Source organism: Lissotriton helveticus, chromosome 5_1, assembly GCF_964261635.1.
Source record: "Lissotriton helveticus chromosome 5_1, aLisHel1.1, whole genome shotgun sequence".
Classification (NCBI taxonomy): domain Eukaryota; kingdom Metazoa; phylum Chordata; class Amphibia; order Caudata; family Salamandridae; genus Lissotriton; species Lissotriton helveticus.
Window position 1 is genome coordinate 1,782,089,853 of NC_136065.1, and position 576,716 is coordinate 1,782,666,568.

General features: G+C 45.6%; 1 protein-coding gene across 1 annotated transcript; it reads left to right on the plus strand.

Moving 5' to 3' along the window:
- The first annotated feature begins 106,730 nt into the window (after positions 1 to 106,730).
- On the plus strand, positions 106,731 to 440,326 carry CYB561 (cytochrome b561). Its single transcript, XM_078645077.1, has 6 exons — positions 106,731 to 107,177; positions 149,863 to 150,116; positions 354,855 to 354,953; positions 402,771 to 402,874; positions 403,172 to 403,329; positions 433,402 to 440,326. Exons 2-6 carry the CDS (start codon positions 149,912 to 149,914, stop codon positions 433,592 to 433,594), a joined length of 759 nt encoding a protein of 252 aa, XP_078501203.1. The 5' UTR covers positions 106,731 to 107,177; positions 149,863 to 149,911; the 3' UTR covers positions 433,595 to 440,326.
- The last annotated feature ends 136,390 nt before the right edge of the window (positions 440,327 to 576,716 follow it).

Consider the following 576,716-nt stretch of genomic DNA (forward strand, 5'->3'; position numbering starts at 1 on the left):
CAAGGAAAGACCAGCACCCGCAGTTCAGTTGCAACACCTGCGCTACACCCTCTCTGCAGCTATCAGTCAAAACCCCGATTGGGTTGTCGAATTCCCCAGCAAAGTGCTCCGCCAGCACTTAAGGTTCTCAAAACCCCGAATGGGTCTGTGAGTCAGTCGGACAGAGTGCTCCGCAGCACCTCTGTTTCTGGATCAGCTATTGAGTGCGTTGGGTCAGTGACAGGTCAGCTATTCGGACAAGTCGGACAAATTCTCTAGCTAAACCTAGGCTAGTTATACTGTTTTCGGGTCAGTGTACCACCCCCCAAATGTTGCAAGTGTAAGAATCCCCAATTTCGATTGGTCCAAAGGAAGGACAGGTCATCACAGCAACCAGGATTTGATTTTCTCATGCCCTAATTTACATTTTTTGGGACCGCCTATTGAATTTGGGGTTCCCATGAGATGTTTTACACATAACAATGAAGAATACAATATTCATATACAATTGTTACAAATGCAGTACAGTTCAGCTTCGTCTTGCTGGGTCACAGGTCGGTTCCCAGGAGCATCTTGGCTGTAGCAGCCAGCTGGCTGGGTTCCATTGGTACAAGGTTTTCTTCCCTCTGCCAGGGTGACTTGCGCAGTAGGGACTTCTAAGATAGAGTAGTAGGCACCTCCCAGGCCCAAAAGATTCAATACATGAAAAGTAAAGGAAAACAATTTAGAACACAGAAATAAATGATTACACTGTATACCAGGGATCCCTATATTACTCCCATTACTTCATATTATCTACAGCCTTAGTTATTAATACAGACAGACAGCATAGCAAAAGCTGCAGTGCAAGCTTCGGACATGTGAGAACACAAAACAGCCATCTTATTGCTAATGCGCAAGCGCAAACGATTCCCACCAGGACTGCGAGTACGTCACATCACATGGGTATGACCGACGCATGCGCAGAAAAAATTCCCGCGTAGCAGCAGCCAGTTTAGTGACAAGCATATTAGGATAAGTAAACACATAAGCAAGCATCACTGGGACACCCCAAATGTCAGAATAAAATGGAAATTAGTAAGACAAACAGGTTGATTTAATTCATTATGGTTATTCGAGGTTCTTGAATTCAAGCAAGTCGCTGTATGTGCGAATCCTTGCTCCATCAATCCCCTCTTTGATGATATTTTATATCATCACAAATCAATGGAAGCAGATGCCAACTTTTCACATTTTTCCCAGTTCAATCTCTTCAAACATTCGGTTCAGCTTTTCCTTAGTCTCTTTATTAGGGCGAGAATTGTTCACCCTTTTATAAATCTGATTATTTAGTTCTTTTAATTCAAGTTCATCCACATTTCGTTTCACTCCTTTCTTGTTCACAGTGTATTTCTTTTGGTGTTTTCGACATTTGCAGCATATTATTATAATGAATACTGCTATCCCTATCCCCGCTATTGGCATCAGTACTTTACTCAAAAGACTTTTCCCTAGGTTAGAAAACCAATGACCTACAGCAGAGAGACCATCAGTAAGTCTCTTCCATGCACTGTCAACCTCAAGTGGTTTGAGCTCTCTTTCCAAATTTGTAATGTTCCTTACATACCCTTTGATCTCCACACTTTTGTCAGGTATGTAAGTGCAACAATGTTGCGCTTTCAACATTCTGCAGGCTCCGCCCTCTTTTGCCAATAATGTGTCAAGAGCAAGTCGATTCTGTAAAACCATTGATCTGATCGCAACCATTTCGGTATTGACCATCAGGAAACCTCCAGCAGTGTCAGTTGATAACCGATCTACTACTGTTGACAATTTGCAAATTCTGTGTGTGTTCAGAGCCACTCCCACTGTAGGTATCAATGCACTAAAAATATCTCCTACTATTTCACCAACACTTTCTCGTTTGGTGCGTACTAATTCATTAGTTTTTTTCTGTGCTTCCAGTGATTTTCCCCACATGGTATATCTTTGGGAAGACAATACCAAAATAACAACTTCCGTACCAATGGTCGGGCAATTTGAAATAAGCCTTATTTCCACATATAAAATAAACTCCAGGAAAACAGGCTCTGACCCATCTTTGAAACCCCAACCCCCAATTACCTTGTAATTGTGTTCGCATTCACTGGAACCAATGAAGATATTGTTATAGTAACTAGTTCTTTCTCTGTGAAGACAAAGTTTCCCTTTCTTTTCGAAATCCAGCAACATGGCAGCGTTAGCTCCACCATTAGAGGTGCTCCCTATACTCTCTGCCCATTTAGGAATTTTCTGATTCTTGTCTTTTGCTTTCTTTTGGAAACTTTCGCTTCTTTTCTCTACCATATTCAGAAACTCTTTCTCCTTTTCGTGTAATGAACAGGTCAGGTTATTTTTATGTGCGTCATCTATATCTATTTTACCTACTGTTAGAAAATAATCACTCATGTATTTAGCTACATCTCTAGTTGTATGTACAGGGTTCAGGTTTCTGCGGACAGGAAGTTCAGAAAATGTCACATCAAGATTTGAGTAATAATACTGTAAAGGTCCTCTTTTATAAAATAAACTAGTTAGTATACTACAGGAGATTCCATAGGTTAAGGGCAAGTGGTGGTAAGTCACACCTTCAGCTACTGAAGTGGGTAGCTTCATGCAGACATAACAGTCATCTATTTCCATAGCTTCTACATAATGTACTAACAGGTTTGCGAGAACATTTATATGAGTTTTGTTCTTAATTTTGTTAAAGTGAAATCCTTCCTCATCTGGTGCTTCTAAATCTAACTTTGTTTGTTTCAGGCTAAGTCGTTTGTCTAGTGCGTTTACTCTTCGTGGTGTAATTCTAGTGTGTGATTCTACAGTGTCGTCAGGTAGATTATTATTTGGGTACAAACTTGGGTTTTTACTCATCATAGAAGGAATAGTTATGGTTAGTCCTATCCAAAGTATTAATACTATTGCTACACTACATAAACATACTTGGCAGCATGTTTTTAAACAACCTCGTCTCGGTCTCCCATTCACAGAAGAATCAGACATTTTGGCTTAAAAGAAAGCTTCAACCCTCTTTGTAACTCTGCACAGCTTGCTTACTCGAGTACTTATCAGGTGGGTTTCGCTTCTTCTTCACTGGTCTGGTCAGTAATCAATTCTTCCTCACTTTCGTCACTTATTTCCAGATTCTCAAATTCTTCCAGTACAAAGTAAGTCCACTCTGGACTCGGGTACTTGTTATTCAATTTTTTGATACGAGCACTTCTTCTTTTCGTCTTTACTACTGCTGGGTCAGTTTGGCTTGAGACCTCATTTATCTGTTCAGGCTCTTCGTTTATTGTCTTTAGACACAATCTAAGTCTTTTCACAAATCTAAGTACTGCGTCACCTTTTCTGGTTCTTTTAACTGCCACTGTGTCTTGGCCTTCTTCAAACACTCTTTTGTTTTCGTTCAGTTGTGGCACATTGAGATCAAGTTCGTCTTCAGTATTGCTCCCTAACTGACTAGGTCCAGGTCTTTCATCTGTTTCTTCTGCCTGGTCCCTAACTGGCCTTGTTAAGGTGTATGCGGAGTTTGGCTTTGATCTGTTTCGATTTCTTCTTCCTGAACACAATTGTCTAGTTCTACCTGTTCCTGTTCAAGCTCTTCGAACTCTTGATTTTCTTCCGCTTGAACTTCCGCCCTAGTTTCTATCTGTCCCTCTTCTGGTGCAGGTGTTCTTAGTGGAGTGTCAATTACCTGTTCTTTCACTATCTGGTCCTCCTCAGAATCAGATTTGACTTGGATTTCGATGATCTGAGTACCTTCTTCTTCACCTGTCATGTCCTCACTAAATAGATTTGTCTTCTGGTTCGTATAGGGTTGATTGTCAGGTCGATTATTGGGACCCAATCATCTTGACTGGAGCTCGGGTGTTCCTCTTCAGCTACTTCAGGACCGATATCTTGGGACCCCTCAGCTGCACAACCTTCAGCCTCAGTTTCGTCAGGTTCAGTCACTCTCTTCGTATGGCTGGCATGGATCCAGCGAGGTACTCCTGCACACTTTACAGCTGTGGTGGTTACCAGGATCACCTGTTGTGGTTTTCCCCACCTTGGTTCAAGACAACTCTTCCTGGTATGTTTCTTTATTAGGACCAAGTCACCTGGATTCAGGTCATGTGCTGGAGTCGTTGGCCTGGCGACGGCGTCCCCCCCAACCTGGTGAGAGACAGAACGCACTTGGTCAGCCAGCTCTTTACAGTACTCTAGCACCAAATCATCAGATATGCTTATCAGTTTGTATCCTGGCACCCATGCTTGCCGCATTGCTCTTCCCATTAGAATTTCGTGGGGACTCAAGCCCGTGTTCCGGTCTGGAATACTTCTGAGTCCCATCAATACAAGAGGCAAAGCATCTGGCCATTCCAATTGAGTGTATTCACACATCTTTCCTAATCTTGCTTTAATTGTTACATTCAGTTGTTCAACCACTCCAGAAGCCTCTGGGCGAGATGCACAGTGCAGTTTTTGCGTGATTTTGAATGCTTCACAAATTTGCTTAATTATTTCATTCTGGAAATGACCTCCTCTGTCTGATTCAATTGTGACTGGGAATTCTTACCTAGATATTAGTTCGCTAAGTAATAATTTGGCTACTGTGATGCTGTCATTTCTACGTGCAGGGTAAGCTTCCACCTATTTTGAAAACAGGCAGACAATGACTAGTAGGTACTTCATTCCTCGATAAGGGGGTATCTGAATAAAGTCTAGTTGTAGTCTAATAAAGGGACCTTCTGCCTTTCCAATAGTTCCTGGTAATACCACCGTTTTCTTTCCGGGGTTAAATTGTTGGCAAATCAGACACCTTTGGCAGAGTGCTTCTGCTACGTTTCTGAACTTCGAATTGAACCAGGTCCGACGAAACATGCGAGTCATCGCGTCCCTGCCTAAATGTGTGTCTCCATGTATCAGCCTAGCCATAGGAGCAAGCATACAGTCTGGCAACACAGGCACATCATCAAGGTAAACAATGATACCATCTTCATTTCTCCTTCGACAACCAAAGTTTCTCCATCTTTGCTTTTCCTGTGGCTCTGCTGCTTCCTGTAAGTCTCTCACTTCCTCCCATTTATTCACTCCCTCTAGCATCAAAAGTTGGCAGCTGTTTCCATTTCCCCCAACCTTTATATTGATTGATATTCGGTATCTTGCACAATGTTGGGCTAACTGGTCAGCATATCGATTACCTGCTGTCACTTTGTCATCGCCAGATTTGTGAGCAGCACACTTGACCACAGCCAATTCTTTTGGTAACTGGATTGATTCCAGTAAATCCTGTACATATTTTCCATTTCTAATAGGGGTGCCTGAAGAAGTCAGGAACTCCCTTTGCATCCATAACTGGCCAAAGTCATGCACAACCCTATAACCATACTGGCTATCAGTATATATGGTTATTTTCGAGTTTCTCCCAAATTTACAAGCTTTTGTCAATGCAACCAATTCAGCTATTTGTGCAGACTTGACTCCATGTAAATAGGATGCTTCCACTGGACCTCCTAGAGTGCATACTGAGTAGGCAGCACTTAGGCCACCTTCCTCATGTCTCATGCTTGAGCCGTCCACAAAAAGCTCATAATCCTCATTGATTAAAGGGTTTTCTTTTATGTCTGGGCGTGGTTTTTTGCTAAACTCGGTCAAATCAATGCAATCATGTTCAATTTCCTCCCTCGCTCTGCTGCGAATGAGCTAGGCAGTAAGGTAGCTGGATTCAGAATGTTACATCTAGCAATTGCCACGTTTCCTGCACCTACAAGGATTCTCTCATACTTAATCAGCCGACTAGGTGTGAGATACTGAGTTTTGGTTCTTGTCAGCAAAATTACAACAGAATGTGGAATATATACGGTTACTGGATGTCCCATCACAATGGACTCACTCTGTTCAAGACTCGTGCAAGTTGCAGCTACAGCTTTCAAGCATCCAGGTAATCCAGCTGCTACTGGGTCCAAAGTGGAAGAAAAGTATGCCACTGGACGTCGATTCAAACCATGAATTTGGGTCAGGGCTGAAAGTGCACAATTATCTCGTGTGTCACAGAATAGTGCAAAATCTTTTGAATAGTCAGGCATTCCTAATGCAGGAGCAGTACACAGACACGCTCTCAGTTTTACAAAAGCAGTCATGCTTTCGTCATCCCATTCCACAGGATCTTTTGCTCCTTTCTTTGTCATTTTTATCAATGGTCTTGCTAGGACTGCAAACTGGGTATTTGGCAATTCCATGTTTTGAATTATTCTAATTCTTTCTGTGGTGACTTTTCTGATACCTCTCTCTATCTGGTGTCCCAGATATTTTACAGATTTGGTACAGAATTGTAGCTTTTCTGGTGATACTTTATGTCCACCTTCTCCCAAATGGTTCAGCAAGGCAATGGTGTCAGTAACACAGTCGTTTCTGCTCTTAGACGCCACCAAGAGGTCGTCTATATATTGCACCAGGACTGATTTCCCGGCAATACTAGGGTCTCAAGGCACTTTTTTAAGATCGGATTAAAAATCGAAGGGCTTTCTGTGTACCCTTGAGGGTCACGATTCCAGACATAGACGTGACTGTCGAACTCAAATGAGAAAAGAAATTTGCTATCTGGATGCAATGGAATCGAAAAGAATGCATGACATAGGTCAATGACGGTGGACCATCCAGCATTCCATGGAATTTGGTAAAGAATCACTGCAGGGTTTGGCACAACAGGACAGCAAGGAACTACAATTTTATTAACCTTGCACAGGTCCTGTACGACCCTGTACTTCCCACTAGGTTTCTTAATGCCAATTATCCGTGAGTTACAAGGACTGCTTAACACTTCTTGCACTCATCTTATACTGTTTGGTATTTGGGTAGACTTCATCTTCTTTTATAGCTATTTTAATTGGGTCAACATTTGCCATTAATCCTACATCCTTTCCAGTAAAATCCCATACCTCTGGTACTTCAGGTAAGTCCTGCATTGTCAGTCTTTTAATTTTAATTTCTGAGTCGGGTCTTGCTAACATTAATTTGTAAATTCCGTCTTCATCTGGGGTCTGAATTTCGACGCCATTTGGAGTGCAAAAGATAGTGCAATTCATTTTACACAACAAATCTCGTCCTAGTAGATTTACAGGACTGGAATCACACACAACAAATCTATGCATTTCTTTAAAATTTCCAATTTTAATCTCCATAGGTTCTGTAACTGGGGTACTAATTAGCGGATTAGAAACGCCCACTACTTGGATCGCTTCTCCCGAGAGGGGTAGGTTTGGAATGTCTGCTGTTCTCACAGTAGAACGGGTAGCACCAGTGTCCAACAGAAAGGTGACGTCATTTCCTTCAACCTTTCCTTTAATGTATGGCCTTGACTGGTCCACCGGCAAGGAGGCGCCAAGCACGCACTCCTCGTCCTCCCCCCGCAGGCACCGTCAGTAGGTGTCATCACAGAGAAATGTGTCATTTAACAGAAATTGTGAAGTTGCTGCACTTCTATCCTCCCTTCCTTCCCAACCATCAGTGTCTTCACTCTGTTGTGCTTTGCTCCTGTAATTTGGCCTAGGTGCACGAGGCAACTGATTCTGTTTTACCTGCTGCTGGGTCTTCCGTGGAGTTTCATTCTGCGTCTGTGGATTTAAATCATGAATTTGCACATTACCATTCTGTACAGCCTTACACTCGTCTCTCCAGTGGCCTATCTTTCCGCACCCGTGACAGGGGAACTTCTTCCTTGCTTCTTCTCTGCTCATTTTTGCTCTGGGCTTTCCCCCACCCCCTGGGCCTTGACTCTGATTATTCGTCATTTTACTTAACTGCTGTTCCTGGTGTTCTGCTAATTTTACCTGTGCCCACATGACCTTTTCCTTTAACTCTTTCCGTTTATCTGCCAGCTCATCCTCACAATATTTAGCATACTTTAGGACTTCATCAATTGGTTTCGACTGCCAGCAAATTTTATTATCTTTGATCCACTGAGAGATTTCAGGCCTTAATCCTAACACAAATCGATAAATGAAGTGAGTCATGTCCTTCATCTCAATGTTATCCAGACCACTGTATGTTTTGAACACCTGTAACAGTCGTTCAGAGGAAGAATGCACAGTTTCATCTCTATTCTGGGTAGTTCGGTCTATTCGGGTCCAATCAGTTTCCTTTGCAGGCACCTTTCCTTTCAGATACAACATCACCTGGTTGTACTTCTTCATGACGTCCCTTGAAGGGGCCCCTGTCTTTGGGCCCCTCGGGAATTCGGCACTGGGCCAATCAACAGCAATTTTACATTCAGTCCATCAATCTACAGGAACTACAATGTCAAAGAAACCATCTAGATCTTTCCGGAGGCATTTCTGAACTTTCACAAATCTTTCGACCTGTCTGTACCAATCTACAGGTTTTTCTCGTAATTTCGGGAAGTCATTTGTAAAGGACACAATATCCTGTCTGGACCATGGAACATGTACATATCCTCCACCTGGCACTTCTCGCATAGGATATAATTTTTCTGCCTTGTCTGCTTCTTTCAAGACATACTCAGAAGTCATTTGTTTGGATCTAATTTCCTCTTTTTTCTTTGCCCACCTGGCTTTCCACTTTTCTAATTCTCCCCATTTTTGTAACAGGTTTAACTATTCTCTGATCTGTACTTTTTTCCCTGACACATTCATGTTTTCCAAATCTTTGTCTGAGAATTCTGCTCTGTAGGGTTTTTGAAACACTTTAGATTTACCAATGTCTATTCCCATACTAGCCGCAGTGTCCATTAATTTCTCATGGAACACTCGGGTATTTCGAGTGATACTTTTGCAGAAAAATAACACTTCTTCTTCAGTAAGGGTGTTCAGTCTGTTCAAACCCACATTCCCAGTCATTAGTTCCTTCAGCTCTATTCTCAGTTTGTATATATCCAATGGTTTGGGCTGAGGATTTTGTTTTTCTAATTCTCGGCTCCATCTTTCAATTTCTTCAGGAGTCACTACCGTAGCACTTCTAGTACTTGAAAATGACTCGATCTGAACTTCTCTCGAGGTAAATGGAGTATTCTTTCTCTGTGAACTTCCTTCTGGTTCCCTTATCGGTAAATCCATCAAGGAAATCACAGATTCACATTCACTTGCCTGATCATCTACTATCAAGGGCTCTTTTCTCGGCTGTACTACAGATGGGGTTATAATTGGAGTTTGACTATTTTGCTTATCCCCGTACAAAGGAACAACTGGTCCAATAGTCACTGGGATCGTCAAAGCTTCAGGACTTGTGTTCAGTTGGGAGATTTTCTGAATTAATTCTGTTCTTTGTTTAATTATAGCCTCTCGTTCCCTATCCTGAAGTACTTTGTCCATGGTGGTTTCATGTACTATTTGCGGAACTAACGGAGGACTAAAACTTGGGGCAGTTAGGTGTGTCATACTTGGTCCATCGCCATAATTAGGTTTCAGGAATGGGTTTCCCGTACTTAAGGGTCCTGATTCCTCCTGATAAGTAAGTCTCAGGCATGTATCTCTTGCACTTACGTGTCTTGATCCTTCATTATAGGGTGGAGGGTTTTTCATGAACAATTCCTCCAGATAATCATCATCTGAATCCCCACTGGTCATTAAATGCTTTGTCTTCTCTGTCCTTTTCCCTCCTATGGGCTCCTCTACGGTTATTACAGGGTACAGTCCTTCTACCATCATGTTCTGTCTCCATTCTTTCATTCTTTTTTCTCGGGTCTCTCTATTTACTTTTGGGTAAAATTTTGGCAACCCTTTGTCATTTCTGGGTCTGTCTCACTCAAAAGCCTCTATTTCCCACTCTTCTAAGGCTTCATATTGTGTCAGTCTGGGTCTGGGATGTAAATCATTCATTCGGGTCCTCAAATTGAACAGAATCCTGCCATTAAATGTGCCTTCTAACGGGAATGCCAAAATCCCGTCATCTTTAGTATATTCCACCCAATTTTCCAACCATACGCAAGCATGGTAGCCCCTGTCGAACATCATAAATGATGCGGGAGTATTAGGTGGTGGGATAATAACTCCTTCTCTAGTTTTGATAGGCTTGTCTTTCTTGAAATAATTCTTTACTTTGTTTACAAGAGTCATTTTCCTCTTGCTTCCGTACATAATATTAATTCTAGCTGATCTCCACTGATCCCTCACAAACCCTTGATATCTAGGCCCCGGTCGGGACTCTGGATACCTTTTCGGAAATTACTTTTTGTTTACAAAAATCACTTCCAATACAAATGCGTCTTTTATTTTTCTGCAACCAATCAAATGCGCGATTTCAAATGATTTCAACCAATGGGTGCGCGGCGTTTCTCGTAAACGAGTTCAAACGCTCCTGTGCTCACCCTTCCTTTACAATGCGGTCTCAGCTACACACCGCGGTCTTGACCAATACCAGCGCGCACTGAGTGACGTCAGCGCAGCTCCACAACTGACTCCATCCTTCACACGGTAAGGAAAGCTTTGATTTCTACTCTTTAAAGGGCAAGTGCTCTGTTTAATTCACAATGTAAACACATTCGCCACTGTACTCGAGTGTCTAGAAAGGAAAGATTTGTTTCACTGCAAGTAAACCTCTTCTATTTACTTTTCAAATACTGCGAGTAGATCCCTTCTGCCTACTCTTCACACAAGCATTAGAGAACCTGCTACTCCTTCGACTGATCCACTCAGGGATATATACTAAGCCAAAAGTTTCACCAGTGAACCCCTATTCTATCAATCAAGCTCAGACGAACCTGCTACTCCTTCCGTGTGACCCTTACTAGGTGATATCACAATAGAAGTTTTGCCAGCGAACTCTTTGCTATCATTTATTCATACATTTATACAGAAAAACCCTAATTAGTGCTTCCAGTTCTGCCTAACCTGCACCAATTTTCCTCAGGTAAGTGACCTCACTGAGACGTGGATTCTCCTCACCACCCGCTATTCTGCCCCCGGGGGATTCCAGACAAACATGTAACAATCACTAACGAGTGTATTAGTACATATATCAATATAGCAGTATTTCAAAAACAATTTAAAACATTTCATAACATTTCAAAGCAATTAAACAATAATTTGATCGATCGATACTTTTAGCAGCAAAAATGTTCACAATTAGCAGCAGTTTTACCTATCTACCTATCTTAACTAGTCCTACCTACCTTTAACTAGTCCCTAACCATTTCCTCTGCTACCAGAAAATTACTGATAGAGCGCGCAGATCACCGACTAACAATTTTACCATTACGCACACTTGGGCCCATATATTATCAATACACCATACTAAATTTAGTCAGGTAACCTTATACTCTACTACCAGCAACCCAGTTCATTCCTATTTATTTCCAACTTACCTGACTTACCAATCCACGTCAAGGGTACCTATGATCACAATGGATCAGGGAGCTAGCTGTAAAAGATAAGCAGTCACCAAAATACAATAACCTTTATAACATTTGCACTCATGTAATAACCAGAGACACGTGAAGTTTTGAAAACCTTTATCTAGTTCTCATCAAGTTCAGAAAGCATAAGATTCACAGCAAGTAAACTATCGATAACCAAGATCATAAAGAGTGTATATCCATATAGGAAGAAAATAAGACCAACCATTTAGAAGTCTAAAGGGAAGGTAAGAACAGGGAACATACTAATAAGAACTTTCAGAAATTAGACTTGATATGGAGTATCTAAAGGACGGGAAAAATAAGGAACATACTAGAATATCACAGTTGGAAGACTTAGGTGAACTTGGAATAACCACGTGACTATAGGGAAGGGGAAAAATTGGAACACGATAAATACTTCAGAGTACCCACATTCAATCAAATTAAGGAAATGGGTAAAGAAAGGAACATCTATATTTCATGAACTATATATCAGGATTCTCTTAAAGGATGGGGAAGAATGGAACATGCTAGTATAACAACTAAAATGTAAGACTTTATCATTGGTCAATACAGGGAGGGTAAGAAAAGGAACAATGTGCAAGTACAATTTTATTTAAAGCAAGGAAATAAAGAATACAAGATTGGGTTCCCTCAGATTTATATTTACCTAGAACGGTGTGGAGACCAACCCTGGCCACGGGTCAGTTAAGGACCGGAGAAACCCCAAGAAATGACAGTTGCCAGTAGGCCAGCAGGTGCAGAATGGAAACCCAGGACAGGAAACCAGATTAGGATCAGGACAGGACCACCAAGGAAAGACCAGCACCCGCAGTTCAGTTGCAACGCCTGCGCTACACCCTCTCTGCAGCTATCAGTCAAAACCCAGATTGGGTTGTCGAATTCCCCAGCAAAGTGCCCTGCCAGCACTTAAGGTTCTCAAAACCCGAAATGGGTCTGTGAGTCAGTCGGACAGAGTGCTCCGCAGCACCTCTGTTTCTAGATCAGCTATTGAGTGCGTTGGGTCAGTGACAGGCAGCTATTCGGACAAGTCGGACAAATTCTCTAGCTAAACCTAGGCTAGTTATACTGTTTTCGGGTCAGTGTACCACCCCCCAAATGTTGCAAGTGTAAGAATCCCCAATTTCGATTGGTCCAAAGGAAGGACAGGTCATCACAGCAACCAGGATTTGACTTTCTTAAGCCCTAATTTACATCTTTTGGGACCGCCTATTGAATTTGGGGTTCCCATGAGATGCTTTACACATAACAATGAAGAATACAATATTCATATACAATTGTTACAAATGCAGTACAGTTCAGCTTCGTCTTGCTAGGTCACAGGTCGGTTCCCAGGAGCATCTTGGCTGTGGCAGCCAGTTGGCTGGGTTCCATTGGTACAAGGTTTTCTTCCCTCTGCCAGGGTGACTTCCGCAGTAGGGACTTCTAAGATGGAGTAGTAAGCACCTCCCAGGAAAAAAAGATTCGATACATGAAAAGTAAAGGAAAACAATTTAGAACACAGAAATAAATGATTACACTGTATACCAGGGATCCCTATATTACTCCCATTAATTCATATTATCTACAGCCTTAGTTATTAATGCAGACAGACAGCATAGCAAAAGCTGCAGTGCAAGCTTCGGACATGTGAGAACACAAAACAGCCATCTTATTGCTAATGCGCAAGTGCAAAAGATTCCCACCAGGACTGCGAGTACGTCACATCACATGGGTATGACCGACGCATGCGCAGAAGAAATTCCCGCGTAGTAGCAACCATTTTAGTGACAAGCGTATTAGGATAAGCAAGCATCACTGGGACACCCCAAATGTCAGAATAAAAGGGAAATTAGTAAGACAAACAGGTTGATTTAATTCATTAAGGTTATTCGAGGATCTTGAATTCAAGCAAGTCGCTGGATGTGCGAATCCTTGCTCCATCAACAGAACCTCGAGCGTTTGCCTATGGAGGGGCCTAGATTCATTCAGTGTAAACAGGCAGACTTGTCAATTAACCTGGCACTCAAGGTTCCTCTTAAGTGTGAATCCTATGACATCAGGGAACACATTTTATCTGGTAGTAGTGGATACCAACACCACAGCTATCAGGATATCAATGATAAAATGTCCCTGCTTTTACATTCCGGTAATAAGTGAATAATTTGAACGTGAAATGTCAAATCGATTTGAAACAGTTCTCCTACATACATGTCTCTTGACATACCACATTTGATTAGAAATTGGATCCTTGGTTGTCTGAGGTAGGTTCCTTAGGCCAAATAGGGAGCCACATTTCCACGTCAGGGAAAGGAAGGTCACCTTCTCAGATAGCCCCCGCTCACCCTTTTGGTAGCTTGTCACGAGCAGCCAGGCTTATCTTCAAGGCAAATGGCTAAAGTATTTGCAACCATGCTCACAGCAACCCAATGATGACAACACAAATACACTCCACACTAGTTTGATAAAAACAAGTATAAACTTTATATAAAAAGATATAAGACCACACAATATAAATCCAAAATATGAGTATGTGTACTTTTTCTCCTGGCGGGTTGTTAGGCCAGCCAGCCCTTGTAAATTCTGGCGATATTAATGAGCACTTCTAAACATTCTACTGTAATCCTAATTCCATGTTATGCAGTTCATAATGCTAGAATCAAGCACTTTGCAATGTAAAACTAATGCAATGCATAACACAACAATCGGCACTTGGCAATGTAAAAATAATGCGATGCGTAACGCAACAATCAGGTAATACGCTAATCAGGTAGTTCGTTATGCAGGAATAATGCAATGCATAATACGCTAATCAGGTAGTTCTTTATGCAGAAACAATGCAATGCATCATACAACATCAGTTAGTTTGTTATGCAGAAATAATGCCATGCGTCATACACTAATCAGGTAGTTCGTTATGCAGGAATAATGCAATGCGTAATACACTAACCGGGCAATTCATTATGCAGAAATGATGCAATGTATAATACGACAATAAGGTACTCCGTTAAGCAGAAAAAAGATAATGCATAATACACTCCCGCACCGATCACAGTGCCTTAGGCAGTCTCTCCACCACTCCTTTTGACCCGCAGTCAGCCTCTGTCAACAGTTGCCCCAAACACGGGTATGGTGTAACAAAAAGTGCAGCCCAGCATTCCGGCCCCGGTACCGCCACTCCCTTGGCAATAGGGGCTGCAATACGAGCCGAAGCAGAGGATTGTGCTGCTGGAATGAGAGAGAGACCAAGAGTGTCTCCCTCCAAGCCCGCACCCCGCCCCAGGAGTCGACAGACGTTACCTGGGGGTGCAAACTCACTCTCCTATCCTCGTTCAGCGACTTGGGCCTCCAATGCAATCTCTGCGAATTGGCTCTCGGTCCAGGCTGCTACTGCTAGTGTATCATGTTTTTATTAATTCTTTTATGGCAACGTGCCGAAATAAAGATTTATACAAAGATAAGTATGTGCACATATTATTAAACTAAGTACAGGGAGTAGTTGTTTCCACCTGATTCCTTGAAGCACGCTGACGACTCCAAGGGATCGTTGGCTGAGTTATTCCCATTGAAACACAAACCTTTATTACAATGGGAGGAGTTCATCTTTTCTATCTGATATGGAGGGGAGATAAAGGGAGGTAAACGAGAAAAGTGCAACCCCAGCTGCCATAGGCACACCACCCACAGCTAACCATTGTGGCCTCAGCCAGTCACCTCCAAAGTAACTGATGAAGACCACCACTAAAAAAGCTGCCGGTCAAAAAAAAAAAAAAAACTGCCTGTCAGTGGCGGCTGGCGATATTTTAAAGGGGTGGCGTTTAAAAGTTGGGGTTGGGTTTTAGGTAGGGATAATGTGAAGTGAGCAAGCCGAACTGATCCAAGGAGGGTTCAGAGCTTCTTTCCCCATCCCTGGGAACATTTTGGGAAAAAGTAGTGGATGGTGCATGTTAAAGCAAATTTTCATATAGAATATAGTAAGAAGCATGGTCGTTAATGAGGCAATTTTGATATGTAGTCATGAAAACCGCCCCATATGTTGCTGCATTAAATAAATTGAACACTAATTGGAGTGTGCAAATTGTACAGAGCAACAAATAAAGCATTGTAGATAATACATATTTTTTTTTTTTATTCAGTATACTGCCCAGTGTGTTGCTTTTGTGTTTTGGTATCGTTTTTTAAGAGAATTGCGGAATAAAACAGACCATGGGGGAATCAGTATATAATGCATGTAAGTAAGGGTGGGCCATTGTGAAAAATAAGATAGAAGGCGAAGCAGTGCCTTAGCGGTGCCCTTTCCCCATTTTCTTCCAGACTGGTTGTGTGATGTATTCCTATAGGTACTGTATCGATTCCCCTATTCCTGACCCTGGTCTGGTTAATAATTAACTAGCAGCCATCTAACGGTGCAAAAACTGTTATCTGATTAAGCCACACCACGGCACAGAAGCGCGTTATCTGATTAGGTCATAACGCATGCCATCTAATTAGACAAGCGATATTCCTCCAGCCCCTGATAAGGCATACGGAGTTCTCAAAACAAATCAAACCTACAGCGACCTGGGAAATTCCCATAGCCATTGTTTTGATTTCACAGAGAACTTCAGCAAAAGAATGTGCGAACGAGCCCGTTCATATGACATTCTTATTGACGTATATATGTCCATCCTTACGTCAATCTCGGCACCTTTCAGGTATAAATATTACCGACATTGCCTTAAGCAAACATGCGGTGGTGACGAGATCGGAGCAGCGAGACGTGCCGAGGAGCCCAGCAGAGAGCGAAGCCCACAGGCGCTGCCCCGCCTTCCTGACGCGCTGAGAACGAGACGCTGCCTTTCTCCTGCTGAGAAATCCAGCTCCGGCGCTTCCAAGCAGCCCTCGCAGGCAGCTGGAATATCAAGACCTGGGATAAGAGATACCAGCCCTCCATCATTCTAGATCTCAGGTACAGAACTGAATAACCCCTTGCAGAGAATTCTCGAATCAGTCCCTTGGCAAACAAACTTAACTTAAACTGCTACTTATCTACTCCCGCCCACGTATTAGGCTTAGGTCAGGTACACTGGGGTAGGCGTGGTTAGAAGCACCAGTTGAGTATGATTAGTCAAATGTATATATGTATGTATCTATTTTATCCATTTTAAGGTATCATATGGCTTAGAAACCATATCAATGCTTTTACAGTATTATTTTATAATTCTGTCTTTACTGTATGCACTTTACTTAACTATAAGTATTACAATAATAGCGATTCATTTCTCTTGTATGAGAAAGGAGACTGATCAATAAATACCATCTTTTATTGAACACGCCCGTCTTTTCCTTTTCTCTACAATCTGGTGAAACTAAGAATGCACTGAACTGACTGAGTAAAATAAGTTGTCTTTTGTTTTCACACGACTCTAGAGATACACTCTTGATTAGGGGAGAGCAAAGTTGTCATGTTCTATGGTTGTCAGAAACTAAATCCCTTCTTGTCTATCCAGGGAGGTTAAAATCCTCCTTGCCTATTCGAGAAAGTTTCTAGTGAACTCTGAGCTAGCTGGCAAACACAAAACTTTAAGTCTAATATCGTCGGTAGAAGACCTAGTTAACCTCTGCCCTAGGTCTATACTATTGAAGATATTATTCCAATGCGCAGAGCCTATTGGGATGATAGGAACTACACTACATGGCGCCCAACATTTGGATAGGCGATAAAACTAACGCAAGACATTAGAGTAACTCAGTCGTGCTTTTTCACACAGAACCCCTTTTTTCCCATAATACTCCAAAGACGTCTGGAGTGGGTGAAAGGTCATATCCGCCAAACCTCGCAGGAGGAGACTCCTATGTATGGTTCTTGGTTTATTCAACGTTGAAGGATACACTGTTCCAAAATATTGTGCATCTAATCTTTGTTTCCATAGAAACCTGATCTGCAAACAAACAGAATAACCTTCCTGGCAGTAAAATGACAGAAAGTGAAGAAGAAAGGGAGACAGTTAGACTAGCAGCTGAACTCCTAGTAGCAGACAATACTCTGCTGGAAAATGACCCAGATGCAATACTCATCCCGGTCAACATAAGGAAATCTATAACCCTAAAACTTATAGAAAATGGACTGACACCAAGAGGTGGTACAGTCATATTCGGAATTGAGGCACACGAATATCGGCAGACAGAGGTATTCTATTCATGGATAAACTTTCCAGCAGCAAACGCTGTAACAAAGGACTTCCACTATTACAAAATAGAGGAACCTCCTAGTGAGTACACTCCTTTCGAGGAAGTGGAAATACCACTCAAATTCCAAGAGCACCTGCTCTTGTTTCATGGCGCCCTAAAACATAATAATCACATCACCAGGCTCTGTCCACTAGGTAGACCAGGAGCAACGTGGCCGGTCCTAGCCGGATATACACCACATCCAGACATTGAAGAAATGCCTGCACCAGAGCTTTTAGCACAGCTAAAACAATTAATAAAAATACATAGACAATTAGTCCAATATGTAATGCGGACTTCAACAATCCAACCAGCAATTAAAATTCCACAGCTGACCACTCATCAGGGGAACACAAATAAAATTACACCTCAAAACATACAGTCCTGTCTAGGTAAAGTACCCGCAAAACGGGAACAAATTCCTTTCTGGCTAGCACAAAAAATCACTCAAATAGAGGCGGTGTTTCCAGATACCACCCCTGTTGAGAAACATAGGATTCTGACTATCTGTCGTCCAATGGGAATCGCACCACATGTGGAGGACTGTGACACTTGGGGAACAGTCTTTGCTTCCATTTACACAAAAACACATGGTGTACCATCCATGTCAGTAATACCAGATGTGCTAAAACAGATTCAAGATGAATACGGTCCAGAACCCGCTTTAACTCTCGGTATGAAACTACTGAAAGATTTCAAGCAGGTCTCGGCAATATTATTAGCCAACATAAAGGGAGAAGCAGCAAATGTGGCGATTCGCCAGAGGTTAAAAGAGACAAATATAGCAGACCAACCATCTGAAATTGCCAGAATCATAGAAAAATCCTATGAAGAACTAGGAAGAGATAGTTTGGGTGGAATACCAGTGAAACCTCAACTAGTTGAAAGTCCTGAAAAGGTATTTATAAAAAATAATTTAAACACTCAAAAAAAGAGCTGGGATGGAAATAAACAATCCAATCCTAAAGAAAAAAGATTCCAGTCCAGAGGAAGGTCTCCTCGGCGGAGAGAAAGATCTCCTGATCAAGGATGCAAGTCTCCCCAAAGGGAGCCCTCTGTGAAAAAATACAACCTTAGAAATAGGGATAATATAAAAAAACCTGATAGATATCAAGATATTGATACACGTCCCTCTCAATCTTTTCAGACTTCCTCGCAGAAATCGGAAAGAAGAGGACGATCAGAACACAGGGAAGAGCACGTCAAGTCCAAAGACAAAGAACCTGCTCATCAGAATAAAAAATTACAATTTCCAAAAAAGAAGGTAGCCAGTATTAAAGTAATTAACAATGCCGAGAATACTGAGGACACAGCTGAAAAACGGAGAATGGGCTCAGACAATGCTAGACAGCGCAGCAGAAGTGAGCATAGCTCGCAAAGTCCTTATGAATCATCTGGAGACAGTGGACACGAATGAATACATTCAGGTGGAAACTGCAGATACCAGAGTTAGCAAACCTCATAAAATATATGAAATAACATTACGTATAGAGGGGGATAAGACTAGATAAATAAGGGGTCTATTTTGGGATAATCTCTCTAAGGGCTATGACATCCTTCTAGCTGAACGAGACTGGCCTCCAGAGTTTGTCAGGGAGTGCCCACATGGCGAAGAAATAATTATGCCTGCCTTCTCAAACCATATTCCAATTCATACAAAATATACACTTGCAAGAAAGTGGGCAGTAGCTCAAGCCCCTGCCTTATATAAAAATCATGTGGGATGGGATGAGGACTCTCCTCCTCACAAAATCCAGTTAAAATCACAACCTACTGCACAGAGGCAGTACCCGATTAAGCAAGAAGCTAAAAAACAGGTAAAAGAGATCCTAGATCAACTTGAATACCAGGGGGTGATTGAAACTTGCACCTCACAAATGAACAACCCTTTGTTTCCTGTCTCCAAGCCAGACAATTCATATCGTCTTGTTTTGGACTACAGACACCTTAACTCATGTTGCAAAACATTTGCGGTACAAAACTCGCATAGTGCTGCACTAATGAATAACATAGTGCGCAAAAAATACAAAACCACATTAGACATTTCTAATGGATTCTTTTGTGAAAATATAGCACCAGAGAGCAGATATTTGACGGCGTTCTCAATAAATGGCACGCTAAAAAAAATTCTGTCGTTTGCCCCAGGGGTTCAAGAACAGCCCAGGATTATTCTCAGCGAGAGTAACAGAATTACTACAAACATATGATGACGAGGCATTATCTTATGTCGACGACATCTATCTAACAGATGATGACTTGGATACTCACTTGAAGAGAGTGAACACCATAATACTTGGGTTCGCAGCAGAGGGTTACAAATTCAACTTTAAAAAGTCAAGAATTGCCCATCTAACAGTCCTGTTTTTAGGATATGAACTATCAAGTGAAGGCAAAAGCCTGGCTGACAATTTCCTAGAGAAATGTGCTGTAATCCAAGCACCTAGAACACTGAAAAACTTACAATCAATTCTAGGCTTCCTAAATTTCGGAAGAACTTACATTATAAATTATGCAGAGAGAATTAAACCTCTCTATGATCTAATAAAACCAGATTTTAAAAGAATCAATTGGACTCAAAAACACACAGAAATTTTGAGATCTTTACAAACAGATATGTTAGTTAAAACAAAATTACAAACACGTGACAACACACGCAACCTTGTGATTCGAGTCATCCCAGGAAGATGCGGATTCACATACCCGACCTCTAATGAAGGAGAGAAGGTACCAATAGCATACAAATCACATTTGTACACAGAAGCTGAAAAAAGGTTCAGCATTAAGGAAAGCATTGTTCATGCGGTTCAAACAGCTGTAGCAAAGGAAAAATGCCAAGCAGACGGTAGACAGGTTACAGTCAGAACAGCAGAATCAGCTTTTGAGGCATTAACACCACCATGTAATTTACCGACAACTGCACTAAATCCAGAATGGGTACAATGGGTAAATTCTGTTGCTACAGACAAAGTAAAATACTATTTTGACCCGGAAATGAAAGAATTAAAATTTCTAAAATATGAGAGAGAATACCCTCTGCCAATCGACATTCTGCCTTTACGACAGTACGCCTGTGTAATATATACAGACGGACATGCTCAACCCTCAGTTTGGGGAGAGCTGGCTTACAACGCCACGTGCGAAATTGTAAAAGAAGTGTGGCGCGGAGGCAAATTAAGACCTCTACTTACAAAAACACACTCAGTGGAAAATAATTCAGAACAACAAACTGAAATAATGGCATTAAAAATGGCGCTAGATAATGCCGATCGCGAATTCCCGACACTTATTGTGTGCGATTCGTATTACTGCGTCAAATCATACAATAACGATTTGCAGAAATGGATTCAAAACGGTTACAAAGATGACACAGGTGCCACAATAAAGCAGAAACCGCTTTGGGAACAATTAGTTCTTTTAAAGAAAGAACTACCAAAAACTCACGTGATACATTCACTGAGTCATCAGCGTGATGGCGTTCACGTTGCAGGGAATTCATTGGCTGAGACAGCCACAGCGGTAGCAACAAAATCGGCTTCCGTAGCTACAAAAAAGCGTGCAGTAAAACACATTGACGGTGAAACTGTGCTGGCGGTGAAAACGTCATCAAAAGGCGACTGTTCAGCACTACCGATCAATTATCCACTCAATTATACATACATAATCGATGCAAACTCAGTCCCTTTTGCTCGAATCCCTGGAGTGGGGGATAGAGTAATTCCAAACACGGACAGGAGAGGCTTGTTAATAGCAGACGCACATATGGGTGAGGGTCTCAGACACCTTAAGCTAAAAGATTCTCTGGAAGAATTACAATCAGTGTACTGGTGGCCAGGCATGAGCCTGCATCATCACATTTTTGTAAAAAACTGCCCAGACTGCAATAGAGATCGCAGTGGCGAGCGAGGAGGACTATTGCCATGGCACTTCGCTCCAGAAAAACAACAACAATAAGAAAGTACCCATCACGAAAAAGCGTTATATTAACATAAAAAGACTAATTTTCACTTATGATGTAGACACCAGCGCTCGGCTGACGTCTGGACTGTTATACAAGGATTTGCAAGTCTATAATGGCATATACGCTAGAAGCATGCTACGTTTTGAATAATGGATTCCTTTTAGCCCTCAGGCTTATAGGGAAGCATGGCCAAATGAGCATAGCATAGCGGGACTCTTCTCACTTCCTTCCTGAGGGATACGGGATGGTGTAAAGAAAAAACCAAGACATAAAGCAATCTATAACGGAAAAGGTATTAGGTTCGGGAGCTGGGTGGGTCAAACATTTAATAAGTGTCCAACGTAGTCTAAATAACCTGCCAAGGAATTCTCTGAAAGGGTTCAGTCCGTACGAACTATTGTTCGGGACTAGAATGATGATCCAAGATCTTGATAGTCAGACTTCAGTGGTTAAAGACAAAAGCTTTGATATCAAAGATCGTTTGGCTATTTTACAGGACTTAAATGAAACAAGAAAAGACCTGAGCAACATAAAGTTGAAACAACAGCCAACAACCACTGAAGAGAAACCACCTGTCCCAGCAAGGCCTGTCTGGATTCCAAAAGTCGGGGATCTAGTCAGAGAGAAGATCGCGGTAAAGAAGGAATTTGGGCCTTCTTACAGAAAAGCAGTTCCTGTCTTGTCTGTCAACGGGACAAGATCAGTAGTACTACCGCCCCTTGCTGGTAAAAAGGAGAACCGAGTTGTATCCATCGACCTGGTTAAACCACAATCATGTGGCCGATAACAAACAGTAGGCCACGTGGACTCCCAAGAAGTAGCAGAACACCAACGTTTGCTACGAATACAGAGGCTCAAACTGGAAGACTGATCACATTTGGAAAATCTACAGTGAATCAACAAGGACTATGCAACAAAGCAATGGAACTTGAACCTCTTAAAACCCAAATTAAAACTTTTCATCAAGAAACAACAACCTATGATGATGTAACTGCAGACTTTGCTAATGAAACAAAGCAAAATCCAAAAACAATTGGAACAATTGACAGAACAGCATCCGGCTACTTCATCAACTTCGATGATTCATCTGAAGACCTGGGTGAAGCAAAGAAACAGCCATCAACAAAAACTTTTAAAGACAAAGCTAAGGAACTTTTTCAACAGCTGAAAGAAACCTATCTGATTTCTCCATGGATTGAATTTTGGGTGGCCTTCGGTGCATTTATCCTCATTCTTTGGCTCATCATGGTACTATGCTTGGGACATTTCATTGAAGGAAAATATTCTAAAATGGACACAGCAAGCCAGAAAATCAACTTGGTCCTTAAACCACACACATCTTCACACATCGAGAAAAGAGAACTTTCTTCAGTGAACTTCACAGCCAATCCTATACCAGGCGGTGTAGCATGGGACAAAACTGATTATGAAATCTATGGTCCGGTTGAAATCCTGAAGTATCCACACCAATTCAAGATCTCATTGAGTGACTTTGTAAAACCGAGCTCATTTGCTGATGATTGGGACTTTGAAAGTATTAATGATATGATGTCTGATCTTGTGATGTCTGCTAAATTTACAGAACATGAATATTTGCAGGTTCGTATAATTATGATCAGATGTTCTGCTACAACCACTATGGTAACCATTATCTACATAAATCTGCTCAACCTAGAAATGTTTTAAATTATAACCAATGGGAACATTGTGCTACTCCTCCAAAAGATAGCTCAAAAACATTTTATGATAAATATTCATACTTTTCAGGGTTTAACACAAGTAATGCAGAAACATTTTATTTCAAATTGTCAAATAAGACAGGTATGAAGACCATGCTTACAAACACAAAATTGATATATTCCGATTCATTCTTTGAACAAATGAATACATTTGGGTTTGATTTCTGGAATAATAATATTGAAGCAAAAACTGTTTGGGGTACAAGAGATTGGCAAGTACAAGGTATAGAATCATTGTTTAGAGCCTGCATGATCCCAGAACAAATTATATTTTTGAATGACACTATTCAACAAACTACCTGTCTTGGCTTAGCCAAAATCAAAGATTTGAACAAACCGTCTATTCCAAAGCCAACAGTGAACAGTAATAGCTCTATAGATGATGAGATAGACGTAAACCATATATTAAACCAAAACAGAACACACCCTGAATGGAAAAAATGGTTGATCTGGCCCACAGATACAAATAACTGTCAAGACAGATTCCTGAACAAAAAACAGGGGTTCACATTGACTAGGCCAGACCCTAGATATTCCCAAAGACAACATCCAGGGATAGTAACCACCTACAGCGTGGGCAAGCTCTGCCTTCAATGGCTACGAACGTCCACACTGGCTGAAATTAAGCAACACCTAACTTTACTTACAGAAGGTGCTGACTTGCGTGATTTCATATTGGGACCACGCAAACAGCGTCAAAAACGTTTCATAGCGGCCTCTATATATGCAGCTTATAGCGAAGTTTGGAAAGTAACTCAAATTGAGACAGCAGAAAAAATACGGGAAATTGACCGTATTAATTTGGAAAAATCACTTTCTGCGGTGGACAATGGGTTAATGACTCTGTCCTCCAGAATATATTCTCTGGACAGCATTGTGTCTTCAGCAATCGATATAATATCGCAAGACTTACTGATGTTACAACACAGTCAGTCCCAATTGCGTTCTATTGTACAGCTTGGCTGGACGTTACAAAATCTGCGTTCTGGCTATGTGCCTTGGCGTTTAATCAACACAACGTCATTATTTAATATCTTTAACCTTACTGATAAACAAATTAGTCTGGCGCAGAAGAGTGCTGACTATACAATTCTGAGCATTGAAAGACTTGAGAGATTACCATTAACAATGTCAGAACGACCTGTCATTGAATGAATAATACATGGAATAATAAATATTCCGATAACTACTTTCCAGTTTCAATTCTGCCAAAAATATATACAGGCAGGCCAGTATGAAAGGTTGGGTAAAGGGTACATTAAGTCAATATGGAACTTGCCCTATACACACGAATGTGTCAGTAATAAAGGCCAGAAAGTGTTTCTCAGTGGCAATAATTGTGCACGATCACTAAGCGGTACACTTCTGTGTCAGGGTATTAGCTTGCATGGAGCCTGTGAAGGGACTTCAAATAACCTTTCATGTTACCAGCTAGGCACACCTGCAACACAAATAGAACCATTCTTTAGGAGACTCTCGAACGGGAGTTACATTCTAATAGTAGATCGCAGATGTTGTAGTTTGCTGCCCGGAAAACCTTATCTCAAAACCGTGACTAGGAAGGTCATGTGCTGTGAACGAGTATTGTTCCCGAACGATTCTCCAGACAGGGAGGCAAGGTTATGGCCCGATTTGAAAATTGCTTCTATTCGAATAGATACTTTAAGCAGAATGAAGACTGTGCTCCTACAGACGCCGACCAGGCTCACGTCATCAAAAGAAACGTATGATCTCCAAGTTGCAAGGACAACAGAAGAGATTCATTCATTATTATCAACTAATTCCCCCATACATTTCGCAGAAATACTGAACGAAATCTTAAATATTTCTGATACCACTGGTGTCTCCAGTGTATTTAAAGCAGTGTTTTCGGGTGCTTTAACTCCATTCAAAGCCATCCTGGGTATTTTTCCAGATTTTGTCCATTCCATTTTTGGCGGACTTCCACTCCTTTTGGGACTAGTAGCGGGTATTCTATTTTTGATCCTGTTATTTCCCTATGGCAAACCATGTCAAAGACAAAACACCTGCGACAAGGGAAGAAATGATCCTAGCCATTGGCTACCGGGACCGGGTAACTAAAATCCTTGGACTATCCCGGCTTAGAGACCTGAACATGACTTGGTTTCTTTCATTTAGACCAATGTGGCAAAGTTGTGTTATGCCTGTATTAAGGTGCTTGCTATGCGGCGAAGAATGCGTGTTGGACAACTGTCTGGCACTACTATCGGATGTGCCAATGGACGCAGATACCTTGTTGGGTCCGGTAACGGCTCATGCATTGTGCTGTCCCCAGCGGCTACCAATCCTGATGACGGCATTCGTGGAGACTTCACCACTACGATTGAGGGGTAGTGAAGCACAAGATGAAAGCAGCATCGATCAGGTACGACCTTCAGTCAGCTATGCTGATCAAAACATCAATGGAGGCAATCATGCTCAGGCTCATGAATGCATGGTAACAACCTTTTCCGAATTAGTGGAACTTACGCAAGAAGCTGTTGACAGTTTTTTCAACAGTCTAAATGATATGATGTTTTCACCAGAGCAGCAAGAATAACTTTGAGCAATCTAGCACTCGGAGTTCCCTACATGCTGAATTTGGCCTTCAACTTCTCAGAAAGCGATATGAAAATATTTTCTCTCATCGTTTTTTCAGACTGCAAGAGTTTTTTTTTTTTTCTCCCCAATTCAAAAATATTTACGATTTTTTGGGACACTTATCTTCTGCTTAAAGTAGACATTATTCTTAGAGAACTAAATTTGTATTTTAGGTAGTCACGAGACATTCGCTATCCTCTAGCACTATTATACATAACTTTATGATTGTGATGAAATGGTCTCGCACTTTTTTTCTGTATTAAGAGCCATTTCATGTGTATTTTTCGCGTTTTTTCATGATAAATTTAAAATATGCGTTATATGTTTAGCATTATTAGACTGCTTGTGCATATGGTAGATGTGATAGTACATGTGATTATGTTTCGTATGTTTCGTAGTTTAACATTTTCAGGATACATATGAATGTATTTTGGGGTGGTACGATATACACAAACGCTACTGGTTTCACTATGCCTAGATTTGTAAATATGGACATAGTCTACGTGGAGTGGGTGTGATGTATTCCTATAGGTACTGTATCGATTCCCCTATTCCTGACCCTGGTCTGGTTAATAATTAACTAGCAGCCATCTAACGGTGCAAAAACTGTTATCTGATTAAGCCACACCACGGCACAGAAGCGCGTTATCTGATTAGGTCATAACGCATGCCATCTAATTAGACAAGCGATATTCCTCCAGCCCCTGATAAGGCATACGGACAGGGATGTGGAATTCCTATAGCCCGACGCCCAGGACATATTGTTTGGGGTCAAGGGCAACAAGTTTTAATGTGTATTTTGTCCTTGGGACAAGTAGGCCCAACCCCCTGCAGCACAAACCCTTTGGCTGCCAGTTTGCAGTAGCAAGTTAAGGGCCAGGTAACTGGACTATGCCTGAAAGTTAAGTTAATATTTGTGTGCCTATGTTAATGCTGTTCAAACTTGTATTTATGGTTCATTCATTGAAAGCCTTTATTATTAGGGTGAGCGCTCTAAGTAAATGTAAGTTCTGACTGCACTACTGACAGTAGTTCCAGTATAAAAATGTGTACTCACGGTTTTAAAGATTAGCAATGTGAGGCTATGCATAATGCTCCCAGAATGCTCTCGGATTAGATGCAAATATTTTCAGAAGCTTGAAAGCAAGATTAATGACTCTTTGCTTTCAATATAAAATGTTCCTAAAAAAATGAAAGTAGGAAAATAATACATTTTGCTAAACTACTGTGAAATTTCAGGTACCATTTCTTAGCAGCATCAATTAGTAAAATGTGTTGATGTATGCTAGTATTTCACAAAAATATTCATATTGGAAAATCAATGTAACCAGTTTCAATAAGAGTATGGGAAACATGAAAATAAACAAGCATTGGCAAAACCAGTAGGTCTGAAATTAGTGGTCAGCTTTTTAGTTTTGCCTATACGTGACTTGTTTTGGCATGGTTTTTGTAAAACCTTATTGATGTGAAAGCTGCCGGGCAATCACCATTATAACAAACAATGGCAAAAGCAAAAAAATGTGGTCTAAAAAAAAAAAAAAACACACTGCCACATTAGTTACTGCCACTGAGACAAACAACTGTGTGCCAATATGCTCCTTGTGAAAGAGCTTAATGCTGTCACTCACAGTGAAGCCAGCTGATACAGAGAGGGAGAGAGAATTTTAATAAACACAAAAGGTTGTGGTTAACGCCAGACCAAATTAGGGGCCCAATTAATAAAGAAAGTCTCAAAAGTGCACCCTTGATATATGTCCTTGCATTAAGTGCAGCTGTAGGGCTTTCGTAAATTTAAGAATTTTCAGAAGTAGGGCAAGAAATTGTACTCCTAGAAAATATTTGTGAACTGCAGTTTATCATGAGCAAATATGCATGTGTAGATTTGCTCATGCGAAAACCTGAGTGTTTGAAAGTTCATTTTCCCTTCAACCACTTTTTTCCCCAAATCTGGAAGAAGGTTTACGTCTGCCATTGTCAGGAGTAAATTTCCAACATTTCTCAGTATGGGAAAAGATTAGAGAAGAGTTGTTGAAAACCCTTACACATGCAAGTTAGTAGGTTTGCACAGACTGAAAAGGGCATTCCAACCCTGGAACTATTTCTTACCACTACCTTCAGTCCCAGTATGTAGATCTGCAGAAAAGTGGCAACATAAAGGGATTGCTAATATTCAAACACTTCTATGGTATGAACCCTGGCATAATCATAGAGGCTATATAAGAGCTGCCATAATTTGTCGCCGCACCACATGGCACCAAAAGGACAAGTGGATTTTGTTACAGGACAAGTAGATTTATGAAGCAACCTGCCCCATGGACAAGTAGATATTTTAATAAATTCCACACCCCTGATACGGAGTTCTCAAAACAAATCAAACCTACAGCGACCTGGGAAATTCCCATAGCCATTGTTTTGATTTCACAGAGAACTTCAGCAAAAGAATGTGCGAACGAGCCCGTTCATATGACATCCTTATTGACGTATATATGTCCATCCTTACGTCAATCTCGGCACCTTTCAGGTATAAATATTACCGACATTGCCTTAAGCAAACATGCGGTGGTGACGAGATCGGAGCAGCGAGACGTGCCGAGGAGCCCAGCAGAGAGCGAAGCCCACAGGCGCTGCCCCGCCTTCCTGAAGCGCTGAGAACGAGACGCTGCCTTTCTCCTGCTGAGAAATCCAGCTCCGGCGCTTCCAAGCAGCCCTCGCAGGCAGCTGGAATATCAAGACCTGGGATAAGAGATACCAGCCCTCCATCATTCTAGATCTCAGGTACAGAACTGAATAACCCCTTGCAGAGAATTCTCGAATCAGTCCCTTGGCAAACAAACTTAACTTAAACTGCTACTTATCTACTCCCGCCCACGTATTAGGCTTAGGTCAGGTACACTGGGGTAGGCGTGGTTAGAAGCACCAGTTGAGTATGATTAGTCAAATGTATATATGTATGTATCTATTTTATCCATTTTAAGGTATCATATGGCTTAGAAACCATATCAATGCTTTTACAGTATTATTTTATAATTCTGTCTTTACTGTATGCACTTTACTTAACTATAAGTATTACAATAATAGCGATTCATTTCTCTTGTATGAGAAAGGAGACTGATCAATAAATACCATCTTTTATTGAACACGCCCGTCTTTTTCTTTTCTCTACAATCTGGTGAAACTAAGAATGCACTGAACTGACTGAGTAAAATAAGTTGTCTTTTGTTTTCACACGACTCTAGAGATACACTCTTGATTAGGGGAGAGCAAAGTTGTCATGTTCTATGGTTGTCAGAAACTAAATCCCTTCTTGTCTATCCAGGGAGGTTAAAATCCTCCTTGCCTATTCGAGAAAGTTTCTAGTGAACTCTGAGCTAGCTGGCAAACACAAAACTTTAAGTCTAATATCGTCGGTAGAAGACCTAGTTAACCTCTGCCCTAGGTCTATACTATTGAAGATATTACTCCAATGCGCAGAGCCTATTGGGATGATAGGAACTACACTACAGTTGAGCATCTAAAATATAACATGTCTGAAGTCAAAAGATGTTCAAGAGGACAGCAGACTCTGAGATTATGTTTTTTGCAGTTTTATATTGCGTGAATTCGGCCCAAGGGCATTAGAGCCGTATTCATTAGCACCAGTTACATAGATTGCATAAGCCTAGCAATGGCATAGGAGCAGTCCCTTGAGGTGACAGGGAGGAGCACAGGTATACAGGCATCTACCAGCTTCACTTGCAAGAGCAGCGGCTGCCTTCTTAGCTTATCAGATAATTATTAGTGCTCAGATTTACACACATGTGAACGCGCCGCTGAATTGTAGACTGTGTCCCCTCTGATTTTAATGGCGCTAAAAAAACAAATCTGCATATTTGTTCTCAAGTTCTGGACGGTGAATGGCTGCAGGAAGGAAGGGCTTCATGACTAAGGGGTCGATTAGGATGGCAGACGGACAAAGTCCGTCTGCCATCCTGTCTGGGGCAGGTACCGTCCGCCACAAGGGCGGAGGAACCGTGCCCCCAATTAGGATGCACCCGCCACAGTGGCGGGTGCATCCCGCATTTTTAACATTGCGGCGGACGGTGCTTAAAGCACCGCCCGCCGCAATGCTAAAAAGGCATGCTGTGCGTTTCAAAGCACAACATGACAGGCACCGCGCAGTGCCTGCCATGTTGTACTTGGAAACGCAGGGGGGTACCATAGGTACCCCCATGTGCACCCCCAACCCCCTTCACCGTGGGGGCCCGCAACGGGCCCCAAAGCAAAGACCGTATGCCTTTCCGTGGCGGCATTGCCGCCACGGAAAGGCATACCCCACAGCCCATATCAAGGAGGAAGAAGGATACCTGCCTATGGACATGCAAGGAGGCCTCAGAAGAGGTCCAAATATATTTGCACTAGCCTCAAGCCACACTAGCAATTCAAAAAACAGTATTTAACAACATATCACGATAAATTGTATTTTTTATTATTTATTTAATTATTTATCAAAGCAATACCTTTTCAAATCATGCATTTCATAAAAACAGCTAGGTTACATAGAATTCATAGTAAAGAACATAACGCAACGGTGCATATGATTCTTAGAACAGAATATGACATGACGTCAGTTTAAAAACCAATGTGTTCTCACCAAAGCCCACACATCAAACCACAAACTAGTATCACCAGACATACACACACATACTTCTCACATCAAAATAAATGCTGCAATCACATTCACAAGTCACTAGTCACTCCGCAGAAATGTTCTAATCAGTGATCAATGGGGATAGTTGCATTATTCTCCCAGATCAGTCGGTTGGTCCTCGGGAGGTAAGGGTGCCAACACGCGTTTCGGTGTGAGACCCCAGCCGGGGTTACACCTTCATCAGGGCAGGAGTGGACTGGAGGGAAACGGTGTAGCAAAATCTAGATTTTTCGGACACCAGTTCTACATTTAAAGATGGCCTCTGCAAAGGATCATCTCGCTAGAGGAGGTGAACATTTATTTCCAATTCCGACCGCAGGGTGCTCCGCATCAGAGCTTTTCTATGGGTTTAACGTGAGGGCAGATTTCAGGCTGGCCGGAGATTTTCGGAGCTTGGAGAGGAAGACTTTCTGGCAACCGCCCGACTTACACGAATGCTCGCCACGGAGAGGAAGTGCGTATACCCGTCAGGATCCCGTCCAAGGAGCACCGGTGATTCGATCCCATCTGCCCCTGGCCAGAAACTTCCTCTCCAAGCTCCGAAAATCTCCGTCTACCTGCCTAGTATTGATGTGGGATCCCCCTTCTCCTTGATTATACCCCACAGCCCATCCTAATATGGCTGGCGGTGTCTGATAGACAACGCCACCATATTAGAGCTTTTCCGCCACGGTCGCAAGCCGACCACGGCGGAAAAGCGGTGGACGGTGTTTCTGACCGCCGCGGCCCCCCCCGCCATTGTAATATGGCGGGGGGAAATTGAGAGCGGACGGGCACGGATGGCGGACGGATCGCCACCATCTGCATGGCGGTGGCGATCCGTCCACCATCCTAATCGGCCCCTAAGTTAGGCGGCCTGATCCGGTGAGGCTGAAGGGCAAGACCCGTGATGCCAGCTGAAGGAGCCATGCGCTTCTAAATATGTGATGAAGGTGGCAGTGTTCATCCAGTGTGCCAAGAACGGTCCACTATTCACTTAGCTCTCGAAGCTTAGGGAAGAAATGAACCAGGCAAGACTCACAATTCTAGCGCAGCGCGCTGATCAGCAGCGCATTTATCTCTATTAGACTCGGAGTGTGAATAACTTTTAAATTACCCGTTTTGTATCTTATTTAATTATTTGTCAATTCTACCCTGTTTTTAACCCACTTACTTGCTCAATAATTGTGTCATCACCGCTTTTGGCGGCCCTTCTTCCCTTGCTTCGTAGTTGCAGCGCCATCTTGGGGGTAATTTTCATGACGGTAGCGCCATTCAGGGCAGCGTACTAGGCGGCGTGAATACCGAAGGTATTTAAGGTGGGTTGGGTTTTGGGATCCGGACATCTGACCAGGCAAGACTCACAATTCTAGCGCAGCGCGCTGATCAGCAGCGCATTTATCTCTATTAGACTCGGAGTGTGAATAACTTTTAAATTACCCGTTTTGTATCTTATTTAATTATTTGTCAATTCTACCCTGTTTTTAACCCACTTACTTGCTCAATAATTGTGTCATCACCGCTTTTGGCGGCCCTTCTTCCCTTGCTTCGTATTTGCAGCGCCATCTTGGGGGTAATTTTCATGACGGTAGCGCCATTCAGGGAAGCGTACTAGGCGGCGTGAATACCGAAGGTATTTAAGGTGGGTTGGGTTTTGGGATCCGGACATCTGACCAGGCAAGACTCACAATTCTAGCGCAGCGCGCTGATCAGCAGCGCATTTATCTCTATTAGACTCGGAGTGTGAATAACTTTTAAATTACCCGTTTTGTATCTTATTTAATTATTTGTCAATTCTACCCTGTTTTTAACCCACTTACTTGCTCAATAATTGTGTCATCACCGCTTTTGGCGGCCCTTCTTCCCTTGCTTCGTATTTGCAGCGCCATCTTGGGGGTAATTTTCATGACGGTAGCGCCATTCAGGGCAGCGTACTAGGCGGCGTGAATACCGAAGGTATTTAAAACGGTCATGGCAGCGCGCAGCGGTTGCGCGCAGCGGGAGCACGCCGGAGTCACGCCAGAGTCCAGCCCGTCTGTGCCCGTCCGTGCCCAGACGGGCTCAGGGCATGTCACTCTGTTTGATCCTGTACGTCACATGGATCCCATTATCAGGTACTCTAAGGATACTCTGATGTCGCTGCATGCCCCCAGACGCTCTGGTTGTAGCTATTGTTGGGTAGAAGGTACCCCCTATTCGAAATGTGCTCTCTGTAGTTCGGCCTGTGGCGCCAGGGATAAAACACAGTTATCTATGGCTTTGCTCAATTGCAGGTCTTTACCCTGCCATGCCACGGAAATCCATTCTCTGATTTTAGACCATAATTTGGACGTGTTGTTTCTAACAGAAACCTGGCTAACCCCTAGCTCCGGACCGGATACTGTAAAAGCCCTCCCGCCGGGATACCTCATATTTCATCAGGACAGGCCGGAACGGAGGGGGGGAGGGGTAGCCATCCTGTATAGAGACAACTATATGTGCAAGGCTGTTGATTGCGGCATCAATAATTCTGAAAGCTGTCAATTTGTGCTGCGACTATCCTCTCCTCTTTCCATATCAGGCCTCCTTCTTTATCAGCCTCCTGCCACTATGGGAAACTTTGTAGATTCCTTTATCGAAGCGGTGATACCATTAGCCGCTGCATCCTCTAATTTTGTAGTTCTTGGGGACCTGAATGTGCACTTTGATGACCCTCACGATGGATGGGCGAATGACTTACAAGGTATGTTGGGCTCACTTGATCTTCACCTTGTTAATGTCGGCGCCACCCATGAGAGAGGCCATCAGCTGGATGTTGTTTTTGCGAACTCGGAAAACCTGCTTGCCCTACATCCCTTGGCTCTTCCCTGGACTGACCACCGGTTGGTACCTTTTAGATGGCAGCTGGTGAAGGGGAAAGACCCGGTACCTCAACGGTACACAGTGGAACGTCTCTGGTCAAGGCTACCAGTGGAAAGCTGGGCAGCCGAGTTGGCAAGAACCTGTCCTCCCCCTGTTACTGATCCCACTGTAGCGGATCAACAGGTGGGCAATTGGCTCACTAATACTTTGGATTCGCTGATCCCGAAAAAGAGGAGGCCTCTCAGAGAAAGAAGAGTTGGCTCCGCCCCATGGTACACTCTCGAACTCAGGGCTCTTAGAACTTCATGCAAAAGATTAGAACGTGCATGGAGAAGAGAGCGGACCGACGAAAATCGGAACGACTACAAGACAGGGATGAGGAAGTACAAAGTGGCTTTGAAAGAGGCTAAAAAGAACTTTTTTAGTGATAGGATTGAGAAGGCAAGCAATTCACCAGGGGAATCCTTCAAGATCTTTAAAGAGCTGCTGAAGGCTCCGGTCCCCCCAGTTGTCCACGACAACCCGCAGGAGAAATGTGAGGAGCTGGCCGATTTCTTTCACTTGAAAATCGAGAAGATTTTGTCCTCACTGCCTGCGACGTCGCAGAGTTTGGAAATGGACGGCAGCCCAACAATAAGCCCCGTTGAGCTGCCCTCGTTCGGCCCCTTCTCAGAGGAGGAGGTCGAAAAAGTCCTGAAAAGGATGAAGAGTGGGTCTCCAAGTGACCCGGCGCCCATGAAATTCCTTAAACAGGTGGCAAATGTTCTTTCCAGTCCGCTTGCGGATCTTATTAACCTTTCGCTTGCCCAGGGCACAGTGCCTCAAAGGTGGAAATCCGCTGTTGTCAAAGCACTATTGAAGAAACCTGGATTAGATCCATCAAATCTGGCCAACTTCAGGCCCATTTCACTCCTGCCCGGCTTTTCAAAAGTCGCAGACAAGCTGGTCAACTACCAGCTCTCTCGCCATCTTGAAGACCACCATCTGCTAGGGGACTCCCAGACGGGTTTTCGCCCTGGTCAGGGGACAGACACAGCCTTGCTGGCAGTGGTGGAGGAAGCAAGGAGCATTCTTGATTCAGGGGGATCAGTGGCAGTGATCCTCCTGGACTTGAGTGCGGCCTTTGACACCGTTAATCATCAGGTGCTCCTCCAACGGCTGGCAGAGGTGGGTGTTAAAGGGATGGCCTTGAAATGGCTGAAATCTTTCCTCTCAGACCGGTCTTATCAAGTATGGGAAGGGGGAGAACAGTCCACCTTGTTCCCTCTTCAATGTGGAGTCCCGCAGGGCTCATCCTTGAGCCCTACCTTATTTAACACCTATATGGCTCCACTTGAAAGAGTGGTCTCCCCTTCAGGAGTGAAGATCATCAGCTATGCTGATGATACTCAGCTGGTTGTAGGCCTCACCCAGCTGGAGGAACAACCCGAAGTCCTTCATGACTGTCTTACTAATGTTCATCGCTGGATGTCCCAGTCCGCTTTGAAGCTCAACGGTGACAAGACTGAGCTGATGGTGCTGGGCAAGGCCAGTCCCTCTCTCATCACTAGCTGTTGGCCTCGGTCCCTGGGTGACCCGCCATCCCCCAAGAAGGAAATCAAGAGCTTGGGGGTTTGGTTAGAGGAAGATTTATCCTTCAGGACCCATGCTAGGAAAATCGCGGGGTTTGCTTTGGCTTGCTGCAATCTGCCCGCAAGGTGTTACCTTTGCTCCCTAATTCATCTAGGAAGCTTTTGATCCGTGGTCTAATTCTGTCGCGGCTCAACTTCGGGAATGCGCTATTTTTGGGCGCACCCGAAGCGACTTTTAAAACCCTTCAGCAGGTGCAGAACGCAGCCGCGAGGGTTTTGATGGATGTGCCGCAAAGACAGTCAGCTGCCCCCGCCCTGAAAGCACTCCACTGGCTCCCTGTTAAGGAGCGGGTGAAATTTAAGGCGCTATGTACGGCCCATAAAATTTTGCATGGTAGGGGTCCTTCTATTTTGTCCGCGATGGCACGCCCCTACAAGCCCACACGTTCATTGCGCTCAGATCAAAGACATGTGATGCAGACTACAAGAGTAAAAAGAGCTCGCTCTGGGGGCCGACGTTTCTCGGTGCAAGTGGCGGCACACTGGAACTCCTTGCCCCTCAAGATCCGCGCTGAGCCCAATATCCTGCACTTTAGGAAACTATTGAAGACACACTTGTTTCCGGTGTAGGACTGAGTGAGAGCCTTCCTTCCTGTGTTCACAGCGCCGGGATGCCCCTGGGTAACTGCGCGCGATACAAATTTTATATAAAATAAATAAAATAAAATAACCTGCACCACAAGAAGACACATTAAGACATACACTAAAAATACTTGTGCTAATATTATTTATCACTCAGGCCCACTGAAGGATTATGGAGGTTGTGAAATGGCCGCAACTGCAGCCAAGTTCTAACGCACAGGAGACCTGGGCTTCAACCACCAGGCCTGCGCAGCACACTTCACACATCCCTTCCTTCGGTACAACAATTGTAGAAGCAGTGATTTGGCGCCCATGCCCCATTCTATTGCGGCCTGGATCAGCACCTAAAAGAATGCATGGCAAAAGGTGTTCAAAGAAATGGCAGAATTTCAGATTCCTTTTTGCAAGTTGATCTAGCGTGAAGACGGCTCAAGTTCATTGGATCACTTTACATAGGCACCAGTTATGTATTAGAGCCAAAGAGACAACAATAAATCGTGTGCTCTCTTGAACTGACTCATACACAGCTCCGGTAGAGTGAAACCCGGTTCCGCAGATCTTTTGGGGGAAGGAAGGACAAACTGAGAGAGCTTGAGCTGTTAATTGTCTAAGATCACTATGTGTGTTTAAGAAGAGCTGAGATATCTTGTCCTATGAAACAAGCTCAACACCACACACTCACACAGTAAGCACAGCACACACACGTACTAACGCAGAACACTCAACACAGCGCGGCCTGTTCATGTCTCCTCAGATGGGTGTGGTGCCAGTGATAGAGCACGCAGGTCACCCGACTATTATTTTACCAAATACGTATCGGGCCCAAAAAAATTCAATTTACACTATTCATTAATCAGGCGACCTTGCACTCTACTACCAGTAACCCTTGTTCCTTCCTATTGATTCCTACTGTACCCGACTTACCAATCCACTGTTACGGGTACCTAAGATCACAATGGATCAGGGAGCTAGCTGTAAAAGAAAGGCAGACACAAAAATACCTTTTCTATGTTTGCACTCATAAAAATAACCAGAGACACAGGAAGTTTTAAAACCTTTATCTAAACTTCATCAGATTCCGAAAGCATAAGATTTTCAGTAAGTAAGCAATTAATAACCAAGATTACAAAGATCACGTATCCATAAAGGAAGTATATGAGACCAACCATTTATGAGTCTAAAGGAAGGTAAGAACAGGGAACATGCTAGTAAGAATTTTCAGGTTTAGACTAGGCGTGGAGCAGCTAATACGGAACATACTAGAATAGTACGAGAATTTTATCAGTCTATGGAAACTTGAAAGATAACATGTGACTATTAGGAAGGGTAGAAGTGGCACACACTACTATTTCAATACAGATTTATTATAATTTGCTAAAGGAGGGTGAAGAAAAGGAACATCTATATATCATGAACTGAAAACAGGAATGTACTTAAAAGGATGGGTAAGAATATGGAACATGCTAGAATAACAACGATAATGTATGACCTTTTCATTTAGTAGTGCGAAAAGCATGGAAATTCAAATATGCAAGAGTATGACTTTATTAAAGCAAAGAAAGGAAAAATAGAAGATGCAGAATAGATGTCTCAGCTCTATATTTACCTAGTATGGTGTGAAGACCAACCCTGGCCACGGGTCAGTTAAGGACGGGAAGAACCCTAAGGAAAGACAGTCGCCAGTAGGCCAGCAGGTGCAGAATGGACACTTCAGGACAGGACAGGGAAACCAAGTTAGGATCAGGACAGGACCACCAAGGTAAGACCAGCACCCGCAGTTCGGAAGCAACGCCTGTGCTCCACCCTCTCTGCAGCTATCAGTCAGAACCCCGATTGGGTTATCGAATTCCCCAGCAAAGTGCTCCGCCAGCACTTAAGGTTCAAAACCCCCCTTGGGTCTCTGGAAATTACGGACAGAGTGCTCCGCAGCAGTCTGTATCAATTACCTATTGAGTGCGTTGGGTCAGTGACAGGTCAGCTATTCAGACAGGTCGGATAATTTCTCTAGCTAATCCTAGGCTAGTTATACTGTTTTTGGGTCAGTGTACCACCCCCCAAATGCTGCAAGTGTAAGAATCCCCAATTTTGATTGGTCCACAAGTAGGCCAGGTCAACACACCAACCACATTTCACTTCTACAAGACTTAATTTGCATACTCTGGGACCGCCTATTGAATTTGGGGTTCCCATGACATAAATCTTAACGTTACAATAGTGCATCTATGAATTATGATACATTTAGAACAGTTCAGCTTTTTCTGCTAGGCGAAGGTGCATCTTCCCAGGCACATCTTGGCTGGGACCTCAGCTTGGCAGGGTTTCAATGCCACCGGCAGAAGACTGTCATGCGCAGAAAGGCTGTTCAATATGGAGTATTTTCATCCCGCATGCTCACGGATTTTCAATACATGTAAAGTAAGCGAAAATAATTTAGAACATAGAAAATAAATGATTACACTGTATACCAGGAATCCCTATATGACTCCCCTTACTTTATTTCAACTATAGCATTATTATTAATGCGATACGAACAGAAAGCAGAAAGCGGCAAGACAAGCTTCGGCATGTGAGAACACAAATCGGCCATCTTAAGTCAAGTGCGCAAGCGCGAAAAGTTCCCACCAGAACTGAGAGTACGTCACGTCACGTGATTGTGACCGACGCATGCACAGAAGAAAATCCCGCCAAGCAGCGGCCATTTTTAGAGGCAAGCTTTGTTAAGGTTAATAAACACATAAGCAAGCATCACTCGGATACCCAAAATGTCAGAATAAAAGGGAAATTAGTAAGACAAACAAGTTGATTTAGTTCATTATAGTTATTTGAGGTTCATGAGTACAAGCAAGCCGCTTTACGTGCGAATTCTTGCTCCATCACCAGTCATCAAACATAACAGATTCTGAGAATCGAGATGCCCTTTTCACAAGAGCCTCACATCATGCCTTGCAGCTCATCATCGTCTATCTTTACAAAAGACAGATTTTTGTAAATATTTTAATTCACTTTCCACAGCTTCTGCGATAATTACACTGCAAACTTACGACGATTTCTGGGTTACACATGGCAGTGTCCAGTTTGACAACAAAAATACAGTTTATCGAATCTTAAGGCACAAATGGGAGCTTCACACAATGCCAAAAGCCGAACTATTTGAGGTTTTTTTCCTCTTGATGGTAGTTTGTGTCAGACCTGGGAAACTGTATTTAGGATAGCTGTTTGTGCTTTACAAAATTAAATAAATTATAAAATTTCATGCGCCATGTTACGTTATCCCACCTTGACTGTAAAATAGGCTTGTTCTTTTTTACATGATAAATATTATATGGGTGTGATATCACTGTATGCGACGTCATTGCATGCCAATTTGACCACCTCACAACTATTTATGCCCTTTTAACGACACATCCTGCCAACTGCTGTGCTACTGTTCAGCACATGGGATTGTGCTGTCTAAGTGGCAACATTTGAAAATGTTGTGCAACTGCCAGTGCTTTAACTCCCACAACAACTGCATGCCTCCTGTTTGGGCTAGGGGAAAGGGACATGCGAAGGAACAACGTATAGTGTTAACCAGTGCAACACCTTGTTATTCCCCATGATATCAAAACGTCTGTACTGCAATTTGGGGCCGGAACAGTTGTTGAGTTGAAGAGTCATCTTTCAAAGAACCCAACATGAAAATCCATTAATTATAAACAATCTGCTTCCTTTCCTTTTAGTTGTTGACTTTAAGCCTGCCTTTGATCATGTTCAGTACTCCACTGCCTTTTGGCTAGATTCGCACTATAGAACTAACATACACATACATGCACAGTGGTGAGCGGCTCCTCCGCTATGGGGGATGAGAATCACCACACTGTTTTTAAGCAGTGCAGAGTAAAGGAAATATAAAATGATAATAACTTTGAGTTATTATCATTTTATGTTTCCGTCAGTACCAGTGGGTGGGCGGGGCTGCTCTGCTCTCAGAGCAGGGCAGGGGAAGAGTGATTTGCCCACTCCTAAGTGCACATGACTGTTTGGCCGGCCCTCTCATGCCACCCAAAACAGTCATCTGCACTTTCCCTGTTCTCCATGCAGGCTGCATTACAGCCTGCGTGGAGAACATGCCCACCCCTCCATGCCCTGGCTGAGCTTTGTACCAGGACACTCAGGCCAATCACATGCTGCATTGCAGCACTGTGATTGGTCAGGGGAGCCTGGGTCCTTACCAATCACAATGCTGCACAACAGAGCCTGGCTGTGCTTCCTTTTCCTCGAGTTTGACGAGGAGAGCAAGAGAAGGGACGCAGGACCCAGCAGTAAGCTAAGTATTATATTTATTTATTTATTTTATATTTCGCAACCCCAGCGCCCTCACAACCATTCCCTCTTCCCCAGCACGCACCCCCAGCCGGCCACCCGCAAGCAATGCCGGCCGCCACTGTACATGCTCCATCTACTGACGTCTGAAGGACGGCAGCGTCTGCCGATATGGCCGCCGTATAAAACAGATGCTGCAATGCGGGATATCAGCAAATGACCTGCCCGGGATATTTCCTCACGATGGTGCCTGGGATGGAACGGACCTGCTTTTGAAATTCCAAAGCTGTGTGGCCCGTCCACTGCTCGTGGAAACCTTCTCGTGGAAACCTTCCCTTGGCCGCAGCAGACATGCCGGTTTGTTTGCCCTGAGCCTAGAGGCACCTATTTGCCAAAGACAGAGGTGAGCGGCTCCCCTGTACAAGGCAAATTGGCGGCTACTATCGCGCTGCCCACCATAATGGGAGATGTGTCCCAGCGCCCTTTCAGGGTCTGCGCTACGCCTCGAGAACTTAAGGACATCGGGGGTGATCTTGTGTCCTCTGTAATATCTAATGGGAGTCCGACCCATCCCTCCCCACAAAGCTCTGTCATACTCGGCACTCTCTCGCTTTGGAAAAGGGTCCCAGGATGCCTGACCCCAACATGGCCGACATTTGTGACTTCTTACCCCTTGCTGAACTTTTACCTACTCAACCCTTTCTGGACTGTGCCTGTCTTCAAGAGGACTTCTTGATCTCTTTATGACCATGGACCCCCTACCCCACCCTCCCCCCTGTACTACTCTGACATTCCCTGAAGACACATGACCTCTTCCTGGACAGCGGAGTCCGAGGATTATGTCCTATGCCCGGTGGAGCTGCTCTGTTCAGCTAATGAGGAGATCGGACTAGGTTCACCCCCTGACCGTCACCTGCCCAGCCAGACCTTGGGCACAGTTTTTCCCCTCTTCTTTCTATCTCGCCCATCCTTCCCCCTCATTATATTCATGCCTTGCTTCTTTTGCCTGGTTCTCCTTTCTATCCACCTGTCTGACTGATACCTCTTGGTGCTTCCTTGAGAGTTATGGGGGAGACTGGCCTCGGACTCCCTCACTGACCGTCAACTACCCCTTTCAACCTTTGGGCTGACTTTACCTCCGTCTCTTATTCCGTCCTCTGCCTCTCACTCCCCCCTCCCCCTTCCCTCTCTACTGATCTCCCCTTCTCTCCTATTAATGTGTCTCTTATCTTTTGATGTAACATAAAATTGTTATTATTGTTGTAACTTTGCTGACAATATGTAAAGCGCTCTGATACCTACGGGTCTAGCCAGCGCTATATAAAACTCTTTAAATAAACTAAATTAATAAATAAATACAATGCTGTTCTAAAATCCCTACAGGAAAATCGCAGTGCTATGCATGTCTTCGTCCTCATTCCTGCTGTGGAAGCAGCAATTCAAGATTTAACGGCCTAGTTTGTTCCTTACCTTCCTTACATATTATTCTGGTAGGAAAGGTTTGCACCATCACAGTGATTTGATCTTCAACTATTTATTGGGGGTGGGGGCAGACAGGTAATGCAGAGAAAGGATACGTTTTGCAACTCCATAAACGTATGAAAATCCTGACATTTATATCTATGAAGGACAAGACATGCATGGTGTGAGCTTTTTGCAACTCCTGCTTGGATTGTCACTACTGTCTGTTCATGGGGCTTCCTGCACTATTATGGGTTTGTTAAATTGGCAATAAAGGACTATGGGGAGGCTTGGCTGGACGAGCCAACATGGCTGCCACTTTCTAGAGAGCTCTGGCCCACTGTGGCAAACATCTGCTGATATCATCCAGCATCAGCAGACCAGGACACCTCCGCACGCAAGAAGAACACATATGGGACAATATACATCATCGACGGAGCCGTGGTCATAAACAACAGTACTTATTGGCCCAAGATGCTCCTGAGCAGGCCTACCTGGAGGGATGCTGGTGTCTCCCTGATGAGAAGCCTGGGGATTGGGCGCCTTGTTCGGTGCTCAATGAGGTGCCCATCCCTGTGGGGTCAGTGGAGGCCCTGGCAGCTGGGGAGACGCAGAGAAAAAACGCAGTTCCGTGGCAGGTGGATGAGTCGGCTGGCCCGCGCAGCTAGTGAGGATCTGGCGCCGCCGTTGCAGCTTACGACCGGGTGCCTCCCGGTTCACTGGGCTAAGACGGCTGAGTGCGGGGCCGCTCCCCAGCGGTAAAGCATTCAAAAATTACTTGGGGGAGTGGTGGCTGGGGGCCCTTCGGGATGCTCAGGAGCGGCCCGTCCTCAGAGGATGCCAGAGCCTTCCTGGCATTTCAGCCAGCGCTGAGGGACCCCAAAACAAATTCATCAACCGGGGACAATGCGGCCCCCAGGGGAAGGGAGGTTGGCAGACCAGTCTTCCCCTGGGGAGTTCGCGCGATAGATGGGACAAGGTGTTAGGTAGTGTAGGGGGTGGGTTAGGGCTAGAGTTAAAAGGGGGCAGGGGAGGAAGCCCTTCCTTTTCCTGTCCCCAGCGCATTAGGGAATAGGTCAGGGAAGTTTGAGTAGGGGTCTTCGTGTTGTAGGTTAGTTAGGGGTGTCTGGAGCATACCTGGTCGGTCGGTCTGGTGCAGTCTTACAGCCTCTGGTGTCCCGGTGTGCTGTTTGATTCGAGGCAGTGTCGGTCCGAGGACAGGGCCTCACCGGTAGAGTACGGGCCTTGCTGGGCTCCTGGAGGCGGGGCAATGACGGAGCCGGATGCGGTGGCGGTTTGCGCCGCGCTACTGGTGCTGGGCCGGGCTGGGAGGTCCGATCTCCTTCAGCCCGGGGTTTTGGATCAGGCGTGGGTCGGTATGACCCGCACACCGAGGTCCGCATCCGCGGGAGTAGCCGCGGCGGTGGCAGCGTGTCAGGACGAGGCGCCACTGCCCAAGTCAAGTATGTCGGGGCGGGGCAAGAGGCAACCGGAGGCCGGCAAGCGCGGCGGTAGGTGTCAGAGCCTCCCCGCGCGTCCCCCTAATGTGCCGGCTTCCCTGGAGAGGCCTGAGAGTGTGAGCAGGGGGGGCGGGGCGGCGCAAATCAGTAGTGCAGCGCCTGTGGGCGTGGGTGATGGTGCGTCACACGGGGGCCTACAGGCCCGTGTGCTGGGCATGGAAGGCTTTGGGGGCACATCGGGGGAGTCCAGTGAGGCTAGTGGGGGGGGGAGGGTGAGAGCGCCACAGAGGAGCCTGCAGGAGACGACTTTGTATTGCTCCTGTGAGATGGGGAGTCAGAGGAGGAGAACGGGGGGCCCTTGGAGGAGCAGCCAGTGGACCTGTCCTGTAGGAAGAAAGGAGTAGTCAAGCCCCATAGTTCTAAAGTGAAGGGGCCTAGAAGGCCCACACTGCACAGCCTGCCTGGAAGCCCCCAGAGGGGGGCCCCCCGGCCCCTCCCTAGGGTGAGGGGCGGGTTTCTGATTTACCAGACCAGGAGCCCTGGGCTGATAGGTGGGAGCGCATGTCACTGGAGGAAAGGATTCGCGACCAGCGTCGCATCATAGAGGAAACGGAACGGAGGTGGCAGGTTTTGTGTGATGCTAGGGAGACAGGTTGGTGGGGTATGCCCGGGGGCATGGTGCCCCTGCCGCCCGTGCATGAGGTTGGAACAGGTAGGGGTCAGGTTAGGGGGACCTCAGGGTCTCGTGGTGAGTGGGCCTGGCTAGAGGGGGCAGGGACTGCTTTGGCAGCACAGAGACCTGAAGGCGCTGGGCCTCCTCAGGAGAAGACGGCCTGGGGGGGGGGGGAGCAGGCCAGCGGTGGAAGCTGGCAGAGGCAAGGGTGGGCCAGGGGGGCACAAAACGGCCTCCAAGCGCCGGGGCGAAGCAGCATGGGGGTGGGCAGCAGCTGTTCTGGAGTGCAAATTTGTGCCTGGGGTGAAAGGGAAAGGTGTGAAGAGAGTGGCGAGTGAGGTGTGGAGAGCGGTCGTGAAAGTAGTGGATGAGGAACAGCTGGACTATGACGAGTATGGTGAGGATTTGGAAGAGGGTGAAGTGCTTGAGGAAGGATGTTGGGGGAAGAGTGAGGCGGCAAAAGAGAAACTTGGTGTTTTGCAGGAGGCGCAGGCCAGCACCAGTCGGGCCTCGAAGGTGTGTCAGAAGTCGACGGATGCCAGGAGGAAGGACCAGGAGGTGCCCACAACAATTTCAGGTGAGGGTGCCTGGTGGGATGCGTGGGATGACGGTCCAAAGGGGGACGTAAAAAGGCCTGCCGGTCGGTGGGTGTGGGGGATGGGTCTGTGAGGGATGCTAGGGTGCAAGGGGATGCGGTGGGGAAGACGCAGGTGGTGGTAGCCAGTGTGCAGACTGACAAGACTGAGGACCAGGGTGGAAAGGAGGACGCGGGGGACAAACCACGGAAGAAGTTACCGTATATGGGTTTGGCGATCCCACTCGGGTCTCATTTGTCAGAAAAGACGAAAGCTAAGATTTGGAAGCATGAGCACGTAGACGTTTTCAAATTGTTGCTTTGGGAGATTCAGGCCAAGGAAGGTTCCAAGGAGGAAGAATGGGAGTAGACAAGGCGGCCGAGGGTGCCTGTAACTATGGAGAATTGGACGTCGGCGTTTTTGATCTACGCCAGTATTTATTGTGAGTAGCATCTGGACAGGGCAATAGCTCTGTTTAAGTAAATGGATGTGATCAGAAAGGCGCAGATGCATTTCGGGGGGTTTGCCTGGCTCAGTTATGATGAGGAGTTTAGGGCCAGGATTAGTGTTAACCCGGATAAGGCGTGGGGGGATATTGATCAAGAACTTTGGGTGTAGTGGATGTCCTCTACGCAGGCGGCGGCATCTACCCACACGGCCAGTGCCCTCCCGGTCGCCTATCGGCCGCTTCAGTCGCGTCCCGCCCAGTCTGGGACGGGGGGGCAGGGATCTTCCGGTGGATCAGGGAGTCAGGGTACTTACACAGGAACCGCTGGTCAGCAACCCAAGCCTGGGGGAGCTACCACTGGGGCATGCTGGAACTTTAATAAAGGTTTCTGCACGCGATACCCTTGCAAGTTTAAGTTTGGAGTGTTCCAAATGTGGTGGACGCCACCCTGTCACACAATGCTTTACGCTGGCCACACCCTCTGAGCAGTGGAGGATTACTAGAGGACGGGGACAAGCTGGGCCAAAGGGCCCCTACACCGGTTGATGTGGAGGCCATGGGTCCATGGCTCTCTCGGTACCCTAATAGAGAGGCAGCATTGAAGTTGCATTGAGGGTTCACGGAAGGGTTTTGGGTTGGTTATCAGGGTGCTCGGGAGAGGCGATGGGCGGAGAACTTGCGATCTGCGAAGGAATTACCAGGGGTGGTGGCAAAAAAATTGCAGAAGGAAGATTTGGAAGGCAGGATCGTGGGCCCGTTTGACACGGGCCGGTGTCAGACCTCATTATTTCACCTTTGGGTGTGGTCCCTAAGAAGGAGCAAGGGGAGTTCAGGCTGATTCACCATCTGTCCTGGCCAGAGGGGAGTTCAGTGAATGATTTCATTGTGGAAGAAGACTCCAGGGAGTTGTATACTTCGGTCGACAATGCCATTGGTCTGGTGCGGGTTTGTGGTAGGGGGGCGGAATTGGCAAAATGTGACATCAAGTCGGCCTTTCGTCTCCTTCCCATTCACCCGGCTGATTTCTCCTTGTTGGGGATGCAGTTTGAGGGGGCCATTTTTGTAGACAGGGTCTTGCCGATGGGTTGTGCGATTTCCTGCGCGCTTTTCGAAAACGTTAGTTCCTTTTTGCAGTCGGCCTTTGTGGACAGGAGTGGGCATCGTCTGGTGTCGCACTATCTTGATGAATTTTTGTTTGTGGGGAGGGGACAGACGGGGGAGTGTGGGGCGGCTCTGGGGCGGCTCTGGGGCAGATTCAGAGTTTGGCTCATGATGTTGTTCCTTTGGTGCTAGAGAAGACGGCAGGGTCCAGCTGCTGCTTGACCTTTTTGGGAATTGAACTTGATTCGGTAACATGGCTGGCACGTTTGCCGGAGCAGAACGTGGCGGAGATGCAGGTTTTGCTGTTTCATGTGATTGGGGTCCGCAAGATTGATTTGAGGGTCATGCAGCGTCTCTTGGGGTTGCTGAACTTTGCTTGTCGGGTTGTGAGGGCCGGGAGGACGTTTTGCAGGCACCTCGGCATGGCCATGTCAGGGACAGTACTCCCTCACCACAGAATTTGAGTCACGCTGGGGGTCCGGTCGGATTTGCGGGTGTGGGTATGTTTCTTGGAGGATTTCAATGGCGTGTCCCTGGACTTTGCACACAATAAGATGGTCTGGCAGGTGCAACTCTATTCGGACGCTGCAAGTGCGGTCGGTTTTGGAATCTTCTGGGACGGGCGATGGTGCGCAGAACAGTGGCCGGCTCATTGGTTGAAGCAGGGCAGGAGCATTGCTTTTCTCGAATTCTTCCCCTTATTGGTTGTATTGAAGGTGTGAGGACCTGAGTTTCGTTTTGTTTTGAGTTGCATGGACAGGGGATTGTTGCAGACTACGATTCGCAGATTGAGCTTGGTAAAAATGGTTGCCTGCTTCATTTGATCTAAAAATGTAGGAATTAAAGGCAAGGGATACTGTTTTTTAATTGTAACATTATTCAGGGCATGTTAATCTATGCACGTACACAATTCCCCCTTTTCTTCGGTATAAAAAATAAAGGCGAAGAGACTGGAGATTTGGAATGTCGTATGAAACCATTAGCCAAGCATTTGTCAAGATATGTCCTTAAATATTCATTCTCCTTTTCAGTGAGAGCATAAATACGACTACAAGGTAATGTGGCTCCGGGTACTAAATATATACGACAATCATATTCGCGATGTGGTGGTAGTGTTTTCGCTCTCTTTTTATCAAAAACATCTACCAGATCTGCATATTCCTTTGGGACACCATCTGTAAGTAAAATGTTTTGCAACTCCTTTGGAAAGTCATATCCTTGTACCTTTTTTTTTTCTAACACATTGTGTTGAAAACAATGAGAGATACAGTGTTTAGAATTGAATGTTATAATTTTCTTAATCCAATCTATTTGAGGATTATGTTGGATTAACCATGGAATACCTAATATCAAGCGGAATTAAGGGGCATCTATGACATCAAAAACAATCTTTTCTGCATGGTTTGTGGAACACATCAGTTAGACTTTGTTTGATTTTGTATTAAACCAGAGGTTAATTCTTTCCCGTCCACTGCATGTACAATTTCAGGATGACTTTTAGGCACAGACCGTAACACTAAATTTAGCAAAAATTGGGTATCAATAAAGTTTCCAGTAGCCCCAGAATCAATTAAAGCATCAACTGACCAGGTGTGTGAGTCATTGTTTTCAGTTTGTAATATAACTCTAATGCTAAGGTGGTGGAAGGTAGTGGAAGGGACTGTGGAGGCCAAACTAGACAACCTACTCGACAAACTAACCTCATCTTTTATTGAGTTTTCTAGTTTTCCGATGATTGACTGATAGCTACTTCACTGGTCTTAGTTTTTCCTTTGTTTGGACGAGCGGGGCATTCCTTTATAAAATGACCTGTTTTCCCACAGTATAGACATTAAGTCATAAGTCATAAAATGTATATAGCGCACTACATACCCAGAGGGTCTCAAGGCGCTTAGGGAGGGGAGGAGGATTACTTGTCAAATATCCACGTTTTAAGTTGCTTTCTGAATGCTAGGTGGTTTTGGGTAAGGCGAAGGTAAGTGGGAAGTGAGTTCCATGTTTTAGCTGCCAGGTATGAGAAGGATCTACCTCCCATGGTGGTCTTGTTGATACGAGGTACAGTGGCGAGGGCTTGGCTGGAGGATCGTAGTTGGCGGGAGGGGGTGTAGAAGGACAGTCGTGAGTTGAGGCATTCTGGTCCGATTTCGTAGAGTGCTTTGTGTGCGTGGGTTAGAAGTCGGAAAGTGATCCTGACGGGTAGCCAGTGGAGGTTTTTCAGGTGACCAGAGATGTGTTCGTTACGCGGGATGTCTAATATGATCCTGGCTGAGGCGTTTTGGATTCGTTGGAGTTTTTTCTGGAGTTTAGCGGTAGTACCTGCGTAGAGGGTGTTTCCGTAGTCCAATCGGCTCGTGACCAGATCATGGGTGACTGTTTTTCTGGTTTCGGTGGGGATCCAGCTAAATGTTTTTTTGAGCATGCGAAGAATGTTGAAGCAGGATGAGGAGACGGCGTTGACTTGTCTGTTCATTGAAAGTGAAGAATCCAGGATAACACCTAGGTTCCGTGCGTGGTCTGTCGGGATGGGTGCAATTCCAAGGGCTTCCGGCCACCAAGAGTCGTCCCATGCAGAGGGGGAAGTACCTAAGATGAGGACTTCTGTTTTATCTGAGTTCAGTTTCAGACGGCTGTGTTTCATCCATTCGGCAACTTCTTTCATGCCTTCGTGTAGGTTAGTTTTGGCGGTGCTGGGGTCATTGGTGAGTGAAAGGATCAGTTGAGTGTCATCCGCGTAGGAGATGATGTTGAGGTTGTGTTGGCGGGCGATGGCCGCGAGGGGGCTCATGTATACGTTGAAGAGGGTGGGACTGAGTGAAGATCCTTGTGGTACGCCGCAGATGACTTCAGTGGCCTCGGACTTGAATGGTGGAAGTCGGACTCTCTGGGTTCTTCCGGTGAGGAACGAGGTGATCCATTCAAGTGCTTTTCCTTGAATTCCGATGTTTCTGAGGCGTTGTAAAAGGGTGCTGTGGCAGACTGTGTCGAAGGCTGCGGAGAGGTCGAGGAGGATGAGGGCGACTGTGTCTCCATTGTCCAGCAGAGTTCGAATGTCGTCTGTTGCTGCGATGAGGGCGGTCTCAGTGCTGTGTTTTGCTCGGAAGCCAGACTGTGAGGAGTCGAGGGATTTGTTTGCTTCGAGGAAAGCGGCGAGCTGGTTGTTGACAGCTTTCTCGATGACTTTGGCCGGGAAAGGAAGGAGCGAGATGGGGCGGTAATTTTTGAGTTCGGTGGGGTCCGCTGTGGGTTTTTTCAGGAGGGCGCTGAGTTCAGCGTGTTTCCAGCTTTCCGGGAAGGTGGCGGATTTGAAGGAGCAGTTGATGACGTCTCGGAGGTGTGGTGCTATGACGGAGTCTGCTTTGTTGAAGATGTGGTGAGGGCATGGGTCTGTGGGGGATCCTGAGTGGATGGAGTTCATCAGGCGGATGGTGTCCTCAGTGGAGATAGGGTTCCAGTTGTTAAGGGTGTTCAAGGGGGGTGAATGTTCCGCATATGGTTGGGTGGGTTGGTCGCCGGGTTGGTTGTCGAAGCTGTTGTGGATGTCTGCAATTTTGTTGTGGAAGAATGAGGCTAGGGAGTCGCAGAGAGCTTGGGAAGGGGTGATGTCGTTGGAGTTGGCCGAGGGATTGGTAAATTCCTTGACGATGTTGAAAAGTTCCTTGCTGTTGTGGGCGTTGCTATCTAGTCGGTCCTTGAAGGCGGTTTTCTTGGCCTTTCGGATTAGTTGGTGGTGTATGCGGGTGGCGTTTTTGAAGGCGTCCTTGGTGCTGGTGGTTGGGTCTTTTTTCCAGGCCTTTTCAAGGGAGCGGCAGAGTTTCTTGGACTTCTTAAGATCATCGTTGAACCATGAGGCCTTCTTGCTGCCAGGTTTGCTTTGACGTTTTTTCAGTGGTGCTAGGATGTCGGCGCAGTTGGATAACCAAAGGGTGAAGTTGGTGGCGGCTTGGTCTGGGTTAGAAGAGTGGGCTGGGGTGTTTAGAAGGAGCGATGAGGAGATCTGGTCGCTGGTGATTTTGTTCCAGTTTCTTTGCAGAGTCGGTTGGGGGTGGTTGATGGGTTTCGGCTTGTTGTAGGTAAAGTGAACGCAGCTGTGGTCAGTCCAGAGGAGAGCCGTAGTGTGGCTGAAGGAGAGGTGATTGCTGGAGGTGAAGATAGGGTCGAGAGTATGACCTGCTATGTGGGTGGGGGAAGTGACCAGTTGTTTAAGTCCAAGGTTGGCGAGGTTGTCCAAGAGGGTGGTGGTGTTGCGGTCGTTGTTCTTTTCAAGGTGAAAGTTGAGGTCTCCCAGAAGGATGTATTCTTTGGAGGGGAGCGCGTGTGGAGTGATGAAGTCCGTGATGTCTTCACTGAATTTTGCGCGGGGTCCTGGTGGTCTGTAAAGGAGGGTGCCTCTGAGTGTGGTCTTGGGGTCGATGTGGATCTGGAAGTGAAGATGTTCAGAGTTGGCGAGATTGGTGTCAGAGCTGGTAGAGATGTGGATTGATTTTTTATGGACGATAGCGATTCCTCCTCCTGTGTGGCCGGTACGGTCCTTGCGTGTGATCTTATAGTCTTCAGGGATGGCAATGGTGATGTCTGGGGCGGAGGAAGCGTTCATCCATGTTTCTGTTAGGAAGGCGACGTCTGGAGAGATGGTGTCTAGTAGATTCCATAGGTCAATGGCGTGCCTGTGGACCGAGCGGGTGTTGAGCAGGATGCATTGTAGGTGGTTGGGGTCGGGAATCTGTGGTGTGGTTGTAGCGGAGTTGTAGATGGTGCCGATGAATTTGCAGGAGTAGCAGGAGAAAGGTCCATGGGTGTGTCCAGGAGCGGCTTGGACGCAGTTGGGGGCGCGACCGGGGTTAAGGGCTAGGAGGGTGGAGGCATCGTAGGTAATGCGGGAGGGCTGGGCAGCGCGAGGGGCAGGGGGTCTGGCGCTGGGCGCGGTCCAGGCGCGGACGGGCGTAGACGGGCTTACCTTTGGCGCACCTTCGGCGCGGATTGGGCGCGGTCGCTGCGCGTAAACGCTGCGCGCGGGAACTACTGTCATATATGGAGAGTGGAGGGGGAGGGGCGAGGGCGGCTCAGCTGGGAGGCGGGGCGGGCGACGTAGGAGGACAACAACAACAAAATGGAGGCGGAGGGGTCAGCACGGCAAGAGCGCCTGGGGGAGAACGCGAATGCAGCAAGGAATAAACGCTAGCGATTTTAATATGCTAATAAGCAGAGCGCCAGTCAAAAGCAAACAGCAGGCAATATATAATAGTCAGTTTCCGTGAAAATGCGCTGCACAACGATAACAGATACAGCAAGAGAGTTGCGCTGGCAGTTTAAAAATGCAAATAGGTAAATAGGCAAAGCGGCAGTCAAAAGCACACAGCAGATTCCACAAGCAGTTTCCAATACGCTGCACAACGATACCACAGGCACAGGGGAGCGACCACTCGGCACAGAAGCGAAGAGCGAGTCACCTTGGTTGCATTTACGACTGTTATCCTTTTCCTGTTTTGTTAGGTGTCCTCTGATGGTTCCAAGTTGCATTTGTTCCTCCAAATCTGGTTTGTTAAGGGTTTCAGTTTTGAAAATATTTTTTTTTAAAGCAAATATTTTAGCTTCTGTCTTTCCTCGTTCCTCTTTACGTTCTAATAAACGGTGATTAAGTTTTACTACTAAGTCAATGAAATCAGCAATATTTTCAGGGGGATCTAAAATGTGGGTTATCAATCCTTTATAAAAGAGGGACACCCTTTTTTCTTCAGGCCATTCGGCTTTAATAACCAATCGGTTGAAAACAGAAATGTAATGTAGTAAGTCTGATGAGCCTTGTTTTAAATGCAATAACTCATGATCAGCTGATCAGCTATGTGTTTAGTGAATAATGTTTTCATTGTAGATGTAAGCCGATTGAAATCGTAGAGTAATTGGTCATCACGCTCTACCAGAGGTACAGACCAAGGAGCTGCATCTCCACCTAAGTATGACATTGGTTTAAAAAGATTGTAAACTTATTGCTATCCCCATTAAATCATTCCAGAGGCATGAAAGGAACTGATACAGGGGTTACTACCTGAATTTGAGTAGGATACGTAGTGGTGGATGAATGCAATGTCTGTGTAGGAGATTGAAAATTAGGTTGAAAAGTAGGTGGTTTTAAAACCGGTCTTGAAACTGTTGGTATATTCCAAGATGAACGATTCTGCACTACGTCCTGAAGACAAAATATAACGCTGCGTAAAGACGCTTTTTCTGACTTAATTTCCGCCAACATAGTGGCTATATCCTGTAACGAAACTTGCTGATCTGGGTCCATTATGTCTGGGTGAAACGTTAACCGTGGGCTTGGCCTTCTGTCAAGGTAACAATACACTCTTACCTGTGTTTGGGTGTACTGTTGGTTTTGCAGAGACGTAATGGACCAACTTCCCTCAAGAACTACTTATTAACTAGGGGGTTATGAATTCACCTCAAGCTAAACAATAGGCATTGGGGAGGAGGGCTGGATACAGGACGCTGATGGGCTGGTGGGCTCTTGTTGTCGACCTGGGAGGCAACAAATAAACTAACTTAATATCTTCAGGTTGTTTTGTCAATTAACGCTAACTCACAACTGTAACATTTATTATTAAGTCTCCATAAGCTTTCCTACCTGCGAACTCAAGTACGCATGCGATGCGTCCTAGTACTTCTTGTGATGATAGAGGTGATTTTTCTGTGATGAGTTTTGGAGGGAGATTGTGTGCCAGTTCCTCAAATTGAGACTTCCCACTCTTCTTTCTTTAAAGCAAAACGTACATAATTTACTTTAAGCACTATCTCAATGATCAAAACACTTTAGTAGGTTTCCCATAATTATGTCATCACTTTTTCATCACTAAATAGAAAGTAAAACAAAATACAACACAAAAACAAATAACATTCCTCTTTGTGCAATTCTTAAACGTTTTTTCTAGCTGTCCTTTAAGCAGTCCACGCTGCATTTATAGGCAAATCAAACTTCTCCTTAACAAGGAAAAAAGTGTGTCCAAAAATTCTCTTTTTTATATTCCTCGTGTCAATTTCATTACACTGTCTACTCCCCCGAAGTCGTGAAGATCTTCTGAGGTGAAAATGGATATCAGAAAGCCTACTGCGCCGATTTCCAGGTGAGTAGCACAAAGAAAGAACCTTCAATGGGAAAAGAAGGAAGGTCAAGCAGATTCTGGAAGCTGGGTGTGGCTTTATATAGAAGCGTCACACCCAACATGGCTGACACAAAGGAATAACATCCAACGTGGCCTTCTTTCTCAGTTCGGCATTTGCACTGCAAGCGCTGCTTCTCTGACGGCATCGAGGCAGCGCTTGAAGCCAACCAACGAGCGCATTTGCAAAGCGCTCCACTGCCGAAAGAAACGAGTGACCACAAACAAGCAAACCTTTCCTACATTAACATAATTTGGCCTAAAAGAATTCACAACACGATTTCCTGCTATAAACACTAAATAAAAGATGTCATCATAAACATGATCGTAACAACACCATTAACACATTTACTTCAAAGGCGGTGCTCGTTGCACAGAAAAGGAGTGGGTTTTTATACGTGGATCATTTTGACTTTCTCGGAAGTAGGGTAGCGTAGAGGAATCATGACAATGGCAAATGCGGGGATTGGGGCCTGTAGTTACCTAAGGCACAAAGAATTAGCGTGTGGAGCCTGGTTCTTGACACCCTCTTTCTACACTACACTGGCATAAACAGGCGGCCCGGTGGGTCCACAGAGGCTTTGTGTCCAGGTGGGATGCAGAGAGTTCCAATTCCCGAGTCGGTGTGCCCGTGCCACCGCCGGTGTATTTCACTGTGGACTACCATATGTGAATCAAGGGCACACTACATGATATACTACATGCAGGGCCTTCCCAGACTACACATACCTCATACAACAACAACGCCAGTCCTTCGTGCCTGCCAATTGCAACCTAAAAGATCTCAATATCCAATACATGTTGTATATTAACTGCATCCGTGCGGGGTACAACAAGTCCAAAACCATGTTCTTTGATACTTCCAAAGAAATTTTCAAATGGACCGACGAGAGTACCCCACTTAAGCCAAACACTCCGTCATTACTGGAATCGGACTCTTCCCAAAGTACCAGGTTGAATCATCTGAAGAAACATTCGTCGAAGCGGAGACACCGATCAAGGTTCAACGGATGCTCCCAGGTGCAAGGAAAAGACTCATAATCCAAATGTTTGGAGACTCTCTTTCCTTCTTCTTTCACTATTCTCTATACCTCTGTTTTATTTCAGGATCTGACTATCAGGGGGAGTTCAAACGAGGGCAGACCGATGTACATCCGGGGGCCCGACAGCCACGAAAAGCAGTAACAGGGTCTAGTCATGAAGGGGTTAATAGAGTCCTCGCGCCTTCTCCACTGCAGGATGACGGAGATGAGGACAGCCAATCCCTGCTGAGAAAGGCAGAGAAAAGAAGCCTCTCGCGGGAAGACGGCGCGAATGCGGAAGTTGAAGCTGAAGGAGTCGAGTACGCCGAGGACGCCGCGAGAGCCACGCAGGAAGACGTCGGACCAGGGAGAATTCCTGCAGTGCCCGAAGAAAGAACACCATCGACCGAAGATCAAGTCAACCCAGCCCCGGAAGAAGAATACAAGACGTGGAGGGAAGACTGGTGGACACCCCCAGGAGACGCGAGCTTGCCGCCGTAACTCAAGGAGAGTTACGGCTTCGGCGGTGAGTACACTGCATCCTGGGGACATTTGAGAAGGGGGGCGTGGTGCGGGACGTGCCTTGGGTTTAAAGCGTAAACAACAACACGGGTTTGGCTTAAGCTCAGTAAGGCTGCGCCAGATATATAATCAACAAAACAATTGCCAATACTGCTCAGCTTATTTCAACTTTTGTATATATACGATGAGCAACCAATCTCTCATCTATATAGACCACTCGTACAGTCCAGGATTTAATTGTGGAAAAACGTTTGTTATTATTTTTAGTTTTTATTTTTGCCTTTAATTTAAATTAATTTCTCTGATTAGCGAAAGACAGGCTTTTTTGTTCGACATTTTTCTTTAAGTCAAAACAACCTTCATTTATTCATAAAGCAACAAGAGGGAGAGCTCCTAATATTTAAAACTATGTGTGAATATTTACAAAAAGAGTGAGAGTGCAGATGTGAAAAAAGAACATCCATACATTCAACCGACAAGTCATCAATCAATTTCATACAGCGTTACATACACCACATACATACCGGATACAAAATAGAAAATATTGTGTGTGAAAAGGGAGGGGGGCCCTGTACTGTTTTTTATTGGGACAGGGAACGAACACCTACAAAAATTCTTCAAGTATTTCTCATTTCAAACACTATATAAATCATTAGGCTATCAAACACTTAATTTACACTTATTTACATTTGATCAGTATCAAACTGATTAGCCTACATAAGACACTAAGAATGAAAATTGATAGAAAAATTAGAAGAGAAAAAGGGTGGTCGACGCGTTTCGAATCCCCAAAAGTGATGGGATTCTCCTCAGGACCATATATGAAATCAATCAGAAAGACACAAATATATACACCGTTCTGTCAATTACATTATCGAGTGAAACTCAACTTAATATTCAGTCCAGACTATACTCAGAAAGTACCTGATTCTCTTGTAACGTATTGTGAATAGACGAACTGTAAAAAATCAAGTGGATAGGCTGTCAGTTTTCTTCAATAGTACACGGTAGTTTTGAAAAAGAGGCAACGAGTATTAGTACTCACTGTGTGGGATGAGGACTGCTTTTTAATGTCCAGGATTGCTCAGCACACTTTTTTGTCGCTTGTGGAAACCATCAGGTTTTTTTTATTTAAGTTTCCATCTTTCCACACCTGTGAAACAGAGAACTAGAGTGGGTGCAAAGCTGGAATGGACATGGTCTTAAAAATAAATAGAAAGGCAGTCCAAAGAGTGGTGGCTTGAAAAACGGCATTTAGCTACGGGGATAGTTCCTCATGCATTAACTAAGGCTCGTTGTTACACGACCTAAGTCAGGGGTGTGGAATTTATTAAAATATCTACTTGTCCATGGGGCAGGTTGCTTCATAAATCTACTTGTCCTGTAACAAAATCCACTTGTCCTTTTGGTGCCATGTGGTGCGGCGACAAATTATGGCAGCTCTTATATAGCCTCTATGATTATGCCAGGGTTCATACCATAGAAGTGTTTGAATATTAGCAATCCCTTTATGTTGCCACTTTTCTGCAGATCTACATACTGGGACTGAAGGTAGTGGTAAGAAATAGTTCCAGGGTTGGAATGCCCTTTTCAGTCTGTGCAAACCTACTAACTTGCATGTGTAAGGGTTTTCAACAACTCTTCTCTAATCTTTTCCCATACTGAGAAATGTTGGAAATTTACTCCTGACAATGGCAGACGTAAACCTTCTTCCAGATTTGGGGAAAAAAGTGGTTGAAGGGAAAATGAACTTTCAAACACTCAGGTTTTCGCATGAGCAAATCTACACATGCATATTTGCTCATGATAAACTGCAGTTCACAAATATTTTCTAGGAGTACAATTTCTTGCCCTACTTCTGAAAATTCTTAAATTTACGAAAGCCCTACAGCTGCACTTAATGCAAGGACATATATCAAGGGTGCACTTTTGAGACTTTCTTTATTAATTGGGCCCCTAATTTGGTCTGGCGTTAACCACAACCTTTTGTGTTTATTAAAATTCTCTCTCCCTCTCTGTATCAGCTGGCTTCACTGTGAGTGACAGCATTAAGCTCTTTCACAAGGAGCATATTGGCACACAGTTGTTTGTCTCAGTGGCAGTAACTAATGTGGCAGTGTGTTTTTTTTTTTTTTTAGACCACATTTTTTTGCTTTTGCCATTGTTTGTTATAATGGTGATTGCCCGGCAGCTTTCACATCAATAAGGTTTTACAAAAACCATGCCAAAACAAGTCACGTATAGGCAAAACTAAAAAGCTGACCACTAATTTCAGACCTACTGGTTTTGCCAATGCTTGTTTATTTTCATGTTTCCCATACTCTTATTGAAACTGGTTACATTGATTTTCCAATATGAATATTTTTGTGAAATACTAGCATACATCAACACATTTTACTAATTGATGCTGCTAAGAAATGGTACCTGAAATTTCACAGTAGTTTAGCAAAATGTATTATTTTCCTACTTTCATTTTTTTAGGAACATTTTATATTGAAAGCAAAGAGTCATTAATCTTGCTTTCAAGCTTCTGAAAATATTTGCATCTAATCCGAGAGCATTCTGGGAGCATTATGCATAGCCTCACATTGCTAATCTTTAAAACCGTGAGTACACATTTTTATACTGGAACTACTGTCAGTAGTGCAGTCAGAACTTACATTTACTTAGAGCGCTCACCCTAATAATAAAGGCTTTCAATGAATGAACCATAAATACAAGTTTGAACAGCATTAACATAGGCACACAAATATTAACTTAACTTTCAGGCATAGTCCAGTTACCTGGCCCTTAACTTGCTACTGCAAACTGGCAGCCAAAGGGTTTGTGCTGCAGGGGGTTGGGCCTACTTGTCCCAAGGACAAAATACACATTAAAACTTGTTGCCCTTGACCCCAAACAATATGTCCTGGGCGTCGGGCTATAGGAATTCCACATCCCTGCTTACTAAGTGATGACGCTAAGAACAACTCAGTTCTGTAATGTATTAAGAGTGGACAAGTTGGTTAGGCAAATAAGTCCTAATATCGCCATGGACCACAAGCTCGTACCTCAAAATCGATGCGTGGAGTCTCCTTCAGGCATAGGTTCGAACGCCGTGTTTTTTACTTCCGGGTCTGCGTGAATATATCCGGTAGCATTACGAGCTGTTGGAATTCTGGGATTTGTAGTTTAGCCGCGGTAAATGCCCAAAATTCGCATATTTCTTTTCCGAAAAAGTCCAACTATTGTGTGATGAATATAATGTTTACACTGCAGGTTTTGCAGGGATACTGGTGTCTACTCCCTTCGATTAAGTTGGGTTTAAGGCAGCGGTTGGGCACCAAACCGACCTGAAAAACGGCCACACAGATTGCTTGGGTAAACCGTCCTGGTGGGTGATGGTATCACGACAAATTGTATCTGTACCGTGTTAGTTTCTGACACTTGTATGGGTGTGAATAGCCAGAAGATACTCGGCTGGTGGTAATAAAAATGTTATACCGCCATAATCCTTGAAATATTAAAATAAAAACAAGAGTGTCCAGTGGGACAGGCCTGTTACTGTTTATTATGGTTTGAGTGGGGGGGCGGCCTGTACCCTTTTCTTTCCCCCTGAGGCGCCAGTTAATTGGACATAAACCGTCCCTCAGACAAGGTTGTTGCACTAAAGAAAACAGCCTGTTATTTAAGCCGATCTGACTGATCAGATTCCTTTTCTCTTCCTTTTATTGAAGCCTTGATTAAAAATAAGAATGAGTTATTAGTTGGGGCTTTTCTATCCGTTGCACCATTTCCTTTCCGTTTTCCCCAGCACACCCTCCCTCACGTGTTTCACCGTATGAACCATGTACAGCACGATTGGCACAGGGAGAGGTTAAGGGTAACATAGAGACCCACAAGTGTATTCACCGCCATTTTTTTGGGGGGGGGAGTATCCTGGGACGTCATCACCAGCCCGAAGAATTCTGTATCCTGAGCCAAGGACACCATATCCCTCCTGCACGACCCACCGACGGTTGTCCCGCTATATCCGGACCCTGGTTTTATTTCGGAAAGTAATCTTCTACCAACAACTGAAGCCACACCCTAATACCCTCAGCAATGTCCTTGTCCCAACCTTCAATAAAACAACTTATCACCATTCTCCGGCCTCCTAGCTTTCATTTCCGACCATCCCTCCGACACTGACATAAAGAACAAAGATGGATTGTTCTAGGGCCTGGTCCACATATGGGGAACTGAACGTCATGGTTGGCCCTCACGAGTCCCTCCCGCAAGCTCTAAGGAACGATGTTTGGGTGTATGGGGGTTTCGAGCCTCGATTGGTGTGAGGCCTCCCGGACCCCATTTTGGCGCCCTGGGAGTGCCCACGGTGCTACAGATACTTCAAGATCCTCAAGATATTGGGGTGGGGAGAGGGGGAAAGGGTTGTTTATTTTAATTAGGCACTGATTATTATTGGTTAGACGCAGATATAAGCGCCCACCCGGCCCCATACACCTTGCCCATGCTCATCACTACACCTAATAAATAATCAGTGGCAGACACGAAGATTGTTCATTCCCACGAGATCCACAAAATGACCTGGAATTTGCAGGGGATGTTAGATAAAATCAAACGAGGGGCAGTACTAAAACTAGCCAAGAGACTAGATTAAGATGTATTGCTGTTGCAAGAGATCCACATGATGGGAAATAAAGCCCCTGCCTGCCACAATGTGAATTTGATCAAATATATCATTCTGGATTCACACGGAGTCATGGGGTACAGCCATCCTTATTCATCGGAGGATACCCTACACCTGGTCAGACTCAGGAGGGTGGTCCATCATACTGGCTGGTACACTACATGGGGATTCCCTGATGATTTTGGCCAGTTTCTATGACCCCCCCACCCCCCACCAAGACACACCTTTGTGGAGAAAGTCATAAGATTATGGGGAGACCTACCAGATGGCTTATCTGTGATGGGAATGACACCATGAAACCTATAGATAGGTGGCGCACTGGCAAACATGATCGCTTCACAAGCAAATTAAAAGTTACATTTCTTAGCTTCCTCATTGGGTTGGTCCGATGTGTGGAAGGCATATCACCCAACAGACACCGAATATACCTTTTTCTCGTCAACACACGGGTCCCTATCCTGGCTAGACTACATGTTTCTTCCCCTCGCTTACATCCATAGGGTAGCAGCAGCTTCCATTCCCCTTAGGGGACTCTCTGATCATTCCCCAATGATACTCAAACAGCACATAGGAACAAAGCAACCCCCATTCCGATGAAGAATGTCACACTGGTACTTAAGGGATCCAAAGTATTCAGCAACCCTTCACCAGGCTGTCACAGATTATTTTGCACTTAATACTGAGTCTACCTCCTGGGGTGTAATATTATGGGAAGTCTTTAAGCCCTGAAAAAAGAGTCTACGGACAACCAAAGACTACATGTAGCACAGCTCTTAGGCTAATAAAGCCTTTACAAATTTAACATCTTATTCTCACAATATGTTGCGAATAACACAAAAGACGATACACACGTGTGTTTCAAAATGTCATTTAAAAAGAAAAATCACAAAATAAGGCAATAATCTAACCAAACTCTGTCTGAATAACAGTTGAGGCAATATGTTCACAAAGAATCAATCAAAAATGTGGAGAAAGTGGAAACAAACATCTTCATAATTTCTTCACATATACATTTTCAAAATCAAAATCAACAGTTCCCAATGCATTTTGGGTTCATCTTGAACCCTTCTTCAGGGGATGTATAGTAAAACAAGAAATTGTTAAATAATCAAAGTTGACCAATTCTTCTTGAATATCCAGTCCAGATCTAAAACAAAGCAACGTAGAATTCAGAAAGTGGAATCATCTATACACATCAACTTTAACATCACCACTGTAATTGAGGACTATTTAGGATTCAGCACTTGAAATGTAAAAGACCAACGCCACCAGACCTAACTGAAAAGAGAGAGAGACTCTATGTAAATCCAAAACATTCTGTGAAAAACCAAAATGCCGTGCTCATGAACAAAATGTCAAGAGAAATAAATAAAATAAAATGTGCATGTAATCGTGAACCTTCTCATACAATCCTCTAAGTGTGAGGTTCTAAGACCAATCTAACTGAATGTCATCCTTTATTCGAAGTAATTGCTAGCCTCTGATGTGAGTGTGAGATAAGTGAGAAACCGTTATCTCTCTATTCTGTAAAAACAGAAATCCAAAGTTAAATGAGAGATATGCAAGAGTGATATAGCAAGAATCGCCGCTCCCAGCAATTGGAACATAATGTTCTTACCGAGAAGGAGACGGGAGTGTTAATGTAATTCCAAGACAAAGATAGCAAGCTCCCCCTGCAAAGACAACAATATCCTACTATCAAGCAACACTGTAAACAATGTTTGCGAAGAGCCCAGGCTGTAATCAATGAACGTAAGTGATCTTACCAGAGTCTGCACGAAGTCTCCCTTGAGGCGCGTGCTGAGAAATATCGTATCAAAAATAAAGACTCAATATAAACTGACAAGCAACTCCGTTACCCTCCGAAGACATGCTACTTGTTAAAAAACGTCAAAGAAGTGGTAGATAAATCCAAACTCACCAGTTTTCCAAATCGCCTGTCTTTCAAAAACGCCGCCAGCAATGTGGTCGGACCCGGAATGACACACAGTGCGCGTGTGTCGTGAAACAACAACACGCAACTCTTTCTGTGTAAACGCCCATAGAGCTAGAAAGCAGACTCTACCCTATTAGCGTTTATGGTAAAACATAAACAATGAACTCATAGCAAACAATACACAGTAAATACACCACTGCTCGAAAAATGAGGCGTCCCTGTCTCCAATGATAATCAAGCCTGTCTCTTGCCTTAATAAATAGAGTAATGCTCGAATTTGCACCAAAATGAAAAAATAAAAGAGAAAAAATACCGGTCCCAGTAGAAAAGAAAAATAGAAAAGAAAGCAAGTGTGAATCCCTTACAATCTAAAAAAGGTCACCAAGGGACAAATTGTCCTTACAAAAAACATAAGTAATGTAAATGTAAATGTAAAATGTAAATTGATACTTGTATAGCGCACTACTCACCCGCAAGGATCTCAAGGCGCTTGTACGAATACCGCTGTGGAACCTATCCTGGCTTTCCCTGTGAGGTGTCCACTCCTGGGCACCCCCAAGGTGGAGGCCAGGCATCCTTAGCGTTGTGGGGGCCGTTGTGGAGATTAAGCAAGCTATTGCCTAGAGTTGCAGAGTGGGACTCCACGATTGGAATAGGCACCGAGGCGAGAATTATCAGGTCCGTGGAATTTTGAGCCCAAGACCCACCTGGTCCCGGGCTAGACCTCTGCATCAGGGTCTGCCGCTCTAACCATTGAGCCACACTTCTCCATAATGGTCATTAAGACCACTTGGACTCACAGTGCCGAGATATTTTATCCAGTGCGTTTCCCTGCGTGCCAGGGCTGTGTTAATCTCAATGCCTTTTGTTGTGTTAGTGCGTTCAAGGATTGTGAAACGTAATTGAGGGATGGTGTGTGAAGATGTGTCCCAATGTACTGCCAGAGGGGAGCTAGTGTTCTTGTTGCGAATTCTGCTTCTGAATTGTTTGACCCGTGTGAGGGTGTGTGAACTTATTTCCTGTAGTAACATTCCCACACTGTCCACAGCTGTGGCATTTCCTCATGCCTTTATGGGTTACCTGTCGATCGCCTTTAGAAGGTTTTAGAAGTTCCCTTAAGTTGCTTGTTCCCATGTGAGCAAAAAGTGGTAAACCATAAAAGAACAGATTGAGAATAAACAATTACTCTCAATCATACTTCAAATTGTACATCAGAAGGAGTAATATACGCAACCAAGTGCCCCTGCGGGCTCGTATATGTTGGCAGGACAAGTCGAAAGAAAAAAACACGCATTGTGGAACACAAGAGCAGAACTTTGATTATTTAACAATTTCTTGTTTTACTATATATGTCCCCTGAAGAAGGGTTCAAGATGAACCCGAAATGTATTGGGAACTGTTGATTTTGATTTTGAAAATGTATATGTGAAGAAAGATGTTTGTTTCCACTTTCTCCACATTTTTGATTAATTCTTTGTGAACATATTGCCTCAACTGTTATTCAGACAGAGTTTGGTTAGATCACTGTCTTATTTTGTGATTTTTTTTTAATGAAATTTTGAAACACGTGTGAATCGTCTTTTGTGTTATTCCCAACATATTGTGAGAATAAGATGTTTAATTTGTAAAGGCTTCATTAGCCTAAGAGCTGTGCTACATGTAGTCTTTGGTTGTCCTTAGACTCTTTTTTCACTTTTTATACCATTGAGGGTGGAGGGCACCATCCCTCGTCACATGTATGCATGCAAAAAAAACAGTTACAACTTACACTCTATTTACACTAAAACTGTATCTATTCACATACATCATGGTGTGCAGATCCCCCCTTCCATTACCCAAAGTCTTTAAGCCCGCCATACATGGGGTCTATATCAGCTTCTGTGTCGGGGCTAAATGGCACCGCCTCCACACAGGGCCGGACTGGGCACCGAAACTGGCCCTGGCAAACTACTTCGCCGAGCCCCCTGGGGTGGAGGGGGAGTGAAGCCGAGCTGTTTGCTGGATCCGGTTTTGCCGATTTGGTTACAGGGGGTCGATATTGCAGGCCCCTGGTAATAAAAACGGCCCCCCATGGGCCAACACTGCCCCCCACCCTAGCGGCCCACCGGAGAAATGCCCAGTGCCCGCTAGGGCCAGTCTGGCCCTGCTCGCACAGATTATAGATTTGGAGTCTTGTCAACGAGCGCTTGTTAACAATTGCGATTGAACCATTGGCAACATAGGTCCGTGGTTTCGATTGGTCCCAGGAGGTGTCAGACAGGAATGCATTATATGCAGACAACGTTCTTTTTTTCCTCACGGATCGGGGGTTTACAGGTCCACAGATACTGCAGATCCTTAGAGTATTTGGGGTCTCTGCACAAGTCCAACTAAATCTATATTATTCACAGTCTGCGGAAATCAAGGGAGAGATACGTGGGCATCACAGTCGACACAGGCACCCGCCGGCTTCAAATACCTGAGCGTCTTCATATCACCCGATCAGACAGTGTCTTGGACACTCAACATAAACCCCTTCAGAGATGAGGTGCAGGCTTGGTCCCCCCGTCCCATATCCAGTAGACTAAACTCCCAGAAACATTCATCACAAGGATTATCTTGACATGTCTATTGCTGCCTGAAAGCTGGAAAATCTACAGCAAGTGCTTTTAACCCCTTTGCCGCTGGTGGGATTCCCCCGCTGTGCTGGGGGGAGGAGGGGCGCGTACAGCGCCCCCATGCTCATGACGAGGTCAGCTCGTCATGAGCCACGGTGCTCCAGTGCTCATGAAGAGCTGAGCTCGTCATGACCGCGCCCGTTTCAATGGAACGTTCAGCACAGCAGGCGAATCAGCCCAGCCTGTGAGCGTTCCAAGTAACGGCGTGGCTCATGACGAGCTGAGCTCGTCATGAGCGCTCAAGAGGTTAAATCGTATGTTATTGCTAAACACAACGCCCCCCTGAAATTCAGTGCCCCCTCCTCGGGTCAGTACACAGTGTGGCCGAACCATCCTAAAACCAGCCCTAGGTGCATTGGCTCACTGCATCTGCCTGCAGAGGAATTTATGCCCCCTCTAGAAGTGCAAGCGGTTGCAGCCTCTCGTGTCTTCTGACCTGGGGACACTGCATTAACAGTAATTGGGGGGGGGGTGATATCCCTGTCAGTTAACAGAGAATCCCATGTGTGGATGAGCACCCACCAGTTTCACCTCTTGGGACGGTGGTTTAGTAAGCTGCGGCTGCAGCTGCTCATCTCTTCTCACCTGGTGGCACCGCATTTACAGTGATAGGATGTCCATACAAAGAGCTTTTTCATGTGTGAAGGAGCACCCACCAGTTTCACCTCTTGGGACGGTGGTTTGGTAAGCTGCGGTTGCAGCTGCTCATCTCTTCTCACCTGGTGGCACCGCATTTACAGTGATAGGATGTCCATACAAAGAGCTTTTTCATGTGTGAAGGAGCACCCACCAGTTTCATATCTTGGAACGAGGGGGTTGGTATGGTCCCGGGAAGTGAAATATGTTGGTAATGAAAAGACAGGGGCTGGAAGCGTCTAGCAGTGATTTATCCAAGCTAATTTTGTATGTGTCTTATGTAGCCGTGTGCCTCTCTGGCATTCAGCAATGGCAACAACGATGGACCTCATGTGGCAATGAGTCTGACAGCCTGAGCCTACACAACATCACATCAGCAGGGCCGGCTTTAGGCATGTGCAAAGTGTGCACCTGCACAGGGCCGCCAAACCCCAGGGGCCGCCACGAGGAATCGGATACATACATATTCGTGGCGGCCCCTGGCAGGGATTTGGCGGCCTCCCCGGCTTCCACTCTTACTAACTTCCAAAGCCCTGAGTCACCCCCCACCCCTCCTCCCTTTCACTGCCTGGCCAGTGTGTGACGAAGAGTTATTCAAAGAATTCTTAGGGACCCGGGTAAAAAGATATTTTAGGGTCCCTTCTTTGAGAAAACTACAAGACCTTCTGAAGAGGAACAACACTGAGTTGCACATTAAACTTTCAGATATGGTGGCACACAAAAGCTGAAAGATCAAGGTATTCAGGGTTCATCACCCAAATTGTTCCTAAAAAAGCTTGAGCGATGTTTTTTTTTAATAAAGTCGTGTCTTTTTACACTTGGATCTAGATTTGTCTCCCACCAACATTTTTTACATGGAAATCAGTGCCTAGCCATAATCTTCCACTAATTGTAGGAAAAGCATGTAGATGTGAGTTGGTAGATGTTTAATGAACTAGTGCGTAATATTAAAATAAGGCATGGACCAAGCACTTGGAGATGTAACTGCTAGCTATTTGTAATCACAAATAAATATGCCTTCACAAGAGGCAGTCACCATTTTCATTTTTGGATCAAGTGAAATCTAATACAACTGATAATTTTCTTCTTCACTAAGTTCCCCTGCCTTGTCCATTCTCTCATCTCACTATGTGGAAGGCAAAGTAAATGGAGGAGAGAGACAGAGAAGTGAGATGGGAACAGAGTCGTGAAGTGATGAGAGGTGTAAGTTAGAGAGTTAAGGTAGAGAGAGGTGATAAAGAGGTAGGGGTGGCAAAAGAGAGAGATTATGTCATGAGAGACAGAGGTAGTGAGGCGCAGGGTAAAGAGAAGTTTATTGAGAGAGAGGTGAGGAAGACAGCAAGGTGATGGGTACATAGAAATGGGGAGATAGGTAGAATGAGAGACGTACAGAGAGTTAGTTGAGGTACAAACTATCAGGTGGAAAAAGGAGACACTAAAAGGAAACAAGTAAGATATTATTGGTTTAATTGTCACCCATTGGCTAAGAGTGCAGGTGTTAATTAAGGCTGGGCAGACTAGACAGGCTCATATGTCAAATAAAAAAGAATCTGTATATACAAATAGTATCAGTTTAACGGGAGATGGAGAAGTGGGGAGGTTGACCAATTGACAACTTTGCCCATTCTCTAATACAACTCTGGTGTGAGGCACCGTATGAACAGCGGGCCCACGATCCTCTATGTTGGAATTGTTGACCCTATGCCTTTAAGTCTCCATTTCAGAAACCTTCCAGGACCAATTTACAAGCAACCCATCACCCTTCCAGACTGGTCTTGAGCTTGGCACCGCCTTCTGAGTGTGCAAAGCACATCCCTAACAGACTATGTCTCTTAAAGCCGTACACTGCAATTGTAGCTTACTGTCTGGACCACAGCACCAAAGAGAGCGAGAGAGGCTACTCCCACAGTCTCTGTCTGCAGCAAGTTAACATGACAACTAAGGTTACCTGCTCAGAAGACTGAGTAAGACTGATGAAAGCCTTGCACTCAGAGAAACTGGACACAAAACACTGAATAGCGCTTTAGCCTCTCAATGCAATTATATCCCTGCTATAGCGGTGGCCTCTGGCTCTGCACCGACCTGTGTCCCTCATTCCTGATTGACGTCTGAGGACCAGCATTAGCTCGGCTGCATGTGCTACAGTGAAAGCAGTTATTATTTTCGTTTTGGAAAGGTTTCTTTTACACACTTGGGCACGGGCAGTGCCAGTGCATCTGGATTTTGTGGCCTTGCCTTTGTACTAGTGTGACAGCGCATGTACATTCATTTATGAACATTTTAATTATCATTTAGCTTTAGCGGCAAAGGCAATAGTACTGATCTTTCTATAGTGCAATCAAAAATTCATACCATCCGTGACTTAAAGAAACAGTTATCGTATATGTGCAGTGTCTCTTCTAACAAAGTCGTCAAAGTTAAACTATGCCCAGAATGTTATAAAGGTACTAATTTTAAGATTGCTACATACTCCGCCCCGCCCGGACCCCCTCTTCCGGGGGGCCCCTACCTACGCTCCCTGCACAGGGCCACCATGAGCCTAGAGCCGGCCCTGACATCAGGCAGGACGGAGCAAAATAACCAGACCAGTTTAGAGAGCAAAAGGCCGCTTTATTAAGACAGGAAAGCAGACTATGTAAAATATATTAGAAACATTACTCAAAACCTCACTAATACAATAAAGTTTCTTGACCCCCCACCCTTAAACCTCGCCCCCAAAAGTAAACATTGCCCCATCCATCATCCAAACATTATTTTCTTGCCATTCCCATTCTTTACATTTGCTGTCCTTCAAACTCAACCCAATCAACTATTCCTTGTTTTTTCTCTTTCATGCCTAGCCGGCATGGCTCCCCAACTCTTCTGGCCTGTTTTGAGCTCCTTCCTTTGTGCCACAAGGTGAAAACCCTGACAGGGCGTTTTTCCTGTCCCCGTCTTGTTCTCTGTTTTATATGTGGTATGGGCTGCACTAATAAACAAGACTGTCGCCATAACAGCCACAAAAACTATTTGTAAACTTTAAACATAACTTGGATTTCGCTAGTATTCTAGGTAAAGTAGCTTTTACCTCTAGCAAATAGAGCTCACTCCCCTTAAAGGAGAGATGCACCCCATCCTGCCTAAAGAATTTAAAATCGTCTTTCTTGAATCTGTGTGATGAATACAACCCAGTCCTATGGCTTTACAAAAACAATTTCCTTGTTCACTCTCCTTCTGGCCTTTTCTATATATTTAACCGCCCGTGCCGTACTCTCCACAGAATGAAAGATGTCCAAGTGACCTGAGTGCCTACCCAATACCTTTTCAACAAATCAAGATCTTTTTTCATCTCCTTCAGTATACCCAGACCTGATTGCTGCACTAAATAATTTTCTCCCAAATGAATAAGCAGAACATCAGGACAATGTTGAACTGATACCAAATTTGACAAACTAGGAAGCATCTGCCCCTATTTCATACCCCACCAATCAATATGGGTATCATCAAAACGAAACCCCAAACTCCTTACCCAAGTACTCTTCTCTGCATGCTGGGCATCCCACTTAATGAAGGACTGATCGACTATCCAAATGGACAAAGCCACCACCATTGGTCCCGCAACACAACTTGAAACAAAAAAAGAAAATTAGCCTGATTATTTCAAAGTGTATCCAGCTTTCTGATGTACCTTGGACAACAGTCCGATGACCGCCTGCCCAGTTTCCCAACCTCTTGCACCGAGAAACCCAGCTTAGCTGCTTCGATGCTGCTTCGGGAAGGTCCCGAAGTGGATCGGACCTTCCCCCAAATTCCTCAGAATCTTTCTCGTTACTGCCCATACCTGAACTTCTGTTACCCACAAAAGTTCAGAAATTCTGAAAGCTCCAAAAAACAATCAGGACATACATAGTCTAAATAAATTCATCTCGAACTCAGAATAACAACATGTACCCAAACCTTTAACTGACAATATCAGTTTTCTCATAGTGACTGGCTCTCTTGTGTGCTGCCACCTCTTCATTTTCCTTGCCAAGCCAGCCAATATCTGTCTACCCATTTCACCTGTGGAGTGCTCATACCCCCAAAAGAACTTGCCATAAAAATTAATACCTGCTAGTTTACCTGAAATAGTATTTGCTAACACATTGTTATCTATGTTCTTCATAATGAACTTCACTGCATCTTCACACCTATCTGTAAGACCTTGCGTCATTATTTCTGTAAATCGCACCACCTCCTAGAAATTCAGACTAAGCACACCGGTACGCATTCCTTGTGCTGACTGCAAGGGATGTTCTATCAAGCCCATGAGCCTGAGCTTGATAACTCCCAGAACTCCTTGGATACCTGTAACCAAACCATGTAATCTCTGCCACTGCGAACGAGACGAAACATCTGCAATGTTATTGTTTGCACCTGGCATATGGTGGGCTCTAAAAGTGATGTTATGTTATGCATCAGACATCCTAACATAAACTTCTGAAGTAATTTCAGTGCACGCTTCTTTCACTTTTTGCCTGTTTACCAAATCTGCAACAGTCTTATTAGCTACATGAAACATTGGTCTTTTGCTTTGCAGCTCACTGCCCCAAACTGCAATGGCCACAATTTATGGAAAGAATTTAAAGAAAGCAAAACTCCTAAATTAAAATTTCAATTGCGGTGGCCACTTCTCTGTACACCATCGTCCTTTCCAAAGTATGCTGCAACCTTCAGAGCCTGCAGTGTCTGAGTAAATCTTTACTGTCCAATGAAAATCCTCATCCAAAGACCAAACTGAAATACCATTAAACCACGTAGAAACATCAACACGCCTGAAAATCCGCTCTCATTTCAGCTGTAATCCATATCCTGTGATGTGGTAGTTGCATGCCTGTCAGTGCAAAGCCAATCCTATGACAAAAGGCTCTACTAGCTTGCACTACTCTGCAGGCAAACTTAAGATGTCCTAACAACTTCTGTAACTGTCTCATCTGCATCTTGTTGGCAGATATTGCATGTTCCAATAGACTCATAATTTCTTGCACTTTCTGGATTGGTAATTGTCGCCGGTTGTGACGGGTTAATACCCGGTGAATACTCACGGATTTATTGCAAAATCTTTTTTTTTATTCAGAAGAAAAAAATATAAGTACAAAAATTGAGTCTTAAGCTTTGAAATTTCTTTGCAGGGCCTTCGGAGTTCCTGTCTGCCGGTACCCTCAACAGAAGAAAAAACGCAGGTAAGTGCCTATCTTTATTAGGGTTTTTAGTAGTGTTTGGTGAGTTAGCGTGGTGCTCTCTGCTTATAGTTTCTGCGGTGGTGGGATTAATAGGAAGTGGGGGGGGGGGGGGAAGGGTTTTTACTTTTTTATTGCATTAGAGAACCTGCACACCCCAAAAGAAAAACTAATCTCACAAAGAAAAAAGAGGAGGAAGAAAGAGATCTGCAAGAAAATAAAAATAACCTTTAGAAGCTACGCATGCCTTCTGGAATACTAATTCCCCAGAGTGGTTTCTATACATTTTATACCCTTGTCTTATTATCCCATTGCCCTCCCCATGTATCACTATTCTGGTCCATTCAACTCTGGCTTAGGGGCTGTGCATGCACCTGATAAAGCTACGTCCCTCCTTGGACATGGCGTGGATCAGGAAGCAATCGGCAGACAGGAGACTCCACTTCTCCTTCTGGTGCTCTTGCAGTCTCTTCGGATGCTGGCACCGTAGACCTGTCCGCACTCTCCCGGAGAGTCTACGGTGAAGGAGTAGCCTTGACGGAGTTTTGACTACAGGCATCCCTCCTTTAATTCCTCGATGGACTCATAGGGCCCAATGATGGTCGCATTTTAAGTCTTTTTGATTTAACACAGGCCAATTAGGTGCTGTATGTTTATTTTACATTTTTTCTTTATTATTGTGTTTATTGTGACCCCTGGAGTGGGAACATCGTTTCTCCTTTCAAGGTCCTGATGAAATGCCTTGGAAAGATGCATGAAACTAGTTGACCATAAATGGAAACAAGAGGTATTCACGCCTAGAGTTTTTCCCACACATCCCCAGATTTTAGCATACCATTTTGGGGGTAGAAAATAAAATCGTTTTTGGACCCACTAATCTGGTATTTTTAAACTTTTCTTTACTCTTGAAAAATAAACACTCCCTTCTGAATTATCATAGGCGGTTAGGTGTATAGGGACACCTCTGTATTTTACAATTCAGTGCTCCCGTGCATTCGTTGATAGTAGCACGCCCCTGTCCGTAGAGGGCAGGGATTGACCGAATGATGAAGCATGCCACCAAGGGGAAACCCGGGTGGGTGAGGATTTTATGGAAAGGAAAAATATTTTTCTTTCCATTTGTGTTTCTGAAAGGAAATAAAATACCCCCCTTTTCCTTTCTTCCTATAGAGGGTACCTCTCTTGATTATTTATATAGTGCCGTGGAAGACAGGTCCCTACTTTGCCTACCTGTACTCTCCCCTTTTGTGTTTTGATAACCAAAGGGAAGATGCCACCAGTTGCAGGTAGTCATCTAGCCTAGCACCATACGCCTGTCCCACATGACTCTCAAACCCGTGAGCAGGCCGAAACCATGACTCACACCCCAGCAACTAAACCGTTTATTGAGGTAGGACCCCCCCCTCCTCTCAAGCTCCCAGATGGAACCTATGGGTCAAATGACTTGACATAGTTTACATACACATAGGTGTTAAATGTCTAGAAGCGACCCTTGGTATTGTGCCTTGCCGTGGTCAATATCTAAAAACTCTCCCGCTCACTCCCAGAAGCAGTTATTCACATACTTATGCAATGATACTGGTAGCATCTTGCCCATTTTAAGCCAAAGGCCAACCTGGATTATGAACGGTTCATATTCCACCAAGTCTGACAAGAGCCTGAAAAATCAGTTGATGCCTTCCACAACACACTCAAAGAACGGGCAAGCAGATGCAGATTCTACAAAAAAAATACCGTACATGTGCAAGTCATCCAAAGATGTGCTTCATCGAAGTGAAGAGAATAGCTCCGTCAGGAGCCAAGGAAGTCACTAAAGGTTATTCTGATGCTGGGACCGTCAAAAGAGCTGTTGAATGCAACAGGATCAGACAGGGAGGTAGACCTGCAGAAGCCCATCAAATTTGAGCCCGTAAATCTGGTCATACACAGCAAGCCCAGCAACAAGGCGAAGGCAAAACCCCCTGGCCGACAGCGCTGTGGCTACTGCAAAGGCATAGACCATCTTATGAGTGACTGCCTACTGAAAGAAAAAATATGTGCATCCTGTGAGAATGTAAAATCCTTTTGCTAAGATCTGATGCTCAGCCCGCAGTCAGATGCCGACCTGGCCACCGACGGTCAACGAAGTCATGAGCTCCCCAAGGGGATTCAGGACAGCAACATGGATGACACCATGCATCGCATGGTGCTCATATATGTCGTAGGACCGACCCGCAAGGAGACCCAGATATCTCCAAAATACAAAAGTCACAGTGCTGGCCACACAAGTACCCCCTATCATACACACAGGGGCCTCCATCAACATCATGGTGAAAGAGACAGATGAGATCGTGACCAACTGGGTAACTGGCCCTCAAATCAACGAATGTCAGGGCGTTCACCTATGGACAGGCCAGCCCTCAGGAATGTTCATTACCCACATCTTGTACAACCAAATACCAAAGTGTTTGTCACTGAAGAGAGGTCCGGCATGATAACTGATCTGCCGAACCTCTGAAGAACTCTGGCTAGTGCAGTTTGCGTGCCACCGAGTTAAACAGTATCTTAGAGAAATTAAAAAACATGTTCAGTGGAATAAAGTGCCTAAAAGGTAAAACTGTAAAACTGCACATCGATCCTTCCATCCAGACCATCACCCTACGACACAGATGAGCATCTTTCCACCTACGGACAAAAGCGGATGCTTGACTTGAAGAAACTAGAAGAAGCTGACATTATTGAATGAGTGGATAGCCCCACACTACGTGTATCCCCCACTGCTGTCACACAGAACCCAAACAATCACTGGAAGTAAGGCTATGTGTTGGCATGAGGTTTACATACATAGAAATGTCAGTGATTCCAGGCAGAGCACCCCTCAAGTTCAAGGAGTATCTGCTCAGGGAAGTAGTATTTGATGAAGAGGAGCAGGCAAAGGCATGCATCAAGAAAGAACAGACACAAACAGGGTAATAGGAACAGGATAGAGAAGGGAAAGCAACCTTAACGTGAACAAACAGGCAACAGAACTAATAATGGACAAATACACTAGTTTACCACTAGGATTGTGCATAGGTAAGACTCAGAACTTCCCACAGCAATGGGGAATCTCAATATCTCTGTGCAGATTACTCTTACAGATACTCCAGTGGAGCACGTGGAGGTCAGTTGAATAAAATGTAAGAGACTGTACCTGTGGTCTAGAGATCAGTTGGTAGGAGCGACACGACTGATGCTATTATAAGGTTGTGTCTAGCGCAACCATGTATGTGGGGGAAGAAACTAGCTTGTTTATATTACCCTCACACACCCTAGTGGTGTCATGCTTCATCATCGGGTCACCCTGACCCCTATAAGTCAGGGTGGGCTCAACCACGGTGTTGGGAAGCTCTTCTGATATTCAAGGAGTGGGTTTTACGTAAAATAAAATCACCCAGATAGATCCCCGGTGTCCCTTTATTTTGGGGTCTATCTGAGAAGTTAAAAATACTGTATAGAAATTATATATACAATTGGGTCATGTCAGGGTATTATGGTCCTATGACCCTAGTGCCAACATGTTTCAGTCCAACGTGGCCATAAAAGTCCGAGACTTTCTTCAGGGCAAGGAAGCCCCCTTTGTGAGGAAATGTAAGGATGGGATTCCCTATCTTCCTATCGGTTCCGGTCCTCGGCTTTAGTTCAGACTGCCTGAACTAAAGCCGAGGACCGGAACCGATAGGAAGACTGTAGGGTGAGATCTTCATTTGAAGACCACCCACATGTTTCCTGGTCCTGTGTGCAGAAAGCCGACTTCCCTAATTGGACGCAGCCTGGCAGTTGATGCACACAGCACATTCCATACTGTGAGGAGCAGCTACTCTGCCTTCACTACACTGTTAGGATAGGGAATCCCATCCTTACATTTCCTCACAAAGGGGGCTTCCTTGCCCTGAAGAAAGTCCCGGACCTTTATGGCCACGTTGGACTGAAACATGTTGGCACTAGGGTCATAGGACCATAATCCCCTGACATGACCCAATTGTATATATAATTTCTATACAGTATTTTTAACTTCTCAGATAGACCCCAAAATAAAGGGACACCGGGGATCTATCTGGGTGATTTTATTTTACGTAAAGCCCCCTCCTTGAATATCAGAAGAGCTTCCCAACACTGTGGTTGAGCCCACCCTGACTTATAGGGGTCAGGGTGACCCGATGATGAAGCATGACACCACTAGGGTGTGTGAGGGTAATATAAACAAGCTAGTTTCTTCGCCCACATACATGGTTGCGCTAGACACAACCTTATAATAGCATCAGTCGTGTCGCTCCTACCAACTGATCTCTAGACCACAGGTACAGTCTCTTACATTTTATTCAACTGACCTCCACGTGGTCCACTGGAGTATTTTTTTCGTGTTATACTTTTCTGGGAGGACATACTCCGGTACTACCTCTCTTACCCTCAAGGTATCTGGATGTTCCCAGTGCCTATTAGTGTTATCGTACTCTTACAGATAGTCACCCTGCAAACCCCATAGAAATGATGCAACAGAAATTATTCTGTATTTGGACCGTAGGTCACAAACAGGGATTGTAATTACACACACGAAACAAGCCCATTTGGGTCCGGCAGGAAACACTGTGGTGGAAACTAGAAATGTCACAGTTAAGGCATAAGACTGCTTGTAACACAAGACAAATGATGTGGCAGGAACTGCCTTCTGGAAACCAGGAGGAAGCCTCTGTACAAAGGAATACACTTATACATAGGTGAGAGCAAAATAGCACACTTACTAGACACAAGAGCCCAAGAGGAGAATGCAGTGCAAGAACTAGACAGGAACGTAAGAGCTGCAGAAAATAGTCAAAAGCAGGGCATTCAGGGAACACCTGGAGAAAAAAAGGCAAGTCAAGCACAAGTATTCTAGAAACTATAACAAGCAAGAGACTGGAACTTCAAGGGAACTAGACACTGTGAGGGAATCACTGAGAATGGGAACATAAACAAGAGACAACATCCAGGAGACTGACGAGAAAATACAAGTGTTAGGGCAGAAGCAAAAGGAACAAGTAAAGGGAAATAATTGCAGCAACAAACTAGAAATAAATAGAAAGGGAGCAGCCCAGGGGCTGCATCTGCCTATAGAAAAAAGGCAGACAAGGGAGTTAAAAAATACAATACAGGGCGGAAATAACTATGCAGCAACCTGTACATGAACAGGACACAGGCATTGACTGAAGCAAGGCAAGAACTGGACAGGAAAACTGGCAACAAGAGGTACATGAAGTAGTCTACTGCCTGAAGTCTCTGTCCATTTACAGTGATGGATGGTTCTGTGTAAGGAGGGTGGGTAGTTGGCTGGTGCATGACCTCAGACTTCTTGATGTTGATGGTGAGACTGAAGTTGTTGCATGAGGATTAAAACCTGTCCATACTGGCTTGTCTTTCTGGCTCTGTACTAGCATTCAGTGCATAATCATTGGCAAAGAGACAGCCCATAAGCACAGTTTCTTCACCTTGGTGCTGGCATGCAGTCGCCTCAAATAAAAGAGTTTCCCATCTGTTCTGTACTTCAGGCCTACTCCTTCACCGCAGTGCTGGAAGGCAATGTTCAGAGTGGCAGGGAAAATCAAGCTGAACAGTGTGGGTACAAGAACATACCCTTGCTTGATGCTGTTGGTGCCTGGGAAGGCCTCATATGTTTCACCGTTATCCAGAACACAAGCCATCATACCGTCATGAGGTTATCATACCCAGGGAAGGACTGGGAACCAAAACAGGCCCTGGTAAACTGCTCGGCCTGGTCCACTGAGGTTTGGGGGTGAGGTCGAGCAGTTTGCCAGGGCAGGTTACTGCCGATTTTGTTACAGCTGCCGATATTGCAGCTATGCTGCAAAATCGGCCCTGTAACAAAACCGGCCCCCCAGGGCCCCAAAACCAGCCGGTAAATGCCCGGTGCCCGCTTCGGCCAGTCCGTCCCTGACCGTACCATTAGTGTGAATCTGTCAGGACAGACAAATTTTTACATGATCCTCCACAGTCCCTGGTGTCAAAAGCTTTCGTGAGGTCCACAAAAATTGTGTGGAGTTTACGATTCTACTCTTAACATTTCTCCTCTAGTTGACGCGCAGTGAAGATCATGTCAATGGTGTCACGTCCCTTGTGGAAGCCGCACAGTGTTTCTGGCAGTAAGCCCTGCTCCAGGTGCGTGAGCAGATGGTTCAACTGGACTTGTGCCAGAACTTTCCCTGCTGTCGAGAGCAGTGAGATTCCACAGTGATTGTCGCATACCTGTCAATTGCCCTTCCTTTTTAGAAAAGTGTACAATTGATAAACCTCTCAGTTTCTTTGGAATGGACCCTTGCTTCCAGAAGGACTAAAACAGGTCAATGAGTTTCTGTAGCAGCAAGGGACCACAGACTTTGTAAACTTCTTCCGGTATGACATCAGAAACTGGGGCTTTGCCACTTGACAGCTGATTGATGGCTATCTTCACATTGTCTTCTTCTGGTGGAGCGTCCTTGGAGTCATTGACAGCAACGTGGGGCATTCTGTTGATGGCCTCATCATTGATGAATGAGGAGCGGCTGAGAACTGTTAAAAAAAATTCAGCCCATCACTAGAGGATGTGTCTTCTCTGTAGAGAGGGTAGTGCCACCAGAACTCAGGAGGGGTGAACTCTCAGAAGACTGTGGTCCATAAAGTGTGTTGACGGCTACATAAAACCACTTGGAATTGTACCTGTCTGCATACGCCTGTATCTCATTTGCTTTGGCAATCAGCACGAGTCTTGCATTTTACGCAGTTTGTTTTGTACTGTTGTGTGGTTAGTTTTGATGAGCATGATGCAGGTGGTGCTTTTCAGCAAGGCCCAGTAAAGGAAGCTGACTCTGTATATACTATACCAAAATGAGGTATAGTGTGCACAGAGTACAGTGGAAACCCAAGGGTAGGCAGCGGTAAAAGTAGATAGCACCTTACTCTCTATTTGTGGTAGAGTGGGAGAACAGTAAGGCTTTATCAGAGGGTAGTGTTAAGCATTTGTTGTACACACCCAGGCAGCAAATTATGTAACACACTCAAAGACTGAACTCAGACCAATTTCTTTGTATAAAAATATTATTTAGTTACATTTATTTTCTAGAACCAACAAGGCCTGGTACAGGTAAGTGTAAATTGTACTTTTCAAGGCAGGTTGAACAATACAAGCAAGCTGAATGAAAATATCTTCATTACAGGTATGTAAACACTTTGCTTACAGTTGAAATTACTGTTCGATTATTTTTAGTTACTTTACAGATTACTTTATAGATTACTTTTTCTACTCAGTGTGATAGGCCTAGATATTACACTGGGACATTTCCTAGAGAAAAGGCAAGTAAAGCAGTTTTTATGTATTTGCAGTTTTTCAAGTGTTCATATAAAACCAACTCCACACTTAGAACAATTTTCACAAGACAGCAGTCCATGCAGTCTGATGGGAAGAAATGTGGTTATCGGTTAACAGGTAAGTACTTGGTTGTGGGAGTTGGTATTCATGGTCAAGGATGCACTCTCAAATCACCACAGCAGCACTAGAGCGTCCGGGTGCAGAGTGCTGAGGCACAATGTTTTCCAATGGGGATAGGGGACCTCCGGTTGCTGGCTGTTCACGAGCAGGCCACAAGGTTGTTGGAGCAAAGCTCCTGGTGTTAGGATCAAGGCAAAGGGGAATCTGAGTTAGCAGCCAAAGTACACCCGCAGTGCCATAGGGGCAGCTTGATGCAGGGTGCAGTTTTGGCATTGGGTACCCTGTTTTTTTCAATGGGCATTCTCCGGTTGCAACAAAGACTGCAGGCTCGGGGGCGAAGATCTTCTGGAGGTGACCACCCGTTGAAGAGGTAAGTTGGGATGCCTGGGGATGCTGGGACACCATTGGTAGAGCCACCTAACGCGTGGGATGTCAGGTGCATGGATGTCTTTGGCACCGGGTTTTCTTACCAGCTCAGGTCGCAGTCGTGGGGGTCCTCCAGAAAGAGACTGCAGGCGTCATTTGGAGAGTCAAGGCAAGTCAGAGATCACTATATCTCTGGTCAGGAGCACCGGGGAGAACTCCTTGTGGTGTTGGCCGGCTCGAACTTGGGCTGTAGGCATCAGATGCAGAGTGGTGCAGACTCATGGTTTTGACTGGAGCCAGAGTCTGTTGATGAGCAAATCCGGTGCTCATGGCAGACAAAGTCTTGGGAAGGCAGGGCAGGTCCCTCGGGTTCTAGAGACTGCTGGCTGCAGGACACACTGGGATTTCGCTAGCGCATGTTCGAGGAAGGGACAGGTCAGTAGGGCTGAGGCCAAGTCAGTGGGAGTCCTCCTCTTCTTAGTTTCAGCATGGCTGCTTCGGTCCTTCTTCGTCTTTTCTTCTGGTTGGATCTTATTTTAGGAGGCAAGGTTCAAAGTTGCCCCTAAATACTAGATTTAGGGGTGTTACAGGTAAGTACAAGTTGGGACCAATGGTTCCCTTCCTTGGGGTGGGTACACTCCCTATTATGCCACCCTCCAGTGGAAGGAGGGGCATAGTCCTCTCTCTGGTTGGCTGGGTCCCCCCATCTGCAAGATGGTGGGGACTGAGAGTTGTGCGTCACCTTGCCTCCCCCACCTGAGGGGTGGGGTTGGCAAAGGTGGGCACACCTCCCTTCCTCACTTGGTTTTCCCCTCAGAACCGGTGGAAGCCAGTTGCTGGAAGCAGCAAAGAGCTGGGGTAGCTCACAAAGGCGGCAAGCCTTTGAAGCTTTCCCTTCGTGGAACCTGCCCATCCTGGGGGAGGAGGCTTGGCACCTCATTCCAGGATGTGCATTGATTCAGACTCCCGAGAGCAGCAGGCTCTCGACCTGAGGGTCGAGAAACATGTCTGCTGGCCAGGACACAAGAGCTCGTCGTTTTTCAGGGTGCATCTCTAAGATGCCCTCAGAGTGCATTTTTCAATAAATCTCACACTGGCGTGGGTTTAATGTGCTGAGAAGTTTGATACCAAACCTCCCAGTTTTCAGTAAGGCCATTATGGTACTGTGGAGTTTGTAATGACAGACTCCCAGCACCATATACTCTTAATGGCATTAGTGCACTTACAATGTCTAAGAATTGACTAAGACTTTGTAGGGGTACAGGGCTCATGCACCTGTACATTCACCACTATAGTGCACCCAGCTAGAGGGGTGGCTGACCTATGCCAGGGCAGTGGGTTGTAGGCATGGCACACAGGGATGTGTTCAAGTAGATGATAGAATGCACACTCTTTTGTTAGTCATACTTAATCATTATGAAATTTAGTCCAATGTTTTGCAAGCACGTGCAGCCTGAGATAGTGCCTGGCCCTGGTAGCACACGAATAAGAATCCATGGAATTAAGGGCACAGTTCTGCCCTAGTCACAGACGCATAGCATCATTGAAGAAATGTCCACACAGAATCAATATTCGTTTCATAATCCATTATAACCATTTTATTACATTTTGTACACAGGGATGTGTGCCATGTCGACTCTTTACTTTGTTCTGCACCAAAACACGCAGCCTGCAATAGCAATGTGTGTGTACATGTACATGGCCTCTAAGAGTGGAAAAATAACTGCTGCAGCCCTTAGAGGCCTTCCCTGGCAACAGTGCCCTTGGTACCTGTGGTACCATTTACAAGGGGCTGACCTGTGGCCAAAGACAGCCAATTGAGGTTTGTCTTAATGCAGTTTTAGGGAAAGAACATACCCCCAGATGCATCAAGCATCCATTTTGCGATTCCTTATTAGCAAAAAATAAGGAATCGCTAATAAGGAATTGCAAAATCCAATGCATGAAGAAATCACTTTAAAAATAGCGATTTCTTAAAATTCCTTAATTGCGACTTGCAAATTGGGAGTCACAATTAAGGAATACCTCCCCATTCATTGCTATGGGCCTAGAGGCCCATAGGAATGAATGGGAAGAAATTCTCAATTTGCGAATCGCAATTAGCGAATCGCAAATTGAGAATGCGATTTCAAGGGTGCAGAGGTGTCCAAAGGACACCCTGTTGCACCCCTGAAATTGTTCGGTGCACATATGTTGCGCACACACATGGCCTTGGGGCATGTGTGTGTGCAACATGAAACTTTGAAAAAGGCACTTTAGTGCATTTTTGCAAAGTTTTTGCAAACTACCATGAAGTTCAACTTCATAGTAATTTGCGCTCCCTATTAGCGAAATCGCATTTTTTTTTAACTTTGATAAGGAATCTCATTTTGAGATTCCTTAAATGCAATAGCAATTTAAGAAATCGCAACTTTGCGATTTCTTAAATTGCGATTTTTGCATTTGGGATGATGCTTCCCAAATGCAAAAATACCGGTCGCAAAGGGCAGATTCTGAGAATCTGCCCTTTGCGACCTGTTTTTTGCTTGATGCATCTGGGCCATAGGCCCTGGGTACCTGTTTGGCAGAAACCCTAGGCACACTCAGTCAAAGTACAGCAGCAGTTTGGCAAAAAATGGGGGCAACCATGCAAAAAGATGGCACTTTCGTACACGCAGATTTCCACATCACTTTCGGCAAATCAGTTTTGATGTCTGAGTGTGAAGGGCCCCAATACCTTTGATGCAGCTATGTGGACACTATTGTGGAATCACTCCCATGCTTTCTCGATGTCTGCCTGAAGACGAAAATCAACAAGCTCATTCTCTAGGTCTTTCACTGGATTTTCAATGATAAGGATGTTCTTCAGCTTCAACACGTTGATCCTTTTGAGGGTCTTACAGCTTGTTGTTGTCGCTTTAGCATGATATAGAGCTTCATTTCGGATACTTTGAGCCTGTGATCCGTCCAAAAGTCAGTGCAGCACATAATCTTTGTCACCCTGATATCCCATCCATCCCTCCTCTTGATTATGGCATATTTGATCAGATATAAATCAAAATATGGGGCCCCCTATGAGTTCAGATCTTCTGGGTGGTACCAGCACATGAGTGATTTTTACTTAGCGAAATCCTGAAGGCATGCTTCACAATAGAATGTTTACAATGGAGTCTAATACTTCCACAGTGGGCTTCAACCTGATCTCTTTCAGGGCACACTTATAGATATTTCAAGGGATGCAGGCAGTGAATGGTTAAAAGGCGCCCTGAGGCATACCTGCAAAAACTGTTGTGTTTCTATCTAGGACCCTAATTCGATATTCCCGATTTATGCCCTTATATGGCTATAATAAATAATATCCTTATAAAGGCATAAGAATCATATCCATATTTAGTAATAGCCCATGCAGTCCAAATACGGCAAGGCTACTCCCCTAGACTCATAGAAAGTACAACGCGTTCTTTAAACAAACCAAGCCTCCAGCAGCCTGGGAAATCCCCCTGCTCTTGTTTTGATTTGCACAAGAACTCCTAGAGTCAGAAAGAACTGTTAGTTCTTGGTGACGTCTTATGTCCAACCTTACGTCAAACCCGGCACCTTTCAGGTATAAATATACCAACGTTGCCCTAAGCAAACACACGGTGGTTTGGAGCAGAGCGGCTATCTACTTGCCCGGAAGCCCAGCTGATGCGAGGAGCCGAAGGAAGCCGCCCCTCCCCTTTGACGCACTGAGGAAGATGCTGTCTTTTTCTCCAGCCGAGAAAATCCAGCTCCGGTGTTTCCAGCCGCCCTTGCGGGTTGCTGGGATATCGAGTCCTGAGAGAGAGATACAAGACCTCCTACATTCTATTACCAAGGTACGGAGCTGACTAAACCCTTAAGAGAATTCTTGATTCAGATCCTTGGCAAAACCAACTTAACTTAAACTGCTACTTACTTACTCCTTCCCACGTATTAGGCTTAGGTCAGGTACACCAGGGTGGGCGTAGACTAGAAGCACCAGTTGAGTACGTTAGTCAATGTTTTATGTATGTATATATTTTATCCATTTTAAAGTATCATATGGCTAAGAAACCATATCAATGCTTTTACAGTATTATTTCATAAAACTCCTTTTACTGTACACACTTTACTTCATGTTAAGTATTGCAATTGTGGCAATTCATTTCTCTTGCATGAGAAAGAAGATTGCTCAATAAATAACACCTTTTATTGAAAACGCCCGTCTCTCTATTTCTCTGCACTCTGGTGAAACTAAGTACGCACGATTGACTGAGTGAAATAACCGTCTATTGTTTTCACACGACTCTAGAGATACACTCTTTATTCTGAGGGAGCAAAGTTGTCATGTTTATGGTTGTCAGAAGCTAATCCCTTCTTGTCTATCCAGGGAAGTTAAACTCCTCCTTGTTTATTCGAGAAAGTTTCTAGTGACCTCTGAGCTAGCTGGCAAAACTAATTAAGTCTAATATAGTCAGTAGAGACCTAGTCGACCTCAGTCCTACGTCTAAACTGCTGTTTATATTATTCCAATGCGCAGAGCCTATTGGGAATATAGCAACTACACTACAAAACTTTATTATTTTATGGAGATGAGCAGGACAATCCTGAATAGGGCTGCTCTGTCACACAGAAACAGGTTGAGTTCCACTGCTGCTTTGGACAGTGAGGAATGAGCATTAAAGCCTGGGCCATCTGTGTGCAGGTCCATGACTACAGCTCCCAGTGTATCCACACCTGCTGCTTAGTCACTTGCCCATTGACACATGACTTGAAATGGTGTTGAGACTTGTGCGAGAGTTGGATTAAAGAGTGAAGAGTTGCGGGACATCAGCTCCACTCTCTTCCCTGCTCCCATCAGTATCCAGTGGCAGGACAGTAGTCAAGACGGCTGGAGATAGGGCAGGGTGCAGCACATGATAAGGAAGTCTTACATGTCTTGTCATGCTCTGAGTGTTCCACAACGCTTGCTTTCACTGCTTTTCTGACTGTTGAACCGGTGACGTTTCCTTCGCTCTGTCAGCCAGATCTGCTCTTCGCATGCATGGGAAGACAGGCCCTAACTCACCATGGGTCTCAGACCAGTCGGCTAACCTCACCTGGTTTAGCCAGCCAGTCAAGGCGGTTTCTGGGATGTGGCCACTGTCGCATTCTAACAGCTGCTTGAAGAACCAGGTGAGAGCGGAGTGTCAGGTGGAGACCAAAGTGGGTGAGCTACTCCAAGGAGAATGACTGCTCCGCCGTCAGTGGTACTACCACTCCCTGACACCTCATATACCGGAAGATTGAAATAGGAAGCAGACAGAAGTCATACAGGGACTTTGCATGAGTTTTAGTAGTAATTTCCAGAATTCCGTTGGTCTTTGTACAGCATCCCACAGAGGCAGAATGATGGAATTCTAACAAGCAATTAAAAGAGGAAGACATATCCCCCCGACTGTCGATGAGATAGTAAGCAAGCTGAGTGGGGCTGGATTTTTCTCTAAAATGTATCTCTGCTCCCTAAAATCCTGCTGGATCCCAAATCTCACCACATTACAACTTTTTTTGACACATATGGGCTTCAGAAGTTACAAAAAACTCAATTTTAAGATATCCAGCGTTGCAGAGATGTTCCAATATGTGATCCAGGAAGTACTGTCAGAAGTGGCTGCGTCTTCAACGTTAAATGTCAATATTCAGGTCTACGCCTCGTCCATCGAAGAACATCATATGAGGTTATGAAGTGCGCCAAAAGCTGCGAGACTGTGGCCTCACTTTTGCACAGGGACAAGTGTGAATTCAAGCAAACATGAATCAGCGTCTGTGAATACCAGTTGTCTGCGCAACATGTGATGCCATAACCTGCAAAGGTATGAGACGCCAAAATGGCACAACCCCTTTTATCCATCTTCAAGGTGAGGAACATACTTGGAATGGTGAATTATTGCAAGAGATTCATCAAGAATTTGCCATCTAATCCAATTTGTGGTGTAGGGCAAGAAACTGGAAGAAACCTTTCAGCGCACCCGAGTGGGGCATCGGGGCATCGTCAAAGTCAAGAGCCGGTTATGCACCAAAGTATGGTTTCCCAAGCTAGATGAGCGAGAATAACTGGCATTGTGAACCTGTCATCTGTCAGGTGGCAGGGAACCCAGTCCCGCCATTGCTTGTCATCACAGAACAAGGTCCAATGTAACCATGGGTGTGTGGAAAGATTTTAGGATGACTGGCACGTTAGGTGTCACAAATGACTTCAGAAAACCCAGAATTTGCAAGCATCCACAATGGTGAGCGAGATGTTGCCAAAGTTAGAAAAAATAATGGCCACTCATGAGCTGCTATAAGAAGTCCGAACGGACAACGAACCCCCCATTCCTGCCCAAGAACTGGCAGATCATCTCATGTCATGGAACGTTATCCAAGAGAAAATCACATCCCAGTGACCCTAAGCTAATGGCGAAGTAGAGAGGTTCATGATAACTTTAAATAAACATTTACGCTGACTTCCTTCCTCTTGAGTGGGCCATATAATCTCTCCTCCAAGAGTACCAGCAAGCCTCTCATGCCATAACTGGTAAACGTGCACAGCAAAGTATGCCTATGTCAAGTGGTCAAAGACGCATCATCCGCACCATCCCAACCGGAGGCCAGATCCCATACATGATGACCTGGTGCTCTAATGTCACTGACAACGAAATGCCCAAGTCAGTGAAACCCAGAGAGCCCCACTGCTGGGTTTACAAGTAGGGTATGTAGTTTTGGTAAAAGACCGTTACCCCAGAAGTAAGTTTAGATTGCCTTTTGAGTTTCAACCGTTACAAATAATTGGACTGTAGGGCAAAATACTGACTGCCCACAACGGTTATGAAGTAGTCACCCGGATTATGTCTCCTTTAAGCGATTAATTGGGTCCGAGCCAATGACTCGAGAGCTCAACCAAGGAGTGTAGAGGGAGTCGGATGTTGAGTGGTGACCATGAGTGAAGTCAGAGGCGCAACTAGAGGCAGATTTCTGGGGAAGGGGCTAAGAAAAAATTTCGGGGGTGGCTAGATCTTCCAGCAATAGGCTGAGTGGAGATGCAGGGGCTCTAAGCAGGAGTGAAAAAACAACAAAGGCTCATCAACAAGCAAATGGTCTTTTAAAGACCTGTGAAGTATTCAGGGGCGGCTGTGTGTGTGCCTGGGAAGTTGTCTCAGTCCAGGCTGCCACACACGATGGGGGGATGAGGCCCTTTGACCCCAATGGGTGTTGCGCACCTGAATGGAGTGAACTAGACCTGTGGGATGCCCTCTGCAGTCGAGGTCCCCCTGAGGGATAGAGAACAAGCATTTATGATGCAATAGGTCTCGCAATTACATTATTTTGAATTATTGGCATTGTAAATGACATTGTTATTTTGTTTTGTTTTTCCTTTGAAAATATAAATAAAATGCATTTTAATGCAAAATGGCAATAGCTAAAAAATGTTACTGCGAAATCTATTGCATTGCATTTTTACTAGTGTGAGCTATTGGTATTGTAAATGGTACTGGCTTTTATTAATGTGATAGTATTTTAACATAAATATAATGCATTTAAAAAGCTAATACCCACCCATCCTGTAATTAGGACCCTGAGTGGATATTACATAACCCCACCCATCCTGTAATAGGTACTTTGAGTGGATATTACATATACTCACCCATACTGTAATAAGGATTCTGGATATTCCAAATAACCAATCATCCTATAATAAGGACTCTGAGTGGATATTACATATACTCACCCATCCCATACTGACTCTGAGTGGATGTAACATATTCCCTCTGGGGGAAGGGCTGGCATTTTTATTACATTTACATGCGTAGCATATGCTGTATAAAATTATTTTAATAAACGTTCATGCAATGCAATAGGTCTCGCATTCACACGATTTTGAGCTATTAGCATTGTAAATGACAAAGCCTTCTATTTATGTTGTGGGTTTTAAAACATAAATATAAGGCATTGTTATTTACAATCCTAATAGCTTAAAAAATGCAATGAACCTCACCATCTATACCAACAAAAAGGGCGCTTTAGATATATCTGGTGAAAGAACAAACACCCTGAATTGCCACCATGTACCATTCATTGCAAACTTGCCCAGCCACTATTTACCTTCCCTTAAACCCACGATGTTACGTGCACTGGCAGTTATTACCATACATGTTCATCTAATATGCTAAATGAAATACCAGCTTTTGCCTTTCCTTTTACCCACATTGTTACTTAAGCAACACTCTGTCAGTTTTACCTTGACTGTAACTCAATATGCTAGAACCACAAAACTTCCAACACTTACCGAGGCACACGACTTCACATGCACCTCCGTGGAAATATGATGCTGGGAGCTGGCAGATATTCCATGTGCACTCCGCACACGCTATACACAGAACACCTAACTAAGCCCACTACAATGCATGAGCCGACACTGGCATCCTTTCACACACTGTACCGAATACAGTCCGTGTAGACCACTAGTAACTTATATTTCACACCTAACTGTGCCCACTACACTGCCTGATCCGACACTGGCGACCTTTCACGCACTGGTACCGAACACAGCCATGCAAACCACCGGTAGTTTGGATTTCGCCCGTTAAATTACATGTATCGAGCTTTCCCCCCACAAATGCGCCTCAGTGGACCATATCCACCGATTCACTCATTTTAAGTGGCTGGATGGCGTACACCATTACATTACACACCTCACCCAGTAGCTGTGCATGTGGATCGTTTGTTTCACCCGGTAAAACGCATGAGCATAGCACCTGCACATTGCATGCATAAGGTGTGTCGGCCATCGAGTTACACAGAATATATTCATACTACGGTACTACGGGAGAAGCAACGATCATACTTTTCATAACACCACAGGACTGCGCTACTTTCCTGAGATCTTTCTCCCAGTACCGGGCAGAAACCTAATTAACTGTCAATTTAAAATGCAACCTTTACAGAAGAGTCCCGCACATGCGTCATTTTCTGCAATAGTAGGTTGTTCTCGATGCGGAGGAATGGCTGGGTGAGAAGCGATGCACCCACGTAACACACAGTGCACACAGTGCACACTGAACCCGACCTGTCCCCCGGTGCAGAGCAGGAGCTGTGTGCCACTGAGACCCGCAGGTAGTGGGAGGGCTGCGAGGGTGCACATTAACTTGTGATCACCTCCAGAGACAGTGAGGGCAGCTCGCAAGGGTCCCTCTGCATAGACCATCAAATCACACTGGCGTAACTGCCGTGCATGAACTCGGTGTGATGTGATGGTCATTCAGACAACTGAACTGCCCCCACGAGATCTACAAGTGTCCTGGAAGAACACGGAGGTAGGATCCATAGTCCAAGCTGTACACAATAACAATCCTGGTTAATGCGCATGGATAGCCACCATGGTAGGTACCTAGGCATGCTGCACATCCTGCTGCTGCTCCCACTGCAGGCGGCTCATGGAAGGCGCTCTCTGCCCGATCTCTGCGCGCTGTGTCGCTCCTCACGTCCCTTACAAGTGTGTTGCGCTTAGAATCCGACCCGGGGCTCAGAAAGGCAACTAGGAATACGCGATGGACAGAGCAGAGCACGACGTGATGACGTACACACCAAGGAAACGGAAGAATACCGTACAAGTGTGTTGCATTCAGAATCCGACCCGGGGCTCAGAAAGGCAACTAGGAATACGCGATGGACAGAGCAGAGCATGACGTGATGACGTACACACCAAGGAAACGGAAGAATACAAGACTTCAGAAACATGATCCATCACTACACACCCCCTAAAGATAAGAAATACCCTCACGACTGCCGTCAAGCAGAAGATCCATTCTGGATGGGCCGGCCGAAAAGGAGAATGGGCTGAAACAAAGAAGCCTCATTTTCAATGGGAGGCCATTGTCTAACATAAACGATGACTCCAGCCAATGGAAATAATGGGCGGGGCTTCAAGTCCCCTTCTGAAATCTCCTCAATCACAATAGACCTCACAGAGCGAGCAGCACATGCGCACTGCAACGCTGGGCGAGACCTAAAAACAGACCTCCAGTGTGTTGCTCAATCTGGGAACATGTGCCACGAGGCATGACAGGTGCAAATGATGATTTGCGAGAGAAATAGGACTCTGTCCAACAGGGCCGGCGCTAGGCATGGGCTATGTGGGCAGCTGCCCAGGGCCTCGCACTCAGCCCACCAGCATGTGGCCGCCATGGTGGTGTGTCCTGCTGTTTCCCTGGGGATCCATTTTAAAGAAAGGTGTCACCTTGCAATTAGGGTCCATGGGAGGGCCCCCCCTCTCCGGGCCTCTCAGTGATTGTGTCTGGAGGCAATGGGGAGGGAGACGCTTCCTCTTGTCTCAATTGCAAGGAGACCATTCAGAGACACTGTGGGAGGCCCATTGTCCAGCATTTTTGCAGCCTCACAGTTTTAACTTTTGCCCACAAGCAATTCTCACACCTATCGGACTGAAGGTGTGAGAATTGCTTGTGGGCTGAAAGTTAAAAGTGTGGGGTCGCAAAAATGCTGGACATTGAGCCTCCCGCAGTGTCTGTGAATGGTCTTCTTGCAAGGGGCCACTTATCAAAATTAGAGGGGTCTCACATATTCCCTTTTAGCCCAGGGCCTCGCAAATCCTAGGACTGACCCTGCTGTCCACCATGCTGAGACTTGGTCGTGAGATCTTGTCATTGGTAGACTAACAAGCATTGGCATAGCCAATAGGTCTCGCCTTTGGGACCTCAAAAGTGTTTAACCATACAGCAGATTACCATGGGTGCTGCGCTGTTAAGCATTGAAGAGCTATACAATTACTACACACTTGGTCATGCAGTCTGATTAAGGAATACATGCTTGCCTCAGGAAACAGAATTAAATCTTAGTTAGTGCAGAGAAGAATAGTAACTTGTGTCTTTTTAGCAATACAAGGACAGGAAGATGTACTCAGAGAGGGAGGGAGTTCCAGAATGTAGGCGCTAGATATCTATGGAGCTACCGCCAATGCGCGCTTTCTTAACTCTCAGGATGCTGGCCAGCATGGCACCAGAAGATCTGAGGTTCCTAAGTGGAAGATTTGATAAGGGAATGCAAGTTCTGTGGGCCCTTATGCTCAAAGACCTTGTGTTTTAGCAACCTCGTTACAATAGACACCTGTGTATATCTTTGCACTATAGAGGGAGCGATCTGATTGGCTGCTTTATGTTCAGTAGAGGTTGTTTTTTTCTTCATCCATTCAAGTCTTAATTTGTCTGACAAGAGATATCACCATAGGACGTATTAGGAGACGCTATTTTTTTAACACCTAGCATAAGAAACATAATAAGAGAAGCGTTTTTAAGTGTGCAGCATAGAACTGGTTGTGGTCCCACAGTTCAAGCTCTGCCGAGCCGGAGGACGATCCTTCCGTGTCCTAGCTGCTAAATTATGGAACTCACTTCCATCCCAAATTCGTGCACTGGATGAGTTGCTTGATTTCAGGAGGGCTATCAAAACCCATTTGTTCCCTTCTGTATTTTAGCATTCCGCTTTCCTGCCCTCTGATTCTCTGATGTCTTTTGTGTTATGTCTTTTATGCTTGTCCAAAGCGCCAGGACGCCCCTTTGCTGGGGCAGCTGTGCGCTATAAAAGTGTTGATAACATAACATAACATAACATGTTACGAAGGACATCTTTATAAGTAGCGTTTCATTACATTTGTATAGTTTTATGAATCATCAACAAATACAACGTGATCTTTGAACTCAGATCAACTCTTTCAACATCCAAGGTTTGAATTGCAGAGGTTTCCGGGTTGGATCAGTTTGCACTTCTCACAGATTTACACAGGTTTCTTTCTGGTGCTCGAAAGGTGAGGAGAGTGGCAAGAGGAGGAGAAGAAACCAGAGAGGAAAGACAAGGAATGTGAAGATGGAAAGAAGGGAGGGAGGGAGGAATACGGGTCGAGAGGAAGAGAAGAAGGGAGAAGCTGGAAACTGAGATTCAATCCTTAGCTTATGGACGCAGTCTCCTTGTCCTCTTTCTCAAGCCTGCCCTCTCTAGTCCTTCTCTTTGGGTGCAAGTTGTACCACGTGACTGAAAGACAGTTCGGTGCGGTGTGGCACGCCTGTGGGCTACCTAGACAGGTTTAATTATACTTGTGTTATATATATGGATGAATGGACAGAAGCACCACAATACCAATTGGGCAGCACACTATACTAAGCACAGATTTTTAGCTTTAGTGTTTTGAGCCACGCCCTTAATAACAGCATCCTCGCCTGTTTTATCATCCCACTTAAAGGCCTGTGCACAGGTATAGATTTCTCGGTGCTGCTTTTGATGTGGGGCTATCTAATCAGTTCATGAGCCAGCTGGGTACAAAGCAAGTTTTTGGGACAGTCAGAGAACCCAGTGATATTGGACAATCGCTGCTTCAACCTCGTCTGCCGTTACAGTACCTGGGCAGAGCTGCTCTATAACACTCAGCACTTTTAACGGAGATGTACTGAGTACCTTCAATAATATATTTCCTAACTTAGCGTACCTGCATCACTCCGCAATTGCGCAATACATTTAACCGAATAGCAGCAGGAATTGAAAGTAGCAAACAGGTACTCTACTAGGGTAACTCTAGGTCACTGATAACACTCCATTGGAAACCGTTATACATTTTGCAGGGCACTCTGCTGTGCCAGAAAAAATATTTATGTACATTGGTGGTGGTGAGACGCACACCATTTACTTCTACTTTTAATCCATGGTTTTATTTGCTACTTTGCTTCAGACATATAAAGGCGTGCAAGATGGCATTGCGCACCGTCCAAATGCGCTTAACATATTAAACGAACACATGGGGACCTTTTTACGATACCATATCCCTAGACTAATGAGTCCAATAAAACAATTTCAAGTCCTTATCAATTCATCCTCTTTTTAATTCAAATTATTTTACACCTTTTCTTCATTTTTCATCGGTAGATTTTTCTCATTCTTATCTTCTTTTCAAAAATGTTCATAGACAGGAGATGTTTCAACAAGTCACAGCTTTATTTAAAAGGTCACCCAATGCATTTCGGGATATGTTCCCTTCGTCAGGGGTTTCTATAAAAAAATCCATAAAACAACCATCAGCCTGGGTCTAATAATACTAGTCATAATGTAACCAAAAGAGCGTATCAAACACTTTTTATACGAAAAACCAATTTTTTACAAGAACCCTGCTTGCTTGACAACATAGTGTTTTTTATCAACTTCCATCATCTCCCACTAGTTGTAGACCTCCCAGTGATGCTTCCCTTCAAATCATGCTGTTTTCTGGCAAACATTATATGTCTCTTAATATAGCCTCGACTAATTTGATATTATTTTTACCTCCCTGCGCAAATAACTTTTCTTTGTTTATCTCTTCTTTCACAGTACTAACGGGCTTACCGTGACTTGGTTTTTAACAATACATAATGTGGATCTAAAACTCGCTCAGTTCCCGCTTAACGACACATTCTTGTTTCACACAATGCCCCAATCCATCTTTACCCACAAACATTTTGGTGGCTGATTTTAATCTGTCGAAGCATTGTTGACTCCTCCCTCTCCCTCCTAGTCAACCACCGTGAAAAGAAGATAAGAATGAGTAAAATAAACCGATGAAAAAAGAAGAAAAGGAGTAAAATAATTTGAATTAAAAAGAGGATGAAATGAGAAGGACTTGAAATTGTTTTATTGGACTCATTAGTCTAGGGATATGGCTGTGCAGCCGTAGCGGGGTCGTAAAAAGGTCCCCCATCTGTTCGTTTAATATGTTAAGCGCATTTGGACGGAGCGCGATGCCGTCTTGCACGCCTTTATATGTCTGAAGCAATGTAGCAAATAAAACCATGGATTAAAAGTAGAAGTACATTTTGTGCATCTCACCACCACCAATGTACATGAAATACAATTTCCGTTCTCTTTGTTGAGTTGCACCCAGGATTAATGTGGATATAATGAATGTTTAGATTAGACTAGACAAAATGTGCTTAATTATTGTGTTTAAACAATGAATATTATTACAGGAGTGTTGTTCTCAAACATGAGCGGCTAATATCAGTATGGAAAATAATATAAGAATGTAACTAATTGAATTTTTTGTAAATTGAGAATTGGTTTATCTGATTAACGGGGATGTTTTCACCTGCATTTTCAATGTTTCAAAAAGCACGCTATTGTAATCTAGGGAGTTTTAACATGTGAAGGTGAGAGATGGTGAGGGAACGTGCAGAAGTTTATCACACCCGATAAGATATATAATCAGGGTATACTGGGAAATGTAGTATGAACTCGTGTGAGCACTCAGACACGTGATGGTTGACTAGGAGGAAGAGGGAGGAGTCAACAATGCTTCGACAGATTAAAATCAGCCGCAAAAATGTTTGTGGGTAAAGATGGATCGGGGCATTGGATGAAACAAGAACGTGTCGGAAAGCGGGAACTGAGCGAGTTTTAGATCCACATTATGTATTGTTAAAAACCAAGTCACGGTAAGCACGTTAGTACCGTGAAAGAAGAGATAAACAAAGAAAAGTTATTTACGCAGGGAGGTAAAAATAATATCATATTAGTGGAGGCTATATTAAGAGACATATAATGTTTGCCAGAAAACAGCATGATTTGAAGGGAAGCATCAGTGGGAGATGATGGAAGTTGATAAAAAACACTATGTTGTCAAGCATGCAGGGTTCTTGTAAAAAATTGGTTTTTCGTATTGATCCAGCGCCCCTATAGAAAAACTGTCTCACCAACGCTACCCAACACCATAATACTCACCATTAATCATAAATCACTCACAAGGCCCATAAACCAACGAGACAATTTTTTTGGGCAACTGAATCATGTAACCTAATTAATCAGAACTATTCACAAACTATTTACATATTTATATATAACTGCAGTTTATCATTTCTTACCATGGTTTTTCAAACATATATCATTTAATTAAGTCGCTAAGGCAAATGGATCAGCTAATGGTAACTAGACCATGAATAAACAGGACCAGCTTGTCGTTTCAAAATCTAATTTTATTAACTTTATTATTCATAGAAGGAGCATTTTATTAAGAAATCTTTTTATTAGCAATTAATGCAGCGTTTCAAGGAAAATGATTTATTAGACTGACATCTTCAAAGCAAATCAGTAAGCATGAATTAAAGCAAAATGACAGTTTCTATTCCCTCAAGCTATTTCCCTAACTATTCTTGCTCCACCTGAAAAGGAAAATCAAATTAAGACTGCTGTCCTTACGTGAGTCAAATGTCCGACAGCACGACACGCCCTTCAGGAATCGGAAAGCGAGAAGCGCCCTCCTGCCCATGGGGCCAGGTTTTATACCTTTCTGACTAGCTAATCTTTTCTAAAATTAACACATTTCTTTGCTATCCAGTGTCCTCATTGGCTGACTTTTGTCAGCTCATATGGTGTCATCACCTTTCTCCAAGCCTAGATCGGGCTTTTCTTAGAGTCCATTGTCTCTCATTTTCGAGTCACGCAGCTTCCTTAAAAATTGTACTTTCATTTGAGCTACAGTACATGACTTCCATGGCTTGGCAAACTTGCCGCTTCCTGTCCTTGAATCTTTCTCTCCAAGAGCACGTTTAGCACAGTTTATTTGAATTTGCAAAAACTTGTCAACGTGGTAAAAGTTTCCACTTCCATGCAAGGCTCTTTCTGGACAGGACTCGAAAACACCATCTTTTTCAATGTGCCTCTAGGCCTCACTCGAAAACTATTATTTAAACAAACACAAGACATCAATTAATTAGAGAATTGAGACCCATTCTGTTACCCACCCCCTTTGCTAATTATTATCCCATTAATCTATGTTACCTAGCTGAGCACACAAAGCAGCTTTTATATTTACTTTCTTCTTTTAGGCAGCAGAATCCTCCACGAGCTTTTGCCACAGAAAAGACGTAAAGACATACCATAAGCACACATAATAAGCACATGCCAATAGTTAAACAGCCGCATTAAATACTGACAAAGACAATAGACAAAGTTAGTTTATTATTTTATACACACTTGCATTTGCAACATAGAGCACATAAATTAGTCCCTCGTGTTTCTTGTGTATATGCATTTTAAAACTAAGTTGATTAATACTTTTCATCACAAACTAGTTAATACGGTTACATGTTTTATGGAAGTTTGACTTTGCGAGTTTGAACGAAATTTCATTCTGAACCTCGCCCAATCAACTCCCTCATCTGGTGATTTCAAAATCAGCAAACTACTTCCAAAATTTTTTGCAAAATTTAAAAACCCTTGAACATGTTTTGGACAATCACAGTATTAGTATTTCTAAACTTTCGATTCAGCTGTTTGTTTGTAACTCTCATATTGTGACCTACGAAACTCTTCTAATTCTATTTCTTTTTCTTGCTCTTTTCTAAGTTTGTGTATTCTTTTCTTTTCCCTTAGATACTTCTTTCTCTTGTGTAACATGCAACTAATTTTTAGCAAAAGTATCACAAAAACTATAACTAATAAAGGACACAATATTTTGCCTAAAATTGAACTACCAATCTCTTGAAACCAGTTTTTGATTGCTACAAATCTTTTGCTCAAACGTTCTGAAAAATCTTCATCTTCTAAAGGTACAACTTCTGTATGTAATTCGGTAATATTTTTGATATACATCTCAATGTTTTGACTCTTGTCAGGAATGTATATGCAGCAATGCTGGACATGTAATATTCCACAGACTCCTCCCTCTTTAGCTAATAGAATGTCAAGAGCAAGACGGTTCTGCATAACCATCGATCTCATGGCAATAAGTTCAGTATCGACTAATTGGAATCCACTTGCAGTATCAGTAGACAATCTGTCAACAATTGTAGACATTTTTCTGATTTTAACTGCATTCAGGGTTATACCCACCAAAGGTATTACTGCACCAAAAATATGTCCCAAAATTTCTGAAAAACTTTCCCTTCTGAATCTACTCAGATGATTGCTAATTTCAAATGAACCTTTTACATTTCTATCTACATGAAAATTTTTGGGAAAAACTAAACCAATATAGCAAGTGCCATACCAGTGATCAGGAAGAATATAATAGGCCTTGTTTCCGCAAACAAAATTAATTCCAGGAAAAATTGGATCTTTACCACCTTTAAATCCCCAACCACCCAAAATTTGATAAGTGTCTTCACACTGACTAGCACCAACAAAGTAATTATCAAATTGAGTATTATCTCTTCTAATACAAAGCTTTCCACTAACAGGTTGATCTATGTGAATAGCAACATTCTCTGTTCTACCATTGAGCTTTTTGGCCTCAATCTGCCAAAACTTAGATTTGGTTTGTTTCAGCATCTCGTTTCGTTTATAAATTGCTCTTCTCTCTTCAACTAAGTTTAAGAAAGGTTTCTCTTCCATTCTCAATTTACAAGTTAAATTATTTCTAAAAGCATACTCATAAGTAAGTTCATTAGTTACAATGAAAAATTCCCTCATCTATTTAGCATGTTTATGTTTATTCAAGCTTTTATCAACCTTTAAGTTTGCAAAAATGTCATCATAGTTGGAGTAGTAATACTCCAAACGACCTGTCTGATAAAATAAACTAGCTATTACGCTACAAGTTATTCCATAAGTAAGGGGAAGCATATTATAGGTGACCCCCTCAGAAACAGAAGCGGGTCGTTTCACACAAATGTAACAATCCTTCACATCCATTACTTTAACATATTCAGATAAAAGTCTTGAAAAAGTATTACTAGAAAAATCACCAACAGATCTATCTTGGTGGATCTCTGGTTTGTGCTCAATAACTCTTTTAGACTTGCCTACTACATCATGTTTATCTTGTTTAGGTACAACTTTACTAGTCATATTAGTTTTGTACTCTTCCTTGTCAATACCAAAAGGAAAAATGACAGCCAAAATTAACCAAACCAGGATTATTAAAATCACAATTATAGAAGACATTTTGCAACATCTCCTTAAGATTGAACATCTCGAATTATTATTAGTAGAAGGCATCTTTACTCTGTAACAAGAGCCTTACAAAAAAAATCAAAAATCAAAAATTAATATACAATATACACCCCCCTGTTTTTTTGTTTTTTTTAAAGAAAACCCTACTTTCTAACAGCTTTTCTTCGACCTTGCGTCTCACAACAAATGTGTTTTTCCAGCTAACACAATTTCTTCGACTTTGTGTCACCTAACACAATTTCTTCAACCTTATGCCAAATACAAATTTCAACTTTATATTGGAACAAAATCAATCATTGTCACTTGTATCATCTAAATTCTCCTGACTACTGCTATTTACTTCCACTACTGGTGGGATTATAATGTACGTCCACTCAGGGGACTTGTACTTTTGGTTAGGTTTTAGAACTCTCTTTGCTCTACTGCTAATCACTTCTATTTTCTTTCCTGCTTGATATTTCTTATCTAAGTCTCCTTTTTGACTTGAGACTTCATTAACCTGATCTTTTGATCTGTTTACTAATTTAAATTTTAGACTCTCGTGTTTATTTGGCCAATTATCTCCTTTTCTTGATAATTTCTTCTTTGGTTCACTCAGGTTACACTCTGCTCTCCAAGCTCTTTTCCTTGAACTTCTCAATTTGGATTCATCGTCACTTTCATCTGACTCGCTTTCTGAGATTTGAATTCTAGATTCAGGTAGTTCTTTACTCTGCAGTTTCACTCTGTTAGGAACATCATCCCTATAACTGGTACTCGGAATTTCGTCTTCTTCTTCTTCAATTATTTCCAACTTCCCAGATTCAGAACTTCCATTCCTGCCTTCAGAGCTTCCAATCTGCTTTTCAATACTCTCCTGATCTTGAATCACCACTTGATCAGACTCTTCTTTTGCTTCTTTTTCTAGCAAATCTTCATCATTTTCAGAGTCTTGTATCACAATGTCTTCAGTATCTTCATTCAACGCCTCATTCGCAATTGAATTTTCCAGATGTCGACCTTCTTGTAGATCTTCAGGATCTGGATCTCTTTCAGGTTCCTCTTCAGAATCTGAATCAGCTGTAGTATTACCCTCGTCAGGATTTTCAGGTGGTGCTACACGAATGGTGTGACTAGCATGAATCCATCTCCTCAAACCTCTGCACTTTACTGCATTTGTTGTGACAAGTATCACCTGTCTTGCCTTTTGCCACCTGGGTACTAGGCAGTTTCTTCTCCAGTGAACTTTTGTTCTCACCCAGTCTCCTGGTAACAGATCATGAGCTTGTTCCTTCTCTTTGGTAATCACACCAGTTCCCACCTGATGGAACACAGAAGTCACCACGTCAGCAAGGTTCTTGCAGTACTCCAAAATGACGCTATCATTAATGCTCATAAATTTACAACTGGTACAAATGCTTGTCTCATGACTCTGCCCATGAGAATCCCATGGGGGCTTAGACCTGTCTTTTTATCAGGAGTACTTCTCAAAGACATCAAAACAAGTGGTAGTGCATCCGTCCACTTCATTCCTGTAGCTAAACACATTTTGGCTATTCTATTTTTGATTGTGCCATTCACTTGCTCAACAACACCTGATGCTTCTGGTCTGTAAGCACAGTGGAGCTTTTGCTTTATGTTCAGTGCTTCACAACTCAATTTTAGCAATCTGTTTTCAAAATGTGTTCCACGATCAGTCTCGACCGTCACCGGAAATCCATACCTAGGTATGTTTCTCTTAAAAGCAATTTTGCCACAGTAACTGAATCATTGTGACGTGTAGGGAACGCTTCCACCCATCTTGAAAACAGACAGATTTTACCAAGACGTATCTCAACTTGTTATGGGGTGGCATGTCAATGAAATCCATCTGTAGTCTGGTAAAAGGACCACCCTCCCATCCTATGGTTCCCATACTCACAACTGTTTTTCTGTTTGGGTTGATCTGCTGGCAGATAAAGCATCTCTGACAAAAAGATTCTGCAAATAATCTGAATTTTGGATTGTACCATGTTTGCCTAAATAATCTGATCATTGAATCTCTTCCAATATGTCCTGGACCATGATACATTCGAGCCATGTCAGAAATCATGCTATCTGGCATAAATGGTCTGTCATCTTTGTAAACCCAAATCTCATCGTCCTCTCGCTGTCTGCAACCTGCTTTTAACCATGTGTCTTTTTCCTCATCATCTGCCTCATCCTGTAAATCTTTAACTCCTTGCCATGTCTCAACTACAGATGTTAGCAAAAGTGAGTTCAAAACATGTTCATTGTCTTTTTCCCGATTGATTGACATATTGTTCTTTGCGCAGAACTTCGCAATCTCATCAGCATATGCATTTGCTTTCGTCATGTAATCATTACCCTTTTTGTGCGCTGTACATTTCACAACAGCAATTTTTTCTGGTAGCTGAATACCGTCGATCAGCCTTTTTTATCAATTTTGCGTTTCTGATACGAGTTCCCGCAGAAGTTAAATAACCTCCTTGAGACCAGAGCTGGCCATAGTCATGGACTACGCCATATCCATACTGAGTATCAGTCACTATGGTAATCTTTAACTCTTTTGCTCTTTCACATGCACGAATCAAAGCCATCAATTCTGCTACCTGAGCTGAACGGATTCCTTTGAGACAGGAAGCTTCAACTACATCTGCAACTGTGCAGACTGAATATCCTGCACTCAGAACACCTTCATCTGTTCTTAAGCATGAACCATCAACAAAATAAACAAAATCTGATTCAGCTAATGGGACATCTTTAATGTCCTGCCTAGGTTTGGTGCAATATTCTAAAACATCCAAGCATTCATGATCAATATCATTTTCATTTCTGATTTCTGTTACAGTACCATCAGGCAATAATGTGGAAGGATTTAAATTCACACATCTTGCAATCGAAACGTTATCTGATCCCAAAATAACTTTTTCATATTTTGTTAACCTGTTACTTGTCAAGTGCTGTGTTTTGCTTCTGGTAAGAAGAATCTCAACTGAATGGGGTACATATACTTTTACAGGAAATCCCATTATTATTCCTTCACTTTGTTCAAGGCTTACACTTGTTGCAGCTACTGCTTTTAAGCAACCTGGTAATGCTTTTGCAACAGGATCAAGAACTGCTGAGAAATATGCTATTGGCTTTCTCAGTGTTCCATGTCTTTGAATTAGAACTGATAATGCACATCCTTCCCTTTCATTGCAATACAGCTCAAATTCCTTCTCATAATCTGGCATGCCTAAAGGAGGTGCTTCACATAAATTTTCTTTAACAGTTCAAAAGCTTCTAACTCAGTTTCTGTTAAGGTAATCGGGTCTTTTATGTCTGCTTTTGTCAGTCTCTGCAGTGGCTTTGCAATTACTGAAAATCCACTAATCTATTGTCGACAATAACCCACCATTCCTAGAAACATTCTGACCTGTCTCTGTGTTTTTGAGGTTGCCTTCCCTGAATCATTTTAATTCTCTCAATTGTCACTTGCCTAATTCCTTTTGCAATTCTGTGGGCAAGATATTTTACCTCTTGTTTGCAAAACTGTAATTTTGCAGGAGACACTTTATGTCCCTCATCTGCCAAATAATTTAAGAGAGTAATGGTATCTGTTACACAGTTATCTCTTGTTTTTGCAGCTACAAGGAGATCATCAATATACTGCACTAATGTTGATTTTCCAGGTAAATCTAAATTTTCCAAGGATTTCTTTAGCAACTGATTAAAAATAGATGGACCTTCTGTATACCCCTGAGGGATACGACACCATGCTAGGATACGATCTTGGAACGTGAACGCAAAAATTTGTTGACTTTCTGGATACAATGGAACAGTAAAGAATGCGTTACAAAGGTCTATAACTGTATACCATTCTGCATCATGCGGAATCTGATGAAGAATCACCGCTGGGTTTGGTACAACAGGGCAACATGGAACAACTATCTGATTAACCTTTCTCAGGTCTTGAACAATCCTGAAAGTTCCGTTTGGCTTTTTAATTCCCATAATCGGTGAATTGCATGGACTACTCTCAATTTCCTTTAGAACACCTTGTTTTATAAATTTGTCAATTACAGGTATAACACCTTCAATAGTTTCTGCCTTCATTTTATACTGAGGAATGTCTGGAAAATCTACTCCTTGTTTTACTGTAATTTTAACTGTAATTTTAACTGGGTCTACATTTTTCATCAAACCCATTACACTTCCTGTGAGATCCCAAATTTTAGCATTGACTGTCTCTTTTAATTCTTCAGGTAGATTATTTTTATAAAATACAGGAAATAATTTACTTTCCTCTGCCTCAACCATTAACATTGTTAATCTGTAAAGCCCATCTTCTTCTTGAGTTTGGAGCTCTATACCATCCGGTGAGCAATATATTTTACAATTCATCTTACACAGTATGTCCCTTCCTAACAGGTTTACAGGACTGCTGTTACAACCTACAAATCTATGCTTGTCTTTAAATTTGCCAATTTCAACTTTAACTGGTTCTGTTAAATCTGTTTTAATTTGTTGATTAGCTACACCAACTAATTGAATCTTTTCACCCGAGAGAGGCAGGTCTTCTATTTCCACTGATCTAACAGTAGGACGGGTAGCACCTGTATCCACAAGAAAAGTGATTTCTACATCATTCACTTTACCATTTACAAATGGACCAGACTGATCTACCTCAAGAGTGTCACACACTCTTCCTCCTCTCTCAGGCACTGTCATAAGTAATCCTCAGAATCACTCCCTCCATTTTCATTCACCAAATACTGTTGAGAAACATTTGACACATTCACTCTCGACGATCTGTTTACCTGTTCACCTCCGCAGAATCCTGTTTCTGTATTGTATCTCTGCACATTCACACAATTTGGAAGTGGCGGTTGTGGAATATGACTTTGCTGATTCACTACCTGTCGCTGTAGCTGTTGCTGCAGATTTATCTCATTCTGCATCTGTGGATTTAATGATGCATTTTTTAAATTTCTGGGCGGATTCTTACACTCGCGCTTCCAGTGTCCAATTTTGCCGCAATTAAAACATGGGAGTTTTTGCTTTAACTCTTCAATATTTCCCGTCATTCTTGGCTTATTAAAATTACCTTTAAATTTTCCTTGATTCTGATTTACATTTTTGTTTTCTAGGGTTGCTATCTGCTTCATAACCACTGTATTGTTTAAATACCAGCAGTAATCTTTCGTAAAATGAATGTACTGATTCTTTTGGTTCTTGATTTGTTCTATCTATTTTAACCCAATCTACTTCTTTCGGGGGAATCTTGTTTTTCAACCATACAATTACTTTATCATACAGATTGATAACATCTGCTGAAGGAGCACCTGTTACCTTATCTCGAGCAGGTTCTTCTTTGGGCCAATCTATAGAAATTTTACATTCTGTCCAAAGATCCGATGGGACAACAATGTCAAAGAATCCATCAAGATCAATCCACAGAACTGTTGAAACCTTAACAAACCTGTCTACCTGTCAATACCATTCCACAGGTTTTTCTCTCAGCCGAGGAAAATCATTTGTAAACAGTAAAATGTCCTGTCTTGACCAAGGAACATGCACATATCCACCTCCAGCTATTTCTCTCATTGGAAACTAATTTGCTACTTCACCTCTTTCTCGTCTTTCTTCCTCTCTTTTCTTTGTCCATTTTACTCTCCACTTACTTAATTCACCTAATCTTTTTAGAAACACAATTAATTATTTTATGTGAATAATTCTTCCTGTGGTATTCATGTTCTCAATGTCTTTTTCAGAGAAATCCACTTTCTGCAAATTTTTCTGCCTGCCTGCTTAAATCTATTTCTAATTCAGCAGCTATTTCTTCTAATTGATCATACTTTGTTTTCGTTTTCCATTGTATGCTTTTGCAAATAAACAATAATTCATCATCCTGATATAGCTTTAAACTGTCAGGTCCAATTGTGCCAATAATTAATTCCTCCAAATCCGCTTTCAGTTTTGCAACATCAAGTAATTTAAATTCTGAGCTTTGTGGAGAATGTGTTAAATCTATTTTATTAATGCTCTTTTCCGGAGTTCCAGAATCAGATTCTGCACCAGATGGAGTTTTATTCGTGAAACTTTGATTAAAAGTTAAATCAGGCATCATTGTTTTTTCTCTGTGAATTTCTGATAAATCTGAATAAAATTTTTCACCCACTTTCTGAATTTCTGCATTTAATGGAACAGTTAAAGCTGAATGTCTAATTTCCCTTTGATCAAATACTGGTTGAACAGGTCCAATTGTTACTGGTACCGTTACTGCTTCCATGCTTTTAGTTAACTGCTGTATTAATTCATCTTTTGTTCAAAAATATTCTGAAGAGTTTGGCATTTCCTCACATCCTTCTGTTCCCATTACATTTCTTGGTGTTTCATTTCTACGAACTGGGGTTTCAGCATAATTTCTGTTTTCACCAGATATACTGGAATTAGATCTTGTTTCTACTCTTTCAGGAGTTTTTCCATTATTTGGATATCATCAATAATTTCTCTAGGAGGAGCACTTGGGGTAGTTCCTGAAGGAACCATCGGGGAAGACCATGTACAAACTGGTTGATAAGACTCCTTATTTTTTATTGTTTCTGTTTTGTAATATAAATTTCTTCTAAAACTGTATCTTCTAATTCACTTTCTTCAGCATTATTATTTTTTTTTGGGCATTGTTTTGACTAGTTGCCTCACCAAATCTTGCTGGATACAGACCATCACATGCACTACGTCTCCATCGATGCATTCTATCCTCATGAGTTTCCCTATTTATGTCCAATCTGGTACCTCTTGTTATACCTCTATTCTCTCGTTCCAATTCAAACATCTCATCCTCCCATTCAGCTAAAGCCTCAAATTGTGTAGGTCTAGGCTTTGTTTCAAGAGTCATCATTTTTTCTCCTAAGTTTTTCATAACCTTAATGTTAAATGATCCATCTTCCGGCCAACCTAAAACACCATCATTTTTGGTATAATCCATCCAATTCTCAATCCAAAGGCAAGTATGATAAATATATTCACCTAACATATAAGCTGCGGGTGTTTTGTACTTATGAAGTAATCTTCCACCTCGCGTTTCTATTTTCTTGTCAGGTTTCAATTTATTTTTCAATTTCTGAAACCATGAAAGCTTCTTTTTCTCTTTCATGTAATAATAACCATGTTTTAAAACTGTTTCCCTTACTTCGGTAAAGATCGTGACAAGGAAGTTGGTATTCCGCCGCACCAACCAATCCGTGCGCGAAACTCACTAACAAGCCAATCATGTTAAGCTACGTCACCACCTTGCTCAACCAATAGAATTACTGCTTTCAGGATGAACCAATCAGCTGTCAGCTCGTCTTAGTCATGTGAACCAATCAATGCGCTTACTGTGACGTATGTTAGCCAATCACAGCGCGAAGCCTGTGACGTACACTGCCGCTGCAGCTTCTCTGTCCCTCGCTCCTTGAGCTCACACCTCCTTTACAAAATATTTTCACAGCGCCATTTTTAACAAATCTTTTCAATAGAATTCAGTTAATAACTCCACAAAAACAAACCATTTGTCTGTTTCGCTAAAATAAAGTGATAGCTTTTACAGTCACTCAAGTATTCTTTTGCGTGAAATAGACAACGCTATTTTCACAGAATATTTAGTTTTGTTGATAAAGTAAGGCTACTCTACCCTTCTGACAGGTAATAACAAACTCGTTTTTCTCTGAATGCACATATATTGACAATTCAAAGTTTTACTCGAACGAATATTACAAAATCATTTACGCACATTCAAACGGAAAAATCCCTAACAATGCGTACATGAATTTTGGTAGGACTTTAACCCACACAAGAAATCCTCACTCGCCAGTAAGGTAGACGACACTTCCTTACCCTTCACTCAAGCTTGGATAAATTCTACTACTCTTTTCACAGTGAGTTTTAAAACAGGCTCCAAGTCCCTATACTCAAAAGCTACAATTTCGTAGACAATCCACACTATACATTCTACCTTACACACCTAAAATCCCTAAACTTGTGCTGTACGACCACAACACTAGTGATATATGATAATACCACTATTTTGAAACAGAACAAATGCACTGTGCAACTTCACCTGTTACACTACTCTTGCCGGCACAACTAGGAATTTTCACACTGCTGGGAAAAACCTTTCGACTACATATAACAACTGAACAAAGTCAACATATGTTAAACATCGATCCTATGTAAATACCATGTAGCATGACAGTTACCATAGCAACCATAACTCTGCTACCAAGGAATTGATCCAGCGCCCCTATAGAAAAACTGTCTCACCAACGCTACCCAACACCATAATACTCACCATTAATCATAAATCACTAACAAGGACCATAAACCAACTAGACAATTTTTTGGGCAACTGAATCATGTGACCTAATTAATCAGAACTATTCACAAACTATTTACATATTTATATATAACTGCAGTTTATCATTTTTACCATAGTTTTTCAAACATATATCATTTAATTAAGTCACTAAGTCAAATGGATCAGCTAATGGTAACTAGACCATGAATAAACAAGACCAGCTTGTCGTTTCAAAATCTAATTTTATTAACTTTATTATTCTTAGAAAGAGTATTTTAATAAGAAATCTTTTTATTAGCAATTAATGCAGCGTTTCAAGGAAAATGATTTATTAGACTGACATCTTCAAAGCAAATCAGTAAGCATGAATTAAAGCAAAATTACAGTTTCCATTCCCTCAAGCTATTTCCCTAACTATTCTTGCTCCACCTGAAAAGGAAAATCAAATTAAGACTGCTGTCCTTACGTGAGTCAAAAGTACGACAGCACGACGCGCCCTTCAGGAATCGGAAAGCGAGAAGTGCCCTCCTGCCCATGGGGCCAGGTTTTATACCTTTCTGACTAGCTAATCTTTTCTAAAATGAACACATTTCTTTGCCATCCAGTGTCCTCATTGGCTGACTTTTGTCAGCTCATATGGTGTCATGACCTTTCTCCAAGCCTAGATCGGGCTTTTCTTAGCGTCCATTGTCTCTCATTTTCAAATCACGCAGCTTCCTTAAAAATGTTACTTTCATTTGAGCTACAGTACATGACTTCCTTGGCTTGGCAAACTTGCCGCTTCCTGTCCTTGAATCTTTCTCTCCAAGAGCACGTTTAGCACAGTTTATTTGAATTTGCAAAAACTTGTCAACGTGGTAAAAGTTTCCACGTCCATGCAAGGCTCTTTCTGGACAGGACTCGAAAACGCCATCTTTTTCAATGTGCCTTTAGGCCTCACTCGAAAACTATTATTTAAACAAACACAAGACATCAATTAATTAGAGAATTGAGACCCATTCTGTTACCCACCCCCTTTGCTAATTATTATTCCATTAATCTATGTTACCTAGCTGAGCACACAAAGCAGCTTTTATATTTACTTTCTTCTTTTAGGCCGCAGAATCCTTCACAAGCTTTTGCCACAGAAAAGACGTAAAGACATAACATAAGCACACATAATAAGCACATGCCATTAGTTAAACAGCCGCATTTAATACTGACAAAGACAATAGACAAGGTTAGTTTATTATTTTATACGCACTTGCATTTGCAACATAAAGCACATAAATTAGTCCCTCGTGTTTCTTGTGTATATGCATTTTAAAACGAAGTTGATTAATACTTTTCATCACAAACTAGTTAATACGGTTTCATGTTTTATGGAAGTTTGACTTTGCGAGTTTGAACGAAATTTCATTCTGAACCTCGCTCCATCAGTATAAAAAGTGTTTGATATGCTCTTTTGGTTACATTATGACTAGTATTATTAGACCCAGGCTGATGGTTGTTTTATGGATTTTTTTATAGATACCCCTGACGAAGGGAACATATGCCGAAATGCATTGGGTGACCTTTTAAATAAAGCTGTGACTTGTTGAAACATCTCCTGTCTATGAACATTTTTGAAAAGAAGATAATGAGTAAAATAAACCGATGAAAAAAGAAGAAAAGGAGTAAAATAATTCGAATTAAAAAGAGGATGAATTGATAAGGACTTGAAATTGTTTTATTGGACTCATTAGTCTAGGGATATGGCTGTGCAGTCGGAGCGGGATCGTAAAAAGGTCCCCCATGTGTTCGTTTAGAAAAAATATTTAAGCACACTGTTCTCATCTCCTATACAGACTGTACTGCAAACATGGCACATTAGCTGTAATACATTATTCAGAGAGCCTCCGTAACACTGTTTACTGTGCCTGAAGCAAATGAAAGGATCACAAGGAACAAAGAAATATGCGCTTTCCATTTAAAGTACAGTTTCTGCGGTGATGGGGTGGACACAGATTACCAACGGAGTTTGGGGCAGGGGGGACTGAGGAAGCTACTATTCCTGCCCGTCAACATTTTAATTCATCAAAATAACAAGCAAGACGAATAAAGCACTCCAATACCTTCGGGTCAAGTTTGCGCTATATAAATCTGCAAAAAAGAAACTGCCATGAAAAACGAAAGTAATGTCTCGTAAAGGAGCGGGAGGTGAGCCCGCAAGTGGTGAGCGTGCTTGGGAGAGCAGTCTGCTCATTTTCAAGTACTGCACTCATGCTTGTGGTGCTCCCGCAAGGTGGATGCCGCCTCAAACACGAGTGTGTGCTTGAAAATGAGCAGAGCGACGGCTAAAGGCATTCCTATGCAGTGCTTGGGAGAGCAGTCTGCTTATTTTCAAGTACTGCACTCATGCTTGTGGTGCTCCCGCAAGGTGGATGCCGCCTCAAACACGAGTGTGTGCTTGAAAATGAGCAGAGCGACGGCTAAAGGCATTCCTATGCAGCGCTTGGGAGAGCAGTCTGCTTATTTTCAAGCACTGCACTCATGCTTGTGGCGCTCCCGCAAGGTGGATGCCGCCACAAGCACGAGTGTGTGCTTTAAAATGAGCAGAGCGACGGCTAAAGGCATTCCTATGCAGCGCTTGGGAGAACAGTCTGCTTATTTTCAAGCACTGCAGTCGTGCTAGTGGCGCTCCCGTAAGGTGGATGCCGCCACAAGCACAAGTGTGTGCTTCGAAAAAGAGCTGAACGACGGCTAAAGGCCCTCCTGCCTAGGGGAGATTTAAAAAGGCGCAGGCTACAAGAATGGTAGCAACTCGTTGTGCTAGTTTTGAGATGTGTTTATTTTGTGGATGAATATAACGCCTCTGTAAGTAAACAGAACGTCCCATGTGTGGATGACCGCTCCACCAATTTCACTCCCTAAGTGGGGGGTTGTTATAGTCCCAGGAGGTGACATACGTCGGTAAAAAAAATAGGCGGCTGTCCAGCAGTTAGAGTTGCGTCCGTTTAATATTTAGGTGCGTGCCCCACGCAACAGGTCGCACAGCTCCTGTTTACGTCCCGCGCACCAATCTGAACGTGCGCCTCGACGCAAACTGACTGCGTCCAATTAGTACAGGCAGGTAGCATTGGCTTTTGCGACCCTGAAGGGTTAACGCGACTGCACCCATGGCACAGCCCTGACGTGAGTCACTCTCCACACGTCAACTCGACTGCACTGGGCTTCCTCCAAAGTCACCCGGTCCGGACAGAAACCGGAAACTGAAATTTGACTTGTCAGCGACAACGCGAGCATTGTATAAGCTTCTGCAAAGAGAAACGTCGCCACAGCCCCTGTCTTCGGAGTAATGCTGTCGACAGTCTCTTCTATCGCTGTGTGACAGTTAACGTCAGGCACCAGGCAGGGCTCCTGGAGCCTCCCAGTGTAAGCTGTCGCTGTGGCAACTGCATGGCCCTGCGAGCCAGGCCCACCTGTCAGCCATTGGCTGCACACGACACAGGCACACACAGATCCCGCCCCCTGGCTGAACCAGAAAAGTGACAATCCGAGCCAAAGAGGAAGACCGGGCTGAGGAAAAGGGAGCGAGCGCCTCACCGACACAGAGCCTTCCACACCTCCCCGTCTCTGATATTTACTCCACGCCGGCTCTCCTGTTCTTCCCTTTCTGTCCTGCACTCACGTTTTACTCCATCAAACGAAAATGCTGACGTTTTCTCTGACGACGTAGGGCTGGACATTGGAAGGCGCCTCTATCAATTCACCACAGGTGGGTGTTTTCTTGCCAGTATCCCCTGGGCTGACAGCGTGTGGGTCTGCCCTGTATGTGATGATTTAAAAAAATATATATGTTTGCAAAAGAAAGTTCGCATGGTTCATGCATGTCAGTGGTGGGAGAGGGACACGCTGGAAACCCCGAATTGAAATGCATTGAAAAGAAGGGATTTTTACCAAAACCTAAGCACGACATTGCTAGAAATAAATGCCCTAGTTAGTGGTTCCCCAATAGAAAGAGGGACTTAGTGACTCCTGAATTGAGCTAGGAGCACCGTTGTCCCTACAGAGGTGTGACTTGCTCATTGGATTGATTAATGATCTATCTTGCTGCAGAAATCTCCGTGCAACCTAAGTCAGGTCACTGTAAGACCGACACCGTTTTGCATCCTTTACAGATTAGTTATGAATGGAGTTTCACTGAAATGGGTTAAAGTCATGCACCTCTACTGCTTAAAAAATAATATATATTAATAAGGTGGTAGGGTGTTGTTGGGTTCCTAAAGATTAACGGCTTTAGTTTGCTCTGCCACCCTTAAGGGGAAGGGGACAGCCTTAAAGTGACCATTTGTTTTTACTTGCTGCACAGTTTTGCGATTTCACTGCGCCGTAAAAATTAGTGTTACGGTCACTCAATTCAACAGTGCTTATGTTATCGACCTGGACGACAAAAGGCTGAGCCACCCTCCGGCTGAAACTTGCGACGACAGGTTATAGACCGATCCCTGCAGCAGACACTCTTAAATAAGCAAGCAAGTGACAATAAAGCAGACAAGTAGTAAACAGTGGAAAGGCTATTTGCCCACTGTAAAATGTTGGTTTGGTCTACAAGAGGTCTTTTCCAAAAAGACAGCTAAAAGATGTCTGTATGTGAGGCTTAAAAAGACAAGTATCGCACACAATAATGTATCCAAATACATTTTACTGTAAAGTAGCTATTAGAGCAATACAGAAACTTTCAGGTTTCTCTAATCACACAACTCTCTTCCAAAGAATCACATTTAGAGACGCCCCTGCATGTTTAGCTTACCTCCCCGTGCTTTTTGATAAGTCAGGCCTGTTTATACAAGTATCAGGGCTATCCAGTATCCACCAGGATATTTCACGAGTGATAAGTGAATCGATGTTAAATCCACCGTGGCATACACACACCTTATTTTACAGTGACACTTTTGCATGCCTGCGTGCAGAAAAGCCACATTAGCTCGTACAGTTTAGCAATTGCGATGACTGTTACACATAGCTGCCAGCTTGTTCCACACGTGAACACTGCTGCTTAACCAGTCTCAGCAGACCACGTGAAGTGTGAGTGGCCCAATGTAGTACCTGAATGCAATGTGAAAACCAGACTACAACAATGGATTAAACTGACAACGCAACATGGGCGTAGGAACTAGGGGGCAACGTTATATTTTACATGTTTTCTTTCACCATCTGGTTAAATAAACAAAATTCAGGTCAGGTCTGTGCATTGTGACCCCATTTTGCTCAGAAATGCCATGCCCGTTGACTAGATGTCGTGATGTGTGTAATCTTGTCGTTTTGAGCCGTGCAAGGTAATACTGTTTTTTTAGTATTAAAAAATAAATGAGCACAACATAAGATTTGATGATACCAATTATATTTTAGTTAAGTTTTGGGGATTTTTTCAGATTTTCACTTATCTGATGAAAATTAACATTCATTTTTTTTCAATGAATATGCTGTATAATCTCCTAAAAATAGGTTATGCAAGGGAGAAAAAAGTCACAAAAAATCATACTTTGCTTTGGAGCATGTAAAAATTGCCACAGCCCTCGTGTGTAAACAAACCGCATTTGAAAAATCCCATGTGTTACTATCTCTGTTAAAATACATTATATGCACATCATAAAGAAACGTTTATTGACAAATTACAAAATGGAAAGTACTTTTTAAGGTATTATGTAAATTACTAATATGAGGTCATTATTTTGTGCTGAAATATTCATATTTATTTGGTGAAATTTTGACATTGGGCCATCAATGTTATTTTTAGAGAACTTGACTCTCAACAAAAAATCAGTTGCACCAGTATAGTCTTATACCTTCCTAGTTACCTCGAGTCATGTGACACTTTCAGCCAGTCCTAGCTTTTCAACCTACAGCACTGTGCATTCTTGGACGTTCAAGTCCACACTTTAAATGGAAAACAACAAGCTCCAGAATGCGAAGTACCATAGGCTATAAAGCCATGGTTGGCTGATGGCGCCACATGCAATGTTGGTCCACCTGGCAGTTATACATCCAACATTCCTTGAATTTCAAAAATTATCCACACTTAAAATGAGTGAGAAAGCTGTGTGTTGGCATGAATTATATGTGAGAATTATTTGGAAATATATAATGCCTAGCCTCTGAGTTGCAAACATATAATCGCGGAGAAATAGAGTCACAGTTTACTCATTTGCTGAAATTCAATGACCTTGGGCAAATACCTTTCCACCTGTGCCTCAGTTCCCTTACCTACCACAGATCTAGCAATGCTTTCAACCACCTCAGTTTGCAATGTGGAAGAGGAATATAGTCAAATGCAATGTTTGTCTTATCTGCACATAAAAGGAATGCATGGCTACGTTTTGCACTCAGGAGGATCTGTCGTGTAGTTCCTATAAATAATATACTGGATCTGCGTGTTTAGACAACATACACTGTAGGATTGGTGTCATACGAACTCTGATCACCTCCACTGGGTATGTTGGACCTTTTTGTACCAACTAGCTCACAGTGCCACTATACTCTCCTCTTACCAAGGAGGGAATAGTTCTTGGCAACCATCAAACATGACAACCCTGATCCCATAGAGCCATGGAAACAATATACTACCTTTCGCTCAGTCACTCATGCTTACTTAGTCTGTCTCAGTGTCTTAGTGGAAGAGGTGTGGCGCAGTGGCCAGGGCGACTGACGCCGGACGCTGGGGATCACGGTTCGATCTATGGCACCGGCAGCAGGGGTCTGCCCAGCACCATGTGACTCTGGGCAATAGCTTGCTTAATATTCCTGACGGCCCCCAGCGCCGGGAAACCTACTAGGGGTAGCTGTGCGCTCTACAAAAACAGGATTATTATTATACACTGAATAAAACAAGCTGGGCGTTTTCAATAATCATTTATTGAACAGTTGTTATTCTGGTGTAGAATAGATGTGCTGCACCAACTGTTAGACAGTATAAGATATAAATGATTAACAGCACTATAAAGGTAAAAGGATGGTACAGTTGTACCATCTTACTAAAATCCTGAATACATTCCAGTATATAAAACACATGATGAAAGATGCGTACTCTTATGATGCTTCCCTATCTAGATGTACCTAAGTGTACCTAGCATGGGTGTAGGTGTTAAGCCAAGAAATCCTCTAGGATTCAGTCAACCCCATTACCTGAAGTGAGACTATGGGACCCCGTCCTGGTCTCGAGCTGGACCCCCGCGAGGGATGTTTGACCACAGCGAGCTGGAGTGTCTGCATGCAGGAACCTCAGCGTCTCTGGTCGTGTGTCGGCTGGAAAGTCTTGGTCTCCTCTAATCATCAAGATGTGATGTGTATATATATCCATAGTTCTCCCCAGGGGTCCTACCTTGCTGTATTACTGTTTCAGCCTAAGGATGACGCCGGGCATGAACTTTGTACATAGATTTTATATAGGAGATGGCAGTCCTGCTGTGCTTCCAAGAACCCTCATGCATAATGTATGAGATTTCGAACTAGGGAAAACCCGCATTCTGAATGCAGTGTAATATTTAAAAGGTCAGTCCCTGTAAAGCTTGACAAGTGTAATGTAGGGAGAGAATGTAGGTGAAGAGTAACAAGTTTATAGAGGCCTATATTATAGTAATTATATGGAATATAATTACTCCTCCTCCTCCTCTTCCGAATGGACGGCATAGTTTTAAATTCTAAACGTACTACTAGGTGTTCTAGATATGTGTATGCAAATATACAAAACATTAGTTTGTTATTGTGTTAAAAACAACTGTTTTAAAAACTTTTTTCTAAAAAAGTTGTTAAAAAGGGGAAGTATTAGAAATTGACAGAGAGGCTACTGCTCTAATATGTCCGTAGGTATTGTCTGAACTACTACAAGCATTTTGAAAGCCATACATGCGTGAAAGGAATGAGTTTTAATTTTCTGTTCTGTTTTTCAAAAGTCGAATTACTTCCCAGCACACGACGGGCCAAATAAGTCAAATGTTTGTGTCCTGGCTGGTAGACGCAACATTCGTGTTGCTTGCTTCCGCATTTGGCAGGTCCTGTAATGCCTCCCAGGTTATGTCTATTGAGCACAGATGATTTTCCGTACTATCATCAGCCGGTGCTGGGGCAGTCTGTGCACCATCCAAGGCCTGGGTGTCAGAAGAGGAGCCGGTGTCCGTACCAACAGGTGCTGTTGTAACCTGCGGTGGCTCTACGAATGCCAACATCAACTGGGGACACTGCAAAACATGGGCAGTTATCGGGTCCAGTACAGTATCGGGTCCTGGTCGCGCACATGATGGGAGTGTCAGACAGAGATCCAACACGCATTCTTCTCCGCAAAACAGACATTGGAGGACAGGTAAGATGCAGTCCATCCAGACTGGTCTAAACAACAAGAACCAAGAAGCACTTAGTTCCCTTAGGCGAGGTGTGCCTAAAGGTTGTACCATGCAATCATGGTATTTTCTCTCCAGGAGTACTGTTTCCATCTCCTTGGTGACTGGGACGTCCATTGCGTAGCAGAAACACAACGACCAGGATACCTGCTATTAGGAACAGGATCAGCGGCAGTCCTCCAAAAATGCTTCCAAATACGAAGTATGTAAAGTGTGGTATAACTCCGATGACCGTCTGAAAGGTGCTTAACAGTCCAGAGCCTATGTTCTTAAATAGGTGGACAATGCCTGTAGTATCACGGATTTCTGTGTAAGCATGGCTTTCATCTGCCCAAAGTATCAAACCGTATTAGAGAAATATATAATGAAGACCATAGCGGTGCCTCCTTGACTGTATGTGTTGGGGGAAGCAATACTCGCATATAGCAAGTAACCCTGGAGTTACCAGATATGCGATGCCCGAAAGCATCCCACAGCAACCTTGATCGTTTAGCATCAAGTAACTCTCATTCGAAAGTAGTCTGAATACTGGATTGATCACAGCAGCTGGGGCACCCAAAAGGACAAATTTGATACTGAACCATTACAGGCCCCATGAAGCATGATATCATGGCACATAAGTGATCCACTTACGGTATTCTTGCAGTTAGTACTGCTTAGAAACACTTCTTTTTCCCCACTCCGGCATCAAAATCTGTATGGCAGTTTCCAAGATTCCTTACCCATTTCTTCATATCTGCCAGCCAGCATTTGTTCTAGGCAATATTTTAATTGAAATGTTGTGACCGGAAGAGTTATGTGGCCATGGATTAGCCATTCAGTGGATGGTGATTCTGCCACTGTGAATGCTAATCTGTGGAGTTTTTCAGTGCACAGCATTCTATACTTTGCTCCCCTGTGTGCCATTTCTATCTGTTTCTCTGTCGGATTGTACGAGGAAAACAGAGACTTGCTGTTTATAAAACGCCATGGCATATAGCCTGCGCGCAAAGACTGCAGCGTCCAGTTTAGTAACATAATATAACGTAACTGTCATTGCCTGTGTTGTAATACAGACAAGTCTTGTTCTAGTACATTGATAGCGGAAGATACAATGTTGCCCAGTGAATATATCCTGGATGTTAATGTTGTTAACCCGTTATCGACCACTGCTAGAGCTTTCTCTAGATTAATTCGATCTATTTCTCGTAATCTCTCCATGGCCTCCTGTTGTGAAATCTTCCAAATCTCATTATAGATAGCATAATATAAACATTTGTGACGTGGTTTCCTAGGACCTAATAAAAAATCCTATAGGTCCACATCCCCTGTAAGTAAGGATAATTGTTGTTTCACCTGTGTGAGTGTTGAGGTTTGTAGCCAATCAAGGCATAACTTCCCAACACTGTATGATGTCACTACCCCTGGGTGTTGTCTTTGCACATAACGTGGATCTGGCCTATCAATACTAAATCCTTTAGTTTTACCCAAGAATCTTTCATGACAGTTATTGGTGTCTACAGGCCAAACCAACCATTCCTTCCAATCGGAGTCTGATCTATTGCTTTGCAAAATGTAATCTACTGTAACCTCTTTTTGTGATGTTGTTGTGTTATCCTCATTGTGTGATGGTGCTGGCACTTGAGGTATATTCAAATATTTATTCCTGGCTAACCCAAGCAAAGTTGTTTTGCACTGTTTCATTCAAGAACATTATTTGTTGAGTAAGGAGACATGCTCTAAACAGTGCATCTGTTCCCTGGACCTGCCAGTCTCTAGTGTCTTTCCATAAGTTGAACCCTTGTTCAGACAACTGGGCAATAAAAGAAGCAGAAAGGATCTGTTTGGTGTTTGTCAACATATTTTTCTGTGCTGGTGTAGGTGCAACCTTATAGTAAAACCCTGAATAATATGGACATTTTTGTGCAAATGTCTTTGTACTGCTTTTTGGCGTAGTCTGGCAATGTTCCCATTGGTGATATGTGAAAACATTCCTAGGTTTAGCAGATGTATGCAAAAAGTGATGACCATAATGCTGATAGCAATACATTTTCTCAAAGTCTGATGTGCCTTCTAACATTTTATTATTAGAAAAAGCAGCAGATTTCTCTAAATCAGACAACATATTATTTACAGTTTCATAATCCCAATAATCTGAAAATGTACTGGAGGTAATGATATCATTCAATTATATCTTTAAATCGCTGTAGATGAGTTTTTTGGGCTGGCGTCGTTTCAGGTTGGCTTGGATCTAATGAAAAGGTGTCAGTCAATGAAATAGCCAGATGCAGTTCAATTAATTTTCGGTAGTTCCACAGGTTTTGTGGAAACTGTAGCGCTTGCTCTTGTAGAGGCATGTTGACGTAGATATCCGTGTTTGGTCGAATTGAAATTTATCTTTCAGTGAAGTTCTCATTTTGAACTACAGTATCAAGAGGAACGAGTTCTATTGCATTGTTGCTCAGTCCTTCATTCATTGTAGGTGACCCTTCAAACGTGATGTGTCTCTCTGTTTGAACTGCTTGTATAGTTGTGAGAGGAGGGTGTCTGTTACTTTTTTTTTTTTTTACTTTTTTTTTCAGGTTGCTTTAGTTCAAAGGATACATGCATGCAAATCAGTTCACTGTTAATTACAATACCATTGTTGCAATCAGCAAACACAATGTGGAAGAATTGCAATATTGAAGAGTCCATCATGGCTGGAAAAAAATGCCTCCGGAATACCATATCATTGTCGTCTAGAATGGTTCCCCCTGCCCCCGCCACCACTGCCCATCAGTCTCGCAGTCACACAGCTTTTTCAGACTTATAGGCCATATATTCGGGGCTTGTCTTGTCCGTCAATGGGTATCTAATTCTAGGCGGGGTCATACGTAGTGTTGCTTGCTACCCCACTTCTTCTGGGACAATACCATGCGCTAGCTGGAAGCTTGCCTCATACTCTCCACATATGTGCGATATGGGCTCCATATGTCTTTAGGATGGGAAGAACTGGGCAGTACGCTAGCATAGTTCTCGCTATTAATGTTACAGTAGGCCAAGCTGCTCAACTAGCCCCGTACTGTAGGTACTGATTTGCGGCCCCAATGTACTGCTACCCGCTTCGCCAACAACAGACCCAGTGATGCAAACCGTCTGACCTTTGTGCGGAAGCTGACCGTGAATCCCAGTAGGGCCACTTCTAGAGTTTGAATAAGGGGCAGATTTATAATTTTGTGTATGTGTTCCCAGTAGGGCTGTAGCTTAGGACATTTATTATTATTTTTTTGCAGTTTTATATAGCGCGAACTAGACCCGAACCGAATCAGGTATCAGAGCGCTTTACATATTTTCCAGTTACGTTACATGAGGACGAACTAGACCCGAACCGAATCAGGTATCAGAGCGCTTTACATATTTTCCAGTTACGTTACATGAGGACACACTTTCATTGTAGGCACGGGGAGATTAAGTGATTTGCCCAGAATCACAGGAGGTTTTGGCGCCGTTACCGAGACTCGAACCCAGATCCCCAGGTCCGAGCGCCATAGCCGTTAGGCCAACTCCTCTCCCAGGACATGTCCAGGTAAGATATGCAAAATCAGCATGAGATGCAGCGCATTTCTGACAGTTATGTGGTCTGGATGGATCTATTCTGTGCGCTTTAGCAGAGGTGAAATAAATGCGGCATAAACATTTTAAATACAGGAGCTTGTGTTTGCTGTTGAGTGAGACATCTTTTGTAACTGCGCAACATTTGGCCCATTGATCATCGGTTATTGGACGGCCCAAGTCTATCTCCAAGTCCTTGCGGACATTGTCGTCGTTTACAGGTCTCATCTTATCACATGTTTTATATAATTTGGAACTTAGATGCGCGCTGGTTGTGCTCTTTATTATCATCGTGAGAGGAGGGAATGATTCAGGTTCAATCGGGAATTTAGGCAGAGTGGCGCGTAAGGTGGACCGGATGCGGCCTAGGACAAATCTTTCCCTAAAGCCACTGTTTTGGAAGCGGGCATCATCCGCGAGTGAGACCCGGGATATAAATCGCCCGTTGTGGAGATTTCGAATATTGTCAGAGTGCGCTGCACCAAATGTTCAGGTGAGATCGGGAACCAGCGAGCATTTGGAACGGGTAAGGCAGATGAATGTAACATTGTTGTGCCGGTCAATGGTCTCAGTTTATCCCACGCCCAACTTGTAGTGGAGACTTTTTGGTTGTCATGGGGGTTCCTAGGGTCGCCCTTGGGTAGGACAGTGGAGAGCCTCTCCAGAAGAACAAAGTCTGCTTCAGGTCGAAGATATGGGATCCTGGCGTCTGGGTGAAACCAGGCGTGCGCGTAATTTCATTGGGCCACTAAATAGTACAATTGTAGATCTGGGACACCTCTGTCATATGGTAGTGTGAGCACCGACCACCGTACACATGACTGCTTCCCACCCCAGACCAGACGTGTAAGGAGTGTGCGTAATGTCCGAAAGAAACTGTTAGTGAGGGGTATGAGGATATTGTTAAAAAGGTATAAAAATTTGGGAAGTACTACCATCTTCAGGATGGCCACTCGGCCCACAAGCGATAAAGGCAATCGCAGCCACTTTTCCACCTGCGCTTCTAGTGTGCCAATAGCCTGCCCATAATTTAAGCGGCGATCTGTGCAGCCTCTAGGTGAATATGAATCCCCAGATACTTGACCGTGTCAGCGCACCATTCCAGAGGGAATTTACACTCCCATGGCTTTGTGCTCGTGGTTAAAGGAAAAATTACTGATTTGTGCCAATTAATGCCAAGATCAGAGAAACCCCCAAATCTGATAATTTTTCCGATTAGTGGTTATAAATTCACCTGGGGTTCTCTAATGTAGAAGATCGTGTCGTCCACGTAAAGCGAGACCAGGAGAGGTCCTGTATTGAATTGTAGCCCCCGCTGCAAGTGTCGCTCCTGAAAATGGCTTATAGGCGTATCCATGGCAAGAATGAACAATAGAGGGGACAGGGGGCAGCCCTGGCAGGTGCCACGTGAGAGCTGAAATGCCCGGGATAGTGTGCCATTCAAGCAAAGTCTCACCGCGGGCTTGCTGTATAACAATGCGGTAGTAGCAATAAATCCCATGGGCATGCCCATTTGGCGCATTACTGAAATAAAGAAGGGCCACTCCAAGGAGTCGAAGGCCTTCTATGCATCTACAATGATTGCCGCTGCTGGGACTTTACGATTAATCCTATGTATACTGCAAAGAGTGTCCTAAGATTAAGCGAGGTGGACTGGTGAGGGGCAAATCCAGCCTGGGCTGGGGATATAATAAACTCCATTAATTGGGACAGGCAATTGGCGATGATCTTGGCTAAGATTTTATAGTCCAGATTTAGGAGGGACAGAGGTCTGTACCATCCACACAACGTGGGATCCTTACCAGGTTTGGGTATTAGGATTATAACAGCCTCTCGAAGTGTATGGGGAAGCAGTTGTTTCTCTAGGGCCTCCGCATTTACCTCGATCAGCTGTATTGCGAGCAGGTCCTTGTGTTCCTTATAAAAGTCTCCTGTGAAGCCATTTAACCCATGCTGCACAGTTGATTTGTGCTGCTCTGTTGCTTCGTGGTTGGTGTACTGTAGTCAGACTGTCACCCACCTCAAGGCTAAGCAAGAAGAGATCACTACAAAAATTACCCACTACAGACCTGCATGTAAAACAATAAGAAGCAGAATACAAAAGGTGCACTTGGAAATGGATGTGCTGGCATTGTATTCACTGAAGCTTTACGGCCACTTTATGGACTTACTAAACTGTGCAGCATCTATCGGAAGTTTACGCATTTTGTAGTTTAGAAATGCTAAAAGTGCCAGAATATTGCACTCTGTTGAATATTTACACTGATGCACCCTGTAGCATTTTCCTCATTCACTGAAAATAATCTACACAGTCAAACATGTTGGTTTAAATGTGGCTGGGTACCTACCTTGCACCGTCTACAGACGCCCAAACCAGCACAGTTACCGGTTCTTGCTTGCAGTGTGAGTGACGCACTTCATTATTCAACTAACACACTCATGGAAGTAGTAACAAAGAAAATCCGAAGCAATGCTTTCCAAACTGTAAACAAAAAGGCAGAATGTATTGTGTGCTGTCTTACCTAAGACACGGTATAAAATGCCTCATGATTAGGCAACCAAAGATAAGCAGCCCCCGCCCCCTCCCCTGCAGGCCGCGGCGGCTGTAGTGTAGCATGTGCCAAAGTCAGACAGACCTCTGTTGCCGAAAATATAGGATTGAGTAGGACACCTTTAGGACCAAAAATAGGAGCTTTTTGAAAACGCTTCGTGAAGTACAATGCCTTTCACCTGTTTCACGATGAAAATGCTTTTGAAAAGCATCACACAGAGAGGACCATTTTCGACTAGTGTCACTCCAGTGGCACTCGCACACACTTAGGCCCTTCCTCTTCAATCACACTGTGCCTGTGATGTCAGACCAAGCCCAAGACCCTTCCCCCTCAATCACACTGTTCCTGTGATGTCAAACCAAGCCCAAGACCCTTCCCCTCAATCACACTGTGCCGGTGTTGTCAGACCAAGGCCAAGACCCTTCCCCCTCAATCACACTGTGCCTGTAATGTCAGACCAAGCCAGAGAGTGTGCTAAATATGACCAGGAGCGGCCACAAAAGCTGCAGACTGGTCAATAATGAATCAGCCTCATGAGACGAGCCTGATTTATGGGTAAGCGTCAGCCGCTTTTTGGCAGCCAGCTGTGTATTTGTGTGTGTACTTTTACAAGTGTGTGTGCGTGCACGTGGGCGCATGCGGAGGAGTGAATGAGTACGCGAATCCTCCTGTGGCAAATGTGTAGGCATTTAAGTACACCTACGACTTAAGTGTGCAAGTCCTATTAGTTCCCAGACTAGCAAGTAATTAAACTGTCTGTGAAACTGGGCCCTATAAAACTGTCCTTAACTTCAGAGACAAAGACCCTTGTCAGTTTCTTAACAATGACAATAAAAACCCATAACGTTACGTAATCCAAGTCGGCCATACCGTCCTATTTACGTTTCTCATGTCTTTTAATTTAAATAGTTTTTGCTTTTTCCAAATGTTGCCACTGGACTGGAGCCGCCTGACTAAAAACTGCAGGGTGCTCATGCTGCAGCTTCACTACAGGACACAGCCTGCTCCGAGGCATCATTAAGAGTCTTGTACAACCATACTTTCAACTCAGCCGCCTGTGTGGCTTCTGTCGCATTCGTGTTGTATGGCCCCTAAGGTAAGCATGTGTAACGTACATGGCAAGAATTAAGTGGCTTCACGCAAATATGTGCCTGTCGCCTGGATCAAATGTGGCACAAACCCAGTCCCAGTGCATGCTGAGCGCCCAAGTGCACAAAAATAAGCAAACAAATAAAGACAAAAGAAGTTTCTGTTCCCCAACTTAATGGCACTCGTATCTTCCATGCGGGTCACCAGTCACCTGCTAGTTTGTGTTTGCCCATTTAAATGTATTTACCTGTAGGATGGGAAAGTTCATGTTTCGCATTTGCAGGACTCACGAGGGTTCTACCACCAACCAACCTACGTCTGTTGTGTGGGCACAAAAAGTCCATGGGTAGAGAGAGACTGCTTCTCCAGTCCTTCCACCACTGTGCTGCCTCAGGTCACATGCACATTGCAGAGGCATCTGGTAGGAATACCGCCGGGTCTCTGTAAGCCCATCCTGACACTGCTCCTTATGTTGCTGCAGCGCCAGGATTAGCTGGGGCAGGCAACCTCACCGCTCATTACTGAGACCTGGGCTGCGGCTTTGGGTCACCCGTGGCTCAGTAATGTGCACCGTTGGTGAGGCTGTAAGGGAAGTCTAGTGCGCATATCGATCTGGCCGGAGAAAGGCAGCCATCCAACCCAACATGCGCACTTAAGTGAGCTCTGCACTGGCTTCTGTACTGGCAGGTGCATGTGATGGCAACACTGTTTCACTTTCAAGCCCCACCCCCTCAGGAACACTGGCAGAGTGCTTGTCTGGTCATGCCTGATCTTGCTCAACTGCCTGCAACCAGCATACGCGGATGCCACTGAACTGAACTGAAGAAGTTAAATATAATGACGACATGGCTGCCTAATGTACATTTAATTTGGGAGCCAGGTTGCTGATATATCAATGGGGCAATGCCCCAAGGCCTTCCCAGATGGACTGCCCCTGGTTGCGGCCAATTTATAAAGAGCCGTTAACATTATCTTCCACACGTTCATCTTCTCTTTTTGTCCTTCCTCCAAAATGATGTATTTCTAGAATTGTACTCCTGTTTTGTAAATATTTTCTAACTTTAACATAGACACCTCAGTTTCATTCAGACCCACTGCCTCATTCGGCTCTAACTTGAGTACCTCCTGCCCTTCTACCCCTAAACAATGCATGAGAAAGTAGGCTTTCTTTTCTCAGGCACACACATGATAAAAAAATACTTTTTTCCACTTACTCTACCTAGTGCTGGGTTCTATATTTATTTTATTTTTATTTCATTTAGTGTTTTATAGAGCGCGAACCAGACTCGTGAGGGTATCAGAGCGCTTTACAGTAGTATCAGGTGGGATACAGAACAAAGGGGGGAGGAGAGCCCAGGGATAGGGAAACAAATAGAAACAGTACATGGTAAAACAAACAGTTATAATATTCGACTACTGTAAGGGATAGGAGCAAAAACAATGCAATAAACTAGAAAAGCAGACTCATCACCTTGAAGGATTGTTCAGAAGTGCAGGGTGGGTAACATAGGGGGAGGCAGCCAAGGAATAGTGCAGTAAAGATAGGTAAAGTCAGGTTGAGGGGGTGATTATAGCGTGAGCTTTAGGAGAGGAATTTGCCCATTAGGAAAGTTTTGGTCTCCTTTTTGAAGTGAGCTAAAGACGGTATTCTTCTAATGGCAGGTGGGAGTGAGTCCCATATTCTTGGGGCGGCCCCAGAGAAAGCCCGATTGTATGTTCTTTTTTTCTTGAAGCGTGCAGGTTGGAGCAAAAGGGCTCTGGCGGAGTTTCTGATTCCTCCGGTTAACATAAGTTTCTGTGCGAGAATAGCAGGTGACTTGGAATAGAGAGCCTTGTGGGTGATGCAAGCCAGTTTGAATTGGATTCTGGCCTCGACAGGAAGCCCGTTCAAAGCTTTAAGGTGGGGCGAGATGTGGTCGAACTTCTTAGAGCCAGTTAGAAGTTTGGTGGCGGCGTTGAGGCAGGCTTTCAAGGGTGCCAGAGAGATCTTGGGTAGGCCTGCGAGGGTGGAGCAACCATATTCTAGTCGAGAGATGACTAAGGCCTAGATAGCCGATTTTAGATCAGGGGGGTCGAGGTTTCAAGTTTCGTAGGTAGTTCAGTTGAAATCTGGCGGTTTTGGCCATGGCGTTGATATGGCCCGCATGTTCAGGTTGCCGTCTAAGGTGATTCCCAGGGATTTAGCAGAGTACACAATGGTAGGAGAGCAGTTTAGCTCTGTGATAGCCTTGGTCCAAACTTGAATGTCTGTATTGGCATTGGGTGGAGAGATTAAGAGGAACTCTGTTTTTTTGGCATTGAGTTTAAGCTGGTTAGATGTGAGCCAGTGAACAGTTAGTTTCAAGGCCTCTTTCAGGGAGCGGATATCCTCTGGAGAAGAGATATTGATGTGGAGCTGTGTGTCATCGGCATACACGTGGTAGGAGATATTGGCAGTGCGCAGCACCTCTGAGAGCGGTTCGAGGTACAGATTGAAAAGGGTAGGGGATAAGGTTGATCCTTGGGGGACTCCAACTGTGATCGGAGAGGAAGCGGATAGGTTGCCGTTGATTAGGACTCTCTGCGAGCGGTTCTGGAAGAAGGATCGGAACCAAGACAAAACGGTGCCATCCAGGCCCATCCTAAGTTTGAGGCGATTCAGGAGAATTTCGTGGTTAACCGTGTCAGAAGCCGAGGATAGGTCAAGGAGGATCAAGAGACAGGTTTTGCCTTGGTCAAGGGCTTGAAGGGCATCGTCCACAATGTGGAGGAGTGTGATTTCCGTGCTGTGCCCAGGTCTGAAACCAGATTGCAAGTCATCTAGAAGTTGGAAGTTGGAGATGTGTTGGCTAAGCTGTTGCTGTACACATTTTTCCAGCACTTTAGCTAGGAGAGGGATGTTAGAGAAGGAGAAGTGTGGCTCACTGGTTAGAGGCGACAGACCCGGATGCAGAGGTCTGGCCTGGGACCAGGGTTCAATTCCCGAAGCGGCAGGGTATCGGGCTCAATGTCCGCGGACTCGACAATTCTCGCATTGGTGCCTACTCTAATCATGGGTCCCACTCTGCAACTCTGGGCAATAGCTTGCTTAATCTCCACAACGGCCCCGGTGGCGCTGGGATGCCTGGTTCCACCTTGGGGGTGCCCAGTATGGGGCATCTCACAGGGAAAACCAGGAAGGGTTCCACAGCGGTATACAGCGCCAGGATACCCTGAGTAGGGTGGCAGTGCGCTTTACAAGTAAACCCACATTTACATTTACATTTAGAGATAGGTCTGTAATTGTCAGGAGAAGCAGGATCTAAAGTGGTTTCTTTTAGAATGGGGACCACCTAGCCGGCTTTGAGAGAGTCAGGAATCGGTCCCTGTAGGAGAGAGGAGTTGATTATAGTCGTCCAAGAAGGGATGATAGCCTGAGAAACAGAGGCCAGGCAGTTTGAAGGGAGAGGATCATTGAAGTGATTGTTGGGGCTTAAGGAGGAAAGAGTTTTTGAGATCGAGTGTTCATTATAGACTTTGAAGTTGGACCATAACGATTGGTTTTTGGGGGGACTGGGAGGGCAGCGCTGAGTGGGGAGGAAGAACCGGAGGGTTTGGGAATAGGTAGCAGATATGAGTTCCTTTCCTAGGGCAGAGATTTTATCACAGAAAAAGGTCATCGATTATATTGGCTATCGTTTTGGAATAATGTTCAGTGAAGTTCTCGACCGTGGTGATATGGGGGGGGAGGTCAGTTGCACAGTGGGCAGCCAATTTCTCGTGATCCAGGTTCTTGGTGTCCCTGATCCATCTTTTGGGGATCACCGGTTGCGGTGGCCATGTCTTGTGAGTGCAAGGAAGACAGAAGGGGATAGCGTGGTGGTCAGACCAGTCGCAGGGATCTATGGAAATGAGTTTGACCTCAGATTCCTTGGAGATGATCCAGTCTAGAATGGCCCCTTTTGAGTGAGTCGGGAGGGAGCAGGCTCGGGTAAGGGCTTGGTCAGCCAGGAAGTCTCTGATGGCGTTGACCTGCGTGTCCTTGGGGTCGTTCCAGTGCAAGTTGAAGTCTCCCAGAAAAATGTCATTGGTGTTCTGAGAGGCCTTGACTGTGATGATTTCCATGAGGTAGTCTGTGAAGGTGTCATTCTTGCCTGGGGGGTAGTAAAAGATGTGCAGTCTGCACTGAAGGGCAGGCAATGCCACCCCCTTTTTTTGTGATTGCCTGTCCAACCTTACGATGAGATAGTTGGGCGGGACTAGAAGGTCTAGACAGGGCGAAGAGGATTCATTTAGCCAGGATTCCGTTAGGATCGCTACTTCTGTGTTTAGGTTCAGGATGAGATTGGCAACATCGGCGGCATGCTTTACCGCAGAGCGGCAGTTGATAAGGAGACCGAATAGAGAGGGGACGGTATGCGTATCGTGACTAGGGTCAGAGGTTGGGGCTAGCGCTAGGTTACTGTTGACTATTCCTCTGTTGCAGAGAGTGGCTGATCTATAGGGATTGATTACAACCGTGCTTATAGGTTGATCTTTCTTCGGGTCAGAGGGGCATGGGTGTTCATAGCTAATGAGGAGGTCAGCAATTTCATCCTCCGAGAGTTCCATAGTGCTAGTTGTGGCAGGGGTGGGTTTGTAGGATAGGAGGAGGGCCTGTATTCCTTCCTCTGCGAGGTAGCAGGGCTGCCTGTGAGGGCGCAGGTGTCTCAGGGGTAGGGGGAATGGGTGGAGAAGGGGCTTGGAGTAGGATGTGGGGGGTAGAGCTCTGTGAGAGCCTGATCTTCGAAAGAGTGAGCTCGGAGAGGAGCAGGAGGTTTTTGAGGTCCGTGAAGGACTTGTGGATGCTCAAGGTTAATTCAGTGGCTTTGCCGGGGAGAGTGTCCAAATCCCTAAAAGAGGGGTGCTCTTGCATGCAGGGGGTCAGCGGTGAGGGAACAGGCTTGGTGGAGAGTGCTGTGGGCTTAGTAGTGTGGTTAAGACGACCAGAGTCATGAGTTCCAATATTCCCGCGGACGGGAGGGCTTAAGGTAGAGGGTTTAGGGAGGCTACTGATGGCTTATGTAGGTGGCCTGGTAGGCGGATTATGATGTCTAGAGGGTTGGGCCAAGGGCCAAGGGCTCAGTAGGCTTAGTAGTGTGACTAAGACGACCAGAGTCATGAGTTCCAGTATCCCCAAGGTTAGGTGAATTTGAGGTAGAGGGATTAGGCTTAGTAGTGTGACTAAGACGACCAGAGTCATGAGTTCCAGTATCCCCACGATAGGGCGGATTTGAGGTAGAGGGTTTAGGGAGGCTACTGATGGTTTGTGTAGGTGGGCATGTAGACGGGCTAGTATGTCTAGAGGGTTGGACCAAGTGTGTGGTGTCAGAATCCGTAGTAGAGGGATGGGAATATGGAATGGAGGTAGGGGGTAAGGGCTCGTCGGCGCTGGATGCAAAGTAGGGGTGGCTCTGTCGGTCTGTGTTGGGAGCCCTGTCTTGGGTGGCTGGAGAGAGGACAAGTTCCCTTGGAGGTTTTGAAGGGGGAAGGCACAGCGGGAGCGAGGATGAAGGGGGGTCGTGTACATGTTTTTTAAGGAGGGGGAAGAGGTCCGCAAATTTGTTGAGGTCTTTTGGTGGAGCTTGGATCAGGATGATGCCGTTTTTGTATAGGGTAATGGTGAGGTCAGCACGCAGGTTTGCCGAAGGTGCGATCGTGAGTGCGTTGCGTCAGATGGACGTTCTCTTGGAGTAGAAGATAAGGTCATTGATGATTGGGCCCTTGTCCGCGGTGGATCGATGTTCAGAGACTAAGGTCTCAGGGTGCCTTTTCAGGATGGAGTGTTTAAAGGATTTAGTGACTTTTTTTTTTTTTAGGTTGGGAGGGTAGATAACAGTGTAGGAGTTGTCACCTGTGCGGGTCAGACCAGGCCCAGCCATGTTGGGAGAGTGGTAGGTCGAAGTCCCCAATAGGTCTGTCCTATGCACAAGGCTTGTCTAGTGCGCAATAATGTCAAGAAGAATTGCCCCCTCTGAAGGGTGCAAAATGTAGTGAAGGTCCAGAGATGGCATCTACTAAGGATTCCAGAGTCCTCTTTCTTAGGCCCAGGTACACTTTGAGCAATCCTCTTTCCCTGAGATATGAGAGGACAGAGAGAATGTTCAGTCCTCTTTCTATTCCACTGTGTGCTAGGAGCAGTCTGCTTTCCCTTATTATGAGGAGGGTCGTGCAGAGACAATTACAGGCTGGCCGGAGAGTGTGGAGTCAATAATACAGCATTGAGGGACTCTTAATTAAGATGGCTGACCCGCACTGGCTCAGGGCCGCCATGTTGGAGCCAGGCAGCACGCTGCTGATGTTAGAGAGAAAATGTTGAGTTGAAAGCTATTCTTCAGCCGCAAGGAGACCGGAGAGAAAACACACAATGGTGGTTCGGGACTCCAGCCGGCACCTGCGGGAAGAGGACCGCAGCGTGTTGAAGTGTCCCCAGTGCAGAGATCAGTAAGTGGCAGCAAGCACCTTGTGAACGAGTCCGAGATGCTTCGAGGTGTGCAACACAGAGTCTGGGCCACAGGGGGATCCTGGCGTTAGCAAGTGTCAAGGGGGTGAGGTCATCTCCTGCAATGGTGGGCTCGACCGGGTCGGGGGAGCACAGTGATGGTCGGCTCCACGGTCACAGCGTTGCTCAGACCGGTGCTGCACCACCACGCAATCATGGTTCACCAGCCTCCCAGGACTACGCAGGGCGAGGCGGGATCGGCTGCAGCACAGCTGGATGGTCAGCGCGATAACCTGCAGAGGCACTCACTTGGTATGACCCGTGACCGCAGTGCCGCTCCAGCACTCCCAGGCCCTGCGGCAGCAAGCGCGACCGACCAGCCCCAGCGGGGTGACTCGCAGTCTCAACATCCATAGGGGACTCCTTCTGACCCAGCGAGAGCAGCAGCAGTTGTCCCCCGAGAAGCGGATGCAGCGCCGCCTACCGTCGGTCCCCGATGTCGGTAAGAACCCAAAGGTAAGGCACGGGTAGTAGCATGTCTGTGGTGCTATAGTGGGTTGATGCAGGTGGGATGGCTGGGTCATCTAGGGATATACACTCGAATTGGTGATCCCAAACCCTAGGAGCTCCAGCACTGAGCTCCTACCTGGTCGCCATCTTACAATCATCCATTGTTGGAGAAAAAACAGTGGTGCTGGAACATTCTTCATTTCCACAACAGCGTTGGGCCTCACAGTACAAAAACACACACACATATGCACGATAAAACACCCCCAATGTAAGAAAATGGGGTTCTGTTGCAGTACCCTCCCACTTTTTTTGCCTGGCTTTTGATACAACTTTGACTGTAGAGTACTGGGTCCCTGCTGTCCAGGTTCCCAGTACCAGTCTTCTTTCCCTAAAACCAGTATACAATTGGTATTTCTGCCCCCCTACAAGTCCCTAGTCAGTGGTACCCTGGGTACATAGGGCCTGGAGGCTGAAGCGGGTCCCCTGGGATCCCCTCACTAGGACCCTGCCACTGGCCCTGCAGCTTGCATGTCTCCGTGAGGTAGAAAAATTACCAAGTCGACATGGTACACTGCTTGTGTGCCATGCCAACTAGCACTACCCAAGGTATAGGTAAGTCATCCCTCTAGTAGGCCTTACCAGCCTTAAGGCAGGGTGCAATATATCCCGGGTGTGCAGGTTCATGCAAATATGCCCGATAGTATTGGGGTCTATTCCTTAATATGGTTAGTGCCAGGGATGCCCTAGAGAGGACATGGGCTGGAAACCTGACAACTCTAGTTCCACAGGACCATGATGACTTCACTGAACCCAGGAGTGTTTGGCACCAAACAACTCTTTGTAATAAATCCACACTGATGCCAGTGTGAAATGTATTGCACCATGTACTCAAAGGGCACCTCCGAGGTGCCCCTGAAAACCTACCGACCCTGGTGTGGGCACTGAGTGACTTTAGGCAGCCTGTCACACACAGACATGTTTCTGGACCCCTGGATGGAGAGCCTCGGCTTTCTGGGACCAGAAACCATGCACATCATTGTCAGAGGTGTGACACCTCCTCTCCCAGGATGGGCTAGTGCTCAAAGGGGAAGTTTCAAAGGCCTGTCGCCTTTGTCAAGCAACCCCCAGCCTCAGTTGCTAGCAACAGATGGCCGCCACCGGTTTACACCCTCACTTTGGGCAGGAAAACCAGCGGGAAAATTTAGAAAGACTAGGAGGTGGGCCTATTTTTGCCAACTCCACCCCTCTAGAGGAGACGAAGTTAAGCACACTTTTCAGTCCCTTCCATCTTGAAGAAGAGGGGACCCCTCCAATCAGGGCTAGGTCTATGCCCCCTCCCCAGGAGGGTGGCATAATAGTGGGTGTAATCATCTCAAGTAAGGTGTGCATTGACCCCACCTGCTACTCCTCTAAATTTTGTATTTAGGTGGCTCCCCCAGACCTAGAAGGTAGATCTGCAATGACCTAAGAAAAAAGAAGACATCCCTGCAGAGAAGACTTAAGACAACGCCTGCCTTGGCCCCCGCCCTACCACTCCATCTCCATTTTCTGCGACCTTTCTTGCAGCCAGCAGCCTTTGAAACCCTGGGAGGACTCCAATCCCCATGGACAGCAGACCTGGGAGGACTCCAATCCCCCATGGACAGCAGACCTGTCCCGAAGAAACCAACTCCAAGGGTGCTGGATCCAGCTGGAACCATGATCCCTGCCCACTCTGCACTGACGCCCACGGCCTGAATCTCAGTGTCTCACTTGTGCAGTAAAGTCTTCCCAGCGATCCTGACCTTATGTCCAGCGTTGGCTGACCTCTCCTGAATCCAGAGGCTACTCCCAACTGCGACCAGCTCCAGTATGAAGACTCCAATGTTGAAAGGCACCCCTGCACACGAAACCCCTGGGCCATGGTGAGCTGAACTGAAGGTGACCCTAAAACCTCCTACATCTCTACTTACCTCTCCTGTCATTAGTCTCCCTCCTACAACCTTAGGTGCAACGCTTGCAGCCTGTTTGCCAAAAGATGAATCTCTATTGAAAAGCATTGGGCACCCGACATCGTAATTGCATCTGGCACCTGGCCGCCCCTGTGCCATTGGTGGTGTACATTTGGTGCTGCTTTATTGCCCCCGTGCTTAACCTACCCTCCAAAGCTTGGCCCTGCAACGGATCTACTCACCTTCAAGCAGTGTGGCTTTGAGTCTCTATTGAAAAGCATTGGGCTGAACTCTGATTTTGACCTCTGCACCTGCCGCCACTGGTGGTGCAGTTTTGGTACTAACCTGACCCTTTCCCCTTGCTGACCTTTGGTCCCTAAGACTTGAATTGTAAGTACATTACTTACATGTGAAAGCGCAATATTGGTTTCCCCATAGGATATCATTGAACTGTGCTGAAAAGTTTCTAAGTGTCGATTTTTTTAAAGTGAAAAGTATTTATATTTTAAAACATACTTATCTTTTTTCAATGACCTTGGTCTTTAAATTAAATACAAAGTATAGTTTTCTAAAATGGGTCTGGATCTCCTTCGTGCTTCGTGTGTCCATTATTGGTTAATGTTGTGCAATAAATGTCTTACACTCCTCTGTGTTAGGTCTAAGGCCGCTCGCCCACATTACCACTAATAGCGCACTTTGGGGTTTACATTGAGCCCTGTATACTTTTGGGGAACTCTTGAACTCTGTGCATGGTATAACCACCTTGTGAGCATACCATGTACAGAGCCAGCTTCCTACACCCAGGTCCATTATCAGTAGTCAACACCAGTATAGTGTAGTTCTTGAGTTCTCCAGTCTCCAACATTATGCTCAAGTTCCATATTTTCAGACGTTTATTTTCTGAAAGATAAGTTGAAGAGCCAGAGCCTTTGATGTACAGGTAATGTTGTTGATTTGTCCCAACTGCTCTCTACCCCCTCAGTGTACTATAAAGGATAAGCCATGTCTTCTCAATGGATCTATCCACTAGAAGATGTCTTTCAGATGACATTGCAAACAGGAATATACTTTTCCTTCCTTTTTAATTTTCCAATTTCCCTTCTGAATCTAATGAAAAAGGTACTTTAGAATCTCCAATGGCAACAGTGCAACTCCTGGCGCTCACCTCACCTGTTTAAGAGAAGAGTCCTTAGTACTGGTGCATGCTAGTTGTGTAAGCGTGTCTTTTTGACAGTGAACTTAATGCCTGGAAGGTGATAGTGTCGGGGAGTGAATTGATCGGGCACACTTTATAGCCTGTTAGTGTGCAGGCTTACTTCCTGCACTACACAGATATCAGATGCTCCTCTTCTACCAATACTTCCTCCAATGCAATACATAGGCAAAGCAGCTGCCATTAAGTTGTGACCCAGCAGATGATCGAGGAAGCACATAGACGTGTACTAGTGGTTGAGCTGAGGAGTGAGGTCTACTGAATATATTGCAGGGAAGAACTGAAGAACTAAGCATGTGTTCATGACACAGGAACATGTTTAAAGAAAAAGCTGTCCGAGTTATTTCTGGAAGATTGGGCATTAGACTTTTGTAACTTTTAAACTTTCTTTTAGAATATTACATACACTATAGTTATAAGTGGATCATATATGCATAAAGATGTGGTTATGACTCTTTTGATGTTACTTAAGATTTATTGTAGACTTCATTTCCATCAGTAAGGTTAACGTTTTTTGTTAGTTTTCAAAGAAGCTTTTATTCTCTTTCCTTGTTTTGACACTATAGCTACAAATGTATTTTTGCATATTTGGGGATTCAGCTTCATAATCATTTGTACACATTTGGAAATATCACTGCACATTTGTTTTTGCACATTTAATGAAGGTGTAAATGAATAACTTATTAGTTGACATAAGTCTTACTTCCCATTATGCATACCTTCTCTCAGATGTATTAAGCCCTTCCCATGGGTTTTGATCTCTCCGCCATCTCACAAGTATCCTCCCTATAGGCATCTCTCCAATGCCCCATTTGTCCAGGGCACATGCATGCTTTGTTTTGCGTGTGATTTGTAACACCTTCTAAATTATAGTGTCACTTCTTATAATTTCTAACACTTCAGCCAATATGGCGTTGCATTCTGGGACTAATAGTTTTACTTTTTTTAGCATATGTATGTGATCAAAAGCCCAATCAAGCAAGTGTAAAAAGTCAAGACTGATGGGCACTTTATTGGCACAGAAATATTTCTAATTGTGGCTCTTTATTGCTTCTTTCACATAAAGAAAACATTTATACATTAAAAAAGTGCTCCCTGCCTTCATTTATTTGGGTTTATATACTACTTGAAGGTTTTGTAGCTCAAAGCACCAGGCACAGTAATATACATTTTCCTAGCTTTTTGTAATGAAAGTTTAAATTCTATTATGGATGTAGAGACTGGGATTGTGCTTTCTTTTCTTTTTGCTTTATTTTAACCCATCCGTATGAAAATATTATTCAAACTACAAATCCCATGAACACTGGGATATAAAATGTCATTACCGGTCATCCAATCAGGGTACATATGGTCCTATTATAGTTCCTTGTCTACGTAATCTCTTTCTCTTTCTGTGAATCAGCTGGAAATTTAGCCTTATTCTTGGTAGCCTGAATCATTTCCTGTGAATGAAAACAGTGTCGAGAACACATTCTCAACATTCTTAAAGTCATGCTTAGCAATTTAGTTTCATCATCTCGTTCTGATACCGTAGTTCAGATTAAAAACATTCACAATCATAAAAATGGTACACAGTCATTACGAATTATCCTGTTACACTGGGGGGGAGGGCATAGTTGATCCACGACTCCTGATGGGATAATTCTTTCCTTTGCATCTTTAATAGATTTGAAACTTTCAGTTATAAAAGCTAGGCCATTTTATATTCTAGGTAAGGACCGGAGGTGAGGATTATGCTAGTTCAAAGCTTATCCACCACTAAGGATGCCATATTATACAGCAGTTTAAAGTAAAAGCTCTTGAAAACAGAGTCTGATGACCAATCAGCTATATTCATGATATCCTCCAAGTTAGCTCCCAAAGAGAACGCCTTAGAGGCCATAGACCCTCTGGTAGCTTGGGCCCCCCAGCTGTGTGTTTATACCCTTTCCATTCTTGGCCAATCTGAACAATCGAGCGATGGTTGCATAGGATACCGCTTGGTATGGCTTTCTAAGAGCAATAAGGAGTTGTTGTTCTCCTGGGGGACAGAGTTCTGCTGTCATGGATTCATGAGACTTAATGCATTTCACCACACGTAATTTAGGAGAATCTTGAAATGCCAGTTAGGAAACCACCCTGGAGTTGAACTTTGTTCTTCCTAAAATGTGGATACCCGTTACTGGAGTAAATACTCGTCCTGTGATATCTAATGGCCTAACATCGGACACTCGTCTATAAGAGACTAAGCATAAGAGGGAGGCCAGCTTATCCTATAATTGTTTCAGCAAAAGATATTCATTGCTTGGCCAAGAGAGGAACAGATTAAGCATCACATTCACATCCCAAAGGACTGAATACTGCGGTTCTGGTCAAAAAGATAGACGTGTGGTTCTCAGTAGCTTCCGGGTTAAAGGGTTCTCACCCACAGGATGCTCGTTATTCGGAGGATCCCCTGCTTATCTCAGTTATCGAAAAGTATTGATCTTTCTATAGACCATGCCTTCCGATGCTAGGTGAGGCAAAAAAAAGTTCATGATATGAGCATTGTTTGTCCCCACGGGATTCAAATGTTGTTGACGACAGCAACCCATCCATCTGGACCAAGCTGATCAATATCTTTTAACTGTTACCTGCACCTGGAGCAAAAGTTGTAGTACATGCCATCATCCTCAGTAATCTTCCACACCATGAGCTGCATTGAACCCTCCAGAACCAGATGGTGGGGATTCCCTGAGGGATCTAGGAGGAGAGCTGGGAACAGGGGTAGACTAATTGGGGAATCCAAAGAAAAGTTCCATCCGAACTAGAAACCACACTCGAGACCTCCATCTGAAGTGATTACCACCACATTCACCCACTGTTGCCGAACTTGGGTGAAGAGTCGCATTATCATCAAGAATAGCGTGAACATGTAGCCTGTCTTCGTGTCCCAGCGTTGTTGTAAGGCATCAGTTGCCTGAGCCAAGGGGTTCGGCCTCCAACTGAAGTATTTGGCCACCTGATGGTCCAGCCTGGACGCGAACAGCTCCACTGAAAAGGGACCCCGTCTGGATGTCAGTGCCCGGAGCACGGATGTATCCACAGACTGATATTTGGAAGATACCAGGATTGCCAGCCTGCTACTTGATTGTCCAAGCCCAGGAAATGTTCTGTCTTGAAAGAGATTTGATTCTCTAGATCACAGGTACTCATAGTATTGCCCGTGGGCCGCCAGAGACCCAGCAAGCCTTCCTTGGCGGCCCCTGTGTTTGAATTTTTTTTTTTTTAAAGAGTGTCAGCAAACACAGACTCTGCTCTATGGGGGCCCGGCGATTCCAGCGATAGTAAGAGTGGAGCTGCAGGGGCGCTAAGAAGAGGTGAAATACAGCAAAGCCTCCTTAATACGTGAATGGTCTTTTAAGACCTGTGAAGTATGCGCTGGCTTTTACATTACACAGGGAGAGGTGGAAGTGGGGGGGGGGGGCTGTCTCTGGGCTGGTGAAGGGACGTGTAGACACAGTAAGTGTGCACTGCCCAAGGCACAGAGACAGATAGAGACAGAAACAGATAGAGAGAGAGCCAGAGTGAGACAGACTGACAGATAGAGACAGATAGAGGCGGAGACAGATAGAGACAGATAGAGGCAGGGACAGGGACAGGTTGACGGAGGCAGCAACAGATAAAGGTAGAGACAGACAGTGATAGAGAGAGATAGAGACAGAGATAGAGGCAGGGACAGAGAGAGGCAGAGACAGATAGAGGCAGAGACAGACAGAGGCAGAGACAGACAGAGACAGATAGAGGCAGAGGCAGAGACCGGGACAGACAGATAGAGGCAGAGACAGACAGAGACAGAGAGGGAGACCAGCGATAGTAAGAGTGGAGCTGCAGGGGCGCTAAGAAGAGGTGAAATACAGCAAAGCTCCTTAATACGTGAATGGTCTTTTACAACCTGTGAAGTATGCGCTGGCTTTTACATTACACAGGGAGAGGTGGAAGTGGGGGGGGGGGCTGTCTCTGGGCTGGTGAAGGGACGTGTAGACACAGTAAGTGTGCACTGCCCAAGGCACAGAGACAGATAGAGCCAGAGTGAGACAGATTGACAGATAGAGACAGATAGAGGCAGAGACAGATAGACAGATAGAGGCAGGGACAGGGACAGGTTGACTGAGGCAGCAACAGATAAAGGTAGAGACAGACAGTGATAGAGAGAGAGATAGAGACAGAGAGAGAGGCAGGGACAGAGAGAGGCAGAGACAGACAGAGGCAGAGACAGACAGAGACAGATAGAGGCAGAGACAGACAGAGGCAGAGACCGGGACAGACAGATAGAGGCAGAGACAGACAGAGACAGAGAGGGAGACCGAGAGGGAGAGAGAGACAGAGAGAAACGGAGACAGGGGGAAACAGAGGGAGAAAGGGAAAGGGAGGGAGAGAGAGGCAGCTCGAGGGTGACAGGGAGGCAGCTCGAGGGAGACAGAGAGAGGAAGACAGAGGGAGGGCAGCAGAGGGAGACAGAGGGAGGGAGACCGAGGGAGGAGGGTGACAGACCAAGGGAGGGAGACAGAGACAGGTACAGATGGAGACAAATAGAGGCAGAGACAGGGACAGACAGATAGAGGCCGAGACAGACAGAGAGGCAGAGGGAGACTGGGCGAGAGAGGGAGGAAGACAGAGGGAGGGAGTCAGGGGCAGACGGGGAGGGAGAGGGAGCTAGACAGAGGGAGACAGAGGGAGGGATACAGAGGAAGGGAGGGAGTCGGGGGAGACAGCGAGAGGGAGATAGACAGAGGGAGACACAGGGAGGGAGCGAGAGAGGGAGACAGAGAGAGGGAGGGAGACAGAGAGAGGGAGGGAGACAGAGAGAGGGAGTGGGAGACAGAACAAGGGAGACAGAGGGAGAGAGATAGAGAGAGGGGGAGAGAGAGAGAGAGAGAGAAGGAGGCAGACAGAGAGGGAGACAGACAGAGTGAGTGAGACAGTGGGAGAAGGAGAGAGGTAGACAAAGAGAGTGAGGGAGACTGAGAGAGGGAGAGAGAGATAGAGAGAGGGAGAGAGAGATGTGTGTATGCCGAGTCCGGTGGCTCAGTGGATGAAGGCGTCTGCTTCAGGGGCCTGTGCTGTACCTCTTGGGCACATTTTTTTTTGTTGCTCTAGCCCCGCCCCCTACCCCACTGACCCCGCCCCCACCGGTGGCTCTCAGCCACAAACCACACTGTAAGTTTGGCTCTGAGAGAAAGTTTGTGAGTACCCATGTTCTAGACAATACCCCAAAAAGTTCCTTGCCTGATCCGATAGAGGCTTGGCCATGGCCTCCCTAGATGGTTGATGTACATGACCACTGCCATGTTGTCCATCCTTAGGAGGACATTGCATTGGATCTGTTCATTTGTCCAACATTTGACTGCAAATGAACTGGCCAGCAGTTCCAGACAATTGATGTGAAGAGAGCTCTCTTGTTCTGACCATTTTCCTCTGGTGGAGAATACTCCACATCGTGCTCCCCAGCCCACTCCGCTGACATCGCCTTCGATCACCAGGTCTGGTTGAAATCCAAAAATGGCACAACCATTCCACACCTCCATGTTGGCTAACCGCCAAGGGTACACACTGCTAGTACGTAAGGTCTTTCTGGGGGTGTGAGATCTTGAGCCTGTGGAGGGTCCGGTAGTGTAAGGGGCTAGGAAAGATGGCTTTGATGGAAGAGGAGAGACCCTTACAATCTGTCAAAGGGACGTAACTGGTCTGGCTAGTGTGCATGCTAGCTCTTGTCAGATCTTGGCCACCTTCCTGAATGGAAGGCGCAGGGTGGCTTGAATGAAATCCACTACAAGCCCAATGAAGACAATGAACTGCGTCAGGCACAAAACTGACTTCTTTTTTGTTGATGAGAAAACCCAGGGACTGTAATAGAGAAACTATCCACTGAAGGTTGATTCGCCGGGTTGCGGAGCTTTGGTTCATTAGCAAGAGGTCATCTAAGTACTTGATTAAGCAGACGCCTCTTACCCCAGAGATGTTCCACCACGGGTCAAAGGATCTTGGTGAAACACCACGGGGCTGAAGACATTCTGAACAGGAGTGTAGTGAACTTGTATGTGGCATGAAGCCACTGGAATTTGAGGAATGTCGGTGAAGCAGCATTTTAAAATCCAGTCGTGTTAACGAGTCGTTGGGGAGAAGGAGGTCTCTGAGAAGATCAATACCATTAATTTTGAAGTGGCGATAGACCAGCCTCTCGTTGAACTGTTTGACATTGATGACAGATCGTTTCCCGCCATTGCGTTTATCCACCAAAACATGTTACTGAGAAAAGCTTATGGATGGGGCAGGACTGGACTATTGCCCCTTATGACAGGAGGTACTAAACCTTGGCATCGGCCAGGGAAGACTCCTCTTCAGAGAAGTGCAAGGGAGGCAGTGCCCAGGATTGCTCAGGAGAGCTGTAAAACTCTATCCGAAACCCTCATATGGTCTATAAGACCTAAGCATTGGACAACAGAGATTTCCAGTTGTAAAGTCTGACAACCTGCCCCCCAATTTTATGTGGAAAAAAGGGATTACACTCACCGTGAGAGGTACCTTGTTGGTGTCCACCTCTGTCGACTTGGTTACAAGGGTACACATGGGTGGAGTACAACCTACCAAATCTGGACTGGTCCTGGTATTGGCCCCGCCTAGAATGTTGGCCTCTGAAAGAGGCCTGTCGCTGTCCACGGCTGGTCGAGTGCCCTCTCCAACAGCTGGCCCGATTAAAACCTGGGGGTTAAATATCTTTTTTAAGGACAACTGCGCGTTGTCCAGCATATTGAATGTGGCGACGAACCTGCTAAACTCATTAATGAAAGGCTTGCCAAACAAGCTGCCTTGTGCCACTGGACTGGCCTCTGACATGGACAAGTCTCCTAACTTAGGGTCGATTTTGATCAACAAAGACCTCCTCCGCTCCATTGATAGGGCACAGTTGGCATTGGCAAGAAATATTTGACCCTCTGTGCCCATCCTGATAGGACCTTTGGGGGTATAAGGGAGCCGTAGGTCTTGGCATCCTCCGCCATATATAATATTTTTGTGAGTGGGCCTGCTATGTCCAGAAGTTTATCCTGGCAGGACCGCCAGGACCGACTGATTCCCTTTTTAAGGTTACATATGTATTTAGTGAGGAATGTCGCCAAGTGTGGATCTATCTCCAGGGTAAGGGCCATTTTATACGCAAGGGAGGGGCGTGGGCATTCCACCTTGAGGTGGTTGCAGACGTCTTTCTCTTGAGACTTTCTCAGTCTCTCTGCCACATACGTGGCAACTTTGTCAGCAGCGGTCCAATCTGATGACTGGGTATGTAAGAGGTCTTCTGGGTCAAGCATTCCAAAATCTGACCGTGGTGCAGGCTTCCTGCTGTGAGACGGTTCCATTCTTTTGGAATTTTGCCTGTTTTTATTGAGCAGTTAAAGATCTCCTGGATTGTTGGGGCGCAGCAGGTCTCCAAAAGAGATATTATTTTTGAAGGCCAGAGATCCCGGGGGATCCAGATATTGCTGTAGCCAGAGAGCTGTGTATTTCCTCTAGAGTGAGGGGCTTGAACCTGTCAAGTGTACATAAGGGTGCTTTTTTCTGTTCTCCGTTTGGATTGGTGGTCACTGTGTTTCGCAAAGGGACAGTAGGACATTTTGAATAGATATTTATGTTCTCTTGAAAGAAGTTGGCCAGGGAATTACAAAGGTCCTGAGATTCCTCGAACGATTGGCTGCATGCTTGTGGAGAGATGAAGTCCTGAACTATCCTGAAAAGGACTTTGGGGGAGTTGTCTGCTTGTTGAATTTGGTTTCTGATAAAGGATCGCCTATCAGATTTAATATTCTGATGGTACAAGGACAGCGCTTGTTTATATTTTTCCCTATCTTGAAGCCCTTTCCTTTTCCGCCATAGTCTCTCGAATGTCTTACATGTGGTTTTTTTCTTGTTTTAGTTCTGGCGTAAACCAGGGGGCTGATGGTCGGTGATGTGCAAGGCCGTTGTTTTTAAGAAGGGCAGCTACGTCCAGGGCCACTGTAAAGGCACGGTTAAAAGTGTTCAATAATTCAGAGACCTCATGGTTGTCATTTGGTAACTTCGGGTGAAAGACCTTACTACAGGCTTCAGGAGTAAGTTTATGCCATGGCCTGCATACATCGCGTTGCAGTCTGTTTAGTTCTCGTCTAGCGAAAGCAGCGCATGTGCTGCTCTCGCTATTGCAAGTACCTTTTGGATTTGATTCTCCGAAAGCCTTACATGCACGCGCATGGATGGACAAAGATGGCTGCTCTGGCCATTTGTCCAAATCTAACAGCGTGCACGTGCATGTAAGGACAGTGGACAGTCAACCGCCATCTTTTTGAACACGCGTGCTTTCACTTTAAACACAATTTAAAGTGAAAGCACGCCGCCATGGCGTGCACGTGCACTGCGCGCCAGCCCGGCCAACCTCCCTTGTTCCTGCTAGCCATACACAGACCGTTCCCAAACACTGACTCACGCCACGGGAAATTTCACCTTTCTTCTTTAGGGGAAGGCCGCCATTGCTTTACTGTAAGGGAGCTGGGCCTCTTTGATCAAGGCATGACAGGGCGGGCAGATTTCATAATGCCACTGTGTCACCCTGCTCGGCTTGCATCACGGGGCCGAGGGGATAGCGCTCGGCTCTTAACCAATCCCGTTGTGAGAAGAATGTGACAGACATTTTTCTAATTAAAAGATTAAAAGCATGAGGCATACACGGCTAATCTGATCCCAGGCGGAATGTAGGAATAACGGAAATCTGCTTCCACTCATGATTTAATGCTGTACATCGTACAAAGAGGGCCAGTGAAAACCAATCAGACGCCATTGCTGCCAACTGGCACCCATGTCATGAGGGAGACTTCCAACAAGGCCTGCTGTGAACACCAGGTGCAAAACATTGTCCTTTGTACATTCTCGAGGCGAACATCTTATATTAGAAGTTAAGCTCACCAAAGCTTTACAAGGGGAGCACACGTTTTTGCGGATTATACCACTGATCGATAACCAGCAAGATTGCTGGGTCTAGCAGGCCTGTACTTATAATGGGAAAGTAAAACTACGGGTCCTTACTAACTTAGTGCCGCATGTATCTCGTATCCGTGTGGCGCAATCATAAACTCAGCCGAGAGTTGTACAGGGTCAAAGACAAGCATCTACGTCAATGATTGATTGGAGAGGTAGCCGGTTAGTGGATTGTTACTGCTCACTCTCTAATACTCATTCTCTACTACACATTCTCTACTATTCACTCTCTACTACTCACTCTCTACTACTCTCTACTACTCACTCTGTACTACTGTACTACTCACTCTCTACTACTCACTCTACTACTCTCTCTCTACTTCTCATTCTACTTCTCACTCTCTACTACTCATTCTCTACTATTCTCTAGTACTCACTCTCTACTACTCATTCTCTGCTACTTACTCTCTACTACTTACTCTTTACTACTCACTCTCTACTACTCTACACTACTCTCTACTACTCACTCTACTACTCTCTACTACTCACTCTCTACTACTCTACTAGTCTACTCGCTCTCTTATACTCTCTCTCTACTTGTCTCTCTCTACCAGTCTCTACTATTCACTCTCTACTACTCTACTCACTACTACTCACTCTACTACTCACTCTCTACTTCTCTCTGCTACTCACTCTCTACTATTCTCTACTACTCTCTTCTACTTACTCTCTACTACTCATTCTCTACTACTCACTCTCTACTACTCACTCTCTACTCTTCTATACTACTCTACTACTCACTCTCTACTACTCTACTACTCTACTTACTCTCTACTACTCTCTCTCTACTAGTCTCTACTATTCACTCTCTACTACTCTCTCTACTACTCACTCTCTACTCTCTCCACTACTCACTACTACTCACTCTACTACTCTCTACTACTCACTCTCTACCACTGTCTCTCTACTACTCTCTACTGCTCACTCTCTACTACTCTGCTACTCTCTCTCTCTCTACTACTCTCTACTACTCACTCTCTACTACTCTCTCTCTACTATTCTCTACTACTCATTCTCTACTATTCTCTACTAATCACTCTCTGCTACTCTCTACTACTCATTCTCTACTATTCTCTACTACTCACTCTCTACTTCTCATTCTCTACTATTCTCTACTACTCACTCTACTAGTCTACTCTCTCTCTACTAGTCTCTACTATTCACTCTCTACTACTCTCTCTCTACTACTCTCTACTACTCTCTCTCTACTACTCTACTCACTCTACTACTACTCTCTACTACTCTCTACTACTCACTACTACTCTACTACTCACTCTCTACTACTCTCTCTACTACTCCCTCTACTACTCTTTACTCTCTCTCTATTACTCTCTACTACTCTCTCTCTACTACTCACTCTACTACTCGCTCTCTACTATTCTCTACTACTCATTTTCTACTATTCTCTACTACTCACTCTCTACTACTCACTCTCTACTACTCATTCTCTACTATTATCTACTACTCACTCTCTACTACTCACTCTCTACTCTACACTACTCTACTACTCACTCTCTACTACTCTCTACTACTCACTCTCTACTACTCACTCTCTTCTACTCACTCTCTACTCTCTCTACTAGTCTCTACTATTCACTCTCTACTACTCTACTACTCTCTCTCTACTACTCTACTCACTCTCTACAACTCACTACTACTCAACTAATCTCTACTCTCTCTAGTACTCGCTCTCTACTACTCCCTCTCTACTACTCACTCTCTACTACTCTCTACTACTCGCTCTCTACTATTCTCTACTACTCATTCTCTACTACTCATTCTCTACTACTCATTTTCTACTATTCTCTACTAATTCCCCACTACTCATTCTCTACTATAATCTACTACTCACTCTCTACTACTCACTACTACTCTCTACTACTCACTCTCTACTACTCCTCTCCACTACTCACTCTCTACTACTCACTCCCTACTACTCAATTTCAAGAAGTCTTTATTCGATAATTAAATCATAAAAGACATGTAGCATGATTTACAATAGCTAAAATACATGTACAGTTCCTAAAATATAATACGGTAATATTAAAACAGTCAAAGACCATATTAAATCATTTAAGCAAACCTTCATTGAAAATTCATTAAAAGTTATGATAAATCCATAGGCAAATGACCTTTATAATCCAGGCACATTAGGCGGGAACACATATACACATAGTCAATTAGTCAATGGAATAGGCTGGAACCTAGGACGAGTTAATATATCTTGCTCTCAGGATCCAGGCCCAGCTTAAGAATTTCGCTAATCCAGTTACAGTTGTAATTGACAGGTCGGACTTTAATAACCTACTAGCATTCGCAGCTGAACGTGTACCCAAGTTTCTGCAAACTGGGCTTAGCCACTTTGCTCGAGGGGCAGTATACAACGGGCAGGCAAAAAGAAAATGATTAACACTTTCATCCTGTCCTATACACCTAGGACAGGGCCCCGAGCCTCCCTTACCCCACTGTTTAGTAAACTCCCTTAGAGGCAAGGAACCGCACCTAAATTGATGATATACTTTGCGGTCCAGGGGCTTAGTTATAACGTCCCAGTAATTTTCAAAACTGGAGACGTCTTTGATAACAACAAATGTACCAGTAAGGTTTGTATCTGTCAGACCAGAGTGTCTATTGTTTACCACCCAGTCCCAGTATTGCAGCTTTAAATCCTTCTTAGAGGGAAAGGATGCTGTGTCGGGATTTAACCAGAGTTCACCATAACCCATAGCACACAGGGTGGTTCTTAGGGCTTTGAACCAACCAATGTTAAGGGAGCCTGGAAGATCCCTAACCTCTAAGCAGGCTCTTGCATAGAGCTGGAGTTCGGGCGTAGTCCATAGACATCGCCAAAAAGCTAGTGGAGGCAATCTGGCCATGTCCTCCACAGGCTGACACCCAAGGTCATACAAAAGTGGGATCCGCGGGGATGACTGTGAAAGGCCAATGGCCGTCCTTAGGAATTTATTTTGGGCAGCTTTCAGGGGATCAAGGTTACTATAGCCCCAGAGCTCTGCTCCGTACAAGACAGATGGTAGGACTTTCATGCCATACATTTTCATTAAAGGAGACATGGGCCTAGAAGAGGAGCTCTTATGTTCTTTAAGCAAGGCTCCACATATCTGCGTATGCTTTAATGCCAATAGGTTAACCTGTTGGGACCAACTAAGGGTCTCACTAAACGTAACTCCGAGGTAGGTAAACAGTTTGGTCTGTTCCAGTGGTGTATCTCCCATAATGACCCTAGCTGTAATAGAGGAGTGTCCTCTTAAAACCATAAATTTAGTTTTTGACACATTTATCTCAAGCTCATGCTCGCAGCAGAACAATTCAAACCTTGACAGGGCCTTCTGGAGGCCCTGTCTGGTCTTAGATATTAAAAGGGTGTCGTCTGCGAACATGAGCAATGGGATTTTCATTCCAGCCAGGGACGGGGCATCAGTGGGGTGATTGGCAAAATATTGAATAACCCCGTTTATATATAAAGAAAACAGGGTGGGTGCTAAAACGCACCCTTGCCTTACACCTTTAGCAACTGGAAATTTATCGGTTACCTCCCCCGGTTTACCCCAACGTACTTGGGCATATGTATGAGCGTGTAAGTTAATCAGGAGGCGTATAAGGGGAACCGGCATACCCAGCTTCACTAAACAATCCCACAATTTAGCCCTTGGAACAAGGTCGAATGCAGACCTTAAGTCCACAAAGGCTGCGTAAAGGTTGCCTTTTCCTAGGGTGACGGTCTTCCAATATAGGAGAACAAATCGAAGAGCCTGATCTAGGGTGCTCACATGTGACCGGAAGCCAGCCTGGATCCTGCCAAGTACAAGGCGGGCAATGATTTTTTGTACCGCATCTATTAGGCTGATCGGCCGGTAGTTGGAAGGAACCGACCGATCGCCTTTCTTGTAAATTGGCAGGATTTCTGCCCCAAACCAAGACTCAGGGACCTTAGCACCAAAGGCTAAAGCATTAGCCAGTTGAACTATGTAGGGGACCCAAAGGTCCTGATCCTGTTGAAATAAATCGGCTGGGATGCAATCTGGGCCGGGTGCCTTGCCCCTTGGGATAGATTGCAGAATATGTTTAACTTCACAACTAGTGAAATTAAGAGGGGCAGTCGAGATAAGACGTGGTATGTCGTCCTGAGTATTACTACAATTCCTGAATTGTTCCTCAAAGTAGCATACCCACTGAGATTGGCCAACCGAGGCAGGACTTGGGCGATCTTCCTGTGAATTACCCCATTTTAGTAGATGCCAAAACTGACACATGTTCCGGGAGCTACATGCTTCAGTTAGTTGTGCCCACCGTTCCTCATCCCAGTTGGACTTGGCTTTGTGCCTTGCATTTTTGTAGGCCTTCCTACAAGACTTTATTTGACTGTAGTTTTTTTGTTTTATTGAATTAAACAAATCCTCATGGGTTCGGCGACAGTCCTCATCAAACCAGGATTTTGTTTTCTGTTTCCCCCTCCTGCCCTGCTTGGAGATGGTCTTTACAAATAGCTTTTTCAACTCTAAAAATAAGCTAGTGTGGATGTAGGTGATTTGAGCATTAATATCATCCTGTGACCCACAACTAGAAATTTCTTCCAGAGACTTTGATACCAGTGTTCTAATCTCCTTACGTGCCTCAACATTAACAGAGACTTTTGGCCACCGTAGCCTTCTCATGTCGGTACTAAGGACAACTTCATCCTGGACGACATTTAGCCTACTGCTCTCTAGCCCCAGAAAACTGCGATCCCTTAATTCCATCACCAACGGATCATGATCACTTTCTGGGCGGATCGAGACCACCATATCCTCAACTATGGCCCACATCTTTACATCAACCAAAATGTAATCTATACGGCTACTATATCTGCCGTTACTAAAAGTATGGCTACCTGTCCTATCAGAGCGCACTCTGCCATTTAGTGCTCGCAAACCCTTGTCCAGGCACAACCCTTTGATAAATGTAGCAGATTGTGTCCATTTTCTAATCGGGGCTAACTCAAGCTGGGGAATCCCCCAAGTCATATCCTCGGCCTCAGTGAGTAAGCCGTCACCTACACTCAGGGGTTCAAAACAGGAGTTAAAATCCCCCATTACAACCGTGGACCCATATCCGTGTGCACTTGATAGGAAGTCATCCAAGATGTGGAGGGTTGGAGCGACCCTTCCACCCCGAATATTCCTGACATAAATATTAATCAACAAGATATCGAGGCCTTTAGGAGATCTTATTCTAACCATCAATATGTCGGGCTATCAATAAATACTTCTTCTGCTCTTACTCCCTCACATTGGCGAACCCAAGTAGTCAGGCCACCCATAGCGCGCCCGATAATGACCTTTAATTGCTTGTTTACTAAAGTTTAAGTATCCAACAAGAAACACAGATAAGAGTGTCCAGGTTTCCTGGAATGCCCAGACATCACCTTGTTTTATAAAATCCACCCAATCTGTATTGCACATTCGAGTCTCAAGCCCAGCTATGTTCCAAGTACCAAACTTGGTACCGCTTGAAACCACCCCGGCTAAAGAGCTAACATTTACTATAAAATCATACATGGGACTCCCAAAATTGCTGTCCTTTGGGGGAGCACCGTCAGTCCTTTGGTTGGTTTCAGCCACCCCATAAACTACCGACTCAGATTTCCGGTCCCCATTTCGCAACCCCCCGTTATGGCCAATCACCTTGTCAACAGCCTCTACCGTCGCTACGACCTGAACCAATGCTTCAATTTCCTGTTTCCCACCCCGAGCCCCACCATACTTCTCGATACCACAATATGTTGAGTTTACTTTTGTTGTTACTCCATAATGGATGTGGTTTTCTAGGGTAAAAGAAGTACCCGTACAATCTAAGTTTTCCTTGGGGTCTACATGTGGAAAAACAAGTCAATCATTATAGTCCAGCCCCGACAATGGATCGTCAAATTTTTCAGTGGAATATTCCAGTGCTCATTGTACCAAATTGGGTTAGTACAGTTATTGGTTATAGGAGATTGTCTAGAAGGATAGCGACGGGGAAAAAGGGGGTGGGGGATATTGGTATTGTTAGTGGGATGGGGGGAAAAAGGATGTATAATTTGGCATGTTCAGGAAGGGAGTGTATCCACTGGAGCTGGAATAGACTGGAGGTCTAAGCAAGGCCTCTGGATAAAAATAGCTCAAATTGCGAGTGGAGACACCTCCTTCCCTATTTCCGGGATACCAATCACTTATGTATGAGACAACTCTGTGGTCCTTAAAATTGACGATAACAATATCGCCCTCTAGATCTTTTGGGCGGAGGCCCACCCAGTTACACCTTCTTACCGAGATAATATCTCCATTTAAGTGAGCTGGGAGGGGTCTGTTTGTTCACAGCCAATGAATAACCTTGTTTTTCAAATTTACATTATGTTCTGGGTTTCCATTTGTGATCGGAGGAACACCAGTTAAAAGGATTACAAAGTTTGACGATTCCGGGGGTAACTCTACTGTATTCTTACGAAATGAGGATGTTCTATGGGTTGTGGTATTTGTTTTATCAACCCTGGGGGGCATATTTTGCGTATTTTTAATGGGGTTCGGCTTATTTGGGACCAACACATTCGTCTCTTTAGCTAGCTTGAGTGCTAATATCGGTTTGGATGATGATGGGGTGGCATTGGAGTTTTTGACTAATCGATTTCCATTTGTTTTAGGTGGTAAACTTGGAGTCAGGGTTGAAGTAGTAGGTTTGCCTTTCGTTTGGAACTGATCCTTTAGGTTCGTTATAAGGGGGGTTTTATTCGGATCAGCAGTTGCTAATAAGCTATCCATTTTTCCCCCCAAAATCCTAACTCTCTCCATGAGTGGGAGCATGTAGGATTTTAAAATTTGATCAAAGAGTTCCATGGACTCTTTTTTCGACATAGGAACTAAATCTTCGGTGACAGGTAGAATGGGATGAAGATAAGAGCCTGGTGAATCCACCCTCACGGACGGGACAGGATTTTTAATTTTGGGTATTACTACCGGGGGTGGGGGGCTCAAATTATTTAAACATTTTCTTTTAACCCCACCCTTTCTCCTCTTCTTCCTAGGTGGGGAATGAAAAACCCTACGTAAGTTCGTAGGTTTAATTCCGGTGCCATTTTTACTATGTGTCGGAATTGATTTGGTGGAAGCTACACTATCGGTTGAATGGTTTGACAAAGTAGATTGGAGTTGTGGGGCCATAGTTAGGGCTGCTGGCGTGTTAAGGTCTATAAGACTATTAGAGACAGTAGGAGGACTGATGCAGTTGTCATCACTATTAATACCAGAATTGATGGCAGATGTATTGTGATCACGAAATATGCTGGGGATATGATCAATACAGAATAGATCGGCATCTCTGTCCAGCCTACCAGTACTTCCCGTGTCTTGAGTTTGGGACAGTGGTTTTTGTTTCAGGTGTTCGATGGATCGACGCCGGTCAGCATGTTTCTCTGCTAATAGGAGTTCTTTATCTATTTCCTTGTGTGTCTTCTCAAAATATTTATCAAGAGGCCCGAGTATCGAGACCCCAACACGGGATGGTAGTGAGTTGGACATAACTGAGGAGAATCTTAGAGTGTTGGGTGCTCCAGTGACCGACTAACCAGAGTACGACAGAGGGAGAGTGTAGATATTAGGGACTGGGCCCAGCCCGGCCTCCTTCGGCCCCTGACGGCCACCGACGGTCCCGCCCTTGTCCCGGGCTTCTCCCGGGATGCTCCCGCGCAGCGGAAATGACGTGCGCAGTTTATAGGGGAGTAGTAAAAGGGGGCGTGGCAAACAGGGAGAGCGGCCCAGGTGACTCGGGCAGGTCAGCAACAGGGACTCCTGGGAACCGGAGTCCAAGTACCAACACGCTCGCAGCCCTGCTTTAACTGATGCCCAGAGCAGTCTTTGGAGAGTCCTACTCCCCAGCGCCCACAAGAAGCAAGCGCCGCGAAGCGGGACCCGCAAAGCGGGTCCGGCGAGAAGTAGCGCTTTTGAAGGGTTTAGGCGCTTAGGGTTTCAAATGCGCCAGTGAGCTCCACCAACTGCAAGGGTCCTGTCCCAGCAGGCAAACACGAAGAAAGAGTGAATCCCACGAAGATTGCAGGTCCGGTGATTTTAACAGTGATGAGGGGGGCGTGGCAAACAGGGAGAGCGGCCCAGGTGACTCGGGCAGGTCAGCAACAGGGACTCCTGGGAACCGGAGTCCAAGTACCAACACGCTCGCAGCCCTGCTTTAACTGACGCCCAGAGCAGTCTTTGGAGAGTCCTACTCCCCAGCGCCCACCAGAAGCAAGCGCCGCGAAGCGGGACCCGCGAAGCGGGTCCGGCGACAAGTAGCGCTTTTGAAGGGTTTAGGCGCTCAGGGTTTCAAATGCGCCAGTGAGCTCCACCAACAGCAAGGGTCCTGTCCCAGCAGGCAAACACGAAGAAAGAGTGAATCCCTACTACTCATTCTCCACTATTCTCTACTACTCACTCTACTACTCACTCTCTACTACCTACTACTCACTCTCTACTACTCACTCTCTATTCTACCTCTCTACCTCTCTCTACTTCTCTCTCCACCTCTCCCTCTGCCGCTCTCTCTACTACTCTCCACCTCTCTGCCTCACACATATGCACACACACACACACATATATATATATATATGCATATGCATTTATATATGTACATATACATAAATATATAAACCAATATATACATCTGCATATCTATATAAATACAAATATAAATGCATGCATACATATACATATAAGCATACATATGCATGTTATGTACATGAACGTTTGAAAAACACTAATAAAAGCAAAGCTAAAGCCACCTAATTACAATTAGAATTGCTTTTATTAAACGAGGGCGAGACCTATTGCATTTTCAATGTTTGTTTTTTATAGTCGTCCCCCGGGGGTGAGGGGACTGTACCTCAAAGGAGATTAAAAAGGGATCAGTCTGTGTAAGGGGTAGAGGGGTCTTACAATCCAGCTGTTCTATATTGTAAAAGATTAACACCTTCCATGCTCATGATGAGCTCAGCTCGTCATGAGCCACGGTGCTCGTGTGCTCATGACAAGCTGAACTTGTCATGACCGTTAGAACGCTCGCACGCTGCGCAAATTCCCCTGCTGTGAGAGCGTTCTAAAGAAACTTGTGTGGAGCTCGTCATGAGCACACGACCACCGTGGCTCATGACGAGCTGAGCTCGTAATGAGCACGGGGGTGCTGCGCGCGTCCCCCCTACCCCCAGCACAGCGGGGGAATATGCCCCGCAGGGAAGGGGTTAAGTCCAATGTTTAACCCACTGATTGGGTGGGGCCCTTCACTCTTTGAGAGAGTCCTAGTGTTTCTATGTCCGATAGAAGTTTACTGACTGCCAGGTTTTTATGGTCTTCCCTTTCCCATCACTTTCTTCTGCGGTCTCATTTTGTTAGACACTTGCGACCTTTTTCTTCCCAAATCATTCTGAAATCCTCCATCTCCTTATCTCTCACTTTCCCACAATTACAATTGGCACATGTGCTATTATCGCTCTGTGCGCTTTGCAGAGAAGCCAACTAATGGATGGGCATGTAGTCTGCACACCTTTATGACCCCCTGTAAAGCACTGTGGGAAACCTGCACCGTTGAACTTAACCAGACACTTGGAGGTGACTCCGGTCAAAGCGTTGACTGTGCTAAAGTCATAGGTTGCATAAAAAATATAGAAAGACTTCTTGAAAAAAAGTAAATAATCTTGGGGAATGCAAGATGAATTAAAGTATGTGTAGACATGGAATACCTTAATGGTTTATACAGTCATTGTTGAGAACTTGATCATTGTTTTTGTCAGTAAATGTAAGGGTATGCATATAAATAGATAGACAGTGGCCCAATGCAAAGTCGGTTTTTAATTACTGCTGGGCCTTATAGCCAATTAATGACTGTATAACAGATGATTTTCCATCCCTATGTATGGAAACATCCTTATCCTAGGTCGTCCTCGCTTTCCATGGAGTTGACGCTCCAGCCACGTCAGCGCAGGAGCTGCTGATGACGTGAGCTCTGTTTGGTTTGCAGTACCGGTCTGCACTTTGGTATTGAGTAGGGAGTAGGGTGTTGGGTGTGGAGCGCTGTGCACATAGCAACCACAGGAAGGCCAGACGCTGGCTATTAGTGAAAAGGGCTGGTAGGGTGGGGCGAGAGAAGGCACTGTTCAGCTACAAGCACAAAAAGACAAATCTTCGGCTCTTTAATACAACAGCCTCTGGCATATACGTACTTAGTTAACACTGTAAGGCCGGGACTCAGAGACCCATACAAGGCAGAATTGTGTGTGGGCCGAAAACCAGAAAAGCATAACTGTGCCCCCTAGGTTTAGAGGGCGTTCACAGAGCTGCTTTGGGTTTGTGGTAGAGGAATGGCAGGGGTGGGATGTGCCTTGAGAGGGATGCACTAACAGGGCTCTAGAACTGTCCAGAACTAGAAGGGAGTGTCCACATTTCCCAGAAAGAGACAGGCTGCAGAGAAAGCTGTGTTAAGCCCCCTGATGGACCAGTCTGGGGTGCTTGGGATCAGGAGTAGATTTTTAGGTCGAGCCTCGGCAGCTAATGCGCTGCTGCGAGGCATGCAGTATTGGACTATGGCTTTGAAGCCCCGCCCACTCTCCGCCCATATTTTTAATTGGATTGTGTCATTGTCCGTCATAAACGCTGGCTTCCGAGTCGTTATTAGGCTTGTTGGTCCCTCCTTGGTACCACCTTGTCTGCATTTGTTACCTCCCATAACGACTGGGCCTTTTACTTGTCTTGTTACACACTTTTGCTTTATCTTGGCTGTGAGCACTGTTTTGGTTCATTATTGGACCCTATACCACCCACTACGTCACAGCACGCTGCCCGCTTTTATTTAATTATAATTATTTATGGCGCTCGGCTTTACCTATATCTGCTGCGTTTCTTTCTTATTTATTTATTTATTTATTTTTGTTTGTTTGTTTACTAGCGCTCATGCTGCGCTTGCACATTAATGGAGGCTGCGCCCCTTTCTTTAAACAAGCCATGTCTAAAGAAAGGTGTGCGCCGGCTATTAAAGTGAAAGCGCTGCATGTGTGCTTTCACAAAATCAAACATCTGTTTGTAAACTTAACAAACAGATTTTTTTGTCAAAGCGCCCCATGCCGCGGTTTCACTTTAATGTCAGCCATGCCGCTTTCTTTAAACGCGGCTTATCTAAAGAAAGCGCCGCATGGGGGCTAGTAATTTGCAATGCAATAGGTCTCGTATTTGCAAGAGATTAAGGTATTGCATTTCCAGTAATTCAAACTCTCGTAAATGCGAGACCTAATTAATTGCAAATGCTTGTTAAGAAGAACTGTGCGTGATGACACAGTGCTGGAGAATCAGCTGGGCGGGCTGCACGTTTGAAGAGAGCTGCACGCGGTTTGTGCCTGCTCCCACAAACCATTGGTATATTCCATTGCAAATCGCAATTTAGGAGGGGAAGCCCATTTCACAGTCGCAAAGCCTCTTATTAGATTTTGACAGGCTTTTCTCAATCATAAAAGAGGTTCAGTACATTTGAAAATACAGTTTTGTGAATCGCAGGATTTGCAACCAGAAAATGCTTTTGTGTACAACTGACCCATAATGTTTTGTTATAAGATTCCAAGTTACAAAACCTTACCCTGTTTTCATGTGTGAGTCCTTGAGATGTTCATAAATTAAGCAACTTGGCAACCAATACATATAATTCTTGTGATTGAATTCCTGTGTCTTCTCTTTGCAGCCTGAATCTCCACACTGCCACAACGGAGCGCTCACAGTCCTATCTGAGGATGGAGAGATCTCTTGGACGGTACCAGGGCTTAAGCTGGATGTCCGGTTTTGTGGCCAGCTCTCAGGTGCTCGGCCTGGCAATAATTGCCATCACTGGGGTGTGGATGGGCCACTTCCGTGGTGGCTTTGCATGGGAAGGCGCTCTCCAGTTCAACGTTCACCCACTCTGTATGGTCATTGGGATGGTCTTCCTCTTCGGGGATGGTAAGTCACTCTTTAGGTACACTGTACCTGTCCTAAGGGCAAAGGGAGACCCAAAGCCGCATAGACATGTTGGAGGCTAATTCTCGCATTTGCCATATCTGCAGTAATCCATTTGCCTCACCTTATCCAAGAGCAAAATCTGAGCACATTGAATCCAACATGTGGATTCTTTCAAGAGAACACTGCAGCTCAAGCCTATCCAGAAAGAGGCCTGTGTGTATGTGTCTGGCTGGTTAGATAGCTTCTAGCACATTTTGTCCAATCATGAACGTCTTGCACAAGTGCTTATTTCATACTATTACCCACAATCATACGACATATTCTTCAATCATTAAATAGACTGTATACTGGCTATGTACCCCAGGTGCACGATGTAAAAAGATTCCTAATAAGAAATTGTAAATTGCATCAAGTAAGATTTTTTGATTTCTTAATATACATCTACTGAAATGGATTTGGTAGAAGTAGGTCTATGCATTAATGGACTGGTTCACAAAATATCAATTCGTAGTGGATCGCAATTTGAACTACCTCATTAATATGCATGAGGTTGGTTGCAAATTGAGATCTATTATGGCTGGTTAGTGTTACAGGCATGGTGTCCTGCTGGAGTCAGCACACCACCATGTCTCTGATTGCTTATAAATAAAGCAATCTTTTTTTACATTTTTTATGCAGCCCATTTTCCTTAAAGGAAAACTGGATGTGTTTAAAAAAAAGAAAATGAATATTTTATCCATTGACCACTGCCTGCTCCTTAAAAAAAAAAAAAAATTGTCGACATTTAAAGAGTTTGTCTTTGCTAATGGTTATTATCAATTTGGTGGTAAATTAATAATGTTTTGCGACCGGATTTCAGTTGCAAAACAAATACATATGTTAAGGAATCTGTATTTGGAATGGATGCCTTTTAAACGGCCCTTTCAAATACTGATTTTGTTTTTAGTCTTAAACCCAAATTGCGTTTTGGTAACATGTTACCGAATCATAATTTGAGGTTTTTTTTTCACAACGAAATTTTTATTATTCGATTGAGTTAAGCAGCAAAAGACGTGGTTCCCCACAATCAGGAGAGCGCCACCAACATTGTAGTACAGTTCACTTTGTCATAACAGAACCCAGTAAGAGTAGAATAAATCAAATTAAGTAGCCCCCTCCCTTACCCCTGTCCCCCCTAACAACTCCCAATGCCCAACTTCCCCACTACCCGCCCCTTATCCCTCCCTAACCCCATGCACGTGCAGTAGAAACGCAATTTTTATCGATCGTAAGGTATGACACAGTAAATAGGCCCCCTAGGTACCTCTGCCTATAGTTCCTCCTCATGCGCTACAGGGGGATCTAGGGGCAACTCCCTATAGTCCGCCCACCTCTTCCAGATCTTAAAGTGTTTACGGGGGCAGCCTCTCGCCTCAAACACAGGTCTCTCCAGTCCCATATAATAATCCAGGGCGGCCTTCCATGCACATAGGGGGGGGGGCTCGGACTCCCTTCCACGCTCTGGCTAGGTCTCGCTTGGCCACCAACAGTCCCAGGAGCAATAGGTGGCGCTTGTATATGTTCCCACCGACTCCTTCAAGTATGTGGAGTAGACCTAAACGGTGTGTGCGTGGGAGGTCCCATCCCAAAACTTCAGACAAGCAATTCCATACACCCCTCCAGAATCCAATCAGTCTAGGACATGACCACACTGTATGCAGCAGCGTACCCACAGCCGCGCCGCACCGCAGACATTCCGACGAGCCAATCAGTCCAGCCTTCCAGAGTCGCTCTCGGGTATAATAAGACCTATGGAGGTACTTGAATTGAATCAGCCGCATCGCTATTGCAGCTCCGCGCGGGGACTCTAGGGCCTCCCTCCAGTCATCCTCATCTAGGGGACCAATGTCAGCCTCCCAAGCTGCTTTCAGAGGGAGCAGGGTAGAAGAGCAGTGGATTACCATTGTCTGGTAGATGCGAGATATCTTCTTATCCCCAAGGTCTCCCATGAACACCTTCACCTCAATGGGGCTAAACTCAGGGAGCGAATCCAGATCTGCAACGCTGGGCGTGAGTGCATGACGGAATTGTAAGTAGCGAAAGAATTGGGTTTGGGGGATACTGAACTCAGCGCTGAGTTCCTGGAAGGACTTAAGAGTAGTCCCGGACATGACATGTCCCAGCATCGATATCCCAATCGCTTCCCAGCCATCAAACCCCGGGAGTGTCGTCAGTTCGGGGAGTCGTCCGTTATGCCACAATGGCGTCTCAGCAGTTAGCCTACCCCACCAACCCATACGACGTAATGCCTGCCGCCACACAGCAAGACAACTTTCGTGACGCACGGTAACGTCCGCCGCAGCCGGGCCGAGTAGAGAATCGTGTGTAGTGTATTATTACCCATCAATGAGCGCTCCTGGGCATATGCCGGGTCTCCCCTGTCACCATACCACCACTCATTGAGTATGAGCAGCTGTGAGGCCTGATAATAAGACAGCAGATCAGGGGTGGCCAAGCCACCACAATACGTGGAGAGGAAGCACGTCCGTAGTGCCATACTGGCCGCGCCCCCAGCCCACAGGAAGCGACTCAATGCAGAGTTAGCCTGCCGAAACCACTGGGGAGGGATGGGATGAGGATAGTTCTGTAATTGGTACAATAGACGTGGAAGAGCCACCATCTTGAATATTGCTGATCTACCGAAAATGGTTAGAGGCATCCTGGACCAAGTCTTAATGTCTTCTTGAACCTTATCCCACACGGGTACGATGTTGCGCTCCCACGTAATACGGGTGGATTCTGAGAGGAACACCCCCAAATACTTCAGACCGTCGGTCGCCTGCTGTAAGTCTGTCGCCCAGGGGCCTATCTCCGCCGCGCCTCCCAGTACCCAAAGGGTGGATTTGCCTAAATTCAAGCAAAGTCCCGAGACTTCTCCAAATATTCGCATGATTTCTAACACTCGGGGGCCCGAGCGATTCAAGTCTGTGAGGAAGAAGAGGACGTCGTCCGCATATAAGGCAATCCTATCGAAAAGAGTTTCAGTCCAGACAAAACCCCGGAGCTGTGCGTCTATGCGCACCCATGAAGCCAGAGGCTCCATGGCCAGAGCAAACAGATACGGGGACAATGGGCACCCCTGACGGGTCCCCCGACCAATGGAGAACACCTCCAAAGTGGCCCCAGCGACCCTAACGGACGCCGTAATATCGGTATAGAGCAGTGAAATATATGACAGATACACTGGGCCCAGGTTGAGGCGAGACAGGAGCGCAAAGAGGTACGCCCAGCTAACGGAATCAAACGCCTTATGGATGTCTGCCAATAACAAAGCCGCCCTGTCTCCCGAGGTCCCCACTGCATCCACCGCTGCCTGCGCGCGCCGGATGTTGTGTCGTGTCGCACGGTGAGGCATAAAGCCCGCCTGGTCCGGATGGACTAGGTCCGCCATATACGGGAGTAAGCGGTTCGCTAGTGCCTTTGCTAGTATTTTAGCTTCTATATTGAGCAATGATATGGGGCGATACGAGTCGTGTCTGTCAGGGGGTCTGCCAGGCTTTTGAAAGACCACAATTTCGGCATGGCGCCAGTCAGGAGGCAATCTGCCCCGCTCACGTGCAGCCTCCAGAGTACATCGATAATGGGACCCCAGGAGAAGCTGGAATTTCTTAAAAAATTCGCAAGGGTAGCCATTCGGACCAGGTGCTTTCCCCACATTGAGTTGGCCCAGTGCCTCCCCAAGTTCCTCGGCCGTAAGGGGAGCATCGAGCTCCTTTCTGGCCTCGTCGGACACAGCCCGAGGCGGTAAGTCGTCTATAAATTTAGCTACGTCGTCTGCGTGGAGACTGTCTCGCGGGGCATATTGTGACCTAAAATAATCAGCAAAACTCGCCGCAAGCTCAGCCGGGTCTGTAATCGTCACTCCATCCTCAGCAGTGAGGCCCGGTAGCGTGATCGGTTGGAGACGCTGCTGACACAACCTATGGAGCATGGTACCGGATTTATCTCCCCATTGGTATATTCTGCTCCGCGTGGCCAACCACGCCTGTTTAGCCTCATCCATCAAGAGAGAGGCGTAGGACTGTTGCGCTTGGAGAAGCAACCGTATCGCCACGTTGTCTCCTCCTCCCCGACTCCGCTGTTCCAGTTCTTCTACGAGTTTGGCAGCTGTGGTGGTCGATTCCCGTCGTCTACGGCGGGCCTCAGCACACCACGCAATGTCCACCCCCCTTATAGTAGGTTTCATGGCCTCCCACACTACCGCAACGTCCATACCGTCCACTAGATTTTCCCGCCAGTAGTGTGCGACGGCTTCCCGTATGTGTTGGACATAAGTGGGCTGCTGGAGATGCCAAGAGGACATCCTCCATCGGAAAGGTTGCCGCTTCGTAAGTAGCTCTACCGTGATCGATACTGGGGAATGGTCCGAGAGTCCCCTTGGAAGCATCGCAGCGTCGCGCACCCTGCTCAGACAGACACCAGGCACAAACACATAATCAAGTCTCGAGAACGAGCCGTGCACCGCAGAAACATACGTGTATTCGCGCGCTGCTGGATGCATATGGCGCCACACATCCACCCATCCTAATCCCTCAGCCATAGCTCGTAACCGGGTAGGGGAACTTGGAGAAGGACCAGCGAGCACTCCCTGCTGCCTCTGACGGTCTACACAAACATCCATCACTTCATTCCAGTCGCCCCCAATCACAGCCAAGGACTCCGGGATATCATCCCACACCGTAAACAGCTTCTCGGACAGGGCCCACTGCAGAGGGGGGGGGGCATAAACACTTCCAAAGACCATCGGCTCAGTACCCACCATACCCTTGATAAATATATAGCGGCCTTGAGGGTCCACCCACTGCTTCTCATGGACATAGGCTACTCTACGGTGTACCAGAATAGCAACACCTCTAGAGCCCCTGACGAAACCAGCATGAAAGACCTGGTGATATCCAAACCTCTGCAAGCTAAGTACTTTAGCGCCCATCATGTGAGTTTCCTGGAGCAAGAATACATCAGCAGATTCTCTCTTCCCCCAACGTAAAACAGCTCCCCTTTTGATGGTATCCAACATCCCCCTGACATTCCAGGTAATTATCCGTAGGGACTCCCTGAGGAGTCTATGAGTCAAGTCAGCCATAGTCAATTGAGGTCCAACAATTAGGCCCCCTGTGCCACTCCCACATACCTCGCACTTTCTTCATGTCCTTAATAAACAGCACGTGCATTTCCCCCCCCCCCCCACCCGTCCCAGACCCTCCCAACATCAGCAATAACTACCCTGGTATGCCCTTCATTCCCAGCCATCTCTGTCCCTACATGTCATAATTTGAGTTTTGTACTTTCAAAACGCCATTTAGGGCTCGGAAAGTCTCAAATATAACCTTTTTTGACTGTAAACCCTCTTTGTACATTAGGACCCACATGTTGGGTCCTGCAGCCTTGTAACCAGGTGAGAAATATTTGTATGCATCCAAGAAGGCTTGTAATAACAGTATGGTAATGTAATTAGGTTAATTAACACTGCAATACAGTGACTATGACTGTTCTGTTCACCCAAAGAAGTGGAATCCCAGATCACAAGGATGATGGTTCTGCATGTTAAAAGCCTTGGACACAGATTAAGCGGACCACATGGTACGGACACATTTCTGAGTGGTGATAAACCTGGGATGGTTTGTACATGTAGTAATCTCAGACTCCTATTTGTTTTAAGTTATAAAACATTACCTGTTGATTAAAATGTGTCGTTCTCTTCTCATAAGCCCTAGTGAAACAAGCACTGGCAAAGCCACTAAATCTGACCTTCAGAAGCACGCAGTTTTATTTTTTCCAAAGATATATAACAAAATACGAAACTGATATAAAATATAGAAATAAAAGAGAAACCCAGAATCCCATGAATACCTGTCCATGCTCTTGACGTTTAAAAGGCCATCACTCACATTGCAAGATCTCCAGTGAGTGAAGCAGTCTCACTGTACTCTGGCAGCAGAAGCAAAAAAAATTAATTACACTTGAACACTCCTACGCATGAAAAGGCTAACCAAAACCACCTGCAGGTATGTGTGTGTATTCTACCTATTTTTTTTTTTTCAAAAATGTGAGGCTTTTGAGACAGCCAAAGCTGTCCCTAGGCTAGACTGGAAAATTATTTGCCTTTGAAAGGGTGGACACACATTCGTTTCTGGGCTACTCACATTTAAGCCCACGTTGCAATGCTTTGCTGTAATGTAAAACACGCTGGACATTTCTGTGCTCCAACCTCATAATATAATTTCAATTTAGCAGTTTTGAATAACCTGCAGAGAATTAATTACCTGCTAAATCTAGAGCTGTGCCAGGTCTCTGCTCTTCACATCAAATTACACATTTTATTACTGGCATTTCCAGTGCGTCGGCTTGGCATTTGTAATGAGACAGTAAAAACGCTTGCCAAGGCCAACGCTTTGCCCAGGATCACACAATGTACTCTAGTTTGGAAGTCAGGATAGCAATTGCTCTCTCAGCTGACAATTTATCACAACTCCTCAGCTGTGCACGACTCAACATTTCCTCAGCGTAGGAAAGTAATTCTATGCTAGAGTCACATCAGAATAGGATTCATTCGGTTTATGAAGAAAGATTATAGGGGTCAATAACAGGTTGTTCTTCACCGAGGGTGAATAATGTTTGGTATGTGATCACACTTGGAGCCCACGGTAGAAAGTTCAGTTTTAGTAATACCTATGTATATAGTGTGTGAGCTCCCCCATGGTGAGCACACATCTACTAGCTATGGTGAAGGGTAATACCTATAGTCTATACCCTAGGAAAAAAGTAGGAGTCCGAGGAATGACGATGGGCGGTGCCTGAGAGCTGTCCGCCTTTATTTGCCTCAGTCGGGTCTGCAGAGACCACAGAAAGGGCGGCGCATTGCTGATTGTCTTCTGCCATTTGTAATGCTTCTTTTGGGTGTCTGAATCCCTATAGAGACAGCAGATCAGCATTGACTTATGCACTGCTTCCCAGCTAGGATATAAGTACGGTGAAACATGTAAACCTGTTTCTCTGCTATTAAAATAAACAAGTAAATAAGTGGGGTTCAAATCCAGTGTTTTTGATACTGGATTCCTGTGTCCTGTACAACATCCCTATCTTTCAGGGTGGAAGCATGGTTATCCACACCTGTGGAGATTATTGTTTCTAGGTTATATCTCTGCTGATTCGCAGCAGAAAGGAGAAGCTCTGGCTTTGACTACAGCCTCTGTAAAAAATGCATTTTATCCATTAAATATGGCGTTTTATTTATGCTGTTTTGCATAAGTGTTAGCAATGCCATTCAATGCACCTATCCCAATGCCTAAGGGGGTAGCCATGAAAAAGGGTACCAGTGGATTTGCTGTCGCCCAGTGCAATGTTCTTTTTTGTGTGCCATTGGAGGGATGGTAGCTTTCCTTCATCCTGTGATTGAGTTGATCCAGGCACTTTCTTGATGTCTCAGTCACCAAAGTCTTTTAAGGCAAAGGAGATCTGCTACAGTCGATATATTTGGTTACTTTAGCTCAAAGAGTTGTGTTAACTGGCCTATTTAGCAATTTCTTTGTGGAAGGAAGAATCCTTTGCTATCACATGATAGTCACCGAACCTATCCAAATCATATGTCATGGAAATTGGCAAACAGGGTAGTAGACATAACTCCAATAAACATTGTACACATAGGTTAATGAAAGTCCTTGCCTTCTCTTACCTGGGTATATTATTTGACGAGAAACTCTATTTTAAAAATCTACAGGAGGGGAAGCTTTTAGAAATAGGTAGATCAACGGGAGCAATTGCAAATTATGGCCACAGACTGGGTACTTGGTCACCGGATATAATTTGAAAACTATATAATTATTTTTGTATTTCTAAAGCTCTATATGGCAGTGAGGTTTGGGGTTACATGGCTACCAAATTCCAAATTGCAGAAATAAATATTTCAGATACATTCTGAAAGCCTCTCCCCACCCCCGAGTACACCAGAGTACTCCATACATGAGGAACTAGGGACTAAGTGCATCATGGATAGGGTTTATTTATTTATTTATTTATTTGAACTTGTAATGCGCAACAGCTACCCGCAGTGGGTTTCCCGGCACCAGGGATAGACAAAAGTAGAAAGAGAAGACACAGCAACAATACCATGAACCAGCTAGAGCGACAGGATAAATCTATTGGAAGAGTAGGGTCTTAAGTTTTTTCCGAAAGCAGAATAGGTCTGTCTCTGATTTCAGGGCGATAGGTAGCGCGTTCCAGGATTTGGGGCCTAGATGGGAGAAGGACCGACCCCCCATCTTTACAAGTTTGAATCTTGGAACAACAAAATCGCCATTAACAGAAGATCTTAATGTGCGACTGGGTATGTAAGGTTGGACAAGACTCTGTAGATATTTTGGGGGCGAGCCCTGCTTAATTTTGAAAAGATAACACAGGGCTTTAAATTTAATACGGCTTGGGACCCTAAGCCAGTGTAGATCACGAAGAGCCTGTGAGGCCGAAGATCTCCTCGGAATATTACAGAGAAGTCGGGCCGACGAGTTTTGTACTACCTGGAGTTTGTTAATGGTAGAGGCGTCGGCACCGAGATAAAGAACATTTCCATAGTCCAGGTGAGAGGTTACTAACACCTGGACAACGGTTCTCCTGGTGGCATGGGGCAGCATCCATAGGATTTTCTGGAGCCATCTCAAGGTAGTAAAACAGATGGCGGCCACCTTAGTGGCCTGCTGCCTCATAGAAAGTTTGTCGTCTATAAGAAATCCGAGGTTGCGAACTACAGAGGCCGGCTGGGGAAGGGGTCCCATGTCGCTGGGCCAATGTTGCGGGCCCCAAAGATCTTTATTCTTCCCCAGAATGACGATCTCGGTCTTGTCACCATTTAACTTGAGGAGATGCCTCTGCATCCACTTAGCTACACGTGACAATCCGACCTTCAAGATCGATACACTGTTGTTCTCACTGCTGGAAAGGGAGAAAACAATCTGGGTGTCGTCGGCTTATGAAAATATAGTCAGCCCAGCGTCCTCCGCGATGGTGGCCAGGGGTCTAACATAGATGTTAAATAGTAGGGGGCTGAGTATGGACCCCTGGGGAACGCCATACGCCGATGAACGAGTGGCAGATACGGCTTTCTTTGAGAAAACCTGGAAAGTGCGCTCACTTAGAAAGGAGGCAATCCAGGCTAGCGCGGGACCATCTACTCCAAGGGACCGGAGAGAATTCAAAAGGATGGAATGGGACACGGTATCGAACGCCGCACTCAAATCCAAAAGTATGAGTGCAGATGTCTCCCCGCGGTCGATACCGTGCCGCAAACTCTCCGTCACCCCAAGGAGCGCGGTCTCGGTGGAATGATGCGCTCGAAAGCCGACTGGGAGGAATGTAAAAATCCCGAGCTTTCCACAAGATGGTTTAACTGAGTGTTAACATGCCTTTCCAGCACTTTTGAGAGAACAGGCAACAAGGAAATGGGTCTGAAGTTGGCGAGGTTAGATACATCGGCTCCTGCCTTCTTTAGGAGAGGGACAACCATTGCATGCTTCCATTCCTGTAACACATGAGACTCAATTAAGGATGCATTGAGGAGTCTCATGAGAACCCGCTGGGGTTCGAGTTCCAGTAACTTTAGGATTTTCGCAGGTTCAGGATCACGGGGTGAACCAGATATGACACTGCTCAGGCCGGAGAGGAACGAGGTATCATCAAACAGTTGCCAGTTTGTAACTTTCGCCATTGGAAGCGGTTGTTCGATCACCGCAGTCTGTTCCGATCGGAGTTCATTTACTGTCAAGGGAGCGCTCATAGATTCGTATATGCGCTCAACCTTGGCAATAAAGAATTCAGCAATGGAATTACACTGAACTTCCTCCAAGACTGGAGGAATCGGTACAGTATCCGCTCCAGTCAGCTTCTTGACAACCGAGAAAAGAGTACGTGGGCAGTTCTGTGCTTGCGTCACTGTGCTCACAGTGTATGCAGCTCTCGCAATTTTGCATTGTGAGTGGTATCCCCTCAAAGCCTCTTTATAGGCAGTTTTCCAGGAAACCGAGTAAGAATGCCTCCATTTCCTTTCAAGAGCCTTGCAATTAGTTCGTAAGGTCTTCAAATCAGCAGAGAACCAAGGTGCCGGAGAACGGTGAGACCTAAAATGTTTCGGTGTTAAAGGAAGAAGAGTGGTTACAGCATTAGTGAGCCAATGTGATACGGCGGTGTTGAGTTTCGAAACCGGAACATCAATGTCCTCAGGACGAGTGTTCGAAAGGTGCCGGTTTAACTTCGTAGCATCAAGTTTACCCCACCGGTGGATTAATTCGCCCTTACCGCCGCCACTCTTTACCAGGTTCTTAATATGGGATAAATAAAAGTGGACTGCGAAATGGTCGGACCACTCCAACGGGCGGGCACTCTGTGTACAATCAAAGGGAAGATTAGAAAGAATCGGATCCAGTTGATGTCCAGCAGAGTGAGTAGATCCAAAATTACGCAACGAAAGATTGAGAAACTCTAGGTCGGATAGGAAGTGCTTGCTGATGGTGCATAAAGGATCTTCAAGATGCAAATTGAGATCACCTAGAATGGTGAAATTTGCTGCCCTGAGAAGTAGGGGAGCTATGGTCTCGACAAATGAGGATGTCCAAATATGAGCATTGCCGGGAGGGCGATAAACCAGGAGGCCCGACAAGGTAAGTTGGGGGTTAATTGCTAATTTGAAAAAAGCAGCTTCATATCCGGACAAGGGAAAGGCTTCAAACTTACAGCTGTAAGTGGACTTAAAAATTATAGCAATGCCCCCCCCCCCCTTTTCCGGAGTCTCTATCCTGCCTCACTATAACATAATTATTAGGAACTGCAATGGCAATGTCAGGACCAGAGCTTTCCTGGAGCCAAGTTTCAGTGAGAAATATAGCGTCCGGCTGCTCATCAACAAGGAAGTCATAAATGTTTTGTTTATGTTTCGGAAGGGACCTGCAATTAATACTCCAGAACTGGAGTGTAGGGCAGCTAAGAGGATTTTTAGTTCTCCTTCGTCTACCTCGTGTTCGAACCTGACTCATTGCTTTACATCTGGACATTTTACCAGTAAAGAAATTACAGCCTGTGCATTTAAAATTATGAGTCGGTGGAAGGCAGGAGGTGCAGTTAGAGTGTATAGGAGGGCGTAAGGACTTTAAAACCTCACCGGTATAAGAGTAAATTCCGGAAGGCATGGAGCAAACCGCCGAGCTAGATGTAGAAGTTATGGCCCCTGGGCCCGTTCCGGCGCGGACGGGCGCAGACGGGCTGAACTCAGGCGTAACTCTGGCGGAAATCTGGCGATCCTGCTGCGCGTATCCACTGCGCGTCTGCGTGACCTCCTTATGTAGAGGTCTAGCGTCCTTATGACGTCTAGACCGTCAAAACTAATCAATCAATCAATCATGCCATTTATATAGCGCACTACTCACCCGGGAGGGTCTCAAGGCGCTTGGGGGGAGGGGTATGCTACTGCTCGAACAGCCAGGTCTTGAGTTGTTTCCTGAAGGCGAGATGGTCCTGGGTCAGCCGAAGGTGGATGGGGAGGGAGTTCCAAGTCTTGGCAGCCAGGTAAGAGAAGGATCTTACTCCGGCGGTGGCTCTTCGGATGCGTGGTACGGCTGCGAGGGCGAGGCTGGTGGACCGTAGCTGGCGGGTGGGCGTGTAGAAGGTCAGGCGGTCGTTGAGGTACTTGGGGCCCAGGTCGTGGAGAGACTTGTGTGCGTGGGTGAGGAGCCGGAACGTGATCCTCTTGTCGACGGGGAGCCAGTGCAGGTTCCTCAGGTGGCTGGAGATGTGGCTGCGTCGGGGGACATCCAGGATGAGTCGGGCGGAGGCGTTCTGGATGCGCTGGAGTCTTTTCTGTAGCTTGGCTGTGGTTCCGGCGTAGAGGGCGTTTCCGTAGTCCAGTCGGCTGGTGACGAGTGCCTGGGTGACAGTCTTCCTGGTCTCGGTCGGGATCCAGCGGAAGATCTTGCGAAGCATACGCAGGGTGTTGAAGCACGATGAGGAGACGGCGTTGACTTGTCTGGTCATCGAGAGGGAAGGGTCCAGGCTAAAGCCCAGGTTGCGTGCGTGGTCGGTTGGCTTGGGTGCGGTGCCCAGGGCTGGGGGCCACCAGGAGTCGTCCCAGGCGGAGGGCGAAGATCCCAGGATGAGGACTTCCGTCTTGTCCGAGTTCAGTTTCAGGCGGCTGTCCTTCATCCACTCGGCGACGTCTTTCATCCCTTCGTGTAGGCAGGTTCTGGCGGTGTCGGGGTCTCTGGTGAGGGAGAGGATCAGCTGGGTGTCGTCGGCGTAAGAGATGATGTTGAGGTTGTGCTGGCGTGCGATGGCTGCGAGAGGTTTCATGTAGACGTTGAAGAGGGTGGGGCTGAGTGAAGATCCTTGCGGGCCGCCGCAGATGACTTCGGTGGCCTCGGAGCGAAACGGGGGGAGGCGGACTCTTTGTGTTCTTCCGGCGAGGAACGAGATGATCCACTCCAGTGCCTTCTCTTGGATACCGATGTTGCTGAGGCGCTGGACTAGGGTGCGGTGGCAGACCGTGTCGAACGCAGCGGAGAGGTCCAGGAGGATGAGGGCCACTGTTTCCCCCTTGTCGAGCAGGGTCCAGATGTCGTCGGTGGCTGCGATGAGGGCGGTCTCGGTGCTGTGGTTGGCTCTGAAGCCGGACTGCGAGGGGTCGAGGGATCCGTTCGTCTCGAGGAAGGCGGTCAGCTGTCTGTTGACGATTTTCTCGATGACTTTAGCAGGAAAAGGGAGGAGCGAGATGGGGCGGAAGTTTTTGAGATCGGTGGGGTCCGCTGTAGGTTTCTTCACTAAGTGGCGCCGTCAGGCGTCCTACTCACCTAAAATGGCCGCCAAATACGAAAAACCAGGACAAGGGCCCGCAAAAACGTGGTGCTTTACAATTATAATGCAGGCAAGTGGGCAACAATTTTAAAAACAGGGGAAAAGGCTAACACAAAATTAAATAAGAAATATAATGGGAAATATTTAAAATACAAAAGAGCGCTTGAAAAGCGGCAGGACAACAATAATAATGAGCGCAGCGTGCTCTAAGCTGGTCTTCAAAGTGTTGGTCATCAAGTAAGCCGGATACCTAATTTACCCTCCTTATGTAGAGGTCTAGCGTCCTTATGACGTCTAGACCGTCAAAACTAAGTGGCGCCGTCAGGCGTCCTACTCACCTTCAAACCCCTGTTATGCTAGGCAAATATTTGGTTGAATGAGGAGGCAGGCTTTAATAGACTTGTAATTCAGGACTGTCTCTCACTTGAACAAGCACTAAAAATACACTGGCTAAAATACATTACGGATACCTTCACTGCCTTAGGTAGAGCAGATATGTTCTCCAGTTATGACATGTGAAGCCCCAGGACAAGGACGTTATCAAAGAGTTGTTTTTTTAAATATGCTGCAGCTCACCGTGAGGATCAGGTGCTTAGAAAACCCTTTGTTAGAGCGCACATCCTGGTAAAGTCTATGCAAGGCATGGAGCCCTTTTTATCTTTTTTAACAAGTGCGCATGATAGATTTTTAATTACTCGTTTTAGATTGAATCAAATTTACCATTTACTGGCTTTGCCTTCTAGCTTTGTTCCACATATAGACGATGGACATGCCTGTGGCTGTAACACAAGGTCTCCACAGGATACCCTTCATTTTATCTTTTTGTGTAAATATTTTTCGCATAAATATTTTCCTAGAAGAGTGATTTTTAAAGGGTTTTTAAAAGAACTGAGATTCTATGTCAGGACCGGAGGCTCAGATTATGCTTTTCTCTCTTCGCCTTATTACCAAACCAATTTTTTCAGCAGCCAGCGAAGCATCAAACTTCAATCATTTCCCAAAAGAAGGGGAAGAAACATCAATTTAACAGAAAACCAACAAAAAATCACAAACAGAACTAAAAATCCCATAGTTCCAAGAGGTATTGTCCCATAAGTCCATCAACAGTGTTCATGCCATCTACATAGACCCTCTATCTTGGCTGTCCTTTCCCTTTCTTCGCTGCTTCGCAGCCAGTTAAGTGCTCTTTTTCTGTCCTTGCATTCTTTGTTGCCCTGGGCGATTGTCTGGAATCGGGAAAAGCCTGGGGGCTGTGCTGCACATTTTGTGATATTTTATTGATGTTCTGTTGGCTTTATCTGCTTTCACAGATTCCCTAAAGGCCGCGTGAGCGCTCCTTACACGACCGCTGCCTATTTGACCTTCAGTGCATGCTTGGACAGCTAGGGGCTCTCTTGCTCTCGATGCTCCCGTGCCACGTTCCCCTCAGTTGAGGAGACGCGTGGCGAGAGTCGGACGCAAGAGCCTTGTCCCCTCACTGCCTCACCTTACTTCCCAAACAGTCTGTATTTCCCGCATTTGGCACTATTGTTTCAACGCCCCGGTGGGGATCCGTATTGCGGTGATACCGTGTTTAATCACTTGCGGGCAAGATCATATGCACTCTTATGCGGATGCGCTGGGAGGCAGTTTTCTCGCCCTGGTCAGGTAACTGAGGGCCTGCGCGCGCCTGGGACCAGTGCAAGCCTCAAGGCAGTTCTATGAGCTGCTTGTTAAAAAGCTTTGCAGTCCTTTGGTCTGCACACATGACCTCTGGGTTCCCCAGGACCATACATCGAGGTTATGCCTCTGTGACACTTAAGCCTCTGTGACACTTAAGCTCATTACCAGCTTGGTTGTTTGTTGCCTCCTGTCTGTTGGTGGAAATGGAGCACGATGATGTCTATGTGGAGGAGGAGGTCTAAGAGGGGTACCTTCCCTATGATGATGCTTTCTTTGATGCTGTTGACTCATCTAGTTACCGCTGGATTCTACAGGAGGACGCCAAGTTGGTGCAAGGCCGTTTACAAGCCCCGGCCCGGACCCTGCCAGTACTCCCACCCCTGGGGAGGGGTCCGCACCCCCCAAGAGGAGTTGTCCGGAGGGTGGCCCTGCGGAAGCGCAGAGGATGGACAAGGGTAGTGCGTTTGAGCGCTTGAAGAGTGCCTTTTTAGCTACGGTTCCCCCCGCCCCTGCCCTGCCTCCTGTACCGGAACCCATCCTGCCCTCCGCGCCGGTTTCCCCGAACATGGATGGGGATTCACCGGGGGATTCGGACGATGATGCGGGGACCCGCGGTCTTGGCGCCCAGCTAGCTCTTCCACCTCTCTGTCGCAGGACGATTCTGGTATGCTGGACCCTGATGAAATAATTCATCCTCAGTCAGCTGCCTGGATCCCTGGGGATAAGTTGGCTCCACAACCCCCTAGAGAAGGAGGCTAGGGGCTGTTTGAAGTGTGAGTGCCCAAGGCCCACTTTGGAAGGGAAGGTCGCCTGTACGTCGGAGCTCGACTCCAAGATGGCCACCTTCTTGGCCAAATATATGAAGGACCCTCGAAAAGGTATTGATCATTCTTGGCGTTCCTGCCAAGACAAGCTGTTTCTTTGACACCCTGGTGCTTCACAAAGGTGCTCCATCCGGTGGTGGAGTTCCTCAAGGGTCAGGGTGTCCGTATGATTGTTTACCTGGACGACATCCTGATTATGGCGCAGTGTCCCAGGAAGTTATCGGTGCAGCTGCATCAGACGGTGTCGCTTTTGCAGGACCTGGGCTTCGTGATCAACGTAGACAAGTCCGTCCTCAGTCCGGCTGAGAGCGTGGTTTTTCTCGGGTTCGTCGTGGATTCGGTCAGCGCTACCTTGAGCCTGCCATCCCGGAAGATGACCAAGATTCGGCAGGGCTCCGGCAGACCATCTCCAGGACTCCCACCTCGCTCCGGCACATTGCCCAGGTGGTAGGCCTTCTGTCCTCTTCCATCGAGGCAATCTTCCTGGGTCCCTTACACTATCGGGCCGAGCAATGCTTAAAGGCGTATCACCTTTGGAGAGGGTTGTCCTACGATCAATCTGTTCACCTTTCAGCGGAAGTGAAGGACGAGATGTCATGGTGGATCACCCACATGGAAGCGTGGAATGGCCGAGCGATTTTTCGGGTTGGCTCCAGACCTAGTAGAGAGTCCAACGCCAGCAGGTCAGGGTGGGGCGCCCGCTGAGGGGAGTTTTCCACAGGAGGCGCTTGGTCTTTAGAAGAACAGGCGTTGCACATCAATTGTCTGGTGCTCCTGGCGGGGTCCTTTGCCATTCAGTGCTGCACCAGGGACCGAGTGCAGTCTTGTGTCCTGTTAAAAATGGACAATGTCTCTGCGGTCGGGTATGTCAATCACCTGGGGGGTCCTTGATCTCGGGCTTTGGCGAATCTAGCAAAGGATTTTTGGGAATACTGCCTAGCTCATCAGATCTCCATTTTGGCGGAGTATCTCCCGGGTCAGGCCAATCAGGTGGCGGATTGGCATTCGAGACACCTAATCGATTCCAGTCAATGGAAATTGGATGGCCCGGTATTCAGTTGGCTGGCGGGTCTTAGGGGACCATTTACAGTGGACCTTTTTGCACCCCGCCTGAACCATCAGCTCCCGCGCTTCATCAGCTGGAGGCCGGACCCTCTTGCAGTAGCCACAGATGCGTTCCTTCAAGATTGGAGTCCGGAGAAGGGTTACGCTTTCCCCCCTTTTTGATGATCGTACGATCGGTGGCCCAGATCCACCGTCAGAGAGCGGAGGTGGTGATGGTGACGCCGTTTTGGAAGTCCCAAGTTTGGTTTCCGGTTCTTCTGGAACTTTCTTGGGATTTTCCAATCCTACTCCCCCTGTTTCCTTGGCTCCTTCTCAGTCAAAACGAGGAGTAACATCATCTAGTCACCGAGGGGTCTCTCCGCCTAGTTGCGTGGCGGCTTTCAGGCAGCGTTGGTCGCTCCCTGGTCTTTCGAGATCAGCTGAGGAACTCTTATCCAAGGCCTGGACAGACAGCACCTCAAAACGTTATTGTTCCGCCTGGGCTAAATGGATGCATTGGTGTCTTCAACGGAGTCTGGATCCCATGGTCGCGGGCGTCGTTCCCATCTTACTTACATTTTCTGGTAGAGTTGGCAACAGCCGGTTTAGGGTATCGCTCTATTAATACTATTCGTTCCGTGATTTCGGCGGCCCATTGCCCGGTGGATGGGGCCCCAGTAGGGGAGCATCCTTTCGTTTGTAAGCTCCTGCGGGGCATCCGTCTTTCATTGCCCCCGGAATCGCATTACTCCGTCCTGTGGGACGTCAATTTGGTTTTGAATGTCTTCCTGTCTTGGCAGCCCAATAAATATCTTTCTTTGAAGGAAATCTCGGCCAAGTTGGCCATGCTCCTGTGCCTGGTCTCCTGTCGGAGGGTTTCGGCTGTCCGCGCATTGGACATTTCAGCAAGAGTTTTCTCTCCTGACGGGGTGACGTTTACAGTGGGCCGCTTTACTAAATCGTTGTCACGGACAATTTCATACCCAGCATTTTCAGATACGCCAAAATTGTGTGTTGTGAATTGTCTCAAGGCATATGAGGATTTAACTCAAGAATTCCTACCTCCAGGCAAATGCCAACTTCTTATTGCCTTAAGGAAACCGCACAAAGCAGTCTCCTTCCCAACTATAGCCCGGTGGAAGCATTGGATCATGCAAGAGGTGGGTATCGACACAAAACCATTTGGTGCTAATTCAGCCAGAGATGCAATGGCTTCTAAGGCTTTTTCTCTGGGAGCCCAGTTGGAAGACCTGATGTGTGCCACTGATTGGTCCTCGGATTCCACCTTCAAAAGGTTTTATTGTAAGCCAGTCTTGGCGGTCGCTCAGTTGGTGGTAAGTAAGCTTTTGAACTAGCATAATTGGAGCCTCCAGTCCTGACAAAGAATCGAAATTTGCCTAGCACAATAACGGTAAGTTTAAATTCTATTAAGGACACGAAGGCGAGGATTATCCCACCCATAGCACGATCTTGTGTGAGCCTGCCCGTATGGGTGTAAGTAAATCTTTTCTGCAATGTTCACAGTAGTTCCTGATAGTATTGCTAGTGTTACAGACTTGTACTTTGGTTGTGCTTAAAGTGCTGGCACGGAAAGGTTGTCCATGGTGAGCCATACGCTGTCTTTGTCTCTATTAGGAAATGATGGCCAATAACGATGTTGCGTGCTTCGCGTGAAGAAAGAGGAAGGACAGCCAAGAAGGAGGGTCTATGGAGATGGCACGAACACTGTTTATGGACAATGCCTCTTGGAACTATGGGATTTGTAGTTCCGTTCGAGTTTTTCTATTAGATTTCTGTTAAATTGGTGTTTCTTTCCCCTTTTTTTTGGAAACGATTTAAGTTTGATGCTTTTCAGGCTGCTGAAAAAATTGGTTTGGTAATAAAGCGAAGAGAGAAAAGCATAATCCTCGCCTCCGTGTCCTTAATAGAATTGAAACTTAGCGTTACTGTGCTAGACAAATTTCGATTCAGGCATGTTCATGTTGCTCTATTGTTTTTACAGTTTTACCTAATGTTCACACACTTTTCTGTGTTAGTAATTTTTTAAGATCTGCCCTAAGTTTGAGATGTTCAAGAGGTGAATAATGGTCACAGCCCCCTTGCATATTTGCACATTGTTATGTGGTACAAATGTAATGAACTCCAGTTGATTATTGCCGACCATTTATGTGTTCCCCACTGCTTTTTAATTCCTGCCTATGGCTCCCCAGCCTTTGTTTTAATGTTTTAACTGTTTTGGATACCTTGTAAATCTGTATATATGATTGTTATGTGTCATATGGATCTGACGTGTTGCTTCTTTTTAAACAGTTTATTTTATGGCCAAATGTTCTGCCGAATAAAGAATATTATTATTATAACATGATATTCCAAAGGTACCTAAGCCAGCTGTTGATGAATTGTTTTGTATTAGTCCAGTAGGGACACTGCTGATCTAGTCTTAGTCCCATGGGTCCAGTTGTAGAAGAACATATTGATTGGCATTCATTCCTTAAGTCAGTTTGTTGCAGTCTCCTGATTGGATGGCAAGGCCTGTCTGAGGAGTAAGGGAAGATTACTCCCTACATACTGTGCTTTGTCTGAGCACTTTCTCACAACAAATAATGTAAACTAGTCCGTGTTACAGGTTAATGCAATGATACGGTTACTATGAGAGTTCAGGAGATATATTCCTGGTAGTGTCTGCTCCCTGCAGCTGCTACAGGGTTGCGTGTGAGTAGGGGAATGGTGATAGCTGTAGTAAGGTGGGATAGAATACATATATATAAACAACTATCCGCGTACCACAGGGACCAGAATGCCTTAACTAGAAGGCTCAACAGGGGCCGCCCACTAGAGGGTTGAACATTATAAAACTGCCAAAATCACCCTGAGGCTGCGTGTTCAGAAAGATGCTGGGCTTTTCCTTTGAAAAAGGTCAGAAGACCGAAATGCATCAGGACTGCCAGCGCTGAAAATTAAACCTGCTACAAACAAACTCGTTGTGTGTGTGGCTCGTATTTCTCCTTGAGGGGAAATGTTGTTTGAATGTTAAACGGCTTGGTTCCGCCGTGAGGATCACACCGCCTTCCAAGAGCGCCATAGCTGCCCTAAAGTGAACCGCTTTTGTTTTTCCCGAGAAAACGGCAAGGGACAGCAGTGCGCCGCCAAGGACTGTCTTTGGCTCAGGTTTCCTGCAGCTGATAAAAGGGCATCTGCAAGGAGACAACGTAATAGCGGAATAAACAGCGAAAACATAAACAGCACAACCCACTGGAGGGTTAACAAACAACTATCCACGTACCACAGGGACCAGAATGCCTTAACTAGAAGGCTCAACAGGGGCCGCCCACTAGAGGGTTGAACATTATAAAACTGCCAAAATCACCCTGAGGCTGCGTGTTTAGAAAGATGCTGGGCTTTTCCTTTGAAAAAGGTCAGAAGACCGAAATGCATCAGGACTGCCAGCGCTGAAAATTAAACCTGCTACAAACAAACTCGTTGTGTGTGCGGCTCGTATTTCTCCTTGAGGGGAAATGTTGTTTGGATATAGGTGAACAAGCGGCGTGAGCCGCGAAACGCGTCTTTGACTTTGGGCGATTAAAACATCTTGAAGAAGGAATCTGGGTCCGTTTCCTGTTTTGCTGGCGAACGCGCGAGTAAGGCGTACAGGCTAGACTGCTTTCAGGATCTCTGAATATATATATATATATATATATATATATATATATATATATACATATATATATATATATATATATTGGAACTCAGTTCTACTTTTGGATTTATTTTGGCTGATATGAAGTAATATGACTTATACTACTTATTGAATAAACTTTGCATGTTCAAGCAACCTTCATCTAGACATTTCAAACTTATGTACAGCCAGCAATTAATTTTGCCTATAGGAGTGCTCCAGTTTCTACCCTTACACTTGTAAGGCATTCATCACTTTGTTCATTCCGCACCTCTATGGACAGGAGGTGACCTTCTTGAGCACCCTTACCTTTTGAACTTTATGTCAACGACCTACTGAGATTATCTACCAACAAAATAGGAGTGCAGCAGTTCTACTGATCCTAGGGATAGAATACATGCCATAGAAGGACAAACATTTACAGTCTGGCCATGACTTTGTCGGGCTTTCTTCACTTGCAGTATAATTTGTGCATTGAACTGCATGACACTACACTGGTGTCGGACAAGAGGTCTTGTCAACAGATGAAGAGGTGAAACTGGTAGGTTCTTGCGATGAGACAATTATCAAATGTAGATGTAGCCCCTTCGCGCCAGTCAGTGACTGGCCTGGAAGTGTGGAGGCGGTAACTCACACGTGTTGTTTAGTCTTACTTGACAAGTTCAGTTCCTAAAACGTTCTGGAGATCCAAGCAGGGTACAGCATTTCAGAGACTTCAACCTCAAGGGATGTGCCTCCATGACTAAATTTCATGGACTTGGGTTGCTGGTTTAGGTTTGTGTTGGTTGATAAAGTGTTTCGGCTAACTACATATTGCGAGAGCGGGATCTACATATTTCCTTATCTCTTATTCCTGTAGACCTTAATCATGGTGCCTAGAACTGTAAACTTAACCCTGATATATGGGATGAGAATGCCTGGATTCTTTTGATTTTATGTGTTCTATAGCAATGCTTAAGAGGGTAGCCATAAAAAAGGATACCAGATGAATAAGATTATATATCATAATACCATAAGTTACTTGAAAGGGTGCTACACTTGTCTTAATACAGTGGCTACATATTTTTGCAGAGCCGGTACACATTTAGGGACATTTGGATCAAAAAATTGTTTTATGATTCTCAAATTGCGATTTTTTGCAAATCGCAATTAGATAATCGCAAAATGCAATGTATGTAGGATTTGCTAAAAATTTTGCGAATACTACATATTCTCAGAATCTGCAAACGGGCAGATTCTGAGAATCGGCCCATTTGCGAACGGGAAAAACTCATGATACATATGGCCTTAACCCCTTAAAAAATCTTAATAAAAAAATCTTCATAAATTTTTCGATAAAAGATATGCAAGAATAATTGTTGACACTTTTTTCTCATATTATAAAAAATAGGGACTCTAAAGATACGCAGGGTTAGTGGCTTTACCTTGAGGAAACTGAGAAAATAGCCACAATATAGCAACACAGTGGTTTTAAAAAAAATAGGGAAACAAGTGCTGTGCAAGAAAGCGTATTTGATTTCTAAAAATTAAATCAAGAAAAGGTTTGCTGTGCTAAGATCACCCTCTTCCCAGCTTTCAAAAACAAGCAGAGTTGTAAACAACACAATTTTGTATCACAGTTTTTGCATTTTTCCAAGTGGTAGTCACCTTTTCTTATTTTTTTGTGGTTTCTTCCTACTTGAAGCTTGTGGTGGTAAAAGATGTGAAACCTACCAGTAGAACCAGAGATCTATATATTTCTGGAAAGTAGATAAAGTTCTGAATTCGGTGAAGGGGTCATTAGCAGAGATCACTCATGGTTTTTCTAAAAAAAAAAAAACTAATTGTTTAAATAAAAAATATTTAAAATAAGTAAGAAAAATATGAATTTGGTTACAAAGTTTCATCTGTAAGTTTTTGGCCCGATAACCAATATACACAAGTAGTATGTCTGTTGTGGACTGAGCTATAGCATATAACGGTTTTTCATTTTCGAACAACCATGCAGCAACTTATGTGGGAAAATCTAATCAACAAACAATTGGGAAAAAAGGATATTATGTATTTATGGTGATTCAAAGGTGTCGGGCCCCACAGCCAGTGCAGAGAGAGAGAGGAACCCAGTGTGTCCTGTCACAGTGGCAGAAAGCTCAGGCTCTACGGTGAGTGTAACGGGAGAGAAGCGTTAATGCTAGGTTTCTCAGAACTGGTACATTAAAACAAAGGCATATACAGTGTGACTGCAGAAAGAGACTGCCATCTGTCAGCTCTACTATGTCACCAATTCAAATGCAACAATATTGCCCCCGGGGAGCCATTTCTTAATAGGCCTGTTTAACTCCTGTAGGATGTAAACTGCTGCTTTCTGGGATGGCACTTCCTGTACTACTTGTCATATGCACGTCACGCAACTGTACCCTGCCCAAAAAGTTTACTAAGCTGCTGTTCTTCCTGCCATAAACATAAATACTGTTTATAGATGGTCAGAGTAAAAATTGAGATAAATGCACTAAGAGGGTGAGGGGGGCAAGTGCGCTTAAATGCAGCCTCACATACTCAGTGGCTAGCCACCAGAGCAGGCTAGGCCGAGGTCTTGCCTGTTGCCTTGTCCCTTACTTGGAACACCTCTTTCACTAGAACACCAGGTGTGTTTCCTTCTTTCTTTCCAGGTGTCTCAAAACTATTGAGTGAGAAGGGGAAACCCAAGAGGTGGTTACTACGGCCTTCTTGTGGCCTCACTAAGCCGGCCAAATAAGGAAGAATGAGGACATCTGCGTTGAATGACTGAATCGCAGCCCTGTCAAGAAACACGCATCAGGGGTCAGGCTAATGCATTTAAGTGCTGTGTCCGGAGTGCCGCACTAAAATGCATTAGTCATGCATTATAGTGCCCTTAGGACCTCGCCTGAGGAGGCACGCTAATGCTTTCTCAGGATGTTCTGCAATGCATATCGAGTCCTGCCAGCCTGGCACTCCCTGATTCACAATCCCCCAGGGTCCTAGCCAGACATTACTGCACTCTTGCCAGCCCAGGTAAGAAGTCAACAACTTCTCATTTGCTCCGGTCTCGTCTTTGTTGGATGGTCCAAGCAAAGTCTGCTTTAGCGCTGGTGGCGCCCAGTGCGGCAATCTTTTTTGGTTCCCTCTCTCCCCCAATCACCTGTTTCACTACATATTCCCTCACTACCATCCTCCAAAAGTGCCCCTCATCTTTCCATAACCTCTCTCTAACATTGCAGATTCGGGTGGGTGCTCTCGCACCCCTGGCGCTGGGTACTGTGTGTCCAACCTCCCATTGCAGGTCTGTGTGCAAACTAGTGCACTTGAGCCCAGGTAGTGAAGAATATCTGTGTGTGTTTTCACTAACTATGAGGCTTGCTCTTCACATAGGTTAACATGGGAAAGTGGTTGACATTACTTCAGGCTGCAATTCCGGATTTCAGTAGAGCAGCCTCCTGATGTTTTCTATCAATGGATTCTATCAATGGATTTGCCATGCCAAACCCTTTCCAAAAGTAAAGGGGATTTTGGCATAACTCGCTTAGAAATGACGTTTATTTCTATGCTACAAGAGTTTTGTGTACCGTAGTACCTGGCTCTGGTGGACAACAGGGGTTGTGGGAGCACATCTGTGCATTCCCCAGCGACTGTCATAAACCATGGCCATCCCACTAGAACGGCAAGACCAATCTTCTATGCATTAGCCATTTGTATTGTTTGATTGCATTTTTGTGGTATATAAATTCTTCTTCTCTATATATATTCTTTAAACCCTAGTGCTGATGGCATAAAAGTCACTTTATATTTTGCTCTGCATAATATGCCGCTGTTTGTTAGAATCCTTTCAAATGAAAGTTTTTTTGAACAGTGGATATTGTTTACGATTCTCTGATCTCATGATGGGGTGGAGTATTTTATTATGTGTAATTAATTGTAACTTACAATTTTATCTTATTCACATGCATGTACTGTTAGGGTTTTATGTGGACCTCTTTGGAGTTCCATAAGTAAATAAACTTGACAAGATCTCTGCCATTTGAGGGCCGGATGGGATAGATTGGAGAGAAAGGTTTTGATAGTTTGCCTCTCTGGCCTGATCACGGCCCTACTAAAGATAAAGGTCTGCATTCCACAGCCCCGTGGCAGACAGGCCTAGAATTTAGGGGAAACATCTGTGGTTCAAAGGGAAATCCCTTGAACCACCCCTAACTTCGAAGACACACGACAATATAACTATTGGTGCCATCCTTCAGCAAAGGGTGAGATACGATTGTGGGAACACTGGACCGGAGAAACCGGACTGCGTGGTGCACATTGACAGAGGACTTTATTGTGCACATGGAGGATAACTGCCAATGTAGGGGAGCGTGTGCCCTTTCTTAATAGTGGCTGGCCTGTACTGAAGTCCTGCTGAAGTGTGGCACCATTGAATTGTGCTCTGAAATGGCACGTCTGCAGGCCTCCTGTTCTCTCGGAGATCTCAGGGATATCAAAGACTACAATATCTACATGTGACATCGGGGAGCATTGCCCTCTGAAGTGCCCACATCGGCTACAGAATTCCATCGGGCGGCTCGGTGTGAGTGGGGAATTAAGATTCGTGTCTGGTGACCAGATAGTCTAGTACAGAGCCCCAGAAATCTTGGCCGTATCTAAGCATGTGGTGGCTGGTGGTAAGTGGATTCACCGGTTGTGGAACCCCGCATGGCCTGTTCAGTCGATCGTGCTGCATTTCTCTTGTGCAACACGACTGAATGTCCATTGTGTGCAGTGTCCAATTCACAGGGTGCGACCAGCTGACGTGGGTGTGTACCCATAGTAGTGCCTCATTCTACCACATGTGGCTCTGCTGGACTTGTGCCTGTGTGTGTGATGGGACTGGTTTTGTGCAACCTGTATTATTGTGTGCCTCATTTCCAGGGAGGTATGGAGTTTGCAACTCTTCATTGTGCATGACCGAAATTGCCTGGTGCAACACATCTCAGCGTGCACAGGTCATTTTGCCTCATTTCCAGGGAGGTGCGAATTTGCAACTCTTTGTCTTGAAGACCTGAAGTGTCTGGTGCAAACTATACCAACCAGCACCAGACGCAGGGCCCGGATTGCCTGGGCACGACTGTGATCATTGTGTACGGATTATGGTGCCTTCTCCTATCGAGAGGCTCCCCTGTGTTACTCCCCATTCATCGGTTGTTCCCTTGTATACCCTCATTGTGGCGCACCAAATGCCCTCTCCACATAAGGCTCCTTCCGAAGACATCTTGGCGCCAGGTAGTAGCGAGAGTGTGGGAGAATTTCCTGAGTGGCTGCTAAACTCCCCTGGTTTATGTCTACCTCCTAATTAAAACTTGCTATGCATCCCCACCTGCTTCCCAACGACCCAGAATAAGTTTGTCTTCGGTCACATGCGGCCTAGTATCCGGGGTGCATGTTTTTTAATCTTCAGTCCGGGGGAATAGGACAATCGGGATGAACGAGAGGGAGGCTAGTGCCTCGGAATCTGCAGGATGTTATCCATTGACCGGCTGGGTACCAGTAGCACCGCATTAGAGTACACAGGAGTGTTCCGTACAGACTGGGCTGGTACCAGTCACATTGTGTAGTGGCCTGGAGTGAGTGTGTGTGTGAGTGGGGACTAATAGTCAGCGGTCCGCCTGTGATTCACGACACTGGCCGGCGATGCCACTTTATACGTTGATTTCATGCCAAAAGCATAATACATTTGACATTGGGTTCACCCGTGTGGCTCCAGCCCATGGTGCTGCTAAAAAGTGTTGTAGTTTCATGTATGTACATACCTTTGATATCGTTGTGACCAGGGGTGTACCCTATAACTGTGCAGGACTGTGTTACCTGGATTACTAGGGAGGCTTGGGTGGACAGTGTGTCGCACCGCATAAGGGTGCTCTCCCTCGGGGGGAAGTAGGGGGATGGATTAGGAATTGTCCACAGTGTGCACAATATTGATATCATAACAATACGAGTGGGCCTAGTACTGCAAGTAATATTTCCAAATGTATTTTATGCCCGGAAGTATATGATGTTCCAGTTATAATAATTGAATATGTGTGTTGAATATAAATGTTATTTACATACATCCTGTGTGGTCTCTTTTGTGAGCACAGGTTGTACGGTGTGTGTAATCACCCACCCTTGATGGAAGCAGTAGGTTTTGCCTGGCTGAGGGAATCCCTTCAGCTACCAGAAAGTGCTGGTTCCAACATTAGGTTGGCTTTAATATTAAAGAAAGTATTTCTGCCCAGACAAACATTTTTTCAGCAACATTAGGAATAGATAACGAAAGACAAGGGAAAAATATACCCTATACAATGCAGTTTGCATGCAGCTCTTTAATGACACTTCATAACTCACTGTGCCATATTAGGATTGTAATTTATAAACTGCAACTAAGAAAATGATCTCTGTGACAAAGACAATAACCCACTAAGCTGTCCACATAAATACAGTTCTGTAATCTGCATGGTACATGTTCTTTCCAGCAGGCATATTAACCCTGTGTGCTACTGTATGGTGAGTCAAAACACTTACTAGACAAAACTTTGATCTCTTTCCAGCTGGTACATTAATCAGCAAAGTTATCTTGACATTTTTATTGTTGCCTGAAAACTACTGTACACACAAGGAAATCTGCAGCAGGTGCTTTTTTTTTGTATACCAATTTTTATTATTAATCAAAGCAGGCATAGGGAATACAGAGAATCAGTGTGCACACATAGAGATCGGCAAGCGTATGATCTAGATACAAAAAACATATGATAGGAAGCATTACATTTATGGCAATTGGATACATCTCGTGCCTGTTAGCAGTCCCCTCTCCCCTACCCTCTTACTCAGAGTCACTTTCACTGTCCATCGTCGGAGGGTCACACAAATATCCAGATACACTGTTCGTTCAGCCAACATTGCGAAGTCTAGATCAGAACACCAATCCTTGACTGCCGGTACCACCGGGGATCCCCAGTATCTAGCTATGTTCCTTTTAGCGTACATTATTCCTAATGTCATCCAGTCCTGGGTGGAGTGAGTGAGATCATTGGGTTCCCAGATGTTTAATAGACAGCACCTAGGGTCGGGACCTATTGAGTCCTTAACCACCTGTGACATAGTCCTCATTACCGTGGCCCAATAGTCTGCAATGCGAGGGCAATCCCAGATGGTGTGAAAGAACGTCCCCTCCTCCCCGCACCCTCGCAAACAGTATTTATGTTCGGCTCTCCCAATCGCGTGCAGGGTGACTCTAGTATAATATACCCGATGAAGTATTTTCAATTGTACAAGTCGAAGTCTGGAAGGAATAGCAACCTCCCGGGCGGAGGAAAGCGCAGTCTGCCAATCTGACTCATCAAACTCTCCCACCTCCTTAGCCCACTTGTCCTTTAGTTTCAAAGTTAGGTCCGGTAGGTTATTAATGAGCTTACGATAAACGAATGAGGTCACTTTTTTGGGCATGTGCTCTGTAAGGAGCCTGTCTTCTAGCGGGGTAGAGTCTGGAACCTCGTCCCCGGGCTGGATAAGTGATCCCAAGGCATGATTAATTTGCAGGTATCTAAACCTTTCAGTGGGCGCCAGGTCATATTGTTCCATAATCTGTTCAAATAGTAAGATGGCACCTCGTTTCCAGAGGTCTCCCACTGTGGAAATACCGATCAGATCCCATGCCTGGAAGCCCCTACTGTTGCATAAGCGGCCTAATTGGCGCGATGACCAAAGTGGAGTCATTTGTGTAAGGACGTTTTTACATTTAAGGCGGGCCTGGGCCTCATACCATAATTTAACTGTGTGGGCCCTTAGGGCCAAGGAAGGCCGAGGTGCCCCTTTTATCGTAGAGTGCAGCTAGCACTCCACCGTTACCTAGGTCGTACCTATCTGCTTTAAACGCTGGCTCCTTCTGGGGCGCGTGTAACCATTGATTTATGATCTTCAACTGGGCCGCCCAGTAGTATAGTTGGATATCGGGGAGAGCAACTCCACCATCATACCAGCCCCTAACTAATTTCTGTCGGGAGATGCGTGCCGGTTTATCTCCCCAAAGGAGACCTGAGACCAGTGTGTCTATGGATCTGAAATATTTTAGAGAGACAGAGAATGGGGTATTCTCGAGGATATAGAGCAGACGAGGCAATGTCTTCAATTTATATAATGCCGCTTTCCCCAGGAGGGTCAAGGGCAAGGTATGCCAGTGTTGTACATCAGTGCGAAAACGCTCAAGAGGGGGTGCCAAATTACGGCGGAAAAAGGCCTCTTGATTAGGCGTCACCCAAATCCCCAAATACTTAAAGGGCTCTTTAGTGATTATCAATGGACAGTCTGCCGGAAGTTGCGGTGGGGGGCCCTTGAGGACAAATAAAACAGATTTGGACCAGTTAATAGTATACCCCGAGACCCGCCCAAAAATTTCACAAATCTTAAGGAGAACTATGATCGAGCGTCTGGGCAGGGTCAAGTATAAAAGGATATCGTCCGCATATAGTGATATACGATCCTCCCATGTCGCGGTCCAACTGAGTCCCTTTATCATGGGGTCCCACCGGATCCATGCTGCCAGTGGTTCCAGAATCAAAGCAAAGAGCAAGGCTGATAAGGGGCACCCTTGACATGTGCCGCGACCGAGCAAAAAGTTCCTAGAAATATGACCGTTGGCCACTACCTGTGCCAGTGGTTTAGTATAGAGCAGTTGTACCCATGCACAACATTTTGGTCCAAAGCCAAGATGCCGGAGGACCGCAAATAAATAAGGCTATTCAACCATGTCAAATGCCATTCGGGCATCCAGGGATAGAATAACCGCAGGCTCTGGGAGACTTGGGATCCGTGCCATCACTGCGTAAACTCGTTGCAGATTAAGAGCAGTGTTTCTATTTGGCATAAAGCCAGATTGATCCGGGTGGACCAGTGTTCCCAAGATGTGGGGTTAGCCGGTTGGCAACCATTTTGGCTAAAATCTTGGCTTCCGCGTTAAGTAAGGAGATCGGACGGTATGATGCACACTCGTCCGGGGGTTTGCCAGGTTTTGGTATTGCAACAATTGTGGCTATTCGTTGATCCTGTGGGAATTCCCCCCTACTCAGACTATCTAAAAACATAGCTACGAGGTGTGGGACTGTTAGTTCAGATACTCGCTTATATAATTCAATAGGGATCCCGTTGGGTCCCATAGCTTTACCCGATTGCAGGGACTGAACCGCAGCAATGACTTCGTCCTTTGTGAAATCGGATTCTAAAAGTAAGGCTTCATCCTCCGATAGAGTAGGCATTTTTATGTCTTTAATGTAGGTTTGTTCCTCTTCCGTCGTGAAGTGCGAATTAGAGGTGTAAACTTGTTCATAATAGTCAGCTAAGGTGTCAACAATGTCCACTGGGGTGGTGACAACTACGCCCGGGGGGGTGTGGAGTTGTGCTATCGTCCTCTGAGCCCTCTCCTTCTGATCCAACCAGGCCTAAAGTTTCTCCGCCTTATCCCCTACTTCATAAATAGTGTGGTGCGTGTGTTGGAGCTGCAGTCTAACTTGCTCCCGTTGACGTTCAGTAAGCTCGCATTGTTTGAGGCGCAGCTGCTGTGCCGTCTCTACCGTGGGGTCAATGTCGTGCTGTGATTGCAGCATGGCCAGTTCGGTTTCAATCGTATCTAAGTCACTTCTAGCTGCCCGCCTGTGCTCCGTTATCGAGGCTATAGCCTGCCCTCTCAGCACGGTCTTATAAGCCTCCCACAGGACGCCGGGTGAGTTTACGGAATCTGCATTTTCTTGAAAGTAGTGCTTCGTGACTGCAATAAGATCCTTTCGAATTTTAGGGATCTTCAAATAACCAGGAGAAATTGGAAAGATTAGTTTCCGAGCCTTGATGTGGGAGGTATACGTCATAGCGACCGGTGAGTGGTCAGAGATGCCCCGCGGCCTTATCTCTGTCTCAGTCAAGTGAGGAAGGCTATCTGCTGAGAGGAAAAAAATCAATACGGGAGAGACTACCGTGAACTCTCGAGTGGAAAGTGTACCCACGCTCAGCAGGATGTTTGTATCTCCACCCGTCCGTAAGGCCAAGTGCATCCAAAAAACCACTCACTCGGGATTTCCCCGTCCCCTGCAACTTGCATGGATGGCGGTCCAGCGCAGCATTTAAAACTGCATTGAAGTCGCCTCCCATAATGAGCTCTCCCTCTGGCAAAGTCAATAAAAATGCACTAAGGTCAGGAAGCGCCACAGAATGGAGGGCCGGTGGGATGTATACTGACACTATATTAAATCTCTTCCCATCCCATTGGCATGAGATAGCAGCAAATTGTCCCTGTGCATCCCTCCAGACCTGTTGGACAATTAGTGGGAATCGTTTGCGATCCAATATGCCAACACCTCTGGAGCCCGTTGAGAACTCCTGAGTGCGCCACCATTGTGTAGCCCCAACGGTCCATAGCTTTACAAGCCGAGCCCACCAGATGTGTTTCTTGGAGCAATACTACGGCAGGTGCCGCTCGGCGTATGTATTGTGACACCAGTCCTCGTTTAATTTTATCCCCCAGCCCATGCACATTCCAGGTGAGTAAAGTCATAGGAGACACCGGGGCCAACAGGGGAACGCTAACGTCTGCAGCTTTGCACATTGTATCCATTTCTTCCATCAAAATGAAGCCAGTGTTGTAAACCCATCTCATCAGTATGCACCTCATCAATCACAGCAGTGAAATACAGCCCAAAACTTAAACTAGAAACAAAACTGAAGAACTCTTTCACATATCCTCGCCATTATTTTCATGAGCTTAACAGCGTCGCAAGAAACAGGATCTCCGTCCCTCCCCCCAAATACTCTCCCCTCACTCCTCCCCGCCCCCTCCCTGCTTCCCATGCCTGTGGATGTAGAACTACCCACCCCCCAATGTGACAGAGTGCCTGGACCCCCCCCCCCCAACCATGTTAAAAACGCAGAGGGGAATTGAGCCCTCCATCCAATGGCATTCTAGAATGTCGACAATAAGATACAGCCTTAACGCTACATTAGGACCTTACAAAACATCATAACATGTCTGAATAATCGGTAAATAAAGCACGTTATAACCCCAGAGTCTTCTGAAAACCTAGCACAGCCGAAAAAGTCAGCGCTGTTATTGGTATCCTCCCTCACCTCCCCCCCAGTACTTGCGTGTGTCCTAGATGTCGGGGCCTTCTGTAGGTCAAGAGTTCATCTTATTCCTGCTCATTCAGACCACTTGGCCCCGCCGCAGTCTCCATCGCTGTCTGTTCAGGTCCATTACTGTTCTCCCGCTCTGTTCTTTCCCGTCGATTGCCGTTCCTGCCTCCGACCTTCGTCCAGCCCTCCATCCAGTCCCAACCTGCATCCGGTGAATCAAAGAACCATGGTTTACCGTCCCATTCTACTCTGTTTTGCTGGAAAGTGCATTGCGTACTTTATGTCTCTGCTGCGCAGCTCCTGCTTAACTGCTTGAAACTTCTCCGCTGTGCCTGGACCCTGGCAGTGAAATCGGGAAAGAAGGATACCTCGTAGTTGTCGATTTTGAGTGGGGGGCCAGTACTTGAGGCTTGTAGGATACTGTCCCTGTCTCGAAAGTTAAAGACTCTGGCAATCAAGGGTCGCGGTGGGGCTCCAGGCCTGGGCCTTCCGCCTGGCACCCGATGGGCCAGTTCTATAGGGAAGTAAGCAGAGAGCGCCTTGGGTTTTAAGTGTTTCGTAATTAATTCCTCAACGTAGAGGTCCGCAGCCGGCCCTTCCATTTTTATGGAACACCAAGGATTCTTATGTTATTTCGACGGGCCCTTCCTTCATAGTCCTCCAGCTGCTGTGCCATTCTAAGCTGCTTGTTCTCCATTTCTGACATTTGACGTTGAAGCTCGGAGGTATCATCCCGTAATGCAGTCGTCGCTATTTTGAGCTCCTTCACTTTCTCATTCATCTGCTTAAAGTCAGCTCTGAGCAAGGAGACCTCCACCGAAACTGAGTCCATGGATGTGCGCATTCCTCCTATGGCCGCCATAACGTCATGCAGCGTTGGCTCCGGTTCCGAGTGCGACGATGCCTCTGAGCCCCCCTTATCTGTTCTTGGTGAGTCACCTTTATCGCCACATTTAGTCCACGCAAATTTGGACAGTTGCTTCTGGGCAGTATTTCTTGAACCCCTGTCGCCATTTTCGGAATCGTCGTGGGAGCGCACTAGGGGGTGGGTGGGAGTGTGAGTGGAACAGTAGCGTCAATGCCGTCTCTCCCACCGCCAAGTAGCGTAGTCTGTATGCAGCGCAGCTTCCAATTCTGCCACTGCGCTGGGGAGACCTCTGTTGGACCCCTAGAGCAGTCTTGAGTCTATAGAAACAGCAGTGTGAGGCCACACAATGCCCACCGGCGGTAACTGCTCTCCCAGATCGCCATCCACATAGTGCACCACCCTGCACAGGTACCACACTCCGGGTCTCTCCAGCCACAGGCCACCTCTCTACGCAGGGATCAATATGTAAGGGGAGGTCTCCTGTCGCAAACACTGGTGCTAACAACCAAGGCCGGCAATGCCCCGGTCACGTAGTGCCAAACAGGGGAGGGGGGGAGCGAAGACGCACTCACGCCCTTTATGTGTCTTCCGAAGGCGTCCACTGACCACAGGATCACGCAGTCAGATCGGGACAGACTCCCACATTCAGCATCAATACAGTGGGGGGAGTATTCCCCAGAGGGCATAAGCAGTTGGCAGTCATGGGCCGGTGGGGGCTTCTACCTCACGCAAGGTTGGGCCTGACCAGGCCCAAAAGTCCGGTTTCCAGGCGCCGGTATTGCGTGGCGCCTCCCCGAGCCCAGGGAGCAAAATCAATGGTTCAGCCTGCTAGTAGTCTTCCTCTGGGCCTCCCCAATTGGGTCCCCGCAATCCGAGGGCCCAGGGTCTCACCAAGGTCCTCTCGCACGTTTCCGCCGCTCCTCTGCCAGTCCTCGGCTCCAGCTAGGCCGCAAGCCGGGGCCTCGATTTGGGCCCCGCCCCAGGCCGACGCCCGCACTCCACGAAGGCTTCCAGGCGGAGGAGACCAGCCCCTCCGCACGGTGGGGCGGCGGTGATTACCTCCGCCGCGACGCGGCATGAACCCGCTTAGGGCCACGGGTAGCACTCAGCCAGGGGGTGGGGGGGGCCGCGATGTGGAGTCCAATTCAGGGAGCCGCCTCAGCCCATCCGTGCCGCCATCTTTTCCCTCTTCGTTCCCAGAGCCACTCGGTCCCGGAATATCACCTCGGGGGGTGGGTGTGTGGGGCTCACAAAAACTAGTCCGCCGCCTCCACGGGGGTGCCAGGTTGGTGCTAAGGCACTGTGGTGAAAATCGTACCGGAGTTGTATGCTGTGCAGGATTAATTCGCCATGAATGAAGCGGAGCTCACTTAAGCCGCAGCCATCTCTCACAGCTGCTAGCCACGCCCCCCCAAAATACCAGCAGGTGCTTTTAAACCCGTAAGTTATGTTAAAACACAGCCGGTAGTGGCTGCTGCCAATACAAAGTGGTGGGGGAGCGTGGGGGTAAATAATAAAAAAACACCTGCCACGGCCAGCTGCTTCGCTGCTTCTCTGCTCCCATAAGTCCATGGGCCAGCACAGGCTCCCAGACTCCTCACCCAATCCAGCTGTTGCTCTCCAGCTATTACCTAGCATGAGAGCAGCACCATGATTGGTCTGAGTGGCCTGGTTAGGTGCTCACTAAGGACTGAAAGCCTGTGCCTAATCTCCACGCGGCTGTGCAACACAGCTGGGTTATATAAATATAAGTGTGCATGTCAGTTTACCCGTCGTAAGACAGATAGCCAAAATGACATATGCACTTACAGTGCCCACCACCACTCCTTCTCCCAGTTCATGCTGCTGTCAATCGACGATTGCCTGGACCCGCCCCACACTAGACTTGGATCTGGCCACCCAGTGCAAAATAAAATGCTAATAAAATTGTAATATTATCATTTTATTTGTCATCTGCTGGTGCAGGGGGTTGACACTCCTCCACCATTACAGAGGAGCCCCTGCTGAAGCGCCCCAAGGTCAGCGGTAGGTGAGCGGTCGCACCGCCCTAAAACCGGTCCTGGGTCCAAAAATCTCCTGTAAGGAGGCCATTTACAGAATGTCAGAGCCTGTCCCTGGTAGGTCGCCTCCTCCCTCAACGTGGTCTGTGAGGCTTAGAAAGTTACACATGATTGCATCTGCACTCGGGCCATGAATCACACTGTAAACTTTGCCTACGTCAGAGTACATACGAGCAAGGAACACTGCAGTGTAACGTGACCGAATTGAGGAACTCTTGTGTAGGTTGTGTGTGGTAACACTTGAAGGTATCCCTCAGAGCCCCAATATGCCAGGTTTGCTTCTATGCGAGGAGAAGCTGTTTTTTAATGGAGTAATCCTATGCAGCTGATATAAAACTAGTGACTGCTTCCTGCCTCGAGTGTGCCCGAAGCGGCGTGATTGTTTTTCCGTTCTTACTAAGCAGGTTTTTGATGGAAAGTAAACTGGTAGTGCTATGGCAATGCTGCTCCTTTTCACAATTACCCACGTAGGTTGTTCACGTGAGCAGCATTCTTCTGCATATGTTCATGCATTCTCCTGGCGCAGTTGGGGTTTGCCAAGATTCCTCCGAGTGACAGCTTTCTGTTTCAGTATTGCTTTACGTTGGCCTGTTTTTCGCAGTGAGAATCTCGTTGTATAAATTATCAATTGAATATTGTATAGTTCGGATAAAATATTATTTAGAATGAGAAAAAGAAGCATTTGAAAAAACTTACATCTGTTTAAGGCAATTTCTAGACCATTACTGTGCACAGAAGTGTGTATTTTCTGTAATGTTTTATCATTATATGAACATAACTTTTTTTTCTGCAAGAAACAAAGTGTCACTATAATTGTCACTCAAAGCAATGAAATGTCACACATAAGCACACTGAGGACATGGACGAGTCACACATAAGCACACGGAGGACATGAACAGGTCACACATAGCCAAGCTGAAAACCTGGTAGCTGTGGAATGGGCAAGATGCCAGCAATAATCTGTTAATTGTATCGGGCATATCCTTTGATTGCCAGATGGACCCAATGGCCAGTCCACCCTTACCGTCACCTGGTCGAGCTCTTCATAATTAGCCTGGAATCACAAGATAGAAACCCACTGAATGAAGTTTGCATAAATGCGCCCAGCTGTCAGCCCTGTGTAGAGTCACTGGACTGGACACAGCTTGGTTGTGGTGCAGAAATATATATTCTTTACTCAACCAAAAATATGATCATTTACAATATTAAAACATTTCATAAATGTAAAATGATAAAAGGTTAAAAACCCGTATTTCATAAAAATCTTATATCAGGTGAACAATAACAGCACTAAGGGGAATACATAAAAACAAGATTTCATCACAAAAACCATATAAAAGTAGGTATTATCCAGTCAAATTTACAGAGGCACTTTTATGGAGTTTGGACCTTCTCCACCAAGCGTACAGCAAAAATCTCGATATTGCAAATACGAGCCACCGTGTTGCATCGGATCTAAAGATGCGTAGAGCTTCGCTAGGAGATCTGAACGACAGAAGGCGGCATACTGGAATTACCCAGGTTTTCCTATAATCAGCATGAGTGGGACAATAAAAAAGAAAATGACCAGTGGTTTCCGCACTGGTGTGGCACGTGGGGCACAGAGGTGTTACAACTGCTTTTCCCCACGTGCTACTTCTGTGATTCAAAGGTAAGGTCCCAAGTCTGAACTGAATGTACAAAGCTTTTTCCTGTGGTGGTTCAATATCGTCCATAAATATTTCAAAGCCGAAGACTCCTTTAAAATTAAAAAAACTAGTAGTTAAAGTGCCATGAGCAATACCTTCTATATGTTGGTGATCCATATACTCCCAAAACCTTCTTTTGAGCAAAGGAACCATTGATTTTGTTATGGAGCCTGGAACCTCCCATGCGCACCCCAACCCCAGTGCCAGAAGCCAGTCCTTGATTTTATTCAACTATTTTATACGGCCTGATTGTTTATGCAAAACAATTAGTTCCTCCAGAGCCACCTTCAACTGGACCTTTGTTTTACTGGTCCAGATTCTGATCCAAAACAAGAGTGCCCGGAGGATAGCAAAGTGGTCTATGGGTTTAAGGCCAAGATCAACTCTTAACGGCAATAAGGGGGTGCTCGCAGGTAGGTTCAGGATCGCCCTGATGAATTTATTTTTAGCTAGGGTTAGATCATTTACATTTTGCAACCCCCAGAGCTCAGCACCATAAAGGGCTGCTCCTAGACCTTTAGCTCTATGGAGTTGCGAAATAGGCGACACTGGGCGATAAGGAGACACCCTGGCCCTCCTAGATATAGCACAATCAGGATGCTGGAGTGTCACAACGCTCTTCTCTATTTGGGGCGTCCAGGCTCACCTATCGCTAATACAAACCCCCAAATAGTCAAAATATTTGACCTGCTCCAGTGGTTGCGAGCCCAGCATGAGTTTGCCCTTATTTGATTTATAGGGATTAAAGGTCATGTATTTTGTTTTGGAGCAGTTTATTTCTAACCTCTTCTTCATGCATACTTTGTCAAATTTATTTAAAAGGTTCTGGATCCCACAAGGTGTCCTTGAGATTAACAGGGTGTCATCAGCAAAGAGAATATTTACAACAAGGGGTGGTGATGGACAGAGTCTCTGAATTAAGCAGAATACTCTCACCCAGTCAAGAGATCAGGGCTAGATCCAACACCGTTTTTTAGCTCATTGCACCATCCCAGTTTCAGAACCTGGCTGTATGCAAATTAGTCTGTCCCTGGCCCAGTGCATCATGGGAACAGGGCAGACCAGACTACAAAAGCCAATTCTTACACTGGGAAGGAAACAAGCTTCCGGGGACCGGTTTCTGGCATTTCAGCCGTCTTCGGCCCGGCTTGCTTGAATCCTGATGGTGCAATGAGCAAGGGACTCACATCTGAGTATACCCTTCCACGCTTAGGGTGGACAAAAATATTTACAACAAGGGGTGGTGATGGACAGAGTCTCTGAATTAAGCAGAATACTCTCACCCAGTCAAGAGATCAGGGCTAGATCCAACACCGTTTTTTAGCTCATTGCACCATCCCAGTTTCAGAACCTGGCTGTATGCAAATTAGTCTGTCCCTGGCCCAGTGCATCATGGGAACAGGGCAGACCAGACTACAAAAGCCAATTCTTACACTGGGAAGGAAACAAGCTTCCGGGGACCGGTTTCTGGCATTTCAGCCGTCTGCGGCCCGGCTTGCTTGAATCCTGATGGTGCAAGCCCGAGCAAAGGAGCCCCTAATGTATGAGAACCACAAAATTCTGATATTCTCGGACTACACTAAGCTGGTGCAGCAACAACGACAATCCTTCACTGCGGCTAAGGCGCGTTTGCGAGATCTTAAGATTCAATACGCCCTGCTCTACCCGGCTCGCCTACGAGTGGTTTTCCAGTCCAGGACCCAATTCTTTAACACGCCGTAGGAGGTCTTTACTTGGACAGACGAGACAATCCGGATCAGGGTGCATACCCCTCCGGGCCGCGACTCAGATTCATCCTCCACGGCAGGGCCCTCGAGGACTCCCCGGCGGTCGCGAAGCAGGAGCAACTGGAGATCGCGTTCTCAGAAGCGCCCACCTCCCCGCGATGTGGCGACGGAAGACACAAATGCTGCTGACACTCAGACTCTGGAGCCATGAAGCCCCATGCTACTCTGAGGCTCTCTAGTGCAGGGCCCCGGATGTTCGCTGAAGGAACATGATTACATCGGGGGTGAGGATGACTCTTGAAATTCACCACCTGAACTTTTGCTTAACAGTGAATGTATGGATGTGGGACGTGGGTTGGGGGATGCCTGAGGGAGGGCGGACATGACCCCGGAGTTTAGCGGAGTTAGTTCGGTAAGGGGTAAGTCGGGATTGGGTGGGTAGTTTATGGGGATCCATTGGGATAGTGAGTCTCTAGCCTCCCGTTGGGGGTTGGAGAGGATCTATACCGCGACACGTACTTCAATGTTACTGAGGTATGGGGGGGTGGTGGGGGAGTTGTGGATATGGTTTGGGGCAAGGGCAGGGTAAGGGGGCTGTTGGAGGGGAACGGGGTGGGGGGGAGAGAGTTGAAGGGGGGGTTGGTGGGGTTGGGGCAGATTGCATCGGAACAGTGTCCATTCAAGTCCGGTTGGAATTTTATGTGTGTGTGTGGCCCCAGGTACCTAGGGCCCTAACCTATCTGCCCTTTGATGGCGGTTGACACCCACAAGACAGGCCTTCCACAGGCGTCCCTACGAGTTGTGAGTTGGAATGTGCGGGGGATGCTAGATAAAATAAAGAGAGGCGCAGTCTTGCGGCTAGGGAAGAGAGAAAATGCGGATGTACTACTTTTACAGGAAACGCACCTCCTAGGCACCAAAACCCTTAGCTTGCAACGTTATGGCTACCAGCAGGTATTTCATGCTGGCTTTGTGAGGGGGTCACGGGGGGTCGCAGTCTTGATACATCGCAGATTGACCTATGTACATGAGGCACAATGGGTCGATGCCCAAGGCAGATTTGTTTTCTTTAAAGGAATGGTGGGTGATGAACCAATGGTCTTTGGTAGTGTGTATGCCCTGCCCCCGCTGCAAGAGGCCCTCATAGAAAAGCTGTTTGGTGTGTGGGTCGAAATCCCAAATGTGATGGCGATAATAGGCGGTGACTGGAATGATGTAATGAACGGGCGAACGGATCGTTGTAGACCGGGGGGGGGGTCTGATAGCAGACACTCCCACTAAATTGAGCAGCATGGTGCGAGGGATGGGCTGGGTAGATGCATGGCGCTACCAACATACCCATAGCCGTGAATACACCTATGTCTCTGCGGTGCATAAGTCCTTTTCCAGAATTGATTACCTGTTTGTCCCCCACACCTGGATAGGGAGGGTGGACTCCACATCCATGCTCCTGCGCGGCCTGTCGGATCATTCCCCAATAACGATGGACTTGCATCTAGATAGGAGGCGGCAGCCATTTAGGTGGCGCCTATCCACGTGGCATCTGCAACAAGACGACTATCAGTCGCATATGCGGGAGGCCATAGCTCACTACTGGGTCGACAATGATGGGCCCGAAACTGACGACATGACCCTTTGGGAGGATCTAAAACCCACGCTCCGCGGCATGGATATTGCCTGGTGTGCGGCAGCCCGTAGGACCCGCAGAGGGGGTATAGAGGAGGCGGCGAATCGTGTCCGCGATCTAGAGGAGAAGTGCAATGCAGGGGGGGATGCAGAAGCCATTGGGCAGCTGCTGCTGATGCAACAGTCATATACCTCTCTGTTACTGGATGAGGCTCGTCTGTTGTGGTAGGCTACACAAAGTAGAATATATCAGTGGGGGGATAAGTCCAGCACAATGCTTTATAGGCTTTGTCAGGGTATCTTCCAGGCGCCATCCCTGCCGGGACTCCGTGATGAGGCTGGGGAACCTGTGACAGCCCCGGCTGATCTGGCAGCCAGCTTTGCGCGATACTATGCGGCCCAATATACCCCACAGGAGTCGATCCCGGCGGAAGATTCCGACAAATTCCTTGCGGACCTCCCGCCGCTGGCACTTTCAGATGAAGGGCGTGCTCGCCTTGAGCGCCCACTGTCGGCTGAGGAGCTGGACACGGCGCTCGGAGAACTAAACACTGGTAAGGCCCCCGGACCCAATGGATTCCCGTGTGAATTCATAAAGACGTTTCATCTCCAATTAGGGGTACACTACCAAAGGGCACTGGAGGCGGCCAGAGAATGCGGTCGCCTTACGGCAGACTGGCGACACGCTGAAATAGTGGTCTTTTGTAAACCTGGGAGGCCTCCTGAACAACATGAATCCTATAGGCCAATATCGCTCCTAAATGTGGAAGCAAAAATACTGGCGAAAGCACTAGCCAATCGCCTCCTCTCATACATTACCGACCTGGTCCACCCAGACCAGGCCGGGTTTATGCCCCACAGGCGACGAGACGCGCGCAGGTTGTGGTGGAGGCGGCTCGAGCGGCCGGGATCCCGGTGGCGCTCCTCCTGTTCGACATAGATAGAGCATTCGACTCGTTAAGCTGGGTATATCTCCGGGCGCTCGTGCCTCGCCTAAACCTTGGACCCCATTTCCTTTCGTACCTGCAGCTGCTGTACACGGATCTGACGGCGTCAGTGAGAGTGGCGGGAGCGGTGTCCAATCCCTTCCCTATAGGCCGGGGCACCCGGCAGGGCTGCCCCCTCTCACCTTATCTATTCGCCCTGGCCATGGAGCCGCTGGCGGCGTGGGTGCGAATGGACGCACAGATGCGAGGCATTGAGTGGGAGGCGGGACCGTCTGATAGGATCGCGCTCTATGCCGATGATGTCCTTTTCTTCCTCACAGAACTGAATAGATCGGGACCCAGAGTCCTCGACATAATGCGAATATTCGGAGAGGTGTCCGGCCTTCACTTAAATGTGCAAAAATCTACGCTGTGGGTGTTGGGGGGGCGCCGGGGCCTGGGGTCCTGGGTGTCAGCGTTGCAGGAGGCGGCCGGAGGCCTTAAGTACCTAGGCGTATTCCTGACGGACGTGCCTGGGATCTCCTGGGTGCGCAATGTGTTGCAGGTTTGGGACCGGGTACGTTCTGACATGAAAACATGGTCTCGAATGCCCCTGAATATATATGGCCGTTCGGCCATATTCAAGATGGTGGCCCTCCCACGTCTCCTCTACCAACTGCAAAATCACCCCTATCCTTTTTCACCGCAGTGGTTCAAACAGGTGAACTCGGCGCTGAGCCAGTTTCTATGGGCCGGAGGGGTGGCGAGAGTGGCACTCCGCACTTGTTTCCTCTCCACATATTGTGGGGGCTTGGCAACATCAGACATTTTGTCCTATTATCAGGCGTCTCACCTCTTGGTACTGAACGAATGGTGGTATGGGGACCGAGGGGACCCGGCCTGTGCACCTGGGGGGATATATGATGGACCCGGACACGCTGCACACTATTTTGTATTCGCCGGCCAAAAGGAAGAGGCCCCCAGTGATTCCTCAGGTGGTTTTCCAGATATGGCGTGGAGCTCTACGCCGTATGGGGTGGTGGAACAAATTGACGAGGGAAACCCCACTGTGGCATAATGGGCGGCTACCGGCATTGGCGTCCTTACAAGGATTCCGCTGCTGGGACGCGATTGGAATATCAGCGTTGGGCCACGTCATGAAAGGCACGACCCTTAAATCGTTCCAAGCATTGAGAGAAGAATATCATATGCCCCGAACCCAGTTTTTCAAATACTTACAGTTCCGGCACGCCTTATCACCCGCCTTGCTCGGCTTGGACTCATTGCCTGAATTTTGCCCTCTGGAGGCTAAGGTGTTTATGGGGGAGTTGGAAAATAAGAAAATATCTAATATATATCAGACACTGGTTACGCATTGTTCTTCTCCCCTGGACAAGTTACGATCCACATGGGAGGGAGACATAGGCGAATTAGGAGAGGAGGACTGGAGGGAGGCTCTGGAGGCCCCAAGGGGAGCGGCTATTGCAGTGCGCCTGCGCTTTATTCAATTTTAGTACTTACATAGAGCCTACTACACTAGGGACCGATTGTGGAGAGCTGGCCTGATTGCCTCCCCTGATTGCCTGCGGTGTGGCCGTGCGGTGGGCACATTCATACATACGGTGTGGTTGTGTGATAAATTGACGAGGTTCTGGACCGGTGTGTGGAATTGCTTGTCTGAAGTGTTGGGCTGGGACCTCCCCCGCTCCCCGCAACTAGGCCTCCTTCATGTTATGGAACAGGTGGGAGGGAATATCTATAAGCGTCATCTGCTGCTCCTGGGCCTTACGGTGTCCAAAAGAGATGTGGCTCGAGCCTGGAAGGACCCCAGGGCTCCCCTGGTAGGGGTGTGGGAGAGGGGTATGGATTTTTATATGGGACTGGAGCGCCCGGTTTTCGAGGCCATTTTAAAATATGGAAGAGATGGGCAGACTATAGAGGACTATGGCTGGAACCACCAGTGCAACAAGATGCTGATGCAGGACAATTGCTTGTTGACCCTAGGTGACAAAGGGGTACACACTAACTGTGTTTTGATATGCTTTTACCTTTGGACCACGTAGACACTGTGCGGGGGTGGGGGCGGGATCCGGGCGGGGGGGGAAAGTGGAGGGAATCGGGGGGGGGGGAGTTCGGGGATGTTCATTACTATCAAAATGTTGATTGAACAGCCTGTATTTACCTGCTCACTGCTCCTCTGGTCTCCGGAGAGCAGTGCTCTTATTGTAATACTTCAACAACATAATAAACAATTTTGTTCTGAAAAAAAAAACTGTGTTTGGTAATTCGAGTTGCGAGCCCAGATCAGTGGCAGCACCCTGTCCTGCGTATAACTCTTTAAAATACTCCTCCCACACGTGGGGCTGAATATGAAAATCAGTTTCTATTTTTGATTTTGAGGAACCTTTGGCAAGAAGATGCCAAAACAGCTGGCTATTCTTTAGCTTTGCTGCCCCGACGAGCTTGGCCCAGTATTCTGCCTCACATTCTTTTTTGGCCTTGACTTGGACCAATTTATATAGCTTCCTGCAACTCTTTACTTCTATGGGAAGTTTTGATTTAACTGCCATGATTAATTCAGCTTTGGCTCTGCCAAATGCCATATTATACCAAGGGGCTATGTTCTGTTTTGCATGTTGGCCGTTTTGTAATTTGCAAAAGACTGGTCCAAATACGGCAGTCAAATGAAGGAATAAGGCCAGGGTGTCATTTATGCTGGTACCAGTGGTACTCCGATCAACAAGAGACTGTTCCACCGCGGAATATATTTTGGAAAGGGCAGTTGGATCAGCCTGTATCATTGGCCATTTGACTCTTTTGTTGTTATTACTAGTAATAACCGGGACACTCTTGGTTCCGGAGATGCCATACAGTAGAGCTGAGCCCATGAGTGTTAGGGCCAAGGCATTATGATCGCTATCTTCCCGTATTTATACGGCCATATCTTTTACACTAGCCCAAAATTCAATATCAACCAGGATGTAATCAATCCTGGTTTTGGTTACCTCCCTCTTAAACGTGTGGCATGCTTCTCTATCAGAGTCAGTCCCACCGTTGTAAGCACGAAGCCCATGGGAGATGGTAAAAGATAAAACCTGTTGCCCCACCCTAGTGTGTTTCTTAATCAGGAGTATCTGGAGCTTGGCAATCCCTTAAACGTTGTCACCATCTAATATTAGTTCTTGTACATAGTCTACAGGTTAGAAAGTTGTGTTAAAATCGCCTGCAAGTATGAGTCGATGATTTCCTTTGGCAGTCTCAAGGTAATTAGTTAGTGTTGTTAGTGTACCAGATGGTTTGTGAGGAGTCTTAAAGTGATTGTAGATATTAAATACCCTGACTTGAGTGTTCCCTTTAAGAGAGGAGAGTTCTATTCCAAGTATTTCATCAGAGGCGAAATTGAGAGCCTTGATTTTACAGGTCAAGGTATTTTTGACCCAGATTAGAAGGCCACCAGCTGGACGACCAACATTAGACTGCTTAGCTTCAATGCTGAAAGTTGTAAAACCTACCCCGTGGAAGCGTTCAACCGCCCATGTTTCCTGTAATAGGCATAGGTGGCAGTCGTCCACTAGCTTACACCAATCAGGGTCAGATAGCTTGGACCTTATCTCATAGGCGTTTAAACATCTATTAACTGAAAAGGACAATATCTACATCCAGTTCTATACCCCCTCTATATGTAGCCGGGTGTATTATATATGTGCCTATGCCATCCAAATCAAACCGCTGTTTGTATATGAAGAAGGAGATTCCAGGAGGAATTCAACTTGACACGTCCACTAAGAATCAACTGATGTATGCTCCACTGAGACAGTACATTCAGCCACACTCAATATCAATGAAAAAATGCAAAAAATGTGTGGCAAAAAAGAATGACACCTCACGGGCGAACAACCCTCGGGGCAACTGGCAGATGTTACCGATTCATAGCCCCTTTCTCATCATCGGTTGTCATTCATTTTCAAAGAAAAAGAGAGAGTATCCACAACAAAACCATAAATGTTAAGAATAAAACTAAAACAGGTGCAAGAAAGGAGCTCAAGGAATCACTCCCTGATGTGACGCAATAAGTGATTAAAATCAACAGACACACCAATGACACAACTTTTATTCCTAAATTTGGTGTGTACTGGTGAAATAAAAAAGGCTGTGGCAGATTCGTCAGGGCTCACCACTCGGTCACTGCACCAGTGTTGGACATCATATCTCTGGGAACCTTATCCAGCCACGTCATCTCATACCGGCTAGTAAGGGATAGCTCTCAATACAGGGCCCTGGGTTGATTCACTACGTGATTGAGTTGCTGTACGATTGATGCGACGATCGACAGGAGGTGTATCTCAAGCGCTGAAATAGCATGTATTGATCTTCCTGTCATTCTCTCTAATTGTTTGAAAATTGAAAGAGGAAACGGAATACATCGAAATAGATATAAAAATTTCGGCAGAATAAGCATTTTTAACACATTGTTTCTCCCATAGAGTGACAAATGTAAGTGGTTAATACGTTCAAGTGTAGCATTAGACTTTTTGCTAATAGGATTGACATTTAATTCTGGGATCTGTGATATTGGAGATGTGATCTTAACCCCCAGATACGTCGCTGTGGATACTATATTAGGCAGTGCCGGGGGGCGACTGACCAGTAAACAGGATTTGTGTCTTTGATAGGTTCAGCTTGTAGCCAGAGAAGGCACCAAACTGAATAGCCAGTTCTTCTATCTTTGGGCAAGCTTTTACAATATCGGTGGTGATAACCACCACGTCATCCGCATAGGCCAATGCCCTATAAGGTGTACCTGCCACCAACACTGGTGTTATCTCCTCCGCATGATTTAGTTCATTAAGAACCATCTTAAATAGAGTTTTGGAGCGATTTAGAGCCTCCGAGATGGTGGAGCACACATGGTCGGCTCGTGCCTTATTGCAGAGCGTATGATATTTATTTAATTTACTTTTGTACTTTTTTTTGCTTGTCCGGTCGGCTGGTCGAAAGGTTGGCTTGCTGGCTTGTTGGCTGTCTACTTCTTGTAATCGCTGTGACTAAACGGGCGATTTCGCTGTTTCCCCGGCGAGTTCCTGCCGTGTTCCTGCACGCCGTGAGCCGCTGTGAGCTGCCGTTTCCCCATCGCCGCGCCGGACCTCACGCATCTGGCGGGTGCGGCGGGTGCGGCTTTGCAGCTCCGCGGTCCCGGCTCTTCGGCTCTCGGCCCCCAGCAAGCAGAGCAGAGAAAGCAGAGCACGGACAGCACGGACGGCGGGTGGCTGGCGGTAGGCGGCAGGAGGCTGGAAAGTCGGGCTGGGCACTGGAGCGGTTTTCTTAGGCGACATGAAAACCTTACATGTAAAATGTGTGTTTGGAGAGATGGCAGTGAGTGTTTAGTACACACGTGGCAAGAGTGACACATCATACTGCTGCCCAACAGAGTGACGAAGCGATAGAGCTGCCTGATTGCCTGATTGACGGTTTCATTTCCAATTTCGTGGGCGCCCCTTGAAGAAAACTTTGTTGCACGGTCTTTCCATCAACTGGAGGAGCCGAGTGGAGTGTTCCCTGCCCTGCGGGACTGCGAGGACCAGCGGGCGCTGCGCTTGTAGTCTCGCCGCAGCTGGTCCTCTTCCCGCCCCCCCTCCCGCCTGGACTTATTGGACTTATTGGTCTTATTATCTGGAAGGTTGGGTCTTGCCTTATCATACTGCTGCCCAACGGAGTGATGAAGCGGTAGTGCAGCCTGATTGCCGGTTTCACTTCCCACTGCTTGGGCGCCGCTCGAAGAAAACTTTGTTGCATGGACTTACCATCGACTGGAGGAGCCGAGTGGAGTGTTCCCTCCCCTGCGGGGACTGTAAGGACCAGCGGGCTTAGGGAAAACGCGCACGCGGGTCCAAGCCCGGGCAAAGGGGTGGGCCCGTTCTGAGGCCCTCAGAGGTTGAAGACGGCTGAAGACAGCTGAACCTTTTATTTTATTCACTCTAAAGCCCACTAGTGTCCCCCACATTTTGGCATTGTGTTCTGTTGATTGTTTCTAACAACCGTGTCATCTTTGAGTTCCATTGGTAATGACGGCCAAAAAACTTAGATCCGGAAGACTACTGCTTGGGAGGTCGTGTTTTAAAACAAAATCAAACCCCCTTCGAAATAAGGACAATCATGCTGTACAACTTAAGGGCACTTGCCAGTTATTTAATCTTTGGGAGCGGGTAAAAAATAGAGCGCCAAATGTTGATCCTTCCAATGATGAATCGGAAAAAACCTCCTTTTTCCGAATGGGACTGTGTACTGAGGTTTTGGTACACAAGAATAATATAGAAAAGGGGGTTTCTCCTCCAGCCACATTAAGAGAAGATATGGTTTTATTGTCTGATCATGTGTCTCCTATCATTCATAATCTAAATAATCATTCTTCTTCTTCTTCTTCTCTTTTGTTTCAAACCTTCCCGGAAGCTGTTGAAAAAAGGGAGGTGGTGTCTGATTATGTCCCTCTCCCTAAGACTAGGGAGCCTCCCCCCGAAAGATATGAAACAAGCCCTTTACCATCTAAAGAAGGGAATAATAGTGTTTTAGTCTCTTCTGACCTGGATTTGGATCTCTGCAGAAGATATATTGAGGTGGATTCTGTTAAGATGAGGGACCTACACAAAACTCCAACAACTCCAGTTGCACCTGTCCTCCATCTCTACAGCAGTACGCCCTCGAATATCTCACAGTTAGATACCTCTATGAATTTCAATCTTAATATAACAGGTTGTGATGCTAAGGATCCCCCTAGATTGGATAAACCAGTCTCCGACTGTTTAGCCTCCCTTGAACATCTGCTTTCATCCATTTTGGTACTATTAGAGAAATGTGTTGGGGGTTCTGATTGCGTTTTGGAAACAGTAACCCAAATATTGAAGACCTTATTATGCAATAAACCAGAGGTTAAATCGAGTCTCGTTCCGGATACTGTGAAAGATGTCCTGTAGCTCAAGAAATTTGTTTGCAGGATAACGGATTTCCCTCTGTTTCTCATCCTTCGAATGGCGGGGTAAAATTAGTCCTCCCTCTGAAAACCCCCATTTCAAACTGTGTAACGGACATAGATCCAGTAGTAGAGGTTTCACATGAAAGGGGGACAAAAAATGACATAGACCTACCCTTGTTAGTTGAAGAGCAGTACGAAATGGAACCTAATGTAGATAAAGAATTATTTCCCATCTTCAATAAACAGCTTATTGGGGGCGATAAGCTGATTCAAGAACAAGAAGGTGATAGAAAAAAGTAGAATTTAGGGAAAGTTAAGAAGAATGGGACAAAAAAGAGAAGACAAATTAGAAGAATTGAAAAGAATAGACGGAGAAAAATCCTTTGGACATCAAACCTGGAAATGATTTCAAATCAAGAATCATTTCAGGCTTCCCAGTTGGTACCGAAGGATGTAGGTGAGGAAGGTAATACAGCAGTGGATACTTCAATTTCCAAGGCTCAAAGTTTATTGAGCCCTGACTCTCTTCCCTGCATTCCCAGCGCTCTAGGAGAGCCCCTTATGGTAAATGGGGATTTAGCGATGACTTATCACTAATATCTTGGAACTGTGCTGGGTTAAAGAACTGCCCAGAAAAAACTCAATTCCTTATGTCTTTAAAAGCCAGTGTGATCTGTCTCCAGGAGACCTGGTGCTCGGAAAAACTTCAAATTGGAAGGGACTATTTTGTACTAGAAGGTCCTGCTGTCCCGTCCAGAAGGGGTCATGCTAGGGGGGGAATTGCCTGTCTGCTATCCAACCGGATAAAATGGAATTTCTCACACTTTCTGGACCCTTGTAACCTCTTTCAGGCTATAACGTTATTTGGCCAGGAAAATGTCGAGGTATCTAAACCCATAGTGTTGATCAATGCCTATATTCCCCCCGAAGCTAGTTTCAATGAAACTTTAAAAAAGGTTTTCGTCTATATTGAGAGCCGTAGGGTAAATTCTCCTACCCCTTATATAATTTTAGTAGGGGATTTGAATTGTAAAATTTCCAACTTAAGCCTGACCATGTTTCCCGATAAATTTAAAGAAGAATCTCTTCATATCCCCCAAGCCCTCTTTCCCGAGAAGATTAAAACAAATATGAGAGGGAAGATACTACTTAAAGAGCTGTCCGTTACGGACGGAATCATAGCAAACGGAAGGCTCTCATCTGACTCCCCTGCTAATTTTACTCATAAATCCCATCAGGGAGACTGCATATTAGATTATGTAATAGTTGAGAATTCTACCTTCGCCCTACTAAAGGATCTGAGGGTTATTGAAACGGTTCTCAGCGACCACAAACTTCTTTTTCTCACTATGAATATAAATCCTCCAAATGCTGACGTATGGTCACTAAATGGCGACCTGGTAAGTTTTGGAGTGAAATCAGGTAGATGTTATTGGAACACAAAAACAGAACAAGATTTGGAGAAAGTTCTTGATGCAGCAATTAACGAACTTGCTACGTGGCATGGTTCTGAAATTGCGTGTTTCCAAGATCTCATGAAACTAGTGATATTGGTAGCTAAAAAAACAAAAAAGAAAAGGTGTTTCAAAACACCCTCTTGTCCCCTACAGTTACTCAACAAAGAAATAAACAAATTAGTAAGGGCACAATACTTATGTAAAACGGCAGAAGGATCACACAAGATAACTTTATTAAAAAGAAGGAGGAAAAGGCAACAAGTAAAATTAAGGAAAGAAGGTGAAGATGCCATTTGGATAAAATTAAGAGAGGCGGCCTTCAAAGGAGAAATGAGAAAGTTCTGGTCCCTTATAGATGAGGGCTGTGGCTCAAGAACCAGACCACTCCCTATTCCCATTGAAGAAAAATCCTGGGTGGACTATGTCTCAACCCTTTATGCTAATAATGGAGTAATGGTCTTTCCAACAGGTTTTAAAGTGAGTGACCAGCTTTTAGCCCCTTTATGTGAAAGGGACATTGAAATAGCAATAAAGGAAATGCGCTCATCTGGGGCAATGGGCCCAGATGAACTTCCTATCTCTGTTCTAAAACAAAGCAGCATGAAATGGAGCAAATTGTTATGCCCTTTGTTTAACACTTGTTTTTCTACTGGAAAGATTCCCCCTTCGTGGAAAGGGAGTATTTTAGTACCCCTTTTTAAAAAGGGAGACCGATTTTCTCCCCAAAACTACCGCCAAATTGCCCTTTTGGATGCAATTGGCAAAGTGTTTGCGAGATGTCTCCTGAAACAAATTAATGATTGGGTGGAACACACAAACGCACTCCCCTTAGAACAGACAGGTTTTCGAAAAAATCATGGTACCCTGGATAACTTAACTGCTCTCCAAGTAATAATTGACAAATATATCGGGGTCCGTGGAGGGGGGGTTTATGCGGCCTTTATTGATTTCTCCACGGCCTGTAAGGTACTGTTAGGTGGAGAGAGAGGCCTATCCCAAGCAATTCCCTCAGCTAATGGTCTTAAACAGGGCTGTTTATTGGCACCTATGTTGTTCTCACTTTATATTTGTGACCTACCTCAGCTTTTATCCCTTAGCGAAGGAATAGCCCCTACTTTAGGGGACAAACCGGTTGCATGCCTAATGTATGCAGACGATATTCTTCTTTTAGATCCTACCCCGAGGGGTTTGAATAATCGACTGCATGCATTACATCTTTTCGCTGGTTCCCACTTCCTGAAGATCAATATGTCAAAAAGCAAGGTAATGTGTATTACAGGGAAGAGAAAATTGAAATCTGCAAATTTCAGTTGGTTTTTAGGTAGTGAGAAACTAGATACTGTAAAATCCTATGTTTTCTTGGGGAAAACAGTATGCAGTAACCTGAGCCCTAAGCCCCATATAGATAATAATATAAGGAAAGCAAAGTCCCAGGGAAATGGACTGAGTGCTCTCTATAAGGCTACCGGCAGACGACATTTTGCCCATCTACTAGAGGCCTTTCGAGCAAAAATTCCAGCTTCCCTGCTCTACGGCATTGAGTTAATAGATTTGAGTCAATGGGGTTTCCTAGATACCATCGAGGGTAGTCTCTTGCGCCATTTACTGTCTGTTAACAATGCTTGTAGAGTAGAATCCCTCAGGCTTGAATTCGGTATACGGGGCAGTTGGGTTCAGGCTTTGGCAGGAGTCATACGTTGGGTCTTCCATTTAGCCATGGGCAAATCGGCAACTTTAAGATCATTGATTAAAAAGGAATTATTAGGCCCTATGAAGGAACACTCTCTACTTATAAAGAACTTTAGAAGGGCAGTTACCTTACTAGAACTGGACGAATTAACCCTCTTTTCACTAACTCCATATCAACTAAAGTTGTCTTTAAAACGGGCAACCTGGGAGTTAAGCTTCAGGAGAAATAGAGATGTCCTCATCCTAAAAAAAGGTGTTAAAGAGGTTGTTAATTCTTACATATTTAAACAGATACAACCTTATCTTGGATCCTTCCTCACGGTTTACGCCGCTTTTGGTTTCTTTTGAGACATGATCTCCTGCCCCTAAATAAATTACTAGCTAGATGGCATGGTTGCTCTGACAAATGTAATTTATGCGGCAATGAAACTTCAATTCAGGACATCTCCCATATCCTATTTGTATGCCCTGCACTAATGGTCCACCGTCGAAAATGGGTGAGACCTATTTGTTTACAGTTCTGCTAAATCTTTCTGCAACGCTATTTTCAATGCTCCCAATGAAATGTTTTGCTTCAGAATTTTTAACTTTTTCAAATGTTTTTTGGAATTATATTAATAGTTACGAATCCTGTATAAATATGAATGTATTTTATGGTTTTTATGTTGCCCCAATGTGTACAGATAATTTTGTTGTATGTATATGTGGATCTCAATCGAGTTCCAAATCATATTCAAATAAATTGAATATACTTTTTTTTGCTTCAGGTGAGTAATTTTTTCTCCATTTACGTTCAAAAGTTTTACATTCAGATTTCTCTTGTTTCAGTAGTTCCGTGAACCATGGGGCGGGGGGTCGCTGGCCTTTGCGCTTTTATTTGGTCAGAGGTAGGCAAGTGTTAATTGATGTCATGAGCCAATTCTGTACTGCTGTAGATAGAGAATGTACAGATTGCTTTGAACAAGGAATATGCAAGTTTAGGAAGGTGTTTAAAGTTTCAATATCTAACTTTTTCCAATTCCTAATTAGCTTGGATTGATCAGGGGTGACCCTAAACGTCTGTGTGGCTACTTGAAGTGAAAACCTAATCAGATAATGATCTGACCAGCAAATCGGTAGTGCCGGAAGAACAGTGATTTCCTTAAGATTAGTAAAAATGGGGTCAAGTAAGTGACCTGCAATATGAGTGGATCCAGAGTTTAGCAGGTTTAAGTTAAGAGAGGCTAGATCGGAGATAAGCTCAGAGGTTGATGTACTAGTTAGATTTTCTAAATGGAAGTTAATATCTCCGATGAGGGAGAAATTGGCAGCCTTCATGACTAGGGGACCTATGAATTCTGGGAGGGCCGCTGTCCATGCTTGTAGCAGGCAAGCTTGAATATAGCTGCTTCGCAATTAGGGCACGGCAAGTGAGTGAGATAACAACAGTATTCTTTTTTAAAGATGATAGCTATGCCGCCTCCTATTTTGTTAGTGCAGTCAATCCTTTCTATTGCATAAGTCGGGCACCGCCACTGCTATCTCCGGGCCCGAGCTCTCTTGGAGCCAGATTTCCGTAAGAAAAAGGGCGTCGGGTTTATCATCCATTAGTAGGTTAAAGATCTCAAATTTATGTTTAGGTAAAGATCTGCAATTCAAGCTAAGAAAAGAAAAAGTTTTGTATTGGAATTGGCTATGGTCGCTCTTATCGCTCTCACTGTTCCCGGTAAGCTTGCACTCTAGAGCAGCTGTGAAGCTACAGTTAGGGCAAGGTGTAATTACGCCCTCCAAGTGTAGTTTACAACACTGCGATAATTGTGGGATTTTTAGAGCCGTGAGCTGCTCAAAGTTGTACCTGAGTGCTGGCAGATCGCTGTTGTAGATGTGCGCAGCCTGGGTCTCTCCAACTGCTTGGTTAATTACGGCATTAGCGTTTGAAGGAGACGGACCAGGGTGTTCGGCCCTGGGCCCGGTCCAGGCACGGACGGGCGCAGACGGGCTTGCCTTTGGCGCGTCCGCTGCGCGTACAATCAAGGGGGTCCATTTATCCTGACTGCGCCCAGCAACTAGCCCGCTACCTGCTCCGAAATACCTCTAAAATGGCGGCGGTTTTCGGCGGCAGTCCCCGGTGTTGCCTAGCGTCCCTGATCTGTTCCTAGTCGACAGATTCAGGTGAGTTAAAAGTACTGTGCAAATAAGCAGCTGTGCAAAGTAATGCATGGGGTTTTAGCAGAGGAACACAAGTAAAGCTTTTTAAAACACAACCTCCCGGCTTCCGCCTCAGGAGTTACTGACTAGTGACAATTTAGGCAGGGCAATGGAAATGGGCGTCTTTTATCCTGACTGCGCCCAGCAACTAGCCCGCTGCCCGCTCCGAAATACCTCTAAGATGGCGGCGGTTTTCGGCGGCAGTCCCCGGTGTTGCCTAGCATCCCTGATCTGTTCCTAGTCGACAGATTCAGGTGAATGCACATCCCATGCAACTCCATCCCATTTCCCAGACACCCACAGAGCTCCACCAAGACCCCACTGTTTTGGCTAGGCCTCATTAATCAGAATTGAGACGATAGCAGATCACAGCTACTGTGACCTGCAGAAAGCGCTAATGTCCCGCTACTGAGTGTGTGGAGGCCAGTAGATATGGTGGGTATCTTAAGCAATCACAGGGCCAGCACATATTCTTAATGGTTTTTCACAGTTTTGTTTGGTGATGGATTGAGATGACTAAAGACCAGAAGATCAGTGCATTTTGGGATTGTGACCACTACTCGAATGGTGCACTGAGATGCTATCTCTGCAAATTCAAATCATGTTGCTAGTTAGCAACTACCAACAGTTCAAATCACAAGAGCTTCAGAAGCATATGGCTTACACATGCCATGGAATATTTCCACAAAGCGAGTCTCCATTGTAACTGAGAACTAAGTAGAGTCGCATTCGGCGCACTGCAGACACTAAGATTGGACCTAGCACAGCAGAGCAAGTGCACTGGTTGCCATATGCATTAAAGATATAGGGAAAAGGTAGAGCAACTACTGCCACAATTACGTTCCTTTGGACCTTTTCGATGATAATTCGTGAAAAAATCTTATTGGAGATCTCGACATAAACGACTGCCACAGATTTCAGTCTGTTTCAAATGCCACTTTCAATTCCAGGACCTCAGAAGTATTTTTAAACTGTAGGCAATTTATTTCGGTTAAATGTCTCTGAATACCTTCCTCCTCCTCAAATTGGCATCTCACAACTCCGATTGGCTACTTTTACTTATGATTTAATGTCCCGACTTGAAAAATAGAATGCAGGATGATAGTTTCAGAAGACTGCTGTTCCATTTTTTTTAGGTCTGACTTTGGAAACAACTTTGTTTCATGTGACAAAAAAATGGGAATTGGGCACACACCCGCAAACGGAACCAGCTCTCTTCACATATTGGTCTGTTCAGCTGTCATTTACAGTTTGTCTCTGCCAAACACAGCATAGACAATGGGTCAATACACTTCAGCCATTCTGGTACTTGCCATCTTGGTTTTATACTGGCTCAAATACTACTACAAGTCACAGAATTCTAAGAAATACCTGGGACTGACCTAACTAGCCAATCATGAACCTTGGAAACATGGCAGCTATGATCACCAACTTTGGAGAATGGTTAGACCTCTACGAAGCAGTACTGCGGGAAATATTTGAAAATAGCATTAATCGCTCAGATCTTTCCAGCAATTATGGCAACTACAAAGCTATGATCCATATAAATATTCCCAAGTTATACATTGGGCGCACAGAGGGAGAAAAAGCTGCATCCATTGGAGACATGGCAGCAATGAAATCCCCCTTTAAGGAATATTGCTTGAGAAAGCACATATCTGCAGTAGACCAATTGGCAATTTCCGACAAACATCTAAACCCTCATAGGTAATTGCATGTGAAATTCAATTAGGCTTAAATATGTTATGTGAATTTGTAGAGCGTGGCTAATCACCCATGAGGGTATCCAAGTGTTTACATATTAGCAGCGATTTGTGGTTTAGTATATGGGCCAGGACTGCTACCTCATAGATACACTCTCTATGTAAAGAGAATGGTAATGTAACCCCATGAGAGAACATGTTATGTTTGCCAATGTGGAGCATTGTTGGAGGGGATGTTGGGAAAGGGGCTCAGTGGACGGCTGTGTGGTGGTCATGCAACTCCGCACAAGTTTTTAGACCAAATCAAAACTAAAACGGCAATCGAAGTGAACGTGAAGCCCTAGATCCCGTTCTTGGGAGACACTGCTGATAAGTCTACATATTTGCTGATATTCCCATTAGGAGAGCATCTCACACATATGTTCTTGGCGTCGAGACTTATAATTACACATTTATGGAATCTACCGCCGGATATATGGTGACCTAAATTATGGACTGTCTATGAGATTGAAAAGCAAACTACTACCATTAGAGATTAAATGAGTACATTTGAAATAGCATTGCCCACTTTTCGAACATAGATAAAGCATTCTGCCCCTCCCAAAAGATGGCCGGGCCATTTATCATTGGCGTTGAAAAGATCTGGCACCTTCTGACCTAGTTCTCCTGAATCAGCATCATCTAACAATAGTGTACGAAATTAAACCTATGTCAATAGAGTGTCACCTGAGGATCCCTTCCTGCAGTCCAAAAAATAAAACAGTCAGTGAACATCTAGGATAAATATTAACCTATTCACCTGTTCCAGTGAATCAAAAATGATTATGCGTGTCCTCTGTAGATATGGGTGCCAATTGGAAATGGGAACCTTTCTGTACTAAAACCTTTAAATAAAGATATGAAAAAAGTTAGCCACCTACAGGGTTAGCTCCAATGGTTACTTACAACTTTAGCTTATTACTTCATGATGTGTCTGAGAGAGCAGCACACATCTCAGCACGTCGCACCGAATTAGCAAAGCCCGCAGGGTTTCATTAGAGCTCTCCTGTGTTTCTGTCCTAATGCAATTTACGGGAAGAGCTCAGACCCTCTGGTGACCGTCTCAGCTAAGAATTCATATCGGCCATCAGGAAAGAGGCAGCTGGGCGCCCACGGCTTCAATACTCAAAGGGACTGCTATTCCAAATTAAATTTAGAAAATAAAATAAAGTATTCCATTAGGGTGTGAATGATGGCAGTTTCATCTAGCTGGAGGATTGGTTAATTCATCAATTGGATAAGTGACATGAGGTAAACAGCTGCGTACTGTCAGAGTACAGAGCGGCCTTTATAACCTGAGAGTGCTGCCGTCATAGAGGCCACGTTTACTTGGGAGTAAGGCCTCCCTCTGGCTAAACACTGATCGTGCACTCTTAAGTGGTGCGTGATGACCACACACAAGGGACGAGCAGATACACCCTGGCAGTTAAGAAGACACAAACCTAGGCATGGACATTCACATCCGAGGAGGTCTCTTGGCACTGTTTACTGAAAACTGATGTTTTATTTCTGAGCTTTTGAGATTATACAGAATTCCCACAGTTATGCTTGTTGTGCAACAACATCCCTTTGGCGAACCCCGAAGGGACACTTCCGAGTATCATGAATAGTTTCACAGGATACAGGGCATATGCAGGTTTAAAATCAACTGGGAGAAATCATGCCTGTATCCGGTGGGTCAAGGTAGAGAATCATATGGACACATTAGACAAAAAAGAAGCCCTAAACCACAACCTTTGCAGGGTACTCAGTAATTGTAACACCGATGAAGAAAGATGGAAATCTTTGCCGTTAACACTGATGGCAGAGTGGCACTATATAAAATGATAGTGCTTCCTAAACTCTTATGTATCCTTCAAAACATACATCAACCTGTACCAGAACAGGTTTTCATCAAAATTGATGACACACTGAGAAAGTTCTTATGGGACGGGAGACCCCCCCAGGATAGCGCTTGCAACACTGCAACACAACCAATACAATGGGAGCATAGCCCTACCAGATATCAGGGCATACTATTGGGCGGCACACTTAATTGTGGTAAATGACTGGGAACATATGCCGAGAGACCACCCCACATACACACTGGAACGTATGCAATTTGATAAGCGATCCCACATACACTATCTCTATGACGGGAAGGGCACTGCGCAACATTTAATGGCCACACGAGTGGTGATAACAGCATGGAAAAAAGCAGAAAGGCAAATGAAATGGCACAGCCGAGTCCCGAGGGAGACCCCCCTCTGGGTGGAGGGGCGGGGGGGAGGGGCGGGGGCCGACTCAAAGAATTTATGAAGCTGACCGGTTTGGGAAATGGGACCTGTTGGGGATCTCGCAAATAAAAGACATATTAGACCATAATAAACTTGCAACATTTCCCTTCCTACAGAAAGAATACAACATGCACCAGACACAATACTATAAATACTTGCGGTTGGCCCATGCTTGGAGGGCACAGGGTATAGACACAGGTGATCTCCCTGAATATGCCCCATTGGAGGCCCGGCTCTTAATGGTCAAAAGCAAGGAAAAGGCAGTCTCCTGGACATACCAAACCATAATAAATAACAAACCGGACTCTCTCCTGAAATAGAGCGAAATGGGAGGCAGAACTAGGCGAGATCGACGACCTGGACTTGGAAATTGCACTGATGCACCCCCGGGAGGTGGCTATCAAGTCCCGCCTTAGACTGATGCAGTTCAAGTATCAGCACAGGACATATTATGACAGAGCTCAACTTTACCTTATAGGGAGGGCTAACACACCCAACTGCCTCAGATGTAATATGACCAACGGCACCTATTTCCACACAATATGGGTATGCCAACACATACAAAAATATGGGGCGACTGTACTGAAGGAGTTAGAAGATATCCTAGAAGATAAGATACCCCTAAATCCCAAATTCGTTCTTCTGGGTATACATACAGAAATAGATCTTCCCAAAACAAAGCCACTGCTGTTTAACTTGGGACTGGAGGTGGCTAAAAGAGATTTTGCGTGTAAATAGGGTACACAACAAAGCCCCTCTGTGGAGGAGGGGAATGAACATGTATATGTCAGGGCAGAAAAACAACGTACATAGCTCGAGGTTGTCCCAAAAGTTCCAGAAAATATGCCCAGCACCATGTGACTCTGGGCAATAGCTCGCTTAATCTTCCCGACGGCCCCCAGCGCCTAGAGACCCTTACGGGTGATTGTGCACTTTACAAATGTGGACTTTACTTTACTTTACTTTACTGGAGCAGTCACATATATACACACACACACACACTCTGGAGCAGTCACATACACGCACACACACACTCTGGAGCAGTCACATACACACACACACCCAGGAGCAGTCACACACACACACACACCCAGGAGCAGTCACACACACACACACACCCAGGAGCAGTCACACACACCCAGGAGCAGTCACACACACCCAGGAGCAGTCACACACACACACACACCCAGGAGCAGTCACACACACACAGGCGAAACTTAAAAACCTCCCGCCCATGCTCATTACTTGATAAACAGTACCCTCAACTCAACCATACCCGACACGGGTGACCAAATGAATTGTAGGTGTGAAAATTGTCCTGCCTGTTGCACGCAGGGAAAACAGTATTAATCTACTCTTCTTTGACATGACTAAAAACGTGCCACTGTGCAAACTAAAATTTGTAAGTGTCGGATTTTTTTCTACTTCAAAACAGAAGTGTTTGAATAAATAATGCCGAAAGTTAAATAATAAAAATGCTTAACATAATAAACTAAAAATCAGGGACTAAACCGAAAGACAGGGAGGCGAAAGTTATCCGGCGTGTTCTCACTTTTATAATTGTTCACTTCCTGGAACAGTTACGAAACCAGGCAAGCCACTTCTAGGAGAGTAATATAGGAGGGACCCAGGCTCACCGCTCTCGAGGGGGTGCGCGCAGTGGCAAGCCGTAGGAGACGATCCTGGTGGCACTGCCCCTCCCCCCTCAAGCACTGCCTACCTCCTGTTCCTCCAACATGGCGGAGGCCGCGCACCCTGCACGGCCACAATCCCCGCAGTACTAGAGATACCCGAAGCAGCGCGGCTTGCGTCCCAAACAAGGGAAGCGGGGACAGGACGGGCGCCCACCCGCGTGGAGCACACCGCGGCAGCCCCGCCGCACAAAGCCCCCTCACCCTCATTGTGTTTTGTTAATTTTTCACTACTGTGTCACTACTTTATATGGAAAAAAATTCCCAAGCTGAGCAAAGGCTCCTGCGGCAGCAATGCAGTTTACATCAACCCTTTTTTTTACCGTCCACAGCACCAAGGTACGTTTTACTCTTTATGATCTTACATAATGGACAAATAATATTTCGCATACAATGGCTAAACTCTGTTGGTGGGAGAAACAATCAACAATCCCAATGCACATGCTAAATAGGAGACTTAAGACATGAACGTATTAAAAAATCACACAAGTCAACATAACTCATCTCCACGCTAACATGACATCTTAAATCGGTCACGGTGCACCTAGACTAGTTACCCAAAAAGGGACTGGCACATAATCAACCAGCTCAGCATCTGATGAGTGCATTTCGAGCCGTTGCAACACCATCACTTATCACCAGATACACGCCAGTTCTCCAACAGAGCTTCAGAATTGCTTATCACCAAGGGGTTCTCCGCTACCACGAGCTTTTTGTGGGAGGGATTTCTGGTAACATACCAACTCCTACAACAAAACGACGCAGCCATGTTCTCACAAAAAGCACGCGGGCCCCTTAAGATTCTGTTTGCCTCCCGAACAAGCACCCCTCAGATATAATTAGAGCTACATAATGTGTATGCAGTATAAAATCAGGTTCGGAAGGCAGACAGAATTTCAAAAGCGGAAATACCTTTGGGTTTGAGTACATATATTACCCGCAGAAAAAATAAATGATAGCATAATACAGACACATTCAGTCTATTGTTATGTTATGTTATATTAGTTTTTATATAGCGCACGGCTACTGAAAAAGAGTGTCCCGGCGCTTTAATAATGAGACCTACGACAAAATAACACAACACGGTAATAAAAACAACAGGCTGGCCCAGTAAGGGAAAGAAAAGAAGAAAACCTAGATAGTAAACAGCCAGGTCTTTAAACCCTTCCTAAAAGCAAGTAGACTAGTGGAACCCCGAAGTGTCAACGGCAGGGAATTCCACAGCTGTGGTGCCAAACGTCCAAAAGAGCGGCCTCCAATGCGGGCTCTTTTTACACGTGGCACCACCGCCAAAAACAGTGATTCCGATCTGAGAGAGCGGGCCGGATGATAAAAGGCAAGTCTCCTCTGGAGATACTTCGCTCCCTCAGCGTGGAGGGCTTTATAGGTCAGGGTTAATGCTTTAAAGGCAATCCTCTCGCGGATAGGCAGCCAGTGAAGGGTCTGCAAAAGACCCGCCGCACTGGCTCGCCTATTTAAGCCATAAATAGCTCTCTCCGCTGCGTTCTGCACCACCTGGAGCCGCTGCAGCAGATACTCTGGCAGGCCCAGGTAAAGGATATTAGCATAATCCAACCTAGACCCGATCAGAGCCTGCACGGTCAGTTTCCGATGTTCTTCCGACAAAAGGGGTAGGAACTTCCTCAGCACCTTGAGGAGGCCAAAGCAGGTGCCCGTCACCCCAAGAACCTGAGATCTCATCGTCAGGGCTTTGTCCATCTTGACCCTTAAGTTCTTAGCTACTAATGATGGACAAGATGGTGGAAACATGTTGATAGGCCACCAGGCTTGCCAGTCAGGATCCGACGCACACGCAAAGAAGAGTACCTCAGACTTCTCTGAGTTGCATTTAAGGCCGTTCAGGTGAAACCATCTGAAAACAGCCTCAAGGCAGTTCCGGATACTCTCCCCATTAAAATCTCTTCCATTCTTACAGGAGAAGAGGAGCTGTGTGTCGTTGGCATAGGAAACGATCCGGGCCCCAAAAGACTCGGCCAGTGCCGCCAAAGGGGTCATGAAGATGTTAAAGAGCGTCGGGCTCAATATAGAGCCCTGCGGGACCCCGACTCCCAGTGGCGGCATCGCGGCCGAGTCCGGGGAGGCCCAGACCGTTTGTCGGCGGTCAGCTAAGAAAGATGAAAACCAGCTGAGCACTGTCCCCCTAAGGCCAATCTCATGGAGTCTAGCGAGAAGGCCCCCTTGGGGAACGGTGTCAAAGGCCGCCGACAAGTCCAACAAGACCAGCATAGCCTTACCCCCAGAGTCCAGTACCCCTTTAATGTCTTCCGATACCTCCAGGAGCGCTGTCTCTGTGCTGAGGTTTGGGCGGAAGCCGGATTGAGTGGCGTGCAGAATCTCATGCATTTCCAGAAAGTTGGAGAGCACCGTGTGTATGTGCTTCTCCAAGATTTTCATGAACGCTGGCAGGAGAGAAATCGGTCTATAATTGACCGGTGCCTCAGGATCAAGGCCAGGCTTCTTCAGCAGGGGGATGACCATTGCCTGCTTCCATGCTTGCGGAACCAAACCCTGTCTCAACGAAAGGTTCAAAAGTGGATTGGCCAGCGGGTTAATAGCTTCTGCCATTTTTGCTAAAAACTTCGCCGGGCAGGGGTCCAGGGGCGACCCAGATTTAAGATTGCTCATAAGCACTAAGGAGGCCGAGGCTGAAATGGGGGGGAAAGTTGCCAGCATCGGGCCTGATGAAACCGCAAGGCGCGAGTCATCCTCGATGTTAAACGACCCTGCGGGTGCCGCCAGTTGAAAAGAGTCCTGGATAAGCTTAATTTTGCTGGTGAAAAAGTTAGCAAGATCCAAAGCCCAGGACTTAGGGGGCCTGCCTCGAGAGGCATTAGAGCGAGAGGCTGTAATTTCTCTAACTAGGGAGAAAATCTCCTTGCAGGAATTAGAGGCGGCTTCTATTCTCCCCGCAAGATAGGCTTTTTTCCCCAGGCGAATATCCCGCTGATATGCCTTAACCGCTGCCTTATAGATCAGTCGTGCCTCAGGATCATATTGAGAGCGCCAAGCTCTTTCCGCCGCCTTACAAGACTGTCGAGCAGTCGACAGTGCCGCCGTAAACCAAGGGGCCGAAACCCGTTTCGGTGTTAAGCGGGGGGCCATCACTGGGGCAAGGTCATTTAGCCTATCCAAGAGCCAAGCCTGCAGAGACTCAAGATCCCTCTCCAGATCTCCTGAGAGGGAGCACGGGTGATCCAGCGCCGCCTGAGCAAGCATCGCTGGGGGTCACACAGTGGTAAGCCCGAAGGGCGCGGCACTGTTGCTGGAATGCGGAATTGGCAAGTCTCGCTGTGCCTTTAACCAAAAATTTGGCCAACCTATGGTCTGACCAGAGCACCGGAATAATCTCCTTAACCTCCAAAGGAGATGTTGAAAAGACCTGATCAAGGGTATGTCCCTTATCATGTGTTGGTCCCCAAAGGTACGGGATCAGGCCCAAGGGGGCAGTAGCCTCCAAGAATTTGGTAGTATCCGGGTCTGATAGGTCATCCATGCGGAAGTTGAAATCTCCAGCAACAATACAATGTTCTGTTTTCAGGGCCAACCCTGATAGGACACACTCGAACTCTTCAAAGAAGGTTCCAGATGGACCGGGTGGTCTATAGACTAATAGACCTTTAAAGGATTGGTGGGGTGCCAAGGTGATAGAGAAGGCAAGGGACTCAGAGCCGCGGATGTCATCTACAGGCAGAATGGAGCAAGCCACACATTTCTTCACCACTAAAGCCACTCCCCCACCCCTACCCTTGAGTCTGTCCTTCCTAAAAACATTATATTCAGATGGAATGGCAGAGGCCACGTCGGGATTTGAAAATTCCCCCAGCCAAGTCTCAGTTAACATGAGACAGAGAGGCTTTTCCATGTCTAGGAGATCATAAATATCCTGCGCATGTCTGCCCACCGATCTAGTATTGAGCAGCATGCAAGGATACCCAGCATGGTCGATCTTTTTATTGGGGAGCGAAGACGTAGCGCAGCTAGGGCGCCATCCACATCCAGGGCAGCGACACTTACCCCTATAACGACCGGGGAAGACGGTACAGCAATCACCCGAAAATGGTTGCAAGGGTCGTAGTGAGCGTAGTTCACGAAATGTATATCGAAGTGAGGGAGGCCCTGGAGCAATAACGCCCAGTGGCTGAGCCCAGCCCGCCGCCCCCGGGACGCTGACGGGCGCAGACGGGCTGGACTCTGGCGTGACTCCGGTGGTGATCCGGCGTATCCGCTGCGCGTGAACGCTGCGCGTAAGCATGACTCCCTTATGAGTAGGCCGTCGCCTGAGCCACTAGAACGTGCAGCCCGCGCCACTCACCCAATATGGCCGCCACAGAAGCGCTGTGCTCCCACAGCCAGCCCACAGGAACCGGGACCCGCAAAGCACGGTGCCAAACACAATTATAGTGCAAGTAAGTGGCGCTAAAGGTTAAAAACAAGGGAAATGTAAATAAACAGTAAAGCAAATATCAGAAAGGCTTTTTAAAAAAGGACGCCGCCAAATTGTAAATACAGCGCGCCTCAGGTCAGCAGAGCGCCATGAAGCGCTCATGTAGGTCTCACGTTCCGCTCGTAGGTCAGCGGAGTCAAGAATAGCAAGAGCGAGCCCCCTGGTTACCTCCCTTATGAGTAGGCCGTCGCCTGAGCCACTAGAACGTGCAGCCCGCGCCCCTCACCCAATATTCTCTGCTTTGCGTACCCATAACTGCCCGCATTGGCACTGGGTTTTCTGTTCATACCCATATCCGTAATCCTCGTAGCCTACGAAAGAAAAACGCAGTTAAAGAATAAACGACTTAATGGAATTAACATTTCTTAGCATCATGACTAGGTTCAGCTTAAGCATTGTTCAAGTACTAAAGATAACGCATGCGCACTCTTCCCCGCCTTGAGTAGTAGAGCTAGCCTGGAACGTTACTTAATTCGTTAAGCATTTCCCATTACCCGGCTGTATTTTGACCCCTGTAAATTGAGTCAACTCATTGCAACGCAGGAGCTCTATGTATACTGTTTAACTGTAACCGGCCACTCCACCCAATATTTGCTACATACCCTTAAAGTTCTGATAGTACACAGGTCTTCAGGGCTTCCGCCTCTATGTCCATGCCTCTCATGGGTACGGCGAGGCCAGTTGCAGCCCCCGCTCAGCACGCTCTTTCGCCGGCTGTAGCCGCCCCTCTCCCCGGGCGGATGCAGCCCGGGGCTGCAGAAACTTTCAGCTTTACTTTTGAGCGGGCAGCGGAACTCTCAGGCATGCGGCGTGCCTGGAGCGGCATGACAGAAGCTTGTGACGGCATGTCGTACGCGTAGGGTCTCAGATACAGACAGGGAATTTGTATTTTATTTATTATATTTAATGCGATTTTATATAGCGCAAACTTTACCCAAAGGTGTCAGCGCGTTTTACAAAAGGACCAGTTACATTACATAAGGACTTCGGAGTCCATGAGTTACATAACAGACACAAACAGAACAAGGTCAATTTGAGATTCGGGGCGTGTTTTTCGCCCTCTCCCCTTCCCATTGGCTGGAAGGTAAAATTCCAGCCAATGGGAAGAGGAGAGGGCGGGACTTAAAAAAAGACCCAGAAACGCCCCTGAATCGCGTCAAGGCGGGCCCTGAACTGAGTGACGCTCCTCTCCTCCAATGGCTGGCCGGCATTTACGAGGCCAGCCAATGGAGAAGAGGGGCGTGTTCAGGCCCCCATACTACACACATAAGATTTCGGCTCCGCCCACTGCTTACGCAGTGCGACGGTAGCCGAAACCTAAAAAATTAAACTCAAAAAGTCACTGAAAAACCAAAGGTTACACGGACGTTATAGTTAGGCTCATATTTCACTACAAAACCATAGAAATTCAGCAGTTATAGTTACCTGGGCCAACTATAACTTACACCCCACAATTCAGCAGTTATAGTTACCCGAGCTAAGTATAATGTACGACCCCGCAATGCACTGCTTATGATCTCACATATTATATCACTCATGACATGGTCAATGACATCACTGATGACATCATGATGACATCTCAAATGACATCATCCATAGAACCACTCACACACTGACTCGGCCCTACAAAACCTCTCATATATCCGCTCCCATTCACAGACCCATAACATTACTCACACACCCACTTACAGACTCATAGCACTACTCACAAACCCATTCGCAGACCCACAAAGGTACTCACACACCCTCTCACAGAACTGCACAGGCACTCACACACCCATACAGCGGCTCACACATCCAGTCATACAGACACTTATGCACCCATTCATACACCCTTACTGCCATCCACAGATTGAGTCAGACACCATTACAGCTACTCACACACCTACTGACTCAGCCATACAGTGACTCACACAGCCACTCACTCACCCATACAGTTACTCACACACACTCACTCATACAGATACTAACACATGCACTCACTCATCTATACAGTCACTGACACTATCACAGACCCATACAGGCACTGTCACATTCACTCACACAGTCACACACATCCACTCATTCACCCATACACCACTTATGCACCCACTCACTAACCCATACACCCTCACACACCCACTTACACACCAATACAGCCACTCACGCACGCACACACTCGCCCACACAACCACTAACATACCCGTAGAGCCACTCAGACACCTACTTACACATGAATACACAGTCAAACAGCCACTCACATAATGTGTTTCAAATATTATCTCAGTAGTACACAAAGTAAACTCAGTTAACTTTTGTAGTATCTTAATATATATTTTTAACACTCAGACTATTAGAAAACACTCACAATCACTAGAAGATGTCATCAGTGATGTAATTTGAGATGTCATCAGTGATGTCACTGACCATGTCATGAATGATGTATTATTTGAGATCATAAGCAGTGCATTGCGGGGTTGTGCAATATACTTAGCTCAGGTAACTATAACTGATGAATTTCGACGGTTTTGTATGAATGAAATCTGAGCCTAACTATAAAGTCCCTATAACCTTTGATTTTTTCCAGTGAATTTCTACGTTTTTTAAAATTCTATTTCTTAACTACAATAACTCTGTAACCATGTTTTTGTCAGGGAATTTCTAAGGTTTTTAAAATTTTATTTCCTAACTATAACCTCCCTAAAACCTTAGTTTTTTTCCACTGGATTTCTATGTTTTTGAACATTTTATTTCCTAACTGTAACCTGTAAACTTTGACAGTGTGTGTGTGAGTAGCTGTATAGTTGGTGAATGGGTGTGTGAGTGGCTGCATAGGTCTTTCAGTGGGTGTGAGAGTGTCTATGTTCGTCTGTTACTGGGTGTGTGAGTGTCTGGGTGGATCTGTGAGTGGGGGCATGAGTGTGAATGGGTGTGTGAGTGGGTGTATGATTCTCTGAGTGGGTCTGTGAGTGGCTGCATGAGTGTCGGAGTGGGGTCTGTGAGTGGGTTCATGAGTCTGTCTGTGAGTGGGTCTGTGAGATTCTGAGTGGGTCTGTGAGAGGGTGTATGAGTGTCGCAGTCAGTCTGGAGTGGGTGTGTGTTGCTTTGAGTGGATCTATGAGTGGGTGCATAATAGTCTGAGTCTGTGACTGGGTGCATGAGTCTGAGGGGATCTGTGAATGGGTGTATGTGTCTCTGAGTGAGTGAGTGCGTGAATGTCTGGATGGTTATCTGAGTGGGTGCATGAGTGTTTATGGGTATGTGAGTGGGTGGGTGAGATTATGAGTGGATCTGTGAGTGGATGCATGAGACTGAGTGGGTCTGTAGCAGAGTGCATGAGTGTCTGACTGAGTCTATGACTAGGTGCATGAGTCTCTGGGTCTGTGAGTGGACATAAGTCTCTAAGTGGCTGTGTGAGTGGGTGCATGACTGGGTGTGTGAGTGGGTGCATGAGTCTCTGAATCGGTCTATGAGTGGCTATAAGTGTGTCTCAGTGGGTCTGTGAGTTGGGGCTCGAGCCTTTGAGTGAGTCTATGAGTGGGTGCATGAGTATTTAAGTGGGTCTCTCAGTGGGTGCATGAGTGTGTGGGTGCATCAGTCTGTGAGTGGGTGTGTGAGAATATGACTGGGACTGTGAGTGGGTTCATGAGTGTCTGAGTGCATCTGTGAGTCTGTAAGCGGCTGCATGAGTCTCTGAATGGGGGTGTGAGCCTGTGAGAGGGTATTTGAATGGCATCGTAGGTGTATAAGTGGGTGTGTGAGTGTCTAACTGAGACTCGGGGTGAGAACACTTCTCACCCCAAGAACACTTCTCCAAAACAATATTATTCTTGGGTTCACTTCTCCAAAACAATATTATTCTTGGGTTCTCGATCTATTTCTTATACTGCCAACAGCTGTTGGCAGTATAAGAAATACATCTGTTTTTGGAGACGTGTTCTCTTATGATTGTTGGTTCTAATATAGACCTGTTGTACTAAATGCGATTAAATAATTGTACATTCTAAAAATATAGCACTCCCAGCTCATTCTTTGAGTACTTATCAGTCAGTTTAGGGTTGGACGGTGCCCTAGTAGTTGGTAGAAGTGCTAAAAAAGGGAAGGAATTGGGAAATTGTCCCTCGAGTGCACCAATCATTAGACCCTATGTCGTCCATTCTCCTCTTTTTTCAAAATACATAAAAACAATACTGGGTTAAATCCCCTATATGTAATATGTAATGCCGTGTTGATCTAAACTGTAAACATGAAAACGGATAACCCATACCTAATGTGAAACATAAGTGTATGTGCAAATGTGCAAATTAAATGTTTTGTTTTAAAATATATTATTTTCAACTAACAGACTGAGCCCAGTCTGTTAAAATCCTGAGACATCATGTAGTAACCTAATTGGCTCCCTGAATATACTAAATTGATAAAAGTCCAACAGGTCCCTATTGGACATGAACGGAAAATACTGGTCACAGATAACATACCGTTAATATTAAGAACATCTAAGATATATCTTGGCTTTGAGAAGGAAGGGAAAACCACAGTTAATTTATATATATATGTATATACTTATTTATTTATTTTTTGGACATTTTTAGAGCGCACTGTTACCCGGAGGTGTCCTGGCGCTGGCTGATCGCAAGTGGGGGTAAGCAGGGACACTAGAGAGAGAAAAGCCAGGTTTTGAGAGCTTTCCTGAACTTGAGTAGGTCGGGGGTCTGTCTTAGATTGGCTGGCAGTGCGTTCCAAGCCTTGGCGGCGCCTAGGGATAGGCTTCTGCCTCCCCAGCGAGCTTTCCTAATTCTGGGGACGACCACCAGCCCCTGCTCGGCTGATCGTAGCGCTCGGGCTGGTTTATACCATTGGAAGAGAGAAGTCAGGCAGTGAGGGCCAATGCCGTGCAGTGCTTTGCAGATCACACAGAGTGATTTAAACAAGATTCTTTTCCGCACTGGCAACCAGTGTAGTTTGACTGTCTCACTGTCTCATGCTATAAAGATGCTTAGCAGTCAATTTGTCATTATGGACGGGGAGAAGGTCTAGTGCAAGGTAACGCAAAATAATTTAAGTTAATTTGATCTATTGTAAGTTTAAAATACATTCTATTATATTGTACACGATGTTAAAAACTAAGACTCTATAGTTATTAAAATAATAAATACTAGAGAAGCTAAAACACCTTAATAAGAGTTCAGATTCCAGCACTATTAATTACAAATGTGAACCATCTCATCAAACACTGCCAGATTCTAATGTAAACAAGTGTACATATCTTCTGTAAGATTTAACCCTCCAGGCTGCTTGGTATTGAGCCTTAGAATGTATTTAGTTTCAAGTTTACGTAGCTTTGCCACTCTGTTGCCCCTCGCCTACTGGCTAAAATGGTGTCCACCACATAGTATTTTAACCCCTTATTGTTACTTTGATGCATCTGTTTAAAATGACGTGCAACTGGGTAGGTGTTGTCCTGAGATGTTATAGCTCTTAGGTGTTGCAGAATGCATTTGTGCACGGGGAGCTTTGTGCTCCCCACATAACGTAAACCGCAAGGGCATTCAAGGACGTATATAGCAAATTCTGTTTTGCATGTTAATAATTTGCTGATCTGTTGTTCGTGATCACTGAAACCTTCCTTGTATGTGAGTTTATTTGTGCCATGTGTGCAGGCTTTGCAGGTTTTCCACCTGAAAAAACCTTTGTTGTTCTTCAACCACACAGACTTGTCCAACATCTCAGGTCCCGTATCCACCAATCTATCCCTCATGTTGGGGGCTTTACTAAATGTGATGGAGGCCTTTTTGGGTAATACATGGCCAATAACTGGGACTTTAAGTACTATTGGCCAGTTCCTGTTAATGATCCTCCGAATTTCTTTATGTTGGTTACAGTAGCCAATGATAACTCGAAAGGGGTCTACTGCACTAGTGCCTTCTGAACTGGCTACTGTTCTTTGTTCAGATATCTCAGCCGAGGTATCATATTTGGCCAGAAGGGTAGATCGGTCTATTCTCATGGATTTAGATATTGCCTTATTTATGACTCTGATGTGGTAACCCCGGCCCAAAAACCTGTTGGTGCTAGCTGCCTGTGCCTCCAATAGATCTTTGTCAGTGCTGCAAAGCCTTCTAAGGCACAACATTTCGCCATATGGGATACTCATCACCAAATGGGCTGGATGGGTACTGCTAGCATGTAGAGTGGTATTTCCGGCTGTGCTTTTACGGTACAGCCTACTCTCCAATTTATCACTACTAGCATATACTTCCGTGTCCAAGAAGGGGACTTGTTTCTGACTCATGGTAGCAGTGAACTAAATATTATATTGATTTTCGTTAAGTTCACTGACAAATTTAACTGCCTCTTCTTGACTGCCCCTCCAGACCACAAACAAATGGTCAATGAAACGATACCAGGCAATGACATGAGTTGCAATTTCATGTTTGAAGCAGGTTCTGAGGACCAGTGCACCCAAGCCCCCATGTGCAAACCATTATTCTCAAATACGTTGCAAACTTACACGGGGGTGCACTGAGAGTCGCGGCCAATTTGCAAATATCACAAAAAAGTTTTCTTCATTTCCTGCCTATAATATATCTCAGAAACTCCCCTACATCCCACCCATGAGGTCAGGGTACATCAGTTTCTGTGAGTAGTAAGGAACCGATGCATCGCTTTGTATTTCTAATGCCTCACCTCCCCAGCGTGGAGGAGAGACGCGGCCAGCGGAAGTAGTAAGTGGTAGTTTGAAAAATGTTAATTTGTCAAACCCCTCCGCCCCTCCACCCTCATTCCTTGTTAGCTACTACTGTGCTACACTTCTCTGAAGTCTCTCTGCAAGGATTTGCCAGAGGCAAAACCATGCTGGTTACCTTTCTTAGAATGGAGGGTAAGTCCTGTGCTGTGGTGAACTATGCTTCTTAGGCCTGATTATTAACTGAGAAGCACCACCGCATATAAAGGATTTGTTGCCCTGGCTGCTGTTGGAGCACATTTTTTATTGATAAATATTAACTATTTAGTGGCATGAATGATGTTCAATCAAAATGAATTGGTTCCATTTTACAGAACTGTATTTTTCTTATCTTAGGCAAGCTAGACCTAGATTTCCTTTTGTATTCGAAATGGGACCATGTTTTAATTTGTTCTCTCTCCATATGCAGAAAAAGGTGCACTGAAACATTATTGATATGTAATAAGTTGTGTAACCCTGCTTGCTGTCTATGAATGAAAATGTTATTCTTTGTCTGCTCTAGAGGAAGATTTCCTCTTAAATGTTGCTGTTTCTTCCGTTCTTCCTGCCTAACCTTAGGGGGTCAATTAATTCCATAAGTCTGTCATTGTAATGTGTGTATTCAGATTTGTACTGTCATATCTAATGACGTCAGGGCAGAAGGGGATTAATAATTATTCATTTAGTTGATGGAGTTAGGATGGTGTTAGGTATTGTTGTATTTTACTTTGTACTTTAATTAGCTGGCTCACTGCAAGCTGACTGTGTGATTTGTACTGGTTTGTCCTACCAAAGAAAGCTCATTTTAGAGGTGAGTCAGTTTTGCTTTTCTGATTTGTAGAGAGCAGACTCGCATTGATTTATTGATTACTCTAGACTTACAAATGTACAATTCTATTGTGCGAGACCCTAACTTCAGACCTCATGCTGCATTACAAATTTATTTGAGCCTTATGCTAATTCCCTTTTATGAATTAATATAAATTTTGACTTACTGATCTTGAAAATAACCATATTTTTCCTTCTGTAATGTACTATAATAATGTAATAACTTTCATGGTTTATAACTTACACCCTGGCTCAGAAAGCCTTATTCAGTTAATCATGCTATTTGATTTTGCTGAATCTAATCTATGGTAGGGCACATTTCCTCATTTTTTTTTTTTTGTAAGACGTTTATTAGCAGCAGAGAGCAGTACACAATGCGGAGCCTACAACCCTGGGGGCCGGCTGCAACACTTCAATATATAAAGATAAACAGTGGAATGGGAAAAGAAACAATTAGTAAGTGTACATGGCCCTCCTGACCATAACAGCAGACCCAGTGGCATAGATATCGTTATATGCATCATGCATGCTCAGAGTTCAATTGTACATTCAAATCATGTCTCGTTTTTTCATTTTATAACTAAAGAAGTTAACTCTGTAAACTCAACAGTTCTTATCCGTTCTTCTCAAAAAGTTTGCGGTATCATTGGGGCAACATTCCGGTATCCGCTGTACTGATACTCATGGTTGTCGCGGACAGACCCTATAAGTGTGTCATGTGGATAGAATTTGTTGATACACGTGGTCTTGCTATCCGTACAGTGAAGTATACCGCCTACCTAGAACGGTGGACATTGTCCGATTATCAATGCAGTAGGTATATTTTAACACAGATAAATAGTATAGCCTAATTGCACACTGAGGAAATTCGACTTACGCCAGGTCCGGTAGCAATGAGGCTTGAGCAGTCTTGCTCTGTGATATTGCAGCATTGTGCTGGTCATTTGTACCTCTGTTTGTAGGGTTATGTGTTCTCAGGAGATTGTGTTTTGGCGGCCTATGGGAGCTGGCATGTAAGTTTGTCCCTTACGTGTGTCCACCTTATGTCTAGCTGACATAGTGTGGTATCGTTCAATATGTCGTATAGTCCGGGGTTTCGAGCATGGTGTGTGTCTAGACCCCTAGAATAATACATTCAGCATCATAGCGTGTATGGCAGTTTTAACCCGCCAGATCAATGTCCTAATCCAGGTCCAATCGGGGAACAAAGAACCCAACAGGTAATCATCCTTGAAGTAACATATCGAATGTGTCAGGCGCCTCTATGTGCATCCCGAGTGAAACGATTAAGGAAGAAAAAGGCAATGTAAAAAAAAGGGGGGGGGGGAACAATAATAAGGGGGTGTTATACCCTCTTGCTCCTGAAGAGCAAGAGGGGGGAAGAGTGCATATGGGGGAGCGAGGTTGTGGGAAGAGCCAGGAAGTTATTGGGTCGCGTCATGTATCGTTGGGTCGTCACGTGGGTGGGTGCCCAGACCCGCGGCTAGTGTGTCAGAGGTCTGTTACAATCGTTATTCGATAAGGCAGGGGGGGCCAAGCTTCTTCTGATCTGCAGGCATCGCGTCGCCAGTGCCCCGGTCTTGCGGGCGTCAGGGGGGGACAATGTTGTCTGAGACCGTAGTGTCTCCACACCTTCTCTACATGTGTCTCCCCTTACGTGGTAGTCTCTAAGTGAGCCCTCTGGTCGTGCCTTCCCGCTGGAGGGAGCCCAATGTGTCATCCCAGAGTTGTGCAATCGGGAATTTTCTTAAGCCCGCTATTTCCTCTCGGTGTAATGCAACGCTTTCCGCCCTAGCCCAGTTAATAAAGGAAACATACCAGTATTTAGTAAGCGGTGGCTCCTTCTTTTTCCAGTGTTTAGTGAGCATTCGCTTGGCAGTAATAAGGCCTAAGTCCCAGAACCTGGCCTGTATTCTATTCAATTTGTTTCTTTTATATAACCCTAGAATGCAAGCCTCCCATGTGCGGGGTAGGCTTGAGCCAGCGCTGTGTGTCAGAAGAGATGTCACCTCATTCCAATATGTGGCAAGAGAGGGGCAATGCCAGATCATGTGTAAAATGTCTGCGCCTATCAGGTCCCACCGGGGACAGGCAGTGGTATTGACCATGAAATACCTATTGACTTTGTCTGGCGATAAATATGCTTGATGCAATATGTAAAATTGTATTGTCTTGAAACGGGAATTGCGCGGGATATTCACGGGGCTAGCTAGGACCATGGCCCACTCCTTATCCGTCCAGTCCCTCCCTCGGAGGGCCGCCCATTTATCTCGCAGTGGCTGTGTGGACCGCTGCGTATGCATGAGGAGGGCCTGCGCCAGCCAGTGGATAATATGGGATCCGTTGCCCATGACATGCAGGTATTGCACTAGGTGGTGTGTCGGCAGTTCCTCCTGCATGTCGCCCCAAGACTCTGTGTACGCGCGTAGAATGGACTCATGGAGTAGAAACTGCCCGGTTGGCAGACCCGCGCCCTCCACCAGTTCTGCAAATGGGAGCATGGCTCCATCCGCATAAAGGTCTCCCATGGTTTCCACCCCAGCCGTAGTCCAGCCCTCCAGCATGCGCAGTGTCACCATTCCGCTCCTCCTGGGGCTACCCAGCAGGGGGAGCGCGGGGCATAAGGTTGTATTTCTCGGGTCAGTTTTAGGCTGTGAAGGAAGCATTTGCCGGCCACTGCCACATGTAGCGGTAACGGCGAGGTCCCTTAGTCAAGGGGTGAAACAGTATACATATTTGCGCATGAGTCCACGTGGAGTCGGCAGTAGCAGTGTCGTCTAAGTGTGTGCCGCTCAGCCAGTGCGTCACCCATTGTAGCTGTGCCGCCAGATAATATAGCTCTTGGTTGGGGACCGCTAACCCCCCTTCTGCAGTTGGGGAATAGAGTTTTGCCAGTGCTACCCTGAAGTACCGAAAATATATTATCGCCTCCCAACAATTATCATTACATTGCCAAATCTCCTTACCAATACCAATAAACAGTCGGTCGGCAGTGTAGAAGGTTCAAGCGTTTATTAGACAAACACAAACTCTGCCAGAGGAGCTCCTTGCGACCTAACCCGCGAGGTCTGCCAAGAAGACTGCTGGCACATTGTCAGCACATCATATATATACAGTTGCATTGGCATCATCATAGCCTAACATGGAAAAATACAAATTGGTACAAGCTAGTACAGTAATAGGAAAACCCTTATAAGGCACACAAAGAGCTCCTTGCTTCGCTCAGGCAGCAAGGTCAGACGGGTGACTCCCCTCTGTCTTCTCAGAGACAGTCCACCCTGCACCCCTCCCGGAATGTGCTTATCGGCCCTTCCTCAGCTAACTACGACCTTGCCGAGTATAACGAGCTGAAACAGCAGTTTCTGCAACAGTTGGTTTCTTCCCCTAGAGCAGGGTTTTTGGAGGCAAATGAGAATAGGGCCTGTACATGCACGATATTAAAGAAGGCCATAATGTGGTATTCATATAGCGTAACGTGGTGTGAAGCTAAGTAAAAGTAAATACCGCAAATACTAATGTTGCATGTCTACGGTGTGAGTCTAGGGACACCATGCTAATTCTAACATATCGATTATCAATATTACATGATCAAGAATCGATTCTAGTACCTCAAACCCTCCTTTTAGCGTGGTGGAGCTAAATAACGACAAACAGCTACTCCTCGAATATTTCTTCATCGATGGCCATCATGTCATGTACCTCTTTCTGCAGCATTTGGGCTTTAATAGAGACAGGGGATGGAACACACAGTGTGGTGATACGGGAGGCACAGTAAGAACAGCAGGCAGGACCGCACTGCATCAAGACACAGCACGTAAAGATAATGGCAGCGGCACCTCCTAAGATCAACATCAACTTCCATCCCCATGTGGACAGAAGTCCCCACAACCAACCTGATAATGACCAAGACCCATTGTCAGTGGGCATTTCAGAGGCAATGCGGTGCAGCTTTTGGATGGCTAGATGGACCGAGGGGGCGGAGTCAGGAATATACACGCAGCAAGAACTGCCGATGACGCGGCATGCCCCACCCCGATCGGCTAAGATAACATCTAGAACCATACGATTTTGAAGCGCTACAAGCCTAGTAGCCTGAAGTTCCACTGTTAAGTTTGTTAAAATATCAGTGGTGATATTTATGACATTCTCCACTATTCTAGATAATCTCCTAATTTCCCTACTATTGAAAATAGGCCCCCAAAAAGGTAGTAGACCCTTACTAAAATCCGTAAATTGCTGCAACGAGGTATCTGTTTGATCCACTTCCGTCATATCGAACTGTCTACGTGATCTGTGTAAGAGTGCAATATTGGAATGGCTAGAGGTCACTTCGGCAAAGCTTGCTACTGGTGTGCTTGTCACCGGGTTGGCTGTATTCCCATGATGGGATCGCATCGGGTACAACTGATGCGTTTTGTGATAGTTGGAGGGGGCCATATAAACAGGAGGGAAAAGAAAGGATAGATAGCAACGTCCCCCCCAATTTCGTGGTAGCCAAGTATATGCGTGCTCCCCACACACAAAATACACATTGTGGGGAGTAATCAAAGGGGGGCTAATACGTTTCCGCAGTCGATAGGTATAATTGCAGATGCTATTCCCCATTTGTACACTACCCATCCCTTGCACACAAAATCCTGCAGAAACATTCAAAATCGGAATAGGTACAGTGCGATCTCTGGTAACATTTCGTTCAATGGAAATCTGAAAGTATTGAGTGGCATTAAAGTCCTTAAAGTCATACAGTTCATCTTGCAACCAAGTTTTGTTCATTTCCGCTAAATACAGCTGTATGCAACCTTGTGGGTCAATGGTCACCTGATTCCCATGTCCCGTTCTATTATAAGCATAGTGTGCTCGAACATAATCAAGAATAATATTATGCTCATTGACATCGAGATCCCTATGATGCTCACCCCCATGCCGGTATATTGCCAGAAACAGTTTGTACCAAGCTTCACAACTACCTAGATAAGACAGAGGGCGGGAGAGAAACAGATCATGATTGCGTACTACAGATGGCAGGAGCCCACAAACCCAACAATCCTTAGTGTTAGTAACATTGTGTGTTTGGTGTAACATTTCTATGAATACATTTTTAGCGTATTTCTGGCGATGTCTTTCTTTGTGAGGTGCTAGGGTGAATAGGAAATGTTCGGGGGGTGCAACAGTAGTTGGCATAAACTTCTGTAATGGGTATTTATGTTCTAAATATACGAATAGACTCATGAACACAGCTACTATAACAGTTATAGTCACAACAAATGCTACTTTGACCTTCGTGGTCCATGTGGAAAACATCGGTTCATAAAAAGGTATGTGTCGGGGTGCAATAGGAAACTCTTCTTCTACAATAACACGACCAAAAGGGTACATTGCTAGCTAAAAGTCCAAGAATAGGCCTAGCAGTCCGACCTGCCAGAGGGTTCTTCTTTCCTGCGTCCGTCAGAGTCTCACAAGCAGACTCATCTCCAGCATCTTCTTTCTGAACAGAGCACAATGGTCAAAAGTTCCAGCTCTCAACGAGTTCAGTCCAGTGTCCCGCTCAGCGCCCAGACCTGTAGTCTAGCAAGCCCTATCTTATGCAATGAAGTCCTTCCCTATCTCCTAACAATGGGGTCTGAGGCGCCGCGTGCCGGCTTCCTGAGCCGGAAATTGTAGCGCTCGCGACCCAGCACTTCAGGGTCGGAAAAGAGCACACCCGGGGCTTCCCGTACTTGTGAGATTTCGTCAGCTGGGGTACTTGTAACAGGATTTAAAGCTGTTGCACGTTCACTTGCAACTTCAGTGGAGACCAAGTCATCTGATCTCGCCGATCCCTCCTGTGGCCTACGCTCAATTTCGCAGGCGTCAGAAAAGGGCACGAATGCATCAGCTCTTTCAGTTTCCTGCGTCAGAATTTCCCCTGGACGTGACCGCTCACCAGGGAGTGGAAGTGGTAGTCGTTTAAGATGCGAAACATGGATCCAATGCTTGCGACCATCCACTTTAACCGCCGTCCGGGTGGCCAACAAAATCTGTCGTGGCTCAGACCATCTAGGAGCCAAGCTGGTGTCCCGCTCGAACTTTTTTACCAGGACCCACTGGCCGGGCTGTAAGCGATGACCGGGGCCCTCTGGCAGTGGCTGCAGTACAGAAGCTACCTGCTGATGAACAGAACGAAGGTCTTTAGTCAAAGCATAAAGATAATCAATCAACATAGGATATTCAATATCTGCAAAAGAACGAGGTCTAGGTACCCCCCACACGTTAGCAGGCCTCCCAAACAGTATCTCATAGGGAGAGAGACCCGATCGGGAGTGCGGGGTGACACGTAAAGACATAAGGGCTAGGGGTAAGGTGTCAGGCCATTTCAACCCCGTGCTCTCCTTTATTTTTGCCATTTTCAATTTTAAAATGCCATTGTACTTCTCCACAAGCCCTGCTGATTGGGGGTGTCGGGCAGCATGGAACTTTTGTTGTATGTGTAGGCCCTCACAGATATGCTGAACAAGGGCTCCATTGAAATGTCCCCCGTTGTCCGACCAGATCAAGCGAGGCAATCCAAAGCGAGGCACAAACTCTTTCAGGAGGGCTTTTGCAGTTGCCAATGCTGTGTTCTCCTTGGTAGGGTATGCCTCAACCCATTTACTAAATGCACAGACCACAACCAGCACATACTTCAAATTGTTGACGCGTTCCATATGAATATAATCCATCTGGAGCACTTCAAAGGGCAATGTAGGTGGTGCAAAATTCCCGCTCAAAACATTTTCTCCCTTTCCGGGATTATGCTGCAAACAAACCATGCAATATTGGACCAAACGGACAGCCGTCCGTTGGATATTTGGGTTATTCCAAACTGGATCTAAAAGCCCACAGATACCTTTTGCTCCTATATGTGCTGGTCCGTGTGCCATTGTTACCACGGCCTGTACCAGTGCATTGGGCAGTAGCCACCTTTGTTTGTCGGTCAAGTCAATCCAACAATTATTTTCATCCAATCTCCCTACCTCACGTTCCCATCTCTCTAATTCTGCGGAGGTGGCTTCCTTCTGTAGTATTCTCACACTTTCCATAGTATTATCAAATAGGCCAGAGTCCCCCCCCACCCATCTGGCAGAGGAATGGACATACATGGGTGACATCAGTGACTGTGCTGTCTGCTTGGCCACCTCGTCTGCAAAAGCGTTGCCTTCCCCCACCTCATCTACAATTGCTTTGTGAGCGCTACATTTTATAATAGCCACTTTCTTGGGTAGGGTGAGAGCATCTAACAACCTCAGAACTAGCTGTCCGTTCTGTATTCTCTGACCATGTGAAGTAAGGAAGCCCCTCTCCTTCCACAGCCGCCCAAAACTATGGGCTACACCAAAGGCGTATTGGCTGTCTGTGTAGATATTGACCTCGAGTCCCTCACTCAGCTCACAGGCTCGCAACAAGGCCATAAGTTCAGCAGCTTGAGCTGAGCGGTGGGGTACTCGGAGTGTTTCAACAACCGTTTTTAGGGTCGTGATCGCATATGCAGCTGTTGTTGTGCCATCTGTTAGTTTAAAACAGGAACCATCCACATATAGCTCTCCCTGGGGGTGGTCTAAGGGGGTGTCCGTGAGGTCAATCCTACCCTTGGTCTCATCTTCTGTGCGATATATGCAATCATGTAAATCAGTGTCCTGTCCACTCGTAGGGAGCGGTAATAATGTGGCTGGGTTCAGAGTTGCGCATCGAGTAATTGTAATATGTGGTGTAAATAAGGTCAGCTCGTACCCAGTAAGACGTGCACTCGTAAGATGCTGCGTTTTTGTTTTATTTAGTAAGGTGTCTACTGCATGCGGCACCATTATAGTCAAATTGGAATTCAAAACGAGTCCTTCTGACTGCCGGATTGCCACAGCAGCCGTAGCCCTCAGACAGCTAGGAAGTGCTAATGCAACATTATCCAATGTCGCTGACAAATAGGCGCACGGTCTTTGCTTACCTCCAAAGGCCTGCGTTAAAACAGACAATGAACAACCGTCGACCTCGTGTACATATAGTACAAAAGGTTTACGATAGTCTGGAGTACCCAGAACAGGAGCGGAGCATAAAGCAGTTTTTAAAGAGTCAAAAGAGAGCTGACATTCATCCGTCCAGGGTAGGGGTTCATGCACATCTTTAGTAGTCAAATGCAACAAGGGTTTAGCCAGAAGTGAAAAATTAGGTATCCATTGGCGACAGTAAGATGTGATGCCAAGAAAAGCGCGGACTTCACGCTGCGTGCAAGGTACAGACATGCTAGAAATGGTGGTAATCCGTTCAGGTGTTAGTCGTCTACCCTCCTTCGATAAGAGATGACCTAAGTAGGTCACCTCCTTTCGACAGTACTGAAATTTCGATAATGATACCTTGTTCCCCTTAACAGCCAAATGGTGCAACAATTTAATCGTAGCTTCTTTACATCCGTCTTCCGTATCAGACGCAATGAGTAAGTCATCCACATATTGCAATAGGACGTTGCCTTCCGGCAAGTCCAGGTCATCCAACAGAGCCTTGAGAGCCTGGCTATATATACTCGGACTTTCAGTATAACCTTGAGGAGCGCGACAGAAGCGGAAGCTGCGACCAGATATTGAAAATCCGAAGATCTGTCTACTATCAGGATGGATAGGAATGCTAAAGAAAGCATTTTTCAGGTCGATGACCGAAAAATACTGTGCAGTCGGAGGGATCATGGTGAGAATGGTAGTGATATCGGTCACCACAGGATACTGTGGTACCACAATCTTGTTAACGGCTCGTAGATCTATTACAAAACGATAGGCAACACCCGTCTCCCCTCCATCATGGTTCCTTTTCAAAATCGGGAGAATCTGGCTATTGCAAACATTGGCATTCGTTTCTTCTACAACCCTTTTGTCAATTAGGTCCTGAATGATGTGCAATAAAGCCCGTTCCCCTGCCGGCGCTATTTTGTACTGCGGGATGCGTGGTAATTTCGCACCTTGTTTCAACGTGATGTGAACTGGGGGGATGTCCAGTTTACCCACATCTGCGTCTCCTATTGCCCAAAGGGAAGTCGGAATGTCATCGAACTCCGGTGGGAGTTGTTCATTTTTCGTAAAATATTGTTTAACAGGGTTTACAGAGGGGCGTATAGTTAAATAGACCTCGTCCGCAGAACAATGTATAGTTGCATTCAATCTCTTCAGCATATCCAATCCTAACAGATTCTCTCCACAATTCGAAGTCAATAAGAAAGGAGTATCAATGGTGGCTGGACCAATCGTAAAAGGGAGAGGTTTGGAGATGGGGCTTACGACGGGGACTCCGGAGAAACCCACCGAAACATTATTTCGCCCGGACAGAGCTGCCCCTGGAACCAATGATCGAGCAACGGAACTGTTCATTGCTCCAGTGTCAATTAGAAAATCCTCAGAGGTCCCCAATACTTCCCCTTTGACATAAGGTCCCCTTTGATTGACCGGTATCGACACCTGGCCCCCGCTCTGTCCCTGGCTGTCCTATGCTGGGGCGTATTCATCGTCATTCCCTTCGGCATAGTCGCCATGGTAGTACTGTCTGTGTTGGGGATTATCGAAATGATTCTTTTCCAACTTGCCTGTCTGATCGTCTCTGTGCATATCACTTCGGTCGGGGCCCCCTCGTCCTCTACCACGTCCCCGAATCGTTCCGTTCTGGGCGGCCAAGTATGGACACTGTGCCTTCCAGTGTCCCTCCTCTCTACAATAGGAACACTGGTTGATGCCGATCGACGGGGCTCCTCCTGAACCCCTTCCTGTCCCCGCCCCTCTTGTCATTGGGCCCCGACTACCTCTACCTCCTCCTTGCCCTCGAACCACTTGCTGTAACAGTACTCGAGTCTTCAGATCCTTAACCTTTTTATCCACCTTATCTTTATTTTCATTTTCTCTATGCTCGTAGTACTGGGCCATGCTTAGGATTACAGACGGGGAAGAGGTAGTCCAGGTACTCTCTGCCGCCTCCAGTCGTGCTGAAATTTCCGGGGTCAGGTTCGTAACAAACCTGTTAACGAACAACCTCGTGCCCCCTTCCGTTGCCAAATCTTGCCCGCTAAAATCAATAAAAACCTCTTCGAACCTGGTAAAGAAGTCGGACACACTTTCGTCCTTCTTTTGTCTACAGGCGGACAGTTTATCCCAATCGACTTTTCGGGGTGGGATCAGAGTATGCATAAACGTTATTATTTTCGCTGGAAGAGAAGTTATTTCCACTCTTGGTTTGTCCCCTGGTTTGCGATCCTGGTCCCAGCCCCTCAGCTCCTGCCATGTGCCACCGAACTCAACATGATTAGAATCGTGCACCTGTCGCCATATATCAACCGGTACTAGTAGTCCGAAGAACAGTTCAACATCGGCTAAAGTCATTACAGCGGAGGCGGCTGCCTCAGTCAATTCTTTGTAATATGCAGTAGGATTCTTTCGGGGATCTGGCAGTTGGGATTTCAACGCCAGTACTTCACTTCTCTTCCATGGTGTATAAACCCACTGTTCCTGGAACCTAGCCGCCACCCCTTGCCGTATGATTGTCTGATTACCATCTCGTTGTTCGGGGATCTCGGGATGATAGACGGGATGCACCTCTCGCATAGGGTGCTGCGTAGTCCACTGCGGACTCTTCAAAAATAATCTGTTTCGATATTGTACCAAAGTGTCTATATTCTTAAATACTTCCTCCGGTGCTAGGCTAAATTTATGAGCCCAATCTCTGATAGTATACAGAATCTATGGGGCCGTCCCATCCCTGAAGCTTGTTTCCCAAGACCAAATAAGTGAATTAGACATCTGGTATAGCACATGTTGCTGCATGACCGGTTCTAAATCCTTCACCGTACTCCATATGTCGGTCATAGTGTACACGTCATTCCGTATCCACTTAATTGCCTGATCTTCTAATGCTTCCTTTTCGCCGTATTCCACGGATGATCTAGTGAACAATCGCTTGCTATCTAACCCCCTTGTAGCTCCCCTCGGGGTCTGTTCGGACCCGCCAGGTGCGACGCATGCCTGAGGGGAAGGTATCTCCGGCGTTGGGGAACTCAATTGTGACTGAGGGGATGTGATTATTGGCGCAGACTCGGGGATAAGCGAAATCAAAGCCCCCCCCATGAGGAGAGGGAACACCGTGATTCCGCTCTCGAGTAGCGGGGTCCTGTTCCTCTGGGGCGGATGCCCGTGGCCTAGCTTCGGGCTGGACAGGTATTGCGGGATATATACGCTCCGGGGCATATGGCGGGGGAGGCCTTGCGTTTAGCAATTCTTCTATCTCATCTTCCGTTCCCTCTCTAGCTACATAACATTGGTCTACTTGAAGTCTAAATTGTCTATCTGCTATTTCGATATTTCGTTCTATCTTGCTTTTGTCATATGCAATGGCCTTCTGAGTAACAGTCTGTCCCTGCTCTATTTTTAGTAATTTTTCAGATCGAATGCGTCTTCGTTTTGCTTCTTTCTGCCATTTAAGGGTGTCGAACATTGATTGCCGACTGCGCTTAACAAAAAGGCGTTCTTGTAAATACGCAATTTTCTTTTCATCGAAAGACCCGGTTTTCGGCCATTGTAATTCTATATTGTCCTTAGTGTATTTATGCCACAAAGAGTTAAAAATAAGGGGGCCAATACCATGCTTACAATACATATCGTGACTAGGCGTCCCCTCCGGTGGGGTCGGCTGACTCTCGTCTAACCTCCCTTCCTCACTACGGACACAGCCAAAGCACAACTTGCTAAGGCACGGCATATTGGATTATCTTGTTTCTGGCTGAAAAGGAATTTTTCCGTTAGTACAAATTCAATAAAATTAAGTATCACGTCATCATGGTGCTTTCATTCTCATGGCCATGACATCAATCATTCTCCCATCCGTCTCTCATTATACATTTGACAAAAAATATGGACGTAAAACGTAACACATAAATTCCAACAGTTGCAATCAAAAAGTGGAGCCCGTCGGCTCCCACTTGTGGAGAACTCTTCTGCTACTATTCACAAGGCTGCAAAGAACACTTCCAACAACAGTCTTATCCTCAGACTGCCTAAAGATAGTCACACAGGTTTTAAACCACAGACCGGTCTACAGGCCATCCGACAGCATTCATGGTTCACTTCCCGAACGATTCTGGGTAAGCCCGCGTTTAAGCGCCGCTCCAGATTTGTCCGGGTGCTACCCAATCTCAACCATCGGCTTTCCCGAGAACAGTCCGGCCGAGCAGGAACCGCAGTTCCCCTAGGCGTGTAATCCTTATCTGTAGTGTACCCAGAGCGTCCGCACGTGCAGTGTCACACTGCCCCCGTCGGACCTCTGCCCAAATTCTCTCTGTGGTAACTAATGCAAATTCCGAGTTCCTCCGTGACCACAGGCCACCAAATGCTTAGATTCCGCTATCCAAATCTGTATATGCGATCCAACATACAACGGGACACAACACTCACCTGGTGCACGCAGGTCTGCCAGAACGTTCTCCACTGCCGACGTTTCGTTAGCACCAATGTTGCAGGTTCTCGGGTTACACCCGAAGGACTCCGGCGTGGGGTTACTAGCAGCTGAGGCCCTCCGGACCGGGAGGGCAGAGCAAAACCCCAAATTCTGACGTATCTGGTCTGCAACCCCCCCAATCAAGAGAACCCCTTTCAACGTCACCTGTGGTTACACAGGGACGACCCCAACGCGGAGTCCCGGCGGAGTCGCCAACTGAAGTACCGAAATTATATTATCGCCTCCCAACAATTATCATTACATTGCCAAATCTCCTTACCAATACCAATAAACAGTCGGTCGGCAGTGTAGAAGGTTCAAGCGTTTATTAGACAAACACAAACTCTGCCAGAGGAGCTCCTTGCGACCTAACCCGCGAGGTCTGCCAAGAAGACTGCTGGCACATTGTCAGCACATCATATATATACAGTTGCATTGGCATCATCATAGCCTAACATGGAAAAATACAAATTGGTACAAGCTAGTACAGTAATAGGAAAACCCATATAAGGCACACAAAGAGCTCCTTGCTTCGCTCAGGCAGCAAGGTCAGACGGGTGACTCCCCTCTGTCTTCTCAGAGACAGTCCACCCTGCACCCCTCCCGGAATGTGCTTATCGGCCCTTCCTCAGCTAACTACGACCTTGCCGAGTATAACGAGCTGAAACAGCAGTTTCTGCAACAGTTGGTTTCTTCCCCTAGAGCAGGGTTTTTGGAGGCAAATGAGAATAGGGCCTGTACATGCACGATATTAAAGAAGGCCATAATGTGGTATTCATATAGCGTAACGTGGTGTGAAGCTAAGTAAAAGTAAATACCGCAAATACTAATGTTGCATGTCTACGGTGTGAGTCTAGGGACACCATGCTAATTCTAACATATCGATTATCAATATTACATGATCAAGAATCGATTCTAGTACCTCAACCCGGGGGCGCCCAGTGTTCCAGATCAGGTTCCGGATCATTGATTCTAGGTCTCGGAATACCTTGGCAGGTACATACAGCGGGATATTGGCGAAGTGATAGAGCAGTCTCGGTAATACTATCATTTTGGATAGCGCTATCCTACTGGGTAAGTTCAGGGGCAGTGCCCTCCAGAAGGCCATCTGGGCACGCAGTGAGGTAATAGCGCGCATCAGGTTACCCTCCAGTATGCTCTGTGTATCCCTATAGACGTGCATCCCGAGGTATTTAACTGTGGTGGGATACCAAGTAAGCCTGACACCCCCGAGGTGCACGTCGCATTCCTGTGTGTCCGAACTGAACGAGTACACTCCAGACTTGGCCCAGTTGACCCTAAGGCCCGATACCTCTTCAAACGTCTGGAATATGTCCGGCAATAAGCCCGGCACATCGGCGAGGTCACGTACATACAGAAGTAGGTCGTCTGCGTAAAGCGAGACTGTATGTGTGCCATCAGCCAGCGGGATCCCCCATCCCACTCCCCTCGTCCACAACAGCGCCGCTAGAGGCTCTATGGCCAGCGAGAAGAGAAGGGGCGACAGGGGGCAACCCTGTCGAGTCCCCCTGCGCACCTGCACTGTCTCCGATAGCAATCCGCCTGTTCGTACTCTCACACTGGGCCTTTGGTAGAGTAACCCAACCATGTCGACATACGCATGACCCAGGTCGAATTTTTCTAGGACCGCCCTGAGGTAGGGCCATTCCACGGAATCAAAGGCTTTCTCGAGGTCTACTACCAGACATCCCGATCTCGGCCATTGCATCGTGGCGGCTTCCTGTATTTGGAAAAGGCGGCGGATATTGCGAGAGGTGCTTCGCGCAGGTACGAAGCCATTTTGGTCACTATGGACCACAGCCGGGACCACAGTGGCTAAACGCCGGGCCAGTAGGGAGGTGAAAATTTTATAATCGGTGTTTAACATGGCTACGGGTCTGTAGGAGCCCATACATGTCTCTTCCCTACCGGGTTTCAGGAGCGAGACCAGGGTGGCTTCACTGAGCGTGGCCGGGAGCGCCGAGTCATCTATTGCGGCGTTGTACACTTTGAGCAATTCCGGGACCAGGGTTTCTGAGCATGTTTTGAAAAATTCGGCGGGTAGGCCATCTGGGCCAGGTGATTTGCCGTTAGAAAGAGTGAAAATAGCTTCACGCATTTCTTCTGGCATGAACGGCGCCTCTAGGTCCCCTTGTTGTACATTTGTGAGGGATGGCAGCTGAATATTCGTGAGATAGTCTGCGATAGTCTCTGATGTGACCCTCAGTTGCGATCTGTACAGGACTTGGTAGTGTTGCACGAATGCTTGATGTATTTTGCTTTGAGTATACGCCACCTCCCCCTCAGCCGTTCGGATGGCAGACACCGGTGCAGTACGGTTCTCTTGTTTGACTAGCCAGGCCAATAATTTCCCGGGTTTGTCGCTGTATTGATGTACACGCACCGAGTGGGCTGCGTAATTAAGATGGCGTAATCGCTCCAGTAGTGCCGTGTGCTCTTCACGGGCCTCGCGCAGTTGGTCATCTGCTCCTGCCACTGCTTCCTGCTCCCTGCGGAGCAAGTCAGTCTCTACCCGGCGCAGGTCAACCTCCAGCTTTTTCTGCATGTTCCCCTGTGTGCCCAGGCAATGTCCCCTGACTGCAACTTTAAAGGCGTCCCATTCAATCTGCGGGGAGGACGCCGTACCTGAATTTTCCGTGAAGTATTGTGCTACGCAGGCTTGCAGGGAGTCTCTGAAGGGGGCATCTAGTAACAGGGCAAGCTGTAGACGCCATGTAGGGATGGGCGGGTGTGGGCGTTCCCATGCAATATCCAGTGTGTGTGGATTGTGGTCTGAGTGTGTTCGGCCAAGGTATTGAGTGTCCGTGATGTGTGGCAGTAGTTCCGAAGACACCATGTATCTGTCTAGGAGTACATGTAATGCGTGTGCTCCTGAATAATAGGAGTAAACTTTGGTGATGGGATTGTGGGCGCCCCAGGCATCTTGTAAGTCCCACTGTGCCGCCCACTGGATGAGTGTCCTCATTGCTCCAAAAGATGATGCATCATGCCGGGGTGGGGCCGAGCGGTCTAGTGTGACATCTAATATGTTATTGTAATCACCCCCGAGAATCCAGGGGACTCCAAGGCGCCAGTGTGCAAGGAAGGCCCCCTGATCTGTGTTGGGAGAGTAGATGGACGCCAGAACCACGGGCTGCCCATCCATACGGCCGTTCACGAGCACATACCTGCCCTCCGGGTCAGTGTGGGAGCGTGTCATAGTAAAGGGAGTGCCTGGTTTCACCCACAGTAGCGCCCCGCGGGCATACGAGGAGTACTCGGTGGCATACAGTTGCCCCCTCCATCGGCGGCGCAGCGCGACCACTTCCGCCTTGTTCAAGTGCGTTTCCTGCAAGAGTGCAATTTGAACCTGGTGTCTTTTCAAGTAGGTGAATATTTGATAACGGCGCGCTGGCGTGTGCATTCCCCTGATGTTCCAGGTGTAGATTTTTATCGCAGACATTTTATCAATACAGGCAGCCTCCCCACTCTCCATACACCGCAGCCGGGCCCGGGTCTATTGCATCCTCCCACCAAGTACGTCCCCTACCATTTCCAGTAATACACTCAGCACAACCCAGGAATACATAAAAGGGGAGATAAACAGTTAACAAACGTAACCAACTGTGGGTGAACCATATTTGAATGCCAAAAGGGCAGTAGCGAAATGTGCCACCGTCCATACTCTCGATTGAGAGGGACAACCGTTCAAGTCTAGGGGGTATCATGTGCTAGTCACAGTCTCGACGATTTATCTATCTGGATAAAGAAGGAAATCGATGCCCCTCCCTGGGCCATATGATATATACGTCTTGCAGCCAAAGTCATTGCGCAGAGATATGGCGCTGCCTGCTGTGCTGGGGTCACAGTCTAGCCAGCCATGTAGAGGGAAAGCAAAGTAGGTCTCACATCCCAAGCCTCTGGCATAGTTAGTGCCCTGCGTGTTAGGGCCAGTGGGCAGGGGGAGGAAGGAGGGAGGACCGCAGGGTGGGTGCCACCATTACAGCACCGTTTCAGCGTCTATGTGACTGGGGCAATACTCACTGCGTCAGGGCTCCACCGTCCATCGTAGGGGCAGAGGGAAACGCCCCCGGCGTCACAAAGCTCCAGCGGCGCTACAGCGTCCATCCGGCCCCTATCCCTGTCTTCGCCATTCCAGCAGGTTCTGCCAGCACTTCTCGTGCAGTTTCAATGAAGCAGGTCAGCTGTCTGCGGTGTGATATCCGGCAAGTCCACCGAAAGTTGAGAGTCCGGTATTCCGTAGATGGCTTCGTCGTCGCTTGGGACAATCCGTTGGCTGGCGCCCGGTACGACGTCCGATGCCGGTGAGCCGCTCAGCTGTGCGACCCTTCTGAGTGCATCCCGTTGCTCCTGAAGAATTTGATCCGCTGGCGGGGAGCGGCGTGCCGCTTCTTCCGGGCGACGGGCCTGCTGGTCCCTGTTCCTACGAAGCCGTCTCGATCCACGTGCCCGTGACCTCGGCTCATAGCCCTGTGCTTGCCTGGGCGCCGTGTCTGTACCGCTGTCGAGCCAAGCGCTTACTTCTTCAGGGTTATTAAAGAAGTAGGTCTTATCCTGCGCCACCACTCTCAGCTTCGCGGGAAAGAGGAGGGAATATTTGAGGCCTGCTGTGCGGAGTCTTCGTTTTACCTCCAGGAAAGAGTGCCTTTGACGTTGCACTTGGATGGTATAGTCTGGGAAGAACTGTGGCCTTGTCTATGCGAATCTTCCCAAGCCTTCTAGCTTCCCGCAGGACCGTATCTATGTCCCGATAGTTCAGTATCCTCAGGAGCAGTGGTCTTGGGTTAGAGCCTGTGGGAAGTGGTCTCGTGGGTACACGGTGCGCCCGTTCCACCACGAAGTAGGGCGAAAGTGTGTCTTCTGGCAGTATGTCCCTTAGCCAGTCTTCTACCCGTTGTGCAGGGTTGTTGCCCTCCCATTTTTCCGGGATCCCCACGAGTCTGATGTTATTTCTTCGTGCCCGCCCTTCCGCATCCTCGGCATTGTCTTCCAGGAACTCTACTCTGTTCAGGAGGTCCTGTACTTGTTTATCTGTTTGGGTGACTCGGGGCTCAAGTTCTGCCACAGTTCTTTCCAGGGTCTTGGTCCGATCTGCCAGTTTCTTGTTATCGTCCCTTAGGTGGGTGAGATCTATGGCGACGCTGTCGAGTTTGGACTCCAGTGAAGTTCTAGTTGATTGGAGCGACTCTTCCAGGCGCTCCATGGCAGCGAGCACGCTGTCCAGTCTCGTGGTCACCTGGTCCGCATCCATCTTCTTTAGTGCCTTATCAGTCTTCCCTTTCGGGGGGGGCGCCTCCAGTTCCGGTGCGCGTCCATACCCCTCCGGACATGGGCAGAGCTACTTGGCTATCAGTCCTGTCGAGTTTTCAGGAGGATGAGGTGGCTTATTGCTCGTGGTCGTGTGGGGCATCGGTGATGTCCGAGTTCAGCGGGATGATAGGGCGTATGATGGCCCCAACGCGGTTAGCCAGTCGACGTCACACGTTTCAATCGTGGCGCTCCTCTAAGCAGGAAGGTGTGGTGGCGTTAAGCAGCAGGTGCCATTCATCAGCTCCGCCTCAGCTCGCGCATCGGGCAGGCAGCATTTCTTATGGCGTCGGGGCAATTATGTTAGGCGGGGGGATCCGCGCCGGGTCCCCGGTGTCTCCTCTCCGCAAATTGCCTCGAGTGGGGCCAGGCTCTTACCGGTTTCAGGGATGATGTCCCAGCGTTGTTTCGTGCTCCCTAGGCGCTTTATTCCCCACCGGGTCCGAGGCCTCCTCTCAGCGCCCCACGTGGTCACAGCAGCTTCAGTCCCTCAGCGGAGGCCCATCCAAGTGATTCCTCCCGGCAGCCGATCATGAAAGGCCCGGAGGGGGGGGCCCGTGCTGACTGGCCTCAGGCAGTGTCTCCGTCGGCAAAGTTCATGCCCCACTCCTGTGATGGCGCTCTCGTGGGCCTCTAGCACCTTCTCAGTGCGGGCATTGGCGCCCGATTCACGGTCTCCGCGGGGTTCCCCGTTGCAGCGGCTACTATTGTGGGTATTGGAAGTCCCCGCCGCATGTTCGCGGCTGCTCGGCGAGTCCCGGCGGGGGCCCCCCACCTCCGGCGCCGCAGTCCCACCGACTCGCTTCTGGCAGTGTTCTAGGGGCGCCGTGTCGCCGCCAGGCACGGCAGGTAGCGGTTGGGCGGCAGCACCCCTGGCCGGGCCCCCACCTTCGCATCGGGCGGTTGCAGCCGAACCGGTCCTTGGTCTTCGATTCAGGCGTTAGCCCTTCCGCGACCCCCGGAGACACCGCTGGTACTGACTCAGGGCAGCCGGAGGGTTTCCCAGTCCCGTTTTCGGCTGGCGCAGAGGCCGAATCCATCAGCCGGTAGGCCGCGTGTGTGGGCCTGTTCGGCAGTTCAGACCACGGCCTCACGTTGCTGCCTCTGCCGGCCAAGCTGTAGGGAACCCCGCAGAAGGTTTCCAGGAAAGGCCGGTGCTGACCGGGTCGGCCCCTCCGAATAAAATTTGGCTGGTGGGTCGGTGGTAGCTTTACAATGCTCCGCCTGCAATTTCGGACGGCTGCTTTGGAGAAATGGCAGAGAATCAGCTCAGGGAAGAGGAGCTCGGCACGTAGCTCTACCCTAGTGCGACTGCCGCCATCGCGTGCCTAGCCACGCCCCTGGGGGCACATTTCCTCATATGTGCTGGGGGGAACATAATCCCTGATCCTGCGTTTTTGCTTTATCTTTAGATTTTTTGATAAGATAGCATCAACACTGCCTAGGCAGTTCTTCACATGCCACAGTTCAGAAGAGATCTTGGAGGTTTCCTCAATGGACCTAGCTGCACTGGAGCGCTGACCAGAACCGAAGTGAAAGTTAAAGAGTTGCGTGACAATTAGGAGCAGCACCTTGCCTTCCCTCTACGAAGTTTGTGATGGACCTACACCATCCGCAGCCTCCACAGTACCTAAGGGTTCTCTTATCTGCCTCATCCAGGCCAATGGACATGAACATTTTTTTTCTCTCAGCCCTACTGCCTTTGGGGTCGTCTGTTATAGGTGGTGGTAGGTCACCTGTATTGAGGAACCATTCAAGTTATCTAGCTTGCATTATCACAGACTGGATTTTAAAAGGTGGTCCATCCCATCATTAAATGGACGTTCTGTTCGGGACTCAGATAGTCCTTGGATACAATGTGTTACCCTAGTCAAATAGGTGTCACTACCAAGAGTGAAACTTGACAACAGTCTGTTCAGTTCATGCTTATTTCCTCTGAGCACTTGTAGTCCTTAATTGTCTCACAAATCAGAGGGAGACGGGGAGCCTTAAGAGCCTTGCTCCCAACAACAAGCATGTACAACACAAGAGGGCAGCGTTCCTAAAGAAGTAATGAAATACAGGTAGGAGACTTACAAATAGATACTTGGGGTGTAGGAGGCTTCCTTATTATGAAGTGATACCCTCACACACCTGCGAAGGTGTCATGCTACATCATTGGGCATTTTTGCTCCTCATGGGGTCGGCAGTGCAATACCTCATGGGCCCTGCGAGAGGGCTCTTTGGCGGAGATCTTTTAAAGTAAAAACGCCATGAAGGTGAGTGCAAGTGTGTGGAACTGTGGGTTAAAAGTACCGCAGAGGTAGAGGGGGCGTGGCCTAGCGATCCATCATGGTGGACGCGCGTTAGGCGAGCTCCGCTCCGCCTGAGCTAATTATCTTTCATTTATCCTGCTTCCCGCATTGTTTGAGTCACAAAAGTGTACCATTCTAGCAGCACAGTGGAGCGGCCGATATCGTGGCACACGAGGGAGCTGAGGCTACGGTGGCCGCGGCAAAGGCCCACAATCCTAATCGGGTGAAATTGAGGCGGGGCCTCATGTGGGGCGGCCGCAGCCGAGACTATCGAGTGCGGTAGCACTGGAGTGCTCCGCTTGAGGAAGGGCTGCCCTGGAATTGCATAGGCTCCTGGCGGTCGTCGTCGAGCAGAGGCGGCTGTGGAGCCACTTTGTGTGTAGCTGGGGAAACCTCGGTGGCGGCCTAGTGAGTGATCCTCGCGTCCCCCCTATCTGCACTATCGAATCCCGCAGGTTAGATCGGGCCACACGTGGTGCTGGTGGACATGCTACAGACCCAGGCATGAAATTGGGTGGACGGAACCTGAGCTGGTAGCGGTGAGTCCCTAAGAGTTGCTCAGTGCCCTGACTGAGGATATATGGGCCTCTGTAAACTCCCGAGCCCCTGGTCTGCTGGGACATATGAGCCGGGGGTGTGTGGCCTGGAGACACATCGGTTGGGCCCGCGAGGCTACGACTCTGCTCAAGTGGAGGGCTGCCCTGTGCAGCATTACCTTAAACAATCCGTGAAGGCGGCTGTGGGGCCACACCCCAGAGTGGAGCTGGTCAGTGGGCCTGTGTCGGTTGAGGGAGTTGGGGCCAGCACGTAGCCATTACCAGTTACGACCAACCCTGCAAACACTGAAATATCCTCCTGGAGGATTGGGATCCATGGCCTGGTGAAGAGGAGACCGGCTTGGTGTAGGCTGGTCCTGGTCATTGGTATCTGCCGAGTTGAGAACCAGGCTTAGTATACACTTATGGCGCTGGACATCGGTGCGGGCCTAGCACCATACTACCCCTGAGGGGAGACACGTCTGTCGACAGAGGTGGCCGGGTTAGCACTCGGTGCGGCTTGTGGGATGGGGGTCTCTGCCCGAGCCCGGATATCCTGAGTGATCTTAGCTGGGGACGAATATGGCCATTAGACCAGGCAAGAAACAAAGCTCCTCACAACGCAGGACATATAAGCTGGGCCATCCAGTCAGATTGCGTTGGGGGTTGCGGAGCGGCCGTCTTGAGGGAGCAAGACCCGAAGGCAACCATGACAAAGGATAAAACAGCGGGAGGATCTACCAAACAAAGCACGCTGGACCGATTCACCGGACCGGGTGCCTCCGCTGCCGAACAAGGGAGCGCAACTGGGGGCATGCCGGATAATGCAGCTCTCAGAGGTGGAAGACTCTGTCATTACCCTGGAAAAAAAAGTCGCTTCGCTGGAAACTGTCACCATAGGCCCGGTGATACGGGTTGAAGACGCAGAGGGCAGGGCCAGAAGGAGCAATCTACATTTTGTTGGATTCTCCAAAGGATGTGAAGGGGGGAAATGGAACAGTTCCTGACGCAGTGGCTCACAAGCTGGCTTCCCCCAGAGTCATTGTCGCGCTGTTTTGTGGTTGAACTGGACCGGAGGGCCTTAACACAGAAGCCGCCTCCGGGAGCCAGACCGAGGCCCTTTATAGCCAAGATATTTAACTATCATGACAAAGACGTGATCCTGAAGCAAGCCAGAGCTAAAGAACCCCTGACCTATGATTATGCCTGCGTTCTCGTGTTTCCAGATTACACGCGGCTAGTCCAACAGAAGCTGCAGTCTTTCCTGGCAGCCAAGGCTTGCCTGCTTGACCTGCAACTACCATATGCCTTGCTATACCCTGCCAGATTGCGGGTGGTGTATCAATCACATACTCTCTTCTTCGAGTCGCCTGAGGATGTCTTCAACTAGACGTACGAGACGGTGAACGTTCGGCCCCACATGCTGCTCAGGAGGGAATCCGATTCATCATCCAGTGATGTAGTCTGGAAACCACCCAAGCCCAAAGCTAATGGAAATAGAAGGTCAAGGTCCAGACGTCGCTCTCAATCCCATAGTGATCCTGGCAGATCTACATTGTTGCCTCAGCAGGGGACCTCTGCCTCATAGACACCTTGGGACTCCCCTGGGCAGGGGGTTGCTGGTGCCAACTGTTTAGACCGGAGAAGCACTAGGGGGGGCTAGTACCTTTCCCAGAACTCAATTGACGGAGGGAGCACCCGCTGACTATGGGCTGGTTACTGGGGATCCATTGGCCGGCGTGGGCCAGGTACTCCTGTTCGAGTCTGCAGGCCGCCTCCGCCGTGACAGATACTCAAGAGGTTTTGAGGTATAGGAGGGGAGGGGTTTGGGGAAAGTTGGGGTATTCATGTTATACATTTACACTGTGTCGTTGCTTTACAGAGCCACTACTCACACACTGGTTGTTAATTGTCTCATATACCAACGCCAAAGGACTTATTGATGGCGGTCCCCACAGATAGGATGCGGACCCAAGCGAGGGGGTCTCCAGGTAGTGAATTGGAATGTCAGATGAGCATTAGACAAAGTGAAAAGAGGGGCTATACTTCAGCAGGCCAAACGCTATTGTGCTGACTTTCTGATGCTGCAGGAGAAGCACTTAATGGGAACAACGGCATTGTGCCTTCTTAGGTATGGTTATATTCAAGCGTTCCATTCTGGGTTCACAAGGGAACCCATGGGGTCGCAATTCTGATTCACCGTCGGGTTTCTTATAAGCACTATGTAGACCCCCCAGGATATTGTGGCATGAATTAGCAAATTTAGCGGCACAAATATGGAAATTTAGCGGCACAAAAAGGGAAATTTAGCGGCACTTTATTTTACTCATAATCATTCATTTTCATCCTGAAATCAATGGAAACTGTTTTAGCAGAGTATTCCACTTTGCAATAGGAATTTTTAAAGGGTCTGCAGCTCTATGGAAGCACTGCTCCAGTCCTAAGCTTGTGGGAGTGAGCTGTATTTCTCCCTGGGATCTTCTAGTGCCCATGTATGCACCCCTGCCGGGGCACCGCTGCCTCCCGGATCTGTGAGGCAGGACACCTCTTTCTCAGGCACCCTAGGGCGCAGGATCGTAGTGGCTGAGCCAAATAAGTGAGACAGACTGCATAGGAAGGTCACCTCCGGCTTACCTGGTCCAGTCGTCATAGGTCAACTTGAGCATACACCAATAATGGCAGCTCCTCCACAATGCCCAGCCTAACTAAGACACCAAGGAACGACCCTCAGCATAGACAAATTAACTATTAACTCTGCATATCTCTCTCCAGCAACAAAGTAGTTGGGAGTAGGGGGTTTTATGACATTTGAACTCCACTGTTGGTCGCCACCAGTCCATGTTGTGTCTACAGTTCCGATTTGTGTCACTGTTGAACTGCTAGCCCTATAGATTGTCTGTTTCAAGGCAATCCCCTCTCTGGAATCCAGAGCTTCAATCATCATCTACTTTGAGATGAATTTATCTGTTGCACCCATTGTAAATGTAGGAAGGTCTTTCTTACCTACGAAGAAGCTGCCCTTTTTCTGAGCCAGAGTCTGTAGAATTTGTTTCTGAATACCTGTTCCTCTGGAGAAAACTTCTGATGAGTTGCTCTACAGAGGATACCACTGTACCCTTCCTCTCTTTTTTTCCTGCGTTGGGCTTGGTCATCAGGTGTGAGCAGTGTGTGGTTTCCTCAGACAGTCCATGCCTCCTCTAAGGACACTCTTTCCACACTTACTTGCCTGTGACTCGGACCAGACACATTTCTCCTTTGGGACTTAAAAAGGAGACCTACTGGTCATGGAAAAGGAACTGAGGCTTGCTGGTAATTGCAGCAGGTATTTAATCCACACATGTTAGAGTTTCTGCTTTACTTCAAGGAAAATAGTTTATCTGTGTTGAGCTGCTGCTGTATAGTCAGGGGATATCCGACCATGTTTTCCAACCCTTCTCACTCTTTACAAAATCACATCTCTGTCCCTGTAATTTATGAGGCAAGCCACCACCAGTCCCAGTGGTGCTAAGCAGGAGGTCTTACGGGCACTCTGTGTGCTCTCTCAACAGTACAGAGGAACAGGCCTTACAACCCAACTGTCTGCCTCAGTGATGCTTCTAAGTAAGCTGTTATATAATCATTGCTCTCCATTTTCTCTGGCAGCCCCACGACATGCTCATGATTGTGCCAAGATCTTCAATCCAAGTCCTCAGCCATGTGCTTTGAAAAACGGACTTGCTGAGGGATTCTCGCATGGGATGCTGAGAATCCCATGTTGGACATTTTGTAAATAATATTTGCCGATCTCGCATAATGGTTACCAAATTTCCATGTACATGTTCCTGTCCTAGTTCAAACTTATGGGCCCGGTCCACAATATCGTATAGGACCTGCGAGGCTCTCTCGTCCTCAAAACATTGTTCCCATAAAGAAATCAACCGATTAGCCATAGTTTCTAAGGCATATTGCTGCATAACCGGTTTGTAATCCTTCATAGTTCCCCAAATGTCCTCAATAGTGTAAATAGCATTCCGCACCCACTGGGACGCCTGATCGATCACCATCTGCTTCTCCTTACATCCTACAACAGCACGGGTATATAATCGTCGAACGCCCCCCATTCCGGGAGCATGGGAGGGGGTGGAATCTATCTGAGCAGGAGTTGAAGTGGCTGACTGGGAAGGCCAACCCGCGGAAGACGAAGGTGAGATCAATGTCATTGGGGATATGACAGGGGTCAATGAATCGGTTGTCAATAAAGTGGCCATAGCAGGTGTCGTAGAGGAAGGAGTAAAAATAGTTCCTGTTAACTTAGTAGTGGAAGGAGTCACAGGGGCAGTAGCTAACACAACAGGTGCACCGGGGGCAGTAGCCAGAGGTATCGCAGGATACACTCGTTGTGGAGCATAAGGGGGTGGAGGGCACGTATCTAATAAGTCCTCTATTTCATCCTCCGCCTCTGGTCGAGCTGCATAACTTTTATCTGCCTGCAATCGAAACTGTCTGTCTAAACATTCTATCTTTTTCTCAGTTTGTTCTTCATCATATGCTATAGCCTTTTGAGTTATGGTCTGACCATTCTGTATTTTTAACAACTTTTCTTCTCTGATTCGGCGGCGTTTCGCCTCCTTCTGCCATAATCGCAAAGAATCAAACATTCCCTGTCGACTTCTTTTAGAGAACAAACGATCCTGTAAATACTGTATTTGTTTCTCATCAAAAGACCCAGTCACGGGCCATCGTAATTCTTAGTTATCCTTTGTATATTTATGCCATAGATTACTAAATAAAATGGGCGTAAGGCCATGTTTTACATACATATCAAAATTTGGACTGCCTTCTGGTGGGGCAGGCTGACTTTGATCTAATCGTGTATTTTCCCGCCGACAACAACATCCAAAACATATTTTATAAAAACACGACATTTTTAAAGTGATCACTCGTCACACTTCGTCATAAACAGTCCAAACATGGCCATGGTTCGTTCACACTCTATTTTCGTTGACTCCATACCAACCATACACACAAATTTAAACACACAACCTTTCACATCAAAAGGGAAAACATTTTTCTTTTTTGTGAATTCTCGATCAATATGAAACTATCAAAGAACGGAGCCCGTCGACTCCCGTTCATAGAGAAGTTGTGAACCTCCAGCCACCGGACCAAACAGAAACAAAGAAAACAGGCAGTCCGGAGACTGCCAAGAGGTCATCCGACAGGAATTAACCACAGACCGGCATACAAACCATCCCGCAATCTTCCTGGTTCACCTTCAGGACTTTTCTGACTGAGCCCGCTACCTTAGCGCCGCTTCAGATGTGTCCAGAAGTCACCCAGGTACAACCGTGGGCTTTTCCGAGGGCAGTCCGGCCGGGTGCGCAATAGAAATGCCGCACTGAGGCGTCAGATTGAAACCTCTATTATTCACCAAACAAGTCCGCGGAGCATCTTTCCGTGCAGCCTCAATGCTGCCCCGTCAGATCTCCAAAACTCCTTGTGGTACGCCGACCACCAAAATCAGTTAACTGTTTCCAAAACTTCGCCCATCAGCACAATCCATAAACAACAAACTAATACACTCACCTGGTGCACTCAAGTAGGATTGCGAGTTCTCCACTGCCCCCTCCTGAAGAGCAACTCGGATCAGTTCCTGGGTTACACCCGTAGGACTCCAGCGAGGGGTCACTAGCAGCTGGGGCTCTCTGATCGCGAGAGCGGAGTTCAGCCAAAATCGTTAGTCCATCCACCCCCTCGACCAGAGCAATCCCCCTAATGTCCTTATTTCACCCCGTATTACGGGAGGACGACCCCAAACGCGGAGTCCCGGCGGAGTCGCCAACTGTAGTACTGGAAAAATATCGAGATGGGCCATACTTACCAATAGCCCAATAACTATTACCAAATAACCAGTCAGTTGGCAGTGAAGAAAAGGCAATCGTTTATTAACAAAAAAACTGCACAGAGGAGCCCCCTCGTCCACACCAAGTCAGTGCGCCGAGAAGACTGACGATTTACACGAGACAAGTCATTTATACCATAGTTACATTACATGAAATAACCATATTTGGCAGCCTACCAATAGGTACAGGATCTTTAAGGAAGGACCATAAAAGGCACACAAAGCATGCTCAGAAGTCTGTTTCTGCTATTATGGGGAAGGTCAGAAAGGGTAACTCCCTTTCGTCTTGGTACATGGAAGTAACAGCTCGGCGCTGTCAAGAATGTGCTTATCACCTCTAAAGCCAGATGCAACCTTGGGCCTTGGAGCAGAGAATACATCACAAATTCAGCTGTCTTGTAACTCAACTAATTGGGGCTTGCTCGGTAACAGGGAAACAACATGTGATCACTACGCAGGCCCGATTCTACAAATGTAAAATGGCGTTAGCGTGGTTTCTCTAACTACTGTGCAACTTAAATTATAAGAAGAAACCAAGGCTACTTTCCGTTATTAGCATTAAATGGTACATAACTATGAATAAACGTATATGCAGCTACATCAGGCTAACAATTATCAGGTTAGCAATTACAGAAAAAAGGAATTATGTACCGCAATGGATTAAACCCAGATCAGTTGACTGGGGGTGAGTGTTTGATTTGCTCAAGCGCTCCATCCCTCATCCCCTTTGGTATCGCTTTGTTCGCCCTAAGTTGGCAGGGTATGCCCAGACGTGGGCCCCTTGCTCACTCTGCCACTGGATCCAAGATAGCCTGGCTGATGAGGGTTATGAACCCGAAACCGGCCCCAGGCTGCTTGTTTCCGGTCCAGGGAAGACATGGCTTGGCAGTTCGGGCTGGACTGTTCCCATGAGGCACAGGGTCAGACTGATTTGCATATGGCCATGTCTGAACTTGGGTGGTGAAGTGAGCTAAAGAATGATGATGGATTAAACCCAGATCAGTTGACTGGGGGTGAGTGTTTAATTTGCTCAAGCGCTCCGTCCATCCCCTTTGTTATCGCTTTGTTCGCCCTGAGTTGGCAGGCTATGCCCAGACGTGGGTCCCGTGCTCACTTTGCCACTGGATCCAAAATAGCCTGGCTGATGAGGGTTATGAACCCGAAACCGGTCCCAGGATGCTTATTGACCGGTCCAGGGAAGACATGGCTTGGCAGTTCGGGCTGGACTGTTCCCATGAGGCACAGGGTCAGACTGATTTGCATATGGCCATGTCTGAACTGGGGTGGTGGAGTGAGCTAAAGAATGATGATGGATTAAACCCAGATCAGTTGACTAGGGGTGAGTGTTTGATTTGTTCAAGCGCTCCATCCATCATCCCCTTTGGTATCGCTTTGTTCGCCCTGAGTTGGCAGGGTATGCCCAGACGTGGGTCCCTTGCTCACTCTGCCAATGGATTCAAGATAGCCTGGCTGATGAGGGTTATGAACCCAAACCTGGTTCCAGGATGCTTGTTTCCGGTCCAGGGAAGACATGGCTTGGCAGTTCGGGCTGGACTGTTCCCATGAGGCACAGGGTCAGACTGATTTGCATATGCCCATGTCTGAACTGGGGTGGTGGAGTGAGCTAAAGAATGAAGATGGATTAAACCCAGATCAGTTGACTTGGGGGTAAGTGTTTGATTTGCTCAAGCACTCTGTCCATCATCCCCTTTGGTATCGCCCTATTGCACCTCGAGCATGTTTTTGGTACATCAATTTGGAAAACTATGTCAATTTTATTTTGTCGCCCCTGTAGATAACAGGTTGGATTATTTAGGTTAACTACCAGAAAAGATTTCTCCTTCACCATTTTTATCGCTCTCACTTGTACGAGCGTACAGGTCGGTAATCTATTGATACCTGCACCGATTCTCCCATTCTTTGATCTGGGTAGAGACAGATATTAATTTTTACTATACCACCAGCCGGTCCTGATGAACCGCCATGGAACCCTCCTGGACCATTAGGGCATGAAACACGTCGACCCACACCACTTGCACTCACAACTAAATTGTGCTTCTTCATTGTTGGGAAGTAAGTTTAGTTAATGCTTTTAACCTTACCAGGGAGACCCTTAGGGGACCTCCGCTGTAATTTTTAACCCACAGTTCCACTTGCTTCACAAACTTGCATCACCTTCACGGCATTTTTACTTTAAAAGATCGTCGACAAAGAGCCCTCTGCGGGGCCCATGGGGTATTGCAGCGCCAACCCCATCCGGAGATAAAATGCCCAGTGATGAAGCATGATACTTTTGCAGGTGTATGAGGGCATCACTTCCTAATAAGGAAGACCCCCGCCCGCCCCCAAGTATGTATTTGTAAACCTTTATTTGTCTCATTCTGAACCTGGACATAGGCTACCGGATCTCTGATAGGCCAGGTGAATTGAACATTGAGAATGTGATGTAACCTGTCCTCTTCAAATTGCCATCCGTGCTTGACTTGAACCTTTGTTTTCCGAGGGTAGTGGGACTTCGGGGTCAAGTGGATTTTGAATTTGTTTAATTAGACACTTTGAATCAAGTGCCAAAAGGGAATACCTTGATCAGCCAATTAGACTGCAGTTGTATTAATTTGTCTGGGACACCAAATTGTAAAAGACCGTTCCCACACAGGATACTGTCCGGTAACCACTGCCTGCAACAGGATGCTAAGAGTCCTCACAACCTATTAAAAGGGTGAAGGTGTTCTTTTCAGCATGGATATTTTCTCTCAATTAACTGTGATAAAGGATGCCCGAGGCCCAAGTTTCTGCCTTGTCAGATGCTTCCCACACTGGATGTTCAAACATTAACTTTGAAGTTGTGGAGGAGGAAGAGTTCGGGCATAGAGGGCAGCTTTTATCTGCACTCAATCAAACCAAACCCGCCACATCTTTGGCTTAAGATATTAACATTTTACAGAAATGTGTGTTAGCAATTCAAATATATGGAGGAATGATGTGCTGCAGGGCCTTTCTTAAGTAGAATGCAATGAAACCCTTTCAAATTTACAATTCTAATTCACTGCTTGCTTTACGCTGTCACGCCCTAGCTTCCTCAGTGTCTTTTAGCAGGAAACCTATTTGCCCTCAAAAGATAAGATATGCAGCAGAGATGCAGACTGCAGATTTTTTGTTTACTTTTCACATCTTCAGGCAGGATGACTAAACTAAGTAAATCAATGAAGTAAACAAGGAGATCCACCCACCATGTGAGTTGCTCACACAGGGCTAAATTATTGCACCCTGCAGGGCATTGAGAGTGGAGGCAGTGCATAAAGAAGCCATTTAAGAGAGGCCGCCAGTAAAAACAATTCCCCTCTTCTCCCGCCCCACACAGAAAGAAAAACATTCATCATGAGAGTATTGGGTAATTGCACCAGATCTCCAGTGGTGAAAAACAGATTACTTTATTCTCATCTAGTGAGGGGGTCTGTCTGATGGTTCCATTTTCCTGAGCATGCGAAATAAGAATTGGCAAAGCCAATATGTCAATAAGCCCTATTAGCTTGGCTAATGTTTGTAACTATGCTGAACAGCATCATAGCTGTTGTACAAAAAAAAAAGGCCTGATGACTTAACTGTAGTACCCTTTTGAAGGCACATGTCGGCATTTTTCAGCAGTAAAAGGGATGATTGATGGATTGGGGCTATGTCTTTAGAGGGGTGAGCTCTAAGCTTCTAATACAATATTTCCTGTAAACCCAGTGAATCCACATAGGAAAATCCATGCAAGAAAATGCACCCAAGACAAGGTTTAAAGTACAAATCATGAAGGATCGTTTAGAATTTGAGAATAATTACAGAAGGCAAAAAGGTATATGGTTAGTCAATTCAATTCAAAACACAAAAAATGCAAATACATGTAAATTAGGATTGGCAGTGGAAGCTGACCCCTAATCTGTTAATTAACCAGAAAGTGTTTACGATCTAACACCCCGCAAATAATGAGTCAAATGAGCAATTTCTCACAAGGACTGCTCAGTATAAGGCAGGAGAAAAGAACACTGAAAATAGTCCTAAGTACACATCAATAAGCAGATTAATGTGGAATCTACTATCTAAGGTGATCAGGAAGGAACCTGGCTCACACCCTACATCAGCCTTTTTATATGTTTCAGGCAAAGACAATCTTACAGTTAGTGTGGTTCGACATAAAAGATAATTCAGCTAACCAATAGTAAAGCAGAAAACATCACACTGTGAGACTTTTGCTCTACATCTAATATATATAACCCTGCATTATGTCCTACAACAGAAAACAAAAGCACATTCAAAAATATAAGCACCGCCGCCTTTTGGCCAAAGGAAATGGCCTTCAAATATGTAGAACTGAACTTTAATTCCTTCAAGAACATCACAAACACATGAATAAAAGATACTTGTAATTGCTACAGTGCAAGCAATAATTAAATACTGAAGATCACATGTGAGGGTCTTGTTTCACAGGCAGATAAAAATGCTGTCATTTAACTCAGCTGTGGCTCCTCTGCAATAGTGGAGGAAGGTCGCCCCACTGGCTCAGATCTAACAGCTGAAAAATAAATCAATATTTTATTATTGTTTTATTCTTCATCTGCTGGCTGAGCCAGCGTGTGCAGGAAGGGGCCGGACCTGGCCATGGGAGGGGGAAGAAGTTATTGTAGGTGCACTTTTGAGTGCACATGTCAGTTAAAACAGCTATCTTAGGCCAGCCAAACTGACATGCGCACTTAGGTTTCCCCAACCCAGCCAGGTTAGAGAAACAGCACAGAGTCCCTGTGTCTGAGCGAGCGGTAATCCAGGCTGCTCAGGCCAATCCTCACCCCACCCTGCTCTCATGCATGAGAGCAGCACAAGGATGGAAGGGGGAGTCCGTAATGCTGTCCCCGGGACTGCTGGGACCATCAACTGGAAGCACAGGAGCGTGAGGTGGCCGGCAGCACCGGGTAAGTCTGTTAATTTTGTTATTTTTATTATTAAACCCTAGGGTTGCGCACTCCCTCTGCTCCACCAACCCCAATACTCTATACCTGTGCCGGCCGCCACTGATTAACGGGCACGTCACACGATATTTGAAAAGGGCAAAAGTAAACTGGACAGAGATCAACACAAATTCGGTTGGGGGAGAGAAGCACATGGGCAGAGAAAGCGAACGGGGATAAAAGTAGACAAGGTTGAAAGCTGGAAAATACATGACCTCTTGTGTAGTGCTCATACAAAAAGAAAAAAGTAGTTCCCTAAAAGCCAGCAAAGGAAGCACAGAAGCCAGTCAGTCAAAGAGATGGGTAAAGAGGCTATGCTCCACAGGAGGGATAAATACAACATTGACCAACACATATGATCTGGAGCAGGCAAATGAGAGTGGCAGAAAAAATAAAGCAAAACTATGTTCCTGGTAAGCTGACCATATGTCTTTCACAACCAGATAACATGCACCTTTTTAAAGGGTTGACTAAAAAAATAACCATTTTATGTGGGCAACAAAACACACAAAAAAGATCACCGGTAGTCAGGTTTGAGATAAGTAAGGACTAACATTAAGAAGATAAGATCTGTTAAAAGTAGAAATTAACATGCGGCCATGACAAAGTTACTCTTAGTGTTAACTAGCATAAAACTGTCACTCACTTTTCAGCAAAACCTGTACAGTTTTGTAGACGATGTCCCCTTAGTGGTTCTTGCAGATGACAATAGTTTATTATCTATTCTACCAGGATGAAGCTAATGAAGCCCTACTGGCCAAACTCACACCATGAGATCTAGTTTATTGTTTTCATTGTCAGATTATCATTTATACGTTGCCCAACATTTTTCTATTTTGCCTCCATCTGGTGGTATACAATAGGTCCCAGAAACATAAAGGATGTCTTAAGAATTTAAGTGATTTGCACTTAAAGATAGGATCAGGATCCATTCAAGTATTCCACTTTCTCACATAACAGCACTACTGACAAGGATGGATAAAAGCAAACAAAATCAATATACATTAAAAAAAAGGTGTAGAACATCACTGCTAAAGGAATTGCCTCATGGCGCTTACATCTTATATGTATGTGTGTGTATAGATCTATAACATAATACTTATGTATTGCATTATTTTTATATATGTATATATAAAGTTCAATATAACAAAAATGAAAAATAAATACATTTCAACCGATAAAGCTATTGCTACAGCGCAGTCAGTTGCAATATTACAATGATCAAATAAAGCTTCTATTAATAAAGTATGCGTTTATAAGAGACACTGTTCCAAACAATGGCGGACACGATGACCGCACTACCCTGTTGTTTGTTACTATTCTTAATCTGGTTGAGCGTGCACAAGCTACTCCAGCACTTGCCGTCGTTGGGTGCCAACTGCTGCGCAGTAAAATGAAGAAGCCAAACTTTTGGAGTGGTGCACCACTCGATATTGTGACCAATGGTGGTCAATGAATCAATAAGTCATATGGTATTAAAGTCTTGAGTGATCCTTTATTTTCACAAAATTGTCACCAAACGCGTTTCGATGATGAAATAAACTTTTTCAGGGCTGTAAGTTACAACAAAAACACATAAAAATGTGCACAAATGGACCTGTAACTGTGTATGACACAGGATTATCGTGACACAGAAGCGAAAATGGAAGCTGAACTGTGATGAAGGGGGGAGGTGATGGATGGGTTAAGGGGGGAAGCGTGATTATGTAGAAATTTTAACTGGCAGAAATGCCTGAAAGCAGGGGAGAGGGGGAGGGGACTGGGGGGTTAGAGGAGCAGAAAGAAAAGTGTGTTTGTTATACACTCCAAAACTCTAAAACCTATTTGGAACAATTTACAAAACAATTTGACATAACAAGTAACCATCTGCCATAAGGTGCCACAATGAAAAATATATCTGAAGTGACATCACATGGGCGAAATAATATAAGAATCTACAACTTGTTCCTGGCGGAGAAAGGATATCAAGTGTGAGCAACTGGATATATTAAAAACTGTAGATATTAAAAAAGACCCTAGGGTGTAATTACAAAAATTGAAAGTACATGGTGAAGTAGAGGCCACTGTGTGTACTCTGGTGATGAAACCCCATTAAGAGCTGGCATGCACTAGATCTAACTAGTGGGCGATTGATTTGTATGTACGATGTGCAAATATGATAAGGGCATGGGTAATGTGGGTTGCATATGAACGGTATGTTCGAGGAGTGTTGTGGACACCCCCATCCAATATATCTGTGTGCCAGCAAAAAGGGGGTGGTTTTATCGCAACAGCCGCATGGGGTGGAAATTGAGTAATGAAGCAGGCATCGAATATGCATGACAAAAAGCAGTGTCTAGAAAAGCACGTACGTGCCATGAGTCCACGTTCCCAGGTGAGGGAATGGGGTTGGAAGTAGTAATCCGAGCTGCACGGGTCACCTTGTTAAGGGCCTGTGTGCGCTGAATCTGCAGGATAGAAGGATGACAGTGAGCATAGGGACTGACTAGCATGGTCGCGAAGGCAATGGTATGCTGCACATCCAGTCTAGCGAGGATATCTGGCGACGGTCAAGTGTTAGGAGTAATTATGGGCAAATTTTGCGGATTTGCGGTCCGCGAAATCTCGCGAAATGGCAAAAAAATCTGCAAGTTTGCCGGAAAATATGCGAACTCGCGGATTGGCACAAATATTCTGTTTCTACTGGCTAATCAGTAAGTGCTAGCTCGTTGAGTAAATGTATAGTGCTTTTCCTACACTGCAGCTGCGTAAAGGGCCAGAAGAGTTGTCTCCAGTGACCACGTGTGTCTGTAACTTTGCCACCGTGCCGAAAGGCGCCGAGGTCCCTCGAGTGAGCTGTCCATCATAGTGAGGAAAGGCCGCGAAGACGTTGCATACCCCAGTGTGTGTGGGGCGGGGCCAAACGGGCGGGGCTTCTATGCGAGTTCACATGCCTCTTGTTTATAAAGGGTCAGAGACCGATCAGAGCAGCAAATGAGAAGGAAGCAGCCTCCTGGTCACAGGAAGTACACGGTGATTGGGCTCGAGAAACTCCTAGATGCAAAGACCTCCATCAAGGATTACATCTAATTGTAGACAGTAGATATAGGGAGGAAGCACACCTGCCTAGCCTCGACCGTGCTCACTAGTTGTTTGGGCTGATTAGATTTGCGGATCTTTCGGCAATTTCGCGAGATTCGCAGATCGCAAAATTGCAGAAAATCCGCAAATTCCGTGAGCGGAACGGATTTTGCGCCCATACTTAGTTAGGAGCAGCCGTCGGTAGTCTCGTAAACAGTGTGGGACAGAACATGGGCGAGGCTGTGTGCGCCCTGCAGGGCACACGAGGGATACACGGAAATGGGTCCCTGCTTGGAGGCAAAAATGGTGGCCGTTACATATGCCTCACGTGAGTGTGGTGTATTTAAGGTCCAGTCACGCGTCAGGGTCAAATAAAGCTTCCTGTAAAAAAAAAAGTTCTATTAATAAAGTATGCGTTTATTAGTCGAATAAGTCCTGCAAAAATATTATTTTGCATTTGTAGAATTTTGTGACCATGACCACATAATATAGTCAAGGCTGCAAGTTTCTGTCGTCCCACAGCAGTATTAAACAGGCATAGGGACAAGAGGCAGATATGACCCTTGAGCTGCTGTTAACTGCAGGCTCCATCGTCAGTGGCCTACAACATGAGTTTTTATATAGGGTTCCTAATAAATCAGATCATATGGGGTTTATTAAGAGCACTGGTGCTCAGAAACCGGTACATGGTCTCTCTTACATGATGAGGCCAAAACCAACTAGGATAGATAGATTTTTCTGTTTTTCTTACAAAAAAAGCGCACGGACAACATTGTGTGCATTAGGAAAGAGCCACAATTATGAAAACAAAACAATATACATTATTCCGATTATTGTATTAAAGGCAGAAGGACAACACTCTGCATATTCAGTTGCCAAACAGTGAAGAAAAGTAACTTAGTTATGTAACTAATGTAAAAGTGCTGTACATAGTGGAGGGCACGTTCCAAGAGAGCAGAGGAGCACTTGGCCCACAGTACAGACGGATCCAACAGAAAGGCATCCAAGTAGAAAACTAAATTGAACTGTTAATCATTGCAAAATATTAGTACATTTCCCAAAGAAATAACAACTTGGCTCTAGTGCTTTCGTATTAAAGTGACACATTTTATTACCAGCTTTAAACACTTTAAAAGCAGACAGAAGTAGAAACAAAAAATATTTGTGCAATGTGTATACTTTACTGTCGGTCGAGGCCACCAGGCACGCAGCGATTGGGCCAGGGATCGTTTGTTGACATTCTGTGAAGATAACATCAGCATCATGCTCTCTTCATGAGCCAAACAACCTACAAATCTTGGCAGTTGTGAAAACGAGGTGGAAGTTATCGAAACAAAGAGGTGTTTTAGAAACACAGCCTCTGAAAAGTGACCTAAAAAATATCAGTCATGTCTCGGTCAGACAGCCAAACAAAATATACACTTTCATGCATATTCTGAAATGTGCCTCAAAAACTGAGGCAAAAAACAAAACAGCATCTGGTAAAAGTGACTGCAGAATCCACAAAGTGCCTTACAGAAGACAAGAATTATAAGCCGCTCAAAGTAATTACATCAGCTAAACACTCTTAGCAATAATGCCCTGATTTTGATTAACAAAAGATACAAATTGGGAGAAACACATGGAGAAGATAAAGGCAGCAGTCGGAGAGAAGAGAAGCATAGAAGGATAGATAGCTGGAAAATATGCACTCATGGAGTGCTTAACGAAAAAGAAAAAAAGAGTTACCAAAAAGTGAGCAGTTGTGAAAGAAAGGAAGGAGCTAATCATAGAGGTGGTAAAGAGGCTGTGCTCCAAAGGTGGTACTTAAATAAGTTGGACAGCCTAAAATAAAAAGGGCAGCTAATAGAAAGCAAGCAGAGGTGAATGATTAAAGGCAATGCCAATGGTAAGCAATGGGTGGAATGCATTTCTAGGTAAGCTTTCAGCCTATCCGAAATACATATTTGCAGACTGCTACATTGTTTGGTATGCTTTGACCTAGAAACCGCCTGCCATCTGTTTCACTTCGGTACCATTTCCATGGGGACGGCGTAAGCATTGTCACTCAGTTCAGTTCAGTTCTTTTATTTGTTTCGAAGGTAAAAAACCATCATGAAAATACATAATAGTACATGATCACATAAAAACATACAGAACAACATAACGATATGTTTGACAAAACAGAGCGGAAAGTTAAAAAGGGATTTTTGTGAATAATTGAAACGGAGTGCAAATATGACACAAGGCTCCATGTGACTTTTTAGTTTCCTTCCTGTCCCAGCAATTTTATCAGCCTCTTGTGTTTCTTAGTTTAAAAGCAATTTTCAGAAAGCTCGTGATGGCAAACAGGGTACGCATTTCGGTGGCTCTTTGCAGAAACAATAAAGCAGATTTAGCATGGATAATGGATGAGTCTTTTAAAACGTCCACTAAAAATCTTTGACGCGGTGTTTTATAAAAAGAACATAATAATACAAAATGAAGGGTGTCCTGCGGAGACCTGTTGTCGCAGCCGCAGGCACCCTTCTGCTCAATTGTTTGTGTAAACCCAGACGGATAGGCTAAAATATGGTGCAACAAATTGAGCCTAAAACGAGTCATTAAAAACCTCTCATGTTGACTGTACATTAAAAAGATATACGGTTCCATGCCCACTTCATTGCTAACAAGCGAATAAGCAACTACCAAAGATTTAGTAGAGTCACGCTCCCTCCTGTCATCATATTTTTCCAGTAGTTGCTTTTGTACAGAATGTCTGGAATATATGTCCACACTAGAGGGGTCCAGAAATAACCTTTGCTCATCAATATCCTCCAATGAGTCTTTGACGTATTTCAGCCAGGGTATTTGGAGCCCTCTCTCTTTCTTCAGGCAATCCTGGATGATCTGTCTAGACAAATCCGCATTGGGGTTTGACCAAATTTTGAGCCAGGCCAGTATGGGTCTCAGTCTGATCAGATCGGCAATGTATGGGGTACCCAACTCTTCGTGTGTTATTGCCGCTGGGATGTTCAGCGGGAGCTTTAGCAGTTTTTTAAAGAATTTATCTTCCTCTCTTTGTATTAGTTGTGCATCACTAAAGCCCCACACTTCAGCTCCATAGATGGTCTTTGAGATACTGATCGACCTATACAATGTCATCACCTGCTCTGGGGACCAACGTCCCATACGACGGGCGAAATTTAGTGTAGCTCCATTAGCTGCAACTAGTCTCCTGGCCCTCTCCTCTTTCAGAGGGGTGAACTTGAATTTTTCATCAAATAACAGGCCTAAATACGGAAATGATTTAACAGTGTCCAAAACGTGATCCCCTAGTTTGAACACAAATTTCTTCAGTGGTTTCTTCCCCACAACCATGATGAAAGATTTTGTCATGTTAACCGAGAGGTCCAAATTCCTCATGAAGTCCGAGAAACCCTTAATTAAGATCTGCAGGCAGACTGCCGTTCGAGCTAGGAGGACCGCGTCATCAGCGTACAGAAGTACCGGCAGATGACGCGAGCCCACCCTAGGGCAGTCAGTTCCCAGTGCTATCAGGGCACTCTCCAATCCATTTATGTAAAGGGAGAAAAGGAACGGCGCCAGGATACACCCCTGCCTCACCCCTCCAGAGCACGGGAAGGGATCGGTAGTGGCCCCCCCGTACTATAGCGGACTTTGGCTGTTGTGTTCCAGTGCAGCTCCCTCAAGATATTAATAAGATCAGAATCAATTCCCAGGTTAGACATGAGTGACCATAGTTTGGCTCTATTAACATTATCAAAAGCAGCTGCTAAGTCCATAAACCCCATGTATATGGTCCCATCAGTTGTCTTAGTATACTTAGCCGTGAGGAGGTATAGGTTGAGGCATTGGTCACTAGTTGACCTACCTGATCTGAACCCATACTGGGTATCCACCAGGATGTTATGGGTGTCAGTCCATTCTATTAGGCGGTTAAGGAGCGCCCTCCCGAGTACTTTGGCGGAAACATCGATCAATGAAATGGGTCTGTAGCACTGCGGGCTGTCCCTACAGCCTTTCTTGTATATCGGGACAATCACCGCAGTGGACCATGATCTCGGCAGGCCTGATTTGATTGCAGCATTCAGTACTCTCGTTATCACTGGGGCCCATAACTCGGTGTTACTAAGGAATAAATCTGGGGGGGTGCCATCCGGGCCTGGGGCTTTGTTTCTTGTCAACCCCGAGATTGCTTTAAAGACTTCCTCCAAGGATAATTCAAGTCGTTCAGCCCTTGGTCCCCTCCATATTCCATCACCAAAGTCAACCTCCTGTTGGTTATACAAGGATTTAAAATGAGCAATCCATTGTTCTGGTAAAATATTAACGCTGATGACTGGGGAGCTTGAGTCATACAAGCATGGTCTATTTATAATTTTCCAAAACTGTGCATAGTCCTTGTTTTCACCTGCCTCCCTTAGGTCAGCCCAGAGTTCTTTTTGAAGGGCCATTTTCCTTATCTTTACCTGGGTTTTGTAGTTCTGTCTGCAACGGGTGATTTCAATCTTGTCCCTTGGAGTCTTTTTTAGGCTCTGCTTTAGGTCTCTTAGCGCTCTGGAGCAGTTAGAATCAAACCATCTTGGAGAGGATGTCTGTTTTACGGGCTTCTTAGTTTTCAGTAATCCTTCTACAATTTTGGTTAACGATTCGAAAGCCTCTACCACTCCTCTCCCCTCTATTGTGGGATCTAAGCAGGTCTCTATGTGGGCTTTCCCTTCGCCCACTAGTTTGATATAAAACTCTTGAGGATTAATCAGTGACCACCTTAAACGTCTCCCTTGGTCTGTTGGTTGGATATCAGTTTCATGGATCACCCCTGGGTCTTTTCTGGTTACATCTTTACATTTATTTCTATTAAAATGGGGTTGTGATCGCTAAAGGGACTCCACTCTGTTCTAGTGTTTAAGATCTGATCTCTGGCACAGGCAGAGATCGTTATATAATCTATTATGGACCCACCACCTTTTCCCTTGAATGTGGGTGTTGGAGATTCCCCTACTTTGAGTGCAGCTAGATCCATAACGTGAGTGAGCGCAAAGTTATCTAAAAGTTTCATCAGAGTTGTACCCTCTTTATTATGTGTGAAATGGGGACCCTTTTCTAGTGGGCATGCTGACCAGTCAGCGGATAGAGGGACTAGTTTGGGGCATAGATGACAATTAAAGTCCCCCATCAACAGAACAGTTGGTTCTGGGCCCTTCGTCCTTTGATCCAGTTCCTCATTTAGTCTGCTCTCCAGCTCTGCTAGTATTGGAAAGTTCCCCTCCACTAGCCCAGAGTTATAGAAATTTAAAAACAGGAGACTCTCCCCCTGGAGTTGTAGTGTCACTATTTGTATATTATCTGACATCCAGTCTGGGTATGACCAGGTGCCATTTAGGTCTAAATCTACATATATTACTAGGCCTCCTTTTGCTCTTCCGGAGTTTGTCCCTTGGGCAGGTCTAAAGAAACACTTATAGCCTTCCAATTGACAGGGGCCCGAATCGCGTGCCCATGTTTCTTGGAGCGCTATAACATGAAAGCGCCTTATAAAGTCTAACCACTCCTTACTTTTCAATTTGGCTTCCAGCCCTGCAATGTTCCAGGATAGGATGGTCAAACCCTCCCTATTCTCTTTATCTCTTACTGTGCGAATTTCATTTATTCCTTCCTCGCCCTCTATTGATGTCTCTTGGATATTTACTTTGCTTTCCCCCTGACTCGAATGTTGGTCTAGCCTCCCAGTTTGTGTGTTGTCCACATTCCCACTTTCACCCCCTGTTTCTCGACCCCGGGATCCACTAGTCGCTAGGCTGGCTTCGGTGTTAGTTTCTATTGGGATGAGTCAATCAATATCCTCGAGTGATTGAATTGGGGCAAATCTATTTCTCCATTGTACATAATCTCGAGGATGAAGGGACTGTTCGGGGTGGCTAACCAATCTCGGTCTGTGTATGCGCTGTGGTCTTCCCAGAATCCACCCTCCTTCCTCACTCAGACGGTTGGTATTCCGACTCCTTGGGTAAAAATACCCAAGTGGGAGTGCACAAATGGTACTGGTTTGATTCCTGTTGGAATTCTTCAGGATATAATCAACCAGACCCGGGTCCCTAAAATTTGCAACTATACAGTCCCCTCTAATATCTTTTCCCCCCCTCGATCCAGTTTGCTCTTCTTACATATTCTATCTCTCCTCTTTCCCCATTATTCAAGGGTCTGTGAATATTCAACCACTTAGAGATTTTGGTGAGTAGTTGATGGTGTGATTCTCTCTCGGAGGGCCTAATTTCTGGAACCCCTGCAAACACTATTACATATGGGCTTGCCTCCGGGGGAAGATCTATATGTGGGGCCTGGCTATTAGTGGTCTGAAAGGGGTAGGTGTCTGTGTAGCATTGGTCGTGGTTACCTTCCCTCTGAGCGCAGTCTTCCTGTCTCCATTGCATTAATGGTTGTAAAGGTTTTTTTTCCATATTTCTATTCTTCACACTTTGATTGTGTCCCCCTCTAGCATTGTCATTGATGCCCCCTTTTTGATTTTGGGCAGTTTTTGGGGCGTCATGTATCTGTACAATTGAGTGTTGAGTGTGACTGACACAGTTGTTATTTTACAGTCTCTTGGGGTTTGCATGGACACTAGTGGTTGCCTCAGGTGTATGAATTGGGTCAATAGGGGTTTTTGCCAGTGTGTGCTCTAATGCCTTGGATTGTTTCGAGAGCTCGTGCATTATTTTGTCCACCTTACTTGTAATGGGCTTTAATTGTGCTACAATAAAAGATTCTAGCTGTTTTTTGAGATCTGCAACTAAGGTCTCGATCCACCCTGGTGGACGGATTTCTAGTTGGGAGTTATTTTCTACTGTTATGGGCTCCTGTGTACATATTGGTGGGTTGTCTCTTACTGACGCTTTCCTCTGTCTCTGGGGCCCTTTACTCTTCTTCTGTTGCTTACTTTTTTCCTGGTTGGTCTGTAGTGTAGTTCCTATTATCCCAATAGGCTCTGCGCATTGGAATAATACCTTCAATAGTAAAGGCCTAGACCAGACGTTAACTAGGTCTACTACTGACGATATTAGACTTAAAGTTTTGGGTTTGCCAGCTTAGCTCAGAGTTCACTAGAAACTTTCTCGAATGTTCAGGAAGGACTTAACTTCCCTGATTAGACAAGAAGGGATTTAGTTTCTGACAACCATAGAACATGACAACTTTGCTCTCCCCTAATCAAGAGTATATCTCGAGAGTCGTGTGAACAAAAGGCAATTTATTTTACTCAGTCAGTACGTGCATTCTTAGTCTCATCAGAATGTAGAGAAAAGGAAGAGACGGGCGTGTTCAATAAAAAGGTGTTATTTATTGATCAGTCTCTTTTCTCATACAAGAGAAATGGATCGATATTATTGCAATACTTATAGTTAAGTAAAGTGCATACATTAAAAGCAGAAGTATAAAATAATACTGTAAAAACATTGATATGGTTTCTAAGCCATAAGATGTTTTAAAATGAATAAAATATATTATATACACATATACATTTGACTAAACGTACTCAACTGGTGTTTCTAAATATGCCTACCCCGTGTACCTGACCTAAGCCTAATACGTGGGCGGGAATAGAAAGTTACAGTTTAAGTTAAGTTTGTTTTTGCCAAGTGAATAACTAAAGAATTCTCTGCGAGGGGTTATTCAGTTCTGTACCTGGAATTAAGGATGAATGAGGGATGGTATCTCTCTCTCTGGTCTCGATATTCCAGGCTGCCTGCGAGGGCTACCCGGAAGCGCCGGTGCTGGATCTCTCGGCAGGAGAAAGCAGCGCGTCTCGTTCTCAGCGCGTCAGGAAGGCGGGGCTGTGCCAGCGGGGTCTGCTCTGCTCTGGGCTTCGGCAAGTATGGCTGCTCCGTCTCGTCACCACCGCGTGTGTTTGCATAGGGCAATATCGGTAATATTTATACCTTTAAGGTGCCGAGATTGACGTAAGGATGGACATAGATACGTCAATAAGGATGTCATACGACTTGCTCGTTAGCACATTCTTTTGCTGAAGTTCTCGGTGAAATCAAAACAATGGCCGCAGGGTTTTGCCCAGGTTGTCATAGGTTTGATTTGTTATGAGAACTCCGTATGCCTTATCAGGGGCTGGAGGAATATCGCTTGTCTAATTAGATCGCAAGCGTTATGACCTAATCAGATAACACGTTCCTGTGCCGTAGTGTGACTGCGTCAGATAACGGTATCTGCATCATGGGGGTTTTCTGCCTCATGGGCTGACTGCTAGTTAACTTGTTGGTTTGTTTAACCAGAATAGGGTCAGGAATAGGGGGATCGATTCAGAACCTATAGGAATACATCACACCCACTCCACGCTAACTATGGACATATTTGCTAATCTATGCATAGTAAAACATACTATAGAGTATAGTGTATACCTTACCACCCCAAAATACATAAATGCATTTTGAAATTTTTCAAATATACGGAAAAATTGCAGTCATATGTATTGTATGCACTCAAGCTGTAGAATAATGCCAAAGTAATCACGCATTTGTATACATTATTGCTATTGGTATATTAGAATTTACACATGAAATGGCTCTTAATACAGAAAAAAAGTTCGAGACCATTTCATCACAGAATAAAATATTTATGAACATACCAGCGGGCAGCTAATGTCTATAAGCAATCTAAAATTTTGAAACCTTAGTTCTCTAAGAATAGTTCTTACTTTAAGCAGAAGATAGTGTCCCGAAAAATATGCAAAAATATTTTGGGGCTGCTGAAAAATTGCTGTCCGTGAACTGGAGGTAAAATTGTTCATGTGACTTTATTTTTAAAGTTGAAGGCCGAATTCAGGGAACGCCGTGTGCGAGCTTGCTCAAAAGTCTCTATTTCTGCTCTGGTGAGAACATCATATCATTTAGGCTTTCGAAAAAGCTGTCAACAGCTTCCTGGGAAAGTTCCACTAACTCGGAAAAAGGTGTAACCATGCATTCGTGCGCATGATTGTCTCCATTGACATTCTGATTCGCATTGCTGACAGAAGGTCGTACCTGTTCGATGCTGCTTTCATCTTGAACTTCACTACCCCTTAATCGTAGTGGTGAAGCTTCCACGAATGCCGTCATCAGGATTGGTAGCCTTTGAGGGCAGCACAAAGCATGAACCTTGATCGGGCTCAACAATGTTTCTGCATCCATTGGCGCATCCGATTGTAGCGTCAGACAGGTGTCTAACACGCATTCTTCTCCGCATAGCAGACACCTTAATACAGGTAAAACACATCTTTGCCACATTGGTCGAAAAGATAGAAACCAAGTCATGTTCAGGTCTCTAAGCCGGGAGAGTCCCAGGATTTTTGATATCCGGTCCCGGTATCCAATGGCTAGGATTGTTTCTTCCCTTGTCGCAAGAGTTTGGTCTGTGACATGGGTTGCCATAACGAAAAATAAGGACTAAGAATAGGATTCCTGCAATTAGTCCCAAGATCAGGGGAAGTCCGCCAAAAATCGAATGGACGAAATCTGGAAAAATACCCAGTATGGCTTTGAATGGTGTTAATGCCATCGAAAATACTGTCTTAAATACCTTTGAGACCCCATTGGTATCAGAAATATTTAAGATTTCATTCAGGATTTCTGCGAAATGTATGGGGGAATTAGTTGATAACAATGAATGTATCTCTGCAGTCGTCCTTGCGACTTGTAGATCATACGTTTCTTTTGATGACGTGAGCCTTGTAGGCGTCTCAAGAAGCACTGTTTTCATTCTGCTTAAAGTATCTATTCGAATAGAAGTAATTTTCAAGTTGGGCCATGCCCTTGCCTCCCTGTCTGGAAAGGAGCTGGGGAACAATGAGCGTCCACAGCACTTGACCTTCGCAGTCGTAGTTACGAGATAAGGTGTCCCGGGCATAAGACTACAACATCTGCGATCTACAATTAGAATGTAACTCCCATTATAGAGTCTTTGAAAGAATGGTTCAATCTCTGTTGCAGGTGCGCCTTGCTGGTGACATGAAAGGTTGTATGAATTCCCTTCACAGGCTCCATGCAAACTAATTCCGTTACACAGAAGCGTGCCGCTTAGTGACATCGCACAATTATTGCCACTAAGAAACACTTTCTGTCCTTTATTACTGACACATGCATGTGAATAGGGCAGGTTCCATGTTGTTTTGATGTACCCCTTTCCCAATTTCTCGTACATGCCAGCCTGTATATATTTTTGGCAGTATTGAAACCTGAAGGTTGAGATTGGAATATTTATTATCCCATGTATTATCCATTCACTGACAGGTCGTTCTGACATTGTCACTGGTAATCTTTCGAGTTTTTCAATGCTCAAGATTGTATAATCAGCACCCTTTTGTGCCATACTGATTTGTCTATCAGTAAGGTTAAAGATTTGGAATAGTGACGTTGTGTTGATTAAACGCCAAGGCACATAGCCTGAACGTAGATTTTGTAACGTCCAGCCAAGCTGTACAATAGAACGCAATTGAGACTGACCGTGTTGTAATAACAGTAAGTCTTGCGATAATATGTCGATTGCTGAAGACACAATGCTGTCCAAAGAAAAAATTCTGGAGGACAGAGTCATTAACCCATTGTCCACTACAGAAAGTGATTTTTCCAAATTAATACGGTCAATTTCCCGTATTCTCTCTGCTGTTTCAATTTGAGTAACCTTCCAGGCCTCATTGTATGCTGCATATACAGAGGCTGCTATGAAACGTTTTTGACGCTGTTTGCGCGGTCCCATAATGAAATCACGCAAGTCAGCACCATCAGTAAGTAAAGTTAGATGTTGCTTAATTTCTGTCAGTGTGGAAGTTTGTAGCCACTGAAGGCATAATTTGCCCACACTGTAGGTGGTTATTATCCCTGGGTGATGTCTTTGAGGATATCTAGGGTCTGGCCTGGTCATTTTGAACCCCTGTGTTTTGTTCAGGAATCTGTCTTGACAGTTATTAGTATCTGTGGGCCAGATCAACCACTGTTTCCAATCTGGATGTGTTCTGTTTTGGTTTAATACATAATTTACGTCTATCTCTTCATCTATAGAGCTATTGTTGTACATTGTTGGTTTTGGAATAGACGGTTTATTTAAGTCTTTAGTAGTAGGTAGTTTGTTGAACAGTGTCATTTAAAAATATCATTTGTTCTGGGATCATGCAGGCTCTAAACATAGATTCTATACCCTGCACTTGCCATTCTTTTGTGCCCCAAACACTTTTCAATTCAACATTTTTGTCCCAATAATCAAAACCAAAAGTATTCATTTGTTCAAAGAATGAGTCAGAATATATCAATTTTGTGTTTGTTATCATGGTCTTTGTCCCTGTCTTATTTGACAATTTTAAATAAAATGTTTCAGCATTACTTATGTTAAAACCTGAAAAGTATGAATATTTGTCATAGAAGGTTCTTGAGCTTCCTTTTGGAGGGGTTGCACAATGTTCCCATTGATTATAATTTAAAACATTTCTAGGTTGTGCAGATCTATGTAGAAAATGGTTACCATAGTGGTTATAACAGTACATACTATCATAATTTGTAGAACCCTGCAAATAATCATGTTTGGTAAATTTAGCAGACATTACTAAGTCAGACATCATATTATTAATGCTTTCGAAGTCCCAATCATCAGCAAATGAGCTTGGTTTTGCAAAGTCACTCAATGAGATCTTAATTTGGTGTGGATATTTCAGGATTTCGACCGGACCATACATTTCATAGTCAGTGTTGTCCCAGGCTACCCCACCCGGTATCGGATTGGCTGTGAAGTTGACTGAAGAAAGTTCTCTTTTCTCGACGTGTGACGATGTGTGTGGTTTGAGGATCAAGTTGATTTTCTGACTTGCTGTGTCCATTTTAGCATATTTTCCCTCAATGAAGCGTCCCAAAGTTAGTATCATGATGAGCCAAAGTATGAGGAGAAATGCACCAAAACCCACCCAAAATTCGATCCATGGAGACATCAGATATGTTTCTTTCAGTTGTTTCAAAAGTTCTTTAGCTTTATCTTTAAAGGTTTTTGATGATGTCTGTGTCTTTGATTCACTGAAGCCTTCAGAGGAATCATCGAAGTTTATGAAGTAGCCGGATGCAGTTCTGTCAATTGTTCCAATTGCTTCAGGATTACTGTTTCCTGCATTTTCGCTTGGTACTTCATTGTAGATTGGTGTGTCTCTGCTAAAAGTTTTTATTTGGGTTTTCAGAGGTCTGAGTTCTATTGCATTGTTGCATAGTCCTTGTTGTTCTTCTGTAGGCGTTTCGAATGTGATGAGCCTCTTCGTTAGGACCTCTGTACTGGTAGCAAACCTTGGTGTTCGGCTACTTATTGGGAGTCCACTTGGCCTACTGTTTGTTATCGGCCACATGATTGTGGTTTTACCAGGTCGATGGATACAACTCGGTTCTCCTTTTTACCAGCAAGTGGCGGTAGTACAACTGATCTTGTCCCGTTGATAGACAAGACAGGAACTGCTTTTCTGTAAGAAGGCCCAAATTCCTTCTTTACCGCGATCTTTTCCCTGACTAGATCCCCGACTTTTGGAATCCAGACAGGTCTTGCTGGGACAGGTGGTGGTTCTTCAGTGGTTGTTGGCTGTTGTTTCAACTTTATGTTGCTCAGGTCTTTTCTTGTTTTGTTTAAGTCCTGTAAAATAGCCAAACGGTCTTTGATATCAAAGCTTTTTTCTTTCACCACTGAAGTCTGACTATCAATGTCAGAGATCAACATCCTAGTTCCAAATAATAATTCGTACGCACTGAATCCCTTCAGAGAATTTCTTGGCAAGTTATTTAGACTACGTTGGACACTTATTAGATGTTTGACCCACCCAGCTCCTGAACCTAATATCCTTTCCGTTATAGATTGCTTTATGCCTTGGTTTTTTCTTTACACCATCCCGTATCCCTCAGGAAGGAAGTGAGAAGATTCCCGCTGTGCTATGCTCATTTGGCCATGTTTCCCATCAGGCTGGAGGGCTAGAGTGAAAACAATGGTCAAACGTAGCATGCTCTTAGCGTATATGCCATTTAGACTCGCAAATCTTTGTATAACAGTCCAGACGTCAGCCGAGTGCTGGTGATCTACATTATAAGTGGAAACTAGCCTGTATATGTTAATCGCAAGCCTTCCTTTTTACTCTTGCTTTTTTCTGGAGTAAAACGACGAGGTATTAAACTGTTTCTCTCCCCACTGCGATCTCTGTTGCAGTTTGGGCAGTTTTTTACAAACATGGTGTGACGCAGGCTCATGCCTGGCCACCAGTACCGTGATTGTAATTCTTCCAGAGAATCTTTTAGTTTGAGGTGTCTGAGACCCTCGCCCATATGTGCGTCTGCGATTAACAAGTTTCTCCTGTCCATGTTTGGAATCACTCTATCCCCCACTCCAGGGATTCGAGCAAAAGGGACGGAGTTTGCATCGATTATGTATGTATAATTGAGTGGATAGTTGATCGGTAACGCTGAGCAGTCGCCTTTTGATGACGTTTTCACCGCCAGCATTGTTTCACCGTCAATGTATTTTAATGTACGCTTTTTTCGAACTACGGGAGCCGATTTAGTGGCTGCCGCTGTGGCTGTCTCAGCCAATGAATTCCCTGCAACGTGAACGCCATCACGCTGATGACTCAGTGAGTGTGTCACGTGAGTCTTTGGTAGCTCTTTTTGTAAAAGAGCTATTTGTTCCCAGAGCAGTTTCTGCTTTATTGGTGCATCTGTGTCATCTTTGTAACCGTTCTGAATCCATGTCTGCAAATCCTTGTTATATGATTTGACGCAGTAATATGAATCTGACACTATAAGTGTCGGGGAATTCGCGATCCGCATTATCTAGCGCCATTTTCAATGCTAATATTTCAGTCTGTTGTTCTGAATTAGTTTCTACTGAGTGTGTTTTTGTTAATAGAGGTTTTAGTTTACCTCCGCGCCACACTTCTTTTGTAATCCCACATGTTGGGTTGTATGCCTGTTCTCCCCAAACGGGGGGTTGAGCATGTCCGTCTGTATAAATTACACAGGCGTAATGTCGTAAAGGCAGAATGTCGATTGGCAGAGGGAATGTTCTTTCATATTCTAGATTTTTTAATTCTTCTAGTTCTGGATCAAAGTAATAGTATACTTTGTCCGTTGTAATTGAATTCACCCATTGTATCCATTCCGGATTCAATGTTGCTGTTGGTAAATTACACGGTGTTGTTAGTGCCTCAAAGGCTGATTCTGCTGTTCTGACTGTGATATGTCTACCGTCAGCTTGATCTTTTTCTCTAGCTATTGCGGTTTGAACTGCATGAACAATTTTTTCTTTGTTGCTGAATTTCTGTTCAGCTTCTGTGTACAAGTGTGATTTGAATGCAATTGGTACCTTTTCTCCCTCATTAGAGGTCAGGTATGTGAATCCGCATCTCCCTGGGATGACTCGAATCACAAGATTGCGTGTGTTATCACGTGTTTCTAATTTTGTTTTAATTAGCATGTCTGTTTGTAAGGATCTCAAAATTTCTGTGTGTATTTGAGTCCAATTGGATCTTTTAAAATCTGGTTTTATCAGATCATAAAGGGGTTTGACCCTTTCTGCGTAATTTGCAATGTATGTTCTTCCGAAATTTAGGAAGCCTAGAATCGACTGTAGGTTTTTTAGTGTTCTAGGTGCTTGGATTATGGCACATTTCTCTAGGAAATTGTCAGCCAGGCTTTTGCCTTCACTTGATAATTCATATCCTAAGAGCAGGACTGTCAGATGGGCAATTCTGGATTTTTTAAAGTTGAATTTGTAACCCTCTGCTGCGAACCCAAGTATTATGGTGTTCACTCTCTTCAAGTGAGTCTCCAAGTCATCATCTGTTAAGTAAATGTCGTCGACATAAGATAATGCTTCATCATCATATATTTGTAGTAATTCTGTTACTCTCGCTGAGAATACTCCTGGGCTGTTCTTGTACCCCTGGGCTAACCGACAGAATTGTTTTTGAGTGCCATTTATTGAGAACGCAGACAAATATCTGCTCTCTGGTGCTATGTTTTGACAAAAGAATCCATTAGAGATGTCTAATGTTGTTTTGTATTTTTTGCGCACTATGTTATTCATTAGTGCAGCACTATGCGAATTTTGCACTGCAAAAGTTTTGCAACATGTGTTAAGGTGTCGGTAATCCAAAACTAGACGATATGAATTGTCTGGTTTGGAGACCGGAAACAAAGGGTTGTTCATTTGTGAGGTGCAAGTTTCAATCACCCCCTGGTATTCTAGTTGATCTAGTATTTCTTTTACCTGTTTTTTAGCTTCTTGCTTAATTGGGTACTGCCTTTGTGCAGTAGGTTGTGTTTTTAACTGGATTTTGTGAGGAGGAGAGTCCTCATCCCATCCCACGTGATTTTTATATAAAGCAGGGGCTAGAGCCACTGCCCACTTTCTAGCAAGTGTGTATTTTTTATGAATTGGGATATGATTTGAGAAGGCAGGCATAATTACTTCTTCGCCATGAGGGCAATCCCTGACAAACTCTGGTGGCCAGTCTTTTTCAGCTAGAAGGATATCATAGCCCTTGGAGAGATTATCCCAAAATAGTCCCCTTATTTTTCTAGTCTTATCTCCCTCTATACGTAATGTTATTTCGTATATTTTGTGAGGTTTGCTAACTCTGGTGTCTGCAGTTTCCACTTGAAGATATTCATTCGTGTCCACTGTCTCCAGATGATTCATAAGGACTTTGCGAGCTATGCTCACTTCTGCTGCGCTGTCTAGCATTGTCTGAGCCCATTCCCCGTTTTTCAGTTGTGTCCTCAGAATTCTCGGCATTGTTAACTATTTTAATGCTGGCTACCTTCTTCTTTGGAAATTGTAATTTATTTTTTAGCTGAGCAGGTTCCTTGTCTTTGGACTTGGCGTGCTCTTCTCTTTGTTCTGATCGTCCTCTTCTTTCCGATTTCTGCGAGGAAGTCTGAAAAGATTGAGAGGGACGTGTATCAATGTCTTGATATCTATCAGGCTTTTTTATATTATCCCTATTTCTAAGGTTATATCTTTTCCCAGAGGGGTCACTCTGGGGTGACCTGTGTCTTTGGTTCGGAGATTTCTCTCTTCGCCTAGGAGACCTTCCTCTGGACTGGAATTTCTTTTCTTTGGGATTGGATTGTTTGTTTCCATCCCAGCTCTTTTTCTGTGATGTTGAATTATTATAAAAAAATATTTTTTCAGGACTTTCAATTAGTTGTGGTATTACTGGTATTCCTTCTAAACTATCTCTACCTAGTTCCTCATAGGATTTTTCTATGATTCTGGCAATTTCAGCTGGTTGGTCTGCTATATCTGTTTCCTTTAACCTCTGGCGGATCGCCACGTTTGCTGCTTCTCCCTTTATGTTGGCTAATAATATAGCCGAGACCTGCTTGAAGTCTTTTAGTAATTTCATACCAAGAGTTAAAGCGGGTTCTGGACCGTATTCGTCTTGAATTTGTTTTAGCACATCTGGTATTACCGAAATGGATGGAACACCGTGCGTTTTTGTTTAGATGGAAGCAAAGACTGTACCCCAAGTGTCACAGTCCTCAATGTGTGGTGCGATTCCCATTGGAAGACAGATAGTCAGAATCCTATGCTTTTCTAGCGGGGTGGTGTCTGGAAACACCGCCTCTATTTGGGTGATTTTCTGCGCTAGCCAGAATGGTATTTGTTCCCGTTTAGCCGGTACTTTACCTAGGCAGGACTGGATGTTCTGTGGTGTAATTTTATTTGTGTTCCCCTGGTGAGGGGTCAGCTGTGGGAGTTTAATCGCTGGCTGAATTGTTGAAGTCCGCATCACATACTGGACTAATTGTCTATGTATTTTTATTAATTGTTTGTAACAAGGCGATGCGGAGCGCTAACGAGGAGTGGTGGACTCCCGGAAATGACCCTGTTGTGCCTCCTTCTTTGCAGACGGACCCCTGGGAGACAGGACTCGAAGAACAGGATGAGGGACCCGGCGCCTTTAAGTGGGCGTTCTCAGAGGAGGAGGAGACCACTCCCCCTACATACGTAGCAACACCCGGACTGGATAAACCCCCGGAAGCAAGATACAGAGGGTGTGACATCACCCCGGAGGAAGAACAGGCGAGGAACGGCGTAGGAGAGCGGTTTGAACGGAGCGGAGGAGTAGGAGAGTACCAAGAACAGAGAGAAAACCCCGAAGAACATCCCGGAGGAGAAGACGAGAGATACGGAGTGCCTGGAGGCCAACGACCCCGCGAGCCGCCGTGCCACTCTCCCAGGGGAGGAGCGTGGCTGACCCAGGTACGGCAGCGTATGGCAGTGTGGGCGGGAAGGAAGAGTGTGTAAATATTGTACATAGACCCGCGTTTGTCTCCCGCGTCTTCCCCCTCCTTTTGTGTCCTTTACCCCGCGTTTAACCCCCACCTCGTGTCTGCCCTTCCACCACGTCACTGCAGGAAGTATATTGCACGTTATTTTCACGGGTGCAAACTCCCCGCCTCACCTCACCCGGCCCCACAGGTGCAACCCCTCCCTTGAGGCCATTGAACTAACGGCGTCCTTTGTTGGCTTCCTTTGCATGGGCTCCGGAGCGGTGTGCTGCTTCCGTGATCATCCCTTCAATCCAAGCGAGGAAGACCCGAAGACCCGGGAGAAGACACCAGCGCTGCAAAGACGGATCCCAGCCAATTCGCCAGGGAGAGACTCACGTTTAGGACACGGAGAACTTTAATGCTGAATACCAAACGTGTAATCCCAATAAAACCCTCTTTACCTGCAAGACCTAGTGTCCTTCTCCTGCCTGGTTTGCAACCTGTCGCTTTAGTAGGTCCTGATCCACTTCCTCAAACCAGACCTGAGCAACCTGCCCAGTCTACATTGTTTTAGCTGTGTTAACAGGTTAGCTGCAGACATCCCGTCGATGTCTGGATGTGGTGTGTATCCGGCTAGGACCGGCCACGTTGCTCCTGGTCTACCTAAAGGACCGAGCCTGGTGATGTGATTATTATGTTTTAGGGCGCCATCAAATAAGAGCAAATGCTCTTGAAATTTGAGTGGTACTTCCACCTCCTCGAAAGGAGTGTACGTTTCAGGAGGTTCCTCTATTTTGTAATAGTGGAAGTACTTTGTTACAGGATTTGCTGCTGGAAAATGTATCCATGAATAGTATACCTCTGTCTGCCGATATTCGTGTGCCTCAATTACGAATATGACTGTGCCACCTCTAGGTGTCAGTCCATTTTCTATAAGTTTTAAAGTTATAGATTTCCTTTTGATGACCGGGATGAGTATTATATCCGGGTCTGCTTCCTGCATGGTAGCATCAGCTGCTGCGAGTTCAGTTGCTAATCTAACTGCCTCTCTTTCTTCATCACTGTCTCCCATTTTACCGACAGGATGGTTATTTTGTTTGTTTGCAGATCAGGTTTCTTATGGAAACAAAGATTAGATGCACAATATTTTGGAACAGTGTATCCTTCAACGTTGACTATACCAAGAACCATACATAGGAGTTCCCTCCTGCGAGGTCTGGCGGATATAACCTTTTACCCACTCCAGACGTCTTTGGAGTATTATGGGAGAAAGGGGTCTGAGTGAGAAAGCACGACTGAGTTACTTTAAATGTCTTACGTTAGTTTTATCGCCCTTTCCAAACGCGTTGGGCGCCATGTAGTGTAGTTCCTATTATCCCAATAGGCTCTGCGCATTGGAATAATACCTTCAATAGTAAAGGCCTAGACCAGACGTTAACTAGGTCTACTACTGACGATATTAGACTTAAAGTTTTGGGTTTGCCAGCTTAGCTCAGAGTTCACTAGAAACTTTCTCGAATGTTCAGGAAGGACTTAACTTCCCTGATTAGACAAGAAGGGATTTAGTTTCTGACAACCATAGAACATGACAACTTTGCTCTCCCCTAATCAAGAGTATATCTCGAGAGTCGTGTGAACAAAAGGCAATTTATTTTACTCAGTCAGTACGTGCATTCTTAGTCTCATCAGAATGTAGAGAAAAGGAATAGACGGGCGTGTTCAATAAAAAGGTGTTATTTATTGATCAGTCTCTTTTCTCATACAAGAGAAATGGATCGATATTATTGCAATACTTATAGTTAAGTAAAGTGCATACATTAAAAGCAGAAGTATAAAATAATACTGTAAAAACATTGATATGGTTTCTAAGCCATAAGATGTTTTAAAATGAATAAAATATATTATATACACATATACATTTGACTAAACGTACTCAACTGGTGTTTCTAAATACGCCTACCCCGTGTACCTGACCTAAGCCTAATACGTGGGCGGGAATAGAAAGTTACAGTTTAAGTTAAGTTTGTTTTTGCCAAGTGAATAACTAAAGAATTCTCTGCGAGGGGTTATTCAGTTCTGTACCTGGAATTAAGGATGAATGAGGGATGGTATCTCTCTCTCTGGTCTCGATATTCCAGGCTGCCTGCGAGGGCTACCCGGAAGCGCCGGTGCTGGATCTCTCGGCAGGAGAAAGCAGCGCGTCTCGTTCTCAGCGCGTCAGGAAGGCGGGGCTGTGCCAGCGGGGTCTGCTCTGCTCTGGGCTTCGGCAAGTATGGCTGCTCCGTCTCGTCACCACCGCGTGTGTTTGCATAGGGCAATATCGGTAATATTTATACCTTTAAGGTGCCGAGATTGACGTAAGGATGGACATAGATACGTCAATAAGGATGTCATACGACTTGCTCGTTAGCACATTCTTTTGCTGAAGTTCTCGGTGAAATCAAAACAATGGCCGCAGGGTTTTGCCCAGGTTGTCATAGGTTTGATTTGTTATGAGAACTCCGTATGCCTTATCAGGGGCTGGAGGAATATCGCTTGTCTAATTAGATCGCAAGCGTTATGACCTAATCAGATAACACGTTCCTGTGCCGTAGTGTGACTGCGTCAGATAACGGTATCTGCATCATGGGGGTTTTCTGCCTCATGGGCTGACTGCTAGTTAACTTGTTGGTTTGTTTAACCAGAATAGGGTCAGGAATAGGGGGATCGATTCAGAACCTATAGGAATACATCACAGGTCGTTACATTTAACTCAAAGACTTCTTGGCCCGGGGTTTGTCCACAGGGAAAATCCTCTGTATCATTGTTAGGTTGAGTTATATTGCCCTGGTTGTTTGGGCTGTCTACTATTGATAGATCTCTGGTGGGTGTTTGAGTGATAACATTGAGGTTGGGAGAGGAGGATAAGCTTCGCTCCATACGTTCTATTTCCCCCGTGACTTTCTTTAGCATTAGGTCAATTGCTGTAGGTTTATTCCCCTTCGAGAGGGCACCCTCCTTTGTTACCGCTCGTGTTTGTTTAGGGGTCACTCTTTTGTTGGATTTGTTCCCAGCTGAACGTGTGTTAGGATGATTAGACATTTTTCTTCTTATTATTATTATCTCCCGTTGAATCGCTCTAGTTCTACCCAGTGTGGGGCAGGTCGACGGAACCAAGGGGAATGGCCCGTCCCGTCCCTCGTCGTCCCCGGACGGCCACAGACGGCCCGCCCTCTGCCCGGGCTCCGCCCGGCGTCGCCCGCGCGCGTCCGCGACGCGGAGGGAGCGACCCTGCTTTGTAGCGCCTCCGGGCGCAAAGAAGGCGGGAGTCAGGAAGTGCCCGCAAAGCTCACTGGGAGCTGTAGTCTCCAGCCGCCAAGATGGAGCAACGGCGGCGAGACAGACAGCGTTCCCCACCCAGGAGCGGGAGCAGGGGCATGCAGCGTGACCTCAGGAGTGCCGGTAGGTGTAGTTGTCCCTCGCTCCACCGAGGGAGCGACCCTGCTTTGTAGCGCCTCCGGGCGCGAAGAAGGCGGGAGTCAGGAAGTGCCCGCAAAGCTCACTGGGAGCTGTAGTCTCCAGCCGCCAAGATGGAGCAACGGCGGCGAGACAGACAGCGTTCCCCACCCAGGAGCGGGAGCAGGCACATGCAGCGTGACCTCAGGAGTGCCGGTAGGTTGTAGTTGTCCCTCGCTCCACCGAGGGAGCGACCCTGCTTTGTAGCGCCTCCGGGCGCGAAGAAGGCGGGAGTCAGGAAGTGCCCGCAAAGCTCACTGGGAGCTGTAGTCTCCAGCCGCCAAGATGGAGCAACGGCGGCGAGACAGACAGCGTTCCCCACCCAGGAGCGGGAGCAGGGGCATGCAGCGTGACCTCAGGAGTGCCGGTAGGTTGTAGTTGTCCCTCGCTCCACCGAGGGAGCGACCCTGCTTTGTAGCGCCTCCGGGCGCGAAGAAGGCGGGAGTCAGCAAGTGCCCGCAAAGCTCACTGGGAGCTGTAGTCTCCAGCCGCCAAGATGGAGCAACGGCGGCGAGACAGACAGCGTTCCCCACCCAGGAGCGGGAGCAGGGGCATGCAGCGTGACCTCAGGAGTGCCGGTAGGTTGTAGTTGTCCCTCGCTCCACCGAGGGAGCGACCCTGCTTTGTAGCGCCTCCGGGCGCGAAGAAGGCGGGAGTCAGGAAGTGCCCGCAAAGCTCACTGGGAGCTGTAGTCTCCAGCCGCCAAGATGGAGCAACGGCGGCGAGACAGACAGCGTTCCCCACCCAGGAGCGGGAGCAGGGGCATGCAGCGTGACCTCAGGAGTGCCGGTAGGTTGTAGTTGTCCCTCACATGGGATCATTTATAAAATATATTTTGAACAAATGTGAAGTTATACTTAAACTGCGTAAGACCGGGTCTACAAGCATCACTGATTACAAAAATAAATTTGTCAAAAAAGTAGTCATGACGTCTTTTGCACAGATCCAGCAGCTTCTAGTATGTGCAGTGTGGTTATGAATAGGCCTGGGTGGAGTTCTACTATGCAGAACTCCGCAAATTGACAAAAAAAACTCTGCCAAACTACTCGGAGTTCCACACGCGGCAGAGTGCGTTACCATGCGCTGTTCGCACTGAATTTTAGGGCCAGGTATTTGTTCTGCACTGTAAAATCAGCGCAAACAACATCATACGCAGCACAAGAGAGTGCTACATCTTTCTGTCGCTCAAGTAGAAGTTCTAATCAATCGGCAGCTTCCTCAACACGAATGGAAGGGTTCTCAATGCAAGCAACCGCCTGCGTTGAGAAATCTCCCTGGGAAGCTTCTATGGTTGGATTTTCCTCACTCGCACTTGCCAACTTACCGTTAGCGAGCGCGAGCAAGGAAAATACTCCGCGAATGGAGCGGAGTTTCCATCCCAGGCCTAGTTATAAGTGTCAGTTCATCAATCAGCTACCGTGGTGTATATTGGCTTATCACTAGAGGTGAATGAGCTACTGAAACCTTGCACCAACTTCGTGGCTTTTACAGAATTTCATGGACTTCATTTAGGAGTCACAGCTGTGACCCCTGGCTTACCCCTTCTGACCCCTGGCACTATATTTGCCACTCCTGGCCTCAGATGTGGCAAAATCAGGCCCAAGAACTCCTGCATTACTTATTTTCTGCCCCTATTTCATTATTCTAATCCTGAATAATTTTCTAATATTCACTGTTAGTGTAATGAAAAATGTGGCACACATAAGACCTCTGGTCATAGCTGTGGTAACCAAAAGGGGTTTTAGATGCATGTTGTATCCGTGCTTGCGAGTGAGAGTATGCTTAAGAGAGAGAGCGTGTTTATATGTGAGTAAGTTCATCTGTATGTGTCAGCATCTGTGTGTGTGTGTGTGTGTGTGTGTGTGTGCGTGAGTGAAAATGAATGCGAGTCAGTGACAGGTTGTTAAGTGAGATTGTGTGAGATTGAGGTTCAGATTTACTATTCTTTGACACAAGGAAACTCTGCACCAAAGTTGCTGCACTATCATGCGTCAAAGGGAGAGAGAAAAAAATGTGGCATATCTATTAAGATATAATCAATTTTTTCTCTCCCAACTTTTGGCAGCCAGACGCAAATGAACACACACACCTTGTGCCACAGTGTGTCTAATCTCTGAAACATAGGTTTTGTACAAGAACATTTTCCTTCTAGTACAAAAACGTTGCTTTAAGGCATTTCCCACTTTGTATGTATGCTGTAGAATGCAGCACACATGCTAAGTTGGAAAACGAGGAGAAATTAAACCATTTCTCCTTGATACGTCTGCCTTAAGGAGGCATAAGATTTTGGTGCACATTCTACCTATTTTTAGGTCTCACCTAGCGGTGCAGCGCATGCGCTGCTCGCTCGGCGAGTCATATTGTGAGAGAGGAGATTTTAGAAGGGGACTTGAAGCCCCGCCTGTCATTTTAATTGGGTTGCGTCAGTGTTTATGCTAAACGCTGGCTTCCCATTGAAAAGGATGCTTTTTGGTCACTGCCCTTTTTCCCTTTTGGACAGCCCATCCAGACGGGGTTGTCTGCTTCGCGGCTGTCGTGAAGCAATTTCTTATCTTTAGCGGGGCCATCTGTTTCTAATTAGCATGGCCTTAGCGCGGTCTCTTTTATTTTTGCGGCACCGTCAGGACAATAAATGACTGGTTTTAGAAAGGCAAACAGTCAAGACACTGAAACTCTCGCAAGGAAGCCTCCTCCTCCGAATATATATTTTTATTACACGACGCATTGCAAGATCTCTGGTTTAAACATCTAAATTACCTAAAAACAGCAGCGGTAAACACAGAGATAATAATCTCGGACAGAGATTAATTAAACGCTTCATTGGACGTTTGTTATTTTGACATTTCTGTGACTGATATATATACTGAACTGGGAGCGAACCCAAACGCTTCCTTCTCTCGCACCCGCAGTTGCCGGGAGTGTACAGCTATTTTTGTGTCCTTTCAACATATGTTTGCAGTTGTGGCCATTCTTTGGGTCGGCTGCTCCTTTAATTTTTCACCACAGGGTTTCGTACACTGGGTTGGGAGGCGGGAAACAATCTGCAGTTTCGGTTTCCAGTCAGTGGCACACAGCAGTGGTCCATTGTGGAGGGGTCCCCCACCATCGTGTTTTAAGAATCCTAGAGTATTTTAGCTTTTTCACGCCAACCTAACACCGGACAGAACAAAACCAAAATGCTTAACTGGCCGTGCCTGGGACTTTGTTTTGCTATGGTCACAATTGACTTGTTGACATAGTGAATAAAAGGCAATTTACCCCTGGTGCGGTCGCCAGCGCAGATGTCCTGTTCCTAAAATAAAATGTAAGCTGAGCTCATGCCTCTTCAGCCACGTGAATCCACTGAGACTAGTGTTGCCTTTAATAAAGAAACCGCAAGCACGTTAATCCCCGCTTCCTATGTATTTCGTAGCCTTCTCACGTGTTTCCGGTGTGGGGGACGCATGAAGCCTGGCCAGGCAGCTGTACCTTATCTTGGGTCAACAGGTTTACACTGCAAGCACCCCCACCAAAAACCCCAAACCCGCATATCAGAGCAGTGCAGACAAGGATCACTGTAAGGTGAGCAAATGTTTGCATTTGGAGAATATGTGAGGCTGATTTGTATAATGTTATCCTGCAATGTGACATCATAAAAAGAGAAGCGAGTTTGTAATTAAAAGTCCACTTGTTACTGATGAAGCGCCATGAGTTCCTAGTAAAGAGTGTTTATGATAGAAAGTTAACCGGTATTTCATTTAAAAAAAAAGGTTGCTCTTTAAATAAGGGCACACAATGCAGCAAGTATTGTACTTATGTTAATGCATTATCATGGTATCCTGATTCCAGATGGGACTTGCATATCAGAATAGTCTGTTTCAGTTTTGCTTTATATTGGTTTGTTTTTATCTGTTAGATTCTTGTAGATGTTCACTTTAATTTTTAGAGAAACACATTTAAATATGGGTTCTGAAGAGTAACAGTGCCAGAGTACGTGAGCCCCAGGATTTGAAAAACGGCAGGGTATTCTGATTACTAAGACACATTAATGATTTAAATATTTCACTATCATTTATTATCATGAGCAAAACCAGTGCATTTATTTTAATTATTCTACAAACAGTGCACATCCCTTTTTAACAAACTGTGCTATCTTTCCCAGACCATTTCAACAGCAAACTAAAACCAATCCGGAAAAGCATTACATTCTATTGAGTTTAAAATTCCTTGTGTCCTATGTACACTTCCATACCATACTTGTTAGAAATGGGATTTCTGGTTGGCGAAAGCTTGCGCCAAAGCCAGGCAGAAACCACCACTCGAGTCAAGGCAAGGGAGTTACATGCCAAGATAACCCCTGCTCACCCCCTTGGCAATGTGGCACGAGCAGTCAGGCTTATCCCGGAGGTAATGTGTAAAGAGCTTGCGCAACACACACACACAGCAGCAACACACTAGGCACACCACAAAAAGGAACTCCACACAAGGTTATATATAACAATAGCCTTTGTATTACCATAAACACATTAGATCATAATCACACAATTACACTGTGCCAACTGGCACTGGGCAGTATTTACAGGGGATTATTTACACCATACAGTGCCACGTGGGCTACTGTCAGAATCAGCACTTAGTAGAAATAGCACTTCCAGAACATAGAATAATTGTAGCACAAAATAACAAGTGTAGGACACAACCAGTAACCACTGGTAAAAGGTAGGTACACACTACGCAATACTAATCACCTTAGGCATAGGTCACGTAGAGAAACATAAACTGACTAGCATAAACTATACTAGACAAAACAACCTCCTAATCATAAAAACACAGTTAGAGGTATCACAGGCATGACGGCATTGTACATTACGCATAAATCACATTAGGCATCAGGTAATTACCAACATAAACACCAAATCACCTGGCGCAGAATCACAGAAGTTACTGACCCCAGGCCAACTGGCCTTCCGTGGGGCTCAAATGCCCTTTGTCCAAATAGTCAGGGCGCGCTGCCTAGGCTGCCAAAGCAAAGATGCGCCAGAGAACAAGCCTAAACGTGGCAGCTGCCACCTACTTGCTGGGCAGCTGGAAATGGATGGGGCAAACTAGTGCGTCTCACTCCTAACTTCAACTGTGCCCCCAAAGATGTGGCCCAAAATGAAGTTAGCACCAGCAGAAGGGAGGCGGACACAGTCAATGTGCCCCGACGCCCCCCCTAACATTAATGAACCCCGGAGCCCCACTCACCGGACTGTCTTGGCTGCTCCTCCGGTGGGGGTCCTCTCGCTCTCGGGGCTCTTTGGCAGCTGCATGCGGGGCTCTCTTCTCCACACGGAAGCCCCGCCAGCCACTGCAGCACTCCTCCGTGATTCCCTCTGCACCACGGTGCCCCACATCGCTCTCTGGGGCCCCGGGTGCAAACGCCGCTCCTCTTTACTTTTCAGGTGCGCGGGGTAGGCTCCCGTCCGCTTTCTGGTGCCGGTGCAGCGCGGGGCTCTCTGTCAAGGTGCGGGGCTCTTTACAAGTATGGGAGCCCCACCAACGAGCCTTCGCCCGGCCTCACCTTACTTCACCCGGCCCCCTCCTGGGGACTGGGATATCGTTATGAGCCGTGAGGCTCCAGATCACTTCCACCTCGTCACGCGGCCCCGCCCACAACCAGGCAGGGCCACCTGGCTTCCGGGTCGCGTTGGCAGCGGCCCGGCAACGTTGGTACAACCTCGGGGCTGCGGCGGTGATCTCAATACGGGGTAGGCTCCCGTTTAAATGCAAAGTCTTTGGCCGGGTGGGCACCCGCTAGGGGTTTAACAGCAGGGCAAAGTCCCTGGCGGGGTGGGCACCCGCTAGGGATAAAAATCAGCAGGGATATCTCAAAACCGGCAAATATGCGGGGTGGGCACCCGCGCCGAGAAGGCACAGAGGCAGGTAGATGCCCACATCGGGGGGGACTCCCTCTTCGCAGAGGATCGTAGTTCCGTGCTGCAGGTTAAGAATAGGAGCACTGCCCCTCTCAGCACCAGAATAAAGCGCTCCTCAGCGAAGGAAGATCCAGCGCTTCTTCAAAGTGAGAAATAAAGTGATCCCAGGCGTTGCAGCCCAAAGTCCCGAGGAAAGTCTTGCAGAATGCAGGGGGGGCAAAGGCTGGGCCCAGGGGCCAGCTCACAGGGCCCTTCAGCAGGGAGGCAGTCCCCAGTGGCGGTCCTCCTGGTGCCCAGCAGCAGCAAGCCACCCTCAAGTTAGGATCAGAGTGAACATTTTTCATGGGGTCACAGACCCTTTTTATACACACATTTCCTTTGTCTAAGGCTGTAGGGCAGGGGGAGAACCAGTTACCACTGGTTTTTAAGCACTTTGTTTTGCTCAGCCCCTCTCCCTATTCACAGGACAGGCTAGGGACACCAGACGCACCTCAGGGGGCGAAGCCAGCATTGTGGAGGGAAGGCACAGCCCTATTTAGGTCCCAGGTGCAACTCCTCCCTCCCATCTACATGCAGATCTCCCTATTCACCACCGGGCAGACCCATCCTGGCTTCTGGAGCCAAGCACACCAGCCAGCTCCAGCCAATCACAGCCTGATAGGCAATTCACGTTCATTGCACACAGACATGCCAACTTCTAGAAGTGGCACTTCTTCACTAGACACATTAAATCTGCGCACACAGTCGCGCAGCATTTAATCTCACATACCAAACTCGACCCTGCACTCCCCACACATCAGCAACTACCATGGACACACATATCCCCCATGCATTCCTATGGGAGGGCAGGCCAATCTCACCACACGCACTCAGGCTGCACACGCACTTTACACTGGGACACAGTGTTAAGGTGCGCAGAAGCCAAAAACAACTAACACCAGGTCACATTTAAAAGCAAAAAGTTTGTGGGTGAACCTGCCAAAAGGGCCAAGTCCAACAACACTGAACAAGGATCTCTTCTTTGCTTGTGTGCATCTGTCTGGTGTGCACGGGAAACCTAAGAGGGTACCGAAAAGCCCTTTTTAAAGCTTCTAAGGCATCACCCTTATTTTGGTGGCTGTAGCAGCACACAGGAGCATTCCTGAAATAAATTGAAAGGGTCAAGACTGAGCAGCCTTACAACTGACTTGTCACTTAGTTTACTGAAAACATTGTCATCCAGGGTGGGGGAGAAGGGAGGATATTTATAAGCAGTAGTTTAAAAATCACTAAGGAAGATGTTTACCCATTTTAAAAAATACACTTTTTTGAAGAGCCTTTACCATAATTTTACATGATTTTTATTGCATGATTTACATGGCAAATATTTTCATGTCTCGGCTCGTGCATGGGTGTTTAGATCCAAGCCAGACCCTTGGCACAGGCCTCACTGGACATTGGTTGGCTTCTTGCTACTTCTTCTTCATTATAATATTAGTGGCATAGACAATGTATCATGGGCTCTAGTGCAAGGAAGGAGATGGGCCCCCTGGCTGCTATTGAAACTGAAATGCAGCAATAATGTGCTGCACTAGTGGAAGCCACGCCTCTATGTTATAGGATGGTTCTGGTATAAATGAACAATCTTTTCCTTGGGTTTTTTAATACCCTCAACACTTGAGACTTTACAGCTCCAGTTTCAAGAACTCCTGCATTGTGAGTGCTCGAAAATCTTTCTGTATACTAAGGAAACTGCAGGAGGCTCTGTTGCCACTCTGCAAACCTTGGAAAAGAATTGAAATTCTAGAGAAAGTGGAAAAATTGCAGAGAAAGGGGTGTAATCTCATGGATAAGGCTCGATACCAGGGGCGAGATTGAAAACCTAAATATGATGCTTCTGAAATAGGCCTATCAATGCGGTATATATGCGGTATATATGCGCTCTTCATGGCATTTACCACCCACCCAGAGACAACCTCATCTTCGCCCAACAAATCATGGACTTGATTTCAACCAACGCCGGACGACAGCTCACCCAAATATACCTTGGTGACTTCAACCTCCATTGGAATGATCTCAATGATGCGGTGGTAAATAGTCTTAAAAGCTTCCTCAGCGCCCTGGACCTCACACAATTATGCAACAGCCCGACCCACGAGAAAGGTTCTATCCTCGACCTTATCATCCCCAAAGAGGACGCTACTCAACTTGAGTCTATCCAACCCTGTGACTGGTCAGACCATCATATTGTCACATTCCACATCAATGAAAAAGTCAAACTCAACTCGGTTCAACCCTCCAGACCTAAAATCTGGAAAAGAGACCTGAAAAAACTCAACCCATTCTCCATACCCCCGAACAGCCGCGACCTCCTACTCCCGCCAACGGGCGCTACAGATGTCCAATCCCTGACTGACCACTATCTCAGCGCCATGACCTCAATAATTAATGAGGCTGCTCCCATGCAGCTAAAAAGAGTCTCCGCTAAAATCTCCAATCCATGGTACGACGAGAGTCTCAATGAAGATAGACGAGCCATGCGAATGGCAGAGCGCACCTGGAGGGCAGCTCCCTCTGCACTGCACCTGAAAACCCTGAAGAAAAAGAGAAACGCCTACTTCAGGAAAATAAAGCGCTCAAAAGCAAACTTCTTCAGCCTCCAGTTCGACCAAGCAAAAAACCGCCCAAGAAAACTGTTTGAGTTAATCAGAACACAAGCCAAGGAACAACCCCAACCTCTCAGTACCTTGCACGAAGCACCCTCCTGTGAAGACTTCGCCGCTTTCTTTACCCAAAAAACTGACAACATAAAGAATGATCTCCGCACTGACGCAAGACTCCACACCACACTCAACTGCATAACACCCACCGAACCTAAAAACAATGCAACATGGTCAACCTTTGAAACCTACTCCGAAGAAGAAATAGGCAAACTGCTCAGCACCTTGAAACCTTCCAATCACCTCACGGATCCCCTCCCTGCTAACGCTGTCAAAGATTTCACCCCACTGCTCCTTCCACTCTGGACTAAAATTATCAACAGCTCGCTCCAAGAAGGAACCATCCCTGACTCCCTCAAAGTTGGACAAGTCACACCCTTGCTAAAGAAACCTACTGCCGACCCATCCGACCTAAACAACTACCGTCCCATTACCAATATTCCCACTCTCGCCAAATTATTGGAAAAATGCGCACAACTACAACTGACTAAACACATTGACCTGTTTGATCTCCTCAACCCTCATCAATCAGGCTTCCGACCAGGACACAGCACCGAAACTGCTATGACTCACATAATTGACGACGCCCTTCAAATCCTAGATCAAGGTGATACCTGCCTCCTCATCCTTCTTGATCTCTCCTCAGCATTCGACACTGTTAAACACGAGAAGTTACTCGATCTTTTGAACACAAGAATTGGTCTTTCTGGGACTGTTCTCAAGTGGTTCACCTCCTTCCTACACAACAGGTCGCAGAAATTCAAGAGTAACAACCAGATGTCCTCTCCAATACCTGTTTCGTTAGGCGTCCCCCAAGGATCCTCCCTATCACCAACTTTCTTCAACCTAGTTATGGAACCTCTCACCACCTTGCTACAAGCATCCAATGTACTTTTTCACATGTACGCAGATGACACCCAACTATATCTCAAATTACAATCCCCCAATTACATCTTACTCCTGAACTCAACGATCAGAAGCACCCAATCCTGGCTTGCTGATAATCATCTCAAACTCAATGCTCTGAAAACAGAATTCCTGCTGATCTCACCTCCCGCGAAGATCTCTATCACTCAAACCTGGCTTAAACAGTTAACTGCACTCAATGTCCAACCCACCATAGTGGATTCAGCGAAATCCCTAGGCATAACTCTCGACTCCAATCTCAACATGCAGCATCATATCAGCAAGGCTACTAAGGGAGCGAACTTCCAAATCAATACCCTGAGGAAACTTAAACCCTTCCTACCAGCCAAAGATTTCCAACCTGCAGTACAAGCACTAGTAATCCCGCGAATTGAATACGGCAGCACCGCCCTCTGCGGTCTCCCGTTAACCACTACTGCACCCCTAAGAGCCTCTCTAAACGCTGCAGCGAGACTCATCACTGGATCAAAAAAACACTCGCATATCTCCCCTGACTTGAAATCACTGGACTGGCTGCCTTTTGAAGCCAGAATACATTTGAAAATCGCCTGCATGACACACAAGGCTCTACACCTGAGCTCTCCCGGATACCTCACTCAGAAGCTGTCAATCTCTGGCGGCTCTAGAAACACTAGAGGAACAAACAATCTTCTGCTAAAACCTCGAAGATTCCGGAAGGAAAAAACTTATAAACGCTCTTTCTCAGGAATGGCACCCAGGATCTGGAACTCACTCCCTCCTGAAACCAGGCTCATCTCCTCCATCACACTTTTTAAGAAAGAAGTAAAAGCTATTTTTATGGCCAAATACACTTGACCTATTAGCTTGGAACTGGAAAGACTCTACACCGATCTGTATTATTCTGTTCGAACTCTATGACTATGTATTTCACCTGTATTATTGACGCTACTGACTATCTATGCACACATTTAACTGTAATATTTATATTATTGATGCGATGTACTACTTTGCTCCCTCACGTACCTACCCTTCCCACTTATTATGTTTAATATCACTCTCTTGTTGGTATTACCGGCTTTGTAAAGCGCTCTGATATCTGCAAAGATCTTGTTCGCGCTATATAAAACTTTTAAAATAAAAATAAATAAATAAAAATGCAGAGATGGATCTTCTCTACCAGAGACACCCTTAGAAAGGACTGCAAACCTAGGGAACGTTGTGAAATCCCTGATGTATACATACTGAAGTGGAGATAAGGCTGCAAACCCTGAGATAGGGCTGCAGCTCCAGAGACAGGGCTGCACACCACGAGAAAGTGATGCAAGCCCAAAGGGTCTGCTAAGCAAGAGAGAGGGCTGGAATCCCAAAGAAGGCACTGCACTCCACAAGACAGGCATGCAAATCCGGAAAAAGATGCAAGACCAGAGATAGGCCTTATACCATAAGAGGGGTTTGCAATCGTAGCAGTTGGTCTTTTGAACAATAGTAGGGCAGCAAACCCAAAGGTGGAGCTGAAGAACCACAATCAAGGCTGTAAATATGTTTACAAGAAACATAGATGATACAGGAATGCTTACATCACTTCTTAAATAGAGTGAAAACGAATTAAAATGAAAAGGCAGCCAGTGTAATTAGAGTTCTTAGTAAAGTAAAAATAGGTTTCTTATGGATACGTCTACCTGCATATTTATTATTACCTATGAATATCCAGGGTGCCTGTCTGGAACTGGAAACTTCTGACATGGCATCCTGGCACTGATAGGGGCACTTGCTCCAACTCGACGCTGGAAATGGAGTTGTGGTGATGTCACTTCATGCATATAGAAACATTTCCCTCTGGTGCACCTTTTGGCCCCATGGGACGTTTTGGTGTTATGTCTGGTTCCCAGTCCTAGGCACTGTATGGTTTTCCCCTCACGCTGCCCAGCCCTGGTTTTCTGCCAGGCCCCTGCCCAGAGCCACTCGCTCTGACGTTGATAATGACACCAACTCCAACACTACCATCCATTTACATTGCCACCACCTCCAGTGCCGCCTATGACGACACTGACACCACCTGCAGCTCCATTAGTTACCCCACCACCTCCTCCGGTGGTACCAGTGGGTCCTCCTCCCCCGCTTTCTCTCCAGCCTAATGAACATACAGAGAAGATGAGGAGGCCTTGGTGAGAGGCTCAGTGCCTCTTAAAAGAGGAACAGTACCTGAGGGAAAAACTGAGGCACAAAACTGGGACACTATCCGTAATTTCTATGGATTACATTCGGACCAGTAATAGCCAGTCGACTATGATGATGCAGATGACAGTGACCCTTTGGGTTTCTCCGATAGTTAGGATTTACAGGCCCTTCAAAACACCTTTGGGTTACGTACGTCACTGGATTTTAATATCACCCTAGCTCCTGCAGACGTGGCAGGCTTTCATGCAGTGCTGAAGCAGGCAGCTGAAGTTTTAGAGTTTCTTCTTCCTTCAGTGGCGTATTGCCCCAACATTTGTACAAATGTCTTGCAGTCAAGTGCCGTCACAGTGGATCCCTGGTTACCTTTTAATGTAATCACGGAAACCAGACAGGAAGAAGACCAACTGAAAGGACTAAAAGCAACTAGTACATATATGGCACCAATCAGCCATAAGACCATTGACCTATTTGAAGAACTATGTAAACAAGACATTGGGAAACTGAACATGACAAAAAAAGGAAAAACCCTCTAAATTCAATAGCAAGTAACCAGGAAATAATATGCCAAAAGGCAGATAAAGGGGGACCTTTGGTGATTCTCAATAGGACATACTATGAAACAGAAGTCATGAGTCACCTATCGGATGAAAACATCTATATGGAAATAGACTTCAATCCCACCACCGAAATCAAAAGAACATTGCAATCTATCTTACAAAAAGCCAAAGACCGAGGGACAATCAACGCAAAAACGATGAAATATTTAATTCAGGACAATCCAGCAAGACCCACGTTTTATATGGTACCAAAGGTACATAAAGACCTGCACAAACCACCATGTCGTCCCATAGTATCCACTAGAAGAAGTGTGCATGAACCAGTCGGAAAATTCCTAGACAAATACTTATAGCCATTGGTAATCAAGACCAAATCTTACATAAGGGACACGACCGATTTTTTAAACAAATTGAAAATCGTAACCAAAATAAACCAACAGACACTGGTACTAGCAACCATTGATGTTAAAGCATTATACACGTCAGTTACTCACAGACAAGGCCTGGAAGCGATAGAAAAGGCACTATTGCACAGTGAATATACAGAGGACCTACAAATCTTTCTAATGGAGCTAATGGAGTTCACACTCATGCATAGTTATTTTTCTTATGACAATAAATGGTACATCCAAAAGAGTGGAACCTCTATGGGAAACTGTACAGCACCAGCATATGCGAATTTATATATGACAGCATTTGAAGAGGAATACATTTATAACACAGAAGAATGGAGCACTTACATGAGGATGTACGTACGGTTCATAGAAGACATCTTTGTAATATGGAGTGGTACCAGAGAAACAATGCAAAATCAAGTGGAAAAACTGAACACAATAGACGACAGGATACAATTCACATGGGAAATAAAAGAAGATTGGATTAATTTCCTAGATGTTGAAATCACACAGACCAGTAAAGGATTTATAACCAACCTTTGCAGAAAAACAACTGATAGAAACAACTGGTTAAGATTCGACAGTCACCACCCTCCATCATTAAAAAGACATCTCCCTTATTCTCAGTTGCTAAGGGTAAAACGAGTGGTCTCGGAACCCAACTTATATAAGGAACAAACCACCAACATGATACAACGTTTTCAGGATAGAGGATATCCAGCACATATAATCAAACAAGCTACACAAAGATGCACCAACAAAACCAGAGAAGAGCTGTTAACATCAACACCAAGACAGAAAGAGAGTGGCCAGTTTAAATCCATAATAAAAAAACATTGGACAATGCTCACATTGGAACCAGATTTCAAAGATGATATTTGCGAAGGAACCGAAGTTCGCATATACCAGGGCCAAAAACTTGGGAGAACTTATAAAACAACCAAAGATGACACACCCAAAATAACATATAAAGGCACCATACCGTGTGCAAACTGCAATCACTACAACAATATCATTAGAGGTAATGAGATTACGCACCCCATGAAAGGAAATAAAATTTTGTTGAAGGTAAATGCAACATGTGATACCACCAATGTCATCTATATGCTTAAATGCCCATGTGGCAAAGTATATGTGGGACAAACGGAGAGGAAGTTCAAAATAAGACTAAATGAACATAAAAGCAATATTCGAACGAAAATGTTGAAATCTACCATCACAACCCGCTTTCTGGAGGGGCAACATCACGTCAGCCAACTGAGAACATGCATCTTGGAGGTAGTACCTAAGAAGGAAGGAACAGACAATAGAAAAAACCTCCTCAAAAGATACTACTGGATATACCACTTAAGATCTTTGAAACCGCATGGGTTAAATGAAAGAGTGGAATTTAATTGTTATTTGTGACCATAATATTGTTTGAACAGCACTTATCATATGAAATGTATCCTATATGTGTGATTAGGATCTTATAATGCTAGCCGTCATCACCATACCCTATACTAGTCACTCTTTAACAACATGCAAGATTAATAGAGCAATGAACATTAATGAGTGTACTCTGTTTGAGTGATTTAATACAGCCTTAGTACAGAAGAAACAACATATCAATGCATGCACTAGCGCGACGTAGCAAACATAACGGAAGGGTTAACAATACTTACGGGGAGTGGCCCGAGGGCACAATAAAGTTTTTTTAAACAGGTAACAGCCCCTTTAAGAGGCAATAAGCAAAGCGCGCATGCGTAGAGACACAGTCGATAGAACGAACGCCGAGCGGTTACCTGAGCGAGGCGAATGAATCGCGATACACAACGAGAAAGGTGAGCGCGAATAAACAGCAGTTCAAAACCTAGGCTTAATACTATACGAGCCACAGAAAGGAGCATTGAGAGGCTTACCACTCGCATTAAGCGGCATGAGTACTAAGGATATGTTTTAGCACATAGTAGTCACGGGAGCGTTAAGGTTTAACGAGAGGCGAGTACATATCGAATACACAGAGAACAGAGCCGTTAGTCACAAGGGATAAAGAGTGGTGAATTTGTAACAGGGCATACTAGCAAACTATAACAGACATGTATACAAGCATTAAGCTCAAAGAGTTAATTAATTGTATTACTATATATCCATGGGCACCACGAGTTATTAAGGGTGTTTACATTTTATTTTTTATAGAGCTTATCCCTGATGAAGGCGAACATGCCGAAATGCATTGGAATTGAATTTTTCAAATAAGGATAATGCTCATGTATAAAGTGAAAAGGAAATAAAAGCAATTATGGATGTGATTGAAACATCGTCAAGATGAACAATTAAAACTAAGATTGAATCAATACAACGAGTGGAGTAAATTTATTCAGAGTTAAAGTTAAGCTGATTGTAAATAGCACACAACCAGTGCCCGAGGAGACTGCCCTATGATCTATAGGACGGCTACAAATTTACGTATCAGTATCACACTCCAGGCGGGGAGTGGTTCCTAAGGAGCTCGGTAAAAAGCAAGAACACTAACAATATAAGCAGTGCACGACCTACAATATAAGCCATATATACCTTTTAATGATGCCATTAGTGAAGCACTTAAAAAACCCTGGTCTAAACCAGCATCATGTCCAGCAGTCAACGACCGATAGTCCAACGCTACAGACCAGCCCTTCAAGATCCCACCTTCTTGTTCCGGCATCCATCTTCAGAGAGTTTGGTGGTTAAACCTCCTTCATGACTGAATTGAATCCAGAAACTTTCCCCCCTACAGGCAATCTAAGAAACTGGAAGGTGTGGCGAAAAAACCTTTTGTGTGTGAAACCTGATATTATGCTAATTGAATGCTACTTGTCTTTTGGGTCCCTACATCCATGCCCTTTGGGCCATGGCAGCATTTGTAGTCCTTACTCTAATGAAATACCTAAAGGGGCCACTTCACAGAAATAGTCCTCTGCGGATAGGATGCCTGTAGCCACAACATAAGAGTGGGCCTAGACAGGACGGACTGAGTTGCCAGAAAGATGAGCTCATTGGTTACCTTGTAGGGATACCTGGCTGCGCTCCACAGACAGATTTACTAAATACATAAATGGACATGCTATTCGACAGACAATGGGTTTTTGGTTAGAAGGCAGACACCGCGCTTGAGAAAGTTATGGAAGAAAAGAGCCAAACGCAAGATATTTCCGACTTCATTCGACCTCTAGGGATTTCTACCTCTTTCGAAGACCCTAGGACATAGGCTGAAGATTTCAATACTGGTCAGGTCAATCTACACCATCAATCCAACAACAGCTGAACTCTCAACTACTTCAGTACAGAGGTAGAAACAAGATACATGGCTGACTAGTCCAACCTTCTTCTCCCCCACTCTACTAGCAAAGTCTCATTTGTGCCTCTGTGAAGAAGCATGCTATGCTGGTGGGTGCTATGCTTTCTAAGTGCCTGGCAGGCATTACTTCAGACCAATGGGTCCTACAAATGGTAGGAATGGGATATACCCTATCTTTCCGCCAGCAACCCTCACTATCCCTCCCCAACACTCCTTTTCTCCAGGGACCATCTTCAGATCCTGCAGCAGGATCCTGAACTGGTATCTGTGCAAGGAAAAAGTTCAGGGAGATGAAATAAATGTGTAGCCTGGTGCACTAGCAGACATACTGAAAGAAACTTTGGATAACAATTTGCGTAAACCCTGGCTAAATAAGGTTGCACCGTTCGTTACAGTCAAAGGGTCTATTACAACCTTTTCCATTTTTTTATTTTTATATCTCCCAGACCAACCTTCTTTATTAAAATCACTGGTGGTTGTTAGAACTTGAAGAGTTTGACAAACTTATTCACACCAGTTCAATGTGTCATGATGCAATGGGACCAAGGTTTAGTGTTGACATTTTTAATGCGTGCTCCGTTTGAGCCCTACATAGTTGCCTGTTGAAACTCATCACATTAAAGACGTCGTTTTTGGTCAGTATGATCTCAGCTTGTTTAGTTAGCGAGCTGCAGACTCTTACATGTTCACCCTCCTTTCACATGCTTCTACCCAGATAAGCGTGTATTGCAAACTAAAGCAGCTTTCTATCTCAAACAGTCTCTCGTCTTGTCTACTTTTTATCCACATTCCCCCCATACCAAGGAGGAGGAACGGTTACCTAGCTAGGTTGGACCGCAGGCATGCAGTAAACTTGTATATCAGTCGCATGAAGGAGATCAAGTCTAATGACCAACTCTTTGTTGGCTATAGGGCCATCAAGAAAGGTAAGGCAGCTCAAAAGAGAACTCTTTCCAGCTGGATTACACAGTTATATAAAGATTTCCTACGTACTTACGAAGAAACAGCCTCCTAAGGTGGGCCTCCCTCCATAACCTTCATAAAACACTATTGTTTGGATTCACCCACTCTGTTTTATAGGATTTCTTTGTGTAAGATAGCTTCCTTCAGAACCAACTCCTACAGAGTATGCCATGGTATTCTATTTAAAGGTGAGGAATCTGCAGGTAGAGGTATCCATCGGAAGAAAAAGTTACTTACCTTTGGTCATTTTCTTTCTAGTGGACACTCTGTCTACCTGCAGATTCTTCACCAATCCAACCAACCTTCTCCCTTTTCTAAAGGAAATTTGCAGGTTTATAAAAGATAGCAGTTTCGTTTGTTGTACTACTCCTATTTTTGTTTAGACATTATTCTTGTCTCTGCCTCGAAAGACGCAGTTAAAAATGGATGAGAACTGACATCAGGGCACTGCAGTCGGTCTTATAAGGCTTTAGCGACATCACCACAACTCCATTTCTACTGTTGAGTAGGAGCCAGCACCTGAGAGGTAGTCCTCTGCCTGGCGCCTGGGATATTCAAAGATGAGGATACTGCAGGTAGATTGAGTATCCATCCGAAAAAAACCTTGCCAAAGGTAACTAACTTTTTCTTTAAAATGTATAATGTAGGGAACTACCTGTGACCACTAAACTGTTGCAAGAAAGTCAAACAGGAATCTTTACCCTCAAGCATACCCCCCATTGAAACTGCTTCAATGCCCATGGCTCTCCACTTCCATTCCAGTGGCACCCAATACACCACCCCTTGTTAAATGGCTTAATAAAACAGATCTGAATTGCAAGAAAGTCCAACAGGAATCTTTACCCTCAAGCATACCCCCCATTGAAACTGCTTCAATGCCCATGGCTCTCCACTTCCATTCCAGTGGCACCCAATACACCACCCCTTGTTAAATGGCTTAATAAAACAGATCTCAATACAAAGTCCTGCAGAACCCTCCAATGGCTACTAGTTGCTCAAAGAGTTAAGTTTTAAGTGGTTTATGTAAAGTACATCATCTGTCTTTTCCAAGACCTCTAATCACAGATGGGAGTCATACTATTTTATTGTATTCCACTATCAGTGTTGTTAGGATTGGTATGCTATAAAGGCCCTTGCAGACCACATCCTCTTAAAAAAAGCAAATACGGAAATACCTAATCGCATTATCAAAGTGGAACAGGGCTGTTCTGGAGGGATCACTGACAGAATATCGAAGAGCAAAATATCGACCTGGCAAAATATCTATGACAAAATATAGAATGCCAGAATATCGAATTCCTATCTCCAAACAGGTAAGTACAAAAATATCGAATCCAAAATATTGTTGTAAATAATATAGTTTGTAAAAATATCGAATGTTTTAAATGTCTAAAAAGTAATGTAAAATAATAAAATTATTATTTTAATTAAGTAAAACATACATAAAAATACTTAAATAACCTTAAAAATAATAAATAATGAATGTAATTAAAAGTAAAATAAAGATGCATTATTTTTTAATATATATATATATATATATATGTATATATATATATATATATATATTAACTTAATGATATTTAAAAATATTAAATAATTTTAGCGTAGAATAGTGAGAGGGTAAAATGTACTATTCCCAATCCAGTGAGTGCAACGGCAGGGAAAGCGTTGGATATCGGGAGGGTAAAAAATACTATTCCCACTCGAGTGAGTGCAACAGTAGGGAAAGCGTTGCATAGCGTAGGGGTAAAAATTACTATTCCCACTCCAGTGAGTGCAACAGTAGAGAAAGTGTTGGATAGTGTTGGGGTAAAAATTACTATTCCCACTCCAGTGAGTGCAACAGTAGGGAAAGCTTTGGATAGCTTAGGGGTTAAAATTATTATTCCCACTCCAGTGAGTGCAACAGTAGGGGAAGCGTTGGATAGCGTAGGGGTAAAAATGACAATTCCCACTCAAGTGAGTGCAACAGTAAGGAAAGTGTTGGATAGCGTGGGGTAAAAATTACTATTCGCACTCCAGAGAGTACAACAGTAGGGAAAGCTTTGGATAGCTTAGGGGTTAAAATTATTATTCCCACTCCAGTGAGTGCAACAGTAGGGGAAGCGTTGGATAGCGTAGGGGTAAAAATTACTATTCCCACTCCAGTGAGTGCAACAGTAAGGAAAGTGTTGGATAGCGTAGGGGTAAAAATTACTATTCCCACTCCAGAGAGTACAACAGTAGGGAAAGTGTTGGATAGCGTAGGGGTAAAAATTACTATTCCCACTTCAGTGGGTGCAACAGTAGGGGAAGTAATGATTTAATATTTAAATAAAAATTAATTAATTATCAATACCAATAAAACATTAATTAAAATTAATTACCAATTACAAAATATGTAATAAGTAATTAAGTATAAATACCAATACATATTTATATAAAATTAATTACCTAGTATTAATTATTTAACAAATTAATTTTCAATATCAAAAATTAATAAGTAATAAAAGAAATACCAATTAATAATTAACAACAAATTAATTATCAATACACAAAAATAATTGCAATAATTAATAAATTACCATTAAATTACTTCCCGCCCTATTCCCCTGTAAACCCACAACCCACTCCAAATAATTAATACAATTAATATAATTATCAATTCATCAAATAAAAATTATTGATCAATTATTAAAAATTAACAAATTAATTATCAATACCAATAAATAACAAGCATTTGCAATGCCATAGGTCTCACATTAGGAAAGTTTGAACGATTGGTATTGTAAATGACACATTTTGTATTTGTGTGTTGGTTTTGAAAATAGCTAAACTATTAGCTTTGTCATTTACAATGCCAATAGTTTTAACTTTCGCAAATGTGACACCTATAGCATTTGTAATGCAATATGTGTTGTATTTACGTGACTTAGATGTATTATATTACAAATAACAATGGCTTTTATTTTTTTTAATAATTAATACTTAAATAAAAGTTATTGTAATTTATAATGGTAATAGCTTAAACTTTTGTAAATAACTTTTGTGAAGATTATGTTCAGTGTATTTTATTGTGACGAAAATCCAAGAACAGATGTGAAATATTAACATCTTTTTGTGACATTTGTAATAAACCTTGAAACATTGAGAGAACATATTTGAACCAGTTGTTGTTGAATGGTTGCACAGATTGATGCTGTGGTGGTGCCGAGTGATGTTGTGGTGGCAACGAGTGATGCTGTGGCGTTCAGTGATGCTGTGGTAGCACATAGTGATGTTGTGGTGGTGGTGAGTGATGCTGTGGTGATGAGATAGATAGAGTGAGGGGGATAGAGGGAGGGTGATAGTTAGAGGGAGGGCTATAGATAGAGGGAGGGCGATAGATAGAGTGAGGTTGATAGATAGAGTGAGGGCGATAGATAGAGTGAGGGCGATAGATAGAGTGAGGGCGATAGATAGAGTGAGGGCGATAGAGTGAGGGCGATAGATAGAGTGAGGGCGATAGATAGAGGGAGGGCGATAGATAGAGTGAGGGCGATAGATAGAGTGAGGGCGATAGATAGATAGGGTGAGGGCGATAGATAGATAGACAGAGTGAAGGCGATAGATAGAATGAGGGCGATCTATAGATAGATAGACAGATAGAGTGAGGGCGCTAGATAGAGTGAGGGCGATAGATAGAGTGAGGGCTATAGATAGTCAGAGTGAGGGCGATAGAGTGAGGGCGATCGATGGATAGATAGACAGATAGAGTGAGGGCGATCGATGGATAGATAGACAGATAGAGTGAGGGCGATAGATAGAGTGATGGCGATAGAGGGAGGGTGATAGATAGAGGGAGGGCGATAGATAGAGGGAGGGCGATAGATAGAGGGAGGGCGATAGATAGAGGGAGGGCGATAGATAGAGGGAGGGTGATAGAGGGAGGGAGGGTAATAGAGGGAGGGCGATAGAGGTGAGGGCGATAGATAGATAGAGTGAGGGCGATAGATAGAGTGAGGGCGATAGATAGAGTGAGGGTGATAGATAGAGTGAGGGCGATAGATAGAGTGAGGGCGATAGATAGATAGAGTGAGGGCGATAGATAGATAGAGTGAGGGCGATAGATAGATAGATAGAGTGAGGGCGATAGATAGATAGACAGAGTGAGGGCGATAGATAGAGTGAGGGCGATCGATAGATAGATAGACAGACAGAGTGAGGGCAATAGATAGAGTGAGGGCGATAGAGTGAGGGCGATAGATAGAGTGAGGGCGATAGATAGATAGAGTGAGGGCGATAGATAGATAGAGTGAGGGCGATAGATAGAGTGAGGGCATAGATAGATAGAGTGAGGGCGATCGATAGATAGATAGATAGAGTGATAGAGTGATGCCGATAGAGTGAGTGCGATAGATAGACAGATAGAGTGAGGGCGATAGATAGATAGAAAGATAGAGTGAGGGCAATAGATAGATAGACAGACAGATAGATAGAGGGAGGGCGATAGATAGATAGAGTGAGGGCGATTGATAGATAGAGTGATGGCGATAGAGTGAGTGCGAAAGATAGACAGATAGAGTGAGGGCGATAGATAGATAGACAGATAGATAGAGTGAGGGCAATAGATAGATAGACAGATAGAGTGAGGGCGATAGAGTGAGGGCGATAGATAGAGTGCGATAGATAGACAGATAGATAGAGTGCGATAGATAGACAGATAGAGTGAGGGCGATAAATAGACAGAGTGAGGGCGATAGATAGAGTGAGATAGATAGATAGATAGATAGATAGGAGTGAGGCCGATAGATAGATAGGTAGATAGATAGATAAATAGAGTGAGGGCGATAGATAGATAGATCGAGTGAGGGCGATAGGTAGATAGATAGATAGATAGATAGATAGATAGAGTGAGGGCGATAGATAGATGGAGGTGTAGAGCGAGATGTAGAGAGAGGGGTGTAGAGAGAGAGGAGTGAAGAGAGAGATGTAGAGAGAGAGGGGTGTAGAGAGAGAGGGGTGTAGAGAGAGTGGGGTGTAGAGAGAGTGGGGTGTAGAGAGAGAGGTGTAGAGAGAGGTGTAGAGAGAGAGGGGTGTAGAAAGAAAGGGATAGAGAGAGAGGGGTGTAGAGAGAGAGGGGTGCAGAGAGAGGGGTGTAGAGAGAGGGGTGTAGAGAGAGAGGTATAGAGAGAGAGGGGTGTAGAGAGAGGGGTGTAGAGAGAGAGAGGGGGGTGTAGAGAGAGAGGGGTGTAGAGAGAGAGGGGTGTAGAGAGAGAGGGGTGTAGAGAGAGAGGGGTGTAGAGAAAGAAATAGGGTGTAGAGAAAGAGAGAGGGGTGTAGAGAGAGAGAGGGGTGTAGAGAGAGAGAGGGGTGTAGAGAGAGAGAGGGGTGTAGAGAGAGAGGGGTGTAGAGAGAGAGGGTGTAGAGAGAGAGAGGGGTGTAGAGAGAGGGGTGGAGAGAGGGGTGTAGAGAGAGAGGGATGTAGAGAGGGGTGTAGAGAGAGGAGGTGTAGAGAGAGAGGTGTAGAGAGAGAGCGGTGTCGAGAGAGAGGGTTGTGTAGAGGGGTGTGTAGAGAGAGGGGGTGTAGAGAGAGGGGTGTAGAGAGAGAGGGGTGTAGAGAGAGAAGGGTGTAGAGAGAGGGGGTTGTAGAGAGGGGGGTGTAGAGAGAGAGGGGTGTAGAGAGAGGGGGTAGGTAGGGGGGTGTAGAGAAAGATAGGTGTAGAGAGAGATGGGTGTAGAGAGAGATGGGTGTAGAGAGAGGGGGGTGTAGAGAGAGAGGGGTGTAGAGTGAGGGGTGTAGAGAGAGAGAGGTGTAGAGAGAGGTGTGTAGAGAGAGTTAAGGAGGTCCTATATCTAAGATGACTTATTCATTGCACTTCCTTAATTAACTATCCTGGGCCCCAAGTCACAAGAGCCTGTTCCGAACTTTTAAAATAAAGTGTTATGAGAAAACACAGTAGCTCCAGTCTACGCCAACAACTACTCATTTCAAATGCATCAGCTGACATGAAAAAACACAAAATGCTAGCTTTGAAACCTATGCATACATAGATTTTATAGCACAAGCACTGGTGCTGTCAAAGCGCAGGGTCTGAGAAAAAGAGTCTTTTTGGCAGTCCTGAGCATTAGTGCTTTCAGTGGGATCAAAAGTTCACGAGCCCACAGAGAGGGGGGTGGCGTTAGTCGTTTATAGTGCAGGTGGAAATGCAATGAGGTATCATGATCTGCGCACAAGCTGTAGATATTGACTGTTCTCACTTTAAATTAAAAATAAAAGGCTGGTAAAATGTCATCAGGCAAAGGTCAACTACGGGATACATAATAGAATATTTCCAATGGTGCATTAAAAAAAACGTTTTGCCTCATTGCCTAATAATTATATATTTTAGTATTATATAAACTGATGCAGCTTGTGCTTTGCCCAGGAGTGAATATCGTTTGCTAAATTCCTGTTACACGAGCAGAAAAAAAAACAGGAAACAAATGCACACACACAAACAGCATATTTAATAAGTCTTATTTTAAATGATGGTGACTCTGGAAAAGTTAAGTTCTTCAGTATTGTGTCTTTCATAGATTCACATGCTTGTATCTTCCCCATCGTCATGGTGGGAGTCTCCCGGTAAAAGAATAACCATAACAGTAGAAGAAAAAACTGCTTGGAAACCATAGAGTAGTAAAACAATAGGCAAGCTCTCCTCCTCATTATGTGGTCCAAACCACAGCCAATCAGCTGCCAGCACCAGCCTACACCATCCCCAGCAGAGCCACCATACCTCCGATTTCCAACCGCCTTCGTTTGAGAAGGAGTCTCCCTGAGCTCAGCTCAGTTTTTCTCTCTGCTGAACTGTTGACCTTCTACTGTTGGAAGTAAGGTACTGTTTTTTCAAGCTTATTTTCTTCAAAATGTCTGAAGGCTCCAAAAAGAGACTTTTCAGATTTGCAGATCCTGTGGCAAAGCCAGATTATTTTCTGAGGACCCACACAAGGAATGCTTGTACTGCTTGTATCCCAAGCATGTTCCTAAGGACTGCAAATATTGTCGTACCTTCTCTGCTAAGATACTCAAAGATAGAGAAGCTTGTCTATTGTTATGGCTTCAAAAGAAGAAATCTACAGACTCTGAGTCTGATGGTGAAGCCAAAGGACACACCTCTAAAAAGCATAAGAGAGAATCCTCTGAGGAAAAAGTAGATCTGAAGAGACAGAAAGCTGGTAAAATCAAAGAAGGTGAATCTTCTTCTTCTCTTCCTCCAACTCCTCTCAAGCCTACTTCAGAAAAGAAGGCTCCGTCGGCGTTACCGTCGTCAAAAACTAAAGAGATTCCTGTCAGATCGCCGACGAAGCCGTCGACGACCCTGACGACTATCTCGTCGACGACGATTGCGTCGTCGACATCGATGACGACTCCGCCGACGGTGAGTGCTAGGCCTTCGTTGACGGCAAAATCTTCGTCGACGACTATCCCGTCGACGACCCAATCATTGGTCGACGATGACAGCTGTTGGATCTCCGACGATGATAACATCTACTTTCATATCCATAAAGAGGATTAACCCGTCGACGAGTAAAAAAGGGAGAGTTTTCTACTCTCAAGATTTCACCACTGCTTCTATCCACTATTCTGGATTGCCAAGAATCTGAAGAAGAGTTGCCTAGAGTCCTTCGCAGCTCCATATTAAGAGGCAAGATTCAGAAGAGGAAGATTTTCAAGAAGTTCAAGAACACTTCTCTTTTAAAGATCGTCCAGTATGAGACCCAAAGCGTTATGAGTCTTTCCATTAGGCTTATCATTATGATGATGAGGAGGAAGTAAGTTCTAATGTTTAGGAAGAGTCTATGTCGGAGCCTGTATCTTTAATTTCTGACTTAAGGCACATAAAAGACAGTTATTACCGTTGTTTTCCGGAGGATAACGCTCTAGTCCCGGCTCCTACTTCTGCAAATATTCCTCAACCTGTGAAGGAAACACCAGTGGTTCAGTCCCCTCCTCCAGTCCAATGTGTTGGCGTTCCGAAAGTGATAACTATTCGGGATGACTTAATGGATTCTGATCATGACGATCAAGCTGAGGAAGGAGAGATTCCCCAGGATGATGTGGTTGGGGATGAATGGGACCAAAACATTGTTCCAACTTCTCCTGCGTCACCATTACCTCAAGCCAGTTCTCCGCCGGAGGATGTAGCCGGCTTCCATGATTTAATTGAAAAAGCCGCAAAAAGGTTTGAGCTCTCTATGCCGGTTAAAGAAAGTGGTTGTTTCCTTTATGACTTCAAAGCATCAACTCGGAAGTCGGTAAGAGCTATCCCGATTATCCAACACATCTGGGATGAAGGAATAAAATTGATGAAAAATCCGGCATCAGTTCCAGCTTCAATTCCTAAACTGGATAAGAAATACCGCGCTCAGAGACGGCGACTGCATGTCAAATTGGACATCCTCGTCCGGAGTCTGTTGTTACTCAAGCGGCACAAAGACGCTCCAAAAATCCGATTACGACCTGCGTATCAAAGCGGCAAATGCAATGGCGCTTATTAGTAGATTTAACAGACAGATGTGGTCAGATATCGCACCAATCCTGTCACATCTTCCAGATGACAAAAAGGAGGAAGCAAATACAATTTTACAAGATGGAGCCAGAGCAGCATCTGAGTCCATAGATGTAGCGATGGACATAGTGTCTATAGCTTTTCGACAAATGGCTGGAGCGGTTGCTCAATGGAGGCAAGGATGGCTCAAATCAACATCCTTTAGGCCTGAAGTCCAATCTAAAATCATTGACATGCCTTTTGATGGAGAAAGCCTGTTTGGAAAACATATTGACGAGGCACTTCAAGGTATAAAAGCAGACACTGATACTGCTAGATCTTTGGGATCTTTGCAACAGGGTCGTTACCAGTCATTTCGTGGCAGAGGATAGAGAGGACATTTCCAGCAACGTTCCTCTTTTCAGTCGAATAGGTACCAACAGTACCAGCAACAGGGTTACTGTCAGTAGTCCTCCAATCAACAATATCGATCCTCTAATACATCTTTTCAGCAACAAGAGAGGAGAAAATCTGCTACAAGCGTAAAGCAAGATTCTGGTCGCAGACAGTGATATTCTTCAGGCGCCTCCAACACCGTCTCATATCACTCAGTTCCATTACCTCTCTCAATTCCTACATCATTGGCAGTCCATAACATCGGACAAATGGGTGTTAGACATCATTACACAGGGTCACACCCTAGAATTCTCTCAAAAACCTCAGAATCGCCCACCTCTCTACAAAAATCAAAAACATCTTGCAGCCCTCAAAGCAGAAATTTATCTCTCATAATGAAAGGGGCAATAGAAGAAGTTCCATCAGATCAACAAGGGACAGGATTCTATTCGCAATTTTTCCTAATAAAGAAAAGACAATCTTCCAAATGGAGGCAAGTAATGGACCTCAGAGACCTGAACAAATACCTAAAGAAAATCTCATTCCGCATGCTGTCATTGCAGGAAATACTTCTTTTACTTCGCAAAGGAGATTACATGGTCTCTCTAGACCTTTTGGATGCATATTTCCATATTCTGATCCACAAAAATCGCAAACGGTATCTGCGATTCATGGTGGCGGGCGCCATTACTAGTTAAAGGTTTTACCTTTCGGCCTGAAGTCTGCCCCAAGGGTTTTCACAAAATGTATGGCTCCGATCGCAGCAAATCTAAGCCAGCAAGGTCTCCAAATTTTCCATTATTTGAGCGACTGGTTGATAAAAGGACCATCGTACCAGGAGACACAAAAGTCTTTACAGATCTGTATGGATCTTTTCCGAAAATTAGGCCTTCTAATAAACAGAGAAAAGTCCTCTCTTACTCCGACGCGATCTCTTCAATTCCTCAGAGCGATATTGAAAACCCAGGAAGCGAAAGCGTTGCCCTCAGAAGAACGCGTAACAAAAATTCTAAATCTGACAGCATCAATAATATCAAAAAAGTCCACTTCTATCAGGATCTTCAAATCTTTACTGGGAATTATGTCATCCTGTATCCCATTGATTCCCAACTGCCGTTTGGATATGAGGCCACTTCAGGAATCCCTAGACAAGCAATGGGTTCAAGCTCTAGGTTCATTCGACGACAAGTTGGTCATCAACTTTCAGATCAAAGGGCGATGTCATGGTGGGGTATCAGGAGCACCTTGACAAAGGGCCTGCTATTCGAACCTCAATCTCCAAGTTACGTCATGACATCAGACGCTTCATTCCAAGGTTGGGGAGCACACCTGCAAGACCTAGAGATTCAAGGTCTTTGGTCTCCTCAGGAGGCAAAACTTCACATCAATCTCTTGGAATTAAAAGCAGTTTTCCTGGGTCTTCAAGCTTTTCTTCCCAGAATTCATGGTTCATCGGTCTTGGTGAGGATCGACAGCACTACGACGATGTTCTATCTTCGTAAACAAGGTGGCACAAGATCGAAGCCCCCATCTGCTCAGGCACAAAAAATGTGGACTTGGCTTCTTCGTCACAACATAACTCTGCAAGTAGAGCATGCTCCTGGGGTAGACAACGCAAGAGCAGATTTGTTAAGCAGATCATCCACCATTTGCCACGAGTGGGAACTGAATCAAAACCAACTACGTTGGATATTCAATCTATGGGGCAAACCAAATTTGGACTTGTTTGCAACTCAGAGCAACAAAAAATGCAAACATTACGCCAGCAGATTCCCACAGAAAGGTTCAAGGGGGAATGCTCTTCATCTCCAATGGACAGGGATGTTTGCTTATGCTGTCCCTCCTTTACCCCTAATTCCGAGAATACTGAGAAAAATGAGATCAGAACCATGCCAAATAATTCTAATAGCCCCAGCCTGGCCGAGGCAATTTTGGTACACAGAACTTCTCCAATTATCAGTGGAACCCAGAATACAGTTCCCAATGATCCAGACTCTGATTTCCATGAACACGGGTCAAGTTCTTCACCCGCAATTGACCTCTCTAAAATTGTCAGCTTGGAACCTTTCGAGCATGAATTTCAGTCACTAGATATTCCTCAAGAATGTCGTGAAATCCTGGCAAGTTCTACAGCAATGTCTACTAACAAGACATACACTGCAAAATGGAAAAGATTCTGTAACTGATGTCTTTCACATAAGATTCATCCTTTTACTTCCTCATCGGAGCAAATTCTTCCATATCTGCTTCAACTAGCCAGATCGGGACTTTCTCATTCTTCAATAAAAGTCCATTTAGCAGCAATATCCAGATACCGTAGATCTCCAGGATATCAATCTCTTTGGTCTCAAAGGTTAATCAAAGAATTCCTAAAAGGCTTATTCAGGAAATGTCCTCCAATTAAACGTCCTCCGCCTCCTTGGCAGCGCTTAACATAGTCTTGTCGCAGCTCATGATAGCACCTTTTGAACCAATTCACAAAGCTGAGTTGCATTTTCTCTCATGGAAGGTAGCCTTGCTTCTTGCTCTCACCTCAGCCAGGAGAGTCAGCGAAATTCAAGCTTTCTCAATCCAAGAACCCTTCATGCAATTCAGATCGGATAAGGTGCTTCTAAGAACAAATCCGAAATTTGTTCCTAAAATACCTTCTTCTTTTCATCTAAATGAACCTGTGATCCTGCCTACGTATTTCAAGAATCCTTCCACTGCGGCAGAAAAAGCTCTTCATACTTTGGACATTGGGAGATGTCTGAAGTTTTACATTGATAAAACAAAACCTTTTCGTAAATCAAATCAGTTACTTATTGCTTACTCAGGACCTAGAAAAGGTTTGGCTCTTTCAAGATCCTCCATCTCTAGATGGATTGCATCCGCCATCGTCTTCTGTTAAGAAAAAGCGGGGAAACCTTTGTGCACAAAAGTACGTGCTCATGATACACGGAAGATGGCAACTTGAACTGCATTGCTAGCAGGCGTATCGCTTCCAGACATCTGCAGAGCAGCAACTTAGTCAAATGCCCATACATTTACCAAACATTATTGTCTGCACACAGAATGGAAAGCAGATGCAGCAGTGGGACAAGCAGTTCTACGACACCTTTTTAACTAAGGTACATGTTTTTTCTCTTTACAATTACTTTTCTGTACTGTTGTATTTACACAAAGGTTGCTAAGTGGCAAAAGTTGTTACATGTTCTTTTCTTACTGAGTCCTTTTCTTTATAAAAAAAAAAAAAAAAAAAAAAGTTTACGGCGCAGAGCCCTGAGACAAAGAGGGTCTAGCCTAGAAACGCTCTTGGAAAATGACTGCTATCTATTCTGATACAAGCATGTGAATCTATGAAAGATACAATACTGGAGAAAAAACTAGTTACTTACCTGTACACTATGGTTCTCCAGTATTATTTTTCATAGATTCACATGCGCCCACCCACCTCCCCGTTTCTTCTAGGTAGACCACCTTTATCTCTGGTTTCTTATATAGCTCACCCTTGGGCTGTTGGAAATCTGAGGTATGGTGGCTCTGCTGGGGATGGTGTAGGCTGGTGCTGGCAGCTGATTGGCTGTGGTTTGGACCACATAATGAGGAGAGGTTGCCTATTGTTTTACTACTCTATGGTTTCCAGGCAGTTTTTTCTTCTACTGCTATGGTTATTCTTTTACCGGGAGACTCCCACCATGACGACGGGGAGGATACAAGCATGTGAATCTATGAAAGATAATACTGGAGAACCATAGTGTACAGGTAAGTAACTAGTTTTTTGTGTCTCTGTAGTGGTACGAGGGCCGGGTGAAACGTGAGCCTGTTATTACAACAGCATGGGGGCATTGGCCTGCTTGCCGGACATGAAAGGGTGCCCGAAGAGAGGCGCTTCATTACCCATGACAAAGGAAAGGCAGATGGCCGTGCGTGCACTTCTACATGCACTCAAGCTTGTAGCCAGCAAGCAAAGGCTGGGTTGCACTTTTAAGATCCCCTATTACTAAAAGTCGAGCAAGCTCGACCTAAAAAGCATGAGCCAGAGAATGAGGTTAAAGGAATTAGATAGACAGAGAGAAAAAAAAACCACAATAGCGAGAGGGAGAAATGAACAAGTATTAGCAAGAGACCTCGAAGAAAAAAGGATGAGTCAGAGAAGAAAGTAAAATGTGAGCCAGAGAAAGACAGGAAATAAGTAACAAGCCATCTAGAAAGAAATAAAAAGCTCTCGGCATTGCTGTGGCAGGGGAGTGCATTCCTTTCACGTCTGATGCGGGGGGCACAGACAAATGGTGGTGTGTGATGTGGCTGGTGATGATGTGCACCTGCATAGCTCACATGAACTGTATACGATCTGCAGCTAGGTAGACTTTTCTTTTCCACTTGCTATAATCTCGCCTATTTATCCCTGCGGGATAGAATAGGCGAGACCTAAAAATATATAATTACTTAATAACAATTAAATTATTTCCCACCATATTCCCCTATAAACCCACAACCCGCTACGGAATTAAATTGCGCAAATATTAAATACCATAAAATTCATTACTTTAAAAAAATTCAAACATACATTACAAAAATAATACATACTTTTAACACATATACTCACACTTAAAACACTATGTACAAATTCGATATTTTTAACAACAATAGGGCCAATTCCGATCTGGGTCGGAAAGCCCTCCGACTGAGCCGGATCCGGGGTGTTTTCCGACCGATCTGGACTCCTGCAGTCCGACTGAGCGAGTACGATGCGGCCGTATGCTGTCGGACTCAGTTCGGTCGGACTCCCATAGAAGTCAATGGAAGCCAGTCGTACGACGCGTACATAAGCTCCTATTGACGGAATGGGTACGTCGCGGACAAGTGCACCCCCTACAGTGGGTATGCGCCGGTGCCATCCGCCCCGTACACGCCTGTGTTGGGCAGACCCATGGGTCTCCCCCTGTGTCCGAGTCTTAAAGCTGCGGGTAACGGGGGGTCTGACGCGGACCCCCGAAGTCCGACTCTGGGAGCTATTGCGAGCCGGACGCTCCGACTCGATCTAGCTGTCCGAATCGAGCATCGTACTAGCTCAGTCATGAAACGTCTCCATTGCGTGCCACGGTTTGCTTGTGACCAAGTCGTCCGGAGCGGTTCGGACCCGGAAACGATTTGGATGGACATTTTGCACTTGTTCGCATCGTACTTCGACGTCCGGACCCGTGTACGACTCGGACAGAAATCCAGCCTCCGAATCAGATCCGCTAATGCCGCACCCGATTCGGTGCCCTTCCGACCGAGATCGGAATCCACCCCTATATTATGACTGTCGATATTATTAACTTCGATATTATGGAAATCGATATTTCTTACCTGAATTTCGATATTCTGCACCACTATATTTTGGCAATTCGATATTCTGTCCATGCTATATAAAAAAACTCGATATTCTTCAATTCAATATTTTTTTTCGATATGGTGACTGTTCTCCATTCTGGAGACCCTAACATTTGAACACAGAAGAGAAATCAGAACTTGGATACATTAGTAGGCAGGCGAGGGCTTATATTTTGTAGGCAGGACAACAAAGTTTACCCAAAGCCCCTCCTTCCTTTTTTTGTGGTGGATTTTCACCCAACCCTAGTGAGAAGCATGCAAAGAGGAAAAACAGGAGGTTGTGCTTAATGCCACCTAAATGGCTTCTAACCAATATTTTATCCATGTCAAGTTCTGATAATCATTACCAAGTAATTCTTAATTTCTTAGATGGTACCCTGAAGTTCCTGCTGGGGAAATGGATAACTCTTGACCCTATTCTTTGGTAATTTCCCATTTTATCTCGTTGTTTCACTTGGAGATTTCTGCTGTTTGCAGTTGGATAGACTTTTGCTACAGGGGTCACCAGATGACTTCATGCCACTTCCAGTCCCGGATTTCTCTTTACTAAAACTGTGCATTTTAAGAGATGTATTCTTAAATCAACCTAGTTGCACTATTGCGACTACCATCCCTGCAACCACTATGTGTGTCCAGTGACTAGGAGCTATCTGCTCACACTAGTTTCTCTTCGCACAGGGCAAAGGGAGAAGGAAACCTGGGGAACTCCAGAAACATCCTGTTACATAACATGGTGCCTCGCCTAAAAGAAATAATCGAAAAATATTAAACCCCAGTAATGGGTTTCTGGGAAGAGAAGAAATATACAAATTATTCTCTATGATCAAATTATCTTTTGATATAGTTGGTAAAACTAACACAAGTCTCAGTCTGTCTTGTAGGTAGTGCTGACTCGTACACCAACCAGAGATGTCACTAATCTCATTCTTGTTGCCAGAAGGGAGTCATTCCCACTCTCTGTTGTACAGAAGTATTGTTTCTGACCCTTCCAGTCTTAATGGTTGCTTTCAATCGATCCCTACTTCACAAGACAGCATCTTATAACCCTACTCTGATAAAAATTAACCGTTAAAATTATCTTTGGGTCCAGGTGCATTGAGGACCCTTTGTCACACCTGTAAAGGTTGCTCTTATTAGCCCATTCCCCACCTTAAATTTGATTTTTATAGCACATTTTCTTATATCCACTCCGTACTTGCACTTGGCCTTGTTGCACTCAGTCTTGTTCCTGTTCACCCTGCTACCTTCTCTCTATTGAGCAAATATGTACGTAATTTTTATGATCAGGCTACACCCTTTTAATGTCACAGAGGTGTCAGTTCCATGGAGCTCTGGAGCATCATTTCGTGTTATCACTGCAGGGTCCAATTGGATTGCTCTACTCTCAAGTCTTCCACCAAGAGCAAACTAGATGCATTTTCTTTTCATTCAATGAGTGTTAAAATAGGTCTGGTTGAATGAAGATTGAGTATAGTGGAGCGAGAGAGGAATGTGAGAGATAGAGTACAGGAGGAGTTGGTGGTGGGCAGTTGGACAGTGTTGCAAGTAGAGAGCTTCATTCTCATTACTCCTGTTGTGGGAACCATTTACATCAAATACATCTTCACCATGGGATACCTCATAATGGAATTTTACTCCACATTGCCACAGTGTTCACAAGCAGACCCAACAGGAGCAACAATGCAATTTATGGTACTGCAACCCTCCTCAGTGTCACCTCCCCCTATTAGTCCAGCTTTAGGTGCCGAATTGGTATTGTAGCACTAACCTTATGCTCAGGATCCAACGGAAGCAATGCTTAGCTCAGCCTCTCACCACCTCCACCACTGATCAGACTTATGAAAACACAAGGGCCAGGGCCTGAGTCGGGGCAAAGGAGACGGGATCAGGAGAGAAAACCGAGACATAGGACTCCACCATTTCTCCTTTGTCACTCATCTGTTCGATCAGGTCTATAGAATATAGTGAGTTCCTACAAAACAAAGGGATATCTTAAGTGTCCTGCCTTTCAGATAATTAAACCCATTTACAAGTGTATACAAATAGATCTTAAGTCTATTTCTCTGTAACCAACTTTTTTGTTGGTCAACATGAAAATCTCCAGGTTAATACTCAGGTGTGTTCTTCTAATTAGAACCAGGAAATGGAGAACTGCAAGTTACCCACTGCCTGTAGCCATTACACAACGCCTCCATGCACATTACTGCAGTGCGAAAAGTGGGGATAGCCCCACTTTCTGTTACCAGTTCGAAGCTCAAGTGATGCCCTGCAGAAAAGTATTGCTGCTTTCGTGTGACCATGATTCAGTGGTCCGAGCCAGTGTGCAGAAGCAGTGGCACTCTGTTAATTCATACAGAAGTTACACAAGCAGTCCTGAAGACTGCATCATGTGGTGCAACAGCTGGTGATATCACATGCCGTAACTGTGATGCACCACTATCTTAAGGAGCAAAATAATCCCTGCACGTCGAATCAGTGCACTCAGTATAATGTGCTTTTTTTACCCATTGGAAATTATTCCAAGTATTGGAAGGATTATCGTGGACAGGCTACGGCCATCCAGGTGTGCCTGACCATGCACTGAGTGAGGGACATATTTCACATGTAAAACGTGAAGTGCTTTGCTTCTACAATTGACACTCGCCATTAATTACTTCGGCATCCAACCATTTAAAAAATGTGTAACAACTTCTTTCTGCAATTCATGTACATCATTTGTTGAGTATTTTTTACTGATATGGAATTACTTTCATTGATGGGCATGGAAAGCACTGACAACAGATATTATTTTAAAAATGAATGTGACTAGGACCAAATAGAAGGCCCTGAATCCAGCGCACTCTACTAGGGCAAACCCGATGTTATCAGGATCCCTCTGGAGCCGGCGTGTACTCTTGTTTATCTTGGTATGACACTAACAGAGTGTTAGATCTGGGGGTCTCTAGTTGGCAATGGTATTCACCTTTGTCCAAATAGAGTCTTAAATAGACTTTTAAGTCAGTATAAGGGAATTACACTCCTTAATAACTGCTGCTCACCCCCTTGGTAGCTTGGCACAAGCAGACAGGCTTATCTCCGAGGCAGTGTGTTAAGCATTTGTGAATATACACAGTAATACAGTGAAAACACTACAGATGTACACAACACAGGTTTTATCAAAATAAGTATTCTTTATATAGACTTAAACACAAGACCACAAACGACAAAAATCCACAATACTACACTTAAGATTACTTAAAAGATGATTAAAGTCTCTTAGCTCAACTTGATGGTAAATGCGACAAAGTTCTAAACAAAGTACCTGGATGCTTAACGCAAAGTGAAAAAAAGGCTCGCAAAAGGTGAGATGCGTCCGTTCCGTGACCCGGGGGGAACGGTTGCATCCTTCCTCAATGCTTGCGCAGAGTAGGGGACTCGTCGTGAGCCTTACCGGTGCGGAGGTGATGCATAGATATTCGGCCTGCGGGCCCGTTGCGGTGCGCAAGATGGCGCTTTGATGCGATGCGATGATCTGGTTGCGATGCGAGAAGATGGCGCCCTTGATGCGGCGATGTGATGATGATGTGATGGCGCCCTGGCAGCCTTGCGACGACTCTGTAATTTGGAGCCGCGACCCGCATCTCCGGTGATGCGATGGCGACTCTCTCGATGGCGTCTCGCTTCTCCGGTGATGCGACAGCAGGCAGCTTTGACAAACACGCTTCCAGGGAGATGCGACGAAGGCTCACTTCTCCGGCAGCGACACGCTTCTTCTCGATGTGTCGCGCTTCCAGCTTCCAGTGGCACGCAAGTGACTGAAGTCAGAATTCCCAGCAAGGAAATTCAGGAGGGAGCTGGAGGTGTAGTCTTTTGTCCCTGAGACTTCAGCAGGAGGCAAGCACAGTTCAAGCCCTTGGAGAATATTCTGTAGATGAAAGTCCTTACAAAGTTCCTTCTCCTTTCCCTTGGCAATGAAGAGACCACTGCAGGCCCACCCAGCAAACAGCACACTGGCAGAGGGGCAGTACAACTCCTGCAGCTTCCTTGGTTCTTCTCCTTGGCAGAAAGGTTTCTAGTCCAGAAGTGATCTAATTTCTTGGGATCAGGGTCCCAATATTTATACCCCAAAATCCTTTGTTCACTGAAGGCAGAGAGGCCTCTGCCTAGTCCAAACCAGTTCCTGAGCACTTTGTTTACATGACTCTCTTATTCCTTTCACTGTGCAGGAGCCAGCACAGGGGAAGGAAGATACAGCTCTGGAGCACTCTGTTGACATGATTCCTCCTCTCCTTTCACAGTGCAGGGCAGAGACATCAGACAAGCCACAGGGGGTGGAGCCAGTATTGTAGAGGGAAGGCCCAGCCCTATTTAGGTCCCAGGTGCAACTCCTCCCTCCCATCTAGATGCAGATCTCTCTATTCACCACCGGGCTGCCCCAGCCTGTCTCCTGGAATCCCCCAGTCCTGTCACTCACAAACCCAGACAAGGAATACACAACCCAGCAGAGGCAGACCTGGATAGTTAGGCAAGAAAATACCTACTTTCTAAAAGTGGTATTTTCAAACACAGAATATTAAAACCAACTTTACTAAAAGATGTATTTTATTATTCTGAATACTGAATTCGAATTTCTACCATGAACCCTGAGTCAGTTAGGATTATAAGAATGTAATCATCTAACTGCCCATTCTGGCCTATGAGAACAGGTAGCCTTCAATAGTGAAAAACGAAAATGGCTGTAATTCACTATTAGAACATGCTACACACATCAGAGCATGTCCTACCGTATACTTACAATGCACCCTGCCCTTGGGCCTACCATAGGGGTGTCTAATATGAAGCTAAGGGAAGGTTTAGGGACTGGCAAGTGGGTGCACTTGGCCAAGTCGACATGGCAGTGCTAGACTGCACACAGGCCTTGCAATGGCAGGCCTGAGACACACTTTACAAGCTGCTTCTGTGGGTGGCACAACCAGTGCTGCAAGCCCACCAGCGAGATTAAAAACAAAAGTGGTTCTGTTGGGTAGCAGCAAGAATTGTTTTAAAAGAAGGCTAGGTCAGCTCATTACACAATAAAGTAAACCTCTCTGAAAACAACCGAAGTTCAAATCTTTATATAACAAAACACAATCACAAATATGCAGGAATTACTTCATTCCGTTTAACGTTTCAATTAATGCTAAAACATGTGGTGAAGAGTGACTGTTGGTGAACAAAGTGACCAGTGCATTAAATTCAGTGACACGTATATACAAATTTATACAGGGGGGAGTTCTTTTGTTGGAAGGCCAGAGTTTTGAGTTAATACTCCAAGGAAAACAGATGGTTGCCGTGCAAATTCCTGGAGGTATCTTGACCAATATTGAGCGTCGACGTTTCGACCCTGATGCGCCCCAGTCGGTGGTCGCGGCGGGTCTTTATCAAGACAGTGGGTGGGGGGGGGAGAGCGGGGGGTATTGGGGTCTGGTGAGACAGGAGGATATATCACAACCTGGAGGGGAGCCGGTAGGTCAACCCCGAGTGTTTCAGCGATTGAACAGTGGATCCGAGTGCGATCAACTACAACTCGGCCAAGTCGACATGGCAGTGCTAGACTGTACACAGGCTTTGCAATGGCAGGCCTGAGACACACCACACTTTACAAGCTGCTTCTGTGGGTGGCACAACCAGTGCTGCAAGCCCACCAGCAGCATTTGATTTACAAGCCCTGGGCACACATAATGCACTGTACTAGGGGCTGACAGATAAATCAAATAGCCTAATCATGGAGTAACCAATTAGTACATCAATTTAACATAGGGAGCACTTGCACTGTGGCACTCATTAGCAGTGGCACAGTGCCCAAAGCATTAAACCAGCAAAAACATATCAAAACATCCGTCAAAATGGAAGGGAGACTCACGCCAATGATGCCAGGTCTAACACAGAGCCTATGGGATGGCAAGCTCATTTCACACAGAGCAGGTCACAAACTGGAACAAATCTCTGGTAGAAATATTAGAATGGCATCAGTTCCCAGATACATCCCATACAACCTGCTCTGCAGACCTTTAGACTTCAGGCTTTAGGGGTGGCTTTGTATGGTGTAGAACTATGGAGTAGTTTGGGCATGACCACGCTAATTGTGGTAGAAAATGTTATGCAACAGTTGGTTGGTGTCCCCAAAAGTACTTCATAGCTCCCTTTTAAATTGAACCGTGGGCTGAGACCACACTCTGACACGGCGGCACTGTGCACCATGCTGTGTTGGAGAAGGATAATGGCAACTCCGGAGCACGAGTCAAACCGGCAAGGACTTGAGGAAATTCTCCCAAATACCAGCTTGTGTAGTATCCCATTAATAAAGTATGTGAAGACCACTTTGCAGGAGATAGAGTTAACTAGTTTTGAGTGTGCTCATGGTGTGGCTAGGGATGTTTCTAAGGCCGTCATCAAATCAACCTATAGTGCGTCCAGGGACTCCCTCCTTCATCTGCATGAGACCGATCATGGCACCTTGACCAACGTATTTTTACGGTTAAGGATACCTATATCAAGGAGGATTTCCTTGATGAGATCGAGCCCCCACTGGTCTGACGACTCTACCTCCAGTTCCGGCACCCTCTCCCTTGCTGCTCTGACTTAAAGTTGCCACAAACTGCACATACTGTGATAAACGAGCAAGCAGAAGAGTGCTTTTCAGATGAAATGTTGAGAAATTTGCTGTCTAAAAAGACGGAAGTAAATACCTAGGTGGACCTCAATCACAAAACACACAGACAAAGGCCAGCGTCCCCCGAGTGCTGTGTGAGGCTGCCGCCATTGTGAAACTAAAAGCACGCATTGTGCACTGAAATAAATCAAATAAACAGTTACTGCGAGCGCGCCGAAAATGAAAAAAATAAGTGGTTGCTCTGTCAATTAAATAATTAAAGAGGCGCTAAAGTGAAAGCGGACAGCGCTGCAAATTAATTAAATACATTAGTAATAATAATATAAAAGTGGGCGGCTTTCTGCCACGTGGTGGGGGAAATATGGGAAGACCATTAAAGAAAATACTGCCCACCCACTAGATAACGCAGACTGTGTTATGAGCCAAGAAAAAGGTCCAGTCCTTATGGGCGGTAATAAATGGAGACAAGGCGGTACAAAGGAAGGACTAATAAGCCTCATAATGAATCGGAAGCCAGCGTTTGCGAACGACAATGACACAGGCCAAGTAAAAATAGGGGCGAAGAGTGGACGGGGCTTCCACTTCATACTCTATTACAGCATGCCTCGCAGAGTGAGCACCGCATGTGCGCTGCCGCTAGGCTCGACCTAAAAAAACTAAACATCAAGAGTCACTTTAGGAGGAATACTTAAATACCACAGAATGCCTTTTAATTTGGGTACTGCAGTGTCTGTGTTTCCACATACTTCAAGGAAGGACAGGAGTGGTAGCAATCTAAGATGATATTCTGATCTTTATCATAAATCAGTAGCATGATTACAATTTTGAAAGATGTGCTCACAAAAAAGGCCTTGACACTGAAAGTGAGCAGATGTAACTTTGGCCACGATGAAGTTGAATATTGTGGCCACTTTATCAGCAGTGTTAGGGTTAAACCTGAGAGTACAGCTCCATAGACCAAGGACAATTATGGCACTGGTGCTGCCATAAAGCAACAAGATGGGAACAAAGAGCAGTTGGCATCATATTGTTTTAGGACTTTAACAACAGCTGAACATAATTTGTTCATAATAGAGAAAACACTGCTTGAGTGTTCTTTGGCTACTGAACATTACACACTATTTCTAGGTGTTTGGGAAAGTGGCGTAACGAAAATTGAGGAGGCCTCCCTGCAAGGTACGTCGAGGGGCCCCCTCTGGACTCTATCAGGAGCTCTCTGGCCTAAGTGCTGTGCGGAGGGGGCCCCCGGGAGCTAGGGGGCCTCCCCCACCGCGGGGGCTGCAGGGCCAGTGTTACGCCCCAATTTACTGTTAAAGTAAATACATTTATCCCCAAACCCCCCACACTTTGGGGGTTGGGGATAAAATGTATTTACTTTAACAGTCAGCACAAGCCGTTGGTGAATATGTTCTTGACTGGGGCTGGAAGATGGATTACTGTGAGGTTAGGTGGATTGGCAGCCAAACTTCAAGTCGTCCAGTATAGACTAGACAGAGTATGATCTGGGGAAGACTAATATTCATGCAGATTGTATGTCTAGATTGCCTTTAGAAGCTGAGGACAGATTGGTGATCAAACACGAGTGTGAATGCAGGAAAGATCGTGTAGGAATTTACAGAGGAGTGGCATTGTCAAATTATTACGGCCCCAGAAACAAATTGTGTGTTGAAGTGTATAAAAGTGGGTTTGCATGAGGAAGAGTTTTTGGAGAATAAAAGCATAATTGAAGGTACTAAATGAATTAGCCACCAGAACGATGTTTCCATTCTCGGTAAGAAGGTAGATTTTTGTGCATCAAGCATAATAGGCAAGAATATTTTTGATGGCTCATTATGCATGACGTTGTGGACAAATGGGTCCGTGAGGAAACCACGGAACGAATAGTGATAAGTAAGGGAAGGTGTGCTGTGGAATGGCAAATTGGGTGGCTACCAGATGATCTTTGGAGGTAATTAGGAATTTGCTGTTTTACCAAGGTAAGGACCTTTTGAAGTGGTCCTATTGGACTGTTTTTAACTGGTTGAAAGTGTTTCAACTAATGTGATCATTGAAGATTTGGATGTTTTGTTTCTATTTTGTAGCTCTTTTAAAATTGTTGATGGGAAATCAACTAGGCTCTCAAATGGTTACTTGCTGGTTAAAGAAATGTGGGTAGGAAGTGAAGGTTGACTATCGAAAATTAGTAGGAAAGTGGAAGAGTACAAAAGGAGGATGAGAAATGCACGGATTACAGGAAAGGAAGAACTAGCAATATAATCATTAAAGCAGGACATTTGAAACGGGTAAAACTATGAATTGATTCTGGGAAAAGCATATCTTCCTGGTCAGATTCCTTAAGTGTTATTGAAGTGTTCAGAACTGCCTTGAGAGTTAAAAGAGGAAAAGTTTAGAATCACAGCAAATGGTGTGCTTTTGAAGGACAAGTGGTGGCATATGTAAGTGACTCCCAGGATACATGTAGCAATAACAGGTCTTGTTTTTTTCTAGATATGGCCTAGTCTGCATTGGGAGCCTTATAATGAAACTAGTATGAACTTCGATCAGAGTGTCGGGGTATAAGATGGTGTAAATCCTGGTCATGACAGTGTAATGCCTAGACTAGACCATATGTCAGGCAAGCACATGTACAAAGTTTGTACTTCTAACTTGCAGGATTATTTTGTGTAGGATTTGTTGGTTAGTTCAGTTTCTTTTTCCTTTTTAGATATATTTGACCTTTACGTTTTGCATACACGGTGGGAGGTGTGGTAATGTAGTGTCTGTAGAGGCATGGAAGAGAGTAGTGTAGCAAGAGTGAAATGTGAGACACAATATAGGGGCGTTGTTGGTGTTTTGAATGGTGGCAGTGGCAGTTGCCAAAGATGCAAGCGGAGTTGTTAAGGGAACCATTTAATCAAATACATCGTCTTATTGGATATCTCGCTCGAGTTGGTGCGTTAATTCACTTTGCAAAAATAATGGCATGTACCATACTTCTTTAGATACTCTTTAATTTGGTCTGGCATGAGTTGAACATTATCTAGTACTAGCTCTTTTGCTAATAGTAATTGTACTAGATGAGACAATCTTCCGCAGGGCTTTAAGTGCAATGAAATGTGGGGGGGTCTCTTATAGGGGCACGGCCTATCTAACTATGGACATGGCTAAAACATGTAAATTACATTTCTGTAATTTCCATAGTTTTTTACATTCATTGGCAGTGTTTTTGCAGAGATTTATGTAGGGCCCGATAGGGACCCATTTCAATGCATTTTTATTTCATTAATACCAGGCGTGAGACCCAAAGGGGCAGGGCCGTCTTATGTATAAATTAATGAATGAAGGATTCTTCTTTGAGCAGCTGTGCTTTATAGGAGTGTCCCAGCGCTTTTTTTGGCAATGAAGGGAATCAAAGCAGAAACTTGCAGCTATCATAACTTTCTTGAAGTTTGAATAAAAGTGTTTTCAGTTCATTTTTAATTTTTACTTCCTTCGAGATAGACCTCAGCTAAACTAGCAGCTGATTCCACAATACTGCTGCTCTGACAATGAAGGACGTGCCTATCCTTCATTGTCTCTAGAAGTGAAGAATCATGATAAGTTTAGCATGGCTGGAGCGCAGGAGCCTAACTGGGCTGTATTTCTTAATATGTTAATTAAGGTACCCAGGCCGCCTGTTGTGAAGGACTTGATGTGTTAGTGTCAGTGCCTTATACATTATCTGTTGACGAACTAGCAGCCAGTTGAGTCGCTCCTGAAATGATGACACTGATTCATTCTTCAGTATTTTATACAGTAAGCAGACTGTCATGTTCTGCATTACTTGTAATCACTGGATCAGATATTCTAGGAGACCCGGGTACATGACATAATGGCATAATCCAGTTTAGAAAGAATCAGTGTCCTGACCACTGTAATTTGGGCCTCACATGGGAACAAGTGAAGAAACTTCCTCAACATGCGGAAGATCCAGAAGCAAGCTTTCACCACTGCTGATACCTGTGCCACAAATTTCTAGCCACCACCGTTGGAGAGGGTGGTGGGGAAACGCCGTTGGGCCAAGCTTCTACCCATACTGGAAGGGGATCCCACCTTAAAGCCCTGCACCTCTGGCATTTTTGAGTGCGTATACACCAAGGAATTATAAATGTCTGTGGCACAGACTGCCCAAGTACCTCCTCCGAACGATGGCTACATATCCACAAACCCTACAAATACGGTAATACCAAAGTTAAACCCAGGCTCAGGGTTGAATGGATGCACAACTTCTCTACTACCTTCTAAGCGCTCTCAGAAGAGCCCTTGGTGTATCTTCAGCAAAATATCAGATGTTACCATGCAGTCATTTACCACATGGTAGGCTTATTTATTATTATTATTTTTTTTAAGTTCCACTAATATCTCCATTTTGACTGTTAACAATGGAGCCAACCTTTTAGTCGACTCAATCTGTTCAGGTACATTAGAAAGCAATAGCTTCTCTAATTCCTGTTCCACTTCATCCATGAGAACAATTGTTATGCTCCTAAACATGGGCACCTAATGCGGGCAGAAAACCATTTAGTCTTCATTGACCACCCTGGGAATAAACATTCATTTTTCTGTCCCTCCTTCTACCACAAACACCCGATCTGTGCTATTCAGATTTCTAGTTATGTGTTGTACTTATGATGTGTGCTTTAGCCTTTCCTTTGTGTCCACTGTTCCCCTGCCCCTTTAGAATCCTGCATTAACATTCTGGTGTTGTTCCTGCGTGAACATTCCTTCTACGTAACTTGCTCCCTGGTCAGCTGAGCAGTGTCTGTTAGGCTGCGGGCTCCAATAAAGTTGGCGTTTTCTACCAGACTGAAGCCTATAGCCTTCTTATTTCATATTATTATGTAGAGATTCTTCTAGTCTTCTCATCCCAATGCAGACAGTCCGCTTTTATCTACATTCAGTTTTCCTTGATTTGTAAATTTAATTTGGAGTGTGCAACAAAAAACCATGTTATTAGGCTCACCATTGTACCTAGTAGATTCACATTAATTGGTGCTAAATAAATTCCACTTTTTTCTCAAATATCTCCTGCTATACTTGCCTTGCAACAATACATAGTGTGTGGTTACCTCAAATTCACCACTTTATTCATCCCTACAGTACTCCATCTAATGTCACGAACCAGGTGGATGTGTTCCTGTTCTCTCCACTGTTAACATTTGTATGTATTTAACACATTTGTAATTGCCATCACAAATCTCATGTTGACGGGTTTCAAATCATCCTTTGCATCAGCAAATGTTATTTTATATTTATTATCTCTTTTCCTACAAACCTTTAGTTATACCATTCTCAAATATCAATTCATGAAATACTCTTCTTACTCCTCCTGTTGACATGTATCACCAAATGAATAAAAACGTCTTGAAATGATGTTATGTTCTGCATCATCTTTACTCAATGTGTGGGCAGTTTGTGTCACAGTTACACAATGGTGATCCCCTCCTTTATGATGGTAGCCAGGACAAGGACCTGGGCATGGTGGCCGCCAAGAGGCTAATCATAAAAAGATGGAAGGCACCTGATCCCCCGCACATACAAGCATGGAGTCGTTCTACTCTTGCATGGGCCAGAGCCAAAAGTATAGTGATTCGACATGAGGAAACCATGGCCTCAGGAAAATACCTATATCCACAAGTTGGGAAGCGATTCTGGCGGTGCTACAATAGTATGCAGATCAGCCAGATCAGCCCTTGCAAACACCTGACCCGGTGGAGTAACTCCAGGCATGCGTCCACCACCCATAAGCTATTCATAGACATTAGACTCGTTGTCCTTAAGCTGTGAAATGGCAATCCGGAGGGAGCACATGTGCACCAGACACCAACCACCAAGGCAAATAGACAGGGGCACAGTAAGCGACACGCACATACACACATACTAGCAGCCACACAGGGTTGTTCCAGCTCTCGTTCCAAGTATTGTACCCCACCTCCCTTGTTTTACGACCCACCCCTCCTTCTTTGATCAAATGTACAGTATGTCAGATGAACCTAAGCTGAGCTGAGCTAGATTTAACCCGATACTCACTTTGTAACAAATCTGTAGGACAAATAATGTAATGTAATGGGACGTATACGACGTGGCCAGACAATTGTAAGATGCAAGATTTGACACATCATCATATCCGCTGCAGGAACCTATGTGCAGTACATTGTTAATGTAAGAAACATGACAGAGATTGATGCTACATGTTGTAGCATAATGTTTCAACTGCTGGAAATGAAACTGTAAAACTTAAAAAAATCAATAAAAATATTTACTACAAAAAAATGATGGTAGCCAGGACCAATGTTTTTTCATCTTCCCCAGACAATACTATTATTAAATGAAAACTCAAGAAAGATTAACACATTTATGAGGAAAACAATTGTCTAACCCATATATACCTGGATTAAGTAAACACCTTCATGAGGTAGCTTATTTTTTTTAAACGCCACCAATATCCTGATTACATGCTGTGACTTGCCGCTTCACGGATACACTGTTGCATCTGATGATGTGTGATGTAAATAGACTTTACTTGGTGCCACTTCCAAGATAGCGGCATGCAAGGTCACGTCAGGTCAGCGCTTGTAGATGGTGTATGTGATTCCGGAGGTGATACTTACTATAATTAAATTGAGCTATGCACATTTCATCTAATACAGATTTATGGAATGTTTCCAGAGGGCACCGTGGAGTACTCTTCTGCATATGTGCCTTGGAAAAAGAGTAGGGAAACTGCAAAACAAACGGAGGCATTATATTTGCGAATAAGGCTATATTGAACATAAGTACTTTGGGGCTCATTATGATGTCCGCCCGCCACCATAACGGTGATGGGACCGACCGCCAGACATGCCGTGGTCCCACCTGCCCAATTAGGATGCGCCCGCCGGTCCTTGGAGGCTTGATTCCGGTCTGGGAAAGACATGGCTTGGTAGTTCGGACTGGACTGTTCCCATGAGGCACAGGGTCAGAGCTGATTTGCATATAGCCAGTGTCTAACCCAGGGTGGTGTGGAGTGCAAAAAAAACGATGGATTTAGGCCCAGATCCTTGTACTGGGGTGAATGTATGACATTGTTCTACATTCTGTCCATCAACTGTGTTTTTTGCAATTTTCACCCCGAGTGGGCTGGGTATGGTCAGACGTGAGTCCCAGGCTCTCCACACCACTGGAGTCAAGCTATCCAGGCTGATGAAGGCTGATAGCCAGAAACCGGTCCTGGATGCTTGTTTCCGGTCTGGGAAAGACATGGCTTGGTAGTTCGGACTGGACTGTTCCCACGAGGCACAGGGTCAGTGCTGATTTGCATATAGCCAGTGTCTAACCCAGGGTGGTGTGGAGTGCAAAAAACGATGGATTTAGGCCCAGATCCTTGTACTGGGGTGAATGTATGACATTGTTCTACATTCTGTCCATCAACTGTGTTTTTTGCAATTTTCACCCCGAGTGGGCTGGGTATGCTCCACACCACTGGAGTCAACCTATCCAGGCTGATGAAGGCTGATAGCCAGAAACCGGTCCTTGGATGCTTGATTCCGGTCTGGGAAAGACATGGCTTGGTAGTTCGGACTGGACTGTTCCCATGAGGCACAGGGTCAGAGCTGATTTGCATATAGCCAGTGTCTAACCCAGGGTGGTGTGGAGTGCAAAAAAACAATTGATTTAGGCCCAGATCCTTGTACTGGGGTGAATGTATGACATTGTTCTACATTCTGTCCATCAACTGTGTTTTTTGCAATTTTCACCCCGAGTGGGCTGGGTATGCTCAGACGTGAGTCCCAGGCTCTCCACACCACTGGAGTCAAGCTATCCAGGCTGATAGCCAGAAACCGGTCCTTGGATGCTTGATTCCGGTCTGGGAAAGACATGGCTTGGTAGTTCAGACTGGACTGTTCCCATGAGGCACAGGGTCAGAGCTGATTTGCATATAGCCAGTGTCTAACCCGGGGTGGTGTGGAGTGCAAAAAAACGATGGATTTAGGCCCAGATCCTTGTACTGGTGTGAATGTATGACATTGTTCTACATTCTGTCCATCAACTGTGTTTTTTGCAATTTTCACCCCGAGTGGGCTGGGTATGCTCAGACGTGAGTCCCAGGCTCTCCACACCACTGGAGTCAAGCTATCCAGGCTGATGAAGGCTGATAGCCAGAAACCGGTCCTTGGATGCTTGATTCCGGTCTGGGAAAGACATGGCTTGGTAGTTCGGACTGGACTGTTCCTATGAGGCAATGGGTCAGAGCTGATTTGCATATAGCCAGTGTCTAACCCAGGGTGGTGTGGAGTGCAAAAAAAACGATGGATTTAGGCCCAGATCCTTGAACTGGGGTGAATGTATGACATTGTTCTACATTCTGTCCATCAACTGTGTTTTTGCAACTTTTACCATTGCGGGCGTTGCTGCTGGCTGCAACATCGTCCGCAATGGTAAAAGGGCATGCACAGCATTTCCCTGCACTGCGTGGTGCCACACGGTGCCTGCCATTTGGTGCAGGGAACTGCAGAGGGGCACCATGGGTACCCCTCCCACCCCCCCAGGGGGCATGCAACAGGCCCCCATAGCCAATCCCTACCTGCCTTTCAACACCGCCATGGAAAGGCCAGTTACCGTACCCATCCTAATATGCATGGCGGTGCCTGGTAGCTACCGCCAACCATATTAGTGTCCAAGTCCACCTGGCCGGCAATCATAACGATTGCCGAACAGCAGAAAAGTGTTATACAGACTTTCCGTCTGCCGCAGTACCCCCCGCCATGATCATATGGCGGGGGTAACTCAAGTTGGGATGGCGGGAGCATCGCCTCCGCCGGCCCGGCGATGGCGATCCGCCTGCCTTTATAATCACCCCCTTTGTGTTTGGAACTTATATTTCCCTCTTGTTGAGGGTTTTAAAACAAAAAATATTTGGATCTCCCTCTTCAATGGATGCTTTAGATTGGGATGTGTGGGAAGGTAGGGTCGTTACCCCCAGTTTTTGCCTGGTGCTTAGCTGTTTTTGACTAGTCTGACTGGAATCCTGATAATCAGGACCCCAGTCTGTCTTCTTTCTCCCTTAAATTGGTATGTTCAGTACTTAGGTGCATCCCAGATTGGATATTGGGGTACCCTTATCAGTCCCTACTAGATGGTACTTAGGTACCCAGGGCATAGGTACCCCAGAGGTCTCCCATGGGCTGAAGCATGCATTATGCCACCCATAGGAGACAATTCAAAATGTAACCACAGGCCTGTAATTGCAGCTTGTGTAAGCTGGTGCTAACACCACTTACTCAAAATATAGGTTTCCTATATCTAGAGTCACTGCACTTACAACCTAAGTCACCCCTCTAGCAGGCCTTATCAATCTTGTGTGTGGGGGTGCTCCTTCATGAGCAGGACATCGCTACAGCCTATAGAGTCCATTCTCCCGGGTTGTAAGTGAAGCAGCCATATACTATATGGAGTGGCATTGCGTAATTACGTGATGACCATCTTGAAACTGGGTGCAAAGAATCCTATTATGTTTTGTATCAAACATGTTGGAATCATACCCCCACATCATAACTGGTGTGGGAGGTATGATTCCAAGCACAGTCAGAGCCCTCCGATAGGCTCCCAGTACCAGCCTTCTTCACCAACCCAGCACAAAATGATTGCTGCCGATCAGAGACCCGATTCTGCCCTCCTGCTGCTGAGCAAAGCTCGAGCAGGGGAAGGCAGAACAATAAGCATCCTGTCACAGGAAGGTGTTACCACCTCCCAGACAGGATTTAGTGTATTGGGGCAGGGTAGGTGCACTTGTCAGTGCCACTAGGTCGATGCATTTGGTGTCTCCTTGCATATAGTCCAGTTAAAACCAGCTCTGGGAGCCGTGGGCTCCCACTCTGGTGCAAAACTTGACAAAGCACATGGGAGTAACCTCCCCACTGTCCAGGCCCTCCTGTGGGAGGGTTCCATGAATCGTCCCAACCCTTTCCTTGGGGTGCTAAAGGTCTTACCTGTGGGTGGGTCCCTAGATTCATCACGGGACAAGATTCAGATCAGACACCACTTATTCTTCTAACACCTGGGCACTCTGGACTTTGCTGAACTTCGTTTGGGCTCAATTTCGTCTCCCTTCCAGTCTGCTGCATCGTCTGTGCCTGTGGACCATACAGGAACCTTCCATAGCCTGTGGGCATCAAAGACATCTGAAGGAATCTCCATTGATGTGAAGGAGTCACTGCCCTGCATTTGCAGGCACCGCAACTAAATCGACCGGTCTGCTGATCCTAAGCTCCTCCAGACTCCAAAAGGTTCTGCAACACAGGTGGTGGTTTTACACAGCTCCTGAGGCCTGCCTTGCCCTCTCACCAAGTTTGAGGCAAGTATCCCTCATGGGGGTTGCAATAACCGAACCCCTGTGCACCTCATCAGCTTGCAGTTGCAAAGGCTTGTTGGCTTCCTTCCAAAAAGATCTTTGGGCTCCACGTAGCCCCAACCTCGATCACTTCCAGTGACCAGAATCTACAGCCATACAGCATCATGTTGCATTTGTTCCTGCATCTTTTGGTGAGCGCTTGAAGTCCTCTCGCGACTCCAGTGCCTCCGGCCTGTGTGTCCATTTGAGGCTCACTGTTTTTTCTTTTGGGCTCCCCTGATTTGTTCGGGCCTGCCCTGACTTCCCTGCTTGTCGTGAGTCTCCTGACCCTTGCTGGTCCTGACATTGCACCTTCTTTGATTTCTGCGTGGGTTGGCAAGGCTTGTTGGCGCTCCCACCGGACAACAACCCCTCAGTATTCGACATGGGACAGCTCGTGCAACGCTCCTGGTCTACCTCAGCGTCACCTGCTCTTCACAGCTGCAGAGTCAAGGTCCTCGTCAACTCTCCTGCAACACCTGACGTTGGTGGGCATTTGTCTCCCAGATCTCCTGGTCACTCCTGAGACACATAGACTCTGTCCCCTCTGCTTGCAGGTACCTCTCAACTAGAATCCACCTTTGGATTCCTCCACTTCTTCAGCATCGGCACTTTCCTAAAGTCCTCAATTGGGTTCAACAGCGGTTTCCGACTCCACTTCACACCTATGCTTCCCTGGTGTAGGTAACGTGGGTAATAGGGTATCCATGAGTGGGGTGGCTCTCCAACCTTCCGTCTTTCATGGGGTTTCTTCAGGGTCCACTGGGACAGGGTCCTTAATCTTCAAAATTCCAACCGCAACTTACACATAGAGTTGTGTGGAACACACAATTGTGTTCCCAAACTGCACATGCTCTCCGTGGGGTCCCTATCTACTCACCTTGGGTGGTTCCTTGTGTCCCCAGGACGTCTACTTTCTCGCGACCTTGTCTTGACCCGAGTCGTGGTTCTTTCTTAGTATATGATTTGGTCCCCCCTGGGATCCACCGTGTATTCTATGCTATTTACTGTGTTTCTTTGCGAAGTATTGTGTGCATTGTGATTATCTCCAGGTAGGAGATAGCTAAACGTATTAAAGAGTATTCTAAAATAAGTACATATTTTTATAAATAAACTGCGTGGTTCTATTTCACTTAATCTATACTATAAGATTGCATTCTGGTAAAATAAGCTGCTTTTCATTCCTTCTGGACTAAGCCTGAAGGCTGCTCTACACATCTACCACTTAGAGAGCTTTCTAAGGTTGTATGAGACCTCTTAAATCACCATAAGGGTTGTCTGGACCGGTGCAGGGTGCCCACTTACATTAGTGGACATCATATACCAGGTCAGCTTCTCACAGGATATATTGCTCAATCCTGTGTAAATATGTAAAACACGTTTCATTCAGTGACTATCTGGTAGTGGTGAAGACTCTTCACTTTTTACCTGTGCATGGCCACAGCCTCAGCACCTGCTGATAGGACTTAGGCTCACTGGGCAGGGTCACTGGGTTTTTCCACTGCATGGTACTAGTGTGTTCTGCTAGGAACAGAGCTAGTTCCAGGAAATGGGAAACAATTATACATTTTTAGAGCGTATGCAGGTGCTCAAAGCCTTCGCTTCCCCGGTGTCTAAGACAAGAATGCCCATAATAGCAGAGAGTTTACTCTGCCTAATATAAGCTCAATCGAGGGCAATCCCACAAAAAATGTTTGAAGTCTGCCGCTGGGGTATTATAATGGGCACAGGAATCCTGTGTATTAGAAAAGATCCTATGTATCCTGACGGGGGAGAGGTAGGCCCTACGTAGTACATAAAACTGGATCAATTTAAAGCAAGCGTTTCGGGAAGCCTTCCAGGGCCCTGGGCCACTCATTATCATGGAGGGCTCTACATATCTCTTCCTCCCACATATCCCTATGGATTTGCAGCGATGTCTGAGAATGAGCAACTGGTGCCCTGTACAGCCAGATAATGAGTCACTGCCCAGTCCGCTTTGTGTATCAGGTGTTGGTTGATGGCTGTTTCAGAATACACAAGCAGCCCTAGTCAATTGTGGCTGCAGCAAACAGGGCCATAAGTGATAAACTGTCCCTCCTGGAGGCTGACTCGCTTTGTCAGGGCAGCAAAGGTCAGAAACTGACCATCTTAGAAAAGATCCCCATAGGTAACTCCTGCCTGCTCCCAATACTGCGATTCTCGTTTAGTCAAGTGTCCTCGCCCTGCAGCAAGACCCAAAGTGTTAACACAGGAGCATAATTGGGGGGACATCAAGTGACTCATAACCTCTCGTAAGACACTTCAGGACTACCTTTATAAGGCAGGGAGCGACCACCAAAAGTTAACCTGAGATTGGAGGGACGCAACTGCTGCAGTCAAGTTACCATTTAGAAGGTTCTGTTCTGTGTGGAAAATCGAAATCGCTCAGTATCGGAAGGACGAGTCATCCCATCTCCCCCCTCCAGGTTGCCAACTCACCAGCGTGACCGTGGAGGCCAAGGGGACCAAACATTACTTATTCCAACTCACTAGGTGGTCAGAAAGTAGCTCAAAGGTGGTCAGGAGCTGGTGAATACCACAGTTATCCCAGTCGAAATATTTTTTAAATTTGTATTTAAAATCTTCATTTGCGATGGTGATAGTAACAAGTACTGTACATAGTGGGCGGAGCACAAGACTGCCCCCCAGATTACAACAAATTGTTACATATAGAATCAATATCAGGGCCAACAAGAATGCAAAACAGTTGCCCATCGCTGCATCCCAAAGACTCAACACGCATATCCACACTCTTCTCATGAAGACTGTTCAGCTGAAACAGGCGGAATAGGACCTACAGAGCCATCCCAACCACCACCATCCTCACTATCGTTACTTGTAACTGTGGCCCCACGCAGATCTTTAAAATATATTAGCATGTTATCAACATAAAGCAAAATGGCGTGAGTCATGTCTGATAAGAGAATTCCCCAGGCCCTTCTAGATAGACATCCATGGACAGCTAGGGCCTCCGTCGCTAGCATGAATAATAGGACTGAAAGAGGGCACACCTGCCAGGTAACCGTACCAACCAGTATAAAAATAAAAGGATAATGGGATCAGAGTACAACTACCTGACTAACTTGGAGATGCATGCCACTAAACAAAGCAGGGCCAGATCCCTAAATGTATATTCCCAGCCCAAGGAACCAAAAGCCTTCTCTAAGTCAAGAATTAAGGCAGCAGCAGCTCTTGGCCAGAGTATCTTTGCGACCTTCAGAATACGATAGAGCCTCCTAATATTCAGGGAAGTGTTAAGGCGAGGGACAATGCCATTCCGATCCATATTTATCAGTCATGGGAGCACCTGTTGTGTATGTGGTTGGGCAAGATTTTTCTGGGAATTTTATAATCGATATTCAAACCCGCTTGGTTTCATTAGTGACACTTACAGGACCTTACAAATTGTGGCTGGAAGGTACTCTTAACAAAGTGCTGTTTCGTATAAGACAGTCACTTTCGATGCTAGGGTATTTGTAAAGGTCTTGTGAAACTTGGCCGGAGGACCGTCAGTTCTGGGAGTGTTACCCAAGGCCAATTCCGTAACTGCTACTTTGATGTCTTGGGTGTCACAATCCCACTCACCTGAAAACCAGGAACCGCGGAAACCGAGAGAGTTCACCCTCTCACCTCCAGACCAATCCTCCTCACTGACTAAAACAGGATGAGCGATTGATCCCAAGGGGAAAGGGACGTGAATATACCCCACCAGAGGCTTATGGGGTTGAGAATAAGGGTGACGGGCGTAGAGGTCTGGAAGTTCTTGATAGGCTACTGAGGGAACCGCAGACCGTGTTGGTTTTTTGCTGGAGTTTTAGGATCAAATGGGAAGGCAAAAGTCTGAAAGACATAAATAGGAGTGAGATTTTAGAGAAGGAAATAAAAAAAGGGAGATGCACACAATAGACTACGGAGGCCTACTCTACTTTGGTAGAAGAGACATAAGGAGGTACACTCACCAGGATTCAAAAGTGTGTAGAGTTTAGTAATAGTCAAAGAATAAACAATAAACCACCCCAGCGGTCTTATGAAGGGTTTGTCAGCGTACACACCTTCTGCTGTGCACCGGGTGGCGATAAATTATGAAGGCACCGCGTCCGTGTTCAGCAAGGTTCTGGAGTTGCTCACGGCTACTGCCTCATTCCAGCGGAAGGAACAACAGGAGTGAAGGACTGCGTCCGCGGTCGGAAAGTTAATGCGGTGCTTACGGCTCCTGACGTGCACCCGAAGAGGATCAAAGAATGATGGACCGCGTCCGCGGTGGGAAAGGCAAAGCGGTGCTTACTCCCGCCATGCACCCAAAAAAAGGATTACGGATTGTTGGACAGCGTCCGCAGTCGGGAAGTTAATGAGGTGCTAACGACTCCTGCCATGCACATGCAAAGGTCAAAGGGCAAGGAACAGCATTCGCGGTTTGCAGAGTCCAGGAGGTGCTCGAGGCTCTTGCCGCGCACAGAAGAAACAAAGGAAAGTTGAAAGAGAGGCCCTCCTGCGTTCTCTCTCTCTGCCGAGATCCAAGAAGTTCAAATATCTTTAAAGCCAAGCAACTCCAGTCGGTGTCAGATTTTCATTATATAGCGACACCTCGCATGACGTGCCATTTGCCAATGAAGAAGGAGAGGGATTGAAACAAAACAAAAGAAAGGACTATAGAAAAGGTAGATAGGAAACTAAGAAAAGCAGTATGCAAGGCAAACGGGGCGTGACAGGGACACAAGTGGTAACATTACCTCCTCCTCAAGGGTCATTTAACAGGGCAAGGTTTAGCAGGATTACGAGCTTGAAACCTTCATATCAAAAGGGGTGCATGAACATGCGTGGCAGGTTCCCTGGTTCTTTCCTCCGGTGGGTATCCCTTCAAGTACACCAGATAATACAGTTTTCCGTTTTGTTTCAGTGAATCCACTATACGATTTACTTCGTACTCCTCCTGGTCATTAACTAATAATGGAGCAGGCGGAATCAAGAGATGAGTAGAAGGAGCAAAGGTCTTGAGAAGGGACGTGTGAAACACCGGATGGATGCGATATTAATCCGGTAATTCGAATTTTATGGCCACTGGATTGATGATTTGTACTACTTTAAATGGACCAACAAAACGAGGCTGCAGCTTCTTTGGTCCTGCCAATTGTAGGTTCTTTGAGGCTAACCAGACTTTATCTCCAGCAAGGAGCAGGGCGTTGATTCTGGTCTACTTTTTTCTTCATTGTATTTTTGGTCAACTGAAATTGGGTTTGAGCTGCTTCCATATCTCCTTCAGGTTCATACAGAGGGAATCCACTGCAGGGACTCTGATAGCGGGTTGCAAGGGCACTGTTCTGGGGTGGAAACCCATGGCACAAAAGAAAGGTGACATGCCTAATGCGGAGTGTAAGCTGTTGTTGTATGCAAACTCCGCCACAGGTAATGGTTTTACCCAATTACTCGTTAAAGTTGCTAACAAACAACAAAGATACTGCTCCATAGTTTGGTTAACTCGCTCTGTCTGTCCATCCGTCTGCAGATGATAGACGGATGACAGACGTAGTTTCAGCTTCAAAGAGGAACCTATTTTGTGTCAGAATTTAGAAACGAGTTGGGGATCCCGATCAGAAACAAGTACAGTGGGCACTCCGTGCAAGCGTATGACATTTTTTTTTTTTTTTTTTTTAAATTCTTTATTGTCAGGAATTCAAAAGAAATATTCATACTTTCATTCGTTAGTCGCATTTACATGACAGTAGCATGCGTAAGCAGGAGCAATGAACAAAACATATTATATGTCCTTAACTATCTCGGCCTGCCATGGTCATGTATTAGAGCAGTCAGTAGTAACAAGCCTATTCGGATCGTGACACAATTCCGCTTCTTGCCCAGAGGACATTCCCTGACATTACATATCCGATATATGTATCTGAGACCTACAATGTGTAACATTTGAAAAAACTAAAACATTAAAACCCAACTATGGTCATCATTGAGCAATTGTGTGTGTTCATCCACAGACAGTCCTCTGCAGGTACATTTGTTTAACATTGCGCCTAAGGTAGTGTTGCGGTCCCGCATGGCCCCGGCCTCCCCCATCATTGTACTCGCATACCCTTTTCGGCTAGTCCTCGTCTTCCTCCGAGTCTGAGTCCTCACTCTCCAGCAGGGGCTCACATGGTTCTCCCCTATATTTGTTCCACGGCGTCCATACCTTATTCCACTTGCGGGGGCACGCCCTCATCACATAAACTGCTCTCTCTTTTACCATTAGGAGGTCCATATTCCTTATCCACCCGGCTATCGTTGGCAACTCCGGAGCACCCCACCTCTGTGCAATGTCTCTTTTGGCCACCACCACCGCCAGTGTGACCCATAGTTGTCCATATCTGTCTAGATCTGTAGGGTCCCAAACGTTCAACAGGCACTTACGTGGTTCAGGCAGCACAGACACTTTAATGGCCTGAGAGACTGTGCGCATAATCTGCCTCCATACTTCCCGGATCTGAGGACACTCCCATAACGTATGGAGCAGAGTTCCCTCCTCCCCGCAGCCCCTGAGGCAGTATGGGTGCGTCGCCCTTTGTATTCTGTGAAGTAGTGTACGAGTGTAGTAGGTGCGATGTAAAATCTTGAGCTGCACTAGGCGGAATCTGGCTGAGATGCCCACCTCACGCGGTGAAGCAAGCGCCTCGTTCCACTCCGTATCATCCATCTCACCCAGTTCCCCCACCCACTTCTCTTTGAGTTTCTGTGTGGGGTCTGGCAGGTTGTTAATCAGTTTCCTGTACGTGAGTGAGGTTGCCTTTTGCTCCATAAACTCGGTCAGTAACCTGCCTTCCAGTGGTGACGATTCTGGGAGTGTGGTGTCAGGTGGGATTGAGTGTAGCAGGGCATGTCGTATTTGCACATACCGGTATGTTTCCGTGGGGGCCAGGCCGTATTGTTGTTGGAGCTGCGGGAAAGGAATAACCGTCCCCTTGTCCCAAAGATCCCCCACCACTGAGATTCCTATTGTGTCCCATCGCGCGAACCCCTTACATGTCCGCAAGTTTCCTAGTGCCACAGTGTCCCACAGCGGAGTTGACCTGGTAATCTTTCCCTTCCACCCCAGACGCGACTGTGCTGTGTGCCATAGTGTTGCCGTGTGTAGCGTTGGGCCCAGTAGGGTCTTTACTTGCGAATGGTTGTATAGCACTGAAAGCATGCCTTCAGTCCCCAGTTGTGACCAGTCCGCCTTATACGCGGGGTCCTCCCGTGTGATGTGTAGCCAGTGATTAATTACCTTAAGTTGGGACGCCCAATAATATACTTGGAGATTGGGCAGTGCAATCCCTCCCTCGTACCAGCTCTTTACCAGCTTATCCTGTGCTATTCGCGCTGGGCCATTGTTCCATAGCAAACTGGATACTAACGCAGCTACCTGACGGAAGTATCGCGGGTTTACCACAAAGGGGGAGTTCTCAAGCACATAGAGAAACCTCGGGAGAGCCATCATTTTATAGAGTGCCGCTCGCCCGAGGAGGGTCAGTGGTAGTGTAGCCCAGTATTTGACGTCTGCACGCAAGCGCGCCAGAGGCGGCAACAAGTTCTCGGTATAGAAGTTCGCAGCATCTACAGTAATAATGATTCCTAGGTATTTAAATGAGGCGGTTGTTATCTTTAGGGGGCATTCAGCCTGTAGCACTGGACTTGGGCCCTTGAGTACATAGAGGACGGATTTGGACCAGTTCAGGGTATAACCCGATGCTTTGCCGTGTTCATCGCATAGTGCCAACAGGGCAGGGACCCCCTCATTGGGATTGATCATATAGATCAGCATGTCATCTGCATATAAGGAGACTTTGTCTTCCCACCCTTCCTCCCAAGTGATTCCTCTGAACAGTGGCGTCGCTCTCAGCATGATAGCCAACGGTTCCAGCACTAATGCAAATAGAAGGGGTGACAGCGGGCATCCCTGTCTGGTACCCCGCCCCAGTGGGAAGGTTGGCGATATGTGACCATTCGCAACCACCTGTGCAACCGGCGCTGTGTAAAGCAGCCGCACCCATGCAAGATATTTTGGGCCGAATCCCATTCGGGTCAGGACAGCAAACAGGTACTCCCACTCCACCAGATCAAACGCCATCTTGGCGTCCAGGGATAGTATCACCGCCTGGTCTGTAAGAAGATGCGCCCTCGCCAGCACTCCATGCACCCTTCGTAGGTTCAGCGCTGTACTTCTGTGAGGCATGAAGCCCGATTGATCGGGGTGTATCAGGGTGTGTAGATGCTGGGTCAGGCGACTGGCCAGTAGTTTTGCCAAGATCTTTGCTTCAGTATTCAGCAGAGAAATGGGTCTATACGAGGTGCAGTCAGTCGGTGGTTTGGCTGGTTTGGGAATGGCTATAATTGTGGCCGTGCGTTGATCCAGCGGGAGTATTGCCCTCTCTATACTGTCATTGTACATGTCCAAGAGAGGCTTGGCCAGCACCGAAGCTGTCACCTTATACCATTCCACAGGTATTCCGTTGGGACCCAGTGCCTTGCCGGACCGCAACGCTTGTATCGCTAATTGGATCTCCTCCTCTGTCAGGCCCTTGTCTAGCTCTTGTATTGCCTCAGGAGATAGCACAGGAATAGTGATGTTCCCAAGAGACGCCATGGCCTCCTGCTCCGTGACCACCCGTGTCGGTGTATAGATCCCCTGAAAGTGGTGCGCTAGGGTACGCACTATCCGCTCCGGGTGAGTCTGCAGTTGTCCCTCAGCATCATATATGCGTTGTACCCCCCTGTTACTGCCGCCCCGTTTGTCTAACCACGCCAGCATTTTCCCTGCCTTATCTCCCACATCATATATTCTGTGTGCAGTGTTTGCCAGGTGACCTTTAGTGACCGTGGTGAGGTGTGCTTGGTGCTGCTGCTGTCGTAGTTGAAGCGTATGACATTTTGTATGAAGACAGACACCAGTTCACTGCAGTAGGGATCTTGGGAAAAAGCACAAAATAGGCTATTTTAGTACAGGCGTCAACTACTACAAAAACTGTAGCGAAGCCCTCTTCCTTGGGGAGATCCGTGATAAAGTCCATACTCACAGTGTGCCAGGGATAAGGGGGGACAGAAAGAGGATGCAATAAACCATCAGGCGTGGTATGGGGTACTTTTGGTGTTGCGCATATTGGACAAGATGAGATATTGTCTTGTATGTTGCTAGTCATGTTCTTTTATATACACGAATGGCGAAACGCACACCTTGTTTCTCCAATTTTTTTGAAATCTCGTCTGATTTACTCCTTTTTCGTGCTGCCCGGAAAAAAAGCGGTTTTGCCCTGCAACCGCTTGCATGCTATTACAAACAAAAATTGAGCATCTTGGCGCTCCTTGACGGACGCACAGCTTCATTCCTTTGAACAAAAGGTAACTTCATTTTTCCAGTTTTTACTATTTATTTCTTTCAAAATTCATCCAATGTCGTCAACACGGAAAATCCGAGGTAACAATCACGTGTGGCAGTTCAATGTAAAACCAATCTTTTCAAATGTTGCAGTTTGCCAAAGGGAATACAAAGGTAGTCCGTGACTAATTTGTAGAAATCAATTCGAAATAGAGACAATCTTGTGTTGTGTGTGATACTACAACACTGGTACTACATACCTCCTGGAAGATTCTCATGTATGTAACTCATACTGTAATTACAAAATGCATTAAATGTTTGTGTCCATATCGGCTAATGTCTTCTCCAAGTCAGTACAGAACTGATCAAAAGAAACACACCTTAGTATTTGGTCGGAGGGTATAAGTGCCTCAAGATTGGAGTTGATTCTTTTATGTGGGAGTGACACACATAAACGGGACAGAGCATCTGCTTTGACCTGTTGTGAAGCCGGTTGATAAGTGATCAAGAAATCAAACTCGCTAAAGATAGACAACCATCGCATTTGTCTGGGTGTCAATGCTCCAGCGTGTGCGAAAGAATTCTAGATTTTAATGATCAGAATATGTGGTTATGGGGTGCTTAGCTCCCCAGAGAAAATGCCTCCACTCCTGAAAGGCCTTTTTAATGGCCAGCAGTTCCCTTTCTGCGATTGTGTAGCTCTGTTCCGCAGTTAATAATTTCTTCAAAAAGAATGCGATATGGTGCATCTGTCCAGTGTCTCTCTGGGACAAAACCCCTCCCACTGCATATTGTGATGCGTCTGCCACAACAAAGAAAGGAATAGCTGGGTCAGGGTGTATCAAAACAGGAGCAGAATTTAGCTTTTAGCACGTCAAAAGCGTGTTGTGCTTCCAGAGACCAAACAAAAGGAACCCCTTTTCTCACTAGCCTTGTTATGGGTGTTACCACATCTGAGAAATGCGTAATACAGCGTCGGTAAAAATTCGCAAAACCCAATAGAGACTGTATGTCTTTAACACAAGTGGGTACAGGCCATGATAAGATGGCTTCTACCTTCTTTTCATCCATCTGTATTTCTGTTTCAGAGACTACAAAACCCAAGAACTCCACCATGGAAGCGCGGAATGTGCATTTCTCGATTCTGGCAAACAAATGATGTTCTCTTAGCCTTTGTAGCACTTGTCTCACATGCTCTTCCTGTTCAGTAGGGGTTTTAGAAAATATCAAAATATCGTCTATATAGACTCGGTCCAAAAAAACTCGGAATATTTCATTCACAAAAAACTGGAAGGCTGCAGGGGTGTTACAAAGTGCGAAAGGCATCGCACAGTATTCGATTAAACCGGATTTAGTTTGAAATGCCGCTTTCCACTCATCCCCTTCACATACTCTGATGAGATGGTATGCCCCACGTAAATCCAACGTAGAGAAAATGGTGGCATCTTTTATTTGATCCAGTAGTACAGAGATGAGTGGCGGCCCAGGTAGAAATGTGGGGAAAGAAGTGAGCTGCGGAAGTACTGCATGGTGCACGCTGGAAGGAGGGGAGAAACAAGGGAGGGGAAGGACACCTTCGGGTAATGTTCGCGCTATATAAAAGCGCATTAAATAAATAAGTAAATTAAATAAATGGAAGAACACGAGGTGGAAAGGGGGCAGGAGATATAATGAAAAAAAGGAGGAACAAGAACGGAGGTTGGAGGGGCAAGGGATGGCGTAGCGGAAGGAGAGAAGGAGCACGAGAGACTGCACAGAGAGGTCAAGAGATTGGCGTGTGTGGTGGTGAGCATCAGGAGGCACTGGGAAAAAGGCGGTCAGAGAACGAGTGAAAAGAGACAGGCCACATGGAGTAAGAGACAGCGAAGTGGAGAGGGTGGTTACAGGATTAGAGGCGGCCCAGGTAGAAATGTGGGGAAAGAAGTGAGCCGCGGAAGGACTGCATGCTGCACGCGGGAAGGAGGGGAGGAACAAGGGAGGGGAAAGAAACCTTCGGGTACTGTTCACGCTATATAAAAGCACATTAAATAAGTAAGTAAATAAATAAATGGAAGAACACGAGGTGGAAAGGGGGCAGGAGATATAACGAAAAAGGAGGAACAAGAATGGAGGTTGGAGGGGCAAAGGAAGAAAGAAGAGAATCACGAATTGGAAGAAATAAAACTGAAAAGGAGGAAACTGGTGGAAACAAGCTCTCTGCATTGCTGTGGCGGGCGGGGGAGCGGCAGCCTTTGAAGTTTGATGCGAGGCACAGACAAATGGGGCAGTGGGGCAGAGCATGTCGGGGAAAGCACTCCGACGTGAACTCGAGTGACCATATGGAGAGGGAGGGGGTGTGCTGCCTGGTGAGTTTAATGTGTGTGACAACAGAGGGAGAGTGCGGCGCGCGTGCACAAAGCGTCTGGGAGCAAATGGAAGCTCTTAAAAAATGTGCGTGGTTGTGGCAGCTGTTGACAATGCGCATGATTGTGTCCACATGAACTGTACGTGATCCGCAGTTGGTAGAGATTTTGAACTGCCTACTATATACTCGCCTATCTATCCCTGCGGGATGAAGTAGTCGAGACCTAAAAAGGAAAGTTGAGAGCGAAGCGCTCCTGCGCTCTCTCTCTGCCGGGATCCAAGCACTTCAAATATCTTTAAAGCCAAGCAACTCGAGTCGGTGTTCGATGTCCCTTATATAGCGACACCTCACATCACATGACTTGCCATTCACAAATGAAGAAGGAGAGGGATTCAAACAAAACAAAAGAAGGGACTATATAGAAAACGTAGATAGGAAAGCAGTATGCAAGGCAAACGGGGTGTGACAGGGATACGAGTGGTAACATTGGGCAGTGATAGGTGCACCTATCTCCTCTCTCTCTCCTATGGAGACAACCTGGGGAGAGGAATTGCCCCTTAAAAAGCCTGAATGATATCTGGAGAAGCTTCATGGCGAGGGTAGTACAGTGCTGTATAGAATTCAACAAATATCTTGTGAATGTCACCGGGGATGCATTGCCTCCCCTGTAACGACCCATGCCAAAAGGCATCCAGATTTGTCTCCCTTTAAAAGCGTGTGGACCACATGTGCCTAATAATCAAGGCACCGCAATCATTCTACCAACACCGGCTTATCCTTCCGAAGTTGGGGGAGGTGAGGTCGAAGAGTGGGGTCTTCAACAACCTTCCATTTTAATGTCCAGACAACATTTTTCAACCTAGTTTAGCCAAAGGAAACCAGATTGGTATGATGTTGGAGCATAGAGGCTACCAATTATGAGGGGGAATCTGTCCAGTCTGGTCTCCACCAGGACAATTCTGCCTTCAGGATTAATTTATTTTGATGAGACGTTTAATGGGGTTCCCGCTGTAATCAGCTCTAGTTCCCTCTGGCAACACCTTTTATTTGAAGGAAATACTCAATGCTTAACTTGACCACATCTCTGGTGTAAGAAGTTACAACAGAGCTGGTACACTCTAGAACTACCTCTGCTTACAGAACATAACACAGCAGCTGGGGGAAGTTCATGGTGTCTGCCTAACATATCCATCAATTGACATCTACAACTTTTCCTGCCTATTAGAAACAATTTCAGATTCACAGGTTCATCGCCATCGGCCAAATAGTATCTACTTTGCTGCACTGTGTTAACCCACTGTGGTTGGGTCACTATGTAAACCCACTGTGGTTGGTTCACAATGCAAATATAGACACCAAAAGACGGTCAAGTGATTAGTGTATGTTGAACAAGCTTAGGGACAACATTTATTTATCAGAGGGTAGATAGAACAGTAACACTAATCAGAAATGGTCTATAGAAATGAGCGAAAAGCTAGGCTCAAACACAGTCCACTAAACCTGGATCAAACTGTGGATAGAAGCTTAACCCCTTCACTGCGGCGGCTATTCTGCCGCAGTGCTAAGGGGGCGGGGCGGCCGGATGCTGGTGACGGAACCGCTCCGTCACCAGCCGCGGTTGAGCTGTGCTGATGACGGAGCGGTTCCGTCATGGCCCCGCCCGCTCAATAGAACGCCCAGCACAGGCGCGGAATCCGCGCCGCGCAGGTGCGCGGCAGGGCCATGACGGAACCGCTCCGTCATCAGCACAGCGGCACCGCAACTGAGGTTCCGGGTTTTTAGGAACCCGGTGGTGCCAGGGGATAACACCCGAAGACCTCTGAGTTCTCCCTTGTTCCGGACCACAGAAACACTTCTAGTCGCAGTCAGAGATCAAGTTTTATTGGTAGCTACCAAGTAACAGGTGTCCTAGAAGCACGACAAGCACCGGTCATGTGTTCTCAGGAGACTGTTCGTTTTTACAGAACCAGCCTTCTCCTTATATACAAAAATAATAGCTGCAAGCAAGAATTCTTGAGTTTATGATATGGCTATACACATATTTCTACAATAATACAAAAGAGCGAAGTCATGTAGGCAAGCCCGTATTTTAGATGTCTAATTCGTGATAGATTACCTAGCCAGGCCCGGAACTCCCATCAGATATCGGTGAAACCCCAATAAAAGAAGGCACCTCCTAGTCATAAAACTGGCCATAAACAGGGAGCGTGGACAGGTGTGTATGTGTGTAGAAAACATGATCTGTAAGGGGTGAATGGTTTGTGGTATGTTGTGCATTGATGCTATCGTGTTTGGCCACTGGGCGAGGAGCTGCCCAAACAGGTTTGGCTGGAGGCAAGGGAGTCAGTTGGGACAGGTCAGGGGGAAGTCAGGGAAGGTGGACGTGTCCTTTTAGATCAAGCTCGACCTTTAATTGACTTATCATGAGGGCAAGACACAAGATGGATACCGTTTACAAAATGGAGTCTGAGGGGTCGGGACGGAAACTACGATTCGGGGGTGTTAGCATGTCTCGAACATGATGCAAATGCATAGGAATGATGTCCTAATCATTATCGGTTCGTCGATACCAAATTCGTCATGGTACGTTGATGTTTCGGGATACGGGTATCGGACCTCGATACCGGGACAACAGTAGGGTCCAGAATTTCAGAACCACACAACTGATGACGGAGCGGTTCCGTCATCAGCATGCAAAGGATTAATGTAAATTGTAAATTGATACTTGTATAGCGCACTACTCACCCGCAAGGGTCTCAAGGCGCTTGTACGAATACCGCTATGGAACCCATCCTGGCTTTCCCTGTGAGGTGTCCACTCCTGGGCACCCCCAAGGTGGAGGCCAGGCATCCTTAGCGTTGTGGGGGCCATTGTGGAGATTAAGCAAGCTATTGCCCACAGTTGCAGAGTGGGACTCCATGATTGGAATAGGCACCGAGGCGAGAATTATCAGGTCCGTGGAATTTTGAGCCCAAGACCCGCCGAGGCGGGGAATTGAACCCTGGTCCCGGGCTAGACTTCTGCATCAGGGTCTGCCGCTCTAACCATTGAGCCACACTTCTCCAATTCTCTTAATGGAGAAGCATGCAAAATGCACATGGACCAGGAAGATGGAAACATTCAATAGTGATATAGTACAGACAGGATGTAGACAGGAGATCATAATACAGAGTTGAACAGTGAATAAGGGAAAGTTGATATCTTGTACAGCAGGTTAGGAGAGCATTGTCTTGTAAGTGGAATGAGGCTAGAGGTTCTGCAGTGATTCTGACTGACGTAAGGTGGTCTGGCATCTGAAATCCTAATGACTTCGATTCCGAAGTCACAGCTGCAAGGCTTTAGTAGCAATGTTCTATTCCCAGTGACCTTGAAGAAAGTGGCTGTAGGCTCTTGTTATTAGGTGGTTGCCGGAGGTGATAAGAAGCCTCTATAAGCTGCCCTAGTGATGAAAAAGCAGTACCTCAGCATGCACGTTAATGGCCATAAGGTTTCTTTTTAATAATGAACATACATTTTTTTGTTTGTTTGTTACTGGGACAAATGTCATTGGCATCCTTTGGGAAAGCGGAGTCCCACCACCCTGTGTGTTTATTCTGGCCTGTCCCCTGTGTGTCCACTGAATTCGACAATCTGTGAGCCCACTGAGAGTGTTCCACTTTCTAGGTCGAGTCTCGGCAGCGCGCATGCGCTGACTGCAAGACCTGTGTACTCTGCTGCTTGCAATTGGTTCACTCCCGTGTCGCTTTTATTTCCTGGCTCCCTATTGGTTGACGCCCTTATACATCACTTCCATTTTTAGCTCAGGAGCACCGGGCAACTACGGTTTCCTCACACTTGTAAGTGTTCCTTTGGGGACTACTTGCTTTATTTCTTGCTAGTGTGAGGGCCTGTCCCTAGCGACTTGCCCTGTTTATTTTATCACCACGGGACCCATTTTGTAAATGTAAATGTAAATGTAAATGTACAGGAATTTATACAGCGCAAATCACCAAGCGGTTTCTAAGCGCTTGCTTAGGGAACCCGTCCTGGTATTCCCCTGTGAGATAACCCCGGCAGGGTATCCGCAAGGTGAAAGCCAGGCATCCCGCAGCGAGGGGCCGTTGTGGAGATTAAGCAAGCTATTGCCCAGAGTCGCAGAGTGTGAACCCGTGAATCGAGTAGGCACCGGAGCGAGAATTGTCGAGTCCATGGACATTTTTAGGACTCAAGACCCCGCCGAGCCGGGAATTGAACCCTGGTCCCGGGCTGACCTCTGCTTCCAGGTCTGCCTCCTCTAACCAGTGAGCCACACTTCTCCCCTTCTCCCTTCTTCACACTTTTGCGGGCCACTGCTTGGATAACTTGTATGTACATGGCCTCCGCGCTACATGTTTTAGCAGGGCACTCTCATTCATGTTCCTTTGCCCGAGCATAATTTTTATGTACACGGGCAACACGCTATATATTTAGCACGGTGCCTGCTTTTGTATTTCTTTTCATAACCATGGCACACACTTCATGGGCTGCTAGGTGGATATGTATTATGTACACAGGCGCCGGGCTTTGATTCAGCACGGTGCCCGCTTTCATGTTTATATGTCCAATAGTGCTAAGTCTCAAAATGCGAGACCTAGAAGTACCCTTTACTAGAAACTTGTGTTTTTTGTGGTTGGTAGTCTGCACCATCCCCACCTTAGTTTGCAGTAGGTCTCACAGAAACTATGCACTCCACATTTGATGAGTTGCTGGCTGTATAGCACCAGTAGTCTTCTCCTTGGCGGAGTCTGGAGCCAACTCACACATCACTTTTCTATCCTTTGCCACTGCAGCAGTCGTGGGGTCCGCGAGTGCCGAGAATGGGGTTGGGGCAGCGGCGGCACCACGGATCCTGTGATGTGGCTGCAGACGTTGTGGCACACGAACTGAGGGCCAAAGACAGAGTGAGGTGAAGGGACAGGGTCGACCTGCTGTCCCGACATAGCTGCATTGAGGAGAACTGATGGCCTCTTCATTGTTGCTAGGGCCCTGCTGGTAAGCCACCATCCCAACAAGAGTGGAGGATATCTCAACATCATCAGCTTGGGTATCCCTCCAGGCCCATGATTACCGCCCGTGAGTGCAACAACAACCTGAAGGCAGGGCTGAAAGCAAGAACCCCAGCAATGGCTAGAAGATCATGCTGTGTAAATATGTAATATATATTTGTCCAACCCTAATCACTTCGACTTTTCTTAAAATGTATCCTTGAGTGAATTTGCAACTTGTATATATGTAACTCTAACCACTAGTGTCTGTAGTAGACTTACCGGCCGGCAAAAGTAGCAAAAGCCCATGTCAATACCATCTTGACCAATCATCTGATATCCAATGACATCCTGGATAGGTCCCAACACGGCTTCCGCGCTGGCCACAGCACTGAGACAGCTCTTCTTAGTGTGACTGAACATCTCCGCACCATATTAGACTCGGGGGGGACGGCAGCACTGATTCTTTTAGATCTCAGTGCTGCCTTCGATACGGTGTCACATGAGATTTTGCTGACGAGGCTGGAGGGGATAGGAATAACAGGGCATGCCCTTAAATGGTTTAAAGCTTTCCTTTCGGGCAGATCCTTTAGAGTTTCCACCCGTCCTTTCTTATCTAAATAACACCCCATTGAACAGGGTGTGCCCCAAGAGTCAGCTCTGAGCCCTACCCTGTTCAATGTTTACGTCCAACCCTTAGCAGAAATAGCCAGGAAACATGGTCTCTCACTAGTGACATATGCCGACGACACCCAGCTGGTGGTGGCACTGGACAACGAAAGCGGTCTTAGTGCACAAAATTTCAAGCAGACGCTTATCGACATCACCAGCTGGATGACAACAAACTGCCTCCAGCTGAACGCCGGTAAAACGGAAGTGTTGCTAGTGGGAAAAGAAACAACGACCTGGGGAAACAACTGGTGGCCAGAGACACTTGGCCAACCTCCCGAATGCAAAGACCAGGTAAGAAACCTGGGAGTTTGGGTGGACACCGATCTGTCTTTTACCCACCATACCAAGAAGGTGGCAGCTACCTGTTTTGGTATCTTACGCAATCTTAGACCGATTTTAAAAACTTTTGACCACCAAACCCGCCAAATTGTGGTGCAGTCAGCAATTTTGTCAAGACTGGACTACGCTAGCTCTCTCTTGCTAGGGGCTAATGTAGCAGAGAAAGCTAGACTCCAGCGAGTCCAGAACGCCGCAGCTAGAGCGTTAACCGGTCTCCCACGCTATAAGTCAGTATCCACTGTCCTCATGAAACTCCATTGGCTCCCCGTGGAAAAAAGGATCCACTACAAAACCCTTTGTCTTGCATTTAAGATCATTAAAACTGCCGCCCCCTCCATGCTATGTCCTCTTCTCACATCATACGTCCCCCGACGTGCGCTTCGTTCTGAAGGACAGAACTTAGTAGTAGTGCCCCGCTTTAAACTAGCAAGAATTGGCGGTCGGTCATTTAGACATCTTGCCGCAAGACTCTGGAATGGACTCCCCATTCATATTCGAAGAATCGAGGAGCTACTTCCCTTCAGGAAAGCCATAAAAACCCATCTCTTTGGTTAAAGTACAATTGCTTCATTGTGACAGAACAAACACTCACTATTGGTACACCTTCCCACAGCAAGCGCCGGGACGCCCCTTGGCTGGGGCAGCCGTGCGCGTTACAAGTTAATTCAACATTAACATAACATTAACTTATGTACTTACTACCGTTCTTATGTGAATTTACAGTGTATCTGTTTGTATCTTTAATATAGTTCATGTACTCTGAAGTCCTTATATAATGTAACTGGTACTATTGTAAAGAGCTCCAACACCTTCGGGTATATAATAACGCATAAATAAATAAATACATTCCAGAAGGATTGGGCTGTTACTTGGTGCACCAGGTACCCATGCAAATTGTGCACACAAGTGTTTTAACATTTGAACAAATCAGAGCTTTGATTGACGTAGCTGGGTTTATTTTTCCCTTTCGAGCTGTTCAGTTGTACTTATAAATGTAAGTACAAAACAATAGAATTATGTCGACCTTGAGCACACCCTTCACATCAGTACTGGGCAGGCGTACTGCAGGGCAGAACCTTTTCTAGAAACTATCCTAAGTCTGGGGCCAAGGTTGGATTCCCTGAACACACTGCTGTTGGGATCGGAGTGAAGGAAAAGGTGCTGGGCTGGGCTGCCCTGTGGAAGAGGAACTGAACCCTGACTACCTGGACAACCAAAGCTAAAAGCACAGCTGACTATATCATGCCTTTGAGAGGGCGACTCAAGGAAGCACGACCGTAAAGAAGGCACAACATTCCTATGGCCCATCTGGCCTAGAGAAAAGACAGAACCAACAGACAACATATCACATGGGTCATGTATTTGCAGAGATTGCTTTCTGATGAGCCTTCTCCTTTCATACATGTGGATGTCCGAATCTGCCTCCATTCCGTTTCTGAGGGACCCCCACCCGCACCTGCCCAGAAGTCAGATTGCACCAGTTGATGCCAGTCACCCTGACTCTAGTAAACCTTGTTTTCGCCATCTCTGTAGTTGTTAATGTTTCAGAGATATAGATTTTAATTACTTCCCCCCTCCCGCCCTCCTGACTCCTCCCCCACCGCGTCGTAGCCTACATAGGCTCCGCCCACTTTCCCTCTCGCGTAGGTCGAAGCCCTGTGGCAGAGGGCAGAGGCTGCGCGCTGAGCGCTCGAAAGTGACTTTAATTTAATTTTTTAATAATCTCATTTACCTTCTCTGCTGACTACGAGCAGCCTGCTGACATCACCGTCCCGCTGAGAGCGAGCGGCGGACGGGCATCTTGGTTTTTAATTACTTCCCCCCTCCCGCCCTCCTGACTCCTCCCCCACCGCGTCGTAGCCTACATAGGCTCCGCCCACTTTCCCTCTCGCGTAGGTCGAAGCCCTGTGGCAGAGGGCAGAGGCTGCGCGCTGAGCGCTCGAAAGTGACTTTAATTTAATTTTTTAATAATCTCATTTACCTTCTCTGCTGACTATGAGCAGCCTGCTGACATCACCGTCCCGCTGAGAGCGAGCGGCGGACGGGCATCTTGGTTTTTTAATAACTTCCCCCCTCCCGCCCTCCTGACTCCTCCCCCACCGCGTCGTAGCCTACATAGGCTCCGCCCACTTTCCCTCTCGCGTAGGTCGAAGCCCTGTGGCAGAGGGCAGAGGCTGCGCGCTGAGCGCTCGAAAGAGACTTTAATTTAATTTTTTAATAATCTCATTTACCTTCTCTGCTGACTACGAGCAGCCTGCTGACATCACCGTCCCGCTGAGAGCGAGCGGCGGACGGGCATCTTGGTTTTTTAATTACTTCCCCCCTCCCGCCCTCCTGACTCCTCCCCCACCGCGTCGTAGCCTACATAGACGTCCCTCATGCGTCAGCGCAGCGGACGAGCGCAGCGGGCGCGACGGAGGCGCGCCGGAGTTGCGCCTGAGTTAAGCCCGTCTGCGCCCGTCCGCGACAGGTCGGGGCAGGGGGCACCTCCTTATGCCCCGCCGCTGTCATACTCATCCCTCGCCCTCATATCCCACTGGATTCCAGGCACCATCAGTACGCTCGTGCGCAATCGGTTGCAAAACCTAAGTCTCCTTCTGAGACCCCCGGCAATTCCACCTGCCGTCACGCCTGCCCCTGCTCTCCCCCTCCCTCCTGTCCCCCACACGCCGATCTTTAACACTACTGCGGTGCTTCCTAACACCCGATCAGCAGTCAGCCACCAGTATGAGCTATTTGACTACCTTGACACTCACAATCCGGATCTCTTGTTTTTAACAGAGACCTGGTTTAAGGCCGACTCCACACCTAACGTCTTAGCCGCACTCCCTCCCTCATATTCCATCATCCGAGCGGACCGACCGGAGGGCCGAAGAGGCGGTGGAGTGGCCTTGATAGCTCATACTGACTCCCACCTTCAGATTCTCCCTTTTACCCCCATCTCTGAAGTGGACTGCTTGATAATCCGCTTTTGCTCTTATTCGGCCCCCCTCACTGCTGTCCTGATTTATCGTCCCCCCCAACCCACCCCTACTTTTGTTTCCAGCCTCCAGGATATTCTCGCAACACTGGTCATTAACAATTCATCAGCTTTGGTGTTGGGCGACCTCAATTTCTGGCCCAACGATCCGGCCGAAAGCCCTTCTTCCAAAGAATTTACTGATCTTATGACCTGCCTCAATTTTATTCCCCATGTTCATAGCCCTACCCACGTGCATGGCCATTCACTCGACCAGATTTGGACTCTGAATATCCCCACCACTCCCCTCACCATCTCCCCCTGCTCCTGGTCGGACCACTTTTTAATTTCCTTCTCCCTTGCTTTAGCTCCAGCGACCAAACCCCCCCTTCCCAAGAACACCTGGGTTAGGAAATGGGGCAAGGCAGATATGCCATCTTTCTGCTCATCTCTACTCAATTCTTGCCCCGACCTTTCTGGCCTCGCCGCCCCGGTCCAAATGGCCACTATTGACAGCTGGCTGACCCAGGCAGGCGATGACTTTGCCCCTCTGAGGCGGATCACGGTTAAGCGAGCCCATGCTGCTAACCGTTGGTTCACCTCTGAGCTTAAGGAGAAGAAACTGGCCGCACGTAGAGCAGAGCGTGCATGGAGAAGAGACTATTGTCCTGTCAAAAAACTCACTTATCTCTCTGTGCTCAAAGCATATAAGCAAGGCATCCTCGACGCCAAGACCCTGTTTTATTCTAACAGGATACTGGCAGCAGAATCCCAAACTAAAGAGATCTTTGCTACGGTACACGAGCTTGCCTCATCTAATAGAGTCACGGCCTCGATCCCCCCTTCCCAATCGCTCTGCGACTCACTCAACGATTTTTTCGTTGACAAGGTCGCAAAGATCAAGGCCAACATCCCCCTCCCTTCCCCTACCTTCACCAATCCCTCCCCACCTGCTGTCACTTCCAAACTTACTTCCATTCCCCCCCTCACCGAGGTCACGCTTCTTCCCCTGCTTCACAAGATAAAGTCAGGCTCCCCCCTAGACTTTGCCCCGGCTCATATTTTGAGAGAAATCTTCCTATACTGCCCTACCCCCCCCCTCACTCTCCTGAATGATTCACTCAGCAATGGTGTGGTCCCCACAGCTCACAAATTCGCGGCTGTTATCCCCATCCTTAAAAAGCCCGGTGCCGACCCTTCATCACCCTCTAATTACCGTCCTATCTCCCTTCTGCCTTACTTGGGCAAGGTTCTAGAAACCCATGTCACCAGCACCCTGAGCACCTACGTGGAAGCCAATCACTGCCTCTTCCCTCGGCAGGCGGGTTTTCGCCCCCTCCATTCTACGGAGAAGGTGGTGACCTCAGTGATGGACTGCCTACGCGAGGGCATTGACACCAACCTTCCGCAGGCCCTCATTCTTTTAGACCTGTCCGCCGCTTTTGACACGGTGGACCACTCCATCCTCCTTACCCGTGTCAGGGCGGCGGGCATAGAGGGCCTGGCCCTCGCCTGGCTTGAGTCCTTCCTGAGTGATAGGGCTCAGGCGGTCCACCTAGCTGGTTTCACTGCTGCCCCTCGTGGGGTTATATGTGGAGTCCCCCAAGGTTCCTCACTTTCTCCCCTTTTGTTTAATTTATACATCTACCCCCTTATTTTTTTGTTACAGCAGCTGGAGGTCACGGTGTTTAACTACGCCGATGACCTCCAGCTTATCTTTAACCTTTCCCATTCTTCCTCCTCATCCCTGAACGTCCAACCCATCATGTTGTTCATTCAGGATTGGATGAACTGCAACCACCTCAAACTCAATCCGGACAAAACGGAACTAGTCCTAACCGGAGGTGGTTGCAGTCCCTGGTCTTCCTCTCACTGGCCTCCCTCACTTGGTGTCCCTCCGATTCCGGTTCCTAAGGTCAAAACCCTTGGTATTTTTTTGAACTCCTCACTTTCTGTTCACTCCCAGGTCAACTCAGTTGTTTCTTCCAGTTTTTTTTCCCTTAGAACCATTAGGAAGATCTCTCGCTTCTTCTCTCTGCCCGCTCTAAAGATCATAGTGATGGCTATGGTGCTTTCGCGCCTTGATTACGGCAACATCATCTACAACGGCGCCCCAGCCTATGCCATTCGCCGTCTGCAGCTAGTGCAGAATCAGGCTGCCCGCCTGATTCATGGCCTGCCTAAATTCCATCGCGTCACTCCTTTATTGCAGGCCCTGCACTGGCTGCCGGTGAAAGAACGAGCCTTGTTTAAGCTTGGCTGCACCACCTTTCAGGCCAGAATGGGCACCGCTCCGGAGTTCATCTGCTCCGCCATCATGCCCTACACGCCGGGCAGAGAGCTTCGTTCCTCTCATCAGGCCTTGTTAACCATCCCTCGTTTCAGAAAGAAAAAGGCAGGCGGAACAAAATTCGCAGTTCTCGCTCCTGCGTTCTGGAACTCCCTCCCGACGGAACTCCGCGGGACACCCTCCTACACTGAGTTCCGGAAAGGTCTAAAAACCCTGCTCTTTTCTCGAGCTTACAATGCATAGTCTTCCCTCTGCTCCTGTTGGCCCTCCTACTATTCAAAAGCGCCAAGAAACCGCGTGGTAAAAGTGCGCTATAGAAATATTTTTAAATTCAAATTTTAAATTCAAATATAGACATCATAATTTACAATGGTTCCTAACACTGAAGGTGGGAACAGCTTAAGTCTTGGCATACAATTGGTGCACCGCACCCACAGGGATGCCTTTACCACCCACAAGTCGTTGAATATTTCTGCCTCAAGTGGGTGACAGGTCCCAGTTACCTGGTCCCATATGGGACTGGACACCACTTAAATAACTAGGAGTCATCTAGACCTGAACACCAAAGGCCAAGTGATGCAGCACAGAAGGTCACCTTGCTGCTCAGCGCCACAATGTGCAGGAATGTGCTGTATTTATTCCAATACAGGTCATTTCTGTCCTTTCCCCAGCGCTGGCGCACATTGGGCTGCTTGCGCCAATGCAGACACCCTTGCACCATGGTGCAAGGGTGCCTCCATTTTATACAGGATTATTTACGTGCAGGAAGGGGCCCATTCCTGCACAAAAACAATCCCCTGAGGCATATTCCGCATTCTATATGTGCCTCAGAATGCAGCACACATAGAAAGAAGAAGTAACGAGGAGACAAAGATATTTCTCCTTGTTACGCCTCCCGTGGGAAGGCGTCGCATTTTGGCGCATTCCCAGTTTTACCAGTTCTGGTAAACCTATGAATGTGCCAAAACGCCCATGGAGCGCCTTCCCGGGGCAGAGTAACAACCCATTGATTTGCACTGTAATGCCATACTCCAGATTTATGAGGCCTCTCAGGGATATGCAAAGTGGCCTTGCATGGATTCATAAATCTCATTTTTGAGTTGCTTTGCACATATAGCACATTGCGTTGGGCAAGTGCGCCGCAACTAGCCTCATAAGTATAACCTCAAGACTTTTGCCATCTTATGTTCCTCCATATTTGGATGACGCTCTTATTGTTTACTTGGTGAGTTTTTAAGAGAAGGTACATTAACTATTTTTGTTGAAAACTCAGCATCTGTAGTTTTAGCATACTGACTTGTGGTTTCTTGCACCTAGAGCCAGATACCATTAACAGAGCGTGCAAGTCTTTTCTCTGGCACCTGTTCATGACGCAGACTTTATGATAAACGCTGTGGAAAAAACAGATTAGTCAAACTGTCTTTCGAGATCACAAGCAATTAAAGGCGATAAAAAGATAAGGGGCCAGATGTAGGTAGGCAAATACCGGTCGGTAACGGCCGAAATTCGGTAATTTCGGCCGTTACCGACCGGTATTTGGAAAATGAGATGTAGAAGCATGTTAAAATACAGATGTGGTAATTTTACCGAATCGGTAAAATACTGAGGGCCAGATGTAGGAAGGCAAATACCGATCGGTAACGGCCGATTTCGGCCGTTACCGACCGGTATTTGGAGTTTGGGATGTAGGGGCATGTTAAAATACAGTTCGGTAATTTTACCGATTCGGTAAAATACAGATTCAGTAAAATTACCGAATCTGTATTTAGACATGTAGGTAGCACTGTAATCAGTGCTACAGGGGTTTAGGAATTCGTTATTTACCACCAACTAGAAGTTGGTGGTAAATAATAAAAACCCTTCAAAAGCATTTTTTTTGCTTTTTAAACAGTGCCATGTTGCAGACATACATGCCCTAGGGGCATGTATGTCTGCAACATGTGCACCCATGCACAATTGAGGGGTGCAACAGGGTGTCAAAGTGACACCCTGCCACCCTTCAATGTTACCCCCAATTACCGAATCGGTATTTACAGATTTGGTAATTGACATTCATTCCTATGGGCCTGGAGGCCTCCAGGCCCATAGGGAATGAATGTCAATTACCGAATCGGTAAATACCGATTCGGTAATTACCGATACATACCGATTCGGTAATTAAATCGGTAAAATTACCTACATCCCGATTGCCAGTTCTTAAATACCGAATCGGTATGATTCGGTATTTAAGAATCGGTAATCTGGGATAACCTACATCTGGCCCTGAGTCGGTATAATTTCCGAATCTGTATTTTGACATGTAGGTAGCACTGTAATCAGTGCTACAGGCGTTTTAGAATTCTTAATTTACCACCAACTAGAAGTTGGTGGTAAATTAAGAAAACCCTTTAAAAAGCATTTCTTTTGCTTTTTAAACAGTGCCATGTTGCAGACACACATGCCCTAAGGACATGTATGTCTGCAACATGTGCACCCATGCACAATTGAGGGGTGCAACAGGGTGTCAAAGTGACACCCTGTCCCCCTTGTAAGTTTGGTAAATTTACCGAATCGGTATTTACCGATTCGGTAATTGATATTGATTCCTATGGGCCTCAAGGCCCATAGGAGTCAATGGCAATTACAGGATCGGTAAATACCGATTCATTAATTACCGAATCATACCGATTCGGTAATTAATTCGGTAAAATTACCTACATCCCGATTGCCAGTTCTTAAATACCGAATCGGTATGATTCGGTATATAAGAATCGGTAATCTGGGATTACCTACATCGGGCCCTTGGAGTCTTATTTCGACCCAAAATGAGTCCACACCTGGTTTTATATGTGTCTGACAACTTCATTTTCTGCTGTTATTTACCTGTAAATCAAAATCCTGTTCTGCCTGACCGGCTATTTATTTGACTGTGTTATAGTCTGTAATCACTACTTCTCCCTAGATTAGACCACCATTTCTTATCTCGTTACCCATGAAGAAAATAGTGCCCAGATGGAGTAGCTTGGGGCCCAGTCTTTAAAGGGTAGTTAGCAACTGTTCTGTTTTATTTTTGAAAAACAATTTGTTTTCAGCCTGCTCTTAATTTTGTCATGCTGTTGATGTACTAATCCGTGCTTATTTGGAGTATGCCAACCCTCCTGCCTCACTAATATGAATGAGTGAGAGGAGGCATTTTGAGAGCCCCACCGACTACCGGTTGCTGGAATGCAGGCCTTTGAGGAACAGCAGACTTTCTTCCTTGCAGTCACCAGCTGTCATCTTCCATAGTCAGGACCTGCCTTAAAAAAAAGTTGCCATGCTAGGAATCGGAATGGGCATGCAGTGGTCTTCATGGAGCATTGCCTGTTCTACACTAATACCTCTGAATCTGGGACCATGTGAAGCCAATGTAGTGTGACTGCCTCCGCTCCACACCCTACCAAGCCCAGGTTCTAGAATGACTTAAAATGGCATGATGAGTGTTTTGGGAGATGCCTTGAAGAAATGTTTACCCAAATTTCAGAAAAGAGTATGTGGTTCATTCCTTTGAATTAATGTGTTTGAATTGACTGAGAGTCTGACCCTAAAGCTGATCGGGTCTCAAGCTTTGGAGGAAAAGTTATGTAGTCCTAACATTGCTTTAAAGATCTGTCATATCAAATTCTTATTTGCCATAAGAGAAACCCACGACTTCACTCAGAATGCCAAGTTAACTGACTTGAGCTGGTCCTCTTGAGGGAGAAGGTGGCACCAATACTATTTGTAATGCCAGGACCCACGTATTGGAGGAGGAGGTAATAAAAGTAGGACCTCCTACCTCATTCAGTCTGATTTGAAGCTCTTGTACCAGCGCTGCGTGTAAAACGCTCCTTCTGCATTTTTAACTTTTAAAATAATTAGCCTATCTTGTTTTGCGCCGAGCGATCGCGCTCTTTTATTTTACTTTGCCGCGCCGTTAGAGGGAACTGAGGGAGCTCTTACCCACATTTAAAGAGTTGCACACCCACATTTTGTGGGATAGAAGGGACTCGGGGGCACAGCACAAGCTTCGCGCCGGTTTCGAGCGCCATTTTGGAGTGGGGAGAAGGTCCTTCCACACTGAGCGCCATCTTAGGTGAGGGAGAGACACTCGCCCTGCCAGGACCCACGTGACATCCCTGCACGTGACCCACGTGACATCCCTGCAGGCCATTTAAGATGGCCGCTAGACAGGTGCGCAGCAACGGTGCGCAGCAACGGTGCGCAGCAACGGTGCGCAGCGGGTGCGCCGTAGGGGCGCCGGAGGTGCGCCAGAGGTAAGCCCGTTTGCGCCCGTTCGCGCAACGGACGCGCATAGGGCCGCCACCTCTGGCCACCCCCACTCTCCCCGCCTGCTCTATTCTCGGACGGAATTGCTGGCTTTGAGACCTTCCCATGCTCCGCCCTATGTTCCCCCGACACAGAGACTCTCTGACCCATTTCGGCCTCACTCTCTGTCGTGTGGTCTGCTTAATGTGCGGTCGCTTTGTAAGCACCACACGGAGATTGCCTTTTTGGTTGACTCATCTGGGCTGGATGTGTTGTTTTTAACAGAAACGTGGACTCAAGAGGATTGCCTAGTGGAATTAGGTTTGGCCTGTCCCCCGGGTTTCAAAATCATCCACACCCCTCGGCCGACGAATCGGGGCGGTGGAATTGGTATCATCTAACGCGAACAGTTGGACGTCTTCCAGCTTAAAATCAGCGAGGTCTCGGGCTTCGAACTAATGGGTTTTTCCTTCAGAAACCTGGAGAGAACACTGATCTCGGGGGTACTGTGCTTCCGGCCGCCGGGCTCGGCCTCCTCTCTGCCAGAGTTCCTGGATTTAGTATATGATCTTTCAAACACCCACTCTAATTTGTTAGTCTTGGGTGACTTTAATCTATGGGAGGGGGGTCCTTTAGACGGTGCGTTTACTTCACTCTGTCAAGCCCTTGCTGACATCCAACTGCAGCAACTGGTCCGTTCTGCGACTCATAGGGGCGGTCATGTCTTGGACTTGATTTTCGCTGGAGCTCATTCGGCAGTGATTAATGACATCTTGGCCCAATGCTGGACCGACCACGCGCTCGTGGTCTTCTCCTTATGTTTAGGAGACCACTCCTCTGAGGCCGCCGGGGTGGCACTCTCGAAACTGGGCCGACCTTGGTCCCGATTGCTCAGCTTATCTCCTTTGCCCTCCTTAATATCTGCCAACTTCTGCTTGAGGAATTCAGTGGAAGAAAGTTACTCCTCCTTGTGTCAGTCCATCACCGACTCGCTTGACAAGACCGTGCCCCTTCGTAGGGCAAGAGTGAGGGTGAACCGGGTTTTCCCTTGGTATACGGATGAGCTACGACATCTGAAGTTGAGCTGTAAACGGGCGGAGAGAGTGTGGAGAAGGGAGTATTCCTCCTCGGCTAAAGCCTTGTTTAGATTCGCATTGAGAGGTTATAAGGATCAGATCAAGCGGGCCAAGGCGACCTTTTTAGAAACTTCCCTGATGCAGGCGCCTAATAAATCCCAAGCCTTGTTCAAAATCGTCAAGGACCTGTCACATCCGGCTTGCGCGGCTAACTCGGTTCGTGCGTCACAGGATCTCTGCGACTCGTTGGCACTTGCCTTCGAGGAGAAGACCGCTAGGATCCTGGAGGGCTTAACACACCCCTTACCTGTGGCTTCTAGTCCGGGAGCTCCGGCTGACTTGATCTGTCGACCTCGGACAAGTATGGCTGACCCGGGTTTGGGAGCTCCGGGCAGATCGCCTAGTCGACCCCAGTCGACCGGCGTGGGAGCTCCGGTGGAGCGGCCCAGTCGACCCCAGACAAGCAGTGTGGTCCTTGATCTGGGAGCTCCGGGCAGCTCACCCAGTCGACCCCATCCGATTGGTATGGGAGCTCCGGTGGATCTGTCCAGCCGACCCCAGACGGGTATCGTCGCCCTTGGTCCGGGATCTCCGACAAGTACACCCAGTCGACCCCGGCTAAGTTCTTTCCCTTCCCCTTCCTTTGAGGAATTTTGTAAGGTTGCTCATTCGGTGTCCTCAGGGTCTCCGCTTGATCCGCTGCCCCCCAAGTTTTGGAAGGCCTTTCATGCAGAACTTTTTCGGCCTTTGTTCTCGATTTGCCTCCAATCTTTGGAATCGGCGGCGGTGCCAGAGTGCTGGAAGTTAGCAGTAGTGTCACCTCTGCTAAAAAAGTCAACCTTGGATCCGACCTGTCTCTCCAATTATAGGCCGATCTCCTTGCTCCCTTTTCCGATTAAGATCCTGGAAAAGTGGGTGACCCGCTCTCTCTCTGGCTTCCTGGAGAACATAGGGTGGTTCGATGAGGCCCAGTTTGGCTTCCGCCCTGGACATGGGACGGAGTCCGCGCTGGTGACCGTGTTGGATAATCTTCGTTCGCGTGTCGACAGTGGTCGGGCAGCCTTCTTAGTGCTGCTCGACATGTCGGCCGCGTTCGACACGGTCTGCCATCGGACCCTGGTAAGGAGGCTGGAGGAATGCGGGGTCACTGAGGGAGCTAGAGATTGGCTGATATCCTACCTTGGTGGCAGGCAGCAGCTGGTCTCACTTCCGCCATTCAGCTCTGAGCCAAGGAGTATAGGACAGGGGGTTCCACAGGGCTCGGCCATCAGCCCTATATTGTTCAACTTATACCTCCGCCCTTTAGTCCAGCTAATAAAATCTTTTGGCGTCTCGGCATTTAATTATGCCGATGACACCCAGCTGGTATTTTCACTGGTAGGGCATAAGGCGGTCTCGCTGGATACTTTCCATCGCTGCATGGCAGCCACAGCGGACTGGCTACGAGCTAACTCCCTGCAATTCAATAGCTCGAAGACGGAGGTGCTCCACTGTTCCACTGACCGGATTCCCCGGGCACTTCCTGAGAACTTTTGGCCCAGCACCTTCCTCGAACCAGTGCTGGCATCGGATTCAGCCCGTAACTTCGGGGTTATGTTTGGCCCTAGTTTACAACTTGATATACACGTCAATAAAACTACTGCAACGTGTATGATGCTGTTACGCATGCTACGCAAAGTTCTGCCTCTTCTCCCCGCCCAAGCCAGACCGGAAGTAGTCCGTGGGACCATACTAAGTCGTCTTGACTATTACAACGGACTTCTTCTGGAGGCTCCAAAAAATTTGATAGGGAAGCTACAGCGGGTGCAGAACATGGCCGCTAAGCTGGCCCTCTCTCGTCCTAGGTCCAGTTCTTCCACTCTCGCTCTACAAGATCTGCACTGGCTCCCGGTAGGTCTGCGGGTACAGTTTAAAGCGGCATGTTTGGTGTTTAAGGCTGTACACCTTTTGGGCCCCGTCCCTCTGCAAAACATGTTTGCGTGGTACGCGGCTCCACGGCTTCTGCGGTCTTCATCCGCTCACCTTTTGGTGGTTCCAAGGTTTCAAAGAGTGAGGATGGGTGGCCGCTCTTTTAGCGTGGCAGTAGCCAAATTTTGGAACTCCCTCCCACTCTCTTTGAGGAGTCACAAGGACTATTTTCCGTTTAGGAAGGCTTTAAAAACTCACTTATTCCCAAAAAATGCTTGAGCGGTTATAGTGGCTAAGGTGCATGGTTCCGGATTAAAGCGCCAGGATGCCCTTTGGGTGACAAGTTAGCGCTCTATAAATATATTAAATAAATAAATAAATAAATAAATAATGCTGTAGCCAAGCCTCTGGCTCCTACCACCTTCTAGAGTTCTTGACGTTGCTACCTCTAGAAAGTCAACATGCTTACTCCACTTTGGAGCAATAGTATTAGTGGCCCAGGGTATGACTACTATAAGGCAGTACCCACACAGAATATCACTAACAAACCACTAACTGTCCCAAGACACCATGTAATTAGTCCATGTCATGAGAGTGACTTGTGGTGAATACCACCAAACACAGTGGTACTCGTAGTTTCACTTTTCCCATCACAGGTACATGGCTACAAACTTCATCATGGGAAATGCTGATAGCTGAAGAGTAGTTACGGGCTGAAAGTCTTATCATTAAATTCAGCCAGGCGACTGCTCGTTTACCTTTGTACATGTTGGAATACGATGTATAAAGCAATTAGCCATTGTAGTGAATGCCATGCTCCCACCACCGTGGATTGCTGTATCATATTTCTGATTAACCCCTTTTCTTTTTTAAGTTATATTTGAAAGGATATTATAATTTGTGTTAAAAAAAATTGTAAGACTGCTAACGTATTATCCACTTTGAGACAATGTTTTTGCTTGTCTTCCAGCTCTACTGGTGTATCGGGTCTTCAGGAACGAGTCCAAGTATACCTCGAAAATCATTCATGGGACACTGCATGTCTTCGCTTTCGTGATCGCTCTCGTAGGTAAGGTAGCCAGAACCAAACCCAAGATATGTGGGGTGGGGGAGGGACTGACTAGAAGAGGGCTTGGTGGGCCTTGAGATAAAGTGGGACAAGGGAGCATGCAAGTCTACAAGACTATAATCAATGGTGTCAATAATTCAAGCTATTGCAAATGAGGCAACACACTCTCAGAGGTATTTCCTTGTTAATGGCCTCTATCACTATATGTGATATTCATACACAAATAAGGGGATTACCAGCCTCTATTGGGGGGAAAATGATTCACATTTCACTGTTCTGCATTGTTTCTTCTGCATGTAAATAAAATGGTGTGAGCCAAGACTCTCAATGCCGTTTATAGAGCCTTCCCTTTAAACTGCAGAGGCATTTTCAGCCTTAGCTTCATCCTGGACTTTTAGATGGATGTCTCTGATTACGGAGGTTTGAATTCCTTCATGTAATGGTAAACTACTTGATAATTCAAAAAAGAAACGTCTTTCTATTGTAAAAAAAGGCAAGGAACAAGAACTAGTATTGTTTTCTTTTATAAAAGGCCTGCTGAGATTCCTAACCCCAGGGATCTCCTCCATTCCATTCCCCTGCAGGGAGCTATAGAGTTACAGAAATTGGCTTAGGCCAATTAAACATATACGTTTGATGAGGTGTAGAGGTGGATGCTGGAGGTTGTTGCCTATCATACTGTCATTACAGGCAACCCCAACAACAAGGGTTGCATATTTGCTTCTGTATCTAAACTCCGAAAGAGGTAAAAGGACTCAGATGACCTGGAATGGCCTCACACCTACCCCTTGGGTAGCCCAAGTAGCACCATTTGAGGTTGGGGCAGAATATAAGAATGTAGGAGTTTCAGTCCCAAACTTGCCGGGAATATGCAGTGATGTGTGTCCCTGTAGTCATATTACAGAGGAGTGCTACTCCTAGCAGTGCCATCAGATTGTTGAACCCATGCTGGCACAGCCAGTCGTTTAAGTACAGTAGACTGCTCAAGCAGGTTCTCTCCAAGAAAACCTTCCTGGTCCTGCCAGTTTCTAGGAATATAGCTTGATTACTATTCGTATGAGAGCTCCTCCATGGTAAACATAAAAGTAAACTCCACAGTTATAGGAAGGTGGGAATTTGGGGTGCACTTTCCACTCAATCTCAGTGTAGGTATTTGCCCATTCTTATTCGCCCTTGGCTGTGAACATAATCCTCAGCATCAGTCACTACATTGCAAGGTCGTGGTTCTCATGGCAAACTCTCCAAGCTTTGCTATATTCCTCAACCAAGGAAGAGTTTTATTAAATGACTATTTCAATGGGCACATGGTCAGTAAATTTCTCAGCATCATTGTTAATCTTTTCCATTGCCACTAGTTATTTCATGAGTACAGGGGCCTACTTAAAGGCAAGGCCTCACATCACTACCATATTTTACGGGTTGGGCATCAAAGAAGAAACCGATTATACACCCACATTTCACACACCCAGTCCCTTCCCATGCCAATTACCCACATGTTTTCTGCAGGCAAATCAAGATATTTCACTACCACACGTGTACACGAAACAAGGCTTCAAGGGGAAATCTTGTTTATTACCATAATGTCTACAGAAATGGGGCAAATGTTGGTTCAGGTACCTTTTTAAAAGTCACAAATGATTTATCTGGAGAGAAAATAAAAATCCACATTCTGGAGTGGCTAAGATTTGATTTATCTCCAGGTACAAATGAGAGGAAGAAAGTAATTATTCTCACTGTTTAGATCTTGTTTGGTTTACAACACAGCAAAGCTCTAAATGTAATTGTCCAACAGACTGAAACAATAATAATAGATAATTCTAAATTTAACTTCATGCGCGTATTGATGTATGATAATGCCCTGTTCGGTTTAAGATCTACTGAATCTACCGAATGGGCATTAAATATTTTTACCTTGAAATTAAATCTGCTCAATCATAGTACTTTGAAGCCAAGATCAACTGAGCATCTAACTCCCCAAGGGAATTTTTCCATATTGTTGAATGCTTAGCCACATCAAAGTCTGACAGTAATCGCCCAGAATCTACAGTAGCATGTTGCAATGAACTGGCACTGTTCTTTCAAAAAAACATCACAATATCTATTGTTCCCTACAAAGTATGAGGAGAATGCCCAACCCCATCCCAGAGGGAAAGGCAGGGAGCACATCTACGGTATACCTAACAAATTTCCCCGCCATTGCTGTCAAACTACTCCCAACACTTTCTAGTAAAGTAAAGTCTGGGTCCCCCCAGACCACACCACCCCACATACTCGTTCAAAGAGCAGAATGTATTTTTCCAGCTCTAGTAAATCTTCTCAACCTCTCACTAACTAGTTGCGTTGTTCCCTCAGCATGGAAACACGGGCTGGTAAAGTCATTATTTAAAAAAATTAAATCTTGAACCCTTATGACCTGGGAACTACAGGCCTATATATCTGCTTCCAGCAGCAGACAAGATTCTAGTAAAACATTTAAATCAAAATGTATCTCTTTTCCTGGAGGAGAATACTCTCCTAAATCCCTTGTAGAGAGGGTTCCGCCAACAACATAACACTGAGACCTCATTCTTTACGGTCACGGAGGAGCTTAGGATGATGTTAGACCAGGGAGGGTCCACTGCTATCATCCTCCTCTACCTAAATGCGGCTTTTGACACAGTAGACCATTGAATACTTACCCAAAGAATGAGTCAAGCTGGAATAAAATAACATTTTCTAAATATGTCTCTCTTCTTTCCTAGAAGACAGGATGTTTCAGGTCTGTGAACAATCTTGTTACTCGGATATCTTTCGCCTGAAGTGGGAAGTGTCACACTCAGTCCCATACTTTTTAACCTCTCTATGCGCCCATTTGTGGACATTGTCCTTGAATTTTGGCTATCAGTTGTCTCCTATTCAGACAACACACAGCTAGTCATCTCACTTACACGAGAACAAGGAGCACAGGGAGCAAGACCACTGACTCATTGTCAGTGAAATTGCTCTCCCACCCTCGCAGCTCCACCATTAAGTGAGGTGCCCCTGCCGCTGCACTCTTGAATGTTGGTGATTGAGGCCCTCCTCCACCCGCAGGTTTCCCTGCGCCTCATCCCTGGTGGTCCAGTGGACCCCTGTCTCCTTTCTTTCTTTCTGCTCCTTCACTCGTTTTTCTCCACTTTCTATCTTTCACCTTTCTGCACCTCTGCTCTTTTGCGCCTTATTTCTGCCCATTTCCCTTTCTCTCCCTCTGCTCTTTCACTCGTTTTTTTCCCCTTTCTATCCTTCACCTTTCTGCACCTCTGCTCTTTTGTGCCTTATTTCTGCCCATTTTCCCTTTCTCTCCCTCTGCTCCTTCACTCGTTTTCACTCGTTTTTTTACCCTTTCTATCTTTCACCTTTCTGCTCTTTTCTGCATCTCTGCTCTTCTGTGCCTTATCTCTGCTTATTTTCCCTTTTTTCTTTATCCCTTCTTTCCTCCCTTTACCTTTCCCCGCCGCTGCTGCCCCCGCGGCCCCTCCCCCCCCAGCACGACCGGCCCAATCCAGCTCCCCTCCCCGCTTCCGCCTCCCAGCTGTCCAGCCCTCCCCGACCCCTACTTAATGGCGGCCACTGCGGGGACAGGCGAGCAAGACCACTGACTCATTGTCAGTGAAATTGCTCTCCCACCCTCGCAGCTCCACCATTAAGTGAGGTGCCCCTGCCGCTGCACTCTTGAGTGTTGGTGATCGAGGCCCTCCTCCACCCGCAGGTTTCCCTGCGCCTCATCCCTGGTGGTCCAGTGGACCTCTGTCTCCTTTCTTTCTTTCTGCTCCTTCACTCGTTTTTCTCCACTTTCTATCTTTCACCTTTCTGCACCTCTGCTCTTTTGCGCCTTATTTCTGCCCATTTCCCTTTCTCTCCCTCTTCTCTTTCACTCGTTTTTTTCCCCTTTCTATCCTTCACCTTTCTGCACCTCTGCTCTTTTGTGCCTTATTTCTGCCCATTTTCCCTTTCTCTCCCTCTGCTCCTTCACTCGTTTTCACTCGTTTTTTTACCCTTTCTATCTTTCACCTTTCTGCATCTCTGCTCTTCTGTGCCTTATTTCTGCTTATTTTCCCTTTTTTCTTTATCCCTTCTTTCCTCCCTTTACCTTTCCCCGCCGCTGCTGCCCCCGCGACCCTCCCCCCCCCAGCACGACCGGCCCAATCCAGCTCCCCTCCCCGCTCCCGCCTCCCAGCTGTCCAGCCCTCCCCGACCCCTACTTAATGGCGGCCACTGCGGGGACAGGCGAGCAAGACCACTGACTCATTGTCAGTGAAATTGCTCTCCCACCCTCGCAGCTCCACCATTAAGTGAGGTGCCCCTGCCGCTGCACTCTTGAGTGTTGGTGATTGAGGCCCTCCTCCACCCGCAGGTTTCCCTGCGCCTCATCCCTGGTGGTCCAGTGGACCTCTGTCTCCTTTCTTTCTTTCTGCTCCTTCACTTGTTTTTCTCCACTTTCTATCTTTCACCTTTCTGCACCTCTGCTCTTTTGCGCCTTATTTCTGCCCATTTCCCTTTCTCTCCCCCTGCTCTTTCACTCGTTTTTTTCCCCTTTCTATCCTTCACCTTTCTGCACCTCTGCTCTTTTGTGCCTTATTTCTGCCCATTTTCCCTTTCTCTCCCTCTGCTCCTTCACTCGTTTTCACTCGTTTTTTTACCCTTTCTATCTTTCACCTTTCTGCTCTTTTCTGCATCTCTGCTCTTCTGTGCCTTATTTCTGCTTATTTTCCCTTTTTTCTTTATCCCTTCTTTCCTCCCTTTACCTTTCCCCGCCGCTGCTGCCCCCGCGGCCCCTCCCCCCCCAGCACGACCGGCCCAATCCAGCTCCCCTCCCCGCTCCCGCCTCCCAGCTGTCCAGCCCTCCCCGACACCTACTTAATGGCGGCCGCGGGCTGCGGGCGCGCCGCTGGTGCACCGAAGGCGTGTCAAAGGCAAGCACGTCTGCGCCCGTCTGCGACCCGTCCGCGACCAGCACCAGGAACCCTGGACCTCCGCCCCGCCAACGCTACGACCCAGCAGCACTCCACGCACTCAACCCAGGCTGCAACAACAACTGCAAGCTAGCATCACCAGCCGACACCCATGGACCCTTCAGCTGTCACCGCTGCCGGCACACCTGCAGCACCGCCAAGAACACGGATCCAGCACAACCCGCCCACAAGAACACAACCGAACCGAAGACCCTGCAATGCATCCTCCTCAACGTCCGATCCCTCCACAAACACGCCACAGAAATCTGGGACCTCCTCGACAGCACAACCCCAGACGTAGCATTCTTCACCGAAACCTGGACCAACACCACCTCGGGACCGGACATCGCCATCGCCATCCCCCAAGGATACAAGATCTCCAGGAAGGACCGCCCCATCCACCCAGGAGGAGGAATCGCCATCGTCCACAAATCCAGCCTCCGCCTGCGCACACTCCCTGACGAGTCCACAGAACTGATGGAACACCTTCACTTCAAGATACTGGCCAGCCCCACCGCAGCCCTCCGAGGAACCCTCATCTACCGACCCCCTGGACCCCGCAGACCCTTCGCCAACTCCATCACGGACATTATCTCCCCGCTAGCCATCGCATCCACCAACTACACCCTGCTGGGAGACCTCAACTTCCACCTCGACAATCAACTGGACCCCAACACCACATCCCTCCTGGACAACCTCCACAACATTGGACTCCGCCAGATCGTGACCGAGCCCACGCACTCAGCAGGACACACCCTCGACCCCCTCTTCACTACAGGAAACTCCATCACCTTCAGCCACACCACCGAACTCCCATGGACCGACCATCGTTGCGTCCACTTCACCTTCAGAACACCCACCATCCACAGACACCAGCACCTGCTTCCACAAAGAAACTGGACCAAGATCACCGATGACCAGCTCACCTCCTCACTCAACAACTCCACCCCAACCATCGCGGAAAACGACGACCCCAACACCGCAGCCCGAACCCTGCATAGATGGATCTCGGACAGCACCAACACCATAGCCCCACTCAAGAAAAACAACAATACCCGTGCCAAGAAAGCCAGATGGTTTACCACCGAACTTCGAGAGTCCAGGCGCACATGCCGCCGCCTCGAAAAGGCCTGGAGAAACACCAAATCCACAGAAGCCCACAACAACTTCAGAGCCGCCACCAACGCCCACCATCAACTCATCAGAGAAACGAGGAAAAAAGCGATTGAAGACAGAATCTCCACCCACGCACACAACAGCAAGGAACTCTTCAGCATCATCAAGGAGTTCGCCCAACCCACCAGCGAGTCTACCGACATCCCTCCCTCACAAGACCTCTGCGACAAACTCAGCATCTTTTTCCACCACAAAATCAAGAGCATCTACGACAACTTCGACGAAGACAACCAACACACTGAACCCTCACCAACCACCCCCGACACCTGGAAACCAGCGATTGATGACTGGATAGCCCTCACCACCGAAGACACACTGAAGACAATGAAGTCAATCCACTCAGGGGCCCCCACGGACCCCTGCCCCCACCACATCTTCAACAGAGCCGCCAACACCATCGCACCCATGCTCCGCCAAACCATCAACCGCTCCCTGGCGACCGCCTCATTCCCCGACGACTGGAAACACGCCGAGGTCAACCCCCTCCTAAAGAAACCCTCAGCGGACCCCACCGACCTCAAAAACTACAGACCCATCTCCCTGCTCCCGTTCCCAGCGAAAGTCATCGAGAAAGCCATCAACAGCCAACTCGCCACATTCATTGAAGAACACAACATCCTCGACTCCTCCCAATCCGGCTTCAGAAAAAACCACAGTACGGAAACCGCCCTCCTCGCCGCAACAGACGACATCCGCACCTTACTGGACAAAGGAGAAACAGTAGCCCTCATCCTCCTCGACCTATCAGCGGCGTTCGACACAGTCTCCCACCGCACCCTAATACGCAGACTCTACGATGCAGGAATCCAGGACAAGGCCCTCGACTGGATCTGCTTCTTCCTCTCCAGCAGGACGCAGCGGGTCAGACTCCCCCCTTTCCTCTCGGACCCCACACCTATCACCTGCGGAGTCCCCCAGGGCTCCTCCCTCAGCCCGACGCTCTTCAACGTCTACATGGCTCCACTTGCCCCCATCGTCAGAACCTACGGACTCAACATCGTGTCATATGCAGACGACACTCAGCTCATCCTCTCCCTATCCAACGAGCCCAACACCGCCAGACGCAACTTTCGAGAAGGCATGGAAGCCGTCGCCAAATGGATGGAAAACAGCTGCCTACAACTAAACACCAACAAAACAGAAGTACTCATCATGGGCCCAAACCCCGATGCCTGGAGTGACACCTGGTGGCCCACCGCCCTCGGAAACCCGCCAACCCCCACAGACCACGCACGCAACCTGGGAATCATCCTGGACTCCGAGCTCAAAATGGACCGCCAGATCAACTCTGTCTCATCTTCCTGCTTCCACACCCTCCGCCTCCTTCGTAAGACCTTCAAATGGATCCCCCTCGAACACCGAAAGACAGTCACTCACGCCCTGGTCACCAGCAGACTCGACTACGGCAACGCACTCTACGCCGGAATAAACAAAAACCTCATCCGCAAGCTACAGAACATCCAGAACGCCGCCGCAAGACTGGTCCTCAACCTGCCAAAACACTGCCACATCTCCCAGCACCTGCGCACACTCCACTGGCTCCCCGTCGAGGCGAGAATCACCTTTAAGATGCTCACCCACGCACACAAGGCCCTCCACGGCACCGGACCAGCATACCTGAACAGCCGACTCAAATTCCACGCACCCCAAAGGACCCTACGATCAGCCCAGCTTTCCTACGCTGTGGTCCCCCGCACCAGAAAGACCAGATCGGGAGGCCGCTCCTTCTCCTTCCTCACGGCCAAAGCATGGAACGCCCTTCCGCTCCACCTCAGACAGACAACATCGCTCCCCATCTTCGCAAGAAACCTCAAAACCTGGCTCTTCGACAGACCCCCTCCTTGATGGAATGGAACCTGCACCCCCCCAACCCCCCCCCCACCCCTAGCGCCTTGAGACCCTTACGGGTGAGTAGTCGCGCTTTAACAAACTCCTGATTGATTGATTGATTGAGCTTCAGCAACTGGATCCCTGTTTGGAAAAAGTAGCTGGCTGGTGAGTGAGCTACTGCCTCAAACTTAATGGGGAGAAGACGGAGACCATGTTATCCAGTATTGGGGTATCTTTCATAGATTCACATGCCTGAATCATTCCCCGTCGCCAAGATGGGAGTCCCACGGTAAAATACAAAAGTAGTGCCATAAGTAATAAATAGGCCAGAAGAGGCCAAAGGCTATATCTTAGTAGCCTATCTACATCCTTATAGGAAAAGGACCAAAAGTCAGATCAAATCAATCAGCTATCAGGACCCTATAGTACACTCCCTACAGAAGTGTGGAATGGAGTCTCCCTGAGTGCTACTCAGTTTTCTACTCTTCACCCCTTCAAGCAAGAACGTCAGGCAAGAAAGGCCTCTTCCGCTCCTGCAGGATCTGTGGGAAGAAGAGGGTCCATGTTGATGATCTTCATAAAGATTGTCTTTATTGCATCTACCCAAACAGGAGGATAAAGATTTTAAAATCTTCCGTACCATTCACAGCAAGACACTGAGGGATAGAGAGGCAAGATTACTTTTGTGGCTCAGGTCCAAAGAGCGTCCTTCTTCTTCGGCTGAGGAAGAGGACCGAGCTTCCACCTATAGAGAGCTAGATCCCAAGAAGGCTCTTCAGGTGAGGGAAGAAAATATCTGAAAACTTCCCAGGAGAAATCTCTTCACAAGGAGAGGAGTTCTAAACACTCCTCTGAGCCACCATCATCTCTGCCTTCTACTTCACTCACAGAGTGGCCAAGATCATCCTCTTCAAACTGTGAGTAAAAATCATAAAAAAATCAGTGTCGAAGACGACTTTTACTACATCGTCGGCAGTATTTGTATTTGTCATCGCCGACTATCTCGACGACGGCTATCTTATCACCTATCTCATCGAAGAGAATTTCTATTTCGATGAGACCATCGTCAATACCCGTCGACGGCACACACTGTCGACGAAGAAGCCGTTGACGAAGCTATCGTCAACGACGAAACCAGCTGCACCGTCGACACCGTCAACGGGAGAGGCATCGACGATTATACCCTCTTCGACACCAGCGACGGGAGAGGCATTGATGACAACATCATTGACGGCACCATTTAACGTGCCTGTGATTCTATCATCGTCGACGACAGGACCGTTGACGAGAGACATTCCTACCATTCACATTTTAGCACCGTCGATGCCCCAATCGACAAGAGTTTACCAGATAAAGACAATTCAAAGGCCTTTTCAGGACTAATGTAAAAATGTCTCAGTTACCACCGTCCCACCTATTAGAGGGTTTCATGGAGGATGAGGACTACAAGGAAGAAGAGGAGGACGACCTACACAGAGTGGCTCATAGCCCATTAGAGCTTAATGTAAAATGTCAAGACACTGACGAGGAGGATTACCAAGAGGAAGATTACTACCATGGGCAATATATGGCTCCACGTCATACATACCAGTTTCATCACAGGCAGGAATCTTGTCAGAGGTAAACGTTACATCTTCCTCCAGCACTTATACAAGACCTAAAGGCTATGTTGGCGGATTATCGTCAGAGATTTCCTCCGCAGCAGATTCCGACACAGAACCCAATTCCACAAGTAGAGGTTCCTGTTCCAGCAGAACCTACGCAGCCTAGTACGCCGGCTTCTGCACAAGAACCTCCTGCCAATGGACTTCAGGATTCTTCCTCCTCAGATGAGGAGGTTGAGGAAGGCAAACTGCCTAAACAGGCAGATGCTCCAGATCCATGGGACGATTATATCATAGAGACACCTTCTCCGCCTCCGCATTTGCCCTCTGATTCTCCTTCAGAGGACATCGGAGAATTCAATAATTTAATGCCGAGAGCAGCTACTAGATTTCAGCTCCCTATTATGGTTAAACAAACAGACTCATTTTTACATGACTTCAAGGATACTAGGAAGGTCATGCGCTCTTTTCCCATCATTGATTCCATCTGACAAGAGGGCGTGAAAAACATGAAGACGTCGGCAACTGCAGTCTTGCCTCGAATAGAGAAAAAATACCGAGCTCCTGAGAATAGTCTATATTGCCTCATAGGTTATCCAAGGCCAGATTCGGTAATATCTCAAGCTGCACAGCAGCGTTATAAAAGCCCTGCAACACCAATTACCACTCCTCCAGACAAGGAGGGGCGTTGTATGGATTTTTGAGGAACAAATTCTCTTTTATGGCTTCAGCTTCAATTAGGGCTGCTAATGCATTGGCGATCATTGGCCGTAATGACCGACAAATGTGGTCAGATATGGCGAGTTCATAAATATTATCCCAGAAGACCGACAAGACGAGGCACGGAAGATCTTATTAGAAGTTGAGCGAGCTGCCTCCGAAACAATTGACTGCGCATTGGTTATCGCCAACACAAGCTTTCGGCAGTTAGCAGGGGCAGCTGCTCTTTGCCGCTAAGGTTGGCTTAAAGCAACTACTTTTAGACCCAAAGTTCAGATGAAGATACTAGACATGGCCTATGATGGGGACTCACTGTTCGGGAGGCATATAGATGACGCCCTTCTGGCGATCAAAAATGACACAGACACCGCAAAATCATTAGGTGCTCTACAGTACAGGCCCGTACCTTTCAGAGAAGCCAGAGGGTGAGGATTCTCTGGCTATCAGTCGAATCAGCAATATCGACAATACTAACCTCAATACAGACAGTCGTACAATCAATCATTTTAGCGTCAGTCATCAACGGCTGGTTTCTCTTGCCAGGGTGGCCGGAAGCAACCACAGCAACAAGGCTGTGATTCTGCCAGAAAACAATGAGCTTTTCAGGGTGCCAGTCAACCTTATCCTTCTACCAGTGGGTGCGAAGATTTCTGTATATGCACAGCAGTGGCACAAGATCTCTGCGTGCTAGACCTCATCACCAAAGGTCATAAACTAGAGTTTCTTCAGATACCACCTACCGCCCCGCCCAATGGTCCCTCTCCCTCGAGTTTTCACTTATTGCGCAAAGAAGTCTTGATAATGCTCCTCAAGGAACCAATAGAAGAATTTCCATCCACTCAGAGAGAAACAGCTTCATATTCTCGTTCCTTCCTAATAAAAAAGAAGTCAGGAGAATGGCGACCGATTCTGGACCTCCGCAATCTCAACAAATTTCTCAAAAAACAAACCTTCCGGATGGTAACACTTTCCGATATTCTGGGGTGCTTCAACGAAGGGGATTTCATGACTTCTCTGGACATGGAAGATGCATACTTTCATATCCCCATCCATTCAAAACATTGAAAATATCTGCGATTCACAGTGGCTGGCACCCACTATCAATTCAAGGTGCTCCCATTTGGCCTAAAATCTTAGCACTGGTAGCAGCGACTTTGCAATCCCGGGGGATCCAAGTTTTCCCATACCTCGACGATTGGCTGCTCAAAGCTCCGTCGCAGCAAGAAGCCAAAGTTGCTACAATAATTTGTCTCTGTCTATTCAATTCTCTAGGGCTCACATTGAACAAGGACAAATCAAATTTTATTCCAACTCAGAACATTCTCTTCCTCAGAGCATCCCTGGACACTGTCCAGTGCAAAGCATTCTTGTCTCAAGATAGTCAAGTGCGCCTTCAGAAATTAGCGACCACCATTTCAAAAAGAGCATCAGTTTCTGTTCGAACATTCAAATCGCTCCTAGGAATGTGCTTCTCAACGATCAACTTGATCCCTCTAGCGCAACTCAAAATGAGATCTCTCCAAGAGGAATTGCAGAAACAATGGCAACAGACAGTGGGTTCCTTCAAGGCCATTATACACATAACCACACGTATGGTGGACACACTCCATTGGTGGTCTCAACAAGCAACTCATGCCCAAGTTCTCTCTTTTCTTCAAGACATCCCGAATTTTGTATTAACGACAGACGCTTCCATGGAAGGATGGGGAGGTTATCTGGAGGATTTACAGATCCAGGGAAGATGGTCTCAGCTACAGAAACAGTAGCATATCAAGAGCCTGGAACTTCGGGCCATTTTCTTGTCTCTGCAGGCTTTCCTTCCAAAGATAGCGGGTTCCTCAGTGCTGGTCGATAACAACAATACGACCAGCATGTACTACATAAACAAACAAGGATGAAGATGGTCCATAACGCTTTCTCAAGAAGTGCAAAAATTATGGATATGGACAACGTTTCACGGAATAATCTTGAGGGGCGAGCATGTCAAGGGTCTACACAATACACTAGCAGGCTCGCTAAGCAGATCTCTATCCAGCTGCCACGAGTGGGAATTTGAACAATGTCAAGTAAACAAGATCTTTCAGACATGGGGCAAACCAGCTCTAGATCTGTTTGCGTCACAAGAAAACAAGAAATGCCGATACGAGGAGGAGCTTCGCGCGCATCCGAGATGGCCGCGTGAGCACAGGGCTCCCGAGACCTTCGCCGCCTCCCGCATCAATCCTGAATAATATCCTGATTCTGAAGATGGGTTATTGATGACGCAGCCCAGCTGATATACTAGCTGCTTTCAGGAATTGATTTGGACTTCGGGTTCCTGAGCTACGACATTCTGCACTTTTGCTGCCTACCCCGTGGAGACACCTGGGCCTTGAGTCGCGGCTGTACCCAGGCAGCAATTCAACAACACCGGCTAAAGGGGTCCAGATCACGGCCCGAATTTACTTTCGGTTTCGTTTTTGCTGCTTGGCATTGCTCCTCACCGAGACAGACGCTGGGCGCAGCTGGCTCCCGTGCTCATCACATAGGCCTGGAGCCAGTGAGTGCTTGGCTGCGGAACTATATTGGCTTTCATCTACCTTTGGTGATCCCGTGGGTGAACTCTGAGGAGCCATTTGGACCAGATCTCCGGGGCACCCAGCCCGCCATGACAGGCAAGTCCGAGGGTGACAAACGGAAAGTCAAGACCACCTTCCGGGGAGGTGCAACCCAAACGAATGTTATGGATCGTTACACCCATCCTAAAGGATCCCCCGGTGGCACACCAAGGGTCCGGGAGGAGGCGACTGATGACCCTACTGTGTCGCCGGATTTAACGTTACAAGACGTTATGGGCGTCATTGCTGGCATCAAAACATCTATCGGCCAGCAATACGAGGCCCTGGCCCTGAAGCTTGACACAGTGGCCATCGACGTTAATCTTATCAGAACGGATTTGGCGAAGACTAATAAGAAGGTCAAATCTCTAGATCTGAAGACCTCCAGCCTCACGACGGACATGTCCGACTTGCAAACGGAAGTACGCAATTGGAGATCCGCCAACGATTTCTTTGCTCGTCGGCGGAAGGATTTTGAGGGCCGTGCAAGGCGCAATAACATGCGTATTATTGGGGTCCCGGAGGACTCTGGGTCACTGTCCACTGATCTTCGTGTCGAAGACCTCATCCTCAATCACCTCACCCCCTAGGGACTGAGTAAATTCTTTGCGGTGGAACGTGCGCACAGAGTGCCGGGAGGACAAGCAAAGCCAGGTTTCCCCCCGCGGCCGATCATCGCCAGAATGTTTAACTTCAGGGACAGAGACGCCATTTTGCAGGCTGCGCGGACGGGCGGTCCTACGCAGTTTGAAAACACCACGGTGAACTTCTATCCAGATTTTTCCCAGTCAGTCCAGAAGCAACGAATGGGATTTCAGGGGGTGAAGAGGCGTCTCAGGGATATGGACTTGAAGTATGCAATGCTGTTCCCGGCCCGGTTGCGTGTGGAATATGAAGACCGGACACTCTTTTCTGATCGCCCGGAGGGAGTGAGTGACTGGCTAGATACGTTGCCTACCCGTCGCGATCGAACGGAACAATCAGGTGGTGCTGAAGGGGGACTATAGGAACAAGAATGAGCAATGGAGCCCGAGTCCCGGACAATGAACACAATAGACAACTGTGGCTTGCTGACTTCTGTGATCGTCTGCTTTTAAGTACACGCCCGGAGGCGGCGGGGGAAACAGGGACCCTTTCCTCCTCTGGGTTTCTCTGTGTAGATTAGTTTTTTGCTAGGGCGACAGGCACACTGCAACTTGGGGTGGCTTTTGAGTCTATGCAGGCGTGCAGGGTAGGGGGAGTTGCTCTGGGGTATTGTTGGGGGGAGGGGGGAAGGATGTTGGGAGTGTTTCATTTTCTTTCTTCTTCAAGGCAACAAACTATTACAACTTTGGACTTTGGTGTGGTGCTCGTCATGAGGTGGGAGATCATCGAGGGTTCGGATGGGGGGTAGGGGGCTGAAGCTACTGTGCTGGAATGTGAATGGGTTGGGAGACCGGATAAAGAGGGGGGTGGTCTTGCAGATGTTGTGACGCCTCTCCCCTGATGTCGTGCTACTACAAGAGACTCATTTGATTGGAAACGATTGCTATGCTCTGAACAGGCTGGGATATCGTCTTGCTGCTCATTCTGGGTTCACCTCTAGTTCTAGAGGGGTGGGTATCTTGGTCAGGAATTCGCTTCCCCTGGAAATCGATGACATAGTTCTGGATGATAGGGGGCGATATGTTGCACTCACAGGCAGGTGGGAGGGGAAAACTATCTCATTGCTATCGGTGTACGTCCCACCTGGCTTACAAACCACTACTTTTGCAGACTTGGTACTGGGTGGTGACTTTAATTCAGTTATCTCCGGGAGGGAGGATCGCTACCCCCCCAGAGACCTCACGAGTGCACAATCTTGGTTGGGTGAATTTTTGGAAGCATTGGGACTCGTGGATTGTTGGAGATTGATGCATCCAGAACAGGCACAGTACACTTTCCACTCAGGCGCACATGGTAGTCTTTCTAGATTGGATTACATTCTGATACCGGCGTCCCAGTCTTCGTCAATTGGGGAGATTAGACATCTGGCTAGAGGCATATCGGACCACTCCCCTCTATGGTTTCAGATACATATGAATATAGGTGCTGATGGGAGGGTGGCCCCGATTAATCCATGGTACCTTCACAACCCCAAAACCCGTACTGAACTGATTAAGTCATTGGATCTGTACTTCGCAGAAAATGTGGGGTCTGTGTCTTCGCCTGTTTCACTGTGGGAAGCGTTTAAGACGGTCATCCGGGGACAAGCATTGTCGTTAATTGGGTGTGCTAAGAAAAGTAGGAATGAGGCAGTAGTCCGTCTTGAGACTGAAATTACCGAGTTGGAGAGTGCCTTGGAGCGGAATGTTACCCGAGATATGCTTCACGTCCTCAGTCTCAAGCAACTTGAATATAAGAATTTGGTCACTGACGCAGCTAAGTTGATGGGTAGGGAACAACAGGGACGACTGTATGATGTGGGGCGATAAGGCAGGGAAATTGATTGCTTGGCTGGATAGAAAGGAGAGGGCAAGCCGTGTGATTCCAGTGATTGAGAGACCTGATGGCACGCGAGTGACTGACCCGGTTGACATTGTTGAATGCTTTGCTGATTATTTTCGAGAAGTGTATTCTCCGGTATCTGACAGGCCCGAGGAGGATTCTCACTTGTTGCTAAGGGATATCGTGTTGCCTTGTTTGTCAGAGTCCGACAGGGACTGGTTGGACGCTGCGCCCTCAGTTGACGAGGTAGCTCTCGCTGTGCACTCTATTCGCTCCGGAAAGGCTCTGGGCCCTAATGGTCTTCCCATCGAACTTTATAAGCTGCGCCCTGACACGCTAGCGCCGTATCTCCGTGATATGTTTTTAGCAGCGCGGGAAACTGGCTCCCTTCCTCGTGATCAGCGCCTTGTGACCATTGTGGTGATTCATAAGGAGGGGAAGCCACGGGACCGCTGTGCGTCCTACAGGCCTATCTCGCTCCTAAATGCTGAACCTAAGATTCTTGCCAAGCTGCTTGCAAACCGTCTGATAAAAGTAGTCAGTGAGTTGATCCATCCGGATCAGTCGGGCTTCATTCCAAATCGCAACACAGCATTGAATTTGCGGCGCTTACATGGTGTTCTCGCGAGGGCGACGTCACTGCGTGAACCGGCCATTTTGGCGTCCTTGGATGCCACGATGGCCTTTGATACAATCGAATGGCCGTATCTCTGGGCTACACTTGCAGAATTTGGTTTTGGCGCTGGATTTATTAGTTGGGTAAAACTTCTGGATGAGACACCACTGGCACAGGTTGTGGTAAATGGCCGGGTCTCCGGGCCCTTTGTTCTCGGGAGAGGCACGCGGCAGGGTTGCCCTCTGTCTCCGCTTCTCTTTGCCCTTGCTTTGGAACCTCTCGCTGCCTGTATACGGTGGGAGCCCTCGATGAGAGGCATACACTGGACTCCGGACTTTGAGGACCGCATATCGCTCTATGCGGACGATATTTTGCTGTACCTCACGTCGCCTCAAAAATTGTTAAATGTATTGTTCGACGTGCTTAACTCGTTCCAGAAAAACTCCGGCCTCGTCATTAACTGGACTAAGTCCCACATATACGTGCTCGCTGGTGGCGTCCCCCTCCTGCTGCGTGGATGTCCTATCCAGGTGACGCAGTCGGGTTTTAAATATCTGGGAGTTTTTATATCATTGGACCCTGCGGTCCGCTACGAGCATAATCTACTTCCTCCGCTTCAACGTTTACGATCGGACGTAGTGAGTTGGCGTAAATTACCGTTGTCTCCACTAGGGCGAGCAGCTCTTTTTAAAATGATGTCCTTACCGCGGTTTTTATATGCACTCCAGAATGCATTTGATGTGATTCCAGCGAGGTACTTCCGAGAGGTAGAGTCTTTACAGAGGCAATTGATATGGGGCGGGCATTCGTGTATCGCTCTTCCAAATTTAACACTTCCCTGGTATGACGGCGGTATAGCACTTCCGGATATCAGGCGGTATTATTGGGCTTCCCAGCTTGCTGCAATTAACCACGGGATGTATGGCCCGGCGTTGAATCCAGCGTTTGAAATGATAGATGGCTGTTACCGGGGGGAGACTATAACAGGGCGCTCTATTCTGGAGCCTCTCGCTTACAGCTTTCGGGACCCACCGGGATAGCCGTACGAGTGTGGCGTAGTGCGACTGCGGCCATGGGCTGGAGAGATCGATTAACCCGTCGTGCGACTCCGCTTTATGCTTCTGCGAGACTGGGTTGCCTGTGGAGAACGAAAGGATTCGAGAAATGGGATATGATTGGTATCAGTAAAGTGAGTGATCTCTGGGTTAAGGGCAGGATAAAGACTTTCGCAGAACTACAGACGGAATATAAACTAGGTGATAGGGAGTTCTTCCGCTATGCTCAGGTTCGCCATGCGTTGAATTCGGTTTCCCTGTGGATAGCGACATTCCGGAATCCTCCCCCCTTGAAGATCGTATATTAGATGGTCACGTGCCGGATAGCACTATTTCTCTGATCTACAAAAAGATGATCAATGATCGATCGAGCTTGCTCGAGCACCTCAGGGCGACCTGGATTGCGGATGGTATTGAATTAGACAACGAGGACTGGCAATCTGCGATATCCTCTCCCAAACAGGTCGCAATCCCGGCCCGTCTCCGCCTGGTCCAGCTTAAAATCCTTCATCGGATTTATGTTACCGGCTCCCGCTTGATCCGTATGGGCTACTCGATGGATGGCTTGTGTAGGCGTGGTTGTGGTCTGCTTGGTACCTTTCTCCACATAATTTGGGAATGTCCTGAGATGGTGCTTTTTTGGAGTCGCATACATGAGGTGATGAATGAAGTAATAGGTGTTGTGATGTTGCCATGTTGCCAGAGGCCCAACGATGTTTGCTGAATGTATGGGAGCCAAATGACTATGATGTGTCGCAGATACGATGGACGACCCTTGGTAATATGATTGCTAAGAGAGACATTGCACAGCTTTGGGGTTCCCAGAGACCCCCCACAGTGACGGCCTGGAAAGAGAACATGGACTGGTGCATGTTTAGAGAGAAGACTGTATATGTGGCGAGAGGCAGACCCAGAAAATGGGGGAAAATTTGGAGCCAATGGAACTCGTACCGGGGAGACATATGTACGCCCCCTCTCACAGAGATCTCTAGTCCTCCCCAGTCTCCCTGTCCCGCCATTCCTGGTGTAGTGTAGCGTCTTTTGTTTTTTTACTTTGTGTTTCCTGCCTCCGGCCCCCTCATCAGTGTAAAACAACTCCTGTATCGTACTACTGTGTATCTCCCGTCCTCCTTGAGCGCTCGCGCGATTGATGTATTAATGTTTTATTGCCTTGTCTGTTTTTCTATGTTTCTTTCATTATAATAAAAAAAGAGTTACAAAAAAAAAAAAAAGAAATGCCGATACTACACCAGCAGGTTCCCTCAACCGGGGTCAAGGGGAAATGCCCTTTCAATGAGATGGCCTGGAATCTATGCCTACGCTTTTCCACCCATTCCATTAATCCCCAGAGTGCTCAAGAAATTGAAACTGGAAGAATGCCGCCTAATTCTGATAGCACGCTGTTGGCACAGACAGTATTGGTTACAGGAAATTCTTCTGTTGTCACAAGACAAACCCATTCGCCTGCATCCGACTCCAACCATGCTATCACGGAACAGTGGTCAGGTAGCCCATCCGGATCTGCAGTCCCTGCATTTACACGCATAGCTCCTGAAGTCCTAGATTTCAAGGATCTCAATATCTCACAGGACTGTCGGGACATACTGTCCAAATCTCGTGCTGAAAGCACTATCAAGAGGTATCATTTAAAATGAAAAAGATTTTGTTGTTGGTGTGAAAACAATGAAGTTCATCCAGTCCACGCTCCTGATGAACATATTTTACCTTACTACTCTCACTGGCCAAGTATGGACTCACTTTCTCGTCAGTCAAGGTTCACCTGGTTGCCATTTCCAGGTACAGGAAATCTCCACAGTTTCCTGCCTTATGTTTGTCTTCTCTTATTAAACAATTCATGAAAGGAGTTTTTCGCACTTTCCCTCCAGTGCTTTCACCCCCTCCGGAGTGGGAGCGCAATATGTTGTTTGCACAGCTGATGAGACAACCATTTGAACCGATCCATAAGGCAGATCTCAAGTATCTCACATGGAAGGTGGCTCTCTTACTGGCTCTCACTTCTGTAAGAAGGGTTAGTGAGATTCAGGCTTTTACGATCAAAGAACCATACTTGCGTTTTACACAGAACTATGTGATCCTGCGGCGGAATCCTAAGTTCATTCCGAAAGTTCCCACACAATTTCACTTGATTGAACCAGTTATGCTACAAACGTTCTTCCCAAATCCCTCTACTCCAGCTGAGAGGACATTACATTCATTTGATGTAAAACGATGTTTGAAGTTTTATCTTCAGAGGACAAAGGATATTAGAAAAACGGATCAATTGTTGGTGGCTTATCGTCCAGGGAATCAAGGAACTGCTATAACAAAGGCTATAATAGTCAGATGGGTTGCATCAGCTATTCACTTCTGCCACAAAAAGGCAAACAAACCTCTCAGGGTGAAAGCTAAAGCACACTTCACCAGGACTGTTGCAGCATTTACATCTTTGTGTGCTGGAGTTACGTTGGACAAGATATGCCGTGCTGCGACATGGAAGAATGTCCACACGTTCACAAAACACTACTACCTCCAATCTGCACAAAAGGAGGATGCAGCGGTTGGTCAGTCTGTGTTACGCCATCTCTTTCAATAAGGTCAGATTCTTTACATTCATTTAACGCTTGTCTATTATCAGTTTTCTTTACTATTGCACTGATGACAATGTTCATGCTTTTATGTTTGTCAATTTATATCTTTCTCATGCGGATATCCACTGCTGCTTTTATTCTTTGTTACAATGTTTTAAAATGGGGGATTTATATTGGGAATATTAAATGGTAAGTCTCCCACCATCCGCAAACGACAGTACGGTTTCGGTACTGCTTGCTATTCTGATCAGGCATGTGAATCTATGAAATATGCCCCAATACTGGATAAGAAAACAAATTACTTAACTGTAACTACAGTTATCCTGTATTGGTATCTTTCATAGATTCACATGCACTCACCCCCCTCCCCGTGGAACCAGTTTCAGTGATTTTAGGGATATTTACTTCCCACTTGTGCTTGGAAAATCTGAGGAGAACTGCTTCTGTTGGGAGTGTTCTAGAGGGTGCTGATTGGTTGGAGCTGACTTTTGGTCCTTTTCCTATAAGGATGTAGATAGGCTACTAAGATATAGCCTTTTGCCAATTTATTACTTATGGCACTACTTTTGTATTTTACCGTGGAATTCCCATCTCGGCGACAGGGAATGATTCAGGCATGTGAATCTATGAAAGATACCAATACTGGATAACTGTAGTTACAGGTAAGAAACTTGTTTTCATATTTTACAATAGCCCAAATTCCCATATGATGCTGGGGTGACCTGACTGTCTAGGAACTGCACCAATTCCTAAGACCCCTATTAAAAGTTTGGAGATGTGGCTTGACAGATTTCTTTCAGAGGAGGCACAGGCTTGGAAACTTGCTGCCAGCTGTTATAACATCCTCAGACCTCTCTGGAAAATCTTCGATTTGCTTCCCCTTTCTTCCAGAAGGATTGTTGTTCAAGCCTTAGTACTATTTCGCTTGGACCATGGGAGTTCCCTATACCCGAGTTCCCCATAACATGTGACAAAAAGGCTACAAGTCGTTCAAAGCACAGCAGCCCAGCTTTTGCTCAGTGTTCCAAAACATATCTCTGCTAAGAATGCCTTGGTCTCCCTATACTGGCTTCCCATTGAGCAGAGGGTGAAGTTTAAGGTATTATGCCTAGCACATAAAGGACTTCACATGAAAGGCCCCTCTCTGTTGCTGGCCCGGATGATGCCCTATATCCCAAGCAGGACACTGATGTCAACCAATGCTCAACTTATGAAAGTGCCCCAAATATATAAGACACGATAGGATGGACGCTTTTTCTCCCATCTAGTCCCAAAACTGTGGAACTCATTGCCTATTAACCCAAGGCTGGTGGGTAACGAATCTGTGTTCAGGTAGCAGTTAAAAGCATGGCTCTTTCCTATTTAACCTCCACCCAAGACTGGTTTAGGAAAAGCTTAGGTGACAAAATGCGGCAAGGCTAGCTCTGGGAAGCCTTCAGGTAGCCATGTACTCTAGAAATCTGTATAGAATGAAATAGAATAGCCGCCTCATAAGAGATTGGCCAGGGACACCCACCAGGCTGCATGAAACTAGAAAGTCTATAAATGATTATGTCTTCTTAAACTATTATTCAGCACAACATTTGTTCTGCATAGAACTCCTAAAAGATTCTGTACACAATCATCATTTCCCATTACTGAGTTTAATCTCTTGGTATTTATAATTAGGTTTTTAACACTGTGGGCACTATTCGCAAAAATACATGTACCTGCAAGTATATTTACATGTGTAAATTTACTCTTACACTTTGTAGTAAAGATATTCCTTTTTTATAAATTGATTACTTTTGGTTATTCACAATTTCCAAGTGTATATTTACTGGTAAGTGTAGTTGTACATGCCTCCACCCCCTGAAACAGGGAGTAGAGGCAAATTTGCAAGTGAAAATTTACTGCTAATAATTTTTCACATACAGAAGGGCGTATTAAATAGATGATTAAAATATTATTAAAATATTATTTATTTTGATATATATATATTTCTTTAACATTAAATTACATTTATGTATATATATATTTTTTTAAAGTCAAAGTAATTTAATTAATTTGAACAATATTTTCTACAGGGTTCTATTTTAAGTCCCTACCTCTGTCGTTTTCTATGGGGCTGTGTTGCAGTACCAGAGGTTAGCCATGTGTGGTGCTGGACTTACTTCAGATCTGAGCTGAAGTAGATGTACTACTGTTTTGGGTCCTTTTTAAGTGTAGTAACTTTAAAAGTGCAGTTTGTGAGTAGGAATGAGCTTACTCTTTTGACTCCTCCTTCTCCCTCCCTAAACCCCTTCTTCTTCCTCCCTTACCCCCCTACCATTTTGTAGTAAGGAGTCCCTGTTTTTCCAGCCATTCCCCCATCTTTCCCACATTTATTAATAAAATGTCTGCAGTCAGGGCAGAGATCCCCTCACAGAAAAGATAGGAAAGGCGAGGACCTCTACTTGTAAGTTAGTGAATAACATTTTGTAGTATGTGAGTAGCACTACTAAAACTACAACAAAATGCAGTTTGTGAATATGTCCTTAAGATTGCAACAGAATCTTCTACTAAACACTCCTCTAAATCAGATTATGACAGAACTTTGAGACAATTGATTGCATCTGTCGTACATGGAGACAGAATTAAAGAGACATGATCAAAATAACTCAAACTTGGTCCTACAGCAGAATCACCACATTCAATCTCCAAATGGTTCTGGAAAATCATGAACGTGAAAGAAAATATGGTCATATGTACATGTAACACTCCTAAGTGGGGTTTATAAAACATTTTGTATAGTGGCAACAGCAGCAGGTAATTCAGTGTGGAAAAAGTTAAAATAGTATTGATAATGTTGTGGACTTAGCACACTTCAAAATTATATGCTTTGCATAATGTGAAAATCTCAGCTAATTTCTTCAAACAGATCCAGTACCAAAAATGAGATATATTCTTAAATGAATAAAGGATACAAAACATTCAGGTGTGCAGGTTCCCGATGGGCTACACAGAATCACTCTAAAACTAAACTCCCTGAATGGGCGATCATTTCCAGCCTTTTATAGATGCATGTCTTCCACTTTGATCCTTCTTTTAGAAAAGGAAACTTGATTTCACTGATAGATTAAAAAGGGACCTATTCATTATCAACACAGTTATAGTGTGGTTTCTATTTTGGACTACATCTGCAAGTTATTTGTGAAATACATTTTTTCTGATTACATTTATTTTGGTGTTAAAAACAAAATTCAGTTCAACAAGCACTGATTGAGGATAATACCAAACATATGCATATCCATAGAGCATAAAAACAAGATTAGAAGGTATTTGCCATCACAGATAGTCATCACAGATGCTTACTTATTCGACTAATCAAGTCAAAATTCATCAATGATAATATTGTACATATATATGCAATAAAGTGAAAGACGGATAGCTATAGCACAGAGGATACACAGCTAATCAACTGTAATAATAAAATACTTTTATCAGCAATAAGATATACAGATGACTAAAGCACAGAGAATATATACCACACTAGTTTTCAAAAATATTCATTGCTGGCTAAGCCCCCCCACCCCGTGACCATTGCTCCAGAGGGGCCCAGATCTTCTTTCCTATCTTTTTGGCTTTTTTGCCTATTTGACAATACAGGCTGCTTTCTAGATGGAGTAGTGAGAGCCGCTTAGCCAACCACTGATACAATGCAGGAGGGTCAGAAGTGAGCCAGGCTGTGGTAATGCTAATGCGAGCCACCATCATTGCAATAAACGCTAGGTATTGCCCATCAATCCTACCTGTGTTGTCATGCACTCCCAAGAGCATTAGTTAAGGAGATAATATCATTTCAGTGTTTCAGACGATCTGTAGAAAGCAAGATATCTCTATTTCTAGGTAGTTCAGAGCCTGACAGTTAAAAACATATGAACAGTGTCTGCTTCCAAACTCTGACAGCATAGGCAGAATAAAGCAATGTCCCTTCCTCAGCAATCTATTTTAGCCGGAGTGTAGGTCAAGTTAAACAGTGTTTTGAAATGCTGTGGCTGCAGCCCCGCAGAAAATAATAGCTTATGGCCAAGTTCTGATGACTCATAGAAGAAGCACTCAGTGGACCCTACCCTTCTCGTCCAGTTGCCTGGCTGTTTCTCAAGATCATCAGACACAAAGCCCCAAAGATACTCCTAGATCTGACTTATCCTACATTCTGCAGTGTTGCAGAGTAATTCAAGTAATGTTTCTGGTTTAAAAAAATCCCTAAACTGTAGATATTTTCAAAAGTCTCTCTTATTGAGACCAAACTCAAGTTGCAGCTCCCAGAATGGCAGCATTTGGTTATTCACAAAGAGGTCACCAAATTTTAATATCCATTTTGCTTGGGCAATATGAATCATGGAAAATCGTTGGTAACGCCTAGGACTGCCACATGGGGGTATAAAAATTAAATCTCCCTAGGCCAATCTTCTTCCTGACTATCCTCTATATTGTAAATGCAGCTAATAAGATCTTGATTTTTACTTTTTTATAGCTTGGTTCTGTCATTTTCAAAAAGAGAGCCTTAGAGTCCTCCCTTACCAACAATTCATAAATGCTGGGTGTCATCTCGGCCACGTGGGTGTCATACTGCTATCCCCGAGTAGAGAATTCATATATTGTAAAGTGTCATTCCACTAATAAAACCTGAAATTTGGAACAGTCCAACCACCTCTATCTTTAGGCAGTATCATGAACTTTAAGGCCCTCCTGGCTTTATCATAAGACCGGATGAAACTAGTAGATAATTCTTCCATTTTTAAAACTGTGTTTTTTCGAATGCCAGGCGTATAGACCTGAAAGGGTACAGCACTTTGGGCAAATATAGCATTTTGATTATATTTCATCAGCCAATTATCATATGACGGAGATTATCCATTCTTCTAAAGTCCTGCTTAGTTTCATGACGTACTGGAGCAAGATTTAATTCTACTACCTGATCTATATTAAGGGTAACATTAATCCTTAAGTGCACTGCAACTTGTGCCAAATATTCACTAGGCCTTGATTCAGCTTCAGATGCTGAAATGCTTGATAAAGCCTGGATTCCTGCCAGAATAATGCCCATCAGACAAATTCACTTGCATAGTCTCTATATTGATGTTCAAGTTCATACAGACAATAATCAGTGTCTGCCGTAGCCCCGGCTCAGATTGGAGATTTAGATGGAGCAGAGCATGGCTACCCACTCCTCAAAGTGACATTCAGCTACTGCCATATTTATCAGCGGTCCTGCGAATTAGCCTACACACATTCCTACGTGCCAATAGTGTCATCCCTGTGTATTTCTGCCCTGTGCAGTGCACCCCAGAAGATTATATACTGGCATTTCTACCAGGTTCTTCCTACCCCCCAATTATGTGTTTCTTGAAGACATATTACATCTGAGTGCAACAGTTTCAATATATCTGCTACATCATTTCTTGTTGTTTGGTCATTAAGTCCACAGATATTATGGTAGCAATATGTACATGGGCTATTTGAGTTATATATACAGATTTAATGTTTCAAGCAACACAGACTCGTCCATGAACCACCCTCGAACTGAAGATTCAACTTAAACAACAGTTGGCCATCACTGTCAGCCTGGAACTTAGTGGTCCTCTCATCCCGATCCACTTCTCTTGTGATTACCACCCTGCACGCTTGCCAAACCATCCAACCCTCCCCACAAAGCCCCCTCAACCACCAAACCCTCACGCAACCCCTTCCATTCCAACTGTTTAAGGCAATCAGACCGAAGTCTGAGTGATGCCTCACGTGCTTGCCCCCACTCCCAGCATGAATATAAAGCTGTGCAAAAAAAAAACATTTCTCAGCCAAAGATAAAACAGAAAACAAAACCCAAATCTAATAAAAGTAATCTCTATGTAAGAGACATAGCCCCTCCTGTTAAGGTCAGATGCATCCTGAAGTAACCATATAGCCTTAATGGCCACCCCCAAAAGAGGGGGAGGGGGAAGCAAAAAAGGGGGGAGAATGAGTTCTTCTTTTTTTGTGTTTAGTTTTTCCATGAATTTTCTTTATCTTCTCTTTTCTTCCTTCTAGTCTTTTCTTTCTTGTAGTATATCCTTTCTTCTCTGGGGACTCCTGCTTCGGCTCTTTCTTTAAATCTTTTCTATCTACCACCTACCCCTCTACCTGTGGTAACGTTGAATTGGTTTTCTTTTCTCCTGCATCAACCATTTATCTTTAAGTTGACTTACGTCTATTTGTGTCTGGTTTAAATGTGCTTTCACTTAATATGCGTGGCCTGATTCACCCGGTTAAAAGGACTAAGATTCTGGATTACTGCAAAAGTGTATCTGGTGATAGTGTTTTACTTCAAAAAGATAACATAGGCTATAGCTTTACTTTTACAGAAGGAGTGGGTCCTTGATGTGGCATGTTCTGAAGCCTCTGGTAAGAGCAATGGGGTTGTGACATTGATTTTCAAGAACTCTGGTCTGTCTATTGTTTGTGCTGAGCATGATTCTGATGGTAGATGGTTGCTTTCTCTCATGCTCAATGGCTTGGTTGACATATATATTATGAACATCTATGCTCCTAACATCGATGACCAACTTTTTTGGCGTTCTATAAGTAAAAGATGTCTGACATTCCTCAAAATGCTAAAACAATTGTTGGTGGTGATTTCAATTTACCTATGGATCCTATCTTAGACAGACACTCCACTTTTAAAGTTCGTCCTCCTAGGGCGCATAAGCAATTGCTTAATATGCGTTCCTCTCATCATCTTATTGACGTTTGGAGAATACATAATCTTACGGGTAGTGATTTCACCTTTTCTCTTCCCCACATTCTAGTTTTTCTTGTATTGACTACCTTCTAGTGGACGCAGTGCTTTTAAAGCATACTACAAATGTTATGATTCACCCAATAGTAGTTTCTGATCAAGCTGCGGTCTCATTCACACTCCTTAATCTTACTGATAAAAGTGGACCTCGTTCTCGGCGCCTGAATACAGAGATGTTAGACGATAATGATGAAGTTAAACAACTAACCGAAGAAATTAGCAACTTCTTTAAAGATAACGAGTCTTCTGTGAGTTCTCCAGTAGTTTTGTGTGATGCCTTTAAATGTACTATTAGAGGCCATATTATCAAGAAAATGGCGAGAAGGAATACGAATATTTGAAACTCTAGTTCTAATGATAAGTCGCTCCTACAAGACATCAAAAACTTAAAATACGCTTAATTCCATAGTTACTAAAAGTGCTTATATTGGTGTTCATGCTCAAAAATCTAGAACATTGTTATTACGGAATAGAGCAGGTAAGATGTTAGCTGCTACCTTAAAATATCAGAACACAAAGGCTAAATCTGCTCAGATCTCCTTTATCAATGATTTTCGTGATTTTTATAAAAAAACTATATACTCCCAAAGATCAATGTAATATCATCATCATCATCATCAAAATCTTTATTTCGGCAACAAATGCCATAAAAGATACAGGTACTTACATTAAAAGACAATAAAGTTAAAAAATTTAAAATGTTGAATATAGTAAAACATGGAGCATATAAAATCATTAGACGGGAATAGAAATAGGACCCAACCCTTAACATACAAACATTATCATTGTTATAAAGTTATATTTTGACAAATGTCATACATCTCCAGCTAGAAAATGTCTTCTCTTGCCCCAGAATATCCCCAAGTATTTAGCTACAGCAAAAACTATGTGCCCAGACAGGTCGGTCTTAAGGACCCTGTAAGCATGCAAGCAGTGGGAGAACCCTAGGTATTTACACACTGGGACAATCCATTTCCTCCTCTCCTGCGCATATGCTTTGCAAAAAAACAGTATGTGCAGATCAGTTTCCTGCTCAGATTTGCAGGCTGGGCAATGGGTCGGGGAAGATTCAGCCCATTTACAGGTATAGGCCCGTATTGGCAAACTGCCATACCTCCATTGGAGGTACAATTTCCTAATAGTAGTTGGATAAATAACATCTAGAGCAGTTTCAAACCTGTAAATGTCCTTAATGTTTAGGAATGATATCGTTAAAGTACCTAGGCCTGTTCTTTGCAGATGTATAGCAAATGTACTTTACCGGTAATGGTTAATAAGCTGTTTCTGCGTAACCCGGGGACATGATGACAATGGATCAGACCATAGAGTGGGTAACCCTAGTTTCTCTAATTCTGTCTATATGTATTTTAACCAGGGAATTCTCCCAACATTTGGTAAAGTAAGAATTTCTTGTAGTTCTTGCCTGTAGTTAACTAGCTCAGGTACGCTCCAATGTAATATCATCAAATGTCAACAATTTTTGGCCTAGATCCCTACAAATACTATCTATGATTTAGATATGGTGGTTTGGGGAAAACCGATTGATTCTGAAGAGATAATTCAGGTCATTAGAGCTACTCGGTCGGGGAATGCACCAGGGCCTGATGGGTGCCCTATTGCTTTTTATAAGATATTCCTACCCGCGTTACTAAAATATCTCATTTAGGTTTTTGACAATTTTATCGTGACAGGCAGGGTCTCTGGCTCAGCTGCTGAGGCTACTATTGTGGTGATTCCTAAGGAGGGCAAATACCACTCTGATCCTAAGCATTTCCGTCCAATTTCACTTTTAAATATGGAAGCTAAGATTTTTGCCAAAATTTTGACTAAATGTTTAGAGGGTCATATTCATTGTCTGATCCATACCTCGCAGACTGGTTTTGTTTAGGGAAGACTGGCTGGAGATAATATCCAAACTTTTTGTCATATTTTGGAAAAGGTCTCTTGGCCTTTTTTACGAGCAGTACTTCAGTCTCACATTCTAGGAGACTCTTTTATTAACATGGTAATGTCCTTGTATGCTCATCTTAAAGCTAATATTAGAAATAATGGGGCAACATCTTCTTTTTTAAATTTGTCAGAGTACTAGAGAAGGTTATCCGTTATCACCCCTTCTTGTTCTACTGTCTATAGACCCACTTCTTCGGTTACTCAACTTGAATCAGACTATCAAAGGTTTTCAATTTGGTCCACAGAAAATTACAAAAGCCGCTTATGCAGATGACCTCCTCAACTATTCTGAAGATATTGCTAATTCTATTCCTGCCATTTCCAAAACTATTGAAGAATTTTCGCTAGTCTTGGGGTACACTCTGAATAAGGATAAGACGGAAATGTTTCCTCTTAATGCGTTGTGCTTCCCTTCTCACATGGGCAATGCAGGTTTTAAATGGCAATCAACTCGTATTAAATATTAAGGAATTTGTTTTTTTTAAAAACCTTTCAGATACTATCACTTATAATGAATCTCATAACAGATAAGGTTAAAGATCTGTTGAGCCCCTGGTCTCCTAAATATATATCCTGGTGGGGACAACTTCAAACTCTTAAAATGATGATAACTCCGATTGTTAATTTCTTGTCCTCTATGATGCCGATAAAGCTTTCCTCATCCTGTTTCCATGAGATTGAGGTACTAACTTCAAATTTTTGGGGAGTGATAAACATGCTAGAATCGCATATAAACATCTTAGAAAGCCTTTTGTTCTGGGGGGTTGTAATCTTTCGGATTAGAATTTATATCAGATCGCCTTTTTGGCGCCTCAAGGTGCTCTTTGGTTTGTTTTGGATTCTCTTCATACCCCACGTGGATCTATATTGAACGGGAGCTGTGCTCTCCTTTATCTACTTATTCGCTCTTAACCGCCTCTAAGCTAGTTCTTCCGTATTCAGGCCGTATTATTGCAGACACAATTAATGCATTAAAATATATAGACACAAGGTTTCCAAACCCATTCATAAATCCAGATGGTCTTCATTTTGGTATAACCCTAAAATTGTGACTGATATTGATCCGGGTACCAGGTCTACCTGGGCTAATAAAGGTGTTATGCTGGTCAGAGATCTTTATGTTTCCAAACATAATCCTATTCCCCTTTCCTCTCTAGCTAGTCAGTATAATCTTAATCAGGGCTCGAGAAATTCACTCGACCGCTCGCATTGGCGAGTGAGATTGATTAAGGACGAGCTATTTTTAGTTCCTACTCGCCCTTTCTGGCGAGTAGGAATACAAACTTGACACTTGACCTCTGCCTCTGAAAGCAGAGGAAATGTGACAAGATAGGAAGATTTAAAGGCATCTTTATTGCTCACAAAGTAAATGAGCAATAAAAATGCTTTTAAATCTTGTTAACTTGTCACATTTGCTCAGTTTTCAGAGTTTGAGGTCAAGTTCATTTAAGTTAGGTCGAGGAGATTTTGTAGTTTACTAGACCTGCAGGTCTAGAGCATTTTTTATGATTGGTCGAGCCCTGTTAATAATATGGATTTTTATGCCTTTCTAAAATTAAAGTTTGCCCTTTCTAAAATACCCCTGTGTCCAGACTCAACAACTATTTCACTCCTCTCTCTGTGGTCTCGGTAAGGTCATATGGCCTCCAGAATATATAAGTTTTTATCTGTTCCACTGTCTTCGCAGTCTACGCTCACACAGGATAAATGGTGTCATAATTTTGAACAAGTCATTTTTAACCATATTTCTTTAGAGACCTGGCAATTGATTGGGAAATTTCTCTATGAAATAAGATTGCTCTTTCTCTTATTCAATCTAAATTTTTTACTGTAAATCTTTTGCTCTGGACCCCTGCACGTTTGCATTAACTAAAGCGTAGGGATAATGATCTTTGTTGGAATTGTAATTTTCTATCTGGCACTCATCAACATATGTTTTTCGAATGCTCATTGCTACAACCCGTCTGGGAACTGGTCCAGAAACACTTGTCACTGATCTTTGGTATAGTAATTGAGCTTTCATTACCTATAATCTTATTGGGTCCATGGGCTTCACCTACTCCTTTACCCCTTGATGATACTGATATGCAATTGTTGGACCTCCTTGTATCAATTGCTGTTAAAGTTATATTAACAGAGTGGAAATCCTTTAATTAATTATCATATCATACTTGGCGGGCATGGGTATCATATCTTCGTGGGGCTCATACTTTGGTTGCTGAGAATCACTATACGGCTTCCATTTTTTAATACTGTTTAGAGGTCATTGGACAAATATATGAGCTTGGCTTCGCAAGGGTAGGTGGCGCAGTATCCTTTTGTGTTTACCTCTTAATTTGTCTCCCTCAATGAAGTAGCTGTCCCCATCTATCGCTATCACTTGTCCTCTCTTCTTTTCCTTTCTTTTCCCTTTTTCCCTGCTTACTATTTTCTGCTCTTTCTTTTTCTCTCTTTCTTTTATTTTGTTGTCTTTCTTATCTAAACAATGCAACTGGTTTTTACCCAGATTTGATATTTTTTTACATATAATATTTATCACATTTATTACATATATTATATTTGTATTTATGAAATGCTTATCTATTTATGGTTCATAATGCCAAGTTGTATTGCATCCTATTATAATTGAATTAACTTGTTGTTGGACCTGGCCCTTTTGGCAGGTTCACCCCGAAACTTTTTTGCTTTTTCCTAGCCTGTTTCTGTAACCTGGGTTGGTGATTTTAGGCCTCTGCGCACTTTTTCACTGTGGTACAGTGTAAAGTGCGTGTGCTCTCTGTGTATGTGTGGTGAGTGACCTGCCCTCCCATAGGAATGAATGGGGAATATGTATGCCCATGGTAGTTCCTGATGTGTGGGGAGTGCAGGGTCGAGTTTGATATGTGCGAACTCGTGAGATTGAATACTGCGTAATGGTGTATGCGGCATGGTTGTGTCTAGTCTAGAAGTGCTACTTTGAGAAGTTGGCATATTTGTGTAATTTGCGCCTGGCGTGTGATTGGCGGGTGAGCCTGGCCCAGAGTGCCTGGGCCTGCTTGTGGATTGACTGTCTGGTTTGAGTGTGACAGGGGCTGCAGAGCCCCCAGGAGATTGTCTGAGTCAGCCCGTGGATGAAAGGCAGCATCTGCTGCCAGGGAAGTGGGTGGAGATCGCACCTGATAGTGAGTGAGGCTGTGCCTGCCTGCCACAATGCTGGCTCCACCCCCCCGCTGGGCGACTGTCACCTCTGTCCCTGATACTGACAGGACTTCCCTATAACCAGTTCTAGCTGGTTCTCACACTGCCTGCACAAAGACTTCAAAGACTTTTCTGTGTATAAGAAGGGGCTGTGTCCCCTTCCAAAATGTTCTTGTTTTCTGACTTGAATCCTACCAGGGGCGTGCTGCTGCTGGGGCCCAGGGGAATCCCTGGGCCCTGCCCACCCCCTGGATATCTGATGGACTTTCCCTAGGGACCTTTGCCTATGGTCCCCTCCTTGCAGACTCCTGAAGACTTTGCCTTGCTTTTACTAGGGCTTATTATAGCCTAAAGCGCCTGGATGTGCTTTGTCTGCTGTTCTAGCGCTAGGAGCGCTGTGGATTGTGCTTTAGCGCTGAAGAGCGCTTTACTTTTGTTCTAGCGCTGGGAAGCGCTTTCATTTTCAAGGCAGGTGCCCACCCGGCTGCCATTTGTGCCCTTTTTGGGGTATGCTGAGCGTTTATTGTTTTAAACTTCGAGGGAGCCCACTCCTCGGTTAATTCTCCCCAGTCTCTGAGTGCCTGAAACGGGCCGCTGCGCTGCCCGCGGCGACCCGGAAATGTTGGGGCCGGCTGGCCAATCGCAGCGCGGCCCCGAGATGAGCACCGGAAGTCCCGCCCTCGGCACTGTAGCGCGAGGAGGGAGACCGGAGTTGCAGCTGAGAGCCCCGGGTCCCAGGAGGGGGCCCGGGTGAAGCGGGAGAAGACGCGCAGCCTGTGTCTTGCGGAGGGGACGGGAGGCACAATGCCGGTGCCTGCCCCTCCGCGCTACTCGCCAGAAGCGCCGCCCGAGGTCCGGTGAGTAGGCCGATGGGGAAGCCGCCTAGATGGGAGTCCCCCGTGGGGGGGAAGTGGAAGACTCCGCTGTGTGCCGCATGTTCCCGGGCGGGTGTGGTACCCCCGGGCCCAGAGAAGCCCAGGCCTTGGTGAAGGCAGTAACTGAGTCTGAGCGGCCCCGTGAGCTGAGCGGGCCGCTCCAACGATGTGCACAGTAGCGGGGGTCATGTAGGGCGGCCCCGGATGGTAGTGGGCCGCCCCCACGCTATGTTGGGCATTTCCAGAGTCCCGTGGCTCGAACGTCGGGCCATATTCGTTTTCCTGTGCCCCAAGGGGGCAAGTCTATTTCTAGGGCCCCAGATGGCTCCCACGTTAGGGGCATTTGTTTACAGAGGGCCAGTGAGAGCCCAAGCCGCATTTTTGGTGGCCAGAGCCTGAAAGCTCCAACGTTTGGGGCCTGTGTATTTATAGAGCCAGATGGCTCCAACGCCCCACAGCTGTGTCAAGAGCCTGTGTGGCTCCAACGTCTGCGTAGTGTTGCCCAGAGCCTGTGTGGCTCCTACAGTTTGGTGCAGTTCCGTCCTAGGGTCAGTGAGGGCCCTGTCGCAGTTTTTGGTTCTCAGCTGCCCAGCAATTAGTGGGCAGCTGCACCGTTTAGGTCTTGTGTGATTCCCAGGTGCCCAGCAAGTAGTGGGCGCCTGCTACGTTTAGGTTTTGCGCCAGTGGCGCACCCCTGACTGGCGCTGCATGGCAGCGCGCCCTGACATTCTGGACACAGGGCTCTTTTAGTCCCTTTATTCGATGGGGGCTGGTATGTAAGTTTTGCGCAATGTGGTTACCTGCTATGTTTAGGATGGTAATTGTCTACTGTGTGTTTTTGCGCTATTGATTTGGGTTGGGGCACCTCTGAATGTTTTTAATGCATTATGTGTCTTCCTTGATTTTACACCTCTGAATGTTTTTATACATCATGTGTCTTTCTTTCCCTGCACCTCTGAATGTTTTAGGCATCATGTGTCTTCTTGCGCTGTACCTCTGAATGTATTTTTGTTGCATCATGTGCTTTGTTCTGAACACCGCTGAATGTGTAGGTTTATGCATCATGTGTTTCCCTTTACTACTCCTCTGAATGTATAATTATGCATCATGGGTAATGTGTTCTTTCCTAGACCCCTAAATGATGTGTGATACTTAGGTGGCTGTTCTTTTTAGTACAGGTGGTCCTAGTAAGGTCCTGGTCCCCTGCGTGACATTCTCCTAAGGTGTTTAGGGTTGCGTAGGTGGTACTTACCTGTTCCCAGTAGTTACTGGATGTGATTTATAACTGTTATTTTGTGATATCCTTTTATTCTAATTTCTGACAGTATTTCTATTTCTAAAAGTGTTGATGATGACAGTGGCCCATGTGGCCCTGTCTTGTACATAATCCCTTGTGAATATTGCCCGTGCCACTTGGCACAATGTACATGTGTGATTTCTATCTGATGTGTTTTTGACAATACAGAAGTTATTTTCATATAACCTTGTGTGGAGTTCCATTTGTGGTGTGCCTAGGATGTTTTTGCTGTTGTGTGCTGGCGCAAATGCTTTACACATTGCCTCCGAGTTTAGCCTCACTGCTTGTGCCAAGCTACCAAGGGGGTGAGCAGGGGTTATCTTGGCGTGTGACTTCCTTGCCCTGACTAGAATGGTGGTTTCTGCCTGGCTTTGGCGTCAGCCTTAGCCTACCAGAAATAGCCAGTTCTAACATTGTTGGTCAGCGGTGCGGATTTGGACTTGTGTTTGCGTAGTGCCACAGCGACAACTGGCTACATTACAAAACTCTCCCATTTTTTTCAGATAGTCACATGTTTGGGATTATTGTTTTTGATTTTGTTTTTCCTCAAGTGTCATTTTCAGATGGTGTATCTGCGCTTTATGTTTAGTGGCAGATGAGAGAAAATGACAGGGCGGGACGCCAGTAGAGGGGGAGGTTCCCATAGTTTAGGAATCCCTTGCTGGGTCCAGTGTCCAATTCCTGTCCCTGTGTGGGTAGATGGAAGAGAGAGAGTGTGGAGGAGAAATGACTAGCTTGGGAGGGTGGTTATCCCCTGAGTGTAGTGTGTGTGTCTGGATTCCCCAGTATGGTAGGATCCAGTGGTGGCAGCTTAAATGTGTCCAGTGCGTGAAGTCCCATTCCCAGTTCCCAGAGTATGGTGCCTGGTACTCAGTAAGAGGGGTACAGGTTGAGAGTCAAGGGCAGTGAGGAACTGTCTCACCAGTCTGGAGGGGGAGTGTGTGGATGCGTGGTGTCTTGAACTGGAGGAGTTGGTGTGAGGTTTTTTTAAGGAGCTTGCACGTGAGGTGTACCTCTGGTGGTGTGCAGGAGGTCCTGCAGAGGCACTGGATAAGAAGGTGGATTTCTGGCGGTGCGCTAGATGTCTTGCAGAGACATTAGGGAGTGATTCTAAAAGTAGTAGCTTGTGTATCTGATGATCCTGTGTAGGTGAAGAGGTTCATGTGTAGCCCAGCTAGGTCCCATTAGGATGGTAGGGGTGTAGGGGCTCACGTCCTGTCTCAGTGGAGGCGGAGTGAGTGTGGGACGGTGTGTCCCACGTTGGCCCGAAACCCTGTCTCTGGGCCTGGAGGGTTCCCTAGGGAGCGCCAGGTCAGGGGCCTAGGCTGTATTACAAGTCATTTGAGGAGGATCTTACTGTGTCTAAAGGACGGGGAGTTTCTGTAATCAGAACTCCGGCGGTCCTGGTGTTTGGCTTCCCGAGGTACCGCTCCAAGGTGGGAGGGTGCAGAACTCTGGAAGGGGGTGCAGAGGGACGGTGTACTTCTGACCCCGGTGCAACCTGAGGGTTTAGACCCTAGGTTGGGAGAGTAGGAAACTTCCAGGTCAAGAGGAATCTCTACCAAAGTGGATCAGCTGAAGAGACTGAGGGGTCTGCCCTTGCTGTGTGATCTGGGGCCCACCTGCAGTTGTTGTTTCCACTAAGGTAGAGGAAAGGGGCTTTGCTGTTTGCTGTGTCCCCCCACCTGCTTGAAGAGGGACTGTGCTGTGTGCTTTGTACCTCAGGAGTGAAATAGTTTCCAGGTGGTAGACCAGTGATGGAGTGAAGTCCTGATCTGGTAGGAGAATTGTGTTCTGGTGAGTGCTTCCCTGTGAGGGTGCGGGAACCCCAGAAGTAGAGGTAGGGTGGGGCATGCTTGCCCGTGACCTCTGGTCAGCCTGAGGGTGTGGTCCCTGGGTTGAAGGGTCAGTGGTAGTTGTAGCTACACTGAGAGAGAGAGTGGAGAATGGCTATTGTGTGCCAGGGGTTACTGCCCCCCGCTCTGTGGATTGGTTAGGACCTGTGATATTTGGATGGCCTGGGGCCTGGTCCTGGCTGTGGATGACTAGTGTGTACCAGTGGGGTATCCTAGTTGGGTCAGAGAGTTCTTGTTTGGAGGAAACCATGTAGGTTCAGAGTGGCGAAAAACTGGAAGGTGTCCCTGCCTTGCGGGCCCGTGTCCGTGTTTTGTCGCCCAAAGCAAGGAAGCCCATCAGTGGAGTGATTGGTCTACCCTGCGTTTTGGCTGGAAGGGGGTTGTGTTGGACCTGGCCCTTTTGGCAGGTTCACGCCGAAACTTTTTTGCTTTTTCCTAGCCTGTTTCTGGAACCTGGGTTGGTGATTTTAGGCCTCTGCGCACTTTTTCACTGTGGTACAGTGTAAAGTGCGTGTGCTCTCTGTGTATGTGTGGTGAGTGACCTGCCCTCCCATAGGAATGAATGGAGAATATGTATGCCCATGGTAGTTCCTGATGTGTGGGGAGTGCAGGGTCGAGTTTGATATGTGCGAACTCGTGAGATTGAATACTGCGTAATGGTGTATGCGGCATGGTTGTGTCTAGTCTAGAAGTGCTACTTTGAGAAGTTGGCATATTTGTGTAATTTGTGCCTGGCGTGTGATTGGCTGGTGAGCCTGGCCCAGAGTGCCTGGGCCTGCTTGTGGATTGACTGTCTGGTTTGAGTGTGACAGGGGCTGCAGAGCCCCCAGGAGATTGTCTGAGTCAGCCCGTGGATGAAAGGCAGCATTTGCTGCCAGGGAAGTGGGTGGAGATCGCACCTGATAGTGAGTGAGGCTGTGCCTGCCTGCCACAATGCTGGCTCCACCCCCCCGCTGGGCGACTGTCACCTCTGTCCCCGATACTGACAGGACTTTCCTATAACCAGTTCTAGCTGGTTCTCACACTGCCTGCACAAAGACTTCAAAGACTTTTCTGTGTATAAGAAGGGGCTGTGTCCCCTTCCAAAATGTTCTTGTTTTCTGACTTGAATCCTACCAGGGGCGTGCTGCTGCTTGGGCCCAGGGGAATCCCTGGGCCCTGCCCACCCCCTGGATATCTGATGGACTTTCCCTAGGGACCTTTGCCTATGGTCCCCTCCTTGCAGACTCCTGAGGACTTTGCCTTGCTTTTACTAGGGCTTATTATAGCCTAAAGCGCCTGGATGCACTTTGTCTGCTGTTCTAGCACTAGGAGCGCTGTGGATTGTGCTTTAGCGCTGAAGAGCGCTTTACTTTTGTTCTAGCGCTGGGGAGCGCTTTCATTTTCAAGGCAGGTGCCCACCCTGCTGCCTGGCTGCCCTTTGTGCCCTTTTTGGGGTATGCTGAGCGTTTATTGTTTTAAACTTCGAGGGAGCCCACTCCTCGGTTAATTCTCCCCAGCCTCTGAGTGCCTGAAACGGGCCGCCGTGCTGCCCGCGGCGACCCGGAAATGTTGGGGCCGGCCGGCCAATCGCAGCGCGGCCCCGAGATGAGCACCGGACGTCCTGCCCTCGGCACTGTAGCGCGAGGAGGGAGACCGGAGTTGCGGCTGAGAGCCCCGGGTCCCATGAGGGGACCCGGGTGAAGCGGGAGAAGACATGCAGCCTGTGTCTTGCGGAGGGGGCGGGAGGCACAATGCCGGTGCCTGCCCCTCCGCGCTACTCGGCAGAAGCTCTGGCTGAAGTCCGGTGAGTAGGCCGATGGGGAAGCCGCCTAGATGGGAGTCCCCCGTGGGGGGGAAGTGGAAGACTCCGCTGTGTGCCGCATGTTCCCGGGCGGGTGAGGTACCCCCGGGCCCAGAGAAGCCCAGGCCTTGGTGAAGGCAGTAACTGAGTCTTAGCAGCCCCGTGAGCTGAGCGGGCCGCTCCAACGATGTGCACAGTAGCGGGGGTCATGTAGGGCGGCCCCGGATGGTAGTGGGCCGCCCCCACGCTATGCTGGGCATTTCCAGAGTCCCGTGGCTCGAACGTCGGGCCATATTCGTTTTCCTGTGCCCCGAGGGGGCAAGTCTATTTCTAGGGCCCCAGATTGCTCCCACGTTAAGGGCATTTGTTTACAGAGGGCCAGTGAGAGCCCAAGCCGCATTTTTGGTGGCCAGAGCCTGAGAGCTCCAACGTTTGGGGCCTGTGTATTTATAGAGCCAGATGGCTCCAACGCCCCACAGCTGTGTCAAGAGCCTGTGTGGCTCCAACGTCTGCGTAGTGTTGCCCAGAGCCTGTGTGGCTCCTACAGTTTGGTGCAGTTCCGTCCTAGGGTCAGTGAGGGCCCTGTCGCAGTTTTTGGTTCTCAGCTGCCCAGCAATTAGTGGGCAGCTGCACCGTTTAGGTCTTGTGTGATTCCCAGGTGCCCAGCAAGTAGTGGGCGCCTGCTACGTTTAGGTTTTGCGCCAGTGGCGCGCCCCTGACTGGCGCTGCATGGCAGCGCGCCCTGACATTCTGGACACAGGGCTCTTTTAGTCCCTTTATTAGATGGGGGCTGGTATGTAAGTTTTGCGCAATGTGGTTACCTGCTATGTTAAGGATGGTAATTGTCTACTGTGTGTTTTTGCGCTATTGATTTGGGTTGGGGCACCTCTGAATGTTTTTAATGCCTTATGTGTCTTCCTTGATTTTACACCTCTGAATGTTTTTATACATCATGTGTCTTTCTTTCCCTGCACCTCTGAATGTTTTAGGCATCATGTGTCTTCTTGCGCTCTACCTCTGAATGTATTTTTATTGCATCATGTGCTTTGTTCTGAACACCGCTGAATGTGTAGGTTTATGCATCATGTGTTTCCCTTTACTACTCCTCTGAATGTATAATTATGCATCATAGGTAATGTGTTCTTTCCTAGACCCCTAAATGCTGTGTGATACTTAGGTGGTTGTTCTTTTTAGTACAGGTGGTCCTAGTAAGGTCCTGGTCCCCTGCGTGACATTCTCCTAAGGTGTTTAGGGTTGCGTAGGTGGTACTTACCTGTTCCCAGTAGTTACTGGATGTGATTTATAACTGTTATTTTGTGATATCCTTTTATTCTAATTTCTGACAGTATTTCTATTTCTAAAAGTGTTGATGATGACAGTGGCCCATGTGGCCCTGTCTTGTACATAATCCCTTGTGAATATTGCCCGTGCCACTTGGCACAATGTACATGTGTGATTTCTATCTGATGTGTTTTTGACAATACAGAAGTTATTTTCATATAACCTTGTGTGGAGTTCCTTTTGTGGTGTGCCGAGGATGTTGTTGCTGTTATGTGCTGGCGCAAATGCTTTACACATTGCCTGCGAGTTTAGCCTCACTGCTTGTGCCAAGCTACCAAGGGGGTGAGCAGGGGTTATCTTGGCGTGTGACTTCCTTGCCCTGACTAGAATGGTGGTTTCTGCCTGGCTTTGGCGTCCACCTTAGCCTACCAGAAATAGCCAGTTCTAACACTTGTGTTAATTAAAATTAATAAAGATAAACGTTTTTCAGAGTTTTGTTTCCTTGCACCGAGGCAAAGGAAGTATTTTCCGCATCTTAGGGCCAGGAAGCAAAACAACCGACCAATCAATTGGGAGTGTTTGTTCTTAGTTTCGGTTAGAAGAGGACTTAAGCAGTGGCATGGAATCATTGGTAGGAACGCAGGCCAACCAGATTGCAAAGCTTTATGACAAAAGCTCAAAGCTTTAAACATCGCCCTTGGGGAAGGGAGCCAGTAAAATCTGACAAAAGAAGACTTTCCTGCAGCCATGAGATCAGACTTTTGAAAATCCCAGGGCAGATGTCTTTACTATATTCTATCTGCGTTAATAATCAATGTTTGAACAACCTCTACGTGATGGCAGAGAGCTAATGGAGCAGGACTGTCTGCTGAAAAATCTTCAGAAGTCCAAACAGTCCAAACAGGTGCCCACGAAGCAATCGAACTTTGCTTCTGGTGGCAGAGAGAAAAAGATAACAGAGTCATTTCCTTTATCAGGAGCAGTAGACTGGAAATACCTCACATCTAAATATGTTGGAGGAAAAGCTGCTCTAACAAGGTTAATCTTGCTGAAATATTTCTAAAGTTGTTAAATAGCTCAAGAATGAAAGGAAGAGCTGTAAAAGTATTTAAAAGTTCCTTATCAATTTTAAACAACTTTTTGGTGGAATTAGAATGTAGGAAGAAATTATTTAAATAAAAGCGCAGGATTGACGAGCGTGCACTTGTACTTAGTCAAGGATAATTATATATCCTTGACTTGTACCAAGTCTAAGATATATGGGCCAGATGTAGGTCACCAAATACCGGTCGGTAACGGCCGAATTCGGCCGTTACCGACCGGTATTTGGTGATTGAGATGTAGGGGCCATTATTTTACAGAATCGGTAAATTTACCGAATCGGAAAAATTTATCGAATCTGTAAAATACCGAATCGGTAATTTTACCGATTTGGTAAATCCATATGTAGGTGACACTCCTAAGAGTGCCACAGGCCCTTAAGAGTCGGTATTTTACCACCCAATCCTATTGGGTAGTAAAATACCGAATTCAGGTGTGCATGCACATCTGTGCATGCACACCTGTGCAATGTGACACACAGACATGCCCTTAGGGCATGTATGTGTGACACATGTCACACATGCCTGTACTTGGGGTGCTAGAGGGTGTCAAAGTGACACCCCCTGCACCCTTGCAGGATTCGGTATTTACCGAATCGGTAAATACCGAATCGGTATTGCCCATTGATTCCTATGGGCTTCAAGGCCCATAGAAATCAATAGGCAATACCGAATCGGTATTTACCGATTCGGTAAATACCGAATGTTACCGATTCGATAATTCAAAAACAAAATTTACCTACATCTCCCTCCTTCATATTTACAGATTCATAAATACCGAATCGGTAAAATTCGGTATTTATGAGTCGGTAAATAGAAGTTACCTACATCTGGCCCATAATTATCATCCTCATCAAGGGAGTTGATTTTGCTGCTTACCGTATCTGGCAAGCTCCGGTGTTTTTTTAGCTTTTGTATCTATTAGTTCCCTACAACTGAGGTTTGTGAGCAAAATGCACACACGCTTAAAATATATACTTATATATTTGAGAGTCTGGGATAGGAATTCTGGTTGTAGTTACAACTGTGTGTAGAAATGTAATTTAATTTCATCTTTCGCACAGTTTAACGAAATTGAAATACACTTTTCTGATGTTTGCTTCATCCAAATTGACTTGATACTAGATAGTTTTGTGAAGACCGATATGGGGGTGAGGGGCAGGGTAAAAGGTACAAATGGGACTCCTAAATTCCTAACCATGCGCTGAATCCCATATGGAGACATTTCTATTGCACTTAGGGCAAAAAACGCTGGTGCCAACTTTGATATAATTTTCTCATGAAGTGAACTCCCACCAATTAGTAATTTCCTTTTCCAAGAGTTTTTCTAGCAGTTGTAATTGTTGCCTTGGAGATTGTCCTTTGTTAGACCCAGAGCTCGTGGTGGGCATGATGCTAAGTTCATTGCCATCTACTTCATCAAATATCAAAGATGTCACTTCTTTCCTTTTTCGGAATGTATTCGCCATACTGCTGAAAAGACAGGCGTGATCGGGAAATAGATCACATAAACAGTTATTTTCCCACAATTCATCCTGCTCCTTAGCCCCATGTAAGTGTCTTAGGATTTCAGGCTGCACCTTCTTTTTTTAGGTCTCGTGGCATTGAACAGCGCGTAAGCGCTGTCTCGCCAGAGATCTATTGTTGCTGGGTCTGCTTCCCAGGAGACAGCACCTGGCCGCGCGCATTTCCTCTCCAAGGAGGCGATATCAGCGGGCCACGCGCACGCGCTCGCTGTGGCCAGCTGCTGTCTCCTGGGAAGCTGCAACACCACACACGCATGCACACAGACACACACATACACGAGCGCCCATGCACGCACGCACATACAGACACACACCCCCACACATACACACGCGCGCGCACACACACACGAGTGCTCCCCTCCGTCGCACACAGACACACACACAAGTTCACCAAGACCCCCCCAGCCCTTTTCAACTTACCGGGCCAATCTCGGGGGACTCCGCCTCTGCGGCTCTTGCCAGCTCCTTTCCCGGGGCTCCCTCTTGGTCAAGGGAGCTCCGCAACACTTGCGTAACTTCCTGCTGGCGGCCCCGGGGCTCTCCACCGCTCACAGGAGCCCCGGGCCGCGATACGCATTTAGTCCGCCTGCCTCCTCTTCCGGTCCGGACGTGGCCCCGCCCCCGTCACAGGCGACATTGCCTGACTTCCGGTGCGTGCGCCAATGGAGACACAAGACTGCAGAAAGGTGTGTTTTGAAGGAAGTTCATGTTACCCTTATTTTCCAGTCTTTTCATTGTCAAGTAATGTAGCGGTATTTGTTAGGGATAACATATTTTAAAAGTGCGAATTTAGTTTCAACTGAGGCGGCATAAAGAATGTAGCTTTGCATTTTTCTTCATGCCCAGTACCAAACAATACACTTCCTGTATTCCAGTCTAGAGGCTAAAATTATTGTGTATCCAAATGCAGTGTTGTCAAAGTTGTTTTTTTTGTAGAATTATAATTAGTTATTTGTGAAAGTCGAAGGATACAGGCTTTACATTGTTTTTTAAGCCATTATATTATGGTGAATGCTTAGCTGTAAAAGCATTTTTTTGAAACAGAACGCAAATACCTTTTCCACAGCACCTCCCGATATACAATTAAAAAACTGTACTCTGTGTGCCACAATGGCTTCACCTGGTAGCGAATATCAACACTTTCTGAGATGATATGTCCACAATCTGTAAGTTGTAGCAAACTTTTGTGATCAACCTACCAGACCATATTAAAAAAACACTTTCTGGTTTGAGAGGGTTTGGATGCCTAAGAAGGGACTATAAATTAGGACCTGGACTTCGTAAATACAGCCACACATAACCCACACACACAACCACTCACACGCACAACCCCCCCTCCACACACACACACAACCCACACCACCGCCACAACCCCCCCACACCCCCACCCCCTCCACACACACACACATCCCCACACACACACCCACACACACACCCACACACACCCACACACAACCCACCCACACACACACACACAACCCACCCACACACACACCCACACACATCCACCCCCAGATAATGTACGTATGTTTGTATGGATCTGAAGAAAACCCACATGGTTGGCAACAAAGCATGAACAGGAGATTTGCACATTTGTGATATTACATTTTATATATTTACAATCATGTTACATTCCACACATATTTACAATTTTATGCACAGGGAGGTCAAATAATTTGCCCAGAATCATGATTTTATTTTTTTAATTAAAATTGGCACAACTGCCGCCGCACTTTATCTTCGGCAGCTGCGTGCCTTTGGTGCCTGGTGACATTCTTACCGAAAACTAACTCCCTTAGAGCCAGCCTTTTACTGGTAAGCATGGCACCTAATTTACAAAAGATATTTACAAAATCTTAAGCTATTGCCATTATAAATTATAATAACTTTTATTTAATTATTAATTATTTAAAAAAAATTAAAATCCATTGGTATTTGTAATATCAATACATCTAAGTCAATACAACACAAATTGCAAAAGAAATGCTATAGGTGTCACATTTGCGAAAGTTAAAAATATTGGCATTGTCATACACAATACCAATAACTCAAACTTTAATGCTGCGAGACCTATTGCATTGTAAATGCTTGTTTAAAAATCTGCAGCTCCTGAAGGGTACCTCGAACGGCAGTATGCCTGAAAGTGTGGCACCTGCGCCCTCTACCTCAAAATCTGCCTCACCACCTCACAAAACCTATATACACAGCGCATAGAGAACATACTATGAGTGTTCGGATCTTGATATAACAAATCCTTTTTGTTATACAAATTGAGTCCCATGGCAGAATGTATTAAAGTGCATACATTTCAATAAATTCATACAAAGAATTGTGAAAGGCTTTTGTCATTTTGCAGCTCAGCCTGGGTGGCACTAGCTAATCCAATGCTTAAAGGTTTGCAATAGAAATGGTACAGGACTTTGTCCCTTTCTAGCTCGGTGTGGATGGCACTGTGCTAATCCTATACTTAAAAACTTTGCTAGAAAAACAGACATTTGAGGTGAGCATATTCTTTGTGTCGCTTGTGTTGTAGGGTGCTGTATACAGGAGCACCTCTCCACCTCAATTTAGGAACTATTCAGAGCTCTCTACTTCCTTTTTTGCATAATTATTTATATAATTTATATTTCTCACGCGATTTCAAGTCCCTCTCTGCAGTGTTGCACCTGTCTGGTATGAGAGCCTAAAGAAATTCCATTCTCCATCGTAAAAGGAAGTATTCACTCCCATGTTCGTGAAATACTGGTGCATTGTTTCAACATTCCATATCCTGCATCTGGATGACCCGAAACGTTTAGCAAAAAATCCTTCTCATGATTTACAGATGTAAACACAGTACATTGCTTTAACATGCACAAGCGTTATTAAAACAACCAAAGGCATACCTGGGACTATATTCAAGGAGAAACAGACCCGCCTTATTTTAACGTTCGATCAAACAGTTCATTATTATTTAGATATTTCTAAAGTGCAACAGCTACTAAAAGAGTGTCCTGGCGCTAACAGTAAAATCGAACCCAACAAATAAAAGAACTAAGTGGCTGGCCCAAAGAGCCAAGTCTTGAGAAGTTTCTTGAAAAGCAAAATCTCCTTGGTGGCACAGAGTTGCAGTGGAAGAGCTTTTACCTACCTGGCAGCCAGATAAGAATAAGAGCTGCCACCCCATTTTTTCCCTTCTAAATCGAGAGATGACCACCAGCAAGGAACTGGAGGACCAAAATGTCCTAACCGGTTGATACAGAGTAAATCTGATGGACTGGTTCTGAGTGCCTTTACGGTAAAGAACTCTGAGTTGCAAGTAGGCCTCTGGACCTCACAAATTCGTTTCACGGGAAGCCAGTGCTATTTCATTCATATGTCTAAGAAAAGGTATCGGGTATTGATCAGCAAACTGTATGTGCATATCAGATTATGAACAAATGTCATAAACAGCATTGCAGTGTGCTTATATTATAGATTCATAGCCCGCCGGAGAGGGCTATACCGGCTATTAAAGGCCCTCTCCAGCGTTAAAGGCCCCGAGCCGAAGGCGAGGGCCTTTAACAAGGGAGAGGGACTTTAATAGCGGCATAGCCCATCTACGAAGGGCTATAAGGCTATTAGAACATTCTGTCACTAGAGGACAGAATGTTCTTACAAAAAAAACAAAGCCTTTTGGGACCGTGAGGGGATTGGAATCCCCTCAGGTTCCCTGAAGCCTTTGTTCACAGCCAGAGCTGTGAACAAAGAAACATTGGAATGTTGGTGCTCCAGGCTTACACCAGCCATTATAAGCCCAGAGCACTCCATTGTTTTCAATGGAGCTCCCAACATTCCAATGTTCTAATTATCAATATGTGCAAGTCCTTACATTCCAAATATCTTTGCCTCGTTTTTACTAGTATTAGAACATTGGAATGTTGGGAGCTCCATTGAAACTGGAATTGGACTGGAATGCTGCCCTGAGCAGTTGCCAGTGGTTCTTTTCAAGCTTTCCTTCTATCACCTATTGTTTTATCACACACTCACACATATAAAACAAAAACAATAACCCACCAACAGCACAGCACATCAACACATCAACTGTCATCATTTGGATGGGTAAACACTGTCTCAAGCTGAACTCTGATAAAAACAGAGGTCATACTTTTCGGTAATAGTCCTCATTTCTGTAGTCCTCTTTGTTGGCCATGTGAGCTAGGAACACTCCCAAAGCTGGTTCAAAAAGTGAAGAATTTAGGAATACTTATAGATGATAAATTACATTTTAATAAACATATCAGTTCAGTCATCTCTTCTAGTTTTAACACCTTGAGAATTATTAGGAAGATTCTCCCATTTATTCCACATAACTCAAGAAAAACAGTCATCTCATTACTATTTCTTACCAAACTGGATTATTGTAATGGACTTTGTCAAACTTCAAAAACAATATTTGAAAAAGTTACAGAGTGTACAGAAGGTGGCGGCAAGACTTATTCTTGATCTCCCCAAGTTCCAACCGTTGTGCCTTACCTATCAGGCTTTGCATGACTCAGGTCCTTGTCAGCTGAAACACTCCCTAACTTGATATGTACCCAGCTGAGACTTACTATCTAAAAACACAATGAGGGACTCTTGCCCCAATTTTAAGAGACTCAAATGGGAGGGAGGGGGGGGCAGATGTTTTTCCTCAGTCGCCCCTGCAGCTTGGAACGGCCTGCCTATAAGTATTAGAGCTGCTCCAACCTTATTGATTTTGAGGAGGCTGCTCAAAACTTGTCTCTTTAACAATTAATTCTTTCTCTTCCTCTCAAACTGCTAAACCCACGAGCGCCAAGACACCAACGGGTATTCATGCGCTTTAGAAATGTATTAACATAACACTCCATCTTTACAACAACTTACGAATACAATATTACAAAACAATGTCTTAACAAATAAAGCAACCACATGAAAGCAACATAAAACATTACACGATATAATTGCACAACATAACAGTAAAGCTAAACAACACAACCTCGACCAAACCATACAACAGAACATAATACAAAAAAGGTTATCCTATCCTAACATACCAGCACATGCAATAATACAACACTACAACTACATAACAGACTACAACAGTGCAACACACAATGAAAAAAATGAAAGCACAACAGCACAATATCGAAACCACTTCTTCAAACATCAATCCATTTCCATCACCTTCCCCATTGACTTACATGACATGTATTTTCTATCCCAGATTACAATTATGCTTTATATATTAGAAGTAATGTAACTTTAAAACTAATTATATTTTGGGGTTTTAGGATTTATATAAAGACTGCACGTTTCTTGTATTTATCATTTCCTTACAACCCAAGAGAGAAGTCACAGTGCCCATATGTAGATCCAGCAATTCGGCCTCAGGCTGTTGGAGAACTCTGTCCTCCCATGGAGTTTAATTACATAGATTTTGTATTTTACCTGCACTCCATATTGCCGACACACTAGAAAGATTTCAAAGAGTACATTGAAAGATAAAGCAATCACAACTTTCCATGAGAACTCCTTGAAATCCCTTTTGAATTCCCGCATACATTCGTGTGAAATCCTTTCTGCTAGCATAATTGTACATAGTGTACTGTGGAAGGTGCACTTTAGTCCCCCCCTCATGTGTTTGCCCATGGAGAAACCCCTTCCCTGTACCCCTACCAATTTGGGAGTCGGGGAGAGGTCCTCGGCCCATTCCCACCCTGAAACGAGATTTTCTTCTACTTTTGACAAGCGTCTGGGGTGGAAATGGATGGAAAAATTGTATGTGGGTGTGTAGTAACTATACAAGGCATCCCAACCCTAGCATGTAATCTCCCTGCCTGTGGAAGCAGATTTACTCCCACATATTACAGTATAGTGGTGTAAAGTTACATGTGAGTAAATTAGTTTACTAGTGAAAAGTCCACTTTGTGTGATTTCCAAAAGTGATTGTTAAAATATATATGAAGCCATTTGCACATATAAGTTACATTTACACATGCCATTTGGCATTTTATTTCCTATCGATTGGATATTGAAATATTGCAGTATATGTAACCTGGCTAGGTTCCAGTGTCACAAAGCATATAACTGTGAACAGAGGGTCTGTGACAAGTAATGCCCACAATTTCAAATGTGCGGGTCTAGGTACTGCAAGATGGAAACCTTTGTCAGTACAAGGTAGCCTGGATGACTGCGTAGACTAGAATGCAATATACAGGACTGATCTTTACATTAATGGTGGCCTTGTTAACAACAGGTCCTATCAGGGTGACAACAAAGCTAGGAATCCCATTGAGCCTTGAGAGTGAACAGTGATAATGGTGGGACAGTTGTTTAAATCCAGCTTCATCCTAGCGTGTTGTCCAATTCTGGAAGATGCAATTGTATTAGTTTCACCAACTTCAAAGGTCAAAGCTTTCTTGAAGTGTAGGTTTTTAAATGGAACAAAACGTGTTACTGTAAAATTACAATGCTTTCTCCTATACATATAACCTTGGAAGTGGACTGTGATTAAAATATGTAATGCCTGGTCCCACTGTATTTCATCTCTCCCATGTCCACCCTTGCAGGTATCATTGCCGTGTTTGAGAATCATGCAAACAGCAAGATCCCTCATCTCTACTCGATACACAGCTGGTGTGGAATTGCTGTGTTCATCCTTTTCTTCTCACAGGTAAATCCTGCGGATTCCATTTTTGCTCCAACAAAGAGAGCGAAGGGATTATTTTTAGAGTATTACTTGTGTCACGCTGATTAAGGGCGAAACAAAAATGTTTTGATGGAATAAATCTGTAGCTTGCCTCTGGTAGGTGCCCCCTGCCCAGGTTGCTATGAGTGTTTGGCCTCAGCACCGAAACATATTTGGCCACTTATGCGCATAATCATGTCAGGAAGATATGCTTGGGGGAGGAGGTAGAGCTGATATCACTTAGCAACTCTTTCAACTTGTTTCTCTAATTCCTTTATCTAGTGGGTGATTGGCTTTGCCCTTTTCCTGTTTCCTGGAGCTTCCAATGCGCACCGCAGCCGCTACAAGTCCCTCCACGTCTTCTTTGGTATATTTCTGTTAACCGCTGCCATTGGGACATGCCTGATGGGCATCAACGAGAAACTCATTTTCAGTCTAGGGTAAGTGAAGCTATAGCAAGAGTCCTTATTTTTAATACTTGCCTCCAGCTCCCCTTAACCTAGATATTTTTTCTCATTCCTCCTAAAAGTTATTTAAATGTCATTGCCATATCGAGCCTAAGGTTACGGCTAAATGACATCATAAAAAGCTAGCCCGCCCTATAATACATTGATGGCAATACCCATCTCTAATTGTTTCAAACTCACCCACTCTGTGGCGGTTTGTTCTGGCTGAAGGAAATGCGTTCACTTTTGAATGATGATGTTTTAAGGGAACAATCTTTTTTGCCAATTGGAGGTTAATCAGGGCAAGGCTGGCCAGATAAGACACAGGAAATGGAGGGATGGATAGGATGGATGTATGGACGGACTGCCTGGAGATGGCACAAACACATATTCCAAGATAACTTTTAGCTTCCAGTTCAGGAGTGAGGTTGATGTGTGTAAATGTGTTAGCAAGGAACATGCATGTTTATTCAAGGTGCTGAACATACTGCTATAGATGGATATTGATGTCTACCATATGTTCCCAGAATTGCTAAAGCAAATAGTGACAGTTACAACTTCCCCATATCAACCTCACCCTCTCTTCCAAAGTCAAGTGACTTCTGGAGAACAAGTACATTTAGGGGGAGATGTACGACCGTTTTTTGCGGTTGCAAACGGGAATTCGGCCCGTTTGCACCTGTAAAATATGCCTGCCCCATGCACAAACCATATTTTGTGAGTCGCTACAGTATTAGCGACTCACAAAATATGGTTTGCGACTCAGTATTAGGAAGGGGCGTGTCAAGGGCATCCCTTCCTGATAGCGAGTCTAACACCAATGTATGATTGTTTTGCAACTACATTTGCGGTCGCAAAACAATCTTCAAGTAGGTGGTAAACCACTCGCAAATGTGAGGGGGGTCCCCAGGGGATCCCATCCCCTTTGTGAATGGCTGCTAATATATTTAATAAGAGCAGGCAGTGGTCGAGGAACCACTGCCTGCCCTTAACAAATGAAACTGAATAGTTTCATTTTTCTTTTTAGGTCGAGCCTAGCGTTGCAGTGTATGCGCTGCTCGCTCTGCGAAGCATGCTGTACTAAGGCATGCTGTAGAAGTGCTGTGGGAGCATCCGCCCATATTTTTCATTGGCTGGTGTCATTGTCCTAGGTAAATGCTGGCTTCCGATTCAATACGAGGCTTCTTAGTCCCCCCTTTATTCCCGCCCTGTCTCCTTTTGTGACTGCCCATAACGACTGGCTCTTTTACTTGCGGGGTTACACGATCTCCTCCAAGTCAATAAGCACTATTTTTTTTCAGCCCAGCTTTGGCAATGACAGCCGCGTGTTTATTTTTGCATTGCGCTTTCACTTTAATAAAAGCTGCCGCCCTACCCCACGAGTGCTGTGTGGGGCGGTAGCTATTAAAGTGAAGCGCGATGCAAATATAAACAAGCGGCAGCCTTTGCCCAAGAGCGACAGCTTGTTAAATTTAAAAACCTAACAATACCATATAATTATGCAGCCATTATTACTGCCTGTTGTTTTGAAATATTGTATTCCGGAAATTTAAAACCTGGTAAGTCAATATTTTAAATCATCCCCGGCATGCACAGCTTTGAATGCGATTTTTCCACATAGTTTGGCTGAGAGTGGTCCCTGTTGCACATGCAATATTATTGTTGGTTTGAATAGACAGTTGCACCCTGCAATGCAATAATCCAGGTTAATATTAAATTACCCTTCTCTTTAGTAAATTGGACATCGGCGCTTCTCCTCTCATATTATTCTTGGGGACACCAGGAACTAAATATTGCTTAATATGAAAGAGGAGACTTTATCGCCACCCCCATCCTAATCCCCCTGCGTTGCTATGGGAAATGGTAGAGGCCCATTGCACCAATGACCTGCCAAGACTGTTTCACTACAGTAAGGGGGAGGCAGATCCGAGCTCACTTAGCCAAGGCCTGGATTGGTTCCTGCTGGCATGTGATCCACACTGGAATGCAAATTAATTATGGCATTTTCTTCCCCTCTCACTCTCTGTACCCCCCTCTTCTCGGCTCTCCCCCTAGCATGCTATCTGAGGGATGGTGGCCACATACAGTATGCTGCAGGAGGACAGCATGGAGCCGGGAAGGATGCGGAAGGCGGCAGAGGTGTGAGAAGCTAAAGATACAGTATGGCACAAGTCGCCGTATGTCTAGCGCCATCACAGTGCAGCGCAGTGTCGTTAGGTGCGCGCACTCGTAGGAGGTGTTTTGCATGATTCTAGCTACTTAGACAGGCACCTCTGGTTTAACCCCTGCAGTGCAGCGCTGCCTGTCTCTCAAAGAGGCATAGAGCTACCTCTGTATTTGAATTCAGCGAAGACTAGTGAGCTCACCTGTTCCGCATGTGTGCATGTACGCGTGATTATTTTTTAAATATATGAATCCCTATTAGGTCTCGGCCTGCGTAGGCTGTGCTTGCGCAGTCTCGCTGGCGAGATTTTATGTTTCTAGAGTATGGGGCTTAAACACGCCCCTCTTCTCCATTGGCTGGCTTCCTAAACAGAGGCCAGCCATTGGAGAAGAGGTTTGTCTTTCCATTTAAGCCCCGTCTTTTTCGGATTGAGGGGTGTGTTTTCTAGTTTCTTTCTCTCCTCTTCCCATTGGCTGGAATTTTACATTCCAGCCAATGGGAAGAGGAGAGAAAGTAAAACACGCCCCCCAGTCTGAAAATGACGGGGGTTTCTCCGAGGCATTTGTGCTTGACCTCGGAGAAACATGGTGGTGTTACCTCTAAGACTCCGTTTGGTTCGTTGCTCGCGCCGCATTCCGATTTTTGAAGCCTTAGAGTCCCTTAAATTCTGCGTTCCAATTGTGCAGCGCTTTCTCGCTGTCGACTACCACGGCTGACACTTCCAAGAGAACTTCGCTTTACCATGCAGTTGGAGGGCCTGGCCTGCGGCGGGGATCACTGTGCCACCAGCACTTCCCAACCACAGCGCTCCTGCAGCACGGCGCACTCCAGCTCCGGGCAGCAGCGATGACTTCACGGCCTCCGGTACTCCTGATACCCTTCCCTCTCTCCCTCTCTGGCGGCCATGCTGCCTTGGCTTTGGCCAGCGGGGCCACCGTACAAGGCCAGGCTCCCCTCCTCCCCCCCCAAAGGGCCGCCCTATGAAGAGCCTGTGCTGCAGGATCCACGCCATGGCCGAAGCCCGGAGCCCCCGCTAGGCCCCCGGCGGGGCTGAGGCGGTCCACACTTCCAAGAGAACTCCGCTTTACCATGCAGTTGGAGGGCCCGGCCTGCGGCGGTGATCACTGTGCCACCAGCACTTCCCAACCACAGCGCTCCCGCGGCACGGCGCACTCCGGCTCCAGGCTGCGGCGATGACTTCACGGCCTCCGGTACTCCAGATACCCTTCCCTCTCTCCCTCTCTGGCGGCCATGCTGCCTCGGCTTGGGCAAGCGGGGCCACCGTACAAGGCCAGGCTCCCCCCCCCCCCTCCCTGTGAAGCCCTTTGAAGAGCCTGTGCTGCGGGATCCGCACCATGGCCGAAACGCGGAGCCCCCGCTAGGCACCCCCTGGCGGGGCTGAGGCGGTCCTGCCCCCCCTGGGTGCGCCCCAGCCTCCGGCCCCCCAAGGTGAGCAGGGAGGAGGGAGGAGGCAGCGCATCCCTGGGTCGCCCCCTGCATCCAGCGTCCCTTTAACTGCCCCCTCGGTGCACCCCCTCACTGCCCTGGACCCCGCCGGTGCCTGCCTGCATCTACCCCAGTGTCAGCTCCCTCCACTCCTGGTCCCATCTGCTCCCCAAAGTTCCCTCTAACTGCCCCCTCACTTGCATCCGTAGCTGCCCTAACCCTACGGTCTGTCCCCGACCCCGCCAGTGCCTGCCCTCATCTACCCCAGTGAGTGTCAGCTCTCTTCACTCTGTGCTCCATCACTCTCTGCCCCATCTGCTCCCCAAAGTTTACTCTAACTGCCCCTTCTCTTGCATCCATACCTGCCCCAACCCCCTCTCTGCCCTGGACCCCGCCAGTGCCTGCCCGCATCTACCCCAGTGTCAGCTCCCCCCACTGTCTGCCTCGTGTGCTCCCCAAAGTTCACTCTAACTTCCCGTCTCGCATCCATACCTGCCCCAACCCCCAGCCTGCCCTGGACCCTGCCGGGGCCTGCCCTCATATACCCCGTCTCTTCCTTAAGTTCCCTCTAACTGCCCCTTCTCTTACATCCGTACCTGCCCCAACTCCCGCTCTGCCCTGGACCCCGCCATTGCCTGCACTCATCTACCCCAGAGAGTGTCAGTTTTCTCTATTCTGTGCCCGATCACTTTCTGCCCCATCTGTTCCTTAAGTTCCCCCTAACTGCCCCTTCGCTTCTATCCGTACCTGCCCCAACCACCGCTCTGCCCTGGACCCCACCAGTGCCTGCCCTCATCTACCCCAATGAGTGTCAGTTCTCTCCACTCTGTGCTCCATCATTTTCTGCCCCATCTGTGCCCCTTCTCTTGCATCGTACCTGCCCTTGTCTCGCCAGTGCCAGCCCTCATGTACCCCAGTGTCAGTCGCTCCACTCTCTGCCCCATTTGTTCCTCTAACTGCCCCTTCTCTTACATCTGCACCTGCCCCAGCCCGCCCTTGACCTCGCCAATGCCAACCCTCATCCGCTCCATTAAGCGTCATTTCTTTACACTTTGTCCCCACTGCCCCATATCTGTTCCTCTAACTGCCCTTCTCTTGCCTCTCCATCTGCCCTCCCACGCACCATCAATCTGACATATTTACGCCCCTATCCTGCTTCCCTCTGACTCTCGAATACTTCCTTTATCTGCCCCTTTTCTGATCCTTTCTCGTCCCTCCAATGGTTTCTTAGTCTCCGACATACTTGCTCCTGCCTAGTTTACACTCCAGCTGCCCCAGCTCCCTTCCCTAATCCTCCCTGCTGCCTCTCAGCTCCTCATCACCCTGATCACGACTTAAAAATAAAAAAAAACATGACCCGCCCCTCTTCAATCTATCTTTCGAGTGTTTATTTTTCATTCTTACTTTTTTCCCCTCGATTTCTTTTTTTTCTGTCCGCACCAGTGGTTCCTGTCCTTGCTGCTCTTCATCCTTATCTCGCTCGATTTTTACTTTCTCACTCTTATTCTTCACTGTTCATCCCCTGCTCATTATATCTTCTTCTGTGTAACCATCTTGTTTGTTTTCTCTTCCCTTCCTCTCTTCTCCGTCATTTCATCTCTTGTCCTTCCACTTTCTTACAGTTTATTTATTTTTTCTTTGCCCTTTTCTTCCTTCTCCCAAGTTCCCTTCTTTATTGTCGTCCCCATTTACACCATTATTTTTCTTCTCTCCATTTCCTTCCATCTTTGTTCTTTTCCTTTCCTCTTTAATCAATTCTGTTGTCTTTTCCACCATTATCCGGTCTTTCCATTTTTCCTTCCTTCTCCCCTTCCTTCCTCTCCATTTCCCCTTGCACCTGCCTCAGCTCCATTGTTTCCTTTTAAAATATTTACTTTCTCCCTTATTTTTCTTTCACTTTCTCGTTCACTACTTCCTATCTCTTTTCTTTCTTCCTGTCACGTTCTCTCCCTGTAGTGTCCCCTCAGCTCTTTTCTTCCATCTATTTTCTACCTTCTTTCATTCTTTCTCCGTTCCTTCTTTCCTCTGCTGTAAACTTCGACATCTTTTATATGTCTGCCCCATCTATTCCTCAAAGTTCTCTCTAACTGCCACTGTATCTGCCCCATGGATTCAGACACGCCATCCGTTCTCCTCATTAAGTTTGAGTAACTCTTGAACTCCTGAAGGTGCTGTATTGTAAACATTGGTGCTTCCCTGGGTTCATTGTGGGTAAATAAATCTTGAGGGACCAATACAGTCACCCCACCTCATGTATTTCGAAGATGCCTCCTGTTTGAGATCTGCCATGCTGCTGGGGTTCACTGGACGCAGAGACGCCTGGGGAAACTCTGGGCAGGTTCCTTCTGTTTTTAGGACTTTTATCCATCTGGGTTTTGACAGCGCAGTTGTCAAGTGGCCTTTTGTTAACAATATACATACAGGTGGCTTCAGGTCCACCCCATTCAGCGATTGGCTTTCTTACAACCAATCTTTTTCAGTCATTGGCTTGAGATTTACCCAATCAGCTTCAGCGGTACAGACCTCTCACCTAATATTGTTGGCTATTTGAGTATATCCTTCCGCCTCTCCTTGAACGCTTACATTGAACTGCAGGTGGGACTACTTTATAACTCTCTCGCGCCTGCTGATTCCCGCCTGTGTATCTCGCTCCAATGTGCTAACATTTCATGCCTTAATACATTAAACACGCGCCTTGGCTTTGCCAAGGTTTGTTTTCCATAATTCTATCCGCACTTGGCACGCCCTGGTCCTGGAGTCACTTATTAGCGCACGCGGACACTGCTCTGAAAGCTGGGTGGAGCACGGCAGGTAAGGATGGGGTGAAAAGAACTATTGAGAGGTGTGAACTTGCAAAGGGCTCGGTATGGGTTTGTGGCTCTGTGTGTGTGGCTCTGTGTGTGTGTGGGCGGCTCTGTGTGGGTGGCTCTGTGTGGGTGGCTCTGTGTGTGGGTGCAAATGCAATAGGTCTCGCATTTGCGAGAGATTAAGCTATTGGCATTGCAAGTGACAATGCAATTTATTTATATGTTTTAAAAACAAAAACATAAACAAAAATAATGTCATGAGCAATGCCAATAGCTCTTACTTTAACAAAGACGAGACCATTGCATTGTAAATGCTTGTTAATTGAGCGTGCAACTTCCAGATCTTGTTATTAAAAGCAACTTTGCTGTTTTCATTAGGTGGACAGTGGACATTTGGAAAATGCAGGAGTTGGCTAGAGCGAAAAGTACTAAAAGAACTACTGCACAGAGGCAACCCAATTATGTCATTGGCGGGGAAGGAGTTAAATGTTGTTGCACTTGTCTTTTTTTAACACCTAAAAACACTGATCTGGAGCTTTGCTCTTACCTATTTGTTTTCTTTCCTCACCAAAAATGCTAAACTATCTACACAGTTCCACACCACGTAATTCAACAGCACATCCCCATAATTAAACTCCACAACACAAAAAACATTCCAGTGTTACACTTCATAACACACAATCCCACTCCACATAATTCCAGTACCCAATACCACATAATTGCTATATACATATTTCCAGTGCACACCATGCCATATAATTCCACTACACAAATCCACAGCATCTACGTCAGACAATTCCACAACTGACACATCCAATAAAACCCACATAATTCCACTAAAGACCAAATGCATACACCCCATAACACATAGGTAAAAGACATTGACAATATACAACGCCAATAGCCCTAACTCCACCAAATGTGAGCCCTATTGCATTTTCAATGCTTGTTTAAATGCAGCCCGTTTTCCTTTAAGGAAAATGGGCTGCATTTTTTTTAACGGCTTTATTGAAAAAACAGTCACAGACATAGTGGTCTGATGACCCCAGCAGGCCACCATCCCTGTGAGTGCTAGCCATTCCCAATGGGGTCGCAAATTGCACTTGCCTCATGTATATTGATGAGGTATGCAAATTGCAACCCCATTGGGAATCACAAACAGTGTCTGAGACACTGTTGTACATACAGTTTAGCGAGTCACAAATAGCGAGTTGCAATTCTGCGGAATTTGCGAATGGTCGTACATCTGGCCCTTTGCCTTCACACCTACTCAGACTTTAATCTTTCTCTGGAGGGATGATCTGCGTAGATAAGACATAGTCCCACCCGTCTCTAGGGATTACATTTTTCTCTAAACTTAGTGTTTATTGGTCATATCATTCTGACAGTAGACCGCGTTCAGTGCCGTAAATAAACCAAAGTGTTACAGCAAACAAATGATGGATGGAATGCTGACAATGCAAATATTCTCCCCCAGTCAAAAGATCTGGGTTAAATCCATTGTTATTTTGCCCACTACTCCACCCCAGTTTGGACCCAGCCATATGCAAATCAATCTTGACCCTGTGCCCCATGGGAACAGTCCAGACCGAACTGCCAGGCCAGGTCCTCCCTGGACAGGAAACAAGCATCCTGGGACCGGTTTCAGGGTATGTCACCCTTCTTCAGCCAGGCTAGCTTGAATTCAGTGGCACAGTCAGCAAGGGACCCACGTCTAGGCATACCCATCCCACTTAGGGCGAAAAGTGTTACAGCAAACAAATGATGGACGGAATGCTGATAATGCAAACATTCTCCCTCAGTCAAAAGATCTGGGTTAAATCCATTGTTCTTTTGCCCACTACGCCACCCCAGTTTGGACCCAGCCATATGCAAATCAGTCTTGACCTTGTGCCCCATGGGAACAGTCCAGACCGAACTGCCAGGCCAGGTCCTCCGTAGACTGGAAACAAGCATCCTGGGACCGTTTTCAGGGTATGTCACTCTTCTTCAGCCAGGCTAGCTTGAATCCAGTGGCATAGTGAGCAAGGGACCCACGTCTGGGCATACCCATCCCACTTAGGGTGAAAAGTGTTACAGCAAACAAATGATGGACGGAATGCTGACAATGCAAACATTCTCCCCCAGTCAAAAGATCTGGGTTAAATCCATTGTTCTTTTGCCCACTACGCCACCCCAGTTTGGACCCAGCCATATGCAAATCAGTCTTGACCCTCAACAGTCCAGACCGAACTGCCAGACCAGGTCTGGACTGTTCTGTCCATCAACTGTTGTTTTTGCATGTGTCACCCCGAGTGGGACGGGTATGCCCAGACGTGGGTCCTGTGCTCTCCATGCCACTGGAACCAAGCTATCCTGGCTGAAGAGGATTGAAACCCTGAAACCTGTCCTAGAATGCTTGTTTCCAGTCTAGGGAGGACCTGACTTGGCAGTTCGGGCTGGACTGTTCCCATGAGGCACATGGTCTAGACTGATTTGCATATGGCTGGGTTCAAACTGGAATGGTATGGTGAGCAAAAAACTATGGATTTAGGCCCAGATCTCTCTACTGGGGTTAATGTATGACATTGTTCTGCATTCTGTCCATCAACTGTTGTTTTTGCATTCGTCACCTAAGTGGGACAAGTATGCCCAGACGTGGGTCCCGTGCTCTCCATGCCACTGGAACCAAGCTATCCTGGCTGAATAGGGGTGAAACCCTGAAACCGGTCCTAGGATGCTTGTTTCCAGTCCAGGGGGACCTGGCTTGGCAGTTCGGGCTGGACTGTTCCCATGACGCACAGGGGCAAGATTGATTTGCATATGGCTGGGTTCAAACTGGAATGGCATGGTGAGCAAAAAAAACATGGATTTAGGCCCAGATCTCTGCACTGGGGTGAATGTATGACATTGTTCTGCATTCTGTCCATCAACTGTTGTTTTTGCAATAAACGAAAGGCACAGCCACCACTGTATGAGTGTGCTGTGCTGTGAATAAAAAACATTGGGGGAGAGCGTGCCCTGGCTGCAACAACAAGCGTGCCCTGACTGCAAAAACAAGGAGGAGAAACCAGTTAAGCAAATATTGCTCGGAGGCTGTAATTAAAACCTACCAAGTAACAACACATGTAAGAGGGGGTGTTCTCATGGGAGGTTTCAAAATGGGACAAGGCAGTACTAAGAAGGGACTACTAAGCCTATTGACCAATGAAAAGTCACAATCTCCAAAGGACAAGACACAGGCCAATGAAAAGTATGGACGGAGAGCGGTTGGAGCTTCAAGTCCATACCCGAGTACAGCATACCTCGCAGAACAGTACATACGCTGCCCAGGCTCGGCCTAAAAATAGGCGAGGTCGGCGGAGCGGAGCTGGCAGTTGGGGATGTAGAAGAAAAGTCGTCTGTTGAGGTAGGCTGGGCCGGTCTTGTGGAGTGCATTGTGTGCGTGGATGAGGAGCTTGAAGGAAATCCTCTTGTTGACGGGGAGCCAGTGCAGGTTTCTCAGGTGGGGGAGATGTGGCTGTGGCGTGGTACGTCGAGGATTAGGCGTGCAGAGGCGTTTTGAATGTGTTGCAGTCGTTTGATCAGCTTGGCCGGGGCTCCCGCGTATAGGGCGTTTCCATAGTCGAGTCTGCTATTGACGAGGGCCTGGATGACTGTTTTTCTTGTATCTATCGGGATCCACCTGTAGATCTTGCGGAGCATGCGGAGGGTGTTGAAGCAGGAGGAGGAGACTGCGTTGACTTGCTTGGTCATGGAGAGTGTTGAGTCGAGGATGACTCCCAGGTTGGGTGCATGGTCGGTGGGTGTCGGGGCTGCCCTCAGTGCTGTAGGCCACCAGGAGTCATCCCAGGCTGAAGGGTTGGAGCCGAGGATGAGGACCTCCGTCTTGTCCGTGTTTAGCTTCAGTCGGCTGATCTTCATCCAGTCGGCGGCGGCCTTCATTCCTTCGTCGAGGTTCGATTTGGCAATGAGGGGATCCTTGGTGACGGAGAGGATCAGTTGAGTGTTGTCGGCGTAGGTCATTATGTTGAGGTCGGGCGACTTGTGCGAGCTGGGCCATGTAGATGTTAACAGTGTCGGGCTGAGGGATGATCCCTGGGGTACGCCGCAGATGATCTTGGAGGCTTCGGATCGGAATGAGGGGAGGCGGACGCTCTGAGTTCTGCCGATGAGGAAGGAGGTCGTCCATTCCAGGGCCTTTTCTCAGATCCCTGCGCCCTGGAGGCATGTGCGTAGTGTGCGGTGGCTGACAGTGTTGAAGGCAGCAGAGAGGTCCAGGAGGATGAGGGCCGCGGTCTAACCATTGTCCAGGAGGTCCTAATGTCGTGAGTGGCGGCGATGAGGGCAGTCACGGTGCTGTGGTTGCTGCGGAACCCTGACTGGGATGGGTCCATGATGCCATTTTCTTCGAGGTATCAGGTTAGCTGTCTGTTGACAATCTTTTTGATGACCTTGGCTGGGAACAGGAGCAGAGAGATGGGCCGGAAGTTCTTGAGGTCTCTCGGGTCCGTGTTGGGATTTTGAGTAGGGCGTTGATCTCGGTGAGTTTCCAGCTCTCTGGGAAGGTTGTGGTCTCGAAGGAGAGATTGATGACGTTGCGAAGGTGGGGTGCGATGGAGCTGCTGGCTTTGTTGAAGATGTGGTGCGGGAATGGGTCTGACGGGGAGCCGGAATGGATTGTGCTCTTGGTCTTGATGGTGTCATCTATGTTCACTTTCACCCAGGTTGGCAGGGGGTTGTGGTCGATGGTGTGCGGAGAGTCTGGAGTGTCGATGTCTTTTGGGGCTGTCTGGGTGTTGAAGCGGTCGTGGATGTCAGTGATCTTGCGGTGGAGAAAGGTGGCGAGGGAATCGCACAAGGCTTGCGACGGCGGGATGTCGTTGGTGTTGGAGCTGGTGTTGGAGAGTTCCTTTACGATGTTGAAGAGCTCCTTGCTGTTGTGTGTGTTGTTGTTGAGGCGGTCTTTGAAGGAGGTCCTCTTGGTAGACCTGATGACGTGATGGTGTTTGCGGATGGTGTCTTAGTGGGCTGCGAGGCTGTCCGGTGTCTTTTCATTGTGCTGTTTCTTCTCTAGTTTCCGGCAGGTTCGCTTGAAGGCTAGGAGTTCTGGGGTGAACCAGCTATCTCTCTTGCTGGTGTCTCAGTGGGTGGGTTTCTTCAGCGAGGCAAGGGTGTTGGCGCAGTTGTCGATCCAGCGTCTGAGGTTGCGGGCAGCGTCGGCGGTGTTGGAGGGGTCGGTGGGTGGGCTGAAAGCGAGGTTTGCGTGTAGTTAGTCTTCGGTGATTTTGCTCCAGCAGCGGCGGGGGATCTGTTAGGTGCGGTGGTGTGTGGTACGTTTCTGGAAGGTGAAGTGGATGCAGCGGTGGTCGGTCCAGAGGAGTTCGGTGGTGTGGCTGAAGGAGATGTGGGAGCTTGAGGAGAAGACGGGGTCAAGCGTGTGGCCGGCAAAATGGGTAGGCGTTGTGACAAGCTGCCTCAGTCCGAGGTTGGCGAGGTTGTCGATCAGGGTGGTGGAGTTGCTGTCATTATTGTTCTCAAGGTGAAAGTTCAGGTCTCCGAGGAGGATGTAGTCGGTGGAGGTCAGGAAGTGCATGCTGATGAAGTCGGGGATGGAGTCGCTGAACTGGGGTCAGGGTCCGGGGGGTCTGTAGACGAGGGTGCTTCAGAGGGTGATGTGGGGGACTTTGTGGATTTGGAAATGCATGTGTTCGGCGGTGCTGAGAGTGTTGTCGGCGCTGGTCGAGACCCTGATGCTGTGCTTGTGGACGATGGTGATTCCTCCTCTGACTCCGTTGGTGCGGTCTCTGTGGGTGGTCTTGTAGCCGTCTGGGATGGCTATGGCGATGTCGGGTGCGGAGGAGTCGTTCATCCAGGTCTCTGTCAGGAATGCGACGTCCGGGGATGATGTATCGAGCAAGTCCCAGAACTCGACGGCGTGTTTGCGTGCGGAGCAGGTGTTCAGTACGATGCATCGGAGGTGGTTGAGGTCTTTCTTGGCGGGTGGTTCGGCGGCTCTTAGGCTGGTGTAGCTGCAGTTCCGGCAGGTGACTGGACCATGTGTGCATTTCGGGGCAGCCTTGATGCAGTGTGGGTCCGTCCGGAGTTGAGAGCTTGGAGTGTGCTGGCATTGTAGCGGCGGCGGTCGTGGCGGATGCGGGGACCAGGTGTTCTGGCGCGTTCCAGGCGCAGACGGGCATGCCTTAGGGGCGCCTTCGGCGCGCCAGCGGCCGCCATATCTGGGGAGGTGGGAGGGAGAAGCAGCTGGGATGCGGGAGGCAGGGGCAGCGAATGGACAGTCAGGGGGTTGGGGACGCAGCGGCGGGAGCGGCAAAGGGAACGGAAAGCAAGGGCACAGAATCACAGGTGCAACGATGGGAACAGAAAGGAATAAGAGCACAGAATTAAAGGGGCAACGATGGGAACAGAAAGAAAAAAGGGCACAGAATCACGGGGGCAACGATGGGAACAGAAGGAAAGGAGGGCACAGAATCACAAGTGCACGATGGGAACAGAAGGGAAAAAAGGGCACAGAATCGCAGGGGCAACGATGGGAACAGAAGGAAAAAAGGGTACAGGCGAAAATACAGGCACAGGGGGAAGACAGACAACAGCAGTCACAGACACCAAAAAACAATAAGGGCAATACAATTAATAACACCGACAATAGAAAAAAACCTAAGGCCTACCACAGGCCACGAGGGATGAGGCACAGGTGGTAGCCTGCGGGTGGAGGAGGGCCTCAACTTTCCTCAGCATCGGCAGCTGGGGCAGGGTCGGGACGCACAGGCGTGCTGTGCGGAGGGGGAGCGACCTACCTAACAAGGTCAAGGGTCGCTCTCCTCACCGCCTTTTATGGGGAGGTGGAAGGGAGGAGCAGCGGGGAGGCGGGAGGCAGGGCCAGCGAATGGGCAGTCAGGGGAGCAGGGACGCAGCGCGGGAACGGGAGCGGCGAAGGGAACGGAAAGCAAGGGCACAGAATCACGGGGGAAACAATGCGAACAGAAGGAAAAACGGCACTGAATCACGGGGGCAATGATGGGAACAGAAGGGAAAAAAGGGCACAGAATCACGAAGGCACGATGGGAACAGAAGGGAAAAAGGGCACAGAATCGCGGGGGCAACGATGGGAACAGAAGGAAAAAAGGGCACAGAATCACGGGGCAACGATGGGAACAGAAGAGCTTGTCTTTGTTGGAGATGGTGTTGGTTCCTCCAGCACCTTACCTCCTGTTGTTGATCAGGGAATCTATTTCTTGATCTTTGAAGCCAGGCAAAGTCCTCTCTTTGTGAAGCTTTGAATGTGCAGCAGGTGCAGTCCTTATGAGTGTAGTCCTCTCTTTGTTCAGATCAAGGGTTCAGCAGGGCAGTCCTTCTTCTGATGTTTCCAAGCAGGGATCTTAGGGGCTGTGCAGCTCTCCCTTAGTTATTCCAGAGTCTGGGCTGGCAAGAGATTGGGCACCTCCAACCAATGGGGCTCCATTTGCCACCCTCTGCGATGACTAATTCCTAAGAAGTGTGGCATGATTTGGACTGCACATCTCAGTTCAAATCAAAATAGAGAAAATCTCTCTTGGGAGTTCAGGTCTGTCTAACCTAACCCACTGGTATGGCTAACTTTTTCCTACACTCCCCTTCCAGCCCCTCTCCTAATCTAATTAGAGGAGCTCCCATCTGTATGTGGGTGCAGGGAATGGGGATGGGTTTGGTCCCTGTGGTACCTGTGCTTCTCCCTTTGAAGACCAGTTTGGCTACCCAGATCCTTTCCTGTCCTGGCATGTGCAGGCAGCAGATCTCCTCCCACCAGCCCACCAGATGTCTCCATTGTTCCAGCCCCAGGCCTCTTCACCAATCAGGGAGCAGCTTGGGTCAGGCTGTCAAAGGCTGGCCAGTTAGAAGAGGCTGCTACATGGCTGCTTTAGGTAACTTCAGGCAAGCAAGTTATAAAACTACTTTTCTGCAATAGATATAATAAATTCGACCTTGGCAAATTGTTGGATTTATTCTAACTATTATTTTGATACTTTGAAATTATTGTTTAAGCTCCCTCCTGTGAAAAAGCTAGACTTCATTCAAGTATTCAAGTTTAATAAAGCCTTCTCATGCTAGCCTATGGCGCTAGCAGCACTAGAATAGCGAAAAACACAATTGGCAGTTTTTCCCTCACCAGGGCATATAACATATCTTTTATAATGTCTCTGCTTTTTATAACATTGTATCATGCATTTGGGGCACTTAGAGCAGACCTTAGGGTTGTCCTATATGTAATAAAAAAAATGTGGTTTGAGACTTTGGACCTAGTTTTATTTCAAAACCAGCTGGTAGGGCTGGCTTTAAAATAACACCAGACACCACAGCAGTGCACGCTTAAGTGCATGAAATCCACTGGGGGCTCTAAAACCACATGCAACTACAGGTAGGCTTTCTAAACCAATTGTAATTACACTAATTGCCATATACCTTTTAAACAGATCAATGGTCCTGTCATGGTTAGCAGAGCCCAGTGCACATTCAGAGTCACTAGTCACCAAATGTTTGGGGTGATTAGGGCAAAAAGGATGACTTTCTCACAAATACCAAGCATCGGCATTGATATATCTGGTTTTTAAATGAATGTGCCTCCTCAGTCAGTACTGGGTTTAGGCATTCAAAATGTATCATTCTGATGGATACTTCTAACCGTAGATTTCTCACCTTGTGAATATCCCCTAGCGCCAGACTGAATCCAGAAAATTCAAAGCAGTTTTCCTGCGCACCATCATGTGCCACCAGGTGCCACTCCACTCCAAAAGTGATAAGCGGAGCTGCATATAAGCGCTACCCATGTGTTCTAACATCGGTTCCTTACTTTTCATGTTTTCAGATGAGGATTCGGAGCTCTGCTCTTTCTTTTTCTTCACTTGTGAAGAGAATTCTATCTCAACTTTTTCTAGTGTGTAAGGGATGTAATACCCTAAGACTACAGGGTTTTAAGCCTTGTAAGGACTGGCACAAACAGTGTCTGCAACAGATCCCCACGAGTTGTGCCTTTGCTGCTTGGGTTCATCGCATGACTTCAAAGCTTGTGACAACTGCGCACAGATGAACCTGAAAGCAAGCTGAAATTTCAAGGCAAAGTTCTACATGACGAAGCACTGGAAGGCTCCGCGCAGATCGCTCTCCAATTCAGAAATCGAGAGCACTGATCTGCTCCTGGTCTCAGTGTCGGTCCAGAGGCTCATCTTGATCACAGTCAAAATCTTCAAGTAAGGCAAAAAAGAAACTCAAGAAGTCCAAGCGGGGCTCTGCCTCTTTCCCATTCCTCAAGTGGCTGATCCTTTTTCTGGCTCCAATGCACTCCAGTTCTCTGGCCTATTGGAGACTTTACAGCAAGGCGAAACCTTTCATGAGGCTATGCTAAGCATCTTTGGCATACAAACGTTTCCACACCTACAGCCCCAACAGATGCATATGGTTCCACAGTCGGATTACTACTATATGGACCCTCAGACCCACCTTGGGTTCTCTACTGGTTTCAGGTGTCAGGAGCAGAAAGCCTTGGCTACTGCTTCACAATAAACGCCTCCCTCACCTTTACAGGAGCCCTGATCTATCATGCACCCAGTCCTAGTGCCACCTTTCTTGACTCTCTAGGAGAAACCCTAAGACATTTCTTCCTTAGATATGCCAATTTCACCATCCTAGGAGACTTTAATCTCCACCTAGAATTCAGAAACGAGTAGGGAGTGGTCAACTTCCTTGAGATAACAGAACCCCTTGGACTGCACCAATTGGTTGATGCCCAGACGCACCAGGCAGGCCTTGGTGTCTACTCCAATTTCACCTCGTTATCAGTAGATATCCCTTTCCAACAGATATGGTCAGACACAAATTTATCCCCCTCGCTACTAAGAGCCCACTCATGAATCATCCTGCCAGGTAACCCCCCCCTTTCAAGCAAGGCACAAGTGGGCACAACTAGCCATAAATTCAAAGTTTTCCACCACTGCCCAGGCTCGTGTCCCTTTCCTAACTGGTAAAACCCCAGAAGATTCACAACTCTTCCACACCAGGATGACCTCATTAAGTAATGAGCGAAAACCAAAACCCATAAAGCCCCCTGGTTTATGCCTGCCTTAGCTCAACTATATCTCCAATGTAAGCAATTGGAACGCAAGTGGCGAAGAGTCTATGATGCAGAAGATCAAAAAGCATTCAAAACAAGCAACTCACATCAAATTAGCAAAAAAGGAGTATTACTCCAACTAAATACTCGATTCCAACCAAGACCAAAAAAACATATTCTCAATTATAGTTCTTCACGGACCCCAAAGCATTGCATAAATAAATTCCTCCCTCTCAGAGCCTATGTGACCAGATCTCGATCTTGTTTGAGGAAAAAATTCTGAATATTCAAAAGGAATTTGCAACGCAAACCACACAAAACTTTGACTGGGTCTTGGAGCCCGAACCGACTAGCACTGGTCACTCGCTTCAAACCTTTGAACCAGTCTCGCTTGAGCAGACACAGGCTCCTGTTACCGCCTTTAAATCAGGATCCCCTTGGATGCATGCCCCCCCATGATTCTTCACCAAATCATAGACATTGTCAGCCCGGTAATCAATTGGATAGGTAATTCCTCATTACTCTCAGGCACAGTTCTAGACGAATCCAAGCTAGCCATAGGGAAACCACTGAAACAAAAGCAAAACATAGACTCATCCAATCTCTCCAATCTCCGTCCTATATCACTCCTCCCGATACTGGGCAAAATCACAGAAAGACTAGTCCACAAAGACCTAACTGAGTTCAATGAAACTGCCAGGATCCTCCACCCTCAGCAATCAGCCTTCCGCCCCAAGCATTCTGAAGAATCTGCGTTTCTGGAAATATCAGACAATCTAAAAACTATAGCGGACAAAGGCAGGAAGGCATGTTTTGATTTTGCTCGACCTGTCTGTCGCATTTCATACCATCTCACACAACACATTCTCCTTGCAAAGCTAAAATCCAGTGGCATCTCTAATAATGTACTGGCATGGATTGAGTCCTTTCTCACCAATCGTAGGCAAGCAGTGTCTCTTGGAACTTTCCTCTCTGCTGAACGCCCCATTGCATCAGGAGTACCATAGGGCTTATTCCTCAGCCCACTGTTATTCAACATATACATGGTCCCTCTTATCTCCCTGATATCTTCTTTTGACATTGAAGAAACGTCCTACGCAGATGATACACAATTGATCCTATCTCTGGACATAGACTCCACCAAAGCTTAACTCAGTTTCAAACTTTGTCTAGCTGAGGTCATCCAGTGGATGAAGGACAACCACCTCATGTGTAATACAGACAAAAACGAGATTCTACTGATAGGAAAAGACCATCCCTTCCAGCCAAGTGCTTTGTGGCTGGAAGATGCGAAACCACCACCCACTACTGTTAAGGTAGCAAAAACCATGGGAGTGCAATTCGACACCTCTCTCTCCTTCCGTCCACGCGCATTGACAGGGACAGGGACCAAATCGCTAAAAAAAAAAAGTCTTTGACTTCATTCCCCTTACTGCAAGGAAGACAATTGTGGTGTCACTGATCCTCTAGCACCTGGACTACTCTAGCAGCCTCCTGGCGGGAGCAAATAAACACTGAAGAGACTACAAGTGGTACAACACACTGTGGCCCGCTTAGTCCTGAATTTACCACGTAGGTCCTCCGCATCCGCAGCACGTAAAACCCTCCATTGGTTTCCACTACATAAGAGAATCCTATTTAAGATACTCTTAATCACTTTCAGAGCATCACTAAACTAAGGCCCAACGTACCTCTCAGCCAGATTCATCCCATTAACCACGGCCAGGGCTCTCAGATCCTCATTGTCAAACCTCCTCAAAACCCCCTGCTTTAGGTACAAAACCAAGGGAGGAAAAACAGTAGCCACATTAGGAACTAAAGCCTGGAACCTCTTGCCAACACACCTGAGGTTGTTGAAAACAGAGACACAGTTTAGGAAGGCACTGAAAACTTGAATTTTCGGATTATAAGACCAATTCTGCCTATCCCTCATATAGGATCCCCGCAGCTCCATCTCAACCTTCCTCCGACCAGCGCCAGGATGCTCCTTTTGGAATGACAGCCAGCGCTTTATAAATGCAACAATCAAATCAGGCTCAGCATTGAAACCCACACCAGCCTCTCATTCATCAACACAGACACCAGTGCCAAGGAGGACCCCAAACCCTTTATTCTGTCTGACTCTGACCGTCTTGACCTCCGCCAAGGCCACGTCAAAATCTTGACCTGCTACAGCCTACATTGAACACATCGACTCAGTTACAATACCACCATCGCACAGCTTCCCACAGGTATAATACCAGCATTTTGGCTCTGACCAGAACTTGCCCTATGGAGACGACAGTGGTGGGGAGGAGGATGATTTCCCTTTCAGGTGACTGGTACATTGAATTACAGGAGGCCAGTGTACTGGACACCTTACCCAACACAGGGTTAGTCTCCCTCACCCCCAACTGACATACTGTTAGAAACAGGGGCTCTGCCATGCTCTGTCCCCTCAGTCAACCGACAAGTTACCCATCAATATAGATATGCTCCAGGTGACCCAGATTATTTGCCCGAGCATCCAACACCAGAGAGCTTAGTACTAGGGGCATCAACCAATAAAATAAACCCTGATGCCTTTCCAGCTACTCCTCCGGACTGGCAGTCGTTAACGAATGGACAAGCAAATGTTATCCTCAGCCAGTTGTGCGCTGAGGCCAGTTAACCTGAGCTGCCTATTCGAGCATTGCACCCATCCACTTTGGAGCATGGTGGGTGAGATCTTGTTTGTGGATCCAGAAGACCTTTGACCTTTATTTTCTCAAACCATTCAAGACGGCCCAGGTGCAACCAAATTTGTCATTTGCTTGGCCCAAGACACCACAGATTGTCTAGGCAAGATTATGGGAACTAACTTGGTGCTACGGCCCCACAAGCTTCTCAGAGGACATCCAGGTGTCCTTAATGGACAAGCCTTTCAATGGCTCCTGCCTGTTTGCGAAAATGTGGGAATCAGTCTTGGAACGTTTTAAAGAAAATCTAACAGCGGCACATTCTCTGGGCCTTTCGGCTCCTGTCCGGCAATCCCCAAACCAATTTTGCCCTTTATGAGGATATGCTGGGGGCCTGTTATATAGATAGCAACTGCACCACTGCCTGCCCAACTGGCTTCTCAGCTCTTACAAGGTTGGGTCTTCAGGAATAGTGTTCTTCCCAATCATAGGCCCCTCCGACAATAACCACAAAACCTTTTTTATGCATCCTTAGCAGAACACAACCGTCTTGTGGGAGGCAGGATCAGTCACTTTCTGCAGAAGTGGCAAAACTTCACATTCAACAAATGGGTCCTGCAGATTGTCTAATGGGGCTATGCCATTTCATTCTTTTTCAGCCTAGCTGCCACCCACAGTGGAATGTCTTTTGGAGGACCCCCTGGCCATCTTGTGGATGAAAATTCAGTCTCTTGGAGCCATAGAAAGGGTACTGGCCTTGGAAGTGGGGAATGGGTGTTATTCCCACTACTTCCTTATGGCCCAAAGAAGGATGGGACCTCGACTCTAAACTGGAACTTCACCCTCTAAATGCTTTTCTGCACCAAGAAATATTCAAGATGCTCACCCTTCCCCAGATTCTATCTGCCTTGGATTCCGGAGACAGGATGGTGGCATTGGTCCTACAGGCTGCTTATTCTCACATCCCTGTCCTCCAGGTCCACCGGTGCTACCTGCAGTTCAAGGTGGGCCACCAGCACTTTCGGTTTTCCGTGCTCACTTTCAGCCTCACCAGTACCCCACAAGTGTTCACAAAGGTGATCGCATTGGTTGCTCCCCATCTGTGGAGGTCCAGAGTACCAGTCTTCCTCATCTCAATGATTGCTGTTGAAGGTAGGCTTGCCACAGTCAGTCTCAGACAATTGCCAGATGACGGTGAACCTCTTGACATCATTAGGGTAATCGATTATTTTCACAAGGGCTCTCCTTCATCCGAGCCATCCTGGATATGGTGTGCTTTTGAGCCTTTCCTCCAAAACGAGTCCAGGACATTCAGGCTATGATTCTCATGTTACTACCTCAGTCCTGTGTCTCAGTGAGGATCACTTTGAGACGTCTTGGCCTATTAGCCTCCCGCATCCTGCTCGCCGACCATGCCAGATGGCACATCCGAGGTTTCCAGTGGAACCTAAAGTCTTAATGGGCTAAGCACCCGGGGGATCTGTCAGATTCCATCCAGGTGTTAAAGGAGATTGCAAATGATCTGAAGTGGTGGCTGCTCTACTGCCGTTGGACCAGCAGCAGACCCCTTTTCCAGTGCTGCGTCACTACTGGGTCGGGAAGATCATCTTGGAGGAGTGGAGTTCAGAGGAGTCTGGTCTCCGGCGGAGATTCACTTCCACATCAACTTGCTGAAGTTGCAGGTGATTCACTTGGCATTGAAGTCCTTCCTGCCCACCATCAAAGGGAAGCTGGTGCAGGTTCTGCACAATACCACTGCTATGTGAGACTCTAACAAGCAGGGCAAGGCGAAGTCCACAGTCCTGTGCCAGGAAGCTGTATGCCTCTGGAGTGGACTGGCTCATCAGGGAATATCCCTGGTGGTGCATCACCGGGTGGGATCTTTAAACAACCTCGGCCAACGATGCCTAGTGAACACGAATGACAATGGCATCTAAAGGATGAACAGAATATTTTCCAACAATAGGGAAAAATCAGGCCAAATATGTTCGCCACTGGAGAAAAGAACGCTCAGTGTCAGCAGTTTTCCCCATTAGAGTTCCCCAACAAGCTCTCGCACGGGGATGCATTCCACATAGAATGAACTCAGGCCTTTTGTATGCCTTCCAGCCACTACCTCTCCTGCCCCGAGTACTGGAAAAGATCAGAAATAACTGGGCCTCAAGTCATCCTTGTGGCACTGGATTGCGCCAGGATTGTTTTGTACCTGGAACTTTTTGGCCAGAGCATCTGCCCTCCGATCAGGCTTTTGCTTCTGGAATATCTCCAGTGACAATAGCAGGGCAGAGTCCTAAACATGAACCTGTGCCTTCATGTGTGGAGATTGATCAGCAGCTGTTGAGTTCTTTTGCCTTCCCTCCCAAGGTTGTTGATTTCGTCCTGGTGGCCAAGTGCCTTTTCACGAAATTGGTATGTGCATTGTGCTGGGACAAGTTTGTGGCATTGTACCTGGCAGTGAGACCCGCTGCAGGCAAAAATGTTTATTTTGTTATTGTTTACTTTGTTTTTGGCCCACCAAGGCCTTGATCTGGAAAGAGTTAAAGGTTACAAGTCGGCTCTTCAGCCTTTTCACGTTTGCCAGACCAACCATTCTTGTTTAAATTACCAAAGTTCTTAGCAAAATTATAAACCCTTTTCCTATGAAAGCTATGTCCTAACTATAACTACTCACTGGCCACCGACATTAAAGGGTTATTGATTATAACATATGTGGTTCATAATACGTAAATAGGACTTATTACCTTTGTTGTAACTTTTGTAAACAAGTATCTGGACTATGGCATCTGGCATATAATTTCCACATGAACCAGTCATTTCTATAGCCTTTATTATTGGCTTGTCATCATTATCAACTCAGATCTACTGTATTGAGCATACGTTTTTCCACAAAGCAACCATCAGATACACTGTAATAAAATACAAATATGTACATTACAGTTGTAAAAACCATGTAGCCCTACCCCCAAAAAGGCCTAACAAGGATTATAACATATACGTTTCACAATATGTAAAGCCTGCCAGCTTTGTCACAGCTTTTTGATATAAACATATCAACACTCTGAAATCTGACATAGCTTTTCCCAGTGAGTCACAAAGGTCTATATCCTTTGCCACTGAATGAATACATAAACAAGCATATGCATACTGAAGTGTGCATATGCTGGTAACCTTCATGCATACAATTATAAAATTACAAATATTTACAAAAGTACAGTTTGCAAAACAATTAAAACCCGAGCATAACAGGAATTATCACAGTGGAAATCTTCTACCCCCATGGCTGTCACTGGGGAAGAAGAACAAATTAATTGCCTACTATAGAAAAACTCTGAGATTTCATGTAACAAAATCACTGTCTACAGCTTGAAAATAGTGTGAAAAGAATCCACTGTTAAATGCCTATTGGCCAGGGTGACCAGATTTTGAAAACCAAAAACTGGGGCATTTTGCAACAATACGACTACAATTTTACATCAACTGAGGACCACAGAATGACAGCGATCAACAACAAGGAAATAGAGAAGCAGCAGTAAGAAATCAAATACAATTTTTAAACCCAGTATTGTGCCTGATAATTAAATTGCTTTCTTAAAACAGCTAACTAGCCCTACTTTAGAACACATAAACCATGCCTCCCACTGTTTTCAATCAACCCTCTCCAAAAATTGGGAAATGAGCCAAATTTGCCAAAATCTGCTGGGATAACTTTTGAAAAACCATAACTGTCCTGGCAAGTCCAGGACACCTGGGCATCCTACTGTTGGCGTTAACAAATGTGTTTCACAATAAATAAGCTATGGCTATTGCCTTTGTCATACCGTCTTACAATAAAGATATCATATCTATAGATTTGGCTAGAACTCGTACCAATGAACCAATTCGGTCTGTACCCTTTATCATTGGCTTGTCACCACAATTTGGTGCACGGCGGTGCAGCAAGTCACTGTGCTGCTCTGCCGTGTGTCACAGTGAAAGAGCGGGAATACGCTGAATCTATGGCATACGGCGCATTCCTGTCCTTTCGCCCTACTCTGACGCCATTTTGGCACCATGGTGCAAGGGTGCCTGTGTTGCATGCAGAACTGTTGTTGTGTAGGAAGGGGCACCTTCCTGCACAAAAGCAAAACCTTGGGGGCTGTTTCCTCTTTCTAAGAGTGCTGCAGGATGCAGCACACATAGAAAGAGGAAAAGAGGAAAAGAATTAGGTGAAATAAAGTTATTTCTCCTCGTTGCTCCTCCCCTGGGGAGGCATAAGGTTTTGGCACACCCCCAGGTTTACCTGGTCTTGTAAATCTGGGGATGCGTCAAAATCCATGGGTGTTGCGTGGGAACACCCATCGCAACACTTAAGGAATGCCTCCCTAGTGCAGAATATGGCAACACAGTGATTTGCGTTGCCTTGCTTTACTCCATATCTATGAGGCCATTCAAAGCCTGGTAAAGTGGCCTCATGAATATGACTTGGTGGTTTGTCCCGTTGTGTCACACAAGGTGATGCTACAGTGGTGCAAGAGGCTTGCAAATATGCCCCTGAGTCTCCTAAGAGGGCCTAGCAAGAATTAACACAGTGCAAATCTTCCATCACAAAGGTTAGCCAGGGAGTGTAACCAACACCAAAACCCTTGTCTACTATGGAGAACTGTCATATTCCAGGTTAGAAATGTAATAAAATAATAACAATCCACCCTTAAATGACTATTAACTTTAACATATCCTTTTCACAATAAATAGTTCAGGACCACTGACTTTATCATTACATTTCATAATAAACAAATCTAGCTTATAGGCTTGGTCATTGCCTTGTGACCATAATCAACATAGTCTGCTGTACCGACTATAAACATGCACACATGGGAACCGGAAAACAGTGGTGGCTGGTAATCTTTGAACATGGTGAGGCACTTTTTTCCAAATTTGCCTCGCTTATACCCACTCCCTCTCATATTTACACTCTTCCCCCTTGCTTACTCTAACTCACATTCTCTCGCTTACTCATTCTCACTGTTACTCACACAAACATACTCATATTCACTGGTTCTCATTGTCACTTACCAACACCCTCACTCTTTCACATTCACTGACTCTGGTCCCTGGTGCATCGGCACCTCCTGCACCACAGATAGTTACACCCTTAACTCACTTCCACTCCCTCTCTCAATCTCCAGTCAGTCACTCCTTCTAAAGGACCGACACTTGTTTACTCACTACCTTGTACTCACTGTACTCACTTTCACGTCTTCATACACACTCTCAAACTCAGATTCTCACTCACGTTTACCCTCATTGATAATCGCAAACATACACTTTCTCTCAAGCCCATTCACTTTCAATTACTCACAAACACAAACATACTTGAACAGAGAAACATTTTTTTTCACTTACCTTGCTTCCTTTGCTGGCAACTCAGAGGCTCCATGGAAGCAGCAGAGCAGGAATCGGGCGCTAGATATTGGAACCAGCAAGTTGTGGGTTCCAACAAGGAGCCAGACAAAGCACAAGAGCAGGTTTGAAAAGGGAAAGACCTAACTCGACCCGCCTCCACGCCCAGATTCTTCATAGGTCTGGAAGCACAACCCTATGAGAAGCTGGGACAAAGCTGAGGACTCTGGCCCTGCTGCTCTGTGTGGCTTCTCATTGGTCTCAGGGATGCATTGATGTACAGCCTGACAGACCCATTTTTTTTAGTAGTTATACTGTGCTGCACGAGGCATGCGCAGTATGTCTGCTCAATAAAATGGATTGTGCCTGTGTGAGGGGACCATAGTTGAACTATGTCCCTCGGTAATGCGCAGCTCATGCCTATAGCTACAGAGTGTTGTGTTTTAATAGTATGCTATAGCTGGATTGTGCCTCAGCCCCTGTTCTTCCTCTTGCCATCAGGAGCCTGGAGACAGGCCGAGAGGGCGGACCTGCACACTGGCAGTGTTCATGAAAACACGAAAGCCGTGTTTTTCTGAACACTTCTAAATTAAATGATGTGTGCGAACTAGGAGAGGAAGAGTGTGGGGCATCAGGGGAGGAATGGACTGAGCCCTGGAGCCCCTTTCAAGGAGATGCTACTGCCTCCCACATGTGGCAGAATAAACAAATCACAGCTGTTTTGGGGGTGAATACCCTTTCTGTGAAAGCACACAGCTTTTGACAAATCAAAAGCTGTACTCAGATGAACTAACATCTGGGAGGAGCCACACTCCATCTCTTTAGTACGCCTGAAACCTCAATTTTTGATCACATAATGCCTGCTGACAGCTGCGCTGTCAAGCCAGACCTAACTACATAAAATAAAGAGTGTAGGGAATCACACTTCCGTTCCCATTTAAGTGTCATCTGGTAATCATGCTAGAGAGCTCAATGGAATAGATGATATGGGTTAGAAGGCAGCTTTCCCTCGAAACTATTCAGTCATCACATTCGGAAGTTCCAGGGAACCAAATATTACATTATAATCTTTACAGGTGCATGCACCCCCTTGCAATTTGTTCATCACCTTTCGGGGTGTGAGGGCAGCTCCCTTTCAGAGTTATAGAAGTACTGCTTTTTTTGGGAGGGAAAGCCAGCAGTCATTCTCCAACCCTCACACAACACTAGAGCGATGTTTGATATCACTACGATTTTCCTGCGTCGGCTTCTCAGACTGCATTGATATCAGACCCAGTAGCGGCCCATGTTTGGGACGAGTGGCGGAGCGTGCATGTGGGCGGGAGGAATGAGAGGGGTAAAGGGGTTGGAAGGATGTTTGGGACGAGTGGCGGAGCAGGCATGTGGGCGGAAGGAATGAGAGGGGTAAAGGGGTCGCGAAGGAAGGAGGGGATTTTTTTAAATAATCATTTTTTTTAAAACTTACCTTCAGCCAGCTGCATCCCGCATCGCGCTCATCTGCTTCAAGCACAGGCTCCCAGAATGCCGAGCGGCCAATCCTGAAGCTGAGGATTAGCCTTAGCGCCCTCTATCAGCGCTCCAGGACAGATTGAGAGTCTGTTTGTTCTCTCTCCAATCCCAGCATTGTAGCAGGGGTTGGAGAGAGGTTCACTGCGCATGATGGTTTGGTCGGCATGAGACGACGGGCCAAACCATCATGCGCAGTGAGGGGAGCACACTACCACTCCCCTCAGTGCCATAACTCTCCAGTCACCATCCCCAAAACTCAGCAGTAAAGGAGAAATAAATTGTTGTTGTTTTTCTCCTTTTCCGACGTATTTTGGGGGCGGCGCTCCTCCGCCATAGCAGATGAGTCGCCACTGATCAGACCACCTTTGCCAGTGCTTGAAATGGACACATAGAAGGGCAGGTACCAGCCGCAGCCGATAGTGGTAGTACCGGCCGGGCGGTGACGTGGGGAGGGGGAGGGGCAGGGTGGGGGCTAGTAATGTATGGAATCCGGACCTTAACAGGTAAGTAAACATAAAAATAAATAAAACAAATTTCGTTGCGCGCACTGCATCACCAAATGCGATGCAGTGCGCGCAACGAAATTCGTTTTATTCATTTTTATGTTTACTTACCTGTTAAGGTCCGGATTCCATACATTACTAGCCCTCACCCTGCCCCTCCCCCTCCCCACGTCACCGCCCGGCCGGTACTCCCACTACCGGCCGTGGCTGGCAGGTACTCTGTATCAAAGTACCTGCTTGATTCTGAGAAGTGCCGGTATCTTCAATTAAAAGCACTCCGTCTCTTTTGAGAAGTCCAGGTACTCTCTCCCTCTCAAAATAAAAAAAAGTGTTGGTACTCAGTACCGCCCCATTTAAAGCACTGACCTTTGCTGGTTTTAGAAGCCCTTACAGCAACTTGCTGGAAACTGAGGCTGGGTACTGTTACTCCGTGCTGGCAGATGCAGACAATGAAATGTTATTTGCTGGAATAGTAACTAGCAGGCTAGTGATGGAATCCTTCTGGCTCTGTAGTTTAGTTAACAGTTGTATGACATTGTGTTCAACTGCATGCAGAAAATCAGTCTTAAATGTATCAAATCTGCTGCCTCTTGATTTGGATTGTCCTGCGGTACTAACTGTAGATATTCCCAAATATGTGGAAATTAACCTTTTTGCAGTCCTGAGGAAGACCCGCCTTAGATGCTCATAAATCAGCGCATCATGTTAATGGGTCGAAACGTCGACGTTCTGTTTATGTATCTGTCCACACACAGTTTCAATGAACTAAAGAAATAATAAATCAGTTTGCAACTACTGTAACTTAGAGTGGACACATATGATTTAAATATGGTGTCTAGATGTAGGATAATGTTTGTTGTTTAATGTTTGCTGAGCACTCAGTCACCAAGTCACGACTTCACTCACCCTATGCCTTTTCAGTTGATGTATTGTGTGTTTTGGACAGCTTCTCAAATAGATTGAGAATCAAACCAACAAAAAGGCTAAATACAAAATATTTGCCTTACCTTCCATTGTGGTCAGTTGTTTGTTTAATTATTTGTTTCCTTTGATTTTTCCTTTTGTTTTCAGGATTAGTTGTGTTCCTTGATATATCACTCACTGGATATATCTGTATATGTGTATATTCAATATACCTTCATTGTAAATGTGATTCCCAACAGAACCATTGTTTTTGTTTAGTTAGATTAGCCAGGTTCTGAGAGTTACTGGGTTACCCCATTATCTTTAATGCCAAACTGACACTAGCCAGCATACTGTATTTGCAGTGTCAAAATATTTGTTAGCAATATGGTGTATTAGGAAGAAGTCCATCTAATCTGCTTCAGTTAACCGCAACACATAGGACTACAAATAGCAATAACAATTTTTAAAAAGGCACACACACTTTAATTCCAAAAGATCAAGGGCTTGGTCCCAATATTTGATCATTAATGTTTCGAAAAATAATATTTATATTGCGTGTTTGGGTATGCATGGGATATGTACTTTTAAATCACCTATTTGAGTGTTACTACCCACACATCACCAATCACATGTGGACATTCACTATGTGAAGTTGTGTCAATCTGATTTTTAAAGACCTTTTAACATTCTTAATGTTTTAACGAATATGGGGAAGGATAATAAACGCATTTTACTTATGGATTTTTATGAAAGATTTTGTATTTGGAATGCTTTTATTTGTTTTCTGTCTTTTATGGCATAATGCAGAAATAAAGATTGCATAACTTAACCTACTGCTTAATTCACGCTGAAAAATACTTTAAGTTGGAACAGTCTTTTCTACACAGTAAATATAGCCTGACCTAGAAACACTGCCATCTGAAAATATATATCCTGCAGCTTTAGGCACCATCATCCTGTTGTGCACCCCTTGGGTTTAGACATTGTGTGCTCTCGGGTTCTGCCTTTGTACGCAGAATTACTCAGACTGTTTGACTATTAAGAAGAAGTATTCTTGGTATGCAAGACGAAAACTGGATTAAGGCAGGTGAATACTTAGTGATCCAAGAGTGACAGCTCCGTTGAAAGAACCTACAAAGGATAAGATACAATTTGCAGCATAAAATCATGCAGGATTTGTTTTCTCCCTGTGAACATCCAGTACTCGCCCTCCCACTAACTTAGTCACACTTACTGGAGCTCCCTTGTAGGCACCAAAAATGTCAGTCCTTTTTCAAAGACTGCTGAATACTGTTGGTAACTATGTAAGTAGGTTGACCATCAAGTGTTTAAAGCCCCAAAGCAGAATTTAAATTCTCTTTTTTTTTTAAAAGAGCCATGTTAACGCCAATAGCTCTCCTCTAAGAATCAAAATGCTAAGTTATTGCCAATGGTGGCATTTTAGGAAAAGACGTAAGATAAAAAAATAAAGAAAACCGTTTTCTAAAGCTATCTTGACTCTTTCATATTGAATTCAATTTTTCCCAATTGCTATAAAAGGCGTGTTTACTTTTCAGATTTCAAGCAGAAAACTGAAAATCACTGTAAACCTGGTTGAGCTTAAGAATAGGGAACTCGCTGCATAGGCGAGACTTAACAACGTCTTTCATTGCTTCTCAATTGTTCATTTTCCAGCCAATCCCCCACTCCTCTCCAGCATTTCTGGGGTGCTGAATCACCCCAGCCCATATATTTCTTTCAACATTTGTTTAGAGGTGGAGAACTTGTTTCAAAATGTTAAATATGATCTTTAGGGAGACAGCTCACCATCTTGCGCCATCTAGTGGATGTAATCAGGTAAACTGAAAAAAAATTTAAATCTATAAAGCAAAATATGTGGCCTTGTGAGTGAGGGCCACTCAAACAAGCATTGGCCGTAAAAGTAACATGGCTCACTGAGAACATCAAAGCTGACGAGGAGGGAGGAGGAGGAGGAGAAGGGAAGGGGGAGTGCGAGCAGAGGAGTCATTAGAACAAGGCTTAATGAGATAAAAAAGGGAGATGGTGGCTGCGCGCGTTCACGCGCACATGACGCAAGCTTTAGGCCAGGAAAAGCTTGTGGGTAGCACTTTGAAAAGCCCCTTACTAAAAGTTGAGCAGCAGCGCATGCGCTGCTCTAGGCTCGACCTAAAAAACTGGCTGGCGGATGCGGCACCCTGCCAGTCTCACCTGAGCGAATACTGGAATTGATTGCCTCTAGCTGGCAGGCCACATGACACCTGTCCTACCCCCGCCAGGGTAGCCTATCTCCGACAGATAAACGAGGCTGACAAATCCCCTGACCACTTCCAGACCCTGTAGCTGAAAACAAATAGATTAATGATGACAGCCGTCGACACAGTTTCTATGATGATGCGACTAAAGTATATGCCAATTCTATGTCGCCTCTGTGCCCAGTTCATGGTTGCGCTATCTTACGTTCCGCACACCTTGATATCATTCAAATGTTTATAAATGCGTCCCTGCTTACACAATGTAATTGAATGCATAATATGTAATGTGTTTTATTCTCAATAAAGTTCTTTTTTAAAAAAAAAAAAGCTTTTTTAATCAATGTGTTCTTCTCTTGTAGAAACAGCTACTCCCAGCTTCCGGTGGAGGGTGTCTTAGCTAATGCGCTGGGGCTACTTCTGTTGGCTTTCGGCGTCACCATTGGATACATTGTGACGCGCGATGAGTGGAAACGCCCACCGCTGCCTGAAGAGCAAGCGCTCTCCATGGACTTCAAGACCCTCACCGAGGGCGATAGCCCAAGTGAACAGTGAGGGTGCAAGCATAACCCTCGAGGCCTCTGCAGGGAGCCTTCCCATTCTGTGTGCTTCTATGTGCAGCATTTGTTAAATTAACCACATGGGGAGAGAATTGTGGAGGTTCCGAGATAAACACCTCCCGGCACATGTGATTCAATGGAGTATGATTGCAAAGCCAAATGTATGCATAGTTCATGTCTTGTCAGTGGCCTTATCAGCATCGTTTTATATCCCAGGAATCAATAGCAAATAGCATTTTGTTTTCAGCAGATGGGAGTCACTTTCCTAAACAAAATATTAACCCTGGACAATTCTTGATATCAGTTACCAATAGCCTACCACCCTTCTAGGCGTCTAGGGACAATATTCAATAATCCTCTTCCTAAAAAAACTCTGTAATATTTGTATCCTTCAGACTCTTACATTTCAATAGGCCATGTCCTCATTTGTATTCACTGTATAAGTTCTTTCGGGACTTTCTAGTTCTTGGAAGCAATGTCCAGCCACCGCTCCCTCTGGGTGTTGCTCCACCTAAGGAAAATAGCACAGCACTGATAATCCTTACCATTGGGTTGTCCTAATGCTCTAGGCTGGCAATTGCAGACACTGTACAGATGGGTTCCAGCAGAGAGCAGGTGAAGTGATGAAGTTAAGAGGACTTGCTGGGCACTGCTTTACTGACCACTTACAGTAGGCATGCACCGCTTGTTAGACGAAGAAGGAAGGAGCGGCCACAAACAAGGAGGTGGTGAGTGGTAGCAGGATCGCAATCTGGCTTAGAGGAGCTCCATCCTCGGAAGATAGCACAGCAACAGCACCATCCAGCCATGTGTCATAAGAACATACATGCTGCTGTCTCCCAGGAGGCTGGTGACCTCTAGGCGACGTTGTCAAGGGCTCTAAATGTAACGCGGCACTCGTTAGCATCACTGTAAGAAAGAGTAACTCAGGAGAACTGAGAATCAGGGACTATATTCCACCACACTGAGATTTGACATAAAGAATGCAAAGTCATGGTTCGTGATGTTTCATAACCCTGGCTTCATCAACAAGAAAAGAGACAACATCAGCAGAGTAAGAAGATACAGAGTGCAGAGACTGCTGCCGCCAGGCCTGTGACAACTGTGAGCGGCTGGGAGCAGGCCCAGGGGTGGGGCTTGAGATCACCAGCCCATGATGTGTGGTTTGCTTCCTGCATCCTGTGGCCGCACAGAGAAGGCTGTGACTCGAGGAGTGCAGAGCTGATGCCAGCATACTAGCCTGGACACACGTCACATGCCAAGAGCATGGATTGGAATCGTTTAACCAGCACTAATTATGGGTTTTATGTCAATGATATAAAAACACTTTGCACAATTTCCATATTCACGAAGCACTATATATACCTGCTTCTGTCGGGGCATGATCGCATGCTGGAGCACAAAGCAGTACTGTCTGCTCTGACCTGCCGCTTCACTGCTGCTAGTTGGCACCCGCTGACCACCGTACTCGCCCTCCGTTGTCTTGGCACTAGGTGCGGGCACTAAAACAACCGTAGGACTCGGGTCAGAGGTAGTCTATTCCAGGGCCCTTCCATATTGCACTAGCATTGTGCAAATGTAGCGCTTCTGAATCTTAGCGAGCAAGAGCACACAATAGTTAATATATTTTTGCAATGGCAGGTTAAATTACAAATCGCAGTGTGTACCATATGATGCATAGTAAATTTGTGCTCTTTTTCTGCCATCGTTTTCTTCTGCCGGTGACGCCATTAGTTAATAACTTTGCCTTGCAAAATGCACTATCAGTGAGAGAAGTGCCCACAAAAGTGCATGTAGGGGCGTCGGTGTGCTTGGTAAGACAGAGTGTGAACCGTGTTACAAGCCGCCCTCGCAGCCCTGCACGTCCGCCCAGCGGTGCTCCTCTGTAAGACTCCCGCACAAACTGCCAGCTGTCACGGCGCTCTTAAGCCGATTTTACTGTTTTACGAAATACCAAAAAGATTATTTTTTTAATGATATTATTATTACGGACACCTCTATATTCTTATGTTGTCGTGTCTTTTTGTGCGCTTGACGATGTAACTCTTCTTTCTGTGATTCGCAGGTTGCTGGTGAGGTCACTGCTCTCGTCTCGACAGAAAGCAGCTGGAGTACGCCACGTTTTCTGATAGAAAACATTGTCATCTGCGTCTCTTTTAATGGAGACGGCCAGTGGATAATGGGCCAACAGCGACGCGCAGCGGTGAGAAGGAGAATATCGCCTCAGAATACGAAAGCCCGCAGGCAGGGGCGTAATCCCAGTGCAATCACTCTTTGTATTTTTTAATCTACGGGGCTGAAATGCTAAAAGTGGCTGGTCTCGAAGTATGTGTATGTGAAGGCTCAAATACTGCTTTCTGGTAAACGCCCTCTTAGCCATAACTAGAGCAGCGTCGTGCCTTGGGTTGAGCCCTCACAGCTACAGTATCCCACTGTCATCATTTTTATTATTAATCGAAATGGCATTTGTTTGTCTCTTCCCTTTCCGGTTTATTTTGGTGGGAGCGGCTTTTTGTGGCATATTTTTCGTTTTCAATCAACCCTCTTCCCACCCCTTCAGCTGGAGAAACGCCTAGGCCGTCATTACCTGTGACGCAGTGTCGGGTGATGTCTAGCTCACATATGTTGTCAGCGATGGCTTTGTTATTTAGTGCGCCGCCGCCGTGAACCCCCCCCCCCCCCCCCCCCCACACACAGCTTGATCTATAATTTTTCCCATGAGCAACAGACATCAACACGCTGCCGTGCGCACCTGATCGCGGCATTCCTTCGGGGCCGTACGTGGTAATTCATGACCTAGTCGTTCTCGGTGATTTTACTGTACCGCCCGCCTCAAAGCAGGAGGTTCTCGGTTTTCTGCACCCGACGCACCCCCAGCTCTGCAAGTTTAATGTAAGAAATCAACAAACGCAGGAGCCCCCTTCCAATCCCCCTGACAGCACCGTTTATCAAACTATCTTAAACCGGGTGGCTGCTTAAATACCAGAAAGCTGCAACAGTCTTTTTACATGAACAGTTTCGTTACTCCAGAAGTTATTTTACAACATTTGGTTTTTGGTGTAAATTAATGTTTGGTGTAGTGGTCCGTTCAATGTCCTCCAACCAACAGGCCAAGTGCCTCCAGGTTGTTTGGTGTCTGGTTTTGCCAATATTTGGCCATTCCTCTTTATAAAACGAGTCAAATTCAGTCTGTTTCCTTGGGAGATGTTGATGGACAGTAATTGTATTTCTATAGTGCTTACTAACCCTTACAAGGCGTTGAAGCGCTTGATGAGGTTTGGGATGAGTCAAAGGAGGGATAGGTGAGAGAAGAATTTCGAAGGGCTGTTTGAGAGATCATAGTATTAACATTAGGTTTGCAGTGGTCCAAGGAGGTAGAGAGGAGGGAAGAGTCTAGAAAGGGTTTTTGGAGATCACAGTAGTAGAATGAGGTACTCGTCAAGCCATGCTGCAGATCTGCAGGTGGATTTAAGGCAGGGTTCTAAGCGAGGTCAACACATGACTTACCTTTTTCCTCCTTACCAATCTCCAGCTTATCTTTGACTGTGTGCTTAGAGTCACATTGCCATGCTGAAAGTGAGCTCCTCACTAGTTTCTGCTTTCTCGCAGTGTGACAGGTTTGCCTAAATAACTTCTATACTTTGCTACTGGTATTTATATTTCAGTTGATGCTGAAAAGTATCCTAGCCGTGACGAGCTGAGACATCCCTGTCATGTGATGCTGCCATAAACATGTTTCACAGTTCAGACTCTTCATTGGATGATGTGCTGTGTTGCAGTTGTGCCAAACGTATGTTTTACATTAAGGGCAGGTAGTTCATTTCAGCTTCATCTGATCAGAAAATATTTTACCACGTGCTGCAGAATCTCTCAAGAGTGTTTTTTGTGTATACAAAATGAGATTAATGTTGTTTTTTCTGTGCAATGGCGTCCTTTTCGCCTTCCTGGCTTACAAGTAAGATTAGTGTTCTACTTGGGATATTCGTGTCCAGGACACTCTGTGTGACAGAGTTTAGCCATAAATGTTTTTATCTCCTTCAAAGTTACCACTGGCATTTGGTCTCTGGGGTCAGTGGCCGTGCTCAGCCATCTAGTGTGAAGGGGCGGCCTGATCTTGGTGTGGTCTTGTGGGTGCCTTGCACCTTCCACCTTCCACTTCACCTTGATCTGCCTTCCCATGATCAATGGGGTATTCAAGTGGGTTGATGTTTTTTTATGCAAATCCCTCTCCTTGCCTTTCCACAGACTTGTTTCAAACTGAATTTACATTCTGTTTGGTACTCATGATTGAGCTTGTGTCTCAGCTGGGGGATGCGTAGATGCCAAAAAACAGTAACTGGTTTAATGGCTTCAGGTTATAGACTTTCTGTACGTTTCGAAACTCCCTAATTGGAAACATCACAGACACATGAATAATGCCTAAAAGAACATGTCCAACAACAGCAACCCAGTCCAATAACCCTGCATTCTTGTAACCAACCTGAACTCCGTCCCAAATCATATACACAAAACAGCCTTTTCTTCTCCCTCAAAATATTACCCAAGAAAATCCAAGAAGAAATTCACTTAAAGGCACACGGAGATGGTTCTGCCTCTGCAAGAAATAACAGTTGTGGAGATTTGTTATGTTTATGCATCTCCATTTCATGGCTTCCTGGTTCAGATGCCTGTGACTTAATCTTATTCTGCACCGCATGGTGACTTCCGGAGTGTTCCATAGTTGCGCATCCATGTTGCCGAAGGTGCAGACCACCTGGTCGGATGCAAACCCCTCTTGGAGATGTGAGCAGTATGGCTTCCTCAATGCTGTCTATTGCAGTATTGTTTGGACAGAGCTTACATTGAGTCAAGTAAAATCCTGCATTCCCGCACACGGGTGCTATATATGGAGTGGCACACAATCCAATATCCCTCTCTGTTGGAGGACAGAGTCTTCATTTCATCATCATATTCATGGACTTGTTTGCACCGTAGTCTTCGTTTTGCGAGCCGGCAGACATATTCAGCTAAGGACAGGAGCTTGCACTGAATTATATCCTTCCTTTTTGGAAGAACTGAAACAAACACTGGACCTTCTTAACTGTACTTGCACTGGGTGATCCATTTGATTCTTTGCTATCATTGGTCGCCAAAATCCGCTTGGTTGTGTGTTCTTAGTGTTTCAACCTTGGGGTCTACAGAATAATCTTGGATCGCTTCATAAACCTGCAGGTCATGTCCTTGACATCAGCAGCTCTTTCTTCCTTCTGCCTAGTGAAAGCTTGAAACGAGTTCACCCAAACCCTGCAACACAGAAGTGTCATTTCGATCTTGCGTCTCGCTACACATTGGCTTCTGGACACTCACGAGTGACCTATTTAAATGCTCCTGACAGTCCACAGAAGATTTCGGAATCCTTGCTTTCAAGTTCTGCTTGCATGTAATTCACCATGCGGAATTACATTTTAGGACAGGAAAAGGAACTGCAGAACTAAATAACAAGCCAGAGCCATAATCTGACGTACTATCTACAACTGCACTGAGAGGATGTTGCTCTATACTCAGAAACTCCTGCCACAATGCTGTTAGATCCGCCCAATGACAGGTAGCTATCTGCATCAGTGGAGCACTTTATGGACGCAGTGTAGCAGAACAATAACCAGCATTCAGGTTGGATACTTTTTCGACTTCTAAAATATTACTTGATTATAAATACCCATACCTTGTTTAAATACCACACCCATCTTAGCTGAGACCTTAACTCGTTTTACAAAAATGTCAGCAATACAAATACAACTGGATATAATTTATTTACCTTATTGGCTGGGTAACCTGGCTGATAGTTGACTCTTCATTATTCTAGTTTTAGAGATGTTACTGCCAGTGCCTTTGAAGATATATTTCAACATGACCAACAGGATTAAGTATCATTGTATCAACAAGTAAAGAGATGATACCAGTTCACGGTTGCTTACACTAAGGTCTTACCACATCTTAGCTAAAGCTTGGTGGGTAGAGATGGTGTGGCGGGTTATGGGTAGTGTATGGCAGAATGTGGGGTGATTTTCAGTGTCTTGCGGTGATGTTAACTGGCTTTTCCCTCACCATCGTTATCCCCAAACTGCAAAGTCTGAGTGGAAGCCTGTGTCCTGTAGATGGAGATGGGAGTCTCTTTAGAAACTGCTAGCTAGCTCACTAACAAGTCTGCCTTAAAATACTGCACAGTGAGATGCCTCTTGCAAGGAAAAGGGAGATCGGTCTCACAGCCAGACCATTTGCAATACATTGTCTCTTCTGTTTCTCAGTACATTTCTTTGTATTATACCACGTCCAATCCTATTTATATATTGCCACTTCCTACTGATACCAACATCTGAGTTACAAACTTAGTAACAGATTAGAACGGATGTGAAAAACATACCAGGACAAGATAAACATAATCAAGACAACAAATGAGAACACTGCTCCTTAGACACTCCTTGTCCCATCCATCTCTTGCACCTAAGAATCATACAGGAAAATATAAACGTGTAAAATGTGCCAAAAAATTAGCATGTTAACATTAACTTCTCAAACAGGATTGGCTTTATGATGATAACAGTGGTTCAATTTTATGTGGTGTTTCTTATGTGTCAACTGTTGCTGTATTAAATTATTATTTGTGTCAATGCTTTAAACAGTGTATGGTTTTGTCTGCCCATGGGTCATCTTGATATGCGATTCTCTAATAAACACTTGCAGCAGTGCAGCCGGTGATCTTTGGATTTTCTGCGATGATGGTGGAATCACTATCTTATGTACAAAACTCAAGTCGCCAAGAGTCACAGCCTACTCATTGTTTTTGATTGTGCTTGACACATCACATTCCTTCCCTTGTCCATGTTCCCCTGTGCCTTGTGGTAATCAACACACTTCTGGAACTTTATTTTCTGTTTGTTAAATGTTTAGGAATGTTGACTGCATCATGTTGTGGTAAGGATATGCAAGTACGGGAGGTTGTGAGATGCTGTGTGGCAAGGCTCTTGATGATATCTAGGACTTATAGTATTTTCAGATTGCTGGAAGATTAGTCAGTAGAGGTTGTGGGTTGCAGAGGGATGTTGCGAATATGGAGCTGTATTGAGCATCCAAACTCTTCAAGACTGTTGTGCATTCCTAGAAGGCAAACTGGATACTCAGCTCTCTAGCATGTGTCCGCATTGGAGAAGGGGCCACTTCTCGTATGCATGTATTAAGCAGCAGGTGAATCCTCTAAGCCACATCACCCTTTGATCTAGGCAAAGCCCAAATACCGCGGACGAGAGGGAGGCCATGCATACTGCATGATCTTCATGACCTCTGGCACTTTGGTAGCAACTACACCCTGCACCACAATTAGAACCACTGCAGACACAGCTGGCTGACCATAGACCCATACAACTAGTCCCATCACACCTCGCGGAGAGAGAAGTGAAGCGGGAACAAATGCAAGGGAGAAATGTGCCAGAACAGCCCCCACCCTAAAGCAACCTAACCCCCACCTACTCCCACTTCTTGATGTTGTAGATTAGAAAGCTAATATCTATAAATACCTAACACAGTCTGTTTAGCCCTCTGAAAAGAAAAGCTTGATTGACGTTAGCTCCAGCAAACTGATGTGAAGTTCCCTTTGTGTTCCTGCCCAAAAGCCGCTCATTCGGGTACCCTACATCTTTGCTTTTACTACAGTTAATGCTTCATCTGTCACCAGCTGAACCTGACAATCTAAGAAAGAAAAGTCCATTTCTGTCCTGCTTTTAGCAAGATAGATCTTTGGAAACAATTTGCCTCAAATCAAAGAGGTCACCCAGCTTCCGTAGGTGAGTAGACCACAAAGTCCTTAAAGCAACTGCACAGTCGCCCCTGAGACACCAACAGAATACAGCAAGTCGTAAGTAGGATCAAATAGGCAAACTATGTCACCTAAATACACTTCTGTAGTGCAAACATCAGAATCATCTCCTTTATGCATCGAACCCTCTTCACTTATGTAAGCGTCTTACTCGGAGAAGGGTCAAATATTGCCTCCAGTAAACACCATCTTTGTGGTTGGGGGATAAGTTTTGATTTTGAGATGCTCGGGAAAAAAATTCAGTTTCTGCAACAGAATCATTATTGCACAGGGAGCGACCAAACCTGTATGAGGCTGCCATCCCAATATGGTCATATTTTCACACCTACATCTTCGGCTGTGCCATCCCCACACAAACTCCTTTCTGAACACTTAGGTGATTAATGACATGAATCCAAAAAGAATATTCCTTTGCTGAAAATCCTTTACTTCTACCATAAAATACAGGTGTTTTCTTTGAGTTACAGGAACTGCAAAATTAAACTCCATGCATAATCAATTAAACCAGCCTGTCTCTATATCTTCGTGCCACTCTCACAAAACCAACAAAATTCAGACTAGTCTGAATGCCATCAATGCCTGTGGTCTGCTTCTTAGGCAAGTGGTCAACTGCCTTTCCAGCTAATTGTCAGAGGCAGAGGTCCATTACCAGAGGTCTTCTTTGCCAGAGTGTATATTGTACTCTCTACCGGAGCTGTAAAATCATTAGCCTTTTTTCTCGCATTTGCAGCATGATCCCCCAGAGAAACCACCACTGACCAGCAAGATAAGTTGGATCACCCAGAAATGCTGTACAGAGAGTAAAGTGAAAATGGCTTCAGAAGACTGCCAGCAAGGGGGGTGTACGGAGCTGGCAGTTGTTCCATGTCTTGGCAATCAAAATATGCGGGATTAATGTGACACACATTTTGTTTATACTATTACGTTCTGCTGTGTGATAATCAAGCTTATGTGAATATATTACAATATTTACTTTGAACGCTGATTGCCTCAATCTTTTAGAATGAAAACAATTGAAAGGGCATTGGGCCACTTCCTGTTAATTGTTTTTGCTAAGAGTTTTTAAAAATTAGATTACAGAAGTCGAGCACAGAAAGGGGAGTATAGATGGGAATTTTCAAAGCAGACGATACTGGAACAGGCAGCATAGAATCATATCTCCAGTCCCAAATGAAGGGTACTGGATCGGGGGCATTCAGTCTTTGCTCGCTGATTTATCAGTGCAACTGGCCTCGTGAGACAAGAATAGGAGACCTTGCAACTGCATTGAACATAAGAACTATTATTCAAACAGGTATGCAGGTGTGTACCATTTGTGAAATTCATGGACTTCACAAATGCATTAAAAACAACCAGATGGGGCTGCAGATCGGTCAGATCCACATAAAGCACACTAAGTTGCCCATTCAATGACAACCTCTACCTCGTTGAGGCTGTCCTGTTCCGATGCTGGAGGCTCTGGAAATTTGTCAGGAAACTCAAGATGCTAATGTAATTGACATTATCTATGAGAGCAGAAGCAAATGCATCCCAGAACCTTATCTAACCGTGAAAGCCCTCTTAGTTGCTTCAGTGTTTCCATATTCACAATGACTTGAAATCTAGAATGGCACTCAACAGACCTTCTCAGCATGCTTTCATTGACAAGTAACCCTATTGCATTCTCACAATCTGATAGTGATAGAGCCAGATTTCTGAAGAATGAAATAAGTTTACTAATGCTTTTTCCGTGAGAACTATATAGGTTTAATACGGAACCTAAACAATGCCATTTCAGAAGTTTGTCACAAAGAATTTGATAGAAAAATGAAGATTTGATCTAATTTATAGCAACTAAATTAAACACAACATGAGGATGTATTTTATGTGATTCCCATTTGCCTTGCCCAGATACTCTGTAGGACAAAATGTATGAGCTGGATGAATTGAATATTAATTGAGATTTTTGGCAGACTTTTGATACACTTCTAAAGTATTTGTAATTATGATTCAGGCAGCTTTGGACCTCAAAATTGATTTGTGTAGATGGTGTGTAATCTTAAAGAAATAGTTATGTGTATGCACCATGACAGGCACGGAAATTTAGTTCTGATCGAGTAGCAGAAGTTGTAAGATTCTGGCACTATTTTCTAGAAAGCCCTTGTTTCAAAGTAACATTATACTGATTAATTGGTGGATGAAGTTATAAGCCATTGCAATGTCTTCCCATAGGCTAGGTCCACTCTTTATAAAGGGGTGAGGTGGGCTGGGCTTTAATGTACCCGGGTCCGTACCCATTGAACAATACAGAGATGGCTAAGTGGCCGAATTGGAGAGATCAGTAAAACAGATTGCATAAAGTATTTCTCAGGAAAATTATGCCAATGTTGTTATTCACTTTGCTCCAGTGAGAAGCAGTTGATGATAAATCCAATTAGCCAGTCCCTCACACTAAGTTCTCCCCACAAGGATTCATTGCAATTACCCCAAAGATTGAAAATGCACATGAGCAAATATTCATGTGACCATCTGAAGCAGCGGGAATGCTTCCAACAAATAAAGGAATCACCATTTTTTCTAAAGCTCCTACTCCATTATGTAAACAAGGAGAACATGAAAGCATTTCTCTCCTTGTATAGAAACATTTCAAAATAAAAGGTAACATTGAATTTATTTTTAATGTTATCCAAACCATTTCCCCTGATAATCATGAAGGTAAGTGTTTCAGAAACTCTTGAGTAGGGGAAACCCCTTCTAATTCCATTATAATGACTTCCAGACAGTTTTGAAAAAATAGCAAAGCAGATTGGGCCTTTAGGCACCTCTTTCAAACGGAGAATGAAGATATCAAACTCACGGATAAAATTTGGAGTTCTGGTGCCTTTTTCGCGCAACCCTGATATTAAAAATATTTGGCAATACTAAGTAAATCAGAAAGATGGATCCATGGTGCATTCGGAAATCTCAGATTTACTCACAGATTCCCTTGGGAAGGACATACAATTCTTTTTTTTAAGAAACGCTGCATCGTTTATTGCACGAGGCCAAAATATATATGAAACATTGGCAATCCCTGATGTAGCATTAGGTATGCTTGACAGGAGAAAGCTGAAAATGTATAGAAGAATGCAAATTGTTCCTAACTCAAGGACCGCACAGGGATACAAGACTTTACAGATAAAGACACCCTTGTAATCACAAATACACATGAAGAGAAAATAACAAGTTAACTGAGGCTGCGAGCAGCGAAAAAAAAGGGGGATCAGAGGTGAGAGAGGACTGTACAGGCACAAGTGGAGCCTAATTGGTTATCGCCATGGACTACTGTTTTAACTGCGATTGGTTGTTTTTGTTGCTACGTTCCCAGAGACTTTAGGGACTGTTAGCTTTTTGCTTTTAAGATGAAAGTTAAAAGAAGTTTTATTTTGAAAAAGGCTGTTATTATAATAAAGCGAAGACAGATTAAGCATAATCCTTGCCTCCAGTCCTGACATAGAATCTAATTGTAAAAAAATAGGAATCTATCCCTGATACCGATAGTGAAGTACTTCTTTAGGTCCTTGTGTTGAGTCAGTACTAAGTTTGCATGATAGCTACCCAGAACTTCGGATTTCAAACGGAATCTCTGAGGAACAGCATCAGATCAAGTTAACAATATCTGCTCATTTACCCTTCCCTAAATTGATACGGAGGAACCGTGATAATAAGATAATTAAAAGGATGGAAATTAGTAGGAACCATGATAATAAGATAATTAAAAGAGCATGAATAATTCCTATGACATAAGTAAACTTAAAATAGGGAAGTGGTATTATGTCTCTGTTTCAATCAGGCATATCATTGGGAACAAGTATGTAGTCGACGATTCTTTCAAAGCATCTGTTAGTGCCTTTCATGCCATACAATTCTCATCCACCTGCTTCTGGAACAGTACCATTTGATGGAAAAGAGGATGATGTGGTAGTTATTGGCAAACCCGATTTAAAGTAGGTCAACAAAAACAAATTCATCCAATGATCATAATACAAGCTTGCAGTTCGTGGCTTTTGGTTGAAATGGAGTGCTTGCAGCTCTAATTCCCATTCATTGACTGTGTCAATACGTCACTGCAAACCCATGTCTGTTGTTAAAGCAAGAGCACAAAAGTAAGTATTCAAGTCAATCCTACTAAACCAATGTTTACAAGGCTCACAGTAAATAGAAATCTACGTTTATAATTCATTCTCCGAATGCAAACCTAACAACGGGCCTAAGAAATTCTCACACCAATAAACTGTGATTTTTTTTTTCTCATGTGAGAAGGAGAATCCCATTTTGGAGGAATGTTTGGGGATTTTAAAGAAATGTTGAGCTCAGCACTCCCATATCTGAAATAGCAGCACTTTTTGCCAAAGACCATGAAGATCAAAGCCAATATGACAAAATAAATGGGGATCTGAGCACACAATCTATTAGGTAGGCACTGACAAAAGAAGGAAGTAACTGATGGAAATTTAGGTGGCATATCTCCTATGGGTGGAAACTGACTCCAAAGTGATCCATCCCTAGTCAATATAGATACGATCCTCTGCACAAGCTTTAATCAATTATGATGTCAAGGCCTTGTATCCTCAGGATCGGAAGATGCTAATATGGTCTACGTCCTGATATCGCCAATGTCTGGTTGGTCGAATTACAGACAATAGAGGCGATCAATCGGGGGGAGGTAAAAAAGGGAACAGCAGGGAGGGAGACCTCGAACTAGATCACAATGATTACACCATCAACAGTAATGTGTAGCTTCTGTGTTGTCTTACTAACAGTTATAAGCACAACTAAAGATACCTGAAAATAAATGTGGTTGCTGCCTTTGGTTCGGAAACTGGATGGAGGGATAATAAAGACCCACTCTACATGTTTTCTGAGATATAAATTACCAAAAAGAAGAAAGAAAAAAGAACACGCTATCAACAGGATGCCTTGCGTGTTTGTGCTGCACACCCGGGATATGCTGTAAGGACAGAGAATAAATAACGGAATTACACCTACCCACTATTTGTGACTGGGACTTCTAAGAGAGGCAGAGAGACAACGTGATCCAAACACTCTTGAACAACCCCTGCTGTAAAACAAAATATAGACAAATACAGGCAATATCCACTCTGGTAATTACTGCTAAATTGATTCTTCTCACAAATATAATATATATGTATATTTGTTTCCACAATACCAGCTGATAGAGTTTGTTCCAGCATGCAAATGTTATGAAAACTTTACGGCGTCTTTACTCAGGAAAATAAAACAGCTACAGCGGACTGCTTAATTAACAAATAAATAAAGATACCTTTTCACTCGGCCTGAGCCGCGGGAATGCCGGCTCGCCAATTCAAGTGATCTAGAAGCAGGTAAACAAAGAAAACACCCTTTTACTCTGCAAGAGCAGCGGAAATACTAGCTCGCCAAGACGAGTGAACAGGGGAGAAGTAGGTAAACAAATAAAACACCCTTTCACTCTGCAAGAACCCTTCTGCTTCAGTAGATTCCAGATAAAAAATAAACAGCACAGTTCATGAGCCCAGAAGCCCCTTTAACCAGATTTCCCCTTGATGTATGCGCGCATGCACCTGTGCACCGCAAGAGGGCATGGGATTTGAAGTTTTCCTCTTGATTTCTCCGGCGTGTGTCAGTGTTCAAGCGCTGAGCTGTCTCCTTCACCGATGCGCTCTGACACATGAACTTTTCTTAATCAAACAGTATACACAACACAATGAAAGAGTAATCCGTATGATTTTTTCTTTTTTTCTTTTTTAATCCGCAGTGCCCAACCAACATGTGTTTCGTGTACCCCACAAAGTCTTCTGGGCTAGAAAATAACATAACATACTGTATCACAAAATCTATTCCTGTCAGAACACATACCATATAGTGAACAAATCCATTCGCCATATAGTGGAAACCCGAAGTAAGATATGTATATGAGCACACCTGGTGTCCATTGCATTCTCTCAATGAGAATATTTCCTTCAAACACATGCAAACAAAGTGTGATTATTCTTTTGTTATGAAAACAATTTTATAAATGTAGTTTTAAAATGATTCGGGTGACCACAACTTGTGCGAAATACACCGAGATATAAGACCACTGTGGGAATTACAGCGGTGCTAGAAGAAAGTGGGAGGAAAAAGTGTAAGCTGAGAAATCCAAAACAGGGCGTATGACTAAAATCACAGTGTCCAATCCTGGGGTCTCCAAATTGTTACCTCAAGAGAGATCCTGAATATTCATGTGGATATCCGGTATATATTATGTTAACCCTAGTCATGCATATATCATGCAGAAATGTGCAATCGTACGAAGATAGAGGGTGCCCAACCTGTAGGCTTCTAGTGTACAACTCCTATGAATTGGAGTAAGATAGGCCCGAATTAGTTATAACGATCACGTCAACACAATCTTATACATGTTATCAAAAACAAGTAATGATCGGTAAATGGTGAACTCTCACCTCTACGCCGGTTCTACTTCCGACCCGGCTGGGCCTGTGGTTTTGAGTGAATTTGAATAGTTCAGGGATTTACTGTGCTTATCATATAATGTGGGCCCTTAACTGCCCACTCAGGTGCAGCACCTGAGTGGGCAGTTAAGGGTTTTTGTGAAACTGTTTTAGATAAGATCAAGACCCCAGAGGCAATACTGAGGAACTTAATTATTATTGCTAAAAGAGATGGAAATCACACTCCACCTGCAGAAGCCCTGTACAAAGCAGACTCTAAAGACAGTCAACCCTGGAAAGAAAGTGAATGTTACAAGACTATTATGTCATGCCCTATGTGCAGTAAAAAGATGATTACGTTTCAGCCAGGCAGGTTTTACTATTTTATGCAGGAGACTGAATGACTACACCCAAACCTCCTTACACTGTAAGCTTATCTGATCTCCCCATAATTCGTCGGCAAGTTTATAGTCGCCATCTACCTCCTCCTCAATTGCCCAATACCAAAGTGCAACCTCTTTCATACCCCGAGGCCTAAACACAAGGGGCCTCATTTATGAGGCCGTGCGTGAGTTTTGCGCTTCCGATGCGTCACTTTTTGTGACGCATCGGCAGCGTAAAACATGCCTCCTGATGCGCACTATTTACAAAGTGACGCATCTAAGCAGATGCGTCACTTTGTAAACAACTGCGCTACATTATACCTGCGTCAGGTTCACCCGCAAAAAGCCTCGTAATAGTGACGCAGTGAAATCTATGAGATTTCACTGCGTCACTTTTAGGATGCTGTTGCGTCAAAATCTTGCGCCTGCCTCACAGCAGGCGTAAGACTGACGCAAGCCCTTTCACATGGGGCTTTCCCCATGTGAAAGGAAGCATTGCTGGAGTTGCGTCACTTTTGTGACACACTCCAGCAATGCGTCACTTTTGCGCCTACAGATACATCAGAAATACTGACGTATCTGTAACTCCTTGCGACATGATGCGTCATATTTAAATATGACGCATCAATCGTGTCGCAGGGAGAGCGCAGTGAAAAGTGACGCATCGCTGTTTTCACGCAGCGATGCGTCACTTTTCATAAATGAGGCCCAAGGAGTTCCTCAATGTTACTATCTTTACCCAAGAGATTATCTTTCCTAATTTGTGCCTGTGCCCAGCTCTTCATCTGAATATATTTGAATCTGGAAAGACCTGGGCCCACTAATCCCCATAGATCTTCCCAGGGCAAAATAGATTGCCCGCACAGCACATCTCCCCAGTTATAGATACCCGAATCCCTCACCGGGATAGTCAAGTTATCCTGAAAACAAAGGGGTGTAGCAGGGGAGTCTCATATTGGTGCAAAGCTTGAATAATAGCTAAGCCCCACTTTCTTTCTTATAGATGTCCAGCTTTTGGCTAATGAATAAAGAATTTTTAACGTAATTTTTTTGAAAATGTTTTGATCTCCAAATTTAAACAAAAAACTTTCTTCCGGTAGGCCTTCTCCCTTCAACATGGCCCGAAACCATTCCCCGCCTGATGTATTAGTAGGTACCTTTAAGAGCATTTGTGAATGCAAAAGCTGAAAGGCCCAAGCATAATATTGTAGGTCCGGCAAAGCCAAGCCTCCCTTTTCCCTCCTCCGCCTAAGCTTCTTCCACGCAAGTCTTGTTGCTTTAAATTTCAAGATGAAAGAGTTTAATTCCTGTTGACATTTCACTATTTGCTTGGTGTCAAAAGCCAGAGGGATAGTATTAAAGAGAAATATAAACTTAGGCAGGATGGACATTTTTACTATATTAATCCCCCCAGATGGAGAGCCCAGGATTTAATCTGCTTTTGGCACTCCCTGAACATACGAACTAAGTCAGGTTCAGGGATCTTGTCTGCCTCTTACGTGATTCTTATTCCCAAATATCTCAGAGAGGATCCTACATTAAGTTGTGAACTAGGGATATTCCATGCCATGATTTCAGCCTTGTTGGGGTTTATTTCAGATCTTGAGAACTTGCCAAATTCCACCGCCCGATTAATCACTGTTGGAAAGGCTAAATCGGGGTCAGCTGTCATAATAAGGATATCATCGGCATATAATGCCACCCGCTTTTCCCATCCTCCATTTTTACTGCACATAGGGCATATTTCCCCCCCCTAAATCTATCAAAATTTTTGCCTGGGAAAGTTTGCAACAAATGTGGCCTCCCCGAAGCATCGGATGTTCATATGTTCAAGTATTGTCCGCTAATCAACTCCTTTTGGGCTGAGGTGAAGAAAACTCTGGATTCTATCTTGAAGATCTCGCTGATCCTCACTCTTCCTTTAATCATCTTCGATCTCGACGACAATGTTATTGGCCAAGCTAGATCTCTTCTTTTCTATGCAATTTTTATGGCCAGAAGAGACATATGCAAATTCTAGGTAGATCGTGCTGCCCCATCCCACTCTGGCTGGCTGACTTCGCTATACGCAGTGTCTAGGATGGATCTGGCTAGATCCTGTAGCAGGAAAAAGTGTGGTTTTTGGGATCTCCTGATATATTGCAAGTAGGATTTCCGTTTTTTTTTTCCCGGGTCCTATGATTATGACTTTCTTTAGCTCCATGGGCCAGTTCTGTAGGTCTCCTCGCTTAAACAGTATGGTCTGCAGGTCATAAAACACCTTGGTGGAGTAAAACCTTCTACCCTCTCTCTGGGGATGTTCCTCCCGCCGCTCATTCCATTGTATCTTGGTCTAGTCTTAACATCCATATAAAAATCCCGGAAATTGTTCGGGATAGATACGCATGTTGGTTGGCGCTTCCCAAAGAGGGCTAAGGCAAATGAGGACGAAAAAAAAAAAAGACTATTATGTCATGATTCTAATGGCCTGATAGCGACTTTGCCTACAGAAAGAAACTATTATGAGAGGGAGGGACATTCAAGGGACAGGGAGAACATGATCATCTACCATCAGAACGTTTCACGAATTCCCGCATCACTATCAACATCCATGACAGTAAGCACTGTCCATTTACAATGACACCTAGAAACCAGACCTTATGTAATTGTAATAAAAATGAACCTTCTCTATGTAGTTCTCAAAAAAGGAGATTGGAGTCCATATAAATAAAGTAACTCATTGGTTGACCAGATGTGTGGGAGGAAGTCAACACCTATTCTGGAAATAATTAAGCTGAGAAGAGTTTCCTGGGTGGGTAATGGGTAGAAGTTTTTTTTTTTATTATTTAAAAGGTTTTATATAGCCCTGGCTAAACCCGGAGGTATCAGAGCGCTCTATATGGGTATCAGATCATAGTTACAAGTTACATCGATTACAAAGGTTACAAAGTTATTAGAGCATGGCAACATAGTTACTTGAAAGGTCGAGATAAACAATAAGCACAAATACGTAAGGGGAAAAGCAGGGAAGAGATTCAGGGGAGGGGGGCAGGAGCAGGGGAAGTAGACAGATAATGAAGGCGGGAAAGAGGAGGGGAGGGTGAGAGACACTGCATGGAAAGGGATGGGGAAGGGCGACGGGGACACAAACCGGTAGACTTGTCAAAGCAACGTCCGAAGTCCAGTAAGCTGTGATCCCAGGGGAAGTGGTATCACTTCAGTATCTCTGTTGCGAGAGGCTCCCTTTACGCAGTAGACTCTCTCAGAGGGGTCTCTGAGACTCCAAGGCCTACATACTGGATCCTTCCCCAAAAAGGGGAGAGGGAGTGCTTTGGCAAGGGGTGCCAAACCATACCTCAGCTGTGAGTGGCTCCCTTGGCGCACTGGACTCTCTCAGCGGGTGCGCTGAGACTCCAGAGTATACATATTGGATCTTTCCCCAACAAGGGGAGAAGGAGTGCTTAGTCAAAGGGCACAAAGGACAGGGGGCTAGGCAGAGTAGCAGGCAAGAGGAGAGATTCAGGGGAGAGGAGATAGGAGCTATGGAAGTAGAGAAAGAGAGAAAGAGTACTAAATGGGAACATATTTAGTTAATGAGTTATTATATAGAGCTGGCTAGACCTGAAGGAATCAGAGCACTTTACATGAGGAACAGTAATGTTGCAATTTACATCAGTTAAAAGTTACATAAGTATCAGGAAAAGCATTTAAAGGACATAAGGGACAAGGTGGATGGAGCAAGGAAGGGTAAGGGGATAGGGTAAAGGGGTAGGAGGAAGATAGGACGTGGAGACGAGGAGAAAATCTGGCCAAGGTCCGGCTGGGTAGGAGACGTCGGGGGGAGGGGGAGAGACCACAACCCATCTCCTCTTTAGCTATCTGGTAGCTCCACCGGTCATCAGCCAAATCGCTTGGTCTCCACAGTCTGAGGTAAGTTCTGCAGGTTACAAGTCCTGATGTGTAAGCAGCTTAGGGATAGGTTCAAGGTCTGGGTAATATCCAATTGTTGTCTCAGGGAAGTAAAACAACGTGGAGGGGACCACTATGGCAGCCATCTTTGGTTCAGGCAGGGGACTGTACTGAACACTGGTGGCCATCCTAAGGTCAGGCAACAGATAGTTAGAGTAAGTATCCAGGACAGCGGCCGCCAGAGAATAATAGTCCCAGCCCTAAAAGGGACACATGGAAAGGGGTGTCCTGCCTACCGTAGCTCCTGTGATTCCAAAGATGCAGTGACAGGATCAAGAAGAAGACAGCTCCCAGCGCGGGCGCCATTTTAGGGTCAGGCAGGGTTCCACAAGGAAATCTTTCCTCATGCACCAAAGTCAAAAATTGTGCAAATGATGTTGGGAACCCATCAGCTTGCGTATGGTTGGACATTTTATTGGTTTGTGGCTTGGGTGCTTTTTCTCAGAGGAGGGTGGCAAAGTAGGTGACAGCTCTACAATAATATCGAAGAGACACAAGTGCGATGGCACCCGGAGTATGTAGTGGCAGACAGTACGATAAGGGTGACAGTAGGCGCTGAAGGCAGATGGAAAGAAGCCAACTTCATGGGTATAAGTAAGAGTCAAAATAAGGCATCACCACTCGGTTATTTTACCTGCCCGATGACTGTCGTGAAAGGAGGCAAGCCACACCTAATAGGCAGATACAGTGTGATCTCCAACCAGTTTTCAATGTGGTTACTAGTAATTCATTCGAGTCACTGGGCCCTTTAGATGAAAAGGGTGGACTTCCGTAAACCGAAAGGTCATTTATGTTCATGTCAATTCTGAAAATACTTTATAGAGTCAGGCTGTATCAAATTATGATGCCAAAGCAATACTCTACACACTGTGCTTGATAATAGGATTGGTAAAGGCAATCAATTTGTTTCTTTCAACATTTCAGGTTTAAGAACTAAACTGGATAATCCAAATTGGCTGGATTTTATAAAGAATTATGATATGATCTGAACTTTATCCAAAAGACTTGGGCCCTTGATACTATCCAATTGTAAGGATAGTGTTCATTCTTTACTCCAACTGTTCAATTAGAAAGTGAAGGGCCGAAGGTGGTTTGGCAATCCTTGTATTAGTTTTATGCGCTGCAAAATGTGTTTGTCCCAATTTGTTTCAAATTACTTTCAGTTGTTGCACATCCAGTTTGAAGGTCCCTGTAATGTTCTGTTGATCAATTTCTATCATAAGATCTTTAGCCACACTGATATAATTAATCTTCTCAAACATTAGATTAATATGTATTTCACCAAATTAGAGGGCGTGCTCTTTTTAGTGTGGGCTGGTGATTTTAATGCGCGACTATGTAAGTACATCACACTGCAGTATTTGTCTTCACAGACAGAAGTGGCGAGAGTCAGGCAGATTTTAGCTGCAATTTATATGGTGATACGCTTAACATCTTTCTTGCTTTTCACCTTGGAGGTCTAACCGGCTCATAAGACTTTGGCATCCACCCCCCTAGTAGAGGTGGTGGGGATTACCATAAATTACATTGTCAGAGGCATTCATATCTTATACTAACAACTTTCTGAACGTGCCAAACTGTAGTAATGACCATAACCCATTAACATTGTGCGTAGAGCTCACAATACATCCCAAAATAGATGTTGATAATTTAACAGGATTTGATTACTCAAAAAACAAAGGGGTAGTGAAGAAGTGGCCAGGATTATCTATTCTGTTGTTATAAATCCTGGGTATTCTGAAGTATTCGGATTTCTAACCCACAAGTACAAGGATTTATTTCAATGCACTGAGCTGAGTAAGAAATACCATTTAAACCACTGACATGACACTGACTTATTTTGCATTCATGCGAGGGCAGTGCTTTTTTAGGTTGCTAAAAGTCCTGTTTAATTTTCAGGGACTCAGTGGTAATCCAAACACTTTTTTATAAATGAGGTGCACACCCAAGGATCACTACAAATGGGATATGCATTTTAAAATATCTATTTTAGCTTTCCTAAATCTAGTATACACAAAATATGAATGGTAACAACATAGAAGATAACATTTAAAAGCAGCGAAGCGTTTCCTGGACAGTGAAAACAACAGGGAATATTATAACATGGTTATCACAATTTATTGCCCTAACACCCTCATCTGTGCAATCTCTAGGTACTATGCTAGTTGTTGCAGATCAATAAATATTAACGTTATTTCTCTGGTTTCAGAGTTGGTGAGCATTACCTGGGACAACCATCCTTGTCTTGTTTGAATAGCTTGCCAGCTATTTCGCGTCCAAGGCAGTGGCGTAACACAGGCGCCCGCAGCCTCTGTGGTGAGGGGGCCCGAAGCTTCAGGTGGCCCCCTCAGCACAATACTTTGGCTGACGAGCTCTTGATTGAGTCCGTAGGGGACCCCTCCATGCACTTTACAGGGGGACACCCTCAAGTCACGTTACGCCAGTGGCCCAAGAGCAAGTGTGTTTGAGAACAAACATCGCCCAGCACCAGTCAGTGAAGGCTAAGGGGCTCATTACGATGGTGGGCAGACCGGAGTCCACCCGCCATCGTTGCGGTGTTTGGGACCACCTGCCTGACATGTGGCGGTCCCACCACTGCAATTAGGATGCGCCTGCTAAACTGGCGGGCGCATCCAGGGCATTTAACATTGCGGACGGTGCTGCTGGCTGCAGTACAGTACGTAATGGCAAAATGCCATGCTGTGCATTTCACTGCACTACGTGGCAGGTACCACGCGGTGCCTGCCCGTAGTGCAGGGAAATGCAGGGGGTACCATGGGTTCCCCCCCCCAGAGCAGCAACACCTCCCCCAACACAGAGGGGGCACGCAATGGGCCACTGACACTAGCCTCCGCCAGCTTTTCCATGGCATTGTAATCTGGCGTGCGGTGCATGCTAGGAACCTCCACCATTTCATGCCCCCTTGTCTGTCCACCAAGCAATCAGACTAATTGCTTCTGGCAGGCTGGTGGCAGAGGGTCTTTCTGTCCGCCACAGACAGATTGGGATTCCCACCGCCATCCGGCTCCAATGGCAGAAGGACCGGCCCTGCAGGGCTGGCGGTGGTGGTCCTTCCGGCATCGTAATCGACCCCTAAGTGACTTACAGAGCCTCTGAAGAGTCTCTCCTTCTTTGGTTTAGGGGGAATCTGGTGCCATGCTAGCCATTGTAAGCTTTACCAATCAGTAGCCAAATCCCGGGGTTTTTTATAGGGCTTCGACCACTGATTCAATAAAATGTTTTAAAAAATAAACCAGGTTTTGAGAGAATGCTATCACTTTAGACTAAACTAACATGGCCTTAACATGCAAGCTTTCTCCACATATTGACATTAAGGAAGGTGCTATATTGTAATGGCAGCATACATTGAAAGCAACCATAAAGACATAAGCAAAAATAAGGCAACATGTCAGTTTATGCAGCTGTCCTCTATGATGATATATGAACACATATTACAATATCTCAGCCTAAGCATGAGGCTACCATAATGGCCTAAGCATTTACTGTGCTTGTTTAAGAACTTCAAACTTTCTACTTAAAAGAAATGAAGGAGCCTAAAAGCAAGTGATTAAAGTGGCAGAATAGGGAGAGATAAATAAGGGGAATAAACTAAACAACCACGGAATGTGTTTTTGCATAAGCTTGAACATCACAAATGGATATCACATTTGCATAGCAGAAGCACATGCTAGTGATGGGATCACAAGTATTCACTTGTTTCATGTTCAATAATACATGTTTTTGTACCAAAATGAGAGTGTCTCTGTATATGATCCTGATAGGACAATCTGATTCACCCACTTGGGGAGGGATAGAGGTGCTCTCGAGAGGTGGCCCTGCCAAATTAGCACGCTAATCAAAGTGGCGAAAGTAGCGGATTCTCGTAAGAAAAACCTTAGCAGAAAAAGCCAGAGGGATATACAAACACAAGCAGCATACAGGAGGTGGAGAACAACTTTTTGTGAAGACTTCTTGCGGTTGTTCCACACATATCTGTCATAGTGAGCTTGGGTACTGTATATGGAGGACGTAATTAAAAGATGTATGTTACTCTTGTGGGTCTAAATATGGGCAAAACCTGAGGCAAAGTTCACAAGGCTAAGTATAGGGGATTGCCTGCTGTTGGATAATAGATTGGCCTCCCATAGATTTTCTACATCAAACAAACATTGTGTTTAGTCGGCATCCTAGAACAATTCACTAGACCTGAGCTAATTAATGCTGCCTCAAACAAAATGGTAATCAGTGGAAAAAATGTTCCTGGTCTTTAGACGAAGCCCACTTAGAGCAGCAGGTAATGAGTATAAATATGCAGGGATCACCGTCTCCTGGAACCTAAAATGGGAAAGGCACAGGGCGATAGTGAGAACAGTGCTTTTTAGTACAGTAAATGCCGGGGCCTGAGCGACCATGGCTGGAGGGGCCTGAGAACCCCCCCTTTGATAAGAAGCGGAGGCGGAGACATTAACTAGCCGCTCAGAGAGGCAGCCACAGGAGTCAGCGGCTGGGGCAGATAGGACTCTTTCTTACGAACCACCATGATGCCCTTGTCAGCACTTCAGATTCACTGACACCACACATGGAATTTTGGACATGTTGGTACAGCTGCAAGTTCTTTGTTACTATAATGTACTAGGCAGTGCAAGTTTCTCTATGATGGATTTTTTTCTTTTTATATTTGCTCTGAAAATCTTGATAAATAAAGCATTACAAAAAGTTCAGTAAATGCCCTGAAAGATTTGACAATAGGTACTACAACTTTATGCAGAGTGGAATTAAAAACAGGAAAGAGTATAATTTATATCTTGCAATGTTAATAAGAAGTATGGTTTGCCTGTGTTTTACTAAATTATGTTTTGCATTTTACATTTGTGGTGTTATTGATTGATATTTTGTGAAATGATACATCGTACATCCTGTACATATTTTACTGAACTGTGGAGCATGTATATATATATTGTCTAAAGAGTGCTATGTGGCAAAAATCTATATAACAACAAGCCCTAAAACTCCTGAGAGGAAATGAGCATTTCTTTTTTTAAGTTTGAGTTTATTAAAGAATAACAAAAAAGGAAGAAACAGCTATATAATGATATAATGAAACCTTATCTAACATAAAGATAAAAAGATGAAGTAGAAATATCTAATAATATCGTTATCACATTGTATACAAAAGCTAAAATGCATCATATACAATGAGGAAAAGGGAAAGGGAGAGTAAGCAAAATGCAATAAATGTAAAACAATTGAAGATAACAGGCATACTTTGTTAACTTATTTAGCATTGTAAGGATAGTGTTCATTCTTTACTCCAACATACGTTTTAAATCAGCAGAAGGGCAAGGGCAGGACCAACATGTAGAGGGTATGTCTGATGAAAAGGATGCCAAAAGTACCGAGGAGAATAATGCTTGATGATAAATGAAAAAAACGGTTTGTGTGGTGGTTGCAGCCCTGGAGGTTTTCTGAATTTTAGACAATAGTTTGTCCCAAGTAGGAATTGGCTACTTCTGTATAAAGCCTTTTTCTCATGCCAATTCAACCTTTGTTTTGTGTCTGTCCGAGGGAAATTGGAAAGATTTGTATAGATTGGATGCTGAGGGAGAATTGTCTAGTATTGAAGATAAGTTTTTGTATAAAATAGGAAAATCATGAGTATTAGGTAGGCTTTTAAGATATTGGGTGAGAGAAGGATAAAGAAGATTATATTGTGATCTAGAGGATGAAGGTAGGGAAAATTGAAATTGGAGATCAGAAAAAGTAAGGGGTTGTTTATTAGATTTAAGCTGGGATATCCATCTTAAACCTCTAGAACGCCAAGATTTCCAGTATATAGAACAATTACGAATCTGTAATGATTTATTATGCCAAGTAGGTTGTTGATGAATGGAGTTATTAGAGGCATATGATGAAGATAGTAAAGGGACCAAAAGTTTAAGAGAATGGGAGATGATAGGAGAGCTCAGCGAAGCAGTGTTGGAAGTGAAAGATAGAATTTCCTGAAAATCGAAAGGAGCAATAAAAAAAAGTTCTATTTTTAACCAAAGAGGAGGATATAAAGGAAGATCCATATATATCCATCGAGCAGTTTGTTTTAATTTAAAAGCGAGATGATAAGTTTTAAAATCAGGAAACCGAAAAGCCTCCATTAGGTCTGTCCTTCTTAAGAGAGGACAAGGCTATACGAGAGTGTTTAACATTCCACAAGAATTTTACTAAAGTAAAATCAATTTTCTTAAAGTAATACTCAGGAATATGAATAGGAATCAAGGAGATAATATATAAGAGGAGAAAGCATCATCTTAATAGAGTCTAAATGACCCCACCAGTGAGTAATAGTATCATTACATTTTTTAATAATGTAATGAAAGTTTAACTTTAACTTTTCAGATAATAAAGGAGTAAACCATAGATCCAGATATTTAAGTGGTTGCCAAGACAACGCAGAGTGTTTAAAAAGATGTATTTGACACAAAACATTTAAAGGCAACATTTCACACTTATCAGCGTTAAGGCGATAACCAGAGATTCTAGAGAAGAGGGTCACCTGTTGAAGAAAAAGAGTAAGGGAGGATTGAGGATTAGAACAATATAAAAGAATGTCCTTAACCTTATGATGCCAAAATAAAATCCAGTAATATGATCGTCCTGTCTCATCATAGTTAAAAAAGGTTTCCAAAGCTATAGCAAATAATAAAGGAGATAAGGGGCAACCCTGTCGTACTCCCCTATGCAATGAAAAATAATCAGAAGTCATATCATTGACAAATATTGAAGCTTGGGGACCTGAGTATAATAAAGAAATTAAAACAATTAATTTAGAAGAAAAACCTGACCATTTTAAGCATGAAACAAAAAATCCCAACCAGTTCTATCAAATGCTTTCTCAGCGTCTAAGGAAATCGCAGCAATAGGGTGAGCCAAGAAAGAGGCTTTACATAAAACATTAAAAAAGACTTGTGAGTTGTCAGAAGCAAGTCTCCCCTTAACGAAACCTGGTTGTTCCAGGCCAATGAGATTGGGTAGAATTGGATCCATACAAAGTGACAAAATCTTTGCAAAGATCTTATAATCTGTATTGACCAAAGAAATTGGTTGGTAGTTCTTACAAAAAGAGTGATCCTTATCCTCTTTAGGAATTAAGCAAATAAATGATTCTTGAAAAGTACCACAGGAAGAGCTTTTGTCAAGGAAAGATTGAAATAAAAGTAAAAGATTTGGTAAAAGTATTTTCCCAAAGTTTTTATAAAATTCAATGGTAAATCCATCTGGGCCAGGAGCTTTCGCACGACGCAAAATCGAAACAGCATAAGAAATGTCTGCTAAAGAAATATCAGCTTCCAAAAGCCCGAAATCAATGTGACTCAATGGAGGAGAAGGAATTGATTGGAAATAGGAAAGATGATCGGACTGATCTGGCAGAGTTTCAGGGGTGTATAAATAAAATCCTTATAGAAATAAACACATTTGTTCAATATATCCTTATCTTTGAAGAGAGGAGTACCAGCAGGACCTTGCAGAGATTCTATTTTCGTTCTTTCATTACTCACCTTTAAATAATTAGCCAGTAATTTTCCCATTTTGCTTTGGCCCCATAGTAGCGAGAACTACTTTTTAATAAGTAGAGGCAGCATCAGTATATAATCTATTAAAGGTAAGTTTAGCGTCAATACAGTTTTTCAAAGAGTACTCAGTATTTAAATGATTATATGTATATTCTAATTTATGCTAAAACCTCTGGCAGTAGCCTTAAAGGAATCCCACACCATAAAAAAAGGAGAATCTGGGGTATTGTTGATAGAGAAGAACTCAGAAGCAAAGGAGATGAATTTTTGACAAAAAATAGGATCAAGGAGTAGGGAATTATTAAAATGCCATGTTCCTCTATGAGGAGAAAAAGGAATAAGATCAATAGCTACAAATACAGGGGCGTGGTCTGAGATTAAAATAGAACCAATTTCAGAATGAATGGCATGTTGGGCCAGGGACTTACTGAAAAAAAGATAATACAAGATTGTGTTATGATGTGAGGCCGAATAAAAACTATGGGCCAGATGTAGGAAGGCCCTTACCGGTCGGTAATGGACAAATTCGGCCGTTACCGACCGGTATTTGGGTTTTGAATTGTAGGGGGCCTTAGATTTACAGAATCTGTAAATTTACCGAATCGGTAAATTTACAGAGTCGGTAAAATACCGAATCGGTAAATTTACCGATTCTGTAAATCAATATGTAGGTGGCACTGTAATCAGTGCCACAGGCCCTTACCGAATCGTTATTTACCATGGAATACTATTCCATGGTAAATAACCAATTCCTGTGTACATGCACATCTGAGCATGTACACCTGTGCCATGTGGCACACAGACATGCCCTAAGGGCATGTCTGTGTGTGTCACATGGCACACAAGCCCGAAACAGGGGTGCAACAGGGTGTCAAAGTGACCCCCTGTCCCCCTTGTAAATTCGGTATTTTTACCGATTTGGTAATTACCGAATCGGTATCTGCCATTGAATCCTATGGGCTTCAAGGCCCATAGAAATCCATGACAAATACCGATTCTGTAATTACAGGATCGGTAAATACCGAATCATACCGATTCGGTATTTTTACCGAATCTTTTACCTACATAGCAATTACCGAATAGTGAATTCCGAATCGGTAAAATTCGGTATTTACCATTCGGTAATTTGCTATTACCTACATCTAGGCCCCAATTCTTTAAGGTCAGGGTGGCAGTCTACAAATGTCCACCAATGCTCTGCGACGTATAGTGGATGCAAACTGTGAACTCATTTAAGAAGGAAGAAATCTAACTCTGGAATGTCTATCTAAAATGGGATCAAAGACTTGGTTACAATTAACACCAAATATAATATAGTAATCATCATAAGTAAGTAATTTATCAGATACAAAAAACCTTATCAACCACAGTAGGGGCATTTACATTGAAAATATTTAAAGGAATCTTATCTATAAGAAGTTTAACAATAACCTAACGACCTTCAGCATAATTTTCTTGATGAACAATTTTTTGTGACATAAAATCAAAACTCAGTTTTTCTTACCCATAGCTGGAGAGTTAAACACATGACCCATCCAGCAGCTCTTCAGTGTTGAAGCTTCATCTTCATCTTCAGTAATATGAGATTCTTGGAGTAAAGCAATATCAGATTTTAACTTAGTTAGGTGAGATAGCACCCCTTGCCTTTTGATAGGATTATTTTATCCTTTAATATTCTAAGTTGTAACCCGGAATGTAACTTAAAGAGAAAAATATGAACTGGCATTATGCTTACAGGAACAGGAATTAAAATTGATTGAGAAATATAAAGGGAAAGAAGGCAAAAGAGATAGAACAATTGTTTTAGAAAAGAGAACAAGGGAGATGAAGAAGATAAATAAATAAATTAAGAAAGAGAGAAAAAGTAACAAGGGAACCATGTAAGAAAGAACAGAAGGAGAAGGTAGAGAACAAAGTGACAGTACAAGTCATACAGAAGACGATTGAAAAACATACCTACAGATACAAAACAAATGGGGAGTGACTTAACCAGAAGATGAAGGCGACAGCAGCTAAACTCCACAGAACACCTGATGAACTACAATCAAGACTTCAACGTAACATGGGGATCAATAAGGAACGAAATTGGAGGAATAAAACACCTGTATATGAAAGAAAAGAGAGTTAATGAAAGGAGAAGTAATAACCTTGTAGAGAGAAATAGGAGAGAAAATATATAGAACAAAGCACAATATTAAAGCATTACGAAGATATAAACGAAACAACACTCGATGTGTAACCAAGACGAGAAAACAACTAGACAACATGAAGCAAATATAATAATTATGCAGGTTTTAAAGTATCCATGACATCAGCTCCATGATGATGAAGGAATTCTTGTAACGCTGCTGGATCTTCAAATGTTGTAGTCTTCTCTTTATAAGTAATCTTCAAGAGACAAGGATGAAGAAGTCCAAATCTGGCGCTAATAGCACGTAGTAGAGGACGTAGATCAAGAAACGTCTTCCGTCGATCTGTTGTAATTTTAGCTACATCTTGAGAAAGAAATAGACAGTGACCATCCCAAAAGTTTGTTACAAGTCCAGCATGCAGGACTTGTAGAAGATCTGTGTATTGCAGAAAAAGTATGATGACACCACATGGCTTCACAGAAAGTTTATAATCAAGACTATGATCCCTTTTAAGCATGGGCGTAAAATCCGCTCCGCTCGCGGATTTTTCGGATTTTCGGCAAATCCGCAATCCGCGAACGCTCGCGAATTTGTCGAAAATCCGTGAATCCGCTCGCGGCGGATTTTTTGCTTGGTTGCGGCGCGCGGCGTGGTGCACGGCGTTCACTTTCCGTCATTTTAGCGTTTGCCGAGTTGTTTTTCTTTGCGAGTGACGCGCCATTTTAGATCTTGCTGCGTGTTCCCGCGGGAGTTTGTCGCCCGCGAATACGTACTCGCGGCTTGCCACCTTGCACAGCACACCTCGCGAGAGTTCGCAATTGCGAACACGTAGTTGCGGCGGAAAGGAACAATCTCGCACTTGCGAAATAGAGATTTTGCAATTTCGCACAAGAAAATCACCAGCAAACAGGATAAACCTTCAGAAAATTATGATTTTTATCAGAATCACTCCTCAGGTTGACATTTGCATGGCCTTTTTTTTTTTGCAAGGAGTCCATTTTGGGGGGGGGGAGGAAGGAAGTGCCCCACAGTCTCCAACTTCCTGTTCCTGTCCAGCAGGCTCCTCCCAGTGCTTTGTCCATCTCCTGGTCACTTTCATTTGGATCTGGAGCTGGAAGGATTACTTTTTGTGGGTGCTGCTGGATATTTGGATTTGAGGCCTTTTTGACTGTCTTTGGATCACTTTTTGATTAGAAATCAACTTTCACAAGTAAGTTTGTTTGGGGCATTACAGTTGCTGCAAGTAAAATTTTGGAACTTTTTCAGAACATTAAATAAATTATATTGTGGGTAGCCACAGTATCCAGTAGGACCAGGGTTGGTTAGGGGTGCATGATACAACTGTTTTGTTGAATTTAAACACCATTTAGGCCATGGATGGGCTGGGATTGTGCTGATTTTTGTCTTTTTTTTGGGACTGCTGGTGGGGCCCTTTGCCCAGGGGTGGTGAGTGTTGCATGGGCCTAGTCTTTCTGTGAGGTGTCTTCTTAAATTTAAACATAATTGAGGCCATGGATGGGCTGGGATTGTGCTTATTTTATTGTTTTTTGTCGTTTTTGGGGGGCTGCTGGTGTGGCCTTTTGCCCAGGGGTGGTGGGTGGTGCATGGACTGAGTGTGCCTGTGGTGTGGTCTCACTCTCTTTAATGTAAACATCATGGATGGCATTGGATTGTGGTGATTTCTGGCTGTTTTTCTGTTTTTTGGGGGTGTACTGTTGATGTGGACTGGCCATGTGGGTGGTGGTGGTGGCCATCTTGAGTGCTGGCTGCTACAGGCAACATGTGCTTGGGGTGTAAGGGGCCATTTTGAGGAGAGGCAGTGTCTGAGGCCTGCACTTATTTTGCCTACTTTTCATCCATTATGCCCAGGGGTAGTGAGTGTTGCATGGGCCTAGTGTGTTTTTGAGGGGTGTCTTCTTGAATTTAAACACCATTGAGGCCATGGATGGGCTGGGATTGTGCTGATTTTATTGTTTTTTGTCGTTTTTTTGGGCCTGCTGGTGGGGCCCTTTGCCCAGGGGTGGTGAGTGTTGCATGGGCCTAGTCTTTCTGTGGGGTGTCTTCTTGAATTTAAACATAATAGAGGCCATGGATGGGCTGGGATTGTGCTTATTTTATTGTTTTTTGTCGTTTTTGGGGGGCTGCTGGTGTGGCCTTTTGCCCAGGGGTGGTGGTGCATGGACTGAGTGTGCCTGTGGTGTGGCCTCACTCTCTTTAATGTAAACATCATGGATGGCATTGGATTGTGGTGATTTCTGGCTGTTTTTCTGTTTTTTGGGGGTGTACTGTTGATGTGGACTGGCCATGTGGGTGGTGGTGGTGGCCATCTTGAGTGCTGGCTGGTACAGGCAACATGTGCCTGGGGTGTAAGGGGCCATTTTGAGGAGAGGCAGTGTCTGAGGCCTGCACTTATTTTGCCTACTTTTCATCCATTATGCCCAGGGGTAGTGAGTGTTGCATGGGCCTAGTGTTTCTGAGGGGTGTCTTCTTGAATTTAAACACCATTGAGGCCATGGATGGGCTGGGATTGTGCTGATTTTATTGTTTTTTGTCGTTTTTTTGGGCCTGCTGGTGGGGCCCTTTGCCCAGGGGTGGTGAGTGTTGCATGGGCCTAGTCTTTCTGTGGGGTGTCTTCTTGAATTTAAACATAATTGAGGCCATGGATGGGCTGGGATTGGGCTTATTTTATTGTTTTTTGTCGTTTTTGGGGGGCTGCTGGTGTGGCCTTTTGCCCAGGGGTGGTGGGTGGTGCATGGACTGAGTGTGCCTGTGGTGTGGTCTCACTCTCTTTAATGTAAACATCATAGATGGCGTTGGATTGTGGTGATTTCTGGCTGTTTTTCTGTTTTTTGGGGGTGTACTGTTGATGTGGACTGGCCATGTGGGTGGTTGTGGTGGCCATCTTGAGTGCTGGCTGGTACAGGCAACATGTGCCTGGGGTGTAAGGGGCCATTTTGAGGAGAGGCAGTGTCTGAGGCCTGCACTTATTTTGCCTACTTTTCATCCATTATGCCCAGGGGTAGTGAGTGTTGCATGGGCCTAGTGTTTCTGAGGGGTGTCTTCTTGAATTTAAACACCATTGAGGCCATGGATGGGCTGGGATTGTGCTGATTTTATTGTTTTTTGTCGTTTTTTTGGGCCTGCTGGTGGGGCCCTTTGCCCAGGGGTGGTGAGTGTTGCATGGGCCTAGTCTTTCTGTGGGGTGTCTTCTTGAATTTAAACATAATTGAGGCCATGGATGGGCTGGGATTGTGCTTATTTTATTGTTTTTTGTCGTTTTTGGGGGGCTGCTGGTGGGGCCCTTTGCCCAGGGGTGGTGAGTGGTGCATGGACTGAGTGTGCCTGTGGTGTGGTCTCACTCTCTTTAATGTAAACATCATGGATGGCGTTGGATTGTGGTGATTTCTGGCTGTTTTTCTGTTTTTTGGGGGTGTACTGTTGATGTGGACTGGCCATGTGGGTGGTGGTGGTGGCCATCTTGAGTGCTGGCTGGTACAGGCAACATGTGCCTGGGGTGTAAGGGGCCATTTTGAGGAGAGGCAGTGTCTGAGGCCTGCACTTATTTTGCCTACTTTTCATCCATTATGCCCAGGGGTAGTGAGTGTTGCATACTTGCATGTCCGTAGTCTTTCTGTGGGGTGTCTTCAATGTAAACATCAAGGATGGCATGGGATTGTGCTCATTTTTCTGTGTTTTGTCGAATTTTTGGGGTGTATAACTGAACTGATGTTCCTCTGTCTTCCATTGCTTTTAGGTGCACAAGAAGACTCAAGAGAACCACCAGTGCCAGGAAGAAGTCCTGCAGCGGTGTGTGCAGCATAACGTCACGCGACGTCACGTCTGGACACAGAACCCTCTGCAACTCGTGCAACTGCTGCCTGCTGACCTGCTCTGAAGAGGATGGCCCCAAAAAAAGTAACCCGTAGCTCCTCTAGCAAGAAAGGTGCCAGTAAGGAGCAGAAGAAGCAAGTTACCAAGGAGACTGGTGTGCCGCCCGCCCCTTTTTTTGGGAGTAAAAAAAAAAGTATGCCTGCAGCAGCAGCAGCGGGATCTGCTGGGGACCAAGCTGGCAGCACCCCCCCCGCTCCATTGGGCTCAGTGCCACCACCACCACCACGCCAACTTAAGTCCAAGCCCTTGAGTGCTGCAGAGGCAGCCAGTATAGTTCTTCAATCACCATCGACCAGTGATGTTGGCTCATCGCAAGAAAGCAGCAGCAATGTCCCTCAATCAACACAGGTTGTTGTAGCTCATCTGACGAGTGTTGAACAACCACAGCCGCAACAACAATCACATGTGCAAGTACAAGCCCAAGTACATGTGGAAGGAGAGGCAGCGCAAGGAGATGCGCAAGCAGAGGTGCATGGAGGGTCACAAGTGCCCACAATAGTTGTTCCTCCCGAAGTAGGGGCACATCAGGAAATCGACAATCAAGGCGAGGTATCATTTGAGGAAGCCACTCCTCCTGCTGATCCTTCATTGTCTTCCACAACCCTAGCAAGGAAGAGATCAAGGGTGGTGTCTACATCCTCTTCAAGCACACCTCCTTCTGATGATACGGATCAAACTTGGGAACCAGCACCACAGCCGTCTGAGAGTGAGGCACACCATGATCCAACAAAGGTACTTAAGCGTAAAAGGAAGCTCGTCCAAAGTCTCAGACTTATGGAGTGTGATGAGGCTCAACAAGAAGTGGTGGATACTGCTGCTGATGAAGACTCTGCCAACGACGACCCAGTCATCATAAAGGTCACTGCAGCCCCAGCGGGCATGCAGCAAACAGACATTTTGACCCTAGCCCGAAGAGCTGCTGCGCGTGATGATGATGATGATGATGTTGTCGATGAGGAGGCAGTGGAAACACCACAATCATTGGAGTTAAGTAGTACACCAACTCGTCCCGCTTCCATATTTCTTTCTGGCAAGAAGAGACCTGCGTCAACCTCGACCTTAATTAGTGGCGGTGAAAGTGGAAAACGTACAAAAGTTGGGCAATCCAGATCCTCCACTTCATCTGGCATTAGCTTCATGACCACCACCACCAGTATCGCCGCCTCCTCCAGGTCCCACAGACACTTCAAGTCCCCAGTTTGGGACTTCTTTACTGTTTGTCCCAAAAATCCAAAGTTTGCCATTTGTACCCTTTGTAAGCTTGCAGTTAGTCGTGGTAAGTCAGGTACCAACTATGGTACCGGCGGCCAGAGTGGTCATCTTGAGAGAAAGCACGCTGTCCAATGGTTTGCGCACCTAGCTGCGATCAAGAAAGGCCAAAATCAAGGAAACGTTGATGTTTCATCTGATGTTGACGAGCAGGAAGAAGACGTGTCAAACACTTCCCTTACACCCAGTACCCCTGTCAGCAGCACACCCAATGTGAGGCACACTAAGAGTGTTGGAGCGAGTGAGACACCAACGCACAAAAGTTCACCAGCGAGCAAAATTGGGTCAACGAAGTCATTATCAGCCCGTAAATGCTTGGTCCAGGCCAACATTAGAACAATGCTTACTTCAGACGTGCCATATGAACGCAACCACCCACTGACGCGTCTGTATAACACTAAGCTGGCTAAAATGCTAGCTGTGGACCTTCTACCTTTTTCTTTTGTAGAAGCGGTAGGTTTTCTTGAATTAGTTGCAACGCTCTGCCCTAAATGGAAGGTTCCGAGCCGGTTCTATTTTGCCAGAGTTGCGGTTCCAGCACTACATGAAGATGTGCTGCAGGCGATTGGGGCAGCTTTGCAGAAGAGTGCTGTTCACACAATACATCTGACAACAGACATGTGGACCAGTGGCCCAGGCGATGATTACATGTGCATCACTGCACACTGGGTCTCTTTTTCAGGTGTTATAGCAAAGCTAAACGCAGGTGTTGACCCGGACCAAGTTTTCAAAGCTGCTCGGAAACATGCAACACTAGCCATGTTTGGCTTGGAGAAAAGTCACACAGCAGAAAACCTTTTGGAAGAGTTTGACAAAAAGGTCTTGACAATGCTATCCCCCCATAAACGCAAGATTGGTTATGTTTCCACGGATAATGGCGCCAATGTAGTTAAGGCCATGTTCCTTGGTGACCATGTTAGAGTGCCGTGTTTGGCGCACTGTATCAACCTGGTAGTTCAAAAATTCTTGAGTGATAAAGAGAGTCCAGCGTTCGAGGTAATGGCCACCTGCCGCAAAATGTGCAACCATTTCAGCCATTCTTTTAAGGCCCGGAAGCATCTGCGGAGACTGCTACTTCAACGTGGAATGCCAGTGAAAGCACTCATCCAGGAGGTGGCAACACGTTGGAACTCAACCTTCTACATGCTTGAGCGTCTGCATGAGCAGTATACGGTACTCGATCACTATTTCTTGACAGAGGCTACATCTCAGAAGGAGGACCTGCGGATGAGTAAGGCGCAATGGGACATAGTTAAAAGCCTGACAGACATGCTTCGTCCTTTTGAGTTCTTCACGCGTGCAGTCAGCCAGGAGGACTGTAATTTGGGAAAAGCTATCCCATTGTTGTGCATACTGGAGCACCAACTGATGGCGGTTTCTTCTGAGTTTGCAAAAGATGAAAAAAAAAAAAAACATTTCATTTTGTCTGAGAAATTATTACATCGCCTACGTGGTGATGAACGTCTTCAAAACATCAACTCAGATCAGCATTACATTTGTGCTACTATTCTGGATCCACGCTACAAAAAGGCGCTGGCAGACAACGCATTCTTTCCTTTCGCTGATGCAGATGTTCAAAAGTACAAACATTGGTTAGCCTGGTCAGCCAAGAGGTTTGAAAAAGAACGGCAGGTTATTGAAGGAGAAGCCAGTACATCAGCATCAGCATCAGCAGGCCATCCGCAGTCACAAGAATCCACTTCTGCACCTGTGGCTGGGGCACAAGTGACCTCTCAGCCGTTAAAGACACCGGCAACTGGATCATCTGCACCACACACAATGACAACACTAACAGTGGCTGGGGAGGAGGATTGGCTAAGTTTGATGGGGTATGGTTCTCGAAAAAATGTCACAGGCACAGCAAAAAGTAAGCAAAGTGGAGGAACAGTTGATGACCTTGAGTCGATGGTGCAGGACTATCTGAATGACTCAACAGAGGTCTTCCTTAATGATGAGCCATTGCAGTATTGGCATGGCAAAAAACAATTGTGGCCACAGCTCTTCAACCTGGCTATAAACTATTTGTCTTGCCCACTCGCAAGTGTGTCTTCTGAACGTGTTTTCAGTGCTGCTGGTGGCATTGTAACTCCCAAACGGAGCCGCCTCTCGCCCAAAAATGTGGAGCGGCTGACAATGATCAAGATGAATCAGCACCTCATACCACCAGATTACAAAGTACGAGAAAGCACGCCGCATGAAGACGAGGAGGACAGCAACGTAGATGAGGGGATTTTTTCTCTGTTCGGTGCCACTGACCTCATCCAGCCTGAATTCGCAGAGTATGATGACGAAATTTTGTTCTTATTCCCTGACACCGAGCCCTGAAAATGAGACAATCAATCAAGAACTTTCTTTTTCGTCCTTATTCACTTTTATTCCTGTGTGCTTTGTGTCTCTCTTTCTTTGTTTTGCACAGTTAATTTAATTCAAACTTTAATCACCTAATCCCAAAAACAAGACCATCATCAGAACTGTCTTCACTTGTTTGCTTATTGATTTGAAGGTGCCGCAGTCTACATTCCTCAGGTTCACAAGTTCTGAAGAACATGCTCCTCTATCCTCCTCCTCCAGACTGCGATTTCCCTCCAAGCAGAGTGCTGGATTACGCACAATGAAGAAAGACTCAGCACTTGTGGGGGTGTTGTACTTCTTTGCGGGTGAGTTGACGGTTTTGGGCCCATTGCTGTGAAGCTCTAATAATGGACAAAAGTGTTTTGGACCAAATATGAGGTGGAAATTTCTTGCCGTTTTTGCTGACTTGCTTGCCTTTGAGGTGCTCTTTGGCGGGGTTCCGGGGGTTTGTGTGTAATTTTTGGTGTCTGTCGAAGCACTGCTGCGACAGTCTAATCTTGATTGCATTTGCTTTTCAGGAAATCCGTGGTGGAAAACAGGAGTTATGATGATTGATGATGATGACCTAGCTGAACAGCGCCGCATTTGGAACGAAGGCCGAGAGATATTGTAAGTATGAGATTTAGCTTTTTCGCTGTTTGGGGGTGTTGTCGGGTGTTTTTTTGCGGGTGGGTTGGCGCCGGCGGGTCTTGCCTGGGGCATTCCTGGGAAGGTCTAATACCGGATAGAAGTGTTTTGGACAGAATCCATAAGGAACAGCCTTTTTTTTGCCATTTCTTCAGACATCTTGCTCAATGTAGCGTTTTGGGGGGCTTCCTGCTGTTCGTGGGTGGGTTGCGGCCGGGGTCTCTGTCGAAGCACTGCTGCGACAGTCTAATCTTGATTGCATTTGCTTTTCAGGAAATCCGTGGTGGAAAACAGGAGTTATGATGATTGATGATGATGACGACCTAGCTGCAGAGCGCCGCGTTTGGACCGAAGGCCGAGAGACATTGTAAGTATGAGATTTAGCTTTTTCGCTGTTTGGGGGTGTTGTGTCGGGTGTTTTTTTGCGGGTGGGTTGGCGGGTCTTGCCTGGGGCATTCCTGGGAAGGTCTAATACCGGATACAAGTGTTTTGGACAAAATCCCTAAGGAACAGCCTTTTTTTTGCCATTTCTTCAGACATCTTGCTCAATGTAGCGTTTTGGGGGGCTTCCTGCTGTTCGTGGGTGGGTTGCGGCCGGGGTCTCTGTCGAAGCACTGCTGCGACAGTCTAATCTTGATTGCATTTGCTTTTCAGGAAATCCGTGGTGGAAAACAGGAGTTATGATGATTGATGATGACCTAGCTGCACAGCGCGTTACTTTGGACCGAAGGCCGAGAGATATTGTAAGTATGAGATTTAGCTTTTTCTCTGTTTGGGGGTGTTGTCGCGTGTTTTTTTGCGGGTGGGTTGGCGGGTCTTGGCTGGGGCATTCCTGGGAAGGTCTAATGCCGGATAGAAGTGTTTTGGACAAAATCCTTAAGGAAAAGCCTTTTTTTTGCCATTTCTTCAGACATCTTGCTCAATGTAGCGTTTTGGGGGGCTTCCTGCTGTTCGTGGGTGGGTTGCGGCCGGGGTCTCTGTCGAAGCACTGCTGCGACAGTCTAATCTTGATTGCATTTGCTTTTCAGGAAATCCGTGGTGGAAAACAGGAGTTATGATGATTGATGATGATGACGACCTAGCTGCACAGCGCCGCGTTTGGACCGAAGGCCGAGAGACATTGTAAGTATGAGATTTAGCTTTTTCGCTGTTTGGTGGTGTTGTGTCGGGTGTTTTTTTGCGGGTGGGTTGGCGGGTCTTGCCTGGGGCATTCCTGGGAAGGTCTAATACCGGCTAGAAGTTTGTTGGACAAAATCCATAAGGAAACACCAGTTTTGGCACTTTTTGTAAGTTAGGGTTCGTTAGGGTTAGCCCTAGCAGCAGGATTGCATGTGTTTAGGGGGGTTCTATTGCAACGCGGTTCTGTTGTTGTAGAGCACTGTTGGAGCGATGCTGGCTATGGATACTTTTGCTTGCAGGCAAGTGGTTTGAATACAATCCACGGTCTGTATTTGGGCCTACTGTTACTTTCAAAGTACGTTTTGTAACCATTTTTCTGCTAGGCATCGTTTTTGGAGATATGATTGGGTTCTTCTACATTTTTGCGACTGGCTTTAGTAAGGGTCTTGGTGGGAGCATTGCTGGGAAGGTCAAATTTTGTTCTAAAACACAGTAGTACACCCACCTTGAGGGGAAAGATCCGCTATAATATTTTGGCCATACTTATTGATCCTTAAAAAGGTGACTCAGACAGAGCACGCAATTTCAAAAATATTGTACTGTCTATTAGGGAAATCAAAGTGTCACTTTTTGAACCACACAGCGTACATACCTTTTATTTATTTATCAGTGGTATTGTAATAGCACTTCCTGTTTTCCGTTCAATAATTACAGGCCGGGTTTCAGTCAACATCCGCCAGGCAGGCAATGGACAGGGTGTCTCTTCTGTCAGTGGTCACCACCACATTGATGGACGAAGCGTCAGCTGGAATGGAGGAGTGCCGCCAATAAGAGGAATTGTTTGCTGCATGCAACTTACTTACCAATTTCAACAGGACAACTCCAACAACATACGCAATACAGATACAGTATCCATTGTTGTCTTTTATTCTATGAGTGTGACTGCATGTGCTTACCTTTAGTTTGTAACCAAAGATTGTCTGTAAACTCTGTATCTTCAATTATTGTTTGTCCATGCTCTGCTTTTTTTTTCTTCTCTCAACAAAACCTACCCAAAAAGAAACCCCCATTCCCATCCATTTTACAAACCCTAACCCTCTTCCCCCGGGCTGTGTTGTTTTGCTTGATGTCTGACTAAAATGACATCAATAATTCCACACACTTGCTGGGGAGGATAAGGTGATAGCAGCAACAGGCTGGTGAAGGAATACGAGGATATCTTCTAGACTTACTCAGCTTCAGTACTATATCTTCTAGTAGTAGTAGCCAAAATCAAATAAATTCAACGCAAGTACTAGTTATACTTGCAAGCAAATACTTTACCATTTGTTAGGCTACATTATGGCACTGTTCTAGTGTACTGTCACCTGCTATTTTCTCGATCGTACCGTAACCGTTGTAATGCTACAGTAAGGAGGACAAACAAGGTTTTGTTTTCTTTTTTTCCATAGGCATGCAACTGCCACTGTGTCACACCACTAGTACCACCGCAATGAGGAAATGTCACCCGCCCAGGATTGACAACGTTAATCCCCATTTCACCTGGAGCCAGCCCTGGGCCTAGCCCTAATTTCTAACACAAATTACAGGTAAGATAAGCGTTTGGTGGGAGGTAGTATAATGGAGTATTATTTCGGAGTAGACAAGAGATTGACGGTTGTACTACTAAAGTCCTACGACTGTTCAGGAAAACAAAGTTACTGTTACACCCCCGCCCCCCACCCACCAGACTGAAAAGCAGTAAAAAACAGGTATGGTCAGATAAAGTTGAAAAATATATTTATTTAGCCCTAACAAAATAATCTCCCTCACCCACCCTAACCCCAACGATTGTCTCTGAAACGTCCCAAAACGATCCCAACTCCCAAATCCCACCCCCCAAAAGTCTATAAAAAAAGGGCAAGGGACACTCCACTACTGGAGGGTGCTGGTGCTGGTGCATGATGCGGCATGGGCATCATACTCCTTGCGGAGGGTGGCAAGCTCGGAGCGGAGGCCCTTAACCAAGTTCTTATACCTCAGGACCTCCTGCTCCAGGTTGGACATGCGGACTCGTAGGCGGCGTTGGCGTTCCTTGCAGCTCCTGTGGGGGGCAGCTGGTATTTCGGTTGCTTGGCGGTGGCGGTCGGCTTTCTTAGCCCGGCTCGGTCCCGCTGGCTTAGTCACGGAGGAGGATGCAGTGGTCACAGTCGAAGATGTTGCCCCGCTCGACTGCGTGTCCTCCTCCTCCTCCAGGGCCACCAGCCGCCGATACTCGGCGACTGTGGCCTCCAGCCTCCGTTGCCGGGCCAATCTAGCCTGCTCCCTCCTTGTTGTTGATTTGGAAGGAGCAACTATATGAAGAAAGAAAGACATAGTCTGTAACCAATGCTCCTTATTAATAACACAAAGTGATTGAGCCGAAAGTTGGGTCACAGAGTACAAGTAGCAAATTGAAAGCACAGTACATAACTATTGAGGACAGTATCTATGTAACCTCCCACTTCTGCATCCTTGCTCTAACAGTAGTGGTAGTTTAATGAACTAATTCTACGACCACTATGGACTTCCATTACAGTCGACTATGACAGTACACCAGTCTTATTCTTCTTCTTCTCTCTTGTTTAGGGAAATGGGTACGTTATCTTATGCAAGCCGGCAGAATGACATGGACACAGCACAGTGAAGTTGCACCCGAGAAAAAAAGTTGCACACCATGATGATGGAGACAGACTTGCGTTACTGTACCGGTCCAGTACATGCAGGTGGTGAAGCTATTACTTTTCTATTACGGGTGGCACTGAGAATACTCTGTTACAAGGGCTACTGCTTAATTAATTTACCTTTCACCCTACAGTGCAAATGAGTACTAGAAAAGGAAACTGAAGAAGCTAACTAATTTGATTATCTATCACTTCACATGGGACGTATTTAATGACAGATGAGATGACTTTAGGTGCTTTGCTTAATATTGAGTGAACAGTGATACACCCACACATGAATGACGTACTACAAGTAAACTAAAGTTATTAAGAGAGGTACGGAGTGTCCACCGTAATAACCAGATATATGCTGTGAATGCAAACGCAATACAAAGTACTGCTACTATTCATGGTAGTATTGGACACATTTACAATTTCTTTTCCTTGCCTTCCCTGCACTGGGACGGACGTGCGGGTGCGGTGGTACATGCTCTTCAAGGTAACACTTACTTCACCTGGCGACCATCTACTCTCTCTAGATACACATGTGCTATGTAAGAGTCAGAGAATACCATGCTCCAGGCATCCATTCAGTCAAAGTATACGCACACATACAGTTTCTGTTTCACCCACCCAGGCTGCTGTCCTTCCACCCATCCTTGCTTCATCATTGACCCAGCCATGCACCATACCATATTCTTTCCTTCCCAGCCACCTCTGGGTCCAAGCAAACACATATCGTTCTTCTTTGCCAGCCATCATACAAGTTCGCGTCCCACTTACTTACACCCTTCTTTCGCTTTTCGTTCATCCCATCCATCACGTTTGTCTAAGAACTTATTGGGATTCTTCTCACCAAAAACTTCACAGCTAAGTCGAAGTACATTTCGAGGAGGCTACTACCTGGTTGATTTGTAATTGTAATACACCCGTGCAGAAAGCACACTATGCAGTCTTCAATCTCAATAAGTAAGGAATATATAGCTTACCTGTTTCCGCCACCACCGTTTGATCCCCCACAGGAACGGCCACCAGCTCTTCTAACGCCGCCTCCTCCCCAGAGGCCTCCGAGTCCAAGTCCAACACAGCCACCTCCGCGCTGGCCCCGTCACCAGATGTTACACCTACAAAGTACATTTAAGAATGTTAGAATACACCACTCACTACTATATAATATTTGGTCTAGGAGAAATGTTAAAAAAACAGAATACAATGTAATAATTTGTGACTGTCTACTCCATAGTAAAAATGTCCCATTTTCCAGGGAAGGCTGTTGTCTTGCTGCACTTTTATGCACAACTGATGAATGCTTGCTTTTGATTTTTAACACGCACCACTTTTTCTCCTAACAGACAGAAGCTTGACTCCTGAGTCCTAAGAACACGACCAGGATCAAGTTCAAACTAGGTGAGAGTTCGGCTCGACCACAAGAAATGTGTCCAATTAATCGTCAGCACTAACCACTTTTCCGTTTACAGTTAAATAGTTTTATGACAAAGTAGATTTTAATAAATGTGTTTACTTTTAATAAAGCTTTTACACTTAAATAGACTCTGTGGTTTTTGTTCCTCTAGACTAGAGTGGATGAGCTAAAGGTTTTGGAATTTTTGCAAGCATGAGTGCCTCTGACACTTCTTGACTGTGCTGTGACTCCGTACTACTCTCTTGTCCTGCGTACGATAATCTAGAGATCATTGGGGATCTATAATCGGTGACTTCGGGAGCTGAATGACTCTGCCACACTATCTAGTCAGTAAGGAGACAGTGCATAGAGGTATTGCTGAATATAATGGGAGTCCAATGGAATTGCCAAATGTCCAATCTTAGTTAGCTACACAGACAGACTAATAAGAATAGTCTAGTAATACCACAGGGAGTCATATTCGAGGCAGGATAAGAATTTATATCCAGTCTACAAGAAGATCAAAGACGATTTAGAAAAAATCGAATGAGGAACGCTAGGAAAAAATAGGTACTGTTTATTAAAATGTAAACTTACTGGGGCCAGCAAAGGAGCCCTCGCCTGCCCGATCCTGGCCTGCATCCTCAGCACCCTCCTCCTGTGTCCTCTTGCCCTTGGGGGGAGCTGATGTACAACATGAAAGAAAGAAAAACCAGAAAACATGGATGAGATTTTTCAACCAAATCAAACATTTGAAAAGAACAATAACAACATATTTTGGAAAAATAGCAAATAGATAGACAACTATTCCACGGGATCTATCTCATGTGGTATACTACGTTATTCGTATTGCCTGATTTGCGGAACGTTGACTTAGAAAGTTCCTATGTAACTCAAAAAACAGACTACTAAAGAGGTTTGCCTAGGCCTGGCACTGCAGGCAGCAGTGCGCAACACGTGACAGACAAAGTCCATCCTGCTTGCAGATCAGTGAATACTCAAACTATCAATCCACCCGCCACCACCGCCACTATTTCTTCTGATAGCCATGTGACTGTCTAAAGGAAGGACTGGACTTCAGTCTGTTGGGGCTGATTTATAAGTCCCTTGCGGAAGTTGCGGCTGATTTTCCTCCATTGTTGCGTGCCTTTTCTGACGCAGCGGCAGAACAAAAGACTCGCCATGGTGTTGGTGCGGCGTATATATTAAAAAAAAAACACATATGGGCATATGGGCGATGCATCACGTTGTAAAGCCCTGCGCCATCAGGGGGCGTTCCGGCGCAAGGGAGGGCGTACCTGCGCAGGAACGAATCCTAAAAGTGGCTGAGGGAAATCTACAAGATGTCAATCAGTCACTTTTAGGACAATGATGCATGACTCAAACCCTGCGCGCTTGAAGCCGACGTACGGCTTGATGCATCATTGGGGAGATAGGGTACCCCAGAGCATTGCTGGAGCTGCGCCATCGTTGGCACGCAACTCCAGCAATGCGCTGCCTTTACGGCACAGATGCGTAAGGCTTCTGTGACGTTTTGGGCCAATGGGTGGTGGTGGCATGGCACACAATTACTGCCGCATCCCTGCTACTTTGCAGGGATGCGCCGGTAATTGAAAATATGACCCTTACTGTCTAGCATTACGCAGTTCTTTTCTTTACAGTACACTCATACATAATTTCTCAGGCCAATGAAATGCTTCTGAACACAACATACAAAACAAAGAAGCATAGTAGCAAGCAAGGCTACTGAGAAGGAGAGCAGTGCACCTGAAAATGAAATGCATAGAAGATTTTGAAATATAATTTACCTCAATGTAATCGGCAGCATTATTGCTCTTGGTAAAGAACAAAGATTTGCAAATAACAGAGCAGGATAAAACAGAGTAGTAAATGTACTACTACTACTACTCACCAAGCCCGGGGACCTCTACGCCGAGCGCGTCCAGCAAGTCCCGCTCCCGGTCCATGACATCGGTCCAGCGGTGGGTGGCCTGCTTATATGTGCGCCGGACCCCAGAGATCTTGTACATGGCCCGGCACACCTTCTCCCACCGCTGGCGGCGCTCCCGGATGCCATAGCCGGTCGCGATCTTGCCGCCTCCCAGGATCGTCTTGGGGAGGCGGCGCTGGACGTGGAAGATCAGTGCCGCCACTTCCTCCGCGCTGAAGATCTCCCTCGGGACCACTTGCTCCCCCCTTAAACGCCCGCACGGGAGCCGGGCACGGGGTGCGGGACCCTTCCCCTTCTCAGGGTGCTTCCCGGCTCCCTTTACCATGGTCTGGGCAGAAATAAACTTCAATGATAAAGAAGAAATAGAATAGTGAAGAAGAAAAGAAAAGAGTTTAAAAAAGTAGTTTAAAAGTAACTAAAAGCTGCAGAAAACACAAAAATATAGAGCTAGAAAAATAGAGGGTTAGATAATAAGTAAAATTAGATCAAAAAAACTTCAAACAAGCAAAGGATGGCAGAGATTGAGAGAGGATAGAGAAAGCATGCCCAGAACCATAGCAATGAATGAGAAACAAGATGGCCGCGCCCGTTCACGACCGCGTGGGTAAGTTCGCGCGAGATTTTCCTTGCGAGTACGCGCGAAATTGTACTAGCGAGCAGCACACTTTGCGAGATTACACATAGCGGGCGGAAACGGAATTACGTCACGCCAACAAGATGGCCGCGCCCGTGTACGACCGATAGGGTAACTTGGCAAACGTATAGCTAGAAGCGCCTCGCGAACACGCGCAAGATCACGCGAACATACACGTCGCAACAAAAACAATTTTGTATTCGCACGTATTCGCGGCTTCCGAAATCGATCTCGCACGGATTCGCGCCCCAAAAAACGCGCGAAATTGCAGAAAAAACGATTTTAGCTAAACTGAAAGCAATGAGCAGGTGCAAAAGTTCAAACTTAACATTAGTAACATTCAAGGTAGTGCTTCCTGATGGGCCCCTCCAGAGTTTGCAACTATTCTATGACCCTGCTATGACCCAAACAGCAGGCTCATAGAATAGCACCATAAAGGTCCTGTGAAAAAAAAATTTCACTGCAACAAAAAGCAAATTACAGATAAGGAAGGAAGCAGGTGCCAGCCAGACTGGAACTTTCAAAATTACTGACACATTAATGAAACACAAATTAATTGATGGCAGTTGAAGAAGGGCAGGTGTGCTTGCTTTTTTCAACCACCATAATCTACAGTGATAAATAAACCTAATAGGTGCCAGTGAGGATGTACTAGAGGGTGGCATGGGTGTCCCAGAGGGTGGCAGTGGTGAAACAGAGGGTGCTGTGAACCTGTGATGATAAACCAGACGTAGAAACAACATAGTCGCGGCCGTTGCAAGCCGAAAAGTACGTTCGCAATTGCGAACTTGTCCCAAAATCGGCGCGAACACGCGCCAACACAAAAAACGGAAAAATCCGCAAATCCGCTAGAGTTCGCGGATCTTCGCGGATTGCGAATCCGTAAATACGCAAATTCGCGGATTGCCAATCCGCAAAATCCGCCCATGCTTAATCCCTTTGAATGTTAAGAGAAATAGTAGCACGTAAGCCCAAGAGCTTAGGCAAACATTACTGAAAAAGACAGTTGTGTTGGAACCTTCAATATTTTCAGGGAGACCATAAAGTCTAAGATTATAACTGCAATTACGGTTTCCCAAATCCTCCGCCTGTTTCTTAAGTAGAGATATGTCAGACTCTAGAGATTAAATACGAGAGCAAAAAGCTTGAAGATACACTGTTGTTTGTTCCACAATGAGCACTCGTGAATCCAATGAAGACCATTAGTCATGCAGAAACTGAAGAGTTTTGTTAGTTTCCTCTATCAAAGGTTTCAGGGCACGTATTTCTTCAAGGATTATATCCATGGAAGCTGAGGAGGAATTCACTGGAGAAGGAGGGTCTTTTTTTGGATGTATGGTAGAGATTGCAGGTAGTTTGCTTGAAATCTGCATTTTAGGGATGGTGCCTGAAGAATAATGAGCTTTCTAAACTAAACTCCTAAGGGCTGATTTTTTAAATCTTTAAATCACTGTGAGAGTCAGGTTGTACACAAGTTCCAAAAGCCTTTGAAATCTAAAAAACCTCTGTCAAGGAAATGTGGTATAGTTCAAAGCAGCTAAGAAAATGCAAAGCCAAGAAAAGCTAAATAGGCTAAAGCAACAGCACTTCAATAAGTCAAGAGATTCATCTGCTGTGCACAAAAAGTTAAAAGACAATAATATCTTATGAGAGGATAACTGAGTCAGGAGGAAACATCTTAAAACATGGTGGGAGTGATGAATAAAAAAACAAAATGGTGGCAGTTAAGCATACGAGCTGAGTTGCGCCGTCAGAAGTTGCCAAAAATCGATGAAAACAGAATTGAAAGTCATCAAAAGGCTCACCGCTGCATGTAGCAAGAATATCCAAAGTCCAATATTCAAAATGAGAAGTGTTTCCCTCCTGAAGAGAATCACTTCAGGAAACGGTGGCACTGAGCTCCGGAGCTACGCGGCCATCTTGTTTGGAGCCTAAGCCACACCCGGAAATGAGCATTGATGAAACAATACCAGTTACCACTAGTCTCGTTAGCTAAAATCACTGAGAATTTGTATGATGGGGAAAACCATATTTCCTATCCATTGCAGTTACTCTGTCCTGAGAATATTTATGGTTCAGTTCTGTTTATTGATTTTGTCATCTCACATACACCCACCTACCATCCACCCACAACCACTGTCCGTAGGGGTCACTTTTGCAACAAATATCAAAGACACAATGAACTCCCCCGCACCCATACTTATTTTGCTCAGTTTCCTCCAAGTAGCTTTAATGTTCCTCAGATCATACGATGAAGCCTTCACTCTTCCATTACCTCCAAGAATCGTGCTACCCTACATGTGCTGTTAATCCATTGGCTCCCCCTCATCAACATCAGTTAGTGATCCTAAGCACTCTAAAAACGTAGTATATTTTAATTTTTTACATTCCTCTTCCAGGAATGAGATACATGGAGACCATATATCCTTGAATTGGTCTTCATTCTGTTCTAGTGACGTAGAGACTTTTTCCATTCTTATCACCTCCCATGTCAAAATAGCCAATTCTGATGCTCCAGCACCCTATTTGTTTCCTAAAGCTGAAATGGACTACTCTCTGTGTGACCACAAGAGGTATGTACACTTATTTGAGAGACCATAGGGATTTACGGGACATCAATCTGAAACACTTTGGGGCAGATTTATGAGGCCCTTGCGCCACGTTTACGCCTCCGTTGCGTCACGCAAGGCGGCGTAAACGTGGCGCATCCCTACGAACGATTTACAACGTGACGCATCTAGGCAGATGCGTCACGTTGTAAAGCCCTGCGCTGCTTGTGGGCGTTCCGGCGCAGGGTGGGCGTTCCGGGGCAGGTGCGCCTCGCAAAAGTGGCTGAGTGAAATCTATGAGATTTCACTCAGTCACTTTCAGGCCAATGCTGCGTCAAAAGCTTGCGCCTGCTTGAAGCAGACGTAGGTCTTGACGCATCATTGCAAAGATGGGGCACCCCCGAGCCTTGCTGGAGCTGCGTCGCGCTTGCGATGCAACTCCAGCAATGCGCCACCTTTACGGCACAGATGCGTCACGCATCTGTGCCGTTTTTGCCCCATGGTGCGCCGCATTATAAATGCGGCGCACCATGAGTGGCGGAGCTGTGGCGCACTGTGGCGCATGTTAACTGGCGCATCCCTGGGGATGCGCCAGTTAACATAAATCTGCCCCTTTGACTATGTCTGCTAGGACCACTTGTCAGTGCCTTTTCAATATAAAGCAGTGCCACAGTAGGGGCAATGATGTGGTTGATACACCACAATTCCTCCAGCACCCTGCATATTTTGAGGGGTTCCATTCATGAATCCTTACGAGGTGCAATACCTACATGAAGTTATTTTTACAAATGCTTTTCTACCTATGGCGCTTGCGGCTGTTGCTCTATAAAATATGTTTGCACTATCTGTACGTAAGGGTACACACAAGCTTTACCTCCCACCTTCTCTGAGCCGAAGATTTGTTTTGAGGGGCATATGTATAAAAATTATACATTTTGCTTAGCGGCCTGTTGTCAGCTTTTTTCGTGATAATGCATTTTTCAAATTAAATTAGTGGTCTAACGGTGTGTCATCTAACAGAGCGCAAGCCAAGCCCTACCTGCCCATATAAAACTTTGTATTAGCGTCTGCAGCTTGTTAATAACAATTTAAGGGGTTGTTGTGGTAAGGAATGCATCACATTTAATATTCACGATAAAAAAAGTCATTTTAATTGCTTCTACCCTGTCCAACCAGGATTGTTACCTTCAATTGCCGAGACTGTAAATCTCTCTGTACTGAGCTCAGGAGTTCAGAATAGTTTTCGGTGAGGTTTTAGCTAGTGAGGGCGATATTTTAATACCCAGGTGCTGTGTGTATAATTCTGGGCGCACGTCAATGGGTAGTTAGTTCAATCCATTTCCTTTTGTTCATTGGGCATAGAGCAATTTAGTATTAGAGATTTCTGAACATTTTTATTTAAAGCCAGGCCAATGTGTTAAGAGTAGAGGAATTGACCACAAGTCCATAAACATTACCAGGATGTCATCAGCATATAATGCTATTTTATAGATGTGCAACCCAATGCTCTCCCCTTGAATATCCAGATTATTTCCCATGCTGTCTGCCATGTACTAGGTTTCATTTTCCATGTAAATGTGGAGGGAAGACGGGGCAGCTCTTTCTCAACACCCTGTCTATATCGAAGACGTCTAATGCCACCCCATTTACTCTGATTTTAGTTATTGGTTTTGCACAGCAACAGAGTGAAGAACCGAGTTATTTAATACCCAGCGGCGCCAGGGGAACGCCCAAAGTCTTCGGGTTCCACCTGTCTTAGAATACAGAGACACGGGACTCTTCTTGGTGGCGTCAAAGATCAAATTTATTGGCTGCAGCCAGTAACAGAAGTTCTAGAAATCATCACGGTATGAGTTCTCAGAAGACTGCTCAATTTTACACAGCAAGTCATCCCTTTTTATGCCAAACATTATGCTTTAGGCAAACATTCCTTGTTTACAGTTTAACCAATCACATGTTTCCACAACTAAAGTATCGCATGACGACAAACCCACTTTTCAGTTGCCCAGCCCATGATCAATCATCGGTCAAACCCAACATTCTTCTTTAGACAGGTCAAACGAACCCATAATAAAAAAGGCCACAACCCAATCGTAAATAGACCATAAAGAAAGGAGCAGAAACAGGTGAGAGTAGGATAAGGCATATTTGTGTGCAATAAAACTTTTAGGTATACATGTACTTAAAAGACTTGTTCAGCCACAGTCATCGGCCTATGTGAGGGCAACCACAAAATGGCTGCCATACACAAAATGGAACCCAAGGGTTCAGAACAAAATCCCTAAATACGTAGTGAATCCATCAGTCTAACATGACAAAAACACTCATACTTGCCGCAATAACTAGTTACGGTTCGCTAATATCAAATTCATAATGAAACAATGACCCTCCTTTTGCCCTTACATAGGCAATAACCTAAACTGACGTCAATCTGAATCCAGGTCTATATTCATCAGATCATCAAGATGTTGCTGGGGCATAATCCTATTACTTAGTACCTCTCTTGGGACAGGTCTCCTTGCACACATAGTAGCACAGAGGCCACATATAGCAGGAGCGCACTGCACACAAAGACAGAACAGGAAAAGAATCGCTAAAGCCATCCCAATAATCATCAGAATCTTACATCCCCAGGTCGATAACAGTTCCCAAAACCATCCAATCAATGACCAATCTCCTTTATCCACATTTATAGACTCAGAGATCTTATGTAACTTAGAAATGGCCTGGTATACTGTAGGAGCATTGTCTGGTATGAAAACGCAGCAACTCGATTGGATCACTTTACATACCCCACCTCGATCTGCAAGTAAGACGTCTAAAACCATTTGATTCTGTAACGTCATAAGGCGATCCGCTTGAAGCTCAGTGGTCAGATTACTAAGGGCACCGGCAGTTTCATTTATGGTGGATTCAACCACTCTTGTTAATTGCTGTAAGTTTCTACTGTTTGCCATAGGTCCCCAAAACGGTAGGAAACCCTTGAAAAAGTCTCCCACTTCTTGTTCAGTGGTTTCTTCCTTACTGAAGACACCCCTAACGACTATCGTTCTGTGGTAATCTACGGCAGCAGTGTACGTAGGAGGCAACAAATATGCAACATAACATGTTCCCGAAAAATCAGGGGGCAACCATGTATATGCTCTATCATAACAGACAAAATATGTGCCCTTAGCTGCTAAAAACGGTGGGGAAGTTTGGGACGCAAAGACATACGTCTGAGTACAAACACTCTTCCCTAACTGAGCTCTCGGATTCTTGCCTTTCCCTTGCAGACAAAAATGACCACGATGGGGTACAATCCAAATCGGAGGTGACCTTTTTCGTCTCTGCTTCTCACTCAGACTAATACTATATCCGGTTGCATTCCAACCAACATATGCTAGTAACTCATCCTTGGGAATAGTCTCATACGTTTATATCTGTAATTCCCTTCACCAAGGCTTTATTACTTGAGTTATCTCTCATGGAACGCAGGGGATAGATTTTGATGGCATAAATAAACATCGTTTGATATGCCCATACGGACCCATTGTAACTGAATGGCAGAGCCAGATAAGGAATACCTCTATCCATAGTATGTGGCATAAGACCACACACCCAACAATTAGTGGTGTTTACTACTAACTGGTGTTGATGGAGAAGTTGCACAAAGGAATTATTCACAAATTCCGACCTTCTAATCTGTTCGTGTTCAGGTAAAGTATGAAAAGAATGCAAAGAAGTAGTAGCAGGTAAAGTCGTAGGTTGGAAAATGGGTGCAGAAATCAGTTGAAGAGAAAATACAAACCAACCCACCAAAGCTAACGTCATGCTAAAAAACATCAAAAGACATGTGATCAGAAAACATTTGCTATGCATAATTTTACACAGTTTCTTCTTAAAATTCATTTTCTCAACGGCTCTCTCAATCTCAAAAAACTCCATCCTCTAACCGATGCCGTTCACGGCGGTTGGTTTTCTTCTGCTAAGGAATGCTTCTGTCAGCCCAGGGATCTCCCTTAGACCAACCAGAACCGTTGACCTTGCGTCTTCGGCTTGCACTCTCTAGTCTTTGCACCGTGACCCTACAGCTGAACCCGGATGGTGGTTCACAAAAATATACCAAAAAAGTTTCTTGGCTGAGAGAGTTCAATTCCTGAGAGAGTTCAGTTCCAAAAATCAAAAAAAGGAATTCATTTATTTTATTAGTCCATTGTTTCTAGGACGTAGATTATAACGCTCTTTTCCAGGCCTCGTTTGAGGCTGAAACAACAGTTCAGGTTCAGTAGTGTCTAATCTTTGAGACACAGGCACAGCTTCTTGAAGGACATTGTCATCTTCTTTCTCGGAGCCTCTCCACACCAACTCAGCGTCGCTAAACGGTGCAAACTTCGGCACCCTTTCAGTCTCTGAATCTGCAATACCTTCACGGACCCACTGGTCGTACGGCAGAGGCAACGGCGCCCTCTTACAATCTACGCCGTGAATCCAGTTTCTCTTCCCGAAAACCTTTACTGAAGTCCTCGTAGATAGCAGGACTTGGTACGGTCCATTCCAGCGGGGCTGAACATTCTTAGTCCGCTGAACATTTTTCAACAGGACCCAGTCACCGCGATTGAGGATGTGACCTGTGTCCGCAGAAGCTGGCGGCAATTTATCATGAACCTGTTGATGTAAGACACGCAATTTAGTCGTCAAGTCATACAAGTAGTCCACTAGCATAGGGTAATCGATGTCACTGAACTTTGTTGGCCTCGGCACTCCCCACACATTTGCCGGACGGCCAAAAACTATCTCATAGGGACTAAGGCCTATCCGGGAATGTACTGTAGTTCTAGTCGACAAAAGTGCCAACGGTAAAGCATCAGGCCATTGAAGACCAGTGCACGCTTGAATCTTAGCCAGCTTTTACTTTAACTGCCATTATAGCACTCAACTAAAACAGCTGATTGGGGATAATTCGCAGCGTGGAATTTCTGGTGAATTCCCAACCCTTCACACACTCTCTTCATCACCTTCCCCACGAATTCACTTCCGTTATCACTCCATACCATCCTTGGCAACCCAAACCTAGGGAGATATTCTTTGACCAGGACTTTAGCAGTGGACGAGGCAGTATTATCTTTTAGGGGGTATGCTTCTACCCATCTAGAAAAGGCGCAAACAACTACAAGGACATACTTTAAACTATTGCACCTTTCCATGTGGATGAAATCCAATTGCAAAACCTCGAACGGATACGTCGGAGGCGCAAAATGACCAGCTGGAGTTGGAGTTCCCTTGCCAGGATTATACATCAAACACACCATGCAATTCTTGACCACATTCTCCGCACATTTGGGAATTCCAGCATTCTGCCATACTGGAGCCAACAACTTACAAATCCCTGTCACACTAATGTGAGACAAACCATGTGCCATCGTAACCACCGCAAGCACATACGCATCTGGCAACATCCATCTTTGGTGTTCTGACAATTCAACCCAACAGCCAGTCGAATCCAATCTACCCGTAGTTTCTCTCCAAACATTCTTCTCACTTTCAGTAGCTTAAGCCTGTATTGATTTCACACTCTCAATCGTATCTTCGCACATTCCAAAATCACCAATCCATCTTGCAGGGCCTGCAACATCCATTCGGCTCATCAGATTTCTTGCTGTGTCTTTCGCAACTTCATCCGCAAACGCATTACCACGGCCAACATCATCCGTAACCTTCCGATGAGCACGACACTTCACAATCGCAACTTGCTTCGGCAAAGTAAGTGACTCGAGAAGCTCATTCACCAACTGTCCATGCTGGATTTTAGTTCCATGGGAAGTAAGGAACCCACGCTCTCTCCACAAATGCCCAAAACTGTGAGCAACACCAAACGCATACTGACTATCGGTATAAACATTCACTCGTTTTCCTTCCGACAACACACACGCTCTAGTCAGTGCAATCAACTCTGCTGCTTGCGCATAATTCTGTGGTATCCGTGCTGTCTCAACAACTGTATTTAAAGTTGTGATAGCATACAAAAGAGTATCAAGTTGAGTTTTCAAAGCATGGCTATAAATAGAAGGACTTTCGCAATAGCCTTGGGGAGCTCTCTTAAACCGGAAGCTTCGGCCTCCTAAAGACAAGCCAAAAATATCTCTACTTTCCTCGGCAATTGTAATGCTGAAGAAAGCATTCTTCAGATCTATAACCGAAAACCAGGCAGCTGAAGCAGGAATCAAAGTCAACAAAGCAGTAATATCCGGAACAACTGGAAATTGTGGCACGACAATCTTGTTAACCTCTCTAAGATCGATCACAAACCTATAAACAGGTGGCTGAGTAGAGTCAGTGCGCTTCAGGACAGGCAAAACGGGCTGTTGCACACATTACCTCTAGTTTCTTCAATCACATCTTTCTCAATCAAATCATAGATGATCGCTAAAAACGCTCTTTCACCATCGCTAGAAATCCTATATTGGGGGATGCGCGGCAATTTGACATTCGCTTTAAGCGTTACAACGTAAGGTGGAATCTCCAAAAGACCCACATCATTAGGACCAGTAGCCCAAAGAGTATCAGGGAGAAAACGCAATTCCGGTGGAAGCCATTCTTTAGACAAATACATCAGAGAGATCACTCTCTTACCCAATGTAAGCTGTACTCCCGAAGGAGAACAACGTAATGTTGCATGCAACCTTTTTAACAAATCCGAACCCAACAAATTCTCACCACAACCTGTCGTTAAAATGAGAGGTGCTTCCAATTCACAAGGCCCTATAGAAAGAGACAAGGGACTAGAAACTGGGTTACGAACTGGGGCGCCAGAGAATCCTACTGAAACATTAGTTAAGCCAGACAAAGGTGCACCAGGGAGTTTAGAGTGCATGATTGAACTCTTCGCTGCACCAGTATCCAAAAGAAAAGGCTCTACCACACCCGATGTGGCTACTGCAAGATAAGGCCCACTCTGATCTACTGGAACCGACACTACTCCCTCTCTTTGTCCATGGCTGTCCTAGCAATCATTATAGTCAGCATTCTCACTCTCAACATAATAGTCATCAGCATAGTACTGAGTCGACTGACCAGATGCAATTTTCTGTTGATCAAAGCAATTCATAGAATTTTGTGGGGGAAAGGAACGTTCGTTCTGAGGAAACGCACCACGTCCTCTACACCTAGATACTTGCTGAAAACCACCACGGCCTCTCGGGCCGTCATACCACTCGCGCGCTGTCGCAACACAGGGCACTCATTTTTATAATGGCCTTCCTCCCTAAAATACGCACACTGATTCAAACCCAAGGGGGGTCTTGGAGGAAAATACCCAGCGTTCTGTTGCGGTCTCTGAAACTGTGGAGGTTGCTGAAACTGTGGGCGTTGCTGTGACTCTTGCTGATTCGAGCGAGGCGGATACACCTGCTGTAAAAGAACCTTTGTCTTCAAGTCTTTTGTCTTTTTCTCTGCTTTTTCTTTCTCGTCCTTATCCTTATTCTCATAGTACAGTGCAGTCGCCAATATCTGGGCCGACGATGAAACAGCCCAAGAACTTTCAGAATCTTTCAACTTATTAGAAAGTTCAGGGAGCAAATTAAAGACAAATTTATCTACGAACAATCTTTGCCCACCTTCCGTACTCATATCCTGACCACTATGATCTATAAATGTCTCTTCAAATCTAGTGAAGAAATCAGACACACTCTCATCTTTCTTCTGCTTGCATGCTGCTAACTTGTCCCAATTTACTCGTAACGCTGGCAACATTGTTTTCATTAAATTAATAATTCTACCTGGCAATTCCGTAACCAAAGGTTCAGGTTTAGCACCTCCCTGTTGTCTACCATCCGCAGCAATAATATTTGCCCAAGTATCTCCTAATTCTACCGCATGATTCTCATGACGAATCTTCGCCCACAAAGGTTGCGGAACTACATTACCCATCAACATGTCGATGTCGGCTAAATTCATAATACATGCATCTACTGTCTGAGACTACTCTTTGTAATAACCAGCAGGATTCTTACGAGGATCAGGTAAGGTCTGCTTAAGAGCCAAGACCTCTGCTCTCTTCCAAGGGACATGTACCCATACTCGCTGAAAATGAGCAGGTGCTGCGACAATACCCTGATTTACATTAGCCTGAACTGCTACCTCCCACACAGGAGGAACTTCTCTCATGGGATACTGTCTCGCTTTTCTTCTAACAGAGGAATCAGGTTCAAACAGTCGCTGAGAAGGGAAATCGCTCCTTAACGCAAGTACCATCGCAACTGCATTATCAATTCCGGGACCCACTATCATCTACAGGGACTGAACCCAAATCATTATCTTCCCATTCCTCACGAAGGAAAGTACACATAACTTCAAAAACATACCTTTGCTTGGGTGCTTCCCACTGCTGGAAAACATCCATAAATGACTCTAAGTTATACCTCGAAACATTCGAAACCCATCTGCGAGCCAAGAGATCTAACACTGCCCGTTCTTCGGGACCAGGTAGCTGACTACGCATTTGTTTACGTGCAGAAACAGGGGTCATACTCAATGACACAAAGAAAGGAGACAAAAGACCAGTAACAGTATCAGTCATTCGTTGTCGAGCAGAAGGAGAAGCTGTCATAAGGACAGGAGACAAAGTATTTTGAGATGATAGAAGCGTAGGGTTAGTAGCAAGAGAAGTTGAAGGTACAGGAGAATAAGGCAAAGTAGTTCCAGACAAAACCGATAGCAAAGTCGGCGGCCCCAGAGGAGGCTGCGCCGTAGGAGGAAGAACCAGCTGAGGAGGAGCCGGTGGTGGAACAGCAACAGGAGGTTGTGCAACTGGAGGTTGCGGAGGTGCCGTAGCACTCTGTGCATAAGGGGGTGGTAATCTCAACAAATGCGACATCAAAGGATCCTTCTCAGGGTCCTTCGTTGCATTCTCAAGAAGAGATGGCAAAGCTGGATAACATTTATCAATAGCCATATTATGTTGCCTATCTGACACCTCAATTGCTTTATCTTCTTCGTTTTCTTTAAACTGTCTAGCAGCTTGCATTATTGATACATCCTTTTCTCTTTTATCTCTTTTAGCTTGTTTAATTTCTCGTTGTCTGGCTTCTTTACGCCAAAGGCGAAAGGAGTCAAACATTGCCGGCCGGGCTTTCTTCCTAAATAATTTAGTTTCTAAATTGTCTAAAATCTCTGTATTAAAGCTACCATGTTGAGGCCATTGTAAGACACCATCTTTTCTAGTGTAGTGGACCCATACTTCATTGAACGTAATGGGGCCCACACCGTGTTTAGAGTAAAGTTCATAAGTCGGAGTTCCAACTGGAGGTATCGGACATGAATCCTCCAATCGGGAATCCTTGTTGCAACCACAACCAAACCAAGTACCAAATTTGCTACGATTAGGCATCTTCGCTCACTAATCGAGCTTCAAACTTCAAGGGATTATCTCTACCGATACACTCGTAAATATACAAGACCCTCGGCTTTGGAAATTGCAATTTTCAAATCAAAACTAAGGACCAAACAAACTAAGAACCAAAGAACCAAAAACTAAGGACTGGGAGCGACCCACTTATACTTAACTGAGGTATCAGTCACGCCACCGGAAGACCCGTTTATCGTCTCGCCGTGCAAAGCATCACAAATGGGTCCAAGACAGGGCGACAGTCAGGGCAGCAGTCCTTCGTAGCCGTCAGGAAAGCGGGAAGCCTCGCAGAAAAGACCTTCAGTCCACATTCGACATGCCGGGGTCGATGAAGTGGTGGCCGTCCTCCTGAATTTCCTCACGAAGCTCCTCACGATCTTCAGGCTTGGACCGGTACAGATGAAGTCGCCCCACGTTGGAAGCGCCAACTGAAGAACCGGGTTATTTAATACCCAGCAGCGCCAGGGGCACGCCCAAAGTCTTCCGGTTCCACCTGTCTTAGAATACAGAGACACGGGACTCTTCTTGGTGGCGTCAAAGATCAAATTTATTGGCTGCAGCCAGTAACAGAAGTCCTAGAAATCATCACGGTATGAGTTCTCAGGAGACTGTTCAATTTTACACAGCAAGTCATCCCTTTTTATGCCAAACATTATGCTTCAGGCAAACATTCCTTGTTTACAGTTTAACCAATCACATGTTTCCATAACTAAAGTATCGCATGACGACAAACCCACTTTTCAGTTGCCCAGCCCATGATCAATCATCGGTCAAACCCAACATTCTTCTTTAGACAGGTCAAACGAACCCATAATAAAAAAGGCCACAACCCAATCGTAAATAGACCATAAAGAAAGGAGCAGAAACAGGTGAGAGTAGGATAAGGCATATTTGTGTGCAATAAAACTTTTACGATGTCCTGTGCTCTGATCCTTAATCTTGATAAGCTAAAGGGCAGGAACTGGTTTAACAAGGTCAGCTTCAGGCAACAGGGTCAGTTCACTCAGGTCAAACAGGAGTCAGCACGAACTGGAGCTAAGGTATACATGTACTTAAAAGACTTGTTCAGCCACAGTCATCGGCCTATGTGAGGGCAACCACAAAATGGCTGCCATACACAAAATGGAACCCAAGGGTTCAGAACGAAATCCCTAAATACGTAGTGAATCCATCAGTCTAACATGACGAAAACACTCATACTTGCTGCACTAACTAGTTACGGTTCGCTAATATCAAATTCATAACGAAACCATGACCTTTATGGAACGGGTTCAGAATTCACGGAACCTCAAGAGGCCCCATGTCTTAAACTTGGAACTCATTCCCATTTTGTCCAGGAGTCTGTATAGGAAAGGTCAATGTACTCTGTTGAGTACGTTTACTGCATTAACAGCAGTAAGGCTGTTTTCCATGTTCTCCTGATGTTGTCTAGTGCATGATGTATTTGCTTCTTGTTATTGTCGCACCCTCTTTCCGGTATGAATTCGGCCTGATCACTGTATTTCATACGCTGCATATAGGGACCTAGTCTTCTTGCCAGGGCTCTGATTAAAATGTTACCATCCACATTCAATAGTGATAGGTCTATATACAGCGCAATTGGTGAAATCTTAACCTCAAATTGGGGTTCAGAGTTATCAGTGCTTCTCTTATCGGGTCTTTAAGGGATCCTGTTTCTGCTCAGGAATTGAAGAGGCATGTTAGTAGTGGGATAATATAGTTGATAAAACAATATATAATGAAGATGTAAAGCTGTCACAGCCAGGAGCCTTAGTGTTTTGCAGTCTGGCAGTACATGATATCACCTCTTCTACAGATCTGTCTGCATCTAGTGTGTCTGTCTGGTACTTCAGGAGTGTCATTGTGTCACATTGTTAAGATCTGCCTCAATCATCCCCCACCCCCCCAGGGATATCGTCCACTCTACAAAGGTCACTGTGGAACTCTAAATGCTCGAATAATAGCCGTATCCAGCCTTACAGACCTATACACCAGTGAGGTATAGAGGATCATCAGTGGAACCTCTAATTAAGGCTTTATCACAGAAGTTAATCTTGAAGGCTCTTTATGGAGCTTAATTCTTGTCATTGGATAACTGGGAATCCCAGGAAAGCATATGCCTTAAAACACTCCTGGGGCTCCCGTCAAGCCCGATGCTGCAGTCCTTGAGGTTGAAGCTTACTCTCGAATTATGGGCCCTTCTACATGCTCTGAGATTTGTGTGTGGACTCACTCATGATATTAAGAGAGAAATTGTCTTGTATGATGATATAGGATATAATGAAGTACACGAGTGAATCATCTCAAACCCTCTTATTGTCAGGGGGGAAAATGGATCTAGGAATTGATATATTTGAGTCTGATAACGTGGAGTGTGAGCATGCTGAAACATTATTTTTTTTAATATAAGGCTACGCTCAGCAGCATCAAACAGACGATACCTGGTTGCAAAAAGCTTTGTAGGTCAATCCTTGGAGTACCTCGGAACAGGGGTTTCCTCCCAAGGTATACTATCCAACGGCTTCAGATTATTATTGATACAGCCTGGGGAATCCTATGTTATATTAAAAGGATTGTGGAATACTATGGGTACAGTTTTTGTAAATTGAGAAGCAAAATATTCTGTAACTCATTTATTGTTAGATTTTACCCTTTTCTTGCGGTGGAAGGAGAAAGATATTGCGCCCACTTTTCAAGAAGTAGTGTATCAGCAAAAGAAACCCATCCTTTTATTTGCAAGGAAGCAATTCAATTGTATTAGTGATATTACTAGATATAATCTGCTCATTCAAAGACAAGAGTTTTAAGGATTTTGAAGTTTTTAGAATTTTTAATTTGGTAGGGTCTTATATTAAAAAGGAAGTAGTATTAATTATGAATTTGAATGATTTAAGTGATGGGATGTGTTATTTTAATTGTGTCTTTGTTAAGGAGGAACCTGCTTATGTATATTTCTATAAAATATATGTCTTGGAAAAACCTATTTTCTACTACATCTTTAGCACACCTTAAACCATATGCTTTGTCACATAAACCAGTGTTCTTGATTAGTTCACTTGTGATTTACCTATGCATTAACCAACACACATCATTACTAAAACTAGTGTTCCTTATTATCAACAAGTATAGTGCTTGCAAACCATACAATAAGTGTGAACCAGTCAGTATGCACAAAGGCTTATGCAATCTTTTTCATATGCAATCTATTTGTCATGTCACTGTGAAGGATATAAACCAATATGTGTTACATCTGAGGGAATTTAATTTAGCCTGTTTGGTGACTTAAACTTTCTGGATATTCCATAGTTTCGAGGGGTTTTCCGTGAACATTCTGAATTGTTTTCACATTAAAGCATTAGTGTGGTAGAGCAAAGTTAACAATTTTCTATTCAGTCTGTAAGTCCCTTGTACAGTGGTATGTCATATACCCAGAGCCTGTAAATTAAATGCTACTAGTGGGCCTGCAGCTCTTCATGCGCCACCCACAGCCTTTCAAACCTGTCTTGGGCCTGCGTATGCAGTTTACTGCCACATTGACTTGGCATTTAAAATTATTTGCCATGCCTGAAACTCATATTTTACTACATATAGGTGTAGCGATCTCCTATCAGAGGACCGCCAAACGGGCTGTTTACCACCATATTCCTAAGCTAACTCCCGGGCTCAGAGTATGTAAAGGCTTCTGGACTACAGCTCCCAGCAGGTAGTGGGGCGAGTCAAAGAGAGGCAGAGGGCAGGCCTAATATAAGCACCTCCTCCGAAAGCAGAAGGTGCTTGACAATCCGTTCTTGAAGACTCGGAATGGGGGATGGTGTTCCCCGCCGGATTTCAGCGTGAAGCATTGCAGCTTTGTTCCTGTGTATTCCTGCGGTCTGTGTCCTGCCCGCTTCCTGAAACACCAGGGCAAATTCAGGCGGGTGTCCAGGTATTTTCGGAAGGAGCGCTGGCATGCCTCTTTCATTTATCTGTTCCCGTGTTTACTGTTTTAGTGAGCCGCGTTAACGCAACGAAGTGCAGGAGCGCTTTTCATGTTGCCGTAACTCGGTTTTCTTTGGTTTGGTTTGTGAAACATTACAGCTGCAAATAGAAACACTGGAGCGCTTTCTTGTAGCACCGCAACATTTGGGATATCTGGGCAAGTTATTACTTGGTGTTTTCTATACTCTGTGTTGCTGAATGACAAGTAAAGCGGAGCACTACCTGATTTTGTTTGCCTTTTGACATGTTACTTCCAGCACAGGCGCGCAGTTTTCTTCCTTGAGGTCGGTAACGGAACCTTGTTTGACCTGTGACATTTGCCTTGTACTTAAGGGCACTCATTATGATCACCGTGTAGTTTTAGAGATTGAACTACCTGAGAGACTGTGTTGTTCAACAGCTCTTATTACTTTTCTCACTGTATCTTGAATTAAGACTTCAGAGTCTCTTGCTCCTAGGAATTCACTAGTAATAAGCCTTACTAGTCCCAGAGGTCATTACATTCTTGATTTGATTACCTTAGCTGCAGATCTGCTGGTGAGTGGGTGTAGATATATATATATATTGCATGCAATGTGATCCTTCAGACCTTGTTTGCGCTCGACTACTGGTGCTCAGCATAGGGGCCGAACCATGGCCCAAAACAACAATTTTACTCCAATGATGCGGCACTTCAGACTTGGGTGATTTCAGCTTGGTTTATTTTAGCAACAACTCAAACCAACGTGTTTCAGCCTAACCTTGGCTTTGTCCACGGTAAGTGAGTAATCATTACTTTTTACTTTTTTATCCCATCTGCCATTATGGGGCATTATGGGATATGTAGTGCAGTAACATATTTACAACTTATTTACAATTTGGGACAGACATCGGGTTATTTTTACATGCATGATTTTTTATGGCTTGCATTTGTATAGTTCATGGGTATAGTACCCAATTTCTTCATTAGTCAGCAGTCTCAATATTGATTATACTCGTGGATGTAGTTATTACAATGTCTATTGATGTACTGCTGCGCTTTTGTCACCGCCAATGCATGTTTTCTCTTATTTACAGTTCTTTTCACCTCTTCTTTGTTCTTGGTATTTAATTGATTCTGTGATATTTTTGATTTATTTCTTCCCATTTTAATTTTTCATGGGTTTTTTAAGGGTATAGTACCTTATCACTCTACCAAGAATCTTGTGATTGGATGTTGTCGCTGTTCTTTAATTACTCGTGATGTTCATAAAGTTCTTCGTCATTGTTCATACCTCTTGGCACCTTGGCAAAAAAAAATACAAAATATATATATATATATATATATATATATATATATATATATATATATATATATATATATATATATCCAAGCTCAAACCATTTCCCATAACGAAATGTATAACACACTCCAGGGGTAAGTGGCAAGATTTTATTTCAGCCCGCAAAGTTGTGCAACAGACGCGTTTCGGACACAAAGTCCTTCGTCAATGTTTACATGTTAGGCCATCTAGCGGCCTAATATATGCATTATTCCACATAACTGAAAACGGACCAATGGGCAGAACTCACAGCCGCGTCATGCAAAGCAATGTTAGACATGCTGGTTAAATTTGCATGGAGTGATCGGGCAAAGGCATTGGAAGAAATCGCCCTAATTGAGAAAGAAATAGCCAAGGATACCGATTTGACAAGACAGGAACAACTGAGAGGGGAAATGAAAAAACGACTAATCAAATATGAACTCAAAATAAGACTGAGAAAACAAGAGAAATTCGAGCGCGACGAGCGGGACTACGCTCTTGGTAGGATTTTGACCTTTGCTAAGAAATTTGATGCCCCTAGGGCAGCGATGAAGAAAAAGAAGAACACGCCTCCAACTGTAGAACCAGCAACATCTGAATCAAGTGTAACAGATGAAGATCAATCAGGCGATGAAAGACCGGGTGTCATGAATGATAATGGGAAGAACCCTTTTCATCAGGAATTCGACCTGATCCGAAAGACATGGCTCAGAGGGGGCAAGGTCAAGCCGCCAGAGGACGACGAAGAACTCGGAGAGGGGGCTGTAAGAGGAAGAGGAAAGGCAAAGAAAAGCAATTACAACACCAGCAAGAAGAAGGGCAGCAGGTGGTAGATACCAGTGAAAATCTAACCATCATAAATTTAACCAAAGACACGCTTACTAAGGAAGAAGAAGAAACGCTGCGACTGGGACTAACCTTCTGCCCTAACAATAAGAAAATCGAGTATACCCAAACTCGAATCGACCTTTTCAAACTGACCAGGAAGATCAAATTGCATAAATTTCACAAACTTAAACCTACAATTGGAGAATTAAAGAAAACGACTAAAAAAAACGGGATTACACCCCACAGATGTACTCACTGTCGGAGATCTGAACACAGCTGATATGCTGGACGAACTCAGAGATGAAACGACACAGTCATCGCTCTCTGTTGGCGAATGTAGAAGAATTGAGCAGCAATCTCCCGTAACCAACTTTCGTGCTCCTTCTCACTTTAATCCACAAATGCCCTACGACGCTATCGACACTTTCTCAGAGGCAGTTATTCAGGACCTCATGAAACTAAGGACTTTACCAGCAACGAAAAACAAGAAATCTAAGATGAAAATCAATCTTAGCAGGGGACAATCTATGGCACTTTCCAACATATAGGAAAAGGAAGCAACAATTGTAAAACCCTCCGACAAAGGAGGCAATGTTGTGCTCCTCACAAGAGAACAATACTGCGAAGAATCCCTACGACAATTGGGAGAAGTAGAAAATTATCAAAGGAGCAGCAGGACGGAGTACCAACAGAGTATCCAAATTTACCATGATTTATTAACTAAATGGCGAAATAAACTGATGTTGGATACCAATGAATACTTGTTTCTTCGTAATCCTGAACCTGTCATTCCGACATTTTACTACCTTCCCAAGGTTCATAAAGATCTTGACTGTCCCCCAGGAAGGCCTATTGTGTCCTCGAAGGGAGGATTAACTGAAAACCTTTCTATATACATTGACTCTTTTCTATCGAGTTTTGTTGTTGATTTAAAATCCTATGTAAGAGATACCAAACATTTTATAGAACAGCTTGAAACCATCACTTGGGATACCACGTATGTTCTAATAACGTTAGACATCACGAGTCTTTATACAAGTATAAGACATGCACAAGGTATAGAGACAGTCAGGTACTTCCTGAAAAAAAGACCCGCAAAATACATGGAACACAACACCATGTTGATTGAATGTCTAGAGTTTTGTCTTACGAACAATATATTCTTGTTCAGCACTGAACTATTAGACAAACCTCAGGGACTGCAATGGGAACCTGCTTCGCCCCCAGCTATGCAAATCTTTTCGTTGGCTGGTGGGAGGAGCAGGTGGCCCTAGCAGGGGCAAACACGAAGTGGGCAGAACATATCGTGGTATGGCGTCGATATATCGACGATCTCTTCTTGGTGTGGAGGGGCTCCACCACACAAGCTGAAACATTCATTGAGGACCTGAACAACAACAATCTTAATTTGAGATTCACAGCTGACATTAATGTTACAGAGGTGCACTATCTAAATCTGAAAGTGTATGTAAATGGGGAGAGACTAGAAACGGCCTTATATAGGAAACCCACGGCCGGGAACAGCATACTTCATGCTAAAAGCAGTCACCCCCCCAGCCTGATTCGAAGTATACCCTATGGGGAACTACTCAGATTGAGACGCAACTGTTCACAGGATTCTGATTTTAGTAAAGCTGCAGAAGAATGCGTCTTGAGATTCCGCACAAGAGGCTATAATCAGGCTGAATTGGAGAAGACCTATAAAAAGGTAGCCAGAATTCCTAGGAAACATCTATTTGAGAGTAAGGATAAGAAAGATAAATCCTCCGAAATCGAAAATAAGTTTTGTATGATAACGACTTTTTTCGGACCAGGCCAACACCCTAAGAGGGATACTCACAAAAAACTGGCATATTCTCCAAACAGACCCCACAATAGGGAAGGATGTTCCTCTGAAACCTCTGATAACTTTCAGAAAATTGAGATCTATAAAAGACAAAATCGTCCATAGCCACCTGACACCAGTTAAATCCAAAGTGAGTGGGAAACTTAAAGATATGAAGGGATTCTTTCCATGCGGGAAATGCAGAGCATGTGAAAATAGTAAACGGGTATTCTCTTATAGGATCCCAGGGATGTCCCAAATGAAGCCCATTAAGGAATTCATTACATGCACAACTCCCTGTGTTGTTTACTGTCTTATCTGCCCTTGCGGACTCCAATATATTGGAAGTACGATCAAGAATGTGAAAATGCGAATTTTAGAACATCAAAGAGCTATTACAAACAAGGATATGGCATATCCCGTAGCTCGACACTTCGCAGAAGTACATCAAAGTAATAGGGAGCTGTTACAGTACTTCGGTCTGGATCACATATCCTTAAATCCCAGAGGGGGAGATCGATTACTCAGTCTTCGAAGACTTGAGTCACATTATAGACATGCAAACAAAATACCCACTAGGTCTCAATAGTGGAGAAGAATTAACGGTTCATCTAGGGAGATGACTGGCATACACGATGGCAGAAACACATGTTGAAGCATTTGTAATGATGATGAACCTTTGGCTTTCCTTTCTTTTCCTTCCACTCCTTTTCTTTTCTTACTTTTTGTAAGTATGAATTCTGAAAATGTAATATTTTTACTATTCATGATATTATGACATTTTTATTGACTTCGGTGTCATGTTGGTGATAAGCATCAAGAACTGTATGATGAAATGGTCGATATCATTATCCCCTGAAATCAGCAACCATGTCCAGACAAATACGAAAATGTAAATAACAATTGTATACATTTTGATTAATTCTCTTTACCCCTAATCCGGCGAGGTGTGGTGAATAGCCGATACACGGCTTTATCTCCTTTGCGGTTTATTTTTACCAGTCTTGATCAATGGTATTGAATAATGGATGTTGTTACACCTAGATCAGGAACCACCAGAGTTCCCGAGATTGATGTGGTATGTGCATAGAAATACAAATAATTTTGTGCTCTTGTACTGATAAGACGGACAGTAGAAAAGCGTTCAGAAATACCGGTTAATTGCCGATACACGGCAATATATACACAGTATACCGGTTTTAGCGGTTTCTATCATATCAATGTGAAATGTGTTATTTAACCTCTTTAAAGATGGCCGCTATATCTGTAAGACGCTGAAAGAATTGTCCGTTTTCAGTTATGTGGAATAATGCATATATTACGCCGCTAGATGGCCTAACATGTAAACATTGACGAAGGACTTTGTGTCCGAAACGCGTCTGTTGCACAACTTTGCGGGCTGAAATAAAATCTTGCCACTTACCCCTGGAGTGCGTTATACATTTCGTTATGGGAAATGGTTTGAGCTTGGATAATTGACCGCGAGTATCGGCGCGGATTCCGCACCCGCTTGAGAGTGCCTCTGGACTGCCGATGCAATTGGGAGCCTTTATATATATATATATATATATATATATATATATATATATATATATATATATATATATATATATTACCTACTGGCGGTCGCCAGTAGGTATATATAGTTAGGATTTATTTCCTATGGGATTTTTGAAAATTCTATGTCGAATAACTTTGGCGTTTGAGGACGGAGTTGGCTGAAATTTTCAGGAAAATGGAACATTTTGTTTCTGAGCAGCCCCTGAAAATTTGGGGGTGTTTTGTCAAGGGGGGGCCGAGAAAAAAGGGGGGTCCCAAAACGCGTTTTTCCCATGCAATTTTCCATAGGGCGGTTGGACTCACTTTTAGCTCGAACGGCTGAATGGATTTACACGAAACTTGGCAAAATTGTAGATATTGTTTGCCCGATGTGCCTTTGCTAGGTCTCAATATATGTGCTCCAGTGGATTTTGATAAATTAACGTTCAAAAAAATATATATATCTGTAGGCGCGCCCCGGTTAGCGCCCCGGTTCGCGTACTTGACGCGTAACGGAACTTCGCGAAGCGAAGCTGAATGGCTCTCCAGTGTCTGTCAACATTTTAAACAGTCCAGAGCGGCCGCCATCTTGTCTCTCGGTAGGATCGAGAGACAAGAGGTGAAGAAAAACGAAGGGGGAAATTAATGAAAGGGGGCAAGGTAGACCCCTCCTGACCCCCTAGGATTGATGAGGGGGTTATTAAAGGGTCCCGCGGGGCAAAAAATAAAAAATTTTTTTTTTTGTTTTTTCGCGGTAGAGGCGCTACCCGGTACGCGAACCGGGTAGCAAACCGGTAGCGTAACGGGAGTCCGCCATCTTGTGTTTCGGTGAAATTTAATCACAAGATGGAGGAAAAACAATGTGGAAAATAGGTATAAGGGGGCACGGGAGACGTATCCTGACCCCCTAGGTTTTCTGAGGGTGGCTGAGGAGGCCCATATGTGCCAAAAAAAAAAACCACATTTTTTTTAAAATTTTCGCGCGGTTAGCGTCCGGTGCGCGAACCGGGTAGCGAACCGGGTAGCGTTCCGGAAAGCGTAAATCGTGAAAATTAGTAAAAAAAAAGTTACATTTAAAATTTGTTTAGAGTGATCATAGTTAGGGTAGCTCTGAGAAGAGCTTTTGGGTATGTGGTAGATTTAGGTACTTATAAGTAGGTACCAATACATAGTCTTAAATTCAGGATGAAAACTCTGTTCCCCTCATCTGAGAAGTGAACTCCATCTCCTCTGTAGATATCTTGCATGTAGTAACTCAAGTTATTGTTGTAGATGGAGCCCATTCCATGGTCTCTCATGTAAACTGAAACAGACTTATTTACATGCTTCCTCGATTTCTCAATTTGTGGACAAAATTGGTTGGACCACCTCCATTTCTGTCTTTGGCATATATTTGAATATACCAAGGCAGTTTGAGGAAAAAGTGCCATCAATTGCTCAAAGGTGTCCTTTAAAAGCATTTCCAGACCTACCCCAGTCAAAGTGCCCAAGCCATTTCCTCCACAGTGCACAATTAACAGGTCAGGGTTTGGCAAATGCAAAAAGGTTTTCACCAATGGTATCAATTGGTGACATCTTAATCCTCTGTGACCAGTTGATTTCCATATTTTGTAAATTGAGGTTGTGTAAAATTCTGTTATCAGCATACCTTTGAGCCCAGTGGATGTAACTATGTCCAACAATCCAGACAGAAAACATGGTGAGAGGAGGTTCTGCTGCAGTCAGATGAAGTGTGGGAATCAAATGGCAGTTGAAACAGTAGGAGTTTGTAATGAAAAAAACTGTGGAGTTTCTGTGCTAATGATTCAGTAGCAGTGATTGGTGGATTTTGATTGCTGAAAACAGAAAGTTAGGGTGCATGGATGAGTTCTTTGAAAGATGTAATTTGAATGGTCAAGAAAAAATCATTTTATGAAAGATTGCACTGGATACGCAGGTGTACTGAGAGTTCAGAGTTCAATTGAAACATTGTTGTGTGAACTTGTAAACATGACAGGTCTTTCAGGAGGTGGTTGCTATGGAAAAAAGGCAGAAAGGGCAGAGGGGGAAAGGTGTTGATTTGAAAAAGGTGAGGGAAGAGTTTTGATTGGGTGACATGAGAGATATGTGTGATGAATTACAGCATTTCTGTGCCTTTGTTGGTTGCAGCCTCTGGAGTGCATACCCTTTGCTCTGCTGAAGAAAAATTGGTGTGTGTCTGAGACTGTTTTGAAACTCAAAAAGTATTTGGCTAAGGTGAGAAAAGATTCATTTAATTTAGATAGGGAATAGTATGCTTTAGGGAGAAAATTATGAAGAAAGTTGTGTATATAAAATGTTGCTTTGTGTCAAGTGTTTTACAAATAGATTTAGTTACTCCCTCTAGCTGTCTTTCTTTTAACATTACTCTCTGTTTCCTACCCTTATACTCACTCTTTCTTTTTAAAAAAAAAAAAAAATTTGTTTCGCTTCCGGTTCGCGTACCGGCGCGCGAACCGGGAAGCGAATCAAAAGAAATAGAGGTTGCCAGAGTGCTAAACATTCTAGCAATTTTTTATAAAGAGGAGGTAGTTCTGAAAAGAACTTTTTTTTATTGTTTTTGTTGTTTTATATTTTTTTATTATTTTTCTGAACATTTTTTTACTTTTTTTGTATTTTTTGAACTGTTTTATATTTTTTTGTTTTTTTTGGGGGGGGAAACGAAAATCATTGATTATAACGGGCTTAACAGGAGCAACAAAAAAAAAAAGATAATTTACTTTCTGGGGCTTTTTGGACATTTATGATTTTCAATTGCTACATTGATCAAATTTATGCTACTCTCCCTGTAGCAAATTAATTGGCCGCAATAAATGTACACATGCTTAACTTCCCCGAACTTCAACTGGATGTTGGGGACCATCTCCCTCGCCTCTGATCCCGTCACTGCCTCTCCAGATGATGTACTGGCCACAGGAGGGGGGTTTTCCTGCAGGTGACGTACCTGCGCAGCACTATAATTTATAGGGTGCCACCTCTCCATATGCCGATGCATAGTGTAATTGCCATAGCTGTATTTCTTATCAGTCCCTCTGGACAGATTTTTTTTACAGATGAGACAAGTAACGTAGCGGGCATTCACTTTTTTTTGGCCCTGAGGAAATGAGTAAAATTGCCAGATGTAATCTTCTTTTACATGGGACCTCCTTGGTTCTTCAGGCAAAAACTGCCTCCCCCCTTGCTCCTCTTCCTCCTCTTCTTCCTCCTCTTGATTGAGGATTACCTGAGGAGGTGGTCCTCTCTTCCTAGGAGGTGGTGGTGGTGGTGGGGGTGCACCAGCTGCAGCTACTAATGAAGCCATTGCTTATTAGTCAAAATAGGTCTTCCTCTCACAAAGTTGAAAGTCAGAGTGAGAAAAAAGGTGGGGGCTTTCATCATTTGGGAAAAAAAATGTTCTAAACCAATGAAAAGTGTTATTTTTAGGTCACATGACCTAGCCTTACATCATTAGGAAACCAAAAGTGAAATGAACCAATGAAAAGTTTTATTAACAAGTCACATGACCTGTTACGCTTACGTTACACGCAGCGCGCCGCGCCCCGGATCGCTTCCGGGGAGCTGCGCTTCACGCCTCGGTTCGCGCTCCGGAGCACTTCCGGGCTCGCTAACGCGGCGCGTCATAAGACGCATTACGCGAGAACGCCATACGTCGCGCTTACGCGACGCGTCACGATGTTGTTTTCTAACGCGGCAGTTGCACAAATGGAACGTTTACCGGTTCGCGGACCGGGTCGCGGCACCAAATTGAGCTCACGGGAAGCTACCCGGTTCGCGGAGCGGGAGCGGAACAAAAAAAATACATTAAAAAAAATACATTAAAAAATTGTATTAATAACATATAAAATATATTTTTCGATTTAAAGAAGAATACATTTTAAAGCTTTTGATATTTGCTATTAAAAAACCATTGAAATTCACTGAAAAAACCATAGGTTATAGACCATATATAGTTAGGAATTAGCATTTACAAAACCTTGAAAATTCACTGAAAAAACCATAGGTTATAGACCATATATAGTTAGGAATTAGCATTTACAAAACCTTATTTTACTCACACAAAACCATTGAAATTCGCATATATAGTTAGTTGTACTAACTATATATCGCGCACCCGCAATCCACTGCTGATTATGTCACATATTACATCATTCATGACATGGTCAGTGACATCACTGATGACATCACTGATGACATCTCAAATGACATCACTGATGACATCACTGATGACATCTCAAATGACATCACTGATGACATCACTGATGACATCTCAAATGACATCACTGATGACATCACTGATGACATTACTGAGCACATCACTGATGACATTATTCATGTGATAATACGATGAACCTCTTCAGACTCTAATATAACCTTAGATACACTCAGTGTAAACAGACACTCACAGACTGTCACTCATCCATGGAGTTACTCACACACCTACTCAGTCATGCAAAGAATCAATCACACCTCCATTTTCTCAACTATACAGTTATACACACCTTACTTATTCAAACAGATACTAACACATAATTACTCTCTTATAGAATCCCTGATACAATTTCAGAATGATCCATACAGCCACTCACTGGCTCTTATGCACAGTTATTTATATATGTGAACTCTCACATGTACTGTGTTTTACATATGTACTTACTTTGACATGTAGCACTGAGATATCCATTCACTCACCAATACACTCATGCACACAGTCAACCGCCCATACAGCTGTTTCCACATGCACCTTTGAACCCATACATCTAGTGAATCAACTGCTCACACATCTATGCACAGAGTCATACACCTCCCAGCCACCCACACACACACTCAGTCTCCCATACAAATACTTGGGCAACCAATCAATAACCCATATAGTTACTCATATTATTATTATTATTATTATTATTAATCGGGTTTTATAAAGCGCAAACAACCCGGAGGCCTCGTAGCGCTAAGTACCGTCATACTAGAAGGGAAGGGATTAAATGAACAGATAAGTTTTCAGATCCTTCCGAAATTTTAAAAGACTAGGCTCACTGCGAAGGGAGGTGGGCAGAGAGTTCCATTCTTTCGCGGCATTCCAAGAAAAGGAGCGTCCGCCCCATCTGGTCCGTCTGATTTTGCTAACAGTAGCCAGAAAGGCAGTGCTGGATCTTAGGGATCTGTGAGGGAGATAGGGTATTGCCAAAGAACAAATCATAGTGGGGGCATTCTTCCACATAGCTTTGTGCATAAGACAAAGAGATTTAAACAGCACTCTGGCCTTAACAGGGAGCCAGTGCAGTTTCTTCAAGGCAGTGGTGGCTGACTCTCGTTTGTTGAGGCCCAACAGGAGGCGGGCTGCAGCGTTCTGGGTCACCTGTAGTTTTTTTATTGTAAATGCGGGGGCACCTAGATATAACGAGTTCCCGTAGTCTAGGCGGGACAGAATAATGGCTTGAACCATTATTCTGCGGGCTTCAAAGGGGAGAAGGGGCAACACTTTTCTCAGCATACGCATTAGTCCAAAGCATGTGGCAGAGAGAGTGGTAGCTTGCTGCATAAAGCTGAGATTGGAGTCTAGCCAAATGCCTAGGCTCTTTATGTGGCACTTTGGTTGGGGTATGGGACCCATGCACGGTGGCCAATCTGACAGAGGGCTGGGAATGGTTGAATTGCCCAACACCATGAGCTCAGTTTTCTCGCCGTTTAATTTTAAATGCGAGGTGGCCATCCACTGAGCTACCGCTACCAAACAGTTACTTAAGTTGGATGAGGAAGAGTCTGCCTGGTTCATAGATACCACTAATTGTGTATCATCGGCGTAGGTGATTATATCAAGGCCGAAAGAGTGCACTATGTCAGCTAACGGTTGCATGTAAATATTAAAAAGGGTAGGGCTCAATGAAGAGCCCTGAGGTACACCTTGATCCAAGGGCCAGACTTTTGAGTGAATGGTACCCTCAACTACCCTGAAGGATCGATTTTCCAGGAATGACTGGAGCCAATGCATGGCCTTCCCAGAGATTCCCATCCGATTGAGGCGGTGAAGAAGAATGCTGGTATTAACGGTATCGAAGGCGGCACTAAGGTCGAGCAAGGTCGTTGCATATAGCTACTGATCAACACATGCAGCAGTTTACAGAACAACAGACATAATGATGCACAAATTAAGACAGTTTAGTCACTAACCCATGCACTCAGTGAGACACATTTAATCACTCACTCATACAGTCAGTCATGCACCTACTAAATCCTTCATACAGACACTTATACATCCACTCATTCTTCAATATGTAAGACATATTTTAACTTTACAGAAATACACAATCACTGGATGTTGTCATCAGTGATGTCATCAGTGATGTCATTTGAGATGTCATCAGTGATGTCATCAGTGATGTCATTTGAGATGTCATCAGTGATGTTATCAGTGATGTCACTGACCATGTCATGAATGATGTAATATGTGACATGATCAGCAGTGGATTGCGGGTGCGCGATATATAGTTAGTACAACTAACTATATATGCGAATTTCAATTGTTTTGTGTGAGTAAAATAAGGTTTTGTAAATGCTAATTCCTAACTATATATGGTCTATAACCTATGGTTTTTTCAGTGAATATATATATATATATATATATAAAACCTGTTTAGATAGTAGAGTGAGCTACTCATGTTTGTTGTGTTGTCTGCCTGTCCTGCAGTATCACATCCAAGAGAGTGCAGTAGAGTCTCCTAGACCAGACCCGGAAGAGACCAGAGGCCTTGCAGCAAGTTTGTTATTTTGTCCCTTTCCCTTTTTCCGCTGGGCACGATCTCACGCAGCAGGTTTCCCTTCCTCTGCTGGGGGTTGCATTCAAGGGAATTGGGGGGATTTTCATCTATCATCGTCTCTGCTGGTCACCAGAGAAAGGTTAGTGGCATGTCTTATATTCTTGTGCTACTGACAACCTGACAATAGGCAACATCTAAAGTAGACCCAAGGCAGCCTTATGGGTAGGGTGCAGAGAAGGTAAAATAGAGGACAGGTGCCTTTATTGTCTGGCATGTCCGGGTAGTGACATACTACCTATTTGGTTTCTCACTGCTGTGAGGCCAGCTACTATCACAGGTTTGCATTGGGAATTCCCTTATATGTTTTTCAGTGGTAATTTCTGATCTGGCCCCTCCCCGCTTAGTTGAACATCGCTGAAGGATCCCAGGACAATGCTGCTTGTTGCCGGGTAGTAGCGTGTGTTCTTTTTCACTGCATGCGGTGTGCTGAACTCGACTCAGCACAACGCGTGGTGAGCGTTTTTTACTAGCTTTGATTTGGAGTACAGTTGCCTGTGATTGATCACAGTTTGGGCTGGGCGCCACACCCTCTGTAAATCGGCGCTCTCTTGAGGTCTCCTGAGGCCGCCCTCCTCAATGCCGAGCGCTGGTTCCAAGCGCCACAGCTAAGTTCAAGAGGAGGCCCTCAGCAGGCATTGCCAGGATGACTAGGTTTCCTCTTTATGACGCATCAGCTGCCACAGGGAGCGGATCAGCTTGCTCTCCAATGCGCCTGCGTGGCCCGGTGCTGCACCGTGCTGACAGTAGTGGGTGCCCCAATGACACGAGGGTTGCCCTGATCAACCAGAGTGCTGAGCATCGGAGACAGAAGGAAGTCTCCCGTATTGAGTGGCCGTGTGGGTGTCGCAACGCCATCCCACACTGACTTTGCAGGCAGGACCATTGTTTTGGCCTGAGGAGGGGAGTCAGACCACAGATAGTTGGGAGGCCGACCCAAATCTCTTTCACGGGCAGCAGCCTTTAAATCTGTGGCATATGGGGGACACAGTGAGGTCTCCATGGTGAATTCCACAGGGGTGCCCCCCTCCTCTGTTCTGGTCAAACTTTTGGGGGCACTGTATTTGGCTCCACAGATAGGGTGAGGCGTCAATGAAGACCCCTTGCTTAAAGGATTGATGTTATGGTGACCAGTAAAGATACCGGATTAACTGTGGTAGGCGTGCAGGGGGTCCTATACACCAATAGCTGGACTGAATTCCTGTATTATATGTAACAGATACACAGGGGTTTCTGTGCATGAGGTGTTTATGTCCTACAATTCATTTTTGTTTTGCTCTGTCAGGATAACAAGTATTTTTTCAGGATGTACATTGCATGCGCAGTGATGGACTTTTCATGACATGTGCAACATATAAGCCTTTATCTTATTGCATTAATTGCGATGTTTTTGCAATTGCCTAGTTGGCAAAGTGATTATTGGTTTATGTGATTTTGGTCTATATTTTATATGCAATACAGAAACATATTTTTATATAATATGCTGTGGTTTCTTTTTGTGGTGTATTTATTGTGTTACTGGTGTGAGTATGTTGCGCAAATACTTGTCACATTGCCTCTAGGATACGCCTAACTGCTCGTGCCAAGCTACCAGGCTGGTGAGCAGGGGTTTTTTGGGTGGGTAACTCCCTTACCCCGAGTAGAGTGGTGGGTTCTGACTGGCTTACATGCATACCCCAGCCAACCAGAAACCCCATTTCTATTACCTATTAGGTATCATTGAAGAATTTAGGAGAGTGTTTGGTAAACACATGGGCCTCTTTAAGGATCCTAAGGTTGCAATCAGCCTCAAAGATAATTTATTTTTTATTTATTTAAGCTTGTATCGCGCACAGCTACCCACAATGGGTTTCCCGGCGCCAGGGATAGACTGTAGAAGAAAGAGGGAGTGTCACCTTGACTTGAGGCCTCAGCCGACTATTGGTCACGCTTAGTAAAGAGCAGGGTCTTCAGAGCCTTACGAAAGCGGAATAGGTTGGTCTCAGATTTTAATGCCAATGGGAGGGAGTTCCAGTATTTAGGACCCAGAGTGGAAAAGGAGCGGCCTCCCATTTTTGTCAGCTTCCATCTTGGTACTGTGAAATTGCCAGTGTCCGATGACCTTAGTGAGTGCAGGGGTCTGTAGGGCTTTACCAGCCCCTGAACATATACTGGGGCGCTACCCTGCTTAGCCTTGAACATGTAGCAGAGTGCCTTGAATTTAACACGTTCTGGGATGCTCAGCCAATGGAGGTCGCGCAAGGCGGCAGTGGCTGAGGAGCGTCTGGGGACGTTCTTTAGCAGGCGCGCGGCCGCATTTTGCACCACCTGCAGCACGTGTATAGTGGCTTTATCTGCACCCAAGTAAAGAATGTTGCCATAGTCCAGGCGTGATGTTACAAGTGCCTGGACCACAGTTCTGCGAGAGGAAAGGGGGAGCATCCACAAAATCTTGTGAAGCCACCGCAAGGTTGAAAAGCAGATGGCTGAAACCTTAGTAGCCTGTTGTCTCATAGTTAGCCTGTCGTCAATAATGACACCCAGGTTACGAACTGCAGTAGAAGGTGTAGGCGCATTTCCCAGTTCGATGGGCCAGTGGCGGGGACCCCATAGATGTTTGTTCTGTCCCAGAATGACCACCTCGGTCTTCTCCCCATTCAGTTTGAGACAATTTCTCCGCATCCAATCGGCCACAAGAGTGAGGTCCGATCTGAGTGCGGAGATGTTGTTTACGTCTCTCCCTGATAAGGAGAAGACGATCTGGGTGTCATCTGCGTAGGAAAACAGGGTTAACCCAGCTTGTTCGACTATGGTTGCCAAGGGTTTAACGTAAATGTTAAATAATAAAGGGCTAAGAATTGAGCCCTGGGGGACGCCGTGGGTGGATGGACAGATGGCAGAGGCTGCTTTAGAAGAAAACACTTGGAAGCTTCGATCGCTAAGGAAAGACACCAGCCTGGCCTGCCACACCTAGAGATTTCAGAGAGTCAGTAAGGATGGAATGTGACACGGTGTCGAAGGCTGCGCTCAAATCCAGCAGGATGAGCGCCATGGTGTTTCCCTGATCGACACCGTGCCTAAGACTCTCTGTCACCCCCAGGAGGGCTGTCTCAGTTGAGTGCCTAGGCCGAAAGCCTGACTGAGAAGAATGGAGAAAACCAGTGTTTTCAACCAGTTTGGAGAGCTGAGAATTTATATGTCTCTCCAGTATTTTTGAGAAGATTGGCAGCAAAGATATAGGGCGAAAGTTAGCAGGATTTAAAGGATCTGCACCCAGTTTTTTCAATAACGGTACAACCATGGCATGTTTCCAAGGTTGTGGGACATGGGCCTCGCTCAGAGAAGCGTTGAGTAATTTAATGATAGGAGGATGAGTGAGGGGATCTAATTGTTTTAGTATTTTAGCCGGGAGAGCGTCCTGTGGGGAGCCCGATCTCACACTATTTAAACAGGAGAGGAAGGAAATGGCATCTAAGGGCTGCCAGGTAGTGACTACTGTATTAATGTTGGTATTTTCCAATTCCTGGACTGTGTCAGGGACAGTGTATGTAGTACCTGGAAGTGTAGTGAAATTTTCATAGATAAGATCAACTTTATTTATAAACTTTATTTATAAAGTAATCCGCTAAGGACTGGTCTATATTGGTCTAATGCCATTCAAGTCAAAACCACAATGAGGAGTGGCCTCCTGAATGAGACCTGATCAGGTGATTAGCAAACTGCAGGCCGAGGCCAGCTGATAGTTCTACATTGTTGTCTCTACATGCCTTTGTCGATTTGCAGGCTGTCAACCAGGCACAATAGGTGGCTGCCTGCACACTCTAAATCGGATGAATTATTGGCCAAAATGGATTGTGGTTTAGTCTTTAATAGACCAGGTATGCACTCAGCCTGCGATCATCATCCTTGTTGCTCAGTCACACCATCTTACAGAATTTATCACCCCCAGACAAAGACTTTTAGTGTAGAAGGATGCCGTTCGGGCAGCGGGTAATGGATACGTCTGTTAAGAGAGTCAAGGGAGTGTTAATATGTCAAGATGATATTCAGCAGAGACTGGCAGGAGCATAATTGGAGGATTTGGTACTGTGTTTATTCAGGAAAGTGTTTTGAGTCTGAGGGGTGACGAGTGCGGATTAAGCCAAACATTTCTGTGAAGTAAGTCCTGCACGTATTCCTTATTTACCGGATCGACAGCTATAGTACGGAGTTAATTAGGTAAGGTGGATGCATAGCCAGTAGTCGCACAAATGTTGTAAATTTTTGCCAATGTCACCTTGCGGCATACAACCTTAATTAGTTGTAAAGTACCAGTCTCCTAATTAGTTTATTGAGTCTTTGGGAGAGGATGAAGGCAAACATTTTGGAATCAAAGTAATGCATCAGATTAATAGATTGATATGGTAACCATTCTAATATAGTCTTGTTTGTTCATGAGAAAAATATGTCGACTTCTTTGCAGCTGATCAGGAACACCACCTTCTGAAAAAAATGACAAAGATGCTTCACCTGGGGTTTACAGAGAACATTGTGCAACTCAATTGACAGTCCATTAAGAATATGGCCGTACCATTATTTTAAGACTTTTTAGTTTGAAGAATGTCTTCGATGGAAATTGCCATGTCAAGTTAAAAAACCTTAGCCAGTAGAACCAAGTTGGGGTAATATTATTATACATTTTTTTTGCATCTTTGATCTCAATAGTCATCTTCCTGAAACTGATGCTTATAGGAAAGCTCAGAAATAACCAGAATCCACTTCCGTTTCGTATTCTTATTCTGCAGTTAGAGTCTGTAAGAAATCGATTTATTGTTTGAGGGGGTGGAAGCCCCACCGAGGAAACAACCACAGTCCTTGTCAGGATGAACAACAAAGTCAGTAAATGAACCTGCAATTTAACCCTTTGGTATCTTGGCACAAAGCAATCAGGCTTAGCTTAGAGGCAAAGTGTAAAGTATGTATTTATACACAAGAAAAATCCCAAACTGATTTAGAAAAATAGAGAAAAGAAAAAAAAGAAAATGATGCCGGAGCAACAGAAATTCAAGCAACAGAACTGGAGATATTTAGTTTTAAAGTCTAACAGTTCAAAGTGCCACTTGCGATCATCTGGTCATGCTAGAAAATACTACAAAGTTGGGGGACCCCACATCACTTAAGGCAGGTAGACGGGGAAAATTATGAATCAAGGCAAAGAAGGGTTACCTGCCCGATATATTCAAACAATAGGCCTCAGAGAGGTCCTAATATAATCTCACTAAACCTTGAACCACACATGAGAAGCTCACAAAAATAGTTACAAACTTATAAAAGTTTTTTAAATAAAATAGAATAACAGATGTTTTCAATTTCATAATTATCATACATATAAATCTTTGATATGAAGAATAAGAGATATACACCAACAATAATTCAATCACATCCTCACCACAGCCCACAAACCAATCAACACTTCCATACCGACACACATTCAGCTCAAATCACAAACCATACACAACCCCACAGAATTGTCACATTCAGTGATTGATTTGGAAAAAACAGATGGAAAACTATTCCAAATCGCTTAGACGATTCTCAGATGGTAAAAAACGCCAACGCGCGTTTCAGTGTATAGCCCCGGGACGGAGCTACCCCTTCATCAGGGCGGGAATATACAGGGGCATGGAGAGGGAGGACATCATTCTCTAAATCAAGAGGTCACAGTAACGTTTCCAGAATAGGTACTGGCCTCAAACGGTGCAGGCACGGTAGAAAAGGCTGCTGTCAGATCGGGATAGGATACTGGCGGGGAATAATCTAGTACTTCCACCAACAGGAGTTCGATTGCATGATAGGTCCAACACTGTGGAGCGGACTTCCGCAGTCGATTTAATCGTTCATGTATCCTGGAAAAGGATGGAAGGGATCACAACCTCCGATCAAGGCTCCGCCGCGGCTGATACGCATCGGGTTCCGGCAAAAACTACCCGTGCGGCTATGTATGATAATTATGCTACAAAATAGTCACAGGTTCAGGGCGACTGTGGTGGAGCATGGCCTGGATACAAGGGCCCGGTTGGTCCTGCTGAAGAAGTTACTTTCTCAATGTCTCCAATTGTGGTGGAGGAGGCAGTGAATAGCAGAGAGAGCCGAATGGGGGGTTGTTGCTGTAGCATGAAAAGCAGGCCTTGCGACGCGAACGGCTGTTACTTTATAGTGCGAAGATCCGGTCGGTATCATAGACAGTTGTTGCTGGAGCTTAGCGTTGGCAGTCTCCACAGGCTGTCGTTGCTGTAGCACAAAGTGCAGCTCTTGCGTTGCCGGTCCCTGTAGCATGAACAGTCAGATTCACTAGAGCTTTATGTTACCAGTTGTCATGGGCGTCAGAGTCTCAGCGCAAACTGACCCATTCACAGTCATGAAGAGCCCCAAACTTTGATATTTCCCCTTCTTTCACAGCAGGAGCACAACTGATGCCAGTCAAGGGTCCAAGACCTAGAGAAGCCACTCTTGGAGATCCGGAACTCACGCCAGCAGGGCTTAGGTAAATTTAGTTGCAGGTGCAGGGAGACCTCAGACAGGAGGTCAGCCAAGTGAGCCTTCTAGTCACTCAGGTAGACTGGGTAAAGGGAACAGGTCCAATTTTCTTTCCCAGAGAGTAGGATAGGCCACAAACAGCAGTGCAGCCATCTGGCGGTGAAGGCACTCCTCAAGCAGAATGACAGTCCTCTACTTACAGGGGAGTCCTCTGGGGAACAGGCCAGGCTACAAGCAGCAGGGTAGTCCTCTGAGGAACCAGGTAGTCCTTCTTCTGTAATGCCCACAGGCCCAGGGGTGTATTGAAGAGTAGCTCTAGAGATCCAATATTTATACCTGGTGCCAGCCTTTGAAGTCGGGGATTCCCTATGCCACCCTTACATCTGGTTCCGGAAAGTTCTTTCCTTTTCCTGTCAAGACTCGAAGAAGTCTAGGGTGACAAAATATTAGTGTCAGGTTCCTTTGTTCATGCGGGAAGCAAGCCCTTTGAAATGTATGTGGGTCTGAGTAGAGCTCTTTTCCTACCATGCTGGCAGGATGACCAGTCCTGTCCACAACTAATACCCTTTGTTTCACTGTCTGAAAGAAATACACAAACCCCAGCAGCAAAACCATTCACAGTCATATGACCCAGGTTACTAGCAGAAGACACAAACCGTTAGGACTTGAAAATGCCAACTTTCTAAAAGTAAAAATAAACCCATACAATATTTATTGTGTGGGACAGCATGCACAACGGAATGAATGTATCAAAAAAATCTTTTACAAATTTGTCAACTTATTCAATGTATACATTTAATTCTCAATTATACAGGTTTTAAAATTAAATGTGCCACATATTGCAAACATTTTACAGCAATGTTTGTTTCACAATAACAATCATGTTCTTCTTGAATGTTTGCTTCTTATGAGTTATGCCCAATACATTTCGGAATTTGAAGATTCCTTCCTTAGGGGCAACTGAAACAAAGTTCGAACACCAGGATGAGTCATTTTGCTTTTTGAACGTGACTCTATGTGACCAGTTGAAAATTCCTTGTGCCAGCTCTCAGTCATTAGATCCACACCCGAAAATATGTGGTGAAAAATGGTTAGAAATATAAAGTGAGAGAAAAAACCAATCCAATATATCTGCTCACTAAGGAAGAACACTAATAATTATCACTGCATGCTATGAAGCAATGAAATACAGCAATAAAATATGTGTATTTTAATATTCTTACTGTGCGTATCTGTTTTTATAAATGGAAGGAATCAATTCAAAACTGCTTACATTAGTAGGAGAAACAAGTGTACCCAGAGTGGTGGGTTACTGGAGTCTTCCTTATATCAATCAATTTCAAACCTTATCACAGGGGGGTAATGCCTGTCTCAGCGCCCTTGCAAATAACAGATTCATCAGGAAATTCACAGTTAGATTCAAAGTGAACCTGGAATGTAAATTTACACAGTCCCTATCATCACATATATAGTTCTTATGACACTTTAAGCTTTGTCATATTTCCTGGCGTAGCTCATAATTAGTTTCCAGGCCTTTGCCCATTTCTAGGGCAACGTTAATTACTCTGCTCTCCAGAAGGAGGCTCAATGGCTCCCCACATAATAGAGCCATAAACAGTGTTTGATCCAGATCCTAGGAAAGAGAGAAGTGGGGACGAAATTTGCATCTGCTAATTAGCTTACCACACTGCACCTAGACTGGGACAATCCATGCTCACAGAAACAGAGGAAGAGGACCAGAACTTTGGAGCCAAATACTTGGGGCTTGCCTTAGACATTTTGTGGGGAGGGATCAGGCAGCTGTGTCAGCTAGAGGTGGAGCTTAGGTTCTCAGAGAAACGCATTCAAAAGGCAACTTGAAGTCGCCATACTGGATTGTTCCGAAATCTGTGCAGGAGGGTTGGGACAGGTGTGGGGTGATGTGGAACCCTATAATTGGCCTGGGGTTTCCTGGCTTCGACACCTCCACGTAAAAACCCAAGTACAAGGTAAGACAAATGAGAAGATACCGAACCTTAAAGCGATGATGGTAAAAGAATGCTCAGCTGGAAGAAGAAGCCACCTGATGCCCTACAGGGATAGACTTTGGAACTTTAACTCTAACTATACCCCAGAATTAAGATGTGTCTCTCCAGGGTAGGTGGTGCTGGCCAGCTTACACGCCGCCCTGAGGAACAGCTGAGGCAATGGACCTTCTGAAGCACTCTGGATGACTCCTCTGGACCTTCTGTGGACTGGATTTTGACTCCGCTGCTTACAAACAGGTGCCCTGAAAGTTGGCCAGGAGGCCGTAATGTGTGAGGAGTGCAGCAGGGAGGGTGCACTGCTTGTTGGTTGAGGAAGGACTGTGAAATATGCCTCCCAAGTAGAAGAGAGCCCCAAGAGCACAGGTAGATGACAGATTTGATGCATGCAGCCAGAAAACCTATTCCTACGAGGAGACCTGACAAAAAAGCTTCTAGTGGTTAGTGCTCACCATGAGGAGTGAAACTATAAGTATTCTAATGAGACCTTTGGGGCATGAGGTCCCTAAGAAGGGCGAGGCGGAGAATGAAATGCACGGCGCTTCGCAGTGAAATCTCCAATTTACCCAGGTGAGGGTCAATTTGTTATTTTTTATTGGGAAGAGGTATGAGCGCAGCTGCCTACCCTATCTAATTTATGACCACAGAGACCCTAAACACTGGGGACCAATGCAAGGATGTCCCAGGGCCCCATCCTCTGGGACAAGGAAGGAGAGAATCACACTGCTCCCGCCTCCAGGTAGCGGTCAAGACCCAGGAGTTTTGCACCCCCAGACTATGGAGCTGAGATGAGGATGTGCTGGCTCAGCGCAGCACACATCTGCTCTGCAGTAGCAGGCAGGGCTGCACGGGTGTGGGCTCCCTGCACATTCCCAACAATATATGTGTGCCTCGTGCTCCATCATAGGGACAGGTGCATCTACCTCTGGAAGAAATTAAACAAGCCACATGCAGCAACAATACTCAGGAACCAAAAGAAATAACAAAAAAAGGAAAAGCTAAGCAGTGAGATGACTTCCAAATAGCCGCTACTGAAATATTCACCGCCAGGGACCGGGAGTGTCCCCTAAGCCCATGAGAGGGCCTTAACAATGGAAATCATGCTTCCCTGTGGTGCTCCACGGAGCACAGAGGGACCACAAATGTTGTGTAAATGTTGTTGGTGGCTTCAGAGAGTGCAGCAGCACCCAGAAGTGCCCCTCCCAAAGTTGCCCTAAGTCTCCCAGGGGCTCTGTTTATGTCCTTGGTAGAGGTTTTCCATGGATTTAACTCTTTACGTTGGCCTGTAGTTTTGATCATGGGCTCCGCAGGGCAGGGACCACTCGTGATGGGTCACAAGGTTACATTAGAGCCCTAGAGGAAGTAAAAGAAAGACTCTTTGACACATGCCTTTGAACAAAATGTTTAATTAATAATGGTAATGGTTCACAATGCAAGATTTCCCGATATAATGATTGCTATTGAATGTTGGTGTTACCCCATTGACTTCAACTGCCTTTTGAGGGGTAACATTGATGAATTCTAACATGTGACTCCTTATACTGATGTGGTGACACCCTGCAAAGCCAGTAGGTATGAACTATTGATGATGACACCCCATAATCTTGTGAGGTTGAATTTAATATGGGGGTCATTTAGGACTGCCTAAGGGTGTAAGTTGATATGAGAGGGCCACCAAAGGTATTACCTTCTACCTGAATGCATAGTATTTGGGGATCTTGAGAAGGACTTGCATCTTATACAACTAATAAAACAATGTATTACAGTTAATTCATTCAGCATCTTAAGTAATGGTACAAGGTTATCACTGCTTGGGCTATCAATTATTTCACAATCAGTATTCTTTGAAGTCTTAATTTGAGCCATGATAATATATTATGGAATCAAATAAAGTATGTAAATCTTAAATTCTGCCCTTTAATTTGTTATAGTAGATACAACTCTAATACAACTTCCACAGCTTACCATAACCAAATACCTCTGCTACTTGAAGGGGTGAGACCGCGTGCCGAGAAGTACTTACAAGGCACATTTAAACCCCACCCCCAAGCTCCCACCACCCCCCAAAAATAAAAAAAGATTGCCGAGGCTGGTGCCAACGCCCTTGGGTGTTTTCACACCCCTTATTGGCGCAGGCAGTTCAAAACCTCGGATAACGAGCTGGAAGACCACTATGTACAGTGGTTTTTAGCTCGTTATCCCTGCCACAGTGTGATATCAGCTCCTCTCCGGGTGACTGTGTGATGGCAGCCGATACCGTGCGCCACACTGTGGCACCGTGTGAGTTGGCAGGTATGTAATCAGTTGTCGCAGCCAAAATCCTTTCAGCTAATTTAAATTTGTATAGGTTAAGTGAATTTCTTGTAATAAAATAATAGCCAATCTTGAACTACGGATTTATTTATTATAGGCATTGTTTTAGAGCTGCTATTCGTATAATTTACTGTCCTTTGTAATCTAATTAGCCGACTCATTTAACCATTCTTTTACAGCCATATGTACCTGTGGGAAGGGGGGTCGGGGGAAGGAGAGCCTGACAAGTATGAAGGTGTCTTTAACCGGGTTTTTATTAAGTACTTCTCTACCACCGGTTGGATTGTAAGCAAAACAAGGGTAAAGTACAAAGAACATAGGTCTGGAGTCCCTTTAGCGGCGAACTGTCGAGGTCATCACTTCCAGTCTTTGCCTCAAGGAGAGAAGGCCGGCTTGCTCCAGGGATTTGTACTCGAGAGAAAAGAAAAACAGAAAAGAGCCACGTTAGGGCCGAGACCAATATATACAAAGGTAGAGAGGGGGTTAGGGTAGTGAGGGAACACCAGGGTACTACCACCGTCTGTAACCGCCTATCTGTGAAGGATGACAAGGCACGGCGAGAGTGTCCACCCTCAGGCTACCCGGTCCCACCCCGTGAGAAAAACAACCCTTGAAAACGCCCTCGTACCTTGTGTAGCCACACTTCTCCCTTGGAAGTGTGGCGGGGCGGCTCATGGGAACGTTGGCCTCCTGGCTTGTCGACTCTCGGCTCCAGGGGGCTCAACAGCGGTTCTACGACGGTTCCTCCTTCTTCCTCCTTGGCGGTGTCTTCCTCGTCTTCCCGTTCCGTTTCCAAAGGATCCGCGCTGCAGTAGGGAAACGGGGCTTCCTTAAACGCCCCTAGCTCCCGTGATTGGCCAGTGGTGGATGACGTCCAGGCGCCGGAGTGGTCGGGTGCAGATGCAGTCGGTGGGAACGCCCCCAGCGTCACGGAGGCTGGACACGGAAACGGACGTGCTGGAGGCAGGGCCGGGGAAGCCCATGAAACGTCACAAGGATCCTGCGGACGGGGTGTAAAGGAAGAGACGTTAGCAGGCACACCCCGTCCGATTGCGTCAGGGAGCTCATCCAGGTCAGGGAGCCCGGCTTCGTGACAGTACCTTAAAGAGCCTATTCACTCCAGCCTTCCTCCAGGAAAGTCCAACTTAAAAGAACGGATGCCAAATCTGCTTTCACTGTGCCCAGTTTTAGTACTTATTTTAATACTATTTTTACTACTATTTAGATTACATATGCATAAATCATAATTTCTTTATTTTTCCTAGTTTGGCTTCGCAATGACCTTTAATTCTATTAGGAGATACAAAGATATTTATCTTTCCATTTTCAACCAATATGTTAATATTATATAGAATGAAGGAACATTTGTACTGCCTCTGCTTTCCTTAGAAATTGGAATTTTGGTATTATACACCACCTTTAATAGAGCAGGATGAAAAAAATTCAACAGAGCATGTCTTTGCTTTGAACTGGTCCATCAGTTTCTGGAATCCCCACAGCTTACCTGTTGCCATGGCAGCGACGAACTGTTTTGTCAAATCATTCAGTCATCCGTGACATATATTTTCGAAATACAATCTTTCACATCAAGGGACTTTAACTTCATCAGGACTTCTTGCAGTTTGCCACGAATTGTTTTTTTTCTCCATAAAGATACAACGTATTCACTGAATATTTGCATTAAGTTTAACCCAGATATTCTTTCCATAACATATTCATCAAAAGTGAAACAACAGCTTGCTTCAGTTCCTTTCCGAGTTCCAAGTCTTCTGGAATACCAGAATTCTACAAGTCAATTTATGGTTCGCTGTGCCAAATACATCTTGATTGATCTTTTGCCTCGGCCCTAAATATTTGGATATCTGACTTCTCGATTTGTACTTTAAGAGGATTTTGCATACTGAAAAGCTTCTTTTTTAAACAAGTTTCTTTATTCGAGTTTCACAGAGAAAATTACAAACTACACTAGTGTAGAAATAATTTAAGAAAGAAAAACACCTATAGAATCAGCAAAATTAACAGTATTGCACACAGCATAAATTCCAACACGGGGAATATGCAACTGCAGACTTACATGGCAACGTTAGTAAAAGATAATTCGCTTACCCCTTTAGAATAAATCAGGTAGACAGTACTAACACGCAGCAATAGCCCAGAATAAGACACAAAGCTAAAAGTGGAAAAACAAACAAAGAAACACAGAACACTAAGATTTAAAATAAGAAAGATGGCATTTCATACAAAATCCCTGCTCACGAGTATGCCTCCACCAGCCTAAACATTGAAACCACCTCCCCTACAACTACTCAGTCAGTCAGTAGGTACTTTATTCGGTTAAGATTATTAACCATAAAAGCGTACAAAATACAAAATTCATTTACATTAAAATAACAGTAAAATTTTAGATAAAAATACATCAGATTTCCTTACAATCAAACAATACAAAGTTGGTAGGAGTGATATCATAGTTCTATCAGAGTAACATATCTGGGCCAAGGGGTAGGTTCTAGTAGTTATAGGGGGGTAACTGCTGATATCTAGTTGGTTCAGGACCCCTCCTACCCTCCCGGTGGTATCCCTCTACGCTCCACCTAGTGCTTGGCGAGTATGCAGTTCTTGGGTAAAAATCGCACAGTTCAAGTGTTGATATAGGCCCGTCTCCTATTTGTGGCTCCCAGCTTTGTAGATAAGGGACAACCAAGTTGTCCCGGAAGTTGACAATGACCAGGTCTCCCGCTATGTTCTTACGACGGGAGCCTATCCACCCCACCCTTCTGACATTTAGGATTGCCCCGTTGATGTTGGATGGAAGTGGTCTATTTTTTGTCAGCCAAAACTGGACTTTGTTTTTGAGATCCTGGTGACCTTCAATCTTCCCGGTGGCGAGCACAGGCACTCCCGAGAGGACACATACGTAGGGTGCTGCCTCTAGTGGTAAATTTATGGATCTATTACTCCCGGCTAGCCCAACAGAACATTTACCTACTTTCGACCGCCCAGCTCTGGAAACAGAACTATGTGCCATTGTCAGTTCATTGGCTACCTCCTTATTTTTAATAGCTGATAGTACAGGATCAAAAGGGTTATTCTGGGCAATTTTGCTGTGTGCAGTCGTGTCAGAGATTTTTGAGGCAGCAATTCTCTGAGATTGCTTGTTTAACTTAGTTGGCTTGGTATTGTTGTCTATTGTTGAGAGCTTTTCTCCAATTCTCTCTAACCTTTCGATAAGCGGGGATAATAGGATTTTTACCAATTCTTCAAAGTGGGCCAACAAAATAGATGGTAAAAGGGATATAGGGGTTTCCAGTATTTGACCCACTTTAGGTGTCTCGGGGGAGGTGGTGGCGGTAACCAAAGAGGGGTTTAAGGTTGTTTTTCGGTATTTCGATGGTTTCCCCTTATATTTCATACCTTTACGTTTTATGCTCTGGGTGGGAACATAAGGATGTACTAACCCCTGAGTGGTAATTTTATCTGTTGTTACAACTGGGATTTCCAGTGGACTTTTATTAAGTTGATGCGAATTCCTAATCTGAGGGCTTCCAATACCCATGGGGCATGTTGTGAGACTGGATTGTTCAATTCCCTGTTCAATGGGGATATACCTGGTTTTGCAAATAGCGTTTAATTACCTCTGTAATAAAGAGTTTGTCGAGTCAATTAGGATTGGAGGGGATCGTTTGCTACCTATGGTGTCTTTAGGGAGGCTATGTTTTATTGACTCAAAAGCCGATGTTACCCTAGTTAAATAAAGGTCAAGTGTCCCCTTAAATGACCCTCCTTGTGAGGCAGATTGTTTGGCTGATCCTTTAGAGGTCATGATGCGACAAGCTAATGACCCAACTGCACACACCTTGTGTGAGACCAATGGATATCTACAAAGACTAAGGAAGACTAAGGGGCTACGGAAAAAATAAACAGGAACATTCGTTGGTAGGCTCTGAATGGTTGGTCTCTAATTAAGCATACCTTAGTTCATGTCTTTAGTCCCAAGAGACCAGCCTAGAGGAGTGACCCGACCCGACCTCCTCTGGCCTCTGAGGGCCACAGAGGGCCCGCCCTTCGCCCGGACTTAGCCCGGCACAAGCCCGCGCGCGTCCCGCGCTGCGTGAGGCACCGTGCGCTGATGTAGCCTGGCGTCGTCGGTAATTGACGCTATCAGCGTGCACCCGAGGTTGTTCTGGGGGCCGTAGTCCCTGTAAATGTCCGTGAAGCTTTCAAGCCATTTCCCTCACGGCGCGCTAGTGTAATGTTCCCCCTGCCACGGGGAGCACAAGTGCAGGGACAATGAGTTGGACCGTTCCCCTCACGGTCAGTGAGGAGCCTCTCCTGGTTGATTGCGCGTCCCGCGCTGCGTTAGGCGCCATGCGCTGATGTAGCCTGGCGTCGCCGGTAATTGACGCTATCAGCGTGCACCCAAGGTGGTTCTGGGGGCTGTAGTCCCTGTAAATGTCCGTGAAGCTTTCAAGCCGTTTCCCTCACGGCGCAGTAGTGTAATGTTCCCCCTGCCACGGGGAGCACAAGTGCAGGGACAATGAGTTGGACCGTTCCCCTCACGGTTAGTGACGAGCCTCTCCTGGTTGATTGCGCGTCCCGCGCTGCGTGAAGCGCCGTGCGCTGATGTAGCCTGGCATCGCCGGTAATTGACGCTATCAGCGTGCACCCGAGGTGGTTCTGGGGGCTGTAGTCCCTGTAAATGTCCGTGAAGCTTTCAAGCCGTTTCCCTCACGGCGCGCTAGTGTAATGTTCCCCCTGCCACGGGGAGCACAAGTGCAGGGACAATGAGTTGGACCGTTCCCCTCACGGTCAGTGAGGAGCCTCTCCTGGTTGATTGCGCATCCCACACTGCGTGAGGCGCCGTGCGCTGATGTAGCCTGGCGTCGCCGGTAATTGACGCTATCACCGTGCACCCGAGGTGGTTCTGGGGGCTGTAGTCCCTGTAAATGTCTGTGATGCTTTCAAGCCGTTTCCCTCACGGCGCGCTAGTGTAATATTCCCCCTGCCACGGGGAGCACAAGTGCAGAGACAATGAGTTGGACCGTTCCCCTCACGGTCAGTGAGGAGCCTCTCCTGGTTGATTGCACGTCCCCTACAACTACTCACAATTTGGCGTAGAATCCAAGATCAATCCCCACATGTACAAAGTACCCTGTGAGGTCCAATAGGATCTTCATTTTAGACATTGTCACCAGGAAAATATCTAGGAAGGAAGGACTTTATGCCCCAGACGTAGGGCCCTCTCTTGTATTGAATGCCTTCCATAGTACCACTTCACTGTTAGACTCCTTGCCAGACCCTGGTTTCCTCCATGTTGGCAGTCTAATTGCTCTTTTTCATTGAATGAATGAATGATCGAACTTGTAAAATGCATAGCTACTCAGAGACTATCCCGGCAACTTCAGTAAGATAGTGGGCACATGCAGGGTTCATCTCATGCAGGAAAAACTAAGCGATTGAGCATCTCAACGCTCCATCTTAAATGGCCTCACACAAGCCTACCAAGTGAAGGCTGGCTGCCATTTTTCAGTTTACAAGCAGCTCAAGTCTGTCCTTCCATGCCTTATTAATTATTTTACTGTCAGCCATTTATCACTTCGTTGCACTTGTCTTCTGGCCCATGCTCTGGACCACCACTCCCTAAGCAGCAGCAGCTGTCATTTGCATATCATCCAGTCTGCTTCCCAAGACCTTAAATCCAACAGAATTGGGGATAGTTATGTGGTCTGTCTGTTCCCTGTGCCCAAACCAATCACTGGCTTAGTTTCATTTTGCCTACCTCCCAGTATATGGGCCCTGAGGGTAGGTTCCTTGTCCTCTCATTGCTTCAGGTAGCAGTTGCGAACATTCCCTGTTAGATTGTGCATTTGACATGGCGGAATGAGCCTAGTTCAGCTGTGGCCACCAGATCAATCATGGATAACACCATGATTTAGCCTCAGATTGCCTCCATTTTTATCCGTCAGTTTCTCTCTTCTGAAGGGTGGACCTCATTATAAGACAGCATAGTCAGCTGCCATCAGAAGAGAGTTGGAAGTGCTCTTAACAAATATTCTTGAATTCTTTAAGCCTACCGCACTTTCGTACAGATACAGAGGAAGTACTGTGGATTTAAGTAAACAATGGTACACGCATGTCCTGGAACAGCATCTCCTAGCATGTCTAATTTATGACTAAGTCATGGCTTGAAGGAATATCCTTACTGTAGCTCATGTGACCATGCCTTTCGGACTCCGCATATTTTACGGATTTTTGTGACCATTTTTATGCAGATCTGTTGACACAAATATAGCATTTTCCACTATCTGTAGAACTGTTTTACTGAAACTGAAATATACACATAGAAACGCCTACAACCCAAGTGGGTTGGCAGGGGGCTCTCTCATCACAACAGATGCCGTCCTTCTTTCATAAAAAGACTAGGAGTGTAGGTCATGAGGATTGTTAGAAATCTACTAGTACAACAACAGCTATCCACACCACCTTGAAGGCCGTAGGTCATGGGGGGGGGGGGATTAAAAACCTAAGAGTACACCAACAAAGAGAACAAAATAAACAAACCAACCTGCTATAGGACTGTAGCTTTGCCTGCATCATGCATCTGGGGACAATGCAAGGGAGGTTTCTGTGTCTCCATCAAGAGGTGTTATCTTCTCAAAGACTCAAAATTTGTCAAGCCTGCAGGTGCATATCTGCGGCATCAGAGTGAACACATTTTTGGCACCATGAGTCACTCAGAGGCATGCCAGCGAGTGATCATAAGCCCAGACACCTAGCTGCAATACATCTTTGTACATTACCAGCAATTGCTTCCTTCAAATGAATGATTCTGGTCTGAGGTCTAGAAAGATCAGGATCCTGTGGCCATATCTTCTCTCTGAGATCTTGAGGCTCTTCCACCTCAGACCACCCTAGAAATCATTCATTTCATGAGCATCTCATAGTGGTGAGGCAACACACACTCTTCTGCAGGTGCACCATAGTCAGCATGGCATTGCTGGAATTCAGCCATCTGGGCTCCCTCATCCTATAGGCTCTTCAACTGTGCCTCCTTTACCATGCTTCAATCAGCATGATCTAGCCACTTTTCAATGTCTCTTGTAGTGGTTTCTAAGCAATTTATAGTGTGCTCAAAAGCTGCCATCCTTTTATCCATTTTATCAAACTCATGCCTATTTCATTTTCCCTTAAAGCCAGCAGGACCAGCTTCCCTTTCGAAAATCCTACCCTTGACTTAAAGTCCCTAAGATACGACTCCATTTTATATAGGTCCAACTCCCTTTTGGCTAATGGAGGTCACCATCTTCTCACTCTCAAAGAATGGAAGTCGCCAACTTTCCTGATTTATACAGAATCATTGTCATATTTGCCATTAAATGCAGCTGGTGTCTTACCATATCTTTCTAAGAACTGTGAAAGCGTCAAGTCATTCGATTGATGATATAGATACCACACTTAATGCGACATTCGTCTGGATCAAATGTCTCCAAATCATCATGTCAAGTTTAAGTAATAACACAAACAGACATTTAACCAAAATATTGTAGGGCCTAATTTAGATCTTGGCGGAGAAAAATACTCTGTTACAAATGTGATGGAGATCACATCCGACGTATTACGATCACATTATATCCAATAAAGATGTAATACGGCTTCCGGGATATCCGTCACGTTTGTGACAAAGTAGTCGATCTGCCAAGAACTAAATAAGGCTAGTAGTGGAAATGTAAGTACTTTTACATTATATGTTCATAAGGAACAGTTTGGAACGCACACCTTCATGCACATAATCTATGTCAGAGATTGCTAAACTTTTGTCGGTAATTCCAATTTCTGATAAGATTTAGTATATAAGAATTGTCACTTGCCCACAGGTCAGGCGAGGTCATTTGGATAGATTATTGCCCAAGCTTCTGCCACAGACGGTCTCACTTATTGCCAGTACACTTCGCAGATGCTACATCTCACCTGAAGCTGATAAAACTGAGTCCCAAGGGAATCTGGTGGACAGCTACCGCAGAGTGTTTGCCCTTCATGGAAAACACTGTCTTCACGCCTCCGCTGATAAAGACATTCTGTGCTATCAACAAGTTATGCAGTGTGTCTCTTCTCCCTAAGAAACTCTAGACTGCAAGTTTCTCTGCCTTCCATGCTCTCTTAGTATAGCACATAGAAGTAGATGTTAGGGTGCTAGGTTTTAAATTACATTTTAAAACATGCTAGAAATGTTAATTTTATTCTCATTATTTATTTATTTTTTGTTTAAGAAATTTTTATTAGGCGTTGAAAGATAATACAAAAGACATGTCATGAAAAGTTAGAAAAAAGTACATATGAATATAATAGTAAATGACATTAGTCCAGAGGAATTTTATAAGGAAAAGGGGGAGAAAGATAGAGAGAGAGAAAAGATGGAAAGAGAAAGAAAGAAGAAACGAAAGAGAAGGTAAGAATAGAGAGGAGAAAGGAGAGAAAAAGAGGGTAACCAGAGGAATCATGTGGGAGTAATAGTACATGGTAAGGGAGAGGGATTAGAGGAAAGATATAAAGTGAAGGGAAGCCATAACAGATCGGATTTATTTTGAGAGGTACAGAGGTGGAGGAAGCAATAGAAATTCTGTGTTCATCACAAATGTAGTTCCACCAAGTGTGGACAGATAATTTAGAATGCTCTCATTGTCATTATCCCCAAACCTGACAAGGATCACTCACAATGCAAAAATGACCACCCCATATCCTTGATTAATTATGATTGTAAGATTTTTGCTAAAATCCTTGCCTCTCGTCTTGATTCCATTATCCCTCGCTTAATCAAAACAGACCAGGTGGGTTTTGTTAAGGGCAGACTTGCTGCTGATAATGCTCGCCTTTTTTCTAATGTCATTGCTCATAGTAAGAATGTCAAAGCCCCCTTGACAGCCCTTTCCCTAGATGCTGAGAAAGCCTTCGATCGTATTAATTGGCAATTTATGTTCCGTACCCTCAAATGGTTTGGTTTTGGTCCAACTTTTATATCCTTGGTTAAGCTCCTTTACTCCTCCCCTCGTGCCAGTATTTTTGTTAACAACCAATTTTCCAGATTCTTTTCATTGACCAGAGGCACGAGACAAGGTTGCCCCCTTTCCCCTTTGTTATTTATTTTATGTCTTGAACCTTTTCTAGAACGTATTCGCTCCAACCCTGCTATTACTGGTATAAAGTTTTCATCTGTTGATACTAAATTGTCTGCTTATGCTGATGATGTCCTCATTTACATGTCTAATCCGGAATCATCCCTTCCACCTTTTTTAAATGAAGTTCAGTTGTATTCCTCCATATCAGGTTATAAACTCAATCTATCCAAAACGGAAGTCCTCCCCCTTAACTCAGTATGTTTTCAATACATGTTTAATAACACTGATTTTGCATGGTGCCCATCCAAAATTAAATACCTCTCTAAAGGATACCCTTAAATTAACCTTTGATTCACTGACTAACAAAATTCAATCTCTTCTTCAAATTTGGTCCCCCTTATTCCTATTCTCATTATTTATAACCTATCTTCTGCTGTTCTTATAATAAGCTGTGTAGTTGCTTTAGACAGACCGAGAAACAGATTACTCATGTAGCAATAAATACTTTTTACTTAAAGTTGTACATTCTTCTTGGTACAGTGTGTATGCTGAATAATGAGATAAGGGTTTTGACTGTTACCATGGTGCCCCCAATCCCTTTATGGGATTGTTAGCAACTCAAAAGTAATACTTCTGTGTCAATCAACATTAAATAGCATCTTACAGGGCTACAATAACCTGTCTTTGACATTCATCACTGGTACTTTGAACCAAGTTTACCTGTGTGATCCATGGGTGGGAAAGCACAGCTTGTAGAGTTATACCAAAGTTGTAACTTACGCAACAGTTGGCACCAAATGTGGGACTTGTATCTCACAGTTACGCCTAGAGTAGCTTTTTTTACTATTCACATAGATGGGAACCATTATTACTTCATTACAGAGACGTCCGTAGTAATTGTGGTTATCTCCTAGTTCGGACAAGGGAGCACCTATTTTGGAGGGTTTGTCATGTTGACTCATGAAACGTTATTCCCCATTCTGTGGGTTCAAATTCTTTGAATCCAATTCCCAACTGAATCCATTCATTATAGAAGCACCTATTGTTACAGGTAAGCAGTCACTTAGCATCTCAAAGCTCAAGGTATCCCCGATGAGGGGGGGACACAGTTACTTTTGTAATAGCTGCATATCCACCATATGCCTACCTTTGAGAGATGAACTCCACTCATGGATGGAGTTCGAGCCTATTGAGGCTACTCCCGGGCAGCTTCAAGAATATACAGCTGTAGATCCGCCAGCACACTACTGGGCTTACCAAGATTTAGAAATCCCTTTACCTTACCAAGAACACCAAAATTGGTTTTGTGGTCATTTGCCACACACGCACAGGAAAGACTGTTTGGGACCCCTGAGTAATGAAGGGTCTACGTGGCCAGTCTTGGCTGGCTACACTCCCGTTCCTCGCCCTAAAAAGTTAACACATTCTGAAGTGGTAGGTGTGTTAAATTACAAAGTAACCTTATACAGGAGACTGGTACAGTTTGTACAATGTACTTTGAGCTCCAGAGATGCTGCTCCAGTGCAAATACAAACTATTAGTCCTCAGACTATTAATACTATCATGGGGAAAGCACCAACAAAGAGTGATGAAATGTCTTTCTGGATTGCCTGTAAGACCAATCAATGAGAAGCAGTGTATCTATAAACTCCATCCCAAAGAAAAACACAGAATACTGACTATTTGTCTCCTTCTTGGGAAGGTGCCTCCCACAGAGCAGTGTAACACCTGGGGAAGCATCTTGGCATGCATTTTGTACCAGTAAACATGGTACACCTTCATTGGCAATCCTCCGGATGTACTTAAGACAGGTACAGAATAAACAAGGAGGTGCACCAGCTCTGGAAGGAATGTAATGGGGAACTTCTCTACAGTCTCCTCTATCAAACTAAGCAATATTAAGGGAAAGGCTTCAGTTCTGGCTATACCTCAGAGACTGAAAGCCATTTCAGTTTAAGACCATGAACAGGAACTACCAAAAATAATTTTGGACGTTTATACCTCTATAGGTAGAGATACCTTGAGTACTCGACCCAATAAGCCACACTCAAAGCCTAAAATGTATTTATTTATTTATTTGAAAAGTATTATATAGCGCGAATAAGACCCAAAGGGGTATCAGTGAGTTGTACAAAGTTGGCACCAGCAAGTATACAAAACATAAACAAAGTAAGTGAAAGTTACAATCTGTGGGAAAACATTAAAAGATACAGAAGTATTGTGTCTCAGAGGTGCCATAGAGCGCTCCAAGTAAAACATCATACAATAGAATGAACCATAATGTGCAATGAGCCTCAAAGAACTTAAGCAGAAAGAGGAAACAAGCAAAATCAGCAGTTAATGCAGTTAAAGGAGCTATCTAGGACTAGAACAAAAATAAGATAAAAAGATATAATGGCATATCAGTGAAGATACTTCACGGTTTTTGGTTATTGACAAAACACACAAGCATGATCAACGCATTAGCGTTTGTTCATTAGTAACCTTTTGACCAGTTTTTTAAAGGAGGATCTGATCCCGGATGGCAAGGAGTTCCAGATTCTCGGAGCAGGACCGGAGAACACACATTTGTTTGATTTTTTCTTTTTGAATCTTGCAGGTTTCAATACAAGGTTGGGTGTACTTCTGAGGTTCCCGCTGGAGCCCGATAGCTCAATCTTATTTGCTAGGTAGTATGGGGTATTGTGGTGTAAGGCATTATGAGTCAGACAAGCTATCTTGAGTCGGATTCGCGCTGCAATAGATAATCAATTTAGCTGCAACAGGTCAGGTGAAATATGATCAAATTTTCTCGAGCCCGTTGAAAGTCTGGCCGATGCGTTCAAGGTAGCCCTGAGTGGGGACAAGCTAGCTTTGGGAAGTCCTGCTAGGCTCACCATTACATATTCCAAACTAGGGATAATCAGCGATTGAACCGCCAACCTGAGATCTTCGGGGGTAGGAATGGTTTGATTTTCTTCAGTATGTTGAGTTGGAAATTGACACCTCTAATAGTGGCACTGATGTTTGCTTGCATGTTTAGGTGTTTATCCAAGGTGATACCTACAGATTTGGCAGAGTCTACAACGTGAGGTGTGCAGTCCAGAGCAGTTAGGTGTTTAATCTAGTCAAGGGTAGGAGCTGAGTGATTAGGTGCGGTGATCAAAATAAATTCAGTTTTGAGAGTATTTAGTAGGAGATGGTTCTGAGCTAACCATTGTCGAGTTTGGGTAAGTGCAGCATTTAAAGTTTTTATGTCCTCTTGCAAGGTGATCTTCAGGTACAATTGCGTGTCATCCGCATACATGTGGTATTGAATGTTTGCTCTGTTCAGAATGACTGCAAGAGGCTCCATAAATAGGTTGAAGAGAGTAGGCGATAGCGAAGTACCTTGGGGGACTCCAATCAGGACACGGGTACTGGAAGCGAGGGCATGATTAACTTTGATCCTTTGCGTGCGGTTGTGAAAGAAGGACGCAAACCAGTTTAGGACCGGACCTGAAAATCCCATCCTATGTTGTATGAGATTTATCAGGTTTTCATGTTTGATGGTTTCGAAGGCTGAGGACAACTCTAGAAGGATCAGGAGACATGGGACATTTTGGTCAAGGGCTCTCACGGTATCATCAACAATGTGAGTTAGTGCCTTTTCAGTGCTATGCCCTGCTCTAAATCCTGACTGATGAGGATCCAGCAGTTGATATTTCTCAATATGTTTGCAGAGCTACGAATGTACGCAATTTTCAAGCACTTTAGCTAGAGTCATACTTCTGGTGATAGGTTGAAAATTGTTTGGATCTTGTAGGTCAGGGTTGGGCTTCTTAGAAATGGGAGTAACTTGCCCAACTTTTAGGCAGTCCAGAATCTTTACCTGTATGAGGGATTCATGAATGATCCTAGACCAAAGAGGGAGAACCGGAGGTTAGGTAGTCAGGCAGCTCGGAGTTGAGTGGAGCAGCGGAGTGCAGTCAGTGTGGCAATACGAGCCACCACTGCAACCGAGCGCTGCCGGCCACTGAAACCGGCGAAAACCACAGTACCACAGAACTGCGCCAAGACTAGATGGGAGCCCAAGCTGGAGCCGGCAGCTGCAGTGATCGAGCAGGGGTCCTGCGGTGAGTGGAGAGCGAGCGCAGCCGCCATTAGGAGTGGCCGCGAAGTGCGAGCCAGCGGGGAGACCACTGAGGGGGCCCGACTAGGTCGGTTGCAGCTTGCGACGCACCCTTGTTCCCCGCTCGCTACGGCGCTGTGCAAGGCGGGTCTGTCGTTGAACTTTGGCCTCCGCTTAACGGGCCGGCGGGCTCACAGAAGGGCAGCACTAGAGGGAGACTAGAGGCTGCCCACCTCCTTCAGTTCCGTCACTTGGTATCCACTTGGTTTCCGCCTGTACAAAAAGTGCTATCTGCCCCGTAGTCTGTAGCCTGCAGTCTGCTGCCGGTTGTCCCCTGTCCCCCAAAGTCAGCTGTCTCGGTCAGGCCTTGGCCATCACCTCTTAGTAGCGCGCTTAGTAGGGCGTCAGTCAAGATAAATCTGCCTAGAGCACTTTGATCTGGCGCAACACCAATAGTACCAACAGCAACAGTAACAATAACAATACTATATCACTGCGCAACAGACGAACATAGGATCCAGCAAAGAAAGGCGGTCTGTCAAAAATGTTATCAATAACAGGAAAAGGAAAAATAAGATTTTAATTGAACCAACTGAAAGTCAGGTTACTACATCAACAACGAGGGCCACAGTGGATACAATAGCCCACAAGGATTTGGGTTCGCTGGTGGAAATAGATGGAGTAATGGATAAACCAACACCGTCACCAGTTAATCTGCAAAGAAACTATTTTCAACCCAAAATAGACCAAAAATGTTAATATGTGATAGACGCTGGGGCAGTGTTAAACCTTAGTATTAGCAAGCAATTGGACCTCCCTTCCCCATTACACCCAGAAATGGAAACTCCAATAAGTAAGGGCACACCAGTCAAACCCGCACTAGGAGGCTGTGGAGAAGTACTATCTAGCACAAAAACTGACGGAATAAAAAGAAAAAATCTGATCAAGAGGAGGTACAATAATAATCCTCATTTGTAAAGCGCAAACAATCACCCGTAAGGGTTTCTAGGCGCTGGGGGCTGTTGGGAAGATTAAGCATGCTATAACCGCCATCAGCAATCTGGCCGGGATTGGCTCACAAGACCTGGAATCTGTAGAATTTGAAATGTTTAAACGGATCACTGACATAATATCGAATACATAAATATAGAATGGACAAAATATCGAAGAAAAAATATAGAATGCAAAAATATCGTAGTCCTATCTACAAACCGGTAAGTACAAAAATATCGAATCAAAAATATTGTTAAAAAATATATAGTTAGTCAAAATATCGATTTTTTTTTAAATGTCTTAAAAGTATTTTAAAATTAATAAAATAATAAATATAATTAACTTAAACATACTTAAAAATACTTAAATAACCTTAAAATTATTAAATAATTAATTTAAGTTAAAAAGAAATTAACATACATTTTTTAATACATATATATAAATATTAACGTAATATTAATAAAAAATATACAATATTTTTACTGTAGGATAGCGGGAGGGTAACATTTACTATTACCACACCAGTGAGTGCCACAGTAGGGAAAGCGTTGGATAGCATAGGGGTAAAAATTACTATTCCCACTCCAGAGAGTGCAACAGTAGGGAAAACGTTGGATAGCGAGATGGTAAAAATTACTATTCCACTCCAGAGAGTGCAACAGTAGGGAAAGCGTTGGATAGCGTAGGGGTTAAAATTACTATTCCCACTCCAATGAGTTTAACAGTAGGGAAAGTAATGATTTAATATAATAATAAAAATAAATTAAATATCAATACCAATAAAACATTAATTAAACGTAATTACCAATTTAATATTATGTAATAATTAATTAATTACACTTACAAATAAATATTAGTTATTAAAAATGAATTGCATATTCATAACTAATTAATAACTAATTAATTTTCAACAAAAATGAATTAATAAAAATGAATACCAATTAATAATTAATTAACAGTGAATTAATTATCAATACACAAATAGTATTTTTAATATGTAATTAATTACAATTAAATTACGTCCCACCCTATTTCCCTATAAACCCACAACCTGCTACAGAAAATAAATTAATAAAATTAACATATTTATCAATTAACCAATTAATACAATTTTATTACCAATTAAAAATTAATTAACAATTAAATTCAAAATGAATACCAATAAATACAAATATTTAATTAATTACAATTAAATTACTTCCCACCCTATTCCCCTATAAACCCACAACCCGCTACAGAAAATAAATTAATAAAATTAACATAATTATCAATTAATGAATTCATAAAAATTAATTAGCAATTATAAATTAATTAACAATAAATTCAAAATAAATACCAATAAATAAATAAAAATATTTAATCAATTACAATTTAATTACTTCCCACCCTACTCCCTTATAAACCCACAACCCGGTACAGAACTAAAATGCAAAATTAAATTAAAAATAATTAGTAATTTCTAAAAATGAATATATAATTTAATATAATTAAATTACTTCCCACCCTCTTCCCCTATAAACCCACAACAGCTACATAATTAAATTACGCAAAAATTAAATAATATAAACGTCATTACTTAAAATAAAGTACTAAAATAATATACACTTTTCACACATATACTAACATAAAAAAGACTTTAAAAAATTCGATATTATTAAAAATTCGATATATTTTAATACCTATATTATATACTTCGATATTTGACTTTCTATTTTTGAAAATCGATATTAAATTGCTTGCCTTCAATTCGATATTTTTCACCACTATATTCTGTCCATTCGATCATTTGTCCATTCTATATTTTTACTTCGAAATTATGGTAATTCGATATTTTGAATTCGATATTTTGTGTAGTTACCGTTTAAACACCTGTCGAAGCAAGAGGTAACAAAAATAGCCTTGGCTACCCAGGAAATAGCGAGACAATTCTTATGGAGGAGCACCAATTAGAAGCCTGGGGGATCCGACTACAGCTTCATCACGCAGTCGGTTATCCAGAGCCACTACTTCGACACCATCAAGAGCCCATTGACAGCAGGCCAAGTAATAAGAGAAGTTCCGGTCCCACTAACACTGTGCTTAAGGAGGCACGCAGCACCTCCGTAGAGGCCATGGAGAGCAACATCCTTAAAACCCCAAGTCCTCGGGACAAAGGTGTACAAAGAAAATGTGTACAAATGTGTATTTGAGAAATGTGTACAAAAACCAACTAAGCCAACACATCACGAACTTCAGACTAGTGGACAACTGCCAATCGGGATTCAGAACAGGACACAGTACGGAAACAGCGATTCTACATATTGTTGATGACGCATTACAGGCCCTAGATCATAATAGAACATGCCTACTAGTCCTTCTCGACTTATCATCTGCATTCGACACGGTAAATCATGAAAAACTACTAGACAGACTACACAAGAGGATGGGAATGTCGGGACTTGTACTGAAATGGTTTGAACCCTTCCTTCAGAACAGATCTCAAAGATTCTTGGTCAACCAGTCATTATCCCAATCTTGTCCAAACTCGATCGGAGTCCCTCAAGGATCTACACTATCTCCTTCACTCTTTAACCTATACGTTGAACCTTTGACAGAAATCCTCCGAGACGCAAACATATCCTATCACATGTACGCGGACGACACGCAGATTTACATCAAAGTAGCATCTCTGGAGGACATCAAGTTAATCAATGAGGCTTTAAAAAAAGACAATTTACTGGTTAACCAGTATTCACCTCAAGCTGAATGCACAAAAAACTGAATTCCTATTAATCTCAACGCCAAAGAACAACACAGAGGCGATAGAATGGACCAAAATGATCACAGCACTAAACTGCACCCCTACGCTAGTGGACTGGATAAGAATCTAGACATGAAAGCACACATCAAATTAATGGCAAAAAATGCACGCTTTCATCTGAACTACTTAAGGAAAGTGAAACCTTTCATCTCGTCGGCAGATCTCAAACTGGCAATACAATCTTTAGTTATTTCAAGGATTGAATACAGATGTACAACCTTAGCAGGTCTACCAAAAATTTCCACGGCACCACTAAAAGCATGCCTCAATGCAGCTGCAAGGCTTATTACCGGATCGAGGAAATTCGACCATATTTCACCACACCTAAAAGCGTTAAACTCGCTACCATATGAAGCCAGAATCCAATTTAAAATGGCATGTATCACCCACAAAGCACTCCACTACAAAACACTGAGATACCTGGGCCAGAAGATTGAGATCTCGGGAGGATGCAGACCAGCCAGGAGTGCCAAGGAGCTGCTCCTGAGGTCACCCATCTTCAGGAAGGAGAAAACATATGACAGAGCGTTCTCTGGGGCAGCCCCCAGAGTTTGGAACTCACTCCCTCCGAATATCAGGAAAATTACTAACATATCTTCATTCAAAAAGGAAGCTAAGATCTTCCTAATGAGTAAGTTCCTTACATAGTCAAGTACGGACTTCACCGCCACCGCATCTGAAAGGTGCCAAAACGGATCATCGAATGGAAGCAAGAAAAAAATGTCCAGTAAACGGTAACAACCTAGAGGCGCTACGCCCGCTTAGAACTAGAGGAAGATTGCACAAACAAAGCCAAGTCAGAACGGTTTATACAGGAATACAGCATGCAATATAGTAGGATATAGAATAACGTTTATGATAACTTGGGGGATAGACGCAGATTGAAAAAATATAGAACTGTGTAATCCCGGTGTTAGTACTAGCCTAATTTTTAACAAACTAGTGTACATAGTCAGAATATATCTCTTGTTAATACTAGCCTAATTGTAACAAACTAGTGTACATAGTCAGAATATATCTCTTGTTTGACATATACAGAATCTACCTCATATCAGTGTGATACGCTTACTATTTAGAGCTATAATTACCTACCTCATTCCCTATATGGTAATGCTATGTGAATTGTAGCAGTGTGATACGCTCACTATATGGAGCTATAATTACCTACCTCATTCCCTATATGGTAATGCTATGTGAATTGTATTTCAAATCTACCTCATGTATATGTATCTGTGAAGCGCTCTGATACCCAAGGGTCACGTTCGCGCTATATAAAACTTTCTAAATAAATAAATAAAGGTGGAAATGATACATTAAACGATTGGACTTGGATAGCAGAAGCTATAAACACCAGACCCGAGAATCTATGACAGAGAGCTGAAAAGAAAAATATTCCAAATGTAAAACTCTGCACCTGGAATATAAAAGGCCTGGGAACCAAAACCATGGATACGGTCTTTTTGAGGTATCTCCAACAATTTGATCTAATTCTCCTGCAAGAAACGTGGCTGGAAGATCCATTTCACTTACAAGGCTTTAAATCATACCATCTCCCAGCAACCAGAAGTTCGAAATTTGGGCATCTGAAAGTAGGCCTTACGACTTATGGCTCAATCAAAACCATAACGACCGTTAAGGAATTAACAAGTAAAAACACACCAAAAAAAGGAATAAAAACAATAAAGATGGAAATAGCAGGTCTCAAAGACAAACAACAGCTAATACTTGACAATATCTATCTACACCCCCGCAAAACAAAATGGCGCAAAACTCCTGATAGCCGAACTAACAAAGCTGATTACCCAAGAGGCAACTTCAAATTATATCGTCTTAGGAGACTTTAACATGTTCCTTTCAGGGTGCACTGACTTGGACAGGCCGGCAGAAGACTGTCAATCAATATGGGGGGGTCCCACTCCAGGACGAGGGTAAGTTGGGCAAGCAAACTAAGATCTCTAAAAACCTGCTAAAGGATCTAGAAAGTCTGTCCCTGATAGTATTAAACGGTCGATTCGCGGGGGACCGCCCTCAAGCTGCAACCTTCCACAATGCCTTCACTAATACTGCAATAGACTACACTTTTTCATCTTTATCACTTTTCAGCTTAATAAAAGATTTCAGCATTGGAACGCTGGATTATAGTGATCATCAACAGCTCATGGAACGGCACTCACTCATCCAATAGATGATTCAACCTCAATGGTCACGTCGAATCACAGGAGAATCAAATGCAAAACGAGCGATCCAGGAAAACTTTTGGCAGTAGCAAAAACAAGGTGGGAGGAAAGCAAACTGCTGTGCGGGAACAGTTTAACAGCTTGGGAAAATTTCCCCAAAAACAAAAGAAAAAACAGGGCCAAAAAGCCAGCGGGAAGCACTCTGCAGGCCTGTAAGCAACTAACGAATCTATCATTCGACAACTCAAAATGCCGAATTAAGACAAATAAAGAGCGAAACAAACAGAGCACTGCGCAGTCTCCGCCAAAAGGGCCCAGCTAACAACATACAGTTGGAGTTAAGGAGGCTAAAGGCCTGCAAAAATAAAATCCTCTGGCAAGCGAAAAAGGAAAACGCTGACACAATACAGTGGAAGAGGTGTAGCGCAGCAGCCAGGGCGACTGACGCCGGGGATCACGGTTTGATCCCCGGCACCGCGGCAGTGGTCTGCCCAGCACCATGTGACTCTGAGCAATAGCTCGCTTAATCTTCCCGACGGCCCCCAGTGCCGGGATGCCTACAGGTAGCTGTGCGCTTTACAAATACTGGATTTAATATGGGCAAAATTGCTACACGATACAAAAACCAATAACCGTGCTAGGTTTTGGCACAAGGTCAACAGTATAGGGAACCCAGTGGAATAAATTCTCATATAACGGAGGATGCCTGGGCAAAGTATTTACACCATCACTTCCATACGGAAGCAGATAAAATGAAACAAGATGCAACGGTTCGCCAATGCGACCAGCAGCCCCCAAAACACCAAGGTGTTTTCGCTCATCGCTCATCTCTTCGCACATAAACTGATTGCGAATAGAATTTCGAAAAGCAGAAAGGAGGGAGCGCCTGGTCTCAACGGCCTACCACCAATCATATATAAGCAAGGTCCAAATTACTGGGCTGAAGCACTATTACCTATCTTTAATAATATTATGGAAGATGAAAGAATTCCAGATTCTTGGAAGGGATCAATTACTTCACTGATCCACAAGAAAGGCAGCAGGATTGAACTGAAGAACTACAGGCTCATTGTACTAATTGACATTGAGGCCAAATATTACGCAGGCCTCTTAGTGGATGAACTTACGGAATGGGCACTGGAAAAAGCCCTAATTCCAATCAATCAAACAGGCTTTAAAAAAACATGGGATAACGACAAACATTCTTGCTCTTTCGCTTTTAATAGATGCCACCAAAATTATCAACAAACCATTATTTGTCTGCTTCATCGATTATAAAGCTGCTTTCGACAGTATTGACAGGGGGAAACTCTGGGCAAAACTTTCTGGGTGGGAAATAGCCTTAAACCTCCTGAATCAGCTAATTCTACTCCATTCTAAGACATGGGTCCAAGTTAAGTTGGGGGCAGGGGACCGGCTCTCAAGCAGAATACCAACCACTAAAGGGCTGAAGCAGGGCTGCGTCCTTGCCGCGACCCTGTTCAACCTTTTTGTGTCTGATCTTTCCACCGAGTTGGATAATAGCAACCACCTTGCCCCGAATATGGGGGGCTTAACACTTTTAAATTTACTGTAGGCCGCCGATCTGCTACTGATCAGCCGAACTCCAGTCAGCCGGCAGCACCTGATAAATACCACAAGTAACTTCGCAGATAAGAACGGGTTAAGTATTAACCTTGGAAAATCAAAAGTCATGGTATTAAACCAGCGGAGAAACAAACACCAACCCTGATGGACGCTGGGGGGGCCGGCTGTTGGAGACGGTTGACAAATGCAAGTATCTAGGAATAATCTTTGACAGGAGGGGCACGTATCTCAAACAAAAAGCGGTTATCAAAGGGAGAGGGACCTTATTGGCAGTTGCATTAGAAAACATCAAGCATAAAATAACCAGCCCCAATCTTATCCCTCTACTAGAAGTGCTTTGAGCAAGGCTTTTACCTACAATCACTTATGGCAGTGAATCAATGAGAGGGAGTAGTGAGATCATTCTGGATAAGCTGGTATCTAAGGCCTTGAGGATAATATTAAATATCCCACAGTATACATCGCCAGCACAAATAAGGCTAGAGTTCGGCCTTCAAATGCAGCAAATAACACGGAAGGGTGCCTACGCAAAGTGCTGGCACAAAATAAAGGGTGCAGAGTCCGGCACATTGAACTCACACCTATGGAAGGAGATGACAAGAAAAAAAGGCAGTCCTGCCATGGTCTACCTTCAGTCAGCAATAAGTTTCCTTGCTTTACAGGACTCTTGGTAAACCAAACCAGTAGGCCCACCGACTCTTTAGTTATTCACAAATCCCTCCTAAAGGAGACCTACTTACTGTTTACAACTACTGTTCCTTTGGAATTGTAAGCAGCCTTTTAAGGTTTGTGGGTCAGTAACGGCAATACAAAACTTCCAAATCCATTGCGTTATACCAGGCTTAGTAATGTGGGCCTAGGAACCAGCGTACTTACCTGCATGGGAGTTACTTGGCAAGGGTTGTAAGGAATTGGGCACACAATTTATATGTCGACACTACCGCCGTTGATTGCAATTGGCAAATATGTATTTTTGAATGACGACTTTCAGACTTCCATGCTAGTTCGGTTATGGCTCTTAAAGCCAATTTTATAGAAACTTGCATTGCCCTAGGAACTTTTAGGAGAATGGACTCTAAATCTGACACCTTGCACTTTTTCATGACACATACTGCACCTTATTGTTCGTACTGTATGCCTGTTTGTATATACTTTTTGTAGTTTTATGGAAACATCACAACTTTAAATTAGTTTTAACTAACTATTATTACAAAATGGGTTGTTTTTATGCCATTTGTACAGGTGTTTCACTATGTAGTTGATTGCAAAGGTTTTTATTAATCAAGCAATAAAGAGATTACTTACGTATTCCAAAGAGGGAGAAAGGCTGAGGTTACATCGAAATGACACTGAGGGTTCTGTTAAAGACAAATCTGCAAATGTATCTTAAAGAAACCTAATGTGGACCTCCTTGTGGCCTATATCGCTGCTTTCTTACCTTAGTAAAATCTTAGAGACTTTAGTGAATAAACAACATTCTTCTTACCTGGAGGCCCATTCTCTTTTGGACCCCTCTCAGGTAGGCTTTCGAGACCCTACAGCATAAAAACAGCATTAGTGGCAGCACTGGATACCATCAGACTTTCCCTCGAGGAAGGCCTCCCAGCTGTGCTGTTACTACTCGACTTATCTGAAGTATTCAACGGCATCTCACACTCTATTTTGATCCAGAGACTCTCTTACTTTCCAGAGAAGCTTTAGTATTGCTTAAAAAATCCTTAGTAATCAGACTCAAACTGTGCTTCTAGAATCCTGTACTATGATCGTAGATAAGAGGGTGCCACAGGGCTCCTCATTGAGCACTACACTACACTATGTTATATATATGTGCCCCCCCCGCCCCCCCGGCTCAAGAGGTAAGATCCCGTGGTTTAGAAGTTATCTCATATGCAGATGGCACTCAATTGATAATCTCTACGGGACCCCACCCTGAATCGACCAAAAGCTAATTCAGTGACTGTATGAAGAAAATCACCTCTTGGATGATGTTGAACTGCCTCTAACTAAACTGCTATTAAAAAGGGATCCTGCTGTTTGGTAAGGCCCATGCACACTGGTCTGATGACTGGAGGCCTCCTAAACTGGGAATGGCCCCCCTACCCCGGTGCCTGTTCTGCCATCAGGTATATGCTCAGGAAGGCTTTCCAATGGCTTCCGCTGCAAACTAGGAAAATACTCACTCAGGCACTTATTGTAAGCCACTTACATTATGGTAATGCCCTCTGGTTGCCGCAAATGAGGCACTTCTCTCTAAGCTACAGGTATCAGAAAACGACTGTCCACCTGGTCTATAAACTTCCTCTTTGAACTCCATCGGAGCCTACATTGAAATCCCTACATTGGCTCCCGGTGAGAAAACTATCTCTAGTCAAGCACCTGTGCCTGGTTTACAAAACTCTGCTAGGCAAGGGCCCTCTCTACCTTCAAGAGAAACTCCAGCCATATCTGCCTACTAGTAACTTCAGATACAAAGGGCAACTCATATGCCCTCGCCGCACACGCATGACTAGATATGGGCACTCTTTCTCTTATCTTGCGCCTACTGGAACAGACTGCCTCTTCACATTCTGTCCTGCTCTGACTTTGCCTGTTTAAAAAAACTGCTCAAGGCTTGGCTCTTTAATTCCAGATCATGCCCCTAAGTAGGGAGATACCCCTGTGGGGGTGATTAGTTTGTGCTTTACAAGCTCCAAATAACTTATAACTTAAGAGATCTCATGAAAACCAAAAAACATTCCCGATATCAGTATTTTGATTGTCGCTCTTCACGTTCTTTTCAGGACACTGGAGGTAAAAGAAATCAATCAATCAAGAAATTTGTATAGCGCGCTACTCACCCGGAGGGTCTCAAGGTACTGGGGTGGGGGGTGGGAGGGGGCGTCCTCTATTGCTCGAACAGCCAGGTCTTCAGTTGCTTTCTGAAGGAGATGTGGTCTTGGGTGAGGGGGAGGCGGAGGTGGATGGGGAGGGAGTTCCAGGTCTTGGCTGCCAGGTAGGAGAAGGATCTTCCTCCCATGGTGGTTCTTCGGATGCGTGGGATGGCGGCGAGGGCGTGGTTGGTCGATCGTAGTTGGCGGGTGGGAGTGTAGAAGGTCAGACGGTTGTTGAGGTATCTGGGGCCTAGGTCGTGGAGGGCTTTGTGTGCGTGGGTGAGGAGCTGGAACGTGATTTTTTTGCTGACGGGGAGCCAGTGCAGGTCTCTCAGGTGTCTGGAGATGTGGCTGTGGCGGGGGATGTCCAGGATGAGTCGAGCGGAGGCGTTCTGGATGCGTTGGAGTCTTTTCTGCAGTTTGGCTGTGGTTCCGGTGTAGAGGGTGTTTCCGTAGTCTAGTCGGCTGGTGACAAGTGCCTGGGTGACCGTCTTCCTGGTTTTGGTGGGGATCCATCTGAAGATCTTTCGGAGCATGCGTAGGATGTTGAAGCATGAAGACGAGACGGCGTTGACTTGTCTGGTCATCGACAGGGAGGAGTCCAGGATGAAGCCCAGGTTGCGTGCGTGGTCCATTGGTTTGGGTGCGCTGCCTAGTGCTGGGGGCCACCAGGAGTCGTCCCAGGCAGATGGTGTAGATCCAAGGATGAGGACTTCCGTCTTGTCTGAGTTCAGTTTCAGGTGGCTGTTCTTCATCTACTCGGCTACTTCTTTCATCCCTTCGTGTAGGTTAGTTTTGGCGGTGGCGGGGTCGTTGGTGAGGGAGAGGATCAGCTGGGTGTTGTCGGCGTAGGAGATGATGTTGAGGCTGTGTTGGCGTGCGATGGCTGCGAGGGGGCTCATGTACACATTGAAGAGGGTGGGGCTGAGTGATGAACCTTGTGGTACGCCGCAGGTGACTTCGGTGGCCTCAGATCTGAAGGGGGGAGGCGGACTCTCTGGGTTCTTCCGGCGAGGAACGAGATGATCCACTCCAGTGCCTTCTCTTGGATTCCGACGTTGCTAAGGTGTTGAACTAGGGTGCGGTGGCAGACTGTATCGAACGCTGCGGAGAGGTCCAGGAGGATGAGGGCCGCTGTTTCCCCATTGTCGAGCAGGGTTCGGATGTCATCAGTGGCTCCGATGAGGGCGGTCCCGGTGCTGTGATTGGCTCGGAAGCCGGACTGTGATTGGTCGAGGGATCCGTTCGTCTCGAGGAAGACGGCCAGCTGTCTGTTGACGGTCTTCTCGATGACTTTGGCGGGAAACGGGAGCAGTGAGATGGGGCAGTAGTTCTTGAGGTCGGTGGGGTCTGCCGATGGTTTCTTCAGGAGGGCGCTGAGTTCGGCGTGCTTCCAGCTCTCCGGGAAGGTGGCGGTGTTGAAGGAGCAGTTGATGATGTCCCGGAGTTGGGGTGCGATGATGGAGTCTGCTTTGTTGAAGACGTGGTGAGGGCATGGGTCGGTTGGTGATCCGGAGTGGATGGAGTTCATCGTCCGGATGGTGTCTTTGGTGTTGACTGGGGTCCAGTCGCGGAGGGTGGTGGTGGGGAGCGTTGGTTCTGTGGTTGGGTGCGTGGTCTGTTCGCCGAAGCTGTTGTGTATGTCTGCAATCTTGTTGTGGAAGAACGTGGCGAGTGAGTCACAGAGGTCTTGTGAGGGGGTGATGTTGTTGTTTCCGGCGCTGGGGTTGAAGAGCTCTTTGACGATGCTGAAGAGCTCCTTGCTGTTGTGTGCGTTGTTGTCTAATCGTTCCTTGAAAGCTGTCTTCTTGGTGGTGTGGATCAGCTGGTGGTGTTTGCGAGTGGCGTGCTTGAGGGCAGTCATGTTGTCTGTGGTCGGGTTCTTTCGCCAGGCTTTCTCAATGGTGCGGCAGTTCTTCTTGGAGTTCTTGAGGTCGTTGTTGAACCACGGGGGCTTTCTTGCTTCCTGGCCTGCTGGGATGGGTTTTCAGGGGTGCGAGGCCGTCGGCGCAGTTGGTGATCCATTGTGCGAGGTTGTGGGCTGCTTGGTTGGGGTCCGATGATCTGGCGGGAGGGTTCTGGTTCAGTGATGCGGTAAGCTGGTCGGTGGTGATCTTGTTCCAGTTCCTGTGGGGAACCTGTTGCGGGAGGTGGTGAGTAGTGTTCTTTCTGAAGCTGAAGTGGACACAGCTGTGGTCTGTCCAGTGAAGTCCGGTTGAGTGGCTGAAGGAGATGTGCTTGCTGGAAGTGAAGACTGGGTCAAGCGTGTGTCCGGCGTAGTGGGTGGGGGTGTTCACCAGTTGCTTGAGTCCAAGGTTAGCGAGGTTGTCCAGTAGGGTGGTGGTGGTGTTGTTGTCGTTGTTGTTCTCCAGGTGGAAGTTGAGATCCCCAAGTAGGATGTAGTCGGCGGAGGGGAGGGCGTGTGGGCTGATGAAGTCTGCGATGTCTTCGCTGAATTGTGTGTGGGGTCCTGGGGGTCTGTAGATGATGAGGGTGCCTCTGAGTGTGGTCTTGGGGTCGGTGTGTATCTGGAAGTGAAGATGTTCGGCGGCTGTGAGGGTGTCTTCAGAGTTGGACGAGATGCGGATGGTGTTTTTGTGGACGATGGCGATGCCTCCTCCAGTCTGGTTGGTGCGGTCGCTCCGGATGATCTTGTAGCCGTCCGGGATGGCAATGGCGATGTCGGGCGATGAGGAGGCGTTCATCCAGGTCTCCGTGAGGAAGGCGACGTCCGGGGATGTGGTGTCGAGCATGTTCCATAGTTCCACGGCGTGTCTTTGGACGGAGCGGGTGTTGAGCAGGATCCACTTCAGGTGGTTGCTGTAGGTGCTTGGCTTGGCGGGTGCGGGTGGGTTGCGGGCCCGGATGCCGGTGAACTTGCGGGATTGGCAGGTGAAGGGTCTGTGGGTGCGTCCTGGGTTGGCTTGGTGGCATCCGGGGAGGCGTCCGGTGTTGAGTGCGCTGAGGGTGGCGGCGTCGTACGTCCGGCAGGTGGGATGACATCTGCGGGGGCTAGGGGGTCTGGCACTGGGCGCGGTCCAGGCACGGACGGGCGCAGACGGGCTTACCTTTGGCGCGCCCGCTGCGCGTGAACGCTGCGCGCACGCGCGGACTCTGCCATAAATGGAGAGTTGAGGGGGCGGAGCGAAGGAGGAGCAGCTGGGAGGCGGGAGCGGGGTGGCGAGTGGGGAGGGGAGCGATGCGAGGAGAGGCTGAAGGAGCGGGGGAGGGGCCGCGGGGGAGCAGCGGCAGGGAGCGGGGAGCGGGGTGGGTCAGCGGGACTTAAATCCAAGCAAGGGCACGGAGAGAGCAGAAAACAAATAAGGGCACGGAGAGAGCTGAATACAGTCAGGGGCACAGAGAGAACAGAATACTATCACACAATACAGAGCAGAATACAATCAGGGGCAACAGTCAAGAGCACAGGCACGGAGAGAACAGAATACAATCAGGGGCAACAGTCAAGGGCACAGGCACTGAGAGAACAGAATACTATCACACAATACAGGCAGCAAACAAAGTTACTAGCAGTGGCGGCAGTGGCGGCGGCAACGGGGACTGACACACGCTGGTGGGCCACGCGGCGGGTGGAGCGACCGGCACTGACCAGGTCAGGTCAGGTCAGAGAGGGGGTGCTGATCTGAGCACTGAAGAGGAGTACAGTAGGAAAAGTGAAAGAGGATGTGAGATTGATGTCAGCGTAAAGAGAAAAAGGATTGCACTCTAAAACCCCAGTAAAAAAGAAGAAAGTTGCAGGACTTTCGAAGAAACATGCCTATCCAGCTGCAAGTCGTCCTGCAAAACAGAACTTGGGCAGGAGTGTTCCTAGATAGTGCCGCAGATGTCACAATAGTACATCAGGGGCTCCAGAGGTTTCTGGATGTGAATCCAACTGATGACTTCATACAACTCGAGACTCCAGATCGACATTTAACTCCTCCTGAGAGGATTTACAATCCAAACATACAAATTAAAGGAGACATACCACGTCTTATTAAAGCAGTCTTCTGGACACAATTATCAGATGATTATAACGTTATTGTAGTGCAAGAAGACTGACCTCCAACCTTTATTTGGAAAACACCCCAGGGAGAGGAAGTCCTAATGATAACCTTCTCTCCCATAGTACCTGAAGAAATCAGGAAAAATTGTGCCAGCGAATGGGCTGTGAGACAAGCTCCGGCCTCATATAGAAACCAAGCCGGTGGGAAGAACACTCCAGTTCACATGTCATTTCCCTATGCAGCGAACCACAAGCACAATACCCTTAAAAGCCAGAAGCAAAACTTGGTATAAAAGCAATATTAGATCAGTTGCAGGACCATGGGATAATAGGGCCTAATCGTTCACCAATGAGCACACCCCTTTTTCTCTTCTCCAAATCAGAAACGGTGTCTATAGAATAGTATGAAATAGAAATTTGAAAAAAAACAACATAACGCTGGATATCTCCAACAGCTTTTTTGTCAGAAGGTAGTGCCTGAGAGTGAGTATCTCACTGCTTTCAGCTTCGACTGAGTGCAATTTTCAATCCGACGCGTCTGGCTATAGGAACAGCCCTGGCTTGTGTTCCACATGAATCATGGATAACTTACACCCAGATCCCAAGGTATTGGAATATATTGATTTCTATCTTACTGATGACGATCATTTGAATCTACACCTGACCAGGGTAGACAGTGACCATGTTAACACCACATGGTTACAAAATTAATTTAAAAAAACAAAGATTGATCACCTGACAGTGACCTTCCTAGGATACAAGTTATCGAGCAAGGGTTTAGATCCAGACTTCCTTCAGAACCTTGCAACCTCCAGACAAACTGAAAAAGTTGCAATCCCTGCTGGGATTTCTGAACTTCGGACGTACTTGTTTGCCTCACTGCACAGAGAGAGTGAAGTCTCTATGTGACCTGATTTCTCCCATGTTTTCATCAAAACATTGTCTGAACACACATAGTGATATCTTGTATGCCCTACAAGAAGATATGTTTGAAGCTAAATATATACAAACTAGGGACAACAAAACCAACCTAGTTATAAGAGTTATACCCAGTCACTGTAGTTAAGCTTATTTAATCTACAATGAAGGACAGACCGTCCCTATTGCTTACAAATCTCACTTGTATTTCCTGGCTTAAGATTTTTGTTTCCATCCAAAAAATCCCAACAGCTATACAAATAGCTATTTTAAAAGCAGGTGGTTGGCCAACAGATTTTATTGCGTTTCCAAAATACATATAAGAATTGAGCTGTGGTTACATTAGTAAAATTGGAAAGCGCTGGAAAGCAAGGGAAAGTAACTGATGACTGTACAATCAAAGCCCTCAGATTACAGTTGTCCCTTCCTCCCAGTTGAGGGTCAGGATAAAAGCATTAATCAAAACCACATCTCAACCTCCAATCAACAAGTCCTTACCCAGCGTCGACATAACACAGATTTGCATTGATCTACAAGTATCTCCTCTTGAAGTCCCTGTATTCCCTGTATAATTCTGGCCCACCCACAACTAACTCCCTCCCCTACCCACCCCCCCAAAAGGCATGTTTCCTGCTATCAAACCATAATTGTAAACTCTAGGGTTGCTCTATATTGTGTACCGTCCTTCTCTCTAACTAAAGTGTGCCGACAGGGGGCACTGGGGTTGGCGCATCCGGTCCAATATGTGGGTCTCAACTAGGATCGGTATTGGTGCTTGGGAGGTTAGCCGTTGTCAGATCCCCTTCCCCTAAACTTTCCTCCCCGTCCTCTTCCGGGTGTTTCAGCAGCTCCACTAGCGCTATCCATGTCCTGGCTGTGTACAGTGCTTTTTCGCTCCCTGTCCTTTTTGCTATTTGCATGCAAATTGTTCCCTCACATTCTGCCAATTTTACAAATTCTCTCAACTTTCTGGCCATTGCAGGACCGCTTCTCCCCTTCCAGTGACTAGTTATGTTCCTTTTAGCCAGGATCAGTCCAAAATCCAGAAACTTACTTGTGGCATTGTTCCTGGCACTATGAGAAAACCAGGGCAGCAGACAATACCCTGCGGACGCTACAATTTCCCTATCGGTTACATTTGCGAACACTGTGGTGATCCCTTCCCATTAGCTGCGCAAGTTTGGGCAATCCCAGAACATATGTAGAAACCCCACCCCCTCCATATTACAGTGGGGACAAGTGGCTCAGTGGGTACCAAAGTTTTAATTGACCTTACCCGGGGTGAGATATGCTCTGTGCAGGACATAGAAGTATATCAGCTGAAACCTCGCATTCCTGGAACTCTTCCATGCTCTCTCCACCAACTCCTCCCATGGCTTATCGGCTATAACCTCACCCAAATCCTCCTCCCACTTGAGATGTAACGCAGTCAAAGGTTGTATTTAGTATTTCATGTGTGAGGCGCCTATAGAGGCAAATGACCGCCTAGAAAGTTCTGGATGCCGTCACTACGTATTGGCAGATTGTTGACGTCTGGGGTTCAGCTAACTCCTCTTGTCAGTGTTTTCGCATTGCTGTCATGAGAGCTGTGTGCAGGAGAAAATCACCTCTTGGTAGGTCATCTCTCTCTCAGAGGTCATTAAGGGGAGCATAGGATTGTCCTCATATAAGTCTCCTACGGTGGTCACCCCCGCTTCCCTCTAGTCAACCAGATTCCCCCATGAGGTAAATGCTCACACATGGCCATTGCGAGCTAAGGAGCCTAAGGACATGGGATTCTTGCTTGTCGGAGAGTTCTATTCCAACATTTACGCACTGTGTTTACGTCGGAGGGTATTGAATGACCCCGTAAGGGGAGCTTCAGCAGTATCTGCGACAGTGTTCTCAGGCCCGGATCATTGGCCTCGTGGTCTTCTGTCCCCCTGAGTCGCCCTGCCACTCATTTTGTAAACCACTGCAGCTGTGCCGTGAGATAATAGGCCTCAAAATTTGGCACAACTAAGCCTCCCTCTACTCTTGGCCACATCATAGTACGGAGTGTGACTTTTCATTTCCCGCTGCCCTATAGGAACCCCGTGATCCTGGTTTTGAGCTGAGTAAACAGCTGAGGTGGGATCCAAAGTTGTAGCGAGCCAAAATAATACAGGAGGCGTGGTAAGGTTACCATCTTTAGGAGGGCGACTCGGCCCGCAACCGTTAACGTGAGTGTCCCCCAGAAGTCAAAATGAGCTCTGGTGCCACGCAACGCTCTTCTCGCATTGCCCTCCAATAGGTCCCCTTGCGCATGGTATATTTGGGTACCCAGGTAAGTCAAGCATCTTTCCTCCCACCTCATACCTTCCGTCTCCGGAGGTCCCACTCTGTCTGTACCGGTCTGGAAGAGACACGACTTTGTCCAATTTACTCCAAGCTCCGCCACCCCACCCAGAGCGTGTAGAAGCCCCTTAGCCCCTTATAGTGCCTCTCCCAAGTCAGCCAGGAACATCAACACATTGTATGCGTAGAGGGCTATGCATTGAGTTTGTCCCGACACCCTCAGTCCTTGGTAGTAACCCCCCGATCTAGCATGAGCTGCCAGTGGCTCCATCGCCAGGGCAAACAACAAGGGTGACAGCGGGCAGCTCTGTCTTGTTCCTCGGCCTACTCGACAGGGGTCCGAGATCAACCCGCCCGTCCTGACCCTGGCAGTGGAGTCCTTGTACAGGAGAGCCGTCCAGTCTACGAATTTCTCTCCCAGTCCAAATTTCTGCATGACCTGGAAAAGATAGGGGCCATTCAAGGCTATCAAATGCCTTCTCGATGTCAACCAAGAAGACAGTTGCCTCCTCTTTCTGGTAGGTGTCTGTCTCTAAAACCAGTAGGAGCCTCCAGATATTCATTGCTGTGTGTCTGTTGGGGATAAAGCCCGCTTGGTCTTTATGTATCAGTGCCAAAATATGTGGAAGGAGGCGGGAGGCCAGTATCCGATTTAGGATTTTGTATCTAGATTGAGCATGGAGAGTGGCCGATATGCAATTCTGTCCCAAGCCTGTTTCCCAGGTTTAAGGAGCAGAATAATTACTGCTACTCTTGTCGAGGCAGGCAACCGCCCTTCCTGCCTCCCCTGATTGTAGAGTTCCACCAGTTTGGGAGCCAGAATTTTGACATATGACGCATAGAACTCTACCAGCAATTCGTCCGTCCCTGGCGTCTTATTACTGGCCATGCCTTTAATGGCACGTCGCCAATCTCTATATCTCTGCCCAGACTTTCTGCTGCTTCCCTATCTAAGCCTGGCAGCTCCACTTCTCCTATGAACCAGGCAATATCCTTGTCTGTTGGGGCTAATCTGTTCTGATATAGGTCAGTGTAATATGCTAGAAACTGGGTGTTAATATCCTGCTGTCTATAATAGACCTCATCCTCGCGCCCCCGGAGCTTCAGTATCACTGTTCCCCTTCTCGCCGGATTAGCCAGCCAAGCTAAAAGTACCCCCGATTTATCCCTCGAAGCGTGGGCTCAGGTTACTTAATTTTTTTGTGGTCGAAACAACGCAGACGCTCTACTTGGGCTGCCATTGCTTCTCTAGCCTCCAGGAGCTCCGCGTGTTTATCTACTCTCTCCCGTCTTTCTTTCTCGACCTCACTGAGCTGCTGATCCGCTTTCCGCACATCCTGCAAAAGAACCTTCTGTGTCTCCACCATCTCTGCAATGCAGCACCCTCTAATGACGGTTTTAAAGGTGTCCCACTCTATAAACAAGTTTGTCTCTTTGTTGGCGTTGTCTAGGAAATATTGGTCTATAGCGGTGCCCACTGTAACCTGGAAGATGTGATCTTCTAGAGCCTCCGGCTTAAAAATGCCAAATGGGTATCTTGGGTCAGTCACTGGACCACTCTAGGCACAGCAACAGCGGGTTATGGTTAGAAACCGTTCTGGTCAGGTATTCACTCATCATAGCCTCCCATGCATGTCTGGGGAACACAGTATGTCATCTAAATGACATGCAGTTCATGTAACGCTGAGAAAAAGGAAGAGTCTCTGTCCCCAGGATGTTGGGACCTCCAGGTGTATATCAAACCCCACCTCTGCTGCCAGTTTCGTCAGGCCTCCGCAACCCTATGTATAGGAGCATTAGGGAGTGGAGGGTGAGATCGGTCCAGCCCAACGTCAGTCACACAATTAAAGTCACCGTCCAGTAGTACTGATGCCGTCGGGTTCAAAGCCAATTTCCATGGGAGTTGGGATAGGAAAGTGGCTTTCTTTCTTGTTAGGAGCATACAAACTCCCAAGTGTTATGTCCCTGCCATCTAAGCGTCCCAAAGCAAACACAAATCTTCCCTCGGGGTCAATTACCTTCCTAGTGCATTGGAAGGGCCTCCCACCCTCACCCAGAACAGGGCCCCTCTGGTAAAGGCTGAATAATTGGTATAAAACACTTGCGCCCTCCACCTACATTGAAGGGCAGCGCCGTCCGAAACCATTAAGTGGGTCTCCTGTAGGATCGCGATTTGCACCCCCTACTGATCAAATATGCATGGATTTTATGATGGCGTAGCTTAGTGGGTTTCCTCCTGACGTTCCAGGATAAACACTTAATGCCTACGGTGGATATTATTGCGGAAGGTGGATCACACTCCTAGGGATTTTCCCGAAAGGGACATGCCTGGTCCACAATAACAACCTCTGAACAAAAGGAACCCCCTAACTCCCCCTCCCCAGGACAGGTACATACAAAGTAGTTCCTATCCAAACTCCAGCTTCATGGTAAAAAGTAATTTAATAGTGCTGGGGTTATGTGACTTATCTTACCGGGCCCGGATCTCCTCCAGGCCGCACCCCCCCAGCATAACTTGCTTGGCAGTTCCAGTGGTCATGTCATCCTCGGACAGTTGCTGCTATGTCTATTTCTTGTGATGAGTGACACTCAGATTTTCAGAGGCCCCATAAAGTACATCATGGGACTTCCGTGTTAGACAGTGTCATCCAATGTCTGAGGTGTGACTTCTGGCACTTCAGATTCAGAGTCCTCATTTGCACAAGCTAGGAATGAACTTTCAGATCTGTCAATGTCAGGGCCACTTTTGCTCGAGCAGGACTGGTGCCTCTTCTGCTAAGTTCCGCAATTGCCTGCAGTGCCTTACTTGGCTCCTTTCGTCGTTCGTTAGGAGACGGGGCTCTAGACGAGTGCTGACTCTTGGTCGGATTTTGCTGAGTCAGGTCTGGGGATGAGGTACAATCTGTTTGACTCCAGAAGGATTCTAGCCACTCCCATGCTTCTTGGGGAGTGGTGAAAAATTGAGTCCCTGACTTATCATTCACCCGGAGGCGTGCTGGAAACATTACATATGGTATCTGCAATTGTCTCAGCTTTCGTTTGAAGGCAAAAAATGACGCTGGTTGACGTTGCACTTCCCTGGTAAAGTCCGGAAATATTATCACTTTGTTATTACCTATCTGCAGGTCCTGTTTTTGACGGGCACGGTAAAGGATATGGTCGCTATCCCTGAAGTGAAGGAGTCGTGCCACAAGTGGACAAAAGGAGGCTCCGGGCTTGGGCAGTCTGGCAGGAAATCTATGAGCTCTCTCCAGTGCATAAAAGGGGGAAAAGACCCTCTGGGGCCGCTTACGCCCTGAGCCAATCCTCAAGGAATCGCACTGCATCTATGCCCTCCGCTCGTCCGGAACCCCCACTCTAAGTAGGTTGTTCCTACGGGACCTACCCTTGCTGTCCTCTGCCTGTGCTTCTAGCACCGTGACCTTGGCTTCCACACTTTTCAGCGATTTCTGTAAGGTGACCATCTCTTCTGGAATATCTGTGAGGGATATTTCGGTGCTGACAACTTGCTCTTTAAGCTTGGGGTGTTCATCTTTTAACAGGTTATGGTCTGCCCCAATTGAGTCTATCTTCGTCTCCAGCACCTCCCTGGATGCAATGATGGCCTGCATGATATCCACTAGAGTGGGCCCTGTGGTAGTATCGTCTTTTTGTGTTTCCGTCATCTCGTCCTCATAGTCCGTCCGATGGCCCGTGCCCCCCGCACCTAGGGCAGCACATCCCTTCTTCTTGAGAGGTTTCCCAATGATCAACTTCCAGCGCCTCCCCTTGGGCGCCTCCCCTTCAGGACACGACCGTCTGGTGCTGTGGGTATTCTTTATTAAGCCCTGATTCATCAGAGTCAGGCCAAATATGTTGTTCCAGCGGCACAGTGGAATCAGGCTCTTAAAGCTGTTCAAAAGGTAATCGACGCTAGAGCAGCGCCCCCAGATCAAGCCCCTCAGAGCCTCGCCACCAAATTTCACTATGGGCGCCCAGTGCCCTCTGATTGCGCCTAGGTGGACCCACAGTCGCTCTCTCCTCCAGGTCAATGGATCCCTGAACCGGGCCCTCTTCAGCTCAGTGCTTTCCCCCCTCCTGGGGGTTGGATGTACTACCACGCAACTGCAGTTATGTTGCGATGGCCCGTCATATAAGCACCGCATGTGCGGGTGGTGTACAGATACTGCTGTTAGGTAGGTGATGTACGTGTCCTTATAGGCCTCAGCAGGTCTGGCTTCTGTACCAGACGACGGTGCCCTCCCCAAGCGCTATTCAGTGCAGTCAAGGGGGCCCCGCTGAAATCGGGGCACCTGGGTGCGCCACCTTACCCATTTAACCTGTTCCTGGCAATTATATTGGGCAGGGGTCCCATTCCCCTATGCCGGCCAATCACAAAGGACCGTGTCACCATGGCGTATGTAGCGTACACCCCGGGTGGGAAGCCTTCACCCCAAGTCGCTCTGACCTGTGCTTTAGGCTACCTCCCCAGGGGGTCTTCTCCGCACAGCTGCTCCCTGGTCTCCCCACTGTCCTGGACTCTCATTCAGCCAATTCTCAGCCCTCTCCCATTCTCTGCCGTTGTCAGGACCCACCTCCTGAATCTGCGGGGGCCATCTTGCCGCCTCGTGAGCCTCTCCGAGTCGGGAGGGAGAACAATTGGCAATTTCACCATCGCACAGGGTGCATTTGAATTGCCCCTTAGCTTAGCGGGATCTGTGAATATTCCGCAGCTTAGGTGAGCAAGATGAGGCAAACGAGTCATTCTGCCGCCCGAGCTGAACGCTGCCAGAGCACACCCCCTACTCCTCTTTTAAAAACTGTTTGTAATTTTTAAAAGTAAAGCGTCATTCTTAAATCCCCCTCTATCCCCCTACCTGCGTTTTTGCACAGCTTCTGTTCCTTGGGACTTTGCCCTCAGCCGCGGTCCACCGCAGCAGGAGCCGTTTGAGTGGAGGGCGGGGCCAAACTCTCCCAGCTGACACGACAGGGGCGGGGAAGGAGCGGAAGCACTTTGGACTTCCCTACATTTAAATCCATGGCCCACTGGACGCGCAGCCGACGCGCGCAGCGGGCGCGCCGAAGGAGCGCCAAAGGAAAGCCCGTCTGCGCCCGTCCGCACCTTCCGGCCAGGATCCCTGTCCATAACTCCATATCCCCGAGAAGAGTCCTCACCTACACGAGATCAGAACTGTTAAAAATAAAGGGTACGATACTTCCGCACTGCCAGCACCGGTTAAATATAGAACAACCCCTGCACTGTCCGGTATGTAAGTTCCCAGGATACGCGAAGAGTAACCACATGCTCGAAACAGAGGCCAAATGGGAAACAGCCAAGATGGGACTCATTAACTGTAGATCCCTACCTAAGCATGCGCTAGAAATGAATTTACTGCTGGAAGGAGAGCAATTAGAGGCTCTTTTTATCACCGAAAGCTGGCTTACAGACAGCTCAGCCCCTGATATCGCAAAAGCACTTCCCCCGGCCTACAAAATTGCCCACCTTGATAGGGAAGGAGCTATAGGAGGAGGTCTGGCCATAATACACCAGGCTCAACGGGAATGCATAATAGCCCCTCTGCATATTAACAACGCCGAAGCCTGTAGTTTCAGATTATCCTTCTCCGCAACCAACTCCTTTACCGGGGGGTTAATCTATAGGCCCCCTGGACCCTCCACTGGGTTCCTAGACTCTGCCCCAGACCTATTTGCAAGCATGCTTATGGAGAAAAACGCCATTACAGTGCTTGGAGACTTTAATCTCCATCTAGATGATCCCCACGACCCCTGCGCTAAAAGATGCCTAACCGACATGGAAGCCCTACAACTCGTGCAATTAGTTTCCTCCAGCACACATGAGAAAGGACACACTTTAGATCCCATCTTTTCCAAAGATCAAAGACTAAAAGTATTAGACCCAATCTGGATGCCTTGGACAGATCACGCCTTCATTCCATTTGAGCTCCAGATCCCCAGCACCGTCCCTAACATAACCAATACGGTTATAGGAGGGAAATGGCTCAAAACTGTACCAGAGGCCTGGATCCGTGACCTGGAGTCCTCTACACCCCTGGAAACCAAAGATTTGCACAAGGCACATAGCAACTGGCATACCTGGATAAGTAGCTCCATTAATAGAAACTTCCGAAGCCAGGCCCCTTATTACACAAAAATACCAACCGATCTTCCTGGTTCTCCCCCACGCTAGTGCAGGAGAAAAAGAACTGCAAAAGACTTGAGAGAGAGTGGAGGAAGTCGTATGACCCCGAATTAAAAACTTCATACAGAGCGGCCATCCGTCGCTATCAAAATAGCGTCAGGAAAGCACAGGCCATCTTCTATGAAGATAGAATTGCCAAATCCTCCAACTCCCCATGGGAATTATTCAAGATTGTGAAATCCCTCACTAGCCAAGCCCAAGAGCCCAACAGCCCAGAACACTCAAAAGAAAGGTGCAATGGATTGGCAACTTTTTTTCAACAAACAATTGAAATCATCTATAACTCCCTCCAGCCCAAATACCCAGAGCCTCTGGCAAACATCCCGGCCGCATTACCCGAATCTCAAAGCCCTGCTCTACCAGACGGAACAGCCCTGACGATCATACCCCCCTTGGAACTAGAGCAGGCAACAGCCTTAATAAAAAAAAAAATCAGGCTCTCCCTCCGATCCTGCACCCCCCAATATTCTTGCCCAAGGTGGGAAAGCTGTTGCCACCCAACTGAGGAACCTTATCAACCTCTCGTTTGAGCAGGGCATTGTTCCAAAAGAATGGAAACATGCCGTCATCAAACCCTTGCTAAAAAAGCCACACTTAGACCAATTGGAATTTTCCAATTACCGACCAATATCCCTTCTGCCAATAGTGGGCAAAATTGCGGAGAAACACGCTAACTTCGTAATCTCCACCTTCCTTGAAAATAATGACATAATCCACCAAACACAAATGGGGTTTCGACCCAAGAATAGCACTGAGTCAGCACTGCTGGTGGTTACTGAACAACTTAAATCCATCTTAGATCAAGGAAAAATGGCAGCTCAGTGGTGCTTTTAGACCTCAGCGCCACATTTGATACGGTCGACCATGCAGTGCTGACACAAAGAATGGAAGAAGTGGGCATAAAAGGTACAGCAAAAGAATGGGTTGCCTCGTTCCTAAGTGATAGATCTTGCGTGGAAAGTGGGTTCAAGTCCGAACCCTTCCCGGCCCCTTGGGGAGTACCTCAGGGGTCTTCCCTGAGCCCCACCCTTTTTAATATTTATCTCAGCCGCCTAGCACGCATCATTCAAGATTTTGGTATCTCCGTCGTGTCTTACGCGGATGATACGCAACTAGTCTTTTCAATATCAGACACCCTGAATTCTGACCTGCGACAACTCACCCCGTGCCTCGAGAGAATCGGATCATGGATGCTTGATTGCAAACTTAAGTTGAACGGGGATAAAACGGAGCTGATGATTCTGGGCAACAACCTGAATTCCCATGTTGATATCCCATGGCCTGCTAGCTGGGGACCACCCCCGTCATCCAAACCAGCCATAAAAATCTGGGCATGTGGTTAGACAAAAATCTCACAATGGAGACCCAGGCTAAAAAGCTATCCGGCACCTGCTTCGGGACACTACGTATGCTCAGAAAGATCATTCCTCTACTCCCCGAAGATGGTATAAAAATGGTGGTCCAGGCCTTAGTGGTCTCAAGGCTGGACTACGGCAACTCCCTCTTCTTGGGATCCCCGAAATATGTAGTTAACCGTCTGCAAGTCGTCCAAAACGCAGCAGCTCGGTTACTACTAAATATACCCAGACGCCAGTCAATTACACCCAGAATGAAGGAACTTCATTGGCTCCCTGTTCAGTCAAGAATCAAATTTAAAGCACTCAATTTGGCTCATCGTGCTATGCACGGGAATGGCCCTGCACTTATTCAAAAATTGGTTACCCACTACATTCCCCAACGACAACTGAGATCCAGCTCAAAATTCCTTATGAAGAATACCATTGCTAAGAGAGCCAGATGGGGGGGTAGATCCTTTTCCCATCTTGTACCCAAACTCTGGAACAGCTTGGATCCCGACATCCGGTCCATCCAAAATGAAACCCAGTTCAGGAAAAAAATCAAGACCTGGCTCTTTCCACAAGGCTAGCCTTTCCCTCCTGCTCTTCTTCTCCTCGCAGCGCTGAGATGCCCAAGGGTAGTCACGTGCTTTACAAATCCCATAAACATAAACATAAACATAAACATAAACATAGGCATTATTATAGGTCTGTGCCTAGGATTCAGGATACTTGATGTTGTGAGATTTAGCAGACGGAACTCCGGAGACCGCTCCCGCTCACATCGGCTCCTGGCCACGCCCCCCCTTTATCACACCTTTATGGGGCCTTGTGCGGCGATGATGCCAGCGGTGGGTTCCCTGCTCTAAGGTGTTGGTGGTAGGAGAAACTGTTGATGGACCTGCAGGAAGCCACGTGGCGGAGGTGCCTAAGGTTTGCTAAAATGGTTACTCGGAACGCTCGGTTTCGTTTACGCAGTTTAATTTTTTGCACCACGCGTACCTTCCCTTGACAGACTTACAAAATTGTACCCAGGTGCCAGAGCGACTTGCCTCAGATGTCAGTGTGCTGATGCAGATTTTCCTCATGGTGTGGTTCTGCCCTGTAATAGTGGACTTCTGGCAAACTGTGACATCTTGTATATCGGATATCTCCGCCTCCATTTTGCCATGTTACCCTACCCTCTGTCTACTCCACTCTGTGGTAAGGATGTAACCCACAAAACAATTAGGGGGTTTCAGGATCTGGCACTTGTATTGGCACAAAGACGAAAAGCCATGTCTTAGAAGGTAACATCTGCCCCTCTCATCACCATGTGGCAGTTGGACATCTGCTGAGTTTTCAGTTCGGGCGGATGCCATAGCCAGGGATGGGAGGTGTAATCTTATGGCACAGTGGGATGCTTATATCGCTAGATTGAATGCACGGCTCACCCCCGAATCCCCCCCCCCACCATCTGAACGGTCTACAAAGACCCAGATATGATTTAAGACACTGATGCTCTTGAGGTGCTGTTGCCTGCTGTGTGGGTGATATTGTTTTTGTTTTCTTGGTTACCAGGTTACACAGGGTGGGTGGGAATGGGGAGATGAGCGAAGTTAATTGCACTGTTGACTTTTGTTTTTTTCTTTTTGCAATTACATGGTTCTGATGCCTGTGTTAACATTGGATGTTCTTATCTTTTCAGTAGTATGTGGATATATTGCAGTACTGCACATCTTGGCCAGATTAGGCCATACAATTGTATTGTCATGTCTTGATGTGAACGGTGCATATTGCGAGTGAAATTAGTAAAACTGTATCTTTTTTAAACAGCTATCTTAAAAGAGAGCCGTTTGGCGCTAGGAAACATAACACATTATTGTTTCTCATGTTCCAGCACTAGAGACAGCCACAAAGGCAAACATACCTAATGCTCATGCCCTACACCCAAGATGGGTACATGGGCCTCTTCTTTGAGTGCAAAGGGTGTAAAGTTTCAGTATAATCCCTCTCTTCATACACAAGCTTTTCTCCAATAGGAACAAACACCTTCTCCAACTCCAGCCACAATACCCATTGAATCTTAACAGAGACTTTTTTTATACAGACGGCTCGTCCCAGCCTGTGGTAGGAACAAAATACAAATAATCCCCAGCCTGGGCTGCAATACAAGGTGTGGAGAAGGATGGGGAATTTATCCTGCACTGAAATCCTAGGTGACAGTACTGCACAACATGCAGAATGATATGATCTGCTACTTGCATTACAGAAGACTGACTCATCAGTTCCCATACTCATCCATTTGTGTGCAAGGTTAAAATGTCAATTCGCATCATTCGCAGTTGAATGGATTCAAGGATTCAAATGGAAAACCCATAAAGAATAAACAGAATTGGAGGAAGGTAGCTGTCTAACAAGACAAGCTTCTATTGGTCCATGCGAGGCACACTTTGGGGCATCAGCATGATGGCATTCACACTAAAGGAAACTAGGCAGCCAACCTAGTGGCAAAGGCTGCAATTCAGACTGTCACAGTAGCAGTCCTAACCAGATCTCAAACAAAGATCAACACATATATTTTAACAGCCATAAATGCAACCAAGCAAGTTGGGAAACCTCCTGCAGGCTTACCTCTCTAATGTTTCTATGCATTTATTCAGACAACATATCTGTAGTTACAATACCAGAAATGGGAGACATTATAGTACCTAATCGTTTGTGTAGAGTAGAGTTAATAAAAGAAGCTCATGAGGGGTTGACTTGTTCAGATGCAAGAACACAATAGTAGCAATTCTACTGGTGGCCAAGTTTATATAAACAGACTAGGGATTATGTTAGGCAGATTAAACCTTCCACTGTTGAAGGACCTTCGCCAACTTCTCTTATGATCTCAAACATCCACTTTCGGGTGATTTATTTGGACCGCATCAGTCCCCTCCATTCAGCTAATCAATATAAATACATATTTGTGGCTATTGATTCCTGTTCTTGATTACTGTGGGTTTGGCCACAGAGAAATGCAAGCGCTTCAGCAGTAGTTAATGATTTGCAGTGCCTACTGTCAGTGGGGGCAGTTCTTTCATTTCATTCATATAACAGCCCTACGTTTGCCTCAAAGACTTACATGGATTTCATTTCAGCTCTGGGAGTTTGTCTGCAATTCAGCAACGTGTTCAAAGCTGAATTAAACAACATTGTAGAGAAAATCAATGGCATGATTGAACATGCTTTGACTGATAGACTGCTAGGTTCAGGTCTTTGTTGGTACCATAACCTCCATGGAGTTCGGAGAGCATTAAATAAGTTGTATGGACAAGTATTGGTAGGACACATTCCATATAAGGTTCTCTTCGGAGTTTGTAAGTGTGTATGTGCCTGGCTTAGATAATTCTGGGAAGGTGGCGGACGACGATAAATTTGACTTAGAGAAACGTTGAATGTCTTACAAACTATCCAAGTAGTCAGAACCAAGCTGTCTAACACAAACCACTTTATTGCCGCCATCTGTGAAAATAATGTAATCACTGCTGCTGATGGGAGGGTTCCCAAAGTAGGGGACTTAGTTCCGGATAACATTTATGACAAGCAAGCTTTTGGCCCATCTTACAGACCACCCATAAGTGTTCTTTGGGTGAAAGGCAACAAAACTGTTATTCTTGCTCCTCTGCCTGGCTCAAAGAGAAACAGATGGGTGTCTATCGACCACGTTAAAAAGCACGATGTGGTCAGTCTTCTACAGCGAACCTCTGCAGATCCCAAGAAGGATCCAGAGTAGTGCCTCCCAGCCTCCCCCTACCCTGAATACCCTACCTCCTAAACAAAACAGTAACATTTATAGCTCAGTTTCCCAGCTGGGGACATTTGAGCTTAACACTCTGCGCAGTTCATTGAGTGCGACAAATACAGCTGGTGCTGCCAATATGGCAGTGGCTACTTTCCAATGCAATTCTATAGTTTACTATGAAATGTCACCTGATGCAACTAGTACTCTTTCGAGAGCCTCATGAGGCCATTGTTTTTGAGATGTCGATTTGACTATGGTAAATAATTAGCAATTCGAAATTAATATATCTGAATGAGACATAAATGATATGATACAGAAAGGCACCTATAATTCAACCCAATTTTCTGTTGAGATTTTGGCCTTACAGCCTTATATTACTGATACGTGCATGCAGCGTTTCCACTCCAACACTCCTAGACCTAAAAGTCATCATCCTGAGCCACATTACAAAACACAAACACCTGTAGTAGTTACCATATATAGAGTAGGTAAACTATTCCAACAATGGTTGGAACACTCTAGTCTTTCAGCTATGAAAGAAGATTTTTCCTCAATTAATGAGAATATGGATGTTTCTCACTTTCTTCTGCGACCACATCCTAAAAAACATAAAAGATTCCTTGCCACAGAAATATATGCCATCTACAATAAATTAAGCAAATATTCAGTAAAAGAAGCTGCAGAAAGAAATAGATAAATAGATCAAGAAAACATATATTCAGGAGTTAGTTACTGCTTACTCGCCCACTCTTACATTGAGGTCTTCTAATCAAGCATAGTTTTATATACTTAGATTCCATCTCACCAGCATGAAAGGCCGCTCTTTTGCCTAGATGGGTCCTAAATTGTGGAGCTCTCTGTCGGCCTTTCACAGGAACTGCAACTCTCTATTCACCTTTCATAAAAACCTGAAAATGTGGCTTTTTTATTATTTGTACTCATTCAATCACTCTGCCTTAGACCTCAAAGAAGGAAACCTGAATTTTTTACAACACAGGCAGGCTCAGTTAAGAGCAATTATACAACTAAATTGGGCACCACAAATGCTTAATTTGAGTTTTGTGCCTTGGCAATTTCTCAGTGAAACAGCCCTATTCGAACCATATAATTTGACACTTATGCAAAAAACGATGGCTTAAAAAGAATCTCCGTACACGCTATTTCCCTTTTGTGTGACTTCATAGCATTTCATGGAATGTGTAGCGCTTTGATGCCTGGGTTAAGTTGTGTTTTATCTGTTTCTCCCATTGCATCCATTCCCACACATCATTTACTTCTGAATAATGGTTTTCATTTATTATTAACAAATGTTACTTGATGTGGTTGGAACATGGCCAGCGTACCACAGTTTCAGAAACAATACAGTGCTGTGGAAGGATCTTCTATCCTCTGCCTCAAAATAGCATTAAGAACATCCCCTGGCTGGTATAAGTATGAACTCTATGTGTTTTGATGATTCAAGTGAACTATCGTCTGTTATGTTGTGAAAAGAAGCCCCTTTGACTTCAGTGGTGGAAGTTTATAATCTGCCGACAGCCAGAACTGCATCTGAAATTCGGAGGCTGTTACATACACAGTACCCAACACATTTTGCTGGAAATGTACATATTATATTTTAATTCATCTGTGATAACTGGTGTTTTTTAAGAACAGGGTATCTGGTTTGGTGACAGGATTAAAGCAGTATTAGGACTGATTCCATCAATTTTCATTCTTTGTTGTCCACCTTTTTGGAGGCTTTTCAATCATCATACTGCTAATCAGCTGTGGTATCATCATCTTTCTCCTGTACTGACAAGGAAACCAACAACATGGAGTACATGTATCCAGCTGAACAAAGCTGCAGAGACTCTAGCAAAATACATGGGATATGCTTAGCTATCCAAACATGGGGGTCGATTACGATGGCGGACGGAAGGACGACTGCCGGCCTGGAGTAGGCGGAAAATGCCTTCTTCCAGTCCGCCAGCCGCGGTCACTCCGTCCGCCATATTAGGATGGGAAACACTGTCAAATGTCCGTACGCGGTGGAAGAGCACGCACTGCCGCGGAACTACACCCGACCCCGCGGCGGACTTAACCAATCCAGAGACACCGCCGCAGGGAATGACGTCTCCGACCGTCCTCCAAATCACAATGGCGAAAAACATACATCAAATCGCTGCAGAAAAACAACCTGCATGAACAAGGCGGATTCACCACAGCGGAGATACAACACATTGCAGAGATACCCACCACAAGCAGATCGCCGTCATGCACCCAGCGCTATACGCATTTCCGATACTCTTCGTGCTCCACCACCAGCAAGTCATGGACCATCGCTGACAACCACGCAGGTACGCCAACACACCAATTGCTGTCGGAAGGGGAGTACCTGCCAGGGCTGTGACGTAGGGAGGGGCAGTGTCATGTTTGAGAAACTGCATTTACGATCGCACCAATATATCAACAATTCTAGTACACAACCAGGAATGACAACGACAAACCACTACACATGATTGACTTGCTTTATTAAACATAATAGGGGTATAATCTTACACTACCCAAGAGCATGGGCACTGGGTAGAACAGAGCAGGTACATCTGAAGCAACACATGAGAGGGGCTATGTGCATCAACAGTCCATGGTACAGAACAGGTACATCAGAGGCAGCACATGAGAGGGCACAATGCAGTATCAGAACAGCAACAGGGCAGTGTTCATAACAGATCAGGTACATCAGAGGCAGCACATGAGAGGGGCTAAGTGCATCAACAGTCCATGGCAGAGAACAGAGCAGGACATCAGAGGCAGCACATGAGAGGGCACAATGCAGTATCATAACAGCAACAGGGCAGTGTTCATAACTGAGCAGGTACATCAGAGGCAGCACATAAGAGGTGCTAAGTGCATCAACAGTCCATGGCAGTGAACAGAGCAGGTACATCTGATGCAACACATGAGAGGGCACAATGCAGTATCATAACAGCAACAGGGCAGTGTTCATAACAGAACAGGTACATCAGAGGCAGCACATGAGAGGGGCTAAGTGCAACAACAGTCCATGTCAAGGCACAGGTACATCAGAGGCAGCACGTGAGAGGGCACAATGCAGTATCAGAACAGCAACAGGGCAGTGTTCATAACAGAGCAGGTACATCAGAGGCAGCACATGAGAGGGGCTAAGTGCATCAACAGTCCATGGCAAGGCACAGGTACATCAGAGGCAGCACGTGAGAGGGCACACTGCAGTATCAGAACAGCAACAGGGCAGTGTTCAGAACAGAGCAGGTACATCAGTGGCAGCACATGAGAGGGGCTAAGTGCATCAACAGTCCATGGCAGAGAACAGAGCAGGTACATCAGAGCCAGCACATGAGAGGGGCTAAGTGCATCAACAGTCCATGGCAAGGCACAGGTACATCCGAGGCAGCACGTGAGAGGGGCTAAGTGCATCAACAGTCCATGGCAGAGAACAGAGCAGGTACATCTGAGGCAGCACATGAGAGGGGCTAAGTGCATCAACAGTCCATGGCAAGGCACAGGTACATCCGAGGCAGCACGTGAGAGGGGCTAAGTGCATCAACAGTCCATGGCAGAGAACAGAGCAGGTACATCTGAGGCAGCACATGAGAGGGCACAATGCAGTATCATAACAGCAACAGGGCAGTGTTCATAACAGAACAGGTACATCAGAGGCAGCACATGAGAGGGGCTAAGTGCATCAACAGTCCATGGCAAGGCACAGGTACATCAGAGGCAGCACATGAGAGGGGCTAAGTGCATCAACAGTCCATGGCAGAGAACAGAGCAGGTACATCAGAGGCAGCACATGAGAGGGGCTATGTGCATCAACAGTCCATGGCAAGGCACAGGTACATCAGAGGCAACACAAGTACGTGGGCCAAGCGCCCCGTCCCAAGGACATTAACAATGCAAGGGTGGTTACAATGGACAATCTAGACACCAAGTCAAATTACATGTGAGTGATGGTAGCTACACCTCACAGCACAGAATCTGGTGGACTGCTTGAACTAGTCGCCTCGGACACACTGCCAGCACCAGAAACAGGAGTGTGAGACACAGCCACAGCTCTAGTGACTGACACATGAGCCATGGACCCCGACACACTGCCAGCACCAGAAACAGGAGTGTGAGACACAGCCACAGCTCTAGTGACTGACACATGAGCCATAGACCCAGACACACTGCCAGCACCAGAAACAGGAGTGTGAGACACAGCCACAGCTCTAGTGACTGACACATGAGCCATAGACCACGACACACTGCAAGCACCAGAAACAGGAGTGTGAGACACAGCCACAGATGTAGTGACTGACACATGAGCCATAGACCCCCGACACACTGCCAGCACCAGAAACAGGAGTGTAAGACACAGCCACAGATGTAGTGACTGACACATGAGCCATAGACCCCGACACACTGCCAGCACCAGAAACAGGAGTGTGAGACACAGCCACAGCTCTAGTGACTGACACATGAGCCATAGACCCAGACACACTGCCAGCACCAGAAACAGGAGTGTGAGACACAGCCACAGCTCTAGTGACTGACACATGAGCCATAGACCCAGACACACTGCCAGGACATGTCCCTATACAGTGACCAACAAATACCATTCCAGCATCTGACACATGAGAGTGGCTGACACACACAGTGCCAGTACCTGAAACAGGAGAGGGCACAACTGACACAGTGCTACTACATGATGCATGACAGCGAACAACAGACACAGTGCCACTATCTGACACATGAGAGTGAACTGCAGCTGAGCCACTAGGACCACTGAAATGATGAGCCACAGGGCTGTGTGGGCCAGGAGGCAGGGTGGCTCTGGCAGCTGGGGACAGCTGTACTGGAACGACATTGGGGTGTTCAGGTCTCACTGGTGTGTGTCTCCGTTTCTTTGTGAAATGTAGGGGCACCCTGGACATGACTGGACTGGTAAGTGGTGTGGCCTCATCAGACATCAAAGGTGGATCATGTGCTTGTGGTGGTCTGCTCTCTGGGGATGTGCTGGACCCTGCTTGATGTTTGCTGTGGGCCTGCCTTCTGCCCTCTGCATCATGTGTAATGGGGGATGCAACAACAGTGTACTCCTTCTTCTGCTTCTGCGGGGTGTGGATGGGAGTTGAGGTATGAGGGAACTCCACCGCTGACACATGTGTTTTACGTTCCTTCGACAACATCAGCCTCAGGGCAGCCAGGGGTGATGTATGCCTGTCCTTGATGGAGCTCGTGTCCATGGGAGAACCCTTGGCCCTGGGATGTGCCTTGGCCGTAGGAGGTGTCCTGTCTCTGGAATGTCCCTGATCCCTGGGCGGTGCCCTGTCCCTGGGAGCAGACTTGTCCATTGTAGTGTATCTGTCCTTTGAAGTGTCCTTGTCCTTGGGAGTGTCCCTGCTCTTGGGAGGTGCCCTTTCCTTTGAAGCGTCCTTGTCCTTGGGAGTGTCCCTGCTCCTGGGAGGTGCCCTTTCCTTTGAAGCGTCTTTGTCCTTGGGAGTGTCCCTGCTCTTGGGAGGTGCCCTTTCCTTTGTAGTGTCCTTGTCTTGGGAGTGTCCCTGCTCTTGGGAGTTGCCCTTTCCTTTGAAGCGTCCTTGTCCTTGGGAGTGTCCCTGCTCTTGGGAGTTGCCCTTTCCTTTGAAGCGTCCTTGTCCTTGGTAGTGTCCCTGCTCCTTGGAGGTTCCCTTTCCTTTGTAGTGTCCTTGTCCTTCGTAGTGTCCCTGCTCTTGAGAGGTGCCCTTTCCTTTGAAGCGTCCTTGTCCTTGGTAGTGTCCCTGCTCTTGGGAGGTGCACTTTCCTTTGAAGCGTCCATGTCCTTGGTAGTGTCCCTGCTCTTGGGAGTTGCCCTTTCCTGTGAAGTGTCCTTGTCCTTGGTAGTGTCCCTGCTCCAAGGCTGGAGGTGCCCTTTCCTTTGTAGTGTCCTTGTGAGTGTCCCTGGACTTGGGAGGTGCCCTTGCCTTGGGAGTACCTTTTGAGGGGGATGCCTGTGTTATATATGAATCCCTTTCCCCCAACACCCCTTGAGGATCCTGTGTGTCAACTCCAGTGTAGCTCATGTCGTGTTCGGTGAAAGATTTCCCTGTCCTAGGGGATGGTGTCTGTGCCCTCCGTGCCCTGCCTTGCTGCCTGTGGCTGCTTCTAGTGCAATAACCCGAAAATGACGCCTGGTCTGAAATTTCACTCTCTCCTGAGACATCTAGTGGTGTGGATGGGGGAACAGAAGTAGCACCCTGTCCATGCGACTGTAGAATGGCTGAAGACACAGTGTTTGCTAATGACTGAACTGTTCTGTGGAGACCAGCAACATCGCCATGCATCCCCTCCATGAATGCTACCACCTGCCCCAACTTCCTATCGTGGTCTTGGAATGCATTGATCATGTTGGTCTGCCCTACACACAGCTGTCGCAGCAGATCAACAGCCTCAGCACAAAGTGCACTTTGTGTCACAGGGACAGGGGCAGCGGTGCCTGCACCAAAGGCAACTCTGCTCCCCCTACTCTGGCGAGCACAAGCAGTACTTGTTATAGTTGGTGGCAGTGTGGGCCCTGTGTGCTCTGTAATGACTGAAGGTGTTGATTGCCCACTCCCTGTCTGTGACAACAGTGCTGACTCACCAACACTGTCTGAAGATGAGGACGATGGTGTCTCCACATGTGAGTCCTCATGGACGGTTCTGTCCCCCTCTCAGGGGCTGCCCTTTTCAGTGTCAGTCTGCGTGTGTGTGATCTCGGATCCGGATGCATTGCCACCACTCATCTCCATCGTCTGTGGGTCAGTGCCCTCGGCCAAAGCTGAAAGAGAGGGAAGAGATGTTTACCTAAGTGCCACACTCACGTACTGAAGGTTACAAATTCACAACTTTCCTTACAGTCGAATAACAAGTAGCACCCATCCTGCACACGAACCACCCCTACCAGACATCCTCATATCAAAGAACCGGGCGTGCCTGTGAAACATGTACATCATACAAACAGGGCAAGTGCATGCAGACCACCACACATGTCATGCCATGAGACCACAGACCTCAACGGCATGTCCTGGAACCCTCAACTACAAATTAACTGGTATGTCCACCTGGCGGACATGGATGCTAATGCTCACTCCGCCAATGGCACCAACATGCAATTGCAGCGAAACATACGCACCGCGGATGTCACAACTGTGTCTGAGCACCAATACATGCATACACTCACAAGTCACAGACACATACAGTCTGCTTACCGCTAGTTTGCTGTTGATCATCTCTCAGCCGGGCGGACAGGTCAGGATGCGTCACAGCAATTATACGGTGCATTAGAGGGGTCATGGTGCGTTGGGCACGCCGGGTTGATCTTGGAAGCATCCCCAGTGTCATCTCCGCAACATTCTTGCTGAGCCTGGATATGTCGTCCCAGCGCTTGTGACAGTGTCTTTGTTGTCTATTGCACACCCCCACTGCCCGTACATCACGTGCTATGGCCTTGCGAAGGTGCAGCTTGACCTACCATGATGGGAGACAAGAGGGGAACGTCAGTGGACAGTTTGACATTCACAGACATAGTAGAAACACGTATCTTTATGCAGCCATGCTCAGTACAACACATGTGAAGGTCCCACAGCACACCGCCAAGCTTGCAGAAGCCAGGAGTCAGTGACCACCTCATGCCCACCAACATGTCCGGGGGCACCGTAGAGCCGTTCATAGTGGCTGAGCACACCGCCCACAAGGACATCCAGCTCCGCTGCGGTGAAGGGACGAGACCGGATCTCTCGCACTCTCTGCATGGCAAGGTCCAGGACTGTGGCACTACAGCAGCAGTTGTTGGATAGCTCAGCAGCAGCAGCTCGAGGTGATGGTCGCAGGCAGCATTTGTTGGATAGCTCAGCAGCAGCAGCTCGAGGTGATGGTCGCAGGCAGCAGTTGTTGCATAGCTCAGCAGCAGCAGCTCGAGGTGATGGTCGCAGGCAGCAGTTGTTGGATAGCTCAGCAGCAGCAGGTCGAGGTGATGGTTGCAGACAGCAGTGGCTGGAAGCAGTGAATGTGTGCTGAAGAAATTCACACATATATAGGGCCCTGAGCTCAAATCTGTGGCACACGTCTGCAGCAATTGGTTTTCCCTGGATGCCTCATTCAAAAAGAGCCAATGACTTGTCCTGGTGTGGCAGTGCACGGCTTCCGCTATTTTTGAATGCGCTTACGCGCCCCGCGTAACCTGTTTCCATTGGCTACATGTGCATGGACCGTCACGGTCACACACCGGCAACCGCATGTGCGCGCTACCGCGACGGTGCATCATTTGAAAATAATCACTCACTGGCGTCGCTATGGCGGTGCACGCATTCCGCGGGGCGGAGCAGGCTAACACATACATTTGAATTTTCAATTCGAAATGGCAGTTGATACCCCCCCTTACAGTCACATTGCAGCACCCACCGCAGCCCGCCGGTCCTGGCCGGTCACCCACCGCGTGTTAGGGTATGGGTCGAGTCCTTTTTTTGTTACTATGGCCCGTCATCACATGACCTACTAGGGCAGGGATAAAAGTTAGTCTTACCTCTATTTCCTTGCTTGATATTGTTAGTGGAGGGTTCCTGGTTCCTGGTCCTGAGCTTGGCGATCTATAGGATTCTGTTTCCTCACGGGCTCGTGTGTGTTTCCAGATCCTTTTTTCCAGTCCGAGTTTTTCCCTCCCCCCCTTTGTTGTCCCATTCCTTGTTTCCCTGTGCCCCGTAGCTAGTTAGTTTCCTTCTGTCCCTATTCCCTCTTTGTTTCTTTACAGTCCTAGTTGTTCGGTACATTAAGGGGAGGGTTCCGGGGGCTCCTGCTCCTCTTATTTTTGACTGCTGGTGAAGCGACTTTCCTTTAAGTGACGCACTTCGAAAACAAGCTGTTGGATCGTTTTCCTTTCGCGTCTGTGGCTGTGGAAGGGCTTCTTGTCGTTTTAAGCGGAAATGACGTTTTAGGTCATTCCGCGAGTCTGTTTTTACACTGAGGTTGGGATCCTGGGTTTTTCCTTGCCCCCATTGATTTGCCCTGAGTATATTAGCAGGGTTTTTTTTTACGCCGGTAATCAGGCGTTTTTTCCCTTCACTTTAAGAAGAGACACTTTGGAATTGTTGGACACAACCCATCTTTTTCCGATTTCGAGAGGAGTTATCTCGGAACGGATTTAGTTCTGTTTGCTGCCCCAGGATACCACGAAGCAAAACCTGCATCTGTGACTGGTAGGATCAAAGCTATTGTGGGGATAAGACATGGTTATATGTTCATACTTTGTGGGACATATGTTTAAAGGCCGTTTCTTGTCTGTTTAGGTGCGGAAGCGTGGAGGAGGGAGCTGGTGTCTCGTTATACTAACCAGGGTGGTATTTGACTTGGTGTCTCCTCATTATATCACCCCCTTTCCTGGTTCATGTGCACACTCATAGTTATCTCTTGTGAGTGGCATATGGGTTGGGGAAGTGGGCTGGTTCATACTTCGTTCCTGCAGTGTGTGGGTCAAGTAGACGGAACCCAACAGAATATCAAGCCCACGCTTTTTATCACACTGCCCGGACGAGTATGGAGGAGGACCTGAGGGATCCATCGGGTGGGGCTGCTAGTATACCTACTATGCAGGATGTAATGCGGGCTCTGGCGGCGTTACAAGCTCAGGTACAGGACCTACATCCTGAAAACGTGGGCTTACGACAGGAATTGAGGACCAGGGATCAGTCGCAGCATAGAGGACAAGGATCGGTGTTGCAGCCTGCGACGTTCCAGTATGGGGGTGGGTCAGCACAGAACCCCAGTGGAGGCAGAGCCCCTATAGCAGTGTCAGTTACGACCCCTGTTTCTGTACCATTGGCTCCCCCCGAGAGGTTCACGGGTGACAGTGATAAGTTTGGTATGTTTATGAACCAATGCCAATTGCACTTTATGTGCAAGCCCAGTGCCTTTCCTGATGATTCCGCCAAAGTAGCCTTTACTATTTTGTATTTGGCTGGCACCGCAGCCCAGTGGTCAATTCCCTTAATTGATAGCGATGACCGTGTGCTGTATGATTATTCAGCCTTTAAAGAACTAATGCGGGGATTGTTCGCTAAACATGCTTTTATGCAAGCTAGCGATGCGGAGCTCCTGAAGCTACGGCAGGGCAGACAGGATTTACTGTCATATATTGCCACATTCAACCGGTTGGTGTCCGAGACTCATTGGCCGATGGACAAGAGGACTTCCTTGTTCTACCAGGGTCTTTGTGAGGAACTCAAGGATGTGGTTTCTCAGGTGGTGGATCCACCAGAGGACTGTGCTGCATTCATTGATCTCGTGGTAAAATTGAACCATCGATTATCAGAGAGGCGAGGGGAACGTAGCCGTTTCCAAGTGTCCCGAGGAAGTTATGTTAAAGCGGAAGCTAAACCTACAACGGAGCCTAAGACAGGGCCTGAACCGATGGAAATAGGCGGGGTAAGAGGGCCATTATCTCCGGAAGAGAAGAAGAGGAGGAGGGAGTTGAATCTATGCTTGTATTGTGGTCAGGGAGGCCATTTCGCCAGGGAATGTCCTGTGACACCATCGGGTGTTGGCTATGGAAAGAAGTTAGCGTTAATCCATGTGGATGGACGTGTAGCCAAGGAGGAGGAAGCGAGGGGAAGGTATGATGTAGTGGGGGCAATACATCAGGTGCCTAGACATTTAATTATTGCCGCCCATCTTTTACTTTCTGTACACAATCGAGTACCTGTGTCTGTCCTGTTGGATTCCGGGGCTACGGGAAATTTTATTGATATTTCATTGGCAGACAAACTATCGATTCCCTGTCGCTACAAAGAACAGCCAGAACCAGTGAGAGCAATAGATGGGACAGAACTGACTTCGGGTTCTATTACCCGACAGACGGTTCCTATACAGTTACTGTGTGAGAACGGACATTCTGAAACAGTGTTTTTTTATTTGATTGATGCCCCTTCATTCAGTTTGGTGTTGGGGGTTCCTTGGCTGCAGGACCACAATCCTAAGATAGATTGGGTGCAGCGTTTGGTGACATTGGATTCCACGTATTGTCTTGAACATTGTTATAACGTGGCTAGTGCACGGATCACCCCTTTGTCTTGTGCGGTGGCACAGGTGGGCACTGTTCCCCTGCAGTATTCTGCCTTCAAAGATGTTTTTGATACAGGACAAGCCCAGGGTCTCCCTCTGCACCGGTCTTTTGACTGTAAGATTGATCTGGTGCCGGGTATTCCTTCTCATGCAGCCGCATATATGCGTTATCAGAACCTGAGGAGCTGCATCTTAAAGAATATCTGGATGAGATGTTGAAAATGGGTTTCATCCGTCCCTCCTGTTCGCCTGTGTCATCGGCGATCTTCTTTATACCGAAGGAGGGGTCGTTGAGGGCCTGTGTGGACTATAGGGCCTTGAATAAGGCCACAGTGAAGAATAAGTACCCTCTCCCACTCATCCCCGTGTTGTTGGACCAGCTCCGCAAAGCCACGGTGTTTACCAAATTGGATTTGCGGGGTGCTTACCATCTTATACGTGTTCGTCCCATGGATGAGTGGCAGACGGCTTTTAAGACCAAACACGGTTTGTTTGAGTACTGTATAATGCCGTTTGGCTTATGCAATGCACCAGCGGCATTTCAGTACTTTATCAATGAGGCCCTCGGCGAGTATTTGGATAGAACTGTTATCGTCTATCTGGATGACATCCTCATCTTTTCGGAGACCGGTGATGAACATCATGAACATGTGACACAAGTGCTACAGAAATTACAGGAACATCATCTGTATGCCAAGTTAGAAAAGTGTCAGTTCAGCACCTCAGAGGTGGAGTTCTTGGGATTCATCATTTCAGCGGAAGGTATTCGGATGGACCTAAAAAAGATACAGGCTATTGTGACCTGGCCCATACCATCTACAGTTAAGCACATTCAGGTGCTTTTGGGGTTTGCCAATTTTTATCGGTGTTTTATATCTCATTTTTCCGATATAGTGGCACCTATGACCCGGCTGTTGAGGAAGGGGGTGGTTCCTTGTGTGTGGTCTATTGAGGCTCAGGACGCTTTCCAACTGTTGCTGAGGACATTTACATCGGCACCTGTGTTGGTGCATCCCGATCCTGCCCTGCCGTTCTTCGTGGAAACAGATGCATCGTTGTGTGCGAGGGGTGGGGTGTTATCCCAACGAAATGAGCAGACAGGTCACATGCACCCTATCACCTATTTCTCTAAAACCTTCTTGCCGGCAGAATGCAACTACACTGTGGCGGAGAGGGAATTATTGGCTGTAAAGTTGTCCTTTGAGGAATGGCGACATTATTTATGGGGGGCCCGTCACACTATCACGATCTATACCGATCATAAAAACCTAGAGTTCTTTCGGTCTGCTCGTGCTTTGACTCCGCGTCAAATGCGTTGGGTCCTATTCTTTAATGAATATGACTTCGTTATAACTTATAGACCCGCAGCACAGCAGATCAAGTCTGACGCTCTTTCCCGGATTCATGTAGATCTTAAGGAAGTGAGTTCTTTGAAAGAAGACAGACCGATGATTGCCGGTGAAAAGATCATAGGAGGGACAACGGCTAACGACTTCCCTTCCGTGGTGAAAGAGCGATTATGTCAGATGGATTTGGTTCAGTGGGTGGCGTTGCCCCGGATTGTGACTCAGGACGGGTTGTTATATCATGAGAATCGGTTGTTCATTCCCCCGGTCTTGAGAGAGATGGTTCTGCAGTGGTGTCATTCTTCTGCTTTGGTTGCCCACCCTGGGATACAGCAGACAAAGGAGTTGTGCTTAGGATGGTTTTGGTGGGAGACTCTGGCTAGAGACATCCAGGGTTATGTGACCGCTTGCCCTGTTTGTGCCATTAATAAGCCTTCGCACAGTAAGCCCTCTGGTCTTTTGCAGCCCTTAGAGGTACCTCCTTCTCCTTGGCATACCATCAGTATGGATTTTGTGACTGACCTTCCATATGTGTCGGGATTCACCGCCGTTTTGGTGGTGGTTGATTTATTCACTAAAATGGCGCATTTCATCCCGCTATCCAAGATCCCTACGGCTAAGGAGATGGCTTTGGTGTTTATGACTTCGGTGGTGAGGATTCACGGATTACCATCAGCAATCATATCCGATAGAGGGGCTCAGTTCGTGTCCCATTTCTGGACGGAGCTATGTTTGGTTCTTAAGATGGAAATACGATTGTCCTCTCCGTATCATCCGCAGTCCGATGGTCAGACTGAACGCACCAATCAGACCATGGAGCAATATCTGAGGTGTCTTGTTTCGTCTTTATCGTGTGATTGGGTGACTGCTCTTCCTATAGCAGAATTTGCCTATAATAACAGTCCGCATTCCGCCTTGGGTATGACACCATTTTTTTGTTCCTTGGGGTACCATCCCAGAGCATTAGCTATCCAACCAACTGGGCATGTGCCAGCCATAGATGATGTATGTAAGAGGCTGAGTGACATCTGGGGTGTTGCAAGGGAGCGATTGCTGGAGGCTAAGGCAGCAATGAAAACACAAGCAGATAGGCATCGGGCTCCTGCCCCCTTTTATCGGGTGGGAGTCCAGGTATGATTGGCTTCCCGGAACCTGCGAATGCAGGGATCCCACAAACTGCAACCTAGGAATGTGGGCCCTTTTCCAGTGGTTCAGGGGATCAATCCGGTGGCTATGAAGCTCCAGCTGCCAGTGGAATTCAAAGTCCATCCTGTGTTCCACACGTCATTATTGAAACCCTATGTACCTTCTGCTCAGGTGCTACTTCCTCCCCCTCCTCTGGTAATTGATGGGCAGGATGAGTTTGAGGTCCAGGCTATACTCGATTCCAGGCGTAGGAGGGGCCGTCTTTACTATCTGGTGGATTGGAAGGGATATACCCCTGAGGACAGGACGTGGGAGCCAGCTGGGGGGGTACATGTACCTCGTTTGGTCAGGTCGTTCCATAGACAGCATCCCAGGAAACCCCGCCCGGTGGGGAGGGTCATTGGGGGGGTACTGTTAGGATATGGGTCGAGTCCTTTTTTTGTTACTATGGCCCGTCATCACATGACCTACTAGGGCAGGGATAAAAGTTAGTCTTACCTCTATTTTGATATTGTTAGTGGAGGGCTACTGGTTCCTGGTTCCTGGTCCTGAGCTTGGCAATCTATAGGATTCTGTTTCCTCACGGGCTCGTGTGTGTTTCCAGATCCTTTTTTCCAGTCCGAGTTTTTCCCTCCCCCCCCTTCGTTGTCCCATTCCTTGTTTCCCTGTGCCTCGTAGCTAGTTAGTTTCCTTCTGTCCCTATTCCCTCTTTGTTTCTTTCCAGTCCTAGTTGTTCGGTACATTAAGGGGAGGGTTCCGGGGGCTCCTGCTCCTCTTATTTTTGACTGCTGGTGAAGCGACTTTCCTTTAAGTGACGCGCTTCAAAAACGAACCGTTGGATCGTTTTCCTTTCGCGTCTGTGGAAGCGCTTCTTGTCGTTTTAAGCGGAAATTACGTTTTAGGTCATTCCGCGAGTCTGTTTTTACACTGAGGTTAGGATCCTGGGTTTTTCCTTGCCCCCATTGATTTGCCCTGAGTATATTAGCAGGGTTTTTTTTTACGCCGGTAATCAGGCGTTTTTCCCTTGACATTAAGAAGAGACACTTTGGAATTGTTGGACACAACCCATCTTTTTCCGATTTCGAGAGGAGTTATCTCGGAACGGATTTAGTGCTGTTTGCTGCCCCAGGATACCACGAAGCAAAACCTGCATCTGTGACTGGTAGGATCAAAGCTATTGTGGGGATAAGACATGGTTATATGTTCATACTTTGTGGGACATATGTTTGAAGGCCGTTTCTTGTCTGTTTAGGTGCGGAAGCGTGGAGGAGGGAGCTGGTGTCTCGTTATACTAACCAGGGTGGTATTTGACTTGGTGTCTCCTCATTATATCACCCCCTTTCCTGGTTCATGTGCACACTCATAGTTATCTCTTGTGAGTGGCATATGGGTTGGGGAAGTGGGCTGGTTCATACTTCGTTCCTGCAGTGTGTGGGTCAAGTAGACGGAACCCAACACCTCCGGTCCTGGCCGGTCACCCACCGCCGGGTGCTGGCGGTGGGTGAGCGGCCAGCACCCGGCGGTGGATGACCGGCCAGGACCGGCAGTCTGCGGTGGGTGCTGCAATGTGACTGTAAGGGGGTATCAACTGCCATTTCGAATTGCATATTCAAAAGTATGTGTTAGCCTGCACCGCCCCCGCGGAATGCGTGCCCTGCCATAGCGACGCCAGTGAGTGATTAGTTTCAAATGATGCGGTAGTGCGCACATGCGTTTTGCGGGGTGTGACCGTGATGGTCCTTGACCATACAGCATATGTCATGCTTAATTGCAGTATCAACGATCATCTTCTGTGTTGGTGGAAGGTGTCTCCAGATGGCGTATGTACACACACTGCATGTCTCCGCACACATGTAATGTTCATAGTTGTACATGTGTGTCAGGACATGTCCGGAATGCTGCAAGAATCATTATGTCAAGTCAATGGCCCGTGTCCCCGTGTGACATTCATGTCCATTTGTTGCATGTGTGCTCATACTATTGACCTTGCCAGTGGTTAACAAAGGCTAGTGATGTGCACCCAAGTTGCGTCAGATGTGCATGGCGATGTGTTGACGTCTTGGTTTGGCAGACACACGTTTCCATTTGTACACATCAACACAGTACATCAAGGGTGTGTACCCACATTCAGAAGCTGTTGTGAGTGTGTGGTTTGTGTGTGCAAGTAACAATGATGGGGGTGTACATGCATTCTGTGTATGCATGTCGCCTGTCGTGTGCCCATGAATGTCATGTGAGGATGCCCAGCATTGTAGGTGAGGTCATGGGTGCATGAAGACAAGGAGGGTGTGTTCCATGTTCGTGTTGTGTGTGCACGTCCATGTGTGACTGTGGGGACGCTTGTCCACATTTGGGCCCTTAGTCATGTGTCGTTGCCAGTTCTTTCATCAAGTTTGCATGTTACATTGGACATGTTTGCACACAGGATGTTGTTTGTGGGTGAACATTGTGTGTGTAGTTAGCTGCATTGCCTTATTCATTGGTCACGTCACACATATAATCACTGTCTGCAACATGTATTATTTGCATTGTGTTGGCCAAGATGTGATAGTGTGGCACAGCTATGCGTTGTTGGTCAATTGACATCTGCTATCATCTACTCCCACACAGGAGGGCTCCAAATGTGCATCGACCATACACTGTGCTGGTTAACGAGGAGGTGATCCGCAAATTCCGGCTTGATCGACGTAGATTGCAGGAGCTTGTAGCACAATTGTCACCTCCTCTGCAGCCACGCATCGACATATCCAGGAGCTATTACACCCACAGCAAAGGTGATTGCAGCACTTCACTTCTTCGCAACAGGCACTTTCCAGTACACAGTTGGTCATGCCGGGGGGATGTCCCAATCCATGTTCAGCATGGTACTGCGGGATGTTCTGAATGCCATGATACATTACAAGGATGATTACATCCATTTCCCACGGCCGGCAGAGTTGGCAGCAGTCAAAGGGCACTTCTATGCCCTTGCCCAGATACCACAAGTAGTGGGTTCCATTGATGGCACACATATTGGTCTCATTCCACCCCAGGCACATGAACCTGTATATCGCAATCGAAAGCACTACCATTCGATCAACGTGCAAGTGGTGTGCCTGCCTGACAACATCATCTCCCATGTGTGTGCCAGATTTCCAGGGTCCGCCCATGACTCACACATCCTGCGGAGCAGCATTGTCCCCCAACTGATGGGTAATCTGCGTCCAGAACGTGTGTGGCTTGTAGGTGAGTGTGCTGTGAGGACAATTGTGTTGTATGTGTGGAATGGTGTTCCCAGCAATCCTGGTAATGATATTTGTGTCTGTCATCCCCCCCACCTAGGCGACTCTGCGTACACAAACCAGCTGTGGCTGCTGAGCCCCATACGGAATCCTACTACCCCTGGTGAAATGCGTTATAATGATGCCCATGGGAGGACACGTCGAGTGGTGGAACGTACTTTTGGACTGCTGAAGTCTAGGTTTCGCTGCCTGGATAAAACCGGAGGGGCCCTGCCATACTCACCAGGCAAAGTATGCCAAATCGTGATTGCCTGCTGCATGCTCCACAACCTGGCCTTGCGCAATAACATTGAACTGATCATGGACCCTGAAGACCAACAGTTTGCTCCGCCTCCCATCCCACCCATGTCCACTGATGAGGATAGTGGGGAGGAAGAAGGTGTGGACCAGAGGCGTCAGCTCATTGATCGCTATTTTCCTTAAATGTGAGTAACTACCTCTTGTGTAGCTAGACAATGCGTGATGTATGTTTTCTGGTGACGTGTGGGTGTGGTGTGTCTATGCTGCCTGTTCTGGTATGTTCTATTTGCAAATGTGTGTGGGAGATGGTGTACATGCAAAGCTCCCTGATGTGTGTCCTGTGATCAACTTAATTGGTGATGAGTGTGGTTTGTGGGATGTTGCAGTACAGTGTGTTGTGATGGGTGTGAATCACTTTCCTGACCTGTGATTGTTGTTCTCTCATTATCCCGAGGTCACTCCCACAGAGGCATGGTTCTCCAGAACATTGATCCCTGCACCTGGTAATGACAATTTATTAGATAAACATATGATTAAAACATGGAGGTCACACAGCATAGATTG

Excerpts from the sequence above, each read along its gene's own strand:
- CYB561 (XM_078645077.1), top strand. The coding sequence starts at position 149,912 with ATGGAGAGATCTCTTGGACGGTACCAGGGCTTAAGCTGGATGTCCGGT. Across the intron at positions 402,875-403,171 it reads TCATCCTTTTCTTCTCACAG|TGGGTGATTGGCTTTGCCCT; the intron begins GTAAATCCTGCG and ends TCCTTTATCTAG. Across the intron at positions 403,330-433,401 it reads AAACTCATTTTCAGTCTAGG|AAACAGCTACTCCCAGCTTC; the intron begins GTAAGTGAAGCT and ends CTTCTCTTGTAG.